General features: G+C 43.4%; 3 protein-coding genes and 1 non-coding gene across 11 annotated transcripts; 3 read left to right on the top strand and 1 right to left on the bottom strand.

Moving 5' to 3' along the window:
- The first annotated feature begins 60,867 nt into the window (after nt 1–60,867).
- Kank4 (KN motif and ankyrin repeat domains 4) lies at nt 60,868–126,104 on the top strand. Its single transcript, XM_048351450.1, has 10 exons — nt 60,868–61,125; nt 96,843–96,929; nt 102,611–104,494; nt 106,207–106,318; nt 110,794–111,012; nt 114,603–114,690; nt 116,588–116,807; nt 118,032–118,174; nt 120,417–120,617; nt 125,290–126,104. The coding sequence occupies exons 2-10, from the start codon at nt 96,914–96,916 to the stop codon at nt 125,401–125,403; spliced, it is 2,997 nt and encodes a 998-aa protein (XP_048207407.1). The 5' UTR covers nt 60,868–61,125; nt 96,843–96,913; the 3' UTR covers nt 125,404–126,104.
- A 28,740-nt stretch (nt 126,105–154,844) lies between these two features.
- On the bottom strand, nt 154,845–458,887 carry Patj (PATJ crumbs cell polarity complex component). 6 transcript variants are annotated; one of them, XM_048351443.1, is made up of 46 exons: nt 458,807–458,822; nt 457,573–457,579; nt 452,678–452,734; nt 452,414–452,580; nt 448,602–448,796; nt 438,617–438,756; nt 435,031–435,226; nt 431,400–431,528; nt 421,881–422,099; nt 419,333–419,435; nt 416,265–416,356; nt 413,427–413,568; nt 411,195–411,338; nt 406,955–407,031; nt 404,206–404,262; nt 395,411–395,545; nt 391,271–391,432; nt 386,196–386,327; nt 369,416–369,625; nt 364,781–364,897; nt 361,794–362,201; nt 351,653–351,767; nt 346,494–346,665; nt 344,866–344,937; nt 343,349–343,526; nt 341,742–341,852; nt 340,250–340,327; nt 331,194–331,293; nt 299,461–299,657; nt 276,294–276,385; nt 262,894–262,966; nt 253,755–253,847; nt 242,350–242,424; nt 235,009–235,120; nt 228,847–228,980; nt 207,640–207,723; nt 198,981–199,174; nt 197,562–197,709; nt 195,602–195,688; nt 193,898–194,003; nt 191,635–191,672; nt 188,795–188,917; nt 187,939–188,043; nt 162,327–162,433; nt 158,804–158,927; nt 154,845–156,709 (listed from the first exon to the last, which is right to left on the bottom strand). In XM_048351443.1, exons 3-46 carry the CDS (start codon nt 452,697–452,699, stop codon nt 156,671–156,673), a joined length of 5,604 nt encoding a protein of 1,867 aa, XP_048207400.1. In that variant the 5' UTR covers nt 452,700–452,734; nt 457,573–457,579; nt 458,807–458,822; the 3' UTR covers nt 154,845–156,670. The 6 variants fall into 6 exon arrangements, with proteins under 6 accessions (XP_048207400.1, XP_048207399.1, XP_048207401.1 ...); XM_048351442.1 differs by lacking the exon at nt 457,573–457,579 and having other exon boundaries at nt 458,794–458,886; XM_048351444.1 differs by lacking the exons at nt 242,350–242,424; nt 457,573–457,579 and having other exon boundaries at nt 458,794–458,887.
- On the top strand, nt 450,046–450,117 carry LOC125355840. Its single transcript, XR_007211764.1, has one exon. It is a non-coding gene; the product is annotated as a small nucleolar RNA SNORA81 (small nucleolar RNA).
- Nucleotides 458,888–466,696: 7,809 nt separating the features above from the next.
- Tm2d1 (TM2 domain containing 1) lies at nt 466,697–487,371 on the top strand. Of its 3 annotated transcripts, XR_007211624.1 has the most exons (8): nt 466,697–466,885; nt 468,227–468,300; nt 470,438–470,546; nt 475,292–475,383; nt 477,032–477,117; nt 484,219–484,348; nt 485,181–485,337; nt 487,149–487,371. XR_007211624.1 is itself a non-coding variant. In XM_048351448.1 (7 exons), exons 1-6 carry the CDS (start codon nt 466,728–466,730, stop codon nt 484,327–484,329), a joined length of 630 nt encoding a protein of 209 aa, XP_048207405.1. In that variant the 5' UTR covers nt 466,697–466,727; the 3' UTR covers nt 484,330–484,348; nt 487,149–487,368. The 3 variants fall into 3 exon arrangements, 2 of the variants coding, with proteins under 2 accessions (XP_048207405.1, XP_048207406.1); XM_048351448.1 differs by lacking the exon at nt 485,181–485,337 and having other exon boundaries at nt 487,149–487,368; XM_048351449.1 differs by lacking the exon at nt 485,181–485,337 and having other exon boundaries at nt 477,044–477,117; nt 487,149–487,366.
- The last annotated feature ends 20,182 nt before the right edge of the window (nt 487,372–507,553 follow it).

The raw sequence follows: 507,553 nt of genomic DNA, 5'->3' as shown, positions 1-507,553 counted from the left end.
CACACTCAGGGGCAGTGTCCAGACTTGAGTGCAAGCCCTAGGACTGGTGTACACACACACACACACACACACACACACACACACACACACACACACACTTCATCTGTCCTGGAGCTTGAATTCTGGGCTTGGGCTCTGTAACTAAGCTTCTTTTACCCAAGGCTATCACTCTATCACTTGAGCCACAGTGCCACTTCCAGCATTTTTTTAGTTGTTTATTGGAGATAAGAGTCTCAGGTTTTTCTGCCCTAGCTGGTTTCAAACCACAATCCTCAGATCTCAGCCTCCTGGTAGCCAGGATTACAGAAGTGAACTAGCAGCTCCTGTCTATGAATGTTTCTTAACTTTCTATTCCACTACTTGTATAACTACTATAACTTTATAATAAACTTGATGTGTGATAGAGCAAATACTAACATCCTTCATGAAGGTCTTAATTTTGACCTTTTAACTTCCATATATATTTAGGGATAAGCTGGTAAAATTCTAATTTAAAAAACCCTAAGTAGTTTATTGTGAGTTCACTTTCCTCTTCTCTGGAATCTGGCCTGGCCTAATGACCTATTTTTTCCTGAAAGAATGTAGTAAAAACAGAAAATGTACCTAATGTTTCTAATTTTTAAAAATATTTTCCTAAAAGCTGGTTGCTGGTGGCTCACACCTTTAATCCTAGCTATTCAGGAAGCTAAGATCTGAAGATTACAGTTTGAAGCCAACTAGGGCAGTAAAATCTGTGAGATTCTTAACTTGAATTAACCACTAGAAAACCCGAAGTGGAACTATAGCTCAAAGTGGTAGAGCACTAGCCTTGAGTAGAAAAGTTCAGGTGTTGTAAGGTAAATTATCCCAGAAGCCACATTTTGAAGGATTGAATCTTGGAGTTTCTATTAGAGCACTAGCAGTCTGCAGGCAGCCAGTTGTTACAAAGGCCTACAGTCCACAAATACACTTAACATTGTTAGGAAACAGGCCAGAGAAGAAAGAATGAAAAAACAATACCGGGCTGGGGATATGGCCTAGTGGCAAGAGTGCTTGCCTCTTATACATGAGGCCCTGGGTTCAATTCCTCAGCACCACATATACAGAAAATGGCCAGAAGTGGCGCTGTGGCTCAAGTGGCAGAGTGCTAGCCTTGAGCAAAAAGAAGCCAGGGACAGTGCTCAGGCCCTGAGTCCAAGCCCCAGGACTGGCCAAAAAAAAAGAAAAAACAATACCAACAAACCAATCCAGCTCCAATGGAGAGCTGACTTGGGACGCCATGGTGACCGGAGACATGCCAGGAGACAGGACATGGGAAGTGAACACAGAAGCGTCCTGGTGCTTCAGCTGATCCTAAATAGGGTCAGATCAGGGGGCAGGGTCACAGGAAGCTCCCAATCCCAAGCACTTAACTGATAGGTTCAGTAACCTATAGGCCAGATGCCCACCCCTGTCTCCAGGGATTCAGGAACACCCATGCAGACATGATGCCAGACCCTACAATTCACCATGTGGCCAATGATGGCACTGGCCAGATCTGACAAGGACAGTGCCCAGGCCCTGAGTTCAAGCCCCTCAACAGAAAAAGAAAAAAAGTTTTTTTTTATACATGTCTTGCATTCTGCAAAATTTATTCCAATTTCTATTGAATTTTTACCAATTCCATACCCATCCATCTTTTTTTTTTTTTTTTTTTTTGAAACAGTCTTCTTTTGTGGCTGAGGCTGGTCTGGAATTCACTATACCGCCCATCTTGCTCTAGAACTCATAATCCTCCTGTCTCAGCCTCTAGAGTACTAATTACAGGCACGTACCACCATACCCAACCTTTTCCTTTTTAAATTGCAACCTCATATTTAATTGTAAACTTGTATTAAATTTAATTTTACTTAATTTGAAGTAAACATTTTAAACGAGAGCTGAAGGACCTTTTTGGTAGGCAGAATGACATTCTACCAATGATGTTTGTGTTGTCCTAGTGCCTGAAGCCTGGAAGTATGTATCTTCATATACCAAAAGCGACTCCAGGTATGCTTAGGTTAAAGATCTTGAGGTGAGATTATTTTGCAATGAGCCCAATGTAATCTATCATATCAAGTCCTTAAAAATGGACAATTTGGGTGGGTGCTGGTGGCTCACGTCTGAAACCCTAGCTATTCAGGAGGCTGAGATCTGAGGATTGGGTTTCAAAGCCTGCCTGGGCAGGGAAGTCTGTGAGACTCATATTGAAACATCCAGACCAAGAAAATTCACCTTTAGTCCTAGCTAAAGAGGCTGAGCCATCCCAAGTAAGCTGAAAGCAGCTTGACCTAGAGCTGCTTGACCTTTGTAAAAGAAAGGAATGAGGAAGACCAGCATAAAATTCCAGAGATAAAGAAATTTAAGGTAAATTAAGAAGTTAAATACCAGTCACACCAGAACAAAGAATTGAATAAAGAGAGAGTATTTTGCTTGCCTAAATGACTTATTGCTTTGATTTCTTTGTTTACCAGAATTGTCATCGCTATTTCTTTTTGTTTGCTTTTTGCCAGCCCTGGGGCTTGAACTCAGGGCCTGAGCACTATCTCTGGCTTCTTTTTGCTCAAGGCTAGCACTCTACCACTTGAGCCACAGCGCCACCTCTGGCCTTTTCTATATATGTGGTGCTGAAGAATCAAACCCAGGGCTTCATATATAGGAGGCAAGCACTCTACCACTAGGCCACATTCCCAGCCCTTTGTAATCACTAACCTCCAATTCTGTTTCTGTATGTCTGTCTGCTTGCTTAAACAGAATTTGCCTGACCACCTGTGTGTGGTACATGTGATTTTTACCTTTAAAAACCCAGCCCTACTGAGGCCCCATGTTGTTCTTCACCGTCCCAATGGTGAGGAACTGACACTGTGCAGCTAAATATAGACTCCTAGCCCAATTGAGTGCTGGTGACTATTGGGTTGGAGTCCCACCCGGGTGGTCAAGATGCTACACTTATCTCCAATGAACCACCAAAAAACTAAAACTGGCCCTGTGGCTCAAAGTGGTAGAGCGCTAGCCTTGAGCAATGAGATCAGGAAGAGTGCCCATGTCCTGAATTCAAGCCTCACAATTAGAGAGAGAGAGAGAGAGAGAGAGAGAGAGAGAGAGAGAGAGAGAGAGAGAGAGAGAGAGAACCTATATTTTTAGCTGACATCCAGAAGAATGATTTCAGAATCCCTAGTCTTCTGGGTCACTAAACTGACATCCCAGATATTTATTTTTTGTCTGTATCAGCCATAAGGCCTGAACTCAAGGCCTGAATGCTGTCTCTGAGCTTTAGCACTCAAGGCTAGGCTTTGAACCACAGCATCACTTCTGGTTTTCTGATGGCTAACTGGAGATAAGAGTCTCATGAACTCTCCTGCCCTGGCTGGCCTTGAACCACAATCCTCAGATCTCAGCCTCCTGAATAGCTAGGATTACAGACATGAGCCAACAGCATCCAGCTTCCCAAGTAATTTTTGAATCTGTCCCTTCCTCCTCCATGCCTTTAGCTCAACCTCAGCTCTCTATTTACACCTTTCTGCCAGGTTTCTATCTAGCTCTTCCCACTCTGCCTCAATCTTGGTTGCCATGCCGGTGGTTTTTGTAAGGCATACATCCCTGCACTTATCATCCTCACTCCCACATAAACCTTGCAGGTTTGCTCCCATTTCTCCAGCTCGTGAATGTGTCAGCCCCAAAAAAACACATCTAAGATCTGTTAACTACTTAAGAAATTCTAAGTTACATTTTAAATAACTTAAATTGTAACAGTAAAAACTTAAATAGCTAAAGACCATGTTTTCTAGCCAAAAGAATATGCGCTAATATTTGGTCAATTGACCAACAACCTAAGGTTTAAAGCTAAAAAGATAGGAATCATTTGAGCTTTTGCTTTTTAATTCACTGACAGTAAATATCTAAGTTTCATCTGGATTTTGGAGCAAGTGCTGCATAAACGGCATTGGGTCTATGAAATGTGCTTTTAAGACCCTTTCGATAGGTGGCGCTCACACCATATCATTGAATACGCTTCAAATGATTTTTAAGAGAATGAACCTGGAGTGTGAAATGTTAAGAGGAGGAAGTAAAGGAGGGAGGGAGGGAGGGAGAAGGAAGGGAGGGAGGGAGGGAGGGCGGAAGGGAAGGAGGGAAGGGAGGGCGGAAGGAATTTATGTTAAAAATTGCTTTTGCACTGGGTGCTGGTGGCTCATGCCTATAATACGCGCTACTTAGGAGGCTGAGATCTGAGGATTGCAATTCAAAGCCAGCCTGGGCAGGGAAGTCTCTTTATCTCCAAATGACCACCAGAAAACAGGGAGTGGCGCTGTAGCTCAAAGTAGTAGAGCACTAGACTTGAGCAAGAAAGCTTAGAGACTGTCCAGGCCCTGAGTTCAAGCCTCTTGACTGACAAAAACTTTTTTTTTCCTGGGTGCTGGTGCCTCACATGTATAATCCTACCTACTCAGGAGGTTGAGATCTGAGGGTCATGGTTAGAAGCTATCCCCAGGCAGGAGAATTTTCTAATTGACCATCAAAACGTCAGAAGTTAAGTTGTGGCTCAAGTAGTAGAGTACTGTAAGGTTCTCCAGAAAGGAAACCCGTCACGTGGTTCAGGCAGAGAAGAGTTTCTTTTTTTTTTTTGGCCAGTCCTGGGGCTTGGACTCAGGGCCTGAGCACTCTCCCTGGCTTCTTTTTGCTCAAGTCTAACACTCTACCACTTGAGCCACAGCACCACTTCTGGCCATTTTCTGTATATATGGTGCTGGGGAATTGAACCCAGGGCTTCATGTATAGGAAGCAAGCACTGTTGCCACTAGGCCATATCCCCAGCCCAGAGAAGAGTTTCCTGAGGGGAAAGCAAACTGTCAGCCCACACAAGATGGAGGGGCAGGGAGTCAGAGAGGAAGGAAGAAGAGAAAAGTAAAGAGAGAAAGGGAGAAAGAGAGAGTAAGAGAGAAGAGGAAAGAGAACAGGGACTCTGTTGAGCAGGATTATGTAGGGAAAGGCAGGAAGTATGTCCAGGTGGATTGGATGTGACCTCAGAGAAGGAGGAGGTAACTGCCTTCAGGGGTGCCAGTTACCTAGGTAATGCAGGTACTGGGTGCAGTCTTAAACAGGTGGGGGGTATCTGCATGGAGCCCTCCCAGGGGTGGACCTTACAAGCACTAGCCTTGAGAAAATTAGCTCAGAGGGAAAAAAAAATTGCTCAGAGACAGCACCCTTAGCCCTGAGTTCAAGCTTAAAGACTGGCAAAAAAAAAAAAAAAAAAAGTTTTTATTCAGGTCTGTTGTTTTGAACCCAAGGCACTTGGGCAAGTTTCTTTGTGTATATACACTTCTAGCCAAGCAGGAAGTGAGAACGTAGCAGAATGTGAAGACTTCTGGATGGTTGGTTTTGTGCCAGTACAGGGGCTTGTGCTCAGGGCCCAAGCACTGTTCCTTAGTTTTATCACTTAAGAGTGATACCCTGCCAGTTTAGTCACAGCTCTACTTCTGGTTTGTTTTTGGTGGTTAATTGGAGATAAGAATTTCATGAACTAGGTACCTGTAGCTTATGCCTGTAATCCTAGCTACGCAGGAGACTGAGATACAAGGATCATGGTTCAAAGCCAGCCTGGGAAGGAAGTTCATGAGATTCTTATTTCCAGTTAACTACCAAATAGCCAGGAGTGGAATGATGGCTCAAGTGGTAGAGTACTAGCCTTGTACAAAAAAGCTCAAGGACAGCACTCTAGCCCTGAGTTCAGGTCCCAGGACTGGCACATGCCATACACACACACATACGCACACACACTTTCTGCCTGGGCCAGCTTCAAACCACAATACTCAGATTCAGTCTTCTGTGTAGATAGAACTACAGGTGTGAGGCAACAGTGCCTGACATCAGTGTGAAGGCCTTTGATGGGGTATTGGTATTAATACTTTGGAACTGGTGGACCTACAGTTATATAAAACAGGATATTAATAGTCCCTTTGCTTCATGTTTTTCCTGATTTTTTTTTTTTTTTTGCCAGTCCTGGGCCTTGAACTCAGGGCCTTAGCACTGTCCCTGGCTTCTTTTTGCTCAAGGCTAGCACCCTACCACTTGAGCCACAGTGCCACTTCTGGCCTTTTCTATTTATATGGTGCTTAGGAATCGAACCCAAAGCTTCATGCATGCTAGGCAAGCATGCTACTGCGAAGCCACATTCCCAGCCCTATATTTAAAAATATATATATTGTTATTTTTAAAGGTGATGTTCAGAGAGGTTACAGTTACATATGTCAGATCATGAGTATATTTCTTTTTGGACAATGTCCTCCTTTGCTTCATTTTTAAAGCATATGTTTGTTGAGCATATACTATGTGGCAGGCATTGAGCTAGCCATTTGTGTGGATTCCCTGATGTATCGATCTTAACAATGCTGGGAGGTAGGAGCTGGACAATTAAGCCAGTCCTCCCTCATAGCCTACATCCTCCTCTAGAAGATGCCCTTGCATTGCTATCTCAACCAAACTCCTTGCCACCCACTTTTCTACACTCCACAGTAGCTTTTACCCCCATTATTCCATCAAAATAGTCTCCATGGTGACAAGCGACCACCATGTTTTCTTTCCTTATTGTAATCTGCAACTTTCTCTTACCTGACATGTCTGACTTTCTTTCTATATCTGGACAGCATCTCTTCAGCTTTTGGCAGTATTGTTATAATTTGTTTGCTTTTCTTCCTGGCTAACATGTGTTTTTCAAAGTTTAGTCCTAAATTCTGTTCTGAGGATTGAACCCTGGACCTTGTATGTGCACATGACTTTAAAAGCAGCACTCAGGAGGCTGAGGCAAAAAGATCTCCAGTTCAAGGCCAGTTGGGCCTACCCAGTGAAACTCTATCTAAGAAATAAAAGAAGGAAGGAAGCAAAGACAGGAGAAGGGATGTGGCTCACACATTTAATCCTAGTTACCCGGGCAGATGAGATCTGAGGATCATAGTTCAAAGATGACTCCATCAGAGGAGCCCATGTGACTTTTTTTTGGTCAGTCATAGGGCTTGAACTCAGGGCCTGAGAACTGTCCCTAAGCTTTTTTTGCTCAAGGCCAGTGCCCTACCACATTGAGCCACAGCTCCACTTTGGTTTTCTGGTGATTCATTGGCCATGAGAGTCTCATGGGATGGCTTTAAACTGTGATCCTCAGATCTCAGCCTCTTTTGAGTAGCTAGGAATACAGGTGTGAGCCACAGACCCCTGGCTAACATGTCACTTCTATTAACACCCCTCTAAAATATCACCAACTTATGCCTGTTGAGAAATGTACTAGATGCCTAATTCAAGTGACCTCCCTTCCCAAAAACACCGCTCTCCATCCCAGCCACTTGAGTGTTTAATAACAGGAGATACAAGACAAACAATTGGAGCTGAAAGGATTTGTTCCTTGGGAAACAGTTGGCCAGTGTGGGGCTGAAGCAGGTGGATTCAGCACAGGCAGCTTTCTTCCAAGGGAATGCTGAGCACACAGGGGTCCTGACCCCCACTGCTCTAGTTCCCCTAGTATCCTGTGTTCTGGGTCCTAGAGTAGGAGCTCCAGGTCACCCCTGTTCTATGGCTGAGCCCCTGGACATGTATGTCACTGCAGACTGGAACTAGGTGCCAGGTACTGTGCCACTCGTGATCTCACTGTTCTCAACTACCCTGGGAGGTGAGAGTTACTCTCTCCATTTGTTGTTCATCAAAGGACTTGAACTGGAGGCCTGAGTGCTATCCCTGAGCTCTTTTGCTCAAGACTAGCGCTCTACCACTTTGAGCCACAGTGCTACACTTCAGGTTTTCTGATGTTTAATTGGAGATGAGTCTCTTGGATGTTTCTGCCCCAGGCTGGCCTTGAACCTCAGATTTTAGCCTCCTGAGTAGCTGGGATTACAGGAGTGAGCCACTAGTGCCCAGCCCATCTCCATTTTGTAAAAGTAAAGTCTTGTTTCCATTAGGAAACAGCTGGTTTTAGGAAACAGCCTGGGTTTAAGAGTAAGGAATGAAGTATTGGCAGTTGTGAGCAGAGCTAAGAAACTAACAAGAGCTGATGAAAGCCCTGGGGATTAGTAACAGTTGGAATCCATTAGCATCCTGAGACTAAAGGAGAAGAGACAGGACAGTCACTGAGGATGCAGAAGGGCTGGATGGAGGAGAGGAAGAGGGTAGCAAGGCTCCAGCCTCCTCAGATAGGGAGATGGGAACCAGTGCTGAATGAATGAATCCTCTCCTCTCTCCTCTCCGCTCTGCTTGCACTGGCCAAACCCAAATGGAGCCAGAGGATGAAGGAGCCCTGTTAGTGCAGCTGTGGACATTATCCTGAGCAATTAAATCGAGAAAAGAAAAATCATCAGACCAAAAGTCCTGTGCTGAGCTCTCAAGCTTACTCTTCCTGAATGTCTGATACAACCCTGCTGCCCATGATCTGGCTGTTCATGATCAAGAATAATAGCTCAAGATTTTGAAGAGAGATGAACAAGAGAAAGTGCAGCTCCCACACCAATATTTGTACTGGGGTAGTAGAAATTTTTTGTTAGGTGTATTGATAGGTGACCTAGGTCAGCCTCAACCTCACAATGTAACCGAAGCTAGCCTTGAATTCTTGATCCTCCTACTTTAGCCTCTCCAGTGCTGGAATTACAGGGCTGCCCTGCAAAGCCTGGTTTACACTACATATTTCCGTTGCCAGATTGTTTGACCCAGGCTTTATAGGTGCCTCAAGTAGTGCTACAAAATGTGTTTTACATTATGAAATAAAATGAAACCTAACTGATTTCCATTCTTCAACTCATCCAAGAGAACTTCTTTACTCATAAAACATATAAACTTTATATTCTTTGAAATTTATTTCAAAAGTAACCACCACAAGCAATGGGGCTTGAAGACACAAGGGTAGTGCACATAAATTTGGTTACAGCGTAGAGGATGGATTTGAAGAGACAGGCAGATCAAGCAAAAGCTTCCTCCAGTGATCTAGGTAAGAGATGAGAAGGGCCTGAGGCAAGGAAGCAGTCGGGGAAGAACAGGAAAAGGAGGTTGATGATGGGGGTGAAATGAGCTGATTTAGAAGACAATCTAGAGGTGTGAGACAAACAGAGGTGTGAGATATTTGGGCTGTTTATTGTTGTTGTTGTTTTTTCCCAAACACTGAGTGTAAGAAGCTTTTGGACTAAACAGAGTTTTAATTAGAAACTAGGGGTACAAGATTTGGGTTTGGGAAGCATTTGAAAGCTATAACCCACCATTAGAGCAGTCATCTACATCAGTAGCTCCAACCTGTAGTGCTAGCAGAGATCAGGGTTTGAAGCCATTCTGGGCAGAAAAAATCTACAACAGTCCATCTCAGCCAATGGTTTAGCACAGCAGCACACATCTGTATTCCATTGACACAGGGAATCACAGATGGGGGTGGGGGGAATCATGATTGAAGGCCACACTAGACATAAAGGCTAGTATGGCCCTATCTCAAAAATAACCAGCATAGCTGGGTACCAGTGGCTCACACCTGTAATCCTAGCTACTCAGGAGGCTGAGATCTGAGGATTACAATTCAAAGCTAGCTTGGCTACTGTTGTAAGGGAACTTGGTGAGAAACAGAGAAGATACATTTTGAGAGGTCGAGTTGGGTATCTTTATTGGAGAGCCAGCAGATGGACTCCTGTCTCAAATACCTGCAGCCCACTGAGAACAGAGCTTACACAATTTTTTTTTTTTTTGTACTAGTGCTGGGGCTTGGAACTCAGGGCCTGAGCATTGTCCCTGGCTTCTTTTTGTTCAAGGCTAGCACTCTACTACTTGAGCCACAGCGCACCTTCTGGCCTTTTCTTTTTTTTTTTTTGGCCAGTCCTGGGCCTTGGACTCAGGGCCTGAGCACTGTCCCTGGCTTCTTCCCGCTCAAGGCTAGCACTCTGCCACTTGAGCCACAGCGCCGCTTCTGGCCGTTTTCTGTATATGTGGTGCTGGGGAATCGAACCTAGGGCCTCGTGTATCCGAGGCAGGCACTCTTGCCACTAGGCTATATCCCCAGCCCCCTTCTGGCCTTTTCTATGTATGTGGTGCTGAGGAATGGAATCCAGGGTTTCATGTATATGAGGCAAGCACTCTACCACTAGGCCATATTCCCAGCCCCACACAAAGCTTTTAAAGACAAAAAGCATATGTTTGGGTGGAGCACCTAAGCCCAATAAAAGCAGACCTGCTATGGGAAGTAGCTCAGGTACCAGCAGAACTTTCCATCCAGGGAGATAATCAGAGATAAGCAAATCAGACCATTTAGGGTGAACTGAAGGCCAGCCTAACAAAAGCTCTCCTAAGGCTGTACAGCATGACATCTGCGATGCTTGAAAGCCCTCTCTGCCCAGCAAGGCACCAGGATGGCTGTCTGAATGAGGCCATGTTGCTTACACCCAGCCTCCTTACTTCATAACCATCTAAAAGCCAGAAGTGGAGCTGTGGCTCAATAGTAAAATGCCAGCCTTGAGCAAAAAAGCTAAGGGACAGTACCCAGACTCTGAATACCACAGAACTCTTGTGCATGCATGTGCACAAGCCTGTGTGTACACACACACACACACATACATGGCCTGATAGAGTGACTCAGTGGTAAAGTACCTACCTCGCAAGCTTGAGGCCCCTGAGTTCAAACTCCATTACTGGGGGAGAGTATGTATCTATGCATATCACTCATGAAACAATGCATACACAAACACCGCAAATGGATGTGGGCAGAAGAGGTCACCATAGGGATAAATGTTGACAGAGTTAATAGCGTTTGCATTTAATCGCATCTGAAAGACGAAAGTTAAGTATATAGTGTAGTGAATACAAAATCTATTACAGGCTTGGAGAAGATGGTAAGAACTTACTCTAACGCAGGTCTAGTTTCACAGGCCTTAGATGCCAACTGGAGATATGATGGATAGTATCTGGTACAGGAGGAAAGACTAGGCCTATAGAAGTTGGGAGTCCTTACATTTGATTTGGATGGTATTTAGCTATGGGTATCGGAAAGATCACCCTGAGAAAAAGTGTGTGTATGGGGGGGAAACACAAGATACTAGGCTCGTTGGCCTCTGGAATTTTAGATGTTAAGAAAGAGAAGGAGCTTGTATTTAGCCAAGCACCATTCACAGTGATCTTGTCTCCATGAGAAGAAACTCAGGGGGCAGTGGTCTTCTTGCTGAAGCACTCATTAATCTGGGCTCACACCTGTAATCTTAGCTACTTAGGAGGCAGAGATCTGAGGATCATGGTTCAAAGCCAGGCTGGGTAGGAAAGTCCATGAGATTGAAATATGGATATTGAGTCTAACTGGCACCATCTTGGCATCTTGGTGGATGATAGGGACTTTCCAAAAACTCTTAGAGGTGAAATCCCAACCTACCCCCAGACCATAGGTACCTGAATTCCTAGAGGCTGGGGCAGGGACTTGGGCAATAGGGTCCTGGACCTGCCAGACTTATACCATGAACTTTTGAGACTCTCTGAACCCTCGAGCTCCTTGTGACCCTGCCCCTCCCCCACTGCCCCCGACCATGACCCTATTTAGGCACTCTGGACCTCTGCCGCCATTGCACCATGCCTCATATCTCCTGACTTTCCTCAGATCACCATGGTGTCTCTTTCTACCTCTCCATTGGAATTGATCTGGTTTGTTGAAATTGTTTTCTGCTCTTTACTACTCTTATGGCTCAATTTCTTTCTTTCTCTCTCTCTTTGTTTCTTTCTTTCTTTTTTTGCCAGTCCTGGGCCTTGGACTCAGGGCCTGAGCACTGTCCCTGGCTTCTTTTTGCTCAAGGCTAGCACTCTACCACTTGAGTCACAGTGCCACTTCTGGTCATTTTCTATATATGTAGTGCTGAGGAATTGAACCCAGGGCTTCATGTATACAAGACAAGCACTCTTGTCACTAGGCCATATTCCCAGTCCCTCAATTTCTTAACAATGTTCAGTGTATTCGAAGCTGCAAGTTTTTTGGAGACGTGTCTGCTCAGAGTAGCTGGCTTTATAATAAAGACTCCATTCAACCTCTCAAAATGTGACTTCTATGTATCTTGAGGTCAAATTCCCATATAACAAGATTCTTGTTTATTTGTTTTGGTTTTTTGTTGCCAGTCCTGGGGCGTGGACTCAGGGTTTGAGCACCGTCCTTGGCTTCTTTTTGCTCAAGGCTAGGACTCTGCCACTTGAGTCACAGAGCCACTTCTGGCCATTTTCTTTTCTTTTCTTTTTTTTGGGGGGGCCAGTCCTGGGGCTTGGACTCAGGGCCTGAGCACTGTCCCTGGCTTCTTCTTGCTCAAGGCTAGCACTCTGCCACTTGAGCCACAGCGCCACTTCTGGCCATTTTCTGTATATGTGGTGCTGGGGAATCGAACCTAGGGCCTCATGTATACGAGGCAAGCACTCTTGCCACTAGGCCATATCCCCAGCCCCTGGCCATTTTCTATATATGTGGTGCTGGGGAATCAAACCCAGGGCTTCATGTATTCGAGGTGAGCACTCTTGCCACTAGGCTATATTCCCAGCCCCATAACAAAATTCTTATCTGCCAAAGCAACAAACAGTACAAGAAATGTATCCAATGCCCAACGTATGATACTGTAACCTTTCTGTACGTCAGTTTGATAATAAAAATTTGAGAAAAAAAAAAGTGAAAAAAAAAAGAAAAAAAAATTCTTATCTGCAATTAACCACCAGAAAACCAGAAGTGGAGCTGGGGCTATAAGTGGTTGAGTGCTAATCTTGAGCAGAAGAGCTGAGGCACAGTGCCCAGGCCCTGAGTTCAAGCCCCATGGCCAACCAAAAAATAATCTATATAATTGTAGGGTTCGCCGAAAGGAGACTGCCACACATTTCTTCAGGCCAAAATGTTTATTTGGGGGGTAACAAAACTATGAGGGGGGGAGAGGGAACTGTATAGAGAGAAGGGAAGGGGGGGAACTAATAATGGAGAGTGATTATATAGGTAGAGGACAGGAGGAGGGGTTGCCACAGTGGATGAAGAAGTGATCTTAGAGCCTGGAACCTCTTACAGTCCGAAGGAGGTATGACTGGAGTGGGTGAGGATGTGACCTCAGAGGAAGAAGAAATTACCTCAGAGCCTGGGGACCTCCCACTGCCCTCAGATGGGGACTTCTAGGGAAGGGGCCACATGTGCACAGAAGGAAAATAAAGGGAAGGGGCCATTTTTTCGGGGAGTGGGGCTAACAATAATATAATAGCCATGGAAGTAGAATTATCTCAGCAGCATTGCCTGTTTTGGGATCCCTGGCCATCACAAGCCACTTATGCAAGGTCAAAGGTCATGGGATCTCATTGAAAGGCCAAAGCCCACACCAGGGCCCATGGCCATGAAGCCAGTGTTTAGCACAGCTCCAAGGATGCTGTTCCCATAAGCTGTGGCACAGGCTGCCTCCCTGGGCTGGGTAGTACAAAGCCTTTCTTGCACTTTTGGCTGCTTGGTGTCAGTGCCCCTGAGTTGTAATTGTAATGTATGTAGCTTCTTCCAGAGTCGCTGGTCCGAGTAGTGAGCTGGGACTTTTATTATAATTCCTTTAAATCACAGCTTCTTCATCTCTTAAGAAATGGGAGTGGGGTGTGTGTGGGGGGGGGGGTGGGGGGATGAGATCAGCCACCAGGCCTCCAGGCTATTAGATAAAGTAGGGGAAAGAAGGTGAGCGTGTTTTACTTAATCCTTTGTGCCTGCTGTTCACTCATTTGTTTTTGTAACTGAGACTTCCTCAGGCTGAGCTTGGCTCTCTGGAGACACTGAAAGTTGTTTTTGTTTTTGTTTTATGGAAAGGATAAGAATCCAGTTCTGTTCAAATCCACCAGCAAATTAATGAAAAAGGCGCCCTTGGATCAGGATCTATTTTACAGAACAAAGATAAGCACTTCAACAAGCAGGAAAACCATTTGGGTAGCTTTGTTTGGGTCTGCTCTACTTCCTGTTCAGATAAATGCTTATTTTATTCCAAGTTTCTTTTTTTTTAAGTTATTTGTTTTGACTTAAAAAAAATCTTTGTGAGAAATTCTAGGGCTGTGTAAGGGAAACTGGGAAAACCTGAGATGTGGGCTATGAGTCCTGGGATTCCATTGTGAGGCAGGCATTGGGAATGAAAGGCAGGGGACTTAAAGGATACAGTAAATTTACAACCTAGTTACAGTATATCCTGTTTTCTCCCAGTTGTGCTAGGCTAGGTATCTCACAAAAGATTTCCCCTCCTTTCTGAAAGCAAAATGAGTGTCTGGCTGCAGTGCCTGTAGGAAATCAACACAGTATGTTTGTATTTTATTTCTGTCAAAGGTATATAATGTTTTCCAGGTTTCTTTTTTTTCTTCCTTTGCTGGATGCTGCAAAGAAACAGGAAGAGGCCTATCCCCCAAACAAAAGAAGTGCTGGCTAAGAGCTCAGACTCTTCGATTTCAGATCCCAGGCATTGTTTTTTACCTTTATTTGGCTTGCTTTTTTTGGGGGGGGGTGGGTGGGGGTGGTGGTGGTGCCAGTCTTTGGGCTTGAACTCTAGGGCCTGGGCACTGTCCCTGAACTTCTTTTGCTCAAGGCTTCTGCTCTATCACTTGAGCCACCATGCTACACCTAGCTTTTTTGAGTAGTTTATTGAAGATAAGAGTCTCACGGACTTTCCTGACCAGGCTGTGTTCTGTTGTGCCAAGTCCCGAGACGACCACCAAGAAGGCCACCGAGACTCAGACATTCCGAAATGCAAAAGCAAGGCAAGGCTTTATTCAAGCGAGCTGCAACCTTGTCCTACCCACCGACACAGCAGAGGTTAGGAGGAAGCCCCGAGCTGCGATTACACAGAGCTTATAAAGGCAAAAACAAAGTTACAGCATCAGGTGTTCAAGCAAGCAAGATTAGGACACAGGTACAAATCTGATAGGGCTCGAGGCATTCTAGGGGTGGTTAGAGTTAAGCATTCCCAGCAGTTAAAGTTCTTGACCAGCTGGGCCCTAATAAGCTTGTCCTGGGTCTGCTCACAGGGCCTGCTTATCTCAGGTTCACGTGGTAAAGTGGGGTTTGCATGGTAAAGTGGGGCCTGACTTCAAAGTCTGGCTCTTCATTCCCCCCCCCCTTTTTTTTTGCCAGTCCTGGGGCTTGGACTCAGGGCCTGAGCACTGGCTTCTTTTTGCTCAAGGCTAGCACTCTGCCACTTGAGCCACAGCGCCACTTCTGGCCATTTTCTGTATATGTGGTGCTGGGGAATTGAACCCAGGGCCTCATGTATGGGAGACAAGCACTCTTGCCACTAGGCCATATCCCCAGCCCTTCATTTCCCCTTTTTTTCTTTGGTACCTTGGCAGCCAATCATGGCTCCATTCTGTCCATTTCAATGGCTTGCCTGTCTAGGGGATGATATAGAGATAAGGCATGGGCCAATAGGGCCCAAAGTAGTAACCAAAGGGCCTGTCACCATTTCTCACAAGTACAGTCTCTGTACCTCTGTTTTGCATGCCTCTAGTTTATCCTGCCTCATCTTCCCAAAAACAACTCTGGTCCCTCGGTTTTAAAGGGGGGCTGATGGGTGAAGATCATCCATCTTTTGTAACTTCTTCAGGCTGACTCAGGGGCATTGACCTTACCTAGCCAGGAACCTATAACCTTACTAAATCCGGCCACCAGGTTCCTAAGGGGGCTTCCTTAGTTGCTAAAATAAGGAGGTCACCCCACTTTGGAGTGAGCTGCCAAAATAATTGAAAAGGCTGGTGAGGGTTAACGTCAACATTAGCCAGGGTAGCAAGGAAAGAAGGCAAAAATAAAATTATAACAATATTCAGTCTAACTTTATTTTCTTGAGGCGAAGGCGAAGCGGCTGAGTCGGGTGCTTGGAGACCTCCCATGTTCCACCACAGTAGTCGTCATCTAGGGCAAAGGGGTCAGCTGGCCTGGCGTGGAAGCAATGAACCCAAGTGGTGATGCCGTCTAGGGTCCCTTCCACCGTGGTTCTAAGGATTTGGGGTTATGCCTCCGGACGAACACCCAGTCCTCTGGTCTGAATAAATGGGGGGTAGGGACAGAAGCAGAATCATATAATGCCTTAAGTTGGGGTCACATATTCTTGTGCACAAGCTGCAAATAATCAAGTTTACACAAAAATTCAGCATCATCCAAATCAGCAAGCAATTCAGTCTGAAGGCTAGGGATAATGGGCGGGGGGTACCCGTACATTATTTCAAAAGGAGTAAAGCCAAGCTGATAGGGAGAATTTCTTACTCTAAGCAGAGCAAAAGGAAGGAGTGACACCCAGTCTGCGCCAGTCTCTAAGGCCAGTTTAGTTAAGGTCTCTTTTAGAGTCCTGATTCATTCTCTCTACCTGTCCTGAACTCTGGGGTCTATAAACACCAATGCAATTTCCAATACGTCCCCAGTGCAGCGGCTATTCCCTGACTTACTTTTGAGATGAAGGCCAGTCCGTTGTCCGACCCAGTGGTGGATGGGAAGCCATACCTGGGTAGGATTTCTTCCAGGATCTTCTTAGCCATTACATTTGCAGTCTCATGCTTTGTTGGATAGGCTTCAACCCTTCCTGAAAAGGTGTCTACAAAAACTAGCAAATATTTGTATCCAAATTTTCCAGGTTTAAATCTACTTCCCAATACACACCTGGCCTATCCCCACAGAGGCGAGCTCCTTTAGTAACTGGTTGATTGGGGGCGTTGGTGAGCTGACAGGCCTTACAATTTTTAACAATATTTTCAATAAGTTGGTCTCCTTGTCTAATTTTTACTTTGGAGTGTCGGAGCAAGTCCTGCATTCTTCGGGTTCCCATTTGAGAGGCTCGGTGGATTCTCTTAAGGATCCCCTTACCCAGCCCTTGTGGCAAGATAAGTTTCCCTTCACCAGTTTTCCACCAGTCATTGTTTCCTTCTCTGTCCGGGGTTTTGTGGGCCATGGGAATTTTCTTTATCCACTCCAAGTCTTCTTGGGAATACTGGGGCACAGGAGGCAAAGCTCATGGCCCTGGGTCTACTAAAGTCAATACCTCTGTTCATATAGAAGCTTGACCATCTCAGCAAACCCAGGTATCCACAGCTGGCAAATGCCTGCTGTTGCTGTTCCCAGGAACTCTGACTTGTCTGGCTGATTTAGGCACAGGGATTTTCAGCACAGTCTCTTTACGTGCATCTGACAGCCAACGCTTGCCCTCTCTTAATATGAAGCCCAGATAGGTGACTTCAGGTTTACAAATTTGTGCCTTTTAACATTCTAGTTTGTAAAAGCTTTTTCCTGACTGGCTGGGGAACTGATCTCTGATGACCTTTGCAGGCCTTTAACAGATCTCAATAAGGACATAATCTCAGGTCTACAAGCTTTCTTTCCTGAACAGATGTATCAGCTTAAAATTCTCACTGCCAGTCAGTTTTGAGTAGATGTGGGGGGTTGGGATTTTAAACTATCCTCTCATTTGACAAACTTACCCTTACTACCCACTGTCACAGATGACTGGCAAGTTCCTGCCCAATACATGGGCACTGGAAAGGCATGCTTATGAACTATTCTTTTAGGACTTCCCGGCTTTGATTAACTTTTGAAAGGCCAAACAGGAGTTACTCTAGGATCTGACACCATCTCTGCCATCCAAGCAGAGCTCTGGATGCTCCATCACTTTTGTCCCAGAAGGAGTGACTTTCCACTGGACTTGGACTCAGGGCCTGAGCACTGTCCCCCAGCTCTCCAGCTCAAGACTAGCACCCTACCACTTCGAGTTCCACACAACTCCGTTCCCAGCACTCTGCTGGCCGATTAGAGATAAGTCCCCACAGGGACCTTTCTCTGCCCGGGCTGGCTTCAAACTGCACATTTCAGATCAGTGAGTCTTACAAGAGGCCACTTTATTCCAATTAAAGGCCAAACAGGGTGGTCCACACAGAAGTAGTTTTTAAGCATGCTCTTACCTGGAACTTATTAAGGGCCAGTATTAAATCTTAAACTTGTAGGAATCACCTATGCTGCTCTGTGGACCTGCTGGAAACTGTTACAAAAAACCTATAAAGAAGCTGGAATGGCAATTAAACATTTTGGTAGCCATAATTCTTTTCTCACTTTGCAATAATTAATTATTTAGGACAATTTTACTTCCAAATTTCTTATCTAGAAATGTATTCTTGATTTCCAAAGCCTTTTTTAACACTAACACACTTTAGCTTTTATCTGCATTGGAAAAACTGAAGTTCACAGGCATTCTGAAACCAGGTGCCGCCCTTTGCCTACGGGCTGCTTGTTTCAAAAGAGCCTCTTTTTTTTTTCTTCAGTCCCAGTTACTGCATGGCATGAAGACCTTTGAACTCAAATGACAATTTTTCCTTAATGCAAGAATTACAATTAGAAATACTTGGGCTGGGAGTATGGCCTAGTGGCAAGAGTGCTTGCCTCCTACACATGAAGCTCTCAGTTCGATTCCCCAGCACCACATATATGGAAAACGGACAGAGGGGGCGCTGTGGCTCAAGTGGCAGAGTGCTAGCCTTGAGCAAGAAGAAGCCAGGGACAGTGCTCAGGCCCTGAGTCCAAGGTCCAGGACTGGCCAAAAAAAAAAAAAGTACTTAATCCACTCAGCTTTCCAATATATTAGTGAGAAACATTGGCCCATTTTGCCATTTCTTCCTACATACATAGAGTTAATGAGAGTTTACTTCTATCCCCATTAGTTTAATATATATCTTTTTAAATCCAAATTTCTGACACTTAGCTCTGATTAAACATTTTTTAACTATAGTTCCTCTTTAAACAATGCAATAATCCTTTAAAGCATTTGGTAATGCCCAAACTTGATGACCAAACTTAAACTCACTCAACTTTACATCATACTAACAGTCTTGAACATGTTCACACTCACACATTCACACACACATACATATTCAAAATATCTTAAAGTGCGCAAAATAAACATCGGCCGTACATTTTCCAGTGGCAAGAGGTATCTTACTCCTGCAACACCCAAATTTTAAGACAAAAGCCTTTAACAAATGATTCTAGCATTCTCCAGCCTCATTTTCCAGGGCTTGATAGTTTTAGTAAAACATTTTTAGTCTTAGTAAAACATTTTAGCACACCAAATAATTTTCTGCTTAAGAAGGCTGGGTGGGGGTCCCCCTAGAGTTCTTTTTGCGGACACTCACACTGATTGTGAGCTGTCGCCTGTACGTCTCATGCAGGTTTGACACAAAAGAGACTGTCAGACTTACAAACACAGACGACAGCATTGCATGGTGGGGTCACTCCCCACCGCCTGCGGGTGGCTTGGGCTGGCCCCGTGTCTGCCCCTGTCAGCGGCGGCTGCGGGTCAGGACTCGGGGCCAGCGGCTCCGTGCCCTGGGCTGCCCGCGCCAGGACTGGTCGGGACCCTCCAGAGCAGAGGGCACAGCTGAAACATTTTAAGAAAGGCCGAACCCAAGCTGGAGTGTCCCTGTCAACTAGTTCCCTCCAGGTGTCTGAGCTATCTCCTTGACCTCCCTCCAGTGAGCTAGGGTCAAATCTAGGGGGCTAGATGGAGGTCCCCAAGATAGAACGTTACCCATAGCTCTGATCAGATGTTTAGTTCAAAAGGCTACAAACACACACACACACACACACACACACACACACACACACACACACACACACTACAACACACAGGCCTGAGAATAAGAAAAGCTATGAGTTGGAGATCTCCTAGGTTGGCCCACAAGCCTCCTCCTGCAAGCTAGAAGCAGCAGGAGCAGACCTAAGTTGGCCCACAACCTCCCGCAAGGGTGCAGGAGGAGTGGACCCAAGTGGACTCAGTCTGGGGCGTCCCCCAGTCTCCCGGGGATTGCCGAGTAAGTGCGTCTGCTTCAACAACCCCTTAAAGAACCCCTTTAAGAAATAAGCAAAGGCAAAACAGACAAACAGACAAATTACAGGACAAGATAAATAAACAAATGAACAGCGCTGTTTCCTTACCTTCGGAGTCTGGGGTCTCGGGCGTCTCTGGGGCTATTCCGGACGAAACCCCAAATGTTGTGCCAAGTTGCGAGACGACCACCAAGAAGGCCACCGAGACTCAGACATTCCGAAATGCAAAAGCAAGGCAAGGCTTTATTCAAGCGAGCTGCAACCTCGTCCTACCCACCGACACAGCGGAGGTTAGGAGGAAGCCCCGAGCTGCGATTACACAGAGCTTATAACGGCAAAAACAAAGTTACAGCATCAGGTGTTCAAGCAAGCAAGATTAGGACACAGGTACAAATCTGATAGGGCTCGAGGCATTCTAGGGGTGGTTAGAGTTAAGCATTCCCAGCAGTTAAAGTTCTTGACCAGCTGGGCCCTAATAAGCTTGTCCTGGGTCTGCTCACAGGGCCTGCTTATCTCAGGTTCACGTGGTAAAGTGGGGTTCGCGTGGTAAAGTGGGGCCTGACTTCAAAGTCTAGCACTTCAGTTCGAACTACATGTAAGAGTTATTAAAATAGGCAGCCGGTGATTTGAGAACAAACACAACGTGGTATTCAGGCAGAAGAGAGAACTTTATCTTTTTTTTAATTTTTTTCTTTATTGTCAAAGTGAAGTACAGAGGGGTTACAGTTTCATATGTAAAGCAAGTACATTACTTATCCAACTTGTTACCTCCTCCCTCATTTTTCCCCCATCTCCCCCCTCTTCAGTTCCATACACACACACACACACACACACACACACACACACACACACACACACAGTTTTACGGTTAGTTTACACCAATTGGTTTTGTAAGTATCACTTTTTCAATAGTTTGTCTTTTTATCCTTTGTCTCTCATTTTTGGTATTCAACTCATGGTGCCCCTCCTTGCCTCTGTGTCTTCCCTTCTCCTTCCCACTAAATGATTTGGAAGCAAATCCCAGGCACTATAGCATTCCCCCATGTACATGTATAAATCTGTAAAAACATAAGAATTCTTTTTAACACATCAGTGACCATTTATAAACAAAAAAATAGTGAGTTAGGTGTGGTGGTAGATTCTTGTAACCCCAGCACTAAGGAGGCAGAGAATGGAGAGTTCTAGGCCAGCCTAAGTTACATAACAAGATCCCGCATCATCATCACTCAGCCCTTGAAATGAAATGGACATTCCTTAGTGTCCTTATATATTCAAATTTTCTGGTAATCTCATAATTGTCTCACTATTTGTAGTCAGAATCAAAATCCAAACTAAATCATGTATGGCATAGCTCAAGTCTGTTTTCATCTGTCTCCTTTCTTTTGCTTTATTTTTTTTTTCTTCCTGGTCCTGGGGCTAGAACTGTGTGAATAGGCCTTTTGCTCAAGGAGAGCATTCTACCACTTGAGCCATAGCGCCACTTACATATTTTCCTGTGATTAACTGGAGATAACTGTCTCCTAAACTTTCCTGCCTGGGCTGGCTTTGAACCTCAATCCTTATCTCTCAGCCTCCCGAGTAGCTAGGATTATAGGTATCAGTACCTGGCTCATTAATCTTCACAATCTTCTCATTGGAGAAACTGGATCAGTGTTTCACAGAGTTTTCCATACTGATTTTATCTTCCTCAGACTCCTGTATTTCTTATAAATCTGTAGTTATATCTACAAACCTGCAAACTTGATCAGATTTCAAATTATTTTTTTTGACAAGCATACTTTCTGGATGGTATACTCCTCCATCAGGAGCTGCATGGTGTCTGCCTGTCTCTTTCCTTTTGTAATATTACCAGCCATTTGTGATCACCAGACATTATCTATTAAGAAATGAAAGTCAAGTATTAATGGAGCATACCTATAATCCTAGCTACCTAGGAGGCTGAGATCTGAGAATTGCAGTTCTAAACCAGCCTGGAAGAAATTTTGTGAGACCTTTATCTCCAATTAACTACCAAAAAGCTGGAAGTGGAGCTGTGGCTCAAGTGGCAGAGTGCTAACCTTGAGGAGTTGGGAAAAAGCTTATGGACAGCACCCTGAGTTCAAGCCCCAGGACAGGAAAGAAAGGAAGGAAAGAAGGAAGGGAAAAGAAAAGAAAAAAGAAATGCAGACTAATTGTGAAATTAGGCCATTCCTCTAGAATGGAGCTGAGGTACTTTATAAACTTCTCTTTATGCATTGTTTGACGGAAACACAGATATACAGGAAAGAGGCTGAGTGCTTCATTCTCTTCCTTTATTTACCAGAATTCATAATAACCAGATGATTTCCCATAAACCTCTAGATACAGTTGATGCATTTTTGGCCAGTGAAATTATTAATATAGCAAAATAAATTCATAGATTCTTTAAAACACATTTGATGGTTCAATATACTAAAGTGCTTATTCTTAGTGAAGTTCAAACTTCTCCATCTTGGTCTAGTGGGAGCCTCTTTAAGTCTCTACTCCATCCTGAGAGTGCTGGTGACCTCTGGCATCTTGCTTTGTTCTGTAGAACAACAATCCTGGCTCTTCTATGATTATCTGCCGTGAGATAATGGAATGCTCATTTCTCCACAGAGCCTGGCTCCTGGTGGAAAGCAGGACATAGTGACCACAATGTCAGCATGCTCTTCCCTCTGTGGGCCCTGGCTCCAGTCCCTCCCTCTCCCATAGATACCCAAATGTGCAGATGCTCAAGTTCCTTATATAAAGTGAGCCAATATTTGCATTAACCTATATATACCCTTTAGTATAGTCACCTCTGCACTACTCTTAATATCTAATATAATGTAAATGTTATGTAAAAGTTATTAGAGAGTCTGACAGAGAAGTCCAACTAGGCACCAGTGGCTCATACCTGTAATCCTAGCTACAGAGGAGGCTGAGATCTGAGAATCTCAGATCGCGGATTAGAAGCCAGCCCAGGTAGAAAAGTCTGGGAGACTCTTATCTACAATAAGAAAACTAGAAGTGGCACTGTGACTCAAAGTAATAGAGCAGCAGTCTTAAGCAAAAGAGCACAGCACCCAGGCCCTGAGTTCAAGCCCCATGACCACTACTACCACCAACAAAAAGAAATTTGTACATGTTCAGTACAGGAGAATTTTCTTTTTTGTATATTTTCTGTGCAAGTTGGGTTTAATCCAAAGATGTGAGCTCACAGGTACAGAGGTTACGTATTCCTTGTGCTGAGTTGGATGTTTGCTTCTAGGTCTTTTCAGTGGACAGAGCTAAAAAAACCTACTTTTCCTTTAAGATAAAATACATTGTATTTCAAATTCAGGATTTCAGAGATTTTTCCCTCCCTCCCTCCCTTCTTTTCTTCTTTGTTTTTGTGTTGGTCCTGATGCTTGAACTCAGGGCCTGGGTGCTGTTTCTGGGCCTCTTTGTGCTTAAGGCCAGCACTCTACTGCTTGAGCCACAGCACCACTTCTAGCTTTTTCTGAATAGTTTATTGGAGATAAGAGTCTCACATGGGCTGGGAATATGGCCTAGTGGCAAGAGTGCTTGCCTCCTACACATGAAGCTCTTGGTTCGATTCCCCAGCACCACATATATGGAAAACGGCCAGAAAGGGGCGCTGTGGCTCAGGTGGCAGAGTGCTAGCCTTGAGCGGGAAGAAGCCAGGGAAGGTGATCAGGCCCTGAGTACAAGCCCCAGGACTGGCCAAAAAAAAAAAGAGTCTCACAGACTTTCTTGCCTAAGCTGGCTTTGAACCTTGATCCTTACATCTTAGCCTCCTGAGTGGCTAGGATTACAGGCATGAACCACTGGTGCCCGGCTAAATAGGCTACATCCCTCCCTCCCTCCCTCCCTCCCTCCCTCCCTCCCTCCCTCCCTCCCTTTCTTCCTTCCTTCCTTCCTTCCTTCCTTCCTTCCTTCCTTCCTTCCTTCCTTCCTTCCTTCCTTCCTTCCTTCCTTCCTTCCTTCCTTCCTTCCTTCCTTCCTTCCTTCCTTTCCCTTTGTTTTTGCTGGTCCTGGAGCTTGAACTCTGGGCTTTGGCACTGTCTCTGAGTTCCTTTTTGCTCAAGGCTAGCGCTCTAGCACTTTGAGCCACAGCTCTACTTCTGACTTTTTTGTTGTTATTTTGGAGATAAGCCTACCTGGGTTGGCTTCTAACCTCAATCCTCAGATTTCAATCTCCTGAATAGCTAGGATTACATTTATGAATCATGCGCACCCAGTTAAGGATTTTTCTTGATTTAATCTATTTTATATGCACATTTCCTTTCTCCAGGGTCAGCTCTTTTATTATTTTTTAAGATGGTCCTAGAATATTCCAAAGTCATCAGTGAACAGGATACTATGCTGTTGCTCTCATAAATCATAGATGTGGGCAAGTACATTCAATTTAAAATTCTTAAATAGTGAAATTGACATTCCTGTGTCTGGGATTGTCCTGTAGGTTTTGTCTGAGAGGTGCTAAACTAGTCCTAGTGTAGAGTTGAAGTAAACCCCATTTTTGAGGCAGTAGCCATTTTGTTGACTCTTTAAACTATGAGTAACCCAGGCCACCAATTATCCTGGCTAGCAGAACAATCTTATTAGGGCCCAGCTGGTCAGGAAACTCCCTGCTTAACTCTAACAGCCCCGGAATGTCTCTAGCCCTGAGCCAATCAGATTTGTACCTGTATCCTAATCTTGCTTGAACACCTGATTGCTGTAACTTTGTGGTTTTTTGCCTTTATAAGCCCTGTGAAATTTCAGCTCGGGGCCTTCCTCCTAACCTCCACCATGTCAGAGTGTAGGACGTGGCCCGAGCTGCAGCCTGCCTGAATAAAGCCTTGCTTTTGCATTTCGGAACGTCTGGCTCTCGGTGGTCTTCTTGGTGGTTGTCTCGCGACTTGGGCATAACACTAGTACTGTCTTCAGATTCTCTTGAAGGATTGGTTGGAAAACCAACCTTCTGCATTCTTCAACCAGCTCCTAGAAATGATGGATCGACCTCAGAGGAACCACTGGCTTCCGGAGGAAGGAGTGGAAGTGACCAGCTTTGATGCTTATAGCAATTTAAGGTTTGACCCTTGTGGTACCATTACTAGTTTCTAAAACGACTTCTGGGTGTTGAAAGTTCTAAGTCTGAGATTTGAGAAGCAAGAAGGACACTGAGATCCTGTGAGGGACTCCTATCTAGGACTAATCATAAGAGCTAAGTGTAAGGTTTATTCAAGTAGGTAGCTGATAAAGGAAAACACCACACAGTACTCAGAAAGTTTATTCCCGAATTGCTGGCCTGTGGCTGAGATGATGTGTGGCTGAAGAGAACTGCCGAAGGGCCATTCCTTATCTAGGGCAGGGGAGGGAGGTTTGGCCAGGTGGGTTGGCTGTGACCTCTGAGAAGGAGGTAACTGCCTCCAGGTGTGCCAGTTACCTAGGTACTGGGTGCAGACTTAAACAGGTGGGGGGCATCTGCATGGAGCCCTCCTGGGGGTGAACCTTATACTAAGGAAGGAGAGGGTTCACAGTTCTAGCCAGCACAGCACAACCAGGTCTGTTGGTTCTCTCAGGGGTGATTGTGCTGTTGACTTGTGTGAAGATGTCTGTTCCAAACATGTCCAAATGCTATTCCAAGCATGGGGAGAACTTACAAAAGACCTCTCTCAAGTTCTTAACTATGTAGTAGCTTATAGCTGGGGGTCCAGTGAAATACCAATCCAGAGAAACACAGGCCTCTCAGTCCTTGAGTTAAAGTTTATCCATTTTTTTTCCCTGAAGACAAGGACAGAGAGCTCTGATTTAAAAACCCAGAAGGAGTAACCAGGCACCAGTGGTTGATGCCTACAATCCTAGCTACTCAGGAAACTGAAGTGCCAGACTTTGAAGTCAGGCCCCACTTTACCACGCGAACCTGAGATAAGCAGGCCCTCTGAGCAAACCCAGGACAAGCCCATTAGGGCACAGTCGGTCTAGAACTCTAACCGCTGGGAATGCTTAAATCTGACTGCCCCCAGAGTGCCTCGAGCCCTGAGCCAATCAGATTTGTACCTGTGTTCTAATCTTGCTTGCTTGAATACCTGATTGTTGTAACTTTGTTTTTTGCCTTTAGAAGCCCTGTGTAACCAGAGCTTGGGGCTTCCTCCTAACCTCCGCTGTGTCGGTGGGTAGGACGTGGCCCGAGTTGCAGCTCGCTTGAATAAAGCCTTGCCTTGCTTTTGCATTTATTTCTGAACATCTGAGTCTCGGTAGCCTTCTTGGTGGTCGTCTTGCAACTTGGCACAACAGAAACAGATCTGAGGATTGTGGTTCAAAGCCAGTCTAAGCAGGAAAGTTCATGAGACTCTTATCTCCAATAAACCACAAAACAACAACAACCTGGAAGTGGAGCTGTGGCTCAAGTAGTAGAGTACTAATTATGAGCGAAAAAAGCTCAAGGACAGCACTCAGACCTTGAGTTCAAGCCCCAGGACTATCAATACATACATCATACATACGTACATACATACATACATACCCAGGAGCAAGCACCTAAACAACTGACAAGCAAACAGAAACCTGGTTACTGGACCCATACCAAGTCTAATTTACTTCTTTTTTTTTTTTTTTTTTGCCAGTCCAGAGCACTGTCCCTGGCTTCTTTTTGCTCGAGGCTAGCCCCTGGCTTCTTTTTGCTCGAGGCTAGCATTCTACCACTTGAGCCACAGCGCCACCTCTGGCTTTTTCTATATATGTGGTGTTGAGGAATTGAACTCAGGGCTTCATGTATACGAGCAAGCACTCTTGCCACTAGGCCATATTCCCAGCCCTGATTTACTTATTTCTGTAGAAGGTTTTGGTTGGGTTTTTTTTTTTTTTTTACTTTTTTTTTTTTTGTGTGTGTGTGTGTGTCTTTTCTTTTTCTTTCTTTTTTTTTTTTTTTTGCCAGTCCTGGGCCTTGGACTCAGGGCCTGAGCACTGTCCCTGGCTTCCTTTTTGCTCAAGGCTAGCACTCTGCCACTTGAGCCACAACGCCGCTTCTGGCCATTTTCTGTATATGTGGTGCTGGGGAATCGAACCTAGGGCCTCGTGTATCCGAGGCAGGCACTCTTGCCACTAGGCTATATCCCCAGCCCCTGTAGAAGGTTTTATAATCTCAACATTTAGCCTCTGCCTCAGGGATTCTTATCTTTTGAGAAGTTTTGGGAACAGCCTTCTGTTTTTAGATGTTGACATTAAGATAGGGGAAGTGACTTGTCAAAATCATCCAGCTGGAAAACAGTTAATATTTGTGGAGACACAATAACCCACCCACCATATGCAATTCTTTAGCTTGTGGCTTATGTAGTTGCCCAGTGGACTCACAAAGGAGACTGTATTTGTTGGCCTCTCATGGTTGATTCCTTCTTAAAAATTGTTAATGGCATGCATTAATTTACAAAAGGGTTCATTGTAAAGCCTTTTTTCTTTTTTTTTTTCCTTTGGCCAGTCCTGGGGCTTGGACTCAGGGCCTGAGCACTGTCCCTGGCTTCTTTTTGCTCAAGGCTAGCACTCTGCCACTTGAGCCACAGTGCCACTTCTGGCCATTTTCTGTATATGTGGTGCTGGGGAATTGAACCCAGGGCCTCATGTATATGAGGCAGGCACTCTTGCCACTAGGCCATATCCCCAGCCCTGTAAAGCCTTTTTTCACTTATGGTCCCCCCTGCCAGCTCCCTTTACTGAGGGCTGACACCAAGAGGGGCACTTGGAGTGTAGTCATGCCAGCCCTGCATCCATCCCGGTATACACTGGCCCACAGGACACCCAAAGAAGAAGAGAAACCACTCTCCATTCAGCTGAGAGACTTGTGTTAGGTACAGTGTCTTTTTCTTTTCTTTTCCTTCCTTTTCACTAATCCTGGGGCTTGAACTCAGGGCCTATGCACTGTTCCTGAACTTTGAGCTTTTTTCTTTTCTTTTTCTTTTTTTTTGCCCGTCCCAGGTCTTGAACTCAGGGCCTGGGCACTGTTCCTTTGTTTCTTTTGCTCAAGGCTAGTGCTCTACCACTTGAGCCACAGTGCCGCTTCCAGCTTTTTCTGTGATTTAATTAGAGATAAGAATATCACAGGGGCTGGGGATATGGCCTAGTGGCAAGAGTGCTTGCCTCGTATACATGAAGCCCTGGGTTCGATTCCCCAGCACCACATATACAGAAAATGGCCAGAAGTGGTGCTGTGGCTCAAGTGGCAGAGTGCTAGCCTTGAGCAAAAAGAAGCCAGGGACAGTGCTCAGGCCCTGAGTCCAAGGCCCAGGACTGGCCAAAAAAAAAAAAAAAAAAAAAAATCACAGACTTTTCAGCCAGGGCTGGCTTCAAACTGTGATCCTCAGATCTCAGCCTCCTGGGTAGCTAGGATTAGAATTACAGGCCACCAGCACTCAGCTTCCCTGTGCTTTCTTTTGCCTGAAGGCTTGTACTCTATCAATTGAGACACAGCTCCATTTCTGTGGGGTTTTTTGCTTTTTGGGTTTTTCTTTTTTGTTTTGTTTTGTTTTGGTTGTTAAAAGTCTCACAGACTTTTATACAAGGCGAGCACTCTACCACTAGGGCACATTCCCAGCCCATCTTAGATATTTTAAATAAAGACTTGTTGTTGGGCTAGGAATATGGCCTAGTAGCAAGAGCACTTGCCTTGTATACATATGAAGCCCTGGGATCGATTCCTCAGCACCACATATATAGAAAAGGACAGAAGTGGCACTGTGGCTCAAGTGGCAGAGTGCTAGCCTTGAGCAAAAAGAAGCCAGGGACAGTGCTCAGGCCCTGAGTCCAAGTGCCAGGACTGGCCTAAAAAAAAAAAAAGAACTTGTTGCAGAAATTATGATAAATCCTTTTTTTTTTTTCAGCTGTGGGGCTTGAACAGGGCCTGAGCACTGTCTCTGAGCTGTTTTTGCTCCAAGCTAGCACTCTACCACTTGAGCCAGAGCTCCACTTGTGGCTTTTTGGTGGTTCTTTGGAGATAAGAGTCTTACGTACTTTTCTGCATAGGCTAGCTTTGAACCTTGATTCTCAGTTCTCAGCCTCCTGAGGAGTTAGGATTACAGGTGTGAGCCACCAGCACTGGCCTTAGTAGGGTTTAGGGTCTCAGTACTCACTTCTGCAAACACATGCTCTCTGACAGAAATGCCTAGTCCTCATGCCTTCAAGAGTTGAGCTCTATCTCGCAGAGGAGACCTGAGGTACACAGAGGTTATGTGACTTGTCCTTGGTCAGGAAAGTAGGGTGTGGGAGATCTGGATTTGCCTTCTGCAGTCATCTTCCAGATTAGCTGGTTGTTATGCTCCCTGATTCCTGATCCTATAAGACACAGTTCTGGACACTTACTCAGTACCAGGCCATGGGACAAGGCCACTATCTGCCCCAACCAGATGAGTTAGCTCCTTTTTAAACCAATGAGCCACAGGGGCTAGCTTACTTTCTCAAGTTCACATAGGTACTAAATGGCAAAGGAGGGCAGCAGGTGTAGGTTTATGTATCTACCAAAGCCCTCAAGTGTCAAGCTAAGCAATCACTAAACTCATTTGTCTTTCTGTAAGTCCTGCAGCAGTAAGTCTCTCCACATCAGTACAGAAGCATCACCACTACCCATTTCCAGCACATTTTTTTTTCTGTCTTAGCTCATGTGGTAGAACACTTGCCTAGCATTCACAAGGCTCTCAGTTCACCAAGGCTCCAAGAATCACCAAAACCAAACTTGGGGAGCAGTCTTGGGGAGGAAATTCAGAGTTTTACACATGCTAGGCAAGTGATTTACAACTGAGATATGTCCTCTACTACCTCCAGAACTTTTCTGTATCATCCTGAATTGAAATTCTATATATCTCAAATTCTCTACTTTTTCCTCCCCCAAACCCTTGGTATACTATTCTACCTCTTGAAACTATGAATGTTATTATGAAGTTAGCTAGTCCCAATATCTTCTGTAAGTAGAGTCATGTGATATATGTCTTTTTTTTTTTTCAAGGCCTGGGCACTCTCCCTGAGCTCTTTTTCTTAAGGCTAGCACTATAACACTTTCAGCCACAGTGCCACTTCTGGTTTTCTAGGGGTTAATTGGAGATAAGAGTCTCATGGACTCTCCTGCCTGGGCTGGCTTTGAATTGTGATCCTCACATCTCAGCCTCCTGAGTAGCTAGGATTATAGGCATGTGCCACCAGTGCCTAGCTATGTATCCTTCTTTTGTCTGAACTTTTCCACTTAGCACAATATTTTCAAGGTTCATCCCTGTTGGTTGCATATGTTAGACTTTCCTCCCTTCTTAGTCTGCTGTACTTTCATGTCTACTACAAGCTGAAACACTCAAGCAAAAAACAATTTTTTTTGCCAGACCTGGGGCTTGAACTCAGGGCCTGAGCACTGTCCCTGGCTTCTTTTTGCTCAAGGCTAGCACTCTACCACTTGAGCCACAGCACCACTTCTGGCTTTTTCTATATATATGGTGCTGAGGAATCGAACCCAGGGCTTCATGTATGCGAGGCAAGCACTCTACCACTAGGCCATATTCCCAGCCCCCCCTCCCCAAAAATATTCTTTACCATCTTAAAGATGCTGTTTGGAAAAAAACAAAACCCAAACCATTGGCTCTAATGTAAAGATCAAATATAAAATAATCTGCAAATGAAAAGCATGGTCAAGGTCTGTGCATTATTCAGGAGCTGTGGCTTCATACCTGCAATCCTAGCTACTTAGGAGGCTGACATTGAAAGGATTACAATTAGCGTCCAACCTGGGCAAAAAGTCAACAGGGCCTTATCTCAAAGATAAAGAGCTGGGTACAGTGGAATGTATCTGTCATCCCAGCAACATAGAAAGCATAAGTTGGAGGATCATTGTCTTGGCTTTTCTGGGAGTGGAGATAGATGCCTATTGGGGAAAAAAAATAAGGACAGAGAGAAAAGCTGGTAACATGGCTTAAGTGAACAAGTACATGGATTGGACTTTAAATATGCATTATTCTCTCCATGATGGTACATCCTGTGGAAATTCTTTATTAATAGAATTCATGATTGAGGAACAAAAGAGCTTGTGTAAAAAGGGACCAAAATAATGAATAAAGCCCTTATAAATACTCATCTGGACTCATTAACACAGTAAATCCACCCAAAGGCCACCCATGGCATTTCTGCCAACAAGCCACATCCCTCTGGGATCCCTAGTCCCAGCTGCAGACAGATGGCATTGCTATCTGTCTTCTGGATGGGAAAGGAGCTGCAGGAAACAATGACAGGAAAGAAAGATCTACTCTATTCTGGCAGCACCTTTTGCACGAGGGTGGTGTGGCATGAACTGGTGGATCCTAAATGCTCAGGAGAAACTCTTTTGCTAGTATCCACAGACCACAAAACAATCAGACCTCAGCTATCAATTATAGGTCACTCAGAAACGTCTCCAGACAATCCCAGTGGTTTGAGCAACTCATTAAAGCCATGAATGATTAAGGCCTTCACCCCTAAGTGGCTCTCTTACTAGTAAAGCTAGGTGTGCCAAGGTGTCCAGACTGTTTGCATTTACATTTCTTAGGAAGTAGACAGGGTGTCGAAGTTAAGGTGTGGCTCAGTCAACTCTAGCTTTCCTTACCATGGAAGGCGAGTCTTTCTTCTGAGATTTTTTTCTCTACCACTCAAGGGATGTTTTTTCTTGTTCCAGACCTTCGTGGATGCTATTACTGAGCCTTTTCAAAGCTAATGCTCTATCACTGGAGCCACAACTCTACTTCTGGCTTTTTTGTGGTTTATTTGAGATCAGAGTCTCATGGACTTTCCTGCTCAGGATGACTTCAAACCTTGATCCTCACATGTCAGCCTCCTGAGTAGCTAGGATTACAGATGTGAGCCACTGACACACAGCTACCCCTCAAGTTCTTAATCAGTGTTCCCTCCTGTCACAAAGAGGACAAGGTCAATTTGTGGTTGGTTAGAAATAGTTCCAAGAGCCTTTTCTGCACCAGAGTGGCTAGCAATGACAAATGATGCAATGAAGGGAATCTGAACAACATCGAAACAATGTCCCACTAAGACAGGATGAATGACTTTCCACCCAGCTCATGCATCTTTTCCCTCAGTCCTAAAATTCTCCCTCCCCAGGTACCCCAGAAACATAGACACCGGTGGGGGAGGGGGAGGTAAAACCTGGAGGAAAGGCAACAGTGGAAAGACAATACCCATAACCAATTGCAATTAAGATGTTGTACTTTTAGAGCTGTGGGTATGGCTGAGGTGGTAGAACACCCACCTAGTAAGTAGGAGGCCTGGAGTTCAAACCCTGCTACCACACACAAAAAAATAAATTTTCAAATTGGTAAGACACTGGCACATTGAAGACACTGAACCATCTTCCCTCCATCTTTGAAAGGTCTTTGGCAAAGAAAGGGACCTTGTAGTTCAAGCTTTGTTGGCTTCATGATAAATTTGCCTCTCCTTCTCAGGAGAGGTCAGTGTGCCTGGGGAGGATTTTCTGGGAAATCCTTTTATAGAACAGAGCTTCTTGTCTCAATTTATTAGTCTGTGGGTTGAGGTATTTATGGGTCCTCTAAAAATGGGCAGTCACCTGTATTTAAAAGCAGAAACTACACAGGATAGACTGATGGGCCCGGCTGGGGGCATACCAGCTTCCAGAATAGCCTGGTGGTTGCTAGAGCCATGACAAGTCTGAGCAGGGAGGCAGCACCCTAAAGAACAGGAGCACCCCAGAAGAGGGTGAGGGGTCACTAGTGATGAGGTGATAGTTAACAAGGTCATTGATGGAAGGAAGGAAGGTTTCTGAACATCCCCATATCATAAAGCCTCTTCCCCATCCCTGGCCCAGTTATGTACACTGGATGGGTCTGAGCTGGAGAATTCTGGGTGTGTTCTCACTATGGCCTTGCTGATGCCCTTCTGTTAGTAGCCTTGAGCCGCCCGCCAGGAGAAGCATTGGCATTAATTCTATTTATCACTTGATCCTTATCATCCCCCAAGATTGCTACGGTTCTTTCCAAAGATTGTACAAATAAAGAGTATGATTGCTTTGAATTTTTACTAATGGCTGAAAGTTCAGCTTTGAGATTGAATTAGTCAAAATTCTCAGCATTTTTAATCTGACCTAATGGCACTGATTTGAAAAGGAATGATTTGGGGAAAATCAGGAAATGACGAATGAATTAATTGGAAATTATTATTAAAATTAATGGAGCTTTCTGAATGGCCCATGGGAGCTGTCACAGACTCTTTTGTGTTTGAATTTCCAAAGAGTTGCCCCAGAACATGGCCCAGAGTTCCTTAGATGCCTATCTCTGTAATGAACAGGAGGTTTGAAAGTGCTCCTTGATTCTGCAGCTGGCTTTATTTGCTTTTCAAGATGGAAAAGGTTTCAGCTATCAGGAAAACAGCTACCACCAATCCCCTTTAAGTGGCTCCCTGTGGTTGATAGTCTGCTATGAGAAGAGAGCAATTCAGAAAGGACCAGTGAAGTGCTGTTTGTGTTTTATTCCACTAAGTGACACTTTGTGAGGCATGTTGGGAGAAGAAATCTGTAGTGACTCTGTATGTAATTTTTGTCCACTAGGTGTTTGCCCACTAGGCTATAAACTTCACACACGTGCTTATTGGCCATTTGGAATACTTTCTAGAATTGTCCGTTCAGTTTGTTTGCCCATTTATTAATTGGGTTATTGATTCTTTGAGCTTCCTATATGTTCCTCTTATAAATCCTTGGTCAAACAGATAGCTGGCAAAGCTTTTGTCCTATTAGGTGGTTTACTCCTATAAGCCTTGCAACTCAGGAGGCAGAGATCTGAGGATTGAGGTTCAAAGCCAGTCTGAGCAGAAAATTATTTCCTAAACAAACAAACAAGTGGAGGTGTGATTCCTGTAAACTACTCAGAAAAATCCAGAAGTGGTGCTGGGCTCAAGTGGTAGAGCACTAGCCTTGAGCACAAAGAGGCTCAGGGACAATGCACCTTGGTCCTGAGTTCAAGCCACAGGACAGGCAAAAAAACAAAAAAACAGTTAACTAGTGATAAGGGTCCAAAGGACATGCCTGCCTGGCTAGCTTTAAACTGTGATTCTTAGATCTCATCTGCTTTTTTTTTTTGCCAGTCCTGAGGCTTGAACTCAGGGCCTGAGCACTGTCCCTGGCTTCTTTCTGCTCAAGGCTAGCACTCTACCACTTGAGCCACAGTGCCACTTCTGGCCTCTTCTGTATATGTGGTGCTGGGGAATCGAACCCAGGGCTTCATGTATATGAGGCAAGCACTCTTGCCACTAGGCCATATTCCCAGCCCTAGATCTCATCTTCTTGAGTAGCTTGGATTACAGGCATGAGCTGCCTGCACCTAGCTGAGCACAGAACTTTTTAATGTTCTCTGTTGGGTGGGAAGTATCATAAAGTTCTCACACTACATATCAAAGCACAGTAGTTATGTTGATGGTTTGAAACCACATCTGACCAGGCACTTTGTTCATAGAATACCAGGTGAAAGAATCACTAAGACACCAGACCCTTCAGTCTCTTATTTATTAACAATGATAAAATTCAAATTTCCCTATAAATTTTAGAATTTTGGAAAACATGTACCTGCCACCATGAACCTTATGGCTTCCCAATACTTTAAGATTTATGATATGAGTCAAATAATAACTGATGCGATTTAATTTCATACAATTGTGTCCACATTTTTATTTACTTATTGATTTTTGCCAGTCCCAGGGTTTGAACTCAGGTCTTGGGCACTGTTCCTGCACTTCTTAAGCTTAAGGTTAATACGCTACAACTTTGAGCCTGAGCTCCACTTTGAGCTTTTTCTGTGATTAACTGTAGATAAGAATCTGAGGGATTTTTCTGTCTGGGCTGGCTTCCAACCAGGATCCTCAGATCTCAGCCTACCTCTGAGTAGCTAGGATTACAGGTGTGGGCCACTAGCACCAGGCTGTATCTACATTTTTTTCAGTCATGGGGCCTGAACTTAGGTGCTGGGCACTGTCTCTGAGCTTTGTCCACTCAAGGTTAACACACTACAACTTTAAGCCACAGTTCTATTTCCAGTTTTCTGGTAGTTAACTGGAGATAAGAGTCTCAGGGACTTTCTTGCCCAGACTGGCTTCCAACCATGATCCTCAGATCTCAGTCTCCTGAGTAGCTAGGATTACAGGTGTGAGCCACTGGCACCTAGCTGTGTGTCTGACTTTTATTTGTTTATTTTTTTTGCCAGTCCTGGGCCTTGGACTCAGGGCCTGAGCACTGTCCCTGGCTTCTTTTTGCACAAGGCTAGCACTCTGCCAACCTGAGCCACAGCGCCACTTCTGGCCATTTTCTGTATATGTGGTGCTGGGGAATTGAACCCAGGGCTTCATGTATGCGAGGCAAGCACTCTTGCCACTAGGCCATATCCCCAGTCCTGACTTTTTTAAAATTTTTTTTTTATTTTTTTTTATTTTTGCCAGTCCTGGGCCTTGGACTCAGGGCCTGAGCACTGTCCCTGGCTTCTTTTTGCTCAAGGCTAAGCACTCTGCCACTTGAGTCACAGCACCACATCTGGCCATTTTCTGTATATGTGGTGCTTGGGAATCGAACCCAGGGCTTCATGTATATGAGGCAAGCGCTCTTGCCACTAGGCTATATCCCCAGCCCCCTTTTTTTTATTTTTGAGCTGCAGAATTCTGTGAACAAATGCTTTCAAATTACTGAAGCATATTACAAATCATGTGTAGGTAAAAGATCCATGAAAGTACAAGCTTTTAGTTGTTGTCGTTGTTTGGGTAGTACCCATGTTTGATTTCAGAACCTTGTGTTTGCTTGCTCAGCTGGTGCTGTCCAATTTGAGCCATGTCCCCAGTCTATCTTTTTTGCTGGCAGTTTTGGAGATGGATTCTATCTACCCAATCAGTGCAGTCATGCTTGGCAATCACCCTAATTATTTAAAATAGCCACACAAATTACCAAAACTTGCCCTAAAGACCATCACAGATCTTAAATGCAGAGACTTTTGTGCAGGGTAGAATCTATGATCCTAGGGTTCACTGAACTTGTGTTGGTTGAAAAGGTGGGGGCATGGGACCAGGGAGAAGAGACCTCACTGAGAGCTGAAGCTTGTAGTCTGTTGTAGAAGGGTGGGCATCTAGGGAGCAGGTTACAGAAAATCTGAAAAGAATAGTGACCAAAGCTAAGGTTTTGACTTACTTTAACAATATAAGAGAAGGTCCATGATAGCAACACTTATTTTTGTGTGTTGTGTTTTGGTTCTGGGGCTTAGACTTGGGGCTTTGAGATCTTGCTTGGCTTATTTCATTCAAGGCTAGCAATCTGTACCACTTGAGCCACAGCTTCATGTCTGGCAGGATTTTTATTTTTGTTTTTGCTGGTCCTAGGGCTTGAACTCAGGGCCTGTGTGCTGTCACTGAGCCTCTTTGTGCTCAAGGATAATGCTCAGTCACTTGAGCCACAGCATGACTTCTGGTGTTTTCTGAGTGGTTTATTGGAGATAAGAGTCTCATGTAGTTTTCTTCCCTGGCTGGCTTTGAACAGCAAGCCTCAGATCTCAGTCTCCTGAGTAGTTAGGATTACAGGCAGGAGCCACTGATACCGGGCTGGCATTTTTATTTTTGTTTTTTGGTGGCTAATTGGAGCTAAGAGTCTCATGGACTTTCCTATCCTGGCTGGCTTTGAACCCTGGTCCTCAGATCTCAGCTTCCTGAGATTATAGGTGTGAGCCACCAGCATCTAACAGCAACACTTTATCCAAAGAATTTAGTCAAACATCTCATTTTATTTATTCATTTTGCAGTGTTACAATTGAACCCAGGACCTAATTTGTGCAAGGCAAGCACTCTGCCACTGAGCCAGCTCTAGCCCGCGTCTCCCCTGTACTTTTGAAGCCTTTCCTTGTCTCTAAGTGTTCAGAGTCTGACCATGGCTGCTCCACACAGAAAGGGATGATTACAGTTTTCATTGATACTCATATTTACTAAAGTTGTAAATTTAAACAAAACGTCTCCTTAAGCCTTTAAAACCAATGTATCACACTAGTAAATTTATTCATAAGTCTTCAGTTTGTAAAAAAAAAATTAAAGTATTTTAATTTATTCTTTTTTGCCAGTCCTGGGGCTTAAACTCAGGGCCTGAGCACTGTCCCTGGCTTCTTCATGCTCAAGGCTAGCACTCTACCTCTTGAGCCACAGTGCCACTTCTGGCCTTTTCTATATATGTGGTGCTGAGGAATCAATCCCAGGGCTTCATGTATACGAGGCAAGCACTCTACCACTAGGCCATATTCCCAGCCCTCATTTATTCTTTAATTAAGGTTCTGTTAGGTTTAACAAACAATATTTCTTTAAACAATTAACCCTCTTTAACCATCATGGTTAATTAAATCCTTTTACAAAAGATTGTCTCAGGTTTAAAATATTTGATTCTCTGAAGCATGTGAAATACCCTGCAAGGCTCATTTACCGATCCAATAAGCAATATAGCCCCGAGCATATTCTTGAATTCACAAGCTGTAAACACACATTGCTATAAAGATCTCAAAATCATACCTAACTTTTAAGCAGTTGAAAACTGTGTCCAATAGTCTAGGCTCAGTGACTCATGCTTGTAATTCTATTGAGTTTCAAGGCCAGTCTGGGCAAAAAGTTTGGAAGACCTCATCTCAGTCAACAAAGCTGGGTATGGTGGTATGTACCTGCCATCGCAACTATATAGGAGGTGTAAATAGATTATTGTCCTGTGCAGTACAGCCCAGGCAAAATAATGCAAGATTCTTTTTTTTTTTTTTTTATCAGCTGTGGAGCTTGAATTCTGGGCCTGGGCACTATCCCTGAGCTCTTCAGCTTAAGACTAGCGCTCTACCACTTGAGCCATAGCACCACTTCCAGTTTTTTTGGTAGCTAATTGGAGATAAGAATCTCACAGAGGGCTGGGAATATGGCCTAGTGGCAAGAGTGCTTGACTCGTATACATGAAGCCCTGGGTTCGATTCCCCAGTACCACATATATAGAAAATGGCCAGCAGTGGCACTGTGGCTCAAGTGGCAGAGAGCTAGCCTTGAGCAAAAAGAAGCCAGGGACAGTGCTCAGGCCCTGAGTCCAAAGCCTAGGGCTGGCACAAAAAAAAAAACAAAAAACAACGCTGGGGATATGGCCTAGTGGCAAGAGTGCTTGCCTCATATACATGAGGCCCTGGGTTCGATTCCCCAGCACCACATATACAGAAAATGGCCAGAAGTGGTGCTGTGGCTCAAGTGGCCGAGTGCTAGCCTTGAGCAAAAAGAAGCCAGGGACAGTGCTCAGGCCCTGAGTCCAAGCCCCAGGACTGACCAAAAAAAAAAAAAAAAGAATCTCACAGACTTTCCTGCCTGGGCTGGCTTTGAACCTCAATCCTCAGATCTCCTAGGTAGCTAGGATTATAGGTGTAAGCCACTGACATCAAGCTTCTGTTCTTTATTAACTTTCCTGAATAGCAAAGTCATTTTCCCATGCACAGGGAACTGAGGATGTGAGCCTGAGCCTCAGGTTACAGATTCAAGTTCAAAATTTGAGGTTCTGTAGGAGACTCAGGACTTCCAGGCCTATGCTATGAGCCCCAGGTTCACCTTCCCTAACTGTGTTTTGTGCTGATGGAGATATAAGCCCTAATTTTCTTATGACTTAGATTATGAGTTACAAGAAGAAATCAGTAATCTTGGTCAAATTTTTAAAATCTCTATGGTAATTTCTTTCACAGTTCTCTATTACCTGGCAAAATTCCATACTCTTCATGAATTTTAATGCCTTACCTGTCTCACTGATTAATTTTTATGATCGTTTTATTGGCATCCCTTCTTTGCACGGTGTCTGAATCTTGGATGGTCTCACTTAGCTCCTGAAATAATTGTACAAAGTATAGTGTAGTGAGTTGCTCCTTCATGCCAGGCCCTGTTTGCTTTAGGCCCTGGAAATACAGGGAAAACAAAGTCAAAACCCAAACCACCTGGCAGAGTGGTTTCTTTGCCCTCAATGGTTCTTCCTAGGAGTCTCTCAAGGAGGACCATTTCCTTCTTGCTGCCCCAGTGACGCTAGGAGTGAGGGACTCAGTCATTGGAAATCCTGACTGGCCCCAGTTCTTCTAAGGAATTATATAACAGTAGTGCAGTACAGAGGGCTTCCCTGAGCCCAGGATCATTCTCAAGCCTTTGAATGGGTCTCTTGGAGTCCTCGCAAAGACCCCCACATCGGAAGGTAGGAATTTTCAGACACTCTAGCCTTCAGTTCATCAGCTGATTCTCACCAGCAGTAAACATCAAGGCTTGGATTCTGAAAGTCAGTTTTCTGAATTCTATGTAACTATGATTGATACTACATTGCCCCAGAATAGTGAAAAAAACATGTGCTCCCCCACCCCAACCAATAAAAAAAGACAAAACAAACCATGTGAAATTCTTATGGCCCTCTCCAGCTGGTCACCTTGGTGTGGGCTGACAAAGAGCCCCAGCATCCGCCCTGTCTCCCCCACCCAGGATATTTATACAATATCCTTAAACTAAGCCAGCTGTGTACCAGGTGTCTGGAGTCAGATCCTCTCAGGAAACTCCTGCTCTTTATTTGCTAGAGGAAGAATAGGATTAGATTAAGCCCCAAAGGAGGTATCCACTGCTCATTCCTCCTACCCCTTCCGTGGCTGGCCCTGTGTGGACCATGTGGAGGCCACAGGCCAGACTCCCTGTTGGGAGAGCCACAGGGCCCAAGTGTTTACACATTAGCTATCTCTTGGAGAAATAAACACACACAGCTTTATTTGGATTCTTGGTCCCTGAAGGACAGGGTCGAGGTCACTAAGTTAAATTCCTAGCAAAGACAACTGAAGGGGGCCCAGCTCCCACAGCCCACATCTGTGCTGCCCTGTGAAAGCAAACAGTTTCAAATGGCTTCCCAGGGACAAAGATGAAGGGCCCAGCCTGCTTGAAAGCCAGCCCCAGTAATGGGGTGCTGAGACAGGTACTAGCCTGTGTGTCACACAGACATGGTCTTCTACACCCCACAATAAGTTGCTGAGGTCAACAACTTTACTGAGAGAGGAAACTGAAGTCTAAAAGCAGGATTCCCCTCATCAGGCTTGCTTTTTTGTTGAGCATTTATTGTGCTGGAATTGTTTCCTTCCTTCTTTCCTTCCTTCCTTCCTTCCTTCCTTCCTTCCTTCCTTCCTTCCTTCCTTCCTTCCTTTTCTTTTTTTTTTTTTTCTAGTCCTGGGGCTTGAACCCAGGGCCTGAGCACTATCCCTGGCTTCTTTTTGCTCAAGGCAGTACTCTACCACTTGAGCCACAGTGCCACTTCCGGCTTTTTCTATATATGTGGTGCTGAGGAATCAAACCCAGGGCTTTATGTATGCGAGGCAAGCACTCTACCACTAGGCCATATTCCCAGCCCTGTTTTCTTTCTTGATCTCTATTTCAGGTAATTCACTATTGGTAGATGTCAAGACTATTAATTTTGGGGTTGGTTTTCCGTCCTCTACTGGCTTGCTGTATTAGTTCTAATTGTTTGGTTTTGGTTGTGCTGGGGTTTGAACTCAGGGCCTGAAACTTACTAGGCAGGTTGCTCTACCAGTTGAGCCACTTTCCAGTCTTCTTGCTTTGGTTATTTACAGGAGCTCACACTCTGTCTGTAGTGGCCTAAGACTATGTTCCTCTTACTTATGCCTCCTGCATAGCTGATGATTATAGAACTGGTCACCATACCTGGCTTGTCAAGATGGGATCTTGTTAACTTTGTATCCAGGATAGCTCTTAAAATTTCTTTGGTAGCTTCTTTGGGATTTTCTGTATGATCATGTCATCTACATACAGTGACAATCTACCTCTTTTCTCATTTAGATTTCCTTAATTAATTGCATGGTTGCTCTGACTAGGGGCTTTCAATTCTATATTGAATAAAAATAGTGAAAGAGGGCATCATTCTGTTCCAGATTTACAAAGAAAGCTTTCCACTTTTCCATATTCAATAGGATGATAGCTGTTTGGCTTGTTATGTGGTCTCAGATACCATGCTGAGGCATCTTCTTTCCATAGCTAATTTATTTAGTATTGTTATCATGAAGGGAGGTTGAATTTTATCAGATTACTTCCTGCATCAAGTTGATAATATGATATTGTCAGTTATTCTGTTAATATAGTATACCCTCAATAAGGATCTCAGACAAAGGCTTCAGCGAGTAATTAGAAGACCACAGAGTTGGGCACTGGTGGCTCACCCCTGTAATGCTAGCAGTCTAGAAGCTGAGATCTGAGGATCAAGGTTCAAAGCCACCATGAGCAGAGAAATCTGAGACTCTTATCTCTAGTTAACTATCAAAAAGCCAGGAGTGGAGATATGACTAAGTTGTAGAGTGCTAGCCTTGAGTAAAAAAGCCAGGCAAGAGCCAGAGGCCTTGAGCATAAGCCCCAGTATCCACAAAATAATAATAATAATAATAATAATAATAATAATAAGAAGAAGAAGAAGAAGAAGAAGAAGAAGAAGAAGAAGAAGAAGAAGGAGTAGAGGAGGAGGAGGAAGGAGAAGGAGATGGAGGAGAAGGAGAAGATGACGACAATCATAGGCTCCAATGTTTAAAAACCTGCCATTTATTTTCTATGTCCTTAACCATAAGTACCCCCCAAATGAGGATATAAAATGAAAATCACATTTTAAAAGTGAGAATGACAAGCTGGGCACTGGTGGCCTATAGTCCTAGCTGCTCAGGAGGCTGAAATCTGAGGATCACAGTTCAAAGCCAGCCTAGGCAGGAAGGTCCTTGAGACTCTTATCACCAATTAGCCATCAGAAAACTGGAAGTGCCACTGTGGCTCAAAGTGGTAGAGCAGTAGTCGAGCAAAAGAGCTCAAGGAGAGTTCAGGTCTTGAGTTCAAACTCCACAACCGACAAAGAGAGAGAAAGAGAGAGAGAGAGAGAGAGAGAGAGAGAGAGAGAGAATATCTCATGTCAATGAGAGTTTACTGCTTAATAAGTACAGAATTTTTATTTGGGGTAAGGAATTTTAGAAAATAGATATTTGTGATGATTACAGACATTGTGGATGTAACTGATGCAATAAAATGTACATTCATGAATAGGTTTGAAAGTTTTCTACCACTTTTGCCACCTTTCTCTGTGTACCTCGTATAAGCTTATGGAAGGAGATGAAAAGGATGAAAACAAACTCACAAAGGAGTGGTCTGGGGTGGGGCAGGGGATGTATGATGGTGGTTGAGAGACAGTAATTACATTTTTTTTTTCAGGAATGCTTTGAGTCCAGTAACCAGAACCTTTTGTGGGCTCTTGGCAATGTGCAGACCTCAAAAAGAAATGCCTGACATGCAGAATTAGAGAGGCAATGCTTCTCAGGCGGCCTTCAGGGCAGGACTAATAATGCTTATGTTTGCAAACTCCAAAAAAGACCTTATACATTGAGTTGGTGAGCCAGCATCCATTCAATCCTCTGAAAGTAGCCCTTCAACCTCAACCCATTCTGCCCTTAATGAGCGCCTCTGTGCAGCCATAGGGCTATTAAGGAATATTTTGGTTTGAACTTCCAGGATATAAGGTCCAGTTTTACTTCCATACTGTGTTAGCTCTGGAGCATGAAAGAAAGGTCATGTGTGTCATACTGAGTAGAAGAATTCTCTCCATCTTTTTGCCCGATCTGACCTCCATCCTCCATCCTCACTATCTCTACAGCCTGAGTAGCTAGTATTACAGGCATGAGTCACATTCGATTCCCTGGAGCTCACAAGCCCCTTCTGAGCCTCCAGAAGGAACAAACCCTGGCCATATAGTATCAGCCCAATAGAGCTGCTTTTAGAACTTGTGACATCTAGAGCTATAGGAGAATACATTTGTTTTGTTTCCAGCCCCTGAGACTATACTAGTTAGTGACATCAGCCCCAGGAGAGTCATAGACCACCCTTCCTCTCCTCCTTACTCTGCTTGCAGTCACTAGTTTTGGGTGACCGCTCAGTCCTTGAAAATATATGGTTACTGTATTTAAATCTTAACGTGTGTGTGTGTGTGTGTGTGTGTGTGTGTGTGTGTGTGTGTGTGTGTGTGTGTGTGTTGGTCCTGGGGCTTGAACTCAGGGCCTAGGCATAATCCTTGAATTTCTTTTGCTCAAAGCAAGGGCTATGCCACTGGAGACACAGCTCCACTTCTGGCTTTTTCTTTTTAAATAGTTTATTGGGGTGAGACTCTCACAGACTTTCCCACTCAGGCTGGCTTCAAACCTAGATCCTCAGATCTCAGCCTCTTAAATAGCTAGAATTATAGGAGTGAACCACTGGTGCCTAGCTCAATTTTTTTTCTTCTTTTTCAGTCATGGGGCTTAAACTCTGGGCCTGGGCTGAGCTCTTCAGCTCAAGGCTAGTGCTCTACCACAGCACCACTTCAGGTTTTCTGGTGATTAATTGGAGATAAGAGTCTCATGGGGACTTTCCTGCCCTGGGCTAGCTTTGAACCAAGATCCTTAGATCTCAGCCTCTTGAGTAGCTAGGATTACAGGGGTCAGCCACTGGCACCCAGCTGCCTAGGTCAATTTTAATGGTGTTTTGCTTTTGTTTTCATGCTGGGACTGAGGCTTGAACTCAGGGCCTCACTCTCATTTGGCTCAAGGCTATCTCTCTACCACTTTGAGCCACAGTGCCTCTTCTGATTTTCTGGTTGTTGACTGGAGTTAAGAGTCTCATGGACTTCCTTGCCCAGGCTGGCTTAGAACCATGATCCTCAGATCTCAGCCTCCTGAGTATCCAGGAGCCACCAGTGCCTGGTTACATTAATTTAAATACCTAAATGTGACTACTAGCTGCTACAGTTACACCCTGTTAACTTTTACACAATACAAAGAGAAGTGGACTAGAGAGATCTGTCTTCAGACAGGCCATCCTAGAACATTCTGTGTATAGTAGTAGTCAAATTATAAGTGAAAATGAGATCTGTTTTTAACCCAGCTAGGAGGCTGGCACATGGCTCAATGGTAAAGTGCATCCTTTGCATGTACAGGGTTCAACCCCCAGCAACAAACTAATAAACCCCAAACAATGCCCCTGTGTGCACAGGTATTCATGTCAGCCTGTCTGCCCACCAGACCTGTTGGAAGGAGGCCTGGCCCAGGACCTGGTGGTCTCACCTTACATAGGCCCCTGGAGTAGGAAGGACAAGAACTAATGTTCCAGGACCTTGGGCTAGGGAGCAGGCATGGGGTGCCGGGCATTTTTAGACAATCACATTGCAACATCTCAGCTAACCCATGAACTGGGCATTCTTTGTGGACTTAGGAAAAGGGCAACTAGTGAAGTGAGTACCTTGTCTGAGTCCAGGGGTAGATGGGGGAGGTGGTACAGGGTTGAAGGATTGCAAACTAAGGCGTTTGGAGCAGGTTCTGAGGCCCAAGCTGGGTTTCTTTGCTTCAATCTGAGCACATACACTGAGCCTCAGCATTTGAATCCAGGACCTAAGTTGGCTAGCCCTCATGCCATCTCTCCTCTGAGGAGGTTAAGGGGATCGGTGAAGCAAGACTGCAATGTGGTCAGGCCAAGGTGCTGAGTGTGCAACTAAAGGAGGAGGTGGTGCTTTCTGCGCATGCCCAGTGCCCTAGGATGATTCTGCACTCTCCCCAGTACTGAAAATACTTTAAAATTTCCATTTAAGCAATGCCCGAGGCCCAGTCTCTTCCAATCACATAAAAACCAATATTGGTTTGGAAAGGTTATCGCTGCTTTTCCAATTCCAGTCAACATTAAAAATGCAAATGTTTGCTATTTAAATACAGCCCTTGGCTACCAGCTCAGAGTGTTCAGGACAAGGTAAACCACAGTGGGAAGCCATCTCCACCCAGGGCTTGGCCATACTCAGCAGGGAGGAGGCAGAGGACATCTAGAAAAGTCTACATCACACCAGGAGATGGCCCCTCTCCCAGCCCCAACAGAGGCTGTCCAATTCCAGTCAGTGAATCAGACATGCAGTCACTCTGGGCAGGGACTCTGTTGGTTTCTTTGTCGTTGTGTCCCTTATCCTTACCCCAGTACCTGTTTCACCATATGAGGTCAGGGACCATTTGCTGAAAAAAGGAATTCACTCATTCGCCATATCTTATCTGAGACATTGTTTACGGTTCCTGGAACTGTTGTAGGCCTCAAACGATATAGAAATGAGTCATTTGGAGAAATCAATTCTGAGTAATTTACCATCTAAGAATAGTGGTAAGATGTGCAAATAAATAACAAATGGAGCAGTAGCAAGCTAACTTTACCATAACTATTACTTATAGATGTTGTCAGCACAGGAGTTTGGCATTGTGCTTGATGGAGAATTTGTGATGTCAGATATATGAAAGAATATTAGAAACTCTCAAGGGCAAGCATTTGTGAGACTTTGGCACAGACCAATCAGTTTATGTGCATCTTCTTTATTTTTCTTTTCTTTTGTGCTAGTCCTGGGGCTTGAACTCAGGGCCTAGGCATTGTCTCTGAGTTTTGTGCTCAAGGCTAGAGGCTCTACCACTTGAGACATAGCTCTACTTCTGGCTTTTTGGTGGGTAATGGAAGACAAGAGTCTCATGGACTTTCTTGCCTAGGTTAGCTTCCAACCCTGATCCTCAGATCTCAGCCTCCCGAGTAGCTAGGATTACAGGAGTAAGCCACAAGTGCCCAGTTTGCATCTTCTTAATTAGTCACATTTGGATAATGAGGATTTAATATAAAGGTTGAATAACTAGCTCTAGAGTTGCCAACTAGGTAACTAAAGAGGTAAAATGAGAACTTTCTTATAAATACCATAAACTTGATGCTTACAAACAGAATCTTATTTCTCTCAGTTCTTATGAGGCCTCACTCTGGCTCTCAGATGTGTATCCTCCCATGACTGAGCAGCTCTCTAAGTCCTAGGGCTTGAACTTAGGGCCTAAGTACTGTCCTTGAGCTTATTTTGCTCAAGGCTTGTGCTCTACGGCTTGGGCCACAGTGTCACTTCTGTCTTTTCAGTGGTTAATTGGTGCATAAGAGTCTCATGTACTTTCCTGTCTGGGCTGGCTTTGAACTGTGATACTCAGATCTCAGCTTCCTGAATAGCTAGGATTACAGGTGTGAGCCTCTTTCATAAGAGCACAAAGTCTGTTCATGAGGGCCCTCCTCATGACCCAATCACCCCTCAAAGGCATTATCTCTTAGTATCATGACCTTGAGGGTGGATTAGGATTTCACCACAGGAATCTTTGAGGGACACAAACATTCCCACCATTGCCAGAACAGAAAACAGCAAATGCAGGGCGCAGCAGTTCCCACCCTGGAGATAAGCGACCACAGGGAGGAATTCTGAATTACTAAACTTCAGAGGCCTAGAGGAGGGAGCCCATGTGCTGTGCGCTCAGCCAGGCTGCTGAGGGGCCGACCCTGCTAGGCTTGCGTCCTTGACTTGGATGCGCCACAAAGCAAAGTCTGCTCTTGTTGGGAAGCCTGCAAACAAGCTCAGCTCTGCCACGGGGGAGCCTTGTTGACGCAAGACTGAAAAAGCACCAGAAGCTTTAAGAAAGCAGATAGGAAGGATCTAGTTTGTTTGTGGGGCTCCCACCAGATCCTATCCCCCGCCCCTGCCACATACACAGAACTTCAGAGAGAAGCAGCTGGCCAAGCAGTTTGCACAGATGCAGGGCCAGCGTTGGAGTGGAGGACAGAGGGTTTCAGCTAGGACCACAGCTTCAACTGCAGCAATCTTCCCATCAAAGTACAATGCAGGGACTGGTATTACCCCCATGATACAGATGTAGAAACTGAGCCTCAACAAAGTCAAAGTGAACTGCTTCATCAGCTGAAGTGGCAGAGTTCTGACTTGAAGCCAGGTCCATCTGCTCTTCATGGCTGGCTCTTCCAGGATGCTCTCAAGCTCTCTAGTAAATGTCTCCTGTCTCCTCTCTAGCCTTGGGGCTCCCCACTCCCCTTCTTACCTCCTTGGCCTCCTCCCTCCAGTTACTGCATCATCTATTTCACACACACACACACACACACACACACACACACACACACACACACACACACACCAGTTCTTGACTCCTGATGTTTGTGGGGACTCTCTACCCTAGCCCCTCCCCTCTTCCTTCCTTTGCCTACTTAGCTGCTTCTGGGAGGTTATTGACAGGGAGACTCAGTGCCTGTGTTCCCAGGGCAGCTGAGGTCTTGTGGTGGCCTCGTGTACTTGGTTGTATCCACCTGCATTTGGTCAGCCTGTCTAATAGAAGTCAAGCTTCCAGCACATGGCAGGGAGTCTGAAAAATCAACATAAATTAGTTAATTCCTAAACAGCAAGTAAGAGAGGCCTCTCCTAGTGGTTTTGAAAGTCATGGCTGCCTGACATGTGATGAAGTAACTTTGTCTCAGTGTCCAGGGACCATGCCAAAAGTGGACCACAGGGCTGGGAATGTGGCTTAGCAGTAGCGTGCTTGCCTAGCATGCGTGAAGCCCTGGGTTTGATTCCTCAGTACCCCATAAACAGAAAAGGCTGGAAGTAGTGTTATAGCTCAAGTGGTAGAACGCTAGCCTTGAGCAAAAAGAAGCTCAGGACAGTGTCCTGGCCCTCAGTTCAATCCCCTGAACCAGAAAAAAAAAAAAAGAGTGGACTACAGAAATGGGGGAAACAAAATCAGGGGTTGGAGCTGGTGCAGTCTGGCAGGCAGCTACTCTGTGCGATATTTATTTCTCCATCTCTAAATTGGGTGTGAATGCCTGTTCATCAGACATGCCATCACGTGCAAACCCTGTGCAAACTGTAAAGTGCTGTGCAAATGTCAAGCACAGTCCCCTTTATTGTTACTGGGTTCAGTAGGCAAGCCATGCTGCAGCCTTGCCAGCTTCTGCGGTAGAAGCTTCTCACCTCCTTTCCCCCTTAGTCAGGCATGACTCTGTTTAGAGAAGATGGTCATGCTTTTGTGTAGCACAGCACTGGACAAGCTTCCTCCTCTGGAGAGACAGTCTAAGGGGGAAGGTGAGGAAGCTGATCTTAACTTCCTGCTGCAGTCCTGTCCCCCATGCCTGGCTGGCTCCTTTAAGGTGCAACCCTAGCTGCTCCTGACTGTATTTCTGTCATCCAGCAGACCCCTACCTGCTTCTACTCTTTGGGATTTCCTCACTGTCTCTGTGGGAGCAGAGTCGTCTGTTAATGAAAAGCATCTAGTATACAACCCTGGGGCCCAGAGCATTAAAAGACAAGTACATTAAACATTGTCCGCCCACAGAAATAGGGCATCCCAAAGAATTAAAATCTTCCTGATTCTCTAATCCATGGGATAAATCAGCTGTGATACAGTACTTAACATGTTGGACCTCATTTAAACTTTACATTGCTGTCTCCATTTTATAGATGAGTACATGGAGGCTCAGAAGTTAGATAGATGTGTGGATAGATAGATAAATAAATACATGGATGAAAAGATTAATGGAGGATAGATGGATGAGTGGATGATGGATGGATGGATGGAGATAGATGGATAGGTGAATGGGTGGATGAATAGATGGATGAATGGGTGAATGATGGCTAGGTGGATGTATGAGTGGACACAGAGATGATGTGTGCATGATAAATGGATGGGTGGGTGGATGAGTGGATATGTGAGTGGATGGATGAGGTGTGGATGAAAGGATAGATGGATGAGTGGGTAGATGGATGGATGTGTGGATGGATAATGGAGGGACAGGTGGATAGTTGGATAGATTGACCATGGATGAGTGGATAGTAGGTGGATAGTTGGGTAAATGAGCTGACATATGGATAGACAGATTATGGATGGATGAGGGATGGGTTAGTGAGTGGGTAAATGAATAAGAAGTTAACGGATAGATAGATGAACAGCTGAGTGGATCAAGTCATCTGTGAGTGGATATATGATGGATGGATGGGTGAAAAGTGATAGATTATTACTGGTTTGGTGAGTGGATGGATGGATGGATGGACATAAGGTTGGATGGTTGAATGGATAGGTGGAGAAGCTTTTTGAGATTTTTTTTTTTTTTTTTTTTTTTTTTTGCCAGTCTTGGGGCTTGGACTCAGGGCCTGAGCACTGTCCCTGGCTTCTTCTTGCTCAAGGCTAGCACTCTGCCACTTGAGCCACAGCGCCACTTCTGGCTGTTTTCTGTATATGTGGTGCTGGGGAATCGAACCAAGGGCCCCGTGTATAGGAGGCAAGTACTCTTGCCACTAGGCCATATCCCCAGCCCTGCTTTTTGAGAAATTTAAGGCAGAGAAAATGACTGCAACTCCCCAGAAAATCAGAGCTGCCATGTCACTCATGGTCTCATATTGAAGTCCCTCAGAAGAAAAGGGCTCTGTCTGTCACTAAGCAAGTGTGAGATAATGTTATACTCTGACAAAGCTGTTTCCTGGATCAGCAGAGTCACTTGTTTTTGGTCTAAGATTACAGAGAAATCGTTCACTTTTGAAAAATTGCACCTTTGGTGCCACAGAAATTTGTCTTAGTTGTATCTTTCACTTACTGTGTCACCAGGGACATGTTATTAAAAAATGTCTTGGTGCTCAGATTCCTTAGTAAAATGGGGAACCACCCAACTCACAGTGTTGTGGACTTTAAATGCTGCTGCTCACGTAGAATATGTTAAATACGAGTCTATTTCCCCCTCTCAGTCTGGTAGGCAATGCAAAGACCACAGAAAAAGTCAAGAGAGAGGAGCCTAGAAATGACTAGATCCCCTAGATGGGGGAACTCCACAGGTGCCCTTGGACTTCGTGTTTCTCTGGGATTGAGAAAAGAGTCATTTCTGTCCACCTAGCCCCTGAAGAAACGAGTTTTTCCTGCCATGAGGGTATTAAAGGTAATACCTCTTCTTGGCAACCTCTGGGCTGTGGCTTCATTTCAATGTTCTGGGGAACCCAGAACAGTCCAGGACTCTTGGGCTCTTTCTCTTTCTGCTGGGAGGGCAGAAGCATGGGGAGGGAGGAGCGCACAGTAATGGACTTCAGACAACAGGGCAGCTCTCCTTTTCCTGACTTTCCCCAGGAAGCCTGGAGAAGGACAACTGCACTCCTTAGCTGCTTCAGGCTGGGATTGTGGGGATGGGAAGTGGTGGGGAACAGATAAGGAGCTGTGGCTGGGGGCCTGGGTGACCCTGTCACCCTGAGAGGACAGGCCTCTCTAAACACATAAGGCTCTAGGTGTCTGACCACTGTTTAGTAAACTCTCCTTTGCCCTGGAAATTTATAAGCAAGGGTATTTTCTATACATTTGTGTTTCCATCATCAGTGCTGGCCTACAATGAAAAAAGCAAAAGGAAAAAAAAAGCCACTTCAGTTGGAGAAGGTAAGACACATATGGATTCTATAACAAGGAATGCACTGCCCCGCAGAACTCAGGAGGCTGAGATCTGAGGATTGAAGTTCAAAGCCAGCCCAGGCAGGAAAGTCCATGACACTCTTCAATTAATCACACACACACACACACACACACACACACACACACACACACACACACAAGCTGGAAGTAGAGCTGTGGCTTAAGTGGTAGAGCACTAGCCTTAAAAAAGCTTAGCAACAGTGCCCAGACCTTACGTCCAAGCCCCAGGACTGCCACAAAAAAGAAAAGAAAAGAAGGAAGGAAAAAGGAAAAGGAGAAGGAAGAGAGGGAGGGGAAGGAGAGGAGAGGAGATGGTCAAGGTCCAGAGAAGTTGAGTGACCAGCTCAAGTTGGTGACATCAAGACAAGAGGACAGTCTAGTCTGACCCCAAGGCCCATACTCTTGGATACACTATCACACTCCTGTCTTTTCCTCTTCACACAAGGTCCTAAAGGGGTACAGTAGGGGTTGGGGGGAGTTGGTTCTGAATATTTCCACTGTCAAGTAGGAGATTGTTTGATCCATTCTAAGCCACCTCTACCATGGAGGGCCAGACTTGAAGACCTAGGCCGGTCCCAAGTTTATTAGCCTGGGAACCAAGGAGTCTCCTGAGAAATGCTTGCCCCAGAGGAAGTGAATGAGGCCAATACCAGGGAGACTGTTGTCCTTCACTTTGCCCCAGCCTCTGTTCCTGGACATGGATTCCTGCAAAAGGAGCCTGTGAGTACAAATGGAAAGAGCAGAGTCATTCAATCCCTGGCAAGCCAATGGGACCTGAGCGTTGAAATCCAATTTCCCAGTGGGTAGCAGAGCAGGAGAAGAGCTGTCCCTATGAGTTGTGTGCTTAGGTGGGACAAGAGTATCAGCAACAGAAGGCCACAGACCCAGAACCAGTGGTGCCAGTGCAGATGACAGGTGGTGACCAGCAGAGGGCAGCGCCCAGAGGTCACCTGGCAGCCCCTGGAGAGGAGGCACAGTGGGAAAGTCCCAGAGGTAGAAAGAGAATTGGGTGATGGGAGGAAGCGGAGAGGAAACCAGGTTACACAATGAGAGTTGGAGTGGGAACCAACATACTGTAAGTTATCATTTCTAGCAGTTGAAACCCTTATTATAAAAGCTCCAGTTCCTGCCTCAGGCCAGTGGAGGTTTTAGTACAGTACAAATGTTGGCATTGTCCTTCTTAAAAGGAACAATTCAACAAACAGCCTTTGCTGAAGTGGGGGTAGGGGCACATTCCTTAGCCCTGTTTTATCCCACTCCAATCTAGGCTGCACTGGGGACAGACTCAGTGATGGCTCACTTGAGCTAGCTGGTGACCTATGATCTATGACTTATGACCCAGAACAAAAAGGGAGGGTGGGGCAATCAGATTCCTGCCTCAGGAATTTAAACCAAGAAATGCTGAGGCCTGAGGCGGATAGCAGTGGGGGCTGGAGACCACAAGAATGTGGTAGAAGCTTCTATAGGTGGAATTTGAACCAGAGGGTCATATGAGGAGGAGAGAAACTGGGAGTCTACAGAGAACGGGTTAGCAGAAATTTCACAGCAAAAAGTCAAGACTTTGGGAGAGAGAAAGGACACAGAATCAGATTGCAAGGACATTGAAGAGCCGTATGAACAAAGACAGAATACAGGGAAATGGTCAGCCTCCTCACCCCACACAGAGGCCACACAGAGGACTTCATCCACATGGTGCCTCAGGAAGAGAGGCAAAATCGGAGTGGTCATTTATGTGTTTGGGAGCTAGGTGGTCTCAAATCCTAGCTTCTTTTACCAATTGTTTCCACATCTTCAAAATGAAGGTGGAAATCAATGAAAATCAGCCCTCCTCCCTTAGTAGGCTGGGATGGTGGGAAGCTGGAAAGCCCATGGCAGAACGCAGGTACATCTGCTCCTCTAGCTGCTGCCATGATGGATGGAAACTCCTCCATGGAAGGCTAGAGTTGGACTAAGGGGGAATGGAATGTCTTGCTGTGGAATGTTCTGTGGGTCATGACTGGTGTGGACTTGTCCGTAACAAGTCTTCAACCTTCTCTCTGTCACCCTCAGGGCTCAGTGGGGGAGGCTTTCACTGCCACTCACTATAGACAAGCCTTACTTAAGGCTTATTAATAGGAGCATGTCTATTTCTGCCTTAAAATAGCCCAAGAAAGTTATTTCAAATGAACTTCCAGTTGGGTGGTCAGATTACTTTTTATTGGCTTCCTCTCCAGAGAGTTCAAGAACTTTCTCATATTTTCCTATTTCATTTATAGCAAAACAGTCATAACAGGAAGATCCATTGCTCTGTGTAACTTTCCCAAGTCTAGATGCTCAGAGTCTCTGAAGGGTTCGAGAGTCCAGGGCCTTCCTCATCCTCTCCTCACCCCACAGTGGTCTGGACAGATAGTTTTATCTGCCTGCCACAAAAGTCTTCCAAAGTGCCAGGCTTGTACATCAATAAGCCTGGTGGCCATGCCTGAAGCTACCTCAATTTTGAGCAAAGTTAAACTTACTAAATTCCACTATGAGCTGGTTCTTCCTGTGGCATTCTTTTTTTTTTTCTTTTTGGGGGAGCTAAAAGAAGAGTTTGCTGGTCAAACTTGTACTCCTCCTTATTTTTAATTACCTCTTAAACTAGTTTGTAACTAATACGTATTTTACCTCTTAAATATTTCCATAATTTTTTGATATTTCCATAATTTTTATGTTATCAAAGATCTAGAATCAGAAAAGATGCTATTTTTCCAAGATTAAACAGCTACCCTTGAGCCAGGTGCTGAAGGCTCACACCTATAATCTTAGCTACTCGGGAGGCAGGCTGAGATCTGAGGATTGTGCTTCAAAGCCAGCCTGGGCAGGAAAGTCCTTGTGACTCTTATCTCTGACTACCACCAAAAAGTCAGAAGTGGCACTATGGCTCAAGTGGTAGAGGGCTGGACTCCAGAAAAAGAGCTCAAGGACACTACCCGGGCCCTGAGTTCAAGCCCCAGTAATGGCAAAAAAAAAAAAAAAAAGCCACCAGAAAAATCCCCAACCATCTTATTCTTTCATATATTATTAAACACATGGAAAAGCTTACAAGACATGGTCTCTGATCCCTTTTATGGCAGAAGTAGGCAGGAGTGATAAATGCTGTAGCTGTGGGGGTATTGGCTACTGCTGGAGAAGAGATGAAATTCGTGGTGGGAAGAGTAAAGGTGAGTGGGACTGCCTTAGTCATCTATTGCTGTAACAATTTATTCCAAACTTGAGCTGCTTCAAACAAAACGCTTGTATGAGCTCACAGTTTCTGTAGGACAACTGATCTGGGTATGGAGCAGCTGGGTGCTCATGGTGCCAGGTCCCACAAGGCTGCCGTCGGGGTGAGCTGGCACTGCAGTCATCAGCAGGCATCAGGCTTCCCTACGAAGCACACTCATTTTCCTAGCAAGCGTGGGATTCTCATAGGCTGCTGGCCCCAGACAGGGGTACTGTCCGTCCCGTCAAACAGCTAGCTTTCCCCAGAGCAAGAGTTCTGGGACTGAGCAGGAAATGGAAGAAGAGAGGGAGCCCAAGATGGAAAGCAGGCTTTTTGTAAAGTTTCTTGGAAGAGACAGTCATAACTCTTGCTGTATTTGTTAATAGTAGATCAGCAGGTGTGGTCCATACTCAAGAAGAGGGACTCCGTGAAGCATGAACACCAAGGGGAGGAGATCTCCGTGTGATGATACACAGTGATGATACCTGGAGCACCTGCCGAATAAAGATCTACAGATGACCATCCTAGGCCAAGAATGCTCCATGAAATCACATGGCAGCAAGAAACTTCTGCTGATGGAAGGGTTGCATGTTCATAAGGATGGAACCTAGGCTGCCATCTATGTGGCATTAGGGACCAAAGTGACTTTGGTAACTAATTCTGTCCTCCATAGATAGACAGGCTCTTTCAACTTCATGCCAAATTTCTTGCTGAATGAGTTCTTTCTTCCTTTTTTTTGGTGCTAATCCTAGGGCTTGAACTCAGGGCCTGGGTGCTGTCCATGAGCAGAATGTTTTATGTACATAGCAAAGTTTCTTTACATAAGAATATAGACTTACAACTGATTTAATAAAATGGCCAAAACCACTTTCCAGAAGGAGCACATTCATAAGCAGTTATAAATTTGAAAAGTATGACTAGAATTTCAGCTATCGGAGGGTGGGGATTCTCTTACACTTTGGAATGTGTTTTTTTTTAATTTTTTTTCAATAAAGTAGTACACAGAACTATAACACAAAGAAAATGCACAAATAGGGGCTGGGAATATGGCCTAGTGGTACAGTGTTTGCCTTGTATACATGAAGCCCTGGGTTTGATTCCTCAGCACCACATACACAGAAAAGCCGGAAGTGGCACTGTGGCTCAAGAGGTAGAGTGCTAGCCTTGAGCATAAAGAAGCCAGGGACAGTGCTCAGGCCCTGAGTCAATGCCTCAGGACTGGCAACAAAAACAAAACAAACAAACAAAAAAATGAAAATGCACAAATCATAAAAGCACAGCTAGCCAGGAGTTGGTGGCTCATGCCTATAATCCTAGCTACTCAGGAGATTGAGATGTGAGGTTCATGGTTCAAAGCCATCCCAGGCAGGAAAGTTTGTGAGACTGTTATTGGCCAATTAATCACAAAAAAGCTGGAAGTGGCTCTGTGGCTCAAGTAGTAGAGCACTAGCCTTGAACAAAAAGAGCTCAGGGACAGCGCCCAGGCCTTGAGTTCAAGCCCCAGGACCTCTCCCCTCTCCCCGCCCCCCACAAAAAAAATAGGTACGACTGAATGAATTTTCATGAAGTAATGTGGTCTTTTACATTTTATCCAGATTTTAAAAATAGAACATTGTCATCTCAAGTTTTCCTATGCCAAAGGTAGGTATAGTCTTTGGTGCTATCATCACAGAATAGTTTTGCATTATAAACTTTATTGATAATTTATATGTAAATCTACATTAAATGATTGTTTTATTTGATATTTAATAGGATATTTTACATGTGCTAAAATGTAAAGGTGCATATCCCTTTTGGATTTAATTACAATGATAAACCTTTTTTGAATTTAGATTCAATGTGCAGTCTAAAACATCAATATAGTAACAATTTAACATTACAGACAAGTAAAAGACAACTTGAAGCTCTCATAAAAAATTTTACTTGAGATCTCCTCACTCCTCACCAAGTCTCGAGGCAATGGAGACTCAATCATTTATTCATTTAGAAAACATTGGGAACCAGGATTTATGTTGCTATATGCCAAGAGTTGAACTTACTTTGCAATGCAGCAGATAAGGTAGAGACTCTTATGTCATCGCATATAATCTTTTGGGAGAAACTGACAGCAAGCATTGATTTCTATTGTACTGAGTGTCATGAAAGACAAACAGACCTAGCTAGGTGCTGGTGGCTCACACCTATAATCCTAGCTACTCAGGAGGCTGAGATCTGAGGATCATGGTCCAAAGTCAGCCCAGGTAGAAAAGTCCATGAGACTCTTATCTCTGACAAACTACCAGAAAGCCAGAAGTGGAGCTGTGGCTCAAGTGGTAGAACACTAGCCTTGAGCAAAAAAGCTTAGGGATACCCCCCAGACCCTGAGTTCAAGCCGCAGGACAAACACACACACACACACACACACTACAAACTTCCAACTAAAGAAGATATGTTAAAAGGAAAAATAATACAGCGAGCAAATGAGCTCATGAATAAGAGATTTAGACAAAAGGGAAGTAAGTGAAAGAGGTAGGATGACATACCTCTGTACCTTTGTGGCTAAATATTGAAAAGGTGATATTGATTATAACAAATGCTGAGAAGATAAAGAGTAGGCAGATCTCTCGTGTACTGCTGTGGTATAAAATGTTTAGCTGCTCCAGAAAGCAGTGGATGAACTTAAACATGTGCTTGTCATATGACCCAGCAGGCTCCTTCCAACATAGTTATGTTAAGGAAATGTGAATTTATGTTTACACAAACCAGCACAGCCTTGAAGACATAACAATGCAAAGGGGAAAGCCTAATACTAGACACTGAATTTTAAAAGTTTGTTATAGTTGTAGCTGATACACTGCAAATAGCACAAGGGAAAGGAAAGTTCTACTTTCCTTTTGAAGACTGTTTTCTGATTCACAAAGTTGTCATTCAAGGGTTCGAGCAAGGAGTGTAGTTTCTAGCCTCAATCTTTGCTACTTTAGTTTCATATTAATTGATGATGTAAACAGATATATTAACCAACATTCCTGTTACAGCCATACCCTTTGTGTATGTGTGTGTGCATGCACGTGCATGCACATGAACACACACACTAGTGCTAGGACTTGAACTCAGGGCATGCATGTTCTCACTTAGCTATTTTGCGCAAAACTGGTACTTCACCACTTGAAACATGCTAGCACTTATGGATTATTGCTGGTTACTTATAGATAAGAGTCTCTTGAACTTGTTTGTTCAGATTGCCCTTGAATCTTGATCCTCAGATCTCAGACTCCTGGGTCCTTCAGCTTGCTGAGCTATGCCTTTACCCTGATTTTTACCATTTATTTATTTATTATTTTGCCAGTCCTGGGGCTTGAACTTGGCCTGAGCACTGTCCCTGGCTTCTTTTTGCTCAAGGCTAGCACTCTACCACTTGAGCCACAGCATCACTTCTGGCCTTTTCTATATATGTGGTGCTGAGGAACCCAGGGCTTCATGTATGGGAGACAAGCACACTACCATTAGGCCATATTCCCAGTCCCTAGCCAGTTATTTTTGAGATAAAGTCTCATTTTCTGCCTGGCTTGTGATCCACTTGTGTTATGTTTTCTGTTGCAGCTAGAACAGGTACATACCCACATCCAGTTCTTTTTTTTTTTTTGAGAAGTGGTCTTATAAAGTCTTCTGCCAGGCTGGCTTTATCTTTATTCCTTTCCTTTTCTTTCTCTCTTTCTTTCCTTTTCTTTCTCTCTTTCTTTTCCTTCCTTCCTTCCTTCCTTCCTTCCTTCCTTCCTTCCTTCCTTCCTTCCTTCCTTCTTTCTTTCTTTCTTTCTTTCTTTCTTTCTTTCTTTCTTTCTTTCTTTCTTTCTTTCTTTCTTTCTTTCTTTCTTTCTTTCTTTCTTTCTTTCTTTCTTTCTTTCATGTGTGTCCTGGAGCTTGAACTCAGGGCCTGGGTACTACTTTGAGCTGAAGGCTAGTACACTACCACTTGAACCACAGCTTCATTTCTAGCTTTTTGTGGTTCATTGAGAATACAGATCTCACAGAGGAGTTAGAAGTATGGCTTAGTTGGTAGAGCACTAGTCAATGAATTAAAACATCATGTACCAAGTTGGTGTTCCAGTCTCAGACCAAAAAAAAGAAAAACTTTCCTGCCTGGGCTGGCTTCAAACCATGACCCTCAGATCTAAGCCTCCTGAGTAACTAAGATTGCAAACATGAGCCACCAATACCTGGCTGGCTTTGCTTCCTGAAGCTCCTGTTATCCATGTTCAACTAGTACAAAAATATTAATTGGAAAGTTTCTGAAACAAAAAATTTGTAAATTTTAAATCAAGCACTATTCTGAATAGCATGATTGAAATCTGGTACTGTCCATTCTATCCCACATCTGATGGGCTGTGAATTATCTCATTGTTCAGTGAAACTACCTTGTAGACACTACCCAACCATTAGTCACTTAGCAGCCATCTTGGTTATTCCACCAGTTTTCAGGGTGTTCGTGTTCTTGTCACCTTTACTTTGTAGGCTAAACCTACTATGCTATGTCATGATGACTATATCCTTTGCCTGACTTCCTTTCCTCATTTCATATCATAAGAGGATGAACACAGTACAATAAGATATTGTGAGGGAGAAAGCATACTCCTAACTATATTGTTATAATTATTCTATTCTGTTTATTCTTGTTGTCATTAATATCTTACCATGCTTAATTTATTAATAATTATTATTTTGTTAGTCCTGGGGCTTGAACTTTGGGCCTAGGCATTGTCCTTGAGCTTTTGTGCTCAAGGCTAGCACACTACCACTTGAGCTATACAGCTCCACTTCCAGCTCTCTTTTTTTTTTTCAAGTTTAGTTTAGATAAGAGTTTCCCAGACTTTCCTGCCTGAGCTGGCTTAGAACCACGATTTTCAGATTTCAGCCTGGCTTATCATGCTTACTGTATAAGTTAAACTGTATCATAGATCTGTACATGTCAGAAAAAAATAGACTGTAGTGTTCTGTACTGTCCAAAGTTTCAGTGATTCAATATTCGTAATTTCAGTAGGAAGCTACTTTATAGACTAACAGGAATGCAAAGAAGAATGAAAACTGGTGGCCTAGATGCACCCGCTCGCCCCCACCAAGAACCAGCTGTTAAGAATCTGTGCACACTCGCTGACTGAGAGGCCCACCCTGAAAGGAGACACTGCTGTGGGGCCTGTCCCTAACCATGCTCTGGGACAGCTGGACATTCTCTTCTTGGAGAGAGATCTGAATAATGAGTGTCCATGTGGGCCCCAATTCCCAGACCTTCTATCAGAGAAGGTCAGTCTTCCAATCACGAAGAACCCAGTGTATATCCTTTCTCTCAATTTACTGGACTGTGTGACATTTTGCCTAGTGCCTTTTGTGGGGGAATGATAGCCAGGTCACAGCTTTGGAGTTCTAGTGGGATGGATAATGAACGTGAGGTGCTGAGATCAAAGCTGGGCACCGGGTGTGGGGCTGTGTGTTAATCTGCCTGACACTCTGCTCCAGCAAAGGGCGGGGCAGTGAGGCTCTCCGCTGGCTTGATGCTTTCATTGCTGCGGCTCCCTCGTCTCTGGCTGCAGCAGTGTTGTGCCCAGTCATTCTAAATCAGCTTTCAGCACGAATACTCACTGTCTGAGAGGCCCCAGCTGGGTCCTGCAGTGGAAGTGCCCAAACCTGAGATTCTAGGAGATATGCTGCCCTCTTTCCTGGATCACACAAAAGGGGACCCTTTTCCACTTTACCTCTGTCTCTTTCCTGTCATGATAGAAAAACTAGGCAAGGTTCTAGCTGGCATCTCTGCCAGTGGCTTCTGGTTTGGGGGTATGGTGAGTCTCGGGTGGGGTATTTGATTTGATACCCTGATCTGGGCTGCAGAAGCCTCACTGGCTGGTTTCAGACCTCACCTCCTCTGACTCAGCTCCCCAAGAGACACAGTTTAGTGTGAGTCATCAGGCCACGCTGCTTTCGAGGACAGCAGGCTGGCGCTGCTGCTTCTCTTCCCAGGAAAGGTGTGGTGTCTCTATACCCCAGTGCCACCCATCCCTAAGTTGGCTCACAATGCTCAGAAACAACAACAACAAAAAACCCAATTTCTTCCTGGAATCAGAGGGTGTAGGGGGGAAGGTTCTCAGGATGCAGCATGTCTGCATTTCAGCTCTAGTTCCATCTGTGTTTGTGTGTTTGTGTGTGTGTGTGTGTGTGTGTGTGTGTGTGTGTAGGGGAGAGAGAGAGAGACAGACAGACAGACAGACAGGAGACAGAGACAGAGACACAGAGGGAGAGAGCCTGGGCTAGTTCTGGACCTCACCAGAACCTGTATCCTAGTCCCTACAGTGAAATTAGTTGTCTACACTGGCTCTACCTGTTAGGGATGCTGGATGGTCCAAGTAAAACACGCAAAGCACTCTGAGCATGAAAGCAGGAATCCCTTGCCTGAAGGATGACTCTGATGCATACTTGCATTTCCTTTGGCTTGAACACTGTAGACCTATATAATGTTTAGCATTTAAAAAATGTGTTGCCAACCAATTTTGGGAGACTGTGGTTAAATATCTAGAATTAGGGGGGTTGAGAAAGAGGGAAACTCAGAGAGACAGACACACACAAAGAGAGTGAGCATCTGACCATTTTAACTTCTTTCCCTGGCTGGCAAAAAAAAAAAAAAAAAATCCACTAGGGCTGAGTAGTAGCATTTCTTCACTTGACTAAGAGTCTGGAACTTCTCTCCAGCTTACCACCCTCCCCCTCACTCTGTTGTCCTGTCACTGAGGCCAAGCCACTATTCCTACTTAATACTGTTCTGTAGCTACTGCTTTTAGTGGAACCCTGGAGGCAGTGAAATCGTTCTAATAACCGTGTTTGAGTCCAAGTTCCTAAAATGTTCCTTGCATGAGAATTTTCTCTCCCATCTGGGTCACCAAGTGACAAATGAAACCCATTTGGAGACCTGCATGGTGGGTTAGAGCTGGGGTGTGGGTCCCCCAGGCTGCCCTGCATTTACTCCCCCATGTCTGTCTGTCCTCACCGGTAACTGGACAGTGGAAATCACTCCTTTCTCCTAGGGTCTTTGTGCAGGAGGTCACCCTTCACAAGCTGGTCATTCAAGGTTGGTGCTAGACGTGTGCAGATACTTCGTGCAGCTGGGCGTAGGAAGATTTAGGATTCCGGGCGGAGCTGCCCTAGGGGTGGCAACGTGGTCTCCGTGTCCTCCCCAGCCCCCACGTTGGCCGGGACCTCTCGCGTGTTCACGCGCAGTTCCCAGACCTGGGTTCGAATCGTGACTTGCGCAAGTGCCTGCGAGGGTGGAAATGTCGAGGTGAAGGGAAAGGCGCCGGGAAAGTGTTCTGGACCCCTCTGGAGCGCTAGACCCAGGTTAGCAGGCTTCTGGTTTCTCCCCAAGTTTTTTCTTTTTTCTTTTCTCCCCCCCTCCTGAACTCCATGCAAAGGCTAAGACCCTCCCCTGCCCCTCCCCTCGGGGTTCGCTAGGCGGCCCCTTCCTACCTCCCCCTCCACCCCCCACAAAAGCCCGCGCCGCGCCTGGCCCGATCTTTATTTCCCTTTCGGAAGGCGGGGACTCGGGGCGCGCGTCGCAGCCCCGCATCCGGCGGTGGGTGCGCCCGCAGAGTGTGCGCCCCGAGTCCAGGCCGAGCCCGCGGGCCAGAGGGCGCCTGGAGGGTGTGCGCGCCGCGGACGGCGAGGGTGCGCCAGCGCGGGGAGCGCGCCCGGGACGCGGCCCGACCGTGCGCCCGGAGGCTGCGTGCGCCCCGGAGCCCGGGTGGGCACCTCCCGCCAGACTCCCGCGGCTCGCCGAGGTAAGGGGCTCCGCAACCCCGTCCCGGGAGGTGCGTTCGTGGGGAGGGCCCCCAGAACCCTGTCCTGCGGATGCGGGGGTGGGGGGCTTGGCCCTGGCGCCGGCCACTCGGATCGCGCCTCGCCGCGACCCCGCAGCGGCTGCGACAGCCGGGGCTGAGCGCGGGCGCCCCCGCCTGCAGCCTGGGGTCCCACCGCGCGCGAGGGAGGGTGCGGGGCACTGCGTCGTCCTTGCGGCTCATGTGGTGCAGACCCTGCCCACCGTTTCCCACCGTGACCCCTCGATCCCGGATACAGCTTGCAGAACTGTGGAGCGCCCCCGCCACGGGCTCCCGGGACTACCCCGAGATCGCCCGGGCTCCCTCCTTTCCTAAAAGCCGACCCTAGTTCCTCGTCCCGCACCTCCCGGCCCCGGGCTGAAGTTTGTGGGTGCTCCCGTGAGGCAGCGACCTTGGGTGCCAGGGATGGGCGACTCAGGGTTGGGTGTGCTCTGCGCCCGCCCAGGGCGCTGTGCCAAGCCCGCGTGCCACTTGGCAAGCTCCCTTCCCGCGCCCACTTCCCTTCAGGTCCCATGTCTGACCCCAGGTGCTTGGCTCCTGCAGTTTGGGCCAAGGTACCTCAGTGGGAATTGGAAAGTGGATCCGTTGGATCGGAACCAGAAATCTAGCCGAGCAGCAAAACCCAACAACCTTACTTCCCAGGCGCGCTGGTAGGGAGAGAAGGCTTTTTCCAAGAGAAAAGATGGGAGTTTTCCCCTTTCTCAGGGTGTTCGCTGAGACCTGGGCCAAGTTCCAGGTACCAAGCAGGATTGGGGGAGGGGCCGGTGCAGCCAGTGAAGAGGTTAATCCCTAAGGGAAAAACACCTGGAATTGAGTGGGAGTCCCTAGGACCTACCGGAATAAATCAAATCCAAAGGCAGAGCTCCACTTGGAACAGAAGTAGTCTGCTCTGACATAGCCTTTCCAAGTCCCGCCCAACTGCCTCAGTGACCAGGGACAGTGTCTGGACTTTCCGTTAGGTCATCTGGCCAACCAAAGTTCTGTGCCAGGCACAGGGTAAGAGAGAAAGATACACAAGTAGGCAGAAGTGGCACTCTCCGGCCTCGGAGGGCTTCCAGTCCTGTGACCAAGATTACTCAATCGAGTAAGGATAAAAAAATTCTTCAGGGCTCAGCCCTGAAGAATAGAAACCATTCGGTGCCTCTCAGTCTGAAGATGGAAAGCAGTTAAACTAGTCATAGAGGGTGGAAAGATTTGTAGAGTGAAAGAAGTAGCAGCATGTGAGAGGACTCTGGGGCCAGCAGCAGAGTCCAGTGGGGGAAATGGAAAACTTGTCAAATGAGAACCAGAGGTCCAAGTAGGAATGTCCCTTGATCCTGCATTCTAGTGTCAGAGCCAACCGGAATCTTCTTTCCTCAGCCAAAATATTGATTGAGTGGCTAGAGGCCCCTTAGCCAGGGGGAAGTGCAGGGAGAGAGAGGGAGAGGCTAGCAGTAACTTGCTGGACTCATTCTGCCCCGTGCATTGATTACCTGCCCCTTGGTGTCAGAGGGGCCAGTCTTTCCTCAGTTGCCCCTGTTGTCCCATTCCACTCACAGCCTGCCAGAGCTGCTATTCAGTATTCAAGGAGAGAGATTTGTGCTTGAAAGAATGGTTAATTGCAGACTTGTACAGCTAGAAATAACTCATTGCCAGCAAGGTGGGATTCCTCAGGAATCCTGACATTGAGAGGCCCAACTTGGGCCTGTCTACCTTTCCATCTATTTCTGGCTTCAGTCATCCTTTATGAGTGTCAGCTACATTGAGTACCCCACAGCGCAACTCTCTTATATTTGTGTCTAAATTGCAGTGGGCAAGGGGCACACAGCAACATCTTGACAAGTGCTGTTGGATGAAAACCACCTGGAGCAGTGTTTCTTAATTTTTTAATGGGAAGGGGACTGCAAGCATCTTAATGATTCTGACTGAAAATTCTCAAGTGCATATAACTGATAACTGTGTTGCATTCGATGTCACATGGCTTACAGCCCCTCTTCCATGGACCTCCATTTCCAGAACTTTGAATTGTAGTTTTCTAAGAAACAGGGTCAGTAGGGTACAGTGGTTGCCCAAACACCCACAGATAGTGAAAAACAGGGATCCTAAGCTTCTCAGTCTCTGTCCAAAGCTCCTTCCATTTCTCTCTGTCTGTCTCTGTCTTTGTCTCTCTGTGTCTGTCTCTATCTCTGTCTCTCTCTGTCTCTCTCCCTCCCCTTCTCTGAGCTAAGCGACATCTCTTCATCCCTGGCACTTAGTGAAGGCCGCTGTTTCTGGCTGATGGATATCCTGGTTTTGCTTCAGTTCAGTAGCAGCCTAAGGTGTGATGGGAGAAAAATCTCATTATGGGCAAAGTTGACAATTAGGAAGACAGATGGGCCATCTCCCTGGTCTATTTGCCTCCTCTGGCCTGCTTTGTTATTACATCTGTTTTAGCTGGCGGAGGGTCACATGTGCTTCACAATTGTCTTTTGAGCCTTGGATTGGACCTGGTGGGCCAGGGAGAAAGCAGCTCTGAACAGACCATTGGGATCGGAGGCCCAGTCACTGACCTTGTCAGAGCCTTCTTCCCGGCACAGCAGACTAAGGAGAGGATGGGGCTCTTGCTTGCTGTCACTGGACCTGCTTGCCCCTGCCTTTTGCGACTAGAAACCAGCTTCCAGCTTCACCATTTGCATTTATAGGTTAGGATTTTCCTTCTTTTGGTAATTCATTCATCTGAACTGAATGTGCTACTGCAGTTTCCAAGGGTTTCCCCGGAGGCTGTAAGAGCCTGTCTATACCTGTCATGCCCTGCAGGGGGCAGGGAAGAGGTCACTTTACTCCTAATCCAGTCCATACCTAGGGAGGAGTGGGGGTGGGGTGGGGGGCGTAGGTGTTTAGGACTGAATTCAAGAATAGGTTCCCTTTTACAGTCCTGTTCTTAGGGCTGGGGAGCGTAGATCAGTAGTAGGACTTCTGCTATTATTACTGTTAGCCTATGCCAGGCCACGGATTCAACCCCTAGCACTGCCAAAACAAACAACAAAACCCAAACTCCAAACCATAAAACTGGGTTTGACCAAGCTGTCTCCATCTCTGATAGTGAACCATTTTGTGCTTTCCCTGTAGTAGAATAAGTGGGAAGAAGGCAGGGAGTTGGGGATGGGAGCCTAGGTCTGTTGCTAGTAGTCCATTATGTGCTTTGCAGTTGGAACCCACCCTCTTTGTGCCTTAGAAAGTGAATCTCCCAGATAGGGATTGGACTAAGAGCTCCTCATAGGCCCATCTGTAGACAACTTCTGGCCTCCACAGACAGTATTTCAAGTAGATGAAAGGAAAGAAGAGAGGCCCCCTTGCTAAACATAGGCCTGTTGCACTTTCCAGGATAAAGTTAAGTACATCCCAAGATTTTGAGTTGATGGCTAATGTGGCAGTTAGAGATGGCTGGTGTCTAAAGAAGCTAGCTGTATGTTCCTATTCCTAGGAAAGGAGTCTACAGTGCTGCCCCCACCCTTTCACCCAGGCCCTGTCCACAAGAGCTTTCTGGGGACAGAGGCATTGTGGGATAAAACATAAATCGGAATTTCCAACTCCTTCCCCATCCCATTTTTTCCCCCAAAAGTAAGCAAAAGTTGTTGTGTATATGCACATACACTCCACTACCACTCTCTCTCTCTCTCTCTCTATATATATATATATATAGTGTGTGTGTGTGTGTGTGTGTGTGTGTGTGTGCTCATGTGAGTTTACTGTAGCTGTGGCTTTCCCTCTCTGTTAGAAGAATCCTTTGTGTCTGCTGAGCTTCCTTTGGTATGGCATGGTATGGTATTTCTAGTTTGGGGCTCTGACGTCAACAGATGGGGCCAGTGCACTATGGCATGGGGAGAATTTGCTCCATGCAAAGAAGAAAGAGCAGCCTCTGATGCTGATTTCTCTCCCACAGCCTGGTTTCTGCACAGAGGCCCAGCAATGCCTGTGCTGAGTGACATCGATTGATATTTAGGTTTCCTCCCAGGGCACCAGGCTGAGGGCTGAGCGTTTCCAAGTGCTGAGTTCATTGGCTGTTCCCTGGTCTCTACTTCCCTCCACTTGGGAAAATGTGGCTGTCCTATTCTTGGGAAAAGGTGTTGTTTTTTTTTTTTAAAAAAAAATAAACAAAAAAACCCCAACAAAGTAAAGTTGGGTGATGACTCAATATATAGTGTTTATTATATATTCATTAACTAGTTTTTTTATTGAATATGTGGAAGGAGGGTATTAGGAATGTTAGAATTTTTCTTTTCAGGTGGGCACTAGCTATAACCCTAGCTACTCAGGAGGCTGAGATCTGAGGATGGTGGTTCAAAGGCAGCCTGAGTAGAAAAGACCCCATGAGACTCTTTTTTTTTTTCTTGCCAGTCCTGGGGCTTGAACTCAGGGCCTGAGCACTGTCTCTGGCTTCTTTTTGCTTAAGGCTAGCACTCTGCCACTTGAGCCACAGTGCCACTTCTGGCCGTTTTCTATATATGTGGTGCTGAGGAATCGAACCCAGGGCTTCATGTATACTCTTGCCACTAGGCCATATTTCCAGCCCCCCCATGAGACTCTTATATCTAATTAAGCACTCAAAAACCAGAAGTGGCACTGTGTTCCAAAGTGGCAGAGCACTAGTCTTGAGCAAAAGAGTTCAGGGACAGCACCCAGGTCCTGAATTCAAGCCCCATGACCATTTATTTTCCTTTTGTTTGTGCTGGTAGTAGGGCATGAACTTAGGGCCTTGTGCTCTGGCTTGGGTTTTTTTTTACTCAAGGCTGGTACTCTACCACTTGAGCCACATCTCTACTGGCTTTTTGGTTGTTGTTTTGGTTTTTTTCCCATAGTTAAAGGGGCAAACAGCTTTACCACTCACCAACACTTTTGTGCCTGGGAACATTACTGGAGCTTACTGACCCTTTAGCTGAGGAAGAGAGAAACCATAAAACATAGTAATAACACCAAAGCAAGGTCTGGTGGGAGGCCAGGCATCCTTGAGGCTGAAGACGCTGTGGGGAGTCATCATGGCACACGCCACCCTTTGTCCTGCAGTCACACTGAACCTCTCCTTGGGTGAAGTTCAGAGAGCATTGGCTGCTGGAGTTTGCTTCTCAAGGCTTGGTCTTAGGATCAGGCCTCTTCCTGGACCACTCTGATGGGAGGGGTGGGCAAGGGAGGTCACATCTGCACAACTTGGCATTTGGGGTGGAGATTTTCACGGAGGAGATGAGGTAGCTTTTCCCAGTTTGGATGTTTAGTGAGTTGGAAAGGACCTAGCAGGGGATTTTTAACTTTAGGTGAACACTCCTAAGAGTCCCTTGCATAGAGTTCAGAGGAGTCTATGAACCTATGTGAGAAAGAAAAATTTTTACTTGGCATTTTATTTCTCCTATTATCAATGTAGGCAACAAACTTTCCAGAGTATTTGCCTGCCTGCCACACTGTCATGAACAGAAATCACAGGATATTGCCTTGGAGCTGTTACAGATATTTGGAAATACTATATTACTGGTGGCTTTGAAATTGTGGTAGTTATTACACTGGCTGCTAGAGCTAGATATTTAGTGTGTTAATAAAGAAGAACATATAATGCTATATTATGCACTTGTTTTTTAAATTTAATAACTATATTTCAAAGTTATTGGTTATCTTTGTAGCAAAGCTATGCATTTTATTTTATGCATTTTAGAATTTCCAGAGAAAGGATGTGTAGGCCTTACCAGGGATGGCACAAAAGACTCCTGACAGGAAGTCAATAAACTTGATTCCCGCTTTCTCCTGCTCTCTCACCCTAACCTTCTGAATGTCCATCTATTGTTCTAATTAGTAGAAGAGATTCTTGAGCAGTAGTAAATTCCACTTAATAATTGGCAAATTTACATGGATGAAAGTGAACTATACAACTTGTGGGTGAAGACAGGAGGGAGGGACTAGAAGAGAATCAGGGAACAGAAGACATTGTACAAAAAGAAAGTATTCATTACCTGATACATGTCATTGTAATCCCTCTGTGCATCATCTTTATTATAAACAAAAAGTAAATTAATTTAAAAAGTAATTGGAAAATTGCATAGGCACAGAATTTGTGGCTTAGGAAGACAGCTGTGACCACAACCTATCGTCTATTTACAAAGCACAGGGAGACATGTTAGGCAATTTCCATTGGCCCACAAGTCCATCAGGCTCATAATTGGCCAATTCCACACAAGCTGGCCCACGGAGAGAATCACCTAACAGTAAACTCCATTCCTGAGAAGGAGTTTGTATTGATGAGTCAATGAGTCATTGGATCAAATGCAAAGTCAAATCCTAGGAAGCAGAGGTCAAGCAGGGAGAGGTTGCTTTTAAGTGGCTTCTGAAATGGAGCGAAGGCAGAGGAGGGAGGAGGGAGTGGGGAGACTGGCCAGATGTTGATTTTGAGGAGGAGGCTGGAGGAGAGGAGTCTACTGAAGCCACATTAGAGAAGTGGTGGTGGCTGCTACTTTTTTTGTGTATGCTGGTCCTGGGGCTTGATCTCAAAGCCTGACATGGCCCCTGGATTTTTTGTGCTCAATGTTAGCACTCTACCACTTGTGTCACAGCTCCACTTCCAGATTTTTTGGTGTTTAATTGGAGATAAGAGTCTCATGGACTTTCCTGCCTGGGCTGGCTTCCAACTGCCATCCTCAGATCTCAGCCTCCTGAGTTGCTACGATTACAGGGGTGAGCTACCTGTGCCCAGTGAGCTACTATTTTTTGCTTTTGTTTTTGAGACAGAGTCTTGCTGTGGCCAGTTTGGCCTCAAACTCAAGATCCTCCTGCCTCAGTAGGAGTATGTACATACATACTCCTGTACATACTATGGTTGCACATACCACCATGTGTAACTTTCTGATACCTTTTATCGCATGCTTAATATGTGTCAGACATGCCAAGCCCTTAAATATAATAGACATTAATACTTACCTGTAACCTAATAAGGTATGTCTTATTAGGTCCTTTGTATTGATGAACAAAATGAGCCCCTAAGAGATGAAACATATGCTGTAGGTCACAGAAGTAAAAAATATGAAGCCAGGAGCTCAGCTCAGATCTGGCTAATTTTAGAACTGTTAAAAAGATCTTACCAAGCAACCACTGAAAAAAATGTGTTTGGAAAAATCTGGCTGCCATTTGTGTTTGGGTAGAAAAGTGCTTATTTGTGTCTTGTGTCTCCAGTTCATCTCTGCATTTCTCCCACCTTCTCCCTTCCCCACCCCCCCAAACCTGCACTGGTAGAGGAGGCATGTTCCACTGGAGTGAGGTAGGGAGCAATGGTGAATGAGCGCCATAGAGACAGAGAAGTCTGGGTTCTAATTCTATTTCTTTTTTTTTTTGTGTGTGTGTGCCAGTCCTGGGCCTTGGACTCAGGGCCTGAGCACTGTCCTTAGATTCTTTATGCTCAAGGCTAGCACTCTGCCACTTGAGCCACAGTGCCCCTTCTGGCCGTTTTCTATATATGTGGTGCTGGGGAATCGAACCCAGGGCTTCATGTATACGAGGCAAGCAGTCTTGCCACTAGGCCATATTCCTAGCCCCTTGGGTTCTAATTCTAACTTCACCACCTGACTGACTATGCCGAACCTCAGTCTTCATCACGTGTGTGAAATGGAGACAGCCATACCATGCCTCCATCCCGACTTTTCTTTTAGAGTGAATTTTTTAAATTGTTATTATAAAGGTGATGTACAGATGAGTTAGAGTCACATAGGTCAGGTAAAGGATACATTTTCCTTTTGGGGGGCTTGACCTCAGGGCCTGGACACTGTCCCTGCACTCTTTTGCTCAAGGCTAATGCTCTACCACATTTTTTTTTTTTTTTTTGGCCAGTCCTGGGGCTTGGACTCAGGGCCTGAGCACTGTCCCTGGCTTTTTTTTGCTCAAGGCTAGCGCTCTGCCACTTGAGCCACAGTGCCACTTCTGGCCATTTTCTGTATATGTGGTGCTGGGGAATTGAACCCAGGGCCTCATGTATAAGAGGCAAGCAGTCTTACCACTAGGTCATATCCCCAGCCCCTGCTCTACCACTTTTAGCGACAGCTCTACCTATGGTTTTTGAGTAGTTACTTGGAGATAAGAGTCTCACAGTGATTTTTCTACCTGGGCTGGTTTGAATCACAAGCCTCAGATCTCAGCCTCCTGTGTAACTAGGATTACAGGCGTAAGCTGCCAGCACCTGGCAAGAGTACATTTTCTTTTGGAAAATGTCACTCTGTCCCTTGCTCTCTCCGTTTTTCCTTTCTGTTCCCACCAACAAGCTGTGTAGTTCATTTTCAACATAGTGTCTGGTGAGTACCAGTGCTGCATTTGTTCACCATTTGTCCCTCCATTTCTGGGTCCTCCTTTATTCTCCCAAAGACAGATAAATGAACAAAAAAGACAAAAAGAAAAGAAAACAAAAACAAGAGTGAAGGGAAAAAACCCCACAAAACCTTCTTGCTTCTGTTTTCTGGATTTCATCTCTACAAATATGATTCTATAGGATCAGAATTCCTTCCTAAATTTATATATCCCCTCCTTAGTGCTTATAAGTCATGTTGGGTCACCTTGCCCTTTTGAAGACTTTTCATTTTCCTCTTAAGCAGGGTCAAAGTGTCTCTGTCACACGAGGGCTCTGCTAGAAGGTCTCTGAGTTCACCCAGCTTGGCCTGTGTGCAGAAGGCCTCTGTCCTCAGCTCTATGTAGCTGCCCCTCTCCCTCCATGCTCAGTGCAGTGTGTGGCGGCCAGTACTCAGTACTAACAGGAGTCTTTTAGAGATTCCTTTTTCCATTCTTTTTTTTTTTTTTTTTTTTTTTTTTTGCCAGTCCTGGGCCTTGGACTCAGGGCCTGAGCACCGTCCCTGGCTTCTTCCCGCTCAAGGCTAGCACTCTGCCACTTGAGCCACAGGGCCGCTTCTGGCCGTTTTCTGTATATGTGGTGCTGGGGAATCGAACCTAGGGCCTCGTGTATCCGAGGCAGGCACTCTTGCCACTAGGCCATATCCCCAGCCCCATTTTTTTTTATTATTATTTTTTTTTTACCAGTCCTGGGCCTTGAACTCAGGGCCTGAGCACTGTCCTTGGCTTCTTTTTTTTTTTTGGCCAGTCCTGGGCCTTGGACTCAGGGCCTGAGCACTGTCCCTGGCTTCTTTTTGCTCAAGGCTAGCACTCTGCCACTTGAGCCACAGCGCCGCTTCTGGCTGTTTTTTGTATATGTGGTGCTGGGGAATGGAACCTAGGGCCTCGTGTATCTGAGGCAGGCACTCTTGCACAGCCACCCCAGGCTGGGATGAAATAGTGCATAGGAAACACAGAAAAGCAGGCGGGTGTTTGATGCTGCCTGGCTTGGGTAGAAAGCCTAGAAAGCCACCAAACGTGGGACACTGGAAGCAGCTAGTCTTGAATTTTGCTGCATCCCTTGGAGCCCCCCATTCCCTCCTCTATAAAGAGAATACTAATTCCCTTCTTCAAAGGGTTGACTGAGCATTAACCAGAATGTGAATGAGTTCAGCTCTACTCTGGGGGGATCTTGGTGATCAGAGCCCCTGCACCATGGGGAAGGAGCGATCCAGCTTGCGTCTTCCATTCTTTGGATTTCTCTTGCTTCTCCCTTCACACAGTGGGGGTGGGGTTGGAGGCCGAGTGAGTCTGGAATGAATTACAGCTTTTCACAATGGAGTTTGAAACCCTTCCCCCCCCCCCCCCCCCATCGCTGAGTAACATTAAGATTTCCTGCAGTTCGTGAGCAAGGTGCCTTTGGGTTTTGTTTAGGACATTTTCACTAGGATCACTTTTATTTATTCAGCTGAAGGAACACTGCCAGGTGTGTGTTTTCTGAGAGGAAGGCTGGGACCGGGGCTGAGGGAGGTGGTAACTTTGGAATGGGGTGCTCTACTGCTGGTGAGGTGTTTCAGCCACATAGCACAATAGGAGATTTGTACCTCATCCCTATCTCAGCTGTGGCATGCCCTTCTTCACCTACCTCCCCCTTCTTCTTCCCCCAGATTACAGCCTTCCTTCCCCTTTGAGAGCCCATCTTTAACAAAGCATGCCTATGCTTATTCTCCCATCAACCCCCACCCCACAAGACTGTAAACTGAGGTCAGTATTAAGTCACAGATAAAGAAGCTGAGGCCCCTTGAGAAGTTGTGACTTGTCTTAAACTCACATAGTTAAAAAACTGGAAGATCTGGGGAAGGATCTGGGTTTCTGGGCTCAAAGATAGCACCCAGGATCTGAGCTCAAGCCCCAGGAACAGCACAAAGAAATAAAAGAAGAAGGAAAAGGAGAAGGTTCTTCTCCTTTTGTTAAACTGATGTTTCAGGAAAAGGCATTGATGCCAGAGCTTCTGGCTTCAAATAACTCCTCTAGCTGCTCTTGGGCTAAGTCATTTAACCTTTAGAATAGTGGCTTTGGGCTGCTATAACCAACTGTTGTGATGGCTTATAATATAGCTAGGTGGTGGTGGTTCACACCCGTAATCCTAGCTACTCAGGAGGGTAAGATCTGAGGATCACTGTTCAAAGTTGTCCAGGACAGGAAGGTCCATCAGACTCTTATCTCCAATTAACTACCAGGAAACCAAGTAATACAGTGGTTCAAAGTGGTAGAGCGCTAGCTTTGAGCATAAAAGCTCAAGGACAGCACCCAATTCCTGAGTTCAAGCCCTACAACTGACAAAAAAGGGGGAAAAAAAGGAAATATATGTAGTGCGCGCATGCACGCGCGTGCACACACACACATAATGCATATATATCTGAAACATAAATCTAGATCAAAGCAGTGCATGTTTGGCTTCTGGTTCTCAGGGGTTTTCTTGATTGGTCCTCACATGGTATAGCCAGGGGTGAGGCAGCATTCTGTGTGTGGGGTGTTTGTTTTTTTTGTTCTTGTTTTTTTTTTGGTAAGAACTCTAATCTCAGACAGAAGGAGAGAGGAAAGGTGGGTGAATACAGTCATAATATTTAATGTGCATATGTGAAAATGGACCTAGGTAACTGAAAGTTAAGGGTAGGAGAGAATGATGGAAGGGGTGAATTGATCAAGATGTACTACATTCATAAACTGACTTGTTGACCGGAACCTCTGTACAACTACTTAAAGATAATTCATTTTTTTAAAAAAGCCATAATCCCATTGAAGAAGGCCCTGCCATAGCTCGCAGAGCCCACACTGAATTCCATCACATCTAAGTAGCTGGGGGAGGAGAGAGGGGAGGGCAGGAGCATTCACTCAGAGCAGTTTCTCTGCCTAGTTTTCTCACTATAAATTAGAAAGGGAAACAATCACAGGCCCCAGCACCTGTGGTTGTGAAGGTTTAATTCTGCGTGTGTTGTGTAGTTTTGCATGGGCTCCTTTGCCACCTCTGCTTGAGTCTCTGGCTGTTCTCCCTTAGTTTCTTCGCTGACATGTGTGCCTGCCTTCCGCTGCACTCTCCTGTCCCTCCTAGAGTTGACCTCTGCCTGCTGCCTTTGGCACCTCGTCCACCTTAGGCATCTGGCTCCTACTTTCTTGAACTGGGTACCTCATGGTGTTCAGATCCTGCAGCTCCCATGTCAAGACAAACTTTCTCAAAACTTCTCTCTTCCTACATCTGGGCTGGCCACCCTTCTTTATCTGCAATAACTCAGACCCCTTCTCTGCCCTCTCTAGTGCCTCTCCCTGCCCCTTATGGCCATTCCAGTGGCACGGAGAATTCTAGAATGTGCATCGTGAATCTTCTCGGCTGTCTGCTGCGCCACTCAGAATGAGCTCTTCCTCTGTGTGAGCGAAGTCAGGCATCCACAGCATGCCCATGGTCCTCTCCCTTCCTCCCAGGTCTCTTTCCCTTGAATCCCCCTAACTCAGGGCTCATCTCTACCTGTCCAGTCACCTACATGTGAACCCCTGGTGGGGTCAAAGCCTCCTCCTCTTCTTTCAGCCAGTGCTTGAGCCAGTGCTTCCTCCTTTGTCCCCAGTGGCTCACCTTTCAGCCCCCACCTCAGGCTCTGCACTGAGCCCTCTCCGTATGGGAGGAAGCAATGCATTTTACCTGTTTGACCTATGTGGACATGGGAATTTGATCATTCCCACTGGAAAGTGTCAGAGCTGAGATTCAGATCTGCCTATCTCTTCTTCATCTTTTTTTCTTTTTTCTTTTTGGCCAGTGCTGGGGCTTGAACTCAGGGCCTCAGCATTGTACCTGAGCTTCTTTCGCTCAAGGCTAGCACTCTACCCCTGGAGCCACAGTGCCACTTCCAGCTTTTTCTGTTTATGTGGTACTGAGGAATTGGACCCAGGGCTTCATGCATGCTAGGCAAGCACTGCCACTAAGACACCTTCCCAGCCCCCTATCTCTCATTCTTTATGCTCTCTTGCTCTCTGAAAGCTCCAGTCCTGGACCATGCAATTTGAGCATTTAGCAAGCTCTGGATGCTGAGTTGAGTCCCATGTATGTGCACTGCCACCATCTGAGCCATGTTCTAGTTGCCCTGCAGGTCTCCAGGCTTCTCCCTGATGCTTTCAGAGTCTTCCTGGACCCTTGATCTTTGTACTTCCCAAGAGTCTAGCAGGAGAGATGCACACAGGCTTTGGGAGGCCAGCTTCCCTTCTTCTGTCTCTGGCTCCCAACCGTCAGTGAGGGGCTAGCCCTCAGCTGCAGGAGCTGATGCAGTTCTGTCCTCCATGAATCTGATTTATGTTTCTGTTTACTTGGCACCTACTGTGTGCTCAGCCCCTGGGAGAGGCTGTTGTGCCATGTAGAGAGCACAAAACCGTCCTCCAGCTGTCAGGGAGCCGAAAATTACTCAGGAAGACAAAGCTGACTTTCAGGAAACTGCCAACCATGTAAGTCATTATGTAATTATGCCTGCAATTTCAGATTACATACATTGTGATGGTTCAATAAAGGAGAAGAAAAGTTGCTCTTCTCTGAAATAACAAAACAAATCAAAGGAGCAGTTAGTGAAAAGTGCTATATCTGGCCAGACTTCTCCCCAGAGTTGCTCTTCTCTCTTCCTTGAAACCAGTTGTTCATTTTGTAAAAACTTACTGAGCATCTACTAATGGCCAGTGTCAGGGGACATTCCCCCCTCCCAGCTTTCTTCTTGTTCCTCCTCTGCATTAACAACTTGTGAATAAAACAATTGGCTTCCAGTTCTTACTTTCTCCATCCTTCACTGCCCTGGACACTGGCCATGTGTGCTGATCATTCCTCAAGCTGCAAGCCATGTTTTTCAACTCTACCCCATCTGCTTGGTGAACTCTATTCCTCCTTCAAAGGCCAGCCTGGGTACCACATTGGTGATGCTTTCCTGCTCCTCTCTAAAGCTCTAGCCACATCCCTCTAACACCTCATGTTCTTACTCAGGTCCCTTCCTTCCAGTCTGGACTGTGATTTCTTTAAAGGGAAGCACCTTTTTATTAATCTGTAGATCCACAGAACTTGGCCTGGCGCCTGGGCAGTCATTTCGGATGGGTGGGTGATTGCGCGTATCTGGAGAGGCTGGTCAGAGAACAGAAAACATTCCCTCTTTCCTGGAGCTGCCAGATTGTTGAGCTTCATGCCTGTGGCCTCTGGATGGTTGGGAAAGCTTCACTGCCAGCAGTGTCTCCCAGCAGGCGTGGGGAGACTCAGCCCCACGAGCCGCACTGGCCCAAAAGGGGGACCTGCAGAAACCACCGCTGGCACCCCAGGGCTGTGGTGAAGGAGGCCTTTGTATTGGGCTTGGCAGGCCGAGGGCTCTGGGCTCCAGCACACAAGTGGGTAAGTATGCCAGGCAGGCTTTGGGCTGCACACACATGCCGAGGGGCTGGGTCCCAAACGCCTGCTGACCTGTAAAGAAAAGGAGGCATTGTGTGTGCTGGCCACACTCCAAGGGAAATATTAAAGTGTTCTTCCACAACTCCCTCTTCTTTCTTAAGAAGTGAAGATCTCTCCCCAGCTCCAAATGATCCTGACCAGCAAGTGCAAATCAGTGACTGCTTTTAAATGTTTTTGAGTCGATTAAGTAATTCACTATTCTGTGTGTGTGAGAGAGTACACACACACACACACACACACGCGTGCACACTTGAACTCAGAACTCAGGTGCTATTTCTTAGCTTTTCACTCAAGGCTGGTAATCTACTGCTTGAGCCACTGCTCCACTTCTGGATTTTTGCTGGTTAACTGGAGATAAGAGTCTCATGGACTTTCCTGCCTGGGTTGGCTCTGAACCATGATTCTAAGATCTCGGCCTCCTGAATAGCTAGGATTATGGGTATGAGCCACTGGCACCCAGCTCATCCATCCATTTGTCTGTCTGTCTGTCTCTTTGAGAAGCACTACTATGGGTCAGTACTCGAATAGGCACAAGAAACTGAGATAACTCAGTTTGTGTCACCTTTGGCTCTACTTCTGATTGCCAGAGCCCTGGCTCCACTAATGTCTTGCCCGACTTCTCTGTTTCTTAGCATTCTTTTTTTTTTGGCCAGTCCTGGGGCTTGGACTCAGGGCCTGAGCACTGTCCTTGGCTTCTCTTTGCTCAAGGCTAGCACTCTGCCACTTGAGTCACAGCGCCACTTCTGGCCATTTTCTGTATATGTGGTGCTGGGGAATCGAACCCAGGGCTTCAAGTATACGAGGCAAGTGCTCTTGCCACTAGGCCATATCCCCAGCCCCTGTTTCTTAGCATTCTTGCCTCCAGGCCTCTTTCCTGCCCTTTCATTTCCTACACACCCTGGTCCTGCTGGATCCTGCTGGATTGTCCTGGCTTTTGCACTATTACCTTCCAGCCTGGCTAGACAGACTTTCAGACAGATGGGGACAGACCTACCCATGCTTGCTAGAAACTCAGACAGGAACACCTGAATTCAACTCCAGCTCTGCTTTTGCCTATCCTTATAAAGTCTCTGATCAAGTTACTAAACCCACCTGAGCTTTGGCTTTCTCATTTTCCAAACAGAAAAAAAAATCCTACCTAGCGCAGAAGAGGATGCAATGGTAAAGTCCTACCTGGCACAGTGCCTCACATACCATATGCAGCTCCCAATAGATAATAAAGCAGCTAACAATTAGTGATCTCACACTGGCTTCTTCCTTCCCTCAGAAACAACAGCAAGCATGGCTTCTGTCTGAGCTATGCCAAGTGCTATGTTAAGAACAGGCAAGGAGCCATCTGTACAGTCTTAGAAAGTGGGTACCACTGCCAGGTGTGGTAGCTAACACCTGTATTTTCAGCTACTTGGGCAATGGAGACAGGAGGGTTGCAATTCAAAGCTAGCTCAAAGGAAAACGTGAGCCAGACCCAATCTCAAAGAACAATCCAGTTGGAGCTGTACACATCTGTAATTTCAACTACATGGGAAGTATAGGTAGGAGGTCTTCAATTGGAGGCCAGCCCTAGGAAAGAGCATGAGACCCTATTTGCAAAAATAAGTAATATACAAAGGGCTGGGAATGGAACTTCAGTGGAAAAATACTTACAAGTGTGAGGCCCTGAGTTCCAAGCCCAGAGCTGCCAACAAAAGAGGAGGGTGTGCTATTACACACTCTCAGAGCTGGGGAAGATAGCTTGCCACCTAAGGTCACATTGTTCAAAAGCTCTGGAGCTATGGATTGTGTCTACCTGTCATACTTCTCTCCTCTCTCCTTCCTCTCTAGACACCCTGATCATAGGCTATGCTACTGGGGTGTTGGAACCAGCAACGCCAGCATCTCCTGGGAGCTTGTTGAAAATGCAGATTCTTAGGCCCCACTCCAGACCACCCAATCACACATCTGGGGGGGGGGGGCTTGAATTCAGGACCTGGGTATCATCCTTTAGATTTTTCCCCTCAACCCTGGGCCTTGTATTCTGGGCCTGGCTGCTGTCCCTGAGCTCCTTCTGCTAAGGCTAAGCACTCTACCACTTGAGCTATAGCACCACTTCCAGCTTTTCTGTGATTAATTGGAAATGAGTCTCAGGAACTTTCCTGCTCCAGCTGGCTTCAAATCACGATCCTCAGAGCTCAGCCTCCTAAGTTGCTAGAATTACAGGCATGAACCACTGGCACCCAGTTTCCCTTAACTTAGCATAGCTTGACTTCTGGCCTTTTGTTGGTTAATGGGAGATAAGAGTTTTATGAACTTTCATGCCCAGGTTAGCTTTGAACTGCATTCTTCATATCTTAGTAGCTAAGATTACAGGCATGAGCCACCAGCACTAGGCTGGCATGTACATCTTAACAAGATCTTTCAGAGAGTTAATGCACCATCTGGCTTTGAGAGATGCTAATTGTAGTCTACAATTTTATTTTTTTGCCAGTCCTGGGGCTTGAACTCAGGGCCTGAGCACTATCCTTAGCTGCATTTTGCTCAAGGCTAGCACTCTACCACTTGAGCCACAGCACCACTTCCAGCTTTTGTATATGTGGTATTGAGGAATTGAACCCAGGGCTTCATGTTTGCTAGGCAAGCACTCTACCAATAGGCTATATCCCCAACCCCTACAAAATATATTTTTTTAAATAATAGGCCAAGACAGGTGCAGGAGGAAGAACTGGCAAAATCAATTCAAGACCAGCCTTGGCATTACTCTTAGTATGACCAAAAGCAATCTGAGAGTAGTAGCACATGCCTGTAATCCAGACAAAAGGAAGACTGTGATGGAGGATCAGGATCTAAGATGGATCCTGAGAAAAAGCAAGAGCCTATTTGAAAAATAAATAAAACTAAAGCAAAAAGGGACGGGAGGAGGCTTAAATGGCAGAGTACTCATCTGGCAAGCTCAAAGTCCAGAACCATCAAAGAAAAGGAAAAAAAAAAAAAGAAAAAAATAGTGTAGAAGTAGGCATGGTGGTTCATACCTCTTAGCCCAGCATTTGGGAAGCTGAGACAGGAGGCTAGCAAGTTTGAAGCCAGCTTCTGTTACATAGCAAGACCTTCCTCAAAGCAAGTAGGATAGAGTGAGCATAAACACACCCTAAGGAATATTTTATCCAGCTGATAAAACCTAGCTGCTTGCCTGGAAATTCTAATCTTGTACCTATTGCTTTTTCCTAACACTACCCATTCTATGCCATGGCTTCTTAAGTAGACATAGGGACAGTGAGTGGAACCCAGACAAACTTCCGGTCCAAGGATGATTAGTCCAGGTAGCTCATGGCTTCCATCTGCCATTGGGGAAGATCTGGACTGGACTGAGGCCCACTGAGGCCCAATGCAGCACTAGCTCTCTGTTTGGAGGGGAGCTCCCCATTGGCCGGGAAATACACTTCTCTCCTGAATGGTACCAAGTAAGAGCCACCAAGGCCTCCTGTCCCCTCCCTCCTATCAATGATAGGAAATTAATTTTGTAACCTAAGGCCCTGCATCTGGCTTGAAACCATGTCTTTGAAATGGAAATTTTGACCAGAGAGCCAATTCTGTAAAGAACATTTTATATAAAATTGATATCTATGCAATTCCTACCACTGCTATCTGGTGAAAAAGTAATTAAACACCTCAAGACTTTTTGATTTGTTTGTTTGGGGCTTGAACTCAGGGCCTGGGCCCTGTTCCTGAGCTCTTTTTGCTCAAGGCTATCTACCACTTTGAGCCACAGCATCACTTCCAGTTTTCTGGTGGTTAATTGGAGATAAGAGTCTAACAGGCTTTCCTACCCGGGCTTACTTTGAACTGTGATCTTCAGATCTGAGCCTCCTGAGTAGCTAGGATTACAGCCACTGGTGTCTGGCTGCCTCAAAACTTTTTGGAATGTTCAAAGATGACTGAAAAAGTAATTGTGTTTTATTGCTAACATATTTTTAAGATAATTGGCAAATGAGTTTATCTTACATATACACCTAGTGCATTCCTTTGAAAATGTGTGTTGATATTTCCATAAGCATCTGCTATTGACTGAGAATGGCCAGTACTGGAAGGTGAGTGTAGGCTCCTTCCTATTTAAAGCCTGAAGCCTTGCTCCTCCTTTTTCTACTGAGAGAATACTGGCAACTTGCTTCATGTACAGTGACAGAAATAGGACCAAGAGGCAGAGAACACTGGGGTGAAGAGCTTGGGCTCTCAAATGGGACAAACCCTCTCCTACTGTTGCTGTCATTAAACATGCCATCTCTAAAAAGGACATAGCAACACCTACCTAATATAATCGCTGTAAAATGAGAGTAATTAACATTTGTGCAATATAGGACTGCTATAGGTAAAAAGTATACTAATACAGGGCTAAGAATATGGCCTAGCGGTAAAGTGCTTGCGTCACACACATGAAGCCCTGGGTTCGATTCCTCAGCACCACATATAGAGAAAAATCCAGAAGTGGTGCTGTGGTTCAAGTGGAAGAGTTTTAGCCTTGAGCAAAAAGAAGCCAGGGACAGTGCTCAGGCCCTGAGTTCAAGCCCCAAGACTGGAAAAAAAAAAAAGAGTACTAGTACAACAGTGGAAGCATTTGGTATTATTACTCTGTGTGTGTGTGTGTGTGTGTGTGTGTGTGTGTGTGTGTATTAGCACTTGGGCTTAAACTCAAGGCCTGGATACTTTCCCTTAGCATTTTTGCTCCAGGTTGATGCTCTGCCACTTTACTTTTAGTGGAAGATAAAAATCTCTTGGACTTTCCTGCCCAGGTTGGCTTCAAACCTCAATCCTCAGATCTTAGCCTCCTGAGTAGCTAGGATTACAGGCATGAGCTCCCCAGCTTGAAGAAAGGACTGGATGAATGGAGTCAGTGCTGGGATTCCCAGGGAAGAAGAGAGAGCCTGGCAGAGGAGGAGTGAGTGGGAGGCCAGGTGTGCAGGTGTGTGAGGGAGGAGCCAGGTGGAGGAGTCTGCACAGCCAATGCTCTGGAAGTTTTCTGCTGGAACTGGATACTGAGAATAGCAGAGAGGAAAGAAAAATATAAGACGTATGCTTTGTGCTAAGAATGTGCTTCCCTGGGCTTTTCTCTAGAGACTGCAGTTGAAGGCTTGGATCACTCCCAATTAATTTTTTTCTTCTTCTGCTTAACTGCTGTGTCTTTGAACACAACACTGAACTTAAACTGGGCACAAGAGGCGGCCATCTTTACCTTATTTATAGAGGAGTCCCAACAGCACGACCTGTAGTGTTGGGGTAGGGATGAGTTAAAGGGACTAAGTATAGAAAGAGTGCTTAATTGATGTTGGCAACCGCTTTTATTGTTGTGTGCTGCTTTCTCTGTAGCCAGAGGCTTCAAGCAAGGTTCGCCAGAAGGAGTAATGAGCAGTTCTCTGGCATAGTCACCATAATAAAAACTCCATTATTCCCTATTTGAACTGGGGACACACAGCCTGGGTTTTGTGTGTGTGTGTGTGTGTGTGTGTGTGTGTGTGTGTGTGTGTGTGTGTTGTTTTGTTTTTGTTTTAAAGAAGCTATCAATTATGTGTCCTTCACTACCAATCTGTAGCTAAGTGCCATTTGTTTTTTTTTTTTTTTTTGGCCAGTCCTGGGGCTTGGACTCAGGGCCTGAGCACTGTCCCTGGCTTCTTTTTGCTCAAGGCTAGCACTCTGCCACTTGAGCCACAGCGCCACTTCTGGACATTTTCTGTATATGTGGTGCTGTGGAATTGAACCCAGGGCCTCATGTATATGAGGCAGGCACTCTTGCCACTAGGCCATATCCCCAGCCCGCTAAGTGCCATTTGTAAAGGAAAGTTCTAGATCAGGAGTACCACTTGAGCCACAGTACCACTTCTGGTTTTTGAGTGGTTAATTGGAGATAAGAGTCCAATAGAGACTTTAGTGCTTGGGTTGGCTGCAAACCACGGCCCTCAGTTCTCAGCCTCTTGAGTAGCTAGGATTACAGATGTGAGCTACCGGTGCCTGGCTCAGACTCAGTTTTATAACAGCTCACTCTCTTGATAACTCACTCCTGTGATTATGACATTAATCCATCCATGAGGGAAGAGCCCTTGTGACCTCATGGCCTCTTATTAGGCACCCACTTCCCAACACTGCTGCACATGTGATTAAATTTCTAACACATAAACTGTGAAAAATACATTCAAATATGCACCTACACTAAAACAAAACCTAGACTACAGCCAGGCATTGGTGACTTACGCCTTTAATCCTAGCTACTCAGGAGGCTGAAATCTGAGGATCGCAGATCAAAGCCATTAAGTCAGAGCCAGTCTGGGCAGGAAAGTCTGTGAGACTCTTATTTCTAACTAACCACCAGAAAACCGGAAGGGGAGCTGTGGTTCAAAGTAGTAGTGTGCTGGCCTTCTGTGAAAAAGCTCAGGGACAGCACCCAGGCCCCTATTTCAAGCCTCATGACCAACTTAAAAAACAACAACCAAACTAGACCACAGAAGACTATAACCTTTTATATTGCCAGATGTTACACTGAAATGATTCTGTTCCCTCCTAGGAAAACAGGAAGTTTCTAAAGTGAGCCTTGCTCTCTCGCTACCTTTCTGCTTTGTCTCTGCTGTCACCTGCCTTCCTTGTGAAGCTGTGTCCACATCCCCTAGGCCTATCCCTCTGCAGACTAAACTTGTAGAGGTTGCAAAATAATGATGCAAACCTTCCAACTAGCCTGAAAACAATCTGGTGCCATCCCTGGCTCAACCCAGGTATCTGGGGATCATTTCTCAGGCCCAGTTCGGTATAAACTGTCTTTCCTGAATGTGCAGGCTGTGTGTACTTGAGCCAAGAAAAACCTTCCTCCCAACCCAGAGGCAGATGCCACGGCCCACGCAAGCTCTAAACCATCTGCACCTGTGACTCGGGCAAAGCTCCACACAGAGGCCTGAGAAGGCTTCCACTGGATTCTGACCAGGGTTCATGATGCTGGGGATGGGAGCTGCCCGAAGAGGTGCAGGGAGCCCCATTGCTGAGGGCATTTGTCCCTACCCTTGAGATGCTTTCCCTGAGCGACCCGGAGGGAGGGGTGCAGCTGAATTCCTGGTAAACACTTAGTTCAAGTTGTGATTCCCAGGCTGTCTTGACCGTGGCCCGCTTTGGCAGTGCCGTGTGGTCTGCAGATTCCACCATGCCTGCTTCCAGTGGTAATAAAGGGTTACAGAGGCAGAGAATAATAGAGCTGTAGAGCAGCAAATACTCAGGATGACAGTCAACAAAAGCTTCTAAAAAGAAAATAGGGCTGGGAATGTGGCTTAGTGGTATCGTGCTTGGCTAGCATGCATGAAGCCCTGGGTTCGATTCCTCAGCACCACACAAACAGAAAAAGCCAGAAGTGGCACTGTGGCTCAAAGTGATAGAGTGCTAGCCTTGAGCAAAAGAAGCTCAGGGACAGTGAGTTCCCAGGTCCTAAATTCAAGCCCCAGGACTGGCAAAAATAAAAAGAAATAAATAATAAAAAGAAAATTAAAATGCCTAAAAGTAATTTTTATAAATAAGTTAATAAAATAGAAGCAGTTAAGAACAGGACATCTATCTTGTGTAGAGAAGCTAGATCTAAATTGTAGATATACAGGATATACATCTACGGGGCTATTTGCAGATATACACAAACATTGACTATGGTATATGCAGGGGAGGATTCCAGTGGTATAGCTCTTTGGAACAGCTAACCCATAGGTTAGCAAAATGAATTATCAGGAAGCTGAAATGTGATGGGAGGGGGTAGTGGGCATCAAGGGGAGGAAGGGCAGATGAATGTGGCAAGGAAGGGTGGACAAATGCCATCATAATATTCAATGTACACGTGTGGAATCGGAACCAGGGAACTTGTAGGGATGGGTGGGGCTGGGAGAGATTGGAGCAAATAATGGGGTAACATTGATCAAGATGCATTGTACTCATAAACAGACATGTTAGATTGAAACCCCTTTGCACAGCTACTTAAAGACAATAATAATAGGGCTGGGGATATGGCCTAGTGGCAAGAGTGCTTGCCTCCTATACATGAGGCCCTGGGTTCGATTCCCCAGCACCACATATACAGAAAATGGCCAGAAGGGGCACTGTGGCTCAAGTGGCAGAGTGCTAGCCTTGAGCAAGAAGAAGCCAGGGACAGTGCTCAGGCCCTGAGTCCAAGGCCCAGGACTGGCCAAAAAAAAAAAAAAAAAAAAAAAAGACAATAATAATAATAATTTTTTAAAGCACCAGAGAGTGCTACAACTGCATGTAGCTTATAGAAGTCTCTGTTACAAAGAACAGAACTGGCTTCCAGCAAGCTTACCCAGGAAGAATTTATTAAAAGATCTCAAGTAACAGAATGTCACTCACTGCCCTCTCAGAACCGCTTGCCTGCAGTCTTCCCTTGTTCTCTGCCCACTGACCTGTGACCAGGCCCCAGCTGTGAGGGGGCCCAGCACTGTGAATCCAGCATCCACGTTGGGGAGGTAGGACCCCTTAAGGTGGAAAATAACCAGGCTTAGGAAGGGTGTTCACGGGGTGCTCAGAAAAGTACAACAAATGTCTTCAGCACTAACCAAAAAAAACGCCCTTCCTGAGAATTACAGGAATTCCAGATCTTGGCTTGATATGTACTGGGGACTTTTGCAGTATTGTTTAGTGATGATAGCGGTCACCCTTCTGTGCAGAATAGAAAATTAACATTCTCAATAGACTCTTGTACAAGACCATTTTTTGCTTATTTATTAATGTCAAGTTTATTAATCCCCGGATGACTATCTTTATTCCTAGTTCCTTGTGAAAATGAAACCTTATGTAATTAGGTCACTGTATAAAAACCAAAGAAAACATGTCTTTGGGATCTATTGATGGCGCTTTTGGGAAACTCTGCCCTGGGACAGAGACTTTGCTTTGAGAATTACAGATTTAAAGAACTGAGCAGATAACAGCAGGGACATTTCCAGGATATTGTTGAGAGACCTTTGGATGCCAGGGCCTCTAGTCAGGAGCTCCTGGCCCAGCAAGAGACACTAGGTAAATAGACAGCCAGTGACAATCAGGACCAGGCAGAGCTTTAGTGTGGATCTTAAATTCACCCAGAGATCCTTTCGTTAAAAGGCTTGGCCCCCAGGGTGGAGTCCTTGGGAAGTGGTGGAGTCTGGCCGGAGGAAATTAGGTCACTGGACCTTTTAAGGGACCTTTGTGGGACCTTGATCTCATTCTTTTACTTCCTGGCCCTGAGGTGGGTGGTATTGCTTCCTCACAGGCTCCCTGCCGTTGTCATTTGGCACCCCTACTAAGAGGTTCAAATGCAGCGAATCCACTCAATCACAGACTAAAACCTCTAAAACCAGTAGCCAAAAGACCCTTTCCTCTCACTCTTTTTTGTTGTTGTTGTTGGTTGTGAGGCTTGAACTCAAGGTCTGGGTGCTGTCCCTGTGCTCTTTTGCTCAAGGCTAGCATTCTACCACTTTAAGTCACAGCTCCACTCTGATTTTCTAGTGGTTAATTGGAGATAAGAGTCTCTTGGGACTTTCCTGCCCTGGCTGGCTTTGAAAGGAGATCCTCAGATCTCAGCCTCCAGAGTAGTTAGGATTACAGGTGTGAGCCACCAGCTCCTGGTAACCCTTTTCTTTTTATAGGCTAATTATCTCAGATATTGTTAGAGTGACAAAATGCTAACACAGGTACCATGAAGCAAGTTAACTGACATGTTCAAGGTCTCAAAATGTTTGAAAGTCAACAGATTACAAAGCTGACTTTTTGTCACTTCTGTGTCCAGAAAGCTGAGAAGTCTTTGATCAATTAGCTTCCTCTGTATAAGCAGTGATGCAAACTGTATCCAGATATGTCAGATACACTGAAAATTTCTAGAGTCTTTCAAAGGTGTTTACCTCTGATTTCAGATTTTAGGGTGTGTGTGTGTGTGTGTGTGTGTGTGTGTGTGTGTGTTAGTACTGGGATTTGAACTCAAGGCCTAAGCATTATCCATTAGCTTTTATACTCAAGACTCACACTCTGCCACTTGAGCCCCAACTCCACTTTCAGCTCTCTAGAGGTAATCTGGAACTGGTTTTGAACCATGATCCCTAGCTAGGTTAACAGGCATGGGACATTGGTACCGGGTTCAAGATATTTAATTCTTTTTTTTTGGGGGGGGGGGCAGTCCTGGGGCTTAGACTCAGGGCCTGAGCACTGTCCCTGGCTTCTTTTTGCTCAAGGCTAGCACTCTGCCACTTGAGCCACAGCGCCACTTCTGGCCATTTTCTGTATATGTGGTGCTGGGGAATTGAACCCAGGGCCTCATGTATACGAGGCAAGCACTCTTGCCACTAGGCCATATCCCCAGCCCAAGATATTTAATTCTTAAGTAGAGGAAGGCTCTTGCTGTGACCTCACACAGTTTAAATAGTGATTCTCTGCACTGATTTCAGAGTGTAGACAGTTTTTCTGGATGGCCTCAGAGGGAAGGTGGGATGTAGCATGATGAGAGGGCTTCCTGGCATTTGTTTGTTTTTGTTTTTTGTGGGTTTTTTTTTGGGGGGGCAGTCCTGGAGCTCGAACTCAAGGCTTGAGCACTGTCCCTGGCTTCTTTTTGCTGAAGGCTAGTGCTCTACCACTTGAGCCACAGTGCCACTTCTGGCTTTTTCTATATATGTGGTGCTGAGGAATTGAACCCAGGGCTTCAAGTATTCAAGGGAAGCACTCTACCACTAGGCCAGATTCTCAGCCTCTTGCTGGCATTTGGACTGAAAGGATAGGTCTCCGCCATCCCAGAGGACTGTGCGGAGATAATCACAGACAGGAGAAGAAGGTTCAGAAGGAGGTTTATTAGTGGGGCCATAGTTCCCACGGGAGAGGGAGCTACATGGCGTCTGCACCTTATCCAGGTGGCAGCTTCTCTCTCTGGGGGTAAAGGGGAAGTAGTTAGGTAGTGAGTAGGAGTGGCTCATTAGGTATGGGTGGATCTGGGGGCTAGTGGGAGAAGCTGAGGACCTGGGGCTAGGGAAATGCTAACATGGACAAGGCAGCGATATGGTGAGGGGTCTGTCCAAGTGAGTACACAGTTGGAATAAGAGCAGATTCACATCTAAAACCTCCGTAGAGAGACTTAGAGTGCAGATCTCACTGGGAACTCCCCCACCATACCTAGGTGCTGTGTGGTATTATAAATTGAGGTTAGATTATATGATGTACAAAAATCTTTCCAGTTCTAAAGAATCTTAGAAACATGCTAAGTGAAAGAAGCTAATTGCAAAAGATTACATTACATGATTCTATTTGCCTGTGGATGGGGTAAGGATAGACAGAATGGGGAGTGGCTGCTAATGAGTATGGAGTTTTCTCTTTAAGGTGATAAAAATGTTCTAAACTAGATTGTGATCTTCTCAGGAAACGGTTCTAGGAAAACTGGTTATTTATATGCACAAGAATGAAGCTGGGCCAGGAATGGTGGTGCATACTTGGAATCCAGCTAGCAGGAAGTTTGCAAGGGCACATTCAAAAGATACTTCAAAATGGATCAAAGACAAATCATAGCAGAGCCAGGTGTAGTTGGCTCATGCATATAATCCTAACTACTCAAGAGGCTGAGATCTGAAGATCCAGGTTCAAAGCCAGCCCAGGCAGAAAAAGTCCCTGAGGCTCTTACCTCTAATTAAACACCAGAAAACAGAAAGGAGCTGTGGCTCAAAATAGTAGAGCAGTACACTTGAACATAAAAGCTCACAGACAATGCCCAGGCCCTGAGTTCAAGCCCTATGACTGACCGAAAACAAAACAACAACAACAACAAAAACCCGGGGTATTAACAGTCAAGAAGAGGAATCCTATATTATAAAATAAATTATTTGCAAATTTCCTATCTGACAAGAGATTAATATCCAGAATGTATAAAGAACTACCACCACAATAAAAACCAAGTAGCCCATTTTAAGGGCAAATGACTTGACAGACATTTCCTTAAGGAAAAAAGAAAAAGATAGTTAATATTAGTCATTAGAGACATGCAAATCAAAACTAAAACAATGCTACTCATACTTCCTACAACTACTTGGTAAATATAGTTTTAAAGTGTTGTTAGGATACAGGGTGTGTTTGTTTGCTTTTGGTGCCAGTCCTGGGGCTTGAACTCAGGGCCTGGATGCTGTCCTTGAGGTTTTGTGCTCAAGGCTAGCATTCTACCACTTGAACCACAAACTCCACTTCAAGCTTTTTGGTGGTTAATCGGAAGTAAGAACTTCATGGGATTTCTTGCCTGTGCTGGTTTTGAACCTTGATCCTTAGCTCTCAGCTTCCTGAGTAGCTAAGATTGTAGGTGTGAGCCATGGCACCGGGCAAGAATTTTAGGGTTTATCCATTGCTGAGGGGTATGTAAAATGTTACAACTGGACTGAAAAAATCAGGAGGTCTTCCAGAATGTTAATAGAATTACCATACAGGCCAGCATTCCCACTCATAATTATCCAAAAGAAGTGAAAATAGAAACTCAAGTAGGTATTTGCATACCAGTGCCCGGAGCAGCACTATTCACATTAGACAAAAGTAGCAGTAACCCAGGTGACCGGGGATAGATGAATGGAGAAACAAAATGTGGGTGTACATACAATGCAATATTATTCAACCTTAAAAAGAAGGGGTATGTATATGAATGTGCCAACTTGACTAGACCTTAAAAACATGCTGAGTGAAATAAGCCAGCCACAGGAGACAAATACCATATGACTCTCCCTATATGAGGTACTTAGAATAGATGCATAGACACAGAAAATGGAAAAGAAGTTACCAGGGCTCTGCAGGAGAGAATGGAGACTTTAGTGGGCATGGAGTTTAAATTGGAAATGATGGTAAAACTTGGGGATATAGGAGCACTAGTGGCTTATTATACCTGTAAGCCTAAGCTATTCAGGAGACAGAGGTCTGAGGATCATTGTTCAAAGCCAGTCCAGGCAGGAAAGTCCCTGAGACTCTTATCTCCATTAAACCACCAGAAAACTGAAAGTGGAGCTGTGGCTCAGAAGTGGCTCAGAGTGGTAGAACAGTACACTTGAACATAAAAGGTCAAGGACAGTGCTCAGGCCCCGAGTTCAAGCCCTATGACTGACAGAAAAAAAAATGGGGGTATAAACAGTGGTGATGTACATAGTATTGTGAATGCAGTAATGTCATCAAATTGTGCATTTGCAAATGGGTTAAAATGATAACTATCGTGTTTTTTTTTTAGTAAAAAACAGATCATAGTGATGTTTGCATAACTCTGAATAGATTGCATCTATTGAATGGTTTATCTGAGTAAATTACATGGTATGTAGATTTCAATAAAGCTGCCATAAAAAGTCACTTATAGCTGTGATAGCCTCTAATCTATCCATCCATCCATCCACTTAGTTATTCCATTAATTTGACACATTTAAAACATTGAGTTCCTACCATGCCAAGTGTTAAGAAAAGAAGGATGAATAAAATAAACTGACTCCTTGCCCTTCCCTTGCTTTAAACTGGGTGCTGAGTTTATCAGGAGTGTTACTTAGTAGGACTGGTACAAGCACCAAAACTACTTTAGCTCCTGAACTCCTCTTAGTTCACTACCCTGGGCTCTTTGTGAATAAGGAAAGTTTCTCAAGCTCACACAGTCAGTATTGGAGCCCTATCTGTTTATCTCAAAGCCTAGCTAAACAGTTGGATTGCAGTCTCTGAAATTGGGGTCTTCCTTGGAGACCAGTTCTGATGATTGCCTATGGGGCTGGCTGATGTGGTACTATTGAGAGGAGTGTTAAATTTGAGGTGTGTTTGGAAAACAAACACAGATTAATGAGTGGAATGTTGTACACTCAATGACAGTAATTATTAGGAAGGAAGCATCACCATAATTCTTGAAATGGTTATGTGGTAGAATTGCAAACACAAAATTGAATTCTTACTTGAATTTATATTATTACAATGATAGCTTGTACATTTATTTCTCAATCACAGGCTACATGCCAAATTCAATTTTCGATATTTACATGAATTGACATCTTAGCTAATCTTCATGAAAGCCCCAATTCCTGGAGCAGGAAATATTATGAAGGCCTATTCTACAAGCAGACAATCAATACTCAGAGAAGTTAAGTAATTTTTCCAAAGTTATTCAGTTAGTGACACAGGATTTCAGCCATGACTGATTTGGAGCCCAGGTTCTTTAACTGTTCTAGAACTTGCCCTTCAATATGTAAATAAGTGAGCAAGAAAATAGTGTATCCAGATGATAGGATTACAGCAATTTCCCATTCTTTTTATTCCCAAATGATGACTTACTTGTTATTTGCTAGGAATACATTATAATAGTGATTATTTTTAGAGCAAGCAAAGAAATCACATTTGACTGTGGCCCTTTTTGTCTTCCTAACATCATACTTTTGCCATATTTGATTTGGAATTTCCCTGGGCCTTTCATGTACTTGTGCAAGTTAAATGGTGCCCTTGATCACACAGGAGTAGCCCTGAGCACTGAGAGGTACTATGTATCCCAGGCTTGCCTTGACCTGGCAGTCCTCATACCCCAGCCTCCAAGTGCTGAGATTACAGGTGTGCACCACTATGACCAGGAAAAAAAATACATTCATTGTATGACAGAGTTTATTGAACCATTATTAAGAATAGTTTATCAGCATAAGTCAAACGGGAATTCATACTTTGACACCTGATAACTGCTCTGGGCCTCAGCTTTGACCTTGGATAATAATATCAATAACAGCACCACTGGAGGAAACCAGTGTAGGAATTAAATTAGACAGTGTTTGGATTGACTCAGGAGTGCCGGGCAAATTGTCATTTGTTTATTGGCCATCTTGATTTTACAGTGTGTTGCAGTCAAGAGATAAGAATGTTCTGGAAGGGTCTCAAGGAAGGGGGGCTGCAGCGTGGAGGACTTTTTCCCTGTGATTCTGATGATGCCTTTCTTTTTCTGCAAGGAGTAGTTGCCACTGGTCTTTATTGCCTCAAGAAAATCTCATCTGCTTTCAGAAGGCAGTTTTCAGAAGAGCTGACTCCCCCTGGAGACACCCCTAACTTCAAACTGAGGATTCCTTTTTCTGCCAGCGTAGTTGCTTTCTGTGAGAAGGGCCCGTGGCTATGTTTGCATGACACATCTGCCGCTCCTCAGCCCTGTGTTACTGCCCAGCTCATCAGATAGTTTGGTCTTCCTGAGAAAAGGGTAAAAGGTAGAAGGCCCACTTAGATAGCGACACAGCCAGGGACTGGCCAAGTGACTGGAGCAACAGCAGCCTGGGTAGATGGTTGGGTCTGTAGGACAGGAATAGCTCTGGTAGTAGACCTCCATCACTCTTTTCTCAATAAGGAAGAATTTGTCATGGGGGGTGCTTGTGTATGCGCTAGATCAGGGGCTTGGACTCAGGGCCTGGGCACTGTCCCTGGCCTTATTTTTTTCTCAAGGCCAGCCCTCTACCACTTGAGCCACTGCTCCACTTCTGGCTTTTTGGTGGTTAATAGAAATAAAGAGTCTCTCCTATTTTTCTACTTATGCTGGCTTTACACTATGATCCTTGATCTCAGCCTCCTGAGCAGCTAGGATTACAGGGATGAGCCACAGATGCCCTGGCCTTTGAGAAATCTTTTATGTCTCCGGCTGTTCTCTAGCTAATGTACAGTGAATGATTGGTGGCCATTTTAAACCTATCACGGAGGCAGTTTGCCCTCAGTATATTTTTTATATGACCTTATCATTCGAGTTGAATTGCTGATCCTTTTTTTTTTTTTAATTCTAATGGCTTTTTCTACAAGCTTAGTTAACACAGACACCTTTAACAGTGGAGAAAAAGTATTGGGATATGATGGGCTCATCACAATATCCTGTCTTTGGAAAATCTCTTCATCTCTAGATGAAGCAGAATGCCCTAAATCTTCCAAAGAGAGTAATAGGAAGAACACAGTGATGGTCACTCCAAAGGGGGGTGGTTTAGACTATCATATTTTCTCTACCTGTACAATGGGGATACTTGATCCTGGTCTGATGTATGAATAAAAGGGACATGGAAAGCTGGGAGCCACTGGCTCATGCCTGTTAATCCTAGCTACTTAGGAGGCTGAGATCTGCGGGACCATGGTTCAAAACCAGCCCAGGCAGAAAAATTTACTAGACTCTATCTCCAAAATAACCAGCAAAAAGTAGGAGACATACCTCAAGCAGTAGAAAACCAACCAAGCAAGGGGAAGGCCCTGAGTTCAAACCCTGATACTGGCAAAAAACAAAACAACAACAACCCCTCTCCCCCCCCCCCCCCAAAAAAAGACAGAACAGGGAGCTGGTATGGTAGCTCTCTTCTGTAATCCTAGCTACTTGGGAGGCTGAGCCTGTGAGATCACTGTTAGAAGCCAGTATGAGAGAAACAGTTCATGAGATTCTATATCAGCCAAAAAAAATCTGGTTATGGTAGTGGCCTGTTCATCGTCCCAGCTACTCAGGAATACTCAACTCAGGGAGTTCATTCCAGGTTGGCTCAAGCAAAAAGAGGACATCCCATCTGAAAAATTAACAAAAGCGAAAATGGATGGGGGTGTGACACAGGGGTAAAGATTTTGGCTGCCAATCTTATTAAGACCTTGTGTTCAATCCCTGTACTGCCAAAAAAGGTGGAGGTGCTTTCCAGTGGTACTGGGTGTGGTCTGGGCAGCTCTCCAGGTGACACAGTGGCAGCAGCGGTTTCAGCATAGGTTAGACAGGATCCTACCCTGGCCTTGTAATGCAAACTCCCAGTGGGCAGGGTCGCCCACAGGCAGATCTGCTTCTGAGTGTTTTGAGGTCAGCCTTGCTGGTTTAGAGCCCAGGGGGAGGGGGGATGTCACTGGTCAGAGCCTTCTAATGTTGTCACTGAACTTGCAGAAAAGACCCCAAGACTCTAGGTCCCTGTTGGGCCCAGCTACTCCATCTGTCTCTTTTAGGTCCAGGAGCCATACAAGGTTTGGGGGAGTTGGAGCCTTGAACCTGTACCTCTCATCTGCTCCTGTTCTAGAGAGCTGGGCATCTTTAGGCTGACTCCTCACTGTGTTTCTGGAACATTCTGATGCTTTCCACCTGCACCTGCCTTGGGCCTGTCTCCCCACCTCCTCCCAAGTCCCTGGTCCTTGCTGCAGTTCAAAACCCTGCCTGGTGCCAGCACCACTGGACAGTGGTTTGATGATCACAGCAGGCACTTCCTTGCTTTTCTCTTCCTGTTAGAATCTGGTGGTTTGGTGATCAGTGGCAGCAGGAAGCCTGAGCTGCCAGTCAGGCCCTGGGAATTTACTGGCCATTGTTCCTATCTCCACTCTGCCCTGCCAGACAGACTTCCATTCACTTAAAGATCAGAGGCTTTGTATGGTTCTGGGACTCCGGGCAGATGGGAGAGGAAGGGTGGTTGTAAAGCAGAGCTTGAAAAAGGCCACGCAACCCTGAAGGGTTTCAACTCCTACTAAAGAGGCTGCATGGGGCTGGGAATGTGGCCTAGTGGTAGAGTGCTTGCCTAGCATGCATGAAGCCCTGGGTTCGATTCCTCAGCACCACATATATAGAAAAGGCTGGAAGTGGCGCTGTGGCTCAAGTGGTAGAACGATAGCCTTCAGCAAAGAAGCCACGGACAGTGCTCAGGCCCTGAGTCCAAGCCCCAGGACTGGAAAAAAAAAATTAGAATAAAGAGGCTGCATGCTCACTAGGATCAATGTCATTAATGAGCCATCTCAGCTGCGGAGGGAAGAAGGAAAAGCTTGCTTAAATACAACCCCTAGGTGAGCTCCCAGACTAGGGGGGAAGCGTCAGGAGGAATGACTGCTGGGTGTTGGGGTGTTGTCTTGGTGTCTCTAGATGTGTCCCTTTAAAACAGTGGCAACTCTGGGAACTAACCTTCCAATGGAAGGATCTCAGCCTTCTCCCCTCTTTCTGTAAGTGCTGATTTCCTTTCTGACTCCACTCACCTCCTATTTCCCAGGGCAAAAAGGAAGCGAGAGTGTTTGCTTTTCCAGCAAGGTCACAGATCACCTGACCAAGTCCTCTAACAGCTGGAAAGCTGACTGGGCTGTGCTGAATTCACAAGAATCAGCTCCATTCTTGCAGCCTAAAGCTGGCTTTCTGGGTGGGAGCTGGGCCCAGAAGGATGCCTAGGAAGGTACTGAGCACCCAACTTGTTTGCCAGCTGTTTTCTCTTCCTGAAGCTCCGGTCCAGCTGCTGCAGTACAGGTGAACACACCACAGACACTTGCAGGAAAACGTGGCAATGGAGTTAATAAGACTGTGCGACTGCATATTTTACTGAGTTAGCTCTTGGGCTGGAGGTGAGCCTGCTGGAGAACTCCGTGACAGAACCCAGTTAGGAGTTCATCTCACCTCCTCTGGTGGCTGAGCTCCAGCCCCCTCCCTCCCCCTGCTAAGCAGTGGCTGTCAGATGCCTTCTGCTGCTTAGCACAGAAAACATTTCCACTTGGAAGCTTGGGGTCCTGGGATGGGAATGGAAGTGCTCCTCATCTTGTCAGGATCAGTCCTAGGTATGGGTGATTTTTAAAAATTTCTTCTCTTTAGGAAAGAGTGCTTTGTCTCGGCAAAGGATCCTGTAGGGATTGGCAAGGGCTGCTGTTTGGTGTGCTACCTGGCTAAATATTTGACTTTGTGAGGTTGAATTCTCCAAGAATGCTCACAGCAATGAAACGGTGCATTGAGCCAAGCTCTCCTTTTTCAAGGAAATCCAAGGTGCTATTTATTTTGGCATGCAGCCTGTTCTGAGATGAAATATGGCATTTTTATTATTGCAGAATAAAGAAGGGTTTGAAGAGAACAAAAATGCAGAACCAGGTTTTAGTTTCAGGATGAAGGAAGGAAAGGCTTCTTTATACTTGAATTTGAGGTTAAATGAGGTTGAAAATAGCATTACAAAGGGAGTAAATGTGGAGAGGGCGAGGTGTGGGCTGACCTGGGGAAATCCGGGCTCCTGGATAAGGTAATTACCTACAGACCCCCCCTCCCCCCCCCCAACACACACCAATGCACTGCCTAAATGCATCCTGCCCTTATTAACTAGGAAACTTTGGATTGGTTATCTACTCTCTTTTTGCCTTACTTTCCTCATTTGTGACTTGTCCAAATTTCTTTAAATAAGGGAGAAATGATACCCAGGACACAGTTCCCAGAGTAAGTTAGAAGCACCCTCTAAAGATGGACCACTTTCTTTTCTTCCTTTGTTAATCTAAGAACCATGAACTGAGCTAGGTGCTGGTGGCTCACACCTGTAAACCTAGCTACTCAGGAGGCTGAGATCTGAGGATCACAGTTCAAAGCCAAACTGGACAGGAAAGTCTGTGAGACTATCTCCAATTAACCACCAAAATAAAAGCCGGAAGTGGAGCTGTAGTTCAAGGGGTAGAGCGCTAGCCTTGAACAAAAGAAGCTCAGGTACAGCGCCCAAGGCCTGAGTTCAAGCCCTAGGACACAACAACAAAAATCCCATGAACTACATGTCTAACCCATTTAGTTTCATTATTTGAGGTATCGGTAGTGGGGCTTGAGTTCAGAACTTCATGCTTTTGCTTAGCTGTTTTGTTTTTGGTTGTAGGTCTTGAACTCAGGGCCACAGTGCCACTTCTGGTTTTCTGGTAGTTAATGGCAGATGAGAGTCTTACAGACTTTCCTGCCCAGGCTGGCTTTGAACTGAGAGAACTCAGCCTCCTGAACAGCTAGGATTACAGACAGGAGCCACCAGTGCCCAGCACACCCTTTCCTAAGGCTTGCTTGAGGCTGCCAACCCTGCCCTATCTGCCACTGTCACCCACCACAGCTGCAGACGTAGAGCCCTGAGAGAGGAGGCCATACCCTCTGCTTTGGAGACCCCTGTTTACCACAGAGCTACCCTCACCCATGCCTCTCTCCCTCCTCTGCTGACTCTGTGGCCACACTTCATACCCAAACCACTCAGCCCACTGGCACCCTCCTCATCACCCAGCATCCTCTCTTCCAGCTCTGTATCCCACACACTTGAGTACTTGTTGGTTCATTTCTCCTCACTACATAAGTGAGACCCTTGATGTTGGCATTCGTGCTGCATGGTGTGCCTTGCTTTCTAGAAAATGGGCCCTTTGGGCTGGGGATATGGCCTAGTGGCAAGAGTGCTTGCCTCGTATACATGAGGCCCTGGGTTCAATTCCCCAGCACCACATATACAGAAAACGGCCAGAAGTGGTGCTGTGACTCAAGTGGCAGAGTGCTAGCCTTGAGCAAAAAGAAGCCAGGGACAGTGCTCAGGCCCTGAGTCCAAGCCCCAGGACTGGCCAAAAAAAAAAAAAGAAAATGGGCCCTATCTCTGGGGCTTCATCAGGTCCTCATAGGCATGGGCTCCATGGCTGCTGTGTGAGAAAAGGATTTGGAAGGGCCAAGGCAGGGAGCAGGGATTCAGCTCTGGAGGCAGACCCAGCTCTCCTGTAAATAGCTTGGACACGACTTCCTTAGAATTTCTCTTTCACCTTCTTTCCCTGTTTCCCCAGCCCCTCCATCATGCCTGGTGTACTTCACTGGTTTGGAATTCAGTGTCAAGCAGGTTGGGAATCCTGAAATGACCCTGATTCTGCTGCTGGGGTATTGCATAGGATTCATTATTCTGATGTAAGTGGGGTTACCAGTTCCCTGGGTGATGTATTGAATGGGGACAGGAGCTAGATGGTTTGCCATTTGAAAATGTGAGTCCTGAGAATGGGTTAAAATTTGGGGAGAATGTATGGGCACATCTTAAGGTATACTAACTCAGAGTCGAGGCAGCCTCCTGCTTGGATAGTTGCTGCTACCTTCTGGTCAGCAAGGGGCTGGGAGAAGGGCCTGACAAGTGCAAGGCCCTGCATTCAGACAGCGGTACTACAAAATAATGAACTGAAATCATCAGTAGATCTTAGGGCCTTGTCAGCACTTGCAGTAGCTCATGTCTGGTGTTTGATTGGGAAGCTACAGGTCCCCGATAGCTACTCTATTGTAGCTTTTACACACATTAGATTATAATTCTCCTACCAGGTTTGGGGGGTAAGTACCAATGAATGATGGAAAGAGCCAGTGCTGATTGTTGGAAGCCCTGGGTCTGATTCCAGCCCTATCACTAATGTAATGAGATCTTGGACAGAGTAATTTTCTTTACAGCTTCAGTTTCCTCATCTCCAAGTGAGGAAGTTAAACAAAATGCATTTTCTCTCCCTTTTCTCTTTTCCTTTCCCTTCCTTCCCGCTGGTATTGGGACTTCAACTCAGGGCTTGGGTGCTGTCCTTTAGCATTTTTGCTCAAGGCTAGCACTCTGATTCTTGAGGCACAGCTCCACTTCTGGCCTTTTTTGTTAGGAGGAGTACTGGTCCTGGAGCTTGAACTTAGGGCAGGGCCTGGGGACTATCCCTGAACCTTTTGTCTAGGCTAGTACTCTACCACTTGAGCCATAGCTCCACTTCCAACTTTTTTGGTGATCAATTTACAGTAAGAATCTCTGGGCTTTCCTGCTTGGGCTGGCTTTGAACCTTAATCCTCAGATGTCAGCCTCCTGAGTAGCTAGGATTATAGGCACGAGTCACCAGTGCCCAGCTTGCTTATGGTTTTTTGGTGGTTAATTGGAGAAAAGAGTCCCATGGACTTTCCTGTCTAGCCTGGCTTGGAATCCCAGTCCTCAGATCTCAGCTTCTTGAGTAGGTAAGATTACAGGCATGAGCCACAGGCGCCCAGCTCCAAGTGCCTTCTTTTCATGTCTGCATCCCATAAAGACACACCTAGAGGTGGGCTCTGGGGTTAGGCTGTTCATCTCCCTCCTTGGAAAGCTCAAGAGCACCCCTGGGAGAGAAGCAGGGGTGGGCGTCACTTTCTTTTGTGTGTTTCCTCAAGGCTGACTTATTATAGTCCTTAGGAATCTCTCAGTTTCCTCCTTCTTTCTTTCAGAACTCTCCAAATAACTTTCAAGACTTTGTGGATGAAGACTGCCTGAGAAAGTGAAGGTTGTGGTCCTGAAGATGGAGAAGACAGATGGTAGGCCACTTTCTGCCCTACTTTGAAGGGGCCACTTGGTTTGGAAAGGAAGAATTACTGTAAACTATTGAAATAACCTCAGAAAGGGCTGAGGGGGCATTCTTCATGCAGGCAGTGCCAGGAGACCCAAACCATACATTATAAAACATTTTTTATATTTTATAATATATAAAATCCTGGACCTTTAGACATTTTTCTCATTTCATCCACGTACCTAGAAAGGAGCAGGGTGCTCCTTTCTTATCATCCTCTGGGGACTATGAAAAAGGCACAGAGTCTCCACTGGCCTCTATGTCACTGTCTTTGAGCCTCAGTCCCAGTATGGATAAGTTAGTTTTGCCATGTAACAAACCACTCAACATTTTTGTGTGTGATTTAACGGCATTTGTTATTTCTGAAAAGGCTATGTGGATTGGCAGGGTCAGTATTCTAGCCTAGGCTGACTTGGCTGATCTGTTCTGGGCACATTCCTATGATCTTCTGGGTGGCTTGCCTAGGGTTGGATGGTTTGGAATGGCCTCACTCCGGTGCCATCTGGGCCATCAGCAATGACTTGGCTTGATGGCACCTTTCATCCAGTTGGTTAGCAGGGACTTGTTCACACATGATACCAGAAGGGTTCAGGCACAGCAGAAACAGACAAATCTCAGTGAGAAACCCCTGTTCAAATGCCTGCGTGTGCTACATTTGCTGTTCCCTTCTGGGCAAAGCTGGTCACAAGGCCAATCCCATGGTCAGGACAGTATGACAATACGCAAGGGATGGAGTGACATTGTCCAAAACGAAATGTACTCTGTACCAGACTCATGTTACTGTAAGCCCTCTGTACATCACCTATACAATAACAATAACATTTAAAAAAAAAACTAAGGAGCTGGACATTGGTGGCTTACACCAGCAATCCTAGCTACTCAGCAGATCTGAGGAACAAGGTTTAAAGGGGCACTTGGTTTAGAAAGCCAGCCTGGGAAGCAAAGTCTGTGAGATGCTTATTTCCAATGAATTACCAAAAAGAGCCAGACGTGGCACTGTGGCTCAAATGGTAGAGTGCTGGCCTTGAGCAAAGCAAGGTCAGGGACAGCACCCAGGGCCACAGTCCCAGAACCAGCCAAGAAACAAAAAACAAAACAAAAACAAAAACCTAAGGAGAGGGGCTGGGAATGTGGCCTAGTGGCAAGAGTGCTTGCCTCGTATACATGAGGCCCTGGGTTCAATTCCCCAGCACCACATATACAGAAAACGGCCAGAAGTGGCGCTGTGGCTCAAGTGGCAGAATGCTAGCCTTGAGCAAAAAGAAGCCAGGGACAGTGCTCAGGCCCTGAGTCCAAGCCCTAGGACTGGCCAAAAACAAACAAACAAACAAAAAAACCTAAGGAGACAATGCACATACATATTGTTGTGCCAAGTCGCAAGACCACCCCCAAGAAGACCACCGAGATTCAGACACTCCGAAATGCAAAAGCAAGGCAAGGCTTTATTTAACGAGCTGCCAACTCGGGCCTCGTCCTACCCACCGACACAGCGGTTAGGAGGGAGCCCCGAGCTGTGATTACACAGGGCTTATAAAGGCAAAGAACAAGGTTACAACAATCAGCTGTGCAAGCAAGATTAGAACACAGGTACAAATCTGATTGGCTCAGGGTTCGATTCTAAAATGGGGTTCATGTGGTGGGGCCTGACTTCAAAGTCTGGCACCTCACATATATCAAGTAATAACTATTTAGACTAGCACATGTCTCAGTGAATCGTCCCCTCCTCCATTTCCAGGAAACTTGCTGAAGGTCAGACCCCAATCTCGTGACTTCTGATCAGTACTTGTTCCAGATCACCCATGGTCAGGAATCAGGAGAGCCCCTACCTTGAGTATAAATATCTGCACTTCTCTTTTTCTCTATAAAGGTCCCTACTTGATTCATTCACTTGCTGCACTTCATTTTTTTCCCTTCAGAATGACTGGCCTTCTCTCCATCCCTTGACTCCTTCTCACTCCCTTTCCTTGGATCTTTGAGTAGCATTTAGGCTGACCTCTGTGTTTGTAGGTCTTTCCCAAAAGCCTACCGACCAGCTGTGCCTTCAAGAAGTTTCTCGGAGCTATGAGCTAACTTACTTTTTTCTTCTCTGACTCATTTTTCTTGTCTCTCCTGTCATTTCCCCCTCAAGACAGTGGTCTTCTTAGAGTTTGGTATTTCAAGGAGAGAGTCCTCAGTGAGTCTTTGCTTTCCCCATGCAGAATCAAGTACCATGGTGCAGCATCCTCATTGAGCATCTACTCCACGCCATGTTCCCTGATAATAACAGTGACTCGGGCTGGGAATATGGCCTAGTGGTAAAGTGCTTGCCTCGTATACATGGAGCCCTGGGTTCAATTCCTCAGCACCACATATTATAGAAAAAGCCAAAAGTGGTGCTATGGCTCAAATGGTAGAGTGCTAGCTTTGAGCAAAAAGAAGCCAGGGACAGTGCTCAGGCCCTGAGTTCAAGCCCCAGGACTGGCTAAATAAATAAATAAAATAACAGTGACTCTATGAGTTAGCTTGTTATTATCTCCACTTTACGGAAGGAGAAACTGAGGCACACAAGTAGAAGATGACAGGATTCAAATCTAGCCAGCCTGACAAAATGTTGGGTTACTTTATTGGAATTTCATTGTTTTCAACAGTTATCTTCTCTCTGCCCTCCCAGGTAGCTGGGCTGACAGGCGTGAAACACCACACCTAGCTATAAATCTGCCCTCTCTTACTGGAGGCTATTATTGTGTTTGATCTGCTCCCTGAAGCCACTGGGCAAGAGCCTGTATTTCTCCTGAACAGAGCAGTAAGCAGATAAACGATGTAGTCTGTCTTTGCCTTTTGGGTTATACATCTCTCTATTTAACTTTAAACAGTCATCTTTCTCTCTTATTTTGCCTGTCCTCATGTTGCAGGAGGCTTCTGAGTGAGCCCACAGGTTTACATGTATGGCTCACACCTGCAATCCTAGTTACTCAGGAGGCTGAGATTTGAGAATGGAGGTTTAAAACCAGCCCAAGTAGAAAAGTCTGTGAGACTCTCCAATTAACTACCAAAAAAAACCAGAAGACAGCTGTGGGTCAAGTGGTAGACTGCCAGCCTTGAATTTAAGGAACAGTGCACAGGCCCTGAGTTGAAGCCCTAGTACAATTAAATAAATAGATAAATAAACCAAGAAAATAAGACCTATCCCTTTCTCTTCATTGCCTTTAGCTTCTTTCACCTTAGCCAAGTGAGCAGTCTCCCAACTCGTACCCTGGCCTCTTGCTTATCCTTCTTCTTCTAATCCTTTGCAAGAATGTTCTTGTTGAACTGAATATGGTGCCATGTCCCCATAATCTCAGAATTCAAGAGACAGAGGCAGAAGACCTCCAGTTTAGGGATAGCCTGAGGTCCATAGTAAAATCCTGCATCAAAACAAAACAGCAACAAAAGAATGTTCATTTTGAGATCCCATTTGGGATCCTGTTTAATCAAGCCACACCTTTGTTTAAAACTCTTCACTGATTCCTACTACACACGCATCTTGGGTAGGGAGGCTAGTAAAGCTGGATCCTGGCCAAGCATCTTTCTCCCTCTCTCTCCCCTCCTCTTTCTGGGGCTATTTTCAGTGTTTTGATGCGGGGCTTGAATCAGGGCCTGAGCACTGTTCCTGAGCTCCTTTTTGCTCAATGTTAGCACTTTACCACTTGAGCCACAGTGAGCTGGTATTACAGGTATGCACTACCAGTGTAGATTATTATCTGTATTTAAATCCTACCTTGAACTCAGCTTTTTCAGAGCAGGTCAGCAGAGTAATGAGGTAGTGAGGGGTGTCACACAGGAATGCTGGAGGAACAAAGGTCCACCATGTTCTTAGTGTCTTGTGTGGGATCAGCAGGTGGACGCTGCGAAGAGACCAATGCTAGCTTAAGCAGTGATCTCATTACCATGTCCCCGCATACCTCAGGCTGCCCTGGAAAGTCACGGGGCCCATTCCCCTCCCAAGGTGTATGCTGTGTCCCTTTTGATATTCTTTGGCCCTTCTCTGTCACCATCTTTTCCAGTCCACGAAACATGTGGTATGTCCTTACCTGGCACGGCATTTTGAAAGTGGAATTCATGTTTGTTAGGCATGTTTTCAGGAGAAAAGAATGCTGTCTATGCTTGATCATCTGTGCCAGTCCTCCCAGATCTTCATCTGCCTGGAGGCTGGGATAGCTGAGAAGCTTATCTCACAGGGAAGCCATGATTTATGGATACTTCTGGCTTTTGCAACTTACTATTACCTACTTGAGGAATGCAAGTTGTTATTTATTTTGCCAGTACTGGGGTTTGAACTCAGGACTTTGGCACTGTCTCTGAGGCTTTTTGCCTAAGGCTAGCACATTATTACTTGAGGCAGAGTTTTACTTCCAGCTTTTTGGTGGTTAATTGAGATAAAAGTCTCATGGCCTTTCTTGCCTGGGCTGGCTTTGAACCTTGATCCTCAGATCCACTGATGCCTGGCTTTTGGTGGGAGGGGGGAGGGGGGAAGAATTGCCAGCCCTGGGGTTTTGAACTCAGGGCTGTCTCTAAGCTTCTTTTGCTCAAGGCTAGCACACTACCACTTGAGCTACAGTTCTACTTTCAGCTTTTTTGGTAATTCATTTAAGAGTCTGGCTTCGAACTGCAGTCCTTAGACCTCAGTCTCCTGAGTAGTTGGGATTGTAGGTGTGAGCCATTAGCACCCAACTGGCATTTTGTTTTTATGCTAAGAAGAATCCTGTAACCCATCCTTTAGAACCTTCTGTATCTAAATTGTCAGTGAGTCTCCTGATTTGGCAAATTGCTGTCCACTCTAGTTCAGCAGTTACATGTCTCAAACCCAGAAAGCCAGCATGAGTCAATCCTGGCTTGCTGGCTTATAGAAACATTCCACAGGAGCAAGTGAGATGGCACTGGAAATTAGAAAGTATTCCCTCTCCCTATGGCCTTCATAAATTGGCTAAATACACATTGATTTATTAAGTTGTTTTCTCAGCACAGCCACAAAAGGCAGTGAGCATCTCAGAACATAATTTAGAGGCCAGACACTTAGGAGAAGTCTTACATGGAAGTGTTAGATCTAAATTAGAATCTCTCTCTCTCTCCTCTCTCTTTCTTGTCCTGGTATTCAGGCTTGAACTCTGAGTCTCAAGACCTCACTTGGCTTTTGTGCTCAAGGCTGGCCTGCTACCACTTGAGTTCATACTTCTACTTTTGGCTTTTTAATCTTTTGTTGGTGGTTTGTCAGTCATGGAGCTTGAACTCAGGCCTGGATGCTATCCCTGAGCTCTTTTTCCTCAAGGCTAGTGCTCCACCACTTTGAGCCCTGTGGCTACTTCTGGTTTTTTTTCTGGTGAATAATCGTAGACAGGAGTCTTCCAGACTTTCCTGCCTGGGCTGGCTCTGAACTGTGATCCTTAAATCTCAAACCTTCTGAGTATCTAGGATTATAGCCAGGAACCACTATGCCCAGCTTAGTTCTGGCTTTTTTGCTGGTTAATTGGAGATAAGAGTCTCTTAGATTTATCTGCCCAGGCTGGCTTGGAGTTATGATCCTTAGACACCATCTTCCCTAGTAGCTAGGATTACAGGAGTGAGTCATCAGCACCTGGCCTTAGTCTCATTATTAACTTCGACTTCTTTCTTTGAATGTGTTATGTCTCCTAGCCAAAGACCAGACCTCTCAGGGGGTGGAAGAGAAAAACCTTCCCAAGAGTCACCCTTATTCTGTGGAGACACCATACGGCTTTCACTTAGACCTCGATTTCCTCAAGTATGTGGATGACATTGAGAAGGGAAATACCCTCAAAAGAATTCCTATCCACAGAAGAGCCAAACAGGCCAAGTTTAGCACCTTACCCCGAAACTTCAGCCTCCCAGACAGCAGGGCTCGTCCTCATGTTCCTCTTCCCCAGCAAAACTGGTCTCCAGTGGTGCTGAGGAAGGTGTCCTTGGGCACCCCGGAGCAGAGCCAGGCCCTGCGGTTGAGCGAGCCCCTCCAGGGCCCGGCCAGTGGGAGCGAGCTCAGCTACCACAGGAAGGCCCTGTTGGCAGAGGCTTCCAGACAGCTGGAGACGGCTGGTCCAGATGATGCTGATCTGACCTGTGGTGCTGGACGGCCTCAGCTTCTGAGAGCATCCAGCATGCCAGCCACACTGCTGCAAAACAGGGCCTCAGAGGAGGCAGGCCTGGGCTCAGGGACCCCTGTGCCCCCAGCCCTGCCTCCACTACTGGGAGAAGACAGTGTCTGCGATGGTGCCTTTGGCCCCGCAGCAGGATTTGCAGGTTTGCACAGTGCCAGCCCTCAAGCATCAGCCCAACTGACGGGCATGGAGTTGGGAGATCCGGTGCGGGTCCAGGAGGAGACTGAGTCTGCAGAGGGTGAAATGGAGACTCCAAACCACGTGTTCCTCCCAGGCCCTCCTTCCTCCTTCCAGAAGGTTTTTCCAGACCACGGGGAAGGAGAACACGGAAGCAGAGCAGAGGTGGTGTTCACACCTGACTCCTGCACGCCCAGCCCTCCCCCTTTGCCGTCCCCCATCCCGGAGAATGAGCTCCCACTGGAAGAGATTGAGCTCAGCATCAGCGAGATCCCACCCCCACCCCCGGTGGAGGTGGAGGTGAGAAGCATCGGCGTCCGGGTCACGGAGGAAAACCTCGGCCTGGCGGGGTTCGATCCTGGTGCCATCTCCAGTCTAAAGCAGCAGGTCTCCGCCCTTGAGGGCGAGTTGTCTGGAAGCACAGAGGAGCTGGCCCAGGTCAGAGCTGCCCTCCAGCAGCACAAAGAAGAAATCAAGGCCAGAGAGCAGAAGATTCAAGAGCTAGAGTCCTCTGTAGCCCGATTAGAAGAAAAGCTTAGCCAGGAGAATACCAGAGTTGCTAAGGGCCAGGCAGATGCCATGGTTAACACAGATCCTGTCCATGGCCTCTTCCCCTGGGAGTCATGTGACAAGAGCATTGGGGTCAACCTGAGCATCACAGACCCGGAAAGCTGGGGACCCAGGGCAGAGGACAGTGGCCTCTTGTGGGGACAGGAGAGTCCAACAGCAGGGGAGCAGAGTCCTGCAGAATATGGGCCACCCCACCTGTCACTGCCCAAGGTACCTGAGAAGGGCCTCGCTTCCTCTTTATGTAGCTGCCTGTCCACTGAGCTCAGAATCGAAGAAGAGGTCTCTGAGCCAGACACAGCCCTCCCGGCAGCTGTGGAAGGCCCAGCCAGGGCAGTAGGCGGCTCTTCATGGAGCAGCGACCGAGAGGCCACGCAGGCCACTGCAGAGCTCCCTGGAAAGGAGCGCCCAGAACGGCCAGCGAGTTCACCAACCGATGCCACAATCGGGCAGTATGTGAAGAAGATCCAGGAGCTCCTGCAGGAGCAGTGGAACTGCCTGGAGCATGGGTACCCGGAGCTGGCCAGCGCCATTAAGCAGCCTGCCTCCAAGCTCAGCAGCATCCAGAGCCAGCTGCTCAGCTCCCTCAACCTGCTGCTGTCTGCCTACTCTGCCCAGGACCCTGCTCAGAAGGAGCCCTCAGCTCCATCCTCCCCACCAATAGGTAAGTACCAGGGTGCCAGACCAGAAATGGTTTCTCCTTTACAGGACAAATTGGAAGGGGAAAGGGTTTTAATTGCATCAGTGTGGTTTTTGTATGTCTGTGTCTATATACTATTTTAGCACCTCCAGGAATTTGATGGAATAAAAATTGATCTGTGTAAAAGTAGGAGAGGGCTGGTACCTCTACTCCTTGTTGTATGGGCTGATTGCAGGCTGATTGCACGGCATACAGCTGTGTAGACAGTGCAGACCACGGAGGTGCTAGCAGGACCTGAGTAAGAATTCAGCCCAGAGTCTATCTGCCAGGCCGTGCAGCTGCAGCTCTTGGTCTGCAGAGACTGTGCTTAGTCTTCTTTGCATAACATAAAGTCCAGGGCTCAGGGTGGTGCTGCTGTGTGCTCTGCCAGCATCATTTCTTGTTCTCATGGGCTCTGGCATTCCTGCTTTCGCACATCAAAAGACATCCACAAGCCAGGGCCAATGGCTCTCACCTGTAATCCTAACTACTCAGAAGGCTGAGATCTGAGGATTGTGATTTGAAGCCAACCCAGGCAGCCAAGTACGAGACTCTTTTATACTCTTTTATCTCCAATTAACCACCAAAAAGCCAGAAGTGGAGCTGTGGTTCAAGTGTTAGTGCCAGCCCTGAGTGAAAAAGCTAAGGGACAGAGCCTGCCTGGGCTCTGAGTTCAATCCCCTGTACTGGTAACAAACACAAGTGTCTCTCTCTCTCTCTCTCTCTCTCTCTTTCACACACACACACACACACACACACACACACACACGTACACCCAGGCAACCCTTCCCCTTCTAACAGGTCTCACCCTCTTCACTATGGAATAAAATGGAATCATACTGTACTGTGCTCAGTGCATAGATCTTCCTGCCACAGGCACAAGTTGGCTGCTTTCTCGTGTCAATGCTAGTTCTAGTCTTGCACGTCAGGAAATGCTTCCTGTAGCATGGAGCACAGCATGCCTCTTGTGTGTGTCTGCTGTGCACCCAGTGCCCTCAGTCTCCCCACATCACACATGGGGACCTTCATGTAATCCAGGAAGGACCACTGAGGGCCTCAAGCAGACCTCAGGGATTCCTGACCACAAGTCAAGACCTGAGTTGTCCTGCTCTGTTATTTATGTCCTGAGCTTTCTCAGCCATTGGACAAGGACAGCAGAGGCATGTCCACCACATGAGTCTCTGAGAGAGTAATGCTCCAGTCACTGCAGTCTATCATCCACACAAGAGAGAGGTGTTACATGAATACTTCCACTGACTTTGACCAGGAGGCCATGCCTCCTGCAAAAGGCCTTTAAACCTTTGGTTTGCATTGTCTGGTGCCCCGTCCCTCTCTGCCTCTTCATACACTCAACCTGTATTCCCTCAAAGCAGGAGTCCTGGGTTTTGTTTTACTTACTTACTTATTTTGGTGCCAGTCCTGGGCTTGAACTTAGACCCTGGACAGTGACTGTGAGCTTTTGTATTCAAGGCTAGCTCACTCTACCACTTGAGTCATAGCTCCACTTCCAGCTTTTTGGTGGTTAATTGGACATAAACTCACAGACTTTCCTGCCAGGGCTGGCTTTGAACCTTGATCCTCGGGCCTCAGCCCCTTGAGTATCTAGGATTACAGGCATGAGCTACCACTACACCCAGATAGAGTCATGGTTTTGCTGCCTCAAGATCATTCTAATCTGTGATATTGTGTCTGCCTAGAGATCTCCCCGTCGACCAGCCTTAAATCCATAATGAAAAAGAAAGACTATGGCTTCCGTGCAGGAGGTAATGGGACCAAAAAGAACCTTCAGTTTGTTGGGGTTAACGGTGGGTAAGCATCACCTGCTGCTGCTTCCTCTCCCGCTGTTGTCCTTACTGCTCTGTTCCTGGGGAAAGCATCTGGTTTGTGTTCTGCGAGGGATTTAATCTCCAGGGTCACTTAAAGCCCTATATTGGGTGTACATAGAACTTGGCTCAGTGCCAGCTGTGGGCCTCTGTTTTTAATATCTCTAGGTTTTGGTCTCCCCTAGGGCCAAGACTCCAGGTGACTTCTGAGAACTTAACTGGGTACATGATCCCTTTGAGAACGGCCTTTAACTTGAACCACAATACCCCTCGGATGATTTGTTGAACTTTAAGTTGTATCAGTTTAATCTGGGTGCTGGTGACTCACACCTGTAATCCTAACTACTCAGGAGGCTGAGATCTGAGGATTGGTGGTTTGAAGCCAAGTCTGTGAGACTCTTATTTCCAACCAACCACCCCCAAACCAGAAGTGAGGCTGTGGCTCAAATGGTAGAGCAGTAGTAGCCTTGAGCAAAAGAGCTCAGGGATAGCACCCAAGCCCTGAGTTCAAGCCCTATGACCAAAAATTAAAAAGTGCCAGTTTGTTTATTTATTTAACTATTATGTTAGGGATCAAACCCAGGGCTTTGAGGAAGGTAGGCAAGTGTTCTACCATTAAACTGAACTCCAGCCCATTCTATTTAATTTTTTCTTCCTTTAACTTAATATAAATCCCATCCCAAAGAATTAGACTATTGGTGTAGAGCATAAATCAGACCTTCCACACTCTAGATAATTGAACATTGGATTTAGAAGGTAGTAGAGAGCTGGAAGTGGCTCGAGTGGTAAGACGACAGCTGAGCACGAAGCAAAGTGAGAGTGGGACCCAGAATTCGAGCCCTAATACTCTAAAAACAAAAGGCGATCGAGAATATAGTAATGAAGAGAAATGCATAGTAAGTAACCTTTTGTCACTGTGCAAACATGAGTGTACATACACAGATTAAGGCATCTGTTATGGGAACTGGATGATGTAGTCTCATTGGACCACTGTGATATATAGATTGGGCCACTGTAATCTGTCACTGACTGATGGCTGTATTTTCTAAACTGGTCATTCAAAAATCATTATTAAATGCCAATAATATGCTAGGTTGTGGGAATACAAAAGTTAAAGCCTAATTACTTATAGGTTAACATTTAAAACACTGGGCATTGGTGGCTCATACTTGTAATCCTAATTAGTTGGGAGGTTGAGATCTGGAGGAGCCCTGATTCCAAATCAGCCTGGAAAGAAAAAGCTGTGAGGTCCCATCAACAATTAACCAGCAGCTGGGAATGTGGCTTAGTGGTAGAATGCTTGCTTCGCATGCATGAAGCCCTGGATTCGGCTCCTTAGTACTACATAAACAGAAAAGGCCAGAAATGGAGCTGTGACTTAAAGTGGTAGAGTGCTAACCTTGAGCAAAAGAAGCCCAGAGACAGTGCCCAGGCCCTGAGTTCAAGCCCCAGGACTGGCAAAAACAAAGCAAAACAAAGACAACAACCAACAGAAGACTGTCTGCAGGCTTGACTAAAGTGGCAAGAGTGCCAGCTTTAACCCTGTATGCTGAGTGAGAGCATAACGTCCTGAATTCAAGCCCTGGCATCAGCGAAAAAAAGAAGGGGGCTGGAGGCCTGATTCACATGGTGGAACATCTGGCTAGCAAGTATGGGACCTTCGGTTCAAACACCAGTGCTGCCCAAACCAAAAAGACATTTATTAAATGCCAATAACCTGCTAGGGAGTACATGTTCTTTTTAAGTAATAAATCCTGGTCCCTACCAGCTCACAGATGAGTCAAGAAGCAAAAAGTAGCTGCTCATATACCACAGTTAGTTCCCTGGCAAGGAAGTACAGGGAGCTGTGGAAGCCTGGAGGAGGGGTCTCCAACCTAGCAGGCAGCAGGTCCAGGAGGCTGCCAAGAAGAAGGGGAGTCCCTCCTAATTCAAGTCACACGGAGGGAAGATGGTAGATGCCAACAGGGATCTGTTGTGGTTGTTCAGGGAAAGTGTCAGAAATCATGAAATGAGGTGTCACAGGCAGCCCACACCTCTGATGCTGTGTTATCCTGTGGCTTGGAGGAAGCAGTCTGCTTTTGATCGTTTGTCACTTTATGTTCAGAAGAGGGGAATCAGCCTGACAGACAGCCTACTGTAGTTCTCGGTCCCAAGGCCTGGCAGGCTCCAGTCTTTGCTCAGTCTACCTTATCTACCCCTAGCTTGTGCTTTCCCTCACTCCATCCTCCTCAGGGCCCTGGTGTTCATTTCCCTACCCTAGAGCTTTTTCTGGTTATTGTCAGTATCTAGTACTCCAATCCTCTGGTAATTGGCTAAACCTGCTCACTGGAGACATGGGGGACATGGAAGTCCTGGTCTCAGTTCTGAAGACTCTAATACACTTTGCCTCCAAGTGCCATCCACCTCCTATGAATGCTTCTCATGGGAAGTCAAGGGAAAGAATTTGTGTTCTGGACTGAGCTAGGTGGTTTTTGTGTGTAATCCCAGCTATTGGGAAGGTGGATATAGGAGGTTTACAGTTCAAAGCTGGCTGGGCAAAGACGCTATCTGAAAAACAGGAAGCAAAAGAACTGGAAGTGTGGCCCAAGTGGTGGAACACTTGGCCTAGCAAAGTGCAATCCCAGTACCACACACAGAAAGGGAGAAAGAGAGGGAGGAAGGGAGAGAGGGAGGGAGAGAGGGAAGGAGGGAGGGAGGAAGAAAGAAAAAGAAAGAAAGGGGAAGGATGGATGGAGGGAGGGAAGGAAGGAAGGAACCTATATACACAGAGAAAAGGAAGAAAATAACCTACATTCTTACTGGAGTAACTCTGCCTCTCAGCACTGTCTTATGACTTATTTATCTATTGTTCTTATCACTATATGAAAATAATAGTTGATCACATGTTTATTTTCTGTCTCTTTCTACTGACACATCAGCTCCCTTAGAGCAAAGACTTTGCTAGAGTATTTAGAACACTCCCTAGCATCCAGGTACTCACTAAATTTCTGCTGAATGAATGCTTTTGCTTCCAGGTAGCTTTTATAGAAGCCATTTTAAGATAAGCTGTGCTTGGTAAATGTACAACGCCCAGGCTTAATCACAAAAACAGAAGGTCCTCAGCATAAAGGTTTGTCAAGGTTCCAAGCAGAAATGCCTGGGGTTGAAGTTGGTGAGAATGTGAGCATATCGGAGAGCAGGCTGGGCATGCGCATGCAGAGAGCACAGAAGCCTTGTGTCAGGATGACCACGTGGAGAAGGAAGCCATGAGCCCTGTGGCTATGTCCAGTGTCCTCCTGACCCAGATCTGAACAGCACCCTTCTCCATTTGGGTCATCTGTTGCAGCATTAGAATCAGTAAATCCCCCAGGACATGATTGTGGCCTCTGTGTGATTCCTCATGAGAGTCTCTTCAAGCTGAATGTAGGGATCGCTGCCAGGAGGGGAGGAGGGGGACATTCCGAGTCCAGTGACCCTTGACCTCACTTCCGTTGCAAGCAGAGGTTCAAACAGGATGCAGCTGAGAAAGGCTGACGCTGTGTTCACACATGTGTGTACCACATGGAGCCCACACTTTGCCAAGTGCCCCCTGGGCTGCAGCAAGAGGGCTGGGAGAAGTCCTTTGGTGACCCAGTGTCAGGAAGACTTAAGCAGGCAGTTCAAGACTTGGAGAACGCACTGGGAGACGCTTGCCTGGATATGGGTGGAACATTAGGATTCCAGAAGCAAAGCTTCTATGGCAGATGGGGACTGTGGGTGCTCTGAATGCTATGGCCAGTTAGGGACAGGCTGCTCATGTGTTTGCTATAGAGTGCAGCTTATTATCTTTTGTGGGGGTTGTAGGTATGTGTGTGTGCTGGTCCTGGGGCTTGAACTCTAGAGGTTGGGTGCTGTTCTTGAGATTTTTTTATTCAAGGCTAGTTTTGTTTGGTAGGTAATTAGAGATAAGAGTCTCATGGATTTTCCTGCCTTAGCTGGCTTCACGCTGCAGTCCTCAGATCTCTGGGCTGGGGATATGGCCTCGTGGCAAGAGAGCTTGCCTCATATACATGAGGCCCTGGGTTCGATTCCCCAGCACCACATATACAGAAAATGGCCAGAAGTGGCGCTGTGGCTCAAGTGGCAGAGTGCTAGCCTTGAGCAAAAGGAAGCCAGGGACAGTGCTCAGGCCCTGAGTTCAAGCCCCAGGACTGGCAAAAAAAAAAAAAAAGTATAAAACACATTTGAGTAGCTAGGATTATAGTCATAAGCCATCAGTGCTCAGCCAGCTTATCTTTTCTCCCCCAAATAACCTCCGGCATCAGAACTTCCTTGCTTCTCTGACACTGGAGTTCCTCCCAGTCCCTCACCCCGGCCTACAGAAGCAGGTCATAGAGATTGGTTCGCAGGACATGTTATCTGAGCCCCAGCTTGATCTCATTGGGGGTGGACATGGCTCCTTTCAGGAAGGACAAACCGAATGACCTTTGTGTCCTCCCCTAGCTATGAGACCACCTCCAGCGAGGACACCAGCGGTGAAGACAGCTCCCCTGAAGACTTGTCTGATAGTGAGGCAGAAAAGAAATGCGATGGTCCAGAACCTAGGCAGGGCAGGGCTGCCCACCCCAGCTGTGAGGTGGAGCAGGCTGTCTCCCAAGGCGTCATCCTCACAGAGCAGGACGATGGGCCTGGAGAGGAATTCTCCCATCCCAAGACTGAGAGGTGAGTCAAATGGGAACTGAGTGGCACCTGTTCCTCTGCAGAGGGGCAAAGATGTATCGGCATCTTTCCATCCAATTGCTTGGTCCTGTTGTCATTTGTTTTCTTCCATTCAGCACTATTTAGTGAGTTTCTGTTCTATGCTAAATAGTTAAGCTAAATAGAGGTGACTCTTGCCTTTATGGAAGAGAGCCATGCCCAGAGTTCTGCTTATAAATAGCATTTACAGGGCACTGGAAAAGGGAGGCTCTTTATAAGTATTGCCTTTCCTCTTTCCCTTCCCTTCCTTTCCCTCTGCTCTCTTCTCCTTCCCTCCTCTCTCCTCCCTTTGCTTGTTTGCTCTTTCCCTTTCTCCTTTTTTGTTTCCTTCCTTCCTTTTTCTATTTCGTTCTTTCTTCTCTCCCTCTTCCCTTCTCTCTCTGTCCTCTCTTCCTTCTCTCTCTCTCTCTCTGACCTTATGTAATTAAAGCTGATCTCAAACTAATGATATTCTTCTCAACCTTATGAGTGTTAGAATTTGGAATTATAGGCATGCACTTCCATGTGTAGCTACAAAAGTATTCCTTTATATTATCCTTTTCACAATCCTGCAAAGAAACAATTGCTGTTGCCCCCACTTCACAGAGAAGATCTAAACCCACAATCTTCTGATTCAAACCTTTCTCCTCTGTTGGCTGCACTGCCACTATCTTTTTTTTTTTTTTTTTGCTAATCCTGGGGCTTGAACTCGAGGCCTAGGCACTGTCCTCTTCCGCTACTTCCAGCTTTTTCTGTTTAAGTGGTGCTGAGGAATCAAAACCCGGGCTTCATGCATATGAGGCAAGCACTCTACTACTAAGCCACATTCCCAGCCCCTGCCACTATCTTTTAAAGTGATTGGCAGGGGCTGGGAATATGGCCTAGTGGTAAAGTGCTCGTCTTGTATACATGAAGCCCTGGATTTGATTCCTCAGCACCACATATATAGAAAAAGCTGGAAGTGGCTCTGTGGCTCAAGTGATAGAGTGCTAGCCTTGAGCAAAAGAAGCCAGGGACAGCGCTCAGGCCCTGAGTTCAAGCCTCAGGACTGGCAAAAAAAAAAAAGGTGATTTGAAGTCATATAGCATGACAAAAGAGTACTGCCGCTGCAGTTGGACACACTTCCACTGACCAAGTCGTTAAGCTGATCTTGCCTCCATTTCCTCATCTGAAAAATGTGGAGAGTAGCAACCTGTCAACTCTGATTTGAATTTGGTGTGAGAACAAGCGGTAGAATGCTTGGTATCATGTCTGCCACGGGATAGGCTGTCCACAGAAGTAGAAATAGGTGGTCAGGAATACTACCACCACCACCACCACCACCATCATCATCATCATCATCATCATCATCATCCGGGGCCTGGTAGAAGGAGGGACAAGCAGGCATGGTCACAAGCTGCCAAGTATGTCCACCATCAGTCTTTGATGAGCAAATAGAGTCTCTTAGTGAGCCTGTTATTAAGTCTTACTGAGGCCTCTGGATGCTACACGTCGGCCCTCAAAAAAAGGGGGCCTGGGAGAATGTTTGCCCTTGTGACTCTTGGCCTCAAGGCTTCTCATTTGATGGACTCTATTAGTACTTAGGAGATCCTTCATGGAGGCATAAGTAACCTGAAGATTTTTGTTGTTGGTGGTGGTGGGCATGGGGCTTGAACGCAGAGCCTGGGCACAGTCTCTGAGATTTTACCCTCAAGGTTAGCGCTCTACCCCTTTAAACCACAGCTCCACTTCCAGGTGTTTTGTTTTGTTTTTTTTTTTTTTTTTGGTTGTTAATTGGAGATAAAGAGTCTCGTGGACTTTTCTGCCCAGGCTGACTTTGAGCAGTGACCATTAGATATCAGCCCTCCTGAGTAGCTAGAATTACAGGTGTGAGCCACCAGTGCCCAGCTAACCTGAAGAAATGTGTTGATATAGGTTGAGTTCTTTGGGTTTTTCTAGCCACCTGGGCACCCAGAGTCAAGAAGGCAGTGTGTCGGGATCCTCTGTTGGGCTCTTGGCCATGAGTGCTTGGTTCCTTTGCTCCAGCCACTGGCAGAGGTGACAGGAAGAGAAAATGTGCTCTTCAGAAGAATTCAGGAGTTCTGGGAATGTGGCTTAGTGGTAGAGTGCTTGCCTAGGATGCATGAATCCCTGGGTTCAATCCCTCAGTGCCACATAAACAGAAAAAGCCAGAAATTGTGCTGTGACTCAAGTGGTAGAGTACTAGCCTTGAGCAAAAGAAGCTCAGGGACAGTGCCCAGGCCCTGAGTTTAAGCCTCAGGACAGGAGGAGGAGGAGGAGGAGGAGGAGGAGGAGGAGGAGGAGGAGGAGGAGGAGGAGGAGGAGGAGGAGGAGGAGGAGGAGGAGGAGGAGGAGGAGGAGGAGGAGGAGGAGGAGGAGAGGAGGAGGAGGGGAGGAGGAGGAGGAGGAGGAGGAGGAGGAGGAGGAGGAGGAGGAGGAGGAGGAGGAGGAGGAGGAGGAGGAGGAGGAGGAGGAGGAGGAGGAGGAGGAGGAGGAGGAGGAGGAGGAGGAGGAGGAGGAGGAGGAGGAGGAGGAGGAGGAGGAGGAGGAGGAGGAGGAGGAGGAGGAGGAGGAGGAGGAGGAGGAGGAGGAGGAGGAGGAGGAGGAGGAGGAGGAGGAGGAGGAGGAGGAGGAGGAGGAGGAGGAGGAGGAGGAGGAGGAGGAGGAGGAGGAGGAGGAGGAGGAGGAGGAGGAGGAGGAGGAGGAGGAGGAGGAGGAGGAGGAGGAGGAGGAGGAGGAGGAGGAGGAGGAGGAGGAGGAGGAGGAGGAGGAGGAGGAGGAGGAGGAGGAGGAGGAGGAGGAGGAGGAGGAGGAGGAGGAGGAGGAGGAGGAGGAGGAGGAGGAGGAGGAGGAGGAGGAGGAGGAGGAGGAGGAGGAGGAGGAGGAGGAGGAGGAGGAGGAGGAGGAGGAGGAGGAGGAGGAGGAGGAGGAGGAGGAGAGAGGAGGAGGAGGAGGAGGAGGAGGAGGAGGAGGAGGAGGAGGAGGAGGAGGAGGAGGAGGAGGAGGAGGAGGAGGAGGAGGAGGAGGAGGAGGAGGAGGAGGAGGAGGAGGAGGAGGAGGAGGGAGGAGGAGGAGGAGGAGGAGGAGGAGGAGGAGGAGGAGGAGGAGGAGGAGGAGGAGGAGGAGGAGGAGGAGGAGGAGGAGGAGGAGGAGGAGGAGGAGGAGGAGGAGGAGAAAAAGAAGAATTCAAGGGCTGGGAATGTGGCTTAGTGGTAGAGTGCTGACCTTCAATGCATGAAGCCCTGGGTTCGATTCCTTAGCACCACATAATCAGAAAAAGCCAGAAGTGGCTCTGTGGCTTAGGTGGTAGAGTGCTAGCCTTGAGCAAAAAGAAGCCAGGGACAGTGCTCAGGCCCTGAGACCAGTCCCCAGGACTGGCAAAATAAACAAACAAACAAACAAACAAATAAATAAAGAGAAGAATTCAGGAGCCCAGGGAACTATGACCCTCGGCTGCTGAGGAATCTTCCTGATCCTGGGGAGGGGGTGGCCTACCTAGTCTGGGTATTGGAGCTACTGGGAAGGGAAAGTCATTTTGGAGATGTGATGCTCTCTTGTATTTTTCTGTCTTTTAGATGTAAACCCTCAGAAGAGTTTCTTAATGCGTGTCAAGCATTGAGCCAACATCTGCCGGAAACTGGAACTGCCCCCAACCAGCTCTTGGTATTCTAATTTTTCTTGTCCCATAGAGACCTTTGGCAGAGTGATAGTGGCAGTTGTGTGAGTGCCCACACTGCCTGAGGAGTCCCCTGGGAATTCTGTCACCACCCCAAACATTGCAACACAGCAAGGAGAGAAAACAACGTGCATGAATAAAGGTCAGGGACGCAGAGTGGCTGTCATGTTTGCCATTCACTAAGGTGACATGTCAGACAGAAGGAGCAACCTGGAGTGATTCTTACAAATGATTTCATGATTACTGTGGAAAGAGTACTGGATTTGGCATCTCTTAAGTCCATGTGACCAGGTGGAAGCCCTGGTGGAGCTGTGTGACTCTGGAAGTCATGGACCCTTTCTGCAGTGTTTGCAATCAAACCCAAAGCCTGAGGCTTGTGTTAGACAAGTGCTCTACCACTCCAGTCAGCTATGTTCCCACTCCCCTTTTTCTTCTTCTTTTTCTGAGATAGTCTTACTATGGATGCAAGCTGGCCTTGAACTCGTGATCATCCTATCTCTGCCTTTCATATGTTATGATTACAGGCATGTGTCACCACACCCATCCATATACTCTTTGAATCTTATTGTATATATCTATTACAAAGTGAAGCTCTCTCCCTATTTCCGTGGGGTCTTTGTATAACCCACTTTGTCTCTTAGGCCATAGCTTCTTTTTTGTTGTTTTGTTTTGTTGGTTGTGGGGCTTGAACTCAGGGCTTGGGCATTCTCCCTGAGCTCTTTGCTCAAGGCTAGCATTCTACCACGTTGAGCCACAGCTCCACTTCCAGGTTTTGAGTGGTTAATTGAAGATAAGAGTCTCACCAGGGCTTTTCTGCCCAGGCTTTGAGCTTTGATCTTCAGATCTCAGCCTCCTGAGTAGCTGGGGTTGCAAGTGTGAGCCAGCGGTGCCTGGCTAGGCCATAGCTTCTTTAGGAAATTAATCTAAATGTGTCATCTTTTTGATGTGTGTTGGTACTAGGGCTTGAACTCAGGGCCTGAGCACTGTCCCTTAGTTTGTTTTGTTTTGTTTTCACAAGGCTGGTGCTCTACCACCTGAGCCACAGCTCCACTTCTGGGTCTTGGGTGGTTAATTAGAGAAGAGAATCTCATGGGCTTTTCTGTGTGGGCTGGCTTTAAACTGAGATTCTCAGGTCTTAGTCTCCTGAGTAGCTAGGATTGCAAGTGTGAGCCCCTGGCATCTGGCTTAAACTATCATCTCAATGGACTATAGAAATGACTTCTAAAGCTGGGACTAGTGGCAAGAGTGCTTGCCCCTTATACATGAAGCCCTGGGTTTGATTCCTCAGCACTGCATATATAGAAAATGACCAGAAGTGGCACCGTGGCTCAAGTGGCAGAGTGCTAGCCTTGAGCAAAAAAAAGCCAGGGACAGTGCTCAGGCCCTGAGTTCATGGCCCAGGACTGGCCCCAAAAAGAAAGAAAGAAAGGAAGAAAGAAAGAAAGGAAGAAAGAAAGAAAGAAAGAAAGAAAGGAAGGAAGGAAGGAAGGAAGGAAGGAAGGAAGGAAGGAAGGAAGGAAGGAAGGAAGGAAGGACCTCTAAAGGTCCAATCTTTAAACACATGTCATTTTAAACACTTGGGTCACTACACACACTGAAATGACCAGCAACTGGCACACTTCTCACGAATAATTAAAAAAGAGACAAACCTTACAGATAACAGGGTCCTGGGCTCCTTTCTCCCTCATAAGCACATAGGTATGAAGTGTGCACTTATTCCCAGCCTTTCCAAGTCCCCAGATAAGTCACACGGAGAGCTCTGGGGCTGGGGAGGGACAGAAGCAGAAACATGAGAATCAAACCTGGCCTGGTGGGGGAGGCGAGCCCCAGCAGGGGCAGTCCGGGCTGAGGAACTTCTTGGAAACTGAATTTTTGGGGTTTCAGAGGCAAAGCTTGAATACCATCAGTCAGGAATGGTTCCGCGTGTCCAGCCGAAAGTCATCTAGCCCTGCCGTGGTGGCTGCCTACCTCCTTGGGGTCCAGCCTCACTCCCCACATCTCCTGAAACTGCTGGTCAACTTGGCCGATCGCAACGGGAACACGGCCCTTCACTACAGCGTGTCACACTCCAACTTCGCTATGGTGAAGCTGCTGCTAGACACAGGTCAGAGATGGGTCATCGGAGTCTGGGGCCCTCTCTCAAAGGCTACTAAAAAAGAAATGGAGAGCCAGGTTCTGGTGGCTTACACCTGCAATCCTAGCTACTTAAGAAGCTGAGATCTGAGGTTCATGGTTCAAAACCAAGCTAAGCAGGAAAGTCCATGAGACTTTTATTTTTCTTCTGGTCTGGGGCTTGAACTCAAGACCTGGAGGCTGTCCCTGAGCCTCTTTGTGCTCAAGGCTAGTGCTCTACCACTTGAGCTACCATTATACTTCTGGAATTTTTGAGTAATTTATTGGAAATAAAAAATCTCTCGGGCTGGGCACTGGTGGCTCACACTTATAATCCTGGCTACTCAGGAGTCTGAGATGTGAGGATTGCAGTTCAAAGCCAGCCCAGGCAGCAAAGTCCATGAGACTCTTAAGTGGCACTGTGTGAGCTGAAGAGCTCAGGGACAGTGCCCAGGCCCAGAGTTCAAGCCCCACGACCAACAAAGAAAATAAGAAGAAGAGCCTCTTGGAATTTTCTGCATGGGCTGGCTTCAAACCATGATCCTTAGATCTCCTCTCCTAAATTGCTAGCATTACAGGCATGAACCACTGGTGTCTTGCTCTGTGAGACTTTTATCTCCAAGTAACTACCAAAAAGCCAGTAGTGAAGCTCTGGTTCTAGTTGCAGAGCACCAGTTTTAGGTGAAAATGCTAAAAGACAGTGCCCAGGCCCTGAGTTCAAGCCTCCAAAACAGCACCAGAAAAGAAAGAACAAACGAAAGAAAGAAGGAGAAAAAGAAAAAGTTGGGTACCAGGGGTTCACACCTATAATCTTAGCTACTCAGGAGGCTGAGATCTGAGAATCACAGTTTGACTCCAGCCCAGGGATGAAAGTCCATGAGACTCCCATCTCCTACCAAAAGCAACAAAAGACAGAAGTGGAGCTGTATTTCTAGTGGTAGAGCACTAGCCTTGAGCAAAAAAATCATGGACAGTGCTTAGGCCCTGAGTTTAAGCCCCAGGACTGCCCCCTCCCCACAAGAAAAGAAGAAAAGAAAGGAAAGAAAAGGCAAAAAAAAGTGTAGCCAGTTTAAAGGCATCTGAAAATATAAAGCAGTGATTCAACACCCCCTCCCACCCCCAAGGAAAGGATGCTCCTGTCTGTGGCTTTGATTAGTCGGCAGAGCCTGGTTGCTGGCCTTGTGAGTTGTTCCAGCAACTCTTGCTCCTCTTGCAGGCGTCTGCAGCGTGGACCATCAGAACAAAGCTGGGTATACTGCGGTGATGATCACTCCCTTGGCTTCTGCAGAGACAGATGAAGACATGGCTGTTGTCTGGAAGCTCTTAAGAGTAGGAAATGTGAACATCCAAGCTACTCAGGTAGGTGGTGTGAACGCCATCTCTCTCCTCTCTGATAAATGGAGGGAGTCTCCCACTATTTTTCTGCAATGGGTGAGAAATTCTATGCCAGATGAGCAGAGAGCTTTCTATCCTGGATTGCTGGGGCCTTCAGACGGGACTTACCCAAAACCTGAATATTTCATACTTAAAGGTTTCTTGGATGGGGCCAGTGAACTGTTCATTTATACCCCAGTTTAAAACTGGGCACATTTTTACTGGACTTTGCCAACAAAATCTTCCCAAATACAGTCAAGCTGTGGAGAAAGCCAAAGGGACCCCACAAAAAAACAGCTAATCTGCTGTTCTAGGAAGCTCTAAGCCCCTGTGAGTGATCCCTTGATCCGGACCCAGAAAGCTAACCAGGCAAATGCTCTAAGAAAGCCCAGTTCTTTAAAGAAATTCTCACCTGCCACTCTTCTCTCTTTGAAGATTTACAAAAAAAATAAGGTCATGAGTATGCCCATCAGGCTGATAGAGGAAAAGGCATGGAGAGCCCAGGCAGACAGGAGCGGTTGTTGATCAGCGGCACGAATATGAGGACCCCCTACTTCCCCAGCCTGAGCTTAGCCTAGGAATCACCCGAGAGCCATCATCACTCTGGTGTCTAGTCAGTGTGCTCAGCATGCTTCCTTAGTCATTGAAATAGAACCACATCTCAGAACACACCCATCTCTCACTCGCTCTTTTTTTTTTTTTTTTGCCAGTCCTGGGGCTTGAACTCAGGGCTTGAGCACTGTCCCTGGCTTCTTTGTGCTCAAGGCTAACACTCTGCCAACTTGAGCCACAGTGCCTCTTCTGGCCTTTTCTATATATGTGGTGCTGAGGAATTGAACCTAGGGCTTCATGTATGTGAGGCAAGCACTCTTATCACTAGGCCATATCCCCAGCCCACACCCATCTCTCTTAATGCCCCACCAATGGTGTCAGAAGTCATGTCCTATTCTCAGGAGCAAGGACCATAGCCTTGAGGCATGAGGCCATCCAGTGAATGACTGGACCCACATGTCCTCACACTTCTGGAAAGATCTATCTAGATTCCAGATCCATCTAGATCCAGGGCATCTAATAATACATGCTTATGAGCCTGTCATAACCCTGATATAGATGATGACAGCTAACACTTGCTGACACTTGAAATGCAATGCTTAGGTCTTACCACCACTCCAAGAGGCAGGTAATACCACTGATTCTTCTGGGAAGCTTGTACACATCCACATAGGCACTGAGCGGTGGAGCCAGGATTTTTCTGATTCAAAAACTCTATTTCTTTTCCATAAGACCTAGCTTTCTGGGAAGGAAAATATGGTTCATAAATGACTCAGTTCAGAGTTTTAGCCAGCTAGCACAGCCATGGCCTCGGTGTTCTTTTTCATACAAGGCACATATTCACAGCCTTAGGGGATCTGAAAGGAGAGAAAGTGTACACTTGCATCCTCCTGAAGTCTGGTATCCCATTGGAGACAAGTCTGACATGCCAGGAGCCCAGGAAGACTAAGGATAGAATATGATGGAGTCATATGAGAAGACTATTGGAAAAATTTAGGACAATATACTATATGCCAGAAAAATCTATGAAAAATAAGAAATAATAGTCACTTCCTACTCAGAAAAACTATCTTCACACACAAGTGTATTTATATGCTTTTTCCTCACAAAATTCTTACAAAGTGCACAGGATAGATCAATACTATAATATTTAAATTTTTATTTTCATTAGCATATATTAGTTACATAAGGGAATTTTCATTGTAACATTTCCATACATGTGTAGAATGTATACTGATCAGCCTTACCCCACCCCTTTGTCACTCTCTTAACCCACTCTTCATTTCTTAAAACATTTTCAACAAACTTCACTCCTTTCTTTTCTTTTTTTTGTCCAAAACCTGAACTTGAGACCTGATGCTTTTGCTCATTTGCTGACTCTCTACCACCTCCAACTCCAACTCCATTGAGCTATTTTCCTGCATGTACCTGGTGCTAAGCACTGGGGACAAAAGACAGTCTGTCATGAGTGTTTCCTAGCTCTTGAGAAACATGAAGATGGACAAGCTGCACTGAAGTACTGTCACAAGACAGACCCCATGCCTGCACATTAGTGACAGCTTTAGAGAGAATGTTTGACTGGGATCTTGAGAGAATAGAAGTTTGCCAGAACGATGCCCCTTGTACATCTTTTGCTGGAAGTAACCTCAGCAAATCCCCATGGCCCTTTGTTCAGGGAGGCCAGACGGCTCTGATGTTGGGAGTCAGCCATGACCGGGAGGATATGGTCCAAGCACTCCTGAGCTGTCAGGCAGATGTCAACCTGCAGGACCACGATGGAGCCTCAGCCCTCATGGTAGCCTGTCACCATGGTAATGCCGACCTGGTGAGACTGCTCCTGGCACACCCAGCCTGTGACAGCAGCCTAACGGACAAGGTAAGGCGTAGAGTTAACAAGGAGGTGCTTACCTTCTGGTTGTGAAAAGTGTCCTGTGGAATTCAAGAAGCAATATAGCTGAAGAAGTAAAACCAACCTCAGCAGGCTATTGTAGAATTCAAGTGGGGTGATGTGTGGTGAATATTTAGTGCATTAGAGCTGAGAAACCCACCACCCTAACTTTTTACAACACCATCCCAGGGAAAATGTGGCCAAGGCCTGGCCTGTCTCTGAGTCCTGCCTGGTCATAGAAAAAACAGCATGAAGTAGCTGGGGAAACTCAAGAGAGAATCTGGTCAGAATAGGAGCAAACTGTACAGAGTCCTTTCTGATTATTGAACTGAAAATACCTCCCTGACATTAAGCCACTTTATGGCTCATCCCACCAGAGCAGCTTCTGGAAGTTATACTTACCAGATGCAGACCTTGTAAATAAGCATTTTTATAAGATGATGGTGGTGATGACAATGGTAATAATGAAGATGGTGCTGGTGGCAGCAATGATGATGGTCACAATGATGATGATGATGATGATGTAATGACCACTAGGATGATGGTGATGATTTGATAGTAAACGTGATTGTGGCGATGGAGATGATAGTGGTAATGTTGCTAATAGTAATAATGATGTGATGACGGTAAAGGTGATGGTGGTGATGGAGATGAAGATGATAGTGATGGTGGTGGTGATGATCAGTGCTGATAATCCTAATGTTGGTGATGGTGGTGATGATAACTAGCATATTTTGAGAGTTTGAGGGCACAGTCAATGCCAGTTACATTGACCAACTCCTTTAAACACCAGAAAACAAATCTATTACTGCTGTTATTTTACTGGAGAAAACAGTTACTGATGGTTAGGGTGCACATCCAAGACTACATTCATGTATGGAACCAGTTCCATCAAACTCCTGAGCCCATACGTGTGTGTGTGTGTGTGTGTGTGTGTGTGTGTGTGTGTGTGTGTGTTGTCAGTCCTGGGGCTTGAACTCAGGGCCTGGGCACTGTCCCTGAGCTTCTTTTGCTCAAGGCTAGCACTCTACCACTTGAGTCACAGTGCCATTTCCGGCCTTTTCTGTTCATGTGGTACCGAGGAAATGAACCCAGGGCTTCATGCATGCTAGGCAAGCACTCTACCACTAAGCCATATTCCCAGCCCTGTGTATGTGTTTAGCTATGTTTTTTTTGGAAGGGGTGTTCCTGAAGCTTGAACTCAGGTCTTGGATGTTACCCCTGAGCTTTTGTGCCCAAGGCTAGCACTCTGCTGTTTTGAGCCAAAGCACTACTTCTGGTTTTCTGGTGGTTAACTGGAAAAAGTCTCATGGACTTTCTTGCCAGGGCTGGCTTCAAACCATAGTCCTCAGATCTCAGCCTCCTGAGTAGCTAGGATTAGAAATGTGAGCCACTGGAGCCTGGCTGTCATTCCCATTTCTGTCACATTGAAGTAGCCATGTGTCTAACCCCCTGTACCAGCAGAGTGCCTACTGATTGAATGAATAAACCCTAAACTTCAGAGGGTGGGCATCGTAAGTGAGCCTGTTTCTGATCCTTACAGAAGGAAAGCATTCTAGAGCATTCATGGGAACTAAAACCCTGTCTGCGCATTTACTCCTTAAAAAAACTTATTTTTATGTGCTGGTACTGGGACTTGAACTCAAGGCCTCGTACTCTTGCTAGTCTTTTTTTCCTCGCAAGGCTCAAGTTCTACAACTTGAGCCACACCTCTGCTTTCAGTTTTTTGGTCGTTACTTTGGAGGTAAGAGTCTCACGGTCTTTTTTCCCTGGGCTGACTTTGAACTACCATCTTCAGGTTTCAGCCTTCTTTTCTTTTTTTTTTTTTTTTTTGGCCAGTCCTGGGCCTTGGACTCAGGGCCTGGCTTCTTCCCACTCAAGGCTAGCACTCTGCCACCTGAGCTACAGCGCCCCTTCTGGCTATTTTCCATATATGTGGTGCTGGGGAATCGAACCGAGAGCTTCATGTGTAGGAGGCAAGCACTCTTGCCACTAGGCCATATTCCCAGAGTAGCTATTACAGATGTGAGCCAGCCTAGAGACATTTTATTGGTTGTACCTGGAGGAGAGAATGCTCCTGACAGTCACTCCTGGGCAGAAAACAGAGATGCTGCTAACATCTACAGTGCACAGGAACAACAAAGAGTTAAAGTATTAGTTGGTCTAAAATGTTGGTAGTGCTCAACTTGAGAATCCAGTTCAAGAGGGAACATCAAGTGGCTTGAGAGCCAGTTGTCCAGTTCTGGATGAGGGAGACAGGGCAGCACGGAGGTGCAGGCTGCTGCAAGCGGGGCTCTAGGCTACAAGGGAGTGCCAGGAGGCAGGAACCAAGCCTAGGAGATATACATTATTAGGAATGGCGGGTAGCATCATGCCAGCAGTGCACAGAGTGTGCTCACAGGAAAGTGGTTCTAGATCCCACTGGGGCCCTCTCATAGGCTGCCTGCCTCGGTCACACATGACTAAGATGCACAGCCACATGTCCTCAAGATGACTTGTGTGAGCACAGAATTGCCTTGGAACACTACGACAGAGTTCATGTCCTCAAATTGCTTCCTCTCCCCATCAAAGTTCAATATAAGCTGCAGGTACTTTACCTAGGTTTCGAAGACAATTTGGAGTAATCATCACCCTGTCTTTGGGGACCTTCAGAGGGACATCACTGTAGCCTGAAAACTGGCCCTGAGATTTTGCCTGGGAAAAGGGCATGTTGGGTGGCTGCTTCAAAGATCTGTAAATTGGACACTTTAGAGCGTGGAGATTATGCCTAGCTCATCTCTGCCTGATCTATACTGTTTGTGATGAATTCTTGTCCAACTGAAAGATACCTCCATCCAAGTGCATGGACACATGCACACACACACACACACACACACACACACACACACACACACACACACACACCAGCCTCCCATCCCATCTCTAGCAGTGTTTCTGGACAGGCTCCCCATGCCTGGCTCATTGCTGCTCACAGTGCAGGCTCCTTCCTTCCACTGCTCTGACAGAGGCATTTGAGGGGGAACACTTGTCCTTCCTGGGTGGTTTCGCTTCCCCTGCTGTCACCTCCACATGCCCTCTGTGAGAGGATGCACATCCCTGGGACGGGCCTTGGGGCTCTTTCCCATGCTCACAGTAGGTGCACTGTGTTTACAGAGCACATCCAGGCTGACTGACAAGGCTCATCTGATTGATGATCACAGGGTGAGGAATACTTAAATAGTCCAAGCCCCCCTCTACCCAAGGGGGCATCTCAGGACTCCTCTGCTTAAACCCCTTGCTTTGTTCCAACCCTTGACCCATCTAAGGAGGTTCTCTTTAGGGTTTGATTGCTCAGGCTCTTCCACACAGACTGTTGAATGCGGAGCTGTTTCAGGCGTGTGGCCAGTAACCAAGCTGCAGCTGTGAGCAGGCCGGGGTGAGGTGTGTGTGTAGGGGTGGGGGGTGGGGGATCTCAACGTCATGGAGACTTTGACTTATCCAATAAGCACACCAATAGCCAGGTGCAAGGGTGTGAAGAGAAAGATCCAGGGAGGGCTAAGCAGGAAGTTCAAGGCCAGCTTGGAATATCTAGTGATACCCTGTCTTTGAAAAAAATGGAGAAAAGATAAAAGAAAAAAGAAAGATCCAAGGAGTCCTAGGAGTTTGGGGAAAAAGAACTTCATATGCTTAGTGAAGCCCATGTGCCATCTTTGGGGTTTCCTGGAAACCCGATTCCTTCCTGTCCCCTCTCCTGGCACCAGCGGCCTCCCTGTTCCCCTCCTCCTCTCCCTCGGCTTTTTGCCCTGTACAGCAGTAATGGCCATGGGGTTCCACCCTGATTCCAAGGAAAACACCTGAAGAGTGTGAAGCTAGGGGTTCACATGTCCTACCCGCTTCTATGCAAATATAGTCACATTTCAGGAATTAATTCTGCATATATACAGTAGGAGGCAGCAGTGGAGCTGGGGGGGGGGGGGTCCTTACCTAGCAAACCCCTTCATACTTATACAGCAAAATGAAAAAAGTGAAACAACAAAAAATCATATCTTGATCTTAAGCAGCCTCAGGTCAGATTTTATGTCCCCGTAAGTTACCAAAAAATGTGTGTTTTTTTTTTCAATTATGTTCAGTTTTCACAATTCTAAATACAGGATTTGTCCACTCTGAGACTGGTACCCACGTGGAACTCACACCCATCCACACCCAGGAGTGCCATTTCTTATGATCCTCACTTCTCTTTGCTTTTCTTTCTTTTCTCTTTCTCCCATTCCGTTTTCTTCCTTCTTTTTTTTTTTTTTTGTCAGTCCTAGGGCTTGAACTCTGAGTCTAGATGTCCTTGAGCTTTTCTGCTCAAGGCTAACACTCTACTATTTGAACCACAGGGCCATTTCTGGCTTTTTGTGGTTAATTGGAGATAAGTCTCACAGACTTTTCTGCCCAGGCTGGCTTCAAACCGCCATCCTCAGATCTCAGCCTCCTGAGAAGCTAGTATTACAGGTGTAAGCCAACGGTACCCAGTTGATCCTCATTTCTCATGGATGCCATTTGAATCCCCTCTCTTCTTGGGGTCTCTGGATGCTTGAAATGTACTCCCCTACCCCTGAGTGCTCCTCCTCCTCTTCTTTCTGGGGCGGAAGGCAGATCGAACGAGATTTCTTTCTCCTTGCTTCCTCCTCTGCAGGCTGGCCGCACAGCTTTGTCCATCGCTCTGAAATCACCCACCTCATCCGCCCATGTGGAGATTGCTGAGCTGCTGCGGGCCCACTCGGAACAGGGCAGGTCCCTGGGGCTGTAGGAGTTACAGAAGAACTGGCACTCAGAGACAAAAGGCTCCTTCTCTGGGCTCTCCCTCTGCCTTGGAGCGGGCAGGGGTCATAACTACAGGGCAGTCCCTCCCCAGAAGAAACTATGTCAAATATGCACATACATTCCTATTGTGTAGTTCTGCTCCTTAGGATGCTTGTAGTTGTTGCCTTAGACCTCCCCCACAAACTGCCTGGGCCCCACGGAAGTGTCCAAAGCTGGAGAGAGAGCACCAGGTCACTAGTGCTGTCCAAAACTCCTGAACATCCTCAGCCTGGAATTCCCTGGAGCATGGTGGAGCCAGCCAGCAGACAGAGCACACGAGTCTGCGCACAGGAGATAAGCAATACTTTCTACATGGAGTTCTCAAGTGCACTATCTTTTTACTTTTAATCAAGAGGATACAAATATGTCCCATGGAATAGGCACATCTGGAAAGGATTCTAGGGGGACTTAAAGTTTCCACCCTGGTAATCATTGTCAAAAAAATCTCTAAAATAAATAAATAACCACAAAGACAGGTGAAATGACCAAATGATCATTTGGTCATTGAAGACACAAATCTTCAGTCGACATGGTAGAAAGGAAGATACTGAAGTCAATGCCAAGCATAATCTTTAACACTTCTTGAGCCATCTGCTGGCTCTACTTCTCTCCGTGGGTATCGGAGTTAATCAGGAAATCCTGTCCCATGACATACCGCACATGTATTTAGGTGGTACTGGGTCACTGCAGCTATTCTTCACGTGAATGAAATGAATGGGGGGAGCTTTCTCCTAGTGGCCCCAAGAAGCCACTCCCTTCCCTCCATGCTATATGTATGTGCAAGCATCTGTTGTGATGTGTCCCGTGCTCCTGGCTTTGAGCCGCTGGGCCTAGGCTGTGCAGGGCCCTCCTAGACTCAGCTGTCTCTACTGGACAATTCTTTCCTAAGCTTCCTGATCTGCTAAAGCTCACATGCATGGTTTATATTCATAGCTCACACATGACAATCTAGAGATGTGTTTTTTTCTCTTCTTTTTTGTGCTGATATTGGGGCTCAAACTCAAGGCTGGTGTTGTACCACCTGAGCCACTTCAGGCTTTTTGGTGGCTAACTGGAGACAAGAGTTTCACACTTTCCTGCCTGGGTTGGCTTCAAACAGCAGACTGCATATGCCAGCCTCCTGAGTAGCTAGGATTACAGGTGTGCGTCACCAGCACCCAGCTAGTGAAAGTTTTCTTAACATTTTATGAAAAATAAAAATAGATAAAACCCCTCTTATGTTGAAAGGTTGCGACATGGATGTTGGTGAAAATCCAAAGCATGAGTTCTCATTTGGGCTGGACTGCCTGTTGCCTCTTAGGTGGTCACAAAGTCACCTTGGATGTCATTGTCACCAGCTCTAAAAGCAGAAATGATCATATAACGCACCTCCCAGGGATGCTGCAGAAGAAACTGCCTATGGGAGCTTGGAAACCCAGTTTGCCATCCATAAAGACCATCTTCTGAAATGGTATAACAAATGTCCTTATACCACTGGGATTTATTAAAAAGATGCATTGCTGCTGCTCAGAGGTAAGAGAACAAATGAGCTAACGAATGCTTCAAGTGGAGTTATGTCAACCTCAAAACATAGGAGGGCCAAACCATACCAGCCCAGGGCTTTGCAAACATTCAATGTGCAAAAGCCCAGGGGTCTCCAGCATGCAGCAGGTCTGGGATGGGGCCTTCTACAATCCTGAGGTGAAGGTGGTTGGGCTACAACCACACTTTTCGGACTAGCAAGGCACCGAACCTGCCTCTTATTTGAATAAAAAAAACTGCCTCGCCACCTTCTGTATAGGAATGTCTCTGCATTTTCTCTGCTCTTGACTCAGTGCACATCTGTATTAGTTCATTTCTTGTTGCTGTAACAAAATAACCTGAGGAAGGATACTTATGAAGGAAAAGAAATTTGTTTAGCCCAGTTTGAAAGACTAAAAACCAGGAGACTTTGGTCAGAGGGTCCCAACCAGAGCAGTTGAAGTTGGGAAAATGCCTGCGTGTGTCCAGCATTTCTGGGAAATGCACACGTGGATCTGTGATTGTGTGAGTTTTGGTGTACTGGGACTCGAACTCAGGGCCTTGTGGTCTAGTTCCAATTGCTTGCTCACAGCTGATGCTCCGTCCCTTGAGCCAAGCCTCTAAGCCCTTGGCATTGACTTGTAATCACTTGACACCATGGGAAGCCATTTTCCTCGCCTCCAGCCTGGGCTAGAGGGAGATGTCCACGAGCGGGGTGAACTTCCTGTGAGCTAGCGCAGATGACAGCAGCCTTTCTGGCACTGTTCCTGGCATGCGCAGTCTGGAAGCAGGGAGCCTTGCTCTACAGCTCCTGACAGGATGGGTTTCCTGCTGCAGACATTTGGAAAATGAGCAGGCTTATGTAACAGGTGCTCCATCAATATTGAATGACTGGAAAGGAAGAAAATCTATCCTCAAAGATTGTACAAAAGGAAGATGCTTAACAACACTTGTGGTTAAATATTAACACTGTATCATAACAATGTATCCAAATAAAACTACAGATATGCTTAAGGCATAAAAATGATGGGGGGGCAGGGATTGCTGCTGCACTTGGAAAGGTCAGGTACGCAGCATGTGGTTGGGAGAGGCACAGACATGTCTGGCCTAGATGTGGAGGTTAATTCCCTTGGGCAGGGGAAAGGGATCTATATCTACTGAGTCTGAAAGACATTTTGCTTGAAAAAGTTCAGCGGCACCCCCCCACACACACCGCAAAACCCTCAAACTAGGGCTTGAACAAATGACTTGCACTCCTTCAGATGGCTTACACTGGGGTCTACACAAGCCCAGCTTTTTGCTGGCTAATTGGTCATTTCTATCCAGACCTGCTTAACTAACCTGGATCTCAGCTGGAGTAGTTAGGATTACTGGCACTAGCCACTAGGTGGAGCCCTCTCCCCAGTCCTGGGGATTTAATGCAGGGCCTGGCCACTATCCTTGAGCTTTTTTCCAAGGCTCACACACACACACACACCCTCTTAGTGATTTAGTGTTGGAAGGAGGTCCCCCTGGAAGGAAGTCTGAAATGTTTTCAGCTCCTGTCCACCAGCAGCTTAGCTTGGACTGGTCCTCCATCCGTTTAGTGCAGCCTTGCTTGTCCCTTTGCCTCTGCCCTGCTTATCTTCCAGACTTCAACTGTCCCCGCCTCTCTGGAACTCTAGTATGCTAAGCTTGAGAACCCAGTGTGGCAGGAGTACCTGCTCTCCACTGCACCTTACTCTCTGCTGCTGGCACCTGACCAGCATATCCCGCTCTCACTAAACTCAAGCAATTCCCCACAGCCAGCAGACTAGATTCAAGCCTTGGATTTAGCTTAAAACTACACTAGTTGCTGGTGGCTCATGCCTGTCACCCTAACTACTCAGGTAACTGAGACCTGAAGATGGTAGCAAAATCCCAGAGACTCCAATGAATCACCAAAATCTAGAAGTGGCACTGTGGCTCAAAGTGGTAGAGCGTTATTAATCTTGAACCAAAAAAGAAAAAGGCTCAGGGACAATACTCAGGCTCTGAGTTCAAGTTCAAAAACTGGCACAAAAAATCTGCTAGAGGGCTGGAAATATGGCCTAGTGGTAAAGTGCTCACCTCATACACATGAAGGCCTGGGTTCGATTCCTCAGCACCACCTATATAGAAAAAAGCCAGAAGTGGCGCTGTGGCTCAAGTGGCAGAGTGCTAGCCTTGGGCAAAAAGCAGCCAGTGACAGTACTCAGGCCCTGAGTTCAAGCCTCAGGACTGGCAAAAAAATAAACAAAAATTCTGCTAGAAAAATGAGCTTACCCATAAAATCAATATTAAAAGCAAATGTTGCCAGGCCTATAAGCCCAGTAGTTGAGAGACTGAGGCAGGATGCTAAGTTCCAATCCAAAGTGCTCAAGGTCAGCCTGGGCAACCCAAAAAAAACATGCAAATTGATAGACTGGCTGTATTCTAAAACACAGCCTTTTAGCCCACACTACAGCCTGACCGCCTCTAGCTCTCATGGGCTAACCCAAGCCTGTGATGGCAGAAAGCCTGGGTAGATCTTGGCTCAGGTGCGCCTGGGTGGCAGGTCCCTGAGTATCTCAAGACAGTGAAACAGGCCTGCGGTGTAGCTCAGTGATTAGCAGTTTAGTGAGGCCCCAGTTCAAACCCTAGTATCACCCAGTCAGCAGTACTGGTTTAACGCTGTAAAAGCCAGACTACAACACCATGAGCAGCTTGACAGGCTTGCCCTGCCCTAGATCTGTGTGGAGGGAGAGGATTTCCTACGGTCAGTGGAGTATTCATTAAGAACCCACCAGGCAGGGCGCTGGTGCCTCATGCCTGTAATCCTAATGACTCAGGAGGCTGAGATCTGATGATGGAGGTTCAAAGCCAGCCCCTCTCTATGAGAGTATCTCCAATTAATCACTCAAAAACCAGAAGTGACACTGGCTCAAAATGGCAGAGCACTAGCCTTGAGCAAAAGAGCTCAGGGACAGTGCCCAGAATGACCAATTTTTAAAAAAAAGAAAAAAAAAAGGGCTCAGCAGGAAGTAAAGAACTCCTGGCAAGCTAAGGGGCCAGAATCTGAACAGATTAGGAAACTTGCCTAGAATTGGGACTCACAGCCACGTGTTCTGAGGCTAAAGCAGGCAATCCCTTGGCAGGAGTTCAATGGAGGACAGGACAGGGTTAGCAGAAATGACAGAGAAGCTAAACAGAGGACTTTTTTTTTTGGGGGGGGGGGGGTAGACGCTGGTCATCGGGCTCGAACTCTAGACCTGGGCACTATCCCTGGACTCTTCAGCTCAAGGCTAGCACTCTACCACTTTGAGCCACAGCACAACTTCCAGTATTCTGGTGGTTAGTTGGAGATAAATCTCACGGACTTTCCTGCCTGGGCTGGCTTTGAACTGCAATCCTCAGATCTCAGCAAGGATTCCAGGCCTGAGCTACTGGTGCCCAGCCAGAGGACTTGAGCCTTAAAAGTGGTTACATCACTGAAAACACTACTGTCACATGTTTGGGAAGATTCAATCCTTTGGTGAGTGTTTACGCAGTGAAATGTAAAAGCTATTAGACTATACCAGGTAACAATGACAGAAGCAATTTGAAAATATAAGAAACTTTTTAAATAATCAAATGAGGCATATTGAAGCAAAAACCTTTTTTCATATAGTCACATAACGACAAGGGATTATCTAACAGAAAAATTTACTCCTGTGCGAGCTAGGATCTTTAGGATCTTTATCATTAAAGCTTATAAGTGGCTAGCATTCACCATTTATGTATGCCCTCGTCCAACATTTATCTAATAACATTTCCTCACCCCAAAATAAATGTTAGCTGTCCATCTTTCTGGGCATGACGCAAGGCCTCATGTTCCAGTCTTGACTTTTTTGGATCTGTTTTGCTGAGAGGAAAGGACTAGAGTATATCCTCCAACAATTCCTTCAAAGAGGGTATAGAAGAAATAAACCTCCTAAATTCTTCAGTGTCAAAAAACACCTTTGTCTTACCCTCAAAATCGAACACCAATTTGGCTGGATACCTAATTCTAGGTTCAAAGCCTTCCTCTTGTAAAACTTTAATGATATTGGTCCACTGACTTCTAGCATCTAAAGTACCCAGAGATAAGTCTGCTGTCAACCGGATTCTTGATCCTCCATAGGTTACTTCTTTCTTCTCTCTGGAAGCCCTTATGATTCTGTGTTTATCATTGGAATTCTGCAGCTTCACCAAGATGTGTCTGGGTGTGGGTCTCCTTCTGTCGACTGAACTTGGTACTCGGTTAGCACTGACAATCTCAAGACCGGAATACTTCATTTCTGGGAAGTTTTCTTCAATCACTTCCTTAACTATGTCTTCTGCTTCATTCTCTTGGTTATCTTTTTCTGGGATTCCTATCAATCGGATGTTGCAGCTTCTAAATCTGTCCTCTCTATCTCTGACCCTTTCTTTGCTGATTAGGTGCTTAGCCATTTGCGTTGTGCTCTTGGACAATTCCTCCATTTCGTCGTCTAGACTGTATGTTTTGGCTTCAAGCAAGTCCATCACATTGTAGAGTTCATCTATTGAGGCTTTAATTTCCAAGATACCTGGATGACCACTGTGTATGCTCTCAACCTTCTCTTGTAGTTCCCTAAACATACCAATGACACTTCTTCTGAAATTTTCTTCTGTTGCCTGGATTAAGTCGGCTTCTCTCAATGCGAGGTCTTCTATTTGGAAGGTCTTATCTCTCTCTTCCTCTGTTTCCCTTGGAAAGGAAGGGATTCCTGATGTAGCACTCAGATCTGCCTGTGAATTGGGTTTCATCTCACCACTACTTACTTCTAGTGGCTCCGGCGGAGGGGACAAATACAAGGTCAGGCAAGGTGTAGATGTTTCCTCTCCTTCCTGACTTTTGTTTACCTCCCGGCACTTCACCAACTTTTTCTTCTCTGCATCCCAAACCAAATAACTGAAAGCAATTTCTTTGAGTCCATAAAAGTTCTCTTTTTTCTTGGGCTGGAAGGTAGTTTTCATCTTTCCTACTTCCTCCATTACCAAGTCAACAAGCTTAATAATCTCCAAGCTGTCCCTGGCTATTTTCTCAGTTCCAAGCTTTGTGGTTACCAGGGAAAGACCCGGAAAGGTGGAGTCCTGTTCCTCCTGTAACATAGAGACTTTTTCTGTCTCCTCCTCCTCCTCCTCCTCCTCCTCCTCTATCTCTGAGGCCTCTCTTCCCTCTTCTTCCTCTTCTGAGGTCTCTTCTTCCTCTTCTATCTCTGAGGCCTCTTCTCCTTCCTCTTCCTCTTCTATCTCTGAGGTCTCTTCTCCTTCCTCTTCCATCTCGGAGGCCTCTTCTCCTTCCTCCTCATCTTCCTCCTCTGTCCCTGAGATTTCTCCCTCCTCTTCTGTCTCAGAGGTTTCCTCTCCTTCTTCCTCATGCTCCAGCCTGGAGGTTTGTGAAGACTTTTGTGTCCCTAAATTCTTCACCCTTGACCTAGCAACTTTCACCTCTTTGACAAATAGGAAACTCAAGCCATCACTTGCTGTTCCTCTAGCCTCATGCTTTGAGCCTATGAGAGTTTTACCCTGAAAATTAAAAATAAAGGGTTATTTCATAAATTCAATATGGCTAACATCTAATAATATGCAGTTATACGATCTAGAAAATTGCTTAATTACTTTATTTCCCCTTGGGGTTTGAACTCAGACCTTGCTATATATATACTTAACCCCTCTCTCTGCAGCTCTTTATTCTGACCTCACTTTTGTCTAGGTCAGACTCATTCTGCTGTCCTCCTACCCAGGCCTCCTACATATCTGGAGTTATAGGCACACACCACTACTCTAAGCATACTTCTTGAGATAATGTCTCATCAGCATTTTGTCTGCATTGATCTTTGTGAGTCAGGGCATCCAGCAGAAACCATTATTTTTAATGCCATAGTTTTCCTTTTGAGGAATTATTTTTTTCTCTCAGAGATAGTCTGGCTATGTATAAGTTAGACTCAGAACTGTCCTCAGCACTCACAAGTGTGAACCACCACATACAACTTTAAGGATTATTCACTCTAAAAAATTGATTTAGCCAGGTGCTGGTGGCTCATGCCTATAATCCAAGCTATTTAGGAGGCTAAGATCTGAGGACTGCAATGTGAAGCTAGCCCAGGCAAGAAAGTCCCTGGGACTCATCTCCAGTTAAGCACAAACAAAGCCAGAAGTTGACCCTGTGGCTCAAGTAGTAAGAGTACCAGTCTTGATTTTTAAAAAAATGCTCAGGGACAGTGCCTTGGCCTTGAGTTCAAGCCCAGGATTGTCACAAACACATAATATTTTTAAAAAATGATTTAACTCTTAGGGCTGGGAATATGGCCTAGTGTTAAATAAAGTGCTCGCCTCGTATACATGAAGCCCTGGGTTCGATTCCTCAGCACCACATATATAGAAAAAAGCTGGAAGTGGAGCTATGGCTCAAGAGGTAGAGTACTAGCCTTGAGCAAAAATAAGCCAGGGACAGTGCTCAAGCCCTGAGTCCATGCCCCAGGACTGGCAACAAAAACAAAACAAAAATGATTTAACCTTCAACTACACCACACAGACTTTCTTTTTTTGTCAATACTGGAGCTTGGACTCAGGGCCTGAGCACTGTCCCTGGCTTCTTTTTGCTCAAGGCAAGCACTCTACCACTTGAGCCACAGCATCACTTCTGGCCTTTTCTATATATGTGGTGCTGAGGAATTGAACCCAGGCCTTCATGTATACAAGACGAGCACTTTACCACTAGGCCATTTTCCCAGCCCCACACCATCTATTTTACTTTACTCATAAGCTTACCATTTTTTCTTGAATCCCATCTCTTTTCCCTTTTTGATTCTGTGGCAGTACATCTTTCAGCAATCCCTTCATAAAAGAATTTTGGTTGGTAAATTTCCTGAGGGTCTGAAGGTCTGAAAAGGTCTGGATTTCACCATCACATTTCAATGTCAGTTTAAGGCTACACTCAAGTTTAGGTTCAAAGTTATTTTCTCTCAGAATGTTGAAGATGGAAGCCCACTGCCCACAAATATCCAGTGTTGCAGATGAAAAGTCACCTGCCAGGGTAAGCACAGCTCCCTCATGGGTCAACGTTTCTTCTCTGGAAGCCATTAGCACCTTTTCTTTGGTGCTTAACTTTTGAAGATTTTTTCCCTCTTCCATCTCTTTGGCCACTTTGTCTTTTCCATTCTTTCTATTCCCTCCTGGCGCAACTTCAGTATGTATATTGAGGTTTCTACGCCTGTTATCCTTACAGACTTCTTCCACATCTTCCATGACTTTGCGATTGTGCGAAGGCATCTCACCACCTCGATCACGTTGGTATTTTTTAGCTTTGCCCAACACATTTGCTTTCTTTTTTTGAAAGGTTAAGTCTTCCGTATCCTCATCACTTTCAGAGCTTTCATCTTCTATTTCCTCCACGAAATCTGTGTTTTGTGAAGCTAAAGCTTTTACTCCTTGGTACTCTTTCTTGCTAGTGGCATTCTTTGAACTTCGGTGGTCAGGTATTACATTACCTAACATTTCCTTTAGGTCATTTTTAAGGCTCTCTCTTATGTCTTCAACCATCAGATCTTTCATTTCTTCCAAGACCTTGAACTTCTTCCTCACAGCTGCAGGTGCAGCTTTGGGTTTTGTGTCCAGCACTGGGGCAACCTCCCCGTCAGTGCCTATTAACTGCTTTTGGTCGATGTAGGTGGTCTTCCCCTGTTTCTTCACAAGTCTAGCCATTATTTACTATATGCTAGATACTGTAGGTGTGTTGCCACACAGATACTTTCTTTTCGCTTCCTGAAGAGTAGCTTTTGGCTCTTATACACTGGCTCAAAGGCAGAAATCCAAAATCTAAAATTTAAAGAGAAAAAAATTAAAACCACATAATAACTGTGACTTATTTTATTTGCAGGCTTGAGCTCAGGGCCTGGGCACTGTCCCTAGGCTTTTTCACTCAAAGCTAATGCTCAAACAATTTAAGCCAGTGCCACTTTCAGTTTTCTGGTGTTCACTGGAGACAAGGATCTCATGGATTTACCTGCCTGGGCTGGCTTTGAACCATTATCCTCAGATCTCGGCTTCTTGAGTAGCTAGGATTATAGGCATGAGCCACCGGTGCCTGGCCTGAAAAAAAATTGTTAGATAAATAAGTTTCTGGAGGCAAAAAAAAAAAAAAAAAGCTCAGTGAAGAAAACTGTGTAATCACTAAAACTTGAATATTCTCAGGAGACTGAGGATTGCAGTTCGGAGCCAGCCTGAGCAGAAAAGTCTGTGAGACACTTAATAAACGATTCAAAGAAGCTACAAAAAGCACTGTGGCTCAAGTGGTAGAACATTAGCTTTGAGCAAAAAGAAGCTCAGGGAGAGCATCCAAGCCCTGGCACAATAGTAAAATAAGAATTTAATAGAGGTGCACTACTGAATTCAGTGGGAGTGGACACTAAAAAGAACAGAGTCAGAAGTGGCAATCAAAAACATATGCATTAAAGCTAGGTGGAGGGAGTTGTGCCTCTCTACTTTCAGCTACTTGAGAGGCTAACATAGGAGGAACACTGAGTCCCCAAAGTCCTGCTTGAGCAACAGGAGATCCTATCTCAAGAAAAAGAACATATTATACACACACAGAAATATATATTGGCTTGGGGCATCACTAAAGTGGTAGAGCACCTGCCTAGCAATGTGCAAAGCCCTCACTTCAAATTAAATCCCAATACTGCTGCTGGTGGTGGGGAGGGGAAAAGAGAGAGAGAGAGACAGAGAGAGAGACAGACAGACAGACATATTAAGCACTAGTGGAATATCAAGAGACACTGATTTTCCCATACAGTTAACTTTGCTGTTTAGGCTCAGTATATTAAGCATTAAATACATGGGTTACAGTAAGCACCATCAAAAGTGCACTATTCTAAATTATGAAAGTTTGAGATGGGCTGGGAATGAGGCTTAAGTGGTAGAGTGCTTGCCTAGCATGCATGAAGCCCTGGGTTTGATTCCTGGGTACCATATAAACAGAAAAGGCTGGAAGTGACTGTGGCTCACGTGGCAGAGTGCTAGTCTTGAGCACAAAGAGGCTCATGGACAGTGCCCAGGCACAGAATTCAAGCCCCAGGACTGGAAAAAAAATAAAAATAAAATAAATTGAGGTGATTTGAATAGAAATTCCCTCCTGACTACATAGATTTAAGACTTTCCTTCCAAACTGTCTGTCATATCAACTCAAAATATTATTTCTGAGTGCAAATGTAGGTCCCCGTCCTGAGTAGGAGAAATGTCTGAGCCCAGAAATTAGAATCTAGCCAGGTCAATGTGGAGGACAAGGTAGAGAGCTCACCCAGATGTTTGCTCTGCCTCAAAACCAAGAGGACTGAACCAAATTTGAGGTGCCATCAACTCAGGAACAAGATAAACAGGTAGATGAATCTAGTCTAGATTCCATTCAACACATAAAGGTACAAAGGTAGTTGATACCACAAAGAACAGAAAGAAAATAAACTTTAGGCAAGCTCCCTCAGGGACAGTGCCCCAGCCCAAGGACTGGCACCAAAAGACAATGAAATAACAACACAGGTGGCAAATATATACTCTACCCAAACAAATCAAAAAATCTTGGAGGACTGAGCTATAGCTCAATGTCAGATTTTGGGCTTAGCATGCCCAATGTCCTAAGATAAATCTCAGTGCACATGCTCACTCACAACAAAATAAAACTGTCAGCAACAAAAACCTCATTACAGTTTCACTGAAGCAGGATTGGGCACATGAGGTGAGCTCTAAAGCTGTATTTGAGTGAGACTCAAAATAAAATAACAAAAAATACAGAGCTGGCACGGAGCTCAGAAGTGCTGTGCCCGTCTAGCTCGTGTCAGCCTGAGTTCAAACTCCCAGATCCTGTGAAAACAAACAAGCACGCAAGGGCTATTGGACAACACTTGGGATCTGATCCTAGCTACTCAGGAAACAGATCTGAGGATTGAGGTTCAATTCAAAACCATCCCACTCAGACATTTCTGAGAATTGTCTCCAATTAATACTCCCTCCCCCACAAAAACCCCACAAACGTAGAAACGGATGCATGGCTGATGGTAGAACACCAATCTTGGGCAGTAAAAAACAATAAAGAATGAGTTTAACATCTGAGTACCCTGGATACTGTACATACTGGTATTAGAACTAGGGAAGTGAAAGGGAATATCAAAATCGAGAGACAGAGGATAAAAAGACAAATGACTCCAAAAGCAATACTTGCAAAACCATTAGGTGTAAACCAACTGAATAACTCATAGGGAGAGAGGGACAGGGGGAGCGGGGAACAAGGGAGGAAGTAACAAATAGTACAAGAAATGTACCCATGGCCTAACATATGAAACTGTAAAAAAATATAAAAAAATTTAAAAAGAAAAACTTTGTTGGAAAGGTGAGGTACAGAGGGGTTATAGTTCCATAAGACAGGTAATGAGTAATTTCTTTTTAAACAGTGGCACCCCCTCCCTCATTTTTTCCTATTTTTTTTTCCTCTCTCAAACCCCTCCCCCAGTTGTATAGTTCATTTCCAACTTGGTGTCTTGGGAGTATCACTCTGAATTAATAAGTAAAAAATTCTTCCGTGCATGTTTTGCATGTTTGCTTTATATTGCTGCAAGAATATTCCAACGATCATAATCTGGTTACCCTTGGTAAATAAATTAGTGAAAATTAAAAAAAAAAAGAATGAGTTTAAGCCCATTATCAGCACAGATATAGACATACTTAGGAAATATGAGGTAGCGCTTTGAGGGAAATTTACACACACACACACACACACACACACACACACACACACACACACGAGATGAGCACAACTCAACAGATATGAAACCAAATAAGATCATCTGTGAAGAAAAAGCTATTATAGTCTTATAATAGGAGTCACTTTTATCTTAGTTGGCTAAATGCTCAGGTGTGTCAAAACACTGAGTTGGGAGACAGCTCAGGACAAAGTGACAGGTTGAAGTTAGATTCTTCAAACAATGCAACAGGATCTTTTGTGTGTGTCTAGAGATCAAGCTTCCTGTGTGCAAGGTAAGGCAAGTAATCTACCATAAAGCAAATATGGGCAAGAAAATCCAATAATAGTTAATGAGCTCACACAAAAATCAAGGCTCCTAAATCAAGGTGCCTTTATTCACAAAGGCTAAGGAGAGCCAGGGCTGGGGGATGGCTTAGTGACACAAGGCCTGAGGCCCCGAGGCCCACCAAGGCTCTGCAATAAAGCAGAATAGCTAACTATATGACCCAGCCACTATTTCTGATTGCAAGCCTAAATATGGCCCAGGGACTCAAACAGATGCATACCAACATCTTTACAACAGCCAAAGCATGAAACATATACGGCCTATACAAGCAGTGAAAGGAATATTATGCAGCCACAAAAGGAAGTTCTCACACATTCCTTGAAGAAATGTGCTAAGTAAAGCAAGCCAGAGCCCAGCCCCAATGGCTGGCTCATACCTGTAATCCTGTAAATGGAGTTTTGGGGACTTTCCTTCCTTGCTGACTTAGAATTGTGATCCTCAGATCTCAGCCTCCTAAGTATTTAAAAGCAAATAACCCTACAAACATAATTCATTTCAGTAGACAAATTAAAGGATATGAATGGTAGTAGACAGGTGCGGGCTCATACCTGTCATCCCAGCTTCTCAGGAGGCTGAGGTGTGAGGATTGTGGTTTAAAGCCAATCTGGGCATTAAAGTCTTTGAGAGTTTGTTTTTTAATCTCCAACTAATCAAAATGCCTGAATTGGAGTTGTGGCTCAAGTGGTAGAGTGCCAACTTGAAATAGTGTGAGGCCCTGAGTTCAGATCAGCTTTTACACTCATGCATGCACACACGGAGTTGTAAAAACTCAATTTGATGATACATGAGCAGCAAGCAGGAGGAAGGAAAAGGGAGGGGGAGCAAACTAAAGCTACCTCTTTCTACTGACCAAATGCCTAGGGGAGCAGCTCAGCAGTGCATTGGTCTCCACCACTGGAAGGGACCTGAGTGTCTTCCTTAGATCATAAAACCAAATGCCAGCCAGGTGACTCCAGCTTGTAATCCTAGCTACACCAAAGCCAAGAGCTGAGGACCTTGGTTCAAAGCCAGCCTGAGCAGATAAGTTTGTGATAGTCTCCAATTAACCACCAAAAGCTAGAAGTAGAGGTGTGACAAAAGTGGTAGAGCGCTAGCCTGGAGCAAAAAAGGCTAAAGGACAGCACCCTAAGCGCTGAACCCCAAAACCACCACAACCTCCCCCACCCCCCAAAAAACCAAAAGCCACTAACAAGGATGAACCTGTCCAGTGAAAGCACAAGGCAATGAAACAAAGAACTTTTCACTCATGATAATTGGTCCAGAAAATAGATTCATTCCAAATGCAGCAAAACACAAACCAAGGGGAATGAAGACAAAGCTGAGGTACTGCAGAAGTGTGGATGGAGGCCTGGCCATGGGACGCCCTTAGTTCTAAAGTGCCAAAATAAAACAGACAAAAGGCCTAGAGAACTAGAGAAGCAGCTCTTGCGTAAATATAAAAATAGCAACAACAACAAATCAAATGCTAGGCAGAGGGTTTGGTTTGGGGGGGGGAGGGGTTTGGTCACGGGGCTCAAACTCTGGACCTGGGTGCAGTTCTTGAGCTCTTCTGCTTAAGGCTGTACCACTTGAGCCACAGCTCCACTTCCAGCCTTTTCTGTTAATGTGGTATTAAGGAATCGAACCCAGGGCTTCATGCATGACAGCCGAGCACTCTACCACTAAAATAAGCTACATTCCCAGCCTGTTTTTTCTTTCTTAAAGAGAAAATTGGTCATTTTGTGGAGCTAGGATGCTGGCGGTAGAGTGGAGGGCTGGTCCTAGCCAGGCAAAGGTGAGGCCTTGCATTCAATCCCCAACAGCAACCAATAGTAATAGAACTTTTAAAGGAACAAAGAAATCTCATTGCCTCAAGCAAAACAGCCAAGTCAGTTCAAGCTCCAGTGCTGGAACCAAAATTGGAAGGAAAAAGGTAGCTTTTTTAAAGAGCTGAGGGCGGGCTGGGAATATGGCCTAGTGGTAAAGTGATCGCCTTGTATACATGAAGCCCTGGGTTGATTCCTCAGCACCATGTATATATAGAAAAAGCCGGAAGTAGTGCTGTGGCTCAAGTGGCAGAGTGCTAGCCTTGAGCTTTTGCTCAAGCCAGTGACAGTGCTCAGGCCCTGAGTTCAGGACCGACAAAACAAAACAAGAGCTGAGGGCATGGCCCAAGTGGTGGAGAGCACTGAGTTAAAAAAAAACAACAAAAAACTAAAACCCAAGGCTAAAGTCTAGTACCTCCCCCACCCCCAATCCCTGGGGTCTAGAAGTAGAATCTGCCATTCTCTACTTCCTTCAGCACCCAAGGGTAACTAACAGGGTGAGATGATATAACGAATCTTACCAAAGTAGTCTCTGGAGAAGGAGATGCTAAAGGTTAAGGTGGGGCTGGGTGTGGTAGCAGCCGCAGTAATCCAGGCACCCTGGAGAGAGAGCTGCGAAGTTTGGGGGCCGTGGGGATCCAGTGAAGAGTTCCCAGCCCGTTAAGGCTGTCCCAGAGCCACGCCTCGGCCTAGGGGAGGGGAAAGCGGAGACACCCTTTCCAAAATTAACTGAAACTTCAGTAAATTCCATAGGCGACCAAAGCCCACAACAGAACAGCCCACCCATTTAGGGAGAGCAATTGACCTCACAGGAAATGCAAGCCATATGAATGAGGGGCGGACACAAGCCATGGAGATGCAAATGGAAGCTTCCGCCACCGCCACCCCCACCCCGTAGCCCCCAGGACTAAAGCTTTGTCCCCGCAGGCCCAGCCCAAAGCCTGGGTGGGGGTGAAGAGAGGAAGCCCACCCTTAAATCCCCTCCCAGCGAGCACTGCTACAGGGCTCATTTTGGAGCTCAATTCCCAATCCCCATTAGGGCGCGGTCCTCATCCTTTGTAAGGGTGTCGCCCAGGCGGGTCCTGAGACCTCGCTCAGGCGGCCTCGAACCTGCCAGGAATCCACCGGGGCCCAGGGTCGAGTTCACCACCAGCGCGGTCAGTCCGCGCATTTCTCTCCACGAATCCCACTGCGTTTAGCCCTAGTTCTACGTGGCAGCAAGAATCGAAGCTCAGTTTAACCAGACCAGGTCCCAGAAGTGCGCGGAGTCCCACTTCCCAATGAATCCAGAGGCTTCCAGCCCTGGCGGGGGCCGGAGGACGCACGTCCGGCCAGCAACGCAAACTCCCTTCGAGGGCTAAGGGCCCCATCCCAGACTCACTCTCCGGCCCTGGGGCCCCAAGTGACCCCTGGTCTCCCAGATGCCGCCGCCGCCCCCCGGGAGGGGGACCTCCGGGCCTCAGCGCGCAGCTCTCGGTGGCTCGGCCGGGAGGGGACCCCGCTCTCCACCGAAGGGTGCCGTCCATCCCTGGAAGTCGAGGAGCAGCGCAGGCCTGGAGCTTGTGGGGGGCACAGGAGGAACTTCCCTGGCTGTCTGCTGTAGGCCCCGGACGGCACGAATGGAGGACTCCGCACCCCCACTCCTAGCAAACTGGGGAGGCGCTAGGGACCGTCCAAGTCTGCTCCGCCGCCACGGGGAGATACAGTCGGGGCAAGCCCGGGCCCCCGCCCCGTCCCGTCCGGTTCCTGAGCCCGCCTTGGGGTGCAGGAGCCTCCCCACCCCCGCACTGCGGGAGGCCCGGCATCCACCACACCTGGGCAGCCTTACCTGGGGAGGAGCGGAGACCGAGAGGAGGACGAGGAGGAGGCGGCCGGGACCGAAGGGCGGGGAGTAAAGGGGCCTCGACGCTTAAGAGCTGCGGCGGGCCCCGCCCCGGAGGGGCTCAGGGGGTCTCCCCGCCCCGCCCTCCCTCCTGCCGGCCTCCCCCCCGTCCCTCCTCCCCCTCCTCCTTTCCCTCCCAACCTCCCCTCCCAGCCTCCTCCTTCCCAAGGCCCGGTGCCCCCCCAGGAGCCTCCGCCCCCACCCAAGGCTGCGCGTCCGCCCCCTCGGTGCGGACCCCGGGATCCCCTCGCTGGTGCGGGGACGCTGAGGTGGGCTGCGGGTCCGCGTGGTCCTCAGAATTCAGTGCTGCTTCCCGGGCCTGGCCCGCGACTCCGCTGCCCCACGAATCTCCCCGAAACTCTCCAGCCCAGAACCGGGATCTGCCTTGGAAAGCTGGCTCCCCGCGAGGGCGGGGGCACTGGAGCCGGGCCTGAGACCTGCTGCTCGCTCGCCCCCGCTCCGGCGGCCTGGGGCCTGCCCTCCCCCTCGCCCCACATCTGCCCCTCCACCCCGGCCCCTGCTGCGCCCGGCCTCGTGGCTCCGGGCTCGGTGGCCATGGCCTGTGCTTTACCACTCGCCATGAAAGCTGATCCGGCCTGTAGAGGTCGTTTTCTGCCCTTCCTTTATTCTAATACTCTCCTGACTCGGTTTCCTAACTGGGCATTCCCTGGTTGCCCTCCTTTCCTTCAGCCCCACAGTCCACCCAGTGCCAAGCCGCTGCCGCTGCACGGTTCAGGCCGGCTCGACAGCCCAGGTCGCCAAGACACCCCTGCGTCTCCTCTGCAGTCCCATCGGCCTCTGACTTACAGCACATCCCGCTGCCATCTTGTTCCCACCCCCTGGGGGGGGGCACCTTGTCTCAGCACCTCCACTCCTTCATGCAAACACTTCCATCTTCCTGGCCCTTAGGAAAGATACCACACGTCTGCCCCAGGGCCTCTGCATTCCACGGTTTTCTTCCGTGACTTATACTCGAACTCTTTCCAGGCTGGCTTCTTTTCACCTGCAGGTCCCAGGTTAAGCATGAATGTCTACCAGACATCGAGGCCACATCTGTAGGCCCAAGCCAACCCAGAAGATGAGGGAGCGGAATCATTGAAACCCAGGAGTTAGAAGCGACCTTGGGCACTTTAATGAGATCTCCCCTTCTGAAAAAATCACACTTGGCAGCAGTGGCTCACTCCTGTAATCCTAGCTATTCAGGAGACTGAGATCTGAGGATCACGACTCAAAGCCAGCCTGGGCAGGAAAGTCTGTGAGACTCTTACCTCCAATTAACCACCAAAAAAAAAAAAACAGAAAAAAAATTTTTTTAATGACCCAATAGCTGGAAGAGGAGCTGCTGCGGATCAAGTGGTAGAGCAGTAGCTTTGAGTAAAAGAGCTGAGGGACAGTGCCCAGACTTCAACTTCAAGCCTCAGCGCACGCACACACACGAAGAAAAAGGGCCAAGAAAAAAAGCCTGTGGATAGCCTACTAGCCCACCTCACCCTTTGTAAAGGAGTTTCACGCCCCATCCTGATATTCTCCACCCCAGGATCCTCTTTCTCTTGGCCAGAAGCTGAGTTTATCAATGAAAAAAGTCACTGGCTCTACTGGGGATGGTGTGGTGCGAGAGGATGGATGGGGGTGGTCAAAGTGCTTTGTATGCAGATATGAAAACAAGTTGAAACCTGTTAACTGTCTTCAGAAGGGGAAGGCAAGGTGAGAGAGAGGAGGGGTGACTTTGGGGTACATTGTATGCATGTATGGAAATGTCAAAATGAGCACACACCCACACACTTGCTTTTTCTTTTGTCCTTGTGAGGCTTGAACTCACAGCTGGGCACTGTCCCTGAGCTGTTTTGTTCAAGGCTAGTGCTACTTTGAGCCACAGCTCCATTTCTGGTTTTCTGGTGGTTAATTGGAGATAAGAGTCTCTGGGACTCTCCTGCCTGGGCTGGCTTCCAACTGCAATCCTCAGATCTCTGCTTGTGTAGCTAGGATTACAGGTGTGAGCCACCAGTGCCTGGCTCTTCACAGGTTCTTGGTTAAATTGGACTCCTGTAATAAAAAAGAGATTAAAGGACAAAAAGGCAAACAGAAGAGCTGGGAATATGGCCTAGTGGTAAAGTGCTTGCCTAGCATACATGAATCCCTGGGTTTGATTCATCACATCAGCACCACATATATTGAAAAAGCCAGATGTGGAGCTGTGGCTCAAGTGGTAGAATGCTAGCCTGGAGCAAAAAGAAGCTAGGGCCAGTGCTTAGGCCCTGAGTTCAAGGCCCAGGATTGGCAAACAAACAAACAAAAAAAAGCAAACAGAAGTTTAATGACATATGTTTTAAATATAATGGGATATACCCAGGAAATGAATTGTTCTAAAAATGTGGCTTTGAGGGGTTAGAGGCATGGATCAAGTGGCAAAGCATCAGCCAATAAGCTAAAGCTTCAGATCAAGAGTTCAAATCCTAATCTGGGACCAAAACGAAAAAGAAAGAAGAAAAAGAAATAACCAACCCTTTGGGCTAGGTGCTGGTGGCTCAGGCCCATGATCCTAACTACTCAAGAGGCTGAGACCTGAGGATAGTGGTTTGAACCAGCCTGGGCAGGAAAGTTAGTGGACCTTATTTCCAAAAAGAGCCAGAAATAGAGCCTTGGCTCAAGTGGTAGAGTGCTAACTTGTGCAAAAAGCTTAGGGACAGTGCCCAGACCTGAGTTCAAGCTCAGGACTGATACAAATAAATAAATAAAAGAACAAAATAAAAGAAATGAGAAGCTGGGCTGGGAATATGGCCTAGTGGCAAGAGTGCTTGCCTCATATACATGAAGCCCTGGGTTCGATTCCCCAGCACCACATATATAGAAAATGGCCAGAAGTGGCGCTGTGGCTCAAGTGGCAGAGTGCTAGCCTTGAGCAAAAAGGAAGCCAGGGTCAGTGCTCAGGCCCTGAGACCAAGGCCCAGAACTGGCCAAAAAAAAAAAAGAAAAAAAAAAAGAAACGAGAAGCTATGGGTCAGCAGTGGGCTCTAGCAGAGAGGCTGCATTCGGCTGGCTGGCCTGACCTCTGAGAAGGTCTCTAGGTTGTCCTAGGATGGGCTGGATTGACACACAAGATGCTTTGCAGAGTGCTGTGGTTCTATAACTGCTCACCTGTTTCTAGGCAGAGGTGTCAAGGTGGTGGGCCTCGACTCATTGGGAAGCCTGGAAGGAGAACTAGGTAGAGTCTGGGGGCAGGTGGCCATGGCTGTACTTGACAGACACTGGAGGCCTCCTCTCCCTTTACCAGGGCTGGCCACCAGTGCTGTGGTCCCTGAGTCCCACAGAGACTCCCACCCCACCCACCTCCTGACTGCCCTTAGTTTGCAAAGGTTTGGAACATAAGACGGTGGGGAGCCTCCCTTTGGGGGTGGGGTGCTATTCTGTTTTGGAGGACATTTCCCAGCACAGAGTGGCTTCTGCTGGGACATCGGTTCCCACGGATTCTGAGTCGGTCCAGAGTCTCATCTGTCATTCCTAGTTTTGGCATCTGTTGTTTTGGGTAAAATTCCTTCCATCTAGCCACCAGAGTCAGGTAGTAGGAACCTGCGCCATCTTCTGGCCATGATGTGAACAGCTTTCTGATAACCTTGTTTTCTTTTGGCTTGTGGAGCTGGTAAAGGGGTGAGGGTGTCACTGCTTATTGAAGAGAAACTAGCTTCAGGCTCAAGTTCTCATGTCTATGTGCAGTCCTTCCCTGGTTCCAGAGACTAATGCCAACTGTTCCAGACTTTGAGAAAGTAAAAAATAAAGTATGCATGTGGCTGGGCAGTGCTGGCTCATACCTATAATCTTAGCTACTCACAAGGCAGAGATCTGAGGATCACAATCACAGGACAAGAAAGTTCCTGAGACTCTTCAGTTACCTAGCAAATTAACCAGGCTGTTGCTCAAGTGGTAAATTGTTGGCCTTGAGTACTAAAGCTCAAGGACAGCACCCAGGCCCTGGGCTCCAGCCCTACAACCAGCACACACACACACACACACACACACACACACACACACACACACGTAGATTGGAGGTAGAGGTCACTGACAGAGCATGTGCAGGCGTGAGGATCTGAGTCAGTCCCCATCACCAGAAACAAGACACGATGAAGGCTAAACTTACATTACTTGAAAGGCAAATTTGATCACAAAACTCCCTAGATGTAAACACCTCACTTGGAGCCAGATGGGGCTGACAGCTCATGCCTGTAATCCTAGCTCCTCAGGAGGTTAAGATCTGGAGGATCAAGGTTCAAAGCCACCCTGGGCTGAAAAGCCCATGAGATTTGATTTCCAAAATAACTAGCAAAAAGCCATGCCGGAGGTGTGGCTCAAATGGCAGAGCTCCAGCCATGAGCAAGAATGCAAAGCAAGCTGGACACTCTGAGTTCAAACTCTGTGACCTGCTGTCCACCCCTACTCACAAAGAAAACCATCAGTTACTCCACAATGGTGAAAGAACATACTCCAGCTCCTGCTTTAGATGTGACCTGTTTCACAAGCTCAGCATTTTCACCACTCATATATGACTTTCTACTTGCACATGACTCTTGGTAGTTTGTGAGACTCTCTGTCTTGGAGTCTTAGAAGATGCTGCTCTTCTTCAGGGACCCCCATGCTGCCGCAGGCTGGGCTCTGCTGCTGGCCGGGCACCTGGCTGACTGGCAGGCCCACAGCCTCTGCAGATGACTTTCCTCACCCCAGCCCCTCATTTGCTCCCTCATGCCCAATCAAATCGCATCACCACTCCCTCTCTCCTATGTAGAATTTTGGTTTCCCTAGGTCTCCATGCAGGGGTAGGAAGTTATTTTTCCCACCAAGGGCAATTTGAATAATTCTCCATTAAACAGAATTATTAATACAAGCAGGGGCAGGGAATTTGGCTTAGTGGTAGAGTGCTTGCCTAGCATGAAGCTTTGGGTTCAATTCCTCAGCACCACATGAACAGAAAAAGCCAGAAGTGGCGTTGCGGCTCAAGTGGCAGAGTGCTAGCCTTGAGCAAAAAGAAGCCAGGGACAGTGCTCAGGCCCTGAGGCCAAGCCCCAGGACTGGCCAAACAAAACAAAACAAAAAAAAACAAGCAGGCAGGTTGGTGCCCACAAGAAGCATTGAAAAGCATACATGTCTGCCTTGGGCCTTCTTAGGCCTACAGTGGGGAGGCAGAGAGAAGGACTGTGTATTACTCAGATCACTATCTCCCGAACTTAACACGTGGTCAGTCTGTGAATACATTTAAGTGGATAGAAGAAAAGATGGATTGAATCTCGGGTAATTTCTTTCAAATTTTTTTTGTGCTGGTCCTAAGCTTTTCTGCTCAAGGCTAGCACTCTACCATTTGAGCCACAGCTCTACTTCCAGCTTCTTCTGTGGTTAGAGTACTCAGACCTTCCTGCCTGGGCCGGTTTAGCACTGTGATCCTCAGATCTCAGCCTCCTTGAATAGCTAGCATTATAGGTGTGAGCCACCGCACTGGCCTCAGGTTAGGATTTTTAAAGGTAAGATTTAATGACTGCACAATTTGCTAGTCCAAGACCACTTAGAAAAGCATCACGCCCATAGAAAAGCATCACGCCCCTAATCCTAGCTATTCTGAAGGCTGAGATCTGAGGATTATGGTTCAAAGTCAGCCCAGGAAGAAAATTCTGAGAGACTCTATCTCCAGTTACTTACCAAAAAGCTGGATGTGAAGCTGTGACTCAAGTGGTACAGTGCCAGTTTTAAGCAGAAGAAAAAGGCAACCGAATCTGAGGCCTGGAGTTTAAACAGCAGTAAGGGGGGTGGGGGTGGGCACACACACACACAGCACTTAGAAAATGTTATTAGCACACAATACAGGCTAGCAGCAGGACTTCTCCAAAGTGCAGGTCTGGGGGGGGGGGGCAGGAGAAGGGTGGGGATGAGGCTGCTGAGGCCCAGGCCCTGAAGCACTCACACCAGAGGTCCTGCTCAAGGTCAAGGCTGGGCAAACACCTGCAACCTGGGGAATGGGAAGACGGGAATGCCTCCTCAGGGTCTCTCGTGGGCCTGGCTGGGTGGTGGTGTTATGCCAAGTCACGAAATGACCACCAAGAAGGCCACCGAGACTCAGACATTCCGAAATGCAAAAGCAAGGCTTTATTCAGGCGAGCTGCAACTCGGGCCTCGTCCTTCCCACAGACACAGCGGAGGTTAGGAGGAAGCCCCGAGCTGCGAATGCACGGGGCTTATAAAGGCAAAAAACAAAGTTACAGCAATCAGGTGTTCAAGCAAGACAAAAAACAAAGTTACAGCAATCAGGTGTTCAAGCAAGCAAGATTAGGACACAGGTACAAATCTGACTGGCTCAGGGCTCGAGGCACAGGGCTCGAGACATTCTGGGGGCAGTTAGAATTAAGCATTCCCAGCGGTTAGAGTTCTCGACTGGCTGGGCCCTAATAAGCTTGTCCTGGGTTTGCTCAGAGGGCCTGCTTATCTCAGGCTCACGTGGTAAAGTGGGGTTCGCGTGGTAAAGTGGGGCCTGACTTCTAAGTCTGGCTCTTCAGTGGAAGTCAGGAAACCATTCTCGGCAGCCTGTGGTCACTGCCACCCCTCCGTTCCGCCAAGCCTCCAGGGGGAGGCAGTCCAGCCGGTCCCTCTGCGTGCCTTCAGGCCAGATTCCCGAGCACTGGCGTCGCCGGGCCTCTTGGGCGCCCTCGCGCGGCCGCCTGATGGTGCGCAAGCTGTGGCGGGCAGGCTCTGCAGGAGTTGGGCGAGTGTGACAGCGCCTAGTTTTCGTTCTGGCCCAGGAAGGCAATTGTGCAGGCCTAAGGACGAGGCACTCAGGGGTCTGTGTTCCCTCTCCCAGTGGCACGCCTCCTTGGGAAGACTGCTACTGTCTAGAGCTGGGAACCTCACAGGAGAGCTTTAAAAAAGGCAAATACTGAATGCCAGTGGCTCACGCCAGTAATCCTATTCAGGAGGCTGAGATCTGAGGATTGTGGTTCGAAGCCAGCCAGGGCAGGAAAGTCCATGAGACTCTTATTTCCAACTAACCACCAAAAAGTTGCAAGTGGTGCTATGGCTCAAGTGGTAGTGTTGTGCCAAGTCGCAAGACCACCCCCAAGAAGACCACCGAGATTCAGACACTCCGAAATGCAAAAGCAAGGCAAGGCTTTATTTAACGAGCTGCCAACTCGGGCCTCGTCCTACCCACCGACACAGCGGAGGTTAGGAGGAAGCCCTGAGCTGTGATTACACAGGGCTTATAAAGGCAAAGAACAAGGTTACAACAATCAGGTGTGCAAGCAAGATTAGGACACAGGTACAATCTGATTGGCTCAGGGTTTAATTCTAAAATGGGGTTCACGTGTCTGGCACTTCATTTCCCCCTTTTTCTTTTTGGTACCTTGGGAGCCAATCATGGCTCCATTCTGTCCATTTCAATGGCTTGCATGTCTAGGGGATGACATAGAGGTAAGGCATGGGCCAGTAGTGCCCAATGTAGTAACCAAAGGGCTTGTCACAATTTCTTACAAGAATAGTCTCTGTACCTCTGTTTTGCATACCTCTAGTTTATCCTGCTTCATCTTCCCAAAAACAACTCTGGTCCCTTGATTTTAAAGGGGGGCTGATGGGTGAAGATCATCCATCTTCTGTAACTTCTTCAGGCTGACTCAGGGGCGTAGACCTTACCTAGCCAGGAACCTATAACCTTAGTCTACTTTTCCAAGGGACTGCAGGATTACTGCAAACTGAAAATTAACTTTCAGCTACACAGACTTACCATTAGCTGTATGGTGTTTAGTATCCAAATGTAAGCAACAAAATAATACATAAACTTCTCAACTGTGCTCTAAGGGTCGGGTGGCTATACCCGTATTCCTGAGCAAGCCCAAAACTACCTAAAATAAGGGGGTCACCTCACTTTGGAGTGAGCTGCCAAAATAACATCAACACTAGCCAGGGTAGTAAGGAAAGAAGGCAAAAAGAAAATTATAACAATAGTCAGTCTAACTTTCTTTTCTTGAGGCGAAGGCGAAGCGGCTGAGTTGGGTGCTTGGAGACCTCCCATCCACTACAGTAGTCATCGTCCAGGGCAAAAGGTTCAGCTGGCCTGGCGTGGGAGCAATGGACCCAAGTGGTGACGCCATCTACCTTAAGGGCGGTGGGAGTAGTCAGTAGCACCACGTAGGGTCCCTTCCATCGTGGTTCTAAGGATTTGGGGTTATGCCTCTGGACGAACACCCAATCTCCTGGCCTGAATAAATGGGGGGTAGGGACAGAAGCAGAATCATATAATGCCTTAAGTTGGGGCCACATTTTCTTGTGCACAAGCTGCAAATAATCAAGTTTACACAAAAATTCAGTATCATCCAAATCAGCAAGCAATTCAGTCTGAAGGCTAGGGATAATGGGCGGAGGGTACCTGTACATTATTTCAAAAGGAGTAAAGCCAAGCTGATAGGGAGAATTTCTTACCCTAAGTAGAGCAAAAGGAAGGAGTGACACCCAGTCTGCGCCAGTCTCTAAGGCCAATTTAGTTAAGGTCTCTTTTAGAGTCTGATTCATTCTCTCTACCTGTCCTGAACTCTGGGGTCTATGAGCACAATGCAATTTCCAATCCGTCCCTAGTGCAGCGGCTATTCCCTGACTTACTTTTGAGACGAAAGCCGGTCCGTTGTCCGACCCAATGGTGGATGGGAAGCCATACCTGGGTAGGATTTCTTCCAGGATCTTCTTAGCCACTATATTCGCAGTCTCATGCTTTGTTGGATAGGCTTCCACCCATCCTGAAAAGGTGTCTACAAAAACTAGCAAATATTTGTATCCAAATTTTCCAGGTTTGATTTCTGTGAAATCTACTTCCCAATACACGCCTGGCCTATCCCCACGGAGGCGAGCTCCTTTAGTAACTTGTTGATTGGGGGCATTGGTAAGCTGATAGGCCTTGCAATTTTTAACAATATCTTCAATAAGTTGATCTCCTTGTCTAATTTTTACTTTGGAATGTCGGAGCAAGTCCTGCATTCTTCGGGTTCCCATGTGAGAAGCTCGGTGGATTCTTTTAAGGATCCCCTTACCCAGCCTTTGTGGCAAGATAAGTTTCCCTTCACCAGTTTTCCACCACTCATCGTTTCCTTCTCTGTCCGGGGTTTTGTGGGTCATGGGAATTTTTTTTATCCACTCTAAGTCTTCTTGGGAATACTGGGGTACAGGAGGCAAAGCTCGTGGCCCTGGGTCTACTAGAGTCAATACTTCTGCTCTGGGCTGGAGGGCTGCTTCCTTAGCTGCCTGGTTGGCCAGATTATTCCCTCTAGTCACCGAATCAACTCCCTTTTGATGACTCGGGCAATGCATAATGGCAATCTTTGCTGGTTCCCATAGGGCCCGGATGAGGCTTAAAATCTCCTGTCTGTTTCTAATGGCCTTTCCTTCAGCTGTCAGTAGCCCCATGCTGGTCGGGTCTGGGGAAAATAGGTATCAATCAAGGCAGGATTCGTGATGGGTGCTCCGTTGGGGCCAGGGATAAGTCTCCGGGCCGCTTCTTGGATACGACCTCTCTCCTCATTGGTGAAAAGTACCTGTAAAAGCTGGCTACAATCATCCCAAGTGGGCTGGTGAGTGAAAAGTATAGTTTCAAACAAGCGAATTAAGTCGCGAGGTTTCTCAGAAAAGGGGGCATTTTGGGCATGCCAATTGTAAAGATCACTTACAGTAGCAAATGGCCAGTATTGGAATTGTTGTCGACCGTCTGCATCCACAGGACTTATAGGGCATAGGGGAAGGGCAGCAGATTTATGAAGAGATGTAATTCTTTGGCGCCAGCGAGTTGATTGAGCGGGGCCCTCCGGGGCGGAGGGCACAGCTGAAACATCTTCCTCAGAGTCCCCCTCTTGGAGAGTTAACTGGGGTGGGGCGTATGGATGGGGAAGCATTTCCTCCTCTGTGCTTCCTCCCTGGAGGACAGGTGGATATAATTTCTTCTCTCCCCTCTTAGGTTCTCTCTTGTCACCCCATGTTTTTTGAGTGAATATTGGGGTAGGGGAAGGAGTGGAGGAGGGAGTTGTTAAGAAAGGCTGAACCCAAGCTGGAGTGTCCCTGTCAACTAGTTCCCTCCAGGTGTCTATATAAGGAATCTGGTCTATATAGCCTGAACGAGGGGCTTCAATTAGGCTTTGTAAGGTACTGATCTTAATGATGTCAAAGCTTCCCTCAGGTGGCCAATTAGCTCTCTCAAGGGTGGGCCATTCTGACTTGCACAGGGTAATCCACTTTTCCTCCTTAAGGGCCACACCTCGGTTCTGAGCTATCTCCTTGATCTCCTTCCAGTGAGCTAGAGTCAAATCTAGGGGGCTAGATGGAGGTCCCAAGATAGAACGTTACCCATAGCTCTGATCAGATGTTTAGTCCAAAAGGCTACAAAAGAAAAGAAACCAAAACAATTAATACAGAAGGAAAAAAACATAGGCAAGATCAAGAACAAGAAAAACTGGAGATTTCCCAAGTTGGCCCACACATCCTCCTGCAAGGATGCAGAAAGAGTGAATTCAAGTTGAAAGTGGGGCTCCAGAGATCCCCCTTTAAGGGTGAGGAGTCTGGGACATCCCCCAGTCTCCCCAGGATTGTCAAGTAAGTGCATCTGCTTTGACAACCCCTTCAAGAAATAAGCAAAAGCAAGACAAACAAACAGGCACATTACAGGCAAGACAAATGAACAGGGCTGTTTTCTTACCTTCGGAGTCTGTCTCAGGGTCTCTGGGGCTATCCCGGACGAGCCCCCAAATGTTGTGCCAAGTTGCAAGACCACCCCCAAGAAGACCACCGAGATTCAGACACTCCGAAATGCAAAAGCAAGGCAAGGCTTTATTTAACGAGCTGCCAACTCGGGCCTCGTCCTACCCACCGACACAGCGGAGGTTAGGAGGAAGCCCCAAGCTGTGATTACACAGGCTTATAAAGGCAAAGAACAAGGTTACAACAATCAGGTGTGCAAGCAAGATTAGGACACAGGTACAATCTGATTGGCTCAGGGTTTAATTCTAAAATGGGGTTCACGTGTCTGGCACTTCAGTAGAGTATTAGCCTTGAGCACAAACAGGCTCAGGGACAGTTCCCAGGCTCTGAGTTCAAGCCCTGGGACCAGAAAATAAAAAGTCAAATACAATTCTTTGATCTCTCCTTCCCTCTAGCTCCCATTTTAGTGGCATACAGTAAGCCTGTCTGTTGGCTGGATTTGAACTTGTGATCTTTCTGTCTCAGCCTTTTGAGTGCTGGGATCTCTCTCTCTCTCTCTCTGATGCTACTGTGGTTTTTTTTTTTTTTTTTGCCAGTCCTGGGGCTTGAACTCAGGGCCTGAGCACTGTCCCTGGCTTCTTTTTGCTCAAGGCTAGCACTCTGCCACTTGAGCCACAGCACCACTTCTGGCCATTTTCTGTATATGTGGTGCTGGGGAATTGAACCCAGGGCCTCATGTATATGAGGCAAGCACTCTTGCCACTAGGCCATATCCCCAGCCCCGCTACTGTGGTTTGAATTCAGGGCCTTTTCCTTGTGAAGCAGGCACCCTGCCACTTGAGTAAAGTCCCCCAGCTTTCCTTATTTTTGAATGGGACCTAATAATTTGCCAAAGCTGGCCTGGACTGTGATCCCAGTATTTATGCTGTCTACATAGCTGGAATGACAGGTGTGAGCTACCAGGCCCAGCTTTTTAACCCCAACTGTCCTACAATGTTCCTGTCTTCCTATAATGCTTATGACTTCCACTTCACATATAGCTAGACTTATAGGCACAAACTGCCACACAGGCCTGAGTTTTCTTTAGTTACAGATCCTAAAGGGTTTGGTGACTTTCAGATAGCAATAGCTTGTGCATTAGAACAGCAGGCCACCACAAATTTTATGAACACACCAGATCCCACATCACTGTTCCAGCCTGAAAATATACCTCCCCAAAATCCCCTCAGAAGCCTATAAACAAGATGTGTGTGTGTGTGTGTGTGTGTGTGTGTGTGTGTGTGTGTGTGTGTGTGTGTACTGGTGGGGGCTTGAATTTAGCTGTTGTTGAGCTTTTTTGCTCAAGGCTAGTGCTCTATCAGTTGAGCCACAGCTCCACTTCCAGCTTTTTGGTGGCTGATTAGAGATAATGGTCTCCATGGACTTTCCTGTCCAGGCTGCCTTCAAACTATGATCCTCAGATCTCAGTCTCTCTCTCTCTCTCTCTCTCTCTTTGTTGGTCATGGAGCTTGAACTCTGGGTGTGGGTGCTGTCCCTGAGCTCTTCAGCTCAAGTCTAGTGCTCTATCACTTGAGCCACAGCACCACTTCCAAGTGGTTAATTGGAGATAAGAGTCTCACCTGCTTGGACTGGCTTTGAACCATGATCCTCAGATCTCAGCCTCCGGAGAAGCTAGGGTTACAGGTGTGAGCCACCTGCGTCCTGGCTAGATCTCAGCCTCTTAAGTAGCTAGGATTATAGGTATGAGACATCAGTGCCCAGCAATGAGATGACTTTTTTTGGTAGTCCTGGGACTTGAACTCAGGGCCTGGGAACTGTCCCTGAGCCTCTGTGCTCAAGACTAGTGCTCTATCACTTGAGCCACAGCACCACTTCCCAGCTTTTTCTATTTGCTGGAGATAAAAGACTCATGGAGGGCTGGGAAGGTGGCTTAGTGCTAGAGTGTTCACCTAGCATGCATGAAGCCCTGGGTTTGATTCCTCAGTACTACATACACAGAAAAAAAACAAAAAACCAGAAGTGGCATTGTGGCTTAAGTGCTAGACTGCTAGCCTGGGGCAAAAAGAAGCTTAGGTACAGTGACCAGGCCCTGAGTTCAAGCCCCAGGACTGGCAAAAAAAAAAAAAATCTCATGGACTTTCCTGCGCCAGATTGGTTTTGCAGCATGATCCTCAGTTATCAGCCCCATGAGTAGCTATAATTACAGGGGTGAGCCACCAATGCCTAGCAAGAGATGCAGTACTTGAAAACTGGCTAGAAGTTGCACACAAATGAGCCTGACCTAGTCTCTGTTCAAAGCAGCTTTTTACTAGTGGAAGGTGGTGTGGGGAGCTTTTGGTGTGATCTCAGCCTCTTGAGTAGCTGGGAATACAAGCATGTAAAGAAACACACAACAACAAAGTGTTATTTCAAACTGTATTTTTTAATGGCCATCCCATCAAAATTTAGCAGAATCACAAGTTAAAAGTAGTACACATATACATGTTTTAAGGTGCATTTTTCAAGTTTCATTTGGGCTTCCTTTCATCTTTGTTGCCTGAGGTGTTCTTGCATACAATGAACACAGAACATTCTGAGGTGGATGAGACCCTGGCGAGACCACAGACTTGGATGCATTAGAAATTTAAAACAAAACCAAACCTGTGTGTAATCTCAAAAAAAACCTCAATACTTGTCATGGCACACATTTTCCACATAAAATTTAGGCACCCTAGACTTTGTAATAGCCACAAGATTTAATTTAAGCCAACAAGAGTTAATGCACTTTTGTGATTACATCTACTCAGAGACAATCCTCAATTAAAACCCATTTTTATTAAAGAACATTTTAAATTAGAGCTCATTCAGTGTTGGTAATTTTTCTGAACAATTTGCAGCATTGTGTTGGTGTTCAGTAATGATGAATTCTGCTGATTAGTGACCCACGTACTTATCCTTTTAGTAGAAGACACTATAGCAGCGTTCATTGACAAGCATCTGCCCATGTTTCCTGCCAATACCCATCACCAACAAGGTATTTTGTTGCTGCTCTAGTTGCTTTTTTTTTTTTTTTAGCATGCATAAAACTTCAGCCAATGGGAAGCTCCCTGAAGACTGGGAAATACAAACCAAGCATGTTCATTGGTGGTTCTTAGGCTCCATTACATTCCAGCTAAGTAAGTCATTCTCTGTAGTTCCTGTGGTCTATGCTGCTGCCCAAGGGATACAAAAGTAAGGGGCACTCAAGCATGTTACCATCCTTTGCACAAAGCCAGGGCTCATCTGGCTGATGGCCGCAGGTGTGAGTCAGTACTTGCAGCTCCTTGTCTGAAGACTTGAGAGGTGGGACAGACATGGGCACATCAGATGTCATTAACTCAGCATGAACTCCCAGATGTGATATAAACTAGCATGGTTAGGATTCAGAACATGGATGCCCATTGTTCCAGCAGAAAAGAGGGGACATTTTCTTGGTGGTATGAGATTCTGTAGCTCAATAAACAATTAGAGCCTTTCAGAAAGTTTTGGAGAATGACAGTCTGCAAACTGACTCATCAAAATCATTAAGGTATGAAGGTCTCTCCAGAGAAATGAGCTTGAGCCTTATTTCACTAGATGTCACACAGAAGAGAGTAACCTTCCCCTCAAAGCATATGGGTAACTTACTATAGCAGCACTCTCAGTGCTTTCTGGTTTACTTGAGGAGACAGTTAGCATAAACAAAATCACAGGTGAGATGACTCGTTACTCAACATTTGTTTCCACTTATCAGATGACACGGGAGCTTGCCATTCAGGCTCTCTGTGAACACAGGTTGGGGTGGAAGGAACAAGAGGTGTTAACTCCGGTTCCAGCAAATGCAGTTCCAGTTATGAACGTTATGGCGATCATGGGTAAGAAGTGCAAATCAGGTAAGACTCACTTAAGACTTGGGAGTGGATCTCATCAAGAAGTGCCGAAAGTTGGGAAACCAGGTGGATGGTTGTTGACTTGGGAAATTCACGGGCAACCTTGACCACCTCCCCTGAGCTGAGAGGATGGGAGGGGGAGCATGGTGAATTTGAATTGGGGTGGCATTCCATCTTCTTAGGGGTATTCTGCCCATGGCATCTACCTCATGCCATGATGAGGACCTGTACTTAGGACAGCACAGTTAAGGTGACAGTCCCTTTCTGGTGTTTTAGAATGGAGACAGCTTGCTCATGCGTAACACCTTCCAGGGTCTCCCCATTAACAGCTAAAATCTGATCACCCCCGCTTTAACCGGCCATCATCTGCTGCTGCTCCCTACAAACAAGAAACACTCCAGTTTAATCCAGTGTCAAACACATTAATTAAAATATGATTCAAACCAATGAACTTGCATCTAGGTGCATGTTAAATGACTAACTTAAAAAACCACACAATTGCCAGTGGCTCATGCCTATAATCCTAGTAGCTCAGGAGGCTGAGATCTGAAGATTGAGGTTCAAAACTAGCAGGGGCAAGAACGTCCATGAGACTCTTTTATCCAATTAACCACCAAAAGCTGTTGTTGGAACTGTGGTTCAAGTGCTAGAGTGCTAACCTTGAGCAAAACAGCTAAGGGACAGTGTCCAGGTCCTGAGTTCAAGCTTCAGGACCAGCATACACACACACAAACACACACACACACACATACACAAAACAAACAAACACCATACAATTGCAGTTATTAATTTTGGTTGTTTGTCCTGGGGCTTGAACTCTCTGCGCTCAAGGCTAGCGCGCCACCATTTTGAGCTACAGTGTCATTTTTGGTTTTCTGGTGGTTAATTGGAGATACAAGTCTCACAGGGACTTTTCTGCCTGGGCTGGCTTTGAACCTCAATTCTCAGATCTCAGCCTCCTGAGTACCTAGGATTATAGGCATGAGCCACTGGCACCTGGCTACACAACATCAATATTTTAGGCAATGTTTTACATTAAAAAACAAGTAGGATATGCTATTTGAATAACAATGGTTGAATACTAACTACAAATACGAACCATCTAAATAATCTACTAGTAGGGATGTCCTGACATATTTCATTCAATAGAATACTTAGTATTAAATGAGATGGGATGTCATATCATGCCATTTCATGGAAATGCAAAGTAAAAGGAAAGCAGAATGGAATCTGGTGTCAGTCTTACTGCCAGTGCCATCATTATATAAGATTTGGATTGTAAAGCTCTTGGAACAGTCATCTGTCAAAAGTAGGTATGGCCTTTCAGTGGGTGAATTGTATGCTCTGTGAATTATGTATGGACAAGGCTGCTACGGACCTAACAGGGGAGCATCTCTAAATGTTATCATCTATTTGCAAGCTTTTTTGCTAGTCCTGGAGCTTGAATGCAGGGCCTATGTGCTATTCCTGAGCTTTTATTTTTCTTCTCAAGGCTAGCTCTCTACCACTTGAGCTATAGCTCCACTTCTAGAGTTTGGTGCTCAATGGGAGATAAGAGTCTCATGGGCTTTCCTGCCTGGGCTGGCTTCCAACTGCATTCCTCAGACCTCAGCCTCCTGAGTAGCTAGGATTACAGGCATGAGCCCCTGACACCTTGCTTTTTTTGTTTGTTTTTCCTTCCTTCCTTCTTGCCCCCTCTCTCCCAATCTTTTATACTAGTACTGATTTTGTTTGTTTGTTTTTGTTTTTGCCAGTCCTGGGGCTTGAACTCAGGGCCTGAGCACTATCCCTGGCTGCTTCTTGCTCAAGGCCAGCACTCTACCACTTGAGCCACCGCACCACTTCTGGCTTTGTCTGTATATGTGGTGCTGAGGAATTGAACCCAGGGCTTCATGCATGCTAGGCAAGCACTCTACCACTAGCCCACATTCCAGCTCTAGTACTGGGGTTTTTAACTCAGCACTTCATGTTCTTTTTTTTTCTTATTTATTTTCAAAGTGATGTATAGAGAGGTTACAGTTTCATACATTAGGCCTTGGGTACATTTTCATGTTCTTGTTTAGCTCCCCCTTCCCCTTCCCCCAGGCTGGTGCTTTACTACTTCACCCACACCTCCACTTCTGGATTTTTTGTTTTTTCTTACTGGTTAATTCACTTTGCCTGTCCAGGCTGGCTATGAACTTTGATCTTCAGGTCTCAGCCTCAGTATCTTTGATTATAGGTGTAAGCCACCAGTGCCTAGCTTGATAGATAAAACAAAGCCTACTCTTAAAATCTGTAAGCACTGGCTTCTGTTAATGGACATTGTACAAGGACTTCATTCACTGTGGTGGGGGTTTCCTACCACATTCAAAGGAAATAAGCAGACATATACACATCTAGATACAACCCAACATAAAGCAAGACAGAGCACTTAAAAAACTCACCTAGTTTTCATTAAAAAAAAAAAAGTATCGTAAAGAGGAAAAAATACCTTGGCAAATATAGTCTTGACATAAATGGGCAGGTCTCCATGGGGACTTCCATAACCCCCTACAATACTAAACCCCAATCCTTCAGAGCCTTTCTCCAAAGTAATCATCTTAGGTGGAGGTGTTCTGAAAGCACAATGCATGCTGTTTCATTCCAGAATAGATATCAAGAGGGAATTTCATTCAATGGAAGAACACAGATTTGAGAGAGACTTTCATACTGCGAACACTGTGAAGATCTGTTTGCAGAATTGAGCTCTCTGTGAGCAATCTAGAATCTTATTTATGAATTTTCCAAGTCATGTCAACACATCACCAATACTCTGGATAGTTTAGGGGTTTCTCTTGAATAAAATTGACTATTTTCTACTTGAGTCATGATGCTGAAGTTGTGAAAGCACTCTTTTCTCTATACTATTTGTTGTTGTTATTACGTAGTGTGGCTTGCTTGAACTCAGGTCCTGGGCACTGTCCCTGAGCTTTATCACTCAAGGCTAGAACTTTACCACTTTGAACTACAGCTCTATTTCCAGTTTTCCCATGGTTAATTGGAGATAAGAGTCTGGCGGAGGGCTAGGAATATGGCCTAGTGGCAAGAGCACTTGTCTCGTATACATGAAGCCCCGGGTTCAATTCCCCAGCACCACATATATAGAAAATGGCCAGAAGTGGCACTGTGGCTCAAGTGGCAGAGTGCTAGCCTTGAGCAAAAGGAAGCCAGGGACAGTGCTCAGGCCTTGAGTCCAAGCCCCAGGAAAGGCCAAAAAAAAAAAAACCAAACAAACAAGAGTCTGGCGGACTTTCTTGTCTGGGCTGTTTTGAACCATGATCCTCCGATTTCATCCTCCTGCATAGCTAGGATTACAGTGTTCAGCTTACACCCAATTTTTAAAAATGTTTTTGTCATTTTATTTGGCCTGTGTGGGATTTGAACTCAGGGCTTTATGCCCTCTTTTGGCTTTTTCCACTCACAATTGGTGCCCTAGCATTTGAGCTACACTTTCGCTTCCTTTTTTCTCTTCCTGGTTAATTAGAGATAAAGCGTCCCAAGGACTTTATTGCCTGGGCTGGCTGTGAACCTCAGGATTACAGATGTGAGCCACCAGTGTCTGGATTTTATTTTTTAATGAGAAAGGTCTTGCTATGTAGCCCAGGTTAGCTGGGAACTCTGTCTCCATCTTTCTGCGTGAGCTTTCCCAGTGTAATGGTCTCAGAGATGAAGTGGCACACCTGCGGGGGCTAGCTCAGTCTTCAGGTGACCTTCTGTCCACAAGAGGCAAGGTCAGCCTTGATGGCTCAGGAAGTTGCGATTTCTTTCCTGCCTCAGTACCCTGGTTATGTTTGCTACCCCCTTCTGAGGCAGCAGCCAGGGCTAGAGGGGTCTCTCTTGGCTTCCTTGACAGGATGAGCCCCATCCTCTGTCCCCTGTGTTTGGTCCATGTTTCTAGCACTTCCCATATCATACTGTAATTACTTAACCTCTCCTACTTGCTATGTCATTTGCTAAACCTAAAGCTTAGTTACCACTCACTCCCTGTGTGCTGGTCACAAAATCAGAATCATGACTCTGCAAGTAGGAACAAATGTGTGTGTATGTGTGTGGGGTGGGAGGCGGGGAAGGAGAAGGAACCCAGGGGAAGCCGAATGGATACATCAAATCTCTTTCAAATGTAGAAGTTGAGATTTTTTTCCCCCCAAACTTCGTCCAGTGTGGAAGTCTTCTCTCTCAGAAATAACATGACTAAAAATTAAATTATCTATTTAGGTTCAAGTAACCTAATCTCAGTTTAGGTGGTGTCACTTTCCTGTTCCAAAGTATGACTGATTATCCCAAGGATAAAACCTAATGGAGCTCAGTTCTCCCAGGCCTGGGGCTGCTCTGGGGCTCCAGGTTTACCTTGGATGATGGTGTTCATAGCTATAGGCAGAGTCAGCCATTCGTGAGTTTAGAGGCACTTTCTGAGATTGACTACCTACTGCACTAATGAGGCACCTTAGAGAAACTTTTTTTTTAGGGGGTGTGGGTGTGGTGTGTGCCTGTCCTGGGGCTTGAACTCAGGGCCTGGGCACTATTCCTAAGTTTTTCTTATTCAAGTGGCACTCCAACCACTTGAGTACAGTTCCACTTCCTGCTTTTTTGGGGGGAGGGAGGGTGGAGGTGGATCATTTATTATTGGAGATAAGACTCTTATGGACTTTCCTGCCTGGATTGATTTTAAATTGTGATCCTCAGATCTCAGCCTCTTGAGTAGTTAGAATTACAGGTGTGAGCCACCGATGCCTGGCCTCTTTTGGCTTTTTTTGGTGCTTAATTGGAGTTAAGAGCTTCACAGACTTTCCTGTCCAGGCTGGCTTTGTACTAAGATCCTCAGGTCTCAGCCTCCTGGGTAGCTAGGATGATAGGCGGTGAGCCACTGGCACCCAACAACACAGTACTCTTCTATTAAGGTCCTGATACTCTTCTCTTTTTTCTTTAAGTACTCCTTTATTTATTTATTTTTTTTTTGGTGCCAGTCCTGGGGCTTGAACTGAGGGCCTGGACACTGTCCCTGAGCTCTTCTGTTCAAGGCTAGCACTCTACCACTTGAACCATAGAGCCACTTTCACCTTTTCTGAGTAGTTTATTGGAGATGAGAATCTCATAGATTTTCCTACCTGGGCTGGCTTTGAAGTTCCATCTCAGATCTCAGCCTCCTAAGTAGCTAAGATTACAGGCATGAGCCACCAGCACCTGGCTTAAGTAGGCCTTTCTATGAAGCCTCAAATTTGTGATTCTCCTGCCTCAAGCCTTCAAAGTTCTGGGATTACAGATGTGTACCACCAGGGCTGGCTTGGAAACCTACCAGGAAATGGGAATGGCTGTGAACATGAGCTCCTTACATGAACTATTTAGACCAGTCAACAAGCATTTATTCAGAATCTACTAGTGACGAGGTACTGGGGGGTACTTAGAGTAACTACTTAGGCAACACTTCTGAAAGTATGGCTCCTATGCTTGTTTGTAGTAGACAGACTTGAAGTCAGGTTAATGAATCTCCTGGAGACTGCCTATTCAGAGTCTCTAAGGGCTTGCCAGCTTTAAATAAGTCATACATTCTAGTTTTCAACATACTTCTTTGATGAACAACCCTGACTGCAATGATTGGCTGTAATGAACATGTCAGCAAGCATGACAGTAAGATTTCAGAACAAGTTTTTAGTGAATCAAAGCAACATGGCAGCTGGCACAATAAGGCAGAGTACATCTGAGCTGAAAAGTTGCAGTCCCTTAGGGAAGGAGGCACGGGTTTGTGTCCCAGTGACCAGACACACTATGAGTGTACACCCTGTAACATGGTCTGTGACAAGCTCCTTGGCGGGACCAGAGTGGAAAAGAATGAAATTCTTGTGCCTTCTTGGACTTTCTCTAGGAATGGGACATTTCTTCTCTTCTTCTGAAGAGAGCGCACTTTAAAAAAATCTGGGAAAAGTGGTCAGGAGTGTGGCCCATACACACAGGAGGCACTCTGCATCTAGAATACTCACTCTGTGTCTTCCGGAGGGTGGTCAGCACTGGGAGAACCGAGGTGGTAGCCTGCAGACATGTTTTCAAGCTGAGTCGCTATAGCACTTATGTTGGTATCTGCTACAACCTGGGAGTGAAGTGAGAAAAAGACAGTTCACCATAGGCAAGGGAAAGTTACAGAAACCATGCAATACCCAAGGGTTGGGCTCTCCATCCTTGTCCTATTCAATCCCACAGCAGCACTGGACACAACAGACTCCCTCTCTGTGTCTCTATCTCTCGTTGGTCCTGGGGTTTGAACTCTGGGCCTGGGCACTGTCCCTGAGCTCTTCAGCTCAAAGCTAGCACTGTACCACTTGAGCTACAGAACAACTTCCGGTTTTCTGGTGGTTAATTGGAGATAAGAGTGTCATGGACTTTCCTGCCTGGAATGGCTTTGAACTACAATCCTCAGATCTCAGCCTCCTGAGCAGTTAGGATTACAGGAGTGAGGCACTGGCACCACATCCCCCCTCCCCCCACCCTCTCTCTCTCTCTCTCTGTGTCTCTCTGTGTCTCTGTCTCTTTCTGTCTCTCTCTTTTCTGAGACAAGGTCCCACTCTGTACACACTACTGATCTTGAAGTCTTCTTTTTTCCCTAGGGGTGGGGGTAAAGTAATTGGATTTGGACACAGGACTTCACATTTGCTAGGTAGAGTGCTAGGCAGATTCTTGTCCCGTGAGCCACTGTGCCTCCAGCCCTTTTTGAGACAAGGCCTCATTTCTTTTTTTTTTTTTTTGGCCAGTCTTGGGCCTTGGACTCAGGGCCTGAGCACTGTCCCTGGCTTCTTCCCGCTCAAGGCTAGCACTCTGCCACTTGAGCCACAGCGCCGCTTCTGGCCGTTTTCTGTATATGTGGTGCTGGGGAATCGAACCTAGGGCCTCGTGTATCCGAGGCAGGCACGCTTGCCACTAGGCTATATCCCCAGCCCAAGGCCTCATTTCTGCACGGGCATGCACCTGAACTATGATCCTCCTAGTTTTTGCTTCCTATTATAACTGGAAGAATAACCATGGGTCATCAAGTCCAGTGAAATGGAGCCTCATGGACTTTTTCTGTCCAAGCTGGCCGGGAACTGTGGTTTTTCCTTTTTCTGCCTCCCAAGTAGATAGCATTAGTGGTTTGGCCTTGAACACTTGGCCTTCCTGGCTCAGCATCTTGAATGCTAAAAGTAAAGGCATGGGCCACCACTCATAGCTGGATTATTCTCTTAAACTATTTTTTTCCCAAGCAGGGTGCTAGTAGCTCATGCCTATAATCCTAGCTCCTCAGAAGGTTGAGATCTGACAACTGCAGTTAGAAGGCAGCCCAGGCTTCAAACGACCTCTCCCCTACCCCCAACCAAATAAATAAAAGCTGGGCTGGGGATATGGCCTAGTGTCAAGAGTGCTTGAAGCCCTGGGTTTGATTCCCCAGCACCACATATACAGAAAATGGCCAGAAGTGGCACTGTGGCTCAAGTGGCAGAGTGCTAGCCTTGAGCAAAAAGAAGCCAGGGACAGTGCTCAGGCCCTGAGTCCAAGGCCCAGGACTGGCAAAACAACAACAACTACAACAAAAACACCAAAAAACAAACAAACAAATAAAAGCTGTAAGGTGAGCTGTGACTCAGATGATAGAGTGCCAGCCTTGAGTATAAAGCTCAGGTACAGCACAAGGACAGTGCCCAGGCCAGGTAAAAACAACCAACCCCCAAAACAAGACATCATTTGGCCAGCATCACCACAGTTTACTAGTTTAATTTCCTTTTTTTTTTTTTTTTGGCCAGTCCTGGGCCTTGGACTCAGGGCCTGAGCACTGTCCCTGGCTTCTTCCCGCTCAAGGCTAGCACTCCGCCACTTGAGCCACAGCGCCGCTTCTGGCCGTTTTTTCTGTATATGTGGTGCTGGGGAATCGAACCTAGGGCCTCGTGTATCCGAGGCAGGCACTCTTGCCACTAGGCTATATCTCCAGCCCCTAATTTCCTTTTTTTTGTGTGATAAATTGGAGAGAAGAGTCTTGCAGACTTCCTTGCCTGAGTTAGTTTTTTTTTTTTTTTTTTTTTGCCAGTCCTGGGCCTTGGACTCAGGGCCTGAGCACTGTCCCTGGCTTCTTCCCGCTCAAGGCTAGCACTCTGCCACTTGAGCCACAGCGCCGCTTCTGGCCGTTTTCTGTATATGTGGTGCTGGGGAATCGAACCTAGGGCCTCGTGTATCCGAGGCAGGCACTCTTGCCGCTAGGCTATATCCCCAGCCCGTGAGTTAGTTTTGAACCATGATCCTCAGATCTCAGCCTCCTCAGTAGCTAGGATTACAGGTGTGAGCCACAAGTGCCCAGCCCTAGTTATCTTATGAATTTGTGTGTGTGTGTGTGTGCACACGCATGCACACGTGTGCGCGTGTCCTAGTACTAGAGCTTGAACTTGGAACCTGTAACTATTGCTTATTTATTTATTTTGCTCAAGGCTAGCTTTCTACTACTTGAGCCATACCTCTATTTCCAAGTTTTTGCTGGTTAATTGGAGATTGGAGTCTCATAGACTTTTCTGCCTGGGCTGGCCTTATATCACGATCCTCAGGTCTTAGGCTTCCCGAGTACCTAGGATTATAGGTATGAGTTCCTACACTTGGCTCATCTCATGGATTTAAACAGCATCCAAGTGATGATCATTCCCAAGGTTGCATCTCCAGCCCCACTTCCTACCTAACTCCAAATTCACACAACTAGTGGCCAGCCTACCCACTCCAGGGATGAGGAAGTATGTTTGGAATGCTTTTCATGTACTCCAAACAAACATGTCAGAATCTGACCGTCTCCACACTTTGCTCCTAACCTTCCTCATGTCAGGCATCCTCTCCTTCCCTAACAGCTCATGCCAATCCTCAGAAGGTTCTGCAGGTCCTTCTACAAGGCCATCTCTTGTCTAGGGTTTTGTAATAACCTTCTCAATGGTCCTTTGCTTTGGCTCCACAATCTGCAATAGCTAGAATCACTCTGTATATCGAACGATAGCAGATTCATTGATTTCATTCCTCTGCCTAAAGCTATCCAAAGGAAACTCCACTTGGGGGTCACAAGCTGAAGTCTTTACTAGGATCTACAAGGTCATGTGAAGATGGCCAGCCCCATGATATCTGTTCTTTATCCATTCATTTCTCCTCTGCATTCAGCACGAGCCTCTTCCCGTATATCACGCAGGCCCTCTGCCTGCCTGCTCTGCATGTGGCATCTGCAGGCTAGTTCCTGCATGTCCCTGAGGTCTCTGAAGTCACCACTGCTCCCTTCCCTGCTCTGCTCTCCTTCTAACCACTATCGCCATCTAATAATCTGCATCTATTTCACCTGATATCTTCATCAGCTATCATTTCAGGTAGGATGTAAGTAGATGTTCACCTGCCTTGGGCCTTCATGGAGAACAATGCCCATGGTAGCACAGGTGCTCAGTAAGTAACTGGTGAGTGATGGAATGTGTGCCTCTCACTCCCTGAGATTTGCTTTGTAGTTGGTCCTGACCAGAGGCATAGTAGATGAATGACATTTAAACATTGGATTTATATTAGTATTCTGCAAAGAGCATTCCTGAGCATCCAAGGAGGAATGCAGGCAGCTCAGCTCTGAGAGCTGGCACTAGGACTGGAGTGGAGTCCCAGCATTGGGTTTTCTTGACACCATGCTGAGTGGGAATCACCAAGCCTGCCTTGCTTCCTTTTCCTGGAGTTGGCTTTCACCCCAACCCATCACCACAGATTGTTTCTCAAGTGGTCTTTGGTTGCCATTGCTTCTGACCACGGTGTGCTTCTAGGTTATGTAACCCTTTGTCGGTATCCACAAGACCTTTAGGCCCTTTCAGGACAGCAAAATCCACACATAAAATCATCCTTTTTGGGGCTGGGAATATGGCCTAGTGGTAAGAGTGCTTGTCTTGTATACAGGAAGCCCTGGGTTCAATTCTTCAGCACATATATAGAAAGCGGCCAGAGGTGGTGCTGTGGCTCAAGTGGTAGAGTGCTAGCCTTGAGCAAAAAGAAGTCAGGGACAGTGCTCAAGCCCTGAGTTCAAGGCCCAGGACTGGCCAAAAAATAAAAAATCATCCTTTTGAATCAGGTCCTGGTGGCTCATGCTATAATCCTAGCTACTTAGGAGGCTAAGATTAGATCACAGTTTAAAGCCAGTCTTGGCAGACAAATATAAGAGATTCTTTTATCTTGAATGAACCAGCAAAAAGTCATAAGTAGAGCTGTGGCACAAATAGTTGAGTACCAGCCTTGAGCAAAAAGCCAAAGGAGAGCATGAGGTCCTGAGTTCAAACCCCAGTACCAGCAGATATACAAAAAGCATAGACTAGCTGGGTAGTGGTGACTCACACCTGTAATCCTAGCTACTCAGGAGGCCGAGATCTCTTTGGTTTAAAATCATCTTAGGCAGGAAAGTCTGTGAGACTATTATCTCTAATTAACAACCAAAAAGCTAGAAGTGGAGTTATAGCTCAAGTGATTAGAGTGCTAACATTGTGCAAAAGATTCTCAGGGACAGTGCTCAGGCCCTGAGTTTAAGGCCTAGGACTGCAGACAAAAAAGAAAAGAAACAGGAAGTATATTGTTCTGTACACTGCAGATTATTTCTTGATTGCTTACAATGCCTAACAATGTAAATCGTTGCTATATTAAATTACTTAGGCAGAAACACAAGCAAATGTCTATATGTTCAACACAGAGGCAAACACCACAGGCATAACTTCATGTTCAGTCTTTGGTTGGTTGAATCCAAGGACATAGACCCCAGGGATACAGAGGGCTGATGGTGACAAGGACTCTGAGGACTTCAACTTCATAAAAAAGGGAACAGATGTGGCTGCAGTTTCAGAGTAGACCAACAGAGGGCACAGCTGCCTAAGCCTCTAAATTGATGACTTTGTTGGTATAGTACATGTAGAGAAATGCAAAGGGCTTGCCCCTAGATGGATCAGAACACATTTAGTTATTTGGGATACATCCTACCCTGGGAAAAATGCTGCTACATGCAAGTAGTAGATCGTCAGAAACTATCCTAGGAAGAATGACTGAATGAATTGGAGGATATTTAGGATACATGACATAGGAGGAAATGTCACATCCTCCCGGCTCTTCTTACCACCAATATTTTCTGCTATCTTTCCATAAGTGTAGTATTTGAAAAGTTGCCCATCACCTCAGACACTCTGCCATTGTTTTGGCTGGTACCAGGGTTTGAACTCAGGGCCTCAAGCTTGCTTTGCTTGCTTGCTTGGCTGGTGCTTTATCATTTCAGCCATGCTTTTAATCTGGATTCTTGCTGGTTAACTGGAGACAAAGTCTCACGAGATTCTCTTGCCACAGTAATCTACTACCAAGTCCGAATTTTTTATTTGTATTTTTTTTTTTTTGTCGGTCATGGGGCTTGAACTCAGGGCCTGGGTGCTGTCCCTGAGCTTTTTCACTCAAGGCTAGTGCTCTACCACTTTGAGCCACAGCACCACTTCTTGTTTTATGGTTGTCAACTGGAGATAAGAGTCTCATAGAGGGGCTGGGAATGTGGCCTAGTGGCAAGAATGCTTGCCTCATATACATGAAGCCCTGGGTTCAATTCCTAACCACCATATATATAGAAAAAACCAGAAGTGGCGCCGTGGCTCAAGTGACAGAGTGCTAGCGTTGAGCAAAAAGAAGCCAAGGACAGTGCTCTGGCACAGTTTAAGGCCCAGGACTGGCAAAAAAAAAAAAAAAAGCATATCATAGACTTTCCTGCCTAAGTTGGCTTCAAACCGTGATCCTCAGATCACAGCCTCCTGAGTAGCTAGGATTACAGGCGTGAGTAAATGGCACATGGCTCCAAGTGTCCTTAGATTTTACCTACAACATTCTTCTACACACTGTTCACTTTTCATATACAAGTGATCACTAGAATTTATTCCATCATCATCAAGCTTTCCACTGGAATCCTTACTCATCTTCTCCTGAACTCTGTTGTACAACCATCAGCTAGCTTTTCAAATGCAGCACAATAAGCAAATGACACTCCCCTGCTTAAAACCTTTGTACTTGGGATGAAATTCCAAGCACATAAAAAATCCAATCATTTTATCTCATTTATGCCTTTCTACTCTTCGCTGTCTTTTAGACTTCTCTTCCCTCAAGTCCCCACTCAAATCAGTCAGCCTGGCTTCAGCTCATTGGCATCATAGCCCTCCTCCTTCATACCCTCATCTAAATTAATTTCTTTTACATAGGCTCCAACACTTTCTCATAAACTGTGACAATATGTGTTTGTGCGACTGTGTACCCTCTTGCCTATCCCATCACAGGACCCATGAGCCTAAGGACCCATTTCTCATCCACAAAGGGTTGATGCCAGGCATATAATTGCTCAATAATAAGTAGTTGTAGAGTAAATGAATTGATCTAAAACTTTCATGAGCAATAGAGTATAAGGCTTCACTGTTGTAGGGAGCAGAGCTGACTCCATCTTGACTAGGGAAACATGGTAGGAAATGTTGGGGGAGTAAATGAGGTCAACCTGACCCCAAAATTCTGCTTCTGTAAATGGCTTGCTTGTTTGTTGCTTTCTCTATCCCCTGCATCAAGCCCCTACATGTGTGCTACGCTTTTACCTTTATAAATCCCAATTTGAGGACTGCTCAGGGTCATAGTGGCAGCTCCCAAGTCTGCACTGTGTCCCTGGCTGGTCAGCCCGCTTTTCACTGTCGCAGTTTCAGCTCCCGAATCTGTGCTGCACCCCTGGCCGGTCAGTTTGCTTTTTGCTTCCCCAATAAGCTCATCTTTTTGCTTGAGACTGTCTCTGAGTGGTGGACTCTTGGAGGGACAGGGAATCCCCTCCCTCGAACCCTGTAACATTCAGCTTCAGAATTTCCAGAGCCAGAGGCCTGGAAATTTTTAAAATTTTTAAGGAGAAAAAGACAAATGTGACAATTAAGGTGGGGTATCAGGACCTTACCTTTGGCTTCACACTTTGGATTGGCATTGGGGTTTGGAAGGCCCTGCTAATGACCTGGCTAACACTGAGTTTACCTTGTTTCATTTAATTTCTTCTGAGTTTGTCTGACTTTCTTCCCTATAGTAATCTTGGATCTAAGGAAAAACAGGCCTGACTGATGAACATCTGAAAGAAACTACTGAGGGTAGTTTCTCAACAGACTGTCTTGGTATGACCCCAGCTCCGCATGGCTGATCTTGAGATAAGGGCTAAGGTTAGGATCAACCAAAGCATAGCCCGACCAAGACAAGCTGGATGATTACCACAGAAACCCACAGTCCTTGCCCATAGAACACTGCGGGCAGTAAGCACCTCAAGTACTGATTGTAGGTCGGTAGACCTCTGCTGCTTCTCCTTGTGATCGAGCTGTTAAGCAAGCAACTTTCCTGCTTTCACCACTGCTAATTTCTGTGCTTTGGCTTTCTGGGATGGGTGGTTGACCTTAGGGCTCCTTGGATCTGGGGATATGGCTCCAGCTCGGTCACAAGGAGATATTAAAATGGAATGGCCACTAACTGGGCACCAGTGGCTTATGCCTATAACCCTCACTACTTAGGTGGCTGAGATTTGAGGATCACAGTTCAAAGCCAACCTGGGCAGGAAAGTCCATGAGACTCTTATCTCCGGTTAACCACCAGAAAACTGGAAGTGGCACTGTGGTTCAAGGTGGTAGACTGTTAACCTTGAGCAATAGAGCTCAAGGACAGTGTCCAAGCCTTGAGTTCATGCCCTACAGCTGACAAAAAAAGACATATTTTTAAGTTGTCTGTCTAAAGTATCTCCAAATGCAAAGATTGGATGGCAACCTATCCTTCCTTTATTTGCTGTTTATTCTATGTACAACAGCACTACTGAGTATAAACTCACACCCTATGCTAGGTACTCTGGACTATTATTATTATTAGTTATTATTATCTCCTATGATAGGCATGGTTATTACAGAGGAGATCCTGAAGCCAGAGAGTTTAGCATTGTCCCCAGGTCCTACAAGTGGGAAGGGGTTGAAGCCATGATTCAAACCTAGAACCACACACACATTTCACTCTAGAACCGTCTATACATGTATGTACACACATATTTCACCCTAGAACCATATGTGTGTGGACACACACTTATTTCAACATGCTAGGTAACCCCTTTACCACTGGGCTATACCGCCAAACCAGAACCTTATACTCTTTTTCTTGTACACTACAGAAGGTTGCATTTAGGTCTCACATTTGCTAGGCAGGTGCCCCACTACTTAAGCCATGTCCCATCCAGAATCTCATACTCTTTCTTTGTATGTGGTGCCTGGTTTCAGTGAGCAGAGTTTACAGTACGAGCACAGTTACAACAGCAGGTCCAGCAGGAATCCCCAAGCACAACCCAGTCATACTCATCAGATAGTTCTACTCAAGTAAAAAAATCAAATTTTATCATCCACCTGGAAAATATAAGATCACATCCCACCCCAATTTTGTTGCACCTCTGCTAACTTCCAACTACAGATGACAAACTTTCAATCCTAGAGACCTTGGAACTGTCACAGGCTCCAGTGATTTTTTTGGGAAGAATCAGGCCCAAGAGGCTGAATGGGAACCAGGAAGTTGTATTCTCAGTGTTGGTGTTGTGCAGGGGTACAGAGAGGGCACAGGCCGGTCACCCCCAGGAGGAGTTCACATATCTACAGAGGCAGCTCACAGCCTCCACGGTTTTAGGAGCCAGTACTTTGCTAGGCAGCCTTAAGCCTTCCCCAGGGCCTAGCTTGTGAAAGCAGCACAGCCTACCCTGGGGCCTGGCTTGTGAGCAGGGAGGATAAGATCACCCAGGGGTGTGGTCAGGGATCTATAAGTCCAACCCTGAAGTGCAGCTCCCAGTCCCTGTGGAGCCCAGCCTGACGCTTAGCCTCTGACCATCTCCTCCACGGCCATAGCTGGGACTGCAGGACCTGGAGGTGAGTCTGAGACTCTGTGTACGCTCTGGGGAGGGGAAGGAAGGCCAAGGAGAAAGATAGCAAGCATCTGTGTCTTTTGAAAATTTCAGTTTTGAAACATGTTGAGGCTACCCTTGAACTCTCAACCCTCCAGCCTCAGCTTTTCCAGTGCTGGGAATTACCTTGTACCAAATTGGTTTTTGTTTTAGTTCTTTCCTCTGTTTTTCTTTCCTTTTAAAGTAAGTCTTGAACTTCACCTCCATCTCTGAGGTTCTGACAAGAGGGATGCCTGTGCTTGGCTTGTGGTCATGGGTTGTGGGTAGCAGATGTGGCACTCACAGTGGAAGTGGAGAAGCTGGAGGTGTTAGGAAGAGCACAGCAGCTGGGTGGCCCTTACTGACAATAGATATCCATGTCACTGTAGTTCAAGCTCTGTGGCATCTGGGGTGCCTGACTTTATTCTAAGACATGTGGTGTGGGTGTTTTGCATCACACTGACCACCAACTTCTCCTGGAGAAAGGCGGAGAGGTGGAGGGTGGGAAAGGTGGCTAATGTCCTTTCTGCTCAATACCAGCCCAGTTATAAACAAAACCAGACCCTGCCAGTCCTTGATGTTTGTGCTTCTCTTTCTGAAGCAGTGTTGCTGGAAGTACAGGAGATACTAAACTTGGAACTGCTGGGTGTGCATGAGTCACATTGAATAAAACTTGCTAAAGTTGCCATATGGCTGCACCATTTTAAATTCTTACCAGAAGCTGGGTACTGGTGGCTCACACCCATCATCCTAGCTACTCAAGAAGCTGAGAGTTGAGGATCGTTGAAGCCAGCCTGGGCAGAAAAGCCCATGATCCTCTTATCTCCAATTACCAGCAATAAGCCAGAAGTGGAGCAGTAGCTCAAATGGTAAAACAAAGCTCTTGAGTTCAAGCTCCAGTAGTGGCTTAATCAAAAATCCTCACCAGACTTTTTTTTTTTTTTTTTTTTGGCCAGTCCTGGGCCTTGGACTCAGGGCCTGAGCACTGTCCCTGGCTTCTTCCCGCTCAAGGCTAGCACTCTGCCACTTGAGCCACAGCGCCACTTCTGGCCGTTTTCTGTATATGTGGTGCTGGGGAATCGAACCTAGGGCCTTGTGTATCCGAGGCAGGCACTCTTGCCACTAGGCTATATCCCCAGCCCTCTCACCAGACTTTTAATGAAAATATTTTTTCCCCCACATCCTCCCCAACCCTTGTGACAACCACACAGTCCTAGTTTACCCACCTGAGGCAGAGCAGACCAGTGGCTTGAAGGAAGAGGAAGGAGGCCAAAGAAGAGGAGGGGGAGACTCACATAAGGAGGCCAAGGAGAGGGCGATGCACCCACCCAAGGAGGAGACCCCTGTACTCGAGAAAGGGCAGATGTGTGGCATCAAGGATGGAGATGCAGCCTTGTCCCCCGGGCCCAAAGAAGCCTCAGAGACTTTGGATGAAGAATCAATAAGCATGTTTCCCCCTCCCTCTGCCCTCCCTCCGTGCTGTGTGTTCCCCCCTCTTACCTCGCTCACTCCTCAGTGGGTGTTTCCCCCTCCCACCCCCCTTCCCGCCCAGGCCGTTTTCCCCCCCTCCCACTGCACTCTCCCCACAGGCCGTGTTCCCCCCTCCCTGTACCTCCCCCTCCCAAATGGCTCCCTCTCTAGCTTGTAGGTCCTTCAACTGTGTCTGTCTCTCGAACCATTCCCCCCAAGAAAGCATGTCATGCGATACACTCTCTTGTGCTTTGGCTACTGTGGCCTTGAATAACTCAGGATAAATGCAACCGCTAAGGTCAAAAACTGTGGGTTCAATAAACTTTCAACTTGCATACTAAGGCACATGTCTTTATTGCACAGTCCCTACTAGGGATTGTATTCAAGAATAACAATGTCCTGCAGAATGGAGAAGTCAAAGTAAGCGAGACAGGACTGCAAGGAAAAAAAAATAAGTTGGCACCTGGGCTGGATGAGTGGCTCAAGTGGTAGAGTGCCAATCTGGCAAGCATGAAGTCCTGAGTTCAAATGTTAGTACTGCCAAACAAACAAACAAACCACAACCCAAATTCTTGAGCACCTTGCTTCAAGGTTTGCAGAGTTTCTAACCCTTGATAGAAACATGATTAACTCTTAGATTTGGATTTGCCAGGGCTCAGATCCTCTTGTATAAAATGCCAAATGAGCACTGTGGGTATGAGCCTGATGAAGGCACACCAGAAATCTGTGGCATTATGGCAGTTCTAGTTAAGGTAACATCTTAAGGGTGGGGGGGGGCTTCTAGAACATGAACAGCACATGCCTGGCCTCTGGTGTAACAGAATGAAGTGGGAAACTGCCTAAAGTTTTAAATTATTGAGTGGCAATAATTTTAGTGACAGACGATTTTAGATCTTTGAAAAGTCAACCAATAGCTGGGTACTAGTGGCACACGCTTGTAAGTCTATCTACCCGGGAGGCTGAGATCTGAGGATCCTGGTTTGAAGCCAGTCTGAGCAGGAAAGTCTGTGAGAGTCATCTCCAACGAACAAACAAAAAACTACAAATGGAACTATGGTTCAAGTGGTAGAGCACCAGCCTTGAGCAAATAAACTTAGTGGCAAGAGTCTAGGCCCAGAGTTTAAGCCCTAGGACTTACACATACACACAAAGTCAAATGGTTAACATGTCAAGAGTTTGGAGTTAGGCTAGGAATATGGCTCAGTGGTACAGTGCTTGCCTTGTATACATGAAGGCCTGGGTTTGATTCCTCAGCACCACATATATAGAAAAGGCCAGAAGTGGCGCTGTGGCTCAAGTGGTAGAGTGCTAGCCTTGAGCAAAAAGAAGCCAGAGACAGTGCTCAAGCCCTGAGTTCAAGCCCCAGGACTGGCAAACAAAGAAAAAAAAAGAGTTTGGAGTTAGATAGGCAAAGCAAATGGACTGCTGGACACACTGCCATATTGGGCAACCCCCTCAAATGCCATCTAGAATACCATTCCTCTTCTAGGGTCTGTCTGTCTATCTGTCTACCTACCTATGTATCTATTTTTTCTTTCTTTCTCTCTCCTTCCTTCCCTCCTTCCCACCCTCCCTTCTGTCTTTTTTTCTTTTTTTCTTTCATGAGAGAGGGTCTTACTATGTAGTCCAGGTTGGCCTGAAATGTAAAATTCTTCTACTTAGCCTCCTGAATCCTGGGATTGCAGGTATGTGCCATGGTGCCTGGTGGTTTTCAGGACTTTATTGGCAGCTTCATGCTCCCTAGGCAAGACACTTCCACTGAGCTATATCCCCAGAACCGTCTCCAGGATTTGAACAGGAATTTGGGCCTTCTTGGATTTTGAGCCTGTGTCATTATGATGAAAGTAGGATACCACTGCAGGGCCCTGCTAGTAAACACATTTCCATCACACCTTATCACCAGCAGTGTGGAAGGAAGCTCTCAACTTCAGAGGGAGCCAGCTCACAGCTTTCTTACACTCAAGTCTGCATCCTACCGCTCTGGTTCTAGGTGTCCATTTCAGCTTGCAGTCCTTTAGATCTTTGTCCTTCTATGACTCCTCTTCACACACCCCCAAATCCACTCTCCAGCCCACTATTTGATTCACTCAAAGAACTAGACCAATGAAACCAACATGACTGGAGTAGGACCAGGGATGGGGATAAGTCAGGATCCTCCCTACAGCTTCCAGAAGACTGCGATTGAGCCCACTCAGTATATTCATGCCACCTTGAGCCCTGTATACATGTGTTGTCTTAGGTAACATTGCATTAAAGCCTTGAGACTAGGTTCATGTGCAAGGCCCTATGCAACCATGGTTGGCCACATGTCACTTTTGCTTGGGAGTATAAAGGTATGCCCCATTGCTGGATGGGGGAGGGGGTAGCTGCTGCTGCTATTGCTGCCAATGAAAATCTTTGAATAAAGCATGGCCACTATCCTTATTGCATTCTGAATCTTGTTTCAGTCTAGCTGAGCTGGAGCTGGCATAGTTGGTAGGACTTGGAGCAGGGCAGTTTTGGCCTTGAGGCTTTGATGAAAGGGTAGTTGGAAAAGAGCAGGTGGCATTTGATGGTGGAGGTTCTGAGATCCTGGGTGGAGACATGGGAAGGGATGGATGGGAGCCCTGTAAATGTGGAGGCCTTCTAGGTGATGGAACCCCATCTAAAGGATGGAGCCTGTGAAGCAGCTGCTGAAGTGAGCTAACCACTGTAAGAGTTAGCATGCACCAGTGCCTCATGACTCTAAATCCTAGCTACTCAGGAGGCTGAGATCTGAGGACTGCAGTTAGAAGTCAGCTCAGGCAGGAAAAGTCAGTAAGACTCTTACTCTGATTAACCACCCCAAATCCAGAAGCTCAGGGACAACACCCAGACTCTGAGTTCAAGCCACAGGAATGGCAAAAACAGAGGGGCGCATGCAATGGGAAAGGTCCAAGCAGGGGGAGCAGGAGAAGCCCCAGTCAAGCCCCTAGCTGTCAGGGCCCCCGTGGGTGACTCCAAAGCAGATGTACTGAGCCTGACGGCTGGAACAGACTAGGCAGTATATACCTGCCAGAGTTATGGAACCCGTTGAAGCCAGAGCAGAAGTACACCAAGAAATGTCTCCTTTGCTATACACACACTGTGCCCGGGGCACCAGATGCCTCTGCCTGTGTTTTTGACTAGGGCTGTGGTTGAGGTGCCCATCTAGTGGTGGGTGGAAGCTGCCTGCAGAACTGGTGATTCACTGGGTCCAGCTTCCAACAAGTACTGGCTTTTGCAGATACAGGAGGAAAATGCTGTCTCATTTTGGCGACCAGGAAAAGTGCCTGGGACTGATGGGTATGGAGGCTGGCCTATCCAAGCGAAAGCACTTTTAGCACTTTTTTAGATGCCCCCTCCATATACAATGTGTGTCCCCCATATCTGAATACATCTGGGAGATTACTGTTCTCCGGGGATTGTGGCTGGAGAATTTTGACTATGAGTGTGGATAGTGAGAGCTGCAATACGAGGTCATGGCGAACACCCATGCTAGTCAGTGCCTCTGTCGTGGTGGACTGTGGGAGATTACTACTTGCCTGGAGGGCACCAAGAGGTATCACCTCCTGTGTAGCCTGTGAGAAAACCCGGGTGGGACTGAGAGAATGACTGTGGAATCTACCACTATGTCTTAGCATTGGTGAATGCTTTCTCTCCATTGCCCTGGCCCCAAAGATTCAGGAAGTTTGCCTTGAAGCAGGATATTCCAGGTCTTATTTTCTTCGTGTAACTTTGTGCCATGGTTTGGTGACTGGTGTCTTGGTGATAAGGTCTCTGTACATGTATTTAATCCTGTTGATGATGTCTTGCCAACTTCTGATTCCTTTACAGATTTGGAGAAATCAGCACCACACTGGTAGAACATCTGCAAGCATGTGGCTGGGCGCTAAATGTCGACAAGTTCCAGGGGCCTGGCTTGTCAGTCAAGTTTTTGGGTGTTGTCTGGTTGGGTAAGACAAAGATGATGCCCAAAGCAGTTACAGATAAAGTACAGGTCTATCCCTGCCTACCTCCCTCTCCCAGGCCTTCCTTGGGTTACTTGGGTACTAGACAGCCTTTGTCCCCACCACACACAGACCTGTTGTTCTTCTATCCACTGGTGAGGAAGGGTATTTGATGGAAGAACAGACTGTCAAAGCAGCTAAGAGGCTAATTCATGAGGCACAGGTGATAGATCACCTCAAGTGATAGATCCAAAGCGACCCTTTGAATTGGGCGTTCATCACGTGACACAGGATGGGTTCTGTTGAGGGCTATGGATGAGATAACCCATGTGTTTCTGGCCCCAGTCATGGAAAGGAGCCAAAAGGTGGTATTTCCTGGTAGAGAAACAGCAGGCAAGGGCTGGGAATATGGCGTAGTGGTAGAGTGCTGGCCTTGCATGCATAAGGCCCTGGGTTTGATTCCTCAGCACCACATTAACAGAAAAAAACAGAAATGGCACTGTGGCTCAAGTGGTAGAGTGCTAGCCTTGAGCAAAAAGAAGCCAGGGACAGTGCTTAGGCCCTGAGTTCAAGCCCTAGGACTGGCGAGAGAGAGAGAGAGAGAGAGAGAGAGAGAGAGAGAGAGAGAGAGAGAGAGAGAGAGAGAGAGAGAGAGAGGAGAGAGAGAGAGAGACAGCAGGCAATAGGGTACATGGCCCTGATTGCTATAGAAACAGTGACAGGATTGACTACAGTGGTAGAGAGAGCCACCTATACGCTAATGGGATGGATACAAAACTGAACCAAAGTGCCCTGTACCGCAGTGGAGTAGTCCAGACCCAGAATGCCTTCAGAACCAGGTACATTGATGGGACTAACCAAGGTAACACAGCACACTGGATGGTTGTTGTAATATAGCTATCCACAGACACAAGCCTGATGACATCAGATGGGCACATGCTGAATTCTGTACCTGTTTGGCTAGGAGCCATGAGGATGCCCCCTGGGTAATTTATAGATAGTTGGGCTGTATACAGATGTTTGATTTTGTGGGTAGCCTCTTGGAAATTGGATAGTTGGGTAGTAGTATGACACTGTCCCTGTGGGGACAGGCCATGTGACAAGATCTGTGAAGTTCAGGCTACTTTAAAGGACATCACTGTGACATGGTGGTCTGGCATGCACCCTTAGCCAGCCTACAGAGTGATGAGGCAGATACGTTGGTGAGAGTTGGGGGGCTGGAGAGTCCCCCTGCTATTGACTTAGCCACGTGGTTACACCTGCTGGCTACTCCAAAGTGGAGTGGAGACTGTGTGGTCTATTGTGAAAACCTGGGGAATGCATGTTTCTTCGGGGCAGTGACAGCAGGCCTGCCCAAAGTGTACTGCGTGCTCATATAAGCATCCTTGGAGAATGGTTGCACAAGGAAGATACCTTATGCAAGAGCAGTTTCCCCTGACTGGCTGGCCAGGGGGTTATATCAGGCAGGCCCCTTCTGGTGAATGGCACTAGATATGCACTTTGAGCTACTGGATTGCCTGCTTTCCCCTTGTTAAATTGCTGACCTGAGAGCTATACTCTGAGCTCACAACAACTGCTCTAGATGGGCAGCCCTGAGTGGGGACAAACTTCACCGTATGACTGGGCTAAGCAGCTGTACACCGAATGGAAACTGTATGTATCTCATTGCTCCCAAGCAGCAAGCATGTGAGAGCACTGTGGTAGTTGAAGTCACTACATGCCTGCCCCCCAGTCCCTGAGTGGGTGCACATGATGTCCATAGCTGGTGATCAGATCTCTAAATAAAAAGAGCCAAAAAGAAGGCTTGGCTCCAAGGAGGCCATGTTGCATCATACCACAGCCCCCATCCTGCGGCAGATGACAACAAAAGATACCCTTTTAAACCCTGGCTTTGAGAGGCAAGGTAATGCTTGGCTACTCAACCCAGGGGGCACATTCAGGGGCCAGAGGGTCACATGGTCATAGCCCTGGAAGGTTAAAGTGACCCACAAGTAGTGGCAGTGTGGATTTCCCCTTAGGAGAAGGGTTTAGAAATGAACTTGAAAGCCACTCTCATAGTTAACAGGAACTTGGGCCCTTATATTACCAGCTGTTTTCCAAATTGTTTCTCTATGCCAGTTCTGGAGGTCTTGAACTCAGAGCCTTTGCACTCTTGCTTGGCTTTTTCACTCAAGGCTGGCACGCTACCATTTGACACCTCCATACCGCTACTTCTGGCAGTATTGCAGAGTTTTCTACCAGGGCTGGCTTTGAGTTGCAATCCTAAGATCTCAGTCTCCTAAGTAGCAAGGATTACAGACATGAGCCACTAGTATCCTGCTTGGGTCATGAATCTTACAGGGAAGTTTTGCTTTGCCTTTATGGCCCATTTTGGCTCTCTAGTACTAGTACACACTGAACCCACGGACCAGCATACTCTTGCTAGAAGACCTGGAAAGTTATTGCTTGCTGAAACCACACTGTCCCTTGATAAGAAGCTAGCATGTGTGTTACCTGACGTAGAAAGTTGCCTTAATGGAGACCTATGACCTCTTTCTTTCTAACCCTGAAGGATCTTACAGGCCAACACTGTGATCGACTGGGCCTGTACCTACGCAGCTGTGGCAAAGGTGTCCTCTTGTTGGGTGTGCACAGAACTGCCAGCGAATGCTTCAAAGGGCCTCCCCTGGCATATCCAGCCCATGACTCTGGCCAACTGGACCTGGCTGATGGGGACTTTCCCCGGCTCAGCAGAGTGGAAGGACACTGAACGGTTCCTCATGTCAGCAGTCAGAGAGCATCGCGACCACATGACGCTCCAGACAGGGTCCACGGCATGGGATGGAGACTCCTGGATACCAGCAGAGGCCGTGGAATTAACCACCACATTCCCAATCTGTGTAGAACGCCTTAAAGGCACTGAGCTAGTGGGATGGGTGCCACTGTCCTTCTGTGATCGGGTGATTGTGGACAAGGAGGAGTCAGAGATGACAGCACTGCCTGTACCTCGGGGTACGCTGTGGGTGTGTGGTAACGATGGGTGGCCATACCGGCCTCAGAATTGGGTGGGTAGATGTACTTGGGGCCGGCCGTATCTCCCAGCCTCAGTTCAATATGAAATGCAGAAAAGGTCACAGAATTGGGGAGCAGGACAGACACAGTATAGAGGGAAACACACCCGAGGGAGGGGGGCCCTGTTTGTGCCTCAAGACTCAAGCATCAATGTAGACAAGCAGGTGACTGCTTTGGCCTTATCTACTGCCAGAGCACTAAACCACACCCACCAGGCCCTGTCTGCTTTAAGTGAAGAGGGATATCAACCTCAAAAGGTAGTGTTGCAACAACGCATGGCCCTAGATTTGCTCACTGCGGCCGAGGGTGGCGCATGCACTCTGTTGGGGACTGAGTGTTGTGTTTATATCCCAGGCGACCACTCCAATGTCAGTTCCACTCTAACACATTCCCAGGAGGGAACCAGCCAGCAGCAGCTTACCGGGTCCCCCTTACAAATGTGGTGGGCCAACTTGTTTTCCTGGCATTGGCTACTGGTTGTCCTAGGAATGGGGGCTTTCATTTTGGTAGCTGGTTATTGTGTTATATACTGTTGTAAGCGAGTCTACAGCCACTGGACGAGGGGCTGTTGCTGCTGTTACTGTCAACGATGAGTCTGTAGATGAAGAGCTTTAAATAAAGTATGGCCACTATCCCTAAGACACTCTATTTTTTTTCCACCTGTCTGAATCTCTTTCAATTTATGTGGAGCTGAGAACCCGCACAGCATCAAGGCAGGGGGAAATTACTTGGAGCTAAAGCTAAGAATTCAGAAGCCATTCCTTTCACTATATTCATACATGGCTTTCTTTTTTCTTTGTGTCAGTACTGGGGATTGAACTCAGGGCCTAGGAATTTTACCTTAGTTTTTTCTTTCAAGGCTGGTGCTCTACCACTTGAGGCACATTTCTCCTTTCAGCTTTTTTTTTTTTTTGTAGCTAATTGGAGATTAGAGTCTCACAGACTTTCCTGCCTGGATTGGCTTTGAACTGCCATCCTCAGATCTCAGCCTCCTGAGTAGCTAGGATTATAAGTGTGAGCCCACTGGTACCCAGCTCCATTTTTCCTTTTTCTTTTTGCCAGTCCTGGGGCTTGAACTCAGGGCCTGAGCACTGTCCCTGGCTGCTCGAGGCTAGCACTCTACCACTTGAGCCACAGCACTACGTCTGGCTTTTTTCTATATATGTGGTGCTGAAGAATCGGACCCAGGGCTTCATATATACAAGGCAAGCACTTTACCACTAGGCCATATTCCCAGCTTCATTTTTTCTTTATTATTTCAGTTTTTGTTTTTTTTTTTTTGCCAGTCCTGGGGCTTGGACTCAGGGCCTGAGCACTGTCCCTGGCTTCTTTTTGCTCAAGGCTAGCACTCTGCCACTTGAGCCACAGCGCCACTTCTGGCCATTTTCTGTGTATGTGGTGCTGGGGAATCGAACCCAGGGCCTCATGTATGTGAGGCAGGCACTCTTGCCACTAGGCCATATTCTCAGCTTCATTTTTTCTTTATTATTTCAGTTTTAAACAACACTTTTCAGAGGTCAAAACCCTTCTAGAATATTTAGTAAGAGACTCTCTGTTCCTTTCTCCTATTAGTTTCTCCCTAAAATTATTCTGTAACCGTTTTAGCCATTTCCTCTAGAATATGCATCCAGATTCTTAAACAATACAATGTAACTTTTAGTTCTTGATTTTTCCATGTTCTGGAATGTAATCACTATAAAGATTTAACTCTGATTGTATCTGTGGTACTGCTGGATCCAGGCACTTCTGCTCACAGCACTGACCCTTCTCTTGGGCCAGCAGATGCCTGAAGGGTAACTAAGTGTCGATGCAATCTTGGCAACTCAGCCTTCAGCCCTCATTTGCATCTGTCCCCTTTGCTGCCTTCAACTTTTGGTCAGATCCCTGCCCAGCTGTGCACGTAGACACATTCATCACGAAGGAGTGTTTGTCCAGTTTCTCCTTCAAGGCTGAAGCCACCAAGATAAGAACAACTTAGGGATTTTGAAAGCCTTGAAAAGATTTGCAGCGACACTGTCACGAACACAGGATCAACATCAGCTATCCCATGTCCTGTGGCAGACCACCAGAACACCATCTCGAAATCTGCGGTCATTTTCTTAAACTGAAGGGAGGGCTCCTTCTTTGAACTACCTTCATCTCGCCTTTCTCACTTGGGCCTCCTCCTGAGTCATACTCTCCCCCAGTTGCCTCAGGTTCCGGGATCACAGGCCTGACAGATAAACATTCTGTGAAGTCAATCAAAGCTGCCGCCCACACCAGCTATTTTCTTGATACAGATAAAACTCTGCGTGATCAGTCTCTGGATAATAATCAACCAGAACCGGACCTGATGGAGATGGCTAGCTATGCAAACCCTCTAGACTCTTGCCCCTGTTCTCTCCCCGTATAACCCCCAAACCACTTCAGAAACTTCAAGTTCTATCTTCCCAGGGTGGCCATGCAGAATACAACTGTGCCTTTTCCTTTGCTCCTTTACTCCTGTTTCGCTGGGGCAAGTGGCTGGGCCTGGTTCTTTGGGACCTCCAAAACTAGATCCCCTTTGCTTATCAGGTTAGCTGGGTGTGGTATAATATTTTGAGTATATACCTATAATCCTAGTACTTGGGAGGCTGAGGCAAGGAGGACTAAATTTGAGGCCAACCTGAGCTACATATTGAAACTTCATCTGAAAAAAAAAATCAACTAAAAAAACCCAACACACCCTAAATCAAAAAACAAAAAGCCAGGTGCTGGTGGTTCATGCCTGTAATCCTAGCTACTCAGGAGGCTGAGATCTGAGGGTCACAGTTCAAAGCCAGCCTGGGCAGGAAAGTCTGTAAGACTCTTATCTCCAATTAACCACCAGAAAACCGGAAGCGGTGCTGTGGCTCAAGTGGTAGAGTGCTATCCTTGAGCTGAAGAACTCAGGGACACTGCCCAGGCCCAGAGTTCAAGCCCCACGACGGACAAAACAAACAAACAAAAACAAAACCTAGAGCACACTACATCTATGGGATTATTATAATGAAAACCCCCTTGTACTATTAACATACACTAATGAAATTAGTAATAAAAAAGTTATTACTTCAATGTCAATACAAATGTTACTTGTACTGAGCCAACTACTATATGCTATACTATACACTATAATTACATTTCTTACTTTACGTTATAAATTTCTTTTCACACAGTTAATAATAAACTCATTACTTCAATCCTACACTTTAGCTGAGTTATACATACTGGACAATCTCTCTCTTTCTTCCTTTTTAATTTAGAGGGTTTTTTTTTGCCAGTCCTGGGCCTTGGACTCAGGGCCTGAGCACTGTCCCTAGCTTCTTCCCGCTCAAGGCTAGCACTCTGCCACTTGAGCCACAGCGCCGCTTCTGGCCGTTTTCTGTATATGTGGTGCTGGGGAATCGAACCTAGGGCCTCATGTATCCGAGGCAGGCACTCTTGCCACTAGGCTATATCCCCAGCCCCTAGAGGTTCTTTTTCTTTGCTTTTCTATCCTTTTCTCTTTCCTTCTTTCTTTTCCTTCCCTTAGGGTCTTTCTGTGAAACCCAGGCTAGCATCCATCTCATGATCCTTCTCTCAGTCTTCCAAGTGCTGGAATTCACCATGCAAAGCCAGAGGCACCTTTCCTTAAGCTCTCTTTTCCTTCACTTCCAGTTGGACAAACTGATCTCTATGGTCATAATAAAGACAGTTGTCACCTGGGATTTTTTTCTCTATCAACCAACGTTTTTATTATTCATGGGAGTCACCTGGGATTTTTAATGTGTTTCGGCCTCATAGCAACTGGCTTCCTTCCCGCCCCCCCCCCATATTATTTGGTTCACTTATTGAAGCACATCCTAAGTTATTTACACACACAAAAAATACTGATTTTAAAAAGGCAGGTCTAGCTACACACACACACACACACACACACACACACACACACACACAGAGTCAGGTATAGTCAGCAGCTATGGCTCATGCCTGTAATCCTAACTACACAGGAGGCTGAGAAACATGGTTTAAAGCCAGCCTGGGCAGAAGTTCACAAGACTGGAAGCTTGAAGTGGTAGAGTAGCAGCCGTGAGTGAAAAATCTAAGCAAGAGCATGAAGACCTGACTACAAACCCTAGTACCAGCATTAAAAAACAAAACAAAAAAAACAAACCAACCAGAAAACTTATTCTTTTGTAGAGAGTAGGTACCTTTTATTTTGGTTAGTTACCAGTTACAAAGAGTATTATGAGGGTAATATTCTTATAGTATTTAATCTGTTCACTGATTAACTGACTTTCTGATTAAATCTCTTTCATTTAAAAATTTCACTTATTCTATGTTTCTGTTCATAATTTGTTGGAGTTTAGATTTCCTGGCTTACTGCAGTATCTTGGTTTTTCTCCCTATTTCTTTTTATTTGTGGTGCTGGGTTTGATTTGGCAGTCTGGTTGATATTCTGAGCAAGGGCTCTTCAACAAAGCCCACTTCCAGATCTGTGTCTGTTATTGTTATCATTATTTTTCGGCAGTGTTGTGTTTGAACTTAAGTCCTTATGGTTGCTAGGCAAGCACTCATCTCATTTGAGCCCCAGCCCCAGTAATGTTATTCTAATAATGCTTCTCTATCTAGCAGTGGGGCCTCTTACATCAGTTTTGTGTGCTGTGGATGACACACTTTGAAGGTACTACTTTGTAGAGAGGTCTTCAGTTTAGCTCTCTGATTTCAAGAGTGTCATCTGAGGCCAGACACAGTGGCTCATACCTGTAATCTCAGCTATTTAGAAGGTGATCAGGTTCTGGTTCAAGGCCAGCCTGAGAAAAAGTTGGAGAGATCATCTCAGCTGGGCACTGGTGGCTCATGCCTGTAACCTAGCTACTCAGGAAGCTAAGATCTGAGGATCCTGATTCAATGCCAGCCTGGGTAAGAAAGTTTGTGAGACTTTTAATTCCAATTAACCACCAGAAAACTGGAAGTGGAATGGTGGATCAAAGTGGTAGAATGCTAACCCTGAGATCAGGGATAGAGCCCAGGCTGAGTTCAAGCCCTGCTAGACAGACAGGGGTGGGCCGGGGGTGGGGGAGGAGGGGAGAGGGGGAGAGAGAGAGAGAGAAAGAGAGAGACAGACAGATAGACAGAGAGAGAGAGAGACAGAGACAGAGACAGAGAGAGCATTTCAACAAAACAATCTAGGGCTGGTGAGTTCTCAGCAGCACCTGAGAACTTTGAAACTGAACTGAGGCAAAAAGTGAAAGGCCTTACTTGACAAATTACCACTTCAGATTTTCAGCTTTACAAAAAGGGCTGGAGGTATGGCTCACTGGTCGAGTGCTTGCCTAGCAATCATGAGGTCTTGAGTTCAAATTCCAGTATTTACATCCTCCCTCTCCCAAATAGTCTTTTGATCTCTAAATGTACTGCTGGCTATAAGACTGTATCTCCCATTTCCAGCATTTCCAGTTATTTGTTGAACCAGTATCTAATGAGCAGAATGTCCCAGGCAGAGTGGATGGGACAGTGAAAGGCCACCAGGTGGCTTTAGTGATCCTTCATTTCACTGGGCATTGAGGCTGCGTCCTCTAAACTGTCGTTTCTACCTCGATATCTGTAACTATATTATCCAGCATGCTACCCAGCATATCTGTCTGCTGTCCCAGAGTACTAACACTCCCTCAGTGTGTGTATCTGGTCCCCAAAGGTCCGTCCTCCCTCCCTCCCTCCCTCCCTCCCTTCCTTCCTTCCTTCCTTCCTTCCTTCCTTCCTTCCTTCCTTCCTTCCTTCCTTCCTTCCTTCCTTCCTTCCTTCTTTTCTCTTTTTCTGTTCCTGGGGCTTGAACTCAGGGCCTAGGTGTTGTCTCTGAGCCTCTTTGTGCTCAAGGCTAATGCTCTACCACTTGAGCCACAGTGCCACTCCTGGCATTTTCTGACTACTTTATTAGAGATAAGAGTCTCGCAGACTTTCCTCCCTGAGCTGGCTTCAAACTACTGAACTGGAAGCATGGCTTAAGTGGTAGATGCCAGCTGTGAGCAAGAAAGCCAAACTAGAGTGAGCGTGAGAATGCTAGGCCCTGATTTCAAGCTCTGGTTCTGATACACACACACACATATACACACCACACATGCACACACACCACACAAATTTTCCTTTGAAAATATAGAAATAGGAAAAATAAAGCACTCATTTAAAACTAGGTTAGCAGTAAGCCAGGTGTGATGCATACATCTAATCCTAAAAAAATCATTGCTAAAGTAGTTGATGGTGAATTCAAGTCTACCTTGGACTACATTGCAAGACCCTGTTTAATAAACTACATAAAGACTAACAGACTAGCAGCAGAATTGATTACTGACTCTTCTTTAGTACTTTTTATCTGAGACCAATCAAAAGCATATTTGTTAGTATACACAGTTTTTTCTCCCTATAGTGGCAATTTGGCTGAAAGGGAGTATTAATTCTATATAGGAGAGAACGAGCTCATTTTCATTTAAGGTATTTTTCATATTCAATTAATGTTATTCTTTAAAGTTGTATCTTCCTGGGAAGCTGATTTGGGGACCAATGCGGAATTCTGTGCATGTGTAGAGAAAGCTGTCCCTTAGACTTTTCACTCAAGGCTAGCACTCTATCACTTGAGCCACAGTTCCACTTGCAGATTTTTTTCTGGTTCACTGGAGATAAAAGCCTCACGGACGTTCCTGCCTGATTTGGCTTTGAACCACGACCTGCAGATCCCAGCCTCCTGCATAGCTAGGATTGCAGGTGTGAGCCCCCAATGCCTGGATGCTTTAAGCCCTACTTCTGAGCTAAACTCCCATCCCAAAAATGTGCCTTTCTATTTGTTTGTGGACAGGTAGAGCTGAACCAATATATCAGATGAGAAAAGAGCAGCAATATCAGATATGGACGTGGGGAAGCCTCTTTCTAGCTCTAGTTCTATCTGAAGCCATGTTCTCTCTGTGTATGCAGGTGCTCTGAACTGCACTTGCATTTCCATCCAGGGCCTCTAGGGGCCAGCATAACTCGAAGGACAGGCAAGCCCTGTGAACAAAAAGGCAAGGTTTGTGGGTATTGAGGGGAGGAAGGTGAGGTAACTAGGCATGTAAGTTTCTGGCAAATCTGGGACCAGGCATTGAGGGAAAGCACAACCTGGCCTGACCACATAGTGTTTTGGTTTTTGTCCAGTAGAAACTTGGGGACTCAGTTCATGGTTAATAAGATTTGGTTTATCACATAAACTTTGGTAAAACCACTGGCAATGCTATGATTCCGTTGGTACACAATGAAAGCACTTACCTGTTTTTGTTTTGAATGGTACTGGAGTTTGAACTCAGGGCTTTGCACTTGCTACACAGGTGTGCTATCATCTGAGCCATGGCTCCAGCCTATTACTTACCTTTTTAAATGTCTACTTTGTCACTCTGGATCTAGACCACTGAGCTGTTAACGTACCATAAATTATGTCTCCCAAATTAGTGATATTTCAATCCAAACCTTTTATTCTAAAACTAAAATGATCTGAGTGGCTGGCTGTAGCTGTTATTCTTTTTACAATAACCCATTTTAGACTACCTCTGTAGCAGTATGATTATAACTCTTCATTTTGGGAAGCCACCCCTTACTGAAAAGTACTGCCAGTAAGATACCCATTTCTGCCCAGCATAGTCTCAGAGACATGTGGAGGGCAGAAACTGGTGAGGGAAAAAAATACCTTTTGCTTTTCTTCCCGGTATATCTCTCTGTACCTCTGGACAATAGAAGAGGCTGATCAATAACTGTCTGCCATAATTGATGACTACTATGCAGTGAGTTTCAGGGCAGGCAATCATTTATGCTACTGGCAAAAAGCACTTTGTATTGTTTTCTTCCTTGAAAGGGAAAGGAAGAAACAGTCTTTGGTCCTAAGAAAGGCAATCATTTCCTATCCCTGACAAATGTGGATTTATAAAAGGAACACTGAAAAGTTAAAAAAAAAAAAAGCCTTATTGATTTATCATGCAAAGCAAAGAGTAATTTTTTTCCTCTTTGATGCTTTCATATAATCATGCTCACTGCCTGGGTGGCACTAAAGAATTTCTGAATAAAAATTACAATGTCTTGCTTTCCGGTTTGATAATTCACATGAGCCAGCACCCTGCTGGGTGGTGATGCTTGATGCCCAGGCTGCTCAATCTCTCCCTCCTGCCACTTCTCTACCCCACGCAGTGGCTGTACCTGTAGGATAATGCGCCCGTAGGCATTCTTCAACAGATTAACCACATCGGCATGAGACAGTCCATCCAAAGGTTGCCCGTTAATGCTGATAATCCGATCTCCAACCTGGAGAGACAAAATGGGCGAAAATCACTATCATTAAGGAAAATTAAATTTGAGAAGAATGCTTCTACTTCTTTGTCAGCTCCATTCCCAACTGTAGCTTTTGCAACTGTAGCTTTTGCTGTGAGTTCTAAGGTGCATGCCTGCTCCGGAAGCATGAGGGATTTTTATGGCTTTTCTCCCATACGGACCAATCAGGAAGCAAGGAGGGGGGCCAGATTTGATTACAAAAAGGCATAGCAGGTCACTTTTGTGTGATGGTAAGAGTGGTGTTTTATACAGCCATTCCTCAGGGATAATGAGGTACACAAATTAACTGTTCGATAAAGCTCCAATGTGGAAGCCAAATATTTTCTCCATTTTTCCTCTACCTTAGTTAAAATTAAGACGCAATAGGGGGGAAAATCATAAACATGTTGACTTCTTTGGTTAGGGGAAGACTCTGAGGTTAAATCTCTCTGAGCTGAAAACCAATTTTGGGCAGCATGAGGTGCTAAAAAAAGGGTACCAGAGGGTTTTTGCAAAGGAGTTGCATTTTCTTCTTTTATGGAGAAACTTTGATATAAACGGTAACATTTTTATATGCTTAGGGACCTAAGGAATTTCAAGTATAAAGTTTCTCTAATGCATTCTGCTCTCAGCATGGGTCATCCACGGCTTTGGAATTCTACCTTTAAACAAGGTACCAGATGCTATAAGTTCCTCCTTGTTCTCACCACATGTGGGGATTTGTAACCGGTCCCCTTTTACTTACTTTAAGCCTCTGGCTACGTGCAGCTACTCCATTGGCCTGAATCATGGCAATGAATATAGGGATATCTCCTAAAGGACTTCCTTTTCCTCCAGCAATACTGATTCCAAGGGCATCGCTGAGCTCCTAATAAAAAAGAGAGAGAGAAAACATGATGCTGGCATGTTTAATAAAGGGCCATAGCCTGATAGTTCCTAGGCTGCTGTTGAGCAAAATCTCTCCATGGAGTGACTCATGTCTGTTACTGTAGCTACTAAAGAGGCTAAGACCTAAGGATCACAGTTCAAAGCCAGCCTGGGTAGTAAAGTCTGTGAGGCATTTATCTCCAATTAACCACCAAAAATCCAGAAGTAGAGCTGTGGCTCAAGTGGTGGTAGAGCACCGGTCTTGAGGAAAAAAATCTAACATATAGACAACAATCGCTGCAGCCCCTGGACTGTAAAGAAATGAAAATATGATGGCCCATGACAACCTGGGGGAAATGACAGTGGAGGATGCATTGCCCAGGGTGGGTTTTTGTTGTTATTGTTTTTTTTTTTTTTTTTTTTTTTTTTGCCAGTCCTGGGCCTTGGACTCAGGGCCTGAGCGCTGTCCCTGGCTTCTTCCCGCTCAAGGCTAGCACTCTGCCACTTGAGCCACAGCGCCACTTCTGGCCGTTTTCTGTATATGTGGTGCTGGGGAATCGAACCTAGGGCCTCGTGTATCCGAGGCAGGCACTAGGCTGCCACTAGGCTATATCCCCAGCCCGTTATTGTTGTTTTGGTACTGGTACTGGGGCTTGAACTCAGAGACTTCTGCTCTTATTTGGCTTTTTTACTCAGGGCTGATGCTCTACCACTTGAACTATACCTTCACTTTTGGCTTTTTGCTGGTTAACTGGAAATAAGAATCGCATGGATTGTTCCACCAGGGCTGGCTTTGAACTGTGATCCTCAGATCTTAGACCCTCAGTAGCTAGGATTACAAGTGTAAGCCACTGTTACCAGGTCTCATTTGTACTTTTTGGAAACATGGTCAAGCATTGTGACCAAAACGGTAAGATGTGTCTTAGGACCTACAAAAATCTCTGCTGAAACCACATATGGGAGAACAGGGTTGGTATGAACTGGTGTATTATTAAAGCCCACAAAAATAGTCTAAAATGACTAAAGACACATCAAATACTATTTAAAAAAATCTTCAGGACTACATTGTGTCTCCTTATAATTCTCGTGTTGAAACCCAAGTCTGGTTGCATTTGGATCTCAGAGTTTAAGTGGAGGCCCTAAGAACTCTGACTAAGCCAGTTTTCAGGAGGAGGAGGATTGACTGAAGGAAAGATTCCAGGACAATGGGATGCATGAAGAAAAGTCCACGTGAGGCCACCATGAGAAGATGGCCATCTATAAGCCCGGAGACGGAGTGGGAGCGCACACAAGAAAAATAAAAGCTGCTAGGCCCTTAGCCTGGGACTTTCAGCCTCCAGCACAGTGAGGAAGTAAACTGTTGCCGAAGATACTCAGTCTATGGTATTTTGTCAGCCCCAGCAAATGAATACAAACAAGGAAATAAATGCAAGTTCCTTCAAACAAAGCTGGCTGAATCCAGAGACGGCTATGATTACAACAGGGTCATCAGATTTTTCTTTTCACTTTTTGAACCCCCAATTTATAGTCAAAGTGATCAGAATCTATTCTTTCTAATATTGTGAATATCACAGACAGGTTGAAAATCCGGGCTTGACAGGTTTACGGCCTGGAATGTCATTTACACAGTCTTTGTAAAGGGCAATTTAGCAACATGTACAAAAGCTTTAAAAAATGAGCACTTCTTTTCTTTTTTAAAATCCTGGGACAGAGCCCAGGGCTTCACACATGCTTGGCAAGCACTGTACCACTGAGCTCTACCTTCATTCCCAAGCAAGGAGCTTGATTTTATAGTTGAATTTCTAGCAATTAATCCTGAGAGATTATCCATGATATGGGCAATTGTAACTATAAAGGTGTTTTGTTATATGACATAGAAATTGAGAAATTCTTCAGTAAGAGAAAACTGGTTAAGAAAATCATAGGCACATTCACGTACAGAACATACTGGAACCTTTGAAAATCATGCTATTGTCTCCAAAAAAACCACGTGATGTGGTGAATAGTTTATCCTGCCAAGTGAAGAGAATGAGCTACAAGATTAAGTCCAATATATCTTTTTTTTTTTTTGGTGATGATCCTGGGGCTTGAACTCAGGGCCTTGGAGCTATCTCTGAACTTCTTTTCTCAAGGCGAATACTCTACCACTCTTTGGTGATTAACTGGAGATCGGAGTCTTATGGTTTTTGCTGCTTAGGCTGGCTTCAAACTGTGATTGATGCTCAGATCTCAAAGTCCTGAGTAGCTAGGTGACTGCAAGTATGAGTCATTGGGGCCTGGCATAATTTTTCTCTTTTCATTTCTCTTTTGGTTTGTACTGGAGTTTGAACTTAAAGCTTCCTGCTTGCTTGGCTAGCACTCTACCAGCTGAGCTATGTCTCCAAACTGGCTTTTTACTAGTTATTTTATATGTAGAGTCGAGTCTTGCAAACTTTTTTGCCCGGGCTGGCCTTGAACCAAGATCCTCCAGATTTCAACCTCCTGATTGGTTAGGCTTACAGTGTGAGCTACTAGTGTCTGGCTATTTTGTAAAATTTGAACACAAACACACACAGAAATCAGCAGTCATCTATATGTTTTACTCTCTTTTTCAGAGCCTATATTTAATTAGTTGCTTGGAAGGGCCTACTAACGATCTGATCATTTGTAGTATGAGGAACAATGCATCTTTTATGCAAGTCTAATACAAGCCAGAATAAAAACAGCAAAATAACTTACTCTCATGATCTCAACAGTCCTTGGGCCCATGTTTGTGCCTAAAAAAAAAGGAGGTCATTAATTTGTTTTCAAATTCAGACCTAGTATATATTTAGGATGCCATAACATCCCATGAATGTTCAGCCTTTCTGGAGAAGAGAAAAAAGCAAGTGGGCTTCAAGCCATGATCCTCTAGGGCTCATCTCCCTTCTCAAGGTCAGTCCGAAGCCACATCTTCAGGGCCATGCCTCTGTTTCACAGGACTGCTCTGCTACTGAGATGGACAGGCCAGGACCGTTTGGTCTGACAGAGGCTGATGGGTGGTAGCAGGAGCTTATTGGAGCAGTGATTCAGTGCTTGGAGGACTGAGCCATTTGGGTTCCACCGTGTACTTTTCTGTTCTAGTCAAAGATAACCCCTCACCCAATGAGACACTTAAGTCCCAGTTTCAGCCCTGTCCCCTGACTTCCCTCTAGTCACCAGTCATTTCTAATATCCTCTCTGGAAACTGCTTCTGTCTGACACACTCCATTTTTCTGCTTGTCTGCTGATCCTTTGATCTATTGATCTATGTATTCTTTTTTTTTTTTTTTTGGCCAGTCCTGGGCCTTGGACTCAGGGCCTGAGCACTGTCCCTGGCTTCTTCCCACTCAAGGCTAGCACTCCGCCACTTGAGCCACAGCGCCGCTTCTGGCCGTTTTCTGTATATGTGGTGCTGGGGAATCGAACCTAGGGCCTCGTGTATCCGAGGCAGGCACTCTTGCCACTAGGCTATATCCCCAGCCCCTATGTATTCTTTATTTATGTCTGTGTGCCAGTCCTGGGGCTTAAACCAGGGCCTGAGCACTGTCCCTGGTTTCTTTTTGCTCAAGGCTAGCACTCTACCACTTGAGCCACAGAGCCACTTCTGACCATTTTCTATATATGTGGTGCTGAGGAATCAAACCCAGGGCTTCATGTATATAAGGCAAGCACTCTTGCCACTAGGCCACATTCCCAGCCCTACGATCTGTAGATCCTTAAGGGAATATTTCAAAAGGCCTTGTGTAGCTATGCAAGCACTCTACTATTGAACTACATCCCAGGCCCCATTAGCACTGGGGTTAGAACTCAAGGTCTCATACTGCTTCGCTGATGTGCTTCCACTTGAGCCATGCTTCAGGTCTGGTTTTACGCTAATAATTTTGGAGGTTGAGTCTTGTAGACTTTTCTGTCTGAGCTGGGCTCAAACCACGATCCTCTAGATCTCAGCTTCCTAAGTCACTAGGATTATGGCGCATGAATCACTAGTGCTTGGCCCTTAGACCTTTTTTACTTTTATATTTATTAGTAAAAATTTTTTTTTTTTCCAGTCCTGGGCTTGAACTCAGGGCCTGGACACTGTCCTTGAGCTTCTTTTTGCTCAAGGCTAGCACTCTGCCACTTGAGCCACAGTGCCACTTCCGGCTTTGTCTGTTTACATAGTGCCAAGGAATTGAACCCAGGGCTTCATACATGCTAGGCAAGCACTCTACCATTAAGCCACATTCCAAGCCCCTCTACTTTTATTTTTGAGACAAGAGTCTTGTTAAGTTTCCCAGGCTGGTCTTGAACTTGTTCTATAGATAAGGTTGGCCTCCAGTTTGCAATCCTCTTGATTTAGCCTCCAGATTATCTGGAATTTCAAGTATGTGCTGCTATGCTTGGCTTTAAAATGTTTTAATTGAAGAGGACTGTGGGCTCTCTCTCTGGACTTCCCCTCGCTTGGGGGGGGGGAAGGGGCTTGTCTGCCCCTTCCTGGGTGGTCCTTTATTGCTCTCATGTGGGAGCGATGGCCACCAGTAGCCTCATCTCTCTCTCTCGACTTCCCCTCGCTTGGGGGGGGAAGGGGTTTGTCCGCCCCTTCCTGGGTGGTCCATTATCGCTCACGAGGGAGCGATGGCCACGGGTAGCCTCGGTGGCGTGTGGTCGCAGGGTGCCCCAAAGCCGCCAAGAACGACAGGGACGCGTGGGCCCCTGGAGAAAACCTCTAGGGCTTCTGTTTATTCAAATGAGGAGCCTCCCAGATATACCCCAAAGGCGGGCACAAGAGAGGGGCCCCTGATTGGTCCCAAGGGGCTTGTCCCTCAAGTGATATCAGACTTCCTTCTCTTCCTGTTAAAGACAGGAAGGGGAGGGACAGGCTGAGGTCAGCTGTGGCCCCTTAAAGGTGCAGCTGACCCCAACAGAGGACAAGACCGATCTTTGAAAACATGAATACTGAAATTGGGCAAGAAGATGGTTTTGCTGAGGCTGTTTCATATACCTGGAGTTTTCTGGGATGAATCTGAAGCTCTTTTTGTGCCCACCAGGTTTTGTAGGCCAGCAATGACAGGAGCTAAGGAAGGCCGACAAGTGCTGTGTGGATCTCCCTGAAAAAGAAAAAAGACCCAGTGGTCACTTGCTTGAGACATATTTGTACCTGTCACGTGCATGCCAGTTGCAGAAGCCACCATAGTCTAACAGAAAATTCTGCAGAGGCCAAGAAAGAAAACAAAAACCACTAACTCATTCCGTTTCATGCCACCAAGTGTCACCCTACCTACCCTTTGCTGTCTGTACAATATGTACTTTGATACTGGAGTTCAATCAGAACCCTGTTTGAGCTAGTGTGTGTGTGTGTGTGTGTGTGTGTGTGTGTGCATGTGTGTGTATGTCAGTACTAGAACTTGAACTCAGGACCTTGTTCTCTTGCCTGGATTTTTTACTCAGGACTGTCTGTCATGCTACTTCTGCAGCCTACAGCTCCACTTCTGGATTTTTGCTGATTAACTGAAGATAAAGAGTCTCGTAGAGTTTCCTGACCAGGCTGGCTTGGATGAAGCTGCAATCCTCAGACCTCAGCTTTAGTAGTAGCTAGGATTATAGGCATGAGTCACCAGCGCCTACTGAAGCTGTAACAAATTGCCATATACTTAATGGCTTAAAACAAGCACATATTTATAGTGTCACAATTATAGGTCAAAAGTCTATCATGGAGCTAGGTGCTGGTGGCTCATGTCTGTAATCCTGTCTACTCAGGATGTTGAGATCTGAGGATCATAGTTCGAAGCCAACCCAGACAGGAAAATCCATGAGACCCTAACCTCCCATTAGTCACCAAATAGCTAGAAGTGGAGCTGGGGCTCAAGTCATAGGATGCTAGCCTTGAGTGAAGAGCTCAGGGACAGGTACACACACACACACACACAGAGTCTGTCACAGGTCTTTCTGGATTCAAATCAAGACCATAGCAGACTGTACTCCTCCTATGATCCTAGGGAAGAATCGACTTGTCTCAAGTCAAATGGTTTTAACCTCAGAACAATGGCTTGCCATAACCCACCAAGAATGCCTGGGCCTCCCATGCAAGTTTCTATACTTGCCACATAGGTTAAACATGTAGTCTACCATTTTGTTTGTGTCAGTCATTATATTGGAAAGAAATACAGTGAAAAAAAATAGCACTTACATCACCAGCCTTGCAAATAAGCATAACATGTTTGCTAACCCATATCACCCCCAGGACCTTCCTCCCATAGGAGAAAGCCCCCCCACTTCATTCTGCAAGGCATACAACATTTATGCCCTCAGCACGTGTGAGTGGCTATTCACAAGTTAACTTTATAGCAATATTTAATCGAATGAATAGAACAATGTCGTGCTAATGAGGGTCAAATTGCCACCAGATGTTGCCCCTTTCTTTTTTTTTTTTAAGCAAACACAGCTGTGTACATATGTGCACAGGCAGTACAGAACAAATAGTGAGAGAAAAGTGGTCGGGGGGGGGGGAAGTGGCCCTAGAAAAATCTAGGGATTAATTAATTTCCAACCCCACCCTTCACTGTAACTTCAAACACATGAAAACACATTGCAGTGTGTTTTCTGCAGTGGGTGAATAAGCTGCATATAAGACATCATTTCATTTATAACATGAGGCGCTGTCTCCTCTCAGAAGCAGGAGTGAGCCAAGCTGAGAAACCATGAACACCTGACTGTTTTGCGACGTCTTCCTTGAGGAGGTCCAGGAACCCGCTCGGAGTCTCCCAATCTCCAGCTGCACAAGCCCCTGGGCACACTTGAGAAGACAAAAAGAACAGAAGTGAGCTGGGCACTGGTGGCTCACGCCTGTCATCCTTGCTACTTAGGAGGCTGAGATCTGAGGATCAAAATTTGAAGCCAGCTCAGTCAGGAGTCTGTGAGGTTCTTATCTTCTCCTTGTCTCTGCAGCCAAGATTTACTCATTAGGCAGCCACTGTGGTTTCAGTCATCCAAACATCAAACTCAGCAACACAAACTTGCTGGATGCCAGAGGCTCACATCTGTCTGTAATTCTAGTAATCTAATTCTTAGGAGGCTGAGATCTGAGGATCATGGTTTGAAGCCAGCCCAGGCAGGAAGGTCTGTGAGATCCTTATCCAAATAAATTATCAAAAAAGCTGTAAGTGGAGCTATGGCTCAAGTGGTAGAGCATTAGCCTTGAGTAAAAAAAAAAAAAAGCTCAGGACAGCACCTACGCCCAGAGTTCAAGCCCCAGGACGAGAAAAACAAAACAACCCCCCCCAGACCCACAAACTTAGAAACACAACAGTATGTATCTTAGGACTTTTAAAAAATGCCTAATGTCATCTCACTCCTCTTCCTTCTCCCTTTTGATGAAATCATTCACAAAGAGTGAAATGATTAAGGAAATGTAGGAAAGAGTTGAAGACAGAAATCAAACACTGAGATAATTTTCAAATACAGGTTCTCTGTTGAGTGGTGATACCTGACTATAGCAATAAAGCAAATTTGTGAGTGTGAGTGTGTGTGTGTATGTATGTGTGTGTGTGTGTGTGTGTGTGTGTGTGTGTGTGTGTGTGCAGTGCTGGTACTTGAATTCAGGGACTCTAGCTTTTAACTGGCAATTTTGCTCAAGGCTAGCACTCTACCACTTGAGCCACAGTTCCCCTTTTGATTTTTTGCTGGTTGGGCTGGGAATATGGCCTAGTGGCAAGAGTGCTTGCCTCGTATACATGAAGTCCTGGGTTCGATTCCTCAGCACCACATATATAGAAAATGGCCAGAAGTGGCACTGTGGCTCAAGTGGCAGAGTGCTAGCCTTGAGCAAAAAGAAGCCAGGGACAGTGCTCAGGCCCAGAGTTCAAAGACCAGGCCCAACAACAACAACAACGAAAAAAAAACCTACCAATTTTTTTCTGGTAAACTGAAGATGAGAGAATTGTGGATTTTTCTGCCTAAGCAGGCTTCAAACTATAAACCTCAGATCTCAACCTCCAGAGTAGCTAGATTACAGGTGTGAGCCACCAGCACCTGGCAAGAAATAAGCAATTCCTCTGTCTTTGCTCAAGCTCCAGACTTATCTATGAGACAGAATACTACAAACCCTCCCCAGCTGAGTGAGGAGGGTCCATGTGGCAGACTCCTGGGGGAGGGGGACACTCGACCCTCAGCATCTTTCCAAGGTCATTGAACATGCAGTTAACACTGAAAGTTCCAGTTCATTTCTGGGACTTAGGGTGTATCAAGTTGCTTTTTAATTTCCATTTGCAAAATGGAGAACTTGGTCCAGATAATCCTTAGAGCTTGCCTTGCGGGAAAGGGAAGGCTGGATTGGAGGAATCCCCGTCACACGCTCTTGAAAGCGTCTAGAGCTGGAGAGAGGGCTTCAGGCTCCAGTGGGCCACTGCATCCCGTGCATTTAGAAGACAATTGTGGAGAGAGAGAGATTCTCAGAAGTGTGAAAACCTAGCTTGGAAAGCTCAAAGCAGGTTCCTCACATTTTGTCAAGATAACAGAGCCTTCTTTTAATGCAATTTCTGGTCATTTGAAATCATCAGAGATTTGATTTCTAGTCAAGACTATAAAGAGCCCCAAATGCACCACGTTTTACCATCGAGGTGGGGTTGGGCAGTTCTAAGTGGGTTTTAGGGGTGGCCTTGAGGACTCACCTTGAGGACAGTGGCCACCATCTCCTGTGAGGCATTTCTCATGTTCTCCCCATTCACAGACAGGATCTGATCTCCTCGAATCAGCCTCCCATCCAGGTCTGCGGCCCCGCCTTTCACAATGTCAGAAATAAACACCCCACTTCCATTCCTATGGAAACCATAGAGCAGTCAAGGATTGGCGTGACCACGTTTTTCTTAATTAAAATCTGAGATCACTCACTTTCTGCATGAAATCCTAAAACTTACCAAGGGCCCCATGAAATCTACCCCTCCATCCTCTCTGGCTTTGGTTATTTTTTTTTTTTTTTGGCCAGTCCTGGGCCTTGGACTCAGGGCCTGAGCACTGTCCCTGGCTTCTTCCCGCTGAAGGCTAGCACTCTGCCACTTGAGCCACAGCGCCGCTTCTGGCCGTTTTCTGTATATGTGGTGCTGGGGAATCGAACCTAGGGCCTCGTGTATCCGAGGCAGGCACTCTTGCTACTAGGCTATATCCCCAGCCCGGCTTTGGTTATTTTTAAAGTCTTAATTGCATGCCTTTCATGAATTTCTGTCTCAAAGTTCAAGGGGTTAAAGACTTTGAAAGCTTCCTTCTTACTTCAGTTCCCAAGTCCTCAGGGCCCTGTTGGCAACCTGCTACCTGTTTCTCTGTTTCCACACGAACACAGTCCACCACACATATACATAAACTAAACCTGATGCACATTCCTTTAGTCCACCTTTTCTTTTCTTTTTTTTTTTTCTTTTGTGTCAGTATTGGGGCTTGACCTCAGGGTCAGGGCACTGTCCCTGAGCTCTTTTGCTTAACATTAGTGCTCTGCTATTTGAACCATAACTCCACTTCTGGCTTTTTGTGGTTGATTGTAAGTAAGAGTGTCACAGACTTTTCCTGCCTGGGCTGGTTTCGAATGGCAATCCTCAGATCTCAGCCTCCTGAATAGCTGGGATTACTGGTGCACAGCATAAATCTCCTTCTTCATATTAGCTGTTTCTTAGCTATGACTGTATTAACCTCTGCAAGCCTCAGATCTAGGTATTTCAAATGGAAGACAATCTTGCTAGCTGTACTCCAGAAGGAAACACAATATTCTGGGTTGATAGAACATCCAATTATGTCTTAATTTTTTTGAGACAGGGCTTGTGTTGTGGACTAGGCTGGTCTCAAACTCATACACACAAATGATTCTGCTGCTAGACACAGTCCCTAAATAGCCAGGATTACAGCTGTGCACAGTGGTCCTGTTCTATCTTGGTTTGACAAGTATTACAGTAGTAAAGTGTGGCTTAGATATACCGTCATCTGTCAAGACATCTTAGATGTAGAAATTCCAGCACTAGTGTTCAGCAGGATTTTCCTTTAGTGCCAGTGGGCATGAGTTGACCATGAAAGAAGCCGATCCGGACTTGAACAGCATGGCTTACCGTTTCCCAACGATGCTCAGGCCCAGTCCTCGGCCGGCCTTCTTCTGCAGATCTACATGGAAAATATCCAAGTTCTCCTCGTCCCGGTAGTGGGCCTCGTCCCTGTAAACCACCAGGCGTACCTTCTGCGGAGTCTGCCTCAGGGCGGTGATGGCCTCCTCGTGGCTGGAGCTCCGCAGGTCAACTCCATTCACCTGCAACACCGACACCCCACAGGGGGTGGCTGCTCTGACCCAACCAGGGAGAAAACCTCCCACATTTCCCATTATGTTCCAAGCACACAGCTGCAGGAGCAACTTCGAATAGAAAGGAGAAGGCCCCTACACATCCCTACCTCGTGTCAATGAGGATGGTGGGTTAGAGCAATTGACACAGCTATGGACTTCTATAGAGTTGGTGAAGGACAGAGAGAGAACCAATTTCCTTAACTGAGGTTGAAGGGAGATAAAAGATGGTGTCCCATCAATATATTGAAAACCACTTTGCTTATTAGATTTTTTTCCCTCTCCCAATACTGGAATTTGAACTCAGAAACTTGGGCTTGTTTGGCTTTTTTGATTGCTTGGTTGGTTGCTCTAGCACTTGAGCCACACCTCCAGATTGGAGGTTAATTGCACTGGTTAATTGGAGATCGAGTCTTAATACACTTTGATCGTCCAGGTCTCAGCATCCTGAGTAGCTAGGATTACAGGTGTGAGGCCCCAGTGCCTGGCTAACATCCTCATTTTTTTTTTTTTTTGGCCAGTCTTGGGGCTTGGACTCAGGGCCTGAGCACCTTCCCTGGCTTCTTCTTGCTCAAGGCTAGCACTCTGCCACTTGAGCCACAGCGCCACTTCTGGCCATTTTCTGTATATGTGGTGCTGGGGAATCGAACCCAGAGCCTCATGTATACAAGGCAAGCACTCTTGCCACTAGGCCATATCCCCAGCCCCCGACATCCTCACTCTTAAAACCCACATCACACAACCATTCAGAATGGAAATGTCAAAGATGGTAAATCTGGATCTAAGTAAGCAGAGCAGGGACCTCCTGCAACAGATACAGCAAAAGCATTCAGACCCACCACAGGGCAGTCCAGCAACTTCAATGAGCCTCACTTTCCTTTTCTGTTACATGGCGATCATAACTAGCCTACTTACTTATTTGTAGGCTGTAATGGAGTTTGAACTTGTCTTCCTAGGTAGGCACTCTAACTCTAAGCCATGCCTCCCGTCCTGTTTACCTGTGTGTTTATCAGTCTCAGGGCTTGAACTCAGCCTCAGGGTCTTTCTGACTTCTTTTGTACTTCTGATTATTTTTGAGATAAGGTCTCATGTTTATGCCCAAGCCAGCCTGAATGATCCTTCTGATCTCCATCTCTTCTAGCATGCGCCTGACTTATTTTTTGCTTAAATATTTCTGAAGTACCTCTGTGAAGCCCTTTACATTTATTTTTTTAGAGTAATGTACTAATTACATGACTTATATAGCTCTGACACCTCTATACATCATCTTTACAATTAAAAAAGAATAAAAATTATTAGAAAATATTAATTGTACAAAATAATAGATTTTTCTTTTTTTGCTAGTCCTGGGGTTTGAACTCAGAGCCTGAGCACTGTCCCTGAGCTTCTTTTGCTAAAGGCTATCACTCTACCACTTGAGCCACAGTGTCTCTTTTGGCCTTTTCTATTTATGTGGTACCGAGGAATCGAACCCAGGGCTTCATGCATGCTAGGCAAGCACTCTACCACTCAGCCACATTCCCAGTCTCCAAATAATGGATCTTATTGTGATATTTTCTTATGTGTGTACAAATAATATATACATGATTTCTGAGTCTGGCTTATTTCACAAATTCCATTTTCCTCCAACGAACCCCCCCCCCCCGCCCCCTGCACATGATGTGGTTCTTCTTTGTGGCTAAATAGAACTCCCTTGTATTATACATCACATTTTCTCTATCCAGGCCACCTGCGGATGAGCCCCTTTTGTTGATTCCATAACTTGGCCATAAACACAACTGTGTAGGTATCTCTAGTATATCCTTTGGGTACTGGTGTGGTACCCAGTACTGGTGTAGTAGGATCATATGATTATATTTTTAGTTTTCTGAAGACCCATCATACTGATTTCCAGAGTGGTTGCATTAATTGCCATTATCACCCAATGGTGACAGCTCCTTCCTACCTTGGTTGGCTTTTTTTTTTTTCTTAATGATGATAATTGTCATTCTGACTGAGGTAAAGCAGAATCTCAATGGATTTGCATTTCCCTTATGGCTAAGTAAGGATAAAAAACATTTTTCCATGTCTTTCTTGGCCATTTATACCTTTTTTTCTGAGATCTATCTGCCTATATGTTCATTTGCCCATTTATTTATTACTTGTTCTTTTGTTTGATTTTTTTTGAGTTCTTCAGACATTGAAAATATTTATGGAGTCCCATTCTGAAAATAATTTCCTATTTGTATGTCTTGGAGTGTTTAGTAGTTTCAAATGTCCAAGTCTTACATTAAGGTTTTTGTTCCATTATGGATTGATTTTATACAGTGTAAGAGTTTGTCTTCTACAGGTAGATCTCTAGTTTCTAGCACAACTTCTTTTTATCCTCTTGTTTTTATGCTGGTATTAGGCCTCGAACTTAGGGCTTAAGCACACTGTCCCTTCCTTTTGTTCACTCAAGGCTGGCTCTCTACTATTGGAGCTACAGCTCCACGCCTGACTTCTTGGTGGTTAACTGCAGATAAGGGTCTCACAGACTTTTCCTGCTCAAGAAGGTTTCCAACCTTGATCCTCAGACTAGCCTTCTAATAGGTAGGATGACAGGAGTGGGCCACCAGCATCTGTCTCCAGCACTTTCTTTCTTTCTTTCTTTCTTTCTTTCTTTCTTTCTTTCTTTCTTTCTTTCTTTCTTTCTTTCTTTCTTTCTTTCTTTCTTTCTTTCTTCTTTCTTTCTTTTTTTTCCCCCTTTATTGTCAAAGTGAAGTACAGAGGGGTTAAAGTTTCATATCTAAGTCAGCAGCACTCTTTCTTGAAGAGGCTATCTTTTCTCCAATGTAAGTTTGGGGCACTTTTGTTGAAGGAGATGTGGCTGTGTGGGTTGTTTCTGGGGTCTCTATTCTATTCTACTGATCAACACGTCTGCTTTTCTGCCAGCATCACACTATTTTTGTACTATGGCTGTGCCATTTATGGATATTTACTCATTTAATCTTTAGACAAAAATCTCTGAAGTAGACACTGCTATTATTACTATTGATAGACGGGGAAACAAAGGCACATGGATGCTAAGGAACTGACCAGGGTCACAGTCGGCAGACAGAGGAGCCAGGCTTTGAACCCCAGACAGTTTTTATATTCTTTTTTTTGTTTTTTTTTGGCCAGTCCTGGGCCTTGGACTCAGGGCCTGAGCACTGTCCCTGGCTTCCTTTTGCTCAAGGCTAGCACTTTGCCACTTGAGCCACAGCGCCACTTCTGGCCGTTTTCTGTATATGTGGTGCTGGGGAATCGAACCCAGGGCCTCATGTATACGAGGCAAGCTCTCTTGCCACTAGGCCATATCCCCAGCCCTTCTTTTCCTTACTTTTCTTTTGTTTTTGGAGCCAGTCCTGGGGCCTGAACTTAGCCTGGGCTCTGATCTTGAGCTTTTATGCTTAAGGCTAGCGTTCTACCTCTTGAGCCACAGTGCCACTTCTGGTGTTTTGTTTTGTTTTGTTGTAGTTAATTGGAGATAGAGGGTAGACTTTCCAGCTCTGACTGGCCTGGAACTGAGATCCTCAGATCTCAGCCTCTGAGTGCTAGGATTACAGTCATGAGCTACCTACCAGTGCCTGTCTTCATAATTTACTCTTAGAAAATGGCTTCCTAGATTTAGTTGCCACAAAGAAAGTCAAATACTAATATTAGCTAGTGCTTTCTTCTTTTAAAGCAGTGAAGGGAAGTTTCATTCTTGGCTAAGACTAGAAGTTTGAGATAAACCTACACACTACCTTTTCCTTGGTTAGTGAATTTGCTACAAGGGAAAAACTGAAGGGCTGTGCAACTTTGGACTTAAATGAAAATAGCCATGAGTCACACCCTCCAGGTCACAGCTGGGGCAAGAGCCAAACAGAGAAAACAACCCAAGTCACTAAACAGGCTTGTTCAGTGAAGGTTGGTTCGAGGGCCTTTGCAACTTTGATATTCTAAAGAATAAGAACCTGGGGCTTGTAGAGTCATTACAGTGGGCTTGGTATGGTGGCTCCTGCCTGTAATTCTAGCTACATGAGGGGTAGAAATTGAGAGGATGAGGGCTCAAGGCCAGTCTAGGCAAAAAAATGAGTGAGACCCTCATCTCAATGAACAAGCCAGGTATGATGGTTCATGCCTGCTATCCCAGCTACTAAGGAAGCATGAATGGGAGAATCATAGTCTGAGACCAGCCCAGACATAAATTGTAAGATATCACCCCCCAAAACAACTAAAGCAAAACAGAGCTAGGAGGGTGTGGCTTCAGTGGTAGAGTACTTACCTAACAAGTTCAAGGCCTTGAGTTCAAATTGTGGTAATGAAGAAGAAAAATAAAAAGGAAAGGAAAAAGAATGGCTATAGACAAGTAAGAATGGCTTCTTTGTGAAGAGGATGACTTTGGAGGTGTTGCTTAAAGCTAAGTGTATGAGCCAAGAAATGTCTCAAAGCCAGAGTTCCACACTGCCATCTCTCTACTGGTGTAACTTGGTGTGTGCAGTCCCTCAGATGAGTTCCAAAAAAGTCACTCAAATAATCTCCGCCAAAAGAAAGCTTCTTTTTGGTGACTCGTTGAAGATAAGAGTCTCCTGGATTTTCCTGGCTAGGTTGGTTTTGAGCTGCAATCCTCAGATCTCGGCCTCCTGAGTAGCTAGGATTACTGGTGTGAGCCACCAAGGGCTTGGGGTGATGGCATCAGCCAGGGTTGCCTCCTCTGAAGGGAAGTTACATGGAACAAATGGGCAAACCAGATCTCTAGAAAATGTGTTCTGAGCTGATTATTCCCTTGTACTCCAACAGGTGGCGCAGGAGACCACTCCTGTTACTCAATTGAAAACAAAGGTTTTCACAATGGAAGGAAGAACTTTCTAAGCCTCAAAATACCTTCTGAGAGGCCCCAACTAAAACCTTAATTAAAAGCACTGTCATTACACTCCAGTATTAGAAAAGTATTTCTGCTACACTCCAGTATGAAAGCGTCAGCTCAGATGCAGGCAGTCTCAGATCTGTTTCCTGTAGCTCCTCTGCTGTGGTGGGCATCACTGAGGAGCATGGTAGTGTGCTAGAACCTGGGGAGGGGCAGCACTCAAGCCCTTCTGCACAGAAACACTGCGTGCGGTCTCCACGACACTGGGTCCAGAACAAGAGGGAAGGCTGGAGGGCTCCCACGATAGGCTTGTGGGAAGTGGGCAAACCACTGTGATTTTATCCCATGGGAGAAAATTGGGCATTGTCAACCACATAGAAGGCAGTAAGGGTGATGGAGGTGGTAAGATCAGGTGGAAAGGTGGACAATAAGAAGGAAGACATTGTTTATATTCACCATAGTCCGAACGCTTGACATGCTCAACTATCTGACTCTCTGGACAGGTCCTGGCTTGCCCCCATCGTAATATGAGGCATGATGAAACCATGGAGGATGAGCTAGCAGAGTGCAGAGGATTCTTAGAAGGCAGACAAGCCATCATTTGCTGAGCTTAGTCTGACATCAGTGCCACTGCAGGCTGATGAGCACATCCCAGTGTGGTGACCATAGCGCCTTAGCTAAGAACATGTGACTCAAGGACTCAAGGAACCAGCAAGATGTTTCTTAAGCAAGTACGTGACATGTTCTCTCAGCTCCATCCTGTATAAGAGAGGAGCCTGGACTAGCCGTCCTTGAGAAGTACAAACCATCCACTCAGGCTGGAAGAGGGCACTCTGTGGCACACCAGGAAATGGCTGACCTGACCTTTCTAATCCTCCTTGCATGTAACAGGGAAGCCTCCCATGCAAGCCTTTACCCAGGGTTCACTTGTACAGGAATATACTGACAAGACAGCAGTCAGGGTGGAGGGGGCTAGCCCTCCACTAGGTATGTGCAGGTACTAGTATGTGAACTCAGGACTTGGCTGCTGTCCCCTGGCTTTCTTGTACAAGACTGATGCTCTACCACTTGAACTCCACTTCTGGCTTTTGGGCGATTAATTAGAATAGGAGTTTTGTGGACTTTCCTGCCCCAGCTGGCCTCGAACTGTGATCCTCAGATCACAGTTTCCTAACTAGCGAGAATTATTAGATTGAGCCATGGGCATCCAGCCCCACTATTTTTTCCCCTGCAGTATAATTGGCATAAAATAAGCCACATATATTTCAAATGTAAAATTTATTAGGTTTTGACCTGTGCTTTTATACATTGAAGCCATTTAATTTCAAGTGACTATTCAAAATAACTTATGGACTTAACAATTTATATAGAACCAAGGCATATTTGCATCTCTTCTATTGTGTGGTGGTGGGGGGTAGGGGAGCGCTGGGGGCTTGAACTTAGGGCCTTGCATTTTCATCACTCAGCTTATTTTTTGCTTGGCTAGTGCTCTGCCACTTGAGCCATGTATTCAGTCTAGCTTTTTTGTGGGTTAATTGGAGACGTAGTCTTAATGGTCTTTTCAGCCTGGCTTGGTTTTGAACCATGATCCTCAGATCTCAGCCTACTGAGTAGCTGGATTACAGACATGAGCTACTGGTGCTCAGCTGCATTTAAACTATCTTAAGAATATTTAACCTATTGATCTTCAGAGGCCAATTATGATAACACTAATTAGAAAATCTAGAAAGGATACAACAAAACCCAAACACTCCCCCAAACTGCTGATCACTGAAAACCACACCTCCATATGCAAAGGGGCTTTGCTGATTTCTCTACCCTCATTCTTGCACCTGAGTGTGCTGGGAGCACGCCCTGTCCACTGACCAAGCACACACAAAGCCTGCACAGAAACCCTAGGACATGGCCTGCAAATTTGCAGCCTGTCCTCTCCTTTTCATGCCTTCTTGGCTCTGTTTGCTGCCCCTAATTATAGCTCCATTTTCATCATGGGAGGCCAAAATGAACCAAGGGGAAGAATAAAATTTTCTGACATCATCCAAAATAAGCTATATTAAAGCTGAAAAGGCAAAAAACTGCACATGCCCACCATAAAATCAAACGATTCCATTAAATTCATCCAATGAAAGAAATAAATGTTGCTGAAAGATTTCATACCATTGAAAAGGCTCTTTAGTTTCTCCTAGCAGATGCCCAGCACTGATTAGCTTCCTGCTCATCCATTCCTGCCTCCTCACTTTATAACAACTTAGCTCAATGAGAATCTTTGCAACCTGAAAGTCCAGGTAAACATTTCAATACTTTTTGGTCATAGTCCTGGGGCTTGAACTCAGGGTGTAGGCATTGTCCTGAGCTTTTATTTTTCCCTCAAGGCTAGCTCCCTACCACTACAGCCAAAGCGCTCCACTTGCATCTCTTTTGGTAGCTAGGATTACAGGTGCAAGCCACCAGTAGTGGGCAAATCTCAGGGTTTAATCAGCATACACTAATTATATTCACCAACATCATAACCATCAAAATGCTAGTGGCAGGATGTGGCCTTTCCTCTGATATAAAGGTTTGTTAGGATTTACAAAATATTTAATATTCAGTAAAGTCTTATAAAATATCAAATGCAAGGTCTTATTATTTATCCCAAAGTGGCCTTTAACTTGAAATCTCCCTGCCCTAGCATCCTGAGTGGTTGGATTGCAGGCCTGGCTATGTATGTATGCATTTTTAGGAAGAAGTAAGGTATAATGGAGAAGCAAAAAAATCCAATTGCAGTATTTTACTTTTTTTTTTTTAATTAAAAAAGCTCTTGGGGGGCTGGGGATATGGCCTAGTGGCAAGAGTGCTTGCCTCGTATACATGAGGCCCTAGGTTCGATTCCCCAGCACCACATATACAGAAAATGGCCAGAAGTGGCGCTGTGGCTCAAGTGGCAGAGTGCTAGCCTTGAGCAAGAAGAAGCCAGGGACAGTGCTCAGGCCCTGAGTTCAAGCCCCAGGACTGGCCCCCCAAAAAAAGCTCTTGGGACTAGGAATGTGGCGTAGTGGTAGAGTGCGTGCCTAGCATGCATGAAGCCCTGGGTTTGATTCCTCAGTGCCACATAAGCAAAAAAAGCCAGAAATAATGCCATGGCTCAAGTGGTAGAGTGCTAACCTTGAGCAAACGAAGCTCAGGGACAGAGCTCAGGCCCTGAGTTCAAGCCCCTGGACTGACAGAAAAAAGCTCTTGGAGACTGGAGGTATGATTCAAGTGGTAGAGCACTAGCCTTGAGTGAAAAAGCTAAGCAAGAATGTAAAGCCCTAAGTTCAAGCTCTAGTATTGGTGAAAAGAAAAGTTCTCATTGATAAGGTTGATTATATATCAGTGAGATGCTCAATGTGCGCGCGCGCACACACACACACACACACACACACACACACGAATATGGTATAGCTTTGTTAAACAGGAGAGAAATCAGTGCAGGTGCAGCCAAGTGGAAGACATATGAATTAGCCTTATGGACCAGGGTTGGCAAAGCAACTGTAGTTACTAAATAAAATAAAAGTTACGAGATTACTAGTTACTAGATAAATAAAAGAAAATTAAAAGGACAAACCTCTAATATCTGGTCTCCAGCCCAAAGCCTTCCATCTCTGGCTGCGGCTCCTTCTTCATAGACTTCATGGATAACTATAGCATCCTGTAAAAAACAGAAACAAAAAAATTCCTATGAATTCTCCACGACCACAAGTGCTTTCAAAAGCAAGCAACAAAGCCATGGGGCAGAAACCAACACTTTGGTATTTGGTAATGTTTATTTCAGCTCACAGAAAGATAAATGAGATGTACAGTGACATATTAGAGGAGCAATTAAGGGGTAATTTTCCTAAGCTTAATATTTTACTCCTTCAGAACTGGCTTTGTTGTAATCCTGGCATCCTAGGAGGCTAAGATCTGAGGATCTGGGTGCAAAGCTGGTCTCCAGTTAACCAACAAAAAGCTGGAGGTGGAGCTATATGGCTCCAGCCTTGAGTTAAAAAGCCCAAGAAGAGTGCAAGGCCCTCAGTTCAAGCCCCAATACCAATACACACACACAGACACACACATAAGCACACAACTGGTTTAACCCAATATTTCATGTTAAATCTCCTGAATGGGTTTCACTGTTAACCTTTGATGTGCTGCTGTATGTGAACCTGAGGTGAGTCACGTGTCATTGCTATTGACATTTTATGCTATATTTTCAAACATAATTTTGGCATACTGGCACCCAAGGACTGGCATAGATGTGCTGCCCAATGAAGTGAGTTGACAGACCTTATCACTTGGGCAATGAAAGAAATAACTAGTTGAATGAATGGGCTCTGAAAGACAAAAATAGCATACAGACCCAAAGTGTAAGACAGCTGTGGGTTCAAATCCTACCATCATATAATCTTGGGAAGATTAACTCCTCTGAATTTACCATTGAACAATTAGGAGCTATTATCTATGGTAGGTAAGCGCTGGTGAAGAAAGCACATTATGGTTAGTGAATTAAGAACATGTACTGTAGAGGTGGGGATTTTGCTCAGTGGAGGTGCACTTGCCTAGCATAGGCAAGGCTCCAAGCTCAGTCCTAGCTCTGCAAGAACAACAACACACAAACATGCGCATCTTCAAATGAGCTCTTCTAGAACTTATCATCAAAACAATATGCCCCCATATAAAGGATCGAAGCAACCACAGAGAGCCATAGACCACACAGAGAAGCTGTGGTTCACCCTGCTTTTCCAGTCGCTGTCCTTAGACACCTGCCATTCAGTTTACTAAGGATCTCTCCAGACAATCGGCATTTATACAACAAAATCATTACACATTTTGGTGAGACTAACAGAAGATATTCAAGTGAGTCTGTTCACATTACTAGATAACAGAAGACTAGACTAACTACTAGACTAACAGAAGATATTCAAGTGAGTCTATTCACATTATTTTTCCCGCCTTCAAACTTAGCAATGCCTTGCCCTGGGGGTTCTTGAGGTGCTGTCTATCAACAAGCTACCAGAAGGCACATGCTCATTCTGTATTTAATGGAACAGAAGGGTACAGGACAGTTAAGTCAAATGGACCCCACTAGATGACTTGGGGGGCTGCAGTGGCAGGATGAGCTTTTGAGTGGAGATGGAGATCTGTTTCCACAGGGAGGATCTGGGATCTGATCTGTCTAGCCTCCTTCATTCCCCACCTGTGGCAAACATAAGTCACAAGATCCTGCAGGCAATTGGGTCTAGGTTGACGCCCCTGGGACAGATGGCAGGTATAAAGAAGCCTGGCCTGGCACAAAGCCAGTATCCCAGGCACAGTGGGAAGAGCAGGACTGGCAGGGATCCTGCAGGCTTTTGTGAGGAAGGGCCTCCAGGTTGCCACAGAACACAAAAGTCTTGCCAATAGGAGGCCAGCTTTGTTAACCTTGAGAGTTAATGAACTCCAGGATAATTGAAATTAAAATTTACCTTACTCCAGAGCCTCAGCATGAAGATAACATGAAGTAAAGATAAAAGTGAGACACTTCTTGCAAAAATAATACCAAGAGGATCAAAAGAAAAGTCCACTCTAGGGCTGGGAATATGGCCTAGTGGTAGAGTGTTTGCCTAGCATGCATGAAGCCCTGGGTTTGGTTCCTCAGCACCACATATACAGAAAAAGCCAGAAGTGGCACTGTGGCTCAAGTGGTAGAGTGCTTGCCTTGAGCAAAAAAGAAGCCAGGGACAGTGCTCAGGCCCTGAGTTCAAGCCCCAGGAATGGCAAAAAAAAAAAAGTCCACTCTAAAACATATTTTCTTTATAAAAAGGAAGAGATTCTTTAGAAATTCTGGAGTAGAGAAGCAACAAAATTAGAGGTACATAGCCAAACAACCCACCTGGCTTCTAAATACCTTTATGGAACTTTGATTTTTATCAGAACATGTGTGGAAACATTCGTTATTACAGCAATTGGACAGGCAGAAAGGCCTCTTGATTCCAGATCAATTGCATTTCACATTCCATACCAGCAGATTTTTTCTTTTAAAAGATCATTTCCTTAAATCTGTCTTATGAAAATTTGCTTCAGAGGAAAGAGCGAACCATGCTGAGTTATGGCTCAAGGCCATTCCAACACACTGACATGGTCTCATCAAGGGTGACTGGGACCAGGGAGAAACCAAGGCAGGCTCTGGAAACAGCAGAGGTAATGATGCTATCTGCAAAATATGGCATCCCAGTACCCTCTCTTCTCTGGGTTGGGGAGGACCACTTACTGAACATGGCCATGTGTGATTATTACTGAACATAGTGTTCAGTATAAAAATTTCAATCTCCAAAGCAAATGGGATATTTCAAATTTAAAAGGAAGGAGAAGATCTAGAGTTTTTTATTCAATAAGGTGGTCTGAATCTCAAATTGCTTAAGTTCTTTCTGGTGCTTACGAGGTACCATACATAAAGGAAAGTTATTGCTCATAGTCTCAAAGAAATGCCAGATTCACTGCTACTCATCTGGGTTGGGTGCTTCTATCTTTTTTTGTTGTTGTTGTTTTCTATCAGTCATAGGGCTTGAACTCTGTGCCTGGGCACTGTTCCTGAGCTCTATAGCTCAAGGCTAGCACTCAAGGATAGTGAGCCACAGTGCCACTTCTGGTTTTCTGGTGGTTAATTGGAGATAAGAGTCTCATAGACTGTCCTGCCAGGGCTGGCTTTGAATCACAATCCTCAGATCTCAGCCTCCTGAGTAGCTAGGATTACAGGTGTGAGCTGACCAGGCCGGTGCCTCAACCTTTCAGTATGAAAAAATATCCCTGGAGCACACTGATGGCTCACACCTGTAATCTTTGCTACTCAGGAGGCCGAGACTAGAGGACAATAGAAAAAGGAAAGCCACTATTGGAAATAATGATTTCCAATTATCCAATAGAAAAGCTGGAAGTCGAGGTGTTGTCGAAGTGGTAGAGGGTCAGCCTTGAGCAGAAAAAACAACTAAGAGACAGTGTCCAGGCACTGACTTCAAGACCCAAGACTGGGGCATGTGCGCCCAGCTGCCCCCCCTGCCCCCGCCAATGGTATTTCTTTCTTTTTGCCTGACTATGGCCACAATTTCTCTGACTCTGTGAAAGCATGAGAAAACCTGTCCCTAGAAGGCCATCTTTTTTTTTTTAACTGCAAACCCTAGTGTTCTGGAAACTTGCATTAACTTTAAGTGACAAATGTCAGAGTTCAAGAGTTCATATTAGAAATATGTGTGGTTGAATGGTGGAATTAGGGAAAAAAAAGATCAGTTATTTATTTAATGTCAGTATTGGGGTTTGCACTTAGGACCTTGAGCTCTTAATTGGCTTTCTTCCCTTCTCAGGGATGGCTCTCTACCACTCACAAGGATTTTTTTTTTTTGAAGAAATATTTCCATCTTTTATTTGAAATAACAGTACATGTGCATAGCATACAAACAATTTTCTTTTACACAGAGCTGACTGGATTCCACCCAAGATTATCCCTATGTACATGGTAGCTTCATCTCTTCACTTTTCAGTCTATCCTACAAACACATAATTTAACAGGAACATACAACCACTCAGAATTTCCTTTTAGACACTATTGATGGAGTCTACCCAAGATCGTTCCTGTCATAAATGTAACTCCTGTCTCTTCATTTTTCAGTCTACCCCACATAAAAGGATTTTTATCTTGTTTTTCACAGGGTAGGAAAAGTAGTAAAAGAAGAAGAAGAAGGAGGAAGAGGAGGAGAAGGGAGGAGGAGAAAGGAGGAGGAGGAGGAGGAGGAGGAAGAGGAGGAGGAGGAGAGGAGGAGGAGGAGGAGGAGGAGGAGGAGGAGGAGGAGGAGGAGGAGGAGGAGGAGGAGGAGGAGGAGGAGGAGGAAAGAATAGTAAAAAAAGATATTTGGTTGGGATATTTTAGATATGTATTTCACAAAATTTCACTTCTTTATGCCTATGGAAAAACTGTGATTTGATGAAATAATATTGACCTTTATGAATTTAAATCACGATTCTCATTTCTTTCTTAGATATCCTCCTAAATTTCAATGCCCCTGGGCTACTAAAGCAAACCTGCAGTTGTGGTTGCCCGTCTCTCTCAAACCTTGGGTTTTCTCTAAAGGCAAAGGCCAGGCCGGATTCCAGAGATATGGAAAGAGTCTTCTGTTTACAAGCTTCTCTCTCAATAGCCTACATCTGAAATACCCCAACAGAAGCAAACTCCTTTATTCCATGGTCAGTGGTAACATTAGGGGATGAGGATATGGCTCAGTGGTAGAGGACTTGCCCAACATACCTAAGAACCTGGGTTTGACCCCAGCAAAACACACACACACACACACACACACACACACACACACACACACTCATGGACACTCAGGAACAAGTGGCTGGTGGCCATTATATTACACTGTTTACACTGTTGAAGGGGCAAGGTGTTCAAATGTCTCTATTCCTAAGAGGGTTAACACAGTTACATGGTATAAATTTAAAGTAGTATACAATGAAAAGTTGAGTCTGTGTGTGTGTGTGTGTGTGTATGTGTGTGTGTGTGTGTGTGTGTATGTACATGTATGCGCTAGTACTGAGGCTTGAACTCAGGAATTGAGATTTGTCACTTAGCTTTTTTGCTCAAGTCTAGTACTTTACTACCTGAGCTACAGCTGTACTTCTGGAATTTGCTAACTAATTAGAGATAAAGGCCCTGTGGACCTTCCTGCCTAGGCTGGCTTTGAACCACAATCCTCAGATCTCAATGGACTGATAGGATTACAGGTGTGAGCCACTTGTGCTTAGCTTGACACTTATCCTTCAGCCACTCAATTTCCTTATCTAGAAATAAACATGATCTAGTCTCTCATTTAAAAATTTATTAAATTTTTTATTATTTGTGTAATAAATCATTTTTAACAAAAAATGAGGGTTAATATTATTTGTAACACAGGGTTTGATCCTAGGGCCTTATGCTTGTGAGGCAGAAGCTTTATCACTTTGGCCATGCCTTTGGCCCTAGTTTCTCATTAGAAAATTTATTTATGATTACGATTATTTTGAGGTTCTGGGGATTGAACCCAGGGTCTTGCACATGCCAGGCAAGTGCTACACCATTGCAGCGACATTCCTAGCCATGTGTCTCATAGATATTTGCAGAGATATTCTCCACCTCTATAGTTGAAAAGCATGAAGTTGAAAAGCATGAAAACTGTGGGTTATAGCCTCTTTTAGCTACTACCTTCTTTGTTTGATGAAATTCAGTGTCACCAGGTGCTAGCTCCTCTGTGAAATCTCCTCCGACTCTGCCTGTCATCACTTACAACCTGCAAGACTTATCAGAGCATCCCCAGTGTTTGTTCACAAATCCATGTCCTGTACTGCCTCCCATCCTTGAAGGATTGGGGCTGTGTCCAACTCATCTTTGGATCCTGATGCTAAGCCTAGAGCAGATACTGGCTCACTAAATGCTTATTAGGAAACTGTTTGGGGCCAGGTGCTGGTGACGCACACCTATCATCCTACTTAGGAGGCCGGGATCTGAGGATCGAGGTTTGAAGCTAGCCTGGGAAAGAAAGTCTATGAGACTCTTATCTCCAATTAACTACCAAGAAGCCAGAAGTGGAGCTGTGGCTTGTGTGATAGAGTGCTAGTCTTGAGCAGAAAAACTAAGGGACAATGTCCAGGCCCTTTGTTCAAGCCCCAGTACCAGAGTGCACGTGTGTGTACATATGCACATGTACACACGCACACATACACACACACACACATACACACACAACATATACACTGAAGCCAGGTTGGGTAGAAAAATCCATGAGCCTCCTTATCTTCAATTAACCAGAAAAAAGCCATTGGTGGATCTGTGGCTCAAGTGGTAGTGTGCCAGCCTTGGGTGAAAAAAATCCAAATGAGAGCTTAAGGCTCTAAATTCAAGCTTTCGTACCCATGTGCATGCACATACACACACATCATTAGATAAAATGCAATCCAAATGCCCCAGACAGGTGAGGCAGGCAGGGTTAATATGTCTTAATCTTACTCCAACACAACTACTGGATGTGGTAAACTTTCTGATGGTTAAAGTATTAGCCAAGACGACTCATCACAAATGGATGTTAAATCCATCTGAATTCCCAGAGAATGTACTTTAGCTCAGAGAGCAATTTTAAGGAGTCAAGAATGAGAGATTTAATTATCACTGAGCCCCATAAAAAACCCCAAATTCCTCCAAGGGATTTAGACTGTGAATTGCTGGAAAAAAATAACATATAATAATAGTGTACTGTTAGACAGAGGCAAAGTCATCAGACACTTCAGCCATCAATCAACATTTTCTTTACAGTTTGAGCTGCCAACAAGTAGATAAAGTAGCTCATAAACACACCAATTGTTCAGCAAAGGGGGATTTATTGTCACAATAGGCTTGTAACACTCAGAGAAACCATGTGTTAGAAAAATCCATTGCAGGCCTTTGGTGAGAGGAAGGATTTTAATAAACTCCCTTTTGTGGGTGAGCTATTTGAGAAGAATGACATTTTATAGTTAATGTTTGTATGTATGCAATGGATTGTTTTAATAAGCATTGTAGGTCAAAATAGCGATGAAAATGACAGGGCTAGGGGTTTAATTTTACTGCTTTCAAGAATGTTTTACTTAATTTGAGTCACCCTGGCATAAATCTCTGCTATTCCCATAAAAGATCCCTCCCACACTGCCCACAAAAAAACAAAATCCTAAGGGACATTTTAACTACAGAAAAATTTCCCATTAAATTTCCCATTTAAGATGCAAAACCCATTTCATTGATCAATGATCTTAAAAAAAAGTGTTAGGTCTTATTATTCTGTTTTTAGGAGGAAAAATTCTCCTTAATAATAAGGACCCACAAAGACTGAAAGAATATTAAACATGTGGTATATAAAATGGGGACTTTTATTTCTCCTATAAGAAAACGTGGTTCCGATCTATGCCTTTGAGGGGCGAGTGATTCTATTTTCAAACACCATTTCATAGTTTTCCTCTATGGCTGTCATTGCTCGTAGCAGACGAAATGTCCCTTTTTGCACATGGGCTGCTTGCTCAGCTGGAAGGCAACAAAGGGGCTATAATAGCATCCAGAATGGTAAAACTCAAACTATCCACCTTTCACTGGAAAACAGACTGCAGGTGAAGTTACTGATTTATGGTATCTACCATAGTAGTTATAGAGCTGAAGAAAAAAATGTTGGTTAAATCACTAAATGTTATCTCATTTTGAGCAAAGAAGGCTGGAAATTCAAACTGTATATAAATAAAAAGAATATGATTCCCACCCTTCTTTTGCCATCCCAAGTCTTCTGTGAGCAATATTATTACAATTATTTTTATATTATTTTTTCAGTGCTAGGGAATCTAAAGTCTCACACATGCTAGGCAAGTACTCTGCCACTGAGCTATGTCTCCAGACTCCCTCCCTCCCTCCCTCCCTCCCTCCCTCCCTCCCTCCCTCCCTATGAATTTTGACCACTATGGCATATATACAGTCTTCCTTTTATTTACTAGTATATTCCTTAAAACTTAAATATCTATGTTAGGACCTCATTAGAAGTTTTTCAATACCTACTTTATGACTGACACTTTGCATGATGCATATAGATCTACAGACGTGTGTGTGTGTGTGTGTGTGTGTGTGTGTGTGTATGTTGGCAGTACTGGGGTTTGAACTCAGGGCCTCACACTTGCTAGGCAGGTACTCTTCTGCCTGTGCCACTTTTGCAGCCCATTTTAATGCTGTTTGTTGTTCCTTCTGCATTTAAAAAGTTATCTTAAAACCACCTAAAAGTGGTTGTATGTAGGAATTTCAATTTAACGTTAATTTATGAGCATAATGTATTTTGATCAATATCTTTCCATCTAGAGTTCTTCCCCTGTCTTTTCTAACCTCTCTGCTGGCTGTTTGTTAAAAGACAGTCTTACTGTTGGAGCCAAACAGGACTGCTTTCCTCCTACTTATGCTTTCCTGTGCTGCTGGGATGATAAGCACACACTACGGTGCTTCATTGGTTGAGATGGAGTCTCATGAACTTTTCTTTGCCTGAAATTGCTTTGAACCTCAAGCCTTCTATCTCTATCTCTCATGTAAATAGGATTACAGAACCGAGTCACCATGCCCATCATATATATATATATATTTGGGAATCTGTACTCATGTATGGAACTAGCACAGCAAAACTCCCTCATATTACAAATATATGCTAACCCCCGAATAAAATTGGGCCAGGCACCAGTAGCTCATACCTATTAATGCTAGATACTCAGGAGGCTGACATCTGAGGATTGATTTCAAAGCCAGTCTGGGCAGGGAAGTTTGTGAGACTTTAATCTCCAATTAGCCACTGAAAAGCCTGAAGTGAAGCTGTGACTCAAGTGGTAGAGTGCTAGCTTTGAGTGAAAAAGCTAAGGGATAGCACCCAGGCCCTGAGTTTAAGCCTCAATACTGGCATAAAAAATTAAATAAATAAAACCACATTCAAGTGAGGAAGAAGAATAAGAAAGAATAATAGAGGGGTAAGCATGATCAAAGCATATTACATGCATGTATGAAAATATCACAATGAAGCCCCTCATACTGTTCAATTAATATGTGTAATAAGATGTGGGGAGAAAATCTTAAAACAACTCATCCTTAAACTCTAAGAGACTGGAGGTATAGCTCAGTGCTACAGCAATTTCCTAGCATGCAGGAGCCCCAGGTTTGAATCTCAGCATCACAAGCCAAAAACAAAACAAACAAACAAAAACAACAACAACAAAAAAAAACCCCACAAAAATCATTCTCAACTCTAAAAGGTAGGATTAGTTTCATTTTATGGTAGTAGAAATATCAGCTTAGAGGATCTAAAGAGCTTAGTGAGAGTATCAACCATAAAGCTCCGATAAAGAGCAGAGCTAACATCTGAACGCAGGCTTCTTTTTTTCTTTTCATTAAGTATAACTTTTACTGTTCATGGATACCATGTTTATAAACTTGCCTACTTCCTATTATTTTTTGGTGACCCCAAATAAATGCTCCCCGTGCCTTCATTGTTATTCTTGGACATGCTCAGTGTGGAAACATTTAAATCCTGTGATCCTCCCTTTTTGATTGAGATTGCACTCTTCTCATTTCAGTTCTCATATGGCAAACAAGCAGTCTTTTTGTGATCTACTTAGTGTCTTGTTTGGTTGTCTTGGTTTTTTGGCTTTTATTTTTTGCATCTTTGTCTGTTTTATTTGTGATCTTACTGCTTACAATGGTCCCTAAGCACTGGACCAAAATGCCATCTAAGTGTAATAGGCTGTGGTGTGTCTTAAAGAGAAAATATGTATGTCTGGGAGGCTTTGTTCAGGCATGAATTACATGACACTGGCTGCGAGTTCAATGTTAACAGACCAGCAATATAGTCATGAGGTATCCTTAAACAGAAATGCACATAAATCAAAATTATATAATGGATTGTGGTTGGAAATGCTGAGAGCAAGGCATGGTGGATCCCCACCACCCTCTGCAGCAACCCTAGAGGCGATGTGTGGCCTTCATTGCTTCAGTCTTGGCCCCAGCTGGACAGAAAACAATGACCCTGAATACTGAGACAAGGCCATCCTTCCTGTTGCTTCATTCCCCTGGTGCTGTGTCATGACAACAGAGCCAGGCCCAATATGAAAGCTGGTAAATGCCGAAAGGCAGTGAGACAGTGACTATGATGGAGATGGCAGTACACATGGATGTCCTTGCCACCAAGCGCCTCGAGGTTGAGTTACCCAACAATGGGAAACTTAACAATGCATTCTTCCTGTGATTTGATACTTTTAAAACCACTTAGAAAGGTGATATTCAGGGACTGAGTTGGTATTAGTTGGTATTAGTAAAGTATCTGCCTAGCATGTGCAGGGTCCGGGGGCCAGTGTCTAATCCCAAACACCACAATTAAAAAAAAAAAAAAGGTATGATTTGGAAAAATCCCGGTGCCAGTGGCTTCACACCTGTATTCCTAGTTGCTCAGAAGGCTGAGATCTCAGAATCACAGGTTGAAGCCAGACAAGGCTGGAATGTCTGTGAGACTCTTATCTCCAATAAATTACCATAAAAGCTGGAAGCGGTGCTGTGGTTCAAGTGGTGCAGTGCTAGCCTTGAGCAAAAAGAAGCCCAGGGAGAGCGCCACGGACCTTGAGTTCAAGCCCCAGGACTGGCCAAAAAGAAAAAAAAAGACGAATTGTAGAGTTGCTCATCCTTTTCACTGTTACACAAAGAACTTTTCTCTAGTTTGATGCTGAGTATTTGATATCAACTCACTGATTGATGAGATGTACAAAATTAAGAATATGCTTCATTTTAACATCTCATAAGAGTATACATACAGGACCAGAGGTAAAAATGGAGTCAGTAAATCCATATTCCTTTATTCTAAGATAATTTGAACAAGCCTCATAGTTAAGTGTATATTAAGTCTACTACTTTCCCATGAATCAGAATAAAAGATGATTACTTTAGAAGAAACACAGGCTTTGTCAAACTGATGTTACTCTTTGCTTGACAGCTTTATAGACTGAACAGATAATGCTTTCTGCTCAGAAACCTAAGAGGCAATAATAGCTATACAACACAGCCAGCAAGAGTGAGGGCTTACTTATTATAGTTGAAATCTTAAGTCTTAAGAATCCAGGATACACAGTACAAGAAATGTATCCAATGCCTAACGTATGAAACTGTAACCTCTCTGTACATCAGTTTGAAAATAAAAATTAAAAAAAAAAGAATCCAGGATACTTCACTTTGTTCACTACACAGATTTTCTGAGAAACTCAGAATGGACTTCAGTCTGTATAAAACACTGCTACAATAGGAAAAATGAGAATATATATATAGATCCTAAAATATACCCAAACACCTGAAAGAGGAAGAAAATGGGCCACAATGTTAAGTACTATTATTTTGGGATTCTGAAACATGCTTATCTGAATGACAGATAACATAAAGTCATTAAGTTAGCAACAGGCGTGTTGGCTCTTTTGATGTAAACAGACTAACTGCTCAATTGTACTAGACCAAAAAAAACCCACCTCAATGTGTATGCCTTGTATGTGTGTGCATGCTGTTGAATATATAAGTAATTCTAACACTGAAATTCAGGAATTGCAAACTCTCACTACTTACCAGGTAACTAATATGTGAAATGAAAATCTTAGCAATGAAATTGCTAATATAGGAATCGTTGACAATACATAAAGATATTGTGCATTTTAAGACTGTGAAAAGCTTTTTCTTAAGCTTAAACATGAAACTATTTTATATTTACTTAACATGGAATTCCCTTGCTAAGTGTGATTTAACGAAAACTTGATATTCATCGGTATGAATGTAATTTTTCATATTGAAATATACATTTATTTAAGGAAATGGGATAATATTTGCACTATATCTTATAAGTCTCCATAGTTCCATCTGGTCCTTATTTATTTAAATTTTAGTCAGCTTGCATAATATTTTTGCTTACAGTTATACTCTTTAGGATCAGAAATGGCCAAATCTGGAAATTTAGAGGTATTATTCATCAACATTCTTTCAGTGTGATTCATATTCTTTTCCTATACTCTGCTTTGATTTTAAAATAAAACTAAGGTAATAAGATGTTTTGTATAAAAATATATGACCTAAGTCATAACGATAAAAGGAGCTTGGCTGCAAAGGATTATAGGCCAAAGACAACCACAATCCTCATGAAACAGATTGCACAAAGTTCAAATGCAGGGGAATGGCAAAATAAAACACTTCATCAAATGTAAAATAGCTTTTCAATTCTGCTTACTCTAAAAATACCTTGTGGTTTAAATCTTCCCAATCACTTTGTAGACTGTGGGGCTTGAACTTAGGGACTGGTGCTGTCCTTGAGCTTTTATTTGCTCCAGGCTAGTGCTCTACCACTTTGAACCACAGCTTCACTTATAGTTTTCTGGTGATTATTGGAGATAGAGAGTCTCATAGACTTCTCTGCCTGGTCTGGCTTCAAATCCTGAGTCTCAGATCTTAGACTCCTGAGTAGCTAGGATTACAAGTGAAAGATGCCAATGTCCAGCTGCATCCTACTTTTAAATGTAATAAGTAAATGACAGCATTCACCATGATGAGGGGGCAAATGAAGTCTCTTACTGGAGAGGTACTCTTCACTTCAACTTCTAAATGGATGAGCTTGGCCCTTAAAGTACCAATCTTTATTTACTGTTCAAGTCTTCTTGGGCTTGAAGTTCTTTTACCTTGGTATGTCTTACTAATTTGTCTGCTCTAAATCAAGATGAATCAAATTGGCATATCACTACAGGATTTGTGTAATAAACATGAATTAAAAGATGGGTGCCAGTGGCTCATGCCTGTAATCCCAGATACTCAGGAGGCTGACAGCTGAGGAGTCCAGTTCAAAGATAGCTGGAGCAGAAAAGTCTGCAAGATTCTTTTTTGGGGGCTGGGGATATAGCCTAGTGGCAAGAGTGCCTGCCTCGGATACACGAGGCCCTAGGTTCGATTCCCCAGCACCACATATACAGAAAACGGCCAGAAGCGGCGCTGTGGCTCAAGTGGCAGAGTGCTAGCCTTGAGCGGAAAGAAGCCAGGGACAGTGCTCAGGCCCTGAGTCCAAGGCCCAGGACTGGCCAAAAAAAAAAAAAAGATTCTTTTTTGGTCTTTTATAGATTTTTTTTTTTTCCAGAGCTGAGGACCAAACTCAGGGCCTTGCACTCACCAGGCAGGCACTCTTCTGCTGAGCTAAATCCCCAGCCCCTGCAAGATTCTTATCTCCAGTTTACCAGCATGAAGTTGGAAGTAGATCTGTCCCTCAAGTGATAGAGCCTTGAGCCACAGGTCCACTTCCATCCTGGAGCCTCAACCTTGAGTGAAAAAGCTGAGGAACAGTGCTCAGGCTCTGAGTTCAAGCTTCAGTACCAGCAGCCTCCCCTGCACCATCAAGAACTGAATCCCGGGCTGGGGATATAGCCTAGTGGCAAGAGTGCCTGCCTCAGATACACGAGGCCCTAGGTTCGATTCCCCAGCACCACATATACAGAAAACGGCCAGAAGCGGCACTGTGGCTCAAGTGGCAGAGTGCTAGCCTTGAGCAAAAAAGAAGCCAGGGACGGTGCTCGGGCCCTGAGTCCAAGGCCCAGGACTGGCCAAAAAAAAAAAAAAGAAAAAGAACTGAATCCCCAGTACTATCTCTGAGCTGTTTTGCTCAAGGCTCGCACTCTACTAATGGTACCACAACTCCACTTCTGGCTTTTTGGTGGTTAACTGTGGATATGATTCTCACAGACTTTTTTTTTTTTTTTTTTTTGCCCAAGCTGGCCATGACCTTTATCCTCAGATCACAGCCTGCTGAGTAGCTAGGATTACAGGCATGAGCCACCAGCGCGCAGCCTTGACACTGTTCTTGTCAGCCACACGGTCTTGCCAGCAATGAGTAAGTATAGCACTGTAGTGACAGTGAAAACGGATGGGAGGTTCTCCTGACTGGCCTATACCAGCAGGGCCACGTACCAGGTGACCCAGGCTCTATGGAGGAACCGAATGAGGCCAGCGTGTTGGAATTCAGGGTGGCACAGAGGCCTCACACAGATACCTTAGGCAGGGGCTGGGGATATGGCCTAGTGGCAAGAGTGCTTGCCTCGTATACATGAGGTCCTGGGTTCGATTTCCCAGCACCACATATACAGAAAATGGCCAGAAGTGGCACTGTGGCTCAAGTGGCAGAGTGCTAGCCTTGAGCAAGAAGAAGCCAGGGACAGTGCTCAGGCCCTGAGTCCAAGCCCCAGGACTGGCCAAAAAAAACACCAAAAAACAGATACCTTAGGCAGGTACAAGATGTAGTACGGAGGCCCGGAAGGCACAAAAGAAAACAGAGCATGGCAGTGGAGCTGTGCTTCAAGGGTTAGAGTGCTAGCCTTGAGCAAAAAAGCTCAGGGATGACACCCAGGCCCTGAGTTCAAGCACCAGAACAGGCACAAAATTGCACAGGGTGTTGAGAGGATCATTCTCTTTTGTAGATGACATTATAATGATAGAAAAAGAAAGTCTAAACCCAACTAGAATCTACTGCAGGTATAGTCTCTGCAGAAGCTTCCTGCCTTATCTGCATCTCCATTTTCTCCTCTGCAAATGCAAAAATCAGGACTCCATCTGTCCAAGGATGTGGTGAGGATCACATGCGAGGATACATATTATGGCATCAAGAACAATGCCTACGTCATACTTTAAAAGTCCCATTCTCAAAAGCAAAACCTAATTCTCTAAGAACAAAGTCCTGTTTTAGTGTGCAGGGGAAAAGAGCTAAAGACCTACTTTAATAACTGACAGGCATTCGCCAGAGTTCTTTAGTGTTAGGATCTTAGTCAAGTTGCATAACCTGAAGGGGTAGATTTTTGTAAGGGGCACTGTTGTCCCAAGGTGGCAGATTGAACTTGAAAAGGTTAAATCACAAGTCAACAGCCCACAGATAAAACCTGAAATTTATATGCTAAAGACTCAGTGCCACGCTCTATTCTGCTGCCTCCCAGCTATAGCCTGGGCCAACTGGCAATGGAATGCAGAGAAAGGAAGATGCACAGAGCATTGTGGAGACCCTGCCCTCATTCAAGCCTGCTATTACTCCAGGACAAACAATTTACCTCTAACACTTCCTTACATAGGATCCCCCAGGCGGATAAGAATATCACCTTTATAAGTCTAGAGACTTAATTTTCTATCTTCAGAGGACTGGTGATCAAATCAGGATTGTCTCATCACTGGACTTCCAATCAGGAAGCATACATTTCTGAGAGGGGAACACTGAACACTAAGGGGTTCAACGAGAGCTTAGGATCAGGTCACACACTTGAGACAGGGTCAGCGCTCTGGGTGAGGTGGTTTCCTCTGAGCTGTGATAATGTACACAAATGAACACCCCAATAAGCTTGAGGGAGAAGAAGAGGAATGACAGAGGAAAAGATGGATGGAAGAAACATTTTTCCCCCCTCTCATACATGGAAGCTAGATCTAACATACAACTATGTATAACATATATAAGGCTCAATGAATTTACACACAAATAAGCTAACTAAAGAAGAGTATACTTAGAGGAGAAATCCAAAGGTGTAACTCCTCTCCAAAACTAAAGCAGTGTTTATTGAAATGAACACCAGGAATTGAAAACATGTTGGGGGGGTGGGCAAAGAAAGGGGGTCACAGGAATGGAGGGAGAAAGGGTGAGAAGATGAAGCCATTATATTCTATGTACATTATAGAAAAAAAATGAACGATGTCACTTGAGGGTAGGGATGGGAGGGGAAAAATGAGAAAGAACAAAGGAGGGGGTAACACTGACCTGAAACATGAAACTCATAACCTGATTTATGGAACCATGACCACTTTGTGCAACTACTTAATAGTAGCAATTAAAAAAAAAACCTCTTAAAAATCTGTGTTAATATACTATCTCTGCTCTACAATGTACTTTACCTAGCTTCTGGCTTATATGAAATGTGTAACAAATAGCCTATTTTAATTAAATCTAGAAAGTGCTCATTCCACATTCGCCGTTCTCTACCTTCCAGAGACTTGATAGTCCGCATCAGGTTTTTTTCCTGCTTGACTCCCAATATCGGACAACAAACATGACAGGAGGCAGAGCTAATGAACACAGGCGTGCACTCTTGGAGGACAGGGCTATGCCACTCCATTTTATTTCCTCCACCCGCAGCTAAGTGCTGAGCCCCAGGGGGACCTGAGCAAACATATGCCATCCACGAGAGAAGGCTTGTGTTCCCCACTGGCACACGTAGGAAGAGCACTGTAGACAGAGCAGCAGAGGCGAAGTGCTGCCCCTGAGGATGGGTGCAGGTGTGCCTGTAAACCCAGAGGGGCTCACCTCATTATCTCTGTACTTTAAAAGGCAGATGACTGGCTACAAACATAACCACAATGGTCGCATGCATCACGTCTCCGTCTGTGATGTTAGAAACCATCTGTCTGACTGGAGAGAAACGACGATTTCTTGCAGAGAGGACTGCTTGTGGGGTCAAGAGCAGGTCCCAAACACTTAATGCCTGTGCAGATGGCCAAGGTCTCTGTTGGCCTCCTAACAAAGAGGCTACAGAACCCCAGCCTGGGAGTATTGGAGCCAAACTTTCCCAGAGGTGAGGTAAGTCTTGTCACATAATGTGATTCCATGTACTGGGACCTTCTCATTCCGAGGCTCAGTGTTTCCTACACCTTCCTCTCACAAACCCTCATCTCTGCAAACTCCCTGCTGGCTGGACCATGATTCCTAGGCAACTCTCCTGATGGGAGAGTGTGACCCAGGGGGTCACATAGGTTCCACATCCAGATGTGCAAGGGAGGAAAAGACAGGACAACTGAAAAATGGGGGACGATCACTTTATCAGTGGAAGCACTTTCCATTCCCTGCTTTTCTGCCTCCCTAAAATGACAGGCTGATATATGTTCTCGTGACTCTGACTTATGGCTTTTGATGAGGTTCGTGAGGTTAGGAAATAAAAGCTGTGTTGTATCCCATCTCTCATTTTTAAGTGGTGCTTATCCTTCCAAGGACAGTGGGATTTATGACCCCAAATGGCAGAACTATATATTATGAAGCTCAAGATGCTCTTAAAGATGGATACAACCGGGTGAAAGCCCAGAGGCCAGCAGCCTGCAGCTTCCGCCCCCCCACCCCGTCCCCCAATGTAATAGCAAAGACTCCGGAGCAGTGCATTCACATCTTATTCTGGAATATCTCAGCAATTCCCACAGAGCAAAATCATACCACCAACAAAGGCAAAAAGAAAATCCACAACTTATCCGCTAGGGCCAGTCAAGGCAATCTAACCCTTCTGTTGCCCATGGGAGTTCTGCCTTCCGTGAAGCAACATAAAAGACTCATAGGAGCTGGGAATGTGGTGTACTGGTAGAGTGCTTGTCTAGCATGCATGAAGCCCTGGGTTCGATTCCTCAGTACCACATAAATAGAAAAAGCCAGAGGTGGCACTGTGGCTCAAGTGGTAGAGTGCTAGCCTTGAACAAGAGAAGCTCAGGACAGTGTCAGGGCCCTGAGTTCAAGCCCCAGGACTGGCAAAACAAACAAACAAACAAACAAAACAAAGGGTTGGGATGCAGCTCAGAGGCAAAGCGCTTGCCTAGCAAGTGCAACATCCTGGGTTTGATCCTCAGTACCAAAAAAGATAGTCCAAAAAAAAAATACAATTAAAAAAACCCTAAACAATGAAACAAACAAAAAACCTTTTTCTGTGCTGGGAATGAGGCTTAGTGGTAGAGTGCTTGCCTTGCATTCAGGAAGCTCTGAGTTCAATTCCTCGGTACCACATAAATAGAAAAAGCTGGAAGGGGTGCTATGGCTCAAGTGGTAGAGTGTTAGCCTTGAGCAAAAGAAGCTTAGGGACAGTGCCCAGGCCCTGAGTATAAATCCCAGGGCTGGCAAAAAACAACAACCCACAAAACAAATTAAAAAACAACAACAACCCTCATAGTTCCTCCCAAAAGAAATCTAAGGATTAACTTTTTATGAAAGAATTTGGCACAGAAGTCCCCTGAACTGTAATTTCTCTGGTTCATTCAAAATAGCTTTATTTATACAATTTGTTTAGTGTTTTGGATGTGTCCTTGGGAAATGAAATCAATATTAGGGAGAAAGTCAGTGCCTATGCTCAGGGTTCACTCATATTTTCTGAATATTCTCCAAATGGCCGTAGTTTCAAAAGGATGGCTTACATCTGTCTTCTATTGTTGATAAAAATCTCTCATTCTTACCACACCTCTGTGAGTCAAGATTGCTGAAAATATTTTGTATTTTAAAGTTTAAAGATATAGCCAAATGCAGCAGTGGTACTCACTAGACACTACGTTGAAAATGAACTATATAACATATGGGTGGGAACCAGAGGAAAAAAACTGAGGGAAACAGAGCAAGAGAAGGGGTGATGCTGTCTGAAAAGAAATGTACTCATCACCTGACTTTTGCAGCTGTAACCCCTCTGTACATCACCTTTACAATAACAATAAAAAAGTTTAAAAATGATATTGCCTAGATCACATTCCCCAAAGGTTCTTACAAATCGAGGTCACACCTCCTTCCTCAATGACAAAATCTGGCAGATCATATTTCAAACCACCTAACAAGAAATGTAGAGAACTGGGAGCTAGTGGCTCACGTCTGTAATCCTAACTACTCAGGAGGTTGAGATCTGGGGATCGCAGTTCCAAGCCTGTGCAGCAGGAAAGTTCATGAGATTTTCATCTCCAATCAACTATCAAAAAGCCTGAAGTGGAGCTGTGGCTCATGTGGTAGAGAACTAGCCTTGAGCAAGATCCTCAGAGACAGTGCCCAGGCCCTGAGTTCAAGCCAAATGATGGACCTCCCTCCCTACCCCCCCACCAAAAAGAAAAAAAAAGAAAGGCAAGAAAAGAAATGCAGAGAATTGGGGCCTTCAGTAGGCAAAGACCAGTGAAAGGGGCTGGGAGCTAGGAGTCACCTGTTCTAACCAGGGAACATCACAGGATTTCCTACCTGCAAAGGCATTGGGAGAATTTAGAACATGAAGTATCCTGAATTACAATATTTTAACCACGCAGCAGGAGACGGAGTCCTTTAGTCAATAAACCCCAGCTCTGAGCATATTTAGATTCATTCGTGGTGTAGGGAGGAAAGGGGCTCATCTGGTGGGGCGCTATTCAACAGCAGCCCCTGGAGCAGGCTGGCTGGCTGGGTGGAGAGAAGATCAGGGCTGGCAGAGAGGTCAGAAGAAGTGAAGCCTCAGGGTTCTGCAGACCTACAGCTCCTGATGCTTGGTATTTCAGGAACAATATATTCCTGACAAAAATGGGGGAGGAAAAGTTTCTATCTGTAAGCTTTATATCCATAAATATAACATATATAATCCTTTTTTTTTTACTAAGTAAAGTGAGCAAAGGCAATACCAAGGTACTCATTTAAACAAATATACCTTATTAAAAGTACTTATCTCTAGGGAGTGGTCCCTGTTGTAGGAAGAAGTGTGACAAGCAGGCTTAGGGAGAGTTCTTTTCCTCTTTACATCTTTTATGCCAAATTAACTTCAAATAATATGCAGACACCACCTGCTCAATACATATGCATTGATTTTGAAGACATTTAAAAACCTAGGAAGTTTAAAAAGTTAATGGTACTCCTGAGTAAGTGACAAAACAAGTACTGAATAATTCAACTTCAATCCCAGGAAAACCCACCAATCTAGACTAATAAAGCCTTAATTCCTGGGCTTCAGGAACTGAGGCTTCCCCTTTTCTCCATCATTCTGTTAGATAATGTTGATGATGGATAATGATAATGATAGTTTCTCCTTACTGAACACTGACCGCATGCCAACTGTTGTAAGTACTGTTATAATACTTCTCACTGCTGCTACCATCATGATGGTCTAAGAAGCCTTTACTTGAAAACACTCATCATCCTAGCTTGAGAATAGCCTGGTAAAATTGAAAGTTGGCAAGCACATAGATGCAGATCTATATTATAATCACATTGTTTTCCATGCAGTAGAAAATGCCAAGCATTTCACCGAAGTGTCCCAGGACCACACCGAGTCCTGGTAATTACTCTGTGATGGTCAGTGTGTTCTACCTAGAAATACTCCCCAAGAGGGATTCAATTCTGCTTTGGTGCCCCTCTCTCGGTGGAGAGTCTCCTCACTTTATTTCATAGCTTTCTTTTCTTTTCTTTCTTTCTTTTTTTTTTTTTTTTTTTGCCAGTCCTGGGCCTAGGACTCAAGGCCTGAGCACTGTCCCTGGCTTCCTTTTGCTCAAGGCTAGCGCTACTTGAGCCACAGCGCCACTTCTGGCTGTTTTCCATATATGTGGTACTGGGGAATTGAACCCAGGGCTTCATGTATATGAGGCAGGCTGCTTGCCACTAGGCCATATTCCCAGCCCTTATTTTCTTTTCTTATAAATAAATTTCATTTAAAATTAATCCATTAGTATATTTCCTTTTGTACAGTGTCACGGTTCCCCTCCTAGCTCCCCTACCCTCCCAAGTTGTCTTTTTTTTTTTTTTTGGCCAGTCCTGGCCTTGGACTCAGGGCCAGAGCACCATCCCTGGCTTCTTCCCGCTCAAGGCCACAGCACCACAGCGCCCCTTCTGGCCATTTTCCATATATGTGGTGCTGGGGAATCAAACCGAGAGCTTCATGTATAGGAGGCAAGGCAAGCACTCTTGCCACTAGGCCATATTCCCAGCCCCTACCCTCCCAAGTTGTATAACTCATTTCTAACATAGTATCTAGTGGGTTTCACTGCTGAATTGGTTCACCCTTTGTCCCACCATTTCTGTGCTTCCCTTTCTCCTCCCCAAATCAGGTAAAATTTAGATAAAATAGTGAAAGAAGAGAACAAACCAGAGAAAAAAGGAAAGAAGAAGAAAAAAAAGAACTGCAAACAGTACAATAAAAAAACCTCTTGCTTCCATTTTTTTTGGGAATTCATTTCAATCAGCATTATTTTATATGCTCATATGCACATAGCTATCGAGCCCTTGTGATCCTCTCCTACGAATATCCTCTTTTGTTTCTCTCAGTGTGAATGTTTAGACTGCACTTTCAGGCCTTTCAATTCTTGAATGGGTGGAAAAATGAATGCATACTCCTAGTCAGCATCTGTGTGCTGGCACCTGCCTATAATTCCAGCACTTGAGAGGCTGAGGCATGAAGATTGTATTTGAGTCCAGCCTGGGCTGCTACACAGGGAGATTGTGTCTCAAAAAAACAAAAAACAAGACAAAATAAAACTTACCAAGGGTGTGTCCTTTCCTCCTACTATGCTGAGACCAAGCCCCGAACGTCCTTTGGATATTTCTATAATCATCTCCTGGCCGGGGACAATGGGGCATGTGGCAGGGTCTACCGACAGAGGAGCCTGGAAGCTACCTGGAGAGGGAATGAACATGGAATGACTGACGGGACAGGAGGAAGAAGCTCAGCTTGCACACTCTGCGACCTAGGGGTGTGTGGCCTTTACATGTGTTTAATTTCACTTTTTTTTTTTTTTTTGGCCAGTCCTGGGCCTTGGACTCAGGGCCTGAGCACTGTCCCTGGCTTCTTCCCACTCAAGGCTAGCACTCCACCACTTGAGCCACAGCGCCGCTTCTGGCCGTTTTCTGTATATGTGGTGCTGGGGAATCGAACCTAGGGCCTCGTGTATCCGAGGCAGGCACTCTTGCCACTAGGCTATATCCCCAGCCCTTAATTTCACTTTTTTCCTGCCAGCTCTTATGAAGGAAAAAGCTGGGTTATTACTGCCCCTTCACCCAGGGATGCAAATGTCATTCCTACACTAAAAGACTAAATCCATCTGGGCACCAGTGGCTGGTGCCTGCAATCCTAGCTACTTAGGAGGCCGAGATCTGAGGACTGAGGTTCAAATTGAGCTTATACAGAAAAGTCTATTGGATTCTTATCTGCTATTAGCCACCAAAATGTCAGACTTAGAGGTGTGGCTCATGGGGCTGGGAATATGGCCTAGTGGCAAGAGAGCTTGCCTCATATACATGGAGCCCTGGGTTCGGTTCCCCAGCACCACATATATAGAAAATGGCCAGAAGTGGCGCTGTGACTCAAGTGGCAGAGTGCTAGCCTTGAGCAAAAAGAAGCCAGGGACAGTGCTCAGGCCCTGAGTTCAAGGTCCAGGACTGGCAAAAAAAAAAAGAGGTGTGGCTCAAGTAGTAGAGCACCAGCCATGAGTGAAAAAGTCATGTTGGAAGTACAAAGCCCCAAGGTGAAACCCCAGTATCAACACACACATACCACACACATATAAAAAGCAAACAAAAATGAAATAAAACACCTTTCCCATCCCTCAACCAGTTTTATATATACTTAAAATATTTTTACTCTTAAAACATATCATGAAAATCAACATGGAAAAATTTAAGATGACAAAACATTTAGGGTCACATGTTACAATCAGAATAAAGGCTGCTATGACAAAAGATTCTGCATTATAAAATACCAATTAAGGAGTGCTTGGAGCCAGGCACCAGTGGTTCACAGCTGTAATTCTACCTTCTCAGGAGGCTGAGGTCTTAGGATTGTGGTTCCAAATCAGCCTGGGTAAGAAAATCTGTGAAACTCTCATCTCCAATTAACCACTCCCTACCCCACCCCTCAAAAAAGCTAAGGGACAGTGCCTAGTCCCAGGGTTCCAATTCCAGGATTGGCACAAAAAAAACAAAGAAACAACTATTGGTGTTCCATAAGGATTTTTAAAAAATAATCATTTTAGAACAGATTTTTTTTTTTTAGGGGCTTGAATGGAGCCTCTTTGTGCTCAAGGCTAGTGTTCTACCATTTGAGCCACAGCACCACTTCTGGCCTTGTGAGTAGTTTATTGGAGATAAGAGTTTTCTCACAAACTTTCCTACCTGGGCTGGTTTCAAACTGTGAGTCTCAGAGCTCAGCCTCCTGAGTACCTAGGATTACAGGGGTGAGTCACCAGTGCCTGGCTCTAGATTCATTTTTTAAAAACGGATTTTTGTTAGCATATACAAGTTGTACAGGTTTTTTTGTGACATATTCATGCATGCATACAATGTGCTCCATCTGCCTCACCTCCTCTAGCCCTCTTCCTCAAGTCCACCGCCCCTTACCCATAATAATTCCAACGGGTTCCCTGTTCCATTTTCATGCATGCATATAAGGTATTTTAACCATCTTCACTCTCAGTCCCCCTGATGATAACCCCACCCTACTAGAGCCTGTTTCACCCTCCTATCATTTATTATCACTTTTTAGTGTATATTAATTTTGGCAAGGAGTTCCACCATGGTATTTTCATGTACATATATTCTATTTAAATCAGAATAAACCCCTCTATTGCTCTTTCCTACCCCTTGACTCCCTATTGTTTAGCAGCTTTCAGTGAACTTTCTTATGCCATCCTCACACTAGAATAGATATTTTGGGCTGGGGATATGGCCTAGTGGCAAGAGTGCTTGCCTCTAATACATGAAGCCCTGGGTTCCATTCCCCAGCCTGATATACAGAAAACTGCCAGAAGTGGTGCTGTGGCTCAAGTGGCAGAGTGCTAGCCTTGAGCAAAAAAAAAAAAAAAAAAAAGCCAGGGACAGTGCTCAGGCCCTGAGTCCAAGCCCCAGGACTGGCCAAAAAAAAACAAAACAAAACAAAACAAAACAAAAAAAAAACAAAGGTAAAAGAATATCACCTCTTCTGGTAACCAAATTTGAACTCAATTCTTATTCAGAGTAAAAGGCTGACGATACAGAGCCCCACCTGCTGGCCAACTGAAGCTAATGCAGGAAAGTCACTGTCCAATGCAATAGCAGAGGTTGGCAGATTAGAGTCCCAGGGCCAAGAATAGTTTTTACATTTTCTTCCCTCCCTCCCTCCCTCCCTCCCTCCCTCCCTCCCTCCCTCCCTCCCTCCCTTCCTTTCTTCTTTCTTTCCCAGTCCTGGGGCTTGAACTCAGGGCCTGAGCACTGTCCCTGGCTTCTTTTTGCTCAAGGCTAGCACTCTACCACTTGAGCCACAGCACCACTTCTGGCCTTTTCTGTGTATGTGGTGCTGAGGAATCAAATCCAGGGCTTCGTGTATGCGAGGCAAGCACTCTACCACTAGGCCATATTCCCAGCCCCAGGTTTTACATTTTCTAGGGCTGGGAAGGTGGCTTAGTGGTACTGTGCTTGCCTCACATGCATGAGGCCCTGGGTTCGATTCCTCAGTACCACATACACAGAAAAAGCCAGAAGGTGCTGTGGCTTAAGTGGAAGAGTGCTAGCCTTGTGAGAGAGAAAAAAGAGCTCAGGGACAGTGCGTGCCTAGACCCTGAGTTCAAACCCCAAGACTGGCAGAAAAAGAAATTCATTTTCTAAAAGTAAAGCAAAAATAATATTTTACGATATGTGAAGTTCAAGTTTCAGGGCAGCTGTAATGGAAATCAGATTCTCCACAGTGCTATCACACTATTATGGCTGAGTTGAGTAGTTGCAACAGAAGTTTTGTGGCCAATGATCTAAAATATTGCCTGTCTAGCTCATTATATGAAAATTGGGATGGATATCGTAGAGTATACCTATAATCCCAGCACTCAGGAACTTGAGACTATAGGATTCTAAGTTTGAGGCCTTCTTGAATTTTCTAGTAAGACCTTGTCTTAAAAAGGTAGAGGAAGGCCGGGCGGGTGTCAGGGGCTCTGAGGATTGTAGTTTGAAACCAGCCCAGGCAGAAAAGTCCATGAGACTTTTTTTTTTTTTTCCCGCTCGAGGCTTGCACTATACCACTTGAGCCACAGCGCCACTTCTGGCTTTTTTCTATATATGTGGTGCTGAGGAATTGAACCCAGGGCTTCATGTATGTGAGGCAAGCACTCTACTGCTAGGCCATATTCCTGGCCCCAAGTCCATGAGACTCTTATTTCCAATAAACTACTCAGAAAAAGCTGGAAGTGGTGCTGTGGTTCACGTGGTATGACGTGAACACAAAGAGGCTCAGCGACAGTGCTCAGGCCCTGAGTTCAAGCCCCAGGACCAGAAAAAAACAAACAAGAAAAAAAAAAGGTGAAGGAAGGAAGAAGGAGGGAGGGAAGGAAAGAGCAAAGGTTGACTGGTCATTTCTACCATCAAACAAAAGGATGGCAGGATGCTGGTGACTTATGTCTGTTATCCTACCTACATGGGAGTCTGAGATCCAGAGGGTCAAGGTTCAGAGACAGACAAGGCAGCCTGGGAGAAAAGTTCTTAAGGTCAAAATAAGCAGGGTTGGGAGCAGGGTTCAAGTGTTAGAGAACCAGCCTGAGTTCAAGCCCCAGTACTGAAAACAACAGCAAAAAAGAACCAGGCTGTAGATCAACCTGAAGACAGTTCTGCTCTGAGCATTAGTTATACCTTTGTGAGGAAGGGGGATAGGGTTTGGAGGATACAGCAGTGGATTTGAGTACCTAGGCAGAGACTTTCTGTGGGGGTAAACCTGGGGCTCACTGCTCATCAGAACAATGCAGAATGAATGAACCGGCCCTAAGGAATGGCATGAAACGTATGGGTGGGAGTTAGGCCCACCTTGGCTTAACTAGGCATTGATAAGCTTGTTGCTCCTGTTTACATGGGACTAAGCAAGCGAGTAGTCTCCTGGCTGAGGGCAAGAAATGTAGTGATACAACCTCAGGAACACCAAAAAGTGGCACATGAGAAGTAGAATGAGAAGAGGGACTGAGAATATGGCCTACTGATAAAGTGCTCGCCTCGTATAGATGAAGCCCTGGGTTCGTTTCCCCAGCATCACATATATAGAAAAAGGCCAGAAGTGGCGCTGTGGCTCAAGTGGTAGAGTGCTAGCCTTGAGCGAAAAGAAGCCAGGGACAGTGCTCAGGCCCTGAGTCCAAGCCCTAGGACTGGCAAAAACAAAACAAAAAGGAGAAGTAGAATATGAAATTGGAAATCTGATTGGTTTCTGGAACTCTTTGCAATCCATATATTACATACTATGTTTCCATTAATTTACTATAAAATGATATGCACTAGTGTCGCAATTTCATGGCTGCTTTAAAATATTTATGTGGCTCTTACGGATGGACTAGTTTAGTCTCTTGAGTAAGGATAGAGGAAATCCAGTAAAGAGACAGTGGACACTGCCCTTCCTCTCCCAGACCAGTCCTTAGCTAGTCTGTGTATCTCTGCCTCTCAACATCTGGCTCCTACCAACTGCTCCACGAGCATCTGTTAAGTAGATGAGGAAATGGGTGTACTTTCCAAATTAAAATATGGAGTCGTGAGTTTTTGCTATTTGGGACAAACATGTGCTATTTATTACCAAGACCTAACTGGTCAGAACCTACAGTCAGCAACCCCTCCTGGCTGACAAGTCATGTGATCTCTGCGGTCACCATTTAATTTTATCACTACAGTGTGAAAGCAGCCAGATGTAAACAAATGTAGACAGCATGTGAACAAATAGCATCGTACTCCCAGATGCTGAGATGTGAATTCATAGAGTTTTCATAAAATACACTGTTGATTTTTAAGATTTTTTTTTTGTGCCAGTACTGGGGCTTGAACTCATTGCTTCATGTTCTTGCTGGGCCTTTTCCATTTAAAGCTGGTGTTCTATCATTTGAGCCACACCTCCACTTCTGTCTTGTCGTTGGTTGGGGTAAGTGTCTCCAGACTTTCCTGCTCGAGCTGGCTTCCAATTGCACTTTTCAGATTTCCATTTCCTGAGTAGTTAGGATTATAGTCATAAACCATCAGTGCCTAGATTGCTTTTGGTTTTATTTTTCAGCCTTTAAAAATGTGAAAAATCGTTTTTAGTTCTTACCCCAGACAAAAAAAGGGTTTTTAAAATCTGGCCTGGAAACCCATTCATCAAAGATTTTAGTATAAGTCCAGTACTGTAAAGTAATACCTACTTACTAAATGTTTTTATAAAGACATTTACCAAAGAATATATAAAAGGCAAATCTCACAAAGTTGTAAAGCTTGTGATATTAATATGAAGTTGTAAGTTTGCCATTGACAAGCAGGTGCTGTAAATAGTCCATTTTTTCCCCTTTTTTTGCTGGTAGTGAGGTTTAAATTCAGGGCAACAAACTTGCTAGGCAGATGCTCTACTGCTAAGCCACACCTCCAGACAGAGTCCACTTTTTACTGACTAATACTGCATAAAGGCAAAGCACAAATACTCTTTTCTTTTGAGTACCTCCCTTTCTTGATGCTGGTACTGGGGATTAGCTCAGGGATTGAGTTTCAACTCCCAGTCAGAATAATTCAAGCCAGAAATTTGAAATCACAATATAAATATTAATTTCTTTTAGTGCTGAAAACTTTTTGAAATAATTTACATCAACCTATATGGGATTAAAAACTGGGTTCAACATGATTTTGAAGGACATCAAGGTCTCCCACTCTCAGGATCTGAGAGGGAATTCTGCTCAGGGAAGGAACCACACCTGCCCAGTTGGCATCTGTTGAGTCGTTGGGTAGAGTTGGTGCTAATGAGATCTCTTGTGAACTGACGGAGGCATGGGTTAAATGCTTTTGCTGTTTCACCTGGCTGGCAGCCTACAAAAGAAAGGAAAATTACATGAGTGTCAAGGAGGAGAGAGGAAACTAAAAAAGGCCTTACCATTGCTGCGGTGTTACCAAAAAAATGGCGCATTTCAGACATGTCTTTGGAGACTCTTGTGTGTGAGAAGTGGAAAGGACAGGTTTGTTTCATCTTGGCCCATTTCCCACATTTCCCTATTTGGTGGTCTTGCAGGAAGTTTGAGATAGCAGAACAAAAAGGTTTACAGTTCGCCCTCATTCTGCTCATCAAAGTGTGGTCCAGGGCTGGGAATATGAAGTCCTGGGTTCGATTCCTCAGCACCACATAAACAGAAAAGGCCAGAAGTGGCGCTGTGGCTCAAGTGGCAGAGTGCTAGCCTTGAGCAAAAAGAAGCCAGGGACAGTGCTCAGGGCCCTGAGTTCAAGCCCAGGACTGGCAACAAAAACAAAACCAAACAAAGTGTAGTCCACTCTTTGTGCTGTGCCGGCTGAAGAACAATCTCTACAGTAACATTGAACACGCAGCATTCTCCATCTTATTTGGATGCGCTCACAGTATTCAGAGATATAACAGATTGCTTAATTGAGCAACATGAGGAGTAAGAGGGAAACCAAGCTGAGCACTGGTGGCTCATGCCTGTAATCCTAGCTACATATGAGGCTGAGATCTGAGGATCCTGGCTAGAACTCATTCCAGGCAGGAAAAACTACAGTAAGACTCTCAGCTCCAATTATCCACCAAAAAGCCAGAAGTGGAGCTGTGGCTCAAATAGAGTGTAGATGTTGAGCAAGAAAAGGTAAGAACAGCACACAGGCCTGGAGTTCAAGCCCCAGTACACACACACACACACACACACACACACACACACACGTCTATGTTTGGTTGTTTCACTTGGTTTCTGTGGAGTGTTCCCTTATTATTTGCGTGCGTGCGTGTGTGTGTGTGTGTGTGTGTGTGTGTGTGCTGTGTGGAGAGGTAAATCGCCTATTGGTAGGTGTGCTGATGTGTAAAGAAGGCTTCATGTTTCATCTAATCAAGCTTGTAGGCCTGAAAGATTGGAGAGCTGGATTTTGCTGTGTACATTGCTATATTAGGTTCAGGCCGACTTTACAGGTCCTCAAACCTAATTAAACCCTCCAGCTTAACTAAAGCTGCTTCCCAACAGAACTGCATATGGAGGTTTAAAAAATTATAAATACTGAGATGCCTGCCACACTACAAACCAAATAAATTGACATCTCATGGGGGTGAAGTTCAGGTAAGTTGTTTGTTTTTTTTCTTCCCAACCCTGGGGCTTGACCTCAGGGCCTGGGCGCTGTCCCTGAGCTTCTTTTGCTGAAAGCTTGCACTCTATCACTTGAACCACAGCTCCATCTCTGACTTTTTGGAATTTTATTGAAGAGTCTCTTGGATTTTCCTGCCCTGGCTGGCTTTGAACCACAATCCTTAGATCTTAGCCTCCCCAGTAGCTAGGATTATAGGCATGAGCCACCAGTGCCAAGTGTAGGCAAGGTATTTTTGATCTCTTGTTTTTATTTTGAGGCATACTGTTTAGAGGCAAACCATGATTTCTTAGCCCAAGGCTTTTAAGAGATTACAGAGGGAGTTCTGGAAGCTGTAAAACCTCTATGATCTTAGCAAAACTGCTGTGGTTATAAAAAAAAAATTGCATGCATGAGTGTTTGTCTGGGGAAAATCACTCCTAAAAGGAAGACATGAATTGTTAAGTTTGCTACCACTAATGACTCAGACAAATAATCTCTTCAAATGTCTGTGGTAGTGACCGATTATTTTATGTCACCTCAAGAATGACTGTGGACTCCCAGTCAATGTAAGTTACAGGCTCTTTCCTAGAAAGTCATGTGAGTTTTATTGGTAAATCAGGAGAGTGAATGTACTAGATTATGGCTCCTGTGCACACAGGGAATGGCTCTCACTTCCACGTGGTACTTTGTGCCTCAGAGGTGACTGATGAATATCAGTGGAATTAAGTTATTAAAACCTAATTGTTCCGGAACAATGTAGGAGCTCAATGAATAATAGCAACTGGTCCTTTGATAACATTAGCAGATGACTGGCCAGCTCTGACTGGAAACCTTCAAGGATGGAAAGTTCCATTTCTATGAGGATGCTCCTGCCTTTTGCAGCAGAAGGAGTGTTGGGAAGTTCTTCACCATGGGCACTGTGGCTCTCTGCCTTATCCACACTTTTTCAGAGGAGAGTAAATGCACATTCTTATCAGGGAACAGATAGCAGGGGATGTTTAGGAGTTACCTCAGATCTAAAACTGTACGATTACAAAATTTTTAGGAACATTTGATATGCACCTTAAGATAAATGGTACTGTATAAAGTATTAATGTATTAGGGATAATCTGAAGATATACTATATGTAAGATCCACCCCGAGAGGGCTCCATGCAGGTGCCCCCAACCTGTTTAAGTCTGCGCCCAGTACCTGCATTGCTTGGTAATTGGCATCACCTGGAGGCAGTTACCTCCCTCTTCTCTGAGGTCAAATCCAATCCACCTGGCCATATCTCCTGCCCCTTGCCCTAGAGCAAGGGCCCCAGGCCCTAAGGCAGGGCCTGGCAGTGGTTCACCCCTTCTCTCTGGCCGTGCAACATCTCGGCCACAGGCCGGAAGTTGGGAAATAAGCTTTTCTCTCCTGCCTGAATATCGGATGGTGTTCTCCTTTATTGGCTACCTGTTGGGGTCCATCTTCCCCCTTGATGGAAGGGGCTTGATGCACCTCCCCCAACCCTGGGGAATGCGGCCCTGCTACCCCCTCTAGATTGGAATCCAGAGAAACCGGTTGGGCCAACAGCCCTCCAACCTGCCAGCCAGCCCGGTGCCCACCAACCCCGCCTGGGTTCGGTGTGCTCAAGTGACGTTAGCCCTTGGGGGTCAGGTGGCAGCTCTTGGCCTATCGGAATCCTGGCCAACCCCCTTCCTTCGGAATCATCTCCCCTTGTCCTTCTCTCAATATAGTTAGTTCGCTCTCAGAAGCCAACATTACCACGTAGATCACGCGTGCGCCAGGCCGGACCAAACCCCCACGTCTCACTCTAATTTACCTGCTGGTCGGGAGTTGGGGGAGAGGACGTTACAGAGGGCAGGAAGAGAGAAAAAAGAGTCCGAGCCGGAGAGGGGAGAAAAACCCCCAACAGCTACCTACTTTAATAAACCTTACATATAGTGCCATGACCTTGGGAAGGGCTTTGAGTCAGGACAGGCAGAATTCCCCTGTTTTTCTCCTTTTTTCCTGAGGAGTATCCTCAGTCTTGACAGTCCTTTTTCTGCTAAACGAACTGCTGCGAGACGCCACTCGAGATTTTTCACCAATACCATTGCAGGCCTCCATATCCACATCCACACCACTTCTATGCCTTGGTGAGTGAAACTGCTCCTCAGGTTCTCTGTCATTTTTGCGTGCTGTAAAGCCTATGTGCAGTGTGTATATGTATTGTATGTGTGTATGTCTGTGTCTGTGTAAACTTATTATCTAGCACTGTAATCAAGTCATTTGTTAGGGAAGAAAGCCTTGGAAATGGGAGTTGAGAAAACAAAGTGTAGGGAGAAAATGGTACGAGTATGTCTTGAATTCTTTTATGATAAAGCTTATTAAAATTGGTATGTAATTAAGTTAGCTGTGCTCTAAACACTGAAGTAAAACCAGCATGTCATGCTCTGTGTCCATGTACTAAATCTGTGCTAAAACTCATCACATCTACTGAGTGTTGTCATTGCAGAATTCTAGCAAGTGTTGGTCAGTTCTTCACAAGGTACAGGTAAGCTCTAGCCCTCTTGGTCTCCTTGTTGCTTTAATTGGGAATGAAAAAGGGCTTTTGTGGCAAGGACTCCTTTGACTGCAGTTCAAAGCCAGCCCGGGTAGAAAAATCCCTCTAAAACTCCATCTCCCAACTAACCAGGGAAGTCAGGCTGGAAGCATGGCTCAAGAGACTTATCTCTAATTAACCAGCCAAACACTGGACTGTGACTCAGTGGTAAAGCGCTACCCTCAAGCAGAAGTGCTCAGGGACAGTGCCTAGGCCTTGAGTTCAAACCCTGTGAATGCCAACTAGGGTGAGCCATCCCAGCAACAAGTACCTAGACCCCTTGGGACTCAGTCAGTTTAGGGGAACAAGGGACTGTGGAAAGGAGTAGGAGGAGAATGATGTCACATCCTAAATGGAGTCACTTCATACTCGCCCTTTCAAAATTAATCAGAGCTGGGGGAATCAAGAGATAGTAGCTTGTCCATCTAATGTCCATACCTGTCTAGCTTCTAACTGGACAGGAATTTACATTCTCCAATCCAGCCTTAGTCTAGCATATTCTCCTCCACCTAGTTGCCAGCTGTCAGAAGCAGCCAGGGATATTTTTCCACCAACTCCAGGACAGCCCAGAAGGCAGGAGATAAGTATAAGAACTATCTGAGCTAGCCAAACCATCCAATTTTTAAATTTCTGCCCTAAACCTTTTATTTTGCTTTTTGTGTGCTCTCAATATTTTGTTTTATTGTTCAGCCTATGCCTCATGAGATTTCTTCCAGGCTTCACTCAAGGACTGGTATCTACTACCAAGGGACAGCTGCTGCTTGCCTTCTCCTGGAGGAACTATATTTCCATGCCAGAGAGAGTCTACATCCTTTTTCCTAATTATTTAAAGGTCCGAATGTAAGATCCACCCCAGGGAGGGCTTGATGCAGATGTCCCCACCTGTTTAAGTCTGCACTCAGTACCTGCATTACCTAGGTAATTGGCACACTTGGAGGCAGTTACCTCCCCCTTGTCTGATATCACATCCAATCCACCTGGCCATACCTTCTGCCCCTGCCCTAGATAAGGCAAGGCCTGGCAGTGGTTCAGCCCTTCTCTCCAGCCATGCATCATCTTGGCTACAGGCCAGCAGTTCGGGAATAAACTTTTCTCTCCTGCCTGAATACCACATGGTGTTCTCCTTTATCGGCTACCTACTTTAATAAACCTTACACTATATACTACAATATCTGGTGGTTAAATTAAAAAATTGCCTACAGGTTTGTTTTTTTTGTTGTTGTTAAACTAACCTTGGTGTGTGTGTGTGTGTAGTGTTTGTGTGTCGGTCCTGGGACTTGAATTCAGGGCTTGAGCACTGTCCCTGAGCTTTTTTGCTTAAGGTTAGTTCTCTACCATTTGTGTCACAGCTCCACTTCAAGCTTTTGGTGGTTAATAAAAGAGTCTCATGGATTTTCCTACCAGGGCTGGGTTTGATGTGATCTCAGCCTCCTGAGTAATTAGGATTATAGGCATGAGTCACCGGTACCTGGATAACTTTGGTTGTTTTTAAGGTGCTTTCTGCATCTTTTTATTTATTTTTTTTAGGTATGGTGCTAGAGATGAAGTTGCAGACATGCTGGTTCAGCACTAAACCAATTGGCCACACCTCCAGCCCTGAATGTGTTTGTTTTTATTTATGTTTTCAGCTTACAATTTTAGAGAATTTCAAAGACATTTTCTTTGCAAATGTTTGAAATGTCACATACTTTCTACAAGCTCTAGTTGTTTATAGTTCCTAAAATAGAAATAATTAGTGGTGCAAAAGTATACACTATTACATAGATATGTAAAACCAGAGTTACAGCTGGGTACTTGTGGCTCACACCTATAAACCTAGCTATTTAGGAGGCTCATATCTGAGGATTGAGGTTTGAAGCCTGCCAGGGTAAGTAAATCTATGAGCGAAAACCCAAAAGTGGAGGTGTAGTTGAAGTGGTAGAGTGTCAGCAGCTATCAAGAGCAAAAGGCCTCAAACTCAAGGCCCAGTATTGGTGTGCACGTGCACATGTGTGTGGGCACATACATCAAACAAATAAATATAACCCCCCAAATACAAACTTAAAAGCAAGGAAATATCAACAAAAGTACAAACATTTGACAAAAGTTTATAGCAACCTTGGTGTTAGAGACTAACTCAATACATGCCAGGCTGGAGTTCAACCACTGAGCTATTTCCCCAGATTGTATAGTTCTTTAAGAGAAGGGAAAGTCAAAATGCAAGAAACACTGACATTACTATTACTATTATATGTAGAATAAATAAACATACAATGAATAATATATATACATTAAATTATGAATGTATATATGTACACATTTTTTAGCTGGTCATGCTATATAGTCTCCGTTTACTAAATGCTGGGATTATAGGCATGTGCCTATGCACACAGCTGTATTTATATTTTTATACAACAAAAATTTTTGTGGGCTGGGAATGTGGCTTAGCGGTACAGTGCTTGCCTTGCATGCATTAAGCCCTGGATTTGATTCCTCAGTACCACATAAACAGAAAAAGCCGGAAATGGCACTGTGGCTCAAGTGGCAGAGTGCTAGTCTTGAGCAAAAAGAAGCCAGGGATAGTGCTCAGGCCCCAAGTCCAAGCCCAGGACTGGCAAAAAAACAAAACAAACAAAAAATTAGATCCCATTTGAATTTCTTTCCTTTTTTTTTGGCACTGGTCCTAGTTCTTGAACACAGGGCCTGGGTGCTGTCCCCTGAGCTTCTTTTTGTTTAAGGCGAGCGCTCTACCACTTGAACCACAGCTCTACTTCTGGCTTTTATGGTAGCTTCTTGGAGATAAGAGTCTCATGGACTTCCCTGCTCAAATTGGTTTCAAACCATAATCCTCAGATCTTAGCCTCCTAAATAGTTAGGATTACAGGCATAAGACACTAGTATGCAATCTTGACATTTTTATTTGTTTTTGTTTTTGTTGCCAGTCCTGGGGCATAGACTCAGGGCCTGAGCACTGTCCCTGGCTTCTTTTGCTCAAGGCTAGCACTCTACCTCTTGAGCCACAGCACCACTTCTGGCCTTTTCAATGTACGTGGTGCTGAGGAATCAAACCCAGGTCTTCATGTATACGAGGCGAGTACTTCACCGCTAGGCCATATTCCCAGCCTCTGTCTTGACATTTTTAATAGCATTGCATAAGACATTGTGCTCACAGCACACAAGTGTGAGGGGGTATTAGAGGTATCCTTCTAAACACCAGCTCAGAGTAGAGACATAGAAAGACCAACAGGATATTTCCATACCCCTGTGTTTAATTGGTGACAGGACAGTGGGTGGACTTTAGGCTTTAGACCCATTGGGAGTAATTGTGCAGTAATAAGGATTTGATTTTATTGCCACCACCTCCTCTCTTGGAGAGTTTCTACTGCACCCTGCCCTAGCAGAGCAGAACCTAAGTATGATGACCTACATGGTTAGTAGAATGTTCTGGTGGGTCCTCCTGATCTGTAATGCCTCCTTCACCAGCCTCCTGGGACAGGTCCTCCTGAAACACAAACAGCCTGTCAACACCAGTGCAGGGCTCCATCCCACTTCTCAACGTTGGCAGATAAGCATCATTTTTGTCACTCTATTACAAAATGACAAAATCCCATGCCTAAAAGTCCCACTCACCATCTGGACTGGCTTACAAATGAGCACAGGTCTGCCATTTCCCACATTTTCCAGCCCTTTCTGATTGCCCAGTGTTAGTCCCATTAGATAGGCTCTGATGGCCATTTTAGCCCATCTATTCTTCTGCTGCTACACCAGTATCTTTATGTCTGTGTTTATACTGAACAACAAGTATACTTTAGAATATTTTCCCCCAATATATTCAATTAAGGCCACGGCACACCTGCTAGGGCTAGTAATGTGAGAGAAAGGTTAAGTTGGTGCTGATTTGCACGGGGGGAGGAAGGTCCAGGTTCTAGATGTCCAGGCAGGGTCAGCTTATTATCTGAAATAAATAGTGTTGACAAATTGATCAGAACAAATTATATCTCTGTCTCCTACCATGTCTCTCCTCTTATTATGGCCTAAAGCCTCATCTGATGACTTTATTTAAGGCACGAGCTTCTGTTTCTGTGAGTGAATGAGGCAAGGAACAAGGAAAGACACTGATTTGGGTAGGAGAGGAGATGTGGTGACTCTGCTTCTTGGGATGTGGGTGAGGTGGGAAGGGGGATCACTTAAGTCATGGAATATTTGTTAGGAGTTTGCAAACACTCGGTATGATATTTAAGCTCTTCAAGCCTCTATTGCCTTATCTGGAAAATGTGTAAAAAAAAAGTAATCATGTCATAGGGATGCTAAAAGAATTAAATGAAGCAATATATGCAGTTGGCAGGGTACCCAGCAAAAAATGTTTACTAAAGATGCTTACAGTGATAGTTAATGGAATCAAGCTGAGCTAACCCATGTCCCTAAAGCACCATTGGGCTGAATCAGCCAGAAAATTAAGCTGGACAGAACATCTCTTTCAGTTACTCTTTTTGGGCATATTTACATACACATTCTTCAATAGGATCCCCTCAGATTGGTAATCATGTAATGCAGAATCATCATGTTATACTCAATGGCCCATTTTCAGATGAGGTTAAAACTGCCTCCAGCCCTCAGTTCTGTACTGGTTTACAACCTGAGAGATTTAACCCCAGCACAGAAGCCAAGGCTGAGGCCTACATCCCCTGAATGACTGCATTATCCTTAGCTGTCTAATTCCTGATCCTTTTTATTTATTTTATTTTTTATTTCTTTTGTTTTTTGCCAGTCCTGGGCCTTGGACTCAGGGCCTGAGCACTGTCCCTGGCTTCTTTTTGCTCAAGGCTAGCACTCTGCCACTTGAGCCACAGTGCCAATTCTGGCCGTTTTCTATATATGTGGTACTGGGGAATCGAACCCAGGGCTTCAAGTATATGAGTAAAGCACTCTTGCCACTAGGCCATGTTCCCAGCCCCCGCCTTTTTTTTTTTTAAAAATAGCCAGCCTTCGCTCACTCATTTAGCTGCTCTTTAAAGTCCCCTTTGTAGGAGAAAGATCTTATAATCCATCTCCTATCCCCCTAACTCAAGTCTTAAAAATGAACTCATAAACCATCCTATCCCATGATTCTCCTCTGAGTGCTTTGGTTGTTGGCGTCTCTTTCACAGCATGATCAACTTTTTTTCCCTTTTTTTTTGCCAGTCCAGGGCCTTGAACTCTGGGCCTGGGCACTGTACTAAGCTCCTTTTGCTCAAGGTTAGTACTCTACCACTTGAGCTACAGCACCATTTCCAGCTTTTTCTATGATTAATTGGGGACAAGAGTCTTGCAGACTTTCCTGCCCCATCTGGCTTTGAACTGTGATCCTCAGATCTCAGCCTCCAGAATAGTTAGGATTATAGGTGTGAGGCACTGGCACCCAGCCAAATTCTTTTTTCTTCTGTATTTGAGACAGGACTTCACTAACCTAGGCTGTCCTTGAAATCAAGATCTTCCTGCATCAGCCTCGTACATTCTAAAATTTGCATGGCATCTCATGAAACAAACCGTGTAACACATAGGTTGGCATTATGTCATAGGTCTCAATGTCTTGCATGTCAGAGCAATGCCTGGCCAAAAGAAGGTGCTCCCAAAACGGAGACCAAGGCAACACTGGACTCATCCAAGATGAGATATGATAATAAGACTGTTTATCCTACATCCCCCAAAGCTGCTTGACTCCTGTTCTCCCAAGCCGAGTAATTAGAACATTCCATCTTTCTGGCCACACTCACTGGCCCACGGGTAGCTAATGATAGACAAGAATATCTTGCAACTTTTCCAACGTGGACACAAGGGAAGACAGTCAGCCAGCCCCTTGCTGGCAGAGGTGTAGGAGCCTCCATCAGTGCATGCACCATGCTGAAGAAGCAGATCTGTAGCACAGGACAATCCCACATAAGCAGAGCAGCCCCTGCCAGCTCAGGGCTCCGTTTCCAACTATCTCTGAAGCGGAGTGCCAATTCTGCCCTTCCAGTAGTTAGGTGGTTTTGGAGGGCAGTTAGAAGGGGACGGGACACCTGTTAGTCTTTCAGTACATTTCTTCTTTCATCTAAGTAAAGTCAAAGTGAGGTTCTGTCACTTGCCACCAAGAAAATCCCAATTCAAACAGGATGGAGCCCATCTCTCTCTGAAAAGACTTGTCAGGATAACAGACTCAAATGCACCCAACTGAAGATGCAGGCAGTGAGCTGGGTAAAAAACCACTAGAGATCAGGCCTGTCAGACAATCAATGAACACAAATGACTACTGCGGACTTTGGCTTCTGCTCTGTAGTCTTCAAACTAAAAAAAGAAAAGAAAAAGAAAGAAAAAGATAATCTTTGTCCAGCCAGTCCTAGACTGGTTGTTCCTACTCATCTTGTTGCCCCAGATCAATTAAGACTGCCTTAGCAAGGGCACTTCCATACTTATGAACACCAAGAATTACTTGTTGTCTTGACCAGGGTAGCCTCTAACATTTGGACTCAAGTGATCCTCCCATGGCAGCCTCCCAAGAAGCTGGGAATCTAAGGAAGCTACTGTATCCAGGTAAAAATCGCTTCTTTAAAGCTGGACTTGAATCCTAGCTCTAATGCTTAAGATAAATGCATTCATTATACGAATTATATGTACATACACATATTGGTATATTGGTGTAGGCAATGGGTTTTGAACTCAGGGTCTCATACTCTTGATTGGCTTTTTTGCTCAAGCCTGGTGTCCTACCACTTGAACCACATCTCCACTTCCAGCTTTTTGCTGGTTATTTGGATAAGAATTTCTTAGATTTGTCTGCTCTGGCTGACTTCTAACATCAGTCCTCAGATCACAGCCTCCTAAGTATCTAGGATTATAGACGGGAGCCACCAATGGCTAGCCCTAATGTATTATCTATAACATATATTTAGGATTGATCTTATATAAAGTATAAACTAGGATGGTGCACAGTCAGCTACTATTGGTATCAGAACTTCTACAAGCTCCATGAAGGTAGAGACTGGCTCGTTCTCTGTGCAAGCATCATGGTTAGCACCATGCCTAGGACACAACAGAGCTTTAATATCAACTGGCTTAATATCTGAAAGAGATGGTGAGTTTTAAGCTCCCCTTGGAAGATGCTGCAATCAACCCAGGTCTGAATATGATTCAAAGAAATAATTATTTAAACAAGCTGTTCTATAACTGCTAAGCCCTTAGTACTCAGAGGACTGTGTTAAGCAGTGCTGATTTTCAAGATGCCTGGGATCTAGATAGTACCTCAAGAAAGCCCAAGTTCTGTGCTTTGAAGTCATTTTGCTTCCTTGACACCTGAGTGCTAATAAGTAAGATGCTAAGACTACTTCCTACCTTAAGAAAAAAAAATCTGATAGCAAGCTATTCCTTATAGGCAAGCTAAATTTCAGCTGAATAACAAGTCTACCTCAGTGGACCATTACAGGGTTGGGTGTGAAGGTGAACTATCAAGCCTCAGAGATGTGAACCTGTGTTCAAATGTGCACTTGTATTTCTGCTGCCCTGGTAGTCGAGATTGCTTTTGTTTGTTGTTACTCTACCTCTCTGTTATCTTTACACTCTGCAGAGGGGAAGAGAATGGAGGAATAAGTCAAAAGCTTTTCTCATGCAATTTCACAAAGGACATAGATTTGATCATAAATCTACTGTCTTTTTTTTATGATCAGGAAAGGGAAATTGATTGTCAAGGCAAATCTCAAGAGGTTTCCAGAAATGGAAGATATAAAGAACAATGAGCTGTGAAAAATGCCACATATTTGAATGCACTTGAACTCTGCCATTGTCAATTTGCATACTGTCACCAAAGACAGGCTGTGCTGACTTCCACAGTTTCCTGCTCGTTACCCGGACTTCCCCCACCCTCTCTGTAGATGCTGCCTTGATCATGGGTCTGAATCAGAACATAGAACTCAGTGACAGCTGCTTCCAATAGTCAAACCAGAAACCCAGCAGCTCTTGGTGGAGTGCAAATGGAGGGTAAAAGTAGATTTTAAACACACAGTTCAGGTCCTCGTTTTTAAAAATGAACAGGATTTTATGTTTGGGAATACCATCCTGGAAAGAAACTCTAATAAGCCTATTTAACATTAGAAAAAATATTAAACTATTTTTAAAATCAAATGTGAGTGCCTACCCCCCCCCCCAAAAAAAAACAAACCAATAGTGGGCTGGAAATGTGGCTTAGTGGTAGAGTGCTTGTCTAGCGTGCATGAAGCCCTGGGTTCAATTCCTCAGTACCACATAAACAGAAAAGGCCAGAAGTGGAGCTGTGGCTTATGTGGTAGAGTTCTAGTCTTGAGCAAAAGAAGCTAAGGGACAGTGCCCAAGCCCTGAGTTCAAGCCCCAGGACTGGCAAAAACAAAACAAAACAAAAAAACCCCAATAGTTTCTAATAAGCCCAGCAGTTAAAACTGACAGATTAAGTCTGTATCAGAAATCACATGCTGTATTACTCTCATAAAAATAAAAATCCCAAACTGAATTCACTTTCTCTTCTCTGTTTATTCCTTCTCCTTCTCCTCTTCTCCTTTTTAATTATTAACAATGTCTGATTTCTCTCTTGCCTGCTTTCACCTAATCATTTGTACATTCTCTTGATTCTAGGAACACAACATGAAACAAAGGTGATTTCCCCCCCCAATTGTTTTGTTTTATTTTGTTTTGTTTTTGTGCAGTGAAAGTGATAGGAATGTATGTTAGGAAAGGAATTCATTTTCATCAGCGCCTAAAGCAGGTCATCTTCAGAGTGAGGTTGACAATGATTTCAGATGGGGAATTGATGGAGATGGAGAAATACACTATGCTTGGATCCTAAAAAGCAAATGCTCAATACATGCTGGGTGGTCTTGTTGCTGGTTCTGGTTTTGTGGAGAAGATACAAGTGCTCACTAGAGTGACAGGTCCCTGTGGAAGAGAATCAAATATACAAACTGTTCCTGTCTTACAGATTTCCACAAATGGACAGAAGTCAAATCTTCCCACACATATGCTCATTTTTCAGCTTCTTTTCCCAGTCATTTGTCCGGGCCATACCTTACAACTGTTCCTGCCTTGTTTCACTCTCTCTGACTTAGACATCACATAAGTGTGGTGTCCTATCAATGATAACTCCTCTGAATGTGGATTGAAAGCTAAACAGCACTGGTTACATCGTCGGAACCTTCCAAAACGAGCATTAGCCCAGGGCTTGGCCAGCAGCCCAGGAGCACCCTGCTAGAAGCGGCCTGAGCAGATGTGCCCCTTGTTCTCTCCTCGTTGTGTGCGGCTGCTTAGCAACGGTGCAGTGTGCATGTCAAGCGACACTTGTCACAAGTCTTCTTTCCATGTAGCAGCCGCCGGAACATTTTTGATATTTTTCACAGTTTTTCAGAATTGTTTGATTTTTTTTTCACACTGTCAGTGGCATTTGTCTTCACCATTGTCTTTCATTGTAAAAATATCCTTTAGACCCCTTTTGTCCCCAAAACAGAAAATGAGAATATCCTAGACATCTCAGAGTAGAATTCAACTGGTAGTTCCTTTGTGGAGATTTTCAGATTTGCAGGGCAGCAAGATGTCTGGGGATGACTTCTCACCAACGTACATGAGCTGTGACATGGAAATTCACAGCAGCTGTCAGGCATGTGCCACACTGTTCCCACCAGTGTCTTAGGGAACTCCTCACTCTCTACCTTGAAATGTGTGGTGGATCAAGGTCCATGGAAAATGTGCAAATCTGCATCCTTGAAAGGCCAGGCTCCCATGTGGTTAACAATGCTGCATGTGCAAATGGCCTGGTGGACCCCCCTTCCCAGGTGAAGAAGGCTGTCCGATAGAACTTGCTTACTTGAAAGACTGCCCAGCTGTAGTTCCTGCCTCTGCCACTCACCAGCTATCTGGCTTGGCATGTACCTATACTCTCTGTCTACACTTCTTCATCCAATATGGAGAAGGAAAGCCGGGCACCAGTGACTCATGCCTGTAATCCTAGCTAATCAGGAGATTGAGATCTGAGGATTGTGGTTCAAAGCCAGTCTGGGCAAGAAAGTCTCTGAGACTCTTATCTCCAATTTACCACCAAAAAGTTGGAAGGGGGAGCTATGGGTAGTCATTAGCAAAAAGCTAAAGGACAGCAACCAGGCCTTGAGTTCAAGCCTTGATACTGGCATGAAAAACAAAAATAAAACAAAAAGGAAGATGGCTACCTGTCTGCTATGCAGCTCGAGAATGAGTTCTTTACGTGATACTCAGCACAGCACATGCCTGCAGTGGGGCTTAGGTAATGGCAGCTAGCATCCATACCAGACTTTGCTTAATGTAAAATCTAGATGTGTCAGGACTGTCATACTATGGTATGTATTTCTTGGAACTGTGATGTGTCAAGTTTAGGAGTGTAAAGATGCATGAGCTATCTTTCTTGTCCAGGAGCATGTCACATTCCATTGAACACACACATCACACACCACTTGTCAGCTGTCAGAGCCAGCCGCAGATGTGTTTCCTTTAGCCTACACATGTTCTAGAGATTTTTGAGCTGTGTTTCATAAATAAGAGCCTTTAAAAAAAGATCCTGGTTTCTATTTTCCAGTGAGAATGGACATGTTCATTTCTATGGGGACGTGTTTTCATTTTGCTTGTATCTATACACCAGGAGGGAAAGTGGGTCACATGGTAACTATGCGTAATATTTTGAGAAACTGAGAACAAGTTTCCCACAGCCTTTTGCAATCCTGTCAACACTGTAGGAGAGCTCCTAGCCCTGCCCCGCGCTGTCAGCACTTGTTACTACCTGTCACTGATTACAACAGGAAGCGGGATCTCACTGTAGTCTCATGCGATTACTCTCATGGCAAAGATGTTTACTGTGCTATGGGCCATCTTATACTGTTAGAAACTATGATCATCTTTGCTACACCCCCCGTACCTTTTTGTGATAGTCTAGGCTTCAACTCAAGGGCTGGGTGCTGTCCCTGAGGGGCCCTCCCCCCAAGTCCTGGTGCATTAATTCAGGGCCTGGGCACTGTCCCTGAGCTTCTTTTGCTCAAGGCTAGCACTCTACCACTTGGGCCCAAGCACAACTTCAGGCCTTTTTTGTTTATGTGGTACTGAGGAATTGAACCCAGGGCTTCATGCATGCTAGGCAAGCACTCTACCACTAAGCCACATTCCCAGCCACTGTCTCTGATCTTTTTTTTTGCTCATAGCTGACTGTCTACCACTTGAGCCACAGTTCCCCTTACAGCTTTTGGGTGGTGAACTGGGAGATCAGAGTCTCATGGTCTTTTTCTGACCGGGTTGACATTGAACTGCAATCTTCAGATCTTTACCTCCTGAGGAGCTAGGATTACAAGAGTATGCTACCGGTGCCTGGCCATCTTTGCCCATGTTTAACTTAGATTCTTTACCTTTTAACTGCTTTGTCATGATCTGGTCACTTTTAAATGATCTTACTAATAGTGACTACAACTGTATGGAGAAGGAGATGGTCAAGAACAAGAGAAAAGGGAAAACTGGCTTTACATCAAAGCGGAAAACCAAGGACTCAGGCAGGGTCAGAGATGGAAAGGAAGCTGCCAAGACAGAGGAGGCATTTACAAAGCAACAGTGCTCCCTGTTGCTTCCCACTTCACCCTTGAGCTTCTAAAGGCAGCAGACTAAGGTGAGTACAGTCTCTGCCCATTTCAAGCCCTAGAAGCAGTCTTAATGGTGTACACCCATAATTCCAGCACTTAGGAGGCTGAGGTAAAATTCCAAGTTCAAAGCCAGCCTGGGCTACAAGAATCTGTCTCAACACAGATGACAGACAGGTGCACACACGCACACGCACACGCACACGCACACACACACACACACACACAGCTCTGCTTTCCTACTCACTGCTGAATCTCCTGCACACAATATGTTTGACACATTAGAGGTACTTGATTCATAATTATTGTTTGAGTAACTAGATTACCTAATGATATTTCCTCCATTTGAAGGATGTCCATGTAAGCTTCATGGGTGAGAGAGATGGGCTTTGGAGACAAAGAAGTGAGTTTGAGCCCTGGCCATGTATGTTACCCACCAGCTGTGGAGTGGGTCTCAGCAAGGGCATTTCCCACCCCCTAACTCAGTTCCTTATCAATAAAGTAGGCTACTACTACATACATTATCAAGAAAAACAACAAAAATGCCTCCCATGGGCTAACTTCTAGACACATTCCAGTTTCCTACATGTCATGAAATGTCTCTTTGAAGGTCTATACTTAATTATGAATGTAAAAGGTAAATAGATAAATTTACCTTTAGTTATTTAGAGGCTATAATTTTCTGCATTAGAACTTGACTTAAACAAAAAGAGATGCTCAGTGCCAAGTTCAGATCCCAGGGTGAGCTTCTCATTGCTACTAGACCACGGTTGTGCTTCTGGGTTGGGGCCTCCCGATGGTTACAGTGCCGCTTACAGCCCAGAGCCAGCCTCACTGCTGATTTTAGCAACTCACTGAAGGTCTCAGGGCCTCTGTTTCCTTTCTGTGACACGCTGAGGATCCCTTCACAGGGGAGCTCACAATAACGCCTGCCACACATCCAGCCCATGGTACCTGTTAGGATTTGATCTCAATATTAATTTTAAGTGGCCACTTGACTCTTTTAAGGGAAATCCCAAGAGTTACCAGAACACTATGTCTGGGTCTTTCTGACAAAGTGTTTGCAGAAATGACACATCTGAATTAGTGGAGTAATGAAGATATGATTTGCCTACACAGGCAGCACCAATTACCTGTGGGCCTCCATAGAGAGCAGGGCAGAGGAGTCTCTCTCTCTCTCTCTCTCTCTCTCTCTCTCTCTCTCTCTCCTGGAACAGGGTCACCATCGTCGGCCCTTGGACACAGAACCCCCAATTCTCCAGACTTTGGACTGAAGGACTTACATTCTTTCCCCACTCTTCCACCCATTTTGAGGCCTCTACCCTTAATACTTCCCCATGCAAATGGCACATTGTGGAACTTTTCAGCCTCCAGAATCACTTGAGCCAAGTCCCCTAACAAATAATATACTGGAACTTCCATTTGAGGGTTAAAATTTGAGAAATTCATAGCTCCAATTAACCAGGGAAAAGCCAGAAGTACAGGTGTGGCTTATGTAGTAAAGTGCCAGACTTAAGCAAAAAGTTAAGGGAGAGTATGAGGCCCTGAGTTTAAGGCCCAGTACTGGCAAAAAAAAAAAAAAAGAATCAGTTTTCCATGTTATACTTTAATGATTCATTCAGTAGAGCTAATTCTTTTATGGCTAACCCATAATGCTTTCAACAGAATTACAATCACATCACTACAAAACATCTCTATTTTTTTTCCTTAGGCTAGCACTCTACCACTTGAGCCACAGCACTGCTTCTGGCTTTTTTGGAGTAGTTTATTGGAAATAAGAGTCTTACAGACTTTCCTATCCAGGCTGGTTTTGAACTTTGATCCTCAAATCTCATCCTTCTGAGAAGCTAGGATTATATGTGTGAGCCACCATGCCCAGCTTAAAACAACTTACTTTTAAACAGTGATTGAAGTATCTACTGAATGTTCTGATAGCACTTAATAGTTATCAACTTTTGTAATTCTTACAACATTCTTTTGGTATCACCCCCCCATTCCATTTTACATAGGAAGAGACTGAGGCACAGAAAGGTCATTTCCTATGTTCTTAGAACTGGGATTTGACTCCAAGTAGCCTGGTTCTAGTGTTTGCATGGACAGTAATTTAGTTCTGCTGACTCAAAAGAGAATATTATATTGGGCGCTGTGAGCTACTCAGGAGGCTGAGATCTGAGGATTGCAGTTCGAAGCCAGCCCAGGGATAAAAGTCTGTGAGACTTTTATCTTCAATTAATCATCACAAGTCTGGAAGGGGAGCTGTGGTTCAAGTATTACAGTGCCAGTCTGGAGTGAAAAAGTCAAGGGAGAGAGCAAGGCCTTGAGTTCAAATGCCAGTAGTGGCACATTAAAAAAAAAAAGAGTATGTTATATAAACATAGATATTCTCAGCATTATACAAACATTAAGTAAAAATAATTAAAACAATTATTTTAATTAAAATAATTATTTTAAGGACTCATGAGCTTCTATATCAGTAAGCATTGAGGACTGTGTCCCAGCTCTCATTTCAAGGTTTGTGATTATCCATGGAGAAAAATAAGGTCTCATCTACATATCTAGGCAAATAATTTCTGTCCTGTGTTCTACATAGAATTATTTAAGTGATAAGATTGAATAAGATTATGAACTAACTAAGCGCCATTTAAAAAATAACGGTGATATTAAAAAAATGAATGGATCTGGATGTCACATGAAGTTTTGTCCTCCAAATTGAAGAGCTCTATACAAATGTTTTTCTTTAAGTTCTTATAATGGGCTTAAAAATAGTCCTCACAGGCTCTCACCTAGACTTCTGAAATAGATTCCAGATGCCTCCCTGCCTCCACTCTCTCACAATCACAGCTCATTTTCACAAACCATCATGTGAACCACAAACAAGTTATTTTTCTCCATAGCAGTATTTGAGAGAAGGAGTCCCTCTCATGATGGTATTATAAATCCCTTGGCTACGGATGTAGAGGGCTACTGACCATAGCCAAGCCCAAGTGAAAGGTGGAAATAGGACCAAGTATGATTGTTTCACACACCACCCAAGTGTCTAGGGAAGATGCTTAGTATTCCACTGAGCCATCTTGCTACATGCAAAACTTCTCCTGGCTCAGAGGTCCAGATGCCCAAGGAAGCAAAGCTAACAAGTGATCTTCCCTAGGGTCATACAAAATCTAAATAACACAACTCAAGAGCCCAGAAGGAAGACATGCAGAGTTCTCACCAGTGGGGAGCTCTCACTTCCAGGCACTGGTTGGATACCAACTTCCAGACCACCATCTTCCTCACTACTGACAGGCTCAGGGCCACTCTGCTCCTGTAGGACATGAAAGAAAACAGCACCCATATCATTCTCCACCCACTCCACCCCAAACTGTGCACACAGGCGCAACACAGCCGCTGCTTTTCATGTTGTAGTGGATGTGGTTTCTGCAGAGGCCATTCCCTCTATGGTCATTGTTGTTCTTGTCTATTTACTTTGGGTATGTGTGTACATCAGTTCTGGACCTAGACACTGTCTTTTAGCTATTTTGCTCAAGGCTGGCACTCTACCACTTGAGTTACACTCCCACTTCTGGCTTTTGGTGGTTCATTGGAGACAGGAGTCTCACAGACTTGACTTTCCTGTCTGGGCTGGCCTTGATTCTCAGATCTCCCTCCTGAGTAGCTGGATTATAGGTGTGAGCCACTGGCACTTGACTAGTGACTTTTATTTTTTGTCAGTTCTGGGGTTTGAACTCAGAGCCTGGGCCCTGTCCTTGAGCTTCTTTTGCTTTAGTCTAGCACTCTACCATTTGAGCCACAGTGCCACTTCTGGCCTTTTCTGTTTATGTGGTGCTGAGGAATCAAACCCAGGGCTTCATGCATGCTAGGCAAGCACTCTAGCACTAAGCCACATTCTCAGCTTGCTTGGCATAGGCAAGCCACTTATCAAACAAGGGGTTGAACTATGCATGAGGTATTTATTTCCTTGATAATTTTTTCCTAACCAATACTAAAAAGTATAATTAATGTAAATGAGTTATGTTGTAATAATGAGGCTTATTAAAATTCTAAAAATCATTATGCATATATTCAATTTAATTAGGACATACTAATCGTTGAGATTAATTAACCAGAACTTTCTTCTTCTTTTTTTTAAAGTAGCATGACTTTATAATTAGTCAGATTTGGCCCAAAAGCAAACTTTGCCATGGAGTCACATGATTTGGGGCAGAGTACTTTCTACATCTAAGAATAAGCTGTAGGTGGTAGTGCATGCCTTTAGTCCCAACCGTCACGAAGCTGAGGTGAGATGATTGCCTGAGAGTTTGAGACCTGCCTGCAGAGTACATGAGCCACTACCATCTGGCTTACTTTCTTCTTTTCTTTTCTTTTTAGAAAGTCCTGGGCCATGAACTCAGGGCCTGAGCACTGTCCCTGGCTTCTTTTTGCTCAAGGCTAGCACTCTATCTCTTGAGCCACTGCGCTACTTCTGACCATTTTCTATGTATGTGGTGCTGAGGAATCGAACCCAGGGCTTCATGTATTCGAGGCACACACTCTTGCCACTAGGCCATATTCCCAGCCCTTCTTTTATTTTTTCATTCAGTGGTCCTAGGGCTTGACCTCTCACCCGGGAGCTGTCCTTGAGTTCCTTTTTGCTCAAAGCTAGTACTCTACTGCTTGAGGTACAGAACCACTAATAGCTTTTTCTGTGATTAATTGGAGATAAGAGTGTCATGGCCTTTCCTGCCCAGGCTGGCTTTGAACCATGATCCTCAGAATAGTGGAGTAATATCATCTTCGAGTAGCTAAGACTGATATCATGAGCTACCAGTGCCCAGCGTTGTTGTTGTTGTTTGTTACAGTCTCATAGTATAGCTCAGGCTGACCTCATACTTGAAGTCCTCCTTCCTTAGCCTCCCAAGTGTTAGGATTCCAACTGGCAACATAGGAAGTTTGTTTACATCAGGATCACTATAAAGTTGTGACGTGCTATAAGGTCATGATGGCTATATCAGCAGGTAACAGGAATTTTCCCCTCCCTTATTATTGTGTCGAATCACAATTGGTGGAAGCATTGCTATGACACACATGACTACTCAGATTTCTTTCTTTTTTTTTTTTTTTTTGGCCAGTCCTGGGGCTTGGACTCAGGGCCTGAGCATTGTCCCTGGCTTCTTCTTGCTCAAGGCTAGCACTCTACCACTTGAGCCACAGCGCCACTTCTGGCCGTTTTCTGTATATGTGGTGCTGGGGAATTGAACCCAGGGCCTCATGTATACGAGGCAAGCACTCTTGCCACTAGGCCATATCCCTAGCCCTCTTTTTTTTTTTTTTTTTTTAATACAGGATCTGAGTGTGCACATCCTTCTGAGCTGGGCATTGATGGTACATTAACAGTAATCCTAGCTACTCAGAAGGCTGAGATCAGAGGATTGCTGTTCAAAGCCAGCCTGGGCAGGAAAGTTCATGAGACTCTTATCTCCAATTAACTGCCAGAAAACTGGAAGTAGAACTGTGGCTTAAAGTGGTAGAGTGCTAGCTTCGAGTAAAAAAGCTCAGGGACAGTGCCTAAGCCCTGAGTTCAAGGCCTATGACAGAGGGGGAAAAAAAGTTAGAGATGGAACCCATGGCCACAATCTTGCCAGGCAAGTACTACTACTGAGCTACATTGCATCTCGAAGGGTAAGTTGTTGTTTTGGGGTCAGTTGTGGGGCTTGAACTCAGGGTCTGGGCACTGTACCAGAGCCACAGTGCCACTTCCAGTTAGTTTTGTTTTTTTTTTCACTTCGTCCCAGGAAACAGCAGATGACACTCATGTGTGCATGCATGTGTGTGTCTATCTGTCCATCTGCCTCCCCTTTTATTTGTTACACAAACACGTCCCTTCTTCCTCTAAAGTCATCTAACATTTGATCTGAACGTCTTCAGTCACTTTCCCATCATTTCTTGGCATCCCAATTATGTGTGTACAGAACTGATCCCCCTCAGGAAGAGGAGACGCCACTGAGCTCTACATCATGCCTCATCCATTCCCATCACCTGACCCACACTTATATTCATTTTTGTATTTCTTCTCGGTCTTTCTTGCTTCAGAATCCATGCTTCTTCCCTGCATGACGTTCCAAACCCTTCCAGATTGTCTCTTGTGTTTTTAGCCCGATAGGACACTGTTTAGAAAGGTGTGAAGTCCAAAGGCAGATGGAGGAGACCCAGGCAGAAAGGAAGCTTAGCGAGGAGCCCTTCACTCTCTGGGAGAGCTAAGGTTGCTAAGAGGGGTTTTGTGCTGAAATGAGGTACAGAACAACACCTTGGATTCTGTTCTGAGGACAGAACAGCTCACGCAGCAAGGAGCCTTCAAAACACCCCACAAGCCAAGAGCTTGGGGATAGGATGGGAACCAGGTCAGCATGGCAGCCAAGGCCCCAGTGTCTCCCAGTGGCTTGAGGACCAGCTGGTGGGTAGACAGTGGCACTGACGCCCAAGATGACTCAGCATGGGTAATCTGGTTGGCTCATTTTCCCTTCCAATCCTGCTGATCTTCAAGCCACCCGAGTCCATGGGAGCTGAAAGTGGAGCTGTGGCTCAAGTGATAGAGCACTAGCCTTGAGTTAAAAAACCCAGGGAGAGCACCCAGGCCCTGAGTTCAAGCCCCAGGAATCCCGTCCCCCCGCCCCCCCCCCACACATAGTTTTTGTTATGTTTAAAATAAACCTTCTGTTGCCTCAAAGCATGCTATCCTCATATTTCCCAAATCCAATTCTCAGTTGGAAAATACCAGCCCATGATTATTACTCTCACAAATATTTCTATAAGGCCATGTTTACTAGATGTGACAAATTGAATTTTTCTCTTCTACCTGAAACTATAAGCCTATTTATTAGGCTACTCAGAAATTCAGAGCAAGAGGGAAGGACTCACGAGAAATTCTGGGGCAAGCCCTCTCCCTAGACAGCCTCTGTTCTTCAACTCACTGTGCCAGAAACCAGGATGGCTGAGAAAAGGGATCAAGAAAAGTTTGTGCTTAGCAGGGCACACGCCTGTAATCCTAGCTACTCAGGAAGCTGAGAGCTGATGATTGCAGTTCAAAACCAGCCTGGACAGTAAAGTCCATGAGACTCTTCTCTCCAATTAACCACCAAAAGTGGCTCAAAGTGGTAGAGTGCTAGCCTTGAGCTTAAGAGCTCAGAGATGGAGCCCAGGCCGAGTTCAAGCTCCATGACCAAAAAAAAAAAAAAAAAAGAGTTGCTGCTTAGTGGAAGAGGGTCTAAACAATGACCATCTTAGTGGGCCACAGCTGCAGCTTCCTATCTGGGTTTCCCTCATGGAGACATCTTTAATGTTGCTGTTCCATTCATCTACCTGAAGTGGAGCCTTAATCAGAGCATCCCACTGTTCAAACTGTCTTCAACAGCTTCAAGTGCCTACAGCATGACATTCAAACCTCAGGATATATTCTATTATTTCCTTCCTCTTCCCCTTTCCCCCTCCCCTATAGCACACTGTTTGTGCGTTCCCCATGTTCTGTCTAACTGAATACTTAATTTTCCTGCTTTTAAGACAGCTATCATTACGTAGTCCAGGCTAGACTTGAACTTGCTATGTAGGTCAGGAAGAACAAGCTGAACACAAAAGCCTTCCAAAAGTGACTTCTTCAAAGAACTGGTGGGTATGGATGATGGAGTGGCAGGCAAGAGGGAAAAGAGCAATATGAGCAAAGACATAAAGTATGCATGTGTGCACACATGTGTGTGGGGACACTTGTGTGATCAAGAGGCACGTGTATTACACAGGACTTTCCTTATATATTGTGAGGAAAGAAAGCTGACTAGCAGCTGTACAGGTAAACAGAAAGCCTTAATTTTAGCCTTGTAGTAAAGATACAATATTGATAGGTAAAAGAAAGGTGTTAAAGACTTGTTTGGTGGCTGGGAATATGGCCTAGTTGGTAAAGTGTTTGCCTCTTATACATGAAGCCCTGGGTTCGATTCCTCAGCACCACATATATAGAAAAAGCCAGAAGTGGCGCTGTGGCTCAAGTGGTAGAGTGCTAGCCTTGAGCAAAAAGAAGCCAGGGACAGTGCTCAGGCCCTGAGTTCAAGCCCCAGGACTGGCAAAGAAAACAAAACAAAGCAAAACAAAAAAGACTTCTTTGGGATTTGGTGTGTGTGTGTGTGTGTGTGTGTGTGTGTGTGTGTGTGTGCACGCTCGTGCCATACTGGGACTTAAACTCATGCCCTGGGCACTGCCCCTTAAGCTTTTTCACTCAAGGGTTCAGTCACATCTCTACTTCTGTCTTTTTGCTGGCTACTTTGAGATAAGAGTCTCATGGGCTTTGCTACCTGGACTGGCTTTGAACTGTGATCTTCAAGTCTCACTTTCCTGAGATTATAGGATTATAGACATGAGCAAAGGATCCAGTACTAAGGATTTTTGAGCAAGAGAATAATCAGTTCAATAAAGAAAGCAAGAAAATGGGATTTGCAAACTATCCATGTAATAAGGGGTTGATACTCAAAATACACAAGGAAATGGAATAATAGCAAGAAAACAAATAATTTGATTTAAAACTGGGCCAGAAGGCGGTGCTAGTGGCTCTCAACTATCATCTTAGATACTCAGGGACTTGAGATCTGGAAGACCAAGACTCAAGGACAGCTAGGGAAGAAAAATCTGAAATACTCCCTCTCTGATTAAACTAACAAAAGCCATGCTAGAGGCATGACTCAAATGGTAGAGCACAAATTGTGAGCTGATGCTTAAAAAGAAATCTTGGAAAGGGGGAGATGACAGAAGACGTGACTCAGATCAAGAAGCATTATACATGTGAAGTTGAAATCTCTTGGTACAACTATTTGAAGATAATAAAGACAAAAATAAAAGCAAGAAATTCTGTTCGGTATGAAACAGTGAAAACTGGAGGCTGAGAATTCTGCTGTGCTCGCATAACGTTCATCTAATCACAACCACTGCAAGCTTTTCCATAGCGTCAGGAACAGTGCTGTGCATTCTATAAACATTATTTAATTCTCCAGCCAATTCACACAATTATTGTTATTATCAAATCCACCTTAAATATGGAGAAACTAACATGCTGGGCTTCACTGGCTCAGTTCACTCTGCTAGTAAACGAAGGGATATAAAGATTAGGCTGGGATCTGACAGACTTCAGAGCTTATGTTCTTATTCACTGTGCCCTGCAACTACCCTGATGATATTCAGTCAGCAAGAGGACTGCGGTAGAAACGCAAATAACCATTATGAATAAATAGAGCTGCATACACTGTAAAATAGCTTTACCCACACTTAACTACTTCATCTCACAACTCCTTTTGACACATGCAGGAGAGGCTAATAACCTGGCTTTAAAGAAAAAAGACAAGCATTTGGGAAGTTATCTGTCCTTTCTCAAGGTCATGTGCCCAACAGGCAATTAATTGGCACAGCCAGTCTGAGAAGTACCTCATTTGACCCCTTGGTCAATATTCTATTAGCATCATTTTTCACTCTACAGCACACAACTGCATAAAGCATCTTGCTCTGTGATCCCTTCATGACCGGAACAGTGCCTGTAAGAGCCCAATATGTTACCCTATGGGTGTATGCTCATTAAAAGAATAGTTTAAAAGGGGGGTGGGGCGGGGGAAGAAGCTGGGCACCAGTGGCTCATACCTGTAATCTGAGCTACTGAGGAGGCTGAGATCTGAGACTCAAGGTTCAAAGCCAGCCTGGGCAGGAAAGTTCGTGAGATTCTTATCTCCAATTAACCTCCCAAAAACCAGAAGTGGTGCTGTAGCTCCAAGTAGTAGAGTGCTAACCTTGAGTAAAAGAGCTCAGGGACAGAGCCCCAGGCTCAGAGTTCAAGCCCCAGTACTGACAAAATATGAAGGAGAAGAGTTCAATAAATATTTGCTGAGTAAAGCAATGAATATGATGAGGTATCATTAGTATATACAAAAGTATTGAATTATTATTATCACATCCAACTTAATAGTGACAGGGCTGTGTTTGATTTATTAGGTTATGATTTACATGCACTCTTTTGGTCTTATATCAGATAAGAGCGATACTTAAAACATTTAAAAGAAATAATTTTAGGATTGGCTGGGGAATTAAATCATGTTTCTAGAATGTTTAGCACTATTTCTGGCACACAGGGAGAGCTCCCAATGACTGTGATTATATCAATATAAGGGAAGAGGGAGGCAGAATGAGAGAGGGCCACACAATTGGGAGGGGACTGGGCAGTGATCAGAGAGCAGAGTGTAACCAGACACTTCCTATACCACCCATAGGGTGGGGATCACCCCCTACTTAATGGACATTGCTAGAGTCATCATCAAGGAAATAACATTGCTTTTTAGAGAAAAAGATTTGTTGAATAAGTTCCTAATGGTGATGTCATTATTTTGTGTGTGTGTGTATGTGTGTGTATGTGTGTGTCTGTGTGTGTCTGTGTGTGTCTGTGTGTGTCTGTGTGTGTGTACTGGGGATTGAACTCAGGGCCTTGTATTCTTTTTTTTTCTTTTCTTTTTTTGCCAGTCCTGGGGCTTGGACTCAGGGCCTGAGCACTGTCCCTGGCTTCTTTTTGCTCAAGGCTAGCACTCTACCACTTGAGCCACAGTGCCACTTCTGGCCTTTTCTGTTTATGTGGTGCTGAGGAATCAAATCCGGGGCTTTGTGTATGCTAAGGCAAGCACTCTACCACTAAGCCACATCCCAGCCCCTTAAAATTTTTTAAAAAGGCAAACAACAACAAAAACAAGAAATTTTTGCTTACTGAATGCCAGTTTGTGTAGTGCATAGTATAAAGAGTTCCTTGCTCTCTACAACAAATTCATGAGGGCTTAGTGATAGCACAGCCAGGTCCATGCAGGAAGCTGATGCTGAACTGCACAACTGTATGTGGAATGTGGGAATATTAGTTAGCCTCTTAAGCCCCAGTCTCTTCTATTGTAGAGTGACAATAATGATTGTCTCCTCCTTTCATGTGAGCGAGACATGAAAATACATATTGCAAGTATCTAAGACTGTGGCACAGAGTGCGCCGTGCCACCTACCTACCGTACAAATGCTGCCTTCCCCCACAAGGAAGACAGCAGGCACCGTGGGCCAGGTACACGCTAAAGACATAATGATGACAGGCAGACAATGCTGATGGAAGAAAGCCAAAGAATCCAAGGAGAAACCCCTGAAACGGTCCTCTTGGACAAAACATTGTGCAGAGGGTGCCAAAGGGTTACCCCCGTAAACCTAGCTACTCAGGAGGTTGAGATCTGAAAACCATGGTTTGAAGCTAACTCAGCCAGGAAAGTTTGTGAAGCTCTTAGCTACAATTTAGCACCAAAAACCCAGAAGTAGGGCTGTGTAGCACCAGCCTCGAGTGGAAAAAGGCTAAAGGATATTGCCCAGGACCTGACTTCAAGCTCCAGTACTGGCTCCAAACATACAGACAAAAACAACAAAATACCCCAAACCCAAGTGTTAGAGCTAAGCATTTCAGACAAGGGATATTCAAACTTTAGAGCAATAGCTAGATGTGCATCTATTATCTACAAATCTAGAAGCAGACTACAATTAATAAAAATTTATTTAGAATTAAAGTAATTACTTGGAATCATAAGTCTTGAAGTTTTTTGTTGTGTGTGTGTGTGTGTGTGTGTGTGTGTGTGTTTCTGTATATGTGAAATCTGTTTTGAGACACAGTCTTAATGATATAGCTAAGATTAGCCTAGAATTTACTACACAGCCCTGGAACTTGTGATCTTCCCATCTCAGCCTCCCATCAGCATGCACTATCATGCCCAGCTATTATTAAATTATTTTGAAAGGCTAAGGAACAGAGTATTAATCAGTCATATACAAAATAATTTTCTAATAAATTCTAAAGTTCTCCATTGGGACTAAGTTATTCATCTTGAGAAACTTTGCAATTTTGACCAATACATGGTTAAGTTCTTTGTTTTGTTTTGTTTTTGTTGCCAGACCTGGGGCGTGGACTCAGGGCCTGAGCACTGTCCCTGGCTTCTTTTTGCTCAAGGCTAGCACTCTACCTCTTGAGCCACAGCGCCACTTCTGGCCGTTTTCTATATATGTGGTGCTGAGGAATGGAACCCAGGGCCTCATGTATACACAAGTGCTTTACCACTAGGCCATATTCCCAGCCCCAGTTAAGTTCTTATGTACATGTTTAACCAGTTATTTTACATTGATTTATAATCGTGCCTCAAATACTATCTATTTTAGGCAGAGAGATTTGCTAGTTAACAAATATGAGGTGTCTGAAATAGTGGATTCTCAATGTTGAAAACATCAGATTTGGGGAAAATGAGCATGACAAATCCATCGAGTGTACCAAGGGCTGGAGGCAAGCTTACCTCAACAGAGGAGGGGGAGCTGGAAGCCAACGGGAAGGGGGCAACGGCCATCTGATTGACAGCATCTTCATTTCTGTGAAATGGTAAAGCAGGCAGGATCAGCACACAGTCAATGCTAACTTCCTGGCTCAAAATACAAATACTTCCTTGGCTCCTAGTTGAAAATGCACACACAGCACCACAGAATTAAATATGTATACAGGCATAGCTTCCAAGCATACAAAGCTATTAGACACCAAAAGCGATGCATTACTCAAGGGATACTCAGATACAATTATTAGTGACAGAGAATGATGATGCTAAGGGTTAGCCAAATCCAGCTTATAAAGTCAGGCTCTGCAGAAGATAATTCTGGAAAGGTATCAACTCTTCTAGCAATGTGGAGTATATACATTGTTCAAATGGGCGTGCTTCACCTCTAGGCCCCATTAATGTTGAGAGTGTTCTGTTCTTTGAACTGGAAAGCATCCCAACCTCCTCACTTGGCTTCTTGCTGTTCTGCCGAACGAAGGAAGGCAGGATGTGCACAAGAGGTGCTGTGTGGTAAATTGTGAGGAGGAATGATGGATGGAGAGTTCAAAGCTCCAGACAGACAGTGCTTTGTGGGTTAGGCAAATTCCACTCATCATCTTAATGGAGCAGAATAGGTGGGAGCTGCCATCTCACTGCCAGAGAGACAGAAAACAACTCTGTGGTTCTGATGAGCTGGGCCTATTTCCACCATGTTATTAGCAAATGGCTCAGTGGTTCAGTGGGAGATGATGACTGCCCTGCCCTAAGCAGTCATCATGCAGGGGCAATATAATGACCTCAAGATGTATGGGAAGGTTTGACCTTGTCATTCACAAAGAATCCTAGAAAGCTCGTAACAATGCTTCATGCTGATATCTGAGGATCTAAAGGCTGTGGATATAGCTCAGTGGTAGAGTGCTTGCCTAGCAAGTTACATCCTCAGCACCAGAAAAAAAAATGACTTAAATATATCTAACACTCACAGATCTTTCTCCAAATGACTAGTGTTTACACAGAAGCCATTGGGGTGAGGGGAGGGTTACACTCAAAGTATGGTCCTATTTTACTTCTTATTTCTCATCAGCTAGGTAACAACTCACTGGTCCATGGCATTGCTGTTCTGGGGTGTGTGTGTGTGCGCGCGCACATGTGTATATGTGTACATGCCAGTTGTCCTGGGGCTTAAACTTAGGGCCTGGGTATTGTCCCTGTGTTTTTGTTTTTTGGGTTTTGGGGTTTGTTTGTTTTTGCTCAAAGAGCATTTTACCATTTTCCACAGCTTCACTTTTGGCTTTTTTGGTAGTTAATTGGAGATAAGCGTCTCATGGACTTTCTTGCCCAGGCTGGCTTTGCACCTTGATCCTAAGATTTCAGCCTACAGAGCAGCTAAGATTATAGGTATGAACTACCAGTGCCTGGCTTTTTGTTGTTGCTGTTTTTTTTTTTTTAAATCATATTACTACCTGAACCCGAAATGCCTGTCTTCATTCAATGTATATACACTCACCCCTCCTCCTCCTCCAATGTTGAGTTCAGTACCCTCAAATAAGTGAGTCTATATGCTAATGTCTTCTACATTCATACATTTAATACAGATCTTTTTCTGAGCTTAACATATGCATACCCAGCTCCTACTTTGTCTCTCTGCATTAGAGATCTTTTAAGTATCACAAGTAAACATAGAGAGGTTCACAGTCTACTCAGTTCCCTGGTGGTTCCACACCAACACTCTTCATCTCAAGCCAATAAGGTTTGCCCTATTGGTCTACCAGGAACTAAGAATCCCTTGGAAACCTCATCCCTTACTGGTACTTGCCAACCAATAATAAGTCTTGCTGGTCCTACCTTCAAAAGCTATCCTTAATCTTTCCACTGCTCATTCTATTCTGTTTTCAGCCATGGCCTTCCCCCCCCCCCCCCCCGAATTAATGAAAGAATATACTATTTGGTCTGGCTTCAAACTCACAAGTCTTCCTACTTCTGTCTCCTGAGAGCTATGTGCAGCACCACACCCACCCAGCCATTTTTCATCGAAGTCATCATGGTGTTAACATGAATCTGATTATATTTCTAGCCCTCATATGGCTTATTACATGTAGGAACTAGTCTACTGTATTTTTCAATGGGAGAAAAGAATTCTAAACTGGTGGTAGAACACTTGTCTAGCATGTGTGAGGGCCCTGGGTTCAATCCCCAGCACCACAAAAACAAATAATTCAGCAAACAAAACACAACCAAGAACTCCAAACTGATATAAAGTCTTCATGGAATGAGACAGAGAAAAAGGGAGAGTATCTCTTACAAAGGTAGAGTATAGTTTACACAATGAGGCAGAGTATAGAGTTGTAGTACCATTTCTTGCTTTGTTCTTTTTTGATTCTTGACCTGTCGAGTATCTGAACCAAGCCAAATCACATGAGAGAAAAACATAAAGTACCACAGAGCATGAAGAACATACTTTGTTTGTTTTTCTGATAGCATTATGGATGCCTTGAGCACACATTACTCATGTTAAGGGATCACTATTGTTTTTCAGGGGTACAAACCATTTCTCAGCAATTTCCTCCTACACAAAACAAGCAATAAGTTGCCCTGGGTAAGTAATAATGCTTTCCTAGCAGTAGCTGCCTCTCTGTTCAGTTTCTCCCATCAAATAACAGCAGAGCTCAGTTCAGCTCAGTGCCCAAAACCAACAGGACATATCTGCTCCAGATTTGGGACTCACTGGACTGGGTACATTTGGCAGTAATTAAGTAATTTGGCTTTTCATAGCTTTTTCAAAGGTTGCCAGCATTGAAAATATGGTTGCACATAAATTCTTATTGAGAGATCATTATTAACTGGACCAAGTCAGCTCAAATCAGCCAAGTTACCCCTTCATAATTCAATGCATTTCCCCAAATTAGTATGACTTCAATGCCCTTGAAAGCCCATTGAAAATTCTGGACCTTACATACTAACAAACCTACAATTATTCCTAAGGGAAAGAAGGAAATGGCTGTAAGAAGTCACAGTTCATAATCATCTATAATCCACTTGGTAGTGATTGTTCTCACACCTCAGCTTCACCCAGGGGATTGCTGACCAAGCTGCTGCTTCACACAGAAAGGAAATAGGAAGACAAAGGCCTGAAGACATTCAAGGATAAACTGCATTCAAGGATAAACTGGAAGTTACCACAATGATTTCTGGGAAATCTTTGACCTCCCCTGAGCCTAAGATTTTCACAAGGAATGAAATCTGCCTGCTTGGTAATTAACGTGTGTGTGTGTGTGTGTGTGTGTGTGTGTGTGTACTGCACTAGGGCTTGATCTCAGGGTCTAGGCACTGTCCCTTAGCTTTTTCCACTTAAGTCTGGCATTCAACCACTTGAACCACAGCTCTACTTCCAACTTTTTGCTGGTTAATTAGAGATAAGAGCCTCATACTTTTCTGCCCCAGCCAGCTTTGGACTGTGATCCTCAGATATCAGCCTCCTGAGTAGCTAGGATTAAAGGAGTGATTAAAGGCTATAATTAACTTATTAAAAAATAAAGTTTCCAAGATTTTATTTTTTATTTATCTAAAAATACTTTTTAAAAAATCTTTATGGGGCTGGGGATATAGCCTAGTGGCAAGAGTGCCTGCCTCGGATACACGAGGCCCTAGGTTCGATTCCCCAGCACCACATATACAGAAAACGGCCAGAAGTGGCGCTGTGGCTCAAGTGGCAGAGTGCTAGCCTTGAGCGGGAAGAAGCCAGGGACAGTGCTCAGGCCCTGAGTCCAAGGCCAAAAAAAAAAAAAAAAAAAAAAAAATCTTTAAGTAGTTGTACAAAGGAGTTGCTATTCAACAGCGCAGTTTATGAATACAGTGCATCTTGATCAGAGTCACCCCTTTCAACATTCTCAGCCATCTCTCCTTAACCTAGCTTTTAACTAAACATTTAAAGAACACTATAGGGCACTGGTGGCTCTTGCCTGTAATCAGCCACTAATCTCCAACTGATCAGCAAAAAGCCAGAAGTGGAGCTGTGGCTCAAGTGGTATACCAGCTTTGAGCAAAAAACAGAAGTTTAGGCAGGTGCTGGTGGCTCACACCTGCAATTCTAGCTACTCAGGAGGCTGAGATCTGAGGATCTTGGTTCAAAGCCAGCCCAGGTAGGAAGTCTGTGAGGCTCTTATCGCCAATTAACCACCAGAAAATTGGAAGTGATGTTGTAGCTTAAGTGGTAGAGCACTAACTTTGAGCTGAAGGGCTCAGGGACAGTGCCAAGGCCCAGAGTTCAAGCCCCAAGATGGACAAAAACAAAAAAAAGCTCACAGACAACAGCAAGGCCCTGAATTGGAGACCCAGTACTGGCACAAAAGGGGGTGGGGAGGGAGAGACAGAGAGAGAGAAAGAAAGGAAGGAAGGAAGAAAGAGAGAGAAAAAAGAAGAAATACATACTTGATGTTACTGAACCAATCATTTAAGATGATTAAGATAATAAATTTTGTGTTAAGTATATTTTACCACAGTGTAAAAAAATAAGCTATTGAAGAAAAAAGGGGAAAATCTGATAGGAATATATTTGACTTATTTAGAATATCATTTTAAATAGTGACTGTCTTCAAGGCTACTCTAGTCCTGCCTCTATAAAGTGTATTTTCTTCAAATCTACAGTGTCTTATTCTATAGTGCCAACAAAATACCATTATATTAAAAACAGATGTGCTGGAATTGTTCAGCAGGTTTATTTAATTTTTTTGTTTGCAATCTCATCTGATTGAAAGTACAAATTAGTGCCTAGCACATCACTGAGGTTTATGCATGCACGCCACAAAAATGTTGAACAGACAAGGAACACATGAATGCAGCTAAAGAGACCTGAATCTCCCCTCCCCCTTCGTTTTAAAGGTCCTGGGAATTCACCTCCAGATCTCACTCACACTTGCTAGAAAAGCACTGTACCACTTGAGCCATGCCCTGAGTCCTTTTGCTTCTAAGTTTGTTTCTCAAGTTAGGCCTTGCTTTCTGTTCTATGGGCTGGCCTCAGACCACAATCCTCCTACCTCTGCCTCCCAAGTAGCTGGCATTACAGGCCTGAACCACTGCAGCTGGCTCCTGAATATTATTTCTGATTGTATTAGATGTGGTGATATGAGACACTTGAGGAAGATAAAGGGGGAAAATCACGTGTTTGGCGCAGTAATTAGACTATAACATCAAGTATTCACTTTCAACAGAGGAAAACCTCACGTAAATGACCCAGAAGTGACATAATAATCAAGCGAACCATTATATTTCAATGGGAAAAAGACTCCTTTCTGACAAGATTCTAGGAAATATTGCGAACACCTGAACAGGCTCAATTGTTTTCTACTCACAACAAGGAAAACACACCAAAAGGGTTGGGAATATGACCTAGTGGCAAGAGGGCTTGCCTTGTATACATGAAGCCCTGGGTTCGATTCCCCAGCACCACATATATAGAAAAGGCCAGAAGTGGCGTTGTGGCGCAAGTGGCAGAGTGCTAGCCTTGAGCAAAAAGAAGCCAGGGACAGTGCTCAGGCCCTGAGTCCAAGCACCAGGACTGGCAAAGAAAAAAAAAAAAGAGTTGAATATACAGTTTGAAATAAAAACCCGATAACAATGGGACTATGAATTTTATTTACACGGCATTCCAGCCAATGCCAGTTCCTAATGAGGGTGCTGAGAGTAACCTGGCACCCACACTCCCATTTCACAAAGGCAGCCTTAGGGGAGTGCTAAATAATCATGTGGTGGGGCAGAGGAAAGGGAGCCCATGAAATACTTGGCAATTCACGTTGGCAGGAAGTCTGTGTGGGGAGTGAGGACTGAATGGGGTGGATGGCTGAACCCCGTAAGTTTCTCCCAAAGATTCTTTCTAAAAGATAGAATAGTATAGCTGGGTAGCGATGGCTCACGCCTATAATCCTAGCTACTCGGGAGGCTGAGAGGTGAGAATCACGATTCTCAGCTGGCCCAGGCAGATGAATGGTAAAGATTTCTCCAATTAACAAGTATTCAATTCTCAGTATCACCTAAAAAAAAAAAAAAAGACTTGGAATTTGGCTCAAATGGCAAAGCACTTGCCTAACTAGAGGGAGGAAGATAGAAAGAAAGAAAGAAAGAAAGAAAGAAAGAAAGAGAGAGAGAGAGAGAAAGAGAGGGAGGGAGGGAGGGAAGGAGGGAGGGAAGGAGGGAGGGAGGGAGGGAGGGAGGGAAGGAGGGAGGGAGGGAGGGAGGGAGGGAGGGAGGAAGGAAGGAAGTAGGGAAGGAGGGAAGGAAAGAAGGAAGGAGAGAAAATGGAAAGAACGGAGAGAAAGAAAGAGGGAGGGAGGGAAGGAAGAAAGAAAAGATAAAGGGGGAGGGAGAAGGATAGAAAGAAAGAAAAGAAGGCAGACAAAAAGGAAGGAGGAAGGGAGGAAGATGGATACATATATAAACATATAGAAGGGGGTGATAGATGTAGACATTGTTGGTTACAACATTTTATTGAATTAACCAAATTTACTTAATTCATGAATAGCTCTACAAAAAAAAATGTGATTACTTCAGAATGGTTGAAATCCACTTCACAAAAATGAAAGTTTACAGCTGCTACAGACATTAAAGCAGGGTTACGGTGATTCCTGAAATGTATCCTCAGTCGAACCACAAGTTGACTGAGCACACAGCTTCCCCTAGTGAGCCTGGTATCTCAAAGGAAGAGATGTTTGATATTTACATGCATATATTACAATGTCCAATTATTCTGACCTCATCTAGTTCTCGAAAGTAGCAGGCTTACAAATTCTATTTACAAGAGACAATCAATAACAAAAATGATTATTTCAAATGGGTAAGGCTATACAGGACACAAGTACTGCAAGAAATTATGTGAGTGTTAGCATTTCAGAGTCACCTTGGACTACCCCATGGTCCATGAACATACCAGAAGAGCCTTTAGGTTGCTAGAGCCTCCTAATTCCTGTAGGAGAGCAGCACCAATGGTAGCCTCTTCCTTAAAACGTTTTGTCATCTATGCCAGGGGTGATTCTTTATGGTGCTCTCCAAAAAGGCAATGCATTCTCTAATGGTCCCTGAGTCAGGAACTACTGTTTTGAATCCTTCACAGAATTCAAAGTAATGGCAAACAAATCTGGGCTGTTGCAGGCACTTTTCTAAGGGAGGGCCAATTTCCTCTGACAAGTACATGTTCAAGAGCATAGGGTGTAACACCTGCCCTGGAACCTCTGAATTTATACTGATTTTGCTTTCTTGTTGCTCAGGTCTTAGCTAAGCATCTTTCTCTGGGGTGCCTTCCCACAGACCTCCCAAAGGCTAGGCTAGGGGTGCCTTTCTATGTTCTTACAGCACCACAGCACTTAGGTCACTAGATGAGGTACGGGATGGTGGCTTGCTCCCTGCCTCCTGCTTATGGCAGAGATTTCAGTACTTTTCATAGCTGACCTCCAGGAAACACCTGCTCAACAAAAGAATGAATGTTTCCCCAATGAGAGTAAGAATCAGGCTTGAGCCAGGTGCTGGTGGTTCACCCCTAAACTTAGGAGGCTGATCACAGTTCAAAGCCAGCCTGGGCAGAAAAGTTAGTGAGACTCTTACCTCCAATGAATTGGAAAAGCCAGGTATCACCAAAAAGCTGGAAGTGGAGCTGTGGCTCAAGTGGTAAAGCCCCAACCTTGACTGAAAAAGCCAAATGAGAGCACAAGGCCTTGAATTCAAACCCCAGTACCAGCACACACACACACACACACACACACACACACACACACACACACACACACACACACCCCTCTCTCTCTCTCTCTCAGGTAGAAGATATTCTTAGGGGAGGAACACAAAGGCACAATGCCTATGTGCCCCTGATCATATAAAATAATAATCATAGAAATAACCTTCAGGAAATGGAAACAACAACAAAGACCCAGGCTCATGTGCACGGTTTTCCCTCCTCCTGTTTACCAAACTAGATTTAAGGAGTCAGAAGCAGGCATTCAAGCTGCTTCTTCAGAGTGATGTCTCTTAGAGCAGACACTAATAGTCACATTAATTTTAAGTCAATATCATCTTTCAGGGATATAGCCAGAGGATACTGGGTCACGGTATCTTTTAATTGTAAAACCAAGACATATGTTCAATCCACACAGGAAGTGGGTCCTATGGTAAGTTCACTCTTACCCAGTAGGGCTTGACAGCCAGCAGTAAATCTTTCCAATGGTTTCAGTCTCATTTGGCCTCCTTTAGCCCCAGGAGTTTTTACACAGTACACATTTTCCACATGTAATTAAGTAATGGAGAGTGAGTTGTTATACATGACATTTAATTTTCGATAGTGGGGGAAGGTATGACAAGAGCTGCAGGCAAGATCATTAATCTTCCTGGGTGCCCGCCCTGCCAAATGGAGCCATTCATTCATCGTATTAATACCGTCCCCTCCTCCACTGCAATTGGCTTGCTCATGCAGAAGGGACAAGGCTGATCAGAAAGCCACACAGGATTAAATGTGTTGTACATAGCATGTACCCCCAATTGCGATATCCATCTTGATGATGCAGAGTTGGATAATTTAGCATAGCAAAGTCTTTATGCTTAGGATACAATTTATAGGACTGCCTAAAGCCTAATCACATGAAAAGAAAAAAAAAGGGGAAATGTTCCTGTAAAATATATATATATATGGAAACCAGCAACTTGTTAATTTGCACTAATGACCCACAGAACCCTTGCAAATTACAAATCAATTAGAATGTGCATAAATACAAGTGTTAAGAGAACATGACAAGGACATGATCACACAAGCGTCCCTCACTATAGACTCAAGGTCCTAGTTAATTAAAATGTTGCCTGCAGTCTATTTTAACAGCTTTTTGTGATTACTGCTAATCACACTCCAAAACCGGTGGCCAGTTCCCATCCTTATTTCAGTCGTCAATAAATCTGAGAAAGACCTATTAAGGCATAAGAGCCATTAATTTCTGTGTAATGGAAAAGTACCAGAAATTAATCATTTCAACAAATGAAGGGAATTTTACCAAATAAAAGCCCTAACTGTAAAGAGATGAAACTAATTTTGAGAGTAACACAGCAACACAGTGCAAGTATGTAGAAGTAATCACAGCAGGGTAGAGGGGCTCAAACCTGTAATTTCCTGGTTACTTGGGAGGTGATGGAAGGACCAAAATTTGAAACCAGCCCAGGCTAAAAAATAAAGTTTGATCAACGGGTGGGTGTAACAGCAGTGGGACATTTCCATTAGTCCAAGCTTTGGGAGCATAATGGCCAGGTATGATGGCGTATGTCTATTAGCCCAAAGGACTGGAGTCCAGATTGGAGCAAGCATCAAGCAAGATCCTACCTCACAAATATAACTAACACAAAAAAGGGCTGGAGGAGTAGCTCAAGGTGTATTGCTTCTGCCTGGCAAGGGCAAAGCCCTGAGTTCAAAGTCTAGTACTGGGGAAAAAAATGAATAATCATATGTCTGGTGACAATACCTAATACATGACATGTAAAGTGTGGACTTCCTGAAAGTTGATAAAAAATTAATTTTTAATTTTTTCAAGGTTTGGCTCCAAAACAGGCGAAATCTAAGTTCTTCAAACAATAGCTGAAAAGTTTCAAAAAAATATTTTAAAAAATGGAAGGATGTACCTGAGTAATGAGCTAGACAGTCAGGCAAAGAAGATGAAATGCTGGACTTCATGTGTATGTAGAAGTCTCCAAGTGAACAGGAGGCAAACCTGTCATTTTGCCCCCAGTGACCATGTGTAAGTATGAAGAGGAAGCAATCATGGTGGAATCACTCCAGTGGCCATGAACCAACCCAGATGCCCCTCAGTAGATGAGTGGATCAAGAAAACGTGGTACATGTACACAATGGAATTCTATCCCTCTATCAGAAAGAATGACACTGCCTCATTGGTAAGGAAATGGAAGGACTTGGAAAAAATCATACTAAGTGAAGTGAGCCACACCCAAAGAAACATGGACTCTATGGTTTCCCCCATAGGGAATAATTAGTACATGTCTAGAATAGACATAGCAGAAGATCACAATAGCTCAATAGCTATGCCTACATGAACACACAAGATGATGCTAAGTGAAATGAACTCCAAGTTATGGAAACAAGTGGTATATCATCGTTGTAGTTATTTTCAACATGCCATGTGAAACCGTACCCTTTTTATTATTTATTTTATTTATTTTATTTTCTCTCGTATTCCCTTCTCCTGGTTTTTCCCCTACGATCACTGTAACTGCTCTTAGTACCTTGGATATGGTATATACATGTATTGGAACTAGGGAAGGGAAAGGGAATGCCAAAATCGAGAGACATAGGATAAAAAGACAAACCATTGCAACAGCAATACTTAGAAAACCATCTGGTGTAAACGAACTATACAACTCATGGGGGAAAGAGGGAATTGGGGAAGGGGGAGGCAGGGGAAAATGAGGGAGGAGGTAACAAGTTGGATAAGAAATGTACTTGCCTTACATATGAAACTGTAACCCCTCTGTACTTCACTTTGACAATAAAGAAGAAAAAAAATAAAGACAATGCGAATTTGCCATTGTATCTCCATTTATATGCAGACCCAATAAGCAATCAAACATTTTTGTTTTTGCTTTCTTGAAGTACTTTATTTCTGACACTAACACTATTTTATTCTGGAAAAATCCATTATATTTTATTCACATGGGGGGTTCATTTGTATTAATTAGAACTTTCTTTATATAGCTCTTAATTAAATAAAGCTCTATTCCTTGTTAGACTATCAGATCATTATTCAAAGAAAGAAGCTGGTGATGGGGAAATGATATTTTAGGCAGGATTTGCTCATTTTTTTTTCCGCTTCACAATTCAATAAACACTTTGGAATTATATGCCAAAGTATACAAGGGAAAGTGGCTCTTCCTTTTTCACCTCTTTCCCTTTTATTTTAAATGAGTATTAATTAATTGTACATTTTAGCACATCCAATTATGTACACAGTGCATTTGGTTATGATTTCTCTTCCACCATTCTCTCTATGTTACCAACGTGTTTTGTTAGAACAACCTCACTGGATGAAGACAGTTCACAATTAGATATTTTGAGTGTACATTGCTACTTCTAAATTGCTTTAAGTGGCTTTAGTAAATAAGTATTCAGCAGCAGCCTCCATCATGCATATGCCATTAATTTACACATCAAATTCTTAATTTTGCACTCTTCTGAAAAAAGTGCATATTGAAAAAATCAGACACTAAAGCGATGGGGCTTTACTACTATTAGTGAAATTCTACTTGGTGTTCTTTTCTGTATACCATGGACCTTTAAATCACTTAAAAATTATTTACTGAAGAGGAGGGTTATAATTCTTAAACACTTTATGATTTCCCCCTGGACCCTGTTAAATTTTCTTTTTGCTCTTGCTAGCAAGAGCAAGACCCTGGGTTCAATTCTGCAAAAACAAGCAAACCCCAGGGCGTCTCAGACCTGGGAACAAAAGTCCCTCAAATGCTGAAGAGATCCTAGGAATGTTAATAGCAGCACCAGCGACCACAGCTAACACCATAGACTAAGCACCCTGAAGTGCTTGTCCATTATTACAATGAGACATCTACAGCCGGGTGACTTACAAAGGAGTTTGTTTAGCTCACAGTTTTGGAGGCTGGCTGTCCAAACAGCATGCCGTGGTCTCTGGCAACAGCTCATGACAGATGGCCTCACCATGGGAGTATGTACGAGAGAGAGGGATCACACCGAGACAGGAAGCCAGAGAGTGGTGATTCATGATTCATGGCTCACAAAACCAGGCACATTTCTTTCTTTGTCCTTTCTTTTTTCTTCCCCTTTTTATGGTGCAAGGATGGAACCCAAAGACTTGCTCATGCTGACAAGCACTCTATCTCTGAGCTATACCCAGTCCTAGGTTTGGTTTGCTGTTTTATAACAACTTGCTTCCAATGTATGAACTCAGGGTCCCAAAAAAACACCTTAATTCATTTCTGAGGACAGGGCCCCAAAGATTAGCTTCCATTAGGATCCAACTTTAAAGGTATCACATCTTCTTTTTTCTCCTGTTGAGCATTGTTAACTATTCTTTACATGATATTATGCACTTAGAAGCACTCAAATGACTTCCAGTAAGTAAAAAGGCAGCACTTTAGATACAAAGAGGTTTTTTTTTGGCCAGTCCTGGGGTTTGGACTCAGGGGCTGAGCACTGTCCCTGGCTTCTTTTTGCTCAAGGCTAGCACTCTGCCACTTGAGCCACAGCGCCACTTCTGGCCTTTTCAATGTACGTGGTGCTAAGGACTCAAACCCAGGGCTTCATGTATGCTAGGCAAGCACTCTTGCCACTAGGCCATATTCCCAGCCACCTAGATACAACGAGTTTTAAATCCACGTACTCATGAATAAAAATAAGCTAGGCACCAGTGGCTCACCCTGTAATCCTAGCTACTCAGGAGGCTGAGATCTGGGAATTTCAGTTTGAAGCCAACCTAGCCAGATAAGTCTACTATATCCAATTAGCCAACAAAAAGCTAGAAATGGGAGCTGTGGCTTAAGTCTGAGCAAAAAGAATCTAAATGTGAGGCCTGGAGTTCAATGCCAGTATGGATACATACACACAAAAACATCCTCTAAACCCAATCCCACAGCCAAATAACTAGTTATAGAAACCAGTCTTTATGAGGTTCAGAGACAGTATTCCCCATATTTGTGAAAACTCGAATTCAACAATTAAGACATCATTTAGAAAGAGAAACCGTGATACTGACTAAACTGGAATTACTATTTGAAATTAAAAAGAGTATTTTTATTTAATTTCAAGCTAATTTTTCTTAAAATCAGAATTGTCTATATAAAAAAGCCAGAAATGGAGCTGTGGCTCAAGTAGTAGAGTACTAGTCATGAGTAAAAAACTCAGGGACAGCATCCAGGCTCTGAGTTCAAGCCCCAGGAGAGGAAGAAGAGGAGGAGAAGAAGAGAGGAGGAAGAAGGAAGAAGAAGAAAAAGAAGGAAAAGTTGAAATTACTAAAACTTTCATGGGTTCCATTCAGCTGCTAATTTTTTTGGTAAAGAAATTAACAAGTCTACATATGTACCAACCAATATGGACAGGAAAAGCTAGAGGTTCCATAGTATTTATCTATAGGATAATCAGATTTAGAAAGAAAGATTTAAATACCAATTTTATCATATGACACAGAAAAACCTCACAGTCAAAACAACTAGTATTTTTTAAAGTGACAGTTACAAAGGAAAATATATTTCATCTGTTTTTTATTGCTATTTCTCTACTGGACTCAAAAGTTTCAAAAAGGAAAATATACAACAGAGTCAGTGACTCACTAAAAAGAAATTAATCTTATACAAATAGTAAAATCTCCAGAGGAGACTGTCTACCTTACCTGATGAAAACCAACTTGACCTTGGATGGGGCAGTCTTAATAATGGCAGAGGCATTCTGGTGACTTCTCCCATATAAGATCTGATTGTTTATCTGTTGGAGAAAAAGAAAATGTACTTGTAACCTTATAATCTGTATATTTTATATAATAAACATGCATCATATTGATATACATATATGCGCAAAATAGTCTATTCATTGTTTATTTTTATCATTAAATGGGTGCACAAGGGTTGTAGGAATTAACATATCTATTTATGTGTACAGTGAATCTTGATCATTACTTCCCTGCATAATTCTCTCCCCCACTCTAATCCATTATTCATTTTAATGGTATATATGTAAAATTCTCGAATGCTAAAAATTTTAATACTCTTCAAAATACAGATTCAAATGCTAAATCTGACCTGCTGCTAAAAATACTATATACCAGGCACTGGAGGCTCATGCCTGCAATAATCATAGCTACTCAGAAGGTTGAGATCTGAGGTTAAAGCCAGCTTGGGCAGCAAAGTCTGTGAGCATCTTATCTCCAATGACCTGCCAGAAAACCTGCAGTGTTACTATAGCTCAAGTGGTAAACTGTTAGCCTTGAGTAAAAGAGCTGAAGGACAGTGCCTGGGCCTTGAGTTCAAGCCCCATGACCGACAAAAAAAAAAAAAAAAAGAAAGAAATCTTTAAATTCATTTTTGTTTTTATGTAAAACAGCAAGTTTACTAAAAGTATAAGTAAAGTATGGACTCTCGATGGAGTATAGAATATTAGTAGAGAGGGGTCCTGGAACTGGAAATCCACTAAATTCATTTTTGACTACTGTTAGTTAATAAAGAACTCATTAAAGGGTCACTGCCTGACCCTTGGCTAAACTTTATGAAATCAGTAGTTGGCCTCTATACAAAAGTTATATGAGAGCCATATTACTTCCTGTGCCCTTCCAAGACTTTTTAAGCACGTAGAAAATGCATCAAATTGTAGTTTTCATCAGAGCCCTAGAAGGGCCCACTAATTATGGTTCTTTACATGTGTCAATGTTATTACATAGCATCAAGTGAGTTATCCTAGGACATAAATATTATATTCCTGATTTAAGGCAAATTTTAGATCAACTGCACAGCAACGTTTTATTCTAGATAATCCATGAACCATCTGCTCATGGTCAAGATACCGGTGGGGTTTTTAGTTTGATTTTGGAATCACTTAAACATTCTCTTACCAGTTTAGATCTAAATTGATAAACTGTGATGATAGCTCTAATTCTCTTATGTCATACACTTAATGATAGATTGTACAGCTTTGGCATTCCCCCCTTATCTATTTAATAGGTAAATGAAAATCTATAGTATTATGTTATCCTTATGTAACTGTGGCATGGATAATTTCTACCATTCAAGGGGTAGTTCAGTATACTCTACAGGGAGCAGTGTAAAAGGACTGAACTCTTTCATAATCAGCACCTAATCTGCCAGCCCTTGATGCCTCTGTAATTTTGCATTTGAAGACACAGTTGACATTATTTTAAAGTATTCTTTCTGGCATGACAGTTATAATGAGAAAGCATATGGAAATGAGTGCTTCAAAGAATGGCATCAAAGCCATTCTTAACTACTCTCCATCTCCCTTCCTTCCTTCCTTCCTTCCTTCCTTCCTTCCTTCCTTCCTTCCTTCCTTCCTTTGCTCCTCTTTCTCTTTTCCCCTTTCTCCCTTCCCTCCCTCCCTCCTCCCTCCCTCCCTCCCTCCATTCCTTTCACTTTCCTTCCTTCCTTCTTTCTGTTATGGGGCTTAAACTCAGGGCCTGGGTGCCAGCCCTGAAGGCTAGCTCTCTACCACTTTGAGCCACAGCACCACTTCCAGTTTTCTAATAGTTAACTGGAGATAAAAGTCTCATAGACTTTCCTGCCTGGGCTGGCTTTGAACTGCAATCTTCATATCTCAGACTCCTGAGGATTATAGGCATGAGCCACCACAGCCCAGCTTTCTCTGTCACCTTGCTAGGGAGGTGAAGCCAGCATTTTTATCCACAGCTATGGCAATGAGTAGCAGAGTCAGCTACTCTTGTATTCTGCCTCATCTCATCAGTTTTTTTTTTTTTTCCCTCAGCAAATGTGCACAGATACATTGATGCACACACTGGTATTTCTCTGACTCAGTTTTGTCTTCTCTAAAAGAATTTGAGCATCGATTTCACAAAGCTGTTCTAAGAACTATAAGGGGAAATGCTTTTACATTATATTTAATGTTCATGATACCCACAGGAACTTTATTATGTGTGTATGTACATATTCATTCTTTCATTAATTAATTAATTAGTTTTTTTTTACAGTCTTGCTAGTCATGAACCTAATAGCTCCCCAAGTGCAAAGATTATAGGTATGTATCACCACACATGGCAATTTTCTATTTTTATGTATTCAAAGCCACTCATCTTGGGCTGGAAATGTGGCTTAGTGGTAGAGTGCTTGCCTAGCATGCATAAAGTCCTCGGTTAGATTCCTCAGTACCACATCAACAGAAAAAGCTGGAAGTGGCACTGTGACTCAAGTGGTAGAGTTCTAGCCTTGAGCACAGAGAGGCTCAGGGACAAAGCCCAGGTCCTCAGTTCAAGCCCTAGAACCTGCAAAAAAAAAAAAAAAGTGCCACTCATCTTTTTTCTTTCTTTCTTTCTGTTTTGCCAGTCCTGGGCCTTGAACTCAGGACCTGAGCACTGTCCCTGGCTTCTTTTTGCTCAAGGCTAGTACTCTGCCAACTTGAGCCACAGCACCATTTCTGGCCTTTTCTATATATGTGGTGCTGAGGAATCGAACCCAGGGCTTCATGTATATGAGGCACTATATGCCACTAGGCCATATTCCCAGCCCCCCCCCACTCATCTTTTTTAAATTAAGTTTTTGTCTTAATATCCATGCATTTAATAATATGCTCATATTTCAGAAGATTATGTATGTGAGAGAATTTAATTTCTTTTTTTATTTTACTGTCAAATTGATGTACAAAGAGGTTACAGTTTCATACGTTAGGCCTTGGGTACATTTCTTATACTGTTTGTTACCTCCTCCCTCATTCCCTCTCCCCCTCCCTTTTTCCCTCCTCCCCCATGAGTTGTTCAGTTGGTTTACACAAAATGGTTTGCAAGTATTGCTTTTGGAGTCATTTGTCTTTTTATCCTTTGTCTTTCGATTTTGATATTCCCTTTCCCTTCCCTAGTTATAATACCAGTATATACAGTATCCAGTGTATTCAGATGAGATACAGTGATAGCGTGAGTACAACCACAGGAAGGAATACAAGAGGATCATCAACAAAAGAAGCTATGGTTTCACATGGCGTGTTGAAAGTAATTACAACAGTGATATAACACTCGTTTCCATAACATGGAGTTCATTTCACTTAGCATTATCTTATGCATTCATAGGGGCATAATTAGGCTCTTGTGTTCCTCTGCTGTGACTAGCCTAAAGCTGTGCTAATTATTCCCTACGAGGGAAACCATAGAATCCATGTTTCTTTGGGTCTGGATCACTTCAGTTAGTATAATTTTTTCCAAGTTCTTCCATTTCCTTACGAATGGGGCAATGTCATTCTTTCTGATAGAGGCATAAAACTCTACTTCATTGTTGGTGGGAATGTAAACTGGTTCAGCCACTCTGGGAAGTGGTATGGAGATTCCTCAGAAGGCTAAACATAGAGCTCCCCTATGATCCAGCAGCCCCACTTTTGGGCATCAAACAAGAACACATTAAAGCCACCAGTACAACAATGTTCATCGCAGCACAATTTGTCATAGCTAAAATATGGAAGCAACCCAGATGCTCCTCAGTAGATGAATGGATCAGGAAAATGTGGTACATATACACATGGAATTTTATGCCTCTATCAGAGAATTTAATTCCTATGAAAAAGCAAACCATAATAAGTATTATACACACAGACACAGACACACACACACAGACAGACACACACACAAATTCCCAATACGCATTCTCTGATAATCAGTTCAGCCTTCCACATGTTTGGGGTTAAAAGTTTGGTTTTGATCTGAGTGCTGGTGACTCATGCCTGTAAATCCTAGTTACTCAGGAGGCTGAGATATGAGGATTGCAGTTCAAACCCAGCCCAGACAGATTCTTATACTCAATGAACCAACAAAACACAGAAGTGGAGGTTTGACATCAAGTGGTAGAGTACAGTCCTAGTGCTGACAAAGAAAGCTGAAGTGAGAGCACAAGGCCCCAAGTTCAAGTTCTAGTACTGGTACAAACACACAGAAAAGTTTGGTTTTGATCAGCCAAAGTCTTGAGCATACAGGAAATCAAACAGCTGCATGTTTATGGATCTGCCCACTTTTTGGCTGTGAGTCTCCACTTTGACAGACAGAATATATGGCAATATAAAGAACTAAAAATTAAAGATGATGTTCCAAATGAAAAAGCAGATCATTCATTTTCATTTACTTAAAAGTAAGCCCATCGTTGAGCCTGTCCTGATGCTGTTCCTAAACGCTCCAAGCTCTGGCAAGAGAAGGGCGACAGAGCTCCGGTGGCTGCTGCTGCTGCTGGCTGCAGTGCCAACCCTGGGGTGCGGACAGTGAAGGCAGCTGCTCCCTGCCAACACGCAGAGCCTCTGCAGAACTCTCTGCGCAGTGGAAAACTTGGAACAGAGCAAGAAGCCCAAGACACAGAGAAACCAGATTTTATTAGATTACATGTGAAAGGAAAATGCAGATCTCTGCACAAAACCCATCCAAGACTATGCCTGGTGTCTGGCCCTTGGGGTGCAGAGGAGGTAGCTGTCCTTTGTGTTTGCCTAGTCTTATTTAATAGAAGACAATTGCACTGTTGAAATGAAAGGCCTAGCTTCCAAGATGTAAACAAGTTTTATTTTTTTGTTGTTTGTATGTTTGTTTTTATGCCAGTACTGGGGCTTGTACTCAGGGCCTAGGCTCTGTCCCTTAGCTTTATCTGCTCAAGGCCTGCACTCTACTGAGTCTCAGCTCCACATTCTAATTCTTGGTGGTAAACTGGAGATAAGTCTCGTGGATTTTCTTTCCCAGGCTGGCTTTGAACTATGATCTTCAGATCTCAGCTTCCTGAGTAGCTAAGGGTATAGGCATGAACCAGGGGTGCCCAGCTGAAGCAGTTTTTATATTGCTTCCTCCCCTAAAGAAACATACTCTAGAGAAAATTCAGTAATTAAAAAAGACTACAATACATTTTATGCACAATTAACTTGAGACTGCCACTGATGCTATTAGTAAGAAGTGGCTGTTTTCCCAGTGCACTGTTCTTCCAAAACAGATGTAGGAGGTCATGCATGTATAGCACAAGCAAAAAAGGAAAGCATTCAACATCTCCTGCAAGTCTTCTGGATAAATTACAACCAACGATAGCTACCATTTACTAAGGCAACTTTGTGTAGAACACAGTGTTGAACTCTTCATGTTGAACTCTCATTTAAATCTCAGAACTGGGGTGTTATTTGCTTCCATTAGATTAGGAAACAAATTCAAGAGATGCCAAGTAATTTGTCTAACATGACTTAGCTATTACCTGAAAAACCTGTGATCCTAGAGCACAATTTGGGGTCGCCTATCTGTACAAAGCACCTAAGCACTTAAAGATGATTTCTAGAGATCATCATTGGGCTAAGTATATAACCCATAGCACAGCACTTACTGAGCATGTTGGAGGCCCCAGGTTCAAGCCCAATGCTACCTCCAATCAACCAATCAATCAATCAATAGATGATATCCAGAAGCCACCTTTGTAAACATACCCATGAAATAAATCCTGATCAGGAATGGAAGGTGCCAGGGTCCCACCACTTTAGGACTTGGATTTCTGAGATGAAGAGCTCAGAATCCATCACATCATCACAACCGGCAGAGGAAATGCAAACAGACTGGACCCAGAGCAACGCAGTACACACACACACACACACACACACACACACACACACACACACACACACACCCTTTTAGCTTGTTCTGATCCAAGCCAAAGGAAAACAATTACAATATTTTATCATGGTACAAATATTGCTCCCATCCTTTCAATATGGGAATGACTGATGAGAAATTAGAACTCTCTTACTTCCCATTTATTTTCCTTTAGCGGAGAAGTAGAGAAACTTCCAAAGGTGGGCTGATGGCATGAGGTAAGGGGAGTCAGTTACTTGAATGCATCTTCATCATTGCTATTACACCATTATGGTGGGAACAGCACCTTCAGTCCTCATGGGGTGTTTCCCAATCCACACAGATACTTTATTGTCTCAAAACAGAGACCTACAACTCTTCCATTCAAGGTGACCACATACCCTGACTTTCTGGTGACAATTCAGCTTCTTCACATTGTTCCAATGATTCACACTGCTTACAAAATGTGATCTATTTGGATAAATCCTATCCTTATCCCATGTTCCTCAAGCCAAGCTTAAGAGAAGTGGCTTTAACCCCGTCCATGTCACTGTCCCCGTCACGAAGAGGAGAGAGTCAGGCCAGACAAACAAGGTGATAGAGACCTTTGCCAGCACCCAACTACTTATCTTTACTAGGGGCTGTCCTTCACAGTCTCCACTTTGGGGAGAAGCCAAGTTCATACTGCTTGGCATGAAATCCGAGACCAAACCTGGATGGTACACAAGCTAGCAGAATCAAGATTCTCTACTTGAGGCTTTTCAATTAGAGTTCAGACACAAATACGTTTCCATCCAAGGTGTTCACTGAGCTCTTGTGCAATGGCCATCCCTCATCACTTGGATAATAATGGAGGAAAGATGCCATCATTTCTTGAGGCCACATGCATCTTCGTCTTCAGGTTCCAAAAGGGAACCATACAAAAATTATAATAAATTACCCTTTGGGGGCTAAACCGTTACCATGGGCTAAGATTTTATTGTGTCCTCTCTCTCAAATTCTTATGTCTGAGTCCCCGTCCCTAATAAGATGGTATCTAGACACGGGACTAAAGGGGGAGGGAATGATAACAAGAGACATGAGCCAGGTGTGGTGGTACAAAAGTATTCTTAGCACTTGAGAAGCTTGAGGGAGAAAGTCTGGGAGTTCAGGACCAGATTAGGCTGCATAGTAGTTTCGGGCCAGCCTGGGGTGCATTGTGTAATCCCACTGTGGAGGGGGAGGGAGAGGAGAGAGAGGAGGGAGAGAAAAAGAACCTGGAACCTGAGAGGTATTTTTCTCTCTACCATGTGAGGACACAGCAATAAGGAAACTGTCTGAAAAACCAAGAAGGAGGCCTTCAAACAGGAAACCAATAGATCAGCATCTTGACTTAGGGCTCTCCAGTCTCCCAGAACTGTGAGTGCTAAATTAAAAGTGTGCCTTTTAGGCCATGGATGGCATTGGTAACAGCAGCCCAAAGTGATGACATGATGATGTGAATGAGCTTCTGTTCTTTGCAGTTAGTGTTTTCACTGATACTGTTTCTAAGGTCTTTTCTCACGTTAAATGCTAATTTATGCAGCTAAGTGATATGCTTCTTGCAATTTCCTAGTCTTAAGCTCTCTCAGATATTCAGAATTTTGCACTGACATTCACAGGGAGAATAAAAAGTAGAAACCAGAAAAAGACTTTTTGTCCCAAGGAGTTTTAGATGCTCTGACCTACAGTTCTGGATTTCTTATCTGGCTTTCTCTTCTGACTACTGATGAAGAGGACCTATTATTATTATTATTATTATTATTATTATTATTATTATTAAATCCTCTAATAGCAATGTCTTTCAACCCCACAATCCCTGGTCTCAGAAAGGCAGCTATACTATAGGTCAAGCTGTTCCTTTTCTGCCAGGTTTTGAATTTCAAATTCAGGAGCAAATTAAAGCAGTTCTGGGTATGGCGGCCAATAGCCTCCAGTCACCTCTATTTGCAAAGCTTATCAGTCACAATGCAGCAAGTTTTTGTCAAGCTTAACTTTTCTTCTCATGGCTAAACTGGTTTCTGCCACTGTATAGAAAAAAACAGCAAAAACCTAATATGAGATAAATCTCCTATGTACCAGTGACAGAATATTTTATGGTATATAGAAGAAGTAGAATTACAGTTAATCCAATGAAGAGTCAGCTAAAGTAAATGAATAAATTCTTTTCTAATACTACACAAACTTTCACTTTAAGGATCTTAATAAGATTTGTTTCAATAAGATTAATTATTCGAATGTCACAAAGAGATTTTCAACTGCTCTTAATTTCTACAGTTCGACTGAACACGAATATAAATTTATGCCGAAAAGCAGCTCAATTAAATCTATTCAAAAGATGTAACAAATTGGAAGACAAAGTTAATTAACCTAAGCAAGGATTGAAAACATTATTGATACAAGAATTAAAATTTAGTGCAAGTAAAACAGATTTGTCTGAAGTTTGAACATCATGACAATTATTCTCAACAATGCTCCTGCCTGAACTTTTCTTTTTCTAAAGCTAAAGGATTAATTATGTAAAAGAACACACAGATATTAGAGAACTGAGTTGACATTCACATTTCTTGAACAACTGACATGAGACCTAAAAGCACTTTTCCTTGCTTTGCTCTTAAATCTATTCTGAATGTTACCTCTTAGGACATTAGGATCTACTGCTCCATTTTTTTTCTTTCATTAATTCTTTAAATTTAAAACACCTAAAAAGTCAGGTGCTTGTGGCTCACATCTGTAATCCTAGCTATTCAGGAGGCTGGGATCTGATGATCATAGTTCAAAGGCAGCCTGGGCAGATCCACAAGACTCTTATCTCCAATTAGCCACCAGAAAACTGTAAGTGGAGCTCAAAGTGGTAGAATGCTAGCCTTACGCAAAAAAGCTCAGGGACAACTTTCAAGCTTTGACTTCAAGCCCCACAAGAAGAGAAGAAGAGGAGGAGGAGGAGGGGGGGTGGGAGAAGAAAAGGAAGAATCTTATGTTTAGAATGACTTTATACTTTTGTTTTCCCCCAGTCTTGGGGCTTGGACTCAGGGCCTGAGCACTGTCCTTGACTTCTTTTTGCTCAATACCTCTTGAGCCATAGTGCCACTTCTGGCTTTGTCTGTTTATGTGGTGCTGAGGAATCAAACCCAGGGCTTCATGCATGCTAGGCAAGCACTCTTCCGTTAAGCCACATTCCCAGCCCCTAGAATGATGTTATACTTTTAATGACTTTAAGGTTTGAAAGACCCATCACAACATAAAAGAGATGGTCATTGTGGTACACACAATGTCACTATAGCTATGGCAGGAAGTGTACAGACATAGCTAGGATCACAGTATAGGCCAGCCCTGGCAAAAAGCAAGACACAATCTTAAAAATAACCAGAACAAAAAAAGCTGGAGGCATAGATCAAGTGGCAAAACATCTACTCAGCAAGCTCAAGCCCTGAGTTCAAACCCCAATAACACCAAAACCCATCAATAACACAAATGCTACAAAACACACACATACTACACATGTGCATGTCTTCTTTAGTTTTCTTATCTCCCAAATCAATAGAAAAATGCACTATTACTTCATCATACATATGGAGAAATTAGGTCTTAGTGAGTTCGAAGAATCTGACCAACAACAAATCTAGAGCTTGAATTTGGAGCCAAATCTCTTTGAGCCAAAAAACCTTTTGGGTAAATCAGAAATGTTTCTCTGAGGTGAAGGAAAGGATCATATAAGAAGAAACTCATTTTTAACCCTAGAACATATTAATTCTGGTCTAAAAGGCTCACAAAATAGAAATCCTAAACCAGTAAATATTCCTGTAAAAGGATAACAGACAAGCCATACATTCATCTACTTGTTCACTTAGTCAAGTATCCCTGTCTATGTAGTCAGGGGATGGGAACTACCATAGGCCCCACCACAAGTGCCATCCTACATGCCAGAAAGTACAAAATGCTCTGAAAGCTACATTATAGAAACTACCCAGTCAGACTCAGTCCCTGCCCTTAAGAACCTGGTATTCTAGCCAGGCACCAGTGTCTCACACCCATAATCGTAGCTATTTAGGAGGCTGAGATCTGAGGATTGTGGTTCCAACCTAGGAAGAACAGTCCTTGAGACTTTTAACTCTAATTACCAGCCAAAAAGGCAGAAGTGGAGCTGTGGCTCAAGTGGTTGAGCAATAAGGGGCCCAGGCTCTGAGTGCAAGCCTCAATACTGGCTGATACACACACAGAGACAGAAAAAGAACCTGAAAAGTGACCCACATTTTGGAGATACAATTCTATTTCTATATAATGGACATAAGCATAAATAAGAAGCACTACTCGGGGATGGGGATATGGCCTAGTGGCAAGAACACTTACCTCGTATACATGAAGCCCTGGGTTCAATTCCCCAGCACCACATATATAGAAAACGGCCACAAGTGGCGCTATGGCTCAAGTGGTAGAGTGCTAGCCTTGAGCAAAAAGAAGCCAGGGACAGTGCTCAGGCCCTGAGTCCAAGACCCAGGACTGGCAAAAAAAAAAAAAAAAAAAAAGAAGCATTACTCTTCTTGAAAGAGGACAGTGGCCTTAAGCAGGATTAGAAGGAAGCTTAACAGGCCTGGAGAAAAACATGTGAAAACATACACAGGTGTGAAAATTCTTTCAGAAATCACAGGTACTTTAGTGAAGATTTTGGTAGGAAGAAAGGAGGTAGGTGGATATTGTTCAAAAACAATTGTGCTGGGCTGGGAATATGGCCTAGTGGCAAGAGTGCTTGCCTCGTATACATGAGGCCCTAGGTTCGATTCCTCAGCACCACATATACAGAAAATGGCCAGAAGTGGCGCTGTAGCTCAAGTGGCAGAGTGCTAGCCTTGAGCAAAAAGAAGCCAGGGACAGTGCTCAGGCCCTGAGTTCACGGCCCAGGACTGCCCCCCCCCCCCCCCGCAAAAAAAAAAGTCCTTGTGCTGGGTGTGGTGACACATGCCTATAATCCTGCCTCTTGGAAGGCTGAGGCAGGAAGATCTGCCTAATCTACAGTGAGAAACCAAACAGCCCTGTGTAGTTATATTTTTTCCTTTCCAAAACCCTTAAGCACTAGATCCCACCTTGGAAAAATCCCTTCCTTGTGTGTACACATAGATGCGAGAAGTGAAGGGATGAAAGGGGGATGAAGGCTAGGATGGGTCATGGAAGATGACTAAAACTCTAGGAAAACCACAATGCCAGCTGGAGGCCGGGGGCTCTTACCTGTCATCTTAGCTACTCAGGCGGCTGAGAACTGAGGGGATCATAGTTCGAATCTAGCCTGGGCAAGAAACTCTGAGATTCTTCAATTAACCAGCCAAAAGCTAGATGTGGAGCTGTGGCTCAAACAGTAGAACTCCATACTTCAGGGAAAAAATGAAGGGATAGCACCCTAGGCCCTGAGTTCAAGCCCTACTACCAACACACACACACACACACACACACACACACACACAAACTTATTCACACACAAAACCAACACAATAAATAAATAAAGCACCAAAACACAACTCCATAAGAGTAAAGATTTCTGAAAGGTTATATTAATTTTTTCCTCAACAACAACAAAAAACCAGGCTGGGAATGTGGCTTAGCAGGAGAGTGCTTACCTAGCATACATGAAGCCTTGGGTTCAATTCCTCAGCACCACATAAACAGAAAAAGCCGAAAGTGGCCCTGTGGCTCAAGTGGTAGAGTGCTAGCCTTGATCAAAAAAAGAAGCCACGAACAGTGCTCAGGCCCTGAGTCTAAGACTCAGAACCAGCAAAAACCAAAAACCACCTCCAAAACAATATACATACAAACAGCCACTGGTTGATACCCTGGGCAGAGAGACAGGTTTTAAGGACTAGGTAGGTGGACACAGTGAGGGAACCAGGTCTTCCACAACCTCAGTTATCTACTTCCAGTGCAGTACAATACTTACAAAGGATGAAACTCATTTAAAAGGCTTACACGTAATTTGTTTTCTCTCTAATTACATCAAAATGCTTTCTAAAGGCTAAGCTCATATATTTCTAAGCATGATACATTGGGAAGAGAGTAAGATATTGTTTGCATATTTGAAAAACACTGACACCAAGAAAGTGAATAAAGAACTAGTGTTCCTGTGCAGATGCTGTCGTTTGGTTCACTTGAACAAATAATCGCCTATAGACAATTTCCTATTGCTTTGGGAATGGGGATATATCACATGTGCTCAGCATGTGTGAGATCCTGAATTTAATCAATCCCTAGGAGAGAGAGAAACAGAGATAGAGACATAGAACTGAATAAGCAAGTAAAAGCAGCTCAAAAATGCTGAATGAAATAGCTAGCTGATTATTATAGTATTATATGTTATTATATAATTAATAATTACAATATTATTATAGCTGCAGGAGTGTCATCTTTTCCTATCAATCTGAGATATTACAGTGTAGCTTTTTTTTCCCCTGTCAGTTGTGGGACTTGAACTCAAAGCCTGGGAGCTATCCCTGAACTCTTTTCCTCACTTTGAGCCACAGCTCTACTTTTGGTTTCTAGGGTGTTAATTGGAGATAAGTGTCTCACGGACTTTCCTGCCCAGGCTGGCGTTGAGTCAAAGCCTCTAACAAGCATGGGCCTCTTGTGTGAGACAAGCAGCTCACTTTGGTGAGGTGAGATAAGGAACTCTTAATCCTCATTCTCATCCCCCATTGCCACCGACTTGCCCATCTAATTCAGGCAAAAAAAATTTCTTTCACCCATCTCTTCTTGGTAGGTGGTAAGGGCTAAGAAAACTCCAATTCAAGTGTTAACTCAAAAACAGATGCACCAGAAAAATCATACTGTTTTCTTACATCCTTTTGTAAATATTTTTGTTACATGTGCAAGCAACTTCCTTCAATGGAAAAAAAGAGTATCAGGCAGATGGCTAAGGCCTGACATCAAACTTCCTATGCAAAGTCTTGCTTTCCAAAGTTTCAGTTACTAGTGGTGTACTGCAGTCTGAAATGTTTGATGGGAAATTCCTGCCTGTAATCCTAGCTACTCAGGAAGCTGAGATCTGAGGATCGAGGTTCAAAGCCAGCCTGGGCAGGAAAGCCCATGGGACTCTTATCCCCCAATTAACCACCAGAAAACTGGAAGTGGCACTGTGGCTCAAAGTGGAACTGTGGCTCAAAGTGGTAGAGTGAAAAAGCTCAGGGGTAGTACTCAGGCCCTGAATTCAAGCCCTAGGACCAATAACAACAACAAAAGAATCCAGAAATAAATGACTTCTAAGTTTTAAATGGTGCATCATTCTGAGGGGCACAATGAAATCTCACATCATCTCATTCCACCCTGCCCAGGATGTTTATCAGTCGTTTGTGCAAGTGTCCACATAGCATGCAGTACCTGACACCTGACTGCTACATCTCACTTCCCAGACTGACTGTGCCTGAGCTCCTGTAACTTATATAAGTGTAACCTAATAAGGACCGTCCCCAAAGCAAAACAGTCAAGATTCAGGGGGTGCAGATATGTAAAAGAGAAGTGAGGAAGGGCTTCCTTTAAGTGAAAGAGCAATAAGATATTATAATGAAATCGGGAGACTGAGACAGGGTGAGGGGCCAGTACCCAGGAAGCTGAGGGAGCTTGAGACTCACACAGGAAAAGCATCTCAAGATGTTTCACATAGTGAAGAATCTGACGGGGTGGGAATTTTAGCAAGGATTTTTTTTTTTTTTTTTTTTTTTAGTATATCAGGATAAGGCAGGAAGAAAAAAAAAGGAGGGAAGATAAAGCACCTTTTACCAGAAGTTTAGGAGGGGGGCGTCCCCAGATGGTAGCCCTTTTGTGAGTCCTAAATACTCTGGGCTGGGGAAATGAACATCAAGCTATAGTATGAAATAATCAACAGAAAGTGAAGACTGGAGGCACGAATCAACTGGTAAAGCCCCACCTGAGCAAGCATATGGCCCTGAGTTCAAACCCCAGTGATGAATGAGTGAAAGCACCCTTCAGAACTTCAGTGTAGTGTATCTCAGCACAGTCAGTCTGACATCAATGAGGACAAGGACAATGGAGATGAGGCTGGACTGCAGGAGGAAAAGGGACAAAGTGGAGACCCGTCCTCAATCATCTTGAAGGACAGGATGAACAACGGGGGGACCCAGAAGAGCAGGGAGGCATGGCTGGCAGGCGACCTCCCCAGCATCTCCCTAATTTACAGTCCTCCCCAGCACCCTCAGCTTTCCTAATCACCTTTTTTTTCCTTTCAGTATTGATGGTACCTTCTGTCCAGGATCTGAGGTAATTTGGCTCACTGGAGAGAGATCACAGCTGTGTGAGCCACTAACAAGACCGCAGGTAATAAAAATTAAATGACTGTCATTCCTTCAAGAGAAGAGTAAGGATATAGACGTTTGGCCTAAATATTTCAGTGACATAAAGACAATGAAGTACAAGTAAATAATTCAGAACTCTTTCCCATCACAAGCCAGAATCAGAGACAAAAATGGCAAAAATAGAGCTCAAAGACTTCACGGCAGGAGACCCAGAAAAGAATGAGGCCACCAGACAGGAGCCAGGTTTACATAAGGGCTAAACAGCACAGTGACAGCAAAGGCTGGACTCCAGGGGGAATGGAAGGGAAAGTTCCATAGTTAGGAAGTTCAGAGAAGCCTCTAGCCACCCAGAAAAAGGAAGGAATTTATGTATTACATTCTAAAATCATTATCCAGAATTAAATAACTTAAGAACTTAGCCTTTAGAGTCAGACAAGCCAAAATCTCTATCTCATTTCGACCCCCAGCCCCTGCATGTAAGATGGGTACGAAACCATGACTAGGCCCTAGGGTTGCTGTGGAAATGGAGAGACTGCACAGAAAGACTCAGCAGTGCCCAGCAAACGTTAAAGACTCAAGATTAGGACAAGTCCCAATAGAGCCCAGCTCTTCTCCTCCCTACCTTTCTCTCTTAAAAAAAACACCAAAACAATCTTTAGTTGTACAAGGGAGGCATCATTTAGTAAAGCACTACATGAATACAATTCATCTCGATCTGTCACCCCTTCAACAATCTCATCCCCCCTCCACCCACCTCTTCTCTTACATTTCTCAATTTTATGGTATATACAGAATTTTTGACTGCATTCTCATACTACTGTCTTGCCCCTTCTCCCCCCACATGTACACATTTCTTGGTGTTTATTTTGCTAGGCTTTGACTCTTTCTAAAAACCGGTACCATTTGAGCTCTCCATAGCACCTATTAGAATTCAATTAATTCATTTGGAACTGTTTGCATACCACCCAGTGTGTCTGCTTATAGATATACAGGCACATTCTAGCCACCACTAATGAGAGAAACCATGCAACTTGTGTTTCTCTGGGTCTGGCTTAATATAATTCTTTCTAAGTCTTTCCAGTTCTTTGTACTCAAATTGGGCAGTACAACCCCAGGGAAGCAAGACTCAGGTAGCCATGGGTTACAATGCTCTGACAAACAGGGCACTGTACAAAGGCTGTGCCCACATGCTTCTGATGACTCGTACTGCTATGAACTGGGTTACAGATTATTTTACAAGACTACAAAGTGGCTGACTTTAGCTATGTTTATGAGGTCACATTCATCACCAGCTCATGCTACTTATTAGAGTCGGGTTTGAGCAAACTACTTTTAATAGCTTTGAGAGTTAATTAACAATCAAATCACAGCTAAAAAACCAATGCCAATTGAATACCAATCAGCACTAATAAAAAATTGATCAATATAATTTCATTATTTCTGACAGTAAAAAATGTACTTTTATTTTAATTTAAATGCTTCATTCATCTTTCTGTAACTCAAACTACAGTTTCTATAATAGGATAATTTATTGCATGAGTTGTTTGTTGTTGTTGTTTTTTCTTTTGCCAGTCCTGGGCTTTGGACTCGGGGCCTGAGCACTGTCCCTGGCTTCTGTTTGCTCAAGGCTAGCACTCTGCCACTTGAGCCACAGCACCACTTCTGGCCATTTTCTATATATGTGGTGCTGGGGAATTGAACCCAGGGCTTCGTGTATACAAGTCAAGCACTTTTGCCACTAAGCCATATTCCTAGCCCCCGTGCATAAGGTTTTTGGTATAGTTGCTGCATTAAGAATCATACTGAGGACTGGAGACATGGATCAAGTGGTGAATCACCTGCCTAGCAAACATCAGGACCTGCATCCTATCCTCAATACCACCAAAAGAAACATACATCAAGGGAGGTGGAAATAGGAAGATTATGGTTTAAGGCCAGTCTGGGCAAAAAAAGATTTTCAGGTCATATATTCAAAAAAAAAATCCAGTTATTTATGACAGAAAGGGAGGAGGGTTGCAGGTCAAAGTCCAGCCTATGCAAAAGTAGAAGACTGTATTTGAAGAAAAAAAAAAGAAAAAGAAAAGCAAAAGGACTAGGGGCACGGCTCAAGTAGTAAAGCTAAGAACAAAGTCCTTAGATGCCCTCCTCAGTACCTCCAAAAAAAAATTAAAATACTTTATAAAATTATAGTCAGGTATAGTAATAGTGGAAAAGAACCCATGAAGACAATAGAAGCTTTTGATTGTAAATTAAAATAATTTTATCAAGGGATGCACAAAAGCAAGTGATTCCTTTGCACTGTTCATGAGCTTCTAGACTTCCTTGGCCATAGCAAATCGAGGCTCAGGGTGAACAGCTGCCACTCAGACAGGAGCTTTGCCATGAAGGACAGGAATTGCTGGGTCAGCCACTTTAACATTCATGGCTTCTAATCTGATAACTAGTATTATTAATATTCAATGTACACGTGTGAGAATGGAACCAGGTAAACTGAGGATGGGGTTGAAGGAGATGAGGGACAAGTAGGAAAGGAGTGACATTTCATCAAGATACAATGTACTCACAAAGTGACATGTTGAATTGAAAATCCCTTCTGTCCAACTACTTAAAAATAATGGAGGGCTGGGATGTAGGTCAATGGCAAAGCGCTTGCCTAGCAAGTGCAACATCCTGGGTTCAATCCCCAGTACCAAAAAAGAAAAGACGAAAAAAAAAAAAAAAGGAAAACATATTTTTAAAACAAATTAGTATTACTAGGTGGTAAAATATAAATTTACTTGTAGTTCTACGTCTTTCTCCCTGGTGAGCCTGGGAATTATTCATGCTTCTTTTTTCCCATAGTTCTTAAATACCATGCCATACAGAGACAAATGACAGGATTCAGTGCAGGCTGGCCTGTAGGCACATGTGACTAAGAGAATGAGAATGTTCCTCCTATCTCCTTAGTATCAAAGGACTTGGGAGCAGGAGACAGTGCTACCTGCAGCCTGGTCCATGTGCATTCTTGCCCACCTTCTCTGTTCCTCCTGGCCACCACTGTGATTCTGTGCATCCCTCCAATCCCAGCATAGATTAGCTCTCTCCCCACCTGCACTGAAGGGATTGCTACAAATAAATTCTTCATTTATATGACAGCAACCATGCATTTTCTGGGAGTAATTGCTCAGGGAAGCCAAATATCCTAGTGCAAGTCTTAGCCCAATCTACATGGTAATAATATGCCAATACCTTTTGAAATTAATTCAGTTCCCCCAACATACTAATATTGAAGAACAAGAAGGAGCTGCATTTCATCACATGGTCTTCTGGGAGCTTTGTGTAAAATTTCTTTTATACACTGACAGTCCCACCATAGACAGAACATAGACAGAGATGTTCTTCAGCCATAACAATGCAGTGCCACACAGGGGGCTGGTGGAGGCACAGTTTCTGACTTACAAAGCCACAGGATGTGTCTGACCACTCTTCTCCTACTTCTTAGCCTCATGTAAAGCTCTTCAGCAAATAAGATAGAAAAGAAAAGGAGGTTGTAAACAATTGAATAATAGTGACAAAGAGAACTAATGCAAGCAAGTGGTAGATCTGTGAAAATAAGACACTGAGATACTTCAGACCGGCACAGAGGCCACAAAATAAACACATTGTGAGCAGGCCACCAAAGACATGGGATTTGCTTTACCTGGAGCCCAGCAAGTGGAACCTAAATGCTCACTTGCAAATGCTTCCTCCACGGCAGAGTCCAAGATCAGCTCAGTGATGCTGGCTTTTAGCTTTCCTGGCCCTCGCCATCACACCAATTTCCTGTTCTCAGCTAACAAGAACATTGGACTTGATATAACACTATATACCCAGTCCTTCATGTAACAAAGATAAATGGCTCAACTTCTTTCCCTGAGCTATAAGAAGAAGCCAGAGAAAGGTTTTCCACATAAATTTATTTTCCTTCTTACTCTGGATCTAAAGCCAAAACAGTCACATGAGAAAATGAGTTACAATTGCTTAAGAATCTGGTATGTATGTGAAAAAAAATTTTTCCCCAAAATGCTGTGTGGAGCTATGAAGTAATAAGATGATTTTTTTCTATAACTCATGCTTTTTAGACATAAAAGTATTAGTTAGAGGCTGGGAATGTGGCTTAGTGGTAGAATGCTTGCCTTGCATGCATGAAGCCCTGGGTTCGATTCCTCAGCACCACATAAACAGAAAAAGCCAGAAGTGGTGCTGTGGCTGAAGTGGTAGACTGCTAGCCTTGAGCAAAAAGAAAGCCAAGGACAGTGTTCAGGCCCTGAGTCCAAGCCAAGAACTGGCAAAAAAAAAAAAAGTATTAGTTATAAATAATTCTAAAAGAACTGAATCATATAAATTCATGTCTAATTTTTGTTTTGTTGGTTCTTTTGAAAACAGGATTTTGCTATGTGGTTTGGGTTGGCCTAGAACTTACTAAGTAGGCCAAAGTGACCTCAAACACATGATCTTTCCATCTTTACCTCCCACGCACTGGGATTATAGGCATACACAATCATGTCCAGGTACAAAAATGTTTTATCTTATAGATTCCATCAACTAAAACAAATTCAGTTATTATTATGTGCCAAACACTGTGGCAAAATTTCTCTTATTAGTCCACATACCCTGAGGTTGATGCTGTCTATCCAGTGGCTGGACTGACAGATCTGTGAGGACAGGTACCAGGTATTTTTTTTTCACGAATAGAAAATCATCACCGGGTCCACACAGTGCCTGCCACATGGCAAAGGCTGAGGAAGGTATTTGCAGAATGACTACTTGGGAAAGGCTGGTAGTTGAGGCTGTGAGATGATACATGACTAATATGTGTTCCAACTCATTTTTTATTTGTTGCATTTTTGAAATGAGAGGATGTTTGGGGGCAGAATAATACAATTAACTTATTGTTATTTTTAATCTTCTTGCCCTTTGCATCTCTGAATGAAGATGAAATTTCAGAATGCAATAAAAGGACCAAGAGAAGTAAAGAAATAAAGAGGAAGTGCGGGGGAGAATGCAGTCATAAAATCCAATGCATATCCTATAAAACTAAGAAAATTGAGGCAGGGTTGGAGAGAATGATGAAAGGGACGACACTGATCAAGATATATTGTATTTATAAACTGCTTTGTTGAATGGCAACTCCTTTGTACAACTACTTAAAGATAATAAGTATATATTTATAAATAATACACAGAGAAATAGAGGAACAAAGGGTACACAAATTCAGCAGTGGCACTCATTACATACTATGTTGAAAACAAACTACACAACTTGTGGTTCGGGAAAACCTGGGAGAGAAGGTAGGAAAGGGTGAAATTGTCCCCAAAGAAATGTACTCATTACCTGAATTATGTAACTGTAACCCCTTTGTATATCACCTTTATAATAACCATTTCTAAAAGCCTGAAAAAAGACTTCTAAAAATAATAAACAAGTAATTAAATAAATGGACCAAATTCAGAAGGTAAAAGGAAAGAAGAGGATCTAACTAGGTATAATGTGAACATTCTTTTTGTTGTTGTTTGGTGCTAGTCCTAGAGCTTGAGCTCAGGTCCTAGACACAGTCCAAGAGCAGTCTTGCTCAAAGCTAGTGCTCTATCACTTGAATCACACCTCCACTTTTGGCTTTTTTGGTGGCTGTCTGGACTGGCTTCACACTGTTATACTCAGATCTCGACCTCCTGAGTAGCTAGGCTTCCAAGCATAAGCCACCAATGCCCAGCAATGTTAACGTTCTCCTAGTCAGGATCCTTTTCTAGACCTCAGCCTAGCATATAGAAACTTGAAGTTTCCATGTGTGAAGGAGGAAATGGGACTTCATTAAAAGTTATTATTTGCCATGCTTTGATATTATCATAAAGAAGACATATTCAGTCTCTGGCCTCAACTGGCACAAAGCTAATAACTGTAGTCTCCTGAGCAACAAGAGTGCTAGGTGCACTTTTTGTTCTAGTGTTTGGTCTTTAACTCCCATTCTTGACTTTGTTCTAACAAGTAAGCTTCTCCCACATGCCCTCATCCCAGGTGCTGGGAATGGAACCCAAGCATGTCAGTCAAGTACCACTAAGCTATGTCCCCAGCCCTAATGAAGTAACTCTTAGTGTATTTCTGGGTAGGGCTGGTCATCAGAAAGACCAAGCCATGATTCTAAGCTTTAAACTTCTCTTCCCTCCCACCCCAGTCCTCTGGGGAGAGTAGAAAGTAGAGGGACTGAGTTAATGACTAATCATGTCTATGTGATAAATCCTTCACACACACACGCCCTCCCTGAACTAAGCAATGCACAGCCATGCATGCCGGTAGTCCCAGCACTTGGATGCTGAGATGGGATGATCACTTGATTCCAGGAGTTTGACAACAGCTTAGACAAAATCATGAGGCCTTGTCTCAGAAACCAAACAAATCCCTCAAGTAAAGTGTTGGGAGAGCCACTGTGTTGTTGAACAGTGAAAGTACCTGGGAGGTGGCGTGCCCAGGCAGGAAGGTCTACCCTACTTCACTTCCCATACCGCGTCCCATGTATCTTCCATGGAGCTGTTTCCATCGTTCCATTTCTATCCTCATACTGTCTGATATAATAAGAGTAGAAATGTCAAGTATAGTGTTCCCCTGAGTTGTCTGAGTTGCTCTAGTGAATGAATCAAACGACTGGTCAGGCAGAAGCCTAGCACACAATCAGACTGAGAGATCTGATCAAAATGAATTATAAGACACCCACAGTTGATGCCCACCAGAGAACTTGCTTGTCTTGTAAGGGAAAACATGCATGCTGTGCTGACTGTATGCGACAAGAAAACCTGTATCTCTCTTATGCATGCACTGTGCTAATAAGCTCCTTTAGAAACACCGAAGAATTGGGAGAGGTGAAAGGTCTTCCAAGTCTAGTGCTCACGGCCCTGAGCAGAGCAGCCTATACAATGCTCTCGTGAGTCTGCAGCTACAGCTCATCTGGTACTGATATCTAATAAGATGTCAGGCACAGAAATAAACTGTCAGTGTTCCTGTCACCTGGGAATCCCATTTGACATTCCATCTTGAGTCTTAATAAGAATAGAAATAGAATTTTCATATTCAAAATGATTACCTTTCAAGTGTTTCCACATACTATGAGGGACAGGAAGCTATGTGTAGTTATGTATAGCACATATACTGAGTTGATATATGTGATTCTTACCCTACAGACAAGAGCATCATAAACCAGGAAGATCAGGATCTAAACACATGGGGTAGCATGATTGACATGACTGACATTGTCTCCTCTTAAACTCATGTTGAAATTTAATCCCCCTTATGAGCTATTAAGAAGTGGGCCCACATGAGACCTTCAGCAGGTGATTAGAGCTCTGTGCTCACAAATGGATTAACTCATTATGCAACACATTGCATAATGGCGATCACAAGAGTAGTCAGCTATAAAAGCCAGACTGGCAAAGTCTCTTGAGCCCTCTCTATTTCTCACCTCGAGATGTCCTGTACCACCTCAGTATATGGCCAATAAAAAGGCCTCACCAAGTATGGCCTCTCTATCTTGGATCAGAATGACAAGTCAAGATAAGTGTTCTTTATAACTTGTTGTAAGGTATTGTTTTAGTGGTAGCAGAAAACAGACTAAAAAATAGAGTCTGAGGATATAATTTGGTAGTAGCCCACTTGCCTAGGATGTGCAAGGCTGAAAGTTTGATTACCAACACACACACACACACACACACACACACACACACACACACACACACTATACACCAGTGAGTAGAGACTGGGTTCTGGAGTCTGGGTTCCTATCCAAACCTACACACAGTTCTATACTGTTAGGCATTTTATGTATCCAGATTTCTTATCCATACATTGGGAATAATAGAACCCACCATATAAAGCTTTTTTTTTGTTTCATTTTTGTGCTGGTATTGGGGCTTAAACTCAGGGCCTTTCATTCTCACTTAACTTTTTTGCTCATAGATGGTGCTGTAGCACTTGAGCCATACCTCTACTTCTGGATTTTTGCTGATTAAAGAGAAATACGAGTGTCTTAGATTTATCTGCCTAGTTGGCTTCAAACTGCAATCCTCAGATCTCAGCCTGCTCAGTAGCTCATCCTCCCCAGTAGCTAGGATTACAGGAGTGCTGACCCACCAGTGCCCAGCCCATATGAGGCTCTTCAGAACATGGAATAGAAACAGGTGCAATGCAGAGGCAAAGTGCTTGTATCAAGTCAGTGAATGAGCTCTGGTTTTCATCATCATTTTTACCTCTATTACTTTGGTCTTATTCCCAAGAAAGATTAAACAGTAGCCAACAGAAATAAACTTGAAGTAGTAAGTTATATTGGTTAATTCATACTATTACCTTTGGTGTTCATCTTAATAATTATGCAGTCACTAATGCTACTCGGCAGGTGTCCCTTTTTGCCCACAGAATGACCATATATTGTTTGTTTGTTGAGATTTGGCATTTTACTAACTTTTAGCCTGAGCTGGCACAGAACTTCAGTCCTTATCCTCTACCTTCTGAGTAGCTAGGATTACAGGCATGTATCACCCAACTTAGCCCTAAGCTAGTTCTTCCTAACAAATCCAGTCTATTGTTGGGTGCTTGCAAAATAAAAACCAAACAACAGTTATACTTACAGTTAATTTCCCAAAGAGAATTTCAACACAAATTAGCAACATTAGATTAATATACAATCAGCTTTGAATCTCTTTTAGTTAATATTTAAAATTAGACCTATTGCTTTTGGTAGGTTTCCACAAGATTTTACTTAAATGTTCTTCAAATGCTTTGTCTATTCAAGCAAATAACAGTGGTAACCAATAATCTGATTTCTCTTCTTGCTTCGGAAAATAACTTTAAATCACTGAGAGCAATGTGTTAAAAATCTTGCCCCTTCATCTTGTTTTCCTGTACGCTCCCCATACCCGCAGCATTTTACCCTAAGGGAAGTTCACCTCTAAGAGCTCATCTCCAATACGCATCCGTCCATCAGTTGCTGCAGGTCCTTCCGGATTAATTCCTACCACAAAGATGCTCATGCGAGATCGGTCTTTATTACCAGCGAGGCTGAGGCCCAGTCCATTCTTATCCTTCTCAAGCTCAATAATGTGCAATTCTCCTGGCAGGTCTGCATATCTCTGCCTGATTTTTTCTATTAAAAAAAAAAGCAAGTAAGTTAAAAAAAAACAACTGGAGCAGTTGAATCTATATTACAGAGCCGTTGGCTTTTCCCCACAATTACTATGAATCCTCCACCACAGTTGCTCTTTTGATATGCTTACGTTCAGCAAGGCCTTATGGGTAGTTGCAGTTAAAAATTATTTTATCTCTATTTAAGTAGTTTAGCTTACCTGCAACAGCACTGGTTATTCCAGCCTAGACTTTCCATGGATTGTATTGTACTTTAAGACACTCAAAGGAGAATGATAAAACAGACACTGATCAAGATGCTTGGTACTCCTAAACTCAGGTGGTGATTGAAACCCCTTTGGATAATGACTTCAAGGTTTAAAAAAAAACAAAACAACTTTTTTTTTTTTTTTTGCCAGTCCAGGAGCTTGAACTCAGGGCCTGCACTGTCACTGGCTTCCTTTAGCTCGAGGCTAGCACTCTACCTCTTTAGTGCCACTTCTGTCTTTTTCTATTTATGTGGTGCTGAGGAATCCGACCCAGGGCTTCATGCATGCTAGGCAAGCACTCTACCACTAAGCCACATTCCCAGCCCCCTTAATATTTTTTTTAAAAGACAGTATACATGAGCTGGGCACCAGTGATTCATGCCTATAATCCTAGATACTCAAGAGGCTGAGATTTGAGGATCATGTTTTGAAGCCAGACTGGGGAAGGAAAGGCCATTAGATTCTTATCTCCAGAAAAAGACACAAGTGGTGCTGTGGCTCAAGTGGTAGAGTGCTAGCTTTGAGCACAAAGAGGCTCAGGGACAGTGCTCAGGCCCTGAGCTCAAGTCCTAAGACTGGCAAAGAAAAAAACCGTATGGGAAAACCGTAGCCCCTAACACCCACTTCCACTTCACAAATGGGAAAACAAAGAATAAATATTGAATAAACAATAATTAGGCACCAAGCAAAATACAACACAACAATCATCTTTTCTATTCTTCTTCTGTTTTTTTTTTGGCCAGTCCTGGGCCTTGGACTCAGGGCCTGAGCACCATCCCTGGCTTCTTCCCGCTCAAGGCTAGCACTCTGCCACCTGAGCCACAGCGCCCCTTCTGGCCGTTTTCCATATATGTGGTGTTGGGGAATGGAACCCAGAGCTTCATGTGTAGGAGGCAAGCACTCTTGCCACTAGGCCATATTCTCAGCCCCTCATCTTTTCTATTCTTACGGATATGCTCCAGTAGAAAAGAAAATCCCAGGAGGCTAAGATCTGAGGATCATAGTTTGAAGCCAGCCTGAGAAAGGAAAGCCCGAGAGACTCTTATCTCTAATTAATCACCAAAGAAGCCACAAGTGGAGCTGTGGCTCAAGTGGTAGCATACTCGCCTCGAATAAAAAGGCTCAGGGATAGTGCTTAGGGCCTGAATTCAAGCCCTAGGATTGCCCCCCCTCAAATAACTTATATAAAATAACCTGAATAGAAGAGTGAAAATTAAGTTAGGGGAAAGAAAAACCATGACTTCATTTGCACTATTTAGTTACCTTAAAATTGGTTGGTTGTGGTAGTCGAGACTGAACCCAGGGCCTTGTATTTGTTAGGCAAGCATGCTACCCCCTAGAGTTACATCTCCAGCTTGTGTTGAGGTTTGAAATTAATCTTAAGTTGGTTACAAAGATATTTATTCTTTTCCTCTAAGTTCTCTTGATTATAAGGATAATTGAGACCTGTGAAAGTAAGTGAAAAATTTCCCACAGTTGCCTGAATAAATGCCCTCCAGCCCTCCCTGAGGAAGGGGCTGCCCTTACCCCCTCCCAGGCTGTCTTCTTTGAGCTGCTCACATCAAGGCATCCCTAATACCTTCTCATGAGGTGCAGAGGACCACTCCCCATCACCACGGACCTAAGATGCACATACCCCTAGAACTGTGATAGTCAAGTGTGAAATCAAGACCCTTCCTATCGTTTCCAACTAGGTGATGAGAAGGTTCTGGGGAGAGATGGTGGGAATAGGTGCAATACAGTGAAAATAGTCAAGATGGTCATTGAAGAAAGAAAAGTATTGGCTTTGAACTCAGGGTCCTCACATTTGCTAGGCAGGTAAAGCTAGGCTTACAAGTGTCATTCTGTGCCCAGCTATGGACTGAGAGCCATGCTTCCAGCTGTTTTTCAACTGTTTATTTTTGCGTGTGTGTGTGTGTGCCAAAAGTAGGCTTGAATTTAGGGCCTGTGCAGTATCCATTGAAGGCTTTATCATTTGAGCTACAGCTCAACTTCTAGCTTTTTAGTGGCTAATTGGAGATATGAGTCTCAGGGACTTTCCTGCTTGGTTTTGAACCATGATTCTTAGATCACAATCTCCTGAAAAGGTAGGATTACAGACATAACCCACTAGTATGCTGATTACTTTTTAAAAGATAGAATCTTGCTTCCTGCCAATGCTAGCCTGAAATGGTGATTGCCCCCTCCCCAATCTCAGCCTTTCAAGTAGCTTAGATGAACCACTGCATTCAGCTATGAGTTAAGAAGGGGCTTCATGGGCTGGGGATATGGCCTAGTGGCAAGAGTGCCTGCCTCGGATACACGAGGCCCTAGGTTCGATTCCCCAGCACCACATATACAGAAAACCGCCAGAAGCGGTGCTGTGGCTCAAGCGGCAGAGTGCTAGCCTTGAGCGGGAAGAAGCCAGGGACAGTGCTCAGGCCCTGAGTCCAAGGCCCAGGACTGGCAAAAAAAAAAAAAAAAAAAAAAAAAAGAAGGGGCTTCATGAACTTTTCTGCAGTGGCTGGCCTCAAACCACAACCCAGTGTTTTAAATGATACTGTTATAACTCTATTTAGTTAGGGAACTAATGTTCACTAAATCCAAATCCATGATAAAAATCTAGGTGAAAATATAGAGGATATGCTACTGAATTTGTTTCCTAGCACTCAAAATCTCTCTCAGGAGACAAGCATTCTGGTGACTAGTAATAATTCAGAGACAGCAATAAAGAAAAACACCGACCACTTCAGCCACCCACCTATTTCAGTGAGTCATCAGTTAAGCTAACTCGCATCCCCAGTCACTGAACACTACACACTACAGTCAACCTGGCAGCTGTTGGTCAGCTACCCCCAAGTATGCACAAGGCCAAAGCCTCATTACCATTTCCAATTATTCTGCACTTAGCTTGCTCAGCTTTAATTTCCTAAAAGCCAACAAATGAGTCATACAACTATCTAATTAAAAGCTCAGTGAAAGGAAAGCCTAGGACATTAAAGGGCTGGGTACACTTGCATAATTATACATTTTTACTAACAATTTACAGGGGACCAATAAGTTGTAGATACCATGATAAAATCTTTTCATGATTAAAAATGACTGAATTAGCAGGGTATTGGTGACTTACATTTGTAATCTTAGCTACTCAGGAGGCTGAGATCTGAGGACTGTTGTTTGAAGCTAGCCCAGGCAGAAAAGTCCACGAGACTCTTATCTTCAATTAACCATCAAAAAACTGGAAGTGGAGGCATGCATGGTTCATGTGGTAAAGCACCAGTGTTGTGCAAAAATGCAAAGGAACAATATTTAAGCCCCAACTTCAAGTACTAGTACAAAGACAAACAAACATGCTGGGAGCTGGTGGCTCATACTTGCAATTCTAGCTTCTCAGGAGGCTGAGATCTGAGGATCTCAGTTTGAAGTCAGCCTGGGCAGGAAAGTCCTTAAGACTCTTGCCTCCAGCAACCTACTCAGAAAAAGCTGTAAGTGGTACTGTGGCCCAGATAGTAGAATGCTAGGTTTAAGCAAAGAAGAAGCTCAGGGACAGAGCTCAGGCCCCGAGTTTGCCAGGATTGGCAAACATACAAAAAAAATAGACAAAACAATGCTGCTTTGGGTCAGAGCTGCGATTTCTGCCTCAAGATGTGGGATATAGAGCTACTATGTTGGAGAGCTCATGGAAAGTTATCTTTGGAGCTAGTAGATGATGTAAGGACATAAGCCAGGTTTGTCTGTCTATCATCACAGCACTATTTGTTTTTTAAATTTTTTTCTTATTTATTGTCAAAGTGATGTACACAGAGGTTACAGTTTCATACGTTAGGCATTGGATACGTTTCTTGTACTGTTTGTTACCTCCTCCCTCATTCCCCCTTCCCCCTCCCCCTTTCCCTCTCCCCCCATGAGTTGTTCAGTTGGTTTACACCAGTTTTGCAAGTATTGCTTTTGTAGTCGTTTGTCTTTTTATCCTGTCTCTCGATTTTGGTATTCCCTTTCACTTTCCTAGTTCTAATAGCAGTATATACAGTTTCCAATGTACTCAGATAAGATATAGCGATAGTGCAGGTACAACCACAGTAAGGGGATACAAGAGGATCATCAACAATAGAAGCTACAGTTTCACGTGGCATGTTGAAAGTAATTACAACAGTGCTGTATCACTCGTTTCCATAACATGGAGTTCATGTCACTTAGCATTATCTTATGCATTCATAGGAGCATAGCATAGGGAATAATTAGCACAGGTTTAGGCTAGTCACAGCAGAGCATCACAGCACTATTTGAAATCATTGTTCTAGTTTCCTTATTTCCTTCTAGTTCTCTCTCATGTCCACTCAGCTCACTGCTGTCTTCTGCCTCATTTGCTTAGCCAACAAGTGATGTCTAAAGTCCTCTGCACTCATTGTCACACTGTTCCAACACCAGTCCATATCCTCCTGCAAGCAATCCAGAGAAGACCCAGGAGCCTAAGACAGACACAGTGTCTCACCAGACACAAAGCAGTCCTCCACTGTGAAAGAAGTCATTCTCGCTTTAGATTCCTATTCACTACTGCACTACAAAACAAAATACTAAATGTACTTTTTTTTTAATCCACTTTTAGGGACTGAGGGTAATAGATTAGTGGTAGAATGTGCTTGTCATGCACAGAGACAACCCTGGGGTTAATTCATAGCAGCCCTTCAAATAAATAAAATAAAACCCACTCTATTGAACTAAAGGGACTTGAAAAGCAAAAGGGTTTAGGGTTTATCTTTTTTTTTTTAAAGTGTTTAATAAAATAGGAGGAACAATGAGACAGTAAAAGTGCCAAGGGCTCTGAACCCCTGTGCAATTGAATTTTTATTGCTAACATTTCTAGGCTTCAAAATTTGAGTTATCTTGGGATTTCTTTTCAATTCAGAGCTTGAAGAGGTTTAAGTGATGGCAGCTTCAGCTCCTCCAATAAAATAATTGTCATGTGATTCTACCACACAGAATCAGAGACTTAATCCAGGAAAAGAAAGAAATCATGAAGTCACCTTCTCTTATAGCCACCTAACCACCGTCTACAACTATGTTTTTTTTTTCCATTCTATGATGCATTTCTTTTTTTTTCCATTTCTTTATTGTCAGAGTGATGTACAGAGGGTTACAGTTTCATACAGTGCATACATTTCTTATCTAACTTGTTACCTCCTCCCTCATTTTCCCCCACCTTCCCTCTCCCCATTCCCCCCCACCTTGAGTTGTGCAGTTGGTTTACACCATATAGTTTTGTAAGTATTGCTGTTGCCTTGGTTTGTCTTTTTATCCTTTGTCTCTTGATTTTGATATTCCCTTTCCCTAGTTCCAATACACGTATATACAACATCCAGGGAACCAAAATCAATTACAGTGACATCAGGGGTTAAACCACGGGAAAGAAAAACAAGAGAAAAAGGGTATAATTTCACATGGTCTGTTGAAAATAACAAAAGTGTTAAACCACTTGTTTCCATAACTTGGAGTTCGTTTCATTTAGCATCATCTTACACATTCATATGTACATAGCTATCGAGCTATTGTGCTCTTCTGCTAGGATAATCCTAGATGTGTACTAATTATTCCCAATGGAGGAAACCATAGAGTCCATGTTTCTTTGGGTCTGGCTCACTTCACTTAGTATAATTTTTTCCAAGTCCTTCCATTTCCTTACAAATGGGGCAATGTCATTCTTTCTGAGAGAGGCATAGAATTCCATTCTGTATATGTACCACATTTTCTTGATCCACTCACCTACTGAGGGGCATCTGTACTGCGGTGAACATAGTTGTGCTAGTGGCTTCAGTGTGGTCTTGTTTGTAATTTTTTGGGTAGATGCCTAAAAGTGGGGCTGCTGGGTCATAGGGAAGCTCTATGTTAAGCCTTTTGAAGAACCTCCATACTGCTTTCCAGATTGGTTGAACAAGTTTACACTCCTACCAACAGTGTAGTAGGGTTCTTTTGGCCACATCCCCTCCAGAATCTGTTATTATTAGTTTTCTTGATAATGGACATTCTTGCAACTATGTTTTCTATATCAAGAAATAAGAATGGCTGGACACTGGTGGCTCATGCCTGTAATTCTAGCTATTCAGGAGACTGAAATCTGAGGATCGGGGTTCAAAAGTCAGCCAGGTCAGAAAAGTCTATGAAATGCTATTTATTTACAGTTAATCTAGCACGATCCTCAGATCTCAGCCTCCAGAGTAATTAGGATTACAAGCAGAAACCACTGGTGCCTGGCACTTCAATTCTTTTCCCATGAAACCATGCTAAGTTTTTCCTGTATCATTTTAAAGAAAATGAGTTCAAATTTCTTCTTTCACTTAAGAAACTGTGTTTAGTCTTCCTATTGTCACAAAACAAATGCTAGATGCCTCACTGTGTCATTTCCAGCTGCCCATACCTTTGTCAGTGCCTCTATTTGCAGGGAACTGAGGAAATCTGGCCCCTGGTGGCAGCTCTGCTGATTCCGGGTAACATGGTTCCAGTACCGCTTCCTCTTACGTGAAAGATGTCTTAAACATGAAGATATCATCCCGAGTTTTTGAGATAAAGTCTCATGCTGTAGCCCCAGCTAGCCTTTTTTGTTTTGTTTTTGGTGTTGGTCCTGGGCTTGAATTCAGAGCCTAGGTGCTGTCCCTGAGGTTTTGTGTTTAAGGTTAGCACTCTACCATTTGAGCCACAGCTCCACTTCTAGATTTTTGCTAGTTAACTGGAGATGAGAGTCTCACAAACTTTCCTGCCCAGGCTGGCTTCATACCATGATCCTCAGATCTCAGACTCCTGAGTAGCTAGGATTATAGGTATGAGCCACCCACCGGTTCTGGCTCTAAGTCCCCTTAAAGTAGTTGGAACACATGTTCCCAAGCTAATCTCCTTAGATGACTGGTCAGGTGTAGACTTATTGCTAGGCTGGCTACTGTCAGTGCTCTGAACACAGTAACCTCAATATGGCAACTTTGACCACTAAAGATGACGCCAAAGCCAGGCTTTCTCATCCACTGTCATTGAAGCAGATTATGGAGCTGAGAATTCTTACCCCTTCTTCTCTGACACAGGCAATATATAATACCATGAAAAGTTACCCTCTGGCCCTCTCTTCTTGTCCCTGAGGACTCTCCTGTGGCAGGTGTCTAAACTGACACCTGGGAGGGAAGGAATGGAGTTAGGGTGAATCTGAACAAAGTCTTCCTGCACTCCTCCCAGTGTGCTATGTCCTCCTGCCCCCCAGTCACAATATAATTATGATTACCACAAAACCGGTGTCCGAGAATCCTTGGGCCTTAACTTCTGAAGGTTCTCATGGCACATGAAATTTTGGTTGAGTATATTCATTATGCCTTACTCTGGCTAATATATTCTTTTGTTACATGAGTGTCAGCCATGGACGCTGGGATTGCTTTGTCTCCCCTATACTGCATATCAACATTAGAGCTCATGAGGAGGAATGGCTGAGCCCCAATAGCTGGGATTGTGGGCTGTGGGTCTGGGGTAACTTATGAACCTCCTTTGGCAACAAGGTGCTCAGGTGATTCTCGTGGCTCACCAAGATTATTACTGTTATTATTATTTTTTATTGTTAGTTATGAGGCTTGAATTCAGAGCCTGGGCACTGCATCTGAGCTCTTTTTGCTCAAGGCTCATACTAGCAGAAATCACTGAGTCACAACACCACTGCCAGTTTACTGGTGGTTCACCGCAGGTTACAGTCTCATGAATTTTCCTGCCCAGGCTGGCTTTGAATCATCAATCTGAGAGCTCAGCCTCCTGAGTATCTAGGAGTACAGGTGTGTGCCACCAGCACCTATCACCAGGTTTATAAACTACAGAAGGATCTCTCATCTAATATAGTAAATTCTTTTTCTATAGAGATCACAAAGTTTACAGATAACATTAAGACAGCCTGTAAAAATTCCCTGCTAAAAACTAATCTAATTAGTAGATTCTGTCTCTATAAGTATGCCTTGTGAATTAGATACTGGTTTGTCATGATTATATAACAGAGTGCTTTATTGTCGTATTTCTTTTTGTTGTTGTTGTTGTTGTTACTATATTAGTAGTAGTAGCAGTACTAGGGGGTTGAACTCAAGGCCGTAAGCCTGCTAACCAAGTACCCTACCACTTGAGCCATGTTCCCAGCTATAATAGAGTACTTTGAATCTCAGTAGTTTCTTTCTTCTAAAGATGTCTTCCTCCCTCCCAAATCTAAAGTGTTTTCTGTATCACAATTACAATTACTTTATTTGTATAGTACAAGATCAACTAGAATTCTCAAAGTTAGGGTGAATATGAAAATAGACTCCAATCCTTTTCTTTGAAAAAAAATCAAGACACCATCTGCCTGTTTACTATTTTTTTTTCAATTCATAATTTAAGTGAGAAATACTAGTGTTCTCCTTGGGCTTGCCCAGCCTGCACAAACTGCAGCACTGGACATGAGCCCACAGCAAGGGACCCTGTGTGGCCAGGCACTGGCTCTCCTGGCTGCTGCCAGTCGTTTCCATGGTGATGAGTGGGAGAAAGGGGGATGAGTGGAAAGACAACACAGGAAGAAATGATTTTCTTAAAATGTCCTTGTTTCAATTTCACTAAAAAATATATTATTTTAAGAAGGTGGAATAGAGTATGTTCTTAAACAGAAGGTCAGAAGTATGCTTCTGTAAAGTTAAGAAACAAAGCTAAAGGATTGTGTTTCCCACAGCTATCTACAAATAGTACCTTAATCAAGTACCTTAGTACTTGATTTTAGTCACTTAGTACTTAGTACTTGATTTTAGTCACAAAACATTAAGAGTGCGGGAATAATCCAGAATGATTTTAGTCACTTAGTACTTAGTACTTGATTTTAGTCACAAAACATTAAGAGTGCAGGAATAATCCAGAATCTTACCACTCATTATAGTATTTGTGAATGGGGTTATTTGTCCAACTATTTTTTCATAACACTTTTTCATTAAACCTAGCACAAAATGACACACACACACACACACACACACACACACACACACACACACACACACACACACACAGAGTCACTCTTTCTTTGGAGCTCATTGCCTGAAGGCTCCCATGTCACATCAGGCATGTGTTAAGGAAATCAGAATGTCTTTTCCCTGACAATTGGCATTTGATTATAATGGCTCTGCTGTGAACTTGAGATGGAAAGCAAGGATATGTGTTTTCCCCTCTACTTCCACCATGGGTCAGTAGGTGCTACTTCCAATAACCTGGATGCCCTTCCATGTCTGAAAGTCACAGATGAGGAGATTAAGTAACCTGTTTCTTTCAGCACCCAGCTTTACTTGTGTTCCAAATGGAAAGCAGACCAGAATAATTGGCCAGAGAACAGTCTGACTCAGCTAAACAGTCATGTGTGTTCCACACACAGATTTTTCTAGCCCCATGACAATGTTATCTGAAGGAGAGAATCCCAATTTGCTCATAATTTTGTATCAAAGCATTGATGCCTTTTCCTTGTCTAAGAGAGCCGCTAAGTCTTGTGCAGCTCTCAAAGCATTTTCCTATTACCATAGGATATTAGGTGTTGCTAAGTAACAGAGCCTTTCTCCCAAGAAAGAAACTTAATTTAAGTCGCTGCCCGGTATTTTAATAGCAAGTGCTCAACACACCAGAATAATGACTCAGTGCAGTTGCAGAAGCATTTAGTTACCTGATCTGTTTCCAAATAACAAAGAATAATAATATGGTAGAAGGAAACTATTTTGAAACATTTTCCTATATACTATGTACAACAATGCTACTACTTTAAAAACAAATCAGGTTATAATAAACATCTCAGTCTAAGTTTTCTCATGCAGTAACCAATCTTTAATTGTCTGAGTTAGTACATGGGCTTTGGGAAGTAAAAATATATGAAGGGGGAAAAAACACAGCTCATGAGTAGAAATAACATATGAACGAGAGTATTAAGGAACAAATCTCCAGAGAATACTCAATCCAAATCAAGAAAATAATAAAAACAAAATTTTAGCATGAAGGAAGTATATTTGACATGACAACCAAAAAAGCAAATTGTCTCTCCTAAGTACAGCAGATACTTTGCCAGTAAGTTGACTTGATAGTATTATATAAACCAGCAGATGAAAATGAATAAACCACAAAACCATGAAGACAAAACTGAACATAATAAGAACAGCGAACACACAGGCCTACGTGTTAACATATTGTACAAAATACTTAGGAAGTTGGGCCCAATCTTTATGGAGACTCCTACAGAAAGGTATTCCTCTCCTCGGTTTTATAGAAAAGAAACTACAGGCACAGAGAGGCTAGGTTGTGGGGTAACACTCGAAGTGATGGTAAAGTCAGTATTATTGGCCTGAGAGAATCCAGCTCTGCAGCCAATGATGCCAGGTAAAAATTAAGGTCAGAATTTCAGGAAAAAGACCACATAAGGAGCTCAGGAAGAACCACTAAGATGTAAAACAATTTTATTCCCTGTGCTCACAAGAATCCATTCCACATTAGCTATAATACTAAAAAAAATTGCCACAAATTTTGAAAAAGAAAAGTCAGGCAGTGAATATGCAAAAGAATCATTCAGATCATTTCCTAGCCAGGCATTGGTGGCTCCCTTCTATAATCAGGAGGCTGAGATCTGAGGATTCTGGTTCAGAGAACAGACAATTCTGAAAGACTCTCATCTCCAATTAACCAGCAAAAAGTCAGAAGTGGAGATGTGGCTAAAGTGGTAAAGTGCAAGTCATGAGTGGAAAAAGGCTAGTGAAAACTTGAGGCCCTTAGTGCTAAGCATACACATACACAAAATATTATTTCCTTAAGAGACCATACAGTGGGTGTAACAGATAATGAAAATGTAGTATTTTCCCACTAGCTGAATCAAAAGTCAAATACATCAGTATGCAGCAAGCAAACTTTAAGCACAAGACATATTGTATAAGTATTAAAATGGATTTTGTTAGACATTATGGCATGTTCTGGATTAACAATATATAACCCCCAAGACACCCATTCACAGTAGAAAGGGAAACAATTTTTTGTAGATTCTTACAGCAGACATTATACAACAATGAAACTAGCACAGGTAACAGCATGGTTGAACATGAGCAAACTAGGATAGAAAAGGAAGCACATAGCCAAGTAAAACAACCATGGTACTAGAAGCCAGGACAAAGGGGAGTTCAGGGAAGAGGAAGACAAAGTGAATCGGAGGAGGCCCAAAGCAATATTGGGTGCTGCAGTCTGGCTCCAATTAATAACCTGGATTCTGGATGGATGGTGGTTCCATGGGAAAATTCAACAAACTTCACTACAGCTTTCTCTGTATATAGTTCAGTTAATTTTTTTAAGTAGTTGTACAAAGAGATTTCATTTCAACAGGTCAGATTCTGAGTAGAGTGTACCTTGACCCAAGTCACCCCTTCCTCAATTAATTTTTAAAAGCAAAATGCAACATAATATAATGTGAAAACCATGTTTACGTTTTGATTTGAACAAAACATCTGTAAAAATTGGTTTGGGAGAATAAGGAAATGTGATTACACATTACACATCAGAAAAAATAAAAAGTATTGTCAGGCACAGGCATTAGTATTGTAGATTTGTGTTGAAGTGATGCTTACAGATGTATGAAAAGACAGGATATTTGAGGAAAATAGTATGCATGTGAAACAAATGTAGTTACGGAGCTTGGAAGGATAGTATATGGGAATTCATTGACTGTTCTCTTCATGCTTGCAAATGTCTGAAAATTTTCATGACTGAAAGAAAAACAAATTTCTCCTAGCAATCTTTTTTTAAATATAGTTTCATCTATTATTTTGTTGGTTACATATATATATATATACATATATACATATATATATATATATATTTTTTTTTTGCCGTCCTGTAGCATGGACTCAGAGCTTAAGTACCGTCCCTGGCTTCTTTTGCTCAAGGCTAGTACTCTGCCACTTGAGCCATAGCGCCACTTCTGGCCATTTTCTATGTATGTAGTGCTGGGGAATTGAACCCAGGTCTTTATGTATGCAAGACAAGCACTCTTGCCACTAGGCCATATTCCCACCCCTCTCCTAGCAATCTTAAAAGGTATAACTATTTTTTTCTTATAGATGATGGAACTGAAGTTATTGGAAGTAATGGAACTTGTCCCAAATGAAAAGTTCACAGTGGGTAGACCTAGGCTTGGGGTCTTAATGTGCCGGACACCAAACCTAATACGCTTACCTACAATGCAAGGAATATAACATGCATCATTATTTTCCCACTTGCTAGAGAAACAAATGAGAAATGTAAATGGGCCTCAGTTCCTTTGAAACTTCCAACTTTGAGAAAGAGATAGAACACTTAGAGGTGATCTTCTCTGCTAGGCTTTATGAAGTCTAGTCTTAGACAGAAGTGGTGAGAGGGGAGAAAGGAGACAGGAAGGCCAAGAAGATCACTGAACAGCATATGGAAATAGAAAAAAATTAAAAGGCAAAGCCCATAAGGTTTGGGGCTGTCTGGATGTCTGAGGTAGGAAAAGGGTAATAACTGAGGCTTGATTCTTAAACACAGAGTGCAAGAGGGTGACAATGTTGTTGGAAAGGGCTCTTTCGTGGTAGCAGCAAGACAGCTACTACTAGGACCAAGGGGCAGAGACATTCCAGGTAGAGAAGGATAAATGCTTGGACCAGTGTTTGCTGCTGGCTTTCCACTCAGCAGTGGGAAGGATAGCTCTGGGAGAGGAAGGATCCTGAGTTTTAGGAGGACATGACTGTGTACCGAGAATGATAGAAATGGACCTAAACTGGGCTGAGGGAATCACTCAAGGCAGAGGAAGAGTAATAGCTACTTGTAATCCATTAATTCATCACAACTACTGGCCCCTGCACCATGCTACTTACAAAGGAAGGAAGAGAAAGTTCAATTGGATACTCAAAAACATTAAAAGTTCTAAATACAGCCAGGTGTCAGTGGCTTATACCTGTGATCCTAGTGACCCAGGAGGGTGAGATCTGAGGATCATAGGCTGAGAAGCCAGCCTGGGCAGGAAAGTCTGTGAGGCTCTTGTTTCCAATCAACTAGTAAAAAGCCAGAAGTGAAAGTATGGCTTAAGTGGTAGTGTGCCAGAGTTGAGCAAAAACAAACAAAAAACCAAAAACCAAGTGAGAGCAAGGGCCTGAGTTTAAGCCCAAGTACTGGAACAAGAAAAAAAGTTCCAGATACGACTGGAACCTTTCTTTCAGTAACATGAGAATGAGGGCTCAACCTCTCCAGTGAGTACCTACATTCCAAACCACCACATTTGATTTCAAGAGGAAAGAAACCAGTCCAGAATTCACAATGAAGGACAGCTAAGAACACAGAGTGGAATCACAAGTGAATGATGTATCCAAGGGCGGATCCAAAATTTGTCCTCAGTTAGGCCAGCCTCACCACTGTGAGGCTCAGTCTTTGGGCAACTGAGTCAGGTGAGAACTGCAGTAATAGGTGGGCTATCTTCATCTCTGGCTTTCATGGTTCTCCTCCCAGGTCCTTCTTTTTATTTCATGCCATGAGGAACTGCCCACTCGGCAAAATCCCTCTGGTAAGGAGAGATGTGGAGAATCTTTGAGGCAATCATGCAGTGGGGGAGATACAGTTGGCAAATGATCAATCTACAAAGACAAAGTATAAATTCATTGACTACCTTAACAGTTAAAGTGTAATAAGAAATCAATGTGGAGGAGTGCTTATCCACCTTCATCAGGGAAGAAAGTAATGCATGCACCTATCTTCAAGCACAGAGGCTCACACTTCCGTCCTGACAGATTTGCACATGAGGTCTTTTTGTAAGAACATTAATGAACTCAAATCTCTGTTTCTCCAGTAAGTCCCTCAGCACCCAAGTGAGTTCTTTATAAAGCACTGTACTGTCTGGTGCCTGTGTCACAGCTATACATTCTCAATCTCTGGGAATGGAGACAAGGAGTATCTATTGTTGTTATTGTTATTATTACTTTAGTGGTAGGAGGGTTTGAACACATGGCCTTGTCCTTAGTAGGCTAGGATATTCTTTCACTGAGTCATGCCTTCAGCCCTGTTTTTGCTTGTCATTTTTGAGCACATGCCTAAGCTGCGATCCACCTGCCAGATGCATGCCATTATACTTAGCTCTTGGGTAAGCTAAGGTTTATAAACTTTTCTTCTTAACCTGGTCTCAAACTGCAATCCTCTTGTTCTCAGTCTCCCAAGTAGCTAGGGTTATAGGTGTGAGCCACTGATGCTCAGCTATGACTATTATCATTATTTTTAAACAAATCTCTGTGTACTTATAAAACACACTAAAAATATTGCTAGGGTGGGATGTAGCTCAGTAGTAGTGCACTTGGATTGTACGTATGAGGCTCTGGGTTCGAACCTTAATGCTAGCATTGATGAAAGATAAAATGAATGCTGTCTAAAATCCTTAGCTAACCTTGCATAACCATGTTTGCTGCTGCATTATTCACAGCAGTCAAGTTACAACAACAACCTGATGCCCTTCAATGGCAATGGAAGAAAATATGAAAGATACATTATATATGACTGAAAGAGAAGTCAGGACCAGAGAGACAAAGGATGCGTGTTTTTCTTTCATATGTGGATATTAGAGCTAAAATACAAGTAATCCTATACAGGGTCATACACACATATAAACTAAAGTAAGTTAGATCTAACTTATAAATATATATGTAATCATATACAGTGCCTTGAGCCTATATATGCAACATATTAACTAAAGTATAAAATATGCAGAGGACAACTCCAATGGTATAACTTTTTTGAACAACCTACAGTCTAACAAAGTAAACACCAGGAAGCTGGAAGCTGAGGTGTTGTGGGGTATGAGGTCAAGGGAAGAGGAACCAATCAATGAAGAGAGGAAGAATAGGAAAATGTTGTCATAATATTCAATGTACATATGTAAAAACAGAACCGGGAAAATGGAGGGGATGAGGTTGGGAGAGATGAGGAGAAATGCAAAAGGTGACATGGATCAAAGTGCCTTGTACTTATACAAGGATATGTTAAATGGAAACCCTCTGTACTACTATTTAAAGATAATAAAGTATTGGTGACCTAATAAATATAAATTAAAAAAATAAAATGCTTAGCCAAGTCCTCACTTCAGTTTTAAAGGATTTTTAAGGCCAAAGAGAGGCCTGAGAGTAGGGAATGCAGGTGGTCTGATTATTATTCAGATGTTTTAATAGGTCTTTATAAAAGAAACAAGAAATAATGTTTTAATTTTGAGAACAGCACTGAGAAAAGCCAAATGTAATTCTAACAGTGCTCTTTACAATTACTTCTCATACATTCCAGGCATCAGGAGAGCCCAGCCCAGGTTTCTTTAATCACTGCAGAAGCACGGGCTGCAGGGTCCCTGTGGTTATCTCCTAGGACTGTGTTAGAGTGTGTGCGTGTGGGGGCGGGGCAGGGGGTGCTTTTGTTTCCTGGTCATCACCCAGTCACACAAACTACTGAGCCCCAGCTCCCCAGGGGACACAGACTGGGGAGCTCAGCAGGGGCCCTGACAGCACTGGCAGTTCCATCAAATTTTCTGGAGCGGAAGAGATGGATTGTTTCAAATCATTAAAGGAAACGGTAGAGAGAGGATTGTAACATGGCATTTGCCAAAGGTTCCCTAGACAACATGGAAGTAAACTTCTCTCAACAATGCTGAACACGTTGTTTGCCCAGCTCCCTTTCAGTAGGAATTGATTTTGAGGTTTGGGGGCTGTTGGCTTTTTTGTTTTGTTTGTTTTTTGGTGCTGGTACTGGGGCTTGAACTGAGGACCAGGTGCTGTCCTTCAGCATTTTTGCTCAAGGCTAGTGCTCTACCGCTTGAGACATGGCTCTACTTGGGCTTTTTAATGGATAATTGGAGATATGAGTCTCAGGGACTTTCCTGCCTGGGCTGGCTTCAAACCATGATCTTCAGATCTCATCCCCCTGAGTAGCTAGAATTACAGATACAAAGACGTTAAAAAAAATTTTTTTTTGCCAGTTGTGGGGCTTGGACTCAGGGCCTGAGCACTGTCCCTGGCTTCTTTTTTTGTTCGAGGCTAGCACTCTGCCACTTGAGCCACAGCACCACTTCTAGCCATTTTCTGTGTATGTGGTGCTGGGGAATTGAACCCAGGGCTTTATGTATACAAGGCAAGCACTCTTGACACTAGGCCATATCCCCAGCCCCAGGGGTTTTAAATTTATGAGTACAATATATCCACTATTTCTAGAACCAACAGCACACAGGGTTCAGAAAGGAGGCAAAAGTTAGCTGAGACTGGGTGGGCAGTGTTATATATTGTATTATCTACAGTTATTTTTTGTTCTGGTTCCCAGTAGCTTGTGGAGAAACTATGAGAAGAAACTACCTCTGTTTAAAGTGGGCCGAGTTCCTGGCTCAAGGCAGCTGCAACATAAATATATAAAGAAATTAGAAGAATACAACTTACAAATTCTTCATTATCTGAATTGATCAAGAAACAGGTTGGTTAGGTTTATCAAAATTTCTAATTGGAGCTGAGTGCCAGTGGTTCATTTCTATTATCCTAGCTACTCAGGGGGCTGTGATCTAAGGTTTTTAGTTCAAAGCCAACTGGAGCAGAAAACTCTGAGACTTATATCCAATGAACCAGCAAAAAGCTGGAGGTAGAGGTATGGCTCAAGTAGTAGAATACCAGCCTTGATAGAAAAAGCTAAGCAAGAACTCCAGGACCCAAGTTCCAGCCCCAGTACTGATATAGTAAAAAATTCTAATTCACACTATGAAACAATACAATTTTGTGGGGAGGGAAGTGGGGAGGGAAAAAACTGGGAGAGAATGGGGGAGGGGGTGATGACACTGTTCCGGTGGAAATGTACTCAATACCTGAATCAGGTAACTGTTACACCTCTGTACATCACCTTTACAATAAAATTTATTTTTAAAAATCTAATTCAGTCATAGAGTGCTTAACTGTCATGTACAAGATTCTAGGTTCAATTCCCACAAAATAACAACAAAACTATCATACTGAATAAAAGTCAATCAGCATGGGCATGGAGGCACCTCTGTAATCCCAGAAACTCAGGAGGTGAAGGCAGAAGGATCTGGAGTTTGAAGCCAGCCTGGACAACTTAGGAAGATCCCATCTCAAAAATAAAACAGTCACCTGATGCTAGTGGCTCACCTGTAATTCTAGCTGCTCAGGAGCCTGAGATCTGAGGATCCTGGTTCAAAGCCAGTCTAAGCTGGTACTTATCTACAATTAACCACGCTCCCCAAAAAGCTGTGGCTCAAGTATTAGAGCACCAGCCTTGGCCAAAAATGCTCAAGGACAATGCCTAGGCTCTGAGTTCAAGCTCCAGGACCAGCATACACACACACACACACACACACACACACACACAACCAAAACAACCAAGTAGTGAATTTTTTTTAATCTAATAAAATTTTTATTTTCTCTAAGAATTTCTAAGTCTCCAGGATTAATCTAATAAAAATATTTTGGGTTTTTTTCTGGATAATTCAGCTGTTTCCTTATTATTAGAAACATTACATCTTTGGTATGCTAAAGTAGAATCAATCAGAAAAAAGGTTCATATGCTTTAGAGCTAGAGGTCTTCATGAAAAGACACATTGTAGTATCAAGATGAGCACTTCCTGGTACCTGAACACAATGGAATTCTACAAAGCGATTAGAAATGCTAAAATAATGGCATTCGCAGGGAAATGGACAGGTCTTGAACAAATAATGTTGAGTGAGACAAGTCTAGAACACAGAGAAAAACGGTGCATGGTCTCCCTGATACGTGGATGTTAGAAATAAAAAACAAAGAGACATGACAAAGAAAGCAGGACCCAAGGTAGCAATTCACAGGGAGACCAAAAAAAAAAAAGGATTAGCCTTCGGAGAAAGGCACCCAAAAGTGAAACACAAACACTAATTCATATGTACGTAAGTTCATATGTACATAACTTAATATCCAGGCTATAAAGAACACCAAAGACAAGGAAGCAAAAGACTCCTTCATAATCAATTTTAGAGAAACTAAAGGACCCTATATCCTTTCCTCTCACAAGATGTACACAGGTACACATCTGAAAGAAGCTGGGCACAGAATGAATGGAAAATGGGGGGAAAATACAGTAGAAAGGGTCCAACAACTGCAATGGGCACTGATGAGAGCAAACTAAGCAACTCAAGGGCAGCAGGGAGGGGGGGAATTAGAGAAAAAGAAGGAACAGATTACACTAGCAAAATAAAAGAAATGTATATGTATATATCACCCCTTCTGGAAGGAATTGTTTTACAGTTAATAATCATAGAGGATATAAGCATTGTAGACTAGAGTGACAATGTAGATTAAGGATAAGATTTTGTTTGTTTTTCTGAAAAAATAATGAAGAAAGCAAAGAGGTAGGGTGAGGGGTGGGGGTTGGGGAGGGAAGGAGGGAGAAAAATAAGGAAGGGGATAACAGGTATGACAAGAAATATATATGTATTCACTATCTTAAGCATGTAACTATAATCCCTCCGTACATCATCTTGACAAGAAAAAAAAAAGATGAACACCTCCCACATTCCAATAATGCCAGAGCCTTCACTTGACTTGGTCAAATCACTTACTGTCCTTCTCCAAAGTAAGAGGCATCTTAATTTGAAGTGTGTTTAGCTCAACACACTTGCTTCATGGACCTGAACTCTGTTCATTCACCAGCTACAACCTTCCTACCCTCCAACCCCCACCTCTTTTTTTTGTTCCAATACTGGGGTTTGAACTTAGGGCTGTCTCTTAGGTTTTTTTTTCATTCAAGGCTGGCACTCTACCACTTGAGCAACAGCTCTACTTTTGGCTTTTTGATGGTTAATTGGTGATAAGAATTTCACTGACTTTCCTGCCTGGGCTGGAACCCTCAGATCACAGCCCTCAGGTCTCAGCATCTTGAGTAGCTAGGATTACAGGCATGAGCCACCAGTGCCTGGCCCTTTCTTCTCTCACATACTTATAGAACTCCTGAAAATATCACATAAACCAGTTTTAATTATATAGCATGTCTTAAAATATTGCTATCATTGTCTTTAATTTTGCATGAGTAAACAAGCTGTGAGAGTTTCACAGGTCCAAGGTTGCATAGTGCATAATGCTGCTTTCACATTTAAAAATAATGATTAAAAATATCCCATTAGATTTCTGAAAATAGTTTTATAGAGAAAACAACCCCATTTAGATCATTTGTTATAATCAAAACAATTGTTTTGGTCAAGTAATCAAACAGTAAAAAATGATCATCCTTTTGGGGGCTTTTTTTTTTTTGCCAGTCCTGGGTCTTGAACTCAGGGCCTGAGCACTGTCCCTGGCTTCTTTTTGCTCAAAGCTAGCACTCTACCACTTGAGCCACAGCGCCAGTTCTGGCTTTTTCTATATATGTGGTGCTGATTAATCGAACCCAGGGCTTCATGTATATGAGGTGAGCACTTTACTACTAGGCCATATTCCCAGCCCCCAAAATTGATAATCCTTAATTTTACACATAAGCTCTGTCAGATGCTTGGGTGGTTTAAATAGAAGGCTGGGCATGGTTCAGTGGTAGACAGACAGAAGACAGGCGGACAAGGCAAAGGAAGAGATCATAGGCAAGAGCTCCATCACTGCATAGGTGGTGACATGTTCCCATTTCTGAGGCCATGGGAAAAGCTATGCTGAGATGACAAATCTGGGACTAAGAACTAGAAGCTACTCCTGGGCAAATAGTTTATCTCAGTCCTGCATCAGACTGGTAATACATGGAGATATAAATAATCTTGCCTGCCTCAACTATCTCAGAGAATATAAAAAATGAATCAAACCAAAATATACATTAAAAAAGATGAAAAACTGCTACCTTCAACAAAGAGGCAAAGGAGCTGGCAAATTTCTTGAACAAAATTTGTGTTAGACTTTATGAATAAAGGCTGACTGTAAGAAAAGGAACATAGGGCTGAGAATTGGCTTAGTGATAGAGTGCATGAAGCCCTAGGTTCAATTCCTCAGTATCACATAAACAGCAAAAGCCAGAAGTAGCACTGTGGCTCAAGTGGCAGAGTGCTAGCCTTGAGCAAAAGAAGCTCAGGAACAGTGCTCAGACCCTGAGTTCAGAATGGCAAAAAGAAAAAGAAAAGAAACATAATACCAATTAAATTTCTATTTCTCTGATTACCAAACCAGGTGCCTGAAAAGTCTAGAGGTATCTTATAGTTCTACAGCTTGAGTACTAAATACTTTGATAGCGTTACCTTATGAATGGTTTCAAATTTTCTTCATTCAAAATTAACCTCTTAGGGGAGAGGAAAGGGTAAAGAGGACCCCGGAACTACTGGCATGGGGCTGCAAGGATGTGCTTAGATCTATGACAGATGCTGCCTTGTGCATAACCACGAGAAGTGGCATTTCTTACCCTTCCCACCCAGTTTTCTCACAACTTGAGCCACACCTCCACTTCTAGCATTTTGGGGGTGTTTTTTTTAGTCTCACAAACTTTCCTGCCTAGTATGGCTTAGCACCATAATCCTCAAGTCTACTGAGTAGCCGGGATTACAGAGGAGAACCACCAGCAACCCAGCAAAGGGTAATTTTATTTACTTATTTATTTATATTTACTGATATTGGGACTCAAACTCAGTACTTGACACTTTTCTTCATGGCTAGTGCTCTATTGAGCCACACCTCCAACTCCAAAAAGGTGATTTTTAAATGCCACTTAATTCTTTACATTATCGTCTTAATTTCAAAGAAAATATGCCTTATTCACCTCTTTATCAAGTAAATAGCTACTTAACCTACACTCACATACGAAACATGAAATAGTTTAATGTGACATAAAACTACTCAACTGAAAGCAACAAACAAATCTGATCAAGGGGCTGGGAATGTGGCTTAGTAGTAGAGTGCTAGCCTTGAGCAAAGAAGCTCAGAGACAGTGCCTAGGCCCTGAGTTCAAGCCCCAGGACTGGGGAAGAAAAAACCTGATCACATAACAAAATTTCCAAAAGTAAATTCTCTGCAGACTGAGACTCATTTTGCCTTCTTTGTGCCAAAGAAACACCGAACAGAAAGAATCTTTCCACAGGAGCCGAGTGCAAGGGCAGGGATGATAGTATTACAAGGCACAAAGTTATTACAAAACATGAAACACTCTGGAATTAAGTGTGGATACCTAGAAACTTAGAGTACATATCGGACATACTCAAGGTATAAACCATGAACAACGCATCTTGAGAAGAAAAGCAACACTGGCAAAGTAACATCTGTAATGCATACTTATAGTTACTGCCTATTTTAAAATGAGGTTCAGATATTATTTTGATAAAATGCATAGGACATAGAAATTCCTAATAAACATACTTCATGGATTCCTGAAGCACAGACTATGGCAACTTCATGTTGGTGAGGAGACTAAAGCACACATGTGCTTATAAGCTGGAGTTAGAGACCTTAAATCAATCAAGAAAAGGGCCGGGCACTGGTGTCTATAATCCTGAGGCTAAGATCTGGGTATCCCAGTTCAAAGCTAGCCCAGGCAAGAAAGTTTATGAGACTGAAAAAGCCAGAAATGGGGCCATGACTCAAGGAGTAGAGCACTAGCCTTGAGCAAAGAAAGCTTAGGGACAGTGCCCAAGCCCTGAGTTCAAGCCCCATTATAAGCATCAAAGACCAAAAAAAAAAAAAAAAAAAATCCTGAAGGGGAGCAGGTTGGATCCAGTGTTGGATTGGCAAAGGTGCCCAGGAATCTGTGAGGCATCCATCTATTTAAGAGCTTTGCAATTTCCTCTAAACTGCAATTCTCACAGGAATGGACACTTGCTAGTTCACTATCCTCCAGTAGAACCTCCAGAAATTATACTTTAGCCACAAGAAGAAGAGATTTTAAAAAGTTTCCATTATCTTCAAATAGTTGTACAAAAAGGTTTCAGTTCAACACGACAGTTCATGAGTATACAATGCATCTTGGTCAATGTTACCTCTTTCATCATTCTCCCTCCATCTCTCCCCAACCCACCCATCCTTCAAGTAAGAAAAAGTTCCTGGGCAATTATTTGGATAGGACAGCCCTGAACGAGGCTTGCCAGTTTCAATCAGGCAGCCCGCACAGCCCCTGCTGTTGCAGAAGAAATAGCCTAATTTGTGTGTATGCCTGGCTGACAGGAAAATGCAAGGCTCTAATGTGATGTCTAACTTCTGAGCTCCCAATCAACATCCTCCAGCAAAATACTTGAGCGAGAAGAGTCCTGTGATGCCTAAATATGCCACATTGTCCTCGGATAAGCACAAGCTCTGGCTTTCACAAACTGAATCTTGAAGTCAAGCAGATGCTCACAGGAAAGGCAGTACTACCCCCACTGCATGAAGTTACACATTGTCAATGTAGAAATCATTTCAAGAACCTCTCTATGCTAGCGCCTCCAGATGCTAAGCTCCCCAACACTAGTGGGCTTCAAGTTAGAGGCTTAGCTATAGCGGACCTTTCATCACAACAGGAAACAGTATCTGCAGTGATGTTTTACAATGTAGAAAGAACAGAGTTTTTGTTTGTTGCTAGGATTTCTTAATGACATTCTGCTTTCTTTCAGCAACAATAAAACGCTGACAGGGCAGTTTTAAAAATCAAATCAGAATAACCTTGTCCCAACACAAATCCCCTTCCCTTTGTTTTTTTTTTAACTACTTGCAGCAAAGTCACAAATAGCCACAGTCATGATAACAAATGAGCAGGAGATCAACTTCTCAATTACAATTCTGAAAGGCGTGGATACTGCAGGCACCGAATGTGGAGAATCTTGGCACTGAAACTACGAGTATATTCTTGACAATCTGATAAACTGTTCCACCTCTCAAACACACAAACACTCTCTCTCTCTCTCTCTCTCTCTCTCTCTCTCTCTCTCTCAAGGACGATTCAAACTACATCCCACATGAAAGAAAATGCAGATCTAACACCATTCTCCTGGCACACGCACTTGCCTGGACCTTCACTCTCTTACCTAAGACAAATGCCTACTATTGTTTAAACCATTGAAACAACAGCCTCCACCAATGGCTTCAGACTGCACTGAGGAAGCCCCAGAGCACACACTGCAAGCAACAGAAATCTTACCTGGGAAACCCCCCTGGACCATGGCTGTGCTGTGCCTCCTTCAGGGTGTCTGCATTCCTGACAGACAGGCAATGCCGGAAGCAGCTCAGAGCCTCCCCACGTGCTCTGCCTCCCCTCTTCTCACGACCTTGGGCCACCCCCCCCTCCTCCGCGCCCCCCCCATCGGATTTTATTCTCTGTAAGGGAAACCCCTCTGAGTATTTCTATCACACAAGAAGCAATCAATTAAGTTAAGTTTAAGCTAGTCCTCAAGCGAGCAGCCCACATCTGTCAGGAGGTGACTGCTTCCTAGAAAAGTCTGCAGGGAAGGAGCAGCAGCCCAGATTTGCAACATCTGACCCTCAGCGCCCGGACTCTCAGCTCCCATCAGCATCAAAGCAGAGGCAGGACAATCACAGTCATGTATTCTGTGGCCGGCTTTAATTTATACCACTTAATGAGCTGGGTTTTCCTGCTGAGACAGTAACATCCCATTAGTAGCATCTTCCAAATGTTCACTAAAAGGAGATGGCAACTGATTTTCCTTAGAGTGAGAGGGATCGCCATCAACTTCTCTCTTTCCCTTTGCTCTCAGCACCCAACCATGTTTGGACAAAGAAGTAGTGTACATAATTCCCCAGGGAGGTCCTCTTATGTCTCCCAGACATTTTCCATGCATGAGGAAGAGCTATTTAAGCAGTCAAGTCTTCAAGTTATCTTGGTGGGGGGGGTGAGGGGGTGTTAAGGGAAGTTTTAAGGGAAAATAGTCACTATGGAGAAATCACTAGAAAAACAACTGAAGTTTATTAAAAGTCTGAGGAAATACTACACCCCCCACTCCCCTCCAGTAGCATGCAAGCTTGTCTCAGCTACAGTTGCTATTAGAACCATCTGTCTGTTACATCCCAATCCTCTAAACTTTGTAAATTGTGGAATAAGTCATCTATGCACATCACTGCATCAAGAGTAACATTTAAAAAAAAAGTCAACATATCAGGCACTGGCAGCTCATGCCTAGCTATGCAGGAGGTTGAATGGAATTTGAGGATCAAGGTTAAAAGCTATCACAGGCAACAAAGTCTCTAATTAACCACCAAAAAGCTAGAAGTGGAGTTATGGCTCAAGTGTTAGAGTGCTAGCCTTGAGTAAAAAGCCCAGGGACAGTGCCCAGGCCCCGAGTTCAAGTCCTTGGACCAGTGGGCATGCAAGCACAGACACACACACACACACACACACACACACACACACACACACACACACACACTCAAGAATACCAAAACATCGGACTGGGAATATGGCCCAGTGGTAAAGTACCTGCCTCGTATACATGAAGCCCTGGGTTCGATTCCTCAGTACCACATATATAGAAAAAGCCGGATGTGGCACTGTGGCTCAAGTGGTAGAGTCTAGCCTTGAACAAAAAGAAGCCAGGGACAGTGCTCAGGCCCTGAGTTCAAGCTCCAGGACTGGCAAAAAACAAAACAAAACAAGAATACCAAAACATCAAGATACATTGTACCTATAAACTGATATGGTAAAACGAAACACCCTTTGTACAACTACTTAAAAGATAATTTAGAAGCACTAGTGGATAATAGAAATACATTTAAAAAAGAATACCAGAACACAACTTAAACAGTACTTAAAATAGTTCAATAATACATTTTTAAATTTATAGTTATCATCAAAACTCCAAATCACATCAAGGCCTGAACTTTGGTAGTTTCCAGAACCTTACTGTATTATTCATTTATTTTTTAGGATTTATTGTCAAGATGATGTAAGAGGGGTTACAGTTACATGCTTAAGGTAGTGAATACACATACATTTCTTGTCATACTTGTTATCCCCTTTCTCATTTTTCTGAATTATCTGAACTAGGGAAGGGAAGGGGAACATCAAAATGGTGAGACATAAGATAAAAGGGCAAACCAATGCAATAGGAATACTCACAAGACAATATGTTGAAAATTAACTATATAACCGGGGAAGAGGGCTGAGTTGGGGGGAGGGAAGGTGAGAGAAAAATGAGGGAGGGGGTAACAAGTATGACAAGAAATGTACTCACTACCTTATGTATGTAACTCCTCTGTACATCTCTTCGACAATCAAATTAAATTTTAAAAAAGATGTTCCCTAATTTGAGTTAATTCTAATTCTGAAGGGTCCATAAAAAGTTGGTAACTGTGTAGAATATGAGAAAATAGTCTATATAAACTAAAAAAAAATCCTTATTATTCTTTGACAAAGGATTAACAACAGGAAGAGCAAATCATTTGTTTATTCTGTAAGATGAACAGGGAAATGGTGCTGGCCCATTAGAAGTGTGGGCTCTTCATTCTCTAAGGGCTTGGCAATCATTGCTGCTGATTGTAGTGACATCTATTGGTGAGGAAGAGATCAACTGCAGAGTCTACAATGGAAGAAGAAAGAATTTCCAACCCCTACAAGCTCAGTTGCTCAATAAACCTTTGCTTATCATGAGTTTCTTCATAATAAAAAAGCCAAGAGCCTATGTGCCTCTGATCACATAAAATAATATTTATCAAAATGAATTCTAGGAGCTGAAACAAGAGGGTTTTTTTTCCTTAATTAAAAAAAAAAAAGGACAAAGAGCTGGCACTGGTGGCTCACTCATCTAAGCCTAGCTACTTAGGAGGCCGAGATCTGAGGATCACAGTTCAAAACCAGCCCAAGCCAAAAAGTCTGTAAGACTCTTTTTTTTTTTTCCAGTCCTCTGGGCCTTGGACTCAGGGCCTGAGCACTGTCCCTGGCTTCTTTTTGCTCAAGGCTAGCACTCTGCCACTTGAGCCACAGCGCCACTTCTGGCTGTTTTCTGAGGAATCGAACCCAGGGCTTCATGTATACGAGGCAAACACTCTTGCCACTAAGGCCATATTCCCAGCCCCTCTGTAAGACTCTTACCTCCAATAAACTACTGAGAAAAGACCAGAAAAGGCACTGTGGCTCAAATGGTAGAGCACTAGCCTTGAGCAAAAGAATCTTAGGGACAGCTCCAAGGCCCTGAGTTTAAGCCCTATGACTGACCAGAAAAAAAAAAAAAAAAAGCAAAGAGAACTGGGAGGAACTGGAAATTACTGGAAGGGGATGATGTAAATGGGGCTCTATATATCTAGTGAGACCTGGGGCCAGACCTGCCTGGATGATACCTAACTTTGTGGTTTGGGGAAAATGAATTACTTTAAGTTTTAAAATCTTCAACTGTAAACTTAGACAAACCAAATGAGCTGTACAGTTCTCAAATTCCCTTATTGTTGAGAAAGACATTCATATACTTTAATTACCTTCTTTAAAGTGCTTTGCCATATGAAGCCAGGTGCCAGTGGCATATATTTACAATCCTCACTATGTGGGAGGCTGAGATTAGAAAGAGCAAGGCTGGGAAGAAAAGGTCAAGAGAATCTTTCTCCAACAGGAACTGGGTATGGCAGAGACTGCTGGTTTTCCTAGCTACTATAAGAAGCCTATTTGAGGTTGGATGACAGTGCAGGTGTGCACCCAGGTAGAAGTGAGATGAATATTGAAAGTAGCCAACACAAAAACAGGTCTGGTGACATGGCTCAGCAGGAAAGCACTTACTTCCCTAGCAGAGGCAAAGCCGAGAGTTCAAATTGCCCTCCTCCTTCCATTCAGATCTTTAAGTTTTAACTATGCCTTACAAATGTGGTTACTCAATGTATAATACCAACTTTGAAATGACTTAAACAGATGTAAGTAAAACTGTACATTACCAATGCACAAGCCAGCAATTTTTAGTAAATTTATAGTTTTTGAATATTCCTATAATCTCCCAATTCCTTCTAGCCAGATCCCAATGCTTGCCCCAGGCTGCTTTCTATTACCAAATATTTGTTGTTTTTCAATGGGTATTTTAGAGAAATGGAATCATACTGAATATACTGAACATACTGATGAACAGACATGTTCATCAGGATTCCTTTCCATGGCATGGTGAGTACTTTCAAGGGTTAGTTCCTTTTTCTTGCTGCATCCACAACATTTTGCCTTGAAGTTTACGTGCTGATGGGCATTTGACTTAATTCACAGGGTTTGGTCACTATGAAGGGTGCTGCTCTAAAAGTCCTGGAGTGTATGTATATGAACATGTATTTTCACTTCTCTTGGGTAAAAGAGGAAGTAGAATTGCCAGTCTGTATAGTAATCCCATATGATATTGAACATTTTTAGAATCTACAACTTGCTTTCCAAGGTGGCAGTATATTTTATATCTCCACTAGACCAGTTATGCTATCTAGGTTTTTTGTTTTGGGCTTGTTGTTCTTGGTATCTTTCCTTGGGCTTGAACTCGGGGCCTGGGTGCTGCCTCTGAGCTTTTTGTGTTCAAGGCTAATGTTCTACCACTTGAACTGTAGCTCCACTTCTAGCCATTTTGGTGATTAATTGGAGTAAGAGCCTCATGGACTTTTCTGCCCAGACTGGCTTTTAGTTGCAATTCTCAGATCTCAGTCTCCACTGAGTAGCTGGGATTATAGGCATGAGCCACTTAGCACACACCATTTGGTTTGTTATAATTAAAGTCATTTTAGTAAGCCTGTAGTGTTTTATTTATTTATTTATCTATCTATCTATCTATTTATTTATTTATTTACCAGTCCTGGGGTTTGGGACTCAGGGCCTGAGCAATGTTCTGGCTTCTTTTTCCTCAAGGCTAGCACTCTAGCTCTTAAGCCACAGAGACACTTCTGTCTTTTTCTATAAATGTGATACTGAGGAATCAAACCCAGGGCTTCATGTATGCAAGGCAAGCATTCTACCACTAGGCCACATTCCCAGCCCAGCCTATAGTGTTTTATTTTGCATTTCCTTGGTAACTAATAGCATTAAGCACCATTTAATGTCCTTATTAACCATCACATGCCATTCCAAGTTTTTAACCCATTTAAAAAAAGTGGATTGCTTTCTTATTATTGAGCTAAAATGAAAAACAACAACAAAAAAAAAACCCACAACTTTTCTTTCTTTTTTTTAATCTGAGACCAAAATACAAACTTAGTACCTGATGCTTTTGCTCATTAGCTAGCACTCTCCCAACTAAGCAAAGCTTCCAATGTCCCCCAAACACTTTTTTCCCTTCCAAATAAGCATGTATTATTATATGGAAATCAAGCGGCTGACGTTGGAAGAAGTTCTTTCTTAAACTTTTCTCTTTCTAAATTATTTGCTCATATTCTTCTGTAACTTTTTCCAAGTTAAAAACAACAACATATAAGGCATCCTAATCATTTCACCACTGACTTTAGAATTTGGCCAGACTCCACTATTTGTGTTTGGCCTCTGTTAGCTTTAAGACTGGAAAGTTAGTGGGATTGTCAGGCCTGTCTGATTGAGGTGCACTGGGCAGGTGATGGAAATGCATGTGGGCACGGGTGGCTGATGGACTGCCTCAACTGGCACTAGTGATGTAGAGCAGGGGTGAAAGGTCGCCCTGAGACAGGTGGTTGGTGCATTCAGTTTCATCTGTAAATGAAGAACAATACAGACTTGCTGTAAGAGTAAACACCAAGATTAACAATGAGGTTAGCAGCTCTGCTTTGAGCTCTTAAAGTCCATTTGGAAATTCCATTTAAGTTTCCAGCGAGGCAGAAGTGGCTCATGCCCATAATCCTAGCTACTTAGGAGGCTGAGACCTAAAGATCATGGTTTAAAGACAGCCTGGGCAGAAAAAAAAATCTGTGAGATTCTTATCTTCAATTAACCCTGAAAAGCCAGAAGTGGAAATGTGGCTCAAGTGGTGGAGCAGAAAAGCTCAGTAACAGTGTGATGCCCAGTTTAAGCCTCAGGACTGACACATGCACAGACACACATGCATGTGCATACGTACAAAGTTCCTTTAAAAGTTTCTTTAAAACTTTTCCTGTGTGTTCATCCTACATAAGAACAAAGTCAAAATGAAATGTCAGCCCTACAACATCAAAATTCCATGGCAGGGAAAATTAAGCACATCATTGATAATGCGCTATGAAAATTCATCCTGACTCCACAGGAAAAGGGGAATTCAGTGGACAGTGCAGCTGGAGATGAAGGGCAAAGGTGAGATCTGGCTTTGGTGGCTTTTTGGCGGGTAGAAATGAGATAGTAACAATCTTGCACAACCCTACCGTGGAGTTGCAGAACTTAAGTCTCTTTCATTTTAGGATAAAATTATCGTATATTCCTTAGTTTCTTTTCCATATTGGGGATGGAAGCCAAGCTCTGACATATGCCAATCATAAAGCACATATCTCTGCTTCTAGTTTGTGTGTGTGTGTTTATTTTTTTTCCAGAATTATATTCTACAGTGACAATATTTGGCACACAATAAAGAATTTTGTATCACTGATAACAATAATAAAGTAGTAGCAAGCCTTCCTACATCACTACATGGGCCACTTCCTACATCGTTGTGTGTGCCTGTGTAAGTGTGTGCACATGCATGTGTGCATGTGTGTGTGTGTTGGTAGAATTTGAGCCTAAAATCTGCAGGTGCTAGGAAAGCACTCCAAGCACCGAGCCTCCCATATGATTTCTAGAATACTTTACTCTCTCTAAGGTCTCACAGCAACCCTGTGAAGGGTTTATCCCCACCTTACAAACAAGGATGCTTTAGGAAAGAGACATAACTTGGCCAGGTCAATGGCTAGAAAAGTTTGTGGGCTACCTGGCCCTGGTGTGCACACTTTCATACACACACATGTAGATTCCCAGGCCAGTGGATTTCTCAGCATGTACCACTGAAAGCTGGATTATTAAGTCAAAAGCTGTGCATACTGACATTGCTCATGGGGCCGGGTGTGGCTCAGTATTAGTCTTGCAAAACAGGTACGAGGCCTTGGGCTTTACCTCAGCACCATAAAAATGGGGGGAAAATGAAATGTTGCCAATAGGAGGATCTTCAAAATGAGAGAGATGAATTCTCGTTCCCACAAACAGTATATAAAACTTGGTGAAATTTTTGAACCACTCCCTGGTTTTGTTCCAACTACTGCAGAAACAAAACAACAAAAGCCAATCAGCAAACAAACCAAAGAACACTGAGAAATTATGAAAATAATACAAAGTGCTCCATCATCACAAAGTACACATCAAACTTGTATAAAGTCAACATGATTGTGATAGTTGCACTTATTTTAATGTGATTTATAACCTTGTATTTAGAAAACACAAAGCTAGCCTAATAATTACTGATTAGTAAGAGCTATCATGCCTGTCAAAAAGTTATGTGATACACGAAGGGCCTACTGCTTTATTTTAATGCTGGGGACAACCCAATGAAGTAGATATGATTATTAATACTCTTGTCAGGGAAGATGTCATACAAATGGTCATGCTCTAAAAAATGATGGAACCAGAATTTGAACTCTTCTCATTTCTATATTAATATCCTTTACTGTATTGTAGGCAATGAAAATTTCTTTACAAAAACATACATATTCAGATATACATTTCATGTATCAGAAAACTCGCCCCTTTAAAATGTGTGTCAGTGGTTTTCGATATTTTCACAAATTGTACAAGAATCAGCAATGTCTTCTTTTAGAAGACTTTCATCACGCATACCCCCAAGGAAATCCCATATGCACTAGCAATCAAGGTAATACTACATACAACACAGCATAAGAGAAATTTTTTTAAATCTCCTACTAAAGTATGATGTAGGCAGGAGTGAGATTTCATTGTTATAACCTCTTTGAACAATTAGCAAATAGTTTAATAAAATAAATACCATAAAACTGAAAAAAAATCTCCATTTAGTACAAGTATAAATGAGTATTTGATTCAGTAGTACATAGGAAACTGTTTACATGAGTTAAATATGACTTGGTAGGTTTCCTGTAATTTTACCTTAGCAGCATCTATGCCCAACTCAGATTACTATGGGTCAAGTTCTAAAGACTTGTTGGCAGTTTTTAAATTTCAGAGCCCAAATTAGGGAGTATTATAGGTAAACACTGTATAGCACAGATTCTTTCAGAATGCACCCCCCCCACCCCCTCCACCCCCGGCCAGCTGGAAAGCTAGAAAAGCTGGCTTATGTGATATAAACCACAGGAGCTTCAAAGATAGATGTTCCTTTTCTAATCTTTGCTCAAGCACCGTTTTGCAGAAGCACAGCTGTCTGCATGATCATTTACAACAGTAGTGACAGCATCATTTAAGAAGTCCCGGTCTCCAGGAAACAACGAAAAGGACTCACTGTCGGTCACCGCAGAGTCTTCCTCACTCACATCACTGTCCGAGGACGGAGCTCGGTAAGGAGGCGGCAGTTTCATGGGAGGGGGGGCTGTTCCTTGGCTCTAAAGATGCAAAATTTGAGAGGATAGTTAATTGTGGCTGTGTGACCCTCTTCTTCAGTAACAGAAAGCATCAAAGGATAATTGGGAAATAGTTTGATAACCAATTTCATTGTAATTCAAGGACTGCAAAAGAAACAGAATGTATTCCCTAATGCTCACGCTATTGTATGAACGTGACTGGAGAATGGAAGCACAGCAATGCAGAAAAAAGATGGCAAAGCCCAGCATTGTTGAAAGCTGCTGCCCTGCCTAGAAAAAGCATTTTCTTTACATTGTGCAACTTCATCTTCTTTGTTGCTAACAAAGAAGTGGGACTCTGACACTTCCAAAAAAATCCAAAAGGAAAAAAAGAATCCCATAGTATAAATTCTTAAGTTTCTTCAATTTTTCCTCAATGTTATAGATTACATTCCTTAAAAAAAAAAAAAGAAACGAAATGTCAAGATTTTCTAACTGAAAAAGTATTCATCTATAATTTAGAGACGGTCAACACATTTTCAATGTTTTAAATGAGAAAAATCTGTATGATGAATAATTCGCAAAAGTATGCTTTCCATTTGCATGCCAAATGATACATCACATCAATATTTGATTCATGCAGATACTTAAAAGAGAACAAAATTCTATGAGTAGATTACCTTCCCAGAACAGAGACATTTTCTTGAGCATGGAGAAAAATAAAACATGTCAAACTTTACGAAGATGGAAGCTGCTAAAAAGACTAGAAGCTGATATACCCAAGCCATCCACAAATACCCAGCTAACTGGATTAAGATGTGCTTTGCCACAGGACTTGCGTAAAGTACATTCAATTGTGCTTTCAATGACAAAACCACTAATAGCAGAGATACTTCGTAAGTGGATACTGGCGGTCTATGACTGAGAGAAGGCACAAGATAAATTCTTCCAAAGTACAAAACACTATTGGGGATTCATAAAAGAAAACACACATTATTAAAAGGAAAAAACAAAGCAAAACAAAGCAAAACAAAACAAAAACAACCACACACAGCCAGGAGCCAGTGGCTCACACCTGTAATTCTAGCTATTCAGAGGCTGAGAGTAGCACAGTTCAAAGCAAGCCAATAAATTAGCAAAACAGCATACTGGAGACATGGTTTAAGTGGTAGAGGATTAACTGTGAGTGGAAAAAAGCTGAGTGGGATTGAGAGGCCTTGAGTTCAAGCCCTGGTACTAGCAAAAAAAAAAAAAAAAAAAAGAAAGGAGAGGGGAAGGGGAGAGATGAGAGAAGCGAAAGGAGGAGAGGAGAAACATCTAAATTTTTCTAATCATAGTAATATATGTGTGTGTATGTATATGTATTTTTTTCCAGAAACTCCAAAATCATTAAAATTCAAGAATGATTAATAGATGGTATCAAATACAAAATGCTTATTAAGCATTAGAGAACACAGGTGTATGATTGGCTCTTTTTTGTGGTATTAGGATTTGAACTCAAGATCCTGTACTTGTAGGACAAGGCCTCTAGCACCTGGGCCACACCCTCATTCCCTTATGCACTGATTATTTTTCAGATAGGGGCTCACATTTTTGCCCAGGCCAGCCTGGACTGAGACCCTCTTGTTTATGACTCCCACGTAACTGGAATGACAAGTGTGTGGCACCATATCTAGCTTTTCATTGCTTGCGATGGGGTCCCAGCCTTCCAGGCTGGGCTTGAACTGTAATCTTGCATATCTCTGCCTCTTGAGCAGCTGGTGCTACAAACAGGAGCTACTTTTTTTTTTTTCAAATTTTTATTATCAAACTGATGTACAGAGAGGTTACAGTTTCATACATTAGGCATTGGATACATTTCTTGTACTGTTTGTTACCTTGTCCCTCATGCCCCCTCCCTCCTCCCTCCTCCCCCTTTGCGGGAGCTACTTCTAAGCCACTTCACACAACTCTTTTAATTGTTTTTAGGTGTTAACTTATTTTTTATTTTTAATAACTTACATTATTTTATTTCTTTATATTACACAGGGAGGGATTTCATAGTTATATTTCTACACGTTTACAATATAGTCCAATCAATCTCAGATACCACTATCACTCTTTGACTCCCCTTGCCTTTGTTCACAAAATAATTTCAGCAGGTTTCTATTTTCATAATTGTAAACAATTTACTTCAGTCATATGCATACTCTTTTAGCCTCCTTGTTAACCCTGTACACTGTTCACTTTTTCTGTGTGCATGTAAATGGTCCTGGGCTTGAACTCAAGGCCTGGGTACTGGCCCTGAGATGTTTTTTGCTCTACTACTTGAACAAATTGGAGATAAGAGTCTCATGAACTTTCCTGCTGGGGCTGACTTTGAACCACAATCCTCTTATCTCAGTCTTCGAAGTATCTAGGATGACAAGAATGAGCCACCAGCACCCCTTACTTGTTCCTTTTTAAATTTAGGTTTAGGGCTGGGAATATGGCCTAGTGGCAAGAGTGCTTGCCTCATATACATGAAGTCCTGGGTTCGATTCCCCAGCACCACATATACAGAAAATGGCCAGAAGTGGCGCTGTGGCTCAAGTGGCAGAGTGAAAAAGAAGCCAGGGACAGTGCTCAGGCCCTGAGTCCAAGGCCCAGGACTGTCTATAAATAAATAAATAAATAAATTTAGGTTTAAAGAAAATTCTAAAAAAAAAAGAAAAGAAAATTTTAAGTGAATTAAAGATGAACGTAAAATGGATTCTTTTTTTTTTTTTTTTTTTTGGCCAGTCCTGGGCCTTGAACTCAGGGCCTGAGCACTGTCCCTGGCTTCTTCCCACTCAAGGCTAGCACTCTGCCACTTGAGCCACAGCGCCACTTCTGGCCGTTTTCTGTATATGTGGTGCTGGGGAATTGAACCTAGGGCCTCGTGTATCCGAGGCAGGCACTCTTGCCACTAGGCTATATCCCCAACCCAAAATGGATTCTTTTTAAAAATATTAAATTTACTGGATGTTAGACATAGTGATCATAAGTAGGGTATCTGTGTGTTTTTTTCATTTTGTTTTTTTTTTCTTATTTATTGCCAAAGTGGTATACACAGAGGTTACAGTTTCATACGTTAGGCATTGGATACATTTCTTGTACTGTTTGTTACCTCCTCCCTCATTCCCCCCTCCCCTTCCCCTCTCCCCCCATGAATTGTTCAATTGGTTTACACCAAACAACTTTGCAAGTATTGCTTTTGTAGTCGTTTGTCTTTTTGTCCTGTGTCTCTCGATTTTGGTATTCCCTTTCACTTTCCTAGTTCTGATACCAGTATATACAGGTTCCAATGTACTCAGATACGATACAGTGATAGTGCAGGTATACCAGAGGAAGGGGATACAAGAGGATCATCAACAATAGAAGCTACGGTTTCACGTGGCATGTTGAAAGTAATTACAACAGTGATATATCACTCATTTCCATTACATAAAGTTCATTTCACTTAGCATTATCTTATGCATTCATAGGGGCATAATTAGGCTCTTGTGTTCCTCTGCTGTGACTAGCCTAAACCTGTGCTAATTATTCCCTATGAGGGAGACCATAGAGTCCATGTTCTTTGGGTCTTGCTCACTTCACTTAGTATAATTTTTTCCAAGTCCTTCCTGTAAAATGGATTCTTTGCAAATACATTTTTCTCAGAATAAGGTTGTTCTTGGTCAAAGACAGTACATAGAATGAGGACCCTTGTGGGGAGGAAGGATGAGAGCGTGATGGAAGAGTGAGTCTGGTATATTTAACCATCCATATAAGTATCACAATGAAATCTCTTTTGCAACTAATATAGGCTAATAAAAAATTTAAAGACAAGATATTTGGGTATAATTGATGTCTTCTAATATTTGTTACCTCTCTTAATATGTTTTACAGCTCTTAATATTACCTCTTCATATATTAATAGCATTATAAACATGTTTAAGGGAAATTTGCAAACTGATTTGATGACTTCTATCAGTACTTTTGAAACAGGCAAGTATCACCTTATGTCGCAACATGGGTTGCTGGGTACCTAGAGGGTCTTTCTGCTGCACGTGAGTAAAGGGGGAAAGAGGAAAGACTCTTTCCAAGTTCAGGGATACATAATGAGGCTGCTGTACCATCCCCATGAGGATAGAGAACAAGCAAGCTCAGTCGTAGGCACATAGCAGGTCATCTTCTTCGAGTATTTGCCAAGTGACTGAACAACTGTTCGCCCCCTCCTGTTTTTTAAGATTCCCTGATAGGCAAAGTTGTAGGAAACCAGTAATGGGAACAATTCTAATCACCAGCTCTGCATGTTAACTGTGTCTGGTTGAGATGCTCATGATTTCAGTCTTACAGCAAAGATTACAGTTTTCTTTTTTCCCCTGGAAGACATTAACTAGTTTTGTGTCTAAATTTGAACCTTAAAGCCTCCTTTCTTTCAGCAGTTACAAATACTTCATTCTCTTCAATTCTCCTTAACACGATTTCCATCTTATTGATGCCCTCTTTAATGGGCAAATAAATACCTGGCACCTGCATATTTGGCATATTTTACCAGTCGTGTTTTATTTCTTCTTAACTTCCACTTGGATAGTTTGGGAATTCTCATGGAGATGCTCAAGCAAATTCACCTTCTAGAGCAAATTAGACTATAAAATGTTTCAGACACATAATTCATGAGCTATTTAAGCCTGTTTACATGATTTCTTGGCTCCCATAGTAAGTCCCAACTGATAAGAGAATTTGCCTTTTTTACTGATCTATATTTAAAAAAAAAATTCTAATCCTATGTTTTTGTTGTTTTGTTTTTGCTGGTCGTAGAGCTTGACCAGGGCCTGGGCACTGACCCTGAGCTTCTTTTGTCTTTTTTTTTTTTTTTTTTGCCAGTCCTGGGCCTTGAACTCAGGGCCTGAGCACCATTCCTGGCTTCTTTTTGCTCAAGGCTAGCACTCTGCCACTTGAGCCACAGTGCCACTTCTGGCCATTTTCAATATATGTGGAACCCAGGGCTTCATGTATACTAACGCTCTTGCCACTAGGCCATATTCCCAGCCCCCCTGAGCTTCTTTTTATTATTATTATTATTAATTAAATTTTGTTGACAAGGTATTGTGCAAAAGGAGTACAGTTACATAATAGGGCAGTGAATACATTTCTTGTGATATCTTACACCCTCGTTTTGTTTTTTTCCCTTCCCTAGCTCAGGTAGCTTCTTTTGATCAAAGCTAGTGCTCTACCACTTGAGCCACAGCTCTACTTCCAGCTTTTCTGGTCATTTATTGGAGATAAGAGTCTCATGGACTTCTCTACCTGGGCTGGCTTTGAACCATGATCCTCATATCTCAGCCTTCCGAGTAGCTACGATTACGGATGTGAGCCACTGATGCCTGGCTAATTCTACATATCTGCTTCTGCTACTAGGTCAAGACTGGTCTTCACTTGGGCTGTAACTTATTCCTTGCTGGAAGACTCGCCACTGGGGCTTGGTTTTGTGATGTGGTAATCTGCTGGCATTTGTGGGAATGATGAAGGTCCATTTTGTGCTGGCTTTCCAGAGACTTGCTCTTCTTTGGTTGAGAAGGAACAGAATGTCTCCTCAGCCTCTTGTGCGGGGCCCGTGTATACTGGAGCATGCTACCTTGGATCTCTTGAGAAGAGCCACCCTTGGACCAACAGATAAATGGCTTTTTGCATTTCTGTGCCTGCATTTACCAAATGGTTAAAGCTCTCAGCCAGAAGCTAAAAAGATTTCTGAGTATATGTAGTTAAGTGAAGTCCTTACCTCACATATAAATATAAACTGTCTTCCTACCTCCTGTAAATTAATAAATTAGATGAGAATCTCTTGAAATGAACAAACTCTGATGAGCACACAGAGTCTAATTTTAAATCTAATAATCCCATTTTAAAAAAAAACAACAGTGCAACAAAATAACCTATAATACTTTAAATGTGCCAGTCTATTAAAAAAAAACAAACTCTTTTCTTCACAGAAACCACCAAGAAGCATTTTTTTAACTTAAGAATCCAGACATCCAGACTCACACTATTAAACTGATGTAATAACTTTCATTTAGACAGCTACACTTCTCCCTGGTCTTGTTTCTGCTGTAGGTTATAAAACAAAAATGCAGAAGTCTATGAAAACATGTACACCAATGCCTCATGAGTCTCATATGCCGGCGTGGTTTGCACACGCGCAACTTGTTTGAACATCACAATGGCTTACGTATTCACCCAGATATTTCCAGCCACTGCACAGGCCTGGCACGAGGTGGACGTCTGCAGGCAGAGCCTGCTGTTCCTTGTTGCTGGGAGGGAGGAGTCATCAGCGTGCTCACAGTACCATACCTAAGAGCCACCAGGAGGCTCACAGGGTGCTCAGATCTTTGTAAAATATTTTCCCATGTTTCCTTGGAGACCAACAGCCTGGCATACCCACATTTTACACTAGAAACCAACTTTACTGAGGTGCAACTGACAGGCAGCAAACCATACGCATTCGAAATAGAGAGTCCCTGATTTACAAGGGTTCAACTTGACCATGGTGCAAAGACAGTCTACAATTTGAAGTCTGGTATTTCCCAAGGTAACTGATAGGTAGCCCAACACTCCACAGATGTAGGCAGGGGCAGCAAGCTGCTCTCAGCCAGCCCTCAGATCAGAAACACCACTGACCCGGTAGGATATGTGGTGCTACTATGTCTCAGTGGCTGCTTGGCAAGGGGTAGTAAATGCATTTTCCACTTAGGGATTTTCAACAAGGATGGGACTGCAGAGCTAATCCCATCATGAGGCAAAGAATAGCTGCATATCTCTCAAAGGTATGCATTTTGATAAATTTAACCATCTGCATTGCTGATTACAGGGAGACACTTTCATCAAATGAGACTTCAAAAGAAAAGCAAAGATGACTTACAGTTGAGGACTACTTCTCCAGCAACAAGTTTTCCAGCTGTGAAAAGTATCCATAGAATACATGAAATAATACTGAAGAAAAACGTGGAATGAAGCCAAGCACTAAGGCTCACAACTGTAACCCTTACTACTCAGGAGGCTGAGATGACACGGTTCGAAGTCAGTCCAGGCAGGAAAGTCTGCGAGACTCTTATCGACAATTAAGCTGTAAAAAGCTGGAGGTGCAGCTGTGACTCAGGTGGTAGAGCACTAGCCTTGGGCAAAAAAGCTCAGGGATAGTACTTAGGTCCTGAGTTCAAGCTCCATTTTCCCAGCACGTGCACACAGACACATTAAAATAGTGGCACACAATTGGAATTCATATGTACAATCAAGATAATGATCATATCCATCATCCCTGAAGGTTTGTCGTGTATCTTTCAAACCCCTCCCTTGCAGCCCTTTTTCCTGGCATCCCCATTCCTAGGAACTGTTGATTTGTTCTTTTGCATTACAGATTGAATTTTCTGGACTTTTACATAAATCATACAATAGCTACTCTTTTTTTTCTTCAAAGGGCTATTAATATACTGAATCCCAAGTACTCCCTTGAGGTCAAGTGAGGTAGAAAATTGGACTCCAGATGCTGCCCTCCCAAACTTCCATCCCTGAGCATAAAGCTTGTACCTCTACAGGAACTGAGAAGAATTCTGCCAGTGATTACTGCAGTTTTTATCTAACCACTGGCTCATAATCAATAAGCACAGTATCCTGGAGTCTACACGTCACCTGTGCTGAAGAGAAAGAAAGCACTGCCTTGAACACAGAATAGGTGCTCTTGACAATCTTAAGAAAACGTTGGTACTTACGTTCTCTGTGCAAAGACAGAGGACAGCCAGGTTAAACAGAGCAGCCAATAATCTGGTGAACAACCTCATGTTATTTATTCTTTGCAAGAACTGTTCTCCTAAACCCTCAGGCAGTCAGTACTTTGATTGGCTCCATACATGTGTTTGTAATTAATCTCTCCCAAGTGTTCAGTTTAGTGAAGGCTCTTTTTATTTTTTAATCTACAATGGATAAACATACAGTTAAACAAATTGAAATCCTGATCACAATTGATGAGAGGGATATTTGCCAGCTTTGGTCTTTGTTTGTGGTGGACAAGGAGAAGGAGAGTAGCCCTAAGAATTTCAGATTGAAATGTGCCAGACTGGATGGAGAATGGAATTCCATGTATATACTAATGGAATTCTATGAATACACTGTAGGGTTCAAAACATTCAAAGCCAAGGCCAGCACTGGTGGCTCACATGTATAATCCTAGCTACTCTGGAGGCGGAGATCTGAGGATCAAGGTTTGAAGCCAGTCCAATAGAAAAATCCAAGACTTTTATGTCCAATTAGCCACCAAAAAGCCAGGACTGAGGATGTACCTCAACTGGTAGACCACTAGCCATGAACAAAAAGGCACAAGAGCACAACGCCCTGAGTTCAAGTACCAGTACCAGCATGTACAAACACACACACACACACACACACACACACGCACACACGCACACGTGCATATGCATGCCAAAACAGAAGGCCAATATAGAAATAGTTCATCTGAAGGGGAGAGAATGAAAATTTTCTCTTTCTCATACCATATCCTAAAATAATTTTTAGGCCAAACAATTCTAATTAAATTGAGGCAGGAACAGTGGTGGCTGACTCTGATGACAGTGAGGACATGACCTCTGAGCTGCTCCTTGTCATGGAGACTGTTCTTCTGGAGGGCCAGTGTGGGAAGTGAACTTCTAGCTGCCAGAACAGCAAGACCCAACTCTCAAGAACAACCAAATGTGAGCACCATGTTCTGGGGATGGACAAGTGGCCCAGGTGACCAGGAAGCAGACACAGATGCCCATGACTGGCTGGGCCCTTTACAGTATCTGAACCTGTGCAGCACCAGTTTTCTACCTTCCATCCTGGTGCAACGCAGTTGCACACACAGGAAGAGAGCACACATCGCTTCTATACTGACCTGAGCTCATCACAACCACTGTTATTCATTGCTGCCCAAGTATGGGGAAAGAAACCAAAGACATTTTTTAGAAGCTTAAGAAGCTCAAGTTACCTTTTCTTTTCTTTCTTGAGTGTCTTGGTCCTGGTTATTGACAGCTGTGCTGGTCTTGGTATGCACATTAGGAATGATCTAAACCAGGAAGAAAACAGGTGGGAAGAAGAAAAAGGAGAAGGTCACAGGTCATATTCATTTTCTTCCTTCTTTTTCCTTCCTTTCTTCCCTCCCTTTTTTCCTTCCTTTTGCATTTCTTCCCTCTCTCCACTTCTTGTCTGTTTTTGGTTTAATTTTAGAGACTGGGACTGGCTATGTGGCCCAAGTTGACCATGAATTTATAATCCTCCTGCCTCACCCTCTGAGTACTGGGATTACAGATGTAATGCCAACATTCCAAGAATGTGCCACCGTGCCTCTCTTTGTTGCATTTCCTACTGAGTGTTCTGTTTGATTGGAGTGCCAGGGTATGTCAAGCATGCCAGGCACTGAACCACATGTGCAAACTTCCTTTGTGTGTGTGTGTGTGTGTGTGTGTGTGTGTGTGTGTGTGTGTGTGTGTGTGTGCATATGCTGGTACTGAGGACTTGCACTTTTTCTTGGCTTTTGCCCTCAAGGCTGGCATTCTCACGCTTAAGCCACACCTCCACCTCTGGCTTTCTGCTGTTTAATTGGAGACAAAATGTCTCATTGACTTTCCTGCCCCTGACTGGCTTCATGCCACGATTCTCAACTTTCAGGCCCCTGAGCAGTTAGGATTATAGGCATGAGCCACCAGGACTTAGCTTTTTTTTTTTTTTTTTTTTGGCCAGTCCTGGGGCTTGGACTCCGGGCCTGAGCACTGTCCCTGGCTTCTTCCCGCTCAAGGCTAGCACTCTGCCACTTGAGCCACAGCACCACTTCTGGCCATTTTCTGTATATGTGGTGCTGGGGAATCAAACCCAGGGCCTCATGTATACGAGGCAAGCACTCTTGCCACTAGGCCATATCCCCAGCCCAGGACTTAGCTTTTTAAGCAGTACATATCGTTGCAACTTTACCTCAAAAGCAAACATAAAAGAACTATAAAACTCAGGAAACCTGGTAAGCTCTATAACATTAAAATATTATTAAATTAAGTGCATATCACTAAGGAATAGAAATTCAGGGGTTTGTATGCAGGGATTGAGCAGATGAAGATTAACAATGACCCCTGCACTGTCCTCTAAGCATCTCATTCTGCAAAATAAAGTTTCAGAGATTGATTGAAGCTAATTCCTGGTACAAGAAACCTGCTACATTTCACAGATGGACCTCATTCTCACTGCCCTCAGTTAAAGTATGTCCCCCAGATCACTGTGTGTGCCCAGTAACTGCCTCCCATCACTGCTGGCGCAGGGACAGATTTCGGTGTTCACCATTGGATACGCTCAGTGGTGGCAGGAAATAAGTGATGTTCCTCATGATGTCCAATTTGTTCAGAAAGGGCCTAATACATGGTTGTACTCAATAAATGGATCAAGAGGTATAGAGAATATCTTAAAGTTTTTTGAAAATGAGAAGTAGACCTTACCCTTGGGGTGGCTGACAGGCTCTGAACCACGAACACCACAGGGTTTCCGGCACTCTTAATGGCCTCCACTGCCTCTGCGTGGGAGGCGTTCTGTAGATCCACGCCAGACACCTGAAACACGCAAGTTACCCTGCTAATTAGAAAGCAAGGAAAAAGCCAGGCGCCATGGCTCACACCTGTAATCCTAGTTATTCAGGAGGCTGAGATCTGAGGATCACTGTTCAAAGCCAGCCAGGCAGGAAAGTCCATGAGACTCTTATCTCTAATTAACCACCAAAAAGCCACAAGTAGAAGGAACTGTGGCTCAAGTTTGGTAGCGTGCTAACCTCGAACAAAAAATCTCAGGGACAGGGCCCAGGCCCTGACTTCAAGCCCCAGAAGAAGCACAAAAACAAAACAACAACGACAAAACTTCACACACTGGACTACATGTATAGGTGGTGAAATCAGAATAATCTCTGTTGTACAGTTACAAAGATATTCACATGTGACTCTGCTGACAAAGGGTACATAGACCTTCTAGCACATTTCTTTATAACTTCCTGATTCTTATACTTATTTCAAAGTTGAAAGTGAGGGGAAAGGAAGAAAAATGATGAGAGAAAATAGGAAAAAAAATCTTTCAAATTGAGTTTGAAGAGATCCACAATTTAAGTAAAGAGAATTAATTTTACTTACATTCTAGATGTAGATGATTGATTTAAATTTTAGAAGAGATAAGCAATGCTCAAACTCTACAGCCGCACGTTGTATATGCAGAGGCATGTATGGCAGATCTTTAACCATCACAGGGCTATTGGGTTTCAATTTTCATTTCTAGTTAACATGATGCATCGAATGATGTGTCCCAGACCAAGTATATAAGAGAAAAGACAGACCCCTCTCTCAGAACTGAAACTCCTCACTAAGGACTGGCCTTTCCCAGTATGAATCAACCACAAGCAGATTCAGCAGGGCATGATGGTGCATGCCTGTAATCCTAGCACTTGGAAGGCTGTGGTGAAAGGATTGCAAGTAGGCTAATTTGGGCTATATAGCAAGACCCTATCTTAAGTAAATTAAACTAAAGCAAGCAGATTCTGGGACTGACTGTACCCACTGGGTTCCATTTAATAAACCCAACACATAGAAAGCTATCATACTCAGATCTCGGGCAGCCTTGCTACTTCAATGTGCCTTTACAATCTTTACAATGCCATCCTGCAAAGCCCATGTGCTCCGTGTGAACTGTGACCCAGCGCTTTCCTGATGAGAGACTTAACAAGGTCATCTCCTTTCTCTAAATGGCACAGATCTCCCACGAACCCACATAAAATTTAGAGCTCATTAAAGACTTAGGAGAAACAAAATGCCTACAATTTCCCCCATCCTACCAGAGCCCTTAGTTAAACTGCCTTTTGGCTGAGATTTTTGTTTTATCCTTTACCTCTGCTCACACTTGAAAAATTCAAGAATCAAGTATACGATGTAAAAATAAATACACTAAAACAGAGGACTGTAAGTACACAGATTCAGAGACACATGAAATAAGGTGCTTTAGCTAAATGATTCTTCTTCTATTATCTTACATATGTTTTAAACAAAAACACCATTTTAATATCATTTACCTCAAGTATTTTATCTCCAGTTTTCAGTGCATTGGTTTTTCCTGCTGGACTGTCTTCTAAAACTTGCTTGATAAATATACCTTTAAGCTCCTCTCCATTCTTCAGGCGTTTTATGACTGTTTGTCCCCCCACAATACTGATGCCGAGAGACACATCCGGTTCTCTAAAAATTTCAACACTGTGCAAAGAAAAAGAAGTCACTCATCAGCAAGCTAACTTAATTGGCAACATTTCCTTTGTAAGCATTCAATTGGCATTACATACAAATTGCATTGTGTGTGTGTGTGTGTGTGTGTGTGTGTAGGGTTTGAGCTCAGAGCCTTGTGAGTAGCTAGTATTATAGGGGAGAGCTATCAGTACTTGGCCTTACATTTTTACAAATGTGATTAAAAATTATACCTAATTCCAAAATGATAAGATGCTATCAATAATTTATGACATATAAAAGGTTAAATGATGATATGTGAATGGGTAGATCTCTACAGCAATAAATACTGCTCTTGAAATACAGAGATTTAGCTAGACCTTAACGTTCCCATTTCTATCATCATAATTGTTCTGTGATTAGCTCATATCATTTGTAGCTGTCACTTCAACAAAGAATGGATGGAGGAAATGAGGTGAAGGGAATCAAGATAATCAGCTTAGTACAAAGCTCAAATTTACAGAATAAGTTTCCCACTGAGCACTCCAGTTCTTGGGGCTTTTCCCAGGAGAACATTTAACTCTGTGCTTCACTGATCCTAGGATAGATTTCATCCATCCCTAAAATTAAAAGTTTTCTTTTCTTTCTATCTTCATTGTCATCGCAAGAAAATCTAAGTTTGGAGTGAAATTTACCCCTACAAATATGGATTTTGCTTAAACCTCACAGACATAGGTCAAACAAATTCAAATTTTAAAAAGCAACTCTGAAAACACCTCCTAAGACAAAACTTGGCATGTAAGAGGACAGTTGGGGTGGTGGTTGTCGTGAATCACTGATACATAGAGAACAGAGAATACAGCTAGGGGAAGGCTTTTATTAGCTTCAAACACAGCCCTGGAGAGTACTTAAAATCATACCCACATGCAAGAGAAGATGAGTTCGTACATTCTGTTAACTCAAGAGACAAAACTTGGACTACACACTAAGAGAGGAAGGTAGGGGGGAAAACTGATTTACCAGAAAAGCCTCAAGTCTTGTGCAGCCTTTCTGTATCCAAGGTGGCCCCACCTGAGCAGGCTCAGCAACACAGTCCTAAGTACTGAGTCCAGTAATTACCCTCACAGACCAACGTTTGTAAACTGCTTTCTCAGATAGAGTTTTGGAGACTCTGCTAATATGGGTTATAGTCTTTTGGGGGTGGGGGGTGGGGCGGCTGGCAATAACTAGGAAAGATGAAATGGAACTACAACTTAGGTCAGTTTACATGTGAACTAGCGCTACTTGCAACCTCAAGTTCAAGTTCCTTAAGTTACAGAAAGGAGAGGGACTTGTGGTTCCATTGAGAAGGGCAGTGATATCTCCCACATACATTCTTGGTGGACCCCAGTGGCTGAAGTTTGGTGTTTCTTCTCCTTCTCCTTCTTCTCTCTCAGGTAAGTCACTGTGAAGGAAGAAAGAAAGAAATATACACACCCTGTAAGACATACTCTTAATCTTCAAAGAGAGAGAGAGAGAGAGAGAGAGAGAGAGAGAGAGAGAGAGAGAGAGAACCACTATTCTAATCTTATGATGTCTAAATTTCTGGCCTTCTCTTCCATTTTTGTTTGATTTCCACTTTACTGAAACTATTCTATGCTGCCCAACAGCATCTTTTTGGCTGAGCCATAAGAAAACATTGTCTTATTTGCCTTGACTGCTCTGTAGCTTGTGATCACAGTCTGTGGTGATCCTTTTGTTCAAATCCTTTCCCTTTGGTTTCCAATTTGGCCTCTATCTAATTCATCAATTTCCTTCTACCTTTTGTTCATTCCATATCACTCCTTTATCCAATCAGGACTGTTTAAGGAATAGCTCCCAGGGCTCCCATCTTAGCCTCTATGCTTTTCTTTCTTTTTTTTTTTTTTTTTTTTTTGGCCAGTCCTGGGCCTTGGACTCAGGGCCTGAGCACTGTCCCTGGCTTCTTCCCGCTCAAGGCTAGCACTCTGCCTCTTGAGCCACAGCGCCGCTTCTGGCCGTTTTCTGTATATGTGGTGCTGGGGAATCGAACCTAGGGCCTCGTGTATCCAAGGCAGGCACTCTTGCCACTAGGCTATATCCCCAGCCTCTATGCTTTTCTTATTCTTCAAGTTTCCCCTGGATTCTCACCTGTAGGTGACTTTTCTCTCAATTACACATGCCAGAACAGAGGTCAACCATAATCCCCAGACTGAGGACCTCCAGGATTTGATTTCGCTTTTGGTCCTGCGGGTATTTAAAACCTTTAATATATCCCCAAATGTCCTGTCACCTTCTCTTCCCACCTGTTTATGCCCCTGCAACTTTATATCAAAGAGTTTAATGTGCTATCATCTAATTCACATCCTATTCCAGAAGCACAAGTGACCCTTGCTATCTCTATAACCTGCTGTTAACCATCACTTCCTGTAGGTTCTCCATCCTGACAATCCACATCTCAATTGGTTTGCAAGGGCATTGCCAGAGTTGTCAACATCAACTCTGAATGAGCCTCCCATTGTCTAAGTAGACTACGTGTAATCCATTCTGTGCCCCTCCTAAAAAAAGTAACATCTAGCCTAATTTTAAATATCATGTGACATTGTCCCAGTCTAATATAGTAGACTTAGCTATAATACTATTCTGTATTTGCCAAACATCCCACCAAAATTATGCATTTTCGGGGCTGGGAATATGGCCTAGTGGTAGAGTGCCTATCTTGCGTACATGAAGCCCTGGGTTCGATTCCTCAGTACCACATATATAGAAAAGGCCAGAAGTGGTGCAGTGGCTCAAGTGTAGAGTGCTAGCCTTGAGCAAAAATAAGCCAGGGACAGTGCTCAGACCCTGAGTTCCAGCCCCAGGACTGGCAAAACAAAAAAACAAACAAACAAAAACCCCCAAAACAAAACTATGCATTTTCTAAGAGCAGAACACCAAACCAAAATACAAACAAAATACCCATCTTTTATCACATAGGACTAAAGGGAAATGGCACAGTACCAGGCACGGGTAGTATATCTGGAAGGCGACATTCCTGTGGGTGCTGAGGCCTTTGGAAGCATCCGGTTCTTGGGGAGTTGATATAAAGGCAAATCCTGCTCCCTTCTCTGAGCCAAAATGGGAAGGTCACTGCACACACTGGTACCTTGGATGTCACTTGGAATCACCATTCCTGAAGAGCAGAGACAGGAGATGGAAAACACAAGACACAGTCATTCATCTTTCAGTCACTCAGCAGAGTAAGGGCCAGATGCAGAGCAGGCACCCCTCCTCTGATTCGATACAGCACTGTAATAGTAAAGCAAAGAATTCTGGGCTATAGGAAATGTCCATGAAAATAAATAAGGAAGAGGGCTAGGATGCTCAGTAGAAGAGGGTGACAGTTCTAAAGTAAAGCTTGCTTAACATGCATGAAGCCCTGGGTTCAATTCCTCAATATCACATAAACAGAAAGAGCTGGAAGTGGAGCTGTGACTCAAGTGGTAGAGTACTAGTTTTGAGCAAAAGAAACTCAAGGACAGTGCCCAGGTCCTCAGTACAAGCTCCAGGACAGGCAAAAAAAAGAAAAAAGAAAAAAATCTTTCTTTCTTTATTTATGCTGGTTCTGAGGCTTGAGCTCTGGGCTGGGGCATTGTCCTTGACTGAGGCTAGTACTCTACCATGAAAGCCACACTCCAAGTTCAGTTTTTGGTGCTTAATTGAAGATAAGAATCTCATGGACTTTCCTGCTTGGGCTAGCTTCAAACTGAAATCCTCAGATCTCAGCCTCTTGAGTAGCTACAATTACAGGCATGAGCTACTAGCACCTGGCCTGATATTATTTTATTTAAAATAAAAAATAAAACTCTCCTGAAGGATAGTATACTAATATTTAATATTGAGAAGTACTCTGATGTTTTACTGATTTGAAAAACAAATTTACAAGATGAAATAGCAAATAACCAAGGAAAATCCTTATCTTTTTTAAAAAAAGACTTATTTTATAAATTCTACAATCTTCTACCTCTGTGAACATATTTAATTCTTAAGTCATACTGTAAGTTAGAAAGAAAAAAGACTATCAGCTGTGTTTTACAGATTTTTTAAAAAGTGCAGGCTAAGTGATTTTGAAGTGCCAGACTTTGAAGTCAGGCCCCACTTTACCACGTGAACCCCACTTTACCACGTGAACCTGAGATAAGCAGGCCCTGTGAGCAGACCCCAGACAAGCTTATTAGGGCCTAGCCGGTCAAGAACTTTAACTGCTGGGAATGCTTAACACTAACCACCCCTAGAATGCCTCAAGCCCTGTGTCTCGAGCCCTGAGCCAATCAGATTTGTACTCGTGTCCTGGTCTTGCTTGCTTGAACACCTGATTGGTGTAACTTTGTTTTTTTGTCTTTAACACCTGATGGCTGTAACTTTGTTTTTTGCCTTTATAAGCCCTGTGTAATCGCAGCTCGGGGTTTCCTCCTAACCTCCGCTGTGTCAGTGGGAAGGACAAGGCCCGAGTTGCAGCTCGCTTGAATAAAGCCTTGCCTTGCTTTCGCATTTCGGAACGTCTGAGTCTCAGTGGCCTTCTTGGTGGTCGTTTTGTGACCTGGCACAACAATTTTACCAGATTTCCCCTGATAAATAAGATAAACTATCATAATTTTTTATGTTGTTGGTTGTGGGGCTTGAATTCAGGGCCAAGGTGCTGTCACTGAGCTCTTTAGCTCAAGGCTAGAGCTCTTCCACTTGAGCCACAACACCACTTCCTATCATAATTTATTTAAATATTTACAACCATGTTTTTGCCAAATTTTTATTAATTATACTTCCTACTTAGAAAGGTTTGTGCAATATGGTGGAGATGCATTGGGGGAGGCAGGGGACTTTGGACTTCCTACACTGTTCCCTGGGGTTTGGCAGTATGCTCTATAGCATTATTATTATCATCATTATTATTATAGCCAGTCCTGGAGCTTGAACTCAGGACCTGGGCACTGTCCCTGAGCTTCTTTTGCTCAAGGCTAGTACTCTACCACTTGAGCCACAGCTCATCTTCTGGCTTTTTTTGTTATTGTGGTACTGAGGAATCGAACCCAGGGCTTCATGCATGCTAGGCAAGCATTATACCACTAAGCCACATTCCCAGCCCTTATTACTGTTTAAAAGTAGAGAAGCTGCTGGTTTCTGGTGGCTCACTCCTGTAATCTTAGCTACTTAGGAAGCTGCAAACTAAGGATCATGGTTCAAAGCTAGCCCAGGCAGGAAAGTCCCACCAGACCCTTACCTCTAATTGACCACCAAAAAGCCAGAGATCCCTCAAACTTGATTTACTGCACTGGCTTCAAAGCATGATCTTAAGGGGCTGGGAATATGGCCTACTGATAGAGTTCCTGCCCAATATACAAAGCATGATCCTGAGTCTCAGGCTCTTGAGTAACTAGGATTACAGGTGTGAGTCACTGCACCTGACAATGGTTTTGATTTAGTTGGAGCTTGGGCTGGAATCCATCAAGTACTCTTATCATTGAGCTACATCTCCAGTTCAAAGACCTATCATCTTGGATTCACCACAGATTTAAGAACAGCCGGTTACATGTAGCCTCTTAGAAATGGCGAGTAATTGTTCTATAGATAAATCTAAGACTTCCTGTTACTAACAGAGTAGATGAGATACAGATTAGATAGGCGCCTCAGAGAACATTCAGTCAAAGCCTGGGGCTTGCCTGTGTCCCAGCAGGTTGATGGTATGGAGGGGTCTGGGATAAAACAGCTTGACATTTTCAAGACAGGCATCTCAAGAGGAAAGGGAGAATCATGTTGTCAAAATGTACTGCTAGTTGCCGGTAGCTCATGCCTATCCCATGGTTTTAAGCCAGCCTGGGCAGAAAAGTCCATGAAACTCCTATCTCCAATAAACTACTCAGAAAAAGCCAGAAGCAACACTGTGGCTAAAATGATAGAGTGCTAGCCCTGAGCACAAAGAGGCTCAGGAACAGGGGCTGGGGATATGGCCTAGTGGCAAGAGAGCTTGCCTCCCATACATGAAGCCCTAGGTTCGATTCCCCAGCACCACATATACAGAAAATGGCCAGAAGTGGCACTGTGGCTCAAGTGGCAGAGTGCTAGCCTTGAGCAAAAAGAAGCCAGGGACAGTGCTCAGGCCCTGAGTCCAAGGCCCAGGACTGGCCAAAAAAAAAAAAAAAAAAAAAAGAGGCTCAGGAACAGCTCCCAGGCCCTGAGTTCAAGGCCCAGGACCAGCAAAAAAAAAAAAAAAAGAGCAAAAACCTCTATTATCAATCATTCCTCAGGCCACAGGGGTCCACGGCAACCTCCTCACGCCTGCTACATGGCACGCTAGCATGGCTGGCTATGCATGCTTTCCTATTGAGAACAGGTATAAAGTATATAAATTTAGCATCCTTGCCAAGGTTTTATCTCCAAGAATAATAGCTAGGGCCTTACAGAGTAATAACTAAGACAATGTAGTAATTGAATTATGTCCTTATTTGAGAAAGAAGTTGAGGCCTTCCTGGATTATCCAACAGGGACCCAAATCCAATGATGAGTATCCTTTAAAGATGGAAAAGGAAAAACAGACAGGGCAAAATACAGACAGGGAGGAAGACAACTGAAGACTGAAGCGGAGACTGAACTGATGTGGCTACAAGTCAAGGAAACTGAAGGAGCTAAAGAACAGATTCTTCCCTAGTGCCTTCAGCAAATTTATGGCACCCAGAAGTAGGTGTCAGGACAGTGAGAGAGACTATAAAGGGACTATTTCTACTGTTTTAAGCCATGGAGTTTGAGCCACAGGAAACTCGCACATAGAAAGCATAGAAGGTCACCTGGCATGACCTATGTGATACAGAACAGGGCTCAACAGAGGACAGGATTATCCCATGAGAAAAATATCCCTTCTCCATCTCCCATTCCCCAAACCTTAGCCCCATCTACCTATCAACCCCTCTTCATCAGCCAAGCCTAAATGGGTTGTACCTATCATCCTAGCTACTTCAGAAGCTGAGATTATTGGGGACTGAAGTTCAAGGCCAGCTTGGGCAGAACAGGTTGAAAGAGACCTGTTATCCTGTGTCTGAAGAATGTGCCCAGGCAGTGATCAAGAGCCTATCTCAAAATTAACAAGCAAAAAGTCAGGGCTGGAGGTGTGGCGCAGCAGTTATAATGTCTGCTTAGCAAGTGTAAGGTGCATGTAGCAAGCTCAAGGGAATTCTTTTTAAGCAGTCTTATCTGGGAAGAGTTTGAGGAAGGGAAGGGTCATTTTTCTCCCAGACACAGTCATAGATTCATCTAGCCATGTAGTGTTCTAACCCACAGGGAACTGACAAGTGCTCTTATCTCACACAGGCCTTCGTTTTTACCACTTAAGATTCAATTCTGTAGCTTTTTTTTTTTTTACTCTGACCTCATATCAACTGTAACATGACCTTCTATAGTGCTCTCTCCCTCACAGCATCTCAGCATACAACACAAAGAAACCCACCAGGAGGCTTTTTCCTCAGGGGACTCATAGCAAGTGAAGGACAGCATAAACCCAAACAATAGCTCTATAAAGCTATGAGAGAACTAAACAGCCTCTCTATGTCTGTCACACGATGACATGCTGTATTTCAAGGTTGAATAGAGGAAAATTATTGTTTAAAGTCAAGTTTTCAAAGGCATGAGTCTATATTGGGGAAGGTGAGAGACACAGTACTTCAATTCTTTAATGGAAACTAAGATATTAATGTGCTAAAATAGACTGTAATGTATGGTTATGAAAATGTCCCATAAATGTTTAAAATATGCCTCTCTTTATTAATATTTAACAGTGCCATTCAGTGAGCTAACAATATCACTTAAGAGCATAAGGTTTTACCACATCACAGGAGACTTATTTCAGCATCAAGTACTGTTTTAGTTATAACCCCACTGTGGATAAAAAGCACAAGGAGGCAGAGAAAATATGGCCCTCTCAGAAGACAGAATTTGAAAATTTTCCATCAAAATCTGAGCCAGGGCTGCTCTTTCAGATATTCTGAAGCAAGTACTTAACAAGCAGGGTCAAACTCAAAGACATCAGAGTGAATGAATACAAACACGTGACCATGAAGCTCATAGTGCACAAAATAAGACAGAAAAATGACAAATAATCAAACTTGTGTTTGTAAGAAACAAAAGCCACAAACCTAAATCCAGGCTGCACTGAGATAATGAATTAAGATTTTCCAGATCATCAAATCGAGTGTTTCCTTCAGCAGAGGGCATGGACGGGACAGAATCAAAGGCAAACATTGCATCCAGCTTGAAAGGAAGAAAAACAGAAATGCATTAGTACTTTATGAAATAATTTGAAGCACTGTAGATAAAGACATTAGTGAAAACAGGTCCACGTTCTCAGTGGCAGTTTATTCTGGGGTCAAGTTATGACAAATGCTGATGACTAAATATGTACAAGAGCCCAGGTCAGAAAAACCTGCTAATACACATAAAAACACACTAATAAAAATTGTGAGCTGGGCAGTGGTGGCTCATGCCTGTAATCCTAGCTACTCAGGAGGCTGAGATCTAAGGCTCAAATCTAGCCCAAACAGTGAAGTCCATGAGACTCTTTATTTCCAATAAATAATCATAAAAGCCAGAAGTAGAGCTGTGGCTCAAATGGTAGAATGCTAGCCTTGAGCAAAAAGAAGCTCAGGGGCAGCTCCCAGGACCTGAGTTCAAGCTCCAGAAAAGACACAGGAAAAAAAATGTGCTTGATGAACATAAGTAGTCTGAAGCAAACACTTACCAAGATAGAACATTGACTATGTTCACCAAGGACCTCAACTGTGGATTCACACAATCTCTTGGCCACATTACTTCTAGGCTGCAATTTAAATAGCTCTACAGATCATCCCAAACACAAAGGGGATTTTCATGATGCTAAGCACTGTTTTCATTCTGAGATAGGGCTTCAACAGGAAGACCTAGGGTAACTTGGCCTGGATCTTGCAATCCTCCCACTTAAGCCTCCCCAGGGCTTATCCCCAGGGATAAAACCAAGGCACAATGTCCTATTGGCTCTTCCTATCCACCTGAGGATTACAGTTAACACTTACAGATAAGCCTGTAATCCTAGCAGCCAAGGAGGCTGAGATGTGTAGGATGGAGTTTCCAGGCCAATCTGGGGAGAAAAGTTCACTAAACTCTATCTCCAAAATAATCAGCAAAAGTAGGGCCAGAGGCATGGCTCAAGTGAGAGAGTGCCAGCCTAGGATATAAGTAAGGCCCTGAGTTCAACCCCCAGAACTAACAAAGGAAGAAAAACTACAAGTCAACTGGGCACCACTGGCTCACACCTATAGTCCTGAGATCTGAGGATTCCAATTAGAAGCCAGATGGGGCAGAAAATTTGAAAGACTCTTTACTCCAATTAACCACCAAAAAAGCCAGAGGGAGCTGTGATAGAGAGCTAGCATTGCACACAAAAGTTCAGGGCAAGTATCCCAGCCCTAAATGCAAGCCTCAGGACCAACACACAGACACACAGACACACAGACACACAGACACACACACACACACACACACACACACACACACACCCCTAAAAGTAAACATTGTTTATCTGCACAACTCTTATTCTAGCACTAGGAAGCTAAGGAAGCAGGATTACAAGTTTGAAGCCAGTGGGTTACAAAGACCCTGACTCAAAGTAAAAATGAGCAAACCCCTTAATAATGTACACAGTGTATTTTGTCTTGTCTTCCTTCTGTACACACATCTTGTATGATTTTCAAAAGTTATAATCTGCTCAAATGCTAAAACATTTATGTCTTTCCCAATTCATACTTTGAGATCTGAAAGAGGTTATAATATGCTGCTCTTACATATTGACTGCTAACTTAAAGTACCCAAAACACATATACAGAAAGACTGGTTTAGGCCAGGCACCAGTGACTCACACCCGTAATCCTAGCTACTCAGCTGGTTGAGATTGAGGAGAGATTCAAAGCCAGCCTGGGTAGAAAAGAATACTTTTCCTTTCCTTGGTTGTGTCTCCCATGCCAAGAGGAAAAGCCACAAGAGTTACTGCAAAGGCTGCTATAACAAAAATACCATTAACTGGGTAACTCATAGAAAGAGCCATTCATTTCTTATACTTCTGGAAGTTGGGGAGAGCAAAGTGAAGGTGTGGTACAGGTGTGTTTGGAAAAAGCCTGCTTCTGTTTTCATAAATGGCACTTCTAGCAGTGGCCTCAGATGGCAGAAGGGCTGTGGGTCTCTCCCCAGCCTCCTCTAGAAAGACTCTTGAGGGCAGAGTGCTCATGACCTAATCAGCTCACAAGGACCTCCAGCTAGTGCCCTCACCATGGGGCTTGTGGAGGCAGAAACTCCATTTCCATCCTGGCAGAGTTCTAGGATTCCATTCAAGTCAGAAAATGAGAGGAAAAGCCCATATATTTCTTTTGAAAATTTTATGTGGCATAGGGACCTTTCTAACACACAAAACCCCAGAGAGGCAGTTAAGAGTGAGTGCCTGTGTGCTGGACTGGCAAAGGAGAATGAACTGGGGAGGTGGGTTGCAGAAGCTAAGTTACTCTGAAGAGGGCTGTGTGGTGTTTTCTCAGTTCCTCATCCATTACCATATGTGGTAGAGTGCCGAGACAGAACTTAAGGATGTGGCCTAGCCTCCTGGTGCAACAAGTTACAATAGGAAAGTCAAAGCAATCTGGTTTTTAAAAACTAAGTAAATCACTTAATATAATTTTTTCCAGGTGTTTCCATTTCCTTCTGAATGGGGCCATTCTTTCTGATGGAGACATAGAACTGCATTGTGTATATATACCACATCTTCTTGATCCGTTCATCTACGGAGAGGCATCTGGGTTGGTTCCATATTTTTATTATGGTAAATAGTGCTGCAGTGAACACGGTTGTGCTGGTAACTTTAGTATTGCCTTGTTTGTGGACATATAGGTAAATGCCCAGAAGTGGGACTGCTGGATCATAGGGGAACTCTATGTTTAGTCTTCTGAGGGACCTTCATACTGCTTTCCAGAGTGGTTGTACCAGTTTGCCCTCCCACCAACAGTGTAGTAGTGTTCCCCTTTGGTAGCATCCCCACCAGCATCTGTTGTTAGATTTATTGATAATGGCCATTCTTACTGGGGTGAGGTAGAATCTCAATGTTGTTTTGATGTGCATTTCTTTTATAGCCAGAGATGTAGAGAAATTCTTCATGTATCTCTTGGCTATTCATATTTCCTTTTTAGAGAAGTATCTCTTTAAGTCTTTAGCCCACTTGTTAATGGAGTGGTTGTTTCTTTGGAGGTTTGTTTTGGGGTTATTTAACTTCTTGAGCTATTGGTATACTTTAGATATAAGGCCCTTGTCTGTTGTATGGCTAGTGAATATCTTCTCCCAGTCTGTGGGATTTCTATGTATCTTACTAGCTATGTCCTTTGCCGTGCAGAAACTCTGAATTTTAATGCAACCCTATTTGTCCAGCCTTTCTTTGATTTGCTATTTCTGGGTCTTTACTGAGAAAGTTTCAACCTGCCATGGAGCCCAAGTGTTTCGCCTACTCCTTCCTGTAATATTTTCAGGGCATCTGCTTTCATCTCAAGGTCTTTAATCCACTTGGAATTGATTCTGGTGCAGGGTGAGATATCAGGATCTAACTTTAGTTTTTTACACACGTTTAGCCAATTCTGCCAGCATCATTTGTTGAAGAGGCTGGCTTTCTTCCATCTTATTTTTTTTTTTTTTTTGGCTCCCTTGTCAAAGATTAGGTAGCCATAGGTCTGTGGGTTCATTTCTGGGTCTTCAGTTCTATTCCATTGGTCCTCTGGCCTGTTCTTGTGCCAGTACCAAGCTGTTTTTATTACTATGGCTTTGTAATAGAGTTTTAAGTTTGGTATTGATATTCCTCCAGCACTGTTCTTTCTGTTTAGGATTGTTTTTGCTATTTGGGGTCTTTTATTGTTCCATATGAATTTTTGGATTGCTTCATCTATTTCTTTTAAGAAAGAAGTTGGGATCTTGATGGTTATTGCATTGAATTTGTATATAGCCTTTGGCAGTATTGCCATTTTCACAATGTTGATCCTCCCAATTCAGGAGCATGGAAGGTTTTCCTAATTCCTTAGATCTACTTTAATTTCCTTTTTCAGATTTTTTTTGTGTGTGCCAGTCCTGGTGATTGAACTCAGGGCCTGAGCACTGTCCCTGGTTTCTTTTGCTCAAGGCTAGCACTCTATCACCTGAGCCACAGTGCCACTTCTGGCTTTTTCTGTTTATGTAGTACTGAGGAATCAAACCCAGGGCTTTATGCATGCTAGGCAAGCACTCTACCACTAAACTACATTCCTAGCCCACTTTTTCAGATTTTTGAAGTTTTCATTGTAGAGGTCCTTTACTTCTTTGGTTAAGTTAATTCCTAGGTACTTAAATTTGTTTTTGAGGTTATTGCAAAAGGGGTTGCTTTCCTAATTTCAACCTCTCCTTTCTCGTAGTTGGCATATAGAAAAGCTAATTATTTTTGTGGATTAATTTTTTACCCTGCTACTTTGCCAAAGTTTTGAATCAGCTTAAGTAACTTGGGAGTGGAGTCTATGGGATTTTCTAAATATAGGATCATGTCATCTGCAAAGAGGGAGAGTTTTACTTCATCTTGCCCTATTTGGATTCTCTTTATGTTCACCTCTTGCCTTATTACTATAGCTAGGAATTCGAGTACTATAAGTGAAGTAAGCCAAACCCAAAGAAAAATAGGTTGCATGGTTTCCCTCATTTGTAAGAACTAGAATATGTCTATGATATCCTTAAGAAGGGATCTCAACAACCCAATTGCTTAATACATAGGACCACATATAATGAAGGGCACCAAGACGAACTCCAAGAAACAAGAGGTTCTTATTATGTACTGTATGAAGTTTATTTATTTTAGACATTTTCTCTTTCATTTCTCTTAATTTTCTGTACCTTGTGTCTTATATATAAGATTTGACCAGAGGAAGGGAAAGGAAATCACAGAAACAGCAGGTCAATGATACTCACTTAACAATAGGTTGGATATCAACCTTACAACTTTGGGGGGAGAGGAGTAGGGAGAGGTAAGATGGAGAAAATGAAGGATAGGGTAACACTGTCTAAAAACAAATGTAATCACTACCTTACTTATGTAACTGTAACCCCACTGCTCATCCATCACCTTTCAATAAAGACAATTTTTTAAAAGAACAAAGAAATAAAATTCCAATAAACTGGCAAACAGAATACATTTCAAGTGAAGAAATACAAGTGGCCAATAAATACATAAAAATGAGCAATACTCTGTTATTTGGAAACTATGAATCAAAACTTTGTTGTGATGTGAGTCTACTTCTCAGTTATAACAGCTAAGGCTGGGGATTTTCAGCCTCTGGAATTGTAAGGTGAGAACTTATTTTCTTTAAAAATCACCTAGAGCTGGGAATGTGGCCTAGCAGTAGAGTGCTTGCCTAGCATGCATGAAGCCCTGGGTTCGATTCCTCAGCACCACATAAACAGAAAAGGCTGGAAGTGGCACTGTGGCTCAAGTGGTAACGTGCTAGCCTTGGGCAGAAAGAAGCCAGGCACAGTGCTCAGGCCCTAAGTCCAAGCCCCAGGACTGGTTAAAAATAAATTACCCCGGGGGGGAGGGAGGGGGGCATGAGGGACAAGGTAACAAACAGTACAAGAAATGTATCCAATGCCTAACGTATGAAACTGTAACCTCTCTGTACATCAGTTTGATAATAAAAATTTGAAAAAAAAATTACCCCATCTCAGATACTGTGTTACAGAAAATAAAACAGGTTGGTATACCTTTCATCTTAAAAAAAAAAAAAAAAGTAAAAGCTAAGTAAAGCTGGGCACCAGTGGCTCAGACCTATAATTCTAATTACTCAGGAGATTGAGATCTGGGTAGTAGATGTAAAACCAGACTACACAGGAAAGTCTGAGAGATTTCTATCTCCAATTAACTGGCAAAATGTTGAACTGGAGTTGATACAAATGGTAGAGTACCCAGTGTGAGCAAAACTCAGAATGAGACGCCCATAAAACACACATGTACATGCACAGACACACACAGTTGAGAGCAAATAAGTGTTAGCAAGGATGTTGGACATTTGGAAACTTTGTGCACTGCTGGTAGCAATGTAACTCAGTATAGTGTTCCTTCAAAAAAATAAACATAGAATTGCCATACAACCCAGAAATTCTATCTCTGGGTGAAAACTGATGATAATACAGCTGTCCTTGTGAGACCCAGATAAAAATAGAGCTGGAAGTTATAAAGGTGGGGAGGGGGGGAGGCAACTCCTGCCTGCCTGCTTGCCTGTGATAAGATGGTTCTCCAGGTCTCAGTAAGATTCCTAAAAAGAATGTTTATGCTATCCGGCACACCATGCTTCACATACCATATAAGTATGCACAGATTTCAGTTACAAAATTTAGCATTCTCTAAGACTGCAACAATGTAGATAAGATGCTTGTATTCCTTGCTTCTCTTGTCTGCAATGACCAAATACTTGACATCAACAACCTAAGAGAAGGAATTGTTTATTCTTCAGGGTTGAAGAGGTGTCAGCCCACCATGCCAGGGCAGGGTGGGCTGGGCAGATCCTAGCATGGTGGCCAGGAAGTGGAGGAAGGAGAACACAGGAAGAGGCAGAGCAGGGTACAGCCCCCAGGACTCACCTATAATGAGGCCTGCCTCTCTTTCATCTTCTCTCAATAACTCCATTATATCAATTCATCAAGGTCAAAGCCCTTAGGATCTAGTTGTCTCTGGAAATATCATCGCAAACACCTCCAAGGGGTGTGCTATAGCAATCTCCTGAGTATTTTGCAATCCAATCACGCTGGCAACGAGAATGAACCATCACGATGCCTAACAAGCCCATCCACCCAACAAGCTGAACCAAGACTTGGGTCTTCATGGACTGTGGCACAGTACCTCTCTCTGCCCCCTGCTCATTCCCAAATAACTCTCATTATTCTTTGATAGACTGACAAGCCAAAAGAACTGGAAGCAGGGGAAGCAGATATGGGGACACTCTCAGAATCCTGGAGTTGGGATGACAGTTATTTTAAGTTAAAGGCATCTGGGGATTGGACTGAGAGGAGCCCTGAGGGTTCCCCTTGCATGACTGCCATGAACATCAACTGTGGTAAAGGAGATGTCATGTCAACCAGGCAGACCTACTCTCAACAAACAGTAAGCCTGCTAGAACTCTCTAGAAGAGGGCAAGGTCATTGCCATCAGAGAAATAAACGTTCTCACAAATTTCTTTATCTCCCATTTGTTCTACTAAAAGTCCACTGAACCAAACAAATCTTTTATTTTCTCCTAGAGAAACTGTTTCTTTCTCTCCTGTTAATGCCTCTCACTCTCTTGTCTTATTTCCTTCCATTCTACTGGGAATCGAACTCAGGGCCTCATGTTTGCTAAGCAAATACTCTAGCACTTGAACCATGGTCCCACTTCCACTGATATCCTTGGCCAGTTTAATTTCTACTCTCCTAGGCCTGAATGGAGGAAGGTAGAGGACATTTTTGTTTTTCCCAGTGTATGCATACAAGAGGAAATTACTCAGCTCTACGAGGAAAGAAGTTCTGACATATACTACAACTTGAACAAATTTTTGAAGCGATGTACAAAGTGAAATCTGTGGACACATAGTGGTGATAATGATGAGTCTGTTTCTCAAACAGTCAGATTCTTTTCTCTTTTTAATGCCAGTACTGTTTTAAACTCAGAGCTCAGGGTTGGTGCTCTACCACTTAAACCACAACTCCACTTCTTGCTTTTTGCTGGTTAATTAGAGAAAAGAGCCTCACAGACTTTTCTACCTGGGCCGGTGGCTTCGAACTGCAGTCCTCTGATCTTAAGCCTCCTGAGTAGGTAGAATTATAGGCCTGAGCCACCAGTGTCCACCAGGAAAAATATAAAATAAAACACTCCTCAAGCAAGACACTTCAGGGCTAAAATCATCTTAATCATTATGCTCCATAACCTTAAATGATGTCATAAAATGTAAGAATAGTCCCAAGAAACATTACAGATTTTAAAAGATGAATGCCTAAATGTACAAATACCCTAAATATGGATTAAGTTATTTTATCTATAGCTTTGAGAGTTTATGAGGCAAGTACTCTTGCCACTAGGCCATATTCCCAGCCCACAGCTTTGAGAGTTTATATAACAGGGAACCAGGTTGTTGACTATTTGGGGAAATTTAAAATAAATTTTGTATAGGAAAGCCATAATTAGTTTATTGTTTGTGTTGCCAGTACTGGGGCATGGACTCAGGGCCTGAGCACTGTCCCTGGCTTCTTTTTGCTCAAGGCTAACACTCTGCCACTTGAGCCACAGCGCCACTTCTGGCCTTTTCTATATATGTGGTGCTGAGGAATCAAACCCAGGGCTTCATGTACACAAGGCAAGCACTCTTGCCACTAGGCCATATTCCCAGCCCAGGAAAGCCATAATTAGTAAGAAATGAAAAATACAGAAAAGCAGGCCAGTTCACAATTAGGATGTACACCCTGCCCTTCAAATGTAAGCATTGATTTCCATTCCTAAACAGTCCTTTAAAAGCACTTTACTGAACAAGAGAAGCAGCAACCCAGAGAAGCAAGGAAATGGCCGATAAGAAGGATTTAAAACCCTAATGTTAGGTAAAGACTGCTTGAGATAAGGGTAAGCCTCCAGAGACAGCAGCCGTTATCTCAAACAATCTAGATGGAAATCAAGACCCTGTTTGGAAAACAATGATAAGTGATTGGGAAATAATTCTGGTAGAGAGTTTCTTTTTGTAAAGTTATTACTGGAGCGTGACCAGTATTGGAGTTTGAACTCAGGGCCTTGCGGTTGCAAGGCAGGCACTTTACCACTTAAGTCATGACACCCACCCACCCACATTTTTTGTTCGTTTGTTTGCTTTAGTTTTCAGATATGGGCTAACATTTTTGGGACTCCTCATCCTTTTACCTATGCCTCCTGAGTAGCTAGAATTATAAAAACGAGCAGCTAGGCTATCAGGTAGCTCACACCTGTGATCCTAGCAACTTAGGAGGCTGAGATCTGAGGATCCCTGTTAGAAGCCAGAGAGAGCAGAAAATTCTGAGACTCTTAATTCCAATTAACCACCAAAAAGCAGGAAGTGGAGGTATGACTCAAATTGTAGGACATCAGCTTTGAGTAAAAAGGTAAGTAAGAGCCCAAGGCTCAGAGGTCTAGCCCGAATACCAGTTCCTGCATGTGTACAGTGTACATGGCTGTGTGCATGCAGGCACAGGCACACACAAACAAACACACACACACACACACAATTTATTTGTCAAGATGGGGTCTCAGTAACATTTTACACAAGCTACCTAGAACTGTAAACCTCCCACTCTCCACCTCCCAAGTAGCTAAGATTACAGATGTGAGCCACTGGACCCAGCCCAAACTGTCATTAAATATTCGTTGAAATAATTTGATTATATTTTATTAACTGTGATGAGACAAAAAATTAACATTTTCTAGGCTTTAAAATATGGGTTTTAACTAAAGTTTTATTATGAATATTACGTTGACTATTTTCTCTATAGCCCCAAACATTTATATATTTTAAAAGACAGGTATTTTCAGGTTGCCTTTGAGTAGACAGTTATAGACAATATCTCTGATGCAAAGACAATTTTCCAGCACTCACTGTTTTTGTAGTATATGTAGCAGAAGGAACAAGTGGATAACCAAGAAAAAGACCAACGATACATTTTTTTGGTTACTTTTCCCTTGACTTCCCCTGAAAAAACACAGTCTGTGACAAACCACAAGTGTTGAAAAGAATTCTTCCTTGAAATGAGAAATCAGGAAAACAATGCCACACTGAAGCAAAGCCAGACATGGCAGTACATGCTTGTAATTCTGGCACTTGAGAGATTGCCACAGGAGAATGACAAGTTTGAGGCCAGTCGGGGCTACATAGAGAGACTTGTCTCAAAAAGAAAACAAACAAACAAACCTGACTTATGTAACTGTAACCCCTCCGTACAGGACCTTTACAATAAAACTTTAAAAAACAACATTGAGAAAAACCGCCAAGGGAACTAATTGTGCAGCTCACTGATTCCCATGAGAAGTTGTGTGTGTGACCACAAATTATGACCTTATGCTTACAGGCTAAGGTGCATTGTGCAAACAACCATTCACTGTGGAAAAACCCATTACATCGCTTGGGTTGTTTTATTTTTGGAAAGTTACATGAAGGAAAGAGAGGGCGGGGCTGGGGCATGGAGGGGAGGTGGGGTAGCCAGGTTCTGATGACTTACCCCATCTCCAGTGCCGTACCCATACGGCTGTGCCTCCGGGGAATAGCCCGCAGTCATGGATCCTGCATCTGGAGACCTGGGCACCTCATCCCCTGATAGGCTGTCATGTAACCATGGAGTGCCAAACTGGAGGTCCTGCCTGGCAGGCACAGGCGTGGCATCTCGACTGTGGGGTGAGGAATACACATCCACAGACTGCAAGCGGCCCTGGTAGAGGTCACAGTCCTCATCCACCAGCATCTCCCTCTCCTCGCCCATCTCCTCCACGGGAGCACTCAGGAACTCGCACATTTCCCAGGCCTCCTGGCTGCCTTCTATGTCTGTGTGTGGAGACTGGAACGTCTTGCCCAAATCTAGAAATGGTTCGTCCACAAGTTCTTCTTTAAAATATGGCTCATCTCTAAAACCCTGTAAATGAAAGAATTGCAAAACAAACAAACAAAAAAGGTAAAATGTCTGTTGTATCCACCCCAAGCAGAAAATGAAAATGCAGATTTAACTTCACTCTGTACCATGTACTAAGGCATGGCTAACAGGCTGGGGGGGGGGGGGGGGCAAGGGGGACATTTCTCCATTACAAGGGAGCAAAAATAGCAGCTCCCTATACACAGCCCACAACCCAGGAAAGTGTCAAATGGCAAGGTGAGAGGCAGAAATCTGCCCCAGGCAAGGTGAATGACTATTCTAAAAAATCCATTAGACATTAACCCCATGAAAATTCTCTGGTGAAACAGGAGTTTGGTTAAACTGCTACACCAAATATTGAACCCATGCTTAATACAGAAAATGGTGCACAACTATAGTCATCTCATGCTAATACAGGTGTGTAATCCTTATAAAAAGCCAAAGTGGAGGTGCAGCTTGAGAGGAAAACACCACCAGCCTAGAGCGAAAAAACCAAGCAAGAGAGTAAGCCAAGCAACCAAGAAGCCCCAGGTTCAAGCCCCAGTACTGGCACTGGCACATGCACGCACACACATACACACACACACACACGTATATACACATATAAATATGTATATACACACATGTATATGTATATATAATATCAATATTAATAATAATATCAATATTATTATATTGATAGAGCCTTTTATCAATATAAACAATATGTTACATCAATACTATATTATATCCATATGATATTTATATATAGAGAGATAGATTGATTGAATGTTCAAATTAGGCTTTTTTTTTCTTTTTTGGCAGTACTAGGGATCAAACTCATGGCCTTGCTCATGCTACCACTGAGCTACATCCCAATCCTCAAAAACATGGTACAATTGAAAGATACAGGCAGCATGTCTTATCTACTTTGAGTGAATTTTTTTATAATATACTACATAATAGAAATAGTTTTTCAACTCTGTTGACAATATCTGATAAAAAGGAGTGGATATACTATAGTTTTTGTTTATAGTTCTCTAATTACAACAACTAATACAAAGCACTAATAGTCAAACAGAAGCAGAACATTTGGTTGAGCTCCTGGCTAATGCCAAATTACATGAATTTGCTGGGCCTCTGACCTAACTCCAGAGAACCTTTTGGTGTTGTGTACAATTAGACCCAATTTCTTCCAAGAGATCAATGATAATTCCTTTCTTAAGCCCCACCCATTATTTCCAAGCTTGAATTCCTGGGATATGCCTGCTCTTCTCCATTGCTTTGTCTTCACAGTTAAATGTCACATGGTGACGCTTTTAAATTAAAACAGTGCTGCAGATTTCCAAAATATTGCAAATATTTCAAAAAATGTAGGGGATATTTTACAATCTCGTACACGGTTCTAAAGTTGGAAAAAAGCATGTCTACACTTTTTAAAAATGTGACAGACTTTACAGGACTTTGGGGCAGTGTAGGACATGGTCATATGTGACAGGAATGTTGCGGGACCATTGTTATCAAGTAAAGAAAAACCACACTTTAGCTGCAAAACAATTGCAAAACAAAAATAAAATAAAAAACAAAGAAAGCTCCAAGATGAACTTTCTTTTTTTTTTTTTTTTTTTTTTGCCAGTCCTGGACCTTGGACTCAGGGCCTGAGCACTGTCCCTGGCTTCTTTTTGCTCAAGGCTAGCACTCTGCCACTTGAGCCACAGCACCACTTCTGGCCATTTTCTATATATGTGGTGCTGAGGAATTGAACCCAGGGCTTCATGTATATGACGTAAGCACTCTTGCCACTAGGCCATATTCCCAGCCCCAAGATGAACTTTCTATGATTATAGCATACAGCAAGACTTGACCAGGTAAGCTTTCTGTAGAAATTATTCAGCACGGAATTGTTCACTGTCCTCACAAACTGGTGTGCTAAATTGAAACCCCCTTGTACAACTGCTTTAGAGATAATTTTTTAATTTTTAAAAAATGAATTTTCTGGGCTGGGGATATGGCCTAGTGACAAGAGTGCTTGCCTCATATATATGAAGCCCTGGGTTCAATTCCTCAGCACCACATATACAGAAAATGGCCAGAAGTGGCGCTGTGGCTCAAGTGGCAGAGTGCTAGCCTTGAGCAAAAAAGAAGCCAGGGACAGTGCTCAGGCCCTGAGTTCACCGCCTAGGACTGGCCAAAAAAAAAAAAAAAAAAAGAATTTTCTTTAGTTCTATTTTCTACCCTATTTCAAATGTATTCCTATTTCCAACAACACATTTTGTCTTCCCAAATTTAAAGACTATGTTAGTGGAACAAAATAAGACATATTTGTTCTGTGGTTTAGTGTGTGCCTATCATGCCAGTGGGAAGGAGAACCATGAATCCAACTGGGGGTACCCTGGGTTACAGAGCAAGTTCAAGGCCACTTTGAACTACATAGCTAGACCCTGTCTTCAAAGGAAAGGTATAAGGTGGGGGTGGTGAGAGGTGAAAGTGAAGGAGGTTTTAATTTTCATCTAAAAATTTTAGCCAAGGGAGTCAGAAGCTTGTTCTGACTCCTTTGCAGTTCACAGCAAATCATTCAAATCAGAAATAAAGTTCTTAAATACCTTAGGTGCTTCAAGTATTAAAGATGAATTTATATCATGAATTCCTCCTGAAAGTTCAGCCTCTTCTTCATTATTGTTTGGATGTAAAATGTAACAATGTTCTTCTTTCTCATCTTCCTAAAAACACAAACCATTTTTATGGTAAAAAAAAATAATTTGACATTGATGATAATGATGGTGTGAAGATTTCACAGGTCTTTTTACATTAGATACAAATTGATACATGCCAAAGAGCAGTAGTGGGGGGAAAGAGAGAGATCTTAAGTTTCTTTCTGTGCCAATCTTGGAGCTTGAACTCAGAAGCCTGGGTACTGTCCCTGAGCTCTTTTGCTCAAGGCTAGCTCTCAACCACTTTGAGCCACAGCTCCATTTCCAACTTTGGGGTGATTAATTAGAGATACAAGTCACAAACTTTTCTGCCCAGGCTGACTTTGAATTGTGATCCTCAGATCTCAGCCTCCTGAGTAGCTAGGATTATAAGTGTCAAGCACCAGCACCCAGCTGAGAGACCTTAAGTGTAAGTATGTAACAAAATTTATACAAATTGTTCCCATAGAATGTAATGTCCTTGTATAATTTTTTTAAAGCCATACCTCAGTCAGATCTTCTCAAACTTTAAATGTTTTCCTTAAGCAAAATCACTTACCCAAGATTAGACTTTGTGTATATAACTACCAGGCACAGGCGTAAGTATTTTAATGGATTAACAAAATAAGTTTTCTTATTAATGCTATGTCACTAGTAAGAAAACAGACACAGCACTTTGCCTGGTGTATGTAATGTAACTAGTCAGTTCCATCTTGAGAATCTGAACCTGGATGTTTTCTCCAGAGCTTGTCTTCTCCATGAGCACAATACCCTCCCCTTACAGAGCAGCAAGGGGATGGCTACATGCCTGGCTCCAGAAACACAGCCACACTAACCACAAAACTAAGCAAAACCCCCCCTGTCCTGCTCAGGAGCTTTGCCAACCCTACCACCCGGGCACTGAAGACTGTAGTACTTAAAGTGGCTTCATGTGTTTTATTTAGGCTCTGGTATATTTGAGGTAAATTTGTACAAAAGGGAAGACAAGTCACATTCTAGGGTAAGATCAAATACATTATCTGAATGATAAAAATCATAAAATGTTATATATATTCACAGTTGTTCCATCACAACTGGGTTTTGGGTCACTTCATTCACATCCTTCCCCCAATTGTACCATTAAAAAAAGGATAGAGTCAGAAATCTCAGGGAGGATCCTTGCCTGGTTCTCGGCACCACTATTTACAGCTCCTGAGGAGTTCTGCTACAGGAACCCAGATGTTAAATGTTATAAATATGCTCTCCCAGAACCACTGGAGTCACAATGATAAACACAAAAAGAATTGTGTCAACGAGGCAAAATTTACTTCTGCTTCTAGAAGGTGTACCAACAGCCAAAAATGTAGCAAGCAGTCAGGCTACTCTCCCCCACTCCTGTCCCCATCCTCAATTACCATTTATCCCTCATGTAGCAGGCCCCACCCCTCTGCTCAGATGGCTGTGCTCAGGTTCACAATCTGCTCATGACTGGCTAGCTTGACTTGGGTAAAATGTATTTGTATAAGGTGACTTTTGACATAAGATCAACAGCATACAAGTAATCTTAAAATATATCTGCACCTCCCACAATTTCTTAAAAAGTCCATGGCCTGTCAAGTGCATCTAGAAAAGAAACAAAATCTTACATTTCAAAATCCTTCCTTAGCCCAGCAGTTCCTCTTTTCCCTGAGTAAGAGCCAAGCCACCAGGCCAAAGCAGAAGCTTTTAAGCCACACACGCTGACAGAAAAGACAGCTTTTCTCACATAAAGAAACTACTGAATAGTTTAAAAAGTTGGCCTTTCTCTCAATCTCTTCACTGGCCTCCTGCACGTAAGGAACCTTGAACTCATGGAGGGAGAAAAACCAAGGCAGAGTTTCTCCCCACAAAACATTCCAGAAGGCTCTCAGAGCAATGTCCCAGGTATGAGGGCTCCACAGCTCTCTCTCCACCGGAGACACCACAGAAATTCACACCCTAGGGGCTGGGGATATGGCCTAGTGGCAAGAGAGCTTGCCTCGTATACATGAGGCCCTGGGTTCGATTCCCCAGCACCACATATACAGAAAACGGCCAGAAGTGGCGCTGTGGCTCAAGTGGCAGAGTGCTAGCCTTGAGCAAAAGGAAGCCAGGGACAGTGCTCAGGTCCTGAGTCCAAGGCCCAGGACTGGCAAAAAAAAAAAAAAAAAAGAAAGAAAGAAAAAGAAATTCACACCCTGTTGGTGCTGAGCCCCATTTCTTTATGCTGCCACAGGCTTCTGAAATCTGCTTCAAGGCCAAGTCCTACAGGATACAAATGGTCTGGGATTTTCCCATGCCACCACAAGAACCCACCAAGTAAACCACCGGGGGGGGGGGGGGGGAAATCCATACCAAGTGCCTGCTACATTCTAGAATACTAAGTTGAGACCCTATAAAATATGAATCATTTTCCCCTCCTTGATTTATCTGAAAACCAAACCAAGCACCTCACAGTACCATCTGTTGACTATAACAGTACTTACACCAAATACATAGCACACCAAGCACATGATTAGCAAGGTGCTAGACTTCATTTGGAAGGATTCCACATGTCAGAGATTGATCTAATACACAGGCATTTTATTAGGTTCAACAGAGGAAGAACAAAAGAATGGGGTACTAGAATTGGAAGTGTGGCCTCGTGATTGAATATCTGCTGATGCACAAGCATTCAGTCCCAGAACCACCAATTTTAGAAAGTTAACACAAGAAGGCCACATGGAGATTTTTCAAGTGTAAATGGCTCTATGTAATACATGCTTCTACTTCTACGTATGAAAATGACTGTCTGTATCCACCCATCTAACTAACTACGCATTCATAAGATGTCAGTCATGCAGCACGTTAACAAAATTCATACAACACAACTTTAGAGTAAAGAAAAACCTCAATCCTTGTTTCTTTCTTGTCCATTCTTTTCAGGAATGAAAAGAAGTAAGTTTATGGAAGAAACATGGTATACCTTCTGGTTAAATGCTTATACAGTGTTTCTTTTTGTTTATTTGGTGGGTTGGTGGTTTGGATGGGGGAGGGTTGGTGGCTTGGGTGGTGGGGTTTTTGGTTGGTTTTGTTACTTTGTACCAGCACTGTGGCTTGAACTCAAGGTCTCTTGGCTCTCCTATAGATATTTTACTCAGGGGTGGTACTGTAACATTTGAGTCACACTTCCACTTCCCATTTTTTTGCTGAAGAGGTTGCAAAGACTTTTCTCCCAAGGCTGGCTTTAAGTCACAATCCTCGGGTCTCAGCCTCCTGGGAAGCTTGATTACAGTCATGAGCCCACCTTTATAAAATGTTCCTCAAAGTTCAAAATCTTACATAACAATTGTTTGTGACCAACTGAAAAGGACCCTTCCTGAACAGCACATCAGAATGACTACATCAGAATCTCTGAAGGCTATGGGGGGTGGGGGGGGGCTTCATTTTAACCACCTTACCTACATGATGTATCTTCATGTGTCATCTCTACCCCTGACTAGTTAGTTACATGACCGTGGAGATGAACTCAATGCTCTGTACCTTCACTGGACAATTTGGAAGAACAGGAGACTACCCTTAAAATTGCTTTTATGTTGATAGGCTTAAAATCCTGATGGACACAGAGTAAGCATTTGGCAATATTTTCAAACCAGCTGAAAATGATGGAGTATTTCTTGCATGAAATATCTTCATAGCAACAGGACTGTAAGGTGACTGTGCATCGGGAATGTCAGCTGATAGTACAACACAAGAAAACAACATCCACATGGCTTTACTATATGAGAGTCTTTTTAGGTGCTCAGGGCTGCTAGGTACATTAATGATAGTAGAAAAGCATTAATTCTCATTGCCATATGGTTAAAAAGACACGATTAACTGGATTTCAACATATGGTGCCATCTTAACATCCTTCTTGAGTGAAAGATCATATTGTAGAAACACTTATTTTAGCTGGGCGCCGGTGGCTCATGCCTGAAATCCTAGTTACTCAGGAGGCTGAGATCTGAGGATTGCCTTCAAAGCCAGCCAAGGCAGGAATATAAAGCAGGATGAAAACAGGAGTAAAGGCAGGAGCAGAGGATCCATGAGTCTAATGGTGTGCTGTGCACCTATCCAATACAATCCTCTTTAATCCTCAAACCCTACCAGGCAAACATTGTTTCTAATGCTGCAACTAAATTACATTAAGAATAATAGTCAGGTGCTGGTGGCTCACACCTGTAATCCTAGTTGCCCCGCTTAGGTGGCTGAGATCTGAGAATCGCGGTTCTAAGCCAGTCCAAGCAGACAAATCCAAGAGACTCTTATCTCCAATTAACCAGCAAGAGTCAGAAGTTGAAGGTATGACTCTAATGGCAGAGCACCAGTATTGAGTGAAAGGGTAAGCAAGGGCAAGAGGCGCTGAGTTCAAGCCCCAATAATATTGGCACAAGAAGAAAAAACAAAACAAAAGATGCTGAAGGTCAAACAGGAATTCAAGGCCAGGTGCATTTGTCTTCAAAAATCCACTTTCTTAACAATCTGCACGATGATCACTTCCTAGGGTAGGTAACAAGATCCAGCACTTACCGCCAAAGGCTTGCAGATGCCAAGGTACACAGTGCCAGGGGGCACGGCCTTCAATACTTCCACCGCATCAGCAAGCGTGGTGTTGTCTAAACAGAACTGGTTGACGGAGACGAGGCGGTCACCAGGTAAGAGTTCTCCACTTCTTTCCGCTACGCCATCTGCTACCAGGGAGCGGATTACGATCACGGATCTGGTGGGGTCTAGAGGATCCTATGAATAATACAAAGTTCTGTGAGTCAGCTCCTGGAAATGTGCAGGCTCAGGACAACCTATGCTTTAGAAAACGTGTTGCTATTTGCTTCCTGTGATCTGCATTTTAAAGACATGCTCAAGGCAACATGAAATAAAATAGCACTGTGGGACCACACAAACAGTAGCTTGAATCAACATGGGGACAGAACCTTAACACTTGCATGTCTGAGTGCTCGATGCAGGTAATTGTGTCTGTTAAACTTCTGGTGACTGACATATTGTTGGATTACAAGGGGTCTGGGAACAGCTGGGAAGGAGAAGTGTAGCTCAAGTGGTAGGTAGAAAACCAGCCTTGAGCATAAAAGCTAAGTGAAAGTATGAGGCCCTGGGTTCAAGCCCCAATTGGTGGAGGGATGGGGAGGAAGCAAGCACGCGCACGCGCGTGTGCACACACACACACACACACAGAGTCAAACTATCATTAAAACTCAATCTTAGAAAGGGGAGGGGTTTGCCTATGTTGCTCCTATTGTTAAGTCATGCACATACTGCTCCACAAAGGCAAATCTTAGCAGTTAGCTTCTATTAAGCCCTTTCTAAGAAACCAGAAAACTTGAACTGCCAACTTCTGTTAGCTGCCCTTTCCCTTCCCTCTCTCTCCCCATCACTTTATCTCCCTCCACTCTCATCCCTCCCTTCCTCCCTTCCTTCCTTCCTTCCTTCCTTCCTTCCTTCCTTCCTTCCTTCCTTCCTTCCTTCCTTCCTTCCTTCCTTCCTTCCTTCTCTTTGATCAAGGCTAGCAGTCTACCACTTTGAGCCACAGCTCCACTTCAGGTTTTCTGTGATTAATTGAAGATTAGAGTTTCATGGTCTTTCCTGCCCAGGCTGGCTTTGAGCTCCAATCCTCAGCTCTCAGCCTCCTGAGTAGCTAATATTACAGGCATGAGCCAACAGCATCCAGCTTCTCTCTCTTTTTTTTTTTTTTTTGAGGGGGGAGTGGAACTCTGGGCCTGGGCATTGTCCCTCAGCTCTTCAGCTCAAGGCTTATACTCTACCACTTCGAGCCACAGTGCCACTTCTGGTTTTCTGGTAGTTAATTGGAGGTAAGAGTCTCATGGACTTTCCTGCCCAGGCTGGTTTTGAACCCTGATCCTCATATCTTAGCCTCCTGAGTAGCTAGAACTACAGGCGTGAGCCACCAGTGCCTGGATATCTTTTCTTTTTGAAGACAAGGTTTCACTATTAGCTCAGGCTAGTCTCAAACTCATGATCCTCCTGTCTCAGCCTCTCAAGTGCTAGGTTTCTAGGCATGTACCATCATGCCTGGGTTTTGATGTTTTTTTTCTGATCCAGTGTTCTGTATCTCTTGTGTTCCAGACATCATAGCACACTTTCAAAGTTGTGCATACAATTGTAACAAAGTATATCATATTGAAGCCAACAAATACTACATAGCTACTTCTTTGAGAGGGAAGAAAAAAAAAACCTTCAGGGGCTGGGGATATGGCCTAGTGGCAAGAGTGCCTGCCTCATATGCCCTGGGTTTGATTCCCCAGCACCACATATACAGAAAATGGCCAGAAGTGGCGCTGTGGCTCAAGTGGCAGAGTGCTAGCCTTGAGCAAAAAGAAGCCAGGGACAGTGCTCAGGCCCTGAGTCCAAGCCTGACTGACCAAAAAAAAAAAAAAAAAACCAACCTTCAAACAGCCTTTCTTCCTTTAACTAACTTTGCCTTTCTCCCCTAAGTCATTTTCCTCAGTCATTTTCTTATATGCTCTAATATTTAATTCCATACATTTATGGAGAGAATTAAAGGCAAAAAGTCCAGGAAACTCACTAATAAAATATGCAGTGTTAAAGTATAATTACACCAATATTTTCAAGTAGAGGGAGCTATTGCCTAGGAAGAGAAGAGAAGGGACTGAAAGTCAGTTGGTATATCAGCGGGCAATCAGCGCAGGAATATAAAAGAGCTGTCTATTCTGTCACCAGTAACCATGAATCACAACACACTTTCCATGCTGAAATATGAAACCATTACATTTTAAGTCTGACACACTAATAAATAAGCTGTACAATTATGTCCTTCATTTAGGATGTCAGTTTTTGATGAAAGGCTTTTTTATTGGGGAGGAAGGCAAACTACATTATAGCTCACTCCTCTCATGAAACACATGGAAAGGAACTAGCATTACTTTGTATGAATAATTACCAAAGTTTCTCAGAGAAAAATTGCAACACTATAATATACCAAAGGCAAATAAATGATTTGCTTGTGCTAGCTGTGAGCAATCTCCAGTTTCACAGAACACTGAATTAAAATATACTATTTTAAACCCAAATAGATGAATACATTTCCAAACTGTACCCAATATACACTGAAGTATAGTTACCTATACTTTTCAAAATACACTTGAAAATGTACATTTTCAACTGAAATGATCATTAGAAACAACAGAACTCTAGGATTAAGATGATTCACCAGGAAATAATGGAACTAGATCTACTCTAGAGAGATGAACAGATTTTATTTACTATAGAAAAGTCTCGGTGAGAACTATTTACACAAAGCATGGTGTTTTATGGGCCTCAAACTATATATAGGCATATTTGCTTATTAAAATTTATTTAGTTCTAGACTCCTAATTACTCTAAATGTTAAAGCTAATATACCATCCCTTTTCCTGGGGGAGAGAACCCAAGACAGCTTCTTTGTCATCTAAAGGAAAGAAAAAAAATATTTCATGCATCTCTGAAGAGGCTCCATTATTTATAATGGCGATTGCATTTCCTATGATGACCTTTCTGACTGAGATTTCTCACACAGCTGTACCAAGTCCTATATGAGCAGGGCATTTTCTCTCCTGACCATCACCGGTAGAGGCTGCCTTAGGGAAAATAGCACCTCCTACATCCTACCCGGATGGCTGCTATTCTGGAGGCCTTGCTGCATGCGCAATGCTCTAACACTAACCTGAATCAGCTGCTTCTTGTTAGAAAGGTCCATTTTCTGAAAATACAATCCAATGTATTGCAGGCATGGTGTACGGAACAAAATGTCATGAAGATATTTCTCAAGACTCCCTGCCCAAACTTGAGTCTCTGCAAGTGAATCTTTAAAGTCCTTTTCCTATTAGATCACCTGTTATCACAAGCTGAAAATCTCTCATTTTTCTCCTTTTGGTAAGAAACATTAACATTGTGTTAAAGATTCAAACATTGCTTTACACTACATTGCCAATAGAGGGCACTAAAGCCCAATCACAGAATGTGAGACATACCTTACGCATCCATCTCTTCCCAAGGAACTTTTTCCCTCTGTATCCAAAAGCTCTAGCAGTATCCCATGTTTGCTTCTTAGGGAAGAATTTGCAACTTGTGAAAGATGCTCTCTACAGCTAATCAAAATATTATTATCAAACTTCTCTAATCAATAAGGATCAAGAAACCTTAATCATATACCACACCAGAAGACAGAAGAGGAGAGAAAAAAGAAAATTAAACAACCAAAACACATGGTTGGTTACTACCAGAGCTAGGATTTAGACCAGCGAGTTAAATTCCATCCACCAAGCAACACTACCTCTCTGCTTCCCAATACATTTTTGCTAAATGAATATAGGGTGAAAGAATTCCAACACACATCACCTCTCTGTCTAAACTGTGTGCTTTAAATCCTAAAGACCTAGGTTTCAGAGCCTAGAAGGTGAAAGTATATCATGGGCTTCTTTGCCAATTTTAATTTATACTACTTTCTGGAGAGTCCATCCATTTGGTGAGCACAAGGACACCTTTATATGAACAGATGCAAACATGTGACAATCATTATGCCCAAATGGATGCAATTCAAAGTTTCTGAAGTGTCTATAAAATGAATATTTGTGTCTGTTCCCAGAGATCAAAGAGAGAACAGATTTCCCATAAACTCAGTCAGAGTGCAAGGGCGTTGCTTGTGGCAGGACAGTGATGCCACTAAAATGTGGGTTCTCTCAACCACACACATCAACTACATGTGCAGAGTTTTAACCATGACTGCTCCAACATGTAAGACAAGAAATGCAAGCAAGCAATGCAGATAAAGTCACTGGAAAAGCACGGAACAGAGACTACCCAGCAGAATGGACAAGAGAGAGACCCCAGTCTACTTCATACAAAAATCTGTCTACAAATCCTTTACCTTTGATATATTTGGCACTTATTATCAACTGACTATATGAAGATAAGAAGTTGGCCCAAGTCAGCATGTGAGAAGAAATATGGTTAATTCCTATGTCTTACTTGTAAAGCATCGAAGCTTCATGCCATGTGGTTTAGTAGCTCAATGCACCAGCATACCTGCTCTGCAGCTGTGGCACAAAGCGCTTCACCAACAAGGAAATTATCCCAGGCAGATATGGCAAAGCCATGTCAATCAACTCTGATACAGAAAGTGCTCCACAAATGGAAAGAAATGACCTACCAGCCAGTGAACTGAGGTCATGGCACATTTACAACAAAATCAGGCTCAAAGCTTCAGCCCATGACTACTGCCTTACTGCCTGCCTGCCTGCCTGCCTGCCTGCCTGCCTGCCTGCCTGCCTCCCTCCCTCCCTCCCTTCCTCCCTCCCTTTCTCCTTCACTTTCTCTCTTTTCTTTCTTAAGGTGCCAGGACTTGGGGTAAACTTAGGGCCTCAAGCTCTCTGGCCTTTTTGCTTAAAACTTCTGCTCTACCACTTGAGCCATACCTCTTCCACTTTCAGCTTTTTTGCCAGTTCACAGAAAAAAGTCTCTTATACTTTACTGCCCAGATTAGTCCAAACCACAATCCTCAGCTCGCAGCCTCCTGAGTAGCTAACATTACAGGCATGAGACACCAACACCTAACTCTTTTTAAACAAACCTAAAGCCATCTTTTTCCTCCATTGTTACTGTTTTCAGAGATCAACAAAAACATGTTAGGGGCTATTTGCTGAATTTGAAAAACACTTGACTAGTGCCGGTTTAAGATAGTGCCTGTAATTAAATATTTCAAAAGAGCTTCTTCTGATTTGATCAATAAGCTAAGCAGTTACTTTTAGGAACAACAAATAAATTTATAGTGAATGTAATAAATTCTAATGAATAACAAGCAAATTCTTAACTAGATTCTAAACCCATTAACTTGCTTTATAATAGAGTAAAGCATTGCACTAATCACACCAATTACAACACCATCATGATATTCAAAGAATGTGCACACAGAATACAATTCAGTGCACTCAAAGTAGAGGGTACTGATAGGGCCTCTCCTTCCTTGTGTTATTGCTTCCACTGGGTAGGAAAAATAGGTTTCTCCACACATCACACATAGAACTCAATAGTCCCTGTGTAGTACAAAAAGCACAACACATGAGGCAATTAAAAATGCAATAGAAGAGAAGCCTATAATTTTAAGCTCACATATCATTTTATTCTGTATATCTTAATACTTTAAAAATCTATTTTGAGCTGGGCATGAGTGGCTCATGCCTGTAATCCTACCTACTCTGGAGGCTGAGATCTGAGGATCACAGTTCAAAGCCAGCCTGGGTAGAAAAGCCCATGAGATTGTCCAGTTAACCACAAAAAAGCCAGAAGTAGAGATGTGGCTCAAATGATATAGTGCCCAGTTTTAGCAAAAAAGCTAAAGGAAAGCACAAGGCCCATAGTTCAATCCCCAGTATTGCTTCCTCCCCCCCAAAGACCCCCAAACAGTAGTCTTGGGGGTTTTGTTACATCATTTACAGATCAACTAATAATCCATGATATATAGCACATGATGTGCAGAATAAAGTTTGATAACTTTAGATTACAGAGGAAAAGCCCAAAGAGTCCAATCTCCCAGGAAACTCCAGACACAGCATTCACAGTTTATATTCTGGCAGCATAAAATCACTACATCTCTGCAGAGCTCTGTCCAGGTGGAAAGATTGAAAGTAAAGGATTATACACTTCAAGGATAATAAAAAGCAAAGGCTAGAAAATGGCTCAACTGGTATAGTGGCTGCCTATCAAGCATGAGGCCATGCAAACCCTGGTACCACAAGAAAAAGAAAGGAAGGGGGGAAGCTAACAAGAAGCAAATCTTTAGAACTGCATTAAGTATGTCTCCCCAGAAAGACAAATAACCAGAAATATCCACCATCTTCAGTTAAGGTACAATTAGGGTCCATCCTTTGGCCCTCTGGAGCTCAGCTCTACCATGTCCTAAACCTAACTAGGGGGTTGTGAGCAAATGCTTAACCTCTCAGTACTAGTTTCCTCCTCCAGGCATGAGGATAAGCACAGAACCAATCCCCCAACTGTATGAAAGATGAAATCAGATAAAGTGCCTCAACAACAACACAGGAAGCAGAACATAAATGTTGATGTCTGTTAACATACTGCCATGTCTAAATCAATAATTAGAACATGTCAGGCACTAGTGGCTCACACCTGTAATCCTAGCTACTCAGGAGGCTGACATCTGAGGATCACAGTTTAAAGCAGGCCCGGGCAGAAAAGTTCCTGAGGCTCTTGTCCTCAATTAACTACCAAAAGACAGAAGTGGAGCTGTGGCTCAAAGTGGTGCAGAACTAGCCTTGAGCACTAAAGTTCAGGGATAGTGCCCAAGCTATGAGTTCAAGCTCCAGGATGAGCACTAAAATAGATAGATAGGTAGATAGGTAGGTAGGTGGGTGGGTGGGTGGGTGGGTAGACAGACAGACAGACATAATTAGAACATAAGGCTTCTCAATGAATTTTTCACTAAAGGAATAAAATTTAGAAATTGAGAATTAGTTACTGAAGAGTAAGAAATAAAATCAGCAGTAACATCAATTCGAGTCACTGCTGTTTCTGGAAGGTCACTTGCTGCCTGTCCACACAGCAGTCCTCAATTCCTTGTGAGGCCTCTAGCGTCTGAGAAATAGTATTGTTAGATTCTTATTCCTATCGCTGCTGCAGCCATAATGGACGGCACAGAGTGAGACCCAGTCCTGTTTGCTTTATTATAACTTAACCTTATGTAACTGCTCTCTCCTGCTAATTGAATTTAAAGGCTATCCACAAAAACAAGGACTTTGTTCACTGGAGATCTCCCAGACCTATGCTATAACTGGCATAGGAAATTCTCAATGAGCATACATCAAATGTAACATCTATAAAGGGAGCATATTTTCTCACCAATCTAGTCTCTATACCAGCTTGTATTAAATGAACAAAAACGTCTTTTGAGGAGAATAAATGACAAGATATATCATACCTGTGCCGAGCCTGTATTTTAAAATGTTACCTATCATCATTTTTTCAGTATAAAAATTATTTTGTGTAGAGAATAATATAGGCATTTATGTGTCATTTTACTTAGACTTCATAACTTTATAATAGTAATATGATTTTTATTTTAGAGATTAATATTATAGCAAACTGAAAAAAAAAAAGAAAAAACTAACAAGTTTGCTAGGTGCCAGTGGCTCATGCCTGTAATCCTAGCTACTTAGGAAGCTGAGAGCTAAGTATTGCCATTTGAAACCAACCCACGCAAATTCAAGAGACCACAGCTCAAAGCTATTCCTGAGCACAAAAGTCTGCGAGACACTTATCTCCAATGGAAAAAAAACTGGAAGTGGAGGTGAGGCTCAAGAGGGAGAGTATGAGCTTTGAACAAAAAGACTAAGGCCCAGGGAGGGAATTGGGGTAGGGGTGGGGGATGGGAAAAAATGAGGGAGGAGATAACAAGTTTGATAAGAAACATACTCACTGCCATATGTATGAAACTGTAACCCTCTGTATATTACTCTGACAATCAATCAATCAATTAAAAATTAAAAAGACTTAAGGCCCTGAGTTCAAGCCCCAGTACTGGCATGCTTCCACACACATGTACACACAGATGCACAAATGAACACACACAGAGGAAAAGGGAAAAGAAAAGCAAAGAGAAAAGGAAGGGAAAGGGAAATGGGAAGGGAAGTAAAAGGAAAAGATTTAAAATAAAGAAACCCTATGAGAAAGTATCATTCAGCTGACAAGCACTAGTTGCCTACCCACTGTTCTGTTTTTCCCCCATTGGATACAATAAGAATTTTTGCCAAATTCATATTGCAAAGGCATGAAATTCCCACAAAGTTCAGCACCAAGCCTGACTTCAGATCTGTGAGGCCTCCTGCTAACTTCATGCCCTTGCAGCGGCCTCGCCAAGGCAAGCTTTTGATCTGTACTATCTGGATTTCAAGCTGATATACACACAGCCTCTTTGATCTCTTATTAAGCGGCCTCGGGTCTCCTGATGCCTTTCGTCTTGCTGCACGGAGGTCTTTGGAAGTCAGCCGCCATCCCAAACACCTGACAAAGTCCACGCACCAGGCATGGGCTCCCTTCATTCACCCACTTTGCAGGCTTGAAAAGCAATATTTAAGCCCAGAGAGAATTTCCCCAGTAGCCACAATCAATCCACTCTATGAACACACCACTAAGAATTATTTTCCAAATGAAGCAGCTTAAAATGATTTAAAAGATACAGAACGTTCCCATAGCAGGAAAGCAAGCAAATCCTCTGTGAAAAGAAATCTTCAGCCCAGTTGGCACCGGAGCTTACAAGACTTTGATGTTAATAAAAATAAATGTGGATAGGTGTCAGGAATAGGCAAAGTGTAGTCTTTATCAGCTCTCCTAGGTCCTGTTAAGCAAAAATGACCTTACAGTGCGGCTGTGTGGTTGTGCAGTGGCAAGCTACATAATAGATATACAAGGACATGAACACTACTGTTAAGTACAAGTTCACTGCACTTTGCTTACTGGGTGTAACAGACCCACTGAGTTCTTTTTTAAAAGCCTACAAACAGTGCCGGTGACTCATGCCTAAAATCCTCGCTCATCAGGAGGCTGACATCTGAGAATCACAGTTTGAAGCCAGCTGGGGCAGGAAAACCCATTATACTCTGATCGCCAATTAACTACCAAAAAGCCAGAAGCGGAACTGCGGCTCAAGGGGCAGTGCACCAGACCTTGAGTGAAACAAAACTAATCAGTAGTGTGAGGCCCTGATCTCAAGCCCCAGTACTGGCCCCCAAATAAACAAATGTGTCTACAAAAAGAACCAAATACTAAAGGCCACATTGTAAGATTTCTAAAAGGAAACTAACTTGCAATATATGATTACCCTGTTTATTCTATTCCAGGAAAATATGTTTTATGCTTGACTTTTTAAGGTGACTGTTCTATGTACAGCTGTGTAGTAAAATTATGTCACAATCAATCAAATTCTGCATTCTGGGTTCTGTCCATTCACTCATCAGTTGAGATGAATATAAACTCACTGGACTTCTATAAGCTACTGACCCTTGCCAATGGATAGCAATATTTACTCAAAATCTCCAGTCTTGACAAAAATTAAGTCCTACTTCCGCCTTCCCAAAGCTCAATTTCCTGAAATATAACATTAAAAGTGGTGGAAGAAATAAGAATAGACTTCTGGACATAATATCAAAATGTGAATATAAATATTTTATAACCTCTTAGCTACATAGCCCACTAAATTAATTACTGCATATATAAAGGTGAAGTTGACAGTTACATATTGGTATCACTTAATCTGTCCATATCATGGAAAACCATTAGTAAATTCATGAATTACACACTTGCTTACTCTATTTTTTCCAAGAGAATTATCTGAATGACAACATAAGAAAGCATCCATTTTAAGTGATCTAAATATGTGTCTCACAGTTACAATCAAGAAATTCAGTAAAATGTACTAAAATTTGTAAGATATATGCTTTTCTGATCAGTAATTCCACTTCTAGAAATTTATCACCAGATTTATTGCCACTGTTTTACAAAAATATATGACAAAGATCCACTATAGCCTCATTTAAAATATATACCAATTGGGTACAGGAGGCCGATTAAACACATTATTGTACATCAGCAATAAAATATGATGCAGCTATTAAAAGAACCAAGTAGCTCTATAAATACTGAAATGAAAGAAGAGATAGCAGAGAATAAAAGCAAAGTGGTTAAAGTGTGTATTTATGTGTCAAAAACTAAAACATTACAAAACAACAACAAGGGCTGGGAATATGGCCTAGTGGCAAGAGTGCTTGCCTCCTACACATGAAGCTCTTGGTTCGATTCCCCAGCACCACATATATGGAAAACGGCCAGAAGGGGCGCTGTGGCTCAGGTGGCAGAGTGCTAGCCTTGAGCAGGAAGAAGCCAGGGATGGTGCTCAGGCCCTGAGTCCAAGGCCCAGGACTGGCCAAAAAAAAACAACAAAAACAAAACAACAACAAACCACTGCTTATCTAACTATGCATGTTTAAAGTATTTCTGGGTGGAGAGATGGGTACAAAAACCATTTTTATTTTTTCTAAACAAAAGAAGGTAAATTTGTCATTAGGTGCTTTTATGTACCTTTGAACTTTTATATATGTATTACCAACTTCTAAATATCATTAGCAAGCCAGGCAGATTACAGGCTCAAATGTGTAACCCTATGTACTTAGGAAGTAACAATCAGAGGATCATGGTTCAAGACCAACCCAGGTAGAAAAGTTCAAAAGAGTCCATCTCAACGAATGGCTGGATGTTGTGGTGCATGCCAAATGTCCCAGACAAAGCTCAAGTACAGTGCCTGGGTGCAGTAGTGTACCCTTATCATCCAACCTCCAAAAGGAGCTAGAGGTTTGCCTCAAGTGGCAGAGTGCTTGCCTAAAAAGAGAAATGACACAATGCCTTCATAGAACTTTTTCTTTTTGTGCCCCATCATAGGGCTTGAACTCAGGACCTGGGTGTTGTCCCTGAGGTTTTTGCTCAAGGCTAGCTCTCTACCATTTGAGCCACAGCACCACTTCTGTCTTTATTTGGTGGTTAATTAGAGGTTAGAGTGTCACAGACTTTACTTTCTTGCTGGGCTGGCTTTGAACCCTAATCATCAGATCTCAGCCTCTTGAGTAGCTAGCATTAGAAGTTTGAGCCATTAGCACTCAGCTTCACTACTTATTTTAAATGAATCCTCATTTGCCTTTAGGCTTTCAAACAACTTTAAAGCATCACTAACAGTATTTATATGCTAGTCATTTCTCAATAACTATGCTATCGTGCTTTCTCTTTTTACCTCCTTCAGTGTCTGAGACAAATGCAAAATCTTGCAAAAATACCTGTTTTGGCAAAAGCTGAGTCTGTACATGAGGGAAAGAAATGAAGAACAAAAATGTAGGAGGAAAGAGAATTATTGGTTAATAAATTTTACCTTCTAAATCACTGCAATTCAAAAGTACCAAGGTTGGCAATATCATGGCTAATGTTCAAAAATTGGCTAATGTCAAACATTTCTAGTGAATTATAATCATGTGGGGTTATTCAAAGTTCAACATAAATCAAAACACCAGAAAATATCCACTTGCCATGTTTAATTTATAAGGTCAACTGAAGGTAAAAATCCACATAGTTTAAAAGTTTTTCAATGTTTCTGGTAGAAATTTAAGGAACTACCGACTCCTCAAACTACCTAATAATTGCTTCATTATTGAGCATTAATCTACAACAAATTACACTAGTTTAGGATTCTTAAATTTGCAATTATTTTCTTCTAAAGCAATAAGTAAGTACTAGCTCTTACACAATGCATCTGATCACACTATACTAATTAATTTTTAATACTTACTAAACTTTCACATAAACACTAAAAATGAGAATATTACTTAGCAGCTTAGCCTGTAAGATATGAAACTTTCCCAAGCTGGAAAAACAGGGCCATCTCTTGTAATAAATTCCATATAGGGATGTTCTATAATAAAACGCACATGGAAGGATTACTCATAAAGAAAGGAGTAATATAGCAATATGGGGCTCCACTGCTTGAGTCCAAATACACCTTCTATCATATGCAACTAGTATGAACTTATATTAGTGACTTAATTTCTTTGCATCTGTTTTCACACTTCTAAAATGAGGATAAGAATAGTGCCTATAGCCAGGCACCAGTGGCTTATACCTATAACCCTAGCTACTCAGGAGGCTGATATATGAGGACTATGGTTTGAAGCCAGCTCAGGAAGATCAATCCTAAAGACTAATTTCTAATTAGCCAGCAAAAGCCTGAAGTAGAGGTATGGTTCAAGTACACATAGCATGAAGCCATGAGTTCAAGTCCCAGTATCAGCACATAAATGAATGATTAAATAAATGAGTGAATGAATAAAAATAGTGTCTACTTCATATGGGCCTCATGAGGACATGTACCAACAGATGGAAAGCAATGAGAACAGGGCCTAACACATAATAAACACTTAACGAACATTATTTATCATTATTGTGTCTTTTCCTATTACTGGTATTATTACTACTGTAAATAATAATATTCCACAGAGATAATAACCCAAGAAAGGCATTACAAGTAAGTACTAGAGAAGTAAAACAAATATAACTCAGGTAAAATATAGGAAGCACAAATAGGACCTAAAAAGAAATCATGCCACATGCTGGTGGCTCATGCCTGTCATTCTAGCTACTCAGGAGGCTGAGATCTCTGAGGACTGCAGTTCAAAGCTAGTCCAAGTAGGAAAATCTGAGATTCTTATTTCCAAGTAACCAGCCAAAAACTGGAAGTAGAGCTATGGTTCAAAGTGGTAAAAGTGCTATCCTTGTGCAAAAAAGCAAAAAAGCTCAGGGACAGCACCTAGGCCTTGAGTTGAAGCCCCATAACAAAACAAACAACTTATAGCCAAATTTCTGAAGAGCTTTGTTGCTTAGGAATAAATAGCCAAACTATCATATTCATGTTCTTGACAAGTTACACACAGTATTGTTTTCCACAGCCCAGTCCTACAGGGCTCAAAGTTACAAAGATGCCAGTAAATTCTGTAACAGGACACATACACACAGGGCAGGATTTTGTAGGAACACATATAGCCTGCATTTTATGTGCTGCCCGCTCTGTTGTTTTCTATCCTTTCCCCATGTTCCCATCTTGTTTCCAATGCCTTCCATGGAAATGAATGCCCATGCTTTATTCTTTGGTCATGTGACTGACTTCTAGAACTCTGTATCAGATCAAGCATTTTTTTTTTTCAGGGAGAAGAGCTTACTGCTCTGCTCCACTCAGCTCCACATCTCAACTTGCAGCCTGCCTAAACAGCTGCCAAGCCATCATTCCACAATCCAGCTCAGCATCCTGTATCTGCACACCCACATTCTCCCCAAGTTCAGCCTCATGTATGTCACAGGCAAACTTCAGGGCAATAAACCACAAGACTGCTTCTCAAGACTTGGTGAGCTACACCTCACTTCCAGTTTTTTTGCTGGTTAACTGCAGATAAGAATGTCAAGGGTTTTTCTGCCCAAGCTAGCTTTGAACTGGGATCCTCAGATCTGAGTAGCTAGGATAATAGGTATGAGCTACCGGCCCCTGGCTTAAAAAATCCAATGTCTTCATTGCCTGCTAATGTAGGTTCCATACACCTACTCTTCCTCTCTAGTGCTTTCTTCCTATGGCTGAAATGTTTTCATAGTACCTTTTCTTTATGTTTTTAAAGCCTAAGTTATTTTATTTATATATGAAGTTGCTGGAATTCAGACATAATTGACAGCTTTTTTATACTGCAGGGCTGGGAATCGAACCCAGGTCCCTGAACATGCTAGGGAAGCACTCCACCACAGAACTCCTTATTCTAAATATGCTGAGCTTGGCAGACAGGAATCTGCCTTGGCCCTACTCAGTCACCTAATAAATCCACAGAGGATGCTCTGAATGCATTAATAGCCAGGAGTGTGGCCTTTTGTGACTTTTGCTGAACCTTTGCTTAGCCTTGCAAAAAAAAAACCAACACATTTTTGAACTTCAGAATTTATTGCCTAATTACACAATACATGGTATAATCACTTAATTAACCTACCCCCAAACCAAATTTCAAGTTGTGACCACCTGTCAGCTAAATGTCAGCATAGGAAAGAATTTTATAGAGCACTAATTAATGGTATAGAATTGCACTGTTGAGTGTGCTGAAGATTTTTAAAAATATCCATCTTAGGAATGTTTTCTTCTTGCCATGTGTAGCTCCACTGAGTCCTTTCACCTGAATCAAAATAGCATTTAGGAAATGGAGTACGTTTCCACCATTTCTCTTGGAGAAATACAAAGGCAAAGGAGCACATGGTACTTTATTGAAGCAAGATTGACTATGCACAGTTTAGCAGAATTGAATGTTGGCATGTGCATAAAGGACTAGAAGGAAGATGAGGAAAAAAAGAAAACTCCAGACTTTTAAAAATAAAATCCTAAAGAGCAAGTTAGAATGCATACCTATGCAATGAAGAAAAAAAATCCACATTAAAACTGACTATAACACAGGAGGCAGCAATCCAGAGGACTGTAGTTTTAAGCTGGTCTAGAAAATATGTTAGTAAGACCCCATCTCAGCCAACAGGTGAACTGGTGCACACCTATAACCTCAGCTACAGGGGAGACATCACAGTCTGCTGCCAGTTCAGGACAATATGTGAGACCATACTGAAAAAAAGTATTGCGGCACCTGCCTAGTGAGCTTGAGATCCCGAGTTCAAATCCCAGTACTACCAAAATTGACTGTAGATTTTTTTTTAAAGTATAAAGCTCAGAACTGATAAGAGGGAAGGTTTTATCACTTAATAGTTAAACTGCTAAGGACTAAGTTTTTCTATCCTTGACTAAAGTTTTATTCTTTTTTTTTTTTTTGCCAGTCCTGGGGCTTGGACTCAAGGCCTGAGCACTGTCCCTGGCTTCTTTTTGCTCAAGGCTAGCACTCTGCCACTTGAGCCACAGCACCACTACTGGCCATTTTCTGTATATGTGGTGCTGGGGAATCGAACCCAGGGCCTCATGTAAATGAGGCAGGCACTCTTGCCACTAGGCCATATCCCCAGCCCTATTATTTTTTTAAAGTCTGAAATCTTTCTCTGTTTTAACATATGCAACACTCAAAACAGAAAACTTAGACTAGGGTGTGGCTCAACACTTGAGCCCTTCTTAGCACGTAGGAAGCTCTGGGTTAGACCTCTAGCATTGCTAAGTAAGTCAATAATAAATAAGTAGCAAATTATGTCATCTGGAAGGATAATTAGGACATAAATGCTTATTATATAACAACGCAAATGCCAACAATCCCTGTGATAATTGAAACTTAGCTGAACATCTAGACCACATCTGAAATGTGTTTTCTATGTGAAAATCTAATTACAAAAATGGCTAACAAATTCTCATTCTTTGCATTTGATTCCAGGTAATTCTGGCTCACCTAGACATTGTTTAGTCATTCTGGGTATTCATTAACTTCCCAGAGTGGGCTGCAGCGGGGAGGGAAAGAGCTCATCTTGTCATTTGTTCAGTATAACCATTATATGAACCAACATATCAACTTCCAGAATCTAAAAGTACTGTGATTTTTTTTCTTTTTTTTGGCCAGTCCTGGGCACTCACTGTCCCTGAACTTCTTTTGCTCAAGGCTAGCACTCTACCACTTGAGCCATTTCTGGCCTTTTCTGTTCTGAGGAATTGAACCCCGAGCTTCATGCATGCTAGGCAAACACTCTACTGCTAGGTCACATTTGCAGCCCAGGTACTACTCTTTCTTGATATTATTTTCCCAAATCTTCAGAATGAACACATTGATAAAGCATATATAGACATCCTAGGGGGACCTTTTGTATCCTCCTCCTCCCAATTTATCAGTAACACTATGGATACATGGATACATAGATGGCCAGATATGGTGGCTCATGCTTGTAATCTCTGCATGAAGGAAGCTGAGATAGGAGGATTTCCCCTTCAAGAACAGGTTCTGCTACGTGCAGAATTCTCAGCCAGCCTGGACTACCTAACATGAACCTATCTCAAAACATCACAATAGATGTTGGGAATGGATACTAATGTGTGAAGGATCTCTTGCTGACATGTTGAATATGTCCTAAAATTCGTCATGAATATTCTAAAACATTAAGTAGGTTAATTTTATGGCATGTGAAATATCTCAATAAAGCTAGAGAACACTCTTTTTTAAGTTCATCAAAGATAAGAAATATAAATTTTTAGAGTAATAAGTAAAAAGTTAATCAAGCTGGGTGCCAGTAGCTCACACTTATAATCTTAACTATTCAGGAGGCTAATATTTGAGGATTGTTGTTTGAAGTCAGTGCAGGCAAACAAATCTTGAGAGGCTCTTATTTCCAACTAACAAACAAAAAGCTGGAAGTGGAGGAGTGCCTCTAGTGGTAGAGTGCCTGCCACAAGTAAAAAACAAGAGCATGAGGTACTGAGATCAAATCTCAGTACTGGCAAGTGCTTTCGCGCGTGCGCACGTGCACACACACACGAAGTACATTAAGGACTAGTCTCTAAAAGCATCGTGGGTATAATAGTACCTTCCATCATCTATCACGGTGTTCACTAAGAGAGTCACTAACTGTAAAGCCAACAAGTGAAGGCCCAACAGCCCTGATTCAGTTTCACTTGAGCCAATGGATGCTTTAAACAAGGACTCTTTCATGTAACGTTAGCATAAACCCATCATTCTGAAAACAAAAATCACAAGACAAAACCAAACCAGACCCCTGTAGGGGTTCTTCCTTATACCTGATAATCCAAAATGCTGAACCCCAAGCCTTTATGATCTTTCACTAGCTCAACAATCTTGACTTCGGGAGACCAGAGGGCTAATTCTCCATCATCATCTTCTTCAGCATTGACATTTGTGATTGGGTCAGCCTGAAACAACAAAGACAAACACTTCAAAATACATGCTTTCTGTTCTGAAAAGAATGAATGGAGCAAGACTCCCCCAGCAGCATTCCAAACTGGATGTCTCTCTGGCATGCACAGATTTTCTTGCCGATCTTTTTTAAAGGGCATGCACTGGGGCACACGCAATCTAAGACAAGAATTTCAGAAAACCACAGGTGTGCATACACATTTTTTAAAAAAAGGTCACATACATCTTTCATTGGAAGTAGTAACACTAACCTCTTATACTTCAATGAGTGCTTCATCCCATTAGAAGCATAAAAGGAAAAACACGCAATTTCAGTCAAAATGAGAACAGCACACAACACAGCAGCAGATACGATATTCAAATAGCAATACCTGAATTTGTAATGAGAGGATGAGACAGAGAGGCCAACACAGAGTCAGCCAGAGCAGGAAACAGAGAAACCACTCTGTGGGCTCCCAGTTTTCAACAAAAACTTTACAAAAAAACCTAAAATTTAAAAAGAAAAAAAAGGGGGGGGCCTGGGAATATGGCCTAGTGGCAAGAGTGCTTGCCTCATATACATGAAGCCCTAGGTTCAATTCCTCAACACCACATATATAAAAAGAAAAAAAAAGTCAAATCCTTGGGCACTATGTAATTCTAAATGCAGGTTTGAAAAAAAAATCACTGGTTTCAAACAATGAAAATGTGATCTTCAAAGGAACAGGCCAGCCTGTGTGCCTTGCACACAGGTCCTTCATTGCTTTTCCTGACTTCATGCCCCAGGTCCCAGTGTTGCAGACTCCCAGCCTTTAGGGAGTGCAGGTCCCTCATTGCACACGAGTTCCAAGAGGCTCAAGGACACAGCCTGGAAGTCCTGAAGGCAGAAGGATATGGGCTGCTTAAAATCTTCTGCTCTGCTAGGTACCCGTGGTTCATGCCTATCATCCGAGCTACTCAGAAGGCTGAGATCTAAGGGTTGTAGTTCAAAGCCAGACAGGGCAGAAAAGCCCAAATAACTCTACTCTCCAATTAACAAAAAGGCAGAAGTGGAGCAATAGCTTAAGTGGTACAGTGCCAACCTTGAGCAGAAAAGTTAAGGAACAGTGACCACTGGCCCTGAGATCAAACCCCAGTACTGACACAGAAATAAATCCTTCCATTGTAATACTATTTATAGCATTGTCTTTGGTTGTTGTTGGGTTTTTTTTTATCTACTTTATCTTCCTCCAAATTTTCTGGAGCTCCAGTATGATCTCTCTTTCTTTGCTCTAGGGAACTCACAAAGTACAAGACATGAGGCTAGGATGGGAGCTATAAATACTCTACTTTGCTGTAGTACACACTCAGGCCCTCCACTGCCTATCTCACATAATAAATAGTACATTATTCACTCATCTACTTTTGAGTTGGTATTTCCTAGAACTCCTTCTTAATACAACTACAGACTAAATAACAATTTTTGTGTGTGTGTACCTGCCCTAGGGCTTGAACTCAGGGCCTGAGCTTAGTTACTCCGAGATAGAGCTCTACCTGGGCTTTACAGCTCTACTATGGGCTTTTTAGTGGTTAATTGGAGATAAGTGTCTCATGGACTTTCCTGACTGGCTTTGAACCATGATCCTCAGATCTCAGCCTCTTGAGTAGGGAGGATTACAGGTATATACCACTGACACACAGCTTAATTAACAATTGAGGGGGTGGGGGGGTGGGGGGCGTGCCAGCTCTAAGACTTGAACTCAGGACCTGGATGTAGTCCCTGAGCTTTTTTTGCTTAAGGCCAGCACTCTACCATAGTCCCACTTCTGGCTGTTTTGGTATTAATTGGAGATAATCAAGTCTTGATTGGAGATAAGAGTCTTATGGTTTTTCCTGCCTGGATTGGCTTGGAACTGTAGTCCTCAAATCTCAGCTTCCTGAGTAGCTAGGATTACAGGCATAAGCAACCAGCACCTCCCTCCTAAATAACAATTTTTAAATGCCATTTTTTAAAATTTTCTTCCCTGTACTCTCAAATCCTCTAGGCTTCTTTTTATTCCTCCTGTGGGTACTAGGGCTTTTAGGAATTATACTCAGGCTAAGAGAACTCTCTTCCTTAACTATTTTTACTCAAGGCTGGCATTCTATCATGTGAGCCACACTTCTAGCTAATTGGAAATAACAGTCTCATGGATTTTTCTGCACAGGCTGACTTTGATCTGGGATCCTCAGATCTCAACCTCCTGAGTAGTTAGGATTACAAGTGTGAACCACCAGCACTTGGCTCAAAGCAGATTTTTTTTTTCACTGTCGGTTATGAGGCTTGAACTCAGGGTCTGGATGCTGGACCTGAGCCTCTTTGTGCTCAAGGCTAGCAGTCTACCATTTGAGCCACAGTGCCACTTCTAAAAGCAGATTTCTTTAAACATTAGATTATCTCAGTGAATAAAATGATAGCTCATCAATCCCTTACGTATAATTTTGAATGACCTGTAAAGGAAAACCAACAAAGTAAAATCAAAACGAGTAGGCAGGGAGAAGGCTCCAAAATTGAAAGAGCAAGGCACACAGACACAAAAATTGTTCAAAGTTAAGGCTATTGCATATTTCAAACTCTTGCTGTAGGACACAGGAGATCAATTTTCAGCCCACAATGTATTGAATCTCAATATAGAAATAATTTCTTAGTTCTTGAATTACACAATCTGAAATTAGTGGGAATCTTCTGAGTCAAGAGCCTCTATCTATTTCTGGTTGGTATGAGGAAGTGGTATATTTAAAAAGAAAACAATTACATCTTCAATAAAGAGTAAAGTTCTAGGGCTGGGGATATGGCCTAGTGGCAAGAGTGCCTGCCTCATATACATGAGGCCCTAGGTTCAATTCCCCAGCATCACATATGCAGAAAATGGACAGAAGTGGCGCTGTGGCTCAAGTGGCAGAGTGCTAGCCTTAAGCAAAAAGAAGCCAGGGACAGTGCTCAGGCCCTGAGTCCAAGCCCCAGGACTGGCCAAAAAAAAAAAAAAAAAAAAAAAGAGTAAAGTTCTAGCTGGGTACGAGTGGCTCATGCCTATAACCTTAGCTACTCAGGAGACAGACTTGAGGACCACAGTTTGAAGACAGAGTAGGAAAAGTCCACAAGACTCTTATCTCCAGTTAGCCTGCAAGAAGCTGGAAATGAAGGCGTGGCTCCAGTAGTACACCAGCCATGAGTGAAAAGACAAAGAGCATGAAGCTCAGAGTTCGAGCCCCAGTACAGTCCTGTCATACAAAGTCAGTCCCAATGGCTAATACCTAATCTGGGGCATTTAATACCCTCCCTGATTAATGAGTATTAGAATTTTGGCTGAGCCACCTAGCCAGATAGACTTGAAGAATATAAGAAGGTATCAGAATAAATAGAAAAAGACAAAAAGGGAAAAGAGAACCGGGATTTTAAGAACCCACATACAATGAGAAAACACAAGTTGACAGAAATTTCAGGGCATCCCAGGTACATAAGAGTTTATGTTTCAACCTGAAATATATCACCTTGATATAATTAATTCTGCATAACTCTTATATTTATAGAATGGAAAGCAATCAACTAATGGGTGGAACTAGGCTGACTTTTGACGTAATTCAAGCTGTCATTCACCCATTGTGGTAAAGTATGATGGATGGGAGCAGGGTCAGCAAGTTAGCTTGCTGATTTACATACCCTCAACGATTAAAGGCATTTTTATCAATCTTCAGAGGGAAACCACCACCCACATTTCACTTCAGTAAAAGAGAGCAAAAGTAATGACAAATTCCGTACCTTTATATATAAATATTTTTTAAACAAAAGATAAGGCATTTAAAAAAACTGTCAATCAATATTTAGAAATTTATTAGGTCCTTTTATGGGGTAAGGAGTAGTCTGAGATAGCATCTTACTATGTACTCAGGCTAACCTGGAACTCACTATGTAAGGTTGGCCTCCAACTGGCAGTTCTCCTGCCTCTACCTTATGTTGGCATTACAGGTATATGTTACCAAACCTGGCACTAAGTTTCTCTTTTATGCTCACTAAAGAGCAAAATCAATATGTGATAGAAAATGATTTTCAGGGCTGGGAATCTGGCCTAGTGGCAAGAGTGCTTGCCTCATATACATGAAGCCCAGGGTTCCACCACATAGATAGAAAATGGCCAGAAGTGGCGTTGTGCCTTGAGCAAAAAGAAGCCAGGGACAGTGCTCAGGCCCTGAGTCCAAGGCCCAGGACTGGCAAAAAAAAAAAAAAAAAAGAAAATGATTTTCAGAGATGGCCTCTACTCACAAGGTACTGACAATATTCTAGAATTATCAGCATGAAAACAAGCTAAAGCACTTACGAACTAAGATAGTACTAGACTCTTGCGCAGTTTGGGAAATCAGAAATCAAAGAAGAGTGGACCATAGGAGCCGTGGACAGCCACAAAGGTTTTTTAAGCAGTGCAGGCAACGGTAAGAATGAACTTAGAACCCAAGGGTCTGGAAAAGGAAGAAAGCAGTATAAAAGATGAGGTTACAAAGGACAGAAGTTAACATAGCACGTGCTCCAAACTATTTTCATATTTACACAGAGCCCCAGAGGAAACTTGTTTCCTTCTCTGACCCTCTGCTTTATAGAAACTTCTAGTCTCACTTGGAAACTGATCATAGATCTTTCTATTTTTAAGACTCTGGGAAAAGAAAGTATCTTTAGGTAGTTAACATTCACCAACATCCTAAACCTTAGTAAGATGAAATGAACTGAACTGGAAGCCAAAGGCCATGAGTCAAGGCAATGGCTAAAAAGATTCTCCAAAGTCAAAATTCATATGCCCATCCATGCACCAATATTTCAAGGAAAAGAGTGGGAAGTTGTTTAATGAAAAGTGACATATTGAAAAGTATACATTGTGGCCCCGGTGAAATGATAAGGATGGGGTGGGGCAGGTCCCCAGTTCCTCACAGCATGCAGCACCTCCCTTTATACCTCCATCTGGGGAAACGAGGGCTCCACAGTCCTTGGTTCATCCACAGAGGCCTCATCATCAAAGAGCCGGCGACAGCAAACCAGAGTGAAAGGGGGTGGCACTTCTTTAAGAAAAGAGACGGCTTCTCGGCGAGACTTTCCATAAAGCTGCATGCCATTAACCTGAGAACACAGTGGCTAAGTTAGCACTGAGGAGGCCCAAACAAAAAAGTCCAAACATCTGGCCTACCTCAACCCACCAAAATGAAAATAGAGTATCGCATATTTTTATAGTAACTGAAAATGGCAGACATCTTCAAAATCGACCAAAATTAAGGCTCCAATATTTACTGAATTTAGGGGACTGATAATATGAAATATGTCAGAATAATTGCTTACTGCTGGATAAGTGACCAAAATTTCACACCCATACACTCTCCTTTGTATACTTCATCATCGTGTTCTCACACTTATGTTCACTTCTCCTTAACTGTACCATGAACTACTCACAGCTCTCTGGGCACATGTGTGTGCATATGTGTGTGTGCATGCACTCACACACCAGTACTAGTGCTGAACTTGGAGCCTCGTGCTCTCATTTGGCCTTCTTCTCATTCCAGTTGAGCACATCTCCACTTCTGACTTTTTGGAAATTAATTGGGCTTTCACAGACTTTTCTGTCCAGGTTGGCTTCAAATCCTAATCCTCAGATCTCAGCCTTCTGAGTAGTTAGTATGACAGGCATGAGCCACCAGTAACCGGCTAATTATAGCATTCTTAAAACCACTTTGCCTTGTGTATTTTCACTTCATAAGAATAATAAGAGGATCACTAGAGACATTAATACTACATTTGAGGCAGTTAAAAACCTCTCACAGGTGCCAGTGGCTCACACCTACAATCCTAGCTACTCAGGAGGCTGAGATCTGAGGACAGAGGTTCGAAGCCAAGTTGGGCAGAACAGTCCTCGTGAGACTCTTATCTCCAATTAACCACTCAAAAACCGGAAGTGGTGCTGTGGTAGAGCCCTCAGGGACAAAGAGGCTCAGGGACAGCACCCAAGCCCTGATTTAAGCCCCACAACCAACCGGGGGGGGGGGGGAAATCTCTTACCTTAGGTGGGCAACAGTAGCCTATAATTCTCCTCTATAATCCTTGCTAAGGAGGCTGAGACCTGGAAGAGTATGGTCCAGAGCTACCCTGCGCACAATAGTCCACATGTCCAATTAACCAGCAAAAAGGCAAACTGGAAGCATGGTTCAAGCGGTGGTAGAGCACCAGCTGAGCAAGTAAGCCAAACAAGCACAAGGCCCTGAGTTCAAACTCTAGTACTAGGACACACACATGCATATGCACACACATACACACAAAAAATCACAAGTCTTAGAATGTATCGGTGACCAACTCTAGGATACTTAGCTGTGAAATGTTAACATCTGTTCACATGCTCCTTTACCATTTTACTCTTAATGCCCTTAGGAAAAAAAATCACTTAAATAAAAGAAATACACATGTCTCACATCCATTCCATTGTTGTAAGCTTTGCTGATATGGCATCAAGTGTCTGTAGGAAGTTGTCAGTTTCCAAGTTATTTCATGCCTGTATTCCATGTCTTTCTAAATCACTATCCCTTATTAATGGTTAATTGTGATCATCAAAATTCATCCCAATTTCTTGGGGCTGGGAATATGGCCTAGTGGTAAAGTGTTCCCCTGGTATACATGATGCCCTGGGCTCGATTCCCCAGCACCACATATATAGAAAAAGCCAGAAGTGGCGCTGTGACTCAACTGGTAGAGTGCTAGCCTTGAGCAAAAAGAAGCCAGAGACAATGCTCAGGCCCTGAGTTTAAGCCCCAGGATTGGCAAAAAAAAAAAAAAAACACAAAACACAAAATTCATCCCAATTTCATATTATTTTGGCACATAAAAATACTTAGCACCAACTAAGTCTATTGTGATTTTTTTCATATGGATCACTTTAGCTCAAAGAGTTCTTCTCAGTTCTGTCTACAAGTCACTAAAAGTTGACGTATCTGCTTCTCAGAATAAACTGAAGCACAAACCCAATCAGCCAACAGTTGTCTTCTTACAACTGACTCCTACCTTCCTGGGAAGGTTAGAAGCATGATGAGTCTTAATAATATTCCTAGTATTCATTTCTGACATTAGTGCCAGTATTGGGCTAGCTGGCAGGGTTGACTGGACTGGGAGCAGCATTTCCACACATGTGTCATTGCACTGGAGAACATGAGGGCTCTGAGCTGCTGCAAGCATCCAATCAGCAGCAGGAAGAGTCCCGAGACAGTGGTTCCCAGGGAACCACTCTCAAGCCTGTAATATACTCAGCACTTAGCATCAAGCCAGGCACATCTCCCTGCCTCTTAATTATTTACAAATAAATCACCACAGGGTAAAGAGGCCTTCATGCACTTCAGAGAACTAGCCCTACTGGAAAAGCAAATCTCATGCCCCAAATCTTTATGTCCAAAAAAAGGTGCAATGGGAAACAAGTTTTGCCGCAGACAAAAGGGTTTTCTTGAAAGATCTAGAAGTCAACATTTATAAAAGAAGGGGTAGGTGCTGGTGACTTGGGCCTGTAAATCCTAACTACTCAGAAGGCTAAAATCTGAGGATCGTAGTTCAAAGCCAGCCTAGGCAGAAAAGTCTGTAAGACTCTTATTTCCAGTTAATCACCAAAAAAGCCAGAAATGGAGCTGTGGCTAAAGTAGTATGGTACTGTTTTGAGCAAAAAAGCTCAGGCACAGTGACCAGGTTGTGAGTTCATGCCCCAGTACTGGCACCAAAAACAAGGGGGAGGAGGGTAGTGATAAGGAGGTATTCCATTAGTGATCATACCACATCCACAGTGCCAATGGATGAATGACACAGCATAGAAAGTTCTAGAGTCAGTTGCGTAGGTAGTAGTAACCTGTATTAAAAACAACTAGCACATGCAATGGAAGCAAGAATTCAATCCATACTTAGTATTACTATGTGCTTGCAGCTCAACAAATTAGAAAGTCACTTTTCAGGATTTTATCTTGGCATAGCTTTAAATATTTATTTAGCTCATTATTTATTCATTTGAATTGTCTTCAATTATTACAGCAGTGCTTGTGAGTCCACCTCACTACTCTACCACTAAACAGATCGGTCCCATTTCCCATTACCAAGTCCTCACTATGGGGATTTATGGCTGCTGGAAATAGCTGTTCTGGGCTGAGACTTGGCACAGCCTTCCAACACCAAAGCACATTTGTGTTTCTGCTTTAATCCCTATGGAGTACATTAAATACAAGCACACACATATGCACACTCCAAGGGCTTGACTAACTTTACAAAGAGTGTGTGTGTGTACTGGAGCTTGAACTCAGGGCCTGGGTGCTGTCCCTTGGCTTGTTCACTGGAAGCTGATGTTCTATCACTTGAACCATAGCTACAATTCTGGCTTTTCTCTGGTTAATTGGAGATAAGAATATCCTGGGCTGAGAGCTCAGGCTGACTTTGACCCACAATCCTCAGCTTTCAGCCTCCTGAAGAGTTAGGATTAAAAAAGTGGGCTACCAGTGTCTAACTAGTTTATTTTAAATATTGTGACTCATTCACAATATTTCTCTGGGTCCTTCAACTTGAGACCTTCTTAAGTGCTATCAAGTGTCAATTATCCAGACTTTTGATTAGAGAATGCATAGGCATACACACTTCTAGAACACAAGACTTTGTACCACCATTTCCGTTCTATGGCCACATTCAGTCTTTGGCCTGGTCCACCAAGCTTGTTATCATACCTGACCTTGTGATGGCAGAGCCAATGCCACGTGCATGTCCTAGCTATGCAGGAAGAACAAAATATGTGGATCAAGTCACCAAGTGTCCTTAGATCCTTACACAGCATTTTGCTAAGAAAATTACAAATTAAGCTTTTCAACTTCTCTCTTAGCCAATCATTAAGATGAACCTTGAAAAGGACATCTCTGACGTCTTTAGGGTAAGATTCTGCTTTATTATTATCCTTTATTATCCAGTAAGCTGTTTGGACTTTTCCAGCACAGGGGCTCACATTACACAGATACTGGTCATACTGAAACACAGTGGACACAGTTGTCCTAGAACTTACAACAATTCCTGCCTTTGTATCTTTCTTCCCTAGAGCTTTACCTCCAGAAGCTCATCCTCCGGCTGTAGGAGATTTAGTGTATCCACAGGACCACCTGGAGCAATTGAAGAGATGTAATGGTGCCCATCAAAGGAATCCACCTCCATACCAAGCCTCAGAGTGTGGATGGGCAGGAGCTGCAGCAAAGCAGAGCAATGGTGTCAACCAGGACGAGATACCCAGCACTAACCTCCATCGTGAGAACAGTTAACCCTCCAATGCAATCTCTTGAATCAGATCCCCCAAACTTCCAAAGACAGTGTGTTCCTGCAGTTTCACTTTCTACAGATGCTTCACACCCCCAATAAGAACACCCTTACTATCCTTAATTACACAATTCTACTGACTTCATTGATAGAGCAGTGTCATACCTAAGAGCACTGGGATTGAAGAACATTGTGGGCATGTTTATATCACAGTTTGCAACAGACAGTGTTTTGAATCTTGTGTGTGTGTGTGTGTGTTTACTCGAATGAAAATGTGGTGCTGGTACAGTGGTTTGAACTCAGAGCCTCTCATTCTTGCTTGGCTATTTCTGCTCAAAACTGGCTCGCTATCATTTGTGACATGCCTCCACTTTTGGCTTTTTGCTAGCTAATTGGAGTGAAGACTCTGGCCAAGGTTTTATACCACAATCTTCAGCCTCTAGGGTAGCTAGGAAGGATTACTGGTATGACCACCAATCCCCTGGCTTAGAAACCTGTTTGCTTCATTGCTCCACCCTCCATATAAATGGATCTCTGTAGCCTCAAGTCCTAGGACAGTACTTGGTACTGTTAATTAAGCCAATCAGTGAAAGACGTTCTTTTCCACAATGTTCCATTGTGAGAACATTTGTGATTTGGGGAAGGTGATCCTTTCCCATTTTAGAGTGGATTCTATTTATATGAATGAATCCTTTCTATAAGCCAGTGTGGGCTAAGACAGGAGACTGGGACTGCCATCAATATCAGAGAAGAGATGAATTGGGTACAACAAAAGTGATATGAAACCAAATTCCCAAATTTTCAAAGGTGGAGCTAGTGATTCTCACTGTGGCTGTAGAAACTCAAATACATTAAAAGCCATTCATTGTGATTTGCATTTTTTTTTTTTTTTTTTTTTGCCAGTCCTGGGCCTTGGACTCATGGCCTGAGCACTGTCCCTGACTTGTTTTTGCTCAAGGCTAGCAGTCTGCCACTTGAGCCACAGTGCCACTTCTGGCCATTTTCTATATATGTGGTGCTGGGGAATTGAACCGAGGGCTTCATGTATATGAGGCAAGCACTCTTGCCACTAGGCCATATTCCCAACCCAAGATTTGCATTTTCTATACTGATAGCCTGTTGGTATAAATATAGCAGAGCCAACCCCAACTATACTTGACAAGAAGAAAATCTTACAAGGGTGGCAATGAATTCCCAGAGCGGCCTTTCCCCCATTTCCCTGTTCTCTGTGATCCATCTCCTCTCAGTCATCTCTGCCAAGTCACCAGAGTTCCAGAGGCCTTGCTGCAGACACAGCTGGGGCTCGTTTCTGTCCCACAACAAACATTCAGACCAAGGTCAAGTAGCCCACAACCTTGATGACTTAAAACAGGCCTGAATGACTTCTGGCCCTGTGAATTTTCTCAAAATGAAGTGTTCCTGACTAACAAGCAGTATGGACAGACAATGATCTCTGGTAATAAGAATGTTCTAGTAGCTAGGTCCTAGTGGCTCACAGCTGTAATCCTAGCTACTTGGGAAGCTGAAATCTGAGGATCACGGTTCAAAGCAAGCCTGGGCAGGAAAGTCTGTGAGACTCTTGTTTCAAATTAACCACCAGAAAACCAAAAGTGATGCTGTGACTCAATGTGGTAGAGCACTAGCCTTGAGCAAAAGAGCTCAGTGATAACACATAGGCCCTGAGTTCAAGCCCCACAACTGACTGACACTGAGACACACACAATGTTCTAGCATCCCACACTGAAGGTCACAGTTGATTTTATGTCTCTTCCCTGTGCTTTCTTTATTTCTCACTGCTACCTTACTCTCAGCCCAAGCATTGTACCAAACTGTATTCATCAAGACAGGAGATGTGTCATTTCTTTAGTCCAGCCTAATGGTGACAGCACCTCTCAGAGAAAAGGATCCTTAACAACAGTTTGCTCATAATCCCTGCCAACTGTCTTCCTTCCTTGGCTTAGAAGCCAAACGCTAATGGCTGAGAGTCATCAGTGTTTACCCAGAAATCCCCAGTGGATGCTGGAGCTGCCCTGGGAAAGCACAGTTCAACTCCCAGACATTTCACAAGTGGCTAAATGTAATCATTACTAAAAATCAGCTTATACAAAGCTACCACTGAGCCAGGTATTGTTGACTCATCCCTATAAGTTCTAGCTACTCAGGAAGCTGAGATCTGAGGATCATAATTCAAAGCCAGCCCAGGCAGGAAAGTCCATGAGACTCTTCATTTAACCACCAGAAAAATGAAAGTGGCACTGTGGCTCAAGTGGTAAAGTGCTAGTCTTGAGCTGAAGAGCTCGGGGGTGGGGTGGGAGGGAGCAGCGCCCAGGCTCAGAGTTCAAGCCCCATGACTGACTGACACACACACACACACACACACACACACACACACACACACACACACACAAATACTCACTAGAAATGGAAGTACGGCTCTATCACAGAGCTCCAGCCTTAAATGAACAAGCCAAATAGTTCAAGGCCCATAGTTCAAGCTCTAGTATGGGTAGCTAGATAGATAAGGAATATTTTAAATAAATATAAGTACTCAATATCTGTCACTTATCAGTTTTTACTACATTTTACTACTGTTTTCTTGAAGTGATTTATATCTGTGTGGTAGAAATATTCCATGACCTCAGAGAACACAAAAGGGGCAAACACCTGCAAGAGACAGATGACATGGTTAATTTGCTTAGCTGTCATATGCGGCTGAGATAGACAATTCAAGAATCATGATTCTGTTGAGCTGTGACAATAAAGTACAACTGTGTGTTACTTGCCAGCTCAGTGATCAGTGATGTCATTTTAGTAGCTTAAAAAAAAAATGTCACAAGTTGTAGCAAATGCTACAACTTGGGGCTGTCCTCTCCCATTTGAAGAAGTAATCATTTCCCCACATATTACTGATCTACTATCTAGTTTGGAAGTGACATTCAGCATGTTTCTGGGGTGTAAACTATGTGCAAGGTATTGGGCCACAAACTGGATTAATCTAGTGGCTTCAAAATAGCATTCTTCCCTCTAGAATAGCCAGGAAGGTGGAAAGACAATGGGTATCTGAGGAAACAATTAACCAGCCAATCTGCATCAAGATGATCTTGATCCTGACATGGGAAGAACACAAAGAGATGCACCCAAAGGAAGCATAAGCAACTGAGGAAAACATGTGAGTATGGCAAGGAGCTGCTCAGGGTCATAACAGAGGCCGCTGGTAGAGGTGATTTAGAGAAGCTGGTTCAAGAAGACTCCACAGAAAAAGACTTGTCCTGGGGGCTTAAAACTCAAGACCTCACACTCTTGCCTGGCCTTTTAAAAAAATGTACGTTATTGTTATTCTAGAAGAGATGTACAGAGGGATTACAATTACATGAGCCAGGAAATGAGGACAGTTCCTTTGATACAGTGTCTTCTTTTCCCTCATTCTCTCCCAGTCCCTCCTTTCCATCTCTACAAATTGTATAGTTCACTTTTCATCAGAATCGAGTGAGCTCTGCTGCTGCTCTTTTTCATCTTTTTCCCCTTACGTTCTGTACCCTCCCCCCAACCCTGCCTAAGATGTATTCTTGACTATATCACACATAAGGTAAAGAAGACAGAACCATCAAAAACTAAACAAGTAAGAAAAAAAAAAGGAAGAGGAAAATAAAGGAGGTCTCTTGTTTCCACATCTTGGAGTTTGTTTCGGTATGTATATTATTTTATATAAATATGAAGAGGCACCTTAGGCATTGTGCCTTTGTGTTTCTCTCCTAAGAGCATTCAGGCATTGTGCCTTTGTGTTTCTCTCCTAAAAGTATCCTTACATGGTCTGACTGTATGTGAGTATCTAGAATCCTGAATAATTTATCATATCCCAGTGTATTTTAGATCTAATTTCAGCATACCAGAGAGAAAATACATCATTTGTCTGTCTGACCTTTTGCCTGGCTTTCTTGCTCAAGCTGGCACTCTACCACTTGAGCCATACCTCCAGTTCTGGATTTTGCAGATAAGAGTCTCACAGACTTTTCTACCTGGCTGTCTTTGAATCATAATCTCTAGATCTCAGTCTCCTGTGTAGGTAAGATCACAGGTATGAGCTATCAGCGCCCATTGAAAAATACTTTTGAGGTGAGACAGGAAGAATAGAATGAGTCAGCCCTGCAGAAAACCTACAGAGGCTCTGCTTGAAGGAGGTGAGGGAAAATGACAATTGTGAATTCTCTTATCTAAGCAAATGAGTAGACAGTGGTGGCATATAGAAGGAATTACACAAAGACATCACTATACACAGACAGACCTGTGCTATTTATATAATAAATAGTACACCCCATCAAAGATAAAAGGGCTGATAAAGGAGGTGATCCCAGTCTCTGCTCCTCAGCCTCACTGCCTCAACCTTCTGTTAGTCATGGGGCTTGAACTCAGGGCCTGGGCGCTGTCACTGCACTCCTTCGCTCAAGGCTAGAGATCTACCACTTACAGTTTTCTGGTAGTTAATTGGAGATAAAAGTCTCACAGATTTTACTGCCTGAGCTGGCTTGAAACTGTCTGTAGTCCTCAGATCTCAACCTTCTGAGTAGCTAGGATTACAGGCATGAGCCACCAGCACCAGGCCAATTAATCTTTTCCATTCACCTGGTTGATCACCATTCCACACCTTCATGGCACACGAGTCAGGAATGGGCTGGTGCTCCTCCCTGGCCTGTGCCCAGATCACTGTAAACATTGAAAGCTCCTCAGAAAACGTAAAGCATGAAAGAACACACACATGCTCTATCTTCAATCATGCTGAACAAGCCCACCAGAAATGCTGTTTGCAAAATCTGTCAATCCAAAGGAGGCCTGCCTACTAGTAGTTCTTAATCTAAATCTGAGTGCAACTGGCTTCCTAAGACTTTGTGTCCCACTGCTGCAGGCTCTCTGGCCAGAGCAGCACTGTTTAATTACCCGTACCAACTGCATAGAGCAACTACAAGGATCAACCACTTCAACCATCCCCTTCAGGTGGCTGCCCCTTCAGTAGTCTGTGGTCTTAAGAGCAAAAGGTCCTGTGATGACAGGAGTGGGCTCAACAGATGATGGATTCTTTCACACACACACACACACAATTTCTTTTTTTGTCAGTCATGGGGCTTGAACTCAGGGCCTGGGTACTGTCTTGGAACTTTTCCTCAATGCTAGAGCTTTACCACTTTGAGCCAGCTCTACTTCTGGCTTTCAGGTGGTTAATTAGAGATGAGTCCTACTGACTCTCTGGCCCAGGCTGGCTTTGAACTGTGATCCTCAGATTTTAGGCTCCTACATTGCAAGCATGAGCTACCAGTGCCCAGCTCTCTCCATATTTTGAAGTAATGATGAAGCACATGAGGATAATGGCCTCAAAATTAGATGCCTTCACTCAGAGTTTATATGAGATAATCAACAAATCCACTAGTGATGACAGTCATCTATATAGTATTTGTCTGTCACCCCTTCCAAATCTTCAGTTCTTAACATTTACAAAATCCATAGGATGTGCTCTGCTACAGTAGAATCAAGAAGAGCTGGAGACCAGCCTCTGGTGACACCTGCTAACACCACGCAGCCCCTGGAAAGCCCAGGATACCTACTGCCTGAAAAGTCCATTTACTCATGACAGAGGAAAAGAAACCTACATTTTAATGTTCTCTGGCTCCAAAAATACAATTAAAGAAGGAACTAGAGTGAAGTCTGTCTGTCTGTCTGTCCCGTAAGGCTCTGCTATGCCAGCCTCCCAGGCCGCAGTTATTTCTGCTGCTCCCCTGGTGTTTCATGAAGGTCACAGAACCAGCCTAATGTGCGTCCTCACAGTGCTGTGATTGTCTTAGTAAACACTTGCCAAGAAAGCCATCCCTAAAAGTGCAAGTCTCCCCACATGCGGGAAAATGGATCTCATGCCTGATTAACAGCTTCCTAGAAGCAGTGTGGCAAGTGCTCAAGCCACAGCAAATAGCATTCACTCCCCGCCACCCCCCGGCTTTCCCACAACCCCACCCACTTCACAAGACCCTGTCTATTACCATGAGCCATCACACATGAAGAGGCTTCTTAAGTCCTCCAGAGTGGTGGCTCTGGCTGATGGTGGGACCCTCGGCAGTACCCACTAGATGCATGAAACTTGATTTTCCTAACGAGAGCATAAAAATGTGCAGGAGGGAAACCTTGATTGCAGATCGTGACATGCCTTGGCTTTGAACCTGCTACTCTGTCACCTAGGGAAAAATCCACACCTGTCACATCTCTCACATCTTGTAACACTTGGCCAAGTAAAAACATTCTGCTCTGCACTGATATGATCCAGTAACTTGGCAGGCTGAGACAGGAGGATCACAAGATCAAGGCTAGCCTTGAGATATCATCTCAAGAAAAAAGTTGTGGGCTGGGGATATGGCCTAGTGGCAAGAGTGCTTGCTTCGTATACATGAGGCCCTGGGTTCAATTCCCCAGCACCACATATACAGAAAATGGCCAGAAGTGGCGCTGTGGCTCAAGTGGCAGAGTGCTAGCCTTGAGCAAAAAGAAGCCAGGGACAGTGCTCAGGCCCTGAGTCCAAGCCCCAGGACTGGCCAAAAAAAAAAAGAAAAGAAAAAAGTTGTTTGTCATCGTCTTTACGAAGCTTTCCCTGACCAATCCACACAGAATTTCAAACCCATGTTCTCTCCAGAATTCACTATTCAGTTTCCCTGTCTTTAATATTCTCATGACACATATTACCTATACTAGCTATCTTACTTATTTTTAGTTTCGCCTAACTAAAATATAAGTTAAAATAATAAAATAGTTCTGGGTCTGGGAATATGGCCTAGTGGCAAGAGTGCTTGCCTCCTATACAGGAAGCCCTGAGTTCCTCAGCACCACATATACAGAAAAGGCCCGAGGTGGCGCTGTGGCTCAAGTGGCAGAGTGCTAGCCTTGAGCAAAAAGAAGCCAGGGACAGTGCTCAGGCCCTGATTCAAGTGCCAGGACTGGCAAAAATAAAATAGTTCCATAATGCAGAGATTTTTTTTTCTTTCTGCTTGGAACTCTTCGGACTTCCAGCATCCGGTACTGGATATGGTACAGAACAGATATTATATCTAATGAATCTAAATATCTGATGAAAGAATGCTGAATGATGATGAATGCTGGTAAGCATATTCATCTGTTTCTGAAAGTCTGATCATGGCACAGCCTTTCTACTTCTTTACACCAGTACTGAGTACAAGTACCTTGACTGTACAGAGGCTGACGTGGAAAGGAGCAAAATTAAGGCTAGTGGCAGGGAAGGAGGTAGTGAGGGTGAGAGAAAATTCTTCTGGTTGGAGATTCATTCTTTAAAAATGTGCACATAGGGGGCTGGGAATATGGCCTAGTGGCAAGAGTGCTTGCCTCATATACATGAAGCCTTGGGTTCGATTCCCCAGCACCACGTATATAGAAAACGGACAAAAGTGGCACTGTGGCTCAAGTGGTAGAGTGCTAGCATTGAGCAAAAAGAAGCCAGGGACAGTGCTCAGGCCCTGAGTCCACGCCCCAGGACTGGCAGTAAAAACAAAACAAATAAACAAAAAATGTGCACATAGGCGCTGGGAATGTGGCTTAGCGGTAGAGTGCTTGCCTAGCATTCATGAAGTCCTGGGTTCGATTCCTCAGCACCACATAAATAGAAAAGGCTGGAAGTGGTGCTGTGGCTCAAGTGGTAGAATGTTAACCTTAAGCAAAAGGAAGCCAGGGACAGTGCTCAGCCCCTGAGTTCAAGCCCCAGGATTGGCAAAAAAAAAAAAAAAAAAGAAATTACCTTCCCAAATTTGCATCAGAAACAAAGCTTACCAAAAACTGTTTTAAAGGCAAGAAAAACACTTTGTTTCAACACAGACCATTTTTTCTATCTTTGAACATGTGGACCTGAGGGTTTTATAGTCTTTATTCCTAGTCCTAACAGTTTTGATTTTAAGCATATATTTTTCAGAAGACTTCCTAGAATGTGTGAAATGTTAACTTTTTTTTCTGATGCCAGTCTGAAGGTTTGAATTTAGGGCCTAGGCACTGTCCCTAAGCTTTATTTTAATTTCTCAAAGCTAATGTTCAACCACTTGAGCCATAGCTCCTCTTTCTAGTTGTTCAGTGGAGTCAATACTCACAGAATTTCCTTCCCGAGCTTGCTTTGAACTATGATCCTCAGATCTCAGCCTCCTGAATAGCTATGATTACAGGGATGAGCGCCCAAAGAAAAGCTAACATAATTCTTGTCAGGCACCAGTTGTTCATGCCTGCAATCCTAGCTGCCCATGAGGCTAGGATCTGAGGATAGTGGCTCAAAGCCAGACTTAGCAAGAAAGACCAGGCGACTCCTATCTCCAATGAACCAGGAAAAGTTGGAAGTGGAGGGGTAACTCAAGTAGTAGGGTGCTGGACTTGAAAGAAAAAGCTAACACTCTGGCCTGGGGTTCAAGACACAGACACAGACACACACAGACACACACAGACACACACACACACACACACACACACACACACGCGCGCGCGCGCGCACGCGCTTCCAGTCACAGCTCTCACTTGATGCTTCCGAACAAAGGAAACTGAGTAACCGTTTAGAACCTAGTGCTTACCTTTGAATACTTCTGTAACTCGGCATCATCAGCGATCTGTGTGTCCAAAGTGGCAACCTGAATTGACAAAGAAAGATGGCCATATTTGTAAAAGCAAAACTATGTTCTCCTGAATTTTCTGAAAACACCTATAAAACCCATATATTCATAACCATGGGGAAATCTTTTCTACATTTCTGAAATCTGTAAAGATATAACACAACATTTCAGAGTAGGTTCTTTGTTGTTCTCCACCATCCATCTTTACTTATAAATTGTTTAAAAGTTAAAGACAAACAAATATCTATATATAGATATATACACATATGTATACATGTGCACATATATATGCACATATATATCCATCCCTTATACTGGGGAGGAGGTTGGTTCCAGAACCAAAATCCAGGTGCTCCTTACCTTAATAAAACATGTTATATGCATATAATGTGCTCATATTCTCCTATATATCATGTGCAGATTAATACCTAATTCAGGGTAAATACTTTGTAAATAGCTATCATACTGTACTGCTTAGAAAATAAGGACATGTACAGAAAAATATGTTTAGTACAGATACAATTTTTTTTCAAGTTTTTGTCATCCACACAATTGGATGAATCCAAAAATGCAGAACCCACAAATATGGCATCAGTAGACATGGATGACTGACAGTATTGTTTCTGAAAATCTACGACCCCTAAAGTGTTAATATAATCTTCTATTATACTGAATCCATTAATAAAATGGATTCTTGACAAAACCAAATGTGTGGACATTTCTACTTTCAAAATTAGGCCTTAAAATTTTCAGAGTTACTAAAGACAGGTAAGCCTGAAGACACTAGAGCATTTGCTTTTCTACAACAAGAAAACTTCCCAAGAGAGATAGCTGGCAGAGGTACAGACAGACAGATCGAGCCCTTTGTGGGAATCTGGGGGGAATATTCAAATCTTTTGATACTGGCCTACAACTATTATTTGGAGTTTCAATGGTGGACATCCACAGAAGTGAATTCCTTGCGAGCAACAGTATTGTACTAGTGATTTGCATCTGTAAGTTGTTAATAAAATATGGTCCATCTGGAGGGAGAGGATCAGTTTAACAATGATCCAACTAAAGCTTCTGAAGTACTTTAAGTAAGTAGAACCTGGAAGAAAGTGAAATGATAGCGGAGTACTTGCATTTATTCACTCATCCATCTGGCCTGGCTTCTCCCTTTTGTCTTTCATCTCTCAGAACAAGCTATATTTTGAATAAATAAGCTATCACATTGAAGTTCCAACTTCAAAGTTCTAAATTCAGCTGGGTACCAGTGGCTCATGCCTGTAGTCTAGCTATTCAGGAGGCCAAGATACAAGGATCACAGTTTGAAGCCAGTCTGGGCAGAAAAGTCCAGAAGACTCTTATCTCCAATTAAACCACCAAAAAACTGAAAATAGATGTGTTGCTCAAGTGGTAGAGTGCTAGCCTTGAGGGAGAGTCCCCGGGTCCTGAGTTTTCAAAGCCCCAATTCTGACACACAAAAAATAAAGTTCCAACTTCAAATGGGGGTGGGGTGGGGAGAGCACATTCTACACTTGAGCCACAGCTCCACTTCTAGCTTGTCAACAGTTAATTGGAGTTAAGACTTTCATGTCTAGGCTGGCTTTGAACTTCGATCCTCAGATCTCAGCCTCCTGAGTAGCTAGGATTCTGTCTTCTTTCTCTAGTCTCCTTACTATGACCTTACCATGAGACAATTAAGATTTGAAAAGGTGGTTTATGCAGAGGATAGAAGCTAAACAATAAGCCCATGACAAAACAGACCATCAGTAAATCCGAACAATCTTCATTTCTGAGAGCAACAAACCACTGAGACAGGAGGAAGGCCTTTTGCTAGATGACAGCCTAACAACAAATAGCATTCTAAATCTGTGAAGCAGAGAAGCCGCAGTTCTAAGAATGAACAGGCAAGCACAATTTGCACCATCATGACTCATCTTAACATCACTAGATATTATCCAACAATAGACAGTGGCTAGACACTGAAAACCAAACACAGAAAAAGAATCTATTGTCAATGATAAATATATGTAAGAAAATGTAAATCCCATTCGAAATTTAGAAGAATAGTTAATTATTACCGCATTGGATGAACATGGTTATAAGCTTTCTAATGGAACTTTCTGTCTTTGAGTGGATTCAGTAAAGGAAATGGAAAGTCCCTTCTAGATGAATCTAATCACAGGTGAAAGGAAATCTAATGGACCAAAGGTATTATACAATTACATTCCACCTAAATTACTTCCTGTTGATCTAAATACATTTGCTAATCATTCCTTCATTTTTCTCATAAAACTGTAAGGTTCTTTGTGAAACATAGTACTAATTTCCACATCCCTTTCAGGGTGCAATAAAACAAACAAATCATAAAAGCGATCATTAAAAAATGCCAGCAATTTTAAGCAGTAGATACAGGTTGTAAATTTAAAGTCAAGCTCTCTCCTAGTACTTTCCTGCCTATTGTCAACTTAAATGGTTTCAACATGAACTGAGTATCTGTTAATTGTAGCTGAAGCTTATGTGCAGTCCTTAATTGTTCTTACGACTTAAAATGCTTTAAAAAAAATCAATTGATTGATCCAATAGGAAAGAAAGGCAGAAGGAAGAGAAAGGAAGCCTGGCTAGTCTTTGAGTCACCCACTCACCCATTTCTTCCAATGGTAGTATTAGGAGCTTGATGTGAAATGAGAAGTGAATGTTTTGTAATTAGAAAATTCAAACATACCATTACTTCATAATCAGGGCCCAGTAGGTTCTCCCATCTGGATTTTAGCTCATTTTCTAGAGGGCATGGGACTCTTTCTGGATATTAAAAGAAAAAAAAATGAAGCTACTGTGAGCCAAACAACTTAATTGTTTAATAACAGCACAGTAAAGAAAGAAAGTGGACATAAAAGAAAATCCATTGACAAGCCTACCAGAGAATGGAAACCAAAAGTGACTTCAAAGTCTAATGTAAAATGGAAGGACAGGCTATGACAAAAGGAGAATTTCAAATGGAAGAAGAAATGTTAGGTGAAATTTGAAAAGACATAGTTTAGACACAGATATCCGACAATGGACACACACACACACACACACACACACACACACACACACACACAACTGGATCAGGATGATTTAAGTGTTAAAACTGCTTGAAAGTAGCAGCAATCCATTCACCAGGTAGAGAGGTAGAAACTTATCAAGGTATCTTCATGATGCCCAAGGCACAGTGTCAGAGGCAATCAGGCAGACACATGAGCTTATGTGGTTTGATTCACCGCTCAAAGAGCTTTCATAGAATAGAAACTGTTTTTACAGTAGTCTTACATTGCTACTAGGTTATTACCATATTTGTACCTTTTTACTTTTTTTGGTAGTACTAAGATTTGAACTCAGAGTCTCATAACCTGTTCAGCCTGTTTGCTAGGCTAGTGTTTTATCACTTGAGCTATGTCTCCAACACTCTTTTTTGATCATTAATTGGAGATAAGAGTCTCACAGACTTTTGTTCTCAGGCTGGCTTTACACTTTGATCCTCCACATCTCAGACTACTAAGTAGCTAGGATAACAGACACAAACTTCTGGAGTCTGACTTTTACAATGTTCTTGATGTACTACTGCCTTCATTGCATATGTTAAGATCATTCCAAAGAGCTAATACAGATTTTAAAGGTCTTTTCTTTCTCTATATGATCATCCAGGAACTCAAAGGAGTCCGTAGTCTGAAAAATGCCTAGTAGATAAAAGGTCACAGTACTAAAACTGTAATTTCACCTTATATCCACATGAATAGCAAAGGATAAAAAATGTCCATCTTTTCTCTAAGTTAAACTCTCTCATTTTTGTCCTAAGACTGGACAAATCACAGAACACTTATCACAATGGACACAACCATCTGCCTAAAGTCAAATGGAATGTGCAGTATCAGCTCTTTCAGTCTTCAACAGATAGCTCATTGCAGGTGCCTATGGTGTTTAATTACACAATACAAATCATTAAGTTAAACAGCAAACTGCAGAAATCAGAGACTAAGACTAATGAACACTGAAGAACTTAAGTTATGACATTTACAAAGGAATATCCAGGAACTAACTCTATTAACAGACATGCTAGAGTACACATAGAGAGTACTTAACCAGAGAACCTATTAAAAATAAAATATCAAATTCATCTGAGCTCTGCACATTTGTACCTTTGCCGGTTAATATTTCTTTAAGAAATTCTAAGAGTTCTTAAACTCGTTAATTAAAAGTTTCAACATCTTGCCGGTTAAATTTCTTCCAGACAGCAATGTCTTATCTGGTAGATGAATCTGAACAAAATCCGCAATGAATTGGCTGAATTCTATGATTAAAAACATGGCAGTCAGATGACAGCTCATATACACATATGAAATAATGTTGACATTTCACCAGCAATTCTTTTGACTATATTTTTACCTTTCACTTATGCAATGGAAATGCGGTCATGTGTTTTAAAGCACAAAGGCCTGAGAGCCAGAAGAAAGATTAATTTTACTTTCAACAGCTCAGTAAATCTTAGGCTGCACCAATGATCAAACAGAACAATAGCATGACTATCTTAAGCAATTATTCCACAGGCAAAAGAGAGAGCTAACTTCATAGCTGTTAGAAGACCTCAGTGGAACTCTCAAACTGAAATTATACATATACATGAACTTTATTTATTTAGTCAGTTCTGGGGCTTGGGACTCAGGCCCTGAGCACTGTCCCTGGCTTTCTTTGCTCAAGGCTAGCACTCTACCACTTGAGCCACAGTGCCACTTCCGGCTTTTTCTATGTATGTGGTTCTGAGAAATCGACCCCAGGGCTTCATGCAAGCACGGCAAGCACCCTACCACTAAGCCACATCCCCAGCCCTACATTAACTTTAAAATGTAGGTAAGCTTGGGCTGAGCAAAAAGAAGCTCTGGGGCAGTTCCTAAGCTCTGAGTTCAAGCCTCAGGACTGGCAAAAAAAAAAAAAAAAAAAAAGTAGGTAAGTTCATCCAGAAAGTACAGATTGCTAGGGAGCCCAAGGCAGGAGGATCAAGAGTTTCAGCCCAGCCTATGCTATTCAGTGACTCTGCCTCAAAAACAACAAGGCCAGATGAATGATTCAGACCTGTTATTTCAGTAACTTGGCAGGAAAATATTAGGAAGATTGTGGTTCAAGGCCAGCATGAACAAAAAAATGTTAATGAGACTCAATCCCATCCAGTGGCTGGGTATGGGGAAATGTCTATACAGAAAGTATGATGGTCTAGGCGGGCTCATCAGAAACACAAGGCCCTATCAGAAAATACCTAAAGCAAAAAAGGCTGGAAGCATGCTCAAGTGATAGAGCACCTGCCTAGCAAGTACAAAGTCCCAAGTTCAACTAGTACCCCCCTACTTCCACCCAAAAAAAGTTCTACAACTATTTCTAATTTCAAAATGTGTTTGATTTTCACCTGATAGTTCACTAAAAGTCCTCTGGGCTCAACTATATTAAAACAGTAAAGACTAATTGTTATATATTTGGATCAAAAAGCACAACAACATAGGTTTCTAAATTGAATGTGACCTTAATGCCTGCCTTCCTCAGACTATTCTTTCCTGAGAAGGACAAAGCCAAAGCTGAGGTGTGGATAGTGTTGAGCCTTCCAGGACTTTCACTAGGCAGAGCTTCCTAGCTCCTCTGGAGAAAAGAGGTGGGGTTGTGGCTCAACATGCTTCCAGAATGGAGTCTATAATAACTGGTGAACTACCAAAGTACATGGCAAAAGGACAAAATCACAAAGCAATAAAAAGAACAAATATGAATGAAGAGAGGGTGGGCAAATACAGGCATCATATTTAATATGAAAATGGAACCAGGTTAACTGAGAGGACAAGTGGGGATTGGGAGAGAAGGGGGAAAGGGTAGGGGTGACATTGATTAAGAAGTATTATACCCATAATCTCTCATGTTGAATTGAAAGTCCTCTGTACAACTACTTACGGATAATAAAACAAATTAAAGCAATACAACATATAAAAATGTATACATTATTAATTTTTATGATGAAAAGGAAACACTGCTAGATGGATCAAGATAGCTGTAATCTGCAGAGACAGGTATATCAATAATAATGTACAAACTGAGATATGCAGTAACCAGAAATGCTGAGAACAAGAAATAAGATAGTGTTGAGTACTGCTAGCTCACACCTATAATCCTAGCTACTCAAGAAGCAAGATCTGAGGATCCTGGTTCAAAGCCATAAAGGGCAGAAAAGTCCATAAGACTCTTACCTCCAATTAACCTGCAAAAAGCCAGCAGTGAAGCTGTGGTTCAAGTGATAGAGAATCAGCCTTAAGCAAAAAGGCCAAGTGAGAGCACAAGGTCCTGAGTTGAAGTCCCAGTATTGGTACAAAAAAGAAAAGAGGGAGAAAGAGGGGCAGGGGGATGGAGAGAGAGAGAAGAGGAAGGAAGGAGGAGGGGAAGGAAGGAGAGAGAGTGGGAGGGGAGAGGCAAAGGAAAAGAGAATACTATAAACTAATGAGTATGCATTCAAATATAATTCAAGACAAAAAGATGAAACAAGATATGCTTGGTATCCTACTGCCAAAAGATCATGATCAGGCTGGGAATATGGCCTAGTGGCAAGAGTGCTTGCCTCGTATACATGAAGCCCAGGGTTCGATTCCCCAGCACCACATATATAGAAAATGGCCAGAAGTGGCGCTGTGGCTCAAGCGGCAGAGTGCTAGCCTTGAGCAAAAAGAAGCCAGGGACAGTGCTCAGGCCCTGAGTCCAAGGCCCAGACTGGCAAAAAAAAAACACAAAAAAACGATCATGATCTTTTTTGTTTGTTTGTTTGTTTTTGCCAGCCCCAAGATCATGATCTTATCATTAAGAAAACCCCATTGTAAATCTCCAAGATATCTCCACTATTACTCACATTATATAACTATAAAGAGAAGAAATAGTAAACAAAGTGAATACTTTAGACCTACCCTGTTTGTCTAAGGCTTGTATGTTGTCCTTTTTAGGATTATACACGTTTTCTCCAGTGTCCTCATCTTCATCCAGATTCGTTTCTGTGTCCACAGCATCAGGTAGACAGAGGACTGGTGTTTTGGATGGCTCCATCATAGTGCCTAAAATAAGAATGGCTAACTTCAACCACTGAGAGCTGATGATCATATTTAAGTGGTGTAGTTATCCACTCCAATTAAGTTCATTTTCATTTGTCACTCTTGCTTTCCTTTGCACAATTTCATTGTAAGCAGCTCAGGTAACTTACCCGTACAATTTGTTTGATCTAAAATGCCCCTTGGGGAACCAGCCACTTCCAAAAAGAAACTTGTCAACAGTGTTTGAAAAAAAAAAGAGAGAAAGGGGGTAACAAATCAATGGAAAAGAAAAGCAAGGTCAAGTCTATAACAAAGAAGAGTAGATGCTTTTTAATATGCCTTCAGAAAAGAGAAACAACTGCCAAAGTTTTATGCTCTAGCTGTTGTGGTACCAACTAAACTCTCTAGCACAATACCATGATGTGTACAATGAACAAGTCTACCTAGGTAACCTTATAAAATGGAGTGAGGTGACTAAAACTCTCCTATGGGAAGAGAGAGCCCTCCGTAGCTCAGGTGAGCTAAATAAAGTGACCAGCCTTTCCCCAAGTTTCAGCCAGTCCTTATCTATAGATCTCTTAAATGTAAGAAAAAGTGAAAAATCAACTTACAGTTATTCATTAATATATATTATATATATAATATATGACATATATTATATATAATATATAACATATAATATATATAACATATATTGCTTATAGTCTTTATTCTTCTTTCTTTGGCAGTACTGCAATTTGAGCTCAGGGCCTTGTACTTACTAGGCAAACGCTCTACCACTTGAGCCATTCCCAAACCCTATGATACTTTTCAACGAGAATCTCACTTTAATTTTAGCTTCTAACTCAGAAGAAACAACAGCTTAAAAAGGAAGTTAAATAATGCCAAAAAGAATCCATCAAAATTGGCACAGTCCATTGAAAAAATGGACTAGTACCTTCCAAAATCTATGACACGGGTTGGAAATGTGGCTTAGCAGTAGAGTGCTTACCTAGTATGCATAAAGCCCTGGGTTCGATTCCTCAGCACCACATAAACAGAAAAAGACAGAAATGGTAGAGTGCTAGCCTTGAGCAAAAGGAAGCCAGGGACAGTGCTCAGGCCCCGAGTTCAAGCCCCAGGAGTGGCAAAAAAAAAAAAAATTCTATGCCATAGAAGCAGAGATGGGGGATTCTTCTAGATTAAGAAACCAGGCACTGGTGGCTCATACTTGTAACCCTAGCTACTCCGGAGACTGAAATCTGAGGATCATGGTTGAAGCTAGCCTAGAAAGTCCATGAGGTCTTATCTCCAATAAACTAGAAAAAAGCCAGAAGTGGAGCTATAGCTCAAGTGGTGAAGTGACAGCCTTGAGTGAAAAAGCAAAGGGACAGTGCCCAGATCCCTGAGTTCAAGCCCTTGCACGCACACATGCACATGCATGCACATGCATGCACACACACACACACACATACACACACACAAAACCAAGGGGGGGTGATAAACACAACACATGAAATGTGTGTATTCAGGCCTCTGTTTTATGAGGTTTTAAGCGGGAAAGGCATTAATTAGTAAGGAGTGGAAAGATAAAATATAAAACATTTCTCAGTAACTGGGAAATGGTTTTTGTGCTGGTCCATTTGTGAAAGTGTGTGTGTGTGTCTATGTGTGTGTAACAAATGACATTTAGGAGATTTTTGAAAAAGTAATTTCTATCTTCATTAAGTAGCTGTTAGAGCTTTGTCAAGAGTACATACCCTATCACATTATTGTAAGCAAAAACATGCTGACGGGGCTGGGGATATGGCCTAGTGGCAAGAGCGCTTGTCTCATATACATGAAGCCCTCGGTTCGATTCCCCAGCACCACATATACAGAAAATGGCCAGAAGTGGCACTGCGGCTCAAGTGGCAGAGTGCTAGCCTTGAGCAAAAAGAAGCCAGGGACAGTGCTTAGGCCCTGAGTCCAAGGCCCAGGACTGGCAAAAAAAAAAAATGCTGACAAATTTCTCCACTGCCATGTAACACTGGATGAACTATTTTTTCTCACTCAAATTTACACAGCATATCTTCACTGTTCTCTTGTACACTCTGGCCCTTTGGAGGGGAGAGGGGTGATGGCATTAATCACCTGTGTTAGAAGGCCATCCAGAGGGAGACGCAGATGGAGATGGTTTCCTGCGCAGGAGGGTCAGGTGTACCACCTGCCCTGCATTCCGTAATACTTCCACCACATCCTGATTGGCGAATCCTTGAATATTCACACCATCCACCTAGAATAACACACTGATTCATCAAAGGTATCAAGCTAACTACCCCCATTTTTCTGGCAATGGTGAAAAAAATTCATTTTATCACCAAAATAATTTATAAATAATTTATAACCTTATAAAGCATTTCTATGTCAGGCTGCAAAATTAGTAGTAAAGCATGACCATAAACTAGAAGAGCAGTCCAAACTTGTACTCCCAAATAACACAGTCTGAGTCTAACAGCCTGAGAAAGGGAAAGCATTTTCTTCTCTGATGCTACTCAAAATTCAAAATGTCATAAAAAAAAAAACTTGGCACCAGTGGTTCATGCCTGTAACCCAAGCTACTCAGGAGGCTGAGATTTGAAGATCAGCATTTGTTCAAAGCCAGCCCAGGCAGGAAAGTCCATTTCCAATTAACTACCAAAAAGCCAGAAGGGGAGATGTGGCTCAAATGGTAAAGCGCTAGTATTGAGCACAAAATTTCAACCCCAGGACTGGCATCAGAAAAAAAAAATCCATGAAACATGGTCAACTGTTATACCTCAATATATATTAATAAGGAGCCTTATTATTAGAACTGAAGAGATTTCTTAATATTTTATCTCTCTGTGGTATTATAAGATATTTTCCAAAGATACATACCTATCTCCCTCCATTAGATTTCTGTAGTGCAAGAAAGAGGTTCATAATCTAAGTCAAGTCCAATTTCATATCAGGAACAACAGCCTTCTCTTGTAATCTTCCACAAATTAATCACATCATCATTTTAGCACTCCTTGTAAGTATTTTCTCAAAGCACGCATGCTATGGATGGCCTCCAGACCTGCCCCACCAAAAGACTTTTCCTATGCCCATCCATCTAAAAGCCAAGTAATGAAAGGTGCTACCTTAGATGGATGTGAAGGACAAAGATTCAAACCATGTGTCTTTATATAAATCTTGTATATGTATATAAATGTATGGATTCTGCAAGTAGGTAGATAAACATTTTTTCCACTAATAAGGGAAAGAAATCTTTTCTTTCTTTCTTTTTGCCAGTCCTGGGGCTTGAACTCAGGGCCTGAGCACTGTCCCTGGCTTCTCTTTGCTCAAGGCTAGCACTCTACCACTTGAGCCATAGAGCCACTTCTGGCCATTTTCTATATATGTGGTGCTGGGGAATTGAACCCAGGGCTTCATGTATACGAGGCAAGCATTCTTGCCACTAGGCCATATTCCCAGCCCCATGGAAAGAAATTTTAAGTAGTAAAAGTTATATTTTCATAGAGATAAAATACTTCAATTTTAGGTGTACTTAAAATTATTGAAGTAGAGGGGCTGGGGATATGGCCTAGTGGCAAGAGTGCAACTTGCCTTGTATACATGAAGCCCTGGGTTCGATTCCCCGCCACCACATATATAGAAAACGGCCAGAAGGGGCGCTGTGGCTCAAGTGGCAGAGTGCTAGCCTTAAGCAAAAAGAAGCCAGGGACAGTGCTTAGGCCCTGAGTCCAAGGCCCAGGACTGGCCAAAAAAAAAAAGTTTAAAATTATTGAAGTAGAAAAACTACTTTCACAAAGAGATGGGGAAAAGAAAAAATTAGTGAGCAGGAGGGTACCAGTGACTCATGCCCATAATCCTAGCTACTAATCCTAGATCTATGGATTCAGGTTCCAAGTCAGCCCAAGCAGACAAAATTCAAGAGATTCTTTTCTCAAATTAACCAGCAAAAAGTGGCAAGCAGTAGAGCACCAGCCTTGCAGGAAAAAAAAAACTAAGAAAGAGAGCAATGCCCCAATACAAACAAAATGAAAAGAACTGATCAGTGGTCACTTAGTTGTACATGAAACAGGCAAGTATAAAAAGCAAAAAGAGGGGCTGGGGATATAGCCTAGTGGCAAGAGTGCCTGCCTCGGATACACGAGGCCCTAGGTTCGATTCCCCAGCACCACATATACAGAAAACGGCCAGAAGCGGCGCTGTGGCTCAAGTGGCAGAGTGCTAGCCTTGAGCGGGAAGAAGCCAGGGACAGTGCTCAGGCCCTGAGTCCAAGGCCCAGGACTGGCCAAAAAAAAAATAAAAGCAAAAAGAGACTTGAAAAAAAATAGCTATATATCTACATGTGCATGCACACATACACGCATGCACACACACGCACACGCACACATAGACACAGAGACGCATGCACACACACGCACACGCACGCACGTATTGGTTCTAGGGCTTGAACTCAGGGCCTTAACATTACCTCTTAAATCCTGGCACTCTACCTACCATTTGAGCCATACTTCCACTTGTGTTTGTTTTTTTTGCTGGTCAATTTGAAATCAGTCTTACCAACTATTCTTCCCAGGCTGTCTTTAAAGCAAAATCCTCAGATCTCAGCCTCCTGAGTAGCTAGGATTACAGGCGTGAGCCAGAGCACTCAGCATGGAAAATAAGTTACTAGTAGAACAGAACACCTTTCAAATACACTTATTTACCTCTATGTAATATATTGCTTTTTCCATCTTAATATGGTTAGTGAACTATTTCTTCACTCACAGAAAAAAAAGTTAGACTTTAGGCCATTAATGGCCAACCAAATACGATTTTATGTTAACTGAGGAAAGAATATTTTCAGAACCTTATGAACCTATGCTAACCCCTCCCCCCGCCCCCGTCTTTTGCTATGACATAAAGATCAACTTTTGTTTTTTCCCAGCTCAATGGAAATCTAAGAGTGCAATTACTTACAGCAACTATTTTGTCATTCACTTGGATCTGGCCATTGTAATATGCAGCACTGCCCGGTATGATACTTTTCACATAAATCCCTGAAGCTTCCCCTAAAGGTGCAGAAAGGAAGAAAGCTCTAATTAGGCCTTGATTGCAAAATTCATATCGAGAGGTTAATTAGCTGAAGAGGCTGACTGGAGGCTTAATAAATACTATTTTGAACACAAGCAGAGGAATTGATGGATTCCTTCAAACTGTCACCATTGTGAATGACCTGAATTTGAAATGACTTGACGGATGACTACTGTTCTTGAAAAGCAATTTGTAAAGGAAACTGATGAAATGTACTCTCTGTCTTCAAGAGAGCCCAGAAGGGCCCACCTCCATTCCTCACAGTTGAGGGTGGGTTCTCCCTTCCCCCACCCTACATAGGAGAAACAAGAATCTCCTAATGGATCTTCCTGTTGAGTAGTTCAGTCAGTGGGTACGTGGACTACACAAACACAGGGGAAAAAATGAACATAACAAGACAAGTAACAGTGGTTCATGCCTATAATCCTAGCTACTTAGGAGGGTGAGATCTAAGGATTATAGTTCAAAGCCAACTAGGGAAGGAAAGTCCATGAGACTTTAGTCTCTGATTAAACCACCAAAAAAACAAAAGTGGAGCTGTGACCCACATGGTAGAGCCCCAGCCTTGAGGAAAGAAAGAAAGCTGAACAAGAATAAAAGGGCTTGGGCTAGGGATATGGCCTAGTGGCAAGAGTGCTTGCCTTGTATATATGAGGCCCTGGGTTCGATTCCCCAGCACCACATATACAGAAAACGGCCAGAAGTGGCGCTGTGGCTCAAGTAGCAGAGTGCTAGCCTTGAGCAAAAAGAAGCCAGGGACAGTGCTCAGGCCCTCAGTTCAAGGCCCAGGACTGGCCAAAAAAAAAAAAAAAAAAAAGAATGCAAAGAATAAAAGGGCTTGAGTTCAAGCCCCAGTGAAGGCACCAAAAAATAAACAATTTCTTTCTAAAAACTCACAGGAATAATTATTTCATATACTTGGCCTATTCTTGTTTTTGTTTTCTTAAGACCATGTTTTTAGAAAGTATATGAAATAATTATTATAAAACATTTAAATATAAACAATGGCTATTAAAAATTATGACACTATAAAAAGCCTACATTCCTATGGGACAGGTCCAGAAGGGAAACTGGAAAATTAAAAATAACAGATTTGGGTGGTCTAATATTTATATATGTATTCATTTCAAATAAACTCTTAGGAAAAAATATATATCTGCATGTTCCTAGTGCCCGCATAACAATACATACATGTCATCATGTCATAAAATCCCATTGGAGATGCCTCATAATGTAAAAATCAAATTTATTTTTTGAGGAGGAAGTGGAGGAGGAAGAGGGAAGCAGCCGCAGCAACTGCCTGGCACCAGTGGCTCACGCCTATAATCCTAGCTACTTAAGAGGCTGAGATCTGAGGAAAGTAGTTTGAAGCCAGCCTGGGCAAGAAAGTCGGTGAGGCACTTATTTCCAATAAACTACTCAAAGCCAGAAGCAGAGCTGTGGCTCAAATGGTAGAGTGCTAGCCTTAAGCAAAAATGCTCAAGGACAGCACCCAGGTCCTGAGTTCAAGCACCAAGACTGGCACAAAAAGCTGGAAGTAGAGGTGTGGCTCAAGTGGTAGAGTGTCAAGCCAGTAAGTAGAACACTGAAAAATTTTTAGGCTGAATTAAAATCACAGGTTGAATTTTGAGGCCAAAGAAATAAAATGCATCCTTACTCGATAACAAAATTATTAACATTCCTAACACCACTTCATTCTCTTTTTTTTTTTTTTGCCAGTCCTGGGCCTTGAACTCAGGGCCTGAGCACGGTCCCTGGCTTCTTCCCGCTCAAGGCTAGCACTCTGCCACCTGAGCCACAGCGCCCCTTCTGGCCGTTTTTCATATATGTGGTGCTGGGGAATCGAACCGAGAGCTTCATGTGTAGGAGGCAAGCACTCTTGCCACTAGGCCATATTCCCAGCCCTAACACTTCATTCTCTATTATTTAGGAACAAAGCCATAAGTTTATGAACTAAGCTATGAGCACTTTAACCATACTTAGTACAGTGACAACTACTCAGTATGCTGTTTGTTTTTTGTGGGTTTTTTTTTTGACCACATTATTCTAAAATCTGTACTTAGCTCTTCTGGAACTTATTTAAATTCAGAATCTAAAAAAAGGTGGCACTTAGAAGAATTTGAAGGCATGAAAAGAAGATATTTCATTAGGCTAAAATAGCATGCGGTGGTCTGACATGAATTTCACTCAGGACTTGAATACATTAGCTCTCTTAATCTTTCCACCTGCTCTAACTATGCAAAATAACAGTTTTTTTGAAGAAATTAACACTCTATGCTTGCTACATTTTCCACTAAATCAAAACATTTCATAACTGAATTTTGATGTAACCAGCAAATATTTGTAAAAAGGTTTACTTGGACATGTCCTAATAATTCTCTTCTAATAAAAGAAAAACTCTTACAGTGAAAGTTAACAAAGCCAACCTTTTAGGTAAGTGCTTAGGAAATTTTACTCAGAGATACATGAACCATGTATTTAATATTACAATATGTTCCCTTTATGAAAAGGAAAATTATTCTAATATTTGTTTTGTCTTTTTTCATGATTAAACACAATAGTAATACTAACCATTCATAGCACTAATATGCTTCATATGCACTAATCAATTTACTCCATCACATGCACAATACTGCATCATATAACATGTTAATAGTTATTATAATCAGAATATATGTACTTTTGAAAAAAAGAGGCATAATCCAAAAGCTATATACTGAATTGGACAATTAAATTCTCTTGTTAATAACTATCAAGCCAGCTATTAAACTAGTGAGAGAAAAATGAGATTCTCTAATCACTGAAAAGTAACTTAATGCTATTATAGAGTCATGGTTTTATTGTTGAAGGTCTAAGTTAAAATCTGCCAAGTCCTTAATTTTACTGTCTAGAATCTTAATATCCATTATAATGATTTCCAAATATAAAAAGAAATGATTCATTTACCCATTTACCTGTATGAGATGTTCCAACATAGCCAACAATTCGAATTCCAAGACTCTGTCCATCTTTTTTAATGAGTTCAACATTGTAAGTTTCAAAAAGAGCAGAATTGTCCTGAAAGGAGAGAACAAACTTAACTACATATGTTTAGTTACATAACCATGCATCCTGAGTCAATCCATGCAAGAATTGCCAAGTTTCTTCCCTGAGAATAAAATTTTATGATGCTTTCCATGACTTTCCATGACTTCCCTAGAGCTACTTATGTGACAAGAGAAAGAGTATTCAGGTAAATCTAATCTAATCACAGGTGCCTTTAAAACCAGGAAGGGAAGTGGAAAAAAATGGAAACATAAGGACTAGAGTGTGATTTGAAATTGGAAGGGATCATGTAGACAGTGGAGTCTCTGTGTATGTGTCTGTGTGTGAAAGAGAGAGAGAGAGAGAGAGCATTGGGACTTGAACTCAGGCCCTGGGCACTTTCTCCTAGCTTTTTCACTCAAAGGTGGTGCTCTACCACTCAAGCTACAGCTCTATGTCCAGCTTTTGGATGGTTAATAAGAGATAAAAGTCTCATGGACTTTTCCACGTGGGCTGGCTTCATACCATTATCCTCACATTCCAGTAACCTGAGTAGCTAGGATTACAGGCAAGAGCCACTGGCACCTTGCTGGCAATGGCATCTTAAGGAACTGAAAGATGCTCTGGCTGCGAGCCAGCAAAGAAAAAGGGATCTTGTCCACAGCTCTGAAATATGTGCTCTGCCAACAATGTGAATGAGCTTAGATATGGATGGTTACAGGCTATGGATAAGAGCCAGGGGCAGGCCTGCACTTTGATTTCAGTCTTAGAAGAATTTAAACTAAAAGCCCAGCAAGCCTTCCTTGAATTCAGACCTACAGAATTACAACCAGAAGAGGATATTGTTTTAAGCTACTAAATTTCTAGTAACACCAGGAAATTAATATAGCTGATTAGAAAAATTGCAGGCTAGTGGAGCTGTGGCTCAAGTGGTAGAGCACTAGCCTTGAGCTGAAGAGCTCAGGGACACAGAGTTCAAGCCCCACAACCAACCAAAAAAAAAAGGAAAGAAAAGAAAAATCGCAGGCTATATTTATGTCTGGAAAAAAATGGCACAGGCATAAAGAAAATTTAGTTAAAAAAGAAGAGGCTATCTATGGAAGTAATATTAAAAATACTGATCCTAAGCTGGGTGCCAGTGGTTCACACCTGTAATCTTAGCTACTCAGGACGCTGAGATCTGAGGATCATGGTTTGAAGCCAGCCCGGGGAACAAAGTCCATGAGATTCATCTCCAGAAAAAAAAATCAGAAGTAATGCTGGGGATCAAGTGGTGGAGAGGTAACCTTGAGGAAAAGAATCTCAGAGACAGCACTCAGGCCTAGAGTTCAAACCCCAGGGCCAGCAAAACAAAACAAAAAAAACTGACCCTAAAACGTACTTTTCCTATTTGTCTGCTAAATATATTTCCATAACGGTATTAAGATATCTAAACCCATAACATTTTCTCTTTCAATCATTAATGTTAGAAAATAAATAATTGAGTCAAGTTCCCACTCATCACACAGCTACAGCATCAAAGGGGAAGAAAGTGGTTTATAACCAGTTTGGTTACAAATTGTGTTGCCAGCTTATAGCTGCAGTCCCACCCGCTCAGACTAGTTTCATATATAAGAAATCTTATATATTGATCAGTCTGCACACTTTTCCCTCCACCCCTCACATGGTATCTCCTGTCACAAACAAATGAGACAGACAAGGTTCAATAACTTGGGGGTGGGGAAGGGGGGAGGGGGGAAAGTGGGAGAAAGAGAGAGAAGGAGGGGCTGGGAATATGGCCTAGTGGCAAGAGTGCTTGCCTCGTATACATGAAGCCCTGGGTTCAATTCCCCAGCACCACATATATAGAAAATGGCCAGAAGTGGCACTGTGGCTCAAGTGGCAGAGTGCTAGCCTTGAGCAAAGAGAAGCCAGGGACAGTACTCAGGCCCTGAGTTCAAGGCCCAGGACTGGCAAAAATAAATAAATAATTTTTTTGAAAAAGGAACTCTTAAAAAAGAGAGAGTAGGAAAGGAAAGAAAAAAAAGAGGGGAAGGGCTGGGGATATGGCCTAGTGGCAAGAGTGCCTGCCTCATATACATGAGGCCCTGGGTTCAATTCCCCAGCACCACATATACAGAAAATGGCCAGAAGTGGCGCTGTGGCTCAAGTGGCAGAGTGCTAACCTTGAGCAAAAAGAAGCCAGGGACAGTGCTCAGGCCCTGAGTCCAAGCCCCAGGACTGGCCAAAAAAAAAAAAAAAAAAAAAAGAGGTGAAGGGGGAAGAGAAGGAGGAAAGAGGGCAGGGAAGGGGAAAAGGAAAGGGAAGGAAAAGGGAAAGGGGAGCTAGGGAAGTGATTAATACTCTAGTGTCTTAATTTTGGTCTTGTCTTCCCTGGGAAGCATTAAGGTACTGTTGATACCAATGTAGTGCTTCCAGTTAAAATGATTTCTTCTTTTGTACCACACTGATTTCTGGAAAGAATGGCAGGGTACTCACAGAGACCAGGCTTCTGTTGGCTGCAGCAGGCTGGGCAACAGGTAAGGCTGTAGGTGTAGGAGGTGTTACCAAAATTTGACCGGCTGGGTTTCTAGCCACAAGCATCCTGACTGAATTCCCACAGTTCCGTAGCACCTGGGCCACTTGCTCACTGCTCATTCCCTGCACATCTGTGCCTCCGATCTTCAAGATGTGGTCCCCTGTCTGTAGTCTTCCATCCTTCAATTCAAGAAAAACAAATTATTCAGAAAAATTAATGAGTTCACTTCACTAGTTAACAGCAATTCACCCAACTTCCAATTCTTTTTTAAAAATTATTTTCATTGTTATTATAAAGGAGATATACAAAGAGATCACAGTTACATAAAGTCAGGTACAAACTTCCAATTCTGACACAATAACTTTAGAAATTTTGAAGCCACCTAAAATATTGAACAAAATTATAATGTTTGTGAATTATTAAATTGGGAGGAGAATAAAGGCATTCCTTGTAGAACACAAAAGACAGAAAGTTCAAAATGGGAAAAGTAATCAGAATTATAAAATGAGTATTTGGTTGAGGGTATCAATTCATGATACCCTGAGTACAATGGTGAAGCATACAAGAAACGGGTCCAAAAGCCTGGCCTTCAAGAAAGTGTTATGCCCAAGTCGCGAGACGACCACCAAGAAGACCACCAAGAGCCAGATGTTCCGAAATGCAAAAGCAAGGCTTTATTCAGGCGGGCTGCAGCTTGGGCCTCGTCCTACACTCTGACGCAGCAGAAGTTAGGAGGAAGGCCCCGAGCTGAAATATCACAGGGCTTATAAAGGCAAAAAACCACAAAGTTACAGCAATCAGGTGTTCAAGCAAGATTAGGATACAAGTACAAATCTAATTGGCTCAGGGCTAGAGGCATTCTGGGGTGGTTAGAGTTAAGCATTCCCAGGCGGTTAGAGTTAAGTAGGGAATTTCCTGAACGGCTGGACCCTAATAAGCTTGTTCTGCTAGCCAGGATAATTGGTAGCCTGGGTTACTCATAGTTTAAACAGTCAACAAAATGGCTACTGCCTCAAAAGTGGGGTTTACTTCAACTCTACAAAAGGAAGATCAGAATAGAAGCTTCCAGTGAAAAGCTAAGGAACCCTCAGGACAGTAAGCTAAGCAGCCTGTCAGACAGTACTCAACACATGAGTAAAATAACAGAGGTCAGTTACTTATTACACCTTCTTTATTCCTTTGTCAGACCATAGCTCTATTCAGGACCAGCTGGTCTCACAGAGGAAGCTTGGTCCTTATTCTTTGTCAGGACCACTAACTTTGTCTTGGTTGGGTAGCTGTTCTGATTTCAGGTTTGTTGCATGAGATGTAAAATGATCATTAAAATCGAGATCCAGCAATTCTGTTTTGTTGTTGTTGTTGTTGCTGCTGCTACTGAACTCAGGGCCTGAGCACTCTCCCTTTGCCTTTTCACTCAAGGCTGGTGCTCTACCACTTGAGCCACAGTGCCACTTCCTGTTTTTGTTGGTTAACTGGAGATAAGGGACTCATAAACTTTCCTGCCTGGGCTGGCTTCAAACCACAATCCTAGATCTCAGCCTCCTGAGTAGCTAGGATTATAGGTGTGAGCCACCAAAGGCCTGTCTTGATGAATATTAATGAACTGTCAACAGGGTCTGCTGATAGCTTCTTTATTGGATGAGGGAAAGATTGAAATCCCAAGATTTAGGGTTTGTTTGCGTATTTGTCAGTCCTGGGGCTTGAACCCAGGGCCTGGGAACTATCCCTGAGCTTCTTTTGCTCAAGGTTAATAGTACTCTACCACTTGAGCCATAGTGCCACTTCTGTTTTTTTTTCTGTTTTAATGATATTGAGGAATTGAACCCAACCAAGGCACCATGCGTACCAGGCAAGTACTCTACCACTAAGCCACAGTCCCAGCCCCTCAAGAGTTAGTGTGAACAACTAGGAAGGCTAAGTTGTCATGACCTGAAATAAACAAGATTACAGAGGAGCAGGTGAGTGAGAAGGGGAATCAGGGCTTGAGCTTTGGGATGTGTAGTCTAGAATGCCTATGCAGTGTAGAATGCCTACATGCAAGTAAGTTTTCAGGAATACAGCTGGGTCACTACAGGGCTGGAGTACAGGGGAGAAATCCAATCTATGCATTTAAATTTGGTAGTCATTAGCATATAAGTCATTTAGTCCTGATTCTGGATGAGTTTAGTGCAAGGGTATTTAGTGCTGTTTCCTAAGCTAGGTAATAAGTATACTGGTGGCTACTGTTGTAATTGTTACTATTTAAGTGTGTATGGGCCAAGCACTGGTGGCTCAGACCTATAACTCTAGCTACTCAGGAAGCTGAGATCTGAGGACTGTGTTTCTATGCCAATCCAGGCAGAAAAGTCCATGAGACTCTTTTCTCTTTTTTTTTTTTTTTTTGGCCAGTCCTGGGGCTTGGACTCAGGGCCTGAGCACTGTCCCTGGCTTCTTTTTGCTCAAGGCTAGCACTCTGCCACTTGAGCCACAGTGCCACTTCTGGCCGTTTTCTGTATATGTGGTGCTGGGGAATCGAACCCAGGGCCTCATGTATACGAGGCAAGCACTCTTGCCACTAGGCCATATCCCCAGCCCCGAGACTCTTTTCTCTAAGCACCAGAAAACCAGAAGTGAAGCTGTGGCTCAAAGTAGCAGAGTGCTAACCTGAACAAAAAGCTCAGGGGCAGTGCTCAGGCCTTGAGTTCAAGCCCTATAACCACCACCACCAACAACAATCAATGTGCACAGATGTTTATGTGTATGTGTATTTCATATACAGGAAAGTCAAGACATAATTTATCAGTTCTGTATGCACTTTTTCTAAGTGTACTAGAAAATTTGAGTTCTCTTCAACATTCTTTATCATGGTATAGGAAAGATCAAAATGTCAACATAGCTGCAGAGTACCTTACAAGTTACCATTCACTTTCATTCAACATGTCATTGAAAGAGTAACTTTAAAAGAGCAACGTTTAAAAAACCAGCAGAACCAGCTATGTGCCAATGGCTCACTCACACCTGTAACCCTAGCTACTCAGGGGGCTCTGAGGATTGCACATCAAAGCAGCCAGGAAGGAAAGTCCATGAGACTCTTATCTCCTACCAGCCACCAAAAAGCTAGAAGTGGAGCTAACCTAGAGCCATAATGCTCAGGGACAGCATCCTGATCCTGAGTTCAAGCTCTAGTACCAGCAACAACAACAAAGCAAAATTGCTGGATCTCCACTTTAATGATAATTTTACATCTCATGCAACAAATCTGGAGTCAAAACAACTATCTAAACAAGAGAAAGTCAGTGGTCCTGATAAAGAATAAGGGCCAAGCTGCCTTCTGAGACCAACTTGTCCTGAACAGAACTATGGTCCGACCAAAGAATAAAGAAGGTCTAATAAATGCTTTCATAATTGGCTTGGCCAAAATACATCTCAGCACAAAGTATATATTTAGTCACCTTTTAGGCACTATTTTTTTTCCTATTTTACCTCAACTCAATTTAAAATGATATAGATAATTTGCACCTGTCACTGAAAGTCAAACATTTTCTTCTTAGGGGGTGAGGGGGAACAGGTGTTCTAGGGAGTTTATAAGTGCAAAAATAGTCATTCATCAGACTGATAGGAAAGACACCAAAATGACAGCTGCCTTGTCTACTGCAGTGGCCCTGAAGGCCGGATTTTATTGATATTTTCAAATTGACGTTCTCATGCTACAAACTGTCTACTGAGCAAATAAAATGAAAAACATAAAGTTACGTGTGTGTGTGTGTGTGTGTGTGTGTGTGTGTGTGTGTAACTTGAACTCAGGGCCTTGGCCCTGAGCTTTTCTTTGCTCAAGGCTGACCCTCTACCAGCTCTATTTCTGGCCTTCTGTTGTTTAATTGGAGATGAGTCTCACAGACTTTCCTCCCTGGGATAGCTTTAAACTGTAATCCTTGAATCTCAGCCTCCTGAGTAGCTAGGATTAACAAGCATGAGCCTGTTCTTTAATGTTCTTTAACAAAAGCCATAAATCAATGGAAGTCTGTTGGAGACTCAGTTTTGGCCTTGGTGGGGGAAGGGCAGCAGACGCTGCCCTGGGACAGTGTAACAGCGAGTCCCTCCCACCTTCCGGCCTCAACCAGAAAAGAAGCCCCTCGCCCCTGGGGGGCGAACACATGCGTGCCACCATGATAGGGTTGTCCAGCCCATAAAGGAAGTTTCATGACATCACCTGATGGGCAGCCCGGCTTAGCCAATGGCCCAAGTCCTTCCCTTTCCCGCCATTACAGCTATATTAAACCCCCCTCCCAATTAAATTCTTTGAGACTCATTCAACCATCCAGCCGTCTCCCCGTTATCTTTGTCCTGCGGTTCCTGACACATTATGGGGGGCCAAGGAAGGGATTTCGGCATCCCACTTCAGCTTACAGCTGTCCAGTAAGGACACGCCTTACTCCTTCTGCCGGTATGAGGGGTAGGGCAGAGTTTCTTCCATAAAATCGAGGTTCAGGCATTCCCCCCTGGGAGATGGGGGGGGAAGAGGTCCCAGAGATCCCTATTCCTATATTCAAGAATATAGAATGCTAATCAAATATTCAAATATCAAGTTTATGAACCTATAGTTTTTCAAGATGAAAAAAGATGCATACTGTCAAATAATGTAGAAGACAGAAAAATAAACAGTAAAATAAGATACCACACTGTTCCATAGAAAACACTGACAGTACAATTTACATAGTTAAAAAGAAAAACTAATCAGTTAACAGCTTTTGACTAAAATAATTTGCATTTTTAATCTTCAGATATGGTGTTGTAGATGATAATTTCAATTAACAAGTATTTGCAAGGGCTGGGAATATGGCCTAGTGGTAGAGTGCTTGCCTTGTATACATGAAGCCCTGGGTTCCATTCCTCAGCATCACATATATAGAAAAAGCCAGAAGTGGCACCGTGGCTCAAGTGGTAGAGTGCTAGCCTTGCCTTGAGCAAAAAGAAGCCAGGGACAGCACTCAGACCCTGAGTTCAAGCCCCAGGACTAGCAAAAAAAAAAAAGTATTTGCAAATATCAGAATTAAGGGCTGAGCTACAAAGAAGACATCCAATTTTGCTAGGCACCAGTAGCTCATTCTTGTAATCTAGGCAAGAGCTGAGGATTCAAGTTGGAAGCCAGTCTGAGCAGCAAAGTCCTTGAGACTTTTATCCTATTTAACCAGCAAAGAGCCAAAAGTGGAGATATGGCTCAAGTGATAGAGTGCCAGCCTTGAGCAAAAATTCCTAAGTGAGAGCACAAGCCTCTAAATTCAAGCCCCAGTACCAGCATAAAAAAAGAAAGGAGGGCAGGAGGGAGGGAGGGAGGGAGGGAGGGAGGGAAGGAAGGAAGGAAGGAAGGAAGGAAGGAAGGAAGGAAGGAAGGAAGGAAGGAAGGAAGGAAGGAAGGAAGGAAGGAAGGAAGGAAAGAGAGCTGTCAACAGGATTGCTGGGAGATTTAAGCGTTCCTATGTATCTCTGGTGGGAGAGCACTCTTGGAAATCAGCCTGCTTTCCCTCAGACATCAGCTCATGCCCCTTTTCTGATGCTGGTCTTTTTATACTTTTTCATTGTAATAACACTGTTTTGCAATCACTGTTTTATAGCCATAAAGTTACCCATATATTGAGCCTTGAATGTCCTCCTAGCAAAGCATCAAACCTTCAAGGTTGTCTTGGAACTACTTCAGAACCATGGAATTGACATGGAATCACACTAAGAAGTAATTTGCCCATGAATCAAAGTGGATCTATGGGGCTGGGGATATGGCCTAGTGGCAAGAGTGCCTGCCTCATATACATGAGGCCCTGGGTTCGATTCCCCAGCACCACATATATAGAAAATGGCCAGAAGTGGCGCTGTGGCAGAGTGCTAGCCTTGAGCAAAAAGAAGCCAGAGACAGTGCTCAGGCCCTGAGTCCAAGGCCCAGGACTGGCCAAAAAAAAAAAAAAAAAAGTGGATTATAATTCAAGCTTTCGTCCATCTGACTGTAGACAGATGAAGCTCACATGCTATGATACCACATCCATACATTTCAGAAAAGCTCACCTAGGATGTAGGAGGTATAGGAAGCTGTCCAAGGGTAGATAATAGGAAAGGTATCTGCCACAGCTTGTATTACAAACTGGGGTTAGGTACCACAAAGTTACTTCCTGTGTTCCAGCAAGCACAACACCGAGGAGAACTAGGAAACAAATGGGGCCAGGCGTGAAATGAATGTGCTCTGCCCAAAGGGTTGAAGGGACACCAGGCACTGGTGGCTCATGCCTATAATTCTGGCTACTCAGGAGGCCAAGATCTGAGGGCTATAGTTTGAAGCCAGTGCAGACTGACAAATTCACAAGAGTCATATCTCCAATTAATTAACAAAAGGCTAGAACTGGAGGTGTGGTTCAAACAGTAGAGTGCCAGCTGCAAGAGAAAAAGCCGACCGAGAGCCCAAGGCCCTCAGTTCATGTCCTAGTACTTGCATTTAAAAAGAAAAAAGAAAAAAAAAAAAACAGGCACCGCTGGCTCACACCCCTAATCCTAACTACTCAGAGGCTGAGATCTGGGGTTTTCAGTTCAAAGCCAGCCCAGAAAGGAAAGTCCGTGAAAATCTTATCTCCAATTAACCACAGAAAACCGGAAGTGGTGCTGGCACTCAAAGTGGTAGAGCACTAGCATTGAGCAAAAGAGCACAGGGAGAGTATCTAGACCCCAAGTTCAAGCCCCCTGACTGACAAAAAATAAAAATAAAACTTGAAGGGATTTCATCTGCCATTAGCTGAGATAAGAGGAAAGAAAAGTGATTTTGTCATTCCTAAGCTATGCCACCTTGAGCAATTTCTTAATGGTTTCCATACCTATAATTTGGAAATAAAGCTGTTTTGAGGATTACATTAGAATAATGTATATTAGGCAGATGACAGTATCTGGCGTGAGCCCCTGCTTCTCCATTACAGCTCTGTGATAGGCAAAGCCCTCCCCTCCTTGATGACCTGAAACAGTGACAAGGCCTTCCAGTAAAGGGTGAAAATCAGACTTGGGCTTTTCCCAACAGTGCCTCAATGGGATTAATCTGGGAAACTCTGTACATTACAATGTCCTTGTGAAAATTCATAATGCACATTAGTATATTAAAAAAGCACAGAAAAGTCTTACAGAAACCTATTCGATGTGGTTCAAATTTATTTGACCCTCTGGCTTTTTCAAAATAACAATTGCATTTTTGCAGTTGGAAAAACATGACTCCAGCAAACATGACTATTGATACCGCTATGGTAGGGGCAGAGAGAAGAAAAAGTATCAGCCACCTCCACAAAAGTTTTTCCTTCCCCAGGTTACAATACTATTTCACAAAGCCCTCAGGGCCAGGTACTGGTGGCTCATGCCTGAATCTTAGATATTTAGGAGGCTGAGAACTGGGAGGATCAAAGTTCTAAACCAACCTCGGTATACAGATCAAACCCTTCCTAAAAAATAGGTAGGGATGGTGGTGAAATCTAGTTATTCTAACTGTGTAGGATGCTGAAATTGAGAGGGCTGCAGCTCCAGGCAAGCCCATTTCAATGAAAGAAACTGAGCCAGGACTTGGCTAACTGTACATATTTTAATTTTTTAAAAAGTGATAGTTTCCAAAATGAAGGCATTAGTGACAAGAGTAGCTTGGGCAAATACATTTACTATTTGGTTTCAAAGACAGCAACTGGCTCACAAAAGACAACAAAGTTGGTTTCTAAGACAACACTGGTAGTTCACACCTATAATTTTAGCTACTTAGGAGGCTTAGATGTGAGAATCATGGTTTGAAACCAGCCCGGGCAGAAAAGTTTGTGAGACCACTATCTCCAATTTGCTACCCAGAAAACCAGTAGAGGAGTTGTGGCTCAAGAGGTAAAGTACCTGCCTTGAGTAGAAAAAGCTAAAAGACAATGCTCAGGCCTTGAGTTCTGGCTCCAACACACACACACACACACACACACACACACACACACACACGCACGCACGTGCACATGCACACACGCACACACACACGCACACACACACACGCACACGCACACACACACACAGACCTGAATTCTCTTGTTTCAACATTCAGTGTTCCTTTAGCATTTTTACTGAAGCCAAGTGCTCTACCACTTGAGCCACAGCTGCACTTCCAGATTTTGGAGATAGAGTCTCATGGACTTTCCTGCCCAGGCTGATTTTGAACCATAATCCTCAGATCTCAGCCTTTCTCTCTTCCTTCCTTCCTTCCTTCTTTCTTTCCTTCCTTCCTTCCTTCCTTCCTTCCTTCCTTCCTTCCTTCCTTCCTTCCTTCCTTCCTTCCTTCCTTCCTTTCCTCCCTCCCTCCCTCCCTCCCTCCCTTCCTTCCTTCCTTTTTGTCAGTCCTGGGGCTTGAACTCAAGGCCTGAGCACTGTCCGTGGATTCTTTTTGCTCAAGGCTAGCACTCTACCACTTGAGCCACAGCACCACTTCTGGCTTTTTCTATATATGTGGTACTGAGGAATCAAACCCAGGGTTCATGCATGCTAGGCAAGCACTCTACCACTAAGCCACATTCCAAGCCCCTCAGCCTCTTGGGTAACTAGGTTTACAGGCATGATCCACCAGCCTCTATCTAGTTTCAAGTTTTTAAATGAGTTACTTTCAGTTGAAACACTGTTAAAATAATGAAAGGTAGACATTTGTCAGAAAATTGTAATTCAAATAAAATCTTTCATACATAATATTGGGACAAATATTTATAATCATTGTGCCTTATGACTTTATCATTCAAGCCTTGGAAACTACTCTCATTAACAATTCCTCTTTTTTTTTTTTTTTTCCAGTACTGGGGCTTGATCTCAGGGCCTAAACACTGTCCCTGAGCTTCTTTTGCTCAAGGTTAGCCCTCTACCACTTGAGCCACAGCACCACTTCGGGCTTTTTCTGTGTATGTGGTGCTGAGGAATCAAACCCAGAGCTTCATGCATGCCAGGCAAGTACTCTACCACTAAGCCACACTCTCAGCCCCAACAATTCTTTTCAACAAAAATACTGTCTTCTGATAAAATCAATAATCCTGTTCATTACAGGCAAAGAAACAAAAAAAAAGTTGAATGAGGAATTGTTCAAAATAAAGCAAAGTGTACATTAAAACTTAATAGAATAAACCATTATTAAGCTATGCTTCACTTCTAGTTATTGAACCATATATTAAAGTAACTCATATTGGGCTGGGGATATGGCCTAGTGGCAAGAGTGCCTGCCTCGTATACATGAGGCCCTGGGTTCGATTCCCCAGCACCACATATACAGAAAATGGCCAGAAGTGGCGCTGCGGCTCAAGTGGCAGAGTGCTAGCCTTGAGCAAAAAGAAGCCAGGGACAGTATTCAGGCCCTGAGTCCAAGCCCCAGGACTGGCCAAAAAACAAACAAACAAACAATAAAGTAACTCATATTATAAAACCACATTTCAAGTCATACAATTTAAATTTCCTAAGACCAAAATGACAAAAGGTTAACTTACCCGATCTGCTAATCCTCCAGGAACAATAGTCCTCACAATCACACCGCTTGTCTTTCCTCCAACTATCCCAAAACCCAATCCAGAGCCGTCATTAATGAGCTCCACATCTTCCATATGACCCCAAGAAGCCTAAAAGTTAATAGCAAGGAAGAGTCCCAGTGTCAGTAAAACACACAGAGTATTGGAATTCCTAAATAGATCTAAGCCAGCCTGGGTGGGAAAGTCTATAAGACTCTATCTCCAATTAACCACTGGAACACAGGAACTGGCACTGTGGCTCAAAGTGGTAGAGTACTAGCCTTGAGCTGAAGAGCTCAGAGACAGTGCCCACGCCCAGAGTTCAAGCCCCAGGACCAATAAACAAACAAATAAATAAATAAAGTAATACATATGCAAGAAATTCGTATTCAATTAATCAAGGAGATTCTCTAGAGGCATAGGTATGTAGGTAGATAAGATAGATATTGACAGACAGACAGAAGTCCCTAACCTTAAGAATCTTATTATCCAGTAGAGAAAGAAACTAAAGTATGAATAATGAAACACAAGGTGAATGTCAGGTGTTGAGACACCATCACTGTAACAACCACCAAGCCCCAATCTGTGCCTGTTACCTAGCACAGGGCCCAGTACCCAAGAGAAACCAACAGGCATGTGTATGTTTGAATTGAAAGAGAATTACATGAAGAATTCAGGGTGTTGGAGAAGATAAGGGGGAAAAAAAGAAGAAAAACTCAATGAAGTATTATGGGGACCTTAAAGGAGGGAATTGAACTTGGCCTACGGGGAAGGAAGGCATTTAAACAAAAAAACAGTTGGTTTATACCAAAGGTTTTGCAAGTATTGCTCTTGGAGTCGTTTACCTTTTTATCCTTCGTCTCTGAATTTTGATATTCCCTTTCACTTCCCTAATTCTAATATCAGTATATACAGTATCGAGTGTACTCAAATGAGATACAGTGACAGTGCGGGTACAACCACAGGAAGGGAATACAAGAGGATCATCAACAATAGAAGCTACAGTTTCACATGGCATGTTGAAAGTGATGAGGGAGGAGGTAACAAACAGTACAAGAAATGTACCCAAGGCCTAACGTATGAAACTGTAACCTCTCTGCACATCACTTTGACAATAAATAAGAAAAAGATAAAAATAAACAAAAAAACCAGGAGAGCAAAGTAGGATCAGACAGCACAATGGGTCACAGATATAGTCACAGGCCTGTATTCATTAGGGAAGGGAAGTGGGAAGAAATGTTTTAGAAGAGGGAAGGACAGAAAATGGAGTCTAAGGGCTGGGAATATGGCCTAGTGGCAAGAGTGTTTGACTCAGATGCATGAAGCCCTGGGTTCGATTCCCCAGCACCACATATATAGAAAACGGCCAGAAGTGGCGCTGTGGTTCAAGTGGCAGAGTGCTAGCCTTGGGCAAAAAGAAGCCAGGAACAGTGCTCAGGCCTTGAGTTCAAGCCCCAGGATTGGCAAAAAAAAAAAGAAAGAAAGAAAGAAAAGAAAAAAGAAAAGCTATCCTGGACAGAAAAGTTTATGAGAATCACATTTCCAATTAACCAGCAAAAAGCCAGAAGTGAAGGTATGACTCCTGTGACAGAGTAGGAGTCTTGAGTGCAAACTCCAAGAAAGGGTACAAGGTCCTGAATTCGAGCACCAGTGCCAGCATAAAAAAGGAAGGAAGGGGAGAGAAGGGAAGAAATGATAAGAACTTGAGGTAGCTATATGTTAGAGGTTTGAGCCTGTAATCCTAGCTACTCAGGAGGCTGAGATCAGAGGACTGCAGTTTGAAGCCAGCAGAGAGGAAAGTCAGTGAAACCCTTATCTCCAATGAACCACCAAAAAGCCAGAAGTGGAGCTGTGGCTCAAGTAGTAGAGTGCCAGCCTTGAACCCAAACCTCGGGGACAGTGTGTCTAGGACTTGAGTTCAAGCCTCAGGACTGGCACACAAAAGAAGAACATGAGGTAAAGAAGCAATTCTCCTATTTCTTCTTAGGGAAAAGAAAGGATGATCTAACTGAGGACATTAAAAATAGGACCATGCAAACCAAACAGGTAAGACAACATTTTCCCTCCCATGATAACTGTGCATTCAGCTCACATAACCCAACAACAGTACAAGGGCATACTTACCCACCCTTCAGTTCCTCTATAACATGAAATTGTGAAGGTACTATATAATAAGCAGGAATTTAGGGACTATTTAACAAGGTCAAGCCTGGGCTTATAGCCAGTATCTGGGAAGCAATAATGTTTGCTACCCCAGAAGCCTGAACTAATGATGGCAGCTCCATTGACAGTATGTATTGATAACAAGGCATTGTGCTGAGTGCTTCTTGGGTCTTCTCCAATTTGCACATCTCTAGTTCCACATAAGAGATGAAGAAACGAAGGAGGGAAGAGGTCAAGGACCGGCTTGGTATGACACAACTGGAAATAGAAGTGAACTTAAACCTACCAAAGCCTGAATGGACTTCTTTAAATGCTAACAGAGTCTCACTTTCTTCACTCCATTTATTAAGCAAATTGCACTGGGTAAATATCACCAGTTACAACCAGGAGAATGCCTATACATTAATTTGTGTTTTGACCTTGTATTGTACCAGACGGTCTATATTTTTTGTCTCAATGAATGAAAATTAAATAAATCAGCTAGCACTTAGTGTTATAAGAAAACAAGATTTATTAGCCTGCACTCTGAAGGTGCAAGCCAAAAATCTATAAAAGGTTCCAAAGCAAGTTTAAGCAGTCCCAAAAGAGACATCTATTTTTCTGTTTTAAAACTCGCTGGAATATATCCTTACATGAAAGAAAAATCTGCTATCATTTCCTAATACCAATAATCTTGTCATAAACTACCATTACAATTTATAAAGATAACGTGTTGAATTAGTAACCAGTTGGGCACTGGTGGCTCAGGCCTGTAATCCTAGCTACTCAGGAGGCTGAGATCTGAGAATCAGGGTTCGAAGCCAACCTGGACAAGAAAGTCTGTGAAACTTTTTATCTCCAATGAACTTCCAAAATGTCAGAAGTAGAGCGTTGGCTCAAGTGATAGATCATTAATTACCCTTAAGTACAAAACCTCAGGGACAGTAGCTAGGCCCCCCAGTTCAAGCCCCAGGACTGGCATTAAAAAAAAGGAGAAGAAGAAAGAAAGAGAGAGACAGAGAAGAAAAAAGTAACCAACTCTGTCAAAGGAAAGTCAATAAAAATCACTAATAAAATCTCTCAGTTCATAACCAGGCACTGTTAGCTCAGGTCTATAATCTTGGCTATTTAGGAGTCTGAGATCTAAGGACTATGGTTTGAAGTCAGCCTAGGCAGAAAAGCCTGTGACAATCTGATTTCCAATTACAAACAAAAATGTACAAGTAGAGTTGTGGCTTACGTGGTAGAGGGCTAGCCTTGAGTGAAAAAGCCAAGTGAGAGCCAGGGACCCCGAGTTGGGGGCCACGGGCACATAACAAGAAAAGAAGAAGAAAAAGGAGATATATGGGAATTTTACACTTGGAGACACACCATCTTCCTTAACATGGTAACTGAAGTGGCATTCCTAGCCTTACTATCAACAGTATAATTCAAAATTAAATAATGTTCCTCCACCCTCATTTTCACTCACTGTTTCAGGCAGAGCTGAGTCTGCTGGGCTGGTGGAAGTCCTGCTTCTTGTGTGGACAGGTTCCCTGGCCACAACCAGACGCAGTGATCCAGTGGTTTGTTGTAATAATGCAATGGCTTGCTGGTGGGAAACTTTGTGATCCAGTGGTGTGTGGTTAATGGCCAAAATCTGGTCATTTTCCTTTAACCTTTGATCCCTTAATCACACAGGAAGAGAAAGGTTCATATTAAACAGCCTCCAGCTTGATTCACTGAAGAAAGTTGTTGTTGCTTATGGCACTACTCAGTTATTGCCCATGGTACTATTTTTTAACATATTGATGCAAATAATTATATAACAGAGCTCAGAGTGCTTGTCATCAAAACAGTTAATAACTAATTAAGTAGTGGACCCCTAAACACACCCCTACACACACACACACACACACACACACGTTTTGAAAGCTTAGTTACAAAATTACCATGTATATACAGGGCTCATAGCTAGGGTTTTACAAGTGTGACACCACATGTCACCTGCACTCCTGAACTGGTTTCCATCTGATTTCCCAGCACATCTCACTGGGATAGCTAGATTCTCAACTTCATTAATAATTTCCTCACCAGTGGGTTCACCTCATTTCTACTGTTCTTTACCACTCTGCTGTCTATCAAAGAGGTATAGACACTTATTTCCAATTAACTACAAAAAAAAAATTGGAAGTAGAGCTGTGGCTCAAGTGGTAGAGTGCTAACCTTGAGCAAAAAGAAGCCAGGACAGTGATCAGGCTCTGAGTCCAAGCCCCAGGACTGGCAAAAAAAAAAAGCACCAGAGGTGGAGATGTGGCTCAAGTGGTACAGTGTCAGCCTTGAGCAAAAAAAAAAAAGCTAAGTGAGAGCATAAGATTCTGTGTTCAAGCCCCAGTTCAGGCACAAAAATGAAGTAAAATAAATGAAAACAAAGCCTAAAGAAGCTTAGCACCTTATCTAGAGTCTGACTCCAGAGTTAAATTCATCGTCTAGAATTTACTTTCTCCTGGTTTGCTGTAGTTGACTTTTATCTCCCAATCACCATCAAAACATAGCATCCTTCCTTATCCTTCCATGTCTTAAATGTATCTATCCGTCTCTCCCTCTAAAGCCCACCAGCCCAAGGGAATCTTTACATAACACCTAAATCTAATTTGCAACTTCTTGCAAAATTTCTCTGTCTAGGCTTTCTTCATGATGGTTATTCATCAGTTTAAAAAGGTGCAATGAAGTGAGGCCACGGTGGCCCACACCTATGGTCCTAGTTACCATGGAGGGTGAAAACTGAGGACTGAGGTTCAGAGCCAGCCCACATCAACAAATCTTCTAGACTCTTAGCTACAAATAATCAGAAAAAAGTCAGAAGTAGAAGTATAATGTAAATGACAAAGCACCAGCCCATGAACAAAATGGAAAAAAGGCAAAGAAGGAAGGAAGAGAGGGAGGGAGGGAGGGAGGGAGGGAGGGAGGGAGGGAGGGAGGAAGGAAGGAAGGAAGGAAGGAAGGAAGGAAGGAAGGAAGGAAGGAAGGAAGGAAGGAAGGAAGGAAGGCAGGCAGAGAGAGAGAGAAAGGAAAAAAGAAAATGTGAGCAAGAACATGAGGTCCTGAGTTCAAGCCTCAGTATACCACATACACACCAAAATGTGCAGTGAAAATCAGGATGTAACTCAATGGTAAATTCTTGGCTATTTTGCACAAGGCCCTGGATTCTACCCCTAGCACTGACCAAAAGATGTGTAATGATTATCTACTGCTACTGACCAATAAAGACAGCCCAGGGATTTAAGAAATTCTTTATGGCTGTCTCAAAATGGATTATTTTTTAACCCCTAAAATGCAGAAGAAAATTCATTTCAAAACAGAAAACCATCTTTTTCATGAATACAATTTTAAGTTATATTACCCTTCTCTTTCTCAGTTCACAGCACACTGACAAAAAAATTTGTTAGGGCCTGAGCTTGAGGATGCAGGGTAAATTTGGTTGGTATTCTTTGATGTCCTGGACCAACTTGGATTTTGCCTACAAATATCAGCTCACCAACTACTCTGACCTGCAGTTTCCCTCCAAAACATGCCTGGCTTTTCCTGCTCCTGTGGCAACTGTCTCCTGCAGCTCAAAGGACTTTCAGCTCTGCTCCACCAAACTGAACTCACCCTTCCCCAGAGAGCCTGGTCTCCACCATCACCCATCACACTCTCAATGCCCGGGTGACGCTGTCACAGCATGCTACATCCTTCCTGCTCCATTTTACATAGGCTGCAGACAGGGATTCCTTAGATTTGGATTCTCTTTAGATTCTCCCTCAGAACTAGCAAATTCAACAGCTATTTGTGTTGTGTGTGCCGATTTGGGGGGAGGGGTGCTTAAACTCAGGGCCTGGGTGCTGTCCTTGAGCTTTTGTGCTCAAGGCTAGTTAGTGTTCTACCATGGGAACCACACTCCACTTCTGGCTTTTTGGTGGTTAATTAAGGAATGAGTTCCATGGACTTTCATGCTGGAGATGGCTTTGAACCAAAATCCTTAGATCTCAGCCTACTGAGTAGCTAGGATTATAGGCTCAAGCCACTAGTACAGGGCCTGTGATTCTTATCTCTAACTACCAAAAAAGAAGTGAAACTGGCTTAAGTGGCAGAGTGCTAGCCTTGAGCACAAATACTCAAGGAATAGTGCCCAGGCCCTGAGTTCAAACACCCGGATTGGCATAAAAAATATTTTTTTCTGTCCCAGTTTGAAGCCATCCCAGGCAGGAAAGTCTGTGACTCTTATCTCCAATTAACCACCACCACCAAAAACAAACAAACAAAAATCCAAATAAGCAGGAGTGAAGCTGTGGCTCCAGTGGTAGAATGACAAGCTGAAGGGGAAAATGTCAGCAAGAACAGGAGGTGCCAGTAATCCTAGCTGCTTTAATCCAGTCTCCTCAAAAGAAAGAGACCTGAGGATAGCAGTTCGAAGCCAGCCTGGGCAATAAAGCTAGCCCAAGCCCATGCTCTAATTCAAACCCCAATATTAGCAAAAAATAAAACTAAAAAATATAAAGCATTATAGAACGATGAAACTTGATGAGATGGTTGGGATAGGAGTGGGGGAGAATGATGGAAGGAGTGACTCACATCAAAGTGCATTGTACACATAAATGGACACATTAACCTTTTGTACAACTACGGCGGGGAATGTGGCTTAGTGGTAGAGTGCTTGCCTAGCATGCATGAAGCCCTGGGTTTGATTCCTTAGCACCACATAAACAGAAAAGGCTGGACATGGTGCTGTGGCTCAAGTGGTGATAGAGGGCTAGCCTTGAACAAAAAGAACCAGGGATGGTGTGCAGGCCCTGAGTCCAAGCCCCAGGACTGGCAAAAGAAAAAAACTTTTGCACAACTATTATGACAGTAATAAAGAAAAGTGTATGATAATAATAAAGAAAAAGCAGAACAAGTACATGTACAAATGCACAAGAAGACTTAGTAAAGTGTTAGCTGCTACTATTACTGTTTTTATTACTAATTGCTTATTCTCTTTATAATGATGCTTTCAGAGCTGTCAGAAAAAGAACTGGCAAAATGGGCATGGTCCTCACCTGTCGGCTATACTCCCCGGATGAACTTCCTTCACAAAGATCTCCACTTCTCCCAGACTCTGGCTCCTTAGAGCCACCACGCTGAATCCCAGGCCTCCAGTGGAAGGGCGTTCTATGTCTATATATTCAACTTGCCGGCCCTAAAGAAGGGAGATTTTAAAAAAAATGAAATGATGTACATTTAAACAACATACCCTTTCTGCAGAATTTAAATTGCACAGCACAAAAACAGCTTCTCCTAAGTCGTCTTTGTAATGGAAATAAAGTGATCATTTCAGTAAGACACTGTATCTGGAATCCTGAATGATGGTTGCTTTCAACAGACTGTAAGAGGTGTAAGCAAGCTGGATACCAGTGGATCACACCTGTAATCCTACTCAGGAGTCTAAGATCTGAGAATCAAGGTTCAAAGGCACACAAATTCACTAGATTCTTATTTCCAATTAATTAGCAAAAAGCTGGAAATGGAGGTCGGTTCAAGTGGTAGAGCACTGGCCATGAGAAAAAGAGAAACAAACAAGTTAAAGCACAAAGGCCTGAGTTCAAGATCCCCTAACACAAATAATAATAATAATAAAACCCCAAGAAGCTAGAGTTACAATAAATGCCTATAATCAAGTTACTCAAGAACTACTCACAAGAGGATCATGAGTTGAAGGCCAGCCTAGGCAGTTAGGGGCATTCAATATCTCAAAAGCAAAAGAAAAACAAAATGGCTGGTGTTTAGCTCAAGCAGTAGAGCACTGAGGTCCTAATAAATAAACAAAGCAAGCTATAGAAAGACCACCACTTAAGAAGAGTTCTTCACTGTTTTTTTTCTGTGACAGCTAAGCATTCTATTGGTTTAGATAGCAATTGCATTTATCTGACGAAAACTTCATAAATGTAATCAACTAACAAGAGCATCACATTAATAGGACAGAACACTACTGTCATAAAAAAAATAGGTCCAGAATATTATTTTACTACCACAGTTCAGGCTGACAGTATGGCTCATGGTAGAATGACTAGCCATACCAATTTCAATAGATTCCTTTTCCCATTCAAACACAGGTTTCATTTTGAAAGGCAAGTATTAGATGGAAGAATGAACCAACATAAAACTAGCATATCCAAAAATTCAAGTTATCTATTATTGTTTTTTCTGTTGGTCATGGAGCTTGAACTCAGGGCCTGTCTCTGAGCTTTTCTGCTCAAGGTTACTACTCTACCACTTTGAGCTACAGCTCCACTTTGAGCCACAGTTTCACTTTGAGTTTTCTGGTGATTAATTGGAGATAAGAGTCTCATGGACTTCCTGCCCGGACTTGCTTCAAACTGTGATGCTCAGATCTCAGCCTCCTGAGTACCCAGAATTACAGATGTGAGCCACCAGCGCCTGGCTATTATTTCATTTTTAATAGCTATTATGGGTTCTACCTTTCCAATATTTTCCTAGAAGTTTCCAAACTTTATAAGTACCAATTCCCACTAATTCTGTCTTGACATGAAATAAACAAGTTTCAATAATTTTTTTCACTTCCGGCAGACATTAACATTTCTTTCATGACCAAACCACTAAGAATCTCTTGCTTTATAATAACAGAAATGTGCTCAAAGTAGAATCTTTGTCTATGAACACTCATTTACTACAAACATGGACACTCTCCTTTAGTATTTGCTTCATCCTGTGTTTCTGTGAAGAGCCAGACTAAAGCTATTTTGAAGTCAGGCCCCACTTTACTATGAGAACCTGAGATAAGCAGGCCCTTTGAGCAAACCCAGGCCACCCCTTGCTTCTAACCGCCTGGGAATGCTTAACTCTAATCACCCTGGAATGTCTCTAGCCCTGAGAACACCTGATTGCTGTAACTTTGTTTTTTTGCCTTTATAAGCCCTGTGAAATCTCAGCTCGGGGCCTTCCTCCTAACCTCTGCTGTGTCGGTGGTTAGGACGAGGCCCGACCTGCAGCTTGCCTGAATAAAGCCTTGCTTTTGCATTTCAGAATGTCTGGCTCTCGGTGGTCTTCTTGGTGGTCGTCTCGTAACTTGGGCATAACAGTTGTGGGCTGGCCCGGGATAGCCCCAGAGACCCCCGAGACCCCAGCCTCCAAAGGTAAGAAAACAGCGCTGTCAATTTGTCTTGTCCTGTCATTTGTCTGTTTTTCTGCCTTCAGGAGGACGGCCGTTACGACTTGTTTTTTTGTTTTGTTTTGTTTTTGCAAGTTCTGGGCCTTGGACTCAGGGCCTGAGCACTGTCCCTTCTTTTTTTGCTCAAGGCTAGCACTCTGCCACTTGAGCCATAGTGCCACTTCTGGACGTTTTCTATATATGTGGTGCTGGGGAATCGAACCCAGGGCTTCATGTATACAAGGCAGGCACTCTTGCCACTAGGCCATGTTCCCAGCCCCGACTTGTATTTCTTGAAGGGGTTGTCAAAGCGGACGCACTTGCACGGCAATCCTGGAGGAACTGGGGAACTCCCCAGACTCTTCACCCTTGAAGGGGGACCCCTGGAACCCTGTCTTGAACTTGGGTCCACTCCTTCTGCACCCTTGCAGGAGGTCGTGGGCCAACTTGGAAGATCTCCAACTCGTAGCTTTTCTTGTTCTCAGGCCTGTGTGTTGTCCTCCTTTTATATTGTTATAATTGTTTTTGTAGCCTTTTGGACTGAACTTCTGATCAGAGCTATGGGTAACATTCTATCTTGGGGACCTCCATCTAGCCCCCTAGACTTGACCCTAGCTCATTGGAGGAAGGTTAAGGAGATAGCTCAGAACCAACGTGTGGCCCTTAAGAAGGAAAAGTGGATCACCTTGTGCAAATCAGAATGGCCCACCCTTGAGGGAGCTCATTGGCCACCAGAGGGGAGCTTTGACATAGGTAAGATCAGGACTTTACAATGCCTAATCTACACCCCTCGTTTGGGCCATCCAGACCAGGTTCCTTATATAGACACATAGAGGGAACTCGTTGACAGGGACGCTCCAGCTTGGGTTCGGCCTTTCTTACCAACTCCTTCCCCTACCCCAATATTCGTTAAAAAGACACAGGGTGACAAGAGAGAAACCAAGAAGGAAGAGAAGAAATTGTACCCATCTGTCCTCCAGGGAGGAAGCAGAGAGGAGGAAATGTTTCCCTCTCCATACTCCCCACCCTAGTTAACTCTACAAGAGGAGGACTCGGAGGAAAATGTTTCAGCTGTGCCCTCCGCTCCGGAGGGTCCCACCCAGTCAACTTGCCGGCGCCGAGGAATTATACCTCTTCATAATTCTGTTGCCCCTCCCCTTCGCCCTATAGGTCCTGTGGATGCAGATGGTCAACAATAATTCTGGCCATTTGCTACTAGTGATCTTTACAACTGGCGTACCCAAAATGCCCCCTTTTCTGAGAAACCCCAGGATTTAATTCGCTTGCTTGAAACTATGCTTTTCACTCACCAGCCCACTTGGGATGATTGTAGCCAGTTTTTACAGGTCCTTTTCACCACTGAGGAGAGAGATCGTATCCGGGAAGCGGCCCGGAGACTTGTCCCCGGCCCCACCGGAGCGCCCCTCGCGGATCCTGCCTTGATTGCTACCTATTTTCCCAAGACCCGACCAGCATGGGACTACAATACGGCTAAAGGTAGGGAGCGACTCCTCGCCTATTGCCAGGCTCTGTTGGCAGGTCTCAAAGCAGTGGCTCGCTGACCTACTAATATGGCCAAAGTTTATGATATTAGACAGGGAGAAAGTGAAAGTCCGGCAGCATACCTTGAGTGGCTCATGGAAGCCTTTAGTCAATACACCCCGTATGATCTTGAGGCCCAGGAATCTGCTCAGATGATTGTTTGCCTACATAAATCAAGCCGCACCAGACATAAAGCGGAAGTTGCAGGCTCTAGACAGGCTTGGTGAAAAATCTGTTAGGGATATAGTAGCAGTGGTGGAAAAGGTTTATAATGAGAGACAGAAGAACAAAGACAGGAAAGGAAGGACAGAGAATGCGAAATCGAGTGAGAAAAGAGAAACAGATCTAAGGAAAAGAGTTTGGCTAGAATTTTGGAGCAACAACAGGCACAACACAAGAAGGACCTCAGGGAAATCCTGACCTCCGTGCAGGCAGGAAACTTTAGACAGTCCTTCTTTCCAAGTAAGGAAAGAGGCCCAAACCCCAATCAAGAGTGGGGAAGAATCAGTGTGCCTATTGCAAGGAGGAGAGGCATTCGATCAAAAACTGCCCAGAGCTAGCCAAGAAAAAGGAGAAAAAACAGAAAGTAGGATCATGAGTGTTGCCAGCCTTAGAGTTGGCTGAGGACAGTGACTGAGGGAGTCGGGGCTCAGACCCCCCCTCCCGGAGCCCAGGATGACATTGAAAGTGGAGGGGAATCCAGTCATGTTCATGGTAGATACGGGAGCAGAAAATTCAGTATTACTAGCCCCGAGAGGGCCGATGTCCACTGCAACAACATGGGTCCAAGGTGAGACGGGCACTAAACCCTATAAAGAAAAGTGGACTTGGGAGTGGGCCGGGTAACCCACTCATTTTTAGTCATCCCTGACTACCCCTATCCATTGCTTGGATGTGACCTCTTAACAAAAATGAAAGCTCAGGTACAGTTCACAGGCAGTGGGGCTTCTGTGATGAACTCAAGAGAAAAGCCTGTTAGTATACTAATAACTAGTAAGTTAGAAGAGGAGTATAGGCTATACCAGCATCCTAAGCCTGAGTCTCCAGAAGATGAGTGGCTATGGGCGTTTCCCTAAGCATGGGCAGAAACTGGAGGAATGGGACTGGCAAAACATTGTCCTCCAATCTTTGTGGAACTCAAAGCTGGGGCCAACCCAGTAAAAGTTCGCCAGTACCCTCTGTCACTAGAAGCAAAGAAGGGGTCACTCCCCACATCAGAAAATTGTTAGAATTAGGAGTCCTGAAGCCCATCCAGTTAGCCTGGAATACTCCACTGTTGCCTGTCAAAAAGCCTAATTCTAATGATTACAGACCAGTGCAAGACTTGAGAGAAGTTAACAAGAGAGTAATGGACATTCACCCAACAGTCCCAAACCTGTATACCCTGCTGAGCTCCCTGTCATCGAGCCATGTGTGGTATACTGTGTTGGATCTAAAGGGTGCCTTCTTTAGCCTGCCCTTAGCCCCACAGAGCCAAAGCTACTTTGCATTCACTTGGCACGATCCTGAGATCTGGATAAGTGGTCAATTGACCTGGACCAAGCTGCCTCAAGGATTCAAGAACTTGCCTACCATCTTTGACGAGGCATTACATGAAGACCTGAGTGAGTACCGCTCCAAAAATAAGGGAATAAAGTCTATTGCAGTATGTAGATGATTTGTTAATAGCCGCTCCAGACCAAAATATCTGTTTAAAGGGGACAGCTAGGCTCTTAAAGACTCTTGGCAATTTGGGCTATAGGGCCTCCACTAAAAAGGCACAAATCTGTAAACGTGAAGTCACCTATCTGGGCTTCATATTAAAAGAGGGCAAGCGTTGACTGTCGGATGCACGTAAAGAAACCATGCTAAAAATCCCTGTGCCTAAGTCAGCCAGACAAGTCAGAGTTCCTGGGAACAGCGGGCTTTTGCCGGCTATGGATACCTAGGTTCACTGAGATGGCCAAGCCTCTACATGAAGCCACCAAAAACCTCCCAGAGTTTCATTGGACTGAGCAGATGCAAAAAGCCTTCGAAGCAATCAAGAAAAACCTTTTGGAGGCTCTTGCCTTGGGTTTACCTGATGTGAACAAGCCATCCACATTATTCGTGGCTGAAAGTAAAGGAATAGCAAAAGGAGTGTTCACTCAGCCAATTGGACCTTGGAAGCGGCCAGTTGCCTAAAACAAACAGGAGATTTTAAGCCTCATCCGGGCCCATGGGAACCAGCAAAAATTGCCATTACGCACTGTTCTGGTCATCAAAAGGGAGTTGATTCAGTGACTAGAGGGAATAATCTGGCCTACCAGGCAGCCAAGAAAGCAGCCTAGAGCAGAAGTATTGACTCTAGTAGACTCGGAGCCACAAGCTTTACCTCCTGTGCCCCAGTATTCCCAAGAAGATTTGAAGTGGATAAAGAAAATTCCCATGGCCCACAAAACCCCGGACAGAGAAGAAAACAACAACTGGTGGAAAATTTGTGAAGGGAAACTTATCTTGCCACAGGGCTGGGTAAGGGAATCCTTAAGAGAATCCACTGAGCTTCTCACATGGGAACACGAAGAATGCAGGACTTGCTCTGACACTCCAAAGTGAAGGAAATCAACTTATTGAAGATACTAAAAATTGTAAGGCCTACGTGGCTACTGTATATGTTCTTGGTACATTGTGTATTGTATATATGTCTACCTGACCTACAGGGCGTAAGATATCACAAGAAATGTACACACTGCCCTACTATGTAACTGTACCCTTTTTGCACAACACCTTGTCAAAAGAATTTTAATAAATAAATAAATTAAAAAAATAGATACTATGAGACAGACTATAACTCCATTGGCCACCTATGTGCGGCCTAGCATGCTCTGTAAGTGTTGTATCCTCATTGGCCGCCTGTGTGTGGCAAGTTTGTCTGTGATGTTTGCCTTATAACCAGGCTGGAAGGCCACATGGTCACACGGTTCCAGCTCCCGAGTCTGGGCTGCACATGTGAGGGCAGTTCCAGATCCCGAGTCTGGGCCCTGATCCTGCACACGTGGTCGGCAGTTTCGGCTCCCAAGTCTGGGCTGCGACCAAGGCCGATTGGTTCACTTTTTGTTCACTTTTTACTTCCCCAATAAATCTGTCCTTTTGTCATCTTGTTAAAAAAAAAAATTGTGGGGCTGGGGATATGGCCTAGTGGCAAGAATGCTTGCCTCATATACATGAGGCCCTGGGTTCAATTCCCCAGCACCACATATACAGCAAATGGCCAGAAGTGTCGCTGTGGCTCAAGTGGCAGAGTGCTAGCCTTGAGCAAAAAGAAGCCAGGGACAGTGCTCAGGCCCTGAGTCCAAGCCCAGGACTGGTCAAAAAAAAAAAAATTTTAAGGCCTGTCAGCTCACCAACACCCCCAATCAACCAGTTACTAAAGGAGCTCGCCTCCGTGGGGATAGGCCAGGCGTGTATTGGGAAGTAGATTTCACAGAAATTAAACCTGGAAAATTTGGATACAAATATTTGCTAGTTTTTCTAGACACCTTTTCAGGATGGGTTGAAGCTTATCCAACAAAGCAAGAGACCACGAATGTAGTGGCTAAGAAGATCCTGAAAGAAATCCTACCCAGGTATGGCTTCCCATCCACCATTGGGTCAGACAACGGACCAGCCTTTGTCTCAAAAGTAAATCAGGGAATAGCTGCTGCATTGGGGACGGATTGGAAATTGCATTGTGCTTATAGACCCCAGAGTTCAGGACAGGCAGAAAGAATGAATCGGACTCTAAAAGAGACCTTAACTAATTTGGCCTTAGAGACTGGCGCAGACTGGGTGTCACTCCTTCCTTTTGCTCTGTTTAGAGTAAGAAATTCTCCCTATCAGCTTGGCTTTACTCCTTTTGAAATAATGTACAGGTACCCCCTGCCCATTATCCCTAGCCTTCAGACTGAATTGCTTGCTGATTTGGATGATACTGAGTTTTGTGTAAACCTGACTATTTGCAACTCATGCATAAGAGTATGTGGCCCCAACTTAAGGCATCATAAGATTCCACTTCTGTCCCTACCCCCCATTTATTCAGACCAGTGGACTGGGTGTTCGTCCAAAGGCATAACCCAAAATCCTTGGAACCACGGTGGAAGGGACCCTACGTGGTGCTACTGACTACATCCACCGCCCTCAAAGTAGACGGCATCGCCACTTGGGTCCATTGCTCCCATGCCAGGCCAGCTGACCCCTTTGCCCTGGACGAAGACTACCGTGGTGGAACATGGGAGGTCTCCAAGCACCCGATTCAGCCGCTTCGCCTCAAGAAAAGAAAGTTAGACTGAATACTGTTATAATTTTCTTTTTGCCTTCTTTTCTTGCTACCCTGGATAATGTTGATGCTAACCTTCACCAGCCTTTCCAATTATCTTGGCAGCTCACTCCAAAGTGGGGTGACCCCCTTATTTTAGCAACTAAGGAAGCCCCTTTAGGAACCTGGTGGCCAGACTTAGTAGTAGACTTATGTGACTTGGCCGCAGGATGTGCCAGAAAACCTAGGACGGGCCTGTGTGCCTATCCACAGGAGTGAGGGGTGATTTGGCAAAGGTGCAGCTTGTCCAATCCATGTGGTGGGACAGCCATAAGGGGGTGTCCATTCAAGGTGGAAGAGGACAAGCCGGCACCAGGACAGTTCATCAAGCTCTGAGGAGTAGGATGGAGATGGGCCATTTTGTAGGACAGGCCAATGGAGGCCTTTCTTTTGTCTCTTGTTTTCAGGTGAACATTGGAAATCTGGTGGTAAAAGTGAAATTTGAGCTGGTACATCTCTTCAGGAAAGAAAGCTTGTAAACCTGAGATTGTGTCCTTATTGAGATCTGTTAAAGGCCTGCAAAGGTGATGCAGGCATTTTTTAGGTCATCAGAGATCAGTTCCCAGCCAGTCAGGAAAAAGTTTTTACAAACTAGAATGTTAAAAGGCTATACTGCTGTAGCCCAAAAAGAAGTTTGTATAGCTGAAAGTTAAATGTTGGATGTAATTTCCAGTTTGAAGTAAAGCTCCTAAGTAGACTAAGGTTATAGGTTCCTGGCTAGGTAAGGTCAACGCCCCTGAGTCAGCCTGAAGAAGTTACAGAAGATGGATGATCTTCACCCATCAGCCCCCCTTTAAAACCGAGGGACCAGAGTTGTTTTTGGGAAGATGAGGCAGGATAAACTAGAGGCATGCAAAACAGAGGTACAGAGACTATACTTGTAAGAAATGGTGACAGGCCCTTTGGTTACTACATTGGGCCCTACTGGCCCATGCCTTACCTCTATATCATCCCCTAGACATGCAAGCCATTGAAATGGACAGAAGGGAGCCACGATTGGCTCCCAAGGTACCAAAGAGAAAAGGGGGAAAATGAAGAGCCAGACTAAAGCCATTTTGAAGTCAGGCCCCACTTTACTATGCGAACCTGAGAAAAGCAGGCCCTGTGAGCAAACCCAGGCCACCCCCTGCTTCTAACCGCCTGGGAATGCTTAACTCTAATCACCCTGGAATACCTGATTGCTGTAACTTTGTTTTTTTGCCTTTATAAGCCCTGTGAAATCTCAGCTCGGGGCCTTCCTCCTAACCTCCACTGTGTCGGTGGGTAGGGCGAGGCCCGACCTGCAGCTCGCCTGAATAAAGCCTTGCTTTTGCATTTCGGAATGTCTGGCTCTCTGTGGTCTTGGTGGTCGTCTCGTGACTTGGGCATAACATTTGTTTTTTGTTTTTTAACAGGATCTTGATATGTTGCCCAAGCTGGCTTGGAATTTACAATCCTCCTGACAACCTCAGTCAGGGATTACAGCCATGAATCACCATGCCCAAATTTTATATAATTTAAAGTCAATCAATCCCCAATGGGTTAGAAAGTGGTGTTAATTCCACCTAACAATATAAAAATGCAAACAAAATACATAACACATTTCAAGTCAAAAAGAGTGGGTATAGGGGCTGGAAATATAGCCTAGTGGCAAGAATGCTTGCCTCGTATACATGAAGCCCTGGGTTCGATTCCTCAGCACCACATATATAGAAAAAGGCCAAAAGTGGCACTGTGTCTCAAGTTGGCAGAGTGCTATTCTTGAGCAAAAAGAAGCTAGGGACAGTGCTTAGGTCCTAAGTCCAAGCTCTAAGACTGGCCAAAAAAAAAAAAAAAGAGGGAGGGGAGCAAATGAGGGAGAAGGTAACAAATTGTGCAAGAAATGTACCCACCGCCTTACGTATAAAACTGTAACCCCTCTGTACATCACTTTGACAAATAATTATTCAGGAAAAAAAAAGAGTGGGTATAGGTATCTTTTTCAAATTGAAAACAAAAGGAAAAAAAGGTAATATACATGTCACATAGTACAAGGTAACTTTACCTGAGCCATCTGATGAATGATTGAGTTAAAGTCTTCATTTCCCAAGTTAGGGGCCCAAGGAAATACTCCAGAAACAGTTAAATTATTATGGGGCCTGTGGGCATTCCCATTCGTAATGGAACCATCCGTGAACACTAATAAACCTTTCCGAGAAAAATCAAAATTGGCTGAACAATCCGACGGAATATGGCTGAGCTGTTAAAGAGAAAAACAGGACAATCATCAACAGAAAACTTCAGAAAAAATATATATTTTCCCCATTTAATGTATAAGGTGTGGTTTAAATATATGTGAATTAAATAAAGTACATATGCTTTTATTTTGTGGCATAATTGTGGCTTGAAATCAGGGTTCTGGGCAATGGGCACCGTCTCTTAGCCTTTTGGGCTCAAGGCTGAACTTTGTCACTTGTGCCACAATTCTACTTCTGGTTTTTTGGTGGTTAATTGGAGATTAGTGTCTTATGGACTTTCTTGCCTGGGCTGGCTTTGAACTACAATCTTCAGATCTCAGCCTCCTGAATAGTTAGGATTACTGCCCTGAGCCACTAGCATCTCGCTTCCCATACACACTTTGATTTATTACAAAAAAGAAAAAAAGTTTAACCCAGCACTCATGGCTCATGCCTGTTACTGTAAGTAAACACCAAAAAGCCAGAAGTAAAGCTGTGGTTGAAAATGTATAGAGCTAGCTTTGAGCACAAAAGCATAAGGACAGTGCCTGGACCCTGAGTTCAAGCCCCAGGACCAGTACACACACAAAAAATGTTTAATGGTTGTAAATTGGTCAGTGTATCCTGCCTTCTATGTCTATCCCATGTCAATATGATGTCTACATACAGCTCATTATCCCTCATATGCTTAGATACATATAGTCATATAAGACATTAAGCTCTTTTGTGCTCATCTGTACATATGAGGAGCCTCAAGAGAGCCACAGGTTGGGTGTTAGGACTCAGGCCTGGCATTGTGACTCATGCCTGTAATCCTAGCTACTCAGGAGGCTGAGATCTGAGGATCTCGGTTCTAAGCCAGCCTGGGCAGAAAGTCCCCATGAGAATCTTATCTCCAATTAGCCACTCAAAAACCAGAAATAGAGCTGTGTCTCAAAGTGGTAGAGTGCTAGCCTTGAACAAAAGAGCTCAGGAACAGGACCCAGGCCCTGAGTTCAAGCCCCACAACTGACCCTCCCCCCAAAAGAAGAGCCACAGATACTATTAAACAGCAATAATAATAGTACTTAATTAAGTTTTATACCAAGATTCTTTTGGATTTTTTTGTTAGTAATAGGGTTTGAACTCAGGGCCTCAAGTGCTACCACTTGAGTCACAAATCCAGCATAACTTCTATTATTTTGAAAAGTCTTACAGACTTTTCTGGCTGGGCTGGCTCTGTTTGAACCTCCTCAGTCTCTTGAGTAGCTAAGATTAAAAGCCTGTGCCTCTTGCACTAGATCCTAGAGACTGGGTGGACCTCTTTCTTAATGTCCAGTGTCCTTTGTCTTAAGATTTGGTGCAGGGCTGGGGATATGGCCTAGTGGCAAGAGTGCTTGCCTCATATACATGAGGCCCTGGGTTCAATTCCCCAGCACCACATATACAGAAAATGGCCAGAAGTGGCGCTGTGGCTCAAGTGGCAGAGTGCTAGCCTTGAGCAAAAAGAAGCCAGGGACAGTGCTCAGGCCCTGAGTCCAAGGCCCAGGACTGGCCAAAAAAAGAAAAAAAAGATTTGGTGCAATATGCTTAAAAAAAAAAAAAAGAAGCCTATGCCTCAGGTATCTACCTAGCTATTTCACAATACTTCAATGTATTTATCTCATTTAATCCATACATTAGTACTTTTGTGAACTGAGACACACAGATTAAATCCTTGAACAAGATTAATAGGACGTTAGTCACATAACCACTTGACCATTAGCAGAAAGAAGAGAAGAATACTATAATTTCGAGGAGTTAGATTATAAAATATCATTGCTGGGCTGGGAACATGGCTTAGTGGTAGAGTGCTTGCCTAGCATGCATGAAGCCCTGGGTTCGATTCCTCAGCACCACATAAACAGAACAAGCTGGAAGTGGTGCTATGGCTCAAGTGGTACAGTGCTAGCCTTGAGCAAAAGAAGCTCAGGGACAGTACCCAGGCCCTGAGTCCAAGCCCCAGGACTGGGGGAAAAATTTTATATATATATACACACACATACACGCACACACACACACACACACACACACACACACACACACATCATTGCTGTAGCTGGGCACTGGTGGCTCACACCTACAATCCTAGCTACTGAAGAAGCTAAGCTCTAAAGACTGAGGTTCGAAGCCAGTATAGGCAGAAAAGTATGAGACTCTGATTTCCGATTAACTAGCAAAAAGCCAGAGTGAGGTGTGGCTCAAGTGGTAGAACACTAACTTTGAGCAAAACAGCTAAGGGAGAGAGAGAGAGAGCTCGGGCCCTAAGTTCAAGCCCTAATACCAGAGAAAGAAAAAAAATATTCAAAAAGGAAAAATCACGGGACTGGGAATATGGCCTAGTGGTAAAGTACTCGCCTCATATACATGAAGCCCTGGGTTCAATTCCTCAGCACCACATATATAGAAAAAGCCGGAAGTGGCGCTGTGGCTCAAGTGGTAGAGTGCTAGCCTTGAGCAAAAAAGAAGCCAGGGATAGTGTTCAGGCCCTGAGTTCAAGACCCAGGACTGGCAAAAAACAAAACAAAACAAAAAAGAAAAATCACTACTGATACAACTGCTAACACAGTAGAATAAAAAAGTAACACTTGCAACCAGGCTGTGGTGGTTCATACCTGTAATTCTAGCTACTCAGGAGGCAGAGATTTGAGGAATGCAGATCAAATCCAGGCTTTGCAGCAAAGTCCTTGAGACTCTTAGGGTCAATAAACAACTCAAAAATAGCCAAAAGTGGAGCTGTGCGTCAAGTACTAGAGTGTTAGCCTTGAGCAAAAACAAACTCAGGAACAGAGCCAGGATCTAAGTTCAAGCTCCAGGATGAGAATAATAATAATAACACTCAGAATAAATGTCAGGAGATAAGATGGTATAACGCAGTGATTGAGTATGTTCTAAGCATGGTCAGGCTCTGAGTTCAATTCCTAACACCATTTGAGAAGCATTATTTATAATTTGGAAGAAAATCTTGGATATTCTCTAAACATCTCACCTTTACTTATTTTAATTAAGTAAAAAAAAGTTATGGTCCATGGTGCAACATGAAATTATTCATGTGTATGTACATGCGCACATGCACTATTAAGTAAGTGTACTTTCTTAGGCTTTTTTTGTTCAATGTTGGTGCTCTACTGCTTGTGTGCTTGAGCTGTAAGTCCACTTCTGCCTTTTTTTCTGGTTTACTGGAGATAAGAGACTCACAGACTTTCTTGCCCAGACTGGCTTCAAATTCTGAACCTCAGATCTCAGCCTCCTGAGTGGTTAGAATTACAGCGTGAGCCACCATGGCCCAGCCTATTATCAACATTTAAAAACTACTTAGGGGGCGGGGGTGGGGAGTATTGGAGGGGAGGGAAGATGGGAGAAAAATGAGGGAATGGAGGGGTAACAAGTTGGACCAAAAAAAAATGTACTCACTACCTTAGGTATGTAACTGTAACCCCTCCATAAATCACCTTGACAAAATTAAATTTAATTAAAAGAAAACTATTGACACCACCACTACCACCACGCAGGTCCCAATAGGGTCATGCAAAGCTACTCATCCTCACAGTGTTTGTCCTCTCCACCCCTCTCTAGGTCTACTGTTTGTACACAGCCAGACAGAATACCACATGGAACTTACTTGTCCCTTCAGCTGCTTGATGGATTGCTGGAGTGTGAGTATCTGGTTAAAAAGAGGACTCCTCAGTGTGTTGTAAAACAGAGCCAGCTTCTCATTCTGTGATGTGTCACCCTTCTCCTGCAGCCTCGTTTGCAGGCGCTCGAGGACCTGTAGAACCTGCAGTTGATCTTATTGAAGAAAGATGATCAGAGCACAAGTTAAGTCTCATCTCATAAACCAGGTCTGAATCATGAATTAAGTTAATGATCGAACTATCTAATATACCTGCAGCAGGATTTTCAGGCATTTTGGATTTTTCTCTTCAATCACTTTTAAGGAAATCTAGGGGAAAAAAAGTGTGAAATATGAATTTCCTTTTTTTTTTTTTTTTTTTGGCCAGTCTTGGGGCTTGGAATCAGGCCTGGGTGTTGTCCCTGAGCTTCTTTTGCTCAAGGCTAGCATTCTACCACTTCAGCCACAGCACCACTTACAGCTTTTCTGTTTATGTGGTGCTGAGGAATTGAACTCAGGTCTTCATGTATGCTAGGCAAGCACTCTACCGCTAAGCCATATTCCCAGCCACGAGTTTCCATTTTAAAGAAAACCTTAGGAACATTTTTCATCAAGACTCCACTATGGAAGCCATGCTACGGCTCAAAATGGTAGAGCACTAGCCTTGAGCTGCAGAGCTCAGGGACAGTGCCCAGGCCCAGACTTCAAGTCCCACAATAGATGGGGGAAAAAAAATACTCCACTATCTGGGCACCAGTGGCTCACACCTGCAAATCTAGCTCCTCAGGAAACTGAGATCTAGTATCATGGTTTAAAGCCAGCCTGAGCAGGAAAGTCCACAAGATTCTTTTTTTTTCCCCTTTTGCCAGTCCTAGGGCTTGAACTCAGGTCCTGTGCAGTGTCCCTGAGCTCAATTTTGCTCAAGGCTAGCACTCTACCACTTGAGAGAGACAGCACTGCTTCTGGATTTTTCTGTGATAACATGCCGATAAGGACTTTGCAACCTGGGCTGGCTTCTAAAGAGATCCTCAGATCTCCACCTCCTGAGTAGCTAGGACGACAGGCATGAGCCCCCAGCACTCTGTGACATGAGACTCTTATCTCCAATTAACCACCAAAAAAGCCAAAACTAGACCTGTGACTCAAGTAGTAGACTTCTAGCCTTGAGCACAAAAAGCTCAGGGACAAAAAAGCTCAGGGACAGTGCCTAGGCTCAAGGCCCCAGGGCTAGCCTACAAACAAACAAACAAATACTACTTCCGACTCCACTCATTACTGGGCACTGGTTGCTCACACCTATAATCCTAGCTACTCAGATGTAAATCTGTGGATCAAGGTTTGAAGCCAGACCAGTGGACACATTTGAGACTTGTATCTCCAATTAACCTGTAAAAAGCTGGAAGTGGAGATGTGGTTCAAGTGCCCCTTATGTGAAAAAGCCTAGCAAATTTTCTAGGCTCTGAGTTCAAGGCCAAGTACAAGGAAAAAATAAGTTAAAAAATATATAATATACACTGCATACTATATATATAACATGTATCTAATATATGTACATATTATTTATATTATATATGTGGGTGTGGGGTGTAGCTTTTTAGTAAAGTGCTGGCCTACCATGCATAAAGCCCTGACTGTGGTTCTATCTCTAGCACTAAAAAGAAAGTTAACCATGGAGTTGAATTTATTTTACACAATTATAAAAATAGACTACTATACTAATATGTCAAACAGAAATTTCATGAAAGAAAAGTAAAAATTAAAAGGAAATATTTTCTTGTCATTTTCTTCTCTGTGGACAGTCCTGCATATGTTGGAAACATGGGCTAGAGCATCTCTCAATAGGGTTAGAGTAGAAGAAAGTGGCTGGCCATACGTTGCTCATGATTAATAGTTAGCCTACCTCCATAAAACAGGCCTGGAGAATTACTATCATTCCTTGGCTTTAGGTAATAGCTAAGAGAAAGGGGACTAAAGTTCTAAAGACATGTAGCAAATAAAAGAGACATACAAGTAATAAATTTCAGGCTGAACTTGCAGCAGTGGGCCAAATGGAACCTATTTGTCAACCCCAATATGGTCACAGGAAATCTTTAGCCAAACAAGTCTGACCTATTCTGGTATAAAATTAACAGGGTTGAGCCTGGGGAAGCAGCTTGGGACCGTCAAGTACTTAGTTTGCATTCTCAAGGCATGGGGTTTAATCCTCAGCATGACCAAAAAAATAAAAAGAACAAAAAACAGAGAAGCAAAGCCTACAGAAGGGAATTTTGCTTGTTAAAGCAAGGTAAAGCAGTCTCCCTTGTCATAGATAAGCCTTCTAGGTAAGTCACAGATAGGTCAGATGTAAAAATGCCATGTTATAACACTTTCCTCCGTCCCAGAGCCTCCAAAAAGTTTCTTATGCTCAGCAGCTTCCCCTCTATCATCCATTAAAGAGATTTTGGGACAAGAATCTTTCATAGCTTGTCAATTGCAGGATTGAAGGGCATTATTATAATATTGTGACTTTAAAAAAAATCCATGTCCTAAGCCAATACCAATTAATGGAATATAGAAAAGGAGGGGAAGCTGAGAGTAATTAGATTTAATTTCTGATTGAAGGTAACTGAAAGGCTTTATTAACATTCAAAGATGAATTTAAGTAAATTAAAGGCCCTGAAAAACACATTTTTCCAACTCTCAGTAGTTCACAAGATCAGAAGAATTCCATACTTACTTAATAAGACATGGACTGATATTGAACTTCAGGGGGGAAAAAAATCACCAGCCATCTCCTTGGGAAAGTACAGGTATTTATGCTCAGGCAGCCCAGGTGAATTGGGCAAGATCATAATTAAACAGTGCCTAACTTACCTACAGGAATCAGTCACAGCTCACTGAGCCAATTACTTGGAAGAATAAGTGAGCTATTAAGTATAAAGTCATGGCTCCAAAAGTTACTCAAATCTGAGGACCATGAGCAGGCTTCAAGTGTCTATGGCTTCCATTGGAGCATAAAGATCAGGATTTATCTTTTTAGCATTCCTTTGTCCTTAAAGCTCTGATTAAAGGAAAATAAACTCTCCCTTAGCAAGCCCCTAAATAATTATATCACCTGCCATGCAAGTACAGCTTCGAGTCAGGCATCCTAAAAACTAGCATACCCCTTAGATAAATACAATTTGTTTTATATGAACTAGAAGACAAGGCTCAAGTGGTAGAGCATCTACCTAGCAAGCTCAAGGCCCTGAAATCAAATCTCAGTACTGCTAAAAGAATACTTGATAAATATGACTTCGTAGGATCACAGGCACAGAGGCACTGTGTCTTTGGATTTCTCCCCTGAGAGTATCCTCCTTTGGTCTCACTGTGAAGAATACTTATTTATTTTTACCACTGTCAAAACACCACATCCAGGGCTGGGAATGTGGCTTAGTGGTAGAGTACTTGCCTAGCATGCATGAAGCCCTGGATTCGATTCCTTAGTACCACATAAACAGAAAAGACTGGAAGTAGCACTGTGACTCAAGTGGTAGAACACTAACCTTGAGCAAAAGAAGCTCAGGAACAGTGCCCAGGCCCTGAGTTCAAGCCCTAGGACTGGCAAAAAACAAAAACAAAAAACACCACATCCCTGGAAATAGACACAAATTCCAGAATAATCCTGACATTTGGGTCTAGATGCTCAAAATCTACAAATCATTTCAGTATGCAATGATATGAAAATTAATAAGACTTTAAGCTTTTTTATGTGAAACTTGGAAATCTAGTGTACATTTAATGTGTAGCACATCTCAAGGCACACAGGAAGAGCGAAGGTCAGGGCCAGCCTGAGAAAAAGTTAGCAAGACCTTACTGTAACCACCTGTGCATGCCTGTAATCCTAATTATGCGGAAGGCACAGGCTGAGGATGGCAGCCTGGGCAAAAGGTGCAAGCCCCTATATGAAACCCTAAAGTAAGAAAAGGCTGGAGACACAGCAAGAAAAACAAAACAAATCATAATGGTTAGCCAATCACCAATACTAAGACAGAATAGCCCAGTTTTCTCAAAGAAGTCCACTACCAAGGTAAGTAGTCTTAAACTCCTGTGTGGCTTCCCAAAACAAATGTGTTTTTGTTAAACTTTAACAGGTCAATTCAGCCTGCTCAGCTGTTCAATGTAAAAATAATAAATGTTGTGATGTGAAACACCACTCTAAGGAAAGCAAATAGTAAGCTTCAGTTTTAACAGCAAATTCACTATAAGAAAATATGTTAATATATAAATGTTTAAATATTTAGTATAAATGTATATAATATATAAATGTTATAAATATGTGTTAAGTACATTATAAATGTATGTCATATATTATATAATGTGTATTTTATATTTTAGTACATATAAATATATGTAATTTTTTTTGTAGGTGGTGGAGCTTGGACTCAGGGCCTAGGCACTGTCCCTGAGCTTCTTTGGTTCAAGGCTAACATTCTACCACTTAAGCCATAGTGCCACTTTTGCCTTTTTCTGAGTAGTTTATTGGAGATGAGTCTCACAGAATTTCCTGCCTAGACTGGCTTCCAATGGTCACCCTCAGATCGGGCCGACTGAGTAGCTAGGATTACAGACGTGAACCACCAGCACCGGGCTATATACATTTTTTTTTTTTTTTTTGCCAGCCTTGGGGCTTGACCTCGGGGGCCTGGTGAGCACTGTCCCTAGTTTCTTTCTTGCTCAAGGCTAGCACTCTGCCACTTGAGCCACAGCGCCACTTCTGGCCTTTTCTACATATGTGGTGCTGAGGAATCAAACCCAGGGCTTCATGTACAGGAGGCAAGCACTCTTGCCACTAGGCCATATTCCCAGCCATATATACATTTCTAACTAAAACTACAAACTGTAAGAAAATATGCCATGATGTTATTAGTGCTTTTTCTTCCAATGGTGAATGGATTTCCAAGTGCTTTTAGTTCTTTTCTGAAAATTCTATACAAAAGGCCGTTAGGCACAGCTCCCCTCCTCCCGCCCCCCCCCAAAAAAAATACACACTAACTTTTCACATGAAAATAGGGGCTGGGCAGTGAGCTCCAGGGTAGCACCTGCTCAGCCTGTGGTGGTCCTGAATTCGAATCCAGCACTACCTGAAAACTAAACAAAACAGGTAAGTGGAACTTACTAAAGCGTTGTTAAATACAGATGAGTTTAACATGTTTTCTTCCAACTTTTCTTTCAGTTTTTCTGAAGGCGAGTCCATTTTATGTGACCACTTATAGTTTTGTGAACTAGTGAATCTCTTTTGGATCTATCCATAAGCACGTTCCACTTCTATACTTTACGATTGTTTTAGATTTTTATAATCCTTATAAAGGGCATTAGGGGCCTGACAACATCAAACTCATTTCAGCCAAGGGTCTAATTCTACAAAACAAACGGATTTGACTTTTTACCCCTCTTCTCCCTAGCTTTCCTTAAACCAGGTGCGCGGAATAAATGAGGGGCGAACACAGAAAATTCGTCCGCTTGGAAAAGGGTCCCTCGCCCTCCGTGGAACAGATTTCCCAGGTCTCTAGAAGCTTCTGCACTCAGGAAACTAGTCGGGCAGGTACCAAAGGCCAGACCCTAAGCAAGTGAGAGGACTGGAGAGGCAATCAGGCCCTGGAAGGCGCACGCTCCTCTCCAAGGCAGACCAGCCAGTCAACAGGGAATTCGAATCCAACGATCAGCGCCACCTGGAGAGGGGACCAAGTGCCAAGTAAACACCCCCGGGGGAGGGGGGTGGATCGGGCTTGTTGGGCGTGTCAGGAAGGTGGGAAGGATCTGCAAATGGGTCCCAGAGTTTGATTCCACACAGGAAACCCAGTGATTTTTTCCCCCGAAGTTCGGAGGTCAAACAGGGAGCGCTTTCCGCGCGGTGCTCGGGCTCTCCGCGGGAAGGCCGACAGAGTTGGGCCAGACAGCGGGGCAGGGAGCTCGGGCGCGGCGAGGCCGGCGGGGGTGAAGTCGCCCCTGGCGGCCCCGGAGTGCCCTCGGCCCCTCAGTCCCCAGCGGGAGATGGCTCCGCCCAGCCTGGCGTACGCCGCCGAGGCCTCGGTCTCTAGAGCGGCGATCCAGCCCCTCAGCCTCGCCGGTCCGCCCCGGCGGCACAGCTGGCGCAGATTAGAGGCCGGGAAGGCCTGCGGAGGGCCGGGCGGCTCCCAAGCTCGGGGGGAGCCACGCGCAGCGGGATGGGGCGGGGCCCGCGGGGGAGTCACTCGGACCCCACGCAGAAGGGCGGCGCCTGGACTCCCGCTGGGGATCGGCGCGGGCTCCCGGGGGTCGGCGGGCGGAGAGCGCGCAGGGACCCTTCCAGCAGGCTGGGGACGCGGGAAGGGGGCCGACCCTGCCTTCTTGAAAGCGGGGGGCCCCCAACCCCCGACCCTACGCTTTACCTGTTCCAGCGACTGCGCGGTGGGAGCCCTGGGCAGGTGGCGGGGTTCGGCGGCGGCGCCCTGGCTCACCTGGGCGGAAGTGACTGGCTAGGGTGACCGCGCCTCACCTGCAGGCCCTCCCCTCGCCCGACCCTCCCCGCCGGGGCGGGGCGCCGGGGTGGCGCGGGTGGGGCACCGGGGAGCCGGGCCAGCTGCAGTCCGCTGCCCTGTCCGAGGGAAGAAGGGCACTGGCTGGGAGGGGGAGGCTAAGGAGCCCCGAAAGGAGGTGGGGGGCTGCACGGGCCAGGTGGGCTGGGTCCCCGTCCACAGGTGTGAAACACAGGTGTGAGGCTGGGCAGGGAGCTAGACCCCAAGATGAAAAGGCTGAGGGCCTATGTTGAGGAATCTGCATGGCCTAACTTTGTTGCACTATTCTTATCCCTTCCTTCTGTTTTGTTTTCCTTTGTTTGTTTTAGATCTGCTGGCAAAATATAAAATTTCTTTAGTTAATTCCGACACAACACTCACATGAAGTGTAACTATGGGAGTTTTTCTTCTCATCCAGGCAAAAGAAAAGAATCTAGAAATATTTCCTTGCAATTACAGGTAGCTCATTTACTCTGTGAAGAAACTGCACAACTGATAAGTTAACTAGCTCAAAGTTTGAGACGTTGGTTTAGTCTTTGGACTCCAGTGTTTTGCTACACATTTTAACCTCATGATGTCACAACTTGACCTGAAGGAAAATTGAGCCAGCGCTGAGTGTGTAACTCAGTAAGCAGTGATCTTACAGATATATCTGCCCAACACCCAGCACCCTGAAGAAAGAGTAAGCAAAATGTGCCACAGCGATATTATTTCATCCTCTTGAATGTAATTAACTTTGGAATTTTGATAATAAACATTTACGTACTAAAAGTAATCACTCAGTGAATAAATTCGATGTCAAGCATGGTGATTTGGGAGATAGTAAAATCGTCCTTGTCCTCAAGGAAGATGAGGAGTTAGACATGTAACAACGGCTACCAGAGCACCTTTGCTGTTTGACCTCCTACTTGGGACTTTATCATCACTTATTTCCTTGTTTTTAAAGAAAATATCACTTCTTAGGCCTGATAAGAAGATAGGCAATTTTCCTTTAAGGAACAAGATAAGGATGTTCACTTTCACTAACATTACCCAGGGTAGTATTGAAAATCTTAACCAAAGCAATAGGCAAAAATAAATAAAGGGCAGTGTTAGGTTGGAATGCATGCCTATAATCCTGGCTTGTGGAAGGCTGAGGGAGGAAGATCTGGAGTTCAACATTATGTTGTAAGGGCAACAACATAATAATGTCCTATCTTAAAAAAATAGAAAATAGGGGCTGGGAGTATGGCCTAGTGGCAAGAGTGCTCACCTCCAACACATGAAGCTCTTGGTTCGATTCCCCAGCACCACATATACAGGAAAATGGCCAGAAGTGGCGCTGTGGCTCAGGTGGCAGAGTGCTAGCCTTGAGCGGGAAGAAGCCAGGGACAGTGCTCAGGCCCTGAGTCCAAGCCCCAGGACTGGCAAAAAAAAAAAAAAAAAAAAAAAAGAAAATAAGTAAATAAGGGGCATCCAAATAGAAAGGTAGACAAATAAATTATCCCTGTTTACAGATATCAGTGATGTGTGTATGTATGTAGAGAGAGAGAGAAAACTAAAGACTTCACCAAAAAACTGTTAGAATTATTTTTTTAATTCAGTAAAACTATATGTCAAAAATCCACATATAAAATTCTATGGCTTTTATATTTGTTTACTTGTCTATTTTTCCTTTGCCTGTCCTAGGGCTTGAACTCAGGACCTAGGCTCTGTTCCTGAGCTTCTTTTTGCTCGAGACTAGCACACGATCATTTGAGCCACAACTCCAGGCTATTTTTGACTGGTGAAGAGGTAGTTTACTGGAAACAGGAGTATCGCAGGTTTTTCTATGTAGGTTGGCTTCAAACTACAATCCTCAGATCTGAGCTTCCTAGGAGAGTAGCTAGGATGACAGGCAGAAGCCACCAGCACCCAGCTTTCACGTTTTTTGGGGGGCTTGGGTTTTTTTTTTTGCCAGGCCGGGGGCTTGAACTCAGGGCCTGAGCACTGTCCTTGGCTTTTTTTTGCTCAAGGCTAGCACTCTACCACTTGAGCCACAGCACCACTTCTGGCTTTTTCTGTTTATGTGGTGCTGAGGAATTGAACCCAAGGCTTCATGCATGCTGGGCAAGCACTCTACCATGAAGCCACATTCCCAGCCCCTTTCACAGTATTTTTATATCAAATAATTATTTTGCTGAGAAGAAAATATGAAAGCAGGTCTTGGAATGTGGCTTCATGGTAGAGCTAAGTTACATTTTTCAAATTGAGTTTTTCTCTTTTGAAAAAGCATCAAAATAATGCCTTCTTAAATGTCCTCTTGTACTTATATAAAGGACAGGACTGTGTCAAGCCTCTGTGTGATGCCTTGTACCTGCTTTATTGCAGCTGTTTTTAATGATATTATTCTAGAGTGTATTCATTCTAGGTGATAATTAAGAAGCTACTAGTCAAAAGGACCTAGGACTTTGCTATGTTCTGTGTTTTTGTTGTTACTACCTTTTTTGGTACGTGGCCTGCAGTCGTGCCCATCCTAAGGCTTGAACTGGGGTCTTGGGTGTTGTCCCTGAGCTTTTTGCTCAAGGCTAACACTCTACCACTTCCAGCCTTTTTAGTAGTTAATTGGAGATAAAAGTCTCATGGACTTTTCTGCCCAGGCTGGTTTCAAACCACCAGTCTCAGATCTCAGTCTCCTGAGTAGCTAGGATTATAAGCATGAGCCACAAGTGCTCGGCTCTACTTATTTCTGTTTTAATGGAGTGTGCTAGGTATTTCCTACATATTGCTAAGTATTATACCACTGATCTACTCTTGAGTCCAACAGGTGAAGTAGTTCCTAGGAATGATAAAGGGTTACAAATGTGGAAATTCCAATTACTATGATTTGACTGTACACATTGTGACCTTGTACTGAATGATCACATTGTACCTGTAAGTTGAGACAATTAAAAATAATTTTTAAATAACACGATTTGTTTTGTAGGAACTAACCAATTATTGAAGGACATACCTTACACAAGAATAGAATTTTTCAAGTAGAACAAAGCCAGAACCTTCAGAAAATATAGGGATCTGTTATAGTTTTTTTAGGAAGCACTAGTTAGGATTTAAACAGACTTAAATAGGTGGTGGAGATCAAGTAACAATAAAGAAGGCAGTTTCCCAAATCAGGAAACCACTTAAGAAAAAGTGAATGTTGCTGGGAATATGGCCTGGCAAAGTGCTCACCTCGTATGCATGAAGCCCTGGGTTCGATTCCCCAGCACCACATATATAGAAAAAGCCAGAAGTGGCGCTGTGGCTCAAGTGGTAGAGTGCTAGCCTTGAGCAAAAAGAAGCCAAGGAAAGTGGTCAGGCCCTAACTTCAAGCCCCAGGACTGGCCAAAAAAAAAAAAAGAAAGAAAGAAAAAAAGAGAGAAAAAGAAAAAGTGAATGTTGCTGGCTATGCTGGTACATCAACAAGGGAGATGAGACAGGAGGATCATGAGTTCAAGACCAGATTGGACTAGACTTTATCATTTTGCCAGTCCTGGGGCTTGAACTCAGGGCCTGGTCATTGTTCTTGAGCTTTTTTTGCTTAAGACTAGCATTCTACCACTTGAGCCACAGTGCCACTTCCCGCTTTTTCTGTTTATGTGATACTCAGGAACCAAACCCAAGGCTTCATGCGTGCTAGGCAAGCACTCTATCACTAAACCACATTCCCAGCCATCCTACACTTTCTTAGCTGGCACTGGTAGCTCACTCCTGTGATCCTAGCTACTCAGGACGACCTGAGGATGGCAGTTCAAAGCCAGCCAGGGCAGGAAAGACTTATCTTTAATAAACTACCCTCTTTCCCCCAAAAACGGCCAGACATGAAGCTGTGGTTTAAGTGGTAGAGCCTTGAGCAAAAGAAGCTTGTGGACAATGCCCAAACCCCAGAATTCACACACACACACACACACACACACACACACACACACACACGGATGCCAATAATCTAAAGCTTCACGTAGCACACATGACATCTCTTCAATATTTCATGTAATGAACATATCCTCCCCTTCTCAAAAAATTGTGTTTACTTGACAAAAAAATATCACTCGATTTGGTTAATTGAAGATAAGACTATCATGGATTTGTTTGCCTGGGGCTGGCTTAGAACAGAGGTCAGAACTCAGCATACTGAGTAGAATTACTGCTAAGAGTCACCAGCTCCACTCTGTTTTTATTGTTGTTTTTGCCTATCCTGGGGCTTGAACTCTGGGCCTAGGTGCTGTCTCTGAGCTCCTTTAGTCCAAGGCTAGCACTTTACCACTTGAGCCACAGAGCCACTTCAGGCTTTTATGAGTTTCATTGGAGATAAAATTCTCAGGGACTTTCCTGCCCAGACTGGCTTCATTTAAACCAAGATCCTCAGATCTCAGCCTCTTGAGTAGCATTACAGGCAGAAGCCACCAGCTGGCTTTTTTTTTTTTTCCCTTAACTAAGATTAATGATTTTCTAGGCATATTTATCTTTAAGTGGTCATGGGCTAACCTTTGGAAATTATCCTATGAGGATAAATCTAATTCATTTTGCCCTGAACTTTGATACTAATGACTGTTTGCTTCAGTAACATACATATATACTAAAATTGGAATGGTGCTTGTGAGGAAGTGTGGTTTTGAGGGTCCTATCTAATAAAACTCCATGTCTCAGGGCTGTTCAGGATGGGCATGTAGTTCAGTGATATAAGATATATTTAACCTGGGCAAGGGCTTCCTGAGAAGACATAGCCCCAGTTATTGAAGAGCTGAGGCAGGAGGATCACTTGAGTCCAGGAATTTGAAGCCAGCTTAGACAACATAGCAAAACCATTTCTTAAGGTGAAGAATATTAGCTTGACATGCTCCTTTCCAGACTGGCCCACAAAGGGCCCTTTTGGTGCAGGCAACTGATAACCAGCTTCTTCCCACCTTAAAGCAACATTCTATCCCATCAGTCTCAGCCAAAAATGGTAACAGCAAGGCCCCTTATCTACTATTCCGGCAGCTACCATAAATCTTAGCCCACCATAATGGAATCCTCTGCTCTCACGTCCTGCCTGAAATCCTGCCCCTAGCCGCTCTAGATTGTAAGAGCCTCCCTAGAGAAAGACAAATGCTTTTTCTCTCATGAGAGAACTAACCTTATCAACTCCTCTGCTGACAATCCCTTTCTCTATATGTGTGACTGTGTGTCCATGTGGTTCTCTGGGATGAGTGATTTCAAAGAATAGTAACCCCTCCACCCCTGCTTCAAAAGAAACCCTCAAAACTTTCCACTCCCTTATCTGGTAGCTGTTTCTACTACAATAGTTGACAAATACTATCTTAACTGTCCTTGGCCCTGGACCTAGCTTTTCCTGTTTTTTTTATTTTTTATTTTATTTTTGTCCTCGATCTTGAACTCAGAGCCTTAAGCTCTCACTTGGCTTTTTCTCTTTTTCTTTCTTTCTTTCTTTTTTTTTTTTTTTTTTTGCTCACAGCAGGTACTCTACCTTTTGAACACTTCTACTTCCAGCATTTTTGCTGGCTAAATGGAGATAAGAGTTTCTCAGATTTTTTTTTTTTTGTCAGTCCTGGGGCTTGAACTCCAGGCCTGAACACTGTCCCTGAACTTCTTTTTGCTCAAGGACAGCATTTTACCACTTAAGCCGCTTCTGGCTTTTTCTGTTTATGTGTTAGTGAGGAATTGAACCCAGGGCTTCATGCTTGCTAGGCAAGCACTCTACCAGTAAGTCACATTCTCAGCCCCGTATATATTATTTTTGAAGTTAAAGACAGCAAGACCAAAAGATAATTATTAAGAAAAAATTTAAACAAACGCACTTAAAATTTACTTTAGTTTCATGTTCTCCAGTTCATATACCAAAATGGTGTATCTCCTAATACATCATACTTCACTTGGGGATGCTTAATATAAAGAAAAAGCCCCATCTTAATCTATGAATCAGAAACTGAAGGTGGGTTTTGTTTTGTATTTTTCTTGAGATAGATTCTCACTATGAAGCCCAAGCTGGCCTTTGTAAGGTTCACCAGAAAGGAAACCTGTCACATGTTCAGGCAGAAAGGAGTTTATCAGGGGGAGAGCAAACTGCTGACCCCTATGCACAAGAGGGAGGTGTGGAGAGATGGGGGAAGGAAGAAGAGAAAAAGAAAGAGAGCAAGAGAGAAAATGAAAGTGGGACTGTTAAGCCAGATTATATAGGAAAAGGTGGGAGATATGGCCAAGTGGATTGGATGTGACCTCAGAGAAGGAGGAGGTAACTGCTTCCAGGTGTGCCAATTATGTAGGTAACTCAGGTACTGGGTGCAGACTTAAACAGGTGCAGGGAGCCCCCTGTCCCCCGGGGTTGACCTTATAGCCTTCAAGTCCAAGCTTTCTTCCTCAACTTCCTGAGTGCTAGGATTATAGACAGGCCTCCTTGGTCTAACATTTCATTTTTATGGGTACACTCTTTTTTTCCTTTTGCCAGTCCTGTGGCTTGAACTTAGAGCCTGGGCACTGTCCCTGAGCTTCTTTTTCCTCAAAGCTAGCACTCTATCTCTTGAGCCACAGTGCCACTTCTCACTTTTTCTGTTTATGTGGTATTGAGGAATTGAACCCAGGGCTTCATGAATGCTAGGCAAGCATTCTACCACTAAGCCACATTCCCAGCCTCTAATAGGTACACTCTTGAACTCAGGGCCTTGCTGGGCTTTCTTGCTATAGGCTGGAGCTTTATCCCTTGAGCCATACCTTTAGTCTGAAGGTGATTCTTATACTACACATCTTGAGAACCAATGCGTAGTTAATGCTTCTAAATGCTATCACTATCGTGGATGAAAAAAACACCACCAGGGCTGGGAATGTGACTTAGTGGTAGAGTGCTTGCCTAGTATGCATGAAGCCTTGGGTTCAGTTCCTCAGTATCACATAAGCAGAAAAAGCCAGAAGTGGCACTGTGGCTCAAGTGGTAGAGAGTGCTAGCCTTGAGCAAAAGAAGCTCATGACATTGCCCAGGCCCTGGGCAATGCCCAAGCCCCAGGACTGGCCAAAAAATAAAAACAACCCCCAGATGACCAAATTCCAGTATTTTTAGATATCTAGACAAAAAGATTAAACTTACACATAAAAGTATATTTTCTTCACAAAAAGTTGCCTATTATGCTACTTTATAATGCATGGAAATGTAGAAAGGAGAGGGGAAAAAAGTTGTAAGCTTTTTATTGTCCTCTTGTTAGATGGTTCCCCTACACAATTAAAATTTCACCAGCTTAATTTTCCTTATTAAATGCCAAATTATGGTATAGAGGCCCTAAATTCAGATCCTTCTTTCTCTAAGGAAGTAGGGAGGCCATATTGTAATTACCTGAGACTGAGATTTGGTGAACACCAGTGTGGTCGCAGCTCAGTCACTGAAGCCCAAAGGCCACATTTCCAAGCCAGGCTCTCCATCCTTCAACCCAAACCCCATGATTTATGGAGATGATGTTGGGAGATGCCTGGCCCCTACTTCCCTCATACTGAGACCTGGAAACGCCAAGGTTAGCAATTCAGGGTTAGTACAGCAATGAGGTGTTGGCAGAGACACAGGGGATCTACAGATGCCTCTTTTCCTTCTTCCGATACTCAAAGGCCAGTGACACCTCCATCCGAGTTTTTTTCGGAGGTCCGAACCTGCATTACAACCACAGTCTCCCCAGTGATTCCGCCAGCCACTGGGTGGACCAAACACCATCGTCCAGCTGCAGCGCGGCCGCTTTAAGAAAGCCCTTTTCCCACCCACTTCCCGCCTCGGCCCCGCCCTCACGGGGGACAGAGGCGGAACCGGAAGCGTGCGGGACGCCTTGGGTCCCAACATGGCGGCCTCCTGGGCCTCCAGGCCCGCTGCTGCGGAGGCCGTCGCCGCCCGCCTGCTGGGGCTCCTGTGGCTCGTTACTGTCACCGTGGGACCTTGGGCGGTCGCCGCCGCCGGGGACGAGGAGACGTTTAAGTGCGAGGACCTCAAAGTGGGACAATATCCTTCCTTCCCCTGGAGGCGAGGCTGTGGTGGTTCCCCGGCGGAACCCGGCTGGGGCCGGGCGGAAGGGAACCAGGGCCCGGGGAAGCCCGGAGATGAGGCTGGGCTGGCGGGGGCCGGGGGGGGGGGGCGAGTGGGAGGGAGCGGGCGGCCTGTGGGGGCCGCGGCCACAGAGCGTGCTTTGCTTGGGATTTCGCTAGTCGTCATTGTGCCCTCATGCATGCGCGATTTTTTCCAGGGTGCTTTTTGTTCATTACACGTAGATCCCAGAGTATGCCAGGCCCTGCCCGAGACCCTGGGGATACAAACGTGGACGCCCCACCTACAGGTTGGCCGAAGTCAAGGGAAACTAAATAAGTGAACTGGTAACGAGCCAATCCTCATTGACTAATTGTCATTAACGGTATCTGTTTAAGTCGTGCCATTGCTAGACGCGGATCTGGGGGAATTCCCGCCCCATTGTGTAACCTATATGTTTAAAATGACTTAAACGCCACATACTTTCTTATGCGTGAAAATGTTGCCAGGCAGGCATTGGCACCAACTCACAGAGCTGTTGCAATATTTAAATTAGTACAGGTAAGGCACTTAGAACTGTGAGTGGCGTAATAGGACTGTGTTAACTGTTTAAAAATGTAACTGAAGCTGAATTAGGATTGAGTTGCCTCACTTATAACATAGCTTTATGATAAAAACCAAGATGAAATGGAGTTATATTCAAAGTGGCTACTTATGCACAAAATTGCATAACTTATACAAACTTTGGAACAGAAAAACTCACAACAGAAGCTAAAGTACATGTTCTCATAAAACAATTCCCTGTACGGATGTATATAAGTAGCAACATATAAGAACATATATTACTTTGTAGTTCTGTTTGTTTTTGTGCTAGAACTGGGCTTGAACTCAGAGTCTGGGCTCTGTTCTTAGCTTTGTTGATCAAGATTGGAGCGAGCCACTGTTCCATTTCTCTGTATTGAAAGTAATGTTCAAGGGGCTGGGAATGTGGCTTAGTGGTAGAGTGCTTGCCTAGCATACATGAAGCCATGGGTCCCATTCCTCATTACCACATAAACAGAAAAAGCCAGAAGTGGTGCTGTGGCTCAAGAGGAAGAGTGCTGAGGTACAGTGCCCAGGCCCAGAGTTAAGTCCCAGGACTGGCAAACAAATCAATAAATGAAGTATTGTCTAACAACATTAAAAATGTTTATACCTGTGATTGTTGGGTTGGACAAAGTAGAAGCTCTCACTGCATGTGACTATCAACAGGAGTATATAAGATATGAAAGATAATGTTTTCTGTTGGAAATAAAGTTCTATTTCCTTAATTTTTAAAACATATATTTGTAAGGATCCCCAAATAAACAATGCTACACAAGAACCAGTTAACTGTACAAACTACACAGCTCATGGTAAGACTTCCAGGATTTCTTTTTCTTAATTTAATTTTTATTTGTTTGGGGGTGGTGCTGGGGCTTAAACTCAAGACCTGGATACTGTCCCTTTGCTCAAGGGTAGGGCTCTACCACTGAGCCACAGCTCCATTTCTGGACTTTAGTAGTTAACTGGAAATCAGAATCTCATAGACCTTCCTTTCTGGCCTGGTTTTGAACCTCTATCTCAGATCTCAGCTTCCTGAGTAGGTAAGGTTATAGGCTACCAGTACCCAGCTTAAGTTCTTTTGTTGGTAGTAGTGTGGTCAGGGCTTGAACTCAAGGTCTGGGTGCTGTTTCCAAGCTCTTTCAGTCAAGACTAGTGCTCTACCACTTTGAGCCACAGTGCCACTTCTAGTTTTCTGGTGGTTAATTGGAGATAAGGGTCTAATGGGGACTTTTCTGCCTGGGTGGCTTTGAACTGCTGTTCTTAGACCATAGCTTCCTAAATAGCTAGGATCACAGGCCTGAGCCACCAACACCCAGCTCTTAAGTTCATTTTTAACTGATATATAAAGACAATTTTTATACCTATTTATATGATATGATGTAATGCTTAGATATATGTATGTATTATATAATATTTAAGTCAAGGTAAATTTGTCTGCCTCAAACATAGCTTTTATTTCCTAAACTTTGCTATACAAAGATACCATAGGAGTTTTGTTTATTGTTGGTTACTATTTTAGACAACATCTTACTATGTTACTCAGGCTAGTGTTGAACTCAAGTGACCCTCTTGTGTCACACATTCCCATTTTTTTTTCTTCGTATACCAGTCTGACCTAACAAAAGGATAGAGATTTGTTGGTAGCTGAAAAAACTAAACTACTTTTGCCTCCTATATAGCTGAGATTATAGCATAAACCACCAAGCCTGGCTTGTTTTTCATATTAGATTTGGTTGGACGTCTGTGGCTCACACCTGTAATCCTAGCTCTTCAGAAAGCTAACATTTGAGAATTACAGTTCAAAAGTAGCCTGGTCAGGAATGTCTCTAACCACCAGGAAATTGAAAGTGACACTGTGGCTCAAAGTAGTAAAAGCCCTTAGCAAAAAAGCTTAGGGACAGTGCTTAGGCCCTTGGTTCAAGCCTTATGACTGATTAAAAAGAAAAAAAGAAAGAAAGAAAAGAAAAAAGATGGGATTTGGCCTGCGTTTGCCTAGATAAGCAATCTTCCTATCTAGACCTCCCAGGTAGTATAGGTCATTCTTATTTTATACTTCTTGTTCTTCACAATAGGAGTCTAGAAAGTCTTGAGGACCATATCTGTTTCATATGCAGGAAGACCTGTAGGCATTACTTTCTTACATTATGTTAGGTGCATTGTGAAAATAGGTCATAGTTGGTAAATGCTGAAATACTACATCAAAACCTTGAAGGAGTAAAGAAATAATGCATTTAGAATAAATAAGAATTTTAATTTACTGGGTTCTGGTGGCTCACGCCTGTAATCCTAGCTACTCTGAAGGCTGAGATCTGAGGATCAAGGTTCAAAGCCAGCCTTGGCAAGAAACTTTTATCTCCAATTAACCACCAGAAAATCCAAAGTGTCACTGTGGCTCAAGTGGCAGAGTGCTAGCCTTGAGCTAAAGAGCTGAGAGACAGTACCCAGGCCCAGAGATCAAGCCCCAGAAGAGCCAAAACCAAAAAAGACCCAAGGCCTGTTGTTGTTCAGTACTAGCGCTTTTATGTAGCAGACACTAACAGTTCAAATGTTGTTTACCCTAGAGATGAAGTACAAGAAGGTAACACTGTATTAATTGTCCTTTGTCATCATTGCCAGAGGCGTGTATCCAATGCAGAATGTGTTAAAAAAAGACATCTGTGCGTGGTGTTATACACTTGTAATCCTAGCACAGAGACTGAGGCAGCAGGACTACTGGTGTGAGGCCAGCCTGAGCTACATAGGAAGACTCAGTATCTAGATAAAACAAAGACTATTGTATATCATATTGTACCTCTCTATGTATAAATGCATAAGTAATGCCATTTTTTTCCTATCTAAATTAAAGCCTATGTCAGATACTATGTTGGGAGGTATTCTATTATGCATGTTGTCCTGTGCTTTTGCCAGTCTTAGAAAAACAATGGTTTTTGTTTTTGCTGCCTTTAGTCCAGTGTTTTCCAGCACCCAACATAACTTGTAAGGATTTAAGCGGCAATGAAACACATTTTACTGGAAATGAAGTTGGTTTTCTCAGGCCCATATCATGCCGAAATGTGTAAGTACATTACTGAGATTTAAATATCATATTACTTGTTGTATCTTGAATTCATAGACTGAGGAGATAGAAGAGATCATTTGAAATGGAAATCTTATGAATATATTTATCCTTTCTCGTATCATAAAAACCTCAAAAACCATTCATTCATCCATTCATTGCAGTCCTAGATATGGTTTCAGGGCCTCTTGTATTCCAGGTAAGCACTTTACTCTACTGAGTTACTATTCTCTCTCCTTTTTAGTTTATTTTGAGACAGAGTCTCCATGAGTGGCCCAGGCAGGCTTTGAATTTGTCCTCCTCTTGCCCTCAGTCTCCTAGGCAATTTAGGATTTCAGGCTAAGAAAACTTGTACTTTGTCTGCATATGTTTTTTTGTTTTTGTTTTTCCTTTTTTCTGTGACAGTCCTGGGGTTTGAACTCAGGGCGAATACTGTCCTTGAATTTATTTGCTTTAGGCTACCTGTCTACCACGAACCACAGCTCCACTTCTGGCTTTTGGGTAGTTAATTAGAGAGAAGAGTCTCATGGACTTTGCTGCCTGGGACCGGCTTTGAACCATGATTCTCATATCTCAGCCTCCTAAGTAGCTAGGATTACAGATGTGATGCCCTGGCACCTAGCTTTAAGTCGGCATACCTTTTTGTAAATGTAGTTCAGCCAAGTAGAGCTGGACTGACTGGGACAAAAAAAAAGACGATAAACATTAACTCAGAACTTAGTCTATGCTACCTGCTGAGATGTTTTTCTGCCAAGGGTTGTAGTGCATGCCTATAATCCTAGCACTTTAAGAGACTCAGGCCGGGCTGGGATGTGGTTCAGGTGGTAGATTGCCTACCTAGCAAAACCCAGTTCTGACCCCCTCCCTCAGAAAAAAAATAATTAAAAAGACAGAGACAGGAGAATCTCTAGTTGGAGGACAGACTCAGCTGCATAGGAAGTTCAAGGCCAGCCTGGCTTTATAATGACACTAAGTCTCAAAAAGCCAAAGCAAATAAACACATTCTGTTTCTTAAGTTTGAGGGATTACTTGAATATAGTTAGATATTGTATCAGAAAAACACTAATTATTTTTAATCATTTGCACATTTAAAGGTGTTTTTAGACTTGATTTTATTCTTTGTAACATATAGATGACGAATGGTAATCTTAAGATTTAAAAGTTGTCATTTTGGATAGTAAGACAAAATTCATTTTCTCTGTTTAAAGGGCTTTTAAGTTTTATTTTTGTTTTTTTCTATAGTAAAAATACAGTCTGTTTTTTCTGCTTTGTACTAAAAGTATGACTTAATTAGTTCTGAAAATATATGTATGTGCTTATATTTTATTTGATAGTACCTATTTGAAATTGTGTCAAGAAATAACTACTGTTTGGCTATTTCTACAACTTTTTTTCAAAATCCTTAGAATTCTTAGCAAAAGAATTCTTTTTCTTTTGACCCACTTGATTGAGTTAATAAGGTTCTAAAATTTCTTATTAACATTGCAAAGATTTTTTTTAAAGGAATTACTTCAAAAGTAGGTATGATTTGGCTAGTTTCTAAGCCATAGGTTGATATTTTTGCCTTAAATATTCCAAATGACAAATAATATACTAAGTGCTAGTTTACCAAACCAGTTTATTTATTTTTATTGTTATTCTAAAGGTGATATATAGAGGAGTTACATTTTCATAAGTCAGGTAGTGGTTTTGGACAATGTCACCCCTTCATTTGTTCTCTTCCAGTTTTTCCTTCCTGTCCCCACCTACAAATAGTAGTTTTGATTTTTTTGTCTTAGGGCTTGAACTCAGGGTCTGGCCACCGTCCCTGAGTTTTTCCTCTCAAGCCTAGCATTCTGCCACTTTGAACCACAGCACTACTTCCAGTTTTTTGGTGGTTTATTGGAATAAGAGTCTCATAGACTTTTCTGCCTGGGCTGGCTTTAAACTGTCATCCTCAGATCTCAGCTTCCTAAGTAGTTAGGATTATAGGTGTGGGCCACCAGCACCTGGCATATAGTGCATTTTCAACATAGTTTCCACTTAGCACCACTGCTGCATTTGTTTACCCTGTGTCCCTTAATTTTTCTACCTTCTCCTATCCCCAAAGACAGAAAAAGAATGAACAAACAAGACAAAAGGAAAATAAAGAAACATGAGGAAGAAAAACCCTTTTGTTTCCATTTCTTGGAGTCGATTTTGACAAAAATTATTTCATATGATCAGAGGCACAGAGGCATTGCACCTTTGTGTTCCACTCCTGAAAGTGTCTTCTTTTGGTCTGACTGTGTGTGATTACCTAGAGTCCTGTATAATTTATCATGTATTTTAGATCTGGCTTCCACATATAAGAGAAAATATGCACTATTTGCTTCTCTGAGCTTGGCTTTCCTCATTTAACATGGTTTGTTCTAGCTCCATCCAATTCTTTGCAAGTGACATAATATTCTTTCTAATGGCTATGTAAAATTCCATTGTGTATAAGTACCACATTTCTGGGATTCACTCATCTGTTGTAGGGCATTTAGGCTGTTTCCATAACTTGGCTATTGTGGATAGTGCAGCAGGGAACATGGATGTGCAAGTGTCTTTATGGTATCCTGGCTTATGATATTCTGTCTCACCTGTATTATTGAAATGGCTGTGAAACTTTTGTCCCTGTCGTTTGAATTTGTTCGGCAAGGGCTGGGGGCATGGTTCAAGTGGTAGAACAGTTGCATAGCAAATATAAGGACATGAGCTGCAAAAAAAAGTGAAATTTGTTTAGCAAGTGTTCATTCTTCTTATTCTTTGTCAAAGGGTAGTGTACTTCTTTTCCTGTATCTCTGATTTTGGGGCTAGATTGTGTTACTTAATTTGGCCACTATAATCTGAGCAGGTATGAGACAAACAGAAGCTTAAGCATGTTTGTGGGGTTTAGTTTCCTTTTGTATGTCTGCTAAAGAACTTGCCCCACATAGCTGCTTCACTGTCTGCTTGGGTCCTAGAAAAGTTAAAGTTTGCCAGATTGAGCTGAATTTACAGCCTGGATATAAGCTCAACCAAACCTCAGCAGGAAGTTGATTCTCCCTGCTGAACCTAGGTAATTTGAACCATAGCCTATCTACTCTACAATTGTGAGAATAATAGCTTATTGTTGTGAACCATTAGGGTTGTTTAAAAAATTTTTTGGTGCTTGTTCTGGGGCTTGAACTCAGGGTCTAGGTGCTATCCCTGAGCTTTTTTGCTCAAGGTCAGTGCTCTATCATTTGAACATAGCTCCACTTCCAGCTTTTTGGTTGTTACTAGAAATGAGAATGCCAAGGACTTTCCTGCCCAGGCTGGCTGTAAACTGTAATCCTCAGATCTCAGCCTCATGAGTAGCTAGGGTTACAGGCATGAGCTAGCATTACAGGTACTCTGGGAACCACTAAGTTTTGATGGCATCATGAGACTAGCTGATGCACTCTCCTATGTTCTGTTTTAGCACAGCAGCCAGAAGGATTATTTTGTTTTTGTTTTTGTTTTTTTTGCCAGTCCTGGGCCTTGGACTCAGGGCCTGAGCACTGTCCCTGGCTTCTTTTTGCTCAAGGCTAGCACTCTGCCACTTGAGCCGCGGCACCACTTCTGGCCATTTTCTGTATATGTGGTGCTGGGGAATCGAACCCAGGGCTTCATGTATACAAGGCAAGCGCTCTTGCCACTAGGCCATATCCCCAGCCCAGCCAGAAGGATTATTTTAAAATTGAAATCAGATCATGCCACACCTTAAAATCCTGCAGTATTTTCCCATTTCTTTTGGAGTACAAGTCAGTATTTATAATGGTGTAAAAGGCACATCTGCTTCCTTTGTTCTGGATTCTTTCTTTGACCACATCCATCTCCTATTATTCCCTTTTCTTACTCTATTCCTACTATACTGGCCTCCTTAACAGGCCTCAGATTTGCGTAACATTTTGCCCCAGCCTTTTCTTTGCCCAGAGTATGATGTAACTTATTTTCTTTCCTGAGATCTTTGCTCAGGAATCACTATTTCAGTGAAGCATACCTTCGCACCCCATTGAAGTGGACTTTGGCATTCTAGATTCCATGAACATTCTGTTCTACATTGGGGAGGGGGGTGGTATTAGGGTTTGAACTCAGGACTTCACACAGGCTAGGCAAGTGCTTTTACCACATAAGTCACTCTTTCAACCTTGTTTGCTATAGTTTTTTTATATTATTATCTTTTAAAAAATTTCTTGTCAAAGTGATGTACAGAGGGGTTACAGTGTCATATGTAAGGCAGTGAGTACATTTCTTATCAAGCTTGTTACCTCCTCCCTTGTTTTTCCCCTCACCTTCCCCCTACTCTAACCTTCCCCCCTCCCCCATGGTTAATTTTCAAATAAGATCTTGCTTTTTATGCAAGCTAGCTTGGACTATGATCCCCCTGTTTACCCTTCCTGCTGTAGCTGGGATGACAGGTACATACTACCACACCTAGTTGTTTTTTCCCCTATATCATTTGTGACTTACAAATAATATGATTTACTTCAAAAATATTTTGTGGTTTTGCTTGCTGCCTCATAAATGTAAGCATCTGAGGAATAGCAATATTTGCTGCTTTTAGTTGTTACTATATCTCAATAGCTTAAAATAGTGCCTATGACATGTAAGTACCCATAAACCATTAATGAAAAGAATGAGGCAATTAACAAATTAATAGTACTCTACAGTTTCGTTTTCTAAAATGTTTGTATGTTGGAAATACATGAATATAACACCCAGATTTTAATTTTGTATAGAAATGGCTATTCGTACAAAGTGGCAGTTGCATTGTCTCTTTTTCTTGGATGGTTGGGAGCAGATCGATTTTATCTTGGATACCCTGCTTTGGGTAAGTATGTTTCACTGAAAACAAATTACTATGATACTTCTAGTCTAGTTAAATATATTTATTTTGTGTGTGTGTGTTCCAGTTGTAGGGCTTGGGCTCAGGGCCTGAGTGCTATCCCTGAGCACTTGAGCTGGAGCTCCACTTCAGGCTTTTTGTAAGTTAATTGGGGATAGGGGTCTTGTGGACTTTCATTCCTGGTCTGGCTTTAAACCTTGATCCTCAGCTCTCAGCCTTTTGAACAGGTAGGATTATAGGCATGAGCCAGTGTCTCTCAACTGGCTTAGAACTTTTGATTTTGATTGTGGAGGTAATAAACAGGAATTCCAAGGGGGGGATATAGTCTAGAATACATTTTAGATAACTGAATCTTGCAGTTTTACAATAAAATCAATATTTTGCTAATTATTTTTTGTGGCATGACAATTTGTTTATTTAAACTTTCTACTTAAATATACAGCAAAAGCTGATCATGTAATATAGCATTAGTAAGTACTCTGGTATTAAAAGGTGTTCTGTTATTCTGATATAGTCCGTATAATTCTGGTACAGAGTTGTTTCTTTTTCTGTTTTTTTTTTTCATGTAACTCTTTTTCTTCTTTATTGGCAAAGTGCTATCCAGAGTTTTTCTTTTTCTTTTTTTATTATTTTTATTTTTAAATGTTTGTATGTGTGCAGTGTTGAGGAAGCCAGAGCTGGAAGCATGTCAGGCAAGCTAAGTTATACAGTTATACCTTCAACCCCTCCTGGTGTACTGAGATTTAAAGATTTATGTCACTAAGCATTTTCTCAAGAAATTTTATAATATTGTATTGATATTTAAAAATAACTAATATTAAGTGAATAAGTTCATGATTTTATTTCATTTAATAAATAAATTAATAAACTTACTAGGGGTTTTCTATGTTTTTTTTTTTTGTTTTGGGCCAGTCCTGGGGCTTGGACTCAGGGCCTGAGCACTGTCCCTGGCTTCTTTTTGCTCAAGGCTAGCACTCTGCCTCTTGAGCCACAGCGCCACTTCTGGCCATTTTCTGTATATGTGGTGCTGGGGAATCGAACCCAGGGCCTCATGTATATGAGGCAGGCACTCTTGCCACTAGGCCATATCCCCAGCCCCTCTATGTATGTTTTGATTAAACCTTTCTGATGTTTTTAACTAAAAGATTTAATTTTTTTTTTTTTTCTTTTTGCGCCAGTCCTGAGGCTTGAACTAAGGGCCTGAACACTGTCCCTGGCTTCTCTTTGCTCAAGGCTAGCATTCTACCACTTGAGCCACAGCACCACTTCTGGCTTTTTCTATATATGTGGTGTTGACGAATTGAACCCAGGGCTTCATGTATATGAGGTGAGCACTTTACCACTAGGCCATATTCCCGGCCCATCGAAAATGTTTATAAGGGGCTGGGAAGGTAGGTAGCTTAGTGGAAGAGTGCTTGCCTAGACCTAGCATGCATGAAACTCTGGGTTCAATTCCTCAGTACCACATAAACAGAAAATGCTGGAAGTGGTGTTGTGGCTCAAGTGGTAGAGTGCTAGCCTTGAGCAAAAGAAGCTCAGGGACAGTGCCTAGGCCCTGAGTTCAAGCCCTAGGACTAGCAAAAAAAGAAACAGCAAATGTTTAAAAGAGTTTAAAAATCATCAATAACTTTAGCTTCTTTTCTAGGTTTATTAAAGTTTTGCACTGTAGGATTTTGTGGAATTGGGAGCCTAATTGATTTTATTCTTATTTCAATGCAGGTAAGTTAGTTCCAATATGAAATATAATTGTACATTCAAAATTGAGTTTTTTGGTTCTGTGCTAATATATGTGTATCTGTGTGTATACACATATATACACACATATATATATGTATACATCTATCCATCTATCTATCTATCTAGTGCCAGACCTGGGGCTTGAACTCAGGGCCTGGTAGCTGTCCCTGAGCTTCATTTGAGCAAGGCTAGTGTTCTACATTTGAGCTATATCTCTATTTCCAACTTTTTGGTAGTTTATTGGAGATAAGAGTTTGACCAACTTTTTGCCCATGCTGGCTTCAAACAATGATCCTCAGATCTCAGTCTCTTGAAGAGCTGGGATTACAAGCATGAGCCGCTGGTTCCTGGCCTCTGTTGGTATATTTACAATCTTAGATTTATTAGAAAGCAGATAGGAATCCTTGTTTTGGATCTTTCTTCCCTCCCTCCCTCCCTCCCTCCCTCCCTCCCTCCCTCCCTCCCTCCCTCCCTCCCTAGGGCTTGAACTGAGAGCCTGGGCACTGTTTCTTACCTTTCTCTCTCAAGGGGGCTGGAAATATGGCCTAGTGGAAAGTGCTTGCCACATATACACGAAGCCCTGGGTTTGATTCCTTGGCACTACATATATATATAGAAAAGCTGGAAGTGGCGCTGTGGCTCAAGTGGTAGAGTGCTAGCCTCAAGCAAAAGGAATCCAGGGACAGTACTCAGGCCCTGAGTTCAAGCCCCAGGACTGGCAAAAAAGGGGAAAAAAAACCTTTCTCTTTCAAGGCTACTACTTGAGCCATAGCTCTACTTCTTCTGGCTTTTTGTTAGTTAATTGTAGATAAGACGTATGAACTTCCTTGCTTGGGCTGGCCTCAAACTATGGTCCTCTGATCTTAGCCTTCTAAATTGCTAGAATTACAGGTGTGAGCCACAAGCACCTGGCCATAGATTTTAAAATTTTGGATACTAATTTTAAGAGATCATATTAAAGTCATCTTTCCAGCAAGCATTTTCCAAACTTGTTGCTAGTTGACAGTTTCTAAAAAGGGTTTTTTGCTCAAATATGATTTGTAGATGTAAGTTCCACTGAGTTAGGGATTTCTTTTCTGAACTTTCCAGAGTCTTTTTAATGTGTATTGTGTTTTGTGTCTTTTAAGATGCATTGTAGCAGCATCTCAAACTCACTATTTATTTTTCAGACTTACTATTTATTAGTTACAGGTACTTTGTCAATTACAATAATTGGACATGAATGAGACTCTGACATACATATGAACGTTGTGGAAGCAGAAGCAAAACTCCTTTCATACTGCACACTCTAATATTCTGTTGCTTACAAATCAAATGGAAATCCAGCTAGCTTACATAGGAAAAAAGGAGTGTGTAGGTATTCTGTGAAATGTCTAGGATTGGACTGGCTTTGGCATGACCAAATTCATTCAAATAATGTGATAGTCAGATGTATTTCTGCCTCACTTTCTCATGCTGCAGTGGGTATGTGGGCAGGCAGAGTTTTGAGAAGTTCTATCTGGATATAAGTACTTAAAAATGCCACATGCTGTTTTCTGTTAAGTTACACTAAACTGGTTGTGGATAGCTCATAAGGATTCTGAAGTTAAAGATGATTTAGCCAGGCTTCAGTGGCTCACACCTGTAATCCTAGCTACTTAGGAGGCAGAGATCTGAGGATTGCAGTTCAAAACCAGCCCGGGCAAGAAAGTCCTTGAGACTCTTACCTCCAATTAACCACCAGAAAACCAGAAGTGGCACTGTAGCTCAAGTGGTAGAGCCCTAACCTTGAGCTGAGGAGCTCAGGGACAGCGCCCAGGCCCAGTGTTCAAGCCCCGCGACCGACAAAAAAAAAACCCAAAACAAAAAGATGATTATAGAACAAATATTGCCCAACAATACTTCAACAAACATTTAAGTATAGATCACCTAATGTCTTCAGCAAGAGTGTCATTATGCATTTAAATCATCATCTGTTTTACTTTGCTTTCTCATCCAGTATTTCGATTCTGCAATTCTGTTTTCTTATGCTCTAAAAGAAAGTTGAAATCTAAGAGATTTTGGTACCATACTGTGAGGAGGAGGCAGCATATGGACCAATAAGATACCAGAATTAAGCAAGGAAAATATTTGGTTTTAAAGTTGGAATTTTCCTGCCTTTACTCATAAACATATGTCTAACCAAATATCTTGCCATCTCTAGCTGTGGGACAGGCAAGCAGGCATGAAGAGGCTAAGGTACTTATGCACATATGCTTACAAATGGGTTTCTCATTTGAAATGAAGATCCAAGGAGTTTAATGTATTACTGGGATTCTTCAACAAGATATCCAGAAATCCAAAGGGTCTTTGCAACTAACCTACAGTTAATATTTTTATTCTAGATTTTCTTTGGCAATGTTGTCTTTGTTATACTGCTATAGTTATAACAAATTGTGGACCTGATTTGCTTTAGCCACTGCTTTCTGTTACATTTGTATCTCAACTTTTCCCAGTAAATTGTTCTTCAAGAGCTCTTGGAATTGAGGCTCTATCACATTAAGAAATCATTGAGACAGAATTAGACTGATTTCTGCATTAATATTCCACTAATAAGACATTTAATAGGCAGGGTTACCTGGACACTGGAGGCTCACACTCAGTTTGAGGCCAGCAGGGCTGAAAAGTTTGTGACTCCTTCTTAACCCCTAGCTGAACCTACTGCTCTGTGCCTGTCATCTCTACATGGGATTCTGAGGCTGGGAGGATGGTGGTTTAGGGCCAGCCCAGAGAGAAAAAAACATGGCTCTATCTCCATGGAGGGAAGCTGGACATGGTTGTGAGGCCCTGTGATTCCGTCAATGAACAGAAGCCTGAACTAGGCAGATGGTGGCTCATGTGCATACTTGGGTGGAAAGCGAGACTGTGTTAAAATAACCAGTGAAAAATGGCTGGAGATGTGGCCCAGCAGTATCAAGGCTGCCTAGGAGGCAGGTGGCCCTGAGTTCATATCCCAGTACTGTCTGGAAAGAAAAAAGTTTGGCCACCTTAGACTGGTGTTGGCATGGAGGAAAATAAATCAGTCTTCAGAAATAACCAAATAAAATGTGTTGTCTTATTTTATACATTGTTGTTGTTGTTGTTATTATTTTGTGCTGGAGCTTGAACTCAGGTCCTCGGCTCTATCCCTCAGCTTTTTTGCTGGTGCTCTAGCACTTGAGCCACAGCTTCACTTCCAGCTTAATTGGAGATAAAAGTTTCACAGGCTTGCCTGCCCAGGTTGGCTTTGAACTGTAATCCTCCAGTTTCAGCTTCTTGAGTAGTTGGGTTCCAGGCCTGAGCCACTGGCTCCACAATGCTGCTCTCAGGGCCTTGTGCTTGCCAGGCAGGCACTCTACCACCATAACTGTGCTCCAGTACAATTATTTTTTCAATTTCTTAATAGACTTTTTCATTTTATCATCTTTCTCCATGCCTGAGTTTTTAAAATTACTTTTACCATTAAATATTACTCCCCAGTGAATAGCAGTGTTTTTATGTTTGTATTGATCCCAGAAATATATTGTGCATGGACAGAGAAAAACATTCTTTATTTCAAAGTATTTAGTACAAAATCTATAAATCTAGTTATTCATCTTAGAACTTAAAAATGTAACGTATAATCCACATATTGTTAGTGAATAAGCCTCACATATTCATTTGTTTACTGAAAAACTTGAGTTTAATTTTATTATTTTTTGTGTATGTGCTGGTACTGGGGCTTGAACTCAAGGCCTGGGTAGTGTCCCTTAGCTTTTTTGCTTAAGACTGGCACTCTACTACTTGAGCTACTGCTCCATGTTTATTTGCTGGCTAACTGGAAATTAGAGTCTCATGGACTTACATTCTCAGACTTGCTTTAAACTGTGATCCTCAGATCAGGAAGGATTATAGGTAGGAGCCAAGGACACCCTACTATTTTTATTTTCATTATATTTATTTAAAATTTTTGTGTGTGTGCTGTTACTAAGCGTGATCTCAGGGCCTTGCACTCTCACTTAGCTTTTTATTCAAGGCTGTGGGTCTACACACCTCTACTGTTTTTGCTAGGTAACTAGAGGTAAGAATCTGTCTGAACTGGCTTTAAATCCTTAGATCCAAGCCCTTTTGAGTAACTAGGATTATAGATATGAGCCACTGGTGCCTGGCTTATTTTGTTTGTTTGTTTGTTTATTTTAGCTTAACAATATATTATCTTGAAATAATTATAAAAAAGCATTTTCAATGCAGCCTGTAAGTTTGTGAGTACAATGCATCTTGATCAGTGTCACCTCTTCCATCACTCTCCCTCACCCCTTCCATCTTCTAAGCCCATTCATCTCCTCAAGTTATTTGTTCCATTTCCATAAGTGTACACTGGACATTATGACTGCATTTACCTCCTTTCCTCTCTCAGTTCATTTGCCTTTTATCCTTTGACCTCTGTCTGTTTTAGACAATACATGTTTGGTTCCCTGGTAATTCTTTTTGTGAAACTATAAGCAACACACATATGTTTCACTAGAATAAGATCCCTGTTGCAGAACTAACATTTGAGTCACCATTACATGTATAATGCCTGACAGCACCTGGAATATTATACAGATTAAATTTGTTGAGTAATTTGTTTTTGTTTTGAGATGATGATTCACTAAGGTGCCTAATCTGGCCTTACATTCTTTGACTTGAGGCCCAGGGTATTCTCTTACCTCAGCTTCCTGAATAGCTGAGAATACAGTTGTGCATCACTGAATTCAGCTTTTGATGAATAGATTTTAAGACTGAATTCTTTTTTTTGCCAGTCCTGGGCCTTGGACTCAGGGCCTGAGCACTGTCCCTGGCTTCTTTTTGCTCAAGGCTAGCATTCTGCCACTTGAGCCACAGCACCACTTCTGGCCATTTTCTGTGTACGTGGTGCTAGGGAATCGTACCCAAGGCTTCCTGTATACGAGGCAAGCACTCTTGCCAGTAGGCCATATCCCCAGCCCCCCCGAATTCTTTTTTTAAATGAGGAATGCTGTGTGGTAGTTTTCTTCAAACTCATTTTTATAACCCGTAGAGGACTGTTTTTAAAAATTGTATCCTCTCCATATTTTTAAATTGACATTTAAGTTTTTCATCATAAATTTAAATAGTTGCAAAAGATGTAATATCAAATATTGACATATTTAAATAAAACTGTTACATAAATCTTTAAATGTAGTCGACAGACTATAAATACCATAGAATTTAAAATATCATTTAAAAAACAAGAATAAACACAAATCATTATAATTTTTACATTTTTTCTCCTTGAATTTTGTTTTCTATGCCATTTCTTCCACTAGATTTTATTTCAGTCTTTTGTACTTTTTTTTGTGCCAGTCCTAGGTCTTGAACTCAGGGCCTGAGCATTGTCCCTGGCTTCTCTTTGCTCAAGGCTAGCACTCTGCCACTTGAGCCACAGTGCCACTTCCAGCCTTTTTTTGTGTATAATGTGCTGCTGAGGAATCAAACCCAGAGCTTCGTGTATACGAGGTGAGCACTCTTGCCACTAGGCCATATTCCCAGCCCCAGTCTTTTGTATTTTTATGCTGTAAAACTTTTAATCATTTTTATTATTAAATTTAAATTACTTGAATCTTTTCTGTGATTTCTAGATTGAACTATCATAATTATTAATGACACAGTTAATTGAAACAGCATTACCATGTCACAAATATGTTACTATGTCAAGCAAGTTATTTGTAAGTGAAAAGACTGGAGGCTTGGCCCCAGTAGTAGAGTGCCAGCCATGAGCAAAAATGCTGTGAGAATGGTAGGCCTTGAGTTCAATTTCCAGTACAGCTATTGAATGAAAAAAAGAAGTAAAATGTTGTTAGGAAAAACATCTTTTGAACAAATGTGGCAGAACATATTTTTGAATGTTAAACTAGAAGAGGTTTAGGCTGGGTTGTGGCTCAGTGTCAAAGTGCTTGCCTAGCAAGTGCAACATCCTGGGTTCAATCCTCAGTGCCTTTTTTTTTTTTTTTTTTTGCCAGCCCTAGGGCTTGAACTCAGGGCCTGAGCACTGTCCCTAGCTTCTTTTTGCTCAAGGCTAGCACTCTGCCACTTGAGCCACAGCACCACTTCTGGCCATTTTCTATATATGTGGTGCTGGGGAATTGAACCCAGGGCTTCATGTATACTATGCAAGCACTCTTGCCACTAGGCCATATTCTCAGCCCCAATCCTCAGTACCAATAAAGACAAAAAAAAACAAAACAAAACAAAAAAAACAAACCAAAAAACAGTAGTTTAAAAAAAAACACAAACCAAAACAAAAAATGAAAACAAAAGTAGAGGTTGATTTGAATGCTCCCAAGGCTTAGGACTTGAGAGGTTTTTAGATATGAGGCACTATGCCAAAGTAAGACTCAGGATGGGCTCTGAATGATAGGTTTCCTTTACTATTAGCAATCTGGAGAAAGGACATCAGTGAGGGGAAAGGGGAAGCAGAACTAGCGTAACTGCTCTGCCATAGCCTGCTGTCCAGCAGGTCATTTTACACAGAGTATTTGTGGCAATCCAGTATCTCAGAATTGATACTTAGAAAACTCTGACCCACTTACAACCTGCCATATCTTTGTCTTGTTATGGCCACAGTTTGAAGATTGCGATAAAGGATGATTTATAATGATCTTAAGTGGATTGTCTTCAGTGTGATTAAGTAAACAAGATGATCATAGTGAACATGTACTTTTTTTTTTCATCTACTTTTCCTCTTTCATTCTAGGTGGTTCTGGCAGGACTGAACCACTAGACTTACACTACATCATCTCCCATAGAGAGCCTGGCCTGGTCAATCATATCAAATTATATTTCCTTGGATACAGCAGTCTAGCAGGAATCATAAAAAGCAAGCCAACCAATGAAAAGCTTTCCCTAGAATTGGGAAGGAAATTTGACTTTTTCTGTTGGAAGCTCCCCTAGTACATTTTAGTTATATAAATCACCCAACTGTTTTTTCTTAAATTGGATTTCTCTGGTTACTGAAATGATCTTATTAACAACTCAGAAAAGAAAACACAAAAGTACTGTGAATTGTCTTTTGTGAAATGAATAATTTTAAAAATTTATCTCTTCTAGATTGTTGGACCTTCAGATGGAACTAGTTACATTATAGATTACTATGGAACCAGACTTACAAGACTGAGTATTACTAACGAAACGGTTAGGAAAACACAGTTATATCCATAGGTCCTTAAAAAGAGAAACAGTAAGTGATATGTATACCTAATTTAATGATAGCATATTATTCATATAAAGGGATTTGGGAACTTGGGGAACTTTTGAAAGGCCTTTTTTTTTTTTTTTTTTTTTGGCCAGTCCTGGGGCTTGGACTCGGGGCCTGAGCACTGTTCCTGGCTTCTTTTTGCTCAAGGCTAGCACTCTGCCACTTGAGCCACAGCACCATTTCCGGCTTTTTTTCTATATATGCGGTGCTGAGGAATCGAACCCAGGGCTTCATGTATAGGAGATGAGCACTTTACCACTAGGCCATACTCCCAGCCCCCCTAACTTTTCTTTATGACAGTAAAATGATGAGATATAGCCAGGTGCTGGTGGCTCGTGCTATGTTCCTAGCTACTCAGAAGGCCAAGATCTGAGAATCATGGTTTAAAGCCAGTGAGGCAGACAAACCCTGAGACTCTTATCTCTAATGAACCAGCAGAAAGTGGAACTAGAGACATGGTTCAAATGGTAGAGTACCTGTTTGGAGTGAAAAGGCTGAGGGACAGCACAAAGCCCTGAATTCAAGCTCCAGTGCCAGCCTAGAAAAAAATAATTAGGCAGTATGCCTATTATCATGGTACTGAATAGTGACAGTCTCTGAAAAATGTGAGACTAAAAGTTTTTCAAATTCTTTTTTACAAACTTCAAGAATTATTAAGGAGTTTTGTTTGGCTTTGGTTTTGTGCGATAGTGTCACTATGTAGCTCAGGCTGGCTTTAAACTCTCCATCATTCTGTTTTTGCCTCCTGAGTAGAATTGTTGAGTTTCACTGTTGAAAAGAAGCTTAGAGACCATCTACTTCTTTTTATCAAAAGGTAGACCTAAGGAAGTTGAGAGCAAGATGCCCAAGTAACGGAGAATTGAAATGAAATCTAGCTCCTCTGTAATATGCTGAAACCTACCTGAGCCACCACTTTGTTTTGTTTTAAGCATCTTCATTTTGGAAATGATTTCTCCTACTTTATAAGAAAGGTGACATAGTTTCACATATTTCTATTAATACTACAAGCTTGTCTCTTTCAAAAGTGTACATATTGCTTTTAAACCATAAAGTGTAAAAATTAAGCAAGTACAACTTCTCTGTAGCCTGTTATGTAAACATTTAATTAGAATTAATTAGAATTTCAGGCTCATATTTGACACTTAAAACTTAAAGAGCCATTGTGGAGGCCAATATCTGCCTTGCCATTCTTGTAATCTCCAAGCATGAAAAAAGTGTCTTGAGTAAATGAAATGTGAAATGCTCAACATCTCTGGCCATAAAAGAAATGCAAATCAAAACAACATTGTGATTCTTCTACCTTACCCCAGTTGGAATGGCCATTATTAAGAAATCTAGTAACAACAGATGCTGGCGGGTATGTGGCTAAAAGGGAACACTACTATACTGTTGGTGGGAGTGTAAACTTGTTCAGCCACCCTGGAAAGCAGTATGGAGGTTCCTCAAGAGACTACACATAGAACTCCCCTATGACCCAGCAATCCCACTGGGCATTTGCCCAAATGTCCACAAACAAGGCCATACTAAAGCTACCAGCACAACCATGTTCATTGCAGCTCTATTTACCATAGGTAAGATATGGAACCAACCCAGATGCCCCTCAGTAGATAAATGGATCAAGAAGATGGAGTTCTATGACATTGACTTATTCTTAAGGACACAGACCTGGAAAAATTTACACTAAGTGAAGCAAGCCAGGCCCAAAGAAATGTACATTTCATGGTTTCCCTCATTTATAATAACTAGAGTATGTCTATGATATTCTTAGCAGAGGATCACAGTACCCCAATCACTAATTGCATAGGACCATATATAATGAAGAGTATCAAAATGAACTCCAAGAGAGGTTCTTATTATATCCTGTATGTAGTCATTTCTAGTTATTTTCTGCTTTTGTTTTCTGTACCCTTTGTCTTGTATGTAAGTTTATCTGATCCATGGAAGGGAAAGGGAATCACAGAAGCAGCAGGACAAAGGATGAACTAATGCAAAGATGATACTCACTAGACACTATGTTGGAAATGAACTTTACAACTTGGGGAGAGGAGTGGGGGGTGGGGAATGGGTAAGTGGGAGAAAATGAGGGAGGGGATAACAGTGTTTAAAAATAAATGTGCTCATTACTTATGTAACTGTAACACCCTGTTCATCACCTTTACCAAAAGATTTTTTTTTAAATGTGCCTTTGGCTGGGAATATGGCCTAGTGGTAATGTGCTCACCTCGTACACATGAAGCCTGGGATTCGATTCCTCAGCACCACATATATAGAAAAAGACGGAAGTGGCACTGTGGCTCAAGTGGCACAGTGCTAGCCTTGAGCAAAAAGAAGTCAGGGACAGTGCTCAGGCCCTGAGTTCCAGCCCCAGAACGGGCTACAAAAACAAAACAAAATGTGCCTTTGGAGCTGGGAATGTAGCCTAGTGGCAGAGCACTTGTCTGGCATGCACTAGGTACTGGGTTGCATCTCCAGCATTGCTAATTTAAAAAAGAAAAGACATTTTTAAGGGACTGGGAATGTGGCTTAGTGGTAGTGTGCTTGCCTAGCATGCATGAAACCCTGGTTCCATTCTTTAGTACCACATAAAAAGAAAAAGCCAGAAATGGTGCTGTGGCTCAAGTGGTAGAGTGCTAGCCTTGAGCAAAAGAAGCTCAGAGCAGTGCCCAGGCCCTGAGTTCAAGGCCCAGGACTAGCCAAAGGGGGAAAAAAAGTATACCTGTAATAACCTCCAGGGGATTCTTTTAAAATGTTGTGTTTTAACATATTTCTTTTCTTCTTTTAGGAGTTGAGCCTCCTTGATTTTAACAAAGAATACCCAGTATGTGGATTTCCAGATACTCCTTTTTTTCCTTCATAAACCACTTGATGGGTTCTATATGATCTTTTTTTTTTTTCCTCATATGGTCATTTTTGATTTAGGTAAACATATTCTCTGGGCACTGGTGGCTCATACCTGTAATCCTTACGACAGAGGCTGAGATCTAGAGGATTGTAATTCAAGAACAGCTTGGGCAGGAAAATCCTCAAAACTCAATCTCCAGTTAATAAGCAAAAACAAAACAAATGCTGGAGGCATGGCTCAAGTGGAAGAGTGCTAGCTGAGCAAGCACAAGGCCCTGAGTTCAAACCTTGGTACCACCAAAACGAAGTACATTATTCTTAGATTTATTTAATAATTCTTTGTTTATAAGCTGTATGATAGTCTTTCTAAGACTTCTGTCTCTGTGAGATGGATAGCTTTTTATTCCAATATTGTTTAATGTCTCTTGCAAAAAGGCAAGTTACTACTTGTAATTTTTCTCTTATGAAAAATAAAGGAATAACTTATTCACACGTTCAGTGCCTTATTATTTACAAAACAAACCAACTCAGCTATATTCAGTGTTGGATGTAGCTGTCTTCTGCATTTTGATCTTTGTAAGCAGTCAAGCAATGTTGTGATCAGAATCCGTTTATATTGGTGGGGTTTGTGGTCTTGTGTGTGGCACCGTCTTCCTGTGATTCTGTCGCTTCCAAATATCTTTGCTGAGGTCCCTGGGAGCTAAAGGTCATCAGGGGTTTGGGAGCCTTGAGGAAGCTACTTGTGGCCTCTGAGGAGTGACTTGTAGAGTGATGAACTTGCTGTGGAAGACGAGCTGTTGACTCCAAATGTCCCTGTAGTTATAATTGAATAAGAAGATAAAAACACATCAAATGTTATGTTCTGCCATTAGCGGTAGGCATACATGTCACTTTCAAAATAGTAGGGTCCTGAAGACTGAAAACTTTCCTTCCCCCCCCCCCCCCCTCCAAAGTATACACAGTTAGCTTCATAAACTATTGGTCATTCAGTCATTGTTTCTCTAGTTGGTGGGAGATTATCTTTTTTCTTTTGGTGCTTGTCTTAGAGCTTGAACTCAGGGCCGAAGGTGCTGTCCCTGAGCTTTTGTGCTCAGGGCTAGCACTGTACTACGTGATCCACAGCTCTACTTCTGGCTTTTTTTTGGCAGTTAGTTGGAAATTAGTTAGAGAGTTTCATGGACATTCCTGCCCTGGCTGACTTTGAACTGTGGTCCTCAGATCTCAGCCTATTGAGTAAATAAAATTACAGGAGTGAGCCACTAGCCACTAGTGCCCAGTACAGTTTCCGAAGATATATGTAGTGAATTCAGGTTGACTTGGAACATATCCCAGGAAAGTCTCTTAAGTTATCTGACCATTCTATATTGAGTATGTGCCTTGTGGAAAATGCTGTCCTAATTGGTAGTATAGTAGTGAAATAAATACAGAAATGTAGTTCAAGTGATTGCAAGTGTAAGAGCTTAAGTTGAAACCTTAGTCTTCTAAAAAAAAAAAATCATTAAATTAAAAAAAAAAACGTGTTTTCTTTTTTTTTTTTTTCCAAGCGCAACCCATTTAGTTTCTACTCCTTTCCAGTCCTTTGAGGCCAGTGCTTTGAAAATTCTTTTAGGATCACTTGAGCCTAGATTTTTAAAGCCTTAAGTCTCCAGAGTCATATAAGTTCAATTATGTAAGAAATAGCTACAGTCATATTTTGAAAAATACCTTGCTCTTGCATAATGGTTTCACTCATTAACTCGAAGTTAACAGATTAACAGGTGTGTGTGCACACGCGCGTGCGCATGTGTGCGTGTTGCACCAGTACTGGGGGCTTGAACTCAGGGTCTTGTGCTCTTACTGGCTTTTTTGCTCAAGGCTGGCCCTCTACTAGTTGAGCCACAACTCCACTCCCCAAACACCATTTAAACAGACAGAATAATGGGAAGGAACAGGTGGAATCTACTTAAGAGTGTGCTAGAGATTCTTCCACTCGGACTATAGTAAGATTATGCTCTCATTAACAGGGTTCAAAAGCTCCCTGTTTTTATTGTTAACAGAAGGAAGGTTAAATGCCTTCTTTGCACACTGTTTAACTCCATACTTTTCCTTATCTGCAGCTTCTCACTGTAGTAAGACCCCCAAAGGCCTCACTTTCCTCAAACCTCACTTCCTTCCTTTTAAAGACTCCTTAGGTAGAGGAAGGCTGGAAAGCTGCAGATCTTGCTGCTTTTTAATCTCAAATTCTCTGGAGATCTTTATCTAATAAGCTTAGGAATGTTGCTGCGAGACAGCTGATTAGTCTACTCTCAGACTAAATTATGGTTAATTGCAAGCAATCACTATGCATACAATCCAGTGTTGCTTTTAACTTGCCAATGCTATCAGAATATGCCAAGCATGTAGAGATTAAAACTTGAAAAATGATCAGGGTTAGAGCTATTTGGACTATATATGCTAAAGAAAAATGTTTTACCAGAACTCTTTCGAAAGTGGTGTTTAGACCCTTTAATCATGCGAGCTAATTTTCTGTTTAAGGAGGGTGTGAGTATCAAGGCGCAAGGCCCAATGTTTGATTTTCAGAACAAGCTTGAAGTTTGGTTAAATATATGCATGGATTATGAAATCCACTCCATAGGGCAACATAGAAACCTGAGGAAGAATGGTTTATGTCTTGCCTATGTCACCCGATGTGTGACTGAAGAGAACTGTTGGAGGGCAGTGATTTGAGATTTCTTTTAGTGGGTATTTTTAGCTTTTAAAAGGGTTTCAGAAATACACAAATTTGTTGTCTCTCACTTTTCCACTATTTATTGATCTAAATTCCCTTTGGATTCCCATCATGCTTCCAACATGCTGACTGCTTCTTTCCCTGTGGTTTTATACTTTCTCTGCCTCTAGCTGGAGGGCCTCTCCTGGGCTTCCAGGCTGCCTCTGCACGCTGTCAGGTGTCTACTCAGGTATTCTTTCCAACATTCAGAGAGTGGAGGACTCTGAATCCAGCTACTGTATTTCTCTTCAAAGCACTGCTTGCTGCCTGAAGTTATATGTTTGTTTTGTCAGTTTCTTACCAGAATCTAAGTTTAAGCAGGTAGGACTTGGTCTTGGAATTTGCTAAGTCCTCAGTACTTAGAGCAGTACTTTGAACACAGTGACTTAAAAATATTTGTGGCTTCATAGGAATATAGGTGAATTTGACATCAAATAACTTTCTGCTTTGGATAATTTAGGTTAGGAGTCAGCCATCCAGCCATGGTGCAGACCCCAATGCTAGTTCATAGGAGTGGGTGGAGAATGAGCTATGCTCAGTCACTTGTATCCTTAGTGGTTCTCATGCTCAGAAAAGTGCCAGGAACAGCCTAACATGTTTAGGAACATTACCTTTTTACCTGTTAACAGTGGATTGCTACAGATGGTGGTTTGCCTTTTCTTTCCTTTCCCCTCCCTCCCTCCCTTCCTCTCACCCTCCTTCCCTTCTTGTTACATGTATGAATCGTGGTCTTTCTGTGTAGTACATGCTAGTATGGAACTTACTAATGTAGCCCAGGCTAGCCTCGGACTCATAATCCTGTTGCCTCCCAAGAGCTGTGATTACAGGTTTGTACCACCATGACTGACTCTAGGTAGATCTTTAGAACACCCATAGTAGATTATTAAAAACAATAAAGGGGCAGAGTGCTGCTAAACCACTTGTGACTTGTCACATGGTTTTCTGACCTGATGATCTCATTTAATCCTCACAGTCATCTTGTGAGACAGGACTGTTAGTTTTTCTTTCACCAGTGAAGGCTCTTTAAAATACAGGTAGATTGCTAGCTGTAGACATTAGCAGAAAGCTTTTGTAAACTATTGTGCAGTCCTGCAGAACCCAGGCTTGTTTCTGACTTCATTTTTCATTATTTGACTCATACTTACCTAAGCTTATACATGTCTATACAGGGTAAAGTGCAAGTTCATGGACTCTAGGTTCAGTCACACCTGCCATGTATGAGCAAGCTCTTTGGATCTTAATTTCTTTGTCCCTAAAGTGGACCTTTAGTACCTTTCTCATGTAGTTGTTTCAGGGTACAGTGATGTAGTATAGTTCACAGGGTGCAGGGCACAGACCATGCATTTAATAAAGGATAGATGGTCGTTAAAATGTTTATATTGTTTACCTCGCATAGTATTTTCAATACACTGAGGTTGATACCACTGTTTGTGTATCTCTGTTTCATACGTAATATGGCTGAGGGATATCTCCAGTACTGGAATTCAGGGACTAAATTTTTAGATAAAGTAAGTCAAGCAGAACTTATTTGAGCACTAAAGAAGATACAAATGGGGGAAGTACTCAGAACCAGCAGAGGCTCAGAGGCTCAGAGGCCTGCTGTGCAGCAAGCAGTATGGGCAGTGAGTTTTACAGGGCGAAGTGGCACATGTCTGTAATTCCAGCCACTCAGGAGGCTCAGACTAGGAGGACTATAATTCAAAGCCAAAAAGTTGCAAAAAAGCTAGGAGGACCTCATTTTAACCAACAGACTAGGCCTAGCCATGTGGGGAGAGGGCATAAAAGGGTAATAGGAATGCTGTCTGAGGCCAGCCTTGGGAAATAAAATTCAAAACCCTATTTAAAAAATAAAGTAGGGCTAGGGATGTGGCTTAGTGGTAGAGGGTTTGCCGAGCATGTGTGAAGCCCTGGGTTCGATTCCTCAGCACCACATAAAGAGAAAAAGCCAGAAATGATGCTGTAGCTCAAGAGGTAGAGTGCTAACCTTGAGGAAAAGGAAGCCAGGGACAGTGCTTAGGCTCTGGTCCCATGCCCCAGGATTGGGGGTGGGGGAGAAAAATAAAGGTTGAGATTGTGGCTCAAGTGGTAGAGCACCTTCCTAAGAAACTCCAGGCCTTAAGTTCAAAGCCCAGTAAAGAGGAAGGAAGGAAGAAAGGAAAGAAGGAAGGAAGGGAGAGAAAGAAAGAAAAGGAAGAAAAAGAAAAGAGAAGAATGAAACCTTCCCTTCCTCCCCCTCCAAGAAGTATAACATCTTATACCTTTCTTCCTACACTGGGCTTTCCTGCAGAGTATGAAAGGCTACCTGACAAATATCTCTTCCAGGCTTTCCCATACTAGCCCCTAACTTCCCTGGATGCCTGTAATAAAACCTTCCATTTGCAAGTTCAACCCCTGCCAAATTCTGGGCTAATACAAACTAGACCTGGAAGACATTAGTAGCTTCTCCCCAGTAAACAGTGCTTCCTGGAAAGGTTCATTATTTACACCCTTGGGTCCATTACTGACGTACTAGTTCTCAGGAAGGATTTAGCTCCAGGAATGTCTAATGAAACATTGGGTTACAGTAACTCATTGAGCCTTGTTGCAAAAGGATCCTGGGTCTGCTCCCCAATCTGCATAGAGCCTGGCCAGAAGTGAGTGTTCCTGGGCCTCAGAACTGCCCACATCCACATCCTCAGAGCCTGGTACTAAGGTTAGTTTGGCTTCTAACATAATCACTTTGAGGAATTTGGCAATAGATTACCCTGGATTATCTGGGTACCCACAAGAGAATCACTAGAATCTTTGTGCCAGAATGAGGACACACGAGTGTCAGAGAAAGAAGATGACTGAAGCAAAGATAAGAGCCACCAGCAGCCATGCTGCTGGCTTTGAGGATGGAGGAAGGGGCCCTGAGCCAAGGCATGTTGGTGGCCTGGAGGAGCTAGGAAACAGGTCATCCTCTAGAGCCTCCAGAAGAGCATAGCTCTGCAGATACCTTCTTGTTAGCCTGTAACAGCCTTTACAGTAGGACTCATTACATACAGTGCTGTGATATTTTAAAAATGTGTTGTTTCCAACCACTAAATTTATGCTTCTTTGTTTGAGCATCAGTTGGAAATACATTTAATATGTTCTAAGTAAACTTATTTTTTTTAAAAGGGGGCTTGGGACTAGTACTGGGACTTAAACTCAGGGACTTGCAACCTCTCTGGTGCTCTACCGCTTGTGCCACACCTCCCATGGCATTTTGCTGGTTAATTGGGGATAAAGAATCTTGGGTTTATCTGCCTGTTCTGAGTTGGAGCAGGCATCTTCAGAGCTCAGCCTCCTGAGTGAGCCACCTGTGCCTGGCTATAAATCTGCCATGTTATAACTTATTTTCTGCATTCTTTCTCTATTTCTCATTCATTTGTTTTTCCTTTTTTGCCTTCTGAGCATTATTTGAACTTTAAAAAAATCTTTTTTTTCTTAATTTATAATGCTTTTGAGCATTTCACCCCATCATCATTACCACTTGGAATAAAGAATTGAAAGCACACTTTCATCTGTCCTGCTTTTAAAATACAACTATCACTGTATCTTATCTGAGTACATTGGAAACTGTATATACTGGTATTAGAATTAGGAAAGTGAAAGGGAATACCAAAATCGAGAGACACAGGATAAAAAGACAAACGACTACAAAAGCAATACTTGCAAAACTGTTTGGTGTAAACCAACTGAACAACTCATGGGGGGAGAGGGAAAGGGGGAGGCCTGGGGGGGGAATGAGGGAGGAGGTAACAAACAGTACAAGAAATGTATCCAATGCCTAACCTATGAAACTGTAACCTCTCTGTACATCACTTTGACACTAAATAAGAAAAAAAAATCATTTCAGAAAAAGAAAATACAACTGTCTCAAGTATTTCCTCTTCATGCAGAACTACTGCACCTTAGAGTGTGAAAACTTTGCTTCAACTACAAAATACAATGTAAGAAGGGGAAGATAGTTTGCCAACCTCAACAAATATTTAATCATTTTTGCTCTTATGCCTTAAAAGTCCTCAGCATTTTGGGTGATCATTTTTGTTGCTGTTTTTCTGTTTGGGGATTTTACTTTAGTCCTTTAAGGCTGGGCTTGCTGGCAGTACATTTTATTTTCCTTCATCTGAGAATATCTTTTTCCCCTTTTAATTATGAAGGATGCATTGTTAAAGTCTTTTTCTTTAAATACTTGAAAGCTTTTCTGCCATTTCTTTCTGGCCTTCATGGTTTTGGATGAAATGTCATCTGTGTACCAACTGATGCTCCTTTAGAGGCATTCTGTTCCTCTGGCTGGTGTATGTGTGTGTGTGCTCGCTGGTAGTGAGGCTTGAACTCAGGGCCTGGGTACTGTCCCTTAGCTTTTTAACTCAAGGCTGGAACTCTACCAATGGAATCACAGCTCCATTTTCTGTTTTCTTTTTCAGATTAATTGGAGATAAAAAAAAAATCTCTTAGATTTGTCTGCCCTGGTTGGCTTAGTCCTCAGATCTCAGCCTCCTGAGTAGCTAGTATTACAGGTGTGAGCTACCAGCACCTGGTTCCCTTTGGCTAGTTTAATATTTTCCTTATCTTGGTCAGAGGAGGCATGAGGGTGGAAGCAGAAGTGAGAGCATTGTCTGTCCTGCTTTGGTGGTGGAAGGAAGCATGAGCCAAGGAATGTAACCTCCAGAAGGAACCAGGAAAAGCCAAGAAACAGACGCTCTCCCCAGCCTCCTATTATGTCTCCTGCAGCTCAGTGAGACTCACTTAGAATTTCTCTGTTCCCCCAAACTCTAAGAAAATTAGTGCAAATTGTTTGAAGATGTTAACATGGGTGATTTGGCAGAGTTATCAATAGGAAACAAATACTGTCCTTCATTCACTTTATATGTGGCCCCTATCCAGATTCTACCCTTGGGCGCTAAATGTGCTGTTGGGCAAGATACATCATTTCTCCATGTTGCAGTTTCCTTATATAAATTGAAGATGAAGTAACAACATCAAAGTACTCATTAGAACATTTCTACTCAAGATTCACATCCATTTCCAAAACTGTTTTTATTATTTAAGCTAAACTTTTTATAAGGAAGCCAGGCACTGTTCCTGTAATCCAAGCTACTTGAGAAGTGGAGATCACGGTCCAAAGCCAGTTCAGGCAATACATTTGAGAGAAACCATATCAACCAACAAAAAGCTGGGTGTGATGCTATGTGCCTGTCATTCCTGCTACAACAGGAAGTACAGATAGGAGGATCACAATCCAGGCTGGCCTGGCATAAACATTAGACCTTATTTGAAAAATAATAAAGCCTGGAAGTGTGGCTCAAGTGGTAGAATACCTACCTACTCAACAAGCTTAAGACCTTCATTTCAAATCCTCATACAGTACTGCCAAAGACATTATTAAATGTTTTGTAAAGGACAATTTTATTACTGTATATGATTTTGGTACACTGGATATTGTATATATGCTTACCTGAACTAGGGAAGGGAAAGAAAAATGAGGGAGGGTGTAATAAATATGACAAGAAATGTACTCACTACCTTATAATGTAACTGTACCCCCTCTGTATATCACCTTGTCAATATAATTTTAATAAAAAGAAAGAAAAAAAGAACAATTTTATGTTCATACCAAGACAGCCATAAATTCAGAGGTTTTCTTTAGCTCTTTGCACCCCTCATACTGGCACAGCCTTTTCTGCTATCAGTCTCTCCCACCAGAGTGGTACATAGTGTCTGATCAACCTAAATTGACATTCTATAATCACCAAGCCTGTAATATACATTAGAGCTCACCTTTAGTATTATACTATATTCTATCGCTTTGAACAAATATATAATGTCAGGTGTCCACCATTATAGACCATATAGTATCGTACAGAATAGTCCACTCTCTTCTGAATCTCCTATATTTTATTTGTTCTCTCCTCCCTGTCCCACCATCTCCCACCGGTCTCCTACCTGTCTTTCTACTTTTGCCTCTTCTAGATATATCAAATAGTTGGAATCACACCGTTTGTAGCTTTTCTAGATTGGCTTCATTCACTGAGTTATAAACATCTAAATGTCTTCCATTTCTTCTGATGACTTCCATTTCTTTTTAGTGCCAACTAGTACTCCATTATTCTGGATGTACCACAATGTATTTACTACAGAAGGACATCTTGATCATTTCCAAGTTTTGGCAGTTAGTAGTAAAACTGCTATAAACATCCATGTGCAGGTTCTGATATGGACATAAGTTTCTAACTTGCTTTTAGGTAAACACCAAGGCAAGCAATTGCTAAATCATATGGTGAGAATATGTTTAGTTTTGTAAGAAACTGCCTAGCTGCCTCCCAAGGTGGCTGTACCGTTTGTATTCCCACCAATAAAATGTTGAGTACCTGTATTCTTTGCCAGAATTTGGTGATATTCAGATTTGGGCCATTTGTATAGGTAGATGGGGGTGTTTCTTTGCCACTTTGATTTACATTTCCTTGATGTGATGCATTGCAAATTGTCACGTGCCAATTTGTCATCTTTATATCTTCTTTGGTAAAATGTCTGTTATAACCTTTGGCCCATTGTTTTTCTTGAGGCTTTTGGTTTCTTTGTGTTCTGAGACAAGGCCGGTCTTGAACTTGTGGTTGCAAATGGTCCTTTTGTCTCAGCCTCCCGAGTAGTTGCAGTTACAGGCTAAGTTCTAGCAATATGGACTCACCAACAAGGCTTTATTTAACACATGGGCCTTTGGGCACCACTTATCCAAAGTACAGTCGAGTATGAATAAAGGAAAGCAAGGAAGAGCAGTGTAACAGACATTTATGTACTCAGCCCTGCTATGGAATATGCTAGCAATTTGCATATTTGATTCAGATTTTTCTTATTAGTAATTACTAATCTCTCTGGATGTTTCATCTCTTCGCTGCTGAAAATGAGTCTAATAATGCTATATTAGTGGAAGTTTTATGAAGATTTAATCAAATAGCAAGTATAAACAAATACCTCCCCCTACCTTTCAACACGTTCCCCTTTCCCTCTAAGTTTGTTTATTTACTTATTTGAGACAAGGCCTCATTCTTTGGCTCTCAGTCTGGCCTTGAGTTCATGTAGCTTACACTGTGTTCATACTCATAATTCTTGAGCCTGGCACTGGTGCCTCACAGTGTAATCCTAGTTAAAGTTCCAAGCCAGCCTGGGAAGGAAAATCTGAGACTTTTTCAAAAAATGTTTAATTTTTAAAAATTTTTTGCCAGTCTTGGGGTTTGAACTCAGGTCCTGAGCACTGTCCCTGGCTTCTTTTTGCTCAAGGCTAGCACTCTACCACTTGAGCCACAGCACCACTTCTGGCATTTTCTATATATGTGGTGCTAAGGAATCGAACCCAGGGCTTCGTGCATGCTAGGCAAGTACTCTACCCCTAAGCCACATTCCCTGCCCTGGGACTTTTTTTTTTCAACTGTATTTTTTTTTTTTTTGTCTTTTCTTTTTTGGTACTGGGGATTGAACCCAGGATGTTTTACTTGCCAGGCAAGCACTTTACCACTGAGCTACATCCCAGCCTTGTGAGACTTATTTGGAGTAAAGTATAAGAAATACCTGGAAGTAGAACTGTAGCTCAAGTGGTAGAGTGCTAGCCTTGAACCCAAAAGTGCAAGGACAGTGCTCAGGCCCTGAGTTCAAGCCCCAGGACTGGCACAAAAAGAAAAAAAAAACCAACTCATAAGCTTGACTTCCAAGCTCAGTTCTTACCTTATTTTGCAAAAAAAAAAAAAAAAAAAAAAAAAAAAAGACTGGCTAGGTGTCAATGGCTCATGCCTGTAATCCTATATATACTCAGGAGACTGAGATCTAAGGATTGCAGTTCAAAGCCAGCTGGGCAGGAAAACCTGAGAGTCTTATCTCCAAATAACTACCAAGAAGCCTAAAGTGGAGCTATGGCTCAAGTCATAGAGCATTAGCCTTGAGCAAAAAAAGCTAAGAGATAGCACCCAGGACCTGAGTTCAAGCCTCAGGACTGACACAAGGGGAAAAAAAGAAAGAAATGAAAAGACTATAGATATAACCAAAGCTCTACTTCTCTAAAATCTTTATATTTTTCTATCGGTAATCAGTAAAGTTGGTCTGAAAATTTTTCTTTCTTCCTTCCTTCTTCCCTTCCTTTCTTTCTTCCTTCCTTCCTTCCTCCCTCCCTCCCTCCCTCCCTCCCATCCTCCCTCCCTCCCTTCTTTCCTTCCTTCTTTCCTTCCTTCCTTCCTTCCTTCCTTCCTTCCTTCCTTCCTTCCTTCCTTCCTTCCTTCCTTCCTTCCTCTCTTTTTTCTTTCTTTCTCTCTATTTCTTTCTATCTTTCTTTCTTTTTCTTTCTTTCTTTGTGATCTAGCTATTTAGCCCAAGCTGGCCTTGAACTTGCAGTCTTCCTGCCTCACCTTTCCTAGTGCTAGGACTACAGGCATGTGCACCTATGCCTGGCCAGTGAGAGTTGTTTTACTCACTTGCCTCTCTCATTAGGCAGTTGATACCTTAAGGGAAGGCAGGAGTGTGTGATTTCTCTATTTCTGGGGCCTTGCACTGGGCTTATTAGTGCTGAGTGAATGAATGAATGAATGAATGAACACAACTGCCTTGATGGATGGCCTTTTCCTTGCCACCTTCTAAAGCTCCTTGCACTTACTTCAGCAGCACTGGTGTCCTTGGTACTTGGATGGACACTTGCTCCTTCTCAGAGAAGGGCTGAGATTATTATGGGAACAAAAAGGAACAGAGGATACATCATACATTTTGGAATCACATTTACGGGGTCTATGCCTTTCAGCAATTACTAATCTCTCTGGATGTTTAATTTCCTCTTTTGTAAAAGGGAGACTAATAATGCTCATTTAGTGGAGGTTTTGTGAGGATTCAATAAAATAACAAGTGTGAATATTCCTTTTGTGATGGAATAGGTGCTCGATAAATGTTACCATTCCCATAGAAATAATTGAGCATTTTATCTTCTGTTTTGTCTTCCTCTGTCATTTCCCCTTTGTAGGCATTATTGATTATTTTCCTTCCCTATTTCCATACTTCTTTGCACCAGCTGTTCCTTTGCTCATTTTGTTTCCCAGCCTAGAAGGGACCTCTACAATGCATTCACAGTCTAACCAAGAACACAGCAAGGGCCAGCTCCATCTGGACCTGAGTTACCCAGTTTTCTTGGCCTCTTCTCCTTATTAAATGTAGGTCAATGATCACTCAGCATCTATGATGTACCTTCTCTGACAGCACTGGTGCTAGCTGGGTCCTTGTTCTATGTGCTATTTTGAAGGCCTAGACTGACTCTGTAGGTCCTTAGTATTTTTCCAGACTTTTCAGCACTTGCATGAGAAAGGATAGGGCGTGGAGTCAGATGACCTGAGTTTAAATACTTATGGTACTTGCTAACTGTGTGGTCTTGATCAAGTTACTCACTTTAGTTTTCATAGCTATAGATTCAGAGTACTAACAACCCTGACTTTACAGGATAGTTCTGTAAAGCATCCATATGTGCTTTTCCCTAAGTACTCAAAACATACTATTTATCATTCTGGTTATTTTCTATTAGCACTATTTTTGCCTTAATAATTCCAGTGCTCATCATATTTCTTATTATTTCCTACTGCTGTTATAAAAATTACATAGATTTCCCTTGCTTTATAAAAGTAGAATTTATTATTTTTAAGGTCTGGGTGTTAGGAGTCTAGATTTGGCTTCACTAGGCTAAAATAGTTCAGGCCTCTGTGGCTCATGTCCATACTCCTAGCTATTCGGGAGGCTGGGATGTAGAGGTTTATAGGTTAAGGCTAACTCAGGCAGAAAAGTTCATGAGCTGGGTAATAGTTTAACAGGTTCTGGGAATGAAGCTGTAGACACCTTTGCAGGGCATTTATCCTTCTTATAATGCTAATTTGTGAAACTCATTCATTCAACAAGAAACCCTACTTACCTACTCTGCATCAGGACTTACTTTAGTCCCTGGAATTGTAAACAAAAATAAAAATAGTATCTGGCTCTCACATTGTTTTTAGCCTGGTAGGGAAACTTTGTTAACAGTGAACCAATTCTGTGATACTATTTACCAGACTATGGAGAGGAAATGAGAACATCTCCCATTAATATATCATAGTTGTTTAAGCCTCAGTGTTCTGTTTGATGGAGAAGCAAAAGTAGAAGCAAAAGTATAATGGCGGGGGTGGGGGGGAATGTGTGCGCGCATGTGCGTGCACCAGCTCTGGGAGCTTGAACTTGGGGCTTGGGTACTGTTCCTTAGCTCTATTGATCAAGGCTAGTGCTTTACAAGTTGAGCTGTAGCTCTACTTCTGGCTTTTTGTAGTTTTAATTGGAGGTAATAATCTCTCAGACTTTTCCTGCCTGGGCTGGCTTTGAATCTTGATCCTCAGACCCCAGCCTCTTGAATAGTTAGGATAATAGGCATGAGCCTCTGGTACCTGGCCAGTGTAGTATTAGGAGTGGCAATTCATGTCAATTACATTGAGCTATTGTTAAAATTTCATCCCCAATAAAAATCTCAACCAAAACCAGAAGTGATGGGAAATGTAGCAGGACAGTTTTTATCGCCTATTTTCTAGTTAGCATGAAGCTTGCACCTGTGTGGGAAGGAATGCAAGACTACTTTGGGTATCAGCTACTCCATGGGTGATTCTACTGACCTTCCACCCATAAGAAGAGACCCAGAGATTTCTTTTGTCTTTATTTTTCTGAGATCTGTTCACTCAAAGTTCAATTGTCAGGAGAATCCGAGGCATCATGCCATTCTATTAATAGGAAATAGTAATTAAAGAGAAAAAATTCAAGAATGTGAAATACCTGATAGAATGAACCCAGTAATGAGAAATACCTACCAGAGGTCATACAAGATATGGGCCTTGATGAACAAGGCAAAATTCAGGAAAAGAGAACAATCCCCAAATAACATTGTTAAGTGTTAAGTCAATCATGTCTTTATTTCTGTTCCCTTCTCCAAAAGAAAAAAAATACTCTTCTCTGGACCCTGTATTTCTTATCTAATAATGCCACTTGATTCTTTGGACTCAGACTTTCTGCTCAGACATTTCACCTCTAGTCCTCCTCCTCTCTGGCCACCAAGAAGTTGGCTTGGAATATTGGGGAAACAGAAGCCTGATGCTATGAAGTGTATTTATTTTTTTGTTGTTGTTCAAGGCTTGGGCTTATTTATTCCTTGTCTTCTTTAGCTCAGGAAAAGACTGCTGCTGGCTAGAATGGCTTCTTAAAATGCAAGAAGCACATCTTTGCTGCCCTTTGGTTTATTTGTTCATTTCTAGGGTGGGATCTTTGTGGTAAATCACTTTGGTTTGTAGAGATCACAGGGCCTCATCCTGTGAAGGTGACACTGACATTCTCTCATTCAATCAGTATTTACTGGGTACTTATTGTGTGCGGGACAGGTACAGTGGAGCAGGAAGTAACAACACCTGCTGTGCTTCAGCATATGCATGCTCTGTGATCCTTTGAACTTGCCTAAGTAGTGTTCCACTCAGAGGCTTTCAGGATGGACAGAGGTGTCTTCTGTGCCAGCTCCAGTGTCTTGTGTATAGCAGTATGTCCAAAAGGATTGTGAGGCTGAGCTCGAGCATGATGGGCCTGAGTGTTGGGATCAATAAGCAGTGCTGTCTATGAGTATGAAAGGGGACGGGGTGACATATGTGTCATGTAGATGTTCATTTACTCATTAAAATCTTCCCGAATTCCAACCATGAAAGCATATGTGCATGTAAATGCAATGCAAGGCGGTACGTGGTGACTGCCAATGGGGGACCACAGACACTGGGTGCCAGAAAAGCAGAGTGAAATTGCTCTGCAAGAGTCAGAGAAGGCATCCAAGAAGAGCTGTGACACGAACAGGTGTCAAAGTTGGATCAGGAATGTCAAACCACTGAGCCTTATGAAATAAAGGGATTCATTATACCAGTTAGATTTTGCATAATTGTGAGAGGATCTGGGAAAGCCCCAGGAAAGGGAGCTGAAGGATTGGAAATAAAAAAAAAATCACTAACTAGCTTTGGCCCTGCTGGATCATTCATTCATTCATTCATTCATTCATTTTGTGCCAGTACTTGAACTGAGGACTTTGAGTGCTGTCCCTTAGCTTTCTTTTGTTCGAGGCTGATGTTCTATTACATGAGAGACAGACTCCCTTCTGGCTTTCTTGGTAGTTAACTGGAGATAAGAACTTCATGGATTTTCCTACCTGGCTTTGACTGGCAATCTTCAGGTATTAGCCTCCTGAGTAGCTGGGATTAAAGGTGTGAGCTGCCACTGCTGGATGACATTGGAGCTTGCAAGGGAAATGGAGGAAGCCATGTGTACATAGCTGCTAACATGTACCTTGAGGAGAACTGATGGAGAAGCCCATAGAAGGCTGTTTGCTCTGCCGCTCAGGCAAACGGAGTGGGTGGTAACATGGACTTCAGTTGGGAAGAACAACTGGCCTGGGACTAGGGGAGAACAAGGACTTGTTGAAACCCATTAGCACCTCTGCTTCTGTCAGTCACATTCAATAAAGATTTTTTACCTTCCAGGAAGTTGGAAAATTTTCTCTTCCTGTAACCGTACAGGAAGAGATGTTAAATAGTTCAAGGTCCTCACACCTACAAGACAAGTTTGCATAAGAGAAGAAAGAATGAACATAGCCTGTGAGTAGGGTAGGTGAGAAATGGCTCTGAGGTAGGAATGAGGAAGTTAATGTTTACGAAATATAAGTAGATGTCTGCCTGAGTGGAATGGGAAGCTCATGCTTGCGGGGCTGGGAATATGGCTTAGTGGTAGAGTGCTCGCCTAGCATGCATGAAGCCCTGGGTTCGATTCCTCAGTACCACATAAACAGAAAAAGCTAGAAGTGGGGCTGTGGCTCAAGTGCTAGAGCACTAGCCTTGAACACAAAGAAGCTCAGGGACAGAGCCCAGGCCCTGAGTTTAAGCCCCGGGACTGGCAAAAAAAAAAGCAGGTTCATGCTGGGCCACAGTAGGAGATGAGGTTGGAACAAAAGGTTGGAACCACTATTTAATCACTCAACTTCTTTAACCATTCATATATTGACTATTTGTATTACAACTATTTATATATTACTACTAGGTGCTGTGCTAGGAGCTAGGGGAGAATGACAAAAAGAGCCGAGTGAAAGGCTTTGAATGTTATACTAAATTCAAAGCATTTGTTCAGTTTTCAGTCCATCTATTGAGAAATAACTGGCTCACTGGCCATTTGAATTTCTGCATTAATTCAGCTCAAGTGACATTGAAGTATGCTATCATTTTCTTCTTGACCTGTTTACCATGATTGCCAGCTGGGAATACTGGTCAGTGTGCAGATACTGAGTCACTCCTTTCTGTGCTGATTTTCTGGAATGATTTGTGTCCACATTTTCATTTGTACCCTGATGTCCTCATTCCAAAGCCAAAGTCCTTTATAAGCCAAACATTATGTAGATTAAATTGCCTAACGACCTATACCCCTGCCAAATTTTTGTGGAAACATGATACTTCAGAAGTCTGTAGAAATGCTGATGCATAGTTCACATAGTAGATATGCAGCCATCTCGGTAGTTTGGGAATGACTTAGAGACTCTCCCAGGTGAGTCAGGAGGAGTATTTGATAACAAGACAGGTGTCTGAAAGAGAGCACCCAGTCTCAGATACAACTGAGGATAAGATGTCTGTGGAAAGAAATGTGCCAAGAGCAAAGAGAGACCTTTAGATTCTCTGTCTCTCTCTCTCATTCTGTGTGTGTATGTGTGTGTGGTGTGTGTATGTGTGTGTGTATGTGACAGAGAGAGAGAGAGAGAGAGAGAGAGAGAGAGAGAACTCACAGCCTGCGTGCTGTTCCCTAGTGCTTTTTGCTGAGGTTTTTCTGCCCAGATTGGTTTCAAATCAAGATCCTCAGATCTCAGCCTTCTGAGGAGCTAGGATTACAGGCATGAGCACCTGACACCTTTGGAGTCTTTAGGCTGCACTGCTTATGGTCACTTCCTCTAGATTGTAAGGTCCTTTTCTACATGCCAAGCTTTCCCTGTGAGGGCCTTGGTGCTGGATAATGATTATTAGATGCTGCCATTTCTTCAGTGGAAGTATATAAGCCATGGAATGAGGATCTCAGTGCACAGCATATGTTGGTGTGGATGGGAGAGAAAGTACTTCTTTACAAGGTAACAACTGAACCCACATCATGGACAATCCAGCCTTGGAGGGCTTTGCATAGGGATCAGTGGCATTTCCTTCTTGCTTTTCTATTTTCCTACTTTCTGTTGCCTGGCCCTGTTGCACCTTGTCTGTCAACTAAATACACGCACTTGATACATTCTGTATCCCTCCATACACAGCACCTGATGTCTCTCTGCTGCAGGTAGAAATAGATTTCCAAATTCATGTGCCAACTACAGACCAGTGTTGAATTGAACCCTCGTAATAGCTTTGTGAGGGGACTGTAGGCAGGGAGACTTGCCCAGCTACTTAATGGCAGAACTCAAGACTGGCTTGAGTTTTTCTGCCCTGTTTCATAATGAACACAACAGTGTTCTCCATGAGTCAGAGTTTTGGCTTTTGAACCAGACTTTCACATTTATTTTCTTTTGGATCCATTTAAATTAGTTTTGGAGCAGAGCCCCCATGACGTTGTGTTGCAAGGGACAGAGAAGTACAGGATCCCCAAGTATCCAGGCCTGTGGCCAATGGCTGCCTTTTCTACAGTGGATTTCCAAGCTGAATGTGACAAATGGGCAGAATCGCATAACTATTCCAGCTCTCCGCTTCCCTAGTTTGATTACATTGTACTGGATGGCATTAGGAACTCAGTGCAAGGTGCATCAAGTTGAATTATGCAATTTGCTGATATGCAATTAACCAGAGTAGCAACACATTCAATCTAATGGGGGCCAGACAGAGACTGCATAATTCTTGGGAGCGCAAGCTGATTATGCAGTTAAGTGATATGCACTTAAGAGAAGTGCATCACATCTATCTGATCCTATTCCTCAGGGCACTTTACCTCTGCCTTTCTGCTTTTATGGTCCAACATATTCTAACTTGAATTTGCTTCAGATGAGAAGTCTGTAGTTCATATGTGGATTTGGGATTCATTTCTTTTTAAAGCCTACCATATATTCATGTATGGATATACATACATATATGTGTATATATACATCTATATGGTGAACAGAGTGAAAGGAAAGCCATGAAAGGAAAGCAGTGTGACTCACCATACATAGTAGGCTCCCAAAAGGAGTCTTAACCTTTAAAAATCTCAACTTTTGTCAGGTTGTGGTGGTTCCCACCTATAATGCCAGCTACTCAGGAGGTGAAGATGTGAGGTTCAGGGTTCAAAGCTAGTCCAGGCAGGAAAGTCTGTGAGACCCTTATCTCCAATTAACTATCAAAAAGCTGGAAATGGAGCTGTGGCTCAAAGCTCAAGAACAATAACCAGAATAAAAACTAGCTCAAGAACAATAACACACACACATACACACACACACAGAGACACAACTCTTCACTACATAAGTGGGTAGGCAAATGAGAAAGGAGAGGGGAAATTTTGGGGTTTGGCTCTCCTGTCTTAGAGATGGAGGGAACAGCCCTGAAATTGTGTAATTTAGGATGCTTAGTGGGTTTTTGTTGGGGGGGGGGGGAGAGTGGTTATGAAGAAGTAATGTTTCAAATGTAAATGTGAGGCTCATGAAAAGATTTCTTTTTAAAAGCAAAGGCCTTTTGCACTCAGTATTTTTTTTTAACTTGGAAATGGATATTATAGAAAGGAGGCCCTTTTACGAGAAATTCCAATTAAATGACAGTTCATAGTGTATAGCCTGTTTTAAGTTACTCTGATGATGATGGATTGTTAATTTAATTTGGCAGGTTTTACTGTTTCACTGCATATTTGCTGCTTGCCCTGGATTGACCTAAATCCTTTGGGGGGGGGACCCTAAGAAAGATAAAATATGGTTGCTTAGCTTCAGCTGCTTTGAAAGGTCATGCCCCATGCATACAAAGTAATTGAAGAACAATGAAACAGAGTATAATATTAGGTGTCAAAATGGGTTGTTAAGGAGAGTAAGAGAGAGAAGAAATCAGAGGAAGAGAATGGGCTGGGCTATTTCACCGCTAGAGGGAGACAGGAGAAGGAAGTTGTACTTCCCATTCATTAAATTAACCAGACGACTCTAAAGGTATTATCATTCCCAATTTACAGATGAAGAAACTGAGGCTGTAGGATATGAAGGAACCTGCCCTGGAAAACAGATCTAGAATCAGGTGTGTCTGATTCAGAATTCCTCCTTGGAATTCCTCTCATGGAAGAGGCCTTGACCTATAAGACTGTGGAACAGTCTTGAAACATCTGTGGAGATGTCCATCATGGATGTCCAGCCTATTGTCCAGAACAACCTCAAGGCTCAGGTGAGGATTGTGCTCTCAGTTTAGGGGGCAACTCCTTCTTATGGAAGGGCAGCTGGTCTTACAGGTATAGCTTTTCCTGGCTTAAACAAATTTCTGCAAATTCAGCAAAACCAAATCTAATTTTTCATTTGGGCATTGGTGGCTTATACCTGTAATCCTAGCTACATACACAATAGGCTGAGATCTGAGGATCAGAGTTCAAAGCCAGCCCAGGCAGAAAAAAACCCTGAGATGCTAATCTCCCACTAACTAGCAAGAAGCTGGAAAGTAGAGGTGTGGCTCAATTGGTAGAGTGCCAGCTTTGGGCAAAGAGCTTGAGGCCCTGAGCTTGAGGCTCAGTACCAGCATATGTGCACAAAAGGTGATTTGTCAAAGAACAGATGAACTCAGCTTTTGCAGTAGGTATAGAAAAAGAGAATGATTAAGGTTCCTGGGGTCACCTAACCATCAAATTCCCTTTCTCTAAAGGGGAGCCTGCTCATGGCCCACTAGGAATAGAGAGCCAAGTGTGACTGGGATCAGCTGGAACTGGTTGGTTCTTGTCTTTTAGATTTGAATGAGAAGCGCTTCAAGGCCACTGCAATTTATCCTCTACCTGTATTAGTTTTCTACTGGTGGCTAACAAATTGTCATCAGTTTATCAGCTTAAAACACACTCACCCATCATCTCATGGAGTCTGTGATTCTGAAGTACATGCATGGCTTGTCTAGTTCCCCAGCTCAGAATCTCACAAGAACTGTAATCATATATTAGCCCGGGCTGCATTCTCATTTGCAGGTGTGACTGGTGAATCACAGACTCTGAGATAATCTCTATCCTTACAATCTCCCTGTGATGTCTCATTGTAATTTCAGTAAAATCCAGATTCTTATCATTCTGTGACTTGTCTCTTGCTAACTTCTGATTTTATCTCTTACCATTCCCTTTCAGCATATCTCACCATGCTGGCTTACTTCCATTCCCTCAAATATAACATAAATAGAAACATCTATGGTGGTAAAGAAATAATATAATACCTCTAAAAAATAACATTTCTTACTGTCCAAAAATATCTTCTCACCTCCCTCCCTTCCTGCCTCTTTCTATCCTTCTTTCCTCCCTCCTTCTTGGTTTTAAACTCTCAACTATGTAGCAGTTTGTTTGGCAACATAATACTTCCTTTTCCTTTTCTGCTCATCTTCCCCCAT

Source organism: Perognathus longimembris, chromosome 7, assembly GCF_023159225.1.
Source record: "Perognathus longimembris pacificus isolate PPM17 chromosome 7, ASM2315922v1, whole genome shotgun sequence".
NCBI lineage: Eukaryota > Metazoa > Chordata > Mammalia > Rodentia > Heteromyidae > Perognathus > Perognathus longimembris.
The sequence above is the reverse complement of the archived record's forward strand: the minus strand, read 5'-3'. Positions and strand labels throughout refer to the sequence as shown.

Coding starts and splice junctions, on each gene's coding strand:
- Kank4 (XM_048351450.1), top strand. Junction 104,495..106,206: donor TCCATCCTCCCCACCAATAG/GTAAGTACCAGG, acceptor GTGTCTGCCTAG/AGATCTCCCCGTCGACCAGC. Junction 120,618..125,289: donor ACAGCAGCCTAACGGACAAG/GTAAGGCGTAGA, acceptor CCTCCTCTGCAG/GCTGGCCGCACAGCTTTGTC.
- Patj (XM_048351442.1), bottom strand. CDS start 452,699: ATGCCTGAAAATCCTGCTGCAG. Junction 407,032..411,194: donor ACAAGCCTTAGACAAACAGG/GTAGGTCTAAAG, acceptor TTTAATATCCAG/AAAGAGTCCCATGCCCTCTA. Junction 207,724..228,846: donor GAGGAAAGGACACACCCTTG/GTAAGTTTTATT, acceptor TGTTTTTTACAG/GATGCTATAGTTATCCATGA.
- Tm2d1 (XM_048351448.1), top strand. CDS start 466,728: ATGGCGGCCTCCTGGGCCTCCAGGCCCGCTGCTGCGGAGGCCGTCGCC. Junction 475,384..477,031: donor TCTTGGATACCCTGCTTTGG/GTAAGTATGTTT, acceptor CAATAACTTTAG/CTTCTTTTCTAGGTTTATTA. Junction 477,118..484,218: donor TTATTCTTATTTCAATGCAG/GTAAGTTAGTTC, acceptor TATCTCTTCTAG/ATTGTTGGACCTTCAGATGG.